Source organism: Microtus pennsylvanicus, chromosome 10 (assembly GCF_037038515.1).
Source record: "Microtus pennsylvanicus isolate mMicPen1 chromosome 10, mMicPen1.hap1, whole genome shotgun sequence".
NCBI classification, from domain to species: Eukaryota; Metazoa; Chordata; class Mammalia; order Rodentia; family Cricetidae; genus Microtus; species Microtus pennsylvanicus.
Genome location: NC_134588.1, coordinates 14,514,938 through 15,083,861, shown reverse-complemented (window position 1 = coordinate 15,083,861; position 568,924 = coordinate 14,514,938). Strand labels below are relative to the sequence as shown.

At 42.5% G+C, this 568,924-nt stretch overlaps 5 protein-coding genes and 2 pseudogenes across 13 annotated transcripts; 5 read left to right on the top strand and 2 right to left on the bottom strand.

The window, feature by feature from the left end:
* The first annotated feature begins 12,848 nt into the window (after positions 1-12,848).
* Positions 12,849-111,087, top strand: Cfap221 (cilia and flagella associated protein 221). The gene is made up of 24 exons (XM_075987393.1): positions 12,849-12,977; positions 16,174-16,359; positions 19,895-19,995; positions 25,062-25,148; positions 25,273-25,371; positions 27,726-27,826; positions 48,176-48,279; positions 55,359-55,518; positions 56,919-57,036; positions 57,120-57,231; positions 57,422-57,530; positions 65,101-65,188; positions 67,061-67,150; positions 68,548-68,646; positions 70,832-70,937; positions 74,255-74,382; positions 78,194-78,274; positions 79,706-79,813; positions 80,103-80,234; positions 81,963-82,121; positions 84,174-84,265; positions 93,217-93,309; positions 108,559-108,654; positions 110,798-111,087. The coding sequence occupies exons 2-24, from the start codon at positions 16,221-16,223 to the stop codon at positions 110,904-110,906; spliced, it is 2,511 nt and encodes an 836-aa protein (XP_075843508.1). The 5' UTR covers positions 12,849-12,977; positions 16,174-16,220; the 3' UTR covers positions 110,907-111,087.
* Positions 111,088-118,709: 7,622 nt separating this feature from the next.
* Tmem177 (transmembrane protein 177) lies at positions 118,710-124,310 on the top strand. The gene is made up of 2 exons (XM_075987732.1): positions 118,710-118,768; positions 120,620-124,310. The coding sequence occupies exon 2, from the start codon at positions 120,810-120,812 to the stop codon at positions 121,743-121,745; it is 936 nt and encodes a 311-aa protein (XP_075843847.1). The 5' UTR covers positions 118,710-118,768; positions 120,620-120,809; the 3' UTR covers positions 121,746-124,310.
* Positions 124,311-198,319: 74,009 nt separating this feature from the next.
* On the bottom strand, positions 198,320-216,697 carry LOC142859208 (large ribosomal subunit protein uL10 pseudogene; annotated as a pseudogene).
* Positions 198,426-392,528, top strand: Ptpn4 (protein tyrosine phosphatase non-receptor type 4). Of its 6 annotated transcripts, none has more exons than XM_075987730.1 (27): positions 198,426-198,698; positions 242,784-242,938; positions 273,597-273,704; positions 287,228-287,270; positions 287,347-287,446; positions 291,401-291,445; positions 292,018-292,070; positions 292,382-292,502; positions 297,779-297,866; positions 301,595-301,683; positions 316,070-316,133; positions 320,484-320,656; positions 330,021-330,089; positions 335,726-335,851; positions 337,621-337,779; positions 344,107-344,266; positions 345,746-345,829; positions 345,913-345,969; positions 350,622-350,778; positions 353,509-353,675; positions 354,972-355,062; positions 355,248-355,309; positions 360,416-360,562; positions 362,133-362,261; positions 362,801-362,949; positions 369,952-370,087; positions 390,949-392,528. In XM_075987730.1, the coding sequence occupies exons 2-27, from the start codon at positions 242,801-242,803 to the stop codon at positions 391,033-391,035; spliced, it is 2,802 nt and encodes a 933-aa protein (XP_075843845.1). In that variant the 5' UTR covers positions 198,426-198,698; positions 242,784-242,800; the 3' UTR covers positions 391,036-392,528. The 6 variants fall into 6 exon arrangements, with proteins under 6 accessions (XP_075843845.1, XP_075843841.1, XP_075843843.1 ...); XM_075987726.1 differs by having other exon boundaries at positions 198,500-198,698; positions 287,368-287,446; XM_075987728.1 differs by lacking the exon at positions 273,597-273,704 and having other exon boundaries at positions 198,576-198,698; positions 287,368-287,446.
* Positions 392,529-403,722: 11,194 nt separating this feature from the next.
* Epb41l5 (erythrocyte membrane protein band 4.1 like 5) lies at positions 403,723-518,735 on the top strand. 4 transcript variants are annotated; one of them, XM_075987723.1, is made up of 26 exons: positions 403,771-403,945; positions 409,182-409,362; positions 410,929-411,116; positions 418,534-418,638; positions 425,908-425,950; positions 427,533-427,611; positions 428,890-428,934; positions 429,349-429,401; positions 433,731-433,851; positions 433,985-434,072; positions 434,955-435,043; positions 435,859-435,928; positions 440,195-440,364; positions 441,779-441,885; positions 443,236-443,263; positions 450,261-450,300; positions 450,671-450,786; positions 478,514-478,674; positions 487,611-487,708; positions 490,246-490,374; positions 492,825-492,886; positions 506,044-506,128; positions 508,474-508,548; positions 513,051-513,092; positions 513,638-513,765; positions 514,353-518,735. In XM_075987723.1, the coding sequence occupies exons 3-26, from the start codon at positions 410,937-410,939 to the stop codon at positions 514,414-514,416; spliced, it is 2,178 nt and encodes a 725-aa protein (XP_075843838.1). In that variant the 5' UTR covers positions 403,771-403,945; positions 409,182-409,362; positions 410,929-410,936; the 3' UTR covers positions 514,417-518,735. The 4 variants fall into 4 exon arrangements, with proteins under 4 accessions (XP_075843836.1, XP_075843840.1, XP_075843838.1 ...); XM_075987721.1 differs by lacking the exon at positions 409,182-409,362 and having other exon boundaries at positions 403,723-403,945; XM_075987724.1 differs by lacking the exons at positions 403,771-403,945; positions 409,182-409,362 and adding an exon at positions 404,091-404,309.
* Positions 424,922-425,163, top strand: LOC142859167 (guanine nucleotide-binding protein G(I)/G(S)/G(O) subunit gamma-5 pseudogene; annotated as a pseudogene).
* A 30,082-nt stretch (positions 518,736-548,817) lies between the features above and the next one.
* Positions 548,818-550,930, bottom strand: Tmem185b (transmembrane protein 185B). Its single transcript, XM_075987720.1, has one exon. It carries the CDS (start codon positions 550,535-550,537, stop codon positions 549,485-549,487), a length of 1,053 nt encoding a protein of 350 aa, XP_075843835.1. The 5' UTR covers positions 550,538-550,930; the 3' UTR covers positions 548,818-549,484.
* Positions 550,931-568,924: the final 17,994 nt, after the last annotated feature.

The window sequence follows — 568,924 nt, the reverse complement described above, 5'->3', positions numbered from 1 at the left end:
GTTTCCCCAGTACAGGGATTACAGATGTGGGTCCGCATACCTGGTCTAGGTCATCAGCTAATACTTCTCAGGTTGACATTTAAACAAAATGAGTCAATGTCTACTGCGTCCCAAAGAACAATTTGAAGTGACATAAAATCTCTAGTTATTCAGCATCCACTACTGCAACAAACCAAGCAACTAATCCACACATAAAGAGAAAAAGGTTGATTTGCTCATAATCTGGAGGGTTCTGGTCCGTGACTGGCTGCCCCATGGCTTTGAGCCTGTGCCGGAGCAGCCCACCACGCTCAGAGTGTTGAGAGGGCACAGTGGAGCTAAACTTCCTGGCTGAGGAGCCCTGGGGACAGAGAGAAAGAGGTCAGGGTCCAGTAGTCCCCTCTGAGATCCCATCCATTAGGACCAAAGACCTTTCACTACGTCCCACCTCCTAGAAGCCATCACCTCCCATAGTTCTACCCCAGGGACAAAAGCTTTAACCCAGGGCCCCTTGGGCAACATTTGACAACCCAAACTGTTAAAGATATTTTTTTGAGGTAGAATCTCAGGTCCATCCTGGCCCCAAACTCATTAAGTAGCTGAAAATGACCTTGAACTTCTGACCACCCTGTCTCTACCTCCTGAATCCTAGGACTATGACCGCATGTCACTCAGTGACACCCATACACCCAGTGTATGTGGTACTGGATCGAACTCTGGCTTCTAGAATGGTAGGCAGGCATCCTTGGTGTGAGCGTGGGGCGGTAGATTGATGGAGGAAGGTCATTGGTTGATTATAATAAAGAAACTGCTTGGCCCTCATAGGTTAAAACATAGGTGGGAGGACTAAACAGAACAGAATGCTGGGAGGAAAAGGAAGTGAGCTCAGAGGCCATGCTCCCCTCTCCCCGCCAGACACGATGCAGCAAGCCGCCAGGTCAGACATGCTGAATCTTTCCCGGTAAGACTGGTGCTACACAGATTACTAAAAATGGGGTAGGCAAAATATGAGAATTAGCCCGTAAGAGGCTAGAGTTAGTGGGCCAAGCAGTGTTTAAAAGAATACAATTTGTGTGTTGTTATTTCTGGTGTAAAGCTAGCCGTGCGGGAGCCGGGCGGGACAAAAAGCAGGCCTGCAGCTCCTACTACAGTAGATACTGCAATGGCCACCATGGGGACATAAAGAACTGTGTATTCTCCAAACTCCAATGTCACCCTCCCTGAGAAAGAGAAGAACCATTCCTTTATGTCAACAGCCTCTTAGTTCTTAGTTCTAACCCAGTTCCCTGGGTACGTTGTACCATAAAGAGGCTCATCTAAACCAAAGTCCCAACCGTCAGAACCCTGGAAATTCAATGTCCTCCCCACAGAGTCTTAGAGGTTACCCTGAGGACAGGAGAGTCTGTTCTCGACTTCAGGGTAAGATCTACAGATACTTCCAGTGTGCGTGTGTGTGCCTGTGCGGAGGTTTGTGTAGTTGTGGGTGTCATCCTCAGTCACTCTCCCCTGACTTTTTGAGGCAGGGTCTCTCTCTCTCCATGAACCTGAAGCTCATTATTTGGTTACACTGCTGGTCACTGAGCCCCAAGAGCCCCTGTCTGTACCTCCCCATTGTTGGATAGCAAGTGAACTCCATCGTCCCCGACTTTTTATAGGGTCTCAAGCTTGCATGGCAAGCACCTTGCAGATTGAGCTATCTCCCAAGCCCATTTGCAGGCACACCTAGAACCTCATGGAGGTAGGTTGTCAAGGTAAACGCAATCCTCGGGAAATGAAAACTTCCAAGAAAAATTTACCTGGTGCCAAAAGGGGAAGAAATCTTTCCTCTCCCCCCTTTCCTTCAGCATGTCCTGGAGTGATGTTTCATTTGCATTTTAGTAAATAAAGCTTGCCTGAAGTTCGGAGAATAAACCTGTTGCATTGATCAGCTTTACAGACCAGGCAGTGGTGACACACACCTTTAATCCCAGTAGCCACACTAGTTTGCAATTGAAACCGGGCGGTAGTGGCACACACCTTTAATCCCAGCACTAGAAAGGAATATAAAAGGGGAGGAGACGGCTCTCACACAGTCTCATTCTGAGATTCCTGGGGGCAGGATCTCCATTTGGGACTAAGGTAGAGGTTAAGAGCCGGTGGCTGACTGTTTTACTTTTCTGACCTTCAGGTTGAGAACCAATTTTTGTCTCTGGGTTTTTATTAATTGTGCTACAATGTCCTTTAGGATACATTCTGTTTCTCCACTGTTTATACAAATTCTTAAAAATCTAAACAAAACTCTTGACAGTTCTGAATTGCAGCACCCCCTCCAACTCCTAACACTTGCTTTTTTGAGAGACTGTCTCTAACCCAGATTTACCTTTAATTCCCTATGATACTGCTGAGGATGCCCTTGAGGTCTGGTCCTCCTACCTCCACCTCCCGAGTGCTGGGATTGCAGACCGGATCCACCACACCCAGTTTTCTACAGTGCTGGGGCCAAACCCAGGGCTTTGTGAATGTTAGGTCAGCATTCTGCCAGAGCTCAACTACTGCTTGGAGCTCTCAACTTGTCCAAACAGGCTGGGGCATTTCCTCTTTTGTTCAACTAAACACAATCCTGTGGGCATAAGTGAAAATCCTTCCTGACCATCTCAAAGAGTGAGGCTTGTGTTGCTTTTGTAGAGAACCGATCACAGCACATTCAGCCTGGCTCGATGCTGACTGAGTGCATCAGTCACTCTTTCTGTTGCTGTGATAAAATACCTCGACAAGAGCAACTTGGGCTGAAAGGGTTTAGCTTGGCTCCTGGTTTGAGGGCACAGTCCGTCCTGGTAGAGAAGGCACGGAGGCAGGAGCAGGACGCAGGAGCAGGAGGCAGCGGGTCACATCACATCCACACTCAGGAAGCAGAAAGAGATGGATGCTGGAGCTCAGGACCCTGGCCCAAGGGATGGTGCCGCCCACCTTCAGGGTGGGTCTTTCCGTCTCTGTTAACCTAGTTTCCCTCACAGATATGCCCAGATATGCCTAGTTTCCCTCACAGATATGTCTCCATGGTGATTTTAGAGCCTGCCCAACTGATTGCATTAACCATCGCACTGAATTAGAAAAATTATCTTATTTTCTTTACTTTGTAAAGAGGATTCGCCGAACTGGCTGGAGGACCCTCCCTTCTTTAAAAAAATTATTTCTCCATTATGTCTTATATTGTTTTTCACCTCATAGCAAGGAAAAGACATGGTAGAGAATTAACATCATTGACAGATATTTACTGAGCCCCTGTCCTGCTCCAGGTGCTTTATGAGGGTGATGGGGAATGGGAAAATTGCCCTTGCCAACCTCGGTCCCATGTGGAGAGACAAACATGTTCTGGCCACAACCATTCCAGAAGGCTAAAAGGGACAACTGAGGCTGCCACCTGTTTAAGAGTCCTGTGTCGCCCCAAAATGAATAAGCTTCTTGGTTAGCAGTCATAAGCAACCGTAGAATCAATGGGTTTTCCAGACTGCTGTAAATACTATGCACAGTATACAGCAACACAATAAAGATGGTTGGTTCTCTTGGTAAAGAAATTGTAGGATAAACATCAAAACCTGAGTTTGATCCCAGCACCCACATAAAAAGCCAGGCTTGGTGGTATAATCCTAGTTCAGAGGAGGTGGAGATGGGCAGATGGGGGGGAGGTTCTTGCTGGTCAGCCAAACTAGCTTTGTATGCGAGCCTTGAGTATCAGTAAGAGATCATGTTTAGAAAGAAAGAAGGAAATAAAGAAAAAAAGAAAGAAAGAAAGAAAAGGGCATGCTGCCTGAAGACTCCTGAGACTGACTTCTGACCTTCACATATATGATGTACACACACATGCACACGCACACATGCATGCGCACACATACAACATATAGGAAGGTATCAGACAACCAAACCTAGTGAATTTGTACATCAACTAAGCCCTACCTGTCACCAGGCTCATAGGCCAAGCACATTTGAATATCCATATTTCATAAGGCCCAAGTCTGCAGTCGTGTATAGCTTTTCCTGCCACCCTCCACTCTTCTTTTTATTTATACAAACTTTTCTTGTCCACTCGCAGACCATGGACCTTGCTGGGCTTTCAGGAAGAGTAAGTAGCTCAAGTGTTATCACATGTCCCAAAAGGGAAGCGGCTTCTGCACTCATCAATCAAGTAACAGTGATTGGTTCTGAGACAGGCATGGGATTCATTCTGACCAAGAGAAGTGATACCAACACATTCAATATGTGGGCACCATGATCAGACGAACAACAAGATGGCAGTCTTTTCCAGAGCATGGGACATCTTTGTTGAGAATGGAACCAGTTATAATGGAAGAGCCAGTGATGGAGAGAAGAGTGTCCTAGCATCTGTCATGTTGGGGCAGCCATCAATGAAGTCCTAGCTTGCTCTTCTTGGTTGTCAACTTGGCCACATCTGGAGTTAACTAAAACTCAAGCAGCTGTATACATCTATGAGGGGTTTTTTTCTCCTTAATTAAATCATTTGAAGTGGGAAGACCCACTTCTAATCCGGATCTTGAGGTGCAAAGATCTACCCTTAATCTGGACCGTACTTTTGGCAGCCTATACACAAAGGACCAGGAAGAAGGAAGCTTGCTCTCTTTGCCAGCTTACTGTTGCTCTCACCCAGAAGTCCATTCCTTCACTGGCATTAGAGTCTACTTCTTTGTGATTCAGTGTATATTATAGGCCAGTTGAGACATCCAGCCTTGGAAACTGAAAAACTAATGGTTTCTTGGACCTTCTATTGGTAGACAGACACCATTGGACTAGCTGGACCACAGCCTGTAAGCCATTCTAATAAGTCTCCTACTAGGAAAGAAAGAAAGAAAGAAAGAAAGAAAGAAAGAAAGAAAGAAAGAAAGAAAGAAAGAAAGAAAGAAAGAAAGAAAGAGAAAGGGAGGGAGGGAGGGAGGGAGGGAGGAAGGAAGGAAGGAAGGAAGACAGAATCATTCTGCTTCTCTAGAGAAACTTAACTAATACACTTGCCCTCCAGCAAGGCTTCCCTGAGGAAATAAGATTTGAGATTCAGTGGTCTGGAGGTTCTGCGAGGAGATAAAGAAGAAAAGAGGAAGAAATCGACTACTTCATGTGTCTGAGTCCAAGGTCTCCACCAAATGTCTGCACTAGTTCAAAGAGAGCCATTGGAGGCAGGGAATCAGCCACATGGAGAGACCTGTGCCCTGAACTGCGCTTTACTAACAGCAGAGCTAATGTTTTATCAATGAGCCGTAAATAATTGGGCGAGAGTGGTTTCAGAGTGGTTTCCTACTGAGCGCTGCACTACACAGTTTAACATTCCCATTCTAATGAGGTTTTCATGGTCCAGCCTCTGTGTTTGCTCTCTAGAAACATAGACTGCCGTTCCGGGGAAACAGTCACTTCTTTGCTTTTTGTATTTTCCTCCACCACATGCCAGCATTCTTTTGAATTTTTATATGAAATATGAGATTTGAAGCAGATCAAATAAAAGAACAAATAAAGCCACATCTGAAAGAGTGTGGTCAGTGCTTTCAAGACTTTATCTTCCCTGGGTGGAAGGTCAGGAGCACCCAACCCTCCCAGAGAAACCCACAGGACAGCTGGTAAGAAAAACAGAACATCTGTGGGCTCGTGAGATGGCTCAGCAGGTAGAGGTGGTCACCCCCAAGTCTGATGATCTGAGGTCAATCCCTGAATCCTATACCATGGGAGGAGAAAACTTACTTTCCTAAGTTGTTCTCTGACCTCCTTACATGCACTGTGGCGCGCATACATGCGTGCACGCACACACCAAATGTATAAATAAATATTATTAAAACGTTAAAAATTGGCAACAACCAAACATGGATTCAAATCCTGACTTAATCATCAATTAATACTAGGACCTTCTGGATAGTGATAGCGCACGCCTTTAATCCCAGCACTCGGGAGGCAGAGACAGGCAGATTGTGTCTGTGAGTTTGAGGCCAGCCTGGTCTACAGAGCAAGTTCCATGACAGGCTCCAAAGCTAAAGAGAAAGTCTGTCTCAAAAAAACAAAAAGCAACAAACAAACAAACAAATAAAAAAATACTAAGACCTTTGGCAAGTTGAATCTTGGCGACTTGGGTTTCTTCATCTATACAGGAAGGGGTAAATGCCCATCTTTTGGCATCACCATGTGGTAAAGGGTCTTTGTCTTCAGCCCTGGACTCCAGTGAGTAGCTCTAAAGCCCTGATTAACTCAGCTAGTAATGAAACAAAAAGACAGAGGTGAGAGATGAGGGTTTGCAGGGAGGGAGACTAACCAGCTCCCAGGGTGGGGTTCAGAGAGAAACACATTATATATGAACATATAAAATATGTAGTGAGTATATCCAGTGAGCTAGCTTAGCAAGTAAAGATACTCACCCCAGCCTGACCACCTATATTTAACCCTCAGGCTCCAGCGTGTAGGAGAGAACTGACCTCGTTGGTACCCTCTGGCTTCCATATGTGTGCATGACACACACTCACAAAACAAGTAAGATATAAAAAGAAGAGAATGTACCATATGCATGCATGAGGTTATCAAAGAATACATTTCTTTTGCTTGTTTGGCTTTTGGTTTTGTCCTTTAAGAAAGAACAGAGTTGAGTGCTTGTAAACAGTTGACTGAAACAGGGTATCCAGGAAGAGTCCTGTTGGGGGACCCAGCGCTGATGGTGGAGCAGAGACCAGCGGCCTCAAACCAGGCCAATGATTCTTTGTGATGAATGCCTGCAAGTAAAGATCTATGGGTGGAGGGGTTTACTGTGTGACACACTGTGTCACACTACAGCTTCCGGGGTGAGATTTCCCTTTCCTTCCTTCGTTCCTTTGTTCCTTCCTTCCTTCCTTCCTTCCTTCCTTCCTTCCTTCCTTCCTTCTTTTCTTCCTTTTTCTTCTTTAATTTTATTTTGTTTTATTTGGGGGGAATTTTCAGGGGCAGGGTGGATGCAAGGGTACAAGACATGGGTGGGATTGGGAGGCATGATGTGAAAGACACAGAGAATAAATAAAAAGAAAGTTAAAAAAAGAGAAAAATAGCCGTCTGAGAGCTTCGTTTAGATTCTCAGAAGACAATATCAGTGTCCACCACCAGACGATGACATCGAAGGTCTGCCTCCAAGACTCCTGGCTTCAAACTGAAACTCTAACATCAGGGAGGAGAGACAAGCTTTCTCTACTGTGTCTTGCTTTATATATGTTTTGCTTTAGTGTTTGCATGTGTGCCACATGCATGCCTGGAGCCTGTAGAAGTCAAACGAAGGCTTCAGATCCCTGGGAAGTGAAGCTCCAGATGGTGGTGAACCCCCTGTGGGGACTGGGAATTGAACCCAGGTTCTGTGCATGGGCAGCGTTTCTCCAGACCCCTGCACGGTCTTATTTGGAGTTGTTGTTTCAGGAAAACCATGGGAACAAGAATGAGAGAAATATCATAAAGGATTATAGAAGTTTGGAAGGATCATTAGATAAATACAACACATTTTTAAAAAGTCTTCAAGATAGTGGGACAGGGGTGGCGCACGCCTTTAATTTTAGACTCGGGAGGCAGAGGCAGGTGGATCTCTGTGAGTTCAAGGCCAGCCTGATCTACAGAGCAAGGTCCAGTACAGCTAGGGCTGTTATATAAAGAAACGCTTTATGTAACAAAAAACAAAACAGAAAAAAAATCTTCAAAACAAGAGAGATTTCTAAGAGGTTAAAAGCACTGGCTGTTCTTCCAGAGGTTCTGAGTTCAATTCCCAGCAACCACATGGTGGCTCAGAACCATCCATAATGAGATCTGGTGCCGTCTTCTGGTGTGCAGCCAGAACACTCACACATAATAAATAACAAAGTCTTAAAAAAAATCTTCAAAACAAAAATCATTAACAGTAAATTCGAACATCAAGTATGCCGATGAATAGTAATTGTCAACTTGACAGGATCTAGAATCACCTTGGAGACAAGCCTCAGGTGTTGTTCTTAATTCCTGGCTGGCTTTCTTGTCTGCGGGTTAGAGGGTAAAGACGTTACGCAAGGAAGGAGACACAGACACGCGGCGGTCCCACGTGGGTGCACTTTTAATAGGGGAGGGGTAACAGGCAGGTAAAAGGCGTGCAAACACGACGGAAAAGGCGGGGAGAGAGAGAGAAGAGAGAGGGGTCGTAGCGACCCTCGCCTTTTAACGAGGAATGCAAAGGCTTCTGGGAAATGTGTCCTGCGCTTGTGTGCGCTGGCATCAGCGGAACGCTAGGAGCTGTAGTTTCGCAAAGGAACAACATCAGGCACGCCTGTAAAAGATCATCTGGGTTAGGTTAGTCTCTAGAAATGACTAAGGAAATTATCTTTATCAGACTAACTGAGGTGATGCCACGGTGGGTGACACCATTCCCTGGCTGGTCCAGGACTGTATAAATGGAGTGGGCTAGGAGTTGATTAGGAGTGGATCATTTCCCATTTGAGTTGCAGTGTGGACATCTATCCCAAACCTCGTGTCTTGAAATAACCGCCATGCAATTCTATCTCACAAACTTTGGGATCTTAAATTCAAGTGGGACTCAACTGGGCAGTGAAAACAGTCACAGATTTAAGATCCAAGAGGAGAGGACAAGGGCCAGCTCTTCGCGGGAGTAGAGTGGAGCAGTAGCCAGTTTAAGCCACCACATCTGGGCAAAGAAAGGGAGTGGGAGATGAGCAAACAGAGCAGGTAGGAACAGGGTAGCAGCTGAGTCCTACCTATCCCTGAAAACGTGTTTCAGGGATGTTTTGAGTTTATTCCACATACAGTGTGAAGGCAGCAGAGAGATTTAGACAAGGAAATCAATGGCTCTTCCTGTTTCATGGGAACTTGCGACAAGCTTCTCTGCCTGTTGTCATGCTCATCTCTCTTATTCTCCTGGGGCCTGGGGCACCTCGCTGTCTGGTCATTGGAAATGCTAACTGCAGCAAGCACGTGAGCAGAGGAAGCAATTGACCGTCTAGAGCAGCCTTAATTGTAGGGCATCCAAGGGATCCAGAATTCTAAACTTTAATGAGTTTACAGATATCCTGGTGGAATTTTATTAGAATGCAGTTTCTGATTCAGGAGGTCTCAGATAGCCTGAGATTCTACATTCTTAGCAAGCTCCATTGCCACAGCTTATGCAGATTGAACATCCAGGGTTCGGAAATCAGGCTGGGAGTGTGGCTCTGGGCTATTTCAGTCGGTAAAGTGTTTGCCTTGCAAGCATTAGGACCTGAGCTTTTGATCCCCACAGCCCACATTTAAAAAGCCAGGCATGGTTTCACCAGTTTGCAACCCTTCTCCTTGCTAGGGAAAGAGGGACAGGAAAATGCCTGGGACTTATTGATCAGCCAGCCTAGATGAACTGGTTTAGTTCCAGACCAGTGAGAGACTGTCTCAAAAAACAAGGTGAATGATAATTGAGGAATGACACCATAGATTGTGTTCTGGTCTTTACATGTACACATGCACACACTTGCACACACGTGAATTCATGCGCGCGTGCACACACACGCACGCGCGCACCACAAGAAACCATTGTATGTCATGCGTTTGAAGCAGTAAGAATAAGCTCATGGGCTGTAGGCACTCAACAAGCTGAGGTGAGATGGTGCAGGTTCTTCTCTCTGGTCTCCTATCCTCGCCATCCATTCTACTAAACACCCAGGTCCCTCGTGACTTCTAATGGCTGCTGCAGCTTCAGAAATTATTCTCGACACTGCAAAGCTCAGAAAGAGAAAGATACGGCAATGACTCAGATGGACGATTAGTCTAACAGTGTCTAGATTTTCCCAGGAGCCAAATCTCTAGGCTTGTCTGCAAGAGTTTTCAGACTGGCTACAGTGAGGTGGAAATACCCACCCTGAATGTGGGCAGCACCATACAATGGCCTTGTGTCCTAGACTGAACAAAAAGGACCAGCATCTATTTCTCTCTGCTTCCCACTGAGGAATGTGACCAGCCTCCTCACACTGTTATTGGGATGCTGCCCCCATGGCGGACTAAACTCTGGAACTAAGGCAGAATGAACCCATCGTCCTCACGCGGCTTTTCTCAGGCATTTTGTCACAGCTATGAGAAAAGTAACTAACGCAACATTTATATGCCCTTAGTGAACAGGACCCTGTGGTGCAGAGAGAAGTCTTTGTAGAAAGAAAGCCTCCTACAGACTTCACCCAGAAGCTAGAGTCTCATAGCTAGAATTAGATGATGTGCCCAGCCCTAAATCGATCAGACATCCATGCTTGACCTGGATGCAGCAGGCTCTGCAGCTGGAACCTAGCAACTTTGAGACAGTGGACAGTGACCACAGACCTGACCACATATGACAACAGGCACTGCGACTTATGTGACCACATGCGTACTTTTTATATAGAATAGGAAATACATTTTTACTGAAAAATGATAAACTTGCCTTTAAAATGCAGCACAATAGGCATTTACATATGTAAGTGTGTGGAAATACACATGCTGGGGTGTGTGGTGGGGGTGTGGACTTGAGAGTACTAGAAGCTGGGACCCTGCCCGCTCCCCTGAAATCTTGTCCTGTTGGGGCCCAAAACATAAAGAGATAAAGCAACCTGCTAGATCACCCAATGACGATTTTTGCTCTCTTGGCCAACAGTAACTGAGTAATCACTGTGGACAAAGAACTGTGTCAGGGGCTGTGGGAGATGGGAAGATTAGACACCAGGGCCTTCCCCTATGAACTCTGCTGTTTGAGACATACACACACAGAGCTGGGAGCACAGCCCAGTTGACACAGTGCTGGCCTAGCATGCACGAAGCCCTCCAGCCTCCTAGCCCCCGAAACACTGCACCCGGGCTGTACAGAATGTGTACACAGAGTTCTAGCACTGGAAAGGCAGAAGCAGGAGAGTCAAGAGTTCAAGGCCAACCTTGGCTACACAGCAAGTTTGAAGTCAGCCCAAGATGCACGACTCTGTCTCAAAACCAAAACTAAGGCAAGCACATGACTAATGATGGGTGTAACACATAAAGAGAGAAAGAGGTCGAAACTCAGGTGAGTATGGTGGCACGCATCTGCAATCCCGACACAGAAGAGTAGAGGCAGGAGGATCAGGAGTGCAAAGTCATCATATAGAGAATTCAGACCATTCTAAATTAGATGAGACCTGGACTCGAAAAGGTGTGGGAAAAAGGTCTCTGAAAACCCAGAGAAGAAAAAGAATATCACTGGCGAGGAAAGTCATGTGGGTGACTGAAAGTGAACCTTACCTAGTGCCAATGTTGAAAGATATTATTTTAATTCTCTCTCTCTCTCTCTCTCTCTCTCTCTCTCTCTCTCTCTCTCTCTCTGTGTGTGTGTGTGTGTGTGTGTGTGTGTGTGTGTGAGAGAGAGAGAGAGAGAGAGAGAGAGAGAGAGAGAGAGAGAGAGAGAGAGAGAGAGTATTTGCATGCACTCATGCCACAAAACACCTGTGCAGTTCAGAGGAGGACACTTGCAGGAGTCCCTTCTCTCCTTTCATCATATAGGTTTAAGGATCAGACTTAGGTCATTTTGCTTGGAAGCAAGCAACCACTGAGCAATCCATCCAGTCCCAAGATGAGGTTTTTAATAGTTAGTAATGATGGTAAGGAGAGAGGGAAAAGTGGAACCAACAAACCAACAGACCTTCCCAGGTGGGGAAGGGCTGCATCCAACACAGCAGCTGCAGGAAGTAGACAGTACAGAGGAGTTAGTCTTCCGGAGCCTTTCTGCATATGGCTGTGAAGGCATCAAGTCATGCAGGGAGGGAGACCAGAGAGCGCATGGGAAGTGGGACTCCTGAGTGACCGGTTTAAACTTCCAGTGTTTTAGGATTAGGTTTGAAGCCTTCTCCACAAGTAGGAATTCAGGCCTGGTACTTGTCAGAAACTCGTGGCTGGTAAGGTCCCTGCTCTGTGGGAGAACCTACTGCTGTTTTGCTAAGTCAATTGTTGCCAAACTGCCTTCTAAATATTTTTTGCCTATTCCCACAGATTAGTGCAGCTCCCAGTCTTGGCCAGAGAAGCTGCCCTCTGCAGTGGGCGGTAGTTCATGCAGAGATTCATAACTGGTCAGAGTGCTGACAATTACTGTCTGTTGAGTGTTCCACCTTACAGAACATCTCTGTCAACCCAACTTCTGATTCAATGCTCAAGGAAAATCACAGGAGGGCAGGGAGGGTGTAAGAGCCGGAGGACGGGAGGAAGGCTGCGAATGCTGCCTTCTGGATAGGACGTGGCCATTGCACCCACCAACTCCCTGCAGCTGTGGCTATCTGCTCCAGACCTGCACAAGGTCAAGTCAACAAGATCAGTCAGCAGTCCAGCAGGCGGCACTAATTGAAGGCAGTGGGTTAATAAACGAGGAAGTGGAGAGGGGAGGGGATGTATTGAGGGCTCTTAGTCCGGGCTGGGGGTGCATATGATCAAGATACATTGTTTGCTTGTATAAAATTGTCAACGAATAAATAAAAGATAGTGTTTGTAAAGAGTATGGATACAAAGGCATGTGGGAATTTCTTCAAAATAATAGAAAGTACGGACGAAATTTGATTGGCAGAGACTTGGTCATAATTGCAGTGGGGGAAACAGAACTTCTTTTTAGCTGTCTAAAAACTCTGCTAATGTATAAAGTTTCCATTAACGAAAGTGTGAAGCTGGGGCGGGGAGCGGGGAAAGGAGCAGAAGGTACAGTAGGAGGTCCCGCCCACTGGGCTGGGAAGCCCGGCCCCCATTTGCTCCTTCAGACTCCGTGGAGTCGCCAAACTTTCTCAGCTCCTCTAGGGAATCCATTGGTTTTCCACATAGTAAGTGGCGCTCTCTAGCCTTTCTCGGGCTCTATACTCTGCTTAGAGCTCAAGAAATTCGCCCTTGCCCCAGAACAAAAGCCGCCAAGCTTCCCCCGTGTTTGGGGACTGTTTGGACGCGTCCCTTAGCGTATCCTGGGAGTGCGTCCACGTTGTCATGGCGACGCTCTGAGTTGGTTCCTGCACGCTGCCGAATCCCGCCCCGGAACTATCATCTGCAGGGTAAGAGGCCTGGGACCCGGGGCCCGAGTGTTCCTAGGTTCCCGCTGAGCTGCTAAAAGGGAGAGCTCCAGGCGGCTGTCCAAAAGGTGTTCATCTTGGGACTGGATCGGGGGAGGATTTGGGGGTCTAAAGAATTGATGGGAGGGAGAGTCTGCATTCCACCCAACATTTAGCGTGGGCTGGGGTTAAAGGAAGAGGGGATTAGGCAGGGTGAGGCCCTGCTCAACTTGAAAAAAATGAATGTAGTGTCTGCCCTGGCAATGCTGAAGCATGCATGGTCAGCCCGTATATGGCGGTTCTGCTGAATTTGTCCATATTGGGTTTCATGGTCTAAGTTGATGACCCACGAGGTTTCTTCCTCAAGAGGGCACCAGATCTCATTACAGATGGTTGTGAGCCACCACATGGTTGCTGGGAATTGAACTCAAGACCTTTGGAAGAGCGGGAAGTGCTCTTAGCCGCTCAGTCATCTCTCTGCTCAGCTTGATCCTACCTGAAATACCGTGTAGGGCCAAGAGCAGGAGGGTTGGAGGGTGAACTAGGGGCCCAGCATCGGAAGATGTGCAGGAGGAGGGTTGAAGTTTGCTCCTGAAAGGGGTTGCGGGCAAGAGGATAGACTAGCTAACTTATTTTTTAAATGACTGTTAGGCAGCTACTGTGTGCCTCACTGTATTCTGTGTTCTCTGGGGTCTTCTCCAATGCTGTGCGACTTCTCCAAGAAATACGAAAGCAAAACTCATAAACATGCATTCTTGATTTTACATTCAATTTCAGGGGCTCCTCTGAGCGGCCCCATGGCCCCTGGTTAAGAGCTGTGTCTGACTGAGAAAGTGTGGTGTTTGCGGCCAGTGAGATAGCTCAGTAGATAAATGTACTTGCTCTGCAAGCCCGATGACCTGAGTTCAAGCCCCAGAACCCACATAAAAGTGGAAGAGAGAACCAATTCAGGTTTATCCTCTGATCACCACATGAACATTGCTGCTACCCACCATGTATACACATAAAAGAACAATATTTTCAAAAATGTGGAGTTTCTAAAGTTCTGTTTCAAGGAAATACATTGTTAATGCTAAATGACTTATAAACTAGTAATTGAGAAAGGATGTTAGCAGGGGTTGGGAATGTGTGTTTATGAGGGAAGTAGAATTGCCAATGACTGTCAAGGACAGTAGGGACCCACAGAGTTCCCAGGCATGACAAGGTCTCTGAGACCTGGCCACCTGTGGGCTTCATTACCTCTCTGTCACCTCCTGTTAGCAGAGGGGAAAGGTGATTTAGGAATGCCTGTATCTTTTGAGTGAGCAATATTGAAGGGACCCTTGTTCACAAATCTCTGTGGATGTGATGTGGAGACAGGAAGAAGAATTTTAATTATCAACTTGACACAGTCTAGAATCATCTGTAATGAGAATCTTAATGAGGAATTATCTAGATTAGATTGGCCTCTGGGTATCTGGGGATTGATTGTTAACTAATGTGAGAAGACTCAGCCCGTTGTGGGCAGCGCTATGCCCTAGGAAGGAGACTCAGTCCATTGTGGGCAGCACTGTGCCCTAGGCTAGAAGACTCAGTCCATTGTGGGCAGCACTGTGCCCTAGGCTAGGAGAGTCAGCCTGTTGTGGGCAGCACTGTGCCCTAGGCTAGAAGACTCAGCCTGTTGTGGGCAGCACTGTGCCCTAGGCTAGGAGACTCAGCCTGTTGTGGGCAGCACTGTGCCCTAGGCTAGGAGACTCAGCCTGTTGTGGGCAGCACTGTGCCCTAGGCTAGGAGACTCAGTCCATCGTGGGCAGCACTGTGCCCTAGGCTAGGAAACTCAGCCTGTTGTGGGCAGCACTGTGCCCTAGGCTAGGAGACTCAGTCCATCGTGGGCAGCACTGTGCCCTAGGCTAGGAGACTCAGCCTGTTGTGGGCAGCACTGTGCCCTAGGCTAGGAGACTCAGCCTGTTGTGGGCAGCACTGTGCCCTAGGCTAGAAGACTCAGCCTGTTGTGGGCAGCACTGTGCCCTAGGCTAGGAGAGTCAGCCTGTTGTGGGCAGCACTGTGCCCTAGGCTAGAAGACTCAGCCTGTTGTGGGCAGCACTGTGCCCTAGGCTAGAAGACTCAGCCTGTTGTGGGCAACACTGTGCCCTAGGCTAGGAGACAGCCTGTTGTGGGCAGCACTGTGCCCTAGGTTAGGAGACTCAGCCTGTTGTGGGCAGCACTGTGCCCTAGGCTAGAAGACTCAGCCTGTTGTGGGCAACACTGTGCCCTAGGCTAGGAGACTCAGCCTGTTGTGGGCAGCACTGTGCCCTAGGCTAGGAGACAGCCTGTTGTGGGCAGCACTGTGCCCTAGGTTAGGAGACTCAGCCTGTTGTGGGCAGCACTGTGCCCTAGGCTAGAAGACTCAGCCTGTTGTGGGCAACACTATGCCCTAATCTAGGAGACTCAGCACATTGTGGGCAGCGCTATGCCCTAATCTAGGAGACTCAGCACATTGTGGGCAGCGCTATGCCCTAGGCTAGGAGACTCAGCACATTGTGGGCAGCGCTATGCCCTAGGCTAGGAGACTCAGCACATTGTGGGCAGCGCTATGCCCTAGGCTAGGAGACTCAGCCTGTTGTGGGCAGCACTGTGCCCTAGGCTAGGAGACTCAGCCTGTTGTGGGCAGCACTGTGCCCTAGGCTAGGCCCTGCACTGTGTAAGAGTGAAGAAAGCTGGGAAGCAGCTAACATGAGCGGATTCATTTCTTTCTGCTTTTGACTGTGGATGTTAATGTGACTAGTTATTTGAGTTCCTGCCTCAAATTCCCCTTGATGATCTGGAGTTGTAAGGCAAAATAAACCCTTTCCTCCCCTGCATTGCTTTTTATCAGAATGTCTTGTCATAGCAACAGAAAGGAAACTAGGAACTTTCCAAACTTATGCGGCTTTGAGACACCCCCCTCCGTGTTCATGAGAGGCATCCCAGAAGCACCCTTCAGACAAGCCCTGAAGAGTCATGGGAGAGTTTGGAGCCTGTTGCCATATTGGGTTATGGTGTGTGAGTCAAGTGATTAATGAGACAGCAGTGTGTGGGAATGCAGCGTCCAGCAGATGAGAGCCGGGGGCCAGAGCCGCAGCACACCACGCCGGGACAAGGGGGACATTTGTCAAAAGCTAAGAAGAAACATGTGTGTGCTTCCTCACGATGAGTCTACCACTCCCGTTTTTCTCCCCAGGAAATGACCTTTGACTCTAGAAGGACAACTCCAGTTTTCACGAGAAGATGGCAGTCGTGAAACCGGCCGTGCAGGAACTAAAGAATGCAGAAGAGCCCATTGAAAAAGTGTCACCCATCCTCTTGAAGAGCCTGGTGGAGGAGCCCAAGAAAAGAGCAGAAGTGCCCAACCATCTCCTGGAGTCCAGTGAGTGCGCAGCTGCCACTTGTCTATGAATTACGTCTCCAGGGATCCAAAGTCCAGGAAGCTGGAACTGGGGGTGCTGGTTTACCTGTATCATCTTATAGGCTCATAATAGTTCTTCTTAGTAAGAATGGTAGTTCTGTTTAAATCAAGCTGCTTAAATGGTAGATTTTAAAAAATTATTTTTATTTTCATTTATATACTTGTTTGCATGTGTGTGGGTGCCCACGGAGCCTCTAAGAGGGCACCAGGTCTCCTGGAGCTGCAGTCACAGGCAGTTGTGAGCCATCCACTGTGGAAGCTAGGAACCAAACTCAGCTTCCCTGGAAGAGCTGAAAGTGCTCTCAGCCACTGAGCAGTTTCTCCTGCCTCCCAACGATAGACTTCCGTGGTGTGAGTCAGTCACCAAGTTCACATGCTGGAGCGTGAGGAGAGTGGGGTGAGGAGCAAGGCAAGGTTAGAACACGAGGCTGGTGAGAAAGTTTGGGGACTCAAGTGCCTGTCTTACAATCACGAGGACGTGAGTGGTGTGCGCTCATGACCCCAGCAGCACTGAGGAGGACCCCCAAAGACTGGGGGATCCCCAAGGCTCCCTGGCTGGCAATCCTAGCCTACACGGCTATTTCTGGGCCAGTAAGAGACCCTGCCTTACAAAACAATGTGGACAGTGAACACTAATGTTGTCTTACAGCACACACACACACACACACACACACACACACACACGGTTAACATATGAATAAAAACCAATGTCAGAGAAAGCCTGGAATACTCTCCCACCAAGGCTGATGTGTAGTATATAACATGTGCAGAACACACGAACGCTACGCAGATGTGCTGAAAGCCCGCCACACTGAGACGTGAGAATCCTGATATACACCATCCACCGTGGAACTCTGACCTTCCTCCAGCCCTGTTCTACTTCGATTTCCTGAAGTGTTTTTCTTTCAATAAACTATTTCTGTTTCACCACCACTCCCATGTCCCTGATGCATGATGCAATTTCTTGCTCTGGGATGCAAGAACCCGGAATCCTCTAGAAGCACCCTCCAGTGTCTAATGTCTGCCTGGAGCACCACAGACAGCCACCATCCTCAGCAGGTCTTGGGACCACCTCACCCCTCACCTCAGACTCCTCCCTTTGACTTCCGTTCTAGAACCCCAAACACCCATCTCTATCCTGCTTGAATCCTCAAGGCTCTTAGTACACTGAAGAAAGCAGCAGTTCTTCTGCTCCACATGAGGGACAGACGGTCAACCATCGCAGCCCAAGGAGTTCCCCTAATCTTTTTGGGACCGCACTTGAGCCAAGCCAGGATTCAGGATTCATTTCTTTGACACGGAAAAAAAATACAGAACCAAGCAGTTTAGGAAGCAGAGTTGGGTTTATTAGATATATTTTAACAAAAGCCTAATTCAGTGTAAGAGAAAAAGAGTTACTCAGCGACAGATGGGAAGATGCTGATGTGGGCTTCTCCGAGAAAATAGCCGGAAATAACCCATACCCAAGTGTGGTGCAGGCTCCTGGAGCTGCTGTAACAAATGGCCTTCTTTTTAGACATATAAACCATCTTGGTGCCTCTCGGGTTACATTTCAAAAGATTGCTAAAAACCTCATTTCATTTCTTTCTCTCTCTCTCTCTTGATGAGATTTCAGGGCAACTCTGGCAATAACTCCGGAGTTAAAATCTAATAAAGTAAGACAAGAAATCACTAGGTTTGCACAAGGGGTTTGCCACAGTCCCTTCCCTGTAAGGGGGGGTCTCTGATGGGGTTCTTAGAAGCATCCAGGCTTACAGCTGGGAGAAGAAAGGCCATAAGTAGCTGTTAATTGTGCTGGATTTTTGCTTGCCTGCTGGCGGGTGGCTTCAGCTGAATTCCCGGGTGAGGGGCTCCGCTCCTGTCTCATATCTCCCCAGTTTTCCCTGTCTCTCTCTCCTACCTCACCCTGAGCTGTTTGACCTGACACCTCGTCCTGCAGGAGTGTCACCTGATGGGCGTACAACAACTTCCGGAAAACATCCTAGTTCTGCTTCACTGCTGGAGCAGCCGGCATGTGGGGAAGTCCCCAGGGTTTACTGGAAGTGGACACCTTGTGAGGGAGGAGGTGACATTCAGCTGGTCATGAGCCACGGCCAGCTCTGCACCTCCACGTTTACTAACCCTATCTCGGTGTCACTTCCAAGGCTGTGGTGAAGTACCCTGACAAAGGCCACTTACGGGAGAAAGGGTCTAGTTCACAGTTCCAGGTCACAGTCTATCACAACAAGGAATGCAAGACGTGAATTTGAAGCAGCTACTTACATCCACCCAAAGTCAAGAGCAGAGAGAGATAAATGTATGCTTGTCCTGTCTGATACAGTCCAGGACCCCTAAATCAGGGAATGGTGCCTACAGTTTTAGGCTGGGTCTTCCCACATCAAGACAGTCTCCCATAGACATGCCCACAGGCCAACTTGATCTCAAGTCTAGCTTCTAGACAGCTCTTCATTGAGACCCTCTTCCTAGGTGATTGTAGGTTGTGTCAAGTTGACAATTAAAACCGACCACACCCTCAGCCTGTACAAGCCTCACCTTAAACCTTAGAAATGCATTTGCTCCCTAAGACTCTGTTGTCACCTTAAGACTGTCACGTGCTCGTTGGTGTACTTAACCATTTCTGGGCAGGAGCACAGCATGCTGCTTTGTGACCCCAAACTAAAAAAGTTTTAGCATTAAAAAAAAATTGCCAAAATGGATGAGCCCTGCCTAAGATGCATGAGGCCCTGCCTTTCATCTCCAGCACCACATAAAGGAATGTGATTGGGCATGTCTGTAACTTCACACTCAGGAGGAACTGTCCAAGGGCATGTCTGATACGTGCTTGTGATCCCAGCATTAGGAGACAGAATCAGGCAGCTTCCTGGGGCTTGCTGGCCAGTCGGCCACTACTATCTAAGTTCCAGGCCTGAGCATTGTCTTGTTCCAAAAATCAAAAACGAACAAAAGTGGACAACACCCAAAGAATGACGCCGGAAGTTGTTCTTTGACCTCCACAAATACACATACATATGCATGCATGACCTACTTGGAGAGCAAATCAATAAATAGTAAGCATGTATGAGCAAAGATGAAGCGGGGGCTGGAGACAAGGCCAGTCCGTCAAGGGCCCTGGCTGCCCTGAAGGCCTAAGTTCGGTTCCCACCACTCATATCAAGCTCTAAGCCTGGAACTCCAGTTCTAAGGGGATCTGAGATCTTCTGGCTTCTACAAGCAGGTGCACGCAAACACACACACACACACAGAGAGAGAGAGAGATACACACATATACTCGTACACACATATACACACAAATAAAATAAAAATAAATCTTTTTTAAAAAAATAGAAAAGCAGACACAGTCCAGTTTATTTGGGACTCATCTTGTTGACAGCTGTATCCATTGTCTGGACATTGCCTGTGCTTACAGTGCCCTAAACTAAAGACTGCCCACACCAAGAAGAGCATCTTCAATGTAGTATTCTTTATAGCTCACGATGGACTTGTCTTTCTTTTGTAGAGGTTTATGCCAAGCTTCTGAACAATAAGGCCATCCAGGCCAGACCAGGCATAGTCCATTTTGGAGGCTATGAGATAGAGAAGCAGCACCAACAGATCCTGGTACGTACATTTTTGTTCCTAATTCAGATAGAGAGCAGGGGCCAGGGAGATGGCTCAAGGGAATAGTGCTTGTTGCACGAGCGTGGGCACCTTGTCACAAAGCTGGGTTTGTTGGCGAGGTCTGGTGAGCGAGATGCAGATAACGGGGCTTATGGCCAACAAGACTAGATGAATTGAGCGCCAGGTAAAAGTGAGAGTTGTTGTTTCAAAAATGGTGGTGGTAGGCAGTAAAATGACTCTGTGGGCAAAGGCGCTTACCAACAGGCTTGAACCGAAGTTCAAGCCGTGGACCAAACACGGTAGAGGGAGGAAATTAGCTCCTACAACTTTTCCTCTGACCTCTGTAAGCATCTATGACACACACCACCTCCCATAAGGAAATAAACACAATAAAAATTTAAAGGTAGGGCCCAACAAGATAGATCAGCCAGTTAAAGGGCTTGGTGCCAACCCTGACAGCCTGAGTTCGAGCCCCAGGATCCCCACGGCAGAGTGAGGGAAGTCGTCTGACTCTACCCGTGTGTCATGGCAATGCTCACCCTCCAAATAAATAAAATTGACGAGATAATGACTAAGAAAGTCACCCAACATTGTCCTCTGGCCTCCACACACACATGCACACGTGTGTACAGCTGCTTGGACACACACAAATACACACAGAGAAAGAGAAGGGGCAAGGGGAGAGGGAGGGACTGGCTTAGTCAGAAAGGCGCTTCCTTGAATAGAAACTAGAAAGGAGCATCACTGTCCTGGAACATACTAACATCACTCTCTCCAAAATATGTCCCTCCTATGCCATGTGGGGACCAGCGTCTGGACTTCCCAGTAGCCCTGTGTACGGGCATCTAGAGAAACACAGTTCCCAAAGTGGAAACTCCTCTTTCCAGTACACAGGATGCTGAGTGAGGGGGATGGAACTGTATTCTGCACTGTCTTCCTCCAGACCAGTGTGGAGGGAGGAGGATGCAGACAGGGCTGCCTCTGACCTGCTCTGGCCAGGTGCCAGGCCTGCCCAGAGAAGATGCCTAGGTCTGGGAGGAGGTGGTGGTCACTCCAGCGCATGTGTTCTCTCTGTGAGAATGACTGAGTGAGGCGTGGCACCTCTTTGCTGTCCCTTTTCACCCTTTGGGTGGGGATTCAGATATTAACATGAGCAGCATGAGTGGACAGGAGCGATGACTTAACAGTTAAACATGCATACTACTTGTTTTGTTGTTGTTGTTGTTTTGTTTTTTACAAAAAATTATTTTCATTCTAACCAATTTTCCCAAACATTAAGAACAAGTTAGTTATTAAAAACATGTTAAACATTAAGAACACGTTGTTAAGGATGATGGAGCCAAACGCACCCAAGCGTCAGTCCCTTCTCCTCTGCGGTACTCTGAACCAGCTGTTTAATCTATTCCACACCCATAAACTATGTCAATATCTATTAGATTAAGCTAGTGCATACTACTTGTAGGAGGACCTGACTTTGGTTCCCAGCACCCATGTTGGGCAGTTCACAACTACCTGTAACTCCAGCTCCCTGCCTTCACAGGCCAACATGTATGTGTACACACACAAAGGCATCCATGTCTGCATAATTAAAGATAAGCTCTGAAGTCTCAACTGTGCTTCACCCTGTCAGAGGGCAGCCACACACCTGTCTCTTTTCATATTGCGACTTCCTCAGAGCCCAGCACATGCTTGACACACAGAAGACACCCAATAAACACTTGGAAAGGAAAGACTCGGACTTGGAAGTTCACACACTTGGTAAGGACAGTGTTGTGTAAAACATCACATTGATTTTATCAGACATTAAAACAAACAAGAAGATAAAAGTACAGCTTTGTGTAAAGCATCACATTGATTTTATCAGACATTAAAACAAACAAGAAGATAAAAGTACAACATGATTTCATCTTAATAGCATTCAGAGAGACCCTGGGAAAGCCAACTTCCTGTTCCTGTCAGTAAAGCTAAACAGAAGCCCATAGCAATTACCTTAAGATTCTTATCAAAAGCATTCAGACCTGTTAGAAGTGCTGGGAATAGTGCCTGTCTGGGCTCAGTCGCAGAAGAGACATCTATGCGGACCTGCTTCCTCACCCACAATGCTCAGGGAATTAATGAAGGGAGGACAGGGAGAATGTAAGAGCCAGACGACAGGAAGAGTGCCGTGAAGTGCAGCCTTCTGGACATGACCTGGCTGTGCACAGAGCTTACCGCAGCTACGGCTGCCTGCACAAAACCTGCACAAGAACCAGCCGGGCAAAGTGCCAGCAAGACTTGGGGAAAGACTACTGAGGTCCACCCCTAGCTGATGAGCTATTGGCAATTTATGGCCACCAGTGGGGGGAGGGTCATTTTCTTCTGCGCTGTGTTAACTGCAGGGTGCTGATGCCCAGTGCGGGGGGGTGGGGGGTCATTTTCTTCTGCGCTGTGTTAACTGCAGGGTGCTTACGCCCAGTGGGGGGGGTCATTTTCTTCTGCGCTGTGTTAATTGCAGGGTGCTTACGCCCAGTGGGGGGGGGGTAATTTTCTTCTGCGCTGTGTTAACTGCAGGGTGCTTACGCCCAGTGTGGGGGGGTAATTTTCTTCTGCACTGTGTTAACTGCAGGGTGCTGATGCCCAGTGCGGGGGGGGGGGGGGGGTGGGGGGAGTCAGTTTCTTCTGTGCTGTGTTAACTGCAGGGTGCTTATGCCCAGTGGGGGGGGGGGAGTCAGTTTCTTCTGCGCTGTGTTAACTGCAGGGTGCTTATGCCCAGTAGGCCTCACACTCATACACATATGGGCCGCCCTAATTTCAAAAAGATTCTTGCCAAACAAGGGGAGAGTTCTTAACTGTCTGTCTTACTGGGGTTTCCTCTCTAACCCCAAATCAACAGAAGTCTTTTATCATGCCAAAAAAAATGATACTAAATCATTCTCATGTTCCGGGACTCTACAGTGGGGAACCTAAAGTCGCCATCATCAGCCTCCTGCACGGTTTCTTTGTCAGAAACACAGACAGCATCTAAAACCTTTCTCACACCCTTGCTTGTGACTGCCGTGGCTTGCTGAGTCCAAGCAGCTGAACTCAAAACAAGTGCGGTATCAAGTCCTTCAAGGATTAACTCTGGGCTTGATGTCCTGAACTTGCAATAGCTGTGCTGTCCCAAACCCTGCAGTTCAACCCTGGACACTTTGTTCTGATTGATGATGTTGGTGGGGACAGGGGCACCAGCTTGGACACACTCAGAGCTCTTCTTGAAATGGAAGCAGGGTCTAACAGCCTTGGACTTGTTCTGGGCCAAGCTACAGATGGTTCAGGTAGTAGCCAGCTCCTGTTGGTTTCCTGTCCTGTTCAACTGGGGTCTCCTTTGCTTTCCAAGGAGAGTGAGCACCACCTTGACACTATTGACATCTCTCAGGATGGTTCACAGTAATTGCACCCTTTCAGAGTGAGGTAGACATTTCCTGGAAAGTGGGTCATCTGAGATGGTCTTCATTCTTGTAGTAGGTGGGACAAAGGCTTGACTAGGTTTTGGCACAGGAAACTATGCAAATTGCCCACAGGTGGAATGACTGGGTGTCCGCTCATTTGCACTGAGGTCAAGTGACTCTAAAGGGTTTGAAGCCTTCTGTTTGCGTGCATATTAATATCAGTGCTTCAGTCTACGGGGAAATTTTAAACAATGGTCTTTGTTTGGTTTTAATTTTTCAAAACCCAAGACCCCTTACATTTTTTTCTTGTTTAGGGAAACACAAATTATATTTATTAATAAATAAGCCCTCACTTCTCCTAAGAGACAGCCAGTGTGGTTGTGGGCCCAGACCTGTATGAAGCAATGTCCTCTGACTTTCTGTTACAGCTACTGAGGAAGGACTGTACCCTTCCAAGATGTTGATTCTCAAAGTTTAGGGCCAGGACTACCAATGTCTTCTCTTCAGGACTTAGGGATGTGGAACCTTAACACCACAGTGTGGGTGCAGTGCATCCTACCCGAGCATTAGCGTGGTTTATTTATTCACTATAGTCATCAGTGGGTCGTGAATTCAGGAATTAGGTAAAAATCAACAAAATCATTTGATTGTCTATTTTATTCATATATATGAAAATGGTCTATGTGCATGTATGACACATACGTGTGGGTTCCCTCGGGAAGCCAGAAGAGGGCTTGGCAGCCTCTGGAGCTGCAGCTACAGGCTACACCATACATGTGTGTTGTGTGCGTGCATGTGAGTGCTAGTGCCTGTGGAGTCTGCTGGATCTGGGCTTAGAGGTGTTGTAAGCCTCCTGGTGTGAGTGCTGGCAACTGAAACCCTCTCTAAGAGTAGAAGGCACCCTTAACTGCAGAGTTCTCTCTGCAGTCCTAACAAAAACCATTCTGTGGTAATCAGTTGACAATTTAGAACTTGAAATTAAAAGCATCACATGTCTTTTTTAAGTTGTGTGCTATTGATCATATAAACATTATATTACATATAAACATATGTACATAAGTGCACATATACTTATAACACATGTACTAAGAAAAAGGAAAAACCAATTGTTTTCTAATTCTTATTCTCTATTTTCTCTCTCTCATTCTTTCTCCTCTGTGTTTGCATGCATATGTGTGTACATGTGTGTGTGTGTGTATTAATATGTGTATGTGAGTGCATGTACCCTTATGTGTGCATCATGCGCACAAGGAAACCAGAAGAGGGCATGGGTGTCTTCTTCAACCACTTTCTATCACATTTTTTGAGACAGAGTCTCTTCCTGAACCTGAGCTAATCCTTCCTTCCAGACTTGCTGGTCAAGGAGCCCTAAGGAGCCTCCCTCCATCTCCTCCCTAGCATTGAGGTTCACTGATAAAAACTGCTGTCGCCATACCCAGATTTTTACATGGGCTTCTGGGGATCTAAACTCAGTTCCCCATGCTTGCCCAGCAAGAAACTCACTGGCTGAGTCATCTCCTATCCCATATCTCATGTCTTTAAAAAACTTAATATAATGTGCCCTCGAATCTTCTTTGTAATAAAGATAAGGTATAAGCAATGAAAAATAATGACTATGTAAATAATCAAATTCAAACTCACCTTTTTCTCCCCCAGTACATTGCCAATATTTCCGATGAAGACACACACCTTCATATCTTACCACCGCAGACCAAGTACTTCAGGATCGCATATGAGAAGAAGGTACTGTCCCTGGGTCCCCTTCCCTGCTAGGACACGAGTGTGCGCATCCTTCATCCCACCCCCCTGTAGTGCTGCTGTCTGCCAGCTCTGGGGCCAGCCCCAACCCAGCCTACCTGCCTTCCAGGAGCATCGCCTCATCCCGGGCTTGTCCCTCATGGTCACGGTTACGTTTTCTCCTGACGAGTGGCGTTACTATTACGACTGCATCCGCATTCACTGTAAGGTGAGTTTCTGGAAGGACTGGGGATGTGGGGCATGTGTGAAGAAAGATATAGGGGGGTACTTCATATCCTGAAGGAAGATGAAGGAGAGCAAGAAGAACCTGTAGTTTCTCAGTGTTGTAGGAACTAGATGGCTCACAGTTGTAGCTTCCGCCCTGCTGGGAAAAGATTTGAACAGGGCAAGCCTTGGCAGGCTCCCGAAACATCCTGCTGGTCTCTGCTAGTGTCTGATACTTAACACATCATAGTCCGGAAAGAACTCTCTGAGTGGTGGGTGAGGTTGTAGGCTCAGGGCCTCAGACGTTAGGTCTCAGAGAACCTGGGAAGATTCCCTGGACACTGAACTGCCGTTCTCCAATGCCCGGGCCAAACCATTTATCCTGTGCTGCTTGGGCTCTGGGGAAGCTGTGTCCAGTGACATTTATGTGCTCCTTTAAGCTCCTATATATACACACAATAAAACTAAAAAACAAAGAAATAAATGCATAAAAGCTGAATATTCTAGCATAATACAATCTAAAGGAACAAATTTGATACATACCAAGGAGAAAAAAGAAGACGGCATCAGTGGCAAGGAGAAAGAGAATAAAAACAAAGTCTGCATTTTCCATAATTAAAGCATTATGTCCCTATAAGAACAGAATTATTTCACATGTACAACTCAAAAACTTGACAAATAATAGCATGCAGTAGTCTTAAATCTGAGCCAAAGTGTCTCAGTCACTGTTGACTGTCATCGTTCAAGCTCACAGCATGCGTGATGCAAGTGTACATGTGAGGTCACACTCAGTATGCATGATGCAAGTGTACATGTGAGCTCACAGCATTCATGATGCAAGTGTACATGTGAGGTCACACTCAGTATGCATGATGCAAGTGTACATGTGAGGTCACACTCAGTATGCATGATGCAAGTGTACATGTGAGCTCACAGCATTCATGATGCAAGTGTACATGTGAGCTCACAGCATGCATGATGCAAGTGTACATGTGAGCTCACAGCATGCATGATGCAAGTGTACATGTAAGCTCACAGCATGCATGATGCAAGTGTACATGTGAGGTCACAGAATGCATGATGCAAGTGTACACGTGAGCTCACAGCATGCATGATGCAAGTGTACATGTGAGGTCACACTCAGTATGCATGATGCAAGTGTACATGTGAGGTCACACTCAGTATGCATGATGCAAGTGTACATGTGAGCTCACAGCATGCGTGGTGCAAGTGCACATGTCCCGCATTCAGAACCAAGGCTACAGTGACATCAAGCATTGAACCATGGGTGAGTATCACTAGAAACATCTCAGATTCATCATGTATTTGATTTTTAAATTAATTTTTGTCATTGCACATTTAGAAGCCTTTAATATTACCAAATATCTTTAAACTCCTTATTGAGTTATGTGACCTCGGACAGAGTCAAGAAGCCGGGGTGTGGAGGCCAAGAGCACAATTCATAAGGCAAACAAAGACATTCCATGTTGATATGGTAATTTTTACATCTAAAACTGTAGCTGACTTTGATTTTTAAATATATCCTCCTCAAGAGCAAGTATGACTATATCTACTTTGTTGAGGACCAAACTAACCTGGAGAAATCAAAGGCCTTGTTCAAGATCACCACCAAACTAGAATGAACTAGAACTGGTCTTTGTGCTCTCTTCCCGCTGAATGACTTTCCACTCTGCCTTGCAATTCTCCTGGCCCCCTAAATAATATCTTCCCTTAGAACTTCTCCAGGTGGAAGCAGATAGCACAGCATCTTTGTATTTACTTGGGGGTGATTAGTAGTTTTAGCTTTCACGGGTAACAGAAAGTATCGTTCCAGTAAGGTAGACTGAAGCGTCTTTTGTGTTTTGTTTCTGGTTTAAAAATGCAAGTTTTCGGCATTGAGAGATGGCTCGGTCAGTAAAGGACTTACCATGCAAGCATGAGGACCTGAGCTTGATCTGTAGAACACACTTTTTGAAAATGCTAGCCTTGGTGGTATGGGCTTGTCATCTCATTGCAGGGGTGGGGTACAGACAAGAGGATTCCTGGGCTCTCTTGCTAGCTATCCTAGAATATTTGGTTAAGTTCCAGGCCAGCAAGAGACCTTGTCTACATAATAAAAGGTGGATGTCACCTTAACAGCGATATCCGAAGTTTTGGCTTCTGTATGCATGCACACACCCATGCAAATGCGTCTACAGACATGGCCACACACATACACTCCCAAAAGAAACCCAGTATTTCTAATGTTTTCCTGAAAGTGCTGAGGTTTCCTAAGAAAATTCTTTAACAATTAAAAATGTTTATCTTTCAAAATGATAGTTTTCCAAACGCTAAATTTAACCCCTTCCCCAATTTCAGGGAGATGACACCTTGCTTGTTCCCATTCATGCCTACCCTGTCTTGAATAACCTGGACTTCCCCACGTTCATAAATCTATCTGATGTCCTCCTTGGAGAGAGGTAAGTTCCCAGCGTGACCCAGTAAAACGTCACAGGATGTGAAAGGTTAAGAAACCGGGGACTAGTGGATGGCTCAGCAGTTGAGAACACTTTCTGCTCTTGCAGAGAACCAGAGTTCAGTTCCCAGCGCCCACGTCGAGTGGCTTACAACCACCTTAACTCCAGCTGCAGGGGATCTGACCCCATCTTTTCACCCCTGCAGGTACCCATGCACAAACACACATAGACATGCTGCACACAAGCACAGAAAGTTTTTTAAATTAAGAAACTTACAAATAGGGCAGGGGAGATGGCTAAGGGAGTAAGAGTGATTGACACACAATCATGAGGATCTGATTGGGATCAAATCCCAAGTGAATAAAAAGATAGCTAGGTGTGGTGTGGTAGTTTGATTGTAGTTGGCCCCATAATCTCATAGGGAGTGGCACTGTTAGGAGGTGTGGCTTTGTCAAAGTGGGTGTGGCCTTGTTAGAGGAAGTGTGTCACTGTGGGGTGGGCTTTGAGGTTTCCTATGCTCAGAATACTGCCTAGTGTGTTAGCCAACTTCCTTTTGCCGGCAAGATATAGGACTCTCAGTTCCAGCACCACTCCGCCTGCCCACAGCCATGCTCGCTGCCATGGTAATAATGGACTGAACCTCTGAAACTGTAAGCCGCCACCCTAACTGACTGTTTTCCTCGTGTGAGTTGCCATGGTTGTGGTGTCTCTTCACGGCAGTAACACTAAGACATGCCGTCACATGCACTTGTAACGCAAGTATTGGAGTTGGTGGAGACAAAAAGAATCACAGGGTCTTCCCGGCTAGCCAGCCTAGCAGAAAAATGACAAGCTTGAGGTTGCTGGTGGGTTTTGTTGTTGTTGTTGTCAACTTGATACAAGCTACCTGGGCAGTAGGACCAGCAGTTGAGAAAACACCTCCATCAGACTGGCTTGTAGGCAAGCCGGGGGCATTTTCTCGATTAATGATGGATGTGGGAGGGCCCAGCCCACTGTGGGTCATGTCACCCTAGACAGATAGTCCTGGATTGCCTAAGAAAGCAAGCTGAGGAAGCATGGAGAGCCAGGCAGGAAGCAGCGTTCTTCCATCCAGGCTCCTGCCTTGGCTTCCCTCAGTGATCTACTGTAAGATGTAAGCTGAAATAAACCCTTTCCTTCTCAAGTTGCTTTGGGCATGGTATTTATCACAGGAAGAAAACCAGGACACTCAAGGCTCAGTGAGATGCTATCTGCAGGAATAAGGTGACAGGTGACAGGAAAAGTCCCCTGGCATGCTTCTCTGGCTTCCACACAGAAGCACATGGGGGGCAGTGCCACTACACACACACACACAACACACACACAACACACACACACACACACAAACACCTTCACAGGAGAAAATGGAGACTTGTGATTTTTCTTTAGGTCCAGTTAATTCTTGCACCTCAGTTAGACAGGGTTTATAGCAGCGGAAGACAAAACAACATGGTTCCAACAATCCAACCAAACCAGGTCAGAATGCCATTAAGAAAGAAGGGGGATGTATTGGCTTACTTGAACTCTCCTGGTAGGGCTGGATCCAGAATCAGAGGGAACAGCCTGGTTCTTCCCATGTCCTCTTTCTGCTGCCTGAGCTGTCCTTCATAGAACCCTCTCACGGCAGGCAAGACAGTGGCCCACAATAGCCTGGAATAGAGGTGACAGGAGGGGCTCAAGAGTAGGCCAGAACTTATGACTGTGTCTATAGGACCAGCTTGGATCATATGATTTTTCTATCACCCAGTCTTGTTTAGAAGAAAGGAAAGCAAGTGAGACCAGATCTCAGAGTCTGTTCTTCCTGTTGAGCAAATGGCTAATTATTCCAATTGTGGTTCATTTTATATCTCATCCTCGTGTATGTATGTGTCTGTCTGTCTGTCTGTGTCTGTGTGTGTGTGTCTATGTGTCTGTGTCTGTGTGCCTGTCCGTGTGTCTGTATATGTTTGTATCTGTGGCGGGTGCCGGAAGGTAACCTCAGATGTTGCTCCTCAGGTGCCAATCACTTTTTGTTTATGTTTATTGACTCTTTTGAGACAGGGCCTTTCATTGGTTTGGAACTTGCCCAGTAGTCTAGACTACCTGGCCCGTGAGCCCCAGGGATCTGCCTGTCTCCACCTCCCCGGCACTGGGATTACAAGTGCACACACTACGGTGCCCGGCTTTCTCATACGTGGGTTCTGGGGATCAGACTTAGGTCCCCATACTTTTACCAACCTATCTCCCAAACCTGCGCATCTCACTCTTCCAGCAAATACTAAATGCCTACCAGCAGGCACAGTGCCATCTGCCCCAGAGATGTCAAGGGGATGCTAATGGACTGCTTGCTGTACATACAGAGAGGCCATGTTGGCTCTTCAGAGCTTGAAATACTGAGCTCAGGTTACATAGAGAGCTGGTCTCTAAACAAAAAGTATTGAAATCCTTTTTCCAATCAGAGAGATGACTCAGTGGGAAGATGTACTTGCTTCCGAGCCAGACAACCTGAGTTCAGTTCTTGGAAGGAACCCACATGGTCAAAGAAGAGAGCCCACTCCTACAGGTTATCTTATGACCAGGACACACATGTGTGACACTCTCAATGAATGATAAAAATTGTTTTTTTCAAAACAGGGTTTCTCTGTGTAGCCCTGGCTGTGCTGGAACTCCCTCTGTAGACCAGTCTGCCTCAAACTCAGGCATCTGCCTGCCTCTGCCTCTTAAGTGCTGGGATTAAAGGCATGCACATTTTATTTTATTTTATTTTATTTTATTTTATTTTATTTTATTTCTTTGTTTGGATAAATCTGTCAACTCTTAGGAAATCCCTACTGCCCTGAACTCCATGTCCCCAGCACAGGTGCGCGGCCCTCCCCTGGCCACCTCCCCTCTCCAGTTCTGATCAAATACCCTGAAAAAATGGCTGAAAGAGGAACAGGGTTACGTTGAACTACAGTTGAGAAGGATAGAGTCCTCAAGGTGGGGAAGACATGACTCTAGGCAGGAAGAGGTGAGGTGGCCATAGGAGCAGGAAGCTGGCTGGTCACATTTTCATCCGTACACAGGAGAGAGAGAACTGCCAATGGGGTGAGGCCTGAAGCCTCCCCCATCCCCTGGGACTTCCGGCCTCCAGCAAGGCCCCTACCTCCTAAGGGCTCTGCAGCCCTCCCGGATCTCAGCAGCAGCAAATGTTCCAACATCTGCTACAGCAGGGGACGCTTCATGTTCAAACCCCAGCACCCCCCGAGCATCCCCAGCACCCTGCTTGTCCGTTCTTGGCCCCATGCCTTCCTCCCCCTTTCTCCAAAACCATTCTGACTGAACTACATACCAGTACCTCTCCTTCTCCGTCATCTCAAGCTCCAAATGTCAACTGGCTGCACTTGGGAAGTAAGTAGCTGATCCCTGTAGGTGGGCAACGCGGACATTTTATCAAAGCCAGTGTGCCAGGGAGCAGGAACTCCCTGAGTCACAAGTTCCTCTTGCCGTCTGAAAACCGCCTCTCATTTGGGCCACAAACAAGGCTATGGGCTGAGGGGAAACGGCGTAAAAAAGTGGTGCAAACAGCAAGGCCTTGTACTGTGGTCATCAGTCACAGGCCCAGGAAGCAGATGTCCACCCTCCCGGGGCCTCCCCCAAGCTATTTTCCACATAATGTGCCTCATTTGTATTCAGAATGAAAAATTCAGCTAAACAATTTACTTAATTGAGTTACTGTTTATAATGGTATAATATATTTTTTAAAAATCTCTTAAAAGATAAACACGCTATTTTTCTCCTGCAGACATCCTGGCAGCAGGCAGTACCTTCCCAAGTCTCTGGCTCTCAGTCCTTTTAGCGGCATTTGGCCACCCAGACCCTTCCTTGCTTCATTTGGTCCAAGCCGTGCCCTAGCAGAATGATGTATCTGAACAGGCATTTCCCGAAAGCGTTCCTTATGAACCCCCGGCCACCTTAGTGGTTCAGTGCATCGTTTGGATGGGTTCTTTATCCAGCATCCATTCCATTCATTCATTCATCTCTTGCATGCCTGATGTGCTAGGTACGGTCCCAGTCCACTGTTGCTATAATAAAATACCTGAGACTCGATGAGTTATGAAGAAGAGCACAATTCAGCTCTTCGTTTTGGAGGCCGGGAAGAGCACGGTGCAGCACCACTCAGCTTGTAGGCAGCTAAAGGAGATAAAGCAGGTAAAAGAGACAAGACGGGGCCCTTTATCAGTTACATCACTGCCGTGACAGTGAGGAAGGGAGGGAAGGTGGGTTGTGGCTCACAGCTGGAGAATGCAGTCCATCTCAGCAGGAGAGTGAGGCAGGTGTGTGACGACAGTCAGGACACTAGAAAGAGGTGAACGAAACTTGTGCCCTGCTTCCTTTTCTTTTTAGTGAGTCTAGGACCCCAGCCCATGGGATAGCGCTGCCCACATTCAGGGCAGGTTGTCTTTTCTTCTCTCTCTCTCTCTCTCTCTCTCTCTTTCTCTCTCTCTCTCTCTTTGGTTTTTCAAGACAGGGTTTCTCTGTATAGCTTTAGAGCCTCTCCTGGAACTAGCTCTTGTAGACCAGGGAGGCCTCGAACTCACAGAGATCCTCCTGCCTCTGCCTCCCGAGTGCTGGGATTAAAGGCGTGCGCCACCACCGCCCGGCTTCTTCTCTTTCTTATGTGAATTGTTAGTATTAGAGTCCAGTCCTCATGCTTGGAGGCAAGCACTTTATCAACTGAGCCATCTCTCCAGGACCATATGTGTTTTCTTAAAATGTCTCAGTAAGAAAACCATTTCTTCTACCAAAGAAGAACCCCTGGGCATTATGAAGTGGAAAAGCAGAAGGATCTAAATCCATCGATGGGCAGGGATCTGGTTTCGTTCTCTTTCTGTGGCAAATACTCTGATCAGAAGCACCTTAGGGGAAGGGTTTCTATTGGCTTAGGAGTCCAGTCATAACCCATCACTGAAGGAAGTCAAGGCAGGAACTTGGAGGCAGGGACTGTTTGCTTCTCCATGTAGCCTTTCCTCCAGATAAGGAGCTCGCCTCACAGCCAAGAAGTCCAGCAGGAACCCTGTAGGGTGCTGGGTGCTGGACTGGCTCAAAGGCTGGCTTATGCTTAGCTAGCTTTCCTATCCAGTCCAGGACCACCTTCCTAGGAATGGTGCCACCCACAGTGGGCTGGGCCTCTCGTATCTGTTAACAATGAAAACAGCCACCAACAGATATGCCGGTCGGCCAACCTGATCCAGACAGTTGCCACATTGAAGCGTCTCCTCTCCGATGACTTTAGACTGTGTCAAGCTGGCAGCCAGAGCCATGAGTCTATGACAGGACACATGGACTCAAGATGTCTGTTCTGCCCTTCGCATACAAAAGAATTTGGACGAAATTGTCAGAAGTTGAGGACTTGTGTTGAAGTCACTCGTGTGGCTTTCTTTGTGTGGGGTGATTGCTTTTTTACCATGGGGTACTTCTGGGCAGGAGCAACCCCGACCTGACCAAAGCTGCTCTGATGGATGGCCGTGTCTCCATCCATCCTCCTCTAGTTGCTAATTGGCCTTGTTCACATTCATCATCTACATTTTTTGGTGGCTGGATCTGACCATTGTTAAGTTTCCCTTTCCGAGATAAAATGCCACGGGGATGCTTGCCAGCTAGCCATAAATAACTTTGATGGCTTAAGATCTTCTGAAATGCTTCCTGACAGCCTCTGTAAATAGGAACGGTGCGTTCCAGTGTCCTTCCAGCTTCCCTAAACCAAACAGTGTCGCTGGGTGCAGAGGAACCGCGGTTCTCTGTCCTTCCACAGGCTCACTTTATCATTTGCAACTAGATAAATTCAACTGTGCATGGGGCTGGGGGAGTGGCTCTGTGTGCACGAGCCAGCCGCACAAGCATGAGGGTCTGAGTGTGGATGCCAGCACACAGAAAAGCCAGGTGTGCACCTGTGTCCCTGACACCAGGCAAGTGAAGATGAGGGGGTCCCTGGAGCGTACTGGCTGGCCAGTTAGCCAAACCAGTGAGCTCCAGGTTCAAGAAGAGATGCTCAGAAAAGAAGGTGGAGAACAATAGAGGAAGACACCCAATGTCGACCCCTGGGCTCCATACACATGTTTGTACCCACGCACGTCCACAAGAACACATGCTTCCCACACACACAATTTGAAGATCACTTGACATCTCTGAGGGTATTGTAGTTACAATGGAATCTTATTCTCCCTATATACAAAATAAATAGCATGCGTGTGTTAGATACAGACTTTGTAGCGTTTAGCTCTCCCGGTTCTGAGAGGGCTTGCGCCAGCTCATCTTCCTCTGCAGTTTTCGCAGCACCGTGTTTCTGGCTGGCTGTAATGACGTACACCTGGACTATGCACTCAGCAGAATGAGGCAGGGAGATCAAGTTTAAGGTCATCCTCAGCGGCACAGTGAACTGAAGGCCAGCTTGGGCTCCTAGAGACTGTCTCAAAAATAAAACAAGTGTCTTTCTGGTACCTCATAGCCAGCTAGAGCTGGAGCCACTCCACAGACCTTGTTCTCCCATCATTCCTTCTTCCTGGCACCAAGCAACCATGGACGGCCAACCAGCTACCGAGTTATAAATAACTTTTGACGGTTCATCTTGATTGTCAACCAATAAGACTTAGAATCACCATAGAACACCTCTGGGCGTGTCTGTTACGGAATTTCTAGATTTGGATAACTGAGTTAGCAAGTCCCACCTGGAACGTGGACCACACCATCCCACAGGCTAGGGTCCTGGGCTGAGCACCAGCATCCATCTCTGCTTCCCGACTGTGGATGCCATATGAGCATCAGCATCCATCTCTGCTTCCTGACTGTGGATTCCATGTGAACATCAGCATCCATCTCTGCTTCCCGACTGTGGATGCCATGTGAGCATCAGCATCCATCTCTGCTTCCTGACTGTGGATTCCATGTGAACATCAGCATCCATCTCTGCTTCTTGACTATGGATGCCATGTGAGCACCAGCATCCATCTCTGCTTCCTGACTGTGGATGCCGTGTGAGCATCAGCATCCATCTCTGCTTCTTGACTATGGATGCCATATGAGCACCAGCATCCATCTCTGCTTCCCGACTGTGGATGCCATGTGAGCATCAGCATCCATCTCTGCTTCTTGACTATGGATGCCATGTGAGCATCAGCATCCATCTCTGCTTCCTGACTGTGGATGCCGTGGGACCAGCCGATTCCAGCTTCTGCCATCATGCCTTCCCTGCCATAATGACCTTGTCCTCAAACCATGAGGTGAAGCAAACCATTTCTTACGGTGGTTTTGTCACAACAATGACACAGTAACTAATACAGGTGTTGGGCCTCTTGGCTCATTTCTGTGTGGGAATGGCCAAAGTCAGAATGGTATATTCTGCCCCTGGCTTTTAAAGCCTCCGGGCTGCATGGGAATGTGTATTCTCCAACCAGCGCTGACAGGAAAGATTGATGACACAGACAACAGCCAAGCCCGGCTTGCTCTGTGTGGACTCTGAGGCCCTGTGGGAGGCTCTGAGGAGCAGCTGCAGCAGGTCATAGCAGACACACTGGGAGAAGGGAAAAGATCCATCTTCACAAAGAGATTTGAAGAAGAGAAAAATTATTCTTCCTCATAATCAAGACTCTATGTATGTGTCTCAGGCTCAACATAGAGTTAAAGAAATAGTGTTTTAGTAAAGTGTCCCCATGTTGGCAAAGGTAACAGCACACTGAAGTCTAAAGAAAAAGAAGCGGTTTTTAATGTACAATTTTGCAGGAAGAGATGCCAGCATAGAGACAAGGCAAAACAGCTGGCACACCGATTTGGTACAGCACAGTGGTTTTCTCATACAAAAACGGACAATAGCAAAATGGATGATGACTTGACCTTGGAGAAATGCTTCTTTATTTCAGCTTCTACCTGGGTCTCCGGGACAGCAGCTAGCGTACATCTCAAAATCAGTATTTGGGTGAAAGCAATGGCCATGGGCTGGAGAGATGGCGCCACTTTAAACCACTTGCCTCACAAGTATGAGAACTGAGTCCAGTCCCTAGAAGCCACGTAAAAAGTTGGCTTGGTTTTGGTGGCCTGAATGGGAATGACCCCTAGTGGCTCACATGTTTCAGTTCTTGGTTCCAGATGGGATATCTGTTTGGGAAGGTTTAGGAGGTGTGGCCTTGTTGGAAGAGATGTGTCATTGGGGGAGGGCTCTGACATTTCAAAAGACTGTTAAGCATCCCCAGGGTGTCGCTCTCTGCCTCCTGCTTATACATCAAGATGTGAGCTCTCCCATGTTCGTCTTTGCTCCACCACCATGGCTCTACGGCTCTGAAACTATACACCCAGTAGTTACACACTTTTTTTTTATTTTTTGGTCTTTTCGAGACAGGGTTTCTCCGTGGTTTTGGAGCCTGTCCTGGAACTAGCTCTTATAGACCAGGCTGGTCTCGAACTCACAGGGATCCGCCTGCCTCTGCCTCCCAAGTGCTGGGATTAAAGGCGTGCGCCACCACCGCCTGGCTACACACTTTCTTTTACAAGATGCTTTGGTCATGGTGTTTTGTCACAGAAACAGAAAGGAAACAAATACAGTAGTGTGCTCTTAAATTCTCAGTGCTGGGCAGGCAGAGACAGGAGAATCTCTGGGGCTCTCTGGACAACCAGCCTACCCTACGGGTGAGTTCCAGGCCAGTGAGAGACCCTGTCTCAAAACACAAGGAGGGTGAAGAGCAATAGCCAGGGTTGACCTCTAGCTGCTACTCCCGTGTTTGTTCTCTTTCTCTCTCTCTCTTTCTCTCCCCACCCCCCCCCCCCGCCGCCACTTGACAAGCACCTGTGTTTTTGTTATCTGAACATTTTTCTCTTCTGTGGTTAGAATTTCTTTGATTTAAAGTGCTCTGACTGTACACTTATCTATCTAGCTGTTCTTGGGCCAGTCTCCTTTTCTGAATCTCAGCAGGAAAGAAAACCTTTCCCACTCTGAACTCTAGGGATCTCTCTGGCCAATAAAGCAAGCACTGAAGAGCTGCCTCTTCACTCAGCAGAAGTGGATGCCAACTTCAGGTGCCAACAGAGGGGACTTCCGCTGGAGGACCTGAATTAACAATTATTTTTAATCTTTCTCCAACATTCTGGACATTGGGATCTGGGAGAAAGCAAAGGAAAACCTAGATTTAAGACTCTAACCTGCTCTTCTCCCATAGCCTTTACGCTTACTGTCCAGGTGGTTTGTGTGGTGGGTGAAGTGGCCTAAACTTATGATAGGCTCCAAAGGCAAACGGATGTGTGCATGGGGAGCAGTTAAAGGTAGAATAGTCATCCAGTCTACAATTCATGCGTTCAGTACCCATGCATAAACAGCCAAGCTAGCGTCGCATACTAAGTCCTGACGATCATTACTGTCAGAGAAAGTCTTCAGGATGTCTGGAGAGGTGGCTCAGTCCAGTGAGTACTTGCCAGGAAGCATGAGGACCTGAGTTCAGATCCCCAAAAGCTGGGCATGGTAGCAATGCATGCTTATGATCCCAGCACTGGGAAAGTGGAGACAGGGAGATCCTTAGGGCTTGCACACATGTGTGCATGTGTGCGCATACATTCATGTACACACAGAGGTACTGATACAAAGTATTCATGGATAAATTGCTGTGCCTAACATTTAAGAATATGACATAAAGAATGGGAGCGTCTACCAAAGTGCATCCTTCATGGAGCGAAGGGAACTATGGATGGGCTCCAGGGCTTGAGCATCAGTGCCCCGACCTTCAGAGTGTTTGGATGCGCCCCTTCCTATTTGGTTCATATGGCTGCTGTTCCCTACACTAACTCCAGCAGTCGGTTACATCCCAGATCTATAGTACTGCATATATGACATGACATACATGTACACAGGCCCACATGAATGCACATAAACACACATGTGCATACGTTAAATGTGCTTTTTACAATATGATGAGTGTTGAGACAGTCAGGATGAAGGAGTAAGTGCCAGCTCCCAGAACTCTGACTAAATTCCATCCTTTCCTCTTTCTGTCCTTTTCTCTTTGTCACCATGTAGCCCAGGCTAGCTTCAAGCTCCCTATCCAGCCCTGAGATTACAGATGTGTGGCACCATGCCTGCTTTGTGTGTGTCAAGTGAGCTACATCCCAGCCACAGCTGTAATTTCATGAACAGCTGTCTTCTCTGAGACATGGCCCCGATATCTAAGCCCAGTTCTTAGACACAGCAGCTTCAAAACCAGAAGTATCTGAGTTTCACTTGTTTTACTTTAAAGGGAATCAATTTCCTTTCCCTAGGGCAAGAGCACACCAGCTGGTGGCCCAAAACCAACTGGTCAGCCCTGAAGACATACAGACCCATAACCTCGCACAGTCTGGGCAGGTTGTGTTTATGTATTTAGGAACACACAGCAGCCGCTGGTGGCCCAAAACCAACTGGTCAGCCCTGAAGACATACAGACCCATAACCTCGCACAGTCTGGGCAGGTTGTGTTTATGTATTTAGGAACACACAGCAGCAGCAGCAACAATTAAAGAAAAGAGGCCCTGGATTTGAAAGAGGGTCGGAGGTGGGGTACATGAAGGGTTTGGAAAGAGGACAGGGAAAAATGATGTCATTATATTATACTCACAAAATGTCATTATATTAAATCATCAAATTATAATATTATAAAAAGAAAATCTATTTTAAATAAATGAAAGAAACACATTTCTTATTCAAACAAAGAATGACCCTTTCTTTTTGATAGCTGCAGGTAGATAGGCCACCAGGACAAGCAGGCTGACAGAGGGTGCCCTGCTGGTAATGTCAGTCAAATGCCTTTACAGGCTCTTTGGCTGGGAGGAACTGGTTTGAATAAAGTCAGCATGTGGTCGTGGTCGCTTCTACCCCATAGTCTAAAGGAAGCGGCTCTTCACAGTTTTAAGTGCCTCTTCATATCCTCCCCCTTTTAGTGCCTCTTCATGTCTTCCTGATAACGCTCTGTTTTTCTCCATACTAGAAAGCCAGTGCCTGCAGGAGGCCGTTCATCTTCCTTCTACCCAGCTGGTCCTCCCCCTGTAACCCTCAGCCCCCTTCCTGGATGCTATCACCAGTTCTCCCTCTTCTCTAGGCTCCAGACATAGACCCAGCTTCCTCCCAGGGAGTCACCCTGAATTTCACTCTTTATCACCCACTAGCCAGTGTTACCTACACCTGTGGGAACTGCAAAGCCCTGTTTGCTATCGAATATGTCGTTTCCATTAATAATTCTGTGTTGAGTGAATTTAGCATTTAGTTTTCTCGTGTGTGTGTTTAGCTGTGTGTTTGTGTTCATATACTGGAAGGGGGTGTCTGATACACATTTGCACATGCGTGTGGAGCCGGAAGGCAACCTTGGTATCATTCCCTGTAGCAAGTTATCTTGTTTCTAAGACAGGTTCTGTCACTGGGGACCTGCAGTTCCGTGGTTCCACAAGGCTGGTTGGTTAGCAAGCCTCAGGAAAATGCCTGCTTCTGCCTCTTCAGCATCGGCATTAAAACTGCAAAACCTAATCCCAGCACTGGGGAGGCAGAGGCAGGAGGATCTCTGTGAGTTCGAGACCAGCCTGGTCTACAGAGCTAGTTCCAGGACAGGCTCCAAAGCCACAGAGAAACCCTGTCTCGAAAAACAAAAAAAAAAAAAAAAAAAAAAAAACAAAAAAAAAAAAAACCCAAAAAACTGCAAAACCCACTACAGCCAACTTTTTACATGGGTGTGAGATCTGAACGCAAGTCCCTAAGCTTGTATAACTAGTGGTTTACCACTGAGCTAGCTCCCAGCCCCCTTAATGTGCAGTTTGTAAAGGCATTTTATTCTGTAAGGTTCTAGTCAAACGAAGAACCTACGGTTATTGCATTCCTGGGGACGGATCTAGCTGCAGCTGCCAGCGGCTGGCGATGGTGAAATGTGAATTAGTGCATAATGGGGACGGGTTTACATAAAGAAAAGGGTCCTGTGGGCGCCTGAAGGTGGCATGGCAGTGTGGTGTATTTAATGCCACCGAATGGCATGCTTAAAATGTTTAAATAGTAAATGTTATCACCACATTTTTTTTAAAGAGTGGGGTTTGAGGTTTGGTGCTGGGATTTGAATCCAGAACCTCATGCACGCTAAGCAGGTGCTCTACCATTGAGCTGTAGCCCATATCTGAAGGTGTTTACAAAATGTGAATAAACTGTATAGTATCCCTATAGGTGACAGACACATGTCTCCTCTGCCTTCTCTGTTATGTATGTGGTATGTGTATGCACGCACGCATGCACACTTATGTGTGCTAAAGGTTGACATTAAGAGATTTTCCTCCCCTTCTCTTTACCTTATTCTTTTAGACAGCGTTTCTCTGGATCTGAAGGCTGCTATAATCCCAGATGAACTTGTCTCTACTCTCCCAGAGCTGGGGTTCCAGGTACACCCAGCCATACCTGGCTTCTGCTGATCCTGGGAATCAGAACCTAAGTCCTTATGCTTGCCCAGCAAGACTACATACTGAGCCACCACCACCCCAGCCCCTGGCCCCGTCTTTTTCTAAATTCAATTCTATTTCAATGTCCAGAAAAAGAGCATCTTTTATCAAGTCTGGAGCGACGAGCTCACTGAATCAAGGCTGCTCCCTGGTGTCTTAAACTGCTGGTCACAATTGCACACGTGGTTGTAAAAACTTTGGCAACAGAAAAAGACTTCCAAATGTATGTCAACCAACAATTTATTCAAAGTCAAATGTGTTATGAATCTCAGATGTTTGAGCTGCATTTGCCTCTGTTGCATGCAGACACAATGTGTGCTCACTGAAGCCTCTGGACACAGAGCATGTGCAGAGCATGTGCTTTTGCACGTGGTCACACAGCATGACCCTGCTCAGATCAGAGACTATTGTATTCTATCAATGGTGCATACCAAGTGCTTCACTCTAATAGAAACATAATAGACTCTGCCATAGAGGAATCGTATCCTTTGTGTATTGCTGCTTCATTCACTATAGCAGAGTCCTGGTCACCCAGCTGTCCAGCAACAGGTGAATGGTTAATGCAAAAAAAAAAAAAACCCACATACACACATACATATAAGCATATATATATGGATACTATTCAACTTTGAAAATGAATTTTAAATTTTGCCGGGAATGAATAGATTTAGGAAGTATAATACTAAACAAGGACACATAATCTCAAAAATAAAAACATCTACATGTTCTCTTTCATATGTGGAATCTAGTCAATAACATATGTACACAAGTGGCCAGAGTATAACATGAAGAAGCTAGAACAAGAAAGGCCAAGTGAAAGAGGAGTGCGGGTAGCAGGCACACATGGAAGAGGAGATAAAGCCGATTGTTTTTGTAGTTGGAATTCCGCCGCAGATTTGCTGGTGTGGGCGCTAATTCTAACTGTAGAGAAGTTCATTGAGTTGTGTAGACTTTGGGACTGCCTAATTTTAGTGTGTGATATTTTTATTTATTTGAAAGTTTTTCTGCAATAAAGTTTGTAAAATTAAAAAACAATGGTTTAGTTATAGAAGATAAGACGTTAATAATAAATATTAACATTAATATTTTAGTATTTTCCTAATTTAAGCATGTAAGCATGAAGTCAGTATCTTTGGATATAACATTTCTCATAGTTCTGAGTCCCGGATCATGGAGCCAGTGCCATCCGGTTCTAGTGAAGGCTCCTTGTGCATTAGTTCTGCATGCCCAAGGTCCCATGTGCAAGATGGAGGTGGGATCTATGTACTAGGTGTACATAAGATCATACAAGTAAGCCCCCAATTCTGATGGTGTGCACGTGTGTGTGCATGTGTGTGTAGTGTACATTCTTGTGGGTGCATGTACATGCGTTGTGTGGTGTGTATTTCTCTGTGTGTGCATGTGTGTGTGGTGTGTATTCCTGTATGTGTGGTGTGTGTGTGTGGTATGTAGTCGTCTGTGTGTGTGTACGCATGTGTGTGTGGTATGCATTCCTCTGTGTGTGTGTGCATGTGTGTGTGGTATGCATTCCTCTGTGTGTGTGTACATGTGTGTGGTATGTATTCCTCTGTGTGTGTGCACATGAGTATGTGTGGTATGCATTCCTCTGTGTGTGTGTGCGTGCATGTTGTGGTGTGTGTGTGCATGTGTGTGTGGTATGCATTCCCTTATGTGGGATATGTGTGTTCATGCCTGTGTATGCATTCTTGCTCTGCCCAGCTTTTATATGGGTTGTGAGATCTAACTGAGGCTCTCACACTTGGAAGGCAGGTCCCTTGCCAGCTCCATTTCCACAGGCCTTGCCCTAAAGTTTTATAAAACATAATAACTAACAGATTGTCATGGCTGCCGAGTCCAGCCACCGTGGAATAGCACACATCTGTCATGCTTATTGTCCCTTGCCCTTCATTCTCTAGCAAAAGAGCCAAAGCCTATTATGGTAAAGTGTTCAGGAGTCTCTCCAGACACCCAGAGTTTTAAATAGTTTATTTGATTTTAAGTCATCTCCAATAAGTTCACTCTTATTGAAATCAGAGATGGGATGAGAGAAATTTGAATTTATTCTCTGTCTCTGTCTCTTCCCATCTTCCCCTTTCCCTTCCTCCATCTCTGTCCTTCCTTCCGACAGGGTCCCATGTAGCCCAAGCTGACCTCAAACTCACAGTGTAGCTGAGGATGGGATGGCCTTGATCCTTCTGCCTTACCCTGCGGATCACAGGCCTACACCACCACACTGGGTTTCTGGTGCTGTGGAGGAACCCAGGGCTTCAGGCTTTCTAGGCGGGCACTCTGCCGATGGAGCCACTCCCCCAGGCTCCCCTCTCTCTCATATTCACTTTCTATAAGGTAAATTTGTGCTCTCTTCTGAGGATGATGAAATTTACACAGAATACAAATGCTTAGTATTTAAAAGGTTTATGTTGCAATTTGTTTTAAAACATTAAGTGATTCTTTTATTCTTTTAGAGTATTTAGTGTGGTTTTGTATGCAGTCCTAACAAGGTTGATGAAATGATTAAATAATAAAGCAAGGGGTGAAGGTGAAGGTCTCCTCCCGGAGCAGTAGCTCCCACCTGCTTTTCTGTTTTTAGTTTCCCAGCATTTGTGAACTAAAGAACTCTGACTCAAGGTTCTGTTTGCTTCTGAGAAACAACAAGAATGAAGTATTTTTCTTCCCTGTAGGTCAGTTTTAGTGGATTTATTAATAGGAATTTCGCTTAGAGTTGTGTGTGTTTGGTGTGTGTGTGTGTGTGTGTGTGTGTGTGTGTGTGTTGCTGAGTATGTGTGCACATGTGCACACGCTCAGTCAGAAGCCAAAGGAGAATAACAGGGTTCCAGCTCTACCGTTTAACGCCTCATTTCCCTGAGTCTGGGTCTCTCGCTGACCCTGCAATTAGGCTGGCGGCCGGCAAGCCCCAGCACCCTTGGGCCCCTCTCCAATCTCGCAGCACAGGGTTATAGGTACGCTGAGGCCTTGTGTTTGAGCTAAGGCCGTCATGCTTGCTCAGGAAACACCCTTCCCCACCTAAACCATGTCTCCAGTGCTGAGAAGGTTTATTCGTTTGAGATGCTGTCTCAAGAAAGTTGTCAGGCTGGCTTTGAACTTCTGATCCTCCTACACCTGCCTCCCAAATGCTGGGCTTACAGACTTGCACGGCCATGCTCAGCGAGCCCCAAACAAAGTCAGTCTGCTTTTTTCTAGTGCTGGGTATGAACCCAGGACCTGACACCTATTAAGTGTCTCAGTTCCCTTTCCCGTCGCTGTTACAAAGCACCCTAATCAAAGCGACTTAAGGGGAAAGGGGCTTAGTTGGCTCACAGCTCCAAGTGCTCGGTTTGCTTTCTCCATGTTTGTTTGCTTCTTTTCTGCTCAGAATCCCACTCACCCACCCTCACCCTCTGCCAAGGGAACCTTCTGACATCTTCCTTCTTTAATTAGTATAAGTAAAATAATCCCACCCAGCTGGGGCATTGAGGTGAATTGTGCCACTCTGGTGGCAAAGTCAGGCCTATCTCGGTGAGTTCAAGGCCAGCCTCTGTTGTGATTCTAGAGCGTGACACTTTGGCAATTAAAGTTAACTGTCACACGGGAGTGGAGAGATGGCTCATTAAGAGTGCACACAGTAGAGGACCTGAGTCGACTTTCCAGCACCCACATCTGGTAGTTTACAGTCCCCTGTAACTCCAGCTCCAGAGGATCTTAACAGAGCCCAGCACACGTGACCATGCACACACACACACACACATACATGCATACACACATACGCACACATGCACACACACACGCACACACACACACATGCACACATGAGGCTGGAGGGGTAGCTCACAGTTAGGAGCATTTGCTGCTATTGCAGAAAAGCGAGGCTCAGTTCCAGCATCCATGTGGTGCACATACATACATGCAGGGAGTTAACACATACACAAATGCGCAGACTCCATGCAACCTTGGTGGCTTGCATCAGTCACGCGCCTTCTGAGTCACAGGGACTGGAATTTTGTTCCCTTAAGGAACTGTTTATTTTTCCAGGTTGGCAAGTGCATGAGGAACCTGGCTCCTGGTAATCATCACTAAACAAATACCTCAACACCTTTTCTGAGAATTGTCAAAGCTTAGGCGTTCATTGAAAATGGGCCATTTATCACCAATGGGAAGAACCCATGAGAGTTTGGTGAACTGTTTCATTCTGAAACATTCAGCCATGTGGCATTTGTCAGAAGAGCCTTGAACATCAGACAGGGCCTTGCTGGGACATTTCTGAGCTGACACCTGCAGGTGCCCATGGGAGTCATAGCTCCCTGTCTTATCCCCAGAAACCGCGTGTGGACTATACACCATTGCCTACAGCCTGCTCCCGTCTTTGTGAGTGGATTCCAGCCCCTGCTGCTGTAACAAAGGCTGTCAGTCAGTCTCACCAGCCTGGGTGGAGCGGCTGACACCACACAATGCAGAGTGCCTGCTAGGCTCACGGGGCTTGCGTATTAGATAAGACCGGAGCCTGCGGGGTGTGATGGCCTCAGGTGGCCCTGCGGTCTCAGGACTTTTCTAGATGCTGTGACAAACCAACAACAAAACTGACAAAAGCAACTGAAAAAGTGGTTCATTTGGGCTCAGAGTTCTGGAGTTCAGTCCGTCATGGCTGTGTGGGTGGGAGGCAGCTGGAAACGTGACATCTGTAATACATATGTACATACATACATACACACACACACACACACACAGGAGGTGCATGCTGTTGCTCAGCTCCCTTCCTCCTTTCACTCTCTCGAGGATCCCAGCCTGTGGGATGGTGCTATCCACACTTAGGTAGGTCTTCCCACCCCAGCTAACCCAACCTAGAAAGTCCCTCACAGACATGCCCCGAAGTCTCTGTTCATGGAAACTCTAATTCCTGTCGGGTGGACGGTCTAGATTGACCATCACAGCTTGGAGTGCACCCACCATTGCTTACTGGTCTTCAGAGTTCTGGTTGGCTGTACACCTCTAGTGGAAGCTGAGGTGGAACAGGGTGTATAGGTTGGGTAGAAAATCCTGTAAACCGGGATGAAGAAAGGAGCCCATGTGACCATTACCCAGGATTTATGTCAGAAAGTATCATTGTTGAAAGCCTGGGGGAGCCTTGTCTTCTGTGGGGACTCAAGTGTTTCCAGTATACCTACCCTAGTATTACAGACCATCACAGCTAAGGAACAACATTTAAAACAGCTGTTTCATGGGAGCCCCTGTGTGACAGCTAATCTTTTCTTATTCTTAGAGAATTTCATTCATGAATATGATACATCCCCAATCCTCCTTCCAGCTCCTCCCATGCACCCCCATCCAGGCTCTCCTTGCCTCTTCATGTCCTGTCCTAGTTCCTAAACATATACCCTACTGGGTCCATGGTATTGCCTGTGTGCACACGGGTGTAGAGCCGGCTCCTAGAGCACGGGCGACCTACCCAGGGCCATGTCCCTGAAGAAAACTGGCGGTCTTTCCCAGCAGTGCCTGACCAGGAGTGGGCTTTGTCCGCCCTTCTCCTATCCATGCTGGAATCAACTGGTTTCCCTTCTGCAGCTCTCGGGACGGTAGCCACAACGGTCGGGAGCGCTTGAGTGCATTGGGAATTTGACTTGAGTTTGAAGCCACCTAGAAAACACACACTGGTGTGCCTGTCAGGGTATTTCCAAAGAAATTTAACTGAGCTGGGAAGACACACCCTGCATGTGGGTGGTGCCATACTATCAGGTAGTATTCCAGATTAATAAAAAGGAGAGAGCACGCTGAAGAGCAGCATTTGTCACTGTCTGCCTCCCTGACTGTAGACACGATGTGACCAGCCACCTCCTCCTCCTGCGTCACTGTCTGCCTCCCTGACTGTAGACACGATGTGACCAGCCACCTCCTCCTCCTGAGTCACTGTCTGCCTCCCTGACTGTAGACACGATGTGACCAGCCATCTCCTCCTCCTGCATCACTGTAGCTGTGATGTGACCAGCCACCTCCTCCTCCTGAGTCACTGTCTGCCTCCCTGACTGTAGACACGATGTGACCAGCCATCTCCTCCTCCTGCATCACTGTAGCTGTGATGTGACCAGCCACCTCCTCCTCCTGCATCACTGTCTGCCTCCCTGACTGTAGACACGATGTGACCAGCCATCTCCTCCTCCTGCGTCACTGTCTGCCTCCCTGACTGTAGACACGATGTGACCAGCCACCTCCTCCTCCTGCATCACTGTAGCTGTGATGTGACCAGCCACCTCCTTCTACTCCTGCGTCACTGTCTGCCTCCCTGACTGGAGATGTGATGTGACCAGCCACCTCCTCCTCCTGTGTCACTGTAGCTGTGATGTGACCAGCCACCTCCTCCTCCTGAGTCACTGTCTGCCTCCCTGACTGGAGATGTGATGTGACCAGCCACCTCCTCCTCCTGAGTCACTGTCTGCCTCCCTGACTGGAGATGTGATGTGACCAGCCACCTCCTCCTCCTGAGTCACTGTCTGCCTCCCTGACTGGAGATGTGATGTGACCAGCCACCTCCTCCTCCTGAGTCACTGTCTGCCTCCCTGACTGGAGATGTGATGTGACCAGCCACTTCTTCCTCCTGCAGCCACTTTTCCAAGCATATACTGTGATGTTATTAAACATGTAGAAATTTTAAACAGAAGATTCCCAGTAAGGGTCACCCCCACAAAGGAGGAAGTAGCAGAGATAGACAAGGACTGTCAATCGGTGGTGCTTTGTTTCTCTGGAAACAGTTTATAGTTCTTAGAAAGGAATAGAGAAATCTTAATTGTTCAAAATTACTATTCCAGATATTCCACAGATTTTTAAAAAATAATTAATTTCAAAAAGGTTTGGATATGCTTTTAAAAACCACATTTATAGTTTCTTAAATAGTTACTGGAAACCAAATATTTATTGAACAGTGTGTGAGTGTGTGTGTGTGTGTGTGTGTGTGTGTGTGAATCTGGGAGAGCACTGAGATTCTTGCACACATGACTCCACCTTATAGGCCTTCAAGTCCAGGGAAGCCTTGCTGGCAGGTAAGGCCCATGTGTGGTGGGGATCTCCACAGGTGAGTAGGTCAGGTGGGTACTTCCCAAGAAAGCAGATCTCCCCAACCTGGCAGCTGCATTCACAGTGAGTGCAATGGAGCTCTCCCAAGAGTGTGAACAAGGGATGGAGCTCAGCTGGTAGTGTGTTTGCCCGCTGTGCGCCCAAAGCCCCGGGTTCTAACCTCAGCACTGTGTGGTTAGCACATGGTGGAGCACGCCTGTAATCCCAGCACTATGAGCTAGAGACTCAACATCATCCTTAGTGACAATCTAGCGACCCCAGAGAAGAGGCTCTCAGTGAGGATTGTCTAGATCACGTTGCCCTGTGGGTATGTCTATAAGGAATTATCTTGATTACATTAACCGATATGAGAAGACCTCTTCACTGTGGGGGGCATCATTCCTTAGGCATGGGATCCTGAACTTTGTAAAAAGGAGCAAGTGAGCCAAGCACAAGCAAGCACGCATGACTTCATTGCTCTATGTCTTTGACTATGGGTGTAGCTGCTTCAAGATCCTGCTGCCTCAGTTTCTCTACAACGATGCCAGGCTGTAACCTGGCATTGAGAGATGCACAAACCCATTTTCCCTTAAGTTGCTTCTTTCAGGGTATTTTCTGGAAGCAGAACCCAAACACTTGGCTACGTAGCAGGTTTGATGCTAGCCTAGGCTACGTGAGAGCCTATTTCAAAAATAAATCTTTTTTTCAGTGTGGGACAGGAAGTGCCAGTTGATGTTGGGTGTCACTTCCTGCTGCTTGCTGTGCTTCCCGAGTCTCTGTTCCTCTCTAGGTTAGTTAGAAGAAAGCCGGAGAGAAAAATGATGTGTTCCGTTTCCTTCTGTGCTTGTTTTGCAGCAAAAGTTGTGTGATCCCCTTGCAGTGCAGCTGCCCCGTGGATTTCGAGTTCCATATCACTTTGCTGCGGTCTCATCAGGCCTTCACTATTGAGCCAAAGTCAGGTGAGGACGGTGTGACGTCACACACTCAGTCGTCCCGGCATCTCAGGTCAGAGGCAGGGCTTGGAATATCGGTCGCTTTCCTTGTTGCTGTGGCAAAAACAGTGTGAGGAAGGAAGGGTTTGTCTGTCCCAGAATCTAAAGGGATGGTCCACCATGGTGGGGAAGGCATGGCGGCAGGAGCATAAGGAAGCTGGCCGCGTGGCATCCACAGTCAAGAAGCAGAGAGAGAGGAACGCTGGTGCTCAACCCGCATTCTTTTCATTCAGTCCAGAATCCAAGCTCACGCAGCGGTGCTGAGCACATCCAGGACAGGTCTTCTTACCCCGGCTAGACATTTCTAGAAGCATACTCATGGACACTCAGAGCCATGTTTACATGATGCCTCTAAGTGCAGTCCAGATGGCAATAAACATTAGCCAGCATGCTTGGGGAACACATACATACAAACACGCATACACATAAATGCATGCCACGGACACATTCGCTCTTCCAAACAGCTTGGTAATAACTGAGCCCAACATAAGTAACCACTTGCTTGTGTGGCCTGCAGGCTGGGAAGTTCAGTCTGCGGATGGATGTTATGCACTGGCGCTTATCCCAGACCCACAGATCAGTGCATCCTTGTCCCATTTTACAGAAGAGAAAACCAAGCCTCAGTTAAGGTATTCAAGCTGAGTTGCAGAGTTTCTGAGTGACCAACAGTGATCCTTGGGGCCGTTCTATTATCCCAGGCTGTGGGCAGCAGCTGTGGTCCGTGACTAGCCTCTGCTAGGCAGAGGAGGGCCCTGCCTTCTCGGTGCCTTCCCCCACAGCGCCAGTGCGAGAACTTCTCGTCAGTTTGTCCGTAGATGACCTTTATACCATGCATCTGTTAACTGAGTCTTACAGAGGTTAGCTTACCTCAAACCCCACAGGCAGTGGGACCCTAAATCTTAGAAGGTTGAAGCATAAGAAGACTCCAAGCATGAGGCTGAGATGGCTCTATGACAATTCCTGGGGAATAATCTGTATTTCTGAGCTGCTGGGAGGAAATTTAAAGCTTATGATAATGCAGCTGATCTCATTTACATGTGTGGAATCTCAAAATTCTGGTCTCATAGGTCGTAAATTAGTTGGCAGAGTGCTTGCCTGGCACGCAAGGGGCTGTGGGCTCCACCCTCAGCCCAGCGTAACTGTAACCTGCAATCCCAGTGCTTGAGAGAGAGAACCAGGGTGACCCATGGTCATCTTCAGCACAGAAACGGAAGGCCTGGGACACAGAAGACCCCGACTCCATTTTTTATTTTGGACCAGGTGTGCTGATGGATGTCTCTAATCCCAGCACTCCGGAGGGAGATGAAGGTGGATCTCTGTAAGTTCCAGGCCAGCCTGGTCTACATAGGGAGCTTCCGGAGGGAGATGAAGGTGAATCTCTGTAAGTTCCAGGCCAGCCTGGTCTACATAGGGAGCTTCAGGACAGCCAGAACCACACAGAGACAAACAAACAAACATTTTTTGAAAATTGTTTCATGGAAACAGAGACTAGACCAGTAGTTACCAAAGGCTGGGGCCAAGAGGTGCAGCAGGTTCCCGTTAACGGGAGTAAATGTGCAGTAGAGAAACCGAGGCCAATAACAGAGTTCAGAAGGACGCAGAGCAGGGCTGAAGAGAGGCCAGACAGTGAAGTGCTTGTCACAATGGACAACTTGAGACTGCAGCACCCATGTAAAAGTCAGGCGTGAGGTGCTTGCCTACAATCCCAGCACTAGGGATACAGTGGCTGGCGCCCTGGCACTTGCTGGCTGGATAACGTCCAACCAGTGAGCTCTGTGTTCAATGAGAGGCCGTGTCTCCAAGTGCAAGGTGGCTGTGGTGGCTGGAATCAGAATGACCCCCATAGACTCCTGTGCGTGAATGCTGGGCCACAGGAAGTGTGCCACTGTTAGCGTGTGTGGCTTTGTTGAAGTAGGCGTGTCCCTGTGGAGGTGGGCATTGAGGTCTCATATGTTCAGGCTATGCCCAGCACCCAGCTCGCCTGTGGACCAAGATCACTCCTTTTCCATCACCGTGTCTGCCTGCACGCCACCATGTCCCACTAAGATGATAGAGGACTGAACCTCTGAGCTGTAAGCCACCCAATTAAGTGTTTTCTTTCTGAGAGCATCCATGGCCATGGTGTCTCTTCACAGCAATAGAAACACTAACTAAGACAGTATGGATGATTTTTAGAAGTTTTCCCTGTCTGGGCCTTACTGCCCTAAAAAATAATGCACTTTTGGTTTTTTCGTCTTCTTTTAGTTACTGCCCATGCGCCTTATATTTTCTATTAGTTTATTTATACACTTAATATGTCCCTGTATATGTTTGTATTACTTTATTTACATATTTAAGTGCACCCTTGTTTGCTTTAGATTAGTGTCACCTAGGAAATGACACAGCATTGTTTCCTGACGGTGACTTCACTGTTAAGTGTTGTTGTGTGTTCTTCATAATCCTTACACTGATAAACTACGGCCTTCTTTATATTTTTATTTGGGTGTGTGTCTGTGTGTATGTATGCCACCTGCATGTGGTATTTATGGAGGTCGGAAGATGGCATTAGATCCCCTGCAGCTGCCTGATGTTGGTGCTGGAAACCAAACCCAAGCCATCAACAAAAGCAGCAAATGCTCTTAACCACTGAACCATCTTTGCAGTCAGGACTTTCTTGGCTTTGGGCTTTCTGCTGTTGCTATTATTCATTTCTGTTTGCTATTGTTTGTCTTGCTGGGTAGCGCAGAGCAGCCTGGACCTGGAGATGCTTCTATGATGATCTCCGGAGCCCTGGGATACATCATCCAGCTTCCTGCCCTGTGACTTAACATTATTCCTGGTTGTGCTGAAGGCAGTGATCTGTAACTGACCCAAGAATAGTGGTCTGGGCTTTACATTTCTTGTTACCTCTTCATGTATTTCTTTCATGTACTTGTGTGTGCATGTGTTTGTATTGTGAGCAGAGGACAGCTTTATCGTTTGTTCTCTCCTTCAACCATGAGGGTCTGGAGGTCAAGCTCAGGTTGTCAGGCTTGGCAGCACTCACCTTTACTGAGAGCCACCTCACTGCCTGCTGCACAGACACGCTTGTTTGCAGGGTAGCCTAGAAGTCACGATGTAGCCAAGGATAACCTTGAACTTCTGACTGTGCTGCCTCTACTCCTGAGTGTTGGCACCACTAACACTGTTTTGTGTGGGACTGGGGATCTTCGTACATGCAGGACCAGCACCCTACAGACCGAGCCATGCCCCCAGCCCCAAGGTAGACTTTTTCAAATGAGGTTAAATATTAAGAATAACTTTCTCACTTATAAAACACAGGGCACCACCGCTCCTTTGTGCCACCGTAAATTTTGGCCAAGCAGTAGCTGTCAAAACTTGGCACATATTCTACAACTGCCAACATTGCACAGCCTGCCACCACTATGTTCAAGTGACAGAGCTGCACTAACAGAAAAACAAAACAAAACAAAAAGCAGCTTACTGTGGTTGCCTGGGCTACATCTCCACAGCGGGCTTTATGTATTGTCTAGGCGGGGAGCACTTAAAAAAATAAATCTCCCAGGTCAAGGTAAGCATTATTCCTCACCCCAGAGCTTGTCCTTGTGTTTTTAAGTTAACAAGCTGGAGTGGAGCAGTGGGATGCTCTGGACTTCAAATCCCGGATAATCTGCAGGTCCCACAGAGTGATGCTCTGACCAAGTGGCAGTCAAGGTACTAAAGTCTTTTCTTCTGGGATTTCTACCCAAATGACCTGCTGTTGGCTTGCAGACCCATTGTATCTGGTGACTCTTTCTACCTGGCCCCGGGCTTAAGATGCAATAGTGGCCATCACTTAACAATTTTGACCTCCATCCATGCTCAGGAAATTAACAAATGTGCACATTCTGTGTGTGTGCATGTGTGCGTGTGTGTGCTGCATGCATGCATTTCCTCTGTGGGTGTACGCATGCACACACACATTGAGATGTCTACCTTAAGGGTCTCTCGCTGTCTCTGCTAGGCTGGCCTGTGGGCTCCAGGCATCCACCTGTCTCCACTCCTCCCAGTGCTGGGGTTACAGATGAGTTTGCTTTGTCAGGTTTTCCATGGGTGCTGGGGACCCCAGCTCAGATCCTACACTTGTGCAGCAAGCACTTTGCTCACTGAGCCACCTCCCCAGTCTTCCATGTTATTTATGTGATATCATGGCTTGTGACGGTGTTTTCACACATGTACGTAATGTGTTTTGGTCACATTCACCCCCACTACGCTCCTCTGTCCCCCCACCTTTCCCATTGATCTTGTTCTTCCCAGCTACTTCCATGTCTGTGTGTCCCAGTGTGTTTCACAAGCGTTCTTACAGGAGCATGGACACCTTGCCAGGGGCTCTACCACTGGGAAGACTGTCTCCCCCTCTCTTAGAAGCTATTAACTGACTATAGGAAGCGTTCAGGTAGATAAAATAGCTGGGAGCTGGTGTCCGTCTTGGGAGTTTACAATTTCCCTGGAAGGTAACAAACAGATAGGACCCACACAACCTGTCAGGTCATCTTGCAGGGATCCTGGCATAAGGATGGGTCAGTGATGGACAGAACCAAACTTCGGCCAGGACAGCTTTGCTATACACATACCTCTGGCCTTCTGTTTAAACCTGAACCTCGTGTGAGGACCCCATGGGTGGACTTGGGGGTTATTGGATCTCTTGATTCTCCTTCCCAGTGTAGACACACTGAATCTCTTCCTTCTGTTTTTCACTATTAGCTTGTCTCTTTAATGACTTATTGAGGATGAATGGTACAGCCTGACTGGTTAGAATGTGAAGGCCCAGGCTGTGACCCTGACAACCCCAGGACATACAGTGGTCTAAGCCCAATTGGCACCAGGGATACAAAGAAGTAAGATGGCATGGTGTGCTGTTTGACAGTAGAAGGAATACCAGTTCATCTGAAAGATTTGAAAGGAGGAGGTCCGAGGTGTAGTTTTGTGGTAGAGTACTTGCCAAGCCTGGATAAGGCCTTGGGCTCCAGCCCCAACACTAAAGAAAGGGAGGGAAGGAGGGAGGGAGGGAAGAATAAAACTACAGGAAAACACAGGGAACTGAACGATCTGAACCAAAACCCCTAGGTATGTGTTCCTAGTTTTCCATGTTGCTTACTGCATTGACACTGCACGCTGCTCACTTGCTCTAGGGTTAATATTCTGGGAATTTACATTTGAGCCACTAATGCAGATGGATGTGACCATATCTGTGTAACTACACAATCAGATAACTGTTGGAAAGGATTTGTGTCGTCACTGGTAAACAAGGTCTGAGCCAGCACTCAGAAACTGAGTTGTGTGCACCTAATGAAGAGCCCGTAGAGCGAGCAGAGGCACAGCTGTGCTGCGCTGGGAAGGTGGGGCTGGTGTTGCCTCTGCAGCCTTACTTGGTGAGCAGAGCAGATACCTCTGTGATGGTTAATCTTGCCTGGCAATGCTGGCGGGAGGGAGGGACTTCTGGGCAGGGCATGGGTGGATCCGTCAAAGTAGGCAGCCGCATTCCACGGGCTGGGGTCCCAGGCAGAATAAAAAGGAGAAAGGGAACTGAGCACAGTGCTCATCTCTCTGCGTCCTGACTGTGGGTGCCATGTGACCAGGTGTCTCATGCTCCTGCCACCGTGCCTTTCCACCATGATGGAGTGTACCCTCAAACTCTGAGTCAAAATCAACCCCTCCTATGGAGGTTTACTTTGGGCCTAAGACTATTAAACCTCTCAGGGTCCAGAAAGATTCACTACGGCAGCTGAAAACCTGGCTAATTGGATCTGAGGGTAAACTAAATAAATGAACTCATGTATGTTACCGCTACGTGGTCTTTATCCCTGGAAACGAAGAAGCGAAGCAGCCGCATAAGGGGCGATCTCCACACAGCTTTCTGTTTATGCGGGCATAAAGACCAGTCAGCAATCCCATACGCGCTAGCAGTAGTATCAAGTGTGCTTTTTACAGAGTCACAAAAGCTGGTGGGTCTGGCAAGAGGGGGCGTGGCTGTGGAAGCTCCCTGGCAGCTGGGAACACCTTGTTGTAGCCATACTAACCTGCAGGCTTGATTTGATCAGTGGCTAGCTGGTTGAGTTAAAAGGAATCTCTTCTGGGGAGCTTGCTTGCTTTTGACTCCAGCAGGGTGCCCAAGTGAGAATTTTTCTCTCTGAAGATAGTTTTAGCGACTCGGGCCTTTTTCCTGTATAGACAGTTAATTCCCTAGGCTGTGACCTTATGTTAGATGAAACCAAGGTGAGGAGTGAAACCAGAGTATTAGTAGCTTGTTAGGTGAGAGCAGGGGCCAGTAAATGGCACCTTCCAGAGTCTGCTGTTAGAGCAGACATATCGCCTCCTCTATCGGGCTCCTGTCTTACCAGCGAGTGCTGTCAATAGAGTCTGGGGGAGCAGAGTTTGGCTGTGAGAACAAAGGTTTAACTGAGGGAATCCTTTTCACACCATGGTTTCATGCTGTCGGGGGAGGGGTTGGGGGGTGAGGGGTAGGGGGTGGGGGGTGAGGGGTAGGGGGTGGGGGGTGAGGGGTAGGGGGTGGGGGGTGAGGGGTAGGGGGTGGGGGGTGAGGGGTAGGGGATGGGGGGTGAGGGGTAGGGGGTGGGGGGTGAGGGGTAGGGGGTGGGGGGTGAGGGGTAGGGGGTGGGGGGTGAGGGGTAGGGGGTGGGGGGTGAGGGGTAGGGGGTGGGGGGTGAGGGGTAGGGGGTGGGGGGTGAGGGGTAGGGGGTATCCGGTTGCCCTTACAGGAGAAGTATTCTGCTGAGAGAAATGCCATGATTTCACAGGATTTCTACAGACTTGACAGTGACTTAGCCAAAAGCCAGGTGTCCCCGTAGTTCTGCAAAAACTGGGTGTGAACGTGTACACTTCCTGTGGACTGGTCCCCCCGATATCAGCTGCACTTTTGCTGTGTAATTCTGTGGGCTCACCACACCCCCCGCCCTAAGCTGTGTCTGTTGCATATTTCCTCAGCAATAAGGAAAGTAGTAACCGACACAATTCCTCCCCCCACCCTCTCTCCCTCTCTCTCCCTCCCCCTCTCTCTCTCCTCACAGGAATAATCCCTGCTAACGGGAAGGCAAAGATAACCGTGAAGTTCACGCCCATCCACTACGGGACGGCGCAAATAAAAATTCAGCTCTGGATCTCGCAGTTCAACTCACAGCCGTACGAGTGTGTCTTCACTGGAAGCTGCCACCCCAACATGGCCTTACCGTACGGCTTCTCCATCATGTTTCTGTCTACTCATGTAGCCCAGGCTGACCCCAGACACGCTAAGAAACCAAGATAACTCTGCCATTCTGCCTGCCTCCACCTCCGGAGCTGGGGTTACAGACATGCACCCCACACCCAGTGCGTATGGTGCTGGGGATAGGATCCAGGGCTCCGGGCATTCTAGACAAGCACTCTACCGACTGAGTTGTAGCAGCAGCCCAGATGTTTTTCTTCACACTTGCTTCATGAAAACTCCTATCCAATGCAGTTATGTGCATTGCGGTGCACACTTGGGATTCCATCACTGACGAGGCTGAGGCAGGAAGAGCATGAGGTCAAAGTGAGTCTGAACTACATAGCAAGAATCTGCCTTTGAAAAAATAAGAAAAATCCAAATTCTCTCTTTCTAACCCCCTCAGAAATTTGTTTTGAAAGCTGGGCATGCAGGTCAGTCATTGGCCCCTTGCCTGGCAATTGTGCAGCCCCAGGTTCAAACCAGCACCACAAGCTTATATTTATTTATATTTACATTTATAACATTTATATTACAAGATGAGTCTACGTAAAAGGCTTTAAAGCGTAGGGGCGGGTGTTCTGCTGACCCAGCTAGAGCCCCACCCTGGTTTTGTTTCTGCTTTTCAAAGAGCGTGATTATTCTTTCACTAGGAAGGTAAGTCATGATTTCTAAAGTAATCAGCCTTAGCTGTTGAAGAGCTACAGGCTAGGAAGATTCTGCTAGACCACCAGAGCACCCCCTAGCCTGCTGTGTTTCCACTTCCCATACTCATGAGGAGTGCAAAGGAGCGAAGGCTCAGCAGGGAAGGGACGGCGCTTGCTGCCAGTGCTCACGGCTCGAGCCTCCGCATTCGTGCCATGGCGTGTGCACGCACACATGTACACACACTTACACACGTGCACACACATGTACACAAACGTATTTTTTAAGAATGGGAGGGAAGGCAACCACTGCTGTATGTATGTGTGCATACATAAGTAAATACACATATGTATGCAGTTATATGTCAATATACTGATATGAAATTTGTTTCCAAAGATTCCATTTGACACACACACTCACTTTTAATTTAGTTATAATATTGATCCACAGGTGATAGTTTTATCAGAAAGAACACAAAAACAAACGCTTTGAGCTGGGGTAGTGCAGGGATGGGTTAAGAGTGGTTAAGAATAACGGCTGCTCTTTCAGAGGACCCAGGGGTTCGGTTCCCAGCACCCACATGGCTGCTCACAACCGTCTGTAACTCCAGTTCCATGGAATCAGGTGTAGTCTTTTTTATCTGATCAAGTACACAGGCAACAATCATGAACTAAAAATAATTCAGTAAAACAAACCCCAAACTGTTGGATTATACACTAATTTATCATTTCTTAAACTCCAGATTAGAAGAGTTCGAAAGATTAAATACTCGTTCTAAGAAAATAAATGTTCCTCCAGAAAAAACAGCATATATACAATTTTACCCAACTCCTAAAAAGGCAAGGCCTCAGAAGATGAAGGTAAGTGGGTGGGGTCACACCCCCCCCAGTGGAATGAAAAGGCAGGGAGAAAAGAACTCATTGTCCTCCGATTTGGTCCTCAGGAAATCGAATACCAAGACCTGCGGTTTCCAACAGATCTGTCGAATCCATTCGCCGTGGCAACTGTCCTCAACCAAGAAGCGGGAAAGTTGAAGATTAAGGAATTAAAACAAGGTGACAGCTATTGGTCTGCCATAAACCAGTCCCTGGGGCAAAATAAGAAAGAAATGTGTCCAGTCGCATTTATTATTTATGAACAAAACTCAGTTACATGTCTGTTAGGCGGCATGGTTAGAAACTTGTGTTTGTCTGGGGAGTGACTGATCTGATTACAGCCGTGGTCTCTGCCCGTTCCTGCCTCCAGTCCTGGACCAGGGTGATGAAGTCTCCAAAACCAGACAGATGAAGGAGGCACTCTTCGAACAGAAAGTCAGACAGAACGTCCTGGAGGAGAGCGAGAACCATCTTAAGTGGTAACTATTGAGGGATAATGTGCACCCGGTGACAGGGTGACCGCTTTTAGGGGATGGCCTTTGACGCAGGAGACACAACAACTTGCAATTATTGATAAACTCCCTTGGTGAATTCAATTATTCCGTCTCAGCCGGTGTTTCTAGCTCAGAATGGGTGGCTATTAGAAATAAATTATTGTAATTAAGACATGTTGTTTCCTACACATAGCCAACAGGGCAGGACAGCAGTGGACTGTGCCAGGCTTGGCCCCTCCTCCCTGCCAGCTGGGGCTGCCTGCTACCCAGCTCCTATTCCCAGACCGACCTGGGGTGAGCTCCATGCAGTGGGAGCGGCTGGGGACAGTCCTGGCAGAAGCCTTCTTGTGCTTCTTGGAGCAAATGGACTTTTCTGTTTGCGTTACTTTAAACTAGAGAACCCCAGGAGCCAGGCTGCGTGTTCAGTTTCTGTAAGAGCCAGTTCAAATGCACACGCTCCATTGTTTTTTCCTAGACACGCATTTGATTTCTTAAATTGTGCAGTTAAACTTAAAACATTTGTTTGTTCGTTTACTGTGTGCGTGGACCGTACATACTATGGGATGCCGGGGAGGCCAGAGGACGACTGGAAGAGTTGTTCTCTCCTTTCGCCATGTGGGTTCCGGAGATTGAACTCAGGGTGTCAGGCTTGGTGGCAAGCCCCTCTGCCTGCCATGCCGTCTCACCTCTCATATTTGATCTTTAATCTCTTCTAATTTACAGTTTGAAATAGATATTAAATTAATGCACTAGCCAACGGTGCAAGGTTTAGTCACAGGCTTCTGTCACTCAACACATTTCTATGGTTCGTCCGCATGTCAGCATTTACGGCTAGTTCTTCTTCTGTAACTGTGTGATATCCACTGTGCAGTCCGCCACATGTCAGCCAGAGGCTGTTTTTACACCCTCATCAGCAACACTGGGGAGTTGCGGGTCTTCTACCTCTGCAACACCTGCTGATTTGTATGGCTTAGATCTGCATCTCCCTGACCACTAGTGATGCTGAACATTTGGGGTACACGTGAGAGAAAGTGACCATGTGTGAGTGTGAGAGAGTGAGTGTGTAAGTGTATTTGTGTGTGAGACCGATGTGTGTGTGATAGTGTGTGTGTCCATGTGATAATGTGAGTGAATTGTGTGAGTGTGTGTGCAGTGACAGAGTGTGAGTGAATAGTGTGAGTGTGTGTGCACGTGACAGAGTGTGAGTGAATTGTGTGTGTGCACGTGACAGAGTGTGAGTGAATTGTGTGTGTGCACGTGACAGAGTGTGAGTGAATTGTGTGAGTGTGTGTGCACGTGACAGAGTGTGAGTGAATTGTGTGTGTGCACGTGACAGAGTGTGAGTGAATTGTGTGTGTGCACGTGACAGAGTGTGAGTGAATTGTGTGAGTGTGTGTGCACGTGACAGAGTGTGAGTGAATTGTGTGTGTGCACGTGACAGAGTGTGAGTGAATTGTGTGTGTGCACGTGACAGAGTGTGAGTGAACTGTGTGTGTGCAGTGACAGAGTGTGAGTGAATTGTGTGTGTGCACGTGACAGAGTGTGAGTGAATTGTGTGTGTGCACGTGACAGAGTGTGAGTGAATTGTGTGAGTGTGTGTGCACGTGACAGAGTGTGAGTGAATTGTGTGTGTGCACGTGACAGAGTGTGAGTGAACTGTGTGTGTGCAGTGACAGAGTGTGAGTGAATTGTGTGTGTGCACGTGACAGAGTGTGAGTGAATTGTGTGTGTGCACGTGACAGAGTGTGAGTGAATTGTGTGAGTGTGTGTGCACGTGACAGAGTGTGAGCGAATTGTGTGTGTGCAGTGACAGAGTGTGAGTGAATTGTGTGTGTGCACGTGACAGAGTGTGAGCAAATTGTGTGTGTGCACGTGACAGAGTGTGAGTGAATTGTGTGAGTGTGTGTGCACGTGAGAGAGTGTGAGTGAATTGGGTGTGTGCACGTGACAGAGTGTGAGTGAATTGTGTGTGTGCACGTGACAGAGTGTGAGCGAATTTTGTGTGTGCACGTGACAGAGTGTGAGCGAATTGTGTGTGTGCACGTGACAGAGTGTGAGCGAATTGTGTGTGTGCACGTGACAGAGTGTGAGTGAATTGTGTGAGTGTGTGTGCACGTGACAGAGTGTGAGTGAATTATGTGAGTGTGTGTGCAGTGACAGAGTGTGAGCGAATTGTGTGAGTGTGTGTGCACGTGACAGAGTGTGAGCGAATTGTGTGTGTGCACGTGACAGAGTGTGAGTGAATTGTGTGTGTGCACGTGACAGAGTGTGAGCGAATTGTGTGTGTGCACGTGACAGAGTGTGAGTGAATTGTGTGTGTGCACGTGAGAGAGTGTGAGCGAATTGTGTGTGTGCACGTGACAGAGTGTGAGTGAATTGTGTGTATGCACGTGACAGAGTGTGAGTGAATTGTGTGTGTGCACGTGACAGAGTGTGAGTGAATTGTGTGTGTGCACGTGACAGAGTGTGAGTGAATTGTGTGAGTGCACGTGACAGAGTGTGAGTGAATTGTGTGAGTGTGTGTGCACGTGACAGAGTGTGAGTGAATTGTGTGTGTGCACGTGACAGAGTGTGAGTGAATTGTGTGAGTGTGTGTGCACGTGACAGAGTGTGAGCGAATTGTGTGTGTGCACGTGACAGAGTGTGAGTGAATTGTGTGAGTGTGTGTGCACGTGACAGAGTGTGAGTGAATTGTGTGTGTGCACGTGACAGAGTGTGAGTGAACTGTGTGTGTGCAGTGACAGAGTGTGAGTGAATTGTGTGTGTGCACGTGACAGAGTGTGAGTGAATTGTGTGTGTGCACGTGACAGAGTGTGAGTGAATTGTGTGAGTGTGTGTGCACGTGACAGAGTGTGAGCGAATTGTGTGTGTGCAGTGACAGAGTGTGAGTGAATTGTGTGTGTGCACGTGACAGAGTGTGAGCAAATTGTGTGTGTGCACGTGACAGAGTGTGAGTGAATTGTGTGAGTGTGTGTGCACGTGAGAGAGTGTGAGTGAATTGGGTGTGTGCACGTGACAGAGTGTGAGTGAATTGTGTGTGTGCACGTGACAGAGTGTGAGCGAATTTTGTGTGTGCACGTGACAGAGTGTGAGCGAATTGTGTGTGTGCACGTGACAGAGTGTGAGCGAATTGTGTGTGTGCACGTGACAGAGTGTGAGTGAATTGTGTGAGTGTGTGTGCACGTGACAGAGTGTGAGTGAATTATGTGAGTGTGTGTGCAGTGACAGAGTGTGAGCGAATTGTGTGAGTGTGTGTGCACGTGACAGAGTGTGAGCGAATTGTGTGTGTGCACGTGACAGAGTGTGAGTGAATTGTGTGTGTGCACGTGACAGAGTGTGAGCGAATTGTGTGTGTGCACGTGACAGAGTGTGAGTGAATTGTGTGTGTGCACGTGAGAGAGTGTGAGCGAATTGTGTGTGTGCACGTGACATAGTGTGAGTGAATTGTGTGTATGCACGTGACAGAGTGTGAGTGAATTGTGTGTATGCACGTGACAGAGTGTGAGTGAATTGTGTGTGTGCACGTGACAGAGTGTGAGTGAATTGTGTGAGTGCACGTGACAGAGTGTGAGTGAATTGTGTGTGTGCATGTGACAGAGTGTGAGCGAATTGTGTGTGTGCACGTGACAGAGTGTGAGTGAATCGTGTGTGTGCACGTGACAGAGTGTGAGTGAATTGTGTGAGTGTGTGTGCACGTGACAGAGTGTAAGTGAATTGTGTGTGTGCACGTGACAGAGTGTGAGTGAATTGTGTGTGTGCACGTGACAGAGTGTGAGTGAATTGTGTGTGTGCACGTGACAGAGTGTGAGTGAATTTTGTGAGTGTGTGTGCACGTGACAGAGTGTGAGTGAATTGTGTGTGTGCACGTGACAGAGTGTGAGTGAATTGTGTGAGTGTGTGTGCACGTGACAGAGTGTGAGTGAATTGTGTGTGTGCACGTGACAGAGTGTGAGTGAATTGTGTGAGTGTGTGTGCACGTGACAGAGTGTGAGCGAATTGTGTGTGTGCACGTGACAGAGTGTGAGTGAATTGTGTGAGTGTGTGTGCACGTGACAGAGTGTGAGTGAATTGTGTGTGTGCACGTGACAGAGTGTGAGTGAACTGTGTGTGTGCAGTGACAGAGTGTGAGTGAATTGTGTGTGTGCACGTGACAGAGTGTGAGTGAATTGTGTGTGTGCACGTGACAGAGTGTGAGTGAATTGTGTGAGTGTGTGTGCACGTGACAGAGTGTGAGCGAATTGTGTGTGTGCAGTGACAGAGTGTGAGTGAATTGTGTGTGTGCACGTGACAGAGTGTGAGCAAATTGTGTGTGTGCACGTGACAGAGTGTGAGTGAATTGTGTGAGTGTGTGTGCACGTGAGAGAGTGTGAGTGAATTGGGTGTGTGCACGTGACAGAGTGTGAGTGAATTGTGTGTGTGCACGTGACAGAGTGTGAGCGAATTTTGTGTGTGCACGTGACAGAGTGTGAGCGAATTGTGTGTGTGCACGTGACAGAGTGTGAGCGAATTGTGTGTGTGCACGTGACAGAGTGTGAGTGAATTGTGTGAGTGTGTGTGCACGTGACAGAGTGTGAGTGAATTATGTGAGTGTGTGTGCAGTGACAGAGTGTGAGCGAATTGTGTGAGTGTGTGTGCACGTGACAGAGTGTGAGCGAATTGTGTGTGTGCACGTGACAGAGTGTGAGTGAATTGTGTGTGTGCACGTGACAGAGTGTGAGCGAATTGTGTGTGTGCACGTGACAGAGTGTGAGTGAATTGTGTGTGTGCACGTGAGAGAGTGTGAGCGAATTGTGTGTGTGCACGTGACAGAGTGTGAGTGAATTGTGTGTATGCACGTGACAGAGTGTGAGTGAATTGTGTGTGTGCACGTGACAGAGTGTGAGTGAATTGTGTGTGTGCACGTGACAGAGTGTGAGTGAATTGTGTGAGTGCACGTGACAGAGTGTGAGTGAATTGTGTGAGTGTGTGTGCACGTGACAGAGTGTGAGTGAATTGTGTGTGTGCACGTGACAGAGTGTGAGTGAATTGTGTGAGTGTGTGTGCACGTGACAGAGTGTGAGCGAATTGTGTGTGTGCACGTGACAGAGTGTGAGTGAATTGTGTGAGTGTGTGTGCACGTGACAGAGTGTGAGTGAATTGTGTGTGTGCACGTGACAGAGTGTGAGTGAACTGTGTGTGTGCAGTGACAGAGTGTGAGTGAATTGTGTGTGTGCACGTGACAGAGTGTGAGTGAATTGTGTGTGTGCACGTGACAGAGTGTGAGTGAATTGTGTGAGTGTGTGTGCACGTGACAGAGTGTGAGCGAATTGTGTGTGTGCAGTGACAGAGTGTGAGTGAATTGTGTGTGTGCACGTGACAGAGTGTGAGCAAATTGTGTGTGTGCACGTGACAGAGTGTGAGTGAATTGTGTGAGTGTGTGTGCACGTGAGAGAGTGTGAGTGAATTGGGTGTGTGCACGTGACAGAGTGTGAGTGAATTGTGTGTGTGCACGTGACAGAGTGTGAGCGAATTTTGTGTGTGCACGTGACAGAGTGTGAGCGAATTGTGTGTGTGCACGTGACAGAGTGTGAGCGAATTGTGTGTGTGCACGTGACAGAGTGTGAGTGAATTGTGTGAGTGTGTGTGCACGTGACAGAGTGTGAGTGAATTATGTGAGTGTGTGTGCAGTGACAGAGTGTGAGCGAATTGTGTGAGTGTGTGTGCACGTGACAGAGTGTGAGCGAATTGTGTGTGTGCACGTGACAGAGTGAGTGAATTGTGTGTGTGCACGTGACAGAGTGTGAGCGAATTGTGTGTGTGCACGTGACAGAGTGTGAGTGAATCGTGTGAGTGCACGTGACAGAGTGTGAGCGAATTGTGTGTGTGCACGTGACAGAGTGTGAGTGAATTGTGTGAGTGTGTGTGCACGTGACAGAGTGTGAGCGAAGTGTGTGTGTGCACGTGACAGAGTGTGAGCGAATTGTGTGTGTGCACGTGACAGAGTGTGAGCGAATTGTGTGTGTGCACGTGACAGTGTGTGAGCGAATTGTGTGTGTGCACGTGACAGAGTGTGAGTGAATTGTGTTTGTGCACGTGACAGAGTGTGAGTGAATTGTGTGTGTGCACGTGACAGAGTGTGAGTGAATTGTGTGTGTGCACGTGACAGAGTGTGAGTGAATTGTGTGAGTGTGTGTGCACGTGACAGAGTGTAAGTGAATTGTGTGTGTGCACGTGACAGAGTGTGAGTGAATTGTGTGTGTGCACGTGACAGAGTGTGAGCGAATTGTGTGTGTGCACGTGACAGAGTGTGAGCGAATTGTGTGTGTGCACGTGACAGAGTGTGAGTGAATTGTGTGTGTGCACGTGACAGAGTGTGAGTGAATTGTGTGTGTGCACGTGACAGAGTGTGAGTGAATTGTGTGTGTGCACGTGACAGAGTGTGAGTGAATTGTGTGAGTGTGTGTGCACGTGACAGAGTGTGAGTGAATTGTGTGTGTGCACGTGACAGAGTGTGAGCGAATTGTGTGTGTGCATGTGACAGAGTGTGAGTGAATTGTGTGTGTGCACGTGACAGAGTGTGAGTGAATTGTGTGTGTGCACGTGACAGAGTGTGAGTGAATTGTGTGTGTGCACGTGACAGAGTGTGAGCGAATTGTGTGAGTGTGTGTGCACGTGACAGAGTGTTAGTGAATTGTGTGAGTGTGTGTGCACGTGACAGAGTGTGAGCGAATTGTGCGAGTGTGTGTGCACATGACAGAGTGTGAGCGAATTGTGCGAATTATGTGTGAATATACGTGTGAGAGAAAGAGTTGAGAGTGTGTGCGTGTGTTTGTGTGAGAGACAGAATGTGTATTAGGTTGTGTGTGAACGTGTGTAAGAAGGAGCGGGAGAGTGAAAGCGTGTGCTTGTGGAAGCTGGAAGTCGACCTCTGGTGTTGCTCCTCAGGTGTCATTCACCTTATATTGTTTATTTTAAAGATTTGTTTATTTTAGGTCGGGGGTGGTGGTACAGAGGCAGGTGAATCTCATTGAGTTTGAGGCCAGCCTGATCGCCAGGACAGCCAGAGCTACATAGAGAAACTCTGTCTTGAAAAACCAAAACGAAACCAAAAAGGAGCAGGAGGAGAAGAAATGAAGCTTATCTTCTAGTGATTCTTGATGAAATATTTATAAATTAACACAACAGTGGTGTGAGAGACGGTTCATTCAGTGAAGTGTTTGCTTTCAAGCGTGAGGACCCTTGGACAAAAGGCAGGAGTAGTGGTCTGCTTGTTATCCCAGTACTGTGGAGGTCACATAGCCCCAGGACAGCCGGTCTGCTTGGTGAGTTTCAGGCTAACCAGAACTTTGTAGACCAGGCTGGCCTTGAACTCAGAGATCTGCCTGCCTCTGCCGCCCAGGTCCTGGGATTAAAGGCCTGTGCCACCACCGCCCTGTGATAAGCTTCATCTCCTGAGACATGTTGTTCACCCCAGAGCTGGCTCCTTCCAGTTTTTCCCCATTCCTCCTTGGTTATAAAATAGGGCTAACACACATATTTGCTAATGGCCTCTAGAAGTAGGTTTTTTCTTTTGCAGGCAGGTGCACCTTGGCAAAGATCACACATCTTTTAGGTATAGAAAGGAGCACTGTGAGGAGCAGCAGAAAGCACACGAGCAGTACAAGGTCAGAATGGCTGCTTATTCCATATCATTCATTTCACTATGTCTTTGTATGCAAGACGCAGAATCAGGAGCAAGAAATGCATAGAGAACCGAGAGTCTCACTGGGTGTCAGAGCACTTCCCTGCAGGTGTGAGGCCCTGGGCTCCAGAGATAACGAGAGAGCGAGAGAGAGAGAGAGCGAGAGAGAGAGAGAGCGAGAGAGAGAGAGAGAGAGAGAGAGAGAGAGAGAGAGAGAGAGAGAGAGAGAGAGAGAAGGTGAGGAGAGAAGATGAGAGGAGGTGAGGACAGAAGATGGGAGGGGAGGGGAGGAGGGGATAGGAGATGAGAGGAGAGGAGAGGAGAGGAGAGGAGAGGAGAGGAGAGGAGAGGAGAGGAGAGGAGAGGAGAGGAAAGGAAAGGAGAGGAGAGAGAGAAAGGCAGGGCTGATCATTCACACACTGCTAATTATAAATCAAGGGTGTCTATAGATGATACCAGAGACCTCTGCTGGGTCTGCTGGGCACAGTCCCAAGCCAGAGCAAGACAGAAAGTTCTATCTAAAAAAAAAGCAAGAATTATCTGAGAGAACAAAGACCTTCAGACAGAGGAGATGACCCAGACTCAGGCCGTGGTCTGGATGTAAGGCACCTGTCCTGTGGTCTGCAGAACATGAAGATGAGAGTCCCCAAACCGCTGTCAGGAGCCACCCCAGAGTTGGATGCCAAGTATAGTCATGTGCTAAGGTGCTAGGGGTGGAGGCAATGGCATGACCTATAGGGGATCCAGTTCACCCCCCCCCCCAAAAACAAAACCCCCAGCAAAGCTTAGTAGTGTGAACTTCAGGGTCTCAGTGAATAGGAAGGAGAGGCATGGTCAATGATTATTTTAAAAAACGTATTTTATTTCTAATTATATGTACATGTACATTTGTGTGTGAGTATGCACCTACGAGTGGGATGCCGGTAGGGTCGGAAGAGGGCACCTGCTCCCCTGGAGTTGGAGTTCTAGGCAGTTGTGAGCCACTCCACACAATGGTAGGCTCCTCTGAGAGCCCAGAAGCCACTCTTAACTATTAAGCCACCTCTCCAGGCCCTGTGGCCAGCCTTTAGGGCATTACAAACTTTTAGACATTACTGCATCTTAGGCATTACCACCTTCTGGGCATCCCCGCCTTTTGGGCATTACCACCTTTCGGGCATCACTGTCTTTCAGGCATCACTGTCTTTTGGGCATTACCCCATTACCGCCTTTTGGGCATCATTGCCTTTCGGACATTACTGTATGCTGTCATAAACAGAGTTCATACTGGAGGACCTGCAATCAAGTTACCAAAAAAGAAAAAAGGTCCCATGTTTTGTGAGGGCCTGATTCCTAGCTAGGGGGGAGGGGATGCTCTGTGAAGTAGAGGCAGGAAGAAAGAAGTTGAGGTCATCCTCAGAGACCATCACTTGTTCCTATTAAAGCTCCCATGTCTGAACTGTAAGAACAGTGAACACTTTAACTTGCCAGCTCTCCATGGCACAGCATGGGGGACCCAGTGCACAGCAGGTTTCTACAAGCTTTATTTTTTTGTTTTTGTTTGGTTGTTTTGGGTTGCGTATGTATGTGTGGGAGGGGTAGTTTTGGGTTTAGGGTTTTTTCTTTCTTTCTTTTTTTTTTGATTTTGTTTGTTTTTCAAGATATGGTTTTTCTTTTCTTTGTGTATCCCTGGCTGTCTGGAACTCACTCTGTTGACCAGGCTGGCCCTGAACTCACAGAGATCCTCCTGCCTCTGCTTCCCGAGTGCTGGGATTAAAGAGGTACACCACCACCACCTGGCTTTCTACAAGCCTTAAAGATAAAATGTTATGTATTTGTCTTTGACTTTAATATGTCTCCTCATATAAAACTCTAGCAAACCCGGGGTGACCCTGTGATAGAGGAAGAGCTTCAACGAGTCCAGACTGAACGGTTCAACAAGCGGATCGTCCGTGACCTGGAGGATGTAAGCAACTCTCTTCCCTTGGGATCTAATCAAGCCGGTTCATCTCTAAAGACACCAATGAGTTTTATAGAGATCCCTTCACCAGGAGGGAACAATTGTTTTTAGTGTGCTTATATTTCCAGGACACAGGGTGCAATCGTCCTGTGTGTCTTGGTTTCCCTTTTGGCCAAGAGTAACTTAAGGAGCCTGTAGAGGTGGCTGTGTGGGCCAGAGGGCAATGCTGTGCTCTCCAAGGACCCGAGTCTGGTTCCCAACATTCATGTCAGGTGGCTCAAAACCTACTGGAACTCCAGCTCTAATGGATCTGGCGCCCCCTTCTGGACTCCACTGGTACCTCACACACAGGAGCACAGGCACATAATTTAAAATAGAATAAAGTTTTATACCAAAAAACAACTTAGGGGAGCAAAGGTTTATTTGGCTCAGAACTGTGAATCACAGTCTATTGTTGAGAGCACTCAAGCAGGAGCTCCCAGGCAGGCCTGCGTGCTACTCCAGAAACTTACTTCACAGACAAAGAAGTACCCAGAACCTATGGAGGACACTTGCTAAGCTGGCTCACACACAGGCTTACACTCAGCTTTCTTAAATAATTCAGGACCACCTACTCAGGCATTGTGCTGCCTAGGGTGGGCTGGGCCCTCGTACCATTTAACAATCAAAACAAGCCCCGGGACCCCCCAACACCACCCCTAACCTGCCCACGGGGCAGTCAGATCCAGGTGACTCCTCCACCGGCCTCTTTCAGATGTCTCTAGACAATGACAGGCTAAAGAGAACTAGGGTACTATGACATATTTGCAACTAAAATGTTCAAACTTACGATTATGGTCTGGGGAGATGACCAGTTGGTAAAGTGTGTGCCACACAAGCTTGAAGACCTGAGTTCAATCCCAGCACCCACACAGAAAGCCAGATACGGTTACGTGTGCCTGTAACCCCGCACTGGGATACAGAGCCAATCTGTTCAAATTAGTCAGCTCCACTTTCAGCAAGAGACTCCATCGAAAGAAAGAAAGAAGGAAAGAAAGAAAGAGGTGGCTGGAGAGATGGCTCAGTGGTAAGAGCGCTGGCTGTTCTCCAGAAGACCAAGGTTGAATTCCCAGCACCAACATGGCAGTTCCAGAGATTGAAGATTGAGCTCAGGTCATCAGGCTTGGTGGCAAGCACCTGTTGTCTCTGAGCCGCCTTGCTGCCCCCTGTTTCTGCTTGTTCTGCTAAGTAGGCCAGACTCGCCTCCAATCCACGATGCTCCTGCCTCAGCCTCCTGAATCCTGGCATTACAGGCATGTAGTATCACACCCAGCCAGAGATCGCACTCTAAAACTTTTATTAAATGCTCACGCCGAAGAGTTTATGTTTGAATGTAAGATGTTCCTATGCTTTTGTCTTCACAGAAAGTCCAGGAATTCCATCCTAAATTTGATCCACTGGTTAACAACTTGTGGCTCACGAGATTTCGGGCACAAAGACGGTTCCAGCAAATAGCGCGCAAGGTAACTATCAGCTCTGGATTGCCATCTTCAGGTTTTGATTTGTCTAGTTGTCAGCAGGGGAATCGAAGGACAGCCTCTTAGGAATAACACATTAGAGATGCAGTTCTCGCGGTATAAACGTCACCTCTCAAAGTGTCCCACTGAGACGCATCCCACCTCCCTTTCTGTTGCTGCCATACAGCTCTCTGGACAAAAGCAAGTTGGAAGAGGAAGGGGTTGATTTGGCGGACACCTCCAGGCCACAGTCCATCCTGAAGGGAGTCAGGGCAGGAACCGAAAGCTGAAGCCACAGATCAACGCTGTGTGCCGACCTGCTGAGGCTCGCACTTGGTCGCGGGCTGGGTCCTCAACAGTTAATCACCAACACAGTCTTCCACAAATGGTCTGATCTGGGAAATCCCGACAATTCCCTTCTCAGCTAGGACGGAGTTAAAGCTAACCAGGAGAGGAAGGTTTTAGTGTGGTCACATGTTCAGACGGTCATCATTGCTGTGTGATAGTTACTTCTTTGTTTATTTGATCAGGGTTTATGCCCCAGGGGAACCTTGAACTCACTAGTAGCCAAGGACCTCCTTCCTGATCCTCCTGTCTCCCTTCCCTGACTGTTGGGATTACAAGTGTTTGCCACCACACCAGGTTTATGCTATAGATGGAACCGGGGGCCTTGTGCAGTCCAGGCAAGCCCTCTGCAGACCGAGCTACCCCCCTGCCCGCTACATTGTTTCAGAATATTTTTACTACCCAGAAAGGAGCAGTCCCTACCGGTTCCCTTCTTCCCCAGGCTCCTGGCAGCCACTAAATCTACATTCTCTCCCTATGGACATTTCGGGTAAACGCAATCACACAGTATGGCTTTTTGTGGCTGCCTCCGTTCACGTCTGTCTTCAGTGGTGTCGTAATGGGCACGTCACTCTTTTTTGTCACTGTGTAATATCCCACTGTTGGGGTAGACCAGGTTTCCTTTATCTGCCCATGCGCTATGGGCATCCCAGCAATTCTCACCACTTAGTACTCTGAGCGATGCTGCTGTAAACATTCATACCCAAGCTAGAGGACACGGGGTTTTTCACTCTCCCTAGGAGACTAATTGCTGGGGTTATACAATGACCCTAAAGCAATGGTCGGGCTAACTGTTTCAGTGGAGATTGGGGAATTTCAGAGGTGTCACTGGGCTCACTGCTTGCTGCTCAGAGACACCTGTGGTAGCTCCCTTCAGGCTATCTTCCACCAAGCGCATGAGCGGGCTCCAGGACTTCCTGCTGTCGGGATGAATGAAGCATCTGGTGGGGCTGGTGGATGGTTCAGCCAGAAAATCACTTAGCATGTAAGCGTGAGGACTAGAGTCCTCCTTAGCCACTGTGTAAAAAGCCGAACATGGTGGCCCATGCCTGCAGTCCTGAGATTAGGGCTGCTGAGACAGGACTGTCTGGGACGTCACTGGCCTAGTCAAATCGGAGAGATCTGGGTTCCGTGAAAGACCCTTCTCAAAAATAAGGTAGAGACACAATTGAGGACATTACCCAGTACTCTGGCCTCCATAAACACATGTATTGCACACACATGTACATAACACATTCATGGACACACACATACACCACACCATGAAAAACAGGACAGTGGGACGGAAGAATAAAAGCTTCTGGAGCTCTACACAGTGCAGGTGTGAGGAGCCGTGTCTGACTGCGTCCACACCTCTGCCCTTCACACTACCCCCATCCTCCCAAGAATACCCTGCTGTGGACCTGTGTTTCCAGTCCCCCTCTCTGAAACACTTCCCTGCCCCCCTTCTCTCACCCCTGTCCTTTGGACCAACTGGTCTACCTGGCCTCAAAGGGGCAATCCTACTGGTCTTTGACACAGGATGTGCTGAGCCTCTCTGGCATCTTATGCTGTCTGCAGACTTCTTGTCTCTTCCTCTTGAGTGTGGCTAGGGGACAAAGCTATCCTCGAGCAAGGGGGCACAACGATTAAGATGTGGTGTGTTATTCAGCTTTATGCTAACAAATGCCTGAAGTAATGTATAACAAAAGAAGGCATGTGTTGGCTCCATTCCGGAGGTTCCATTGCACTGGGGCCTGCGGCAGCGCAGAGCATCATAGTGGAGCATGTCTGCTGGGTTCCCCTTGGAACAGCCAAGAGAAGCATGCATCAGCTCCTAACGTGAAGTCGTTCTTTCCGATTCCAGGTCATGCGTGAACTAAGGTTGTTCACTATGCTGGCAGCTATCCGTGAAATGGACAAAGAAGACATAATGAGAAAGATTGTCAATATCAAGGGGACACTGATACAAGGTAGGAGAACTGAGTGATGCTGAGAACCATGGCCTTTTAGAGGTCTCGTCTCAGTGAACTCGACTCTGTCAGGGCCAAATCTCATCATAAATCCTATTCACCAGTTTCCAGCTGCCTCTAAAATAAACCGACACCAACTTTGTGGCTTAAAATTACACAGATTCAGGGATGGGGCGATGACAATGTCAGGACCTGAGTTTGACCCCTGCAAACTACATAAATGGCGGGTCTGATCATCCTAGTGGCAGTGAGTTGGGAGGCAGGGACAGCAAGGTCCCTAAGCTCCCTGGCCACCTAGTGAACCTTCAGTGAAGTTCCAGGTCCACAAACAAAAGGTAGAAAGCAGCTGAGGACTGACAGCCATGGGCGTCCTCCAACCTCCACACAGTGTGCACAAACATACACGTGTGTGCACACACACGAACATGCAAATGTCACAGCTTCTGGAGATCAGGGGTCTAAAACCGCGGTGTCAGTCGGCCAGTTCCTTGTCCTGGCAGCTGTTGTTGAAAGGCGCCTGCCTCCCTTGACTCCTGGCTCCTCCCTCACGCCACTGTTCCCTCTCACCTTTTGTACCAGCCCTGTGATTTCCTCAGGCCTGCCTGGAAAGCCAGAGCCCTCGCTCCACTTTGGGAGATCTAATTTATTTATACCCCCTAGCTCCCTTCCAACAAGTGAATTTCTGTGTACAATTGCTTGTCCTTGAGGGTGGGGATACAGCTGTCTCTGGGAGTTATTTCCACAACAACTCCATGCCGTCTGAGGCCAAGTGCCTTCCTAGTTAGTCACGGAGGTCTGCTCACACCAGACTGGCCTCTGCTCGACCTCCTGTTGTCCATTGCCACTCATCGGCAGAGACACAAGGATACGTGTCTTTATAGTTGCCAAACAATTGGTTGGCTGTAGTGTATGCTCAACCTAGCATTTACAGGCAAAGCTTTAAGCCTCATACTGTCTATTGTTTCAGGAAGTTCTGCTTGTTAGGATTGGGGACATTGTTCAGTCAGTAAAGGACTTGTCTTGCAACTGTGAGAATCTGCAATTAATTCTCAGAACCCATATAGAGAATGCCAGCCATAATGGCATAGGCTTGTAATCCCAGCACTGAGAAGGTGGAGACAGGCCCTGGAGCTTGCTGGCTGGCCAGCCTAACCTTCTTAGCCAGTTGCAGGCTGTCTCAAAAAGCAAAGTAGACTGCACCCAAAGAACAACAGTTGAAGCTGTCTCATGGCCTCCACATGCAGACACCCACATGCTACACAGTTGCACATACATGTGTACCATATGAACATTGACACACACATCTCACTCAAGAGGGAGGCAGGAAGGGAGGTTAAAAGATAGAGAGATCGACTTATTCTGAGACTCTCCGACCCACAAGCTGCTTCCAAGAACCCCAAAACCATGTCAGAATTTTCTCCTGGCCTGTGGTTCACAGGAAGGGCCACGGGCAGCTGTGCCGCCCCCACGCTCCCCAAGGCCCGCCTCTATTGCTTCTCCACCTCTCCAAGCAGTAAACACTGCCCTCTCCACCAGGACTACCTCGTTTGCCTCACAAAACACTCGGCAGCATTTCAATTACTCTTATTCCTCCTCTAATATTTTATGTCTAATATTGAAGTTCCTAACAAAGGAGTATTTTTTACAACAAAATAGGAAACTTTATGTGAAAATCGCACATGGTTATCTATAAAAGCACTCTAGAATCCAACTTTTTCTTTGTTAAATTTATCAGAGGTGTTTTAAGTACTGGCTCGGTGTTTCAGCTTGCTGCTCTTGTAAAGGAGCAGAGTTTGTTCCACATCAGTAACTCTAACTCCGAGGATTCTGACACACTCCTCTGGCATCTCTTGGGGCTGCACTCATATACACAAGCCCATAATTAAAAGTAACAATTAAATCTTTTAAAAATAAAACTAAATTTTAAGAGAACTGTAACTAAATAAGCAAAAAAAAAAAAAGACCCTAAAACTAACATGAGCTGGATGTGGCGCACACCTTTAATGCCAGCGCTCCGGGGACAGAGACAGGTGGATGCCTGAGTTCAAGGCCAGCCTGGTCTACAGAGTGAGTTCCAGGACAGCCAGGGCCTCACAGAGAAACTCTGTCTCAAAGCATCAGAAACAAACAAACAAATAAAAAGGGAACAAGGACTGCGAATGTTGCTCAGTTAGTAGGGCATAGGCCTAACATCATTCAGTTCATTCCTAGCACCCCATAAATATAGCTTGGTGACACACACCTGTAATCCCAGCCTGTAGGAGATGGAGACAGGAGGATCAAAAGTTCAAGGTCATCCTTAGCTACTTAGTAAAAGGCCAGGTGGGGCTGTAGGAGACCCTGTCTCCAAATGAGAGGGAAAGAGGATGAATACAAGGAAATTAACAATGTACATATGTATTATACGTGTATGTATGCAGACTTGCTTGAGTGTACATAAATCTGAATATTCCTTCTAAAGTCTATAAAGCATTTATTATTTATCCAAAAAATGTTCAGTATGATATTTTATGCATGTATATGTCTTTTAATCATATTCTCCCCATAGCCATATTTTTCTCCTTTCTCCCCCACTCCTGTAGATCTCCTCCTTTCTAACTAATCCCTCTTCTGCCTTTGTGTGTGTGTGTGTATGTACATGTGTGTACATGTGTGTATGTGTTTGTATGCTGTGTGTGTATGTGTGAGAGTGGTATTGCTGTGTGTGGTATGTATTTTATGTATTGTGTGTGCTGTGAGTGGTATGTGTTTTAAGTATTGTGTGTGTTCATGTATCACTGTGGGGAGTATTGTACGTGTATGTATGTGTGTGTGTATGTTGTGTGCAGGGTGTGTATGTTGTTTGCCTTTGTCTATGTGTGTATGGTATGTGTGTTGTGTGTCTGTTGCATGTGGTGGGTGGGTGTGTCTGCATGTATGTGTGTGTATATGTGAGTGTGCTGTGTTTGAAAGGATACATCAGTATTGTATGTGTATGTGTGTGGCATGTGTTGTGTATGTTGTATGTGTATATAATATATTGTGTGTGTATGTTATCTGTGTATGTGTTGGTATATGTTGTGTGTGTTGCGTATGTTATGAGGGGTGTGTGTGTGTGTGTGTGTGTGTGTGTGTGTGTGTGTGTGTGTGTTTGGTGACCCAATACATTTAACTAGAACTGTTTACAGAAGCATGGCATGTCAGTCGCCATACCACTGAAGAAAATAAACACGAATGCTCTGTTGCAAATGGTACTTGGTAGGTGCACAGCTAAAGATGCTCGTTTCACGTGGAAATCCCTTATTCCAGAGCCCCTAAAGACGTCTGACTTTCCCTAGGTGAGAACCCCTACCAATCCCTGAGGGCCCTAATGAGTCAGGATGAGTACCCCTGGCGCTACTCTCTGCACCCTGAGGATGTGCTGCCCTTCGCCTTCCCGTCGGACTCTCAGAGCTACAATGAGCTGGTGGGTGTCTTTCCTTTGTGGGGGAGCAGACAGCATCACGTGGTGTGGGTAGGTAGCCAGACAAGCCAGCACTCAGTCCCTCCACCTCCCCCTGAGAGGCTATGAAGGAGACCTGTGCCTCAGAAATTATAGGCAGTAGGAAATGAGGGAATATCCACTGTCATCTGCCCCATGCCTACTATACCCATGGGTACTATTTGCACCATGCCTACTGTATCCATGGTGCCATCTGCCCCATGCCTACTATACCCATGGGTACCATTTGCACCATGCCTACTGTATCCATGGTGCCATCTGCCCCATGCCTACTATTCCCATGGGTACCATCATCTCCCATGCCTACTGTATCCATGGTGCCATCTGCCCCATGCCTACTATATCCATGGGTACCATCATCTCCCATGCCTACTATATCCATGGTGCCATCTGCCCCATGCCTACTGTACCCATGGGTACCATCTGCCCATGCCTACTGTATCCATAGTGCCATCTGCACCATGCCTATTGTATCCATGGATACCATCATCTCCCATGCCTACTGTATCCATGGTACCATCTGCACCATGCCTATTGTATCCATGGGTACCATCATCTCCCAGGCCTACTGTATCCATGGTGCCATCTGCCCCATGCCTACTGTATCCATGGTGCCATCTGCCCCATGCCTACTGTACACATGGGTACCATCATCTCCCATGCCTACTATATCCATGGTGCCATCTGCCCCATGCCTACTGTATCCATGGTGCCATCTGCCCCATGCCTACTGTATCCATGGTGCCATCTTCCCCATGCCTACTGTATCCATGGTGCCATCAGCCTCATGCCTACTGTGCCCATGGGTACCATCATCTCTTCATGCCTACTGTATCCATGGATACCATCTGCACCATGTCTATTGTATCCATGGGTACCATCTACCCCATGCCTACTGTACCCATGGGTACCATCTGCCCATGCCTACTGTATCCATGGGTTCCATCTGCCCATGCCTACTATATCCATGGTGCCATCTTCCCCATGCCTACTGTATCCATGGTGCCATCAGCCTCATGCCTACTGTGCCCATGGGTACCATCATCTCTTCATGCCTACTGTATCCATGGATACCATCTGCACCATGTCTATTGTATCCATGGGTACCATCTGCCCCATGCCTACTGTACCCATGGGTACCATCTGCCCATGCCTACTGTATCCATGGGTACCATCTGCCCATGCCTACTGTATCCATGGGTGCCATCTGTCCCACACCTACTGTATCCATGGTGCCATCTACCCCATGCCTACTGTGCCCATGGGTACCATCATCTTCCTATGCCTACTGTATCCATGGGTACCATCTGACCCATGCCTACTGTATCAGTGGGTACCATCTGCCCCATGCCTACTGTATCCATGGGTACCATCTGCCCCATGCCTACTGTACCAGTGGGTACCTTCTGCCCCATGCCTACTGTATCAGTGGGTACCATCTGCCCCATGCCTACTGTATCCGTGGGTACCATCTGCCCCATGCCTACTGTATCCGTGGGTACCATCTGCCCCATGCCAACTGTAACCATGGGTACCTGGAGGAGCTTCCTGACTTGAACTAATTTCCAGTCTTGAAGCCCAGCATGGGCACAAGGCATCGGCCCGCTACTCTGGGAACTGGGCCTGAGAGCCGATGAGAAGATAGAAGCAGAATGCCTACCTGGCCTGTGCTCAAATGAGTCTCTTGGCCTGTCAAATGGAAGGCCAAGAAAACAACGGCTCTTAGCTTAGGTCCCAATCTGCTAAGGACAACATGTGGCCCCAGAATCAGACAATCTAACCAATGAGACTGGAATCCCACATCTCCACCCCATCTCTCTCGGGGTTTGATACCCTCCTCCTCTTCCTTTATGGGCATGGTTGTTCATTATAAAAAAAAATGTAGTTAATTAGTCTGGTAACATACCTCAGTTAAACACAAAGTTGGTCTCCAGAACTCAGGTTTTAAAAAACTCAAGCATGGTAGCATGTGTGATCGCAGAGCTGATCATGGAGAGGCAGATCCTGGGGCTCACTGCTCAGCCAGTGCAGCTGATCATGGAGAGGCAGATCCTGGGGCTCACTGCTCAGCCAGTGCAGCTGAATGGTGAGTCCAGGTGAAGGGAAAGACCTTGTGTCAAAAAACAAAGCAGAGGGTGGAGAGATGTCTCAGCAGTAAAAAGCACTAGCTGCCCTTCCAGAGGATCCTGGTTGGTTCCCAGCACCCAAGCACGGTAGCTCACAACTGCCTTTAACTCCAGTTCTGAGGAATCCAGTGTCCTCCTGGGGACTCAGAGAGCACACACACACATGTCACACACTCACGCAGGCACAAAGTAAAATTAAAAATAAACCTTTTGAGAAGCATAAACTGGTTTTGAGGAACCATCCAGGCAAGGCAGTTTTTCTGTTCTTCACAGGCATGCGTACACAAATACACATGTACCTGCACATCCATGAACCTGCACATGTATAGGCACACACATACACACATAATAATATAATAAGTAATAGTAATAATAATAACAGTTAACCCTTACCTGTCTTAAGGGCTTTGGCTACCAGACTTCATCAATCCTAACATGCCCATTTTTTAAAAAAAGATTCAGCAAGTTTAAAATTGAGACATCTCTTTAAATGATGGCACATTAACAATCCACCACATTAGGGTAATGCTGGGCCTAGCTGGGCAAGGTAGAGAATGGCATCTGACATTTGCCTGGTGCTGGAAGGCACCCAGGATCCCTGGGTGCCCGAAGCAAATGGCTGTGCAGGAAGCTCTCTAGGGACCAGCTCCTTTAGAAGGTCAGCAAGGAGGTGGGGCCTGACCAGCGAAGTGGGACCACAGTGCTTCTTGGCAAAGGACTCAGCTGAGCCCATGAGGAGCTCTCCCACAGGTTGAAAAGAGATAACCTTTGAATGTTGACTTCAAACTGTCCTAGGAAGTAGACCAGAAGGTTGTGAGGTACTCCCTCAGACAAAGTGACCCCTGAGGAGGGCTAACTTCACCAGTTGCTAACTCCCAAGGGCTCATGAGCTAAGTCCTTCAAGCCTGAGGGAATGATGGATCTGATAGAATGAATGTACACTGAGAGAATATTTATTAGATTTATCTACACAATATGACCCGGTAGTCTAACAGTGGTTATCTTATACTAGAGGGGCTGAGAACCTGGTACTGCCTGATCCACAGGTCTATGTGTCAGCAGTCCCAACCTGTCCCAGAAGAGTGGAGGATTCCTGGAGAGCCACTGGTTCCCAATCCACAGTGGAAACTCCAAGAATCTGAGTTCTGATCTCAGTAAAGGAATATAGCAGCAGCAGCAGCAGCAACAGAGTAGATGAACTTGCTGGTGAGATGGTCAGACAATGAGGCAAAACTCAAAGCTTTTCCCTCAGACCACCTTCTGCTTGGCTGACATTGAATGGAGCCCCCCACATTTAGGGAAGGATTCCCCACTCCACATAACCTGATGGAGAAAAGCCCTCACAGATGTGTCCAATAGCTTCTCTCTTAGTTCCAGACCCAGTCAAGCTGACAGCCAGGATTAGCCGCCACAGAAGGACCTGTTGCAGCCTCCATGAGAGCCCATAAGATTCACACACAGAGAGACATGGGGGAGGAGTTGCCTTTGTGCCCACAGCTCAGATAGCAACTATGGCCACAGGAAGAGCAGTTTGAAGCATAGAATTATTCGGGTAATATTACAAAACAAGATGGAAAACACACACAGCTGTTTATGCTCACAGATGTTTACCTATCCTTCTATGTTTTTCTTTTCATTTTCCCATGTAGGCTATTGATAGCCTTGGACCAGTCCCAATTAAAAATTCAGAAGTTCAAATCAAGCACAGTTATTCCTACTTCACTTTAAAGGTGAGAGCTGCGCATGACATAAATTATTCTGGTTGCTTATGGCTGTCTTCTATCACCTATCTGCCTGTCTGTCTATCACATATCTGTCATTGGGAAGGCACACATGCCACAGTGCCTGTATGAAAGTCAGGGAACAACTTTTGGGGGTTGCTTCTGTCCTAGAAATTGAATCTGGTCATCAATCCTGATGACAAGTACCTTAAGACACCGAGCCATCTAGCTAGCCCTCAGGTTCCTTACAAAGAGAGCAAATATGCTTAAATTTGAATTACACTATTTTGTTAGTATTACTCAGTTCTAGCTTATATATAATGGCACATTGTATTTGCTCTCTTATTTGATGGTGTGTTGAGCACACCTCAGGTTCTTTTTTTCTAATGTGAATATGGACATTCTTGTGGGGACAGTATATATTGTGCATGTAGGAAACAGTGGCTCAGCAGCTGTTAGAAACCATAGGAGGCAAGTTAGTCAGCCTTTCTTTTCCTTTTTTTTTCTTTTCTTTCTTTTGTGGTCTTGAGACAGGATTTCTCTGTGTCGCCCTGGCTGCCCTTTAACTCACTTTGTAAAACAGGCTGGCCTTGAACTCGGAAATCCACCTGCCTCTGGCTCCCAAGAGCTGGGATTAATGGCATGAGCCACCACAGCCTGGCTAGTCAGCCTTCCTTGAAGTCTAAGACCACTGGTGCTTTTGAAAGTAAACATACGTTTATGTATGTCACCAATGAAGTCATGAGAAAATAAATGCTGACTTGTGCTAGGACTCAGAACGAGGCTCAGGACTGGCCCTGTTAGGCAGCTATCATTAAGACATTAATCCTACCAAACAGCAATGGGTTCTTGTGGGAACTACCAATGTCTGTTCACCCTAGATAAGGCACTGATGTCAGACCAAAGAAATTATTTCCCCAGTCTAGTTTAATGATCCAGAATGTTTATTGGAATTGCTTACAGGTGCATAGGTGAGGGGATCCATATAGGAACATGGATGATTCAAAGCCAGCTGCATCATTGAAACCCCACAATGTCATGGGTGAGGATTCACTAAAGTTGCATCTCTGAAGCACCCTGGACGATTTGCAGGCAGCTCAGTTAATCAGAGAGTCTCCTATCCCCAGTAACTGTTCACCTTGGAGAGGAGATTTTTGTGAATCTTGTAAGATTCAGGGACTTCTTTTTTTTTTTTTTCTTAGTTTTTCGAGACAGGGTTTCTCTGTGGTTTTGGAGCCTGTCCTGGAACTAGCTCTGTAGACCAGGCTGGTCTCGAACTCACAGAGATCCGCCTGCCTCTGCCTCCCGAGTGCTGGGCAGGGACTTCTTGAGACTTGTGAGTTTCATTCACTACCTGAACTTCAGTGAGGCTTCCTCCAGGATAGCCATACAAAGCAGGCTTTTAAGTGTCACCAATTTGTTGTCTTCTTTCATTTTCAGGTTCCTCAGATATACAAAGTCAAGGGATATGAACGATTTTCTGTCAACAAGTCCTCAACAAATTACAGAATTCAGAAACTTGCTCGACCTCTGAAACAAGGTGCTGAGGTAATGCATTGGCAACTTCATGAACTCCTCTCACAACTCATGTCCTACCATTAAGAATGACAGGTCATTGAATTGGAGGAATGACTAAGTAGTTAAGAGCAGTTTTTGCTCTTGAAGAGAACTCAGGTTCAATTTTCACCACCAAGCCATCTATAATCCCAGTTCCATAGGATCTAACAGGCATGCACATGGCGCGCATACATCAGGCAAACATTCATGCACATAAAGCAAAATAAGTACTCTTTAAGAAGGAAGTAAGACTAACAAGCCACTCTTGGTCTTTACACAGGATGAAGTTACCACCATCATCACTCTACCCAAGCAGGACACCACACTGCTCTCAGCCAAGCCTTCCATCTTGAGTATGAAGGCTCCGGAGGGCTTAGCCATGTCTGTGGAATACGACCCGCTGTATATTTTCGTAAGTACCAGTTGGCAGACGCCTGTGCTCTGCGTCCCTTATTTCAGCAATTGCCCTACATGAAAACGGAACCATGACTTGAAAATATGGTCTTTTTTGTTTTAGTTTTTGTATGTAGATGGAGCGGCGGGCCGCTTCCTGCCACCCAGCTCCTGGCCACCTGGTTAGCTTATGCCCTGAAATAACAACACACAAACTGTATTCATTTAAACACTGCCTGGCCCATTAATTCTAGCCTTTTATTGGCTAATTCTCACACCTTGATTAACCCGTTTCTAATAATCTGTGTAGCACCACGAAGATTCAGCATGTTTGACCTGGCGGCTGGCTCCATTGCATCTGACCCAGAGAGGAGAGGCATGGTGATTGCCTCACTTCCTCACAGCATTCTGTTCTGTCTACTCCACCCACCTAAGGGCTGGCCTATCAAATGGGCCAAGGCAGTTTCTTTATTAACCAATGAAAGTAACTCCTCCATCATTTGTAATTAAATTTTTCTTTACTAAATATTTATGTTCACTTTTTTATTTATCTGTATGTGTGCCAGTGGGTGGGGATAAGAGAGGGTATCAGATTCCTTGGACCTGGAGTTCCAGTGATTGTGAGTCATCAAACATGGATGCTGGGATTTGAACTCAAGTCTTCATGATAAAGCAAGAAGCACTCTTAACCCCTGAGCCATTTCTCCAGCCCCATTTCTTTTTTTTTGGGGGGGGGGCTCTTGGGTTTTTTCTTTCTTTCTTTCTTCTTTATTTTATTGATTTTTATTGAGCTCTACATTTTTCTCTGCTCTCCTTCCTGCCTCTCCCCTCCCCTTCAACCCTCCCCCCAAGGTCCCCATGCTCCCAGTTTACTCAGGAGATCTTGTCTTATTCTACTTCCCATGTAGATTAGATCTATGTATGTTACCCAGACACAGAAAGACAATTATCACATGTACTCACTCATACGTGGTTTCTAAACACAAAGCAAAGAAATCGAGCCCCATTTTTTAAAAACAGTGTCTCCTAGCCCAGGACGGTGTCAAACTCACTATGCAGCCAAGAATGACCTTGAATTTGTAACTCTCCTGCCTCTACTGGTACTAGGATTGCTGGTACACTATACCGCATCCATTTTTATGTGGTGCTGGGGATTGAACCAAGCAAGTCCTGGGCTAACAGCTACATCCCCAGCCCTGGGATGCTTTCTCTTCGGCATTTCAGGTTAGTGGAGCATTCCCCACCCTCTGCCTTCTGATTCTGGATGCTATGACAGCAACTGCTTGAGCCCCCTCCATGCCAGCTTCCCCACCATGGCAGAGTGGGAGCCAGAACCCTCTCTTACCTAAGCTGCTTTGCCGGAGTATTTTATCACAGGAGGAAAAGAAACTGAGGCAGACTCAGAAATGGATTTGCTCTTTTAATCCAGTTTGCTTATTTAATAACCCCTCATTGATCGTGACTAGAAGCAGTTCCAAACTGTGATTCCAGTGACATTTTCTTCCTCATGAAGTCAGCAGATATAAATGGCATCTAATGAAGCCTTTAAGGTAGAAAATGCATACATGAAGATGGGGATGTTGGAAAGATGGGCCAACCTGAGGCTCTGCCCCTGTGCCCAGTTTGCTAGAAGAGCTGACATGCATCCCCATTGTTAATGCTAGTGGGAGCCACAGAGAGCGCTGCTGACGCATACCCCAAGCCTGATATGGAAGCACCATTAATCTGGTCTCCTTTTCGTCCACAGAATCCCAACCCAGGAATGTTTTCCATGAAGCATCCTCTGACCTATGCAGAAACGCTGATGGATTACCATCTGTGCCCTCACCCCAAGTACAAGTTCACCCATGAGTCCCACAAAGGGTCCAGCATTCCTCTCACCCAAAAGCAGTTTCTCCATCATACGGTAATGTCAGCCTCGGCAGAGCTGGCCTTGGACTGTGGGGACGGGCAGGGGCCAGGGAGAGTGGGCACAGTGGGAACTGAGAGAAAGAAGACTGGGCTTTGAGTGAGTAAAGGTGCCTGCTACCAAATCTGAGGATCTGAGTTCAAACCCTGGGACCCACATGGTGGAAAGAGACCAAGGAGAGCACTGACTTGTGCATGTTGCCCTCTGACAACTTGTGTGCACACACGAAAGCACACATACAGATATACAGGCACAGAACACAAACATGCACATGCATACACAAGCACACGCACACTCACATATTCATGCACATACATGCACATAAATGCAAATAAACATGTGTACCCATGTGCACACGCATACACATATGTATGTACACAAATGTTCAAAATAAATAGATGCAATTTAAACAACAAGGAAAAGAAAGCTTATAACCTTAGCCATGGACCAAGAGTGGAGACCACAGTCCTCACACTCTGACTGTGGAGGAGACAGGCCTATTCTCAGTTCTTCCATTGTCCCTCTCCGTCCGCCTTCTGCTGTCTGCGGCCCTTTCGCCAACACCTCACTGATTTTGACTTAGAGAGGGAAATGATCACTTGTTAATATTTTGGCCGTAGGAAAATAGTTGTGTGGTACTATGGCTCCAGGCTCTGGTCTCCTCTTAAGTCTGGACCCCCAAGTCTATAAATGTCAACCACTTGCCCTTTTGTTCCAGGCACAGAACTCACACAGTCCTTGATCTCCCAGCTCAGAAATGTCCCCTTATGCCACCAGCCTCACTCTTCCCCTCCCATCCCCGCTGTGATTCACCACTGCCACAGCCTCCAGGATGCCACAGAAAATTCCGATCCAACTTGGAACACCTCAGTAGGTCAGGGAGCTATGGAGATGGCTAAGCCTCATGAGCATGAGGACCTGGGTTCAAATCTCCAGCACCCACATAAATCCAGGCATAGTGGCACAGACATGTAATCCCCACGCCAGGGATACGGAAGCAGGCGACTTCTGGAGGTTATTGGCTAGCCAGTCTTGCAGGAACTGCAAGCTCCAGGTTCCATAAGCAATGCTGTCTCTTGATTGAGGAAGACAGGGACATTGGCCTTGGGCATCATGCATGCACACATGCACACATGCACACACACACACACACACACACACATCCTCAGTGTGTATCCATTACCCACAGAGCGGCTCCACTTAGCTGAACTGCTGGTGACCTAATGGTTCCATTATATTGCATTCCGCTGACTTGTCCTCCCTGCCAGAGTGCTACCCATCCTCCTTGAATGTTGCTTTAGCATCGCTTCCGGCCATCCAGATGGACTGGAAGACCCCATCTGCCCTCGGCCACCATCCACACCCTGTAACTGCAGCAGCTGTCTTGGCTTTAGGGGAAGTCAGTCAGGCTTAATGAAATGATACCCTTGGACCTAACCTTGTGGAACTTAGAAACGGTCAGCTGAATGAATGGAGGCTCTCTAAGACATCTTCCCACTATGTTACTATGTTTTCTTAGTCCTCTAACAAAAGGTGGCAAAAGAAACTTAAGGAAGGGAAGCGTGGTGGCTGGAGATGAGGCAGCTGGTTCCCATGGCACCACAGCCAGGAAACAGAGAGATGACGCTGTGCTCAGCTCACTTTCTCCTTTTTGTTCAGTCTGGGACTCCAGCCCATGGGATGGTGTCGCCCACAGTCAGCATGGGTCTTCCCACTTTAGCTAATCCAGCGTTTAAAAATCCTCAGAGACTAGTCGGGCAGTGGTGGCGCACACCTTTAATCCCAGCACTCGGGAGGCAGAGGCAGGCATATTTCTGTGAGTTCAAGGCTGGTCCGGTCTACAAGAGCTAGTTTCCAGGACAAGCTTCAAAGCTACCGAGAAACCCTGTCTTGAAAAATCAAAAAAAAAAAAAAAATCCTCAGAGACAGTGGCAGAGGTTTGTCTCTTCAGTGACTCTAGATGCTGTCAAGTCAACAGCTGGCATCAACTCTCCCAGCCACCTAACCTTTTCTCTTCATGCCCTGCCCCTGTGCCAACTTTCATCACAGGATATAATTCCTGGAATCATGAACTGGAAGAGGTTCCAGACCCTGGTGTTCTCCTCCTTGTCTGACTCTTCAAGGACTGAAAACACTCAGAAGTAAGCTGGGGACTGCTGGCCTCCCGGGGGGGGGGGGTTTGCACTGCAGATTCCAGGGACTGGGGGACTGCTGGCTTCCCGGGGGGGGGGGGTTGCACTGCAGATTCCAGGGACTGGGGGACTGCTGACCTCTCCAGGGGTTTGCACTGCAGATTCCAGAGGCTGGGGGACTGCTGGCCTCCCCAGGGGTTTGCACTGCAGATTCCAGAGGCTGGGGGGACTGCTGGCCTCCCAGGGGGGAGGGGTACGCTTCAGATTCCAGAGGCTGGGAGACTGCTGGCCTCCTGAGGGTTTGCACTTTCAAGTTGTACTTTCAAAACACAGCGGAGGGCTTGCCTGTCATGGAGCTATGATGATGGACAGCTGGTTTTCAGAGTTTGACTTTATCTTAATCAAGACACACGTTGTAGCTGGGCAGTGGTAGCACATGCCCTTGATCCCAGCACTCAGGAGGCAGAGGCAGGTGTATCTCTGTGAGTTCGAGGCCAGCCTGGTCTATAGAGCAAGTTCCAGGACAGCCAGGGATACATAGAGAGACCCTGTCTTGGAAAAAACAAAACAAAAACAAAACCACACTTTTTAAAAGCAATGCAGTCTAGCTAATCAGCGGGGTTTCCGCACAGGAGAACTAACTGATCATATAATTCTGCTGAAATAGTCATGGTCTGTTTTTTTTCTTTTTGAAGAATCTTTCTTTTTGAAATATTCATGGTGCATGAGAGCATGTGCAAGTGTGTGTGCATGTGCGCGTGCATGCGTGCATGTAAGTGTGTGTATGTGTGTACCTGTGTGCAGGTACACACGTTCATGTGTGCACATGCTTATGGAGGCCAGAAGACAATCTTGAGTGTTCTTCATCAGAAACTCCAAGGTCTTTCTTTCATTAGCACTGGAGATAGCTGACATCACTAAGCTAGCCAGCCATGAGGCCGAGGGAGCCTCCTGTGTCTGTTTCTTCCTCTTGGGATTACAGGTGTTCCCACCAAACCCAGCTTTCTTTAGTGTGTTCTGGGCTAGAACTCAGGTTTGGGGATCAAATTTGGGTCCATAAGCTTTCTCAGCAAGCACTTTGAGTCACCCCTCCCCCAGCCCTGATGTAGCATCTTCCTCAGGGACCATGACGACAGCGTCACTAGGCTGTTGAAATGGTTGTATGAGGAAGTATTTAGAATCTGTCTGGTGCTTGCTTTTGGTAACTTCTTTCTACCAAGTTCGCAAAACTGCAATCAACTCTCACCACTAGATGGCAGCATCAGCGGCCGCCGCCAAACCCCCCCCCCCCAACTCATTTTGCGGGAAGACTGGGAATTTTCAAATTGACCCATTGTTTTGGTTTCATTACTGTTGCTGTGATAGAATACCCCAACAAAATGCAGCGTAGAGAAGAAAGGGTTTGTTTGGCTCACAGTCCCAGCTTGTAGTCTGTCATCACAGGGAAGTCATGGCAGACACTTGAGCGTCAATCACTTCTGCAGCAACAGAATCCCCGCTTGACTGTTCTCAGCTAGCTTTCTCCTCTGACACAGTTCAGGACTTGCTGCCCGTGGAATGGTGCTACCCCCAAGGGGCTGGGTCTTCCTACATCAGTCAACAACCAAATACTCCTCTCATGCACGCCCAGGAAGGGCTGACAAACCTCGTTCAGTAGCTGGGACATAACTCAGGAGTAAAGTTCTTGCCCGGCACCTCGCTCCTACCATGGGGGAAAATGGCACATGAGATCAGTAAAAGAGACTCTGCTGGGCCTGGGTAGTGTTCGGACTCCAGCGCACTCACTTTTAACGCGCATGGACTCCAAGTGTTAAAAATTAGCCAGTTCATTTTTCCAAAGTGACGTCCTTGGAAACATCGCCCAGGGCTGTTCTGTTAGTGGGAAGTCAGGAGGGGTTGTCTTGGTCCCGAATAGCCATGCAGTAAACATAAAGGCTATATCAGTGAAAACCTCCCGCCATGACTTTTTGCCTTCAGTTTCTGTGTCTCAATGCTCTGTCTGGCAAGTTTGTTCCAACGTAAACAGCCACTGCCTAACAGCTCAAAACCCAGGAGCAGAGCTGAGCACCGCACGGGTGGAGTACAGGTATAACCACACAAAGCCTTGGGATCAGGAAACGGATCAGGTGGTGCACCTCTGTAATCTCAGCACCGGGAAGTGGAAGCAGGAGAATCAGGAGTTCTACATCATTCTCAGCTACACAGTGAGTTCAAGGCCAGCCTGGGCTACATGAGACCCTGTCTCAAAAGAAAAAAAAAATCTTTATTTTCCTATTTCGGGTTTATAGCAGTTGTTGGATTGAAGATCAGGCTGTTGTTTCTGAAAGCAGTTACAAATAATAACGGTAATTCTCTTCTGTATTAACCTGCTCAGGGGGCTACAACAAAAGGCTATAAACAGTGTGCATGTTTCTCATAAGTCAAGGCACCAGGCAGATTTTGTGTCTAGTTAGGGATGACTTTCTGGTTCACAGACAGGGCCTTCTTCTTTATTTCATGTGCATGTGTGTGTGAGTACGGGTGCATTCAGGCCATGTCTGTTCTCTCTTCCCGCCATGCGGGTCCCAGGAACCAAGCTTACGACATCAGGCTTAGTGGCAGGAGCCGTCTTGCTTGCCTGTGTCCACATGTGGATGGAGGGCAAGCTGGCACGCCTTTCCTTTGCCTGATCCTAGTGAGGCTTTGCTCTTCTTTGTCTTTCTTTCCTTTTCTTTTCTTTCCCTTTCTTTCCTTTTTTTAAGACAGGGTCTCTCTGTGTAGCTCTGGCTGTCCTGGAACTTGCTCTTGTAGATCAGGCTGGCCTCAAACTCACAGAGACCCCCCTGCCTCTGCCTCCAGAGTGCTCGGATTAAAGGCGTGCGCCACCACCACCCGGCCTGGATTTTACATTTTTATTCCACGAAAGTCCCTTGGTTGCTACCATTTCATCATCTCAGACCAGTGTAGATGCTGGAAAGTGGTCCAGTTCCCACATCTCTGATGGAGGAAGGTCATTGATTAAATAAAAAGAAACTGCTTGGCTCTCATTGGTTAGGAGATAGGTGGGAGGAGTAAACAGAACAAAACACTGGGAGGAAGAGGAAGTGAGCTCAGACTCGACAGCTCTCCTCTCCGGAGCAGACGCCTCAGATAGACGCCATGCTCCCTGCTCCAGGGAAGATGCACACTATGAAGCTCCGACCCAGGATGGACTTAGGCTAGAATCTTCCCGGTAAGACCGGTGCTATACAGATGATAAGAAATGGGCTAGTCCAGGTGCGAGAGTTAGCCTAGAAGAGGCTAGGTAGAAATGAGCCAAGCAGTGTTTAAATGAATGCAGTTTGTGTGCAGTGTCCGTGTAATTATTTCGGGTAAAGCTAGCCGAGCAGGCGGCTGGGGTGTTGGGGACGCAGCCCCGCCGCCCCTATTACTACAAATGGCGCCCGACGTGATGGGCTAAACCCACTTAAAAAACCTGAAAAGGCTTAAAAATAAGGGAGAGAGAGTTTAACACAGATTTTTGCTGTTTGTTGGTGGCATGCTGTAGAGAGATTTCCTGATTCGGCAACAGCAGCAGAAAAAACGCTGTGTCATTTCAAAGCGTGGCTTCCTGGGGCTGTGCCACCAGTGCAAACTCTGGCTTTATGTTTGTGTTCCCGCTTGGGATTGGAAGGAGAGTGCTCTGAGACGTGATGATGACTCAGAGCTCCCTGCCTGCTCCTGAGCAGAAGGCAGAATCAGGCTTAGGCAGGCGGAAGAGCATGGCAGATTCCTGCCACCATACAGGGACGTGTTTTCAGACTGCGCAATGCTCTGCGTGTCAGACTTGGATGTAACTTGGATGAAAAGAATTTCTGTGCTGCACGCTCAGTCTCAGAATTAAAGTGCTGAGTGCCGCTCCTACCTGGTAGCCCCAGAGCTAGCACAAAATGGTACGTCCTCCATTTTGAAATTTTCCTGACTCAGCAGCAGGAACAAACCTGTGTTGTTTTAAAATGCCGGCTTTCTGGGCCATCCTGCCAGGGCAAACTCTGACTGTTTGAGGCAGGAGGGCCGGCTACCAAGAGAGGACTTGAGTGTTGTCTGTTGTAGCTCGCTGGCTGGCAGGGACCTTGCAGCCAGTACCTCAACCATGAGGCTGGAAAGCTAAGGAATGGGCTACATCTAGCCCACAAAGCCACGCCTTTAGTCCTACTGATATTGCTCAGTAATTTAAAGGCTCTTGTGGTCAGAAAAAGAGAGATATACTGTAAAGAGAGATTCAAAGACAAAGAAAATTTCTAAATGGTTTACAGTGTGTTGAAAATATATGCAGACTAAAAGTTGAAGTTCTTAAAGCAAAAAACAAAAATAAGGAAGAAAGAGAGTAGTTGGGTGTGGTAGCACACGCCTTTAATCCAGTGCCTAAAAAGCAGAGACAAACAGATCTCTGTGAGTTCAAGGTGTAGTAGCAAACACCTTTAATCCCAATGCCTGGGAGGCAGAGACAGGCGGATCTCTGAGAGCCTGGTCTACAGAGCTATTCCAGGTCAAAGATATACGCTCAAAAAGCAAAAAGTTAACCTAGGAATGTCACAGCTTACATTCTTAAGCGCCTAGTGATTTAAAGGCGCAAATCAAAAGTGCTCCTGGATACTAAAAAATTGCAGATTCACAATAGGACAGATTCAGACCACTAAATGAGTCACTCTGTTGGATGAATGTACGTAGGCTTGGGAGAGAGAAGAAAAAGAATATAGAGAATAAAGTTAATGGTTTAAAAAAAAAAAAGGTAAAGTCTTTAAAGAGACAGAGTACAGATAGTTAAGAGATTAAAAGAAATAAAGAAAAATAAGCCACGTAAAAATGGAAAATTCAGAGAGTCTGGATTATGTACATTGTGTTTTCTTTAAAATTTTTGACTGTGAAGGAGCTAAGTACAGAGAGACATTTCATTATATGGGCTGCCAAGTGGAACCAGAACGGATATCATGAGGGTATGATTTCAGAATTTGGATCTAAGGATATGATACTTTGGAAAAGAGATTCTTCTTTTGTTTTCACAGAGGACCAGACCCTGTGGACTGCATCTATTCCGATTTGGTATGATAGACCACGACCTCCCGAAAGGCTCCTGTGAACGCCCTCAAAAAATTACTTCACTCAACTGCCAACTGAGATAAACCTGGCACACAGGTTACACCCTAAATGATCTGATTAACAGCACCCCCATTCAGCAGGAAGCAATTTGGAGAGAAAAAAAAAACTGCGCCCATGTTCCCAAATATGGTTTATAAATGTTCTTTTACATTTAAAGGGGGATGTGATATAGATATGAATAATTTACATTAGTATAGATTTTGCTTTATTGCTAGAGATTTATGGTCAATTTTGTTATATGTATAAGTGTTTCTGATTTTGATTAAGGTACTGTGATTGTGTAGTTCATTTAAATATGTACTGTATAATTAAGAAATATAGGTTGTTAATGGATAATCATCGATAATAGTAAAGCTTGTAGTCATGTTAGTTAGATTTTCTAGATATATAGAGATATATTTTAGATAGACATTCTTCATGTCTTTCAAAGATTACAGAATAGGACATTTAATGTTTTAATAACTTAGGACTTTTCATGACAATGAGACACTCTGCTCCTGGCAGCACCAATCTACTTCAAGAGGAAGATGGGCATCGAAGAGGATCCTTATGGAGTTTGATAGCCATTTGGGCAAGAAACTGCTCTTGCCTGGACTATTGCATAAGCTGGACACAGAGAACCCACAGAGAGAGGACTACTAAACTTGCCTAAGGTAAGATGATCTTTCGGGGTTCCTGATTCATGAAAGAGTCTGCGAGACATTCTACAGGACACAACAGATAGTGACTGAACTGACTTTGAATTTTCCTGCTTTATGGAAATGTCTGCTGGACACCTTGGGCCTGAAGGCTGAAGATGGATGCCTCAACAGTACAGAGGAACTTTGGGTGACTGTCCAGGCAGCGAGATGTCTCTGTCATTTCTAGAGTTTTAAAAGTTGCTTTTTTCTTGTTTGCTTAGGTAGTATTGTATCTTTCTGGAGTCTTTGATGGAGTTAAGAATAGTTAGTTATAGTTATAGTTTTCCTTAGTTATGATAAAGATTATTGTAACTTTTACTTGATAACTGTTTCGTTATATGTAATTTTGCTATGTTAAAGTTAAAGCCTTTTTTTTTTGTTTAAACCGAAAAAGGGGAAATGATGGAGGAAGGTCATTGATTAAATAAAAAGAAACTGCTTGGCTCTCATTGGTTAGGAGATAGGTGGGAGGAGTAAACAGAACAAAACGCTGGGAGGAAGAGGAAGTGAGCTCAGACTCGACAGCTCTCCTCTCCGGAGCAGACGCCTCAGATAGACGCCATGCTCCCTGCTCCAGGGAAGATGCACACTATGAAGCTCCGACCCAGGATGGACTTAGGCTAGAATCTTCCCGGTAAGACCGGTGCTATACAGATGATAAGAAATGGGCTAGTCCAGGTGCGAGAGTTAGCCTAGAAGAGGCTAGGTAGAAATGAGCCAAGCAGTGTTTAAATGAATGCAGTTTGTGTGCAGTGTCCGTGTAATTATTTCGGGTAAAGCTAGCCAAGCAGGCGGCTGGGGTGTTGGGGACGCAGCCCCGCCGCTCTTATTACTACACATCTCCATCCCTTTTTGGACAAGAATCCCTCTGATTTCACAGGTTCTACTGTTTGGGTGGAATTTTCCACTTGGCTTGGAGGTTAAGGGCCGGATCTGCTCTTCCAGAGGACACGAGTTCGGTTCCCGACATCTATGCTACTAACTCCAGCTCCAGGAGTTCCATGTTGCCTTCTAGTCTCCATGGATGCTGTACTCGTGTGCACACACACACTCACACAAAAAATAAAAATAGCCACCCCCACAGGAAAGGACCTGGGATCTTTGTCAGAAGCTGGTAGCAGGATTAACCTCTGGGAGGAGGAGGCCAGGGTGTCTCAAGTGGGGGAGGGGTGTGCAAGTGTACAAATGGCTGCTGTAGAGGAGGTAGTATCAGAAACTATCAAACAGACAAAGCTGCAGAACACACGAAACATGCTTGCTATATGAAAATACACATAGGTACATAGAAACACACCTGAGTTGGTGTATAGATCTTAGAAGTAACAACTTCATTCCGATGCTTTGCGATCCCAGTCCACACCCATAGTTATGCTTGCTCTCTGCCATTTCATATTTTGTGTGTTTGTGTTCACATGTATGCATGTGCCTGTGGACATCAAAGGTTGACGTCTCCTGTCTTCCTCAATCTATCTCCACGTATATTTTAAGATAGGGTGCCTCACTGAACTTGGAATTCCCTGACTGGACTACATTGGCTGGCTAGTGAGCCCCCAGGGTTCTTTTTTCTCCATGGGTCTACAGGCTCATGTCCAGGTTTTTAGGTGGGTACTGGGAATCCGAACTCGGGTCCTCATGCTTACATGATAAACACTTTACTGGCCGAATAATTGCTTCAACTACTAAAGAAACTTTTTAGCAATTTGACTGTGTATGTGTGGAGAGAGGGAGAGAGAGAGAGAGAGAGAGAGAGAGAGAGAGAGAGAGAGAGAGAGAGAGAAGAAGAAGAAGAAGAAGAAGAAGAAGAAGAAGAAGAAGAAGAAGAAGAAGAAGAAGAAGAAGAAGAAGACAAGGAGGAGGAGGAGGAGGAAGAGGAGGAGGAGTTGGGTACTTTTCTGTTGCTATGACCAAAAGTAACCTAGAAGAGAACAGCACACCTGAACGGTCTCAGAATTGCCTCGTGCATAAGCATGCTGATGAGCAAAGAATAAAGCCAGAGGCACTTGGAGCTTCCTATTGCTCTCACCCCGCCCAAGTCTGGGCTGTGTGGGCACCGTCACACGCCACGTGCATTACTGGGTTGTTTTGTTGTCTTTCTCTCCCCTTCTCCCCACTTCTTTTTTTAAAAAAGATTTGTTTTGTTTGATTATATGTACATGTGCTTGTCTGTGTGGGGAATGTGCCTACAGTATCCAGAAGAGGGCGTCAGATCCCCTGGAGCTGGAGCTACAGGCAGTTGTGAGTCGCCCATTTTGGGTGCTGGGATCTGAACTCAGGTCCTCTGGAAGGACTCTTAACCACTAATCTCTCTGCAGTCCTTCTTTTTCTTCCTCCCCCTCTACTGTGATTATGAAATTAACTGTTTCAGTTTCCGTTCAGTTTCATAATTTCCCTTTCTTACTGACTTAATGTTATTTTCAATATGCAGATTACCCATGTGTATTCCAAACTCAAAACCTTTTTAAATTCTCCTTTTCACAACTATTTTAACATCCTCAACACTCAAGGCCTTTTAAATAATGTTATTTTTCTAGAGGCTGGGAAGATGGCTCACGGGGTAAGGTGTTTGTCATGCAAATATCAGGATAAGAGTTCAGATCTCCAGCACCCATGAAAGTGCTTGGCAAGATAGTGTGTGCCTGTAATCCCAGCAACTTGGGAGGCTGAGGCAGGGATTCCCCCGAGGAAACTGGCTAGCGAGGCTAGTCAGATCAGTGAGCACTGGGTTCAGTGAGATCCTGCCTGAGTCTAAGGTAGAGGGTGGTAAAAGATGGCACAGAAATCAACCCCTGGGCTCCACATGCATGCAGATCCACACCCACGCATGCAAACATGCATATACATATGCAGACACTGCACACACATGCCATGATATATAACACACATAATATGAATATATATAAATTCTAGGGGCTGGGGATGTGGCTCAGTTGGTTGAGTGCTTGCCTAACATGCACAAAACCCTGGCCTCCATCCCCAACACAGCATAAACCAGGCATAGTACCACGCCACACAGCTGTAATCCCAGAACTGGAGAGGTAGAAGCAAAAGAACATCAGGTCAAGGTCGCCCTCAGCTAAGTGGCAAGTCTGAGAGCCTGTGTCACACAGAGCCAGTGGGAGCTGATGCGTCTGTAGTGCTCACTGTTTGTGTCCTCTCCCACAGGAGTGACTGGTACAGCACCGGGATGCTGCCTATCAATGTCCCTGCCCCACTGGATGGCTTGCCAGAGGAAGACAGACTGGAGACCACGGAGAGGTATCTTCCAGCTTTATCTTCGGGGCTTTGGGTGAGGTGTTGTGTTCCATGTGAGGTGCCGTGAGGGATTGTGGAAGCACACATGGCCCTGAGGGTCTCCCCTAAAGGATCAGGTAAGGCTGGTGCCCAACTGTGCCACTGGGAAGCGTGACACTTGGCTCGGAGTGCAGAAGAGCCCACCCTGAATGCCTAAAGATGTGAGGAGTGGGGAGGTGCTAGCTAGCCATGTACTTGCCACACACGCGGGAAGACCAACTTCAGATCCTCAGCACACACACAAAGCCAGATGTGGGGCTGGAGCGGTAACTCAGAGGTTAAGGGCACTGGTTGCTCTTGCAGGTTTGATTCCCAGCACCCACATAGCAACTCTCAACCTTCCCCTGGCCTCTGTGGGCACCACACACACACAGTGCACATCAGACACACAAGCAAATACTGTTAACTTTAAAAAAAAAATTAGGTCAGTTGTGGTAGCACACACCTGTAACCCCAGGCTGAGGCTGAGGTCAAGGAGACAGGTATATCCTTGATGCTTACAGGGCAGGCAGTCAGCTGAATCAGGGCACTCCAGGTTCAGTGAAGGAGCCTGTCTCAAGAGAGAGAGAGAGAGAGAGAGCGAGCAATGGAGGAAAACTTCAGACCGTGACCTCTGGGCTCCGTACATACACATAGACACATGTACACGTGGATACATATATCACATGCACACATACTCACACACTCACATGCATACAAGAAATATAAGCTATAACCAAGGCACTTGCATTTCCTTTTATTAATTGGCATCTACCAAGTGTCCTTAAGTCAAGCTAGAGAGCCAGCAGCAAACGTGAGGAGATGTGAGCGAGGCAGGGCCCAGGCTCAGGCCCGGAGCATCTTCTGTGATGCCCAAATACTTGGAGCATGTGTGCTTCAGCCGTCCCACCTGCCACTGCCCACTCTGCGGATGCCTCTCCACTGTGGTCATCACTTTCTCACATACACATGCGTGTCTGCACAAGTATGTGGAGGCCAGAGGTCAACCTCTGATGTTTGCTGGTGTGAGAAACAGAATCTCTCACTGGCCTGGCACTGACCAACTGTGCCAGGCTGGCTGGCCAGCAAGCCCAAGCGCCTGCCTGACTCTGTCTCCCCAGAGCCAGCATCATAATCATTCACTACTCTACCCTGGTTTCTGGGAATCAAACTCAGGTCCTCCTGCTTACGCAGTGAGCTCTTTATCGACTGAGTCATCGCCCCAGCCCCCATGTTCATTCTTAAAACTTTCCTGTTCTGGTTTATACCATAAGCTAGGATGAAGCAAAGAAATCCTGATAACCCCAGCACTGATGACCATCCATGAGTGCCATAGACCAGGGCCCATGCCAGCCTGCGTGCAGAGCAGAGGGAATAGTTTGTCTTTGCAGGAGCAGGATCTCATACCCAGTACACACTCAGAAATAATTACTCGTGACAAACCCAATTTCTTTCTCTTATCAACAACACGATATTGATAGTTTCGGCACATTTCCATGCAAAATAATCAACTAGTGAAATCCTAGATGTCCGAGGCGGGTGGCTAGTTCCTCTGACACCTGCCCACATGCTCTGAGAGTTGAGGTCCTTGGGCATGCACACTTGGAAGCAAGATCTGCACGGAAGATTAAAAGATTTACCCGGAGCACCATGCAAGGCCCTTTCTTTTTAATTTTTTGAAATAGTATTTGTTTGTTTAATTGTGTGTGTGTGTGTGTGTGTGTGTGTGTGTGTGTGTGTGTGTGTAGCCTCACACTTGCCCCAGGTGGTCATGAGGCAGTCAGAGGACAACTTGCAGGAGTCAGTTCTCTCCTTCCACCACGTGGGTCCCAGGGATCAAATGCACCTTTACCTGCTGAGCCATCTCTCCAGTCCTCTCTTGAAAGTGCTGCAGGCATGGTGTGATGGTCCCTATCTGCTTCAGGCCCCGCCCACTCACGGAGGTGGCAAACCGGAGCAGAAACACCCCCTCCTTTGCTCATCACTGCTGCGATGCAGTTTCCTTGTCTCTGCATTGGTACCCATGTCGTGGGAGTAGAGGAACTAAAGGAGACAATGTGATGCTGGGGAGGAAGCCAGCAATCAGAAGATAACGTTTTCCGAGCGTTAAATGCACACCAGGCAGTGCTTGGCAAGAGGCATCAAACATGGCCAACACTGACGTCTCATTGTTATGCACCACTTGGTGAGGAGGAAGATGATGACGATGATGATGATAACAATAATAATAATAGTAAAAGTGCCAATGTTTGCAGAATCACCAGGTAGTAAATGCTTATTCCCAACTACATGGGACTACAGCAGCTTTTTGCAGTTTTCAAGGATATTTTGTGAGGAAAGGGTGGCGTGTTCACATGTCAGGAATAGACAAGAGTACATAGGTATATGTGTGGAGACCAGAGGTCAGCCTGAAGTGTGGTTCCTGGATCTGTATCTACCTGGTTTTTTCAGACAGGGTCTCTCACTTAAACTGGAACTCCAAGCAGACTAGGCTAGCTGGCCAGCTAGGTCCAGCAATCCTCCTGCCTCTGCCTCCCCAGCACAGGTGCAGAGGATGGAACTCGGGTCCCCATGTTTTCCTGGCAAGTACTTTCTCAACTCTACCATCTCCCCAGTCCTCAAAGCCACTCCCTCTGCCAGGCGCCTCTCTTTATGTGCGGTGGCTGGGTAAGCTGTTCCTATTGAAGGTCCAAGGCTTGACGCTGTCGCTGCCTGTACTGCCCTTGGAGGCATTTCTCTTTGATGTGGTAGAAATGACTGTTTCCCAACATGTCATTTGCCTCTTCTCCTACAAACACTGAGTATTTGAAACCAGAGGCAAATTTCCCAGCCTCCTTTGCAGTCATGTCCTGCACTTGACGAGGCCTTTGCAAATGGGATGTCAGCAGGTAATGTGTGGGCCACTCATGCAGCTGAAACACAAGCAGTCAGTGGCCCAGTTTAACCAGCCAACAAGAGATCACAGGTCAACCAGCAACAGCCCATGTACAAACCTGGCCTGCACCTGTGTGTAAATAAAGCTTTGCTGAAACCAACCACACCTCTTCATTCACACATTTCACAAGGCTTCCTAAGATGGTTATCCTTGGCTTTAAACTTAGAGAACCTGGAATTATAAAATAGCCAAACCTCTGGGCACAGCTGTCTGGGATTTTTCCAGACTGTTGATTGAAGTAGAACCCTGACTATGGACGGCATCTTTCAATGGCCTGGAGTCCCCGGCAGAATGAAAGGAAAGAGCAAGCTGAGCATGCCAGTTCACTTCTCCCCGCATCCTGAGTGCAGATGTCACGTGACCAGATGTGACCGCCACCTCAAGCTTCTCCCACTGCCACTAAACCACCGCACTGGACTGTGTCCTTGAACAGTGCGCCGAAACAAACCCTGCCTGCCGTAGTTGCTTTTGTCAGGTATTTTGCTGTAGCGGTGCTTTAGTTCCTAGTAAAGTCCTTCGTGCCACGTGGCAACACTGAGTAGAGACCCCAGACCCACAAAGCCCTCAGCGAAAACATCTGCCGCTCTCACGGTACTCAGTCTCCCCGTGCTGTAGCAAAACACCCAGCAAGAGCACCTTCAAAGACATAGGGCTGGCTCAGCTCGCGGCTTCGGAGGTCCATGGTTGGTTGTCTGGATTCCTTTCTCTGTGCCTGAGACAAGACAGAAACCTCATTGAGGCAGGAGCCTGAGGCTCAGAGGCCAGAAAGCTGAGAGAGGAGAAACAGGAAGTGTCTGGGGGTTGTACATCCTTCATAGGTCTGCCACCTGTGATCAGCTTCATCTAGCCAGCTCTCACCACCCGTGAATACTGTCCAAACAGGAAACATCAAGGGATTAACCCACTGATTAGGTCAGAGCCCCTTATGAAGCAACACTTCAAGAAGCCCACCTCTGGATTCCACTGCACGGGAACCAAACCCTCAGCACGAGCCCTTTGGGGAGACACTTCATAGCTGAGCATTAACCTGAACTATAACAAAAGCAGTTGAAAGATACTTTCTTTTCACCTAGTCCCCTTCCATAAACTGGGTCAGACTGGGGCAAGAGCCCCATAGGTAAGCGATTGTTGCACAGCATGATGGTCTGAGTCCCCCAGACGCTGGGCGCAGGAGTGCATGTCTGAAATTGTAGCATCCCTGACATGTGACATGCCACCCCTCCCACTCGAAATACCCTTGAAAACTGCAAAAAGCTGCTGTAGTCCCGTGTAGTTGGGAGTGAGCATTTACTACACGGGTGATTCTGCAGACATTAGCCTCTATTATCAACTCCCTTATCTCCAATGTGCAGGGTGGAGACAGGAAAATCACTGGACTCTCATTGGCCAACTAGCCTGGGGTGCACAGCAGAAAACAGCAAGAGACCTGCCTCAGACAACATAGAAGGCAAGGTTGTGACCTTCACATACATCCAATGACACATCACACACACACAAGCACACTCGTGTGCGCATACGCACACACCCACACACAGAAAGAGAGAGACTAAGTAATAAATAAAATAGATCCTTCAAATTTCTTTCACTAAAGACTATTTAGAAATAGACTGTTCACAAGGTGACCCAAAATCAGAAAGATAAAAATGTTTCCTGTCGCGTGCAGGTCCTAACCTAGAGGGTACACATATGAACGTGTAAGCAGCTGTGAGTGTGGGCAAAGCCTGAGAATCTAGGGAGGAGACGGAGAGGGTGATAATAGGGGATGAGGAAGGAGGGGGAACAGGTGGAAAGACACATGGGACATGGAAGAGTGGGGAGGCTATCAGGGTGACAGGGGTTGCAGGAGGTGGGGGAGACAGGGAAAGAGAGTCACAAAAGCACCCTTTGCTCTAAAATATCATAATTGAACTTAACGCATTATATGTTGATTTTTAAAAATAAAATTTTCAAAAGAAATATGCTGTTTGATTTCACAGCAGCTGTGAACTTCCTAGTTATCCATGGCTTTGGTTCTATTTTAATCCCATTGTGTCCTGAGTACATCATCGGATAGATCTAATCTTTTGAAATCCCGATGGGCCCTCTGATAAATGTTCCAGGTGCAATTGAAAGGGGCCTGAAATCTGTGACCCCCTTTTGAAAAACAGCTTTTTATTCCTTGGTTATAAATATCTCCCCGAGCACCATTGGCTGGCGGAGGCAGTGTGTCTGTCTGTCCTCTTCTTCTCTGCAGCACCGTGGGCTGGCGGGGGACAGTATGTCTGTCTGCCCTCTGCTTCTCTGTAACACTGTAGGCTGGTGAGGCAGTGTGTCTGTCTGCCCTCTGCTTCTCTGCAGCACCGTGGGCTGGCGAGGCAGTGTGTCTGTCTGCCCTCTGCTTCTCTGCAGCACTGTGAGCTGGCAGAGGCAGTGTGTCTGTCCTCTGCTTCTCTGTAACACTGTGGGCTGGCGGAGGACAGTGTGTCTGTCTGTCCTCTGCTTCTCTGTAACACTGTGAGCTGGCAGAGGCAGTGTGTCTGTTCTCTGCTTCTCTGCAGCACCGTGGGCTGGCGAGGCAGTGTGTCTGTCTGCCCTCTGCTTCTCTGCAGCACTGTGAGCTGGCAGAGGCAGTGTGTCTGTTCTCTGCTTCTCTGCAGCACCGTGGGCTGGCGAGGCAGTGTGTCTGTCTGCCCTCTGCTTCTCTGCAGCACTGTGAGCTGGCAGAGGCAGTGTGTCTGTTCTCTGCTTCTCTGCAGCACTGTGAGCTGGCAGAGGCAGTGTGTCTGTCCTCTGCTTCTCTGTAACACTGTGGGCTGGCGGAGGACAGTGTGTCTGTCCTCTGCTTCTCTGTAACACTGTGGGCTGGCGGAGGACAGTGTGTCTGTCTGCCCTCTGCTTCTCTGTAACACTGTGAGCTGGCGGAGGCAGTGTGTCTGTTCTCTGCTTCTCTGCAGCACCGTGGGCTGGCGGAGGACAGTGTGTCTGTCTGCCCTCTGCTTCTCTGTAACACTGTAGGCTGGCGAGGCAGTGTGTCTGTCTGCCCTCTGCTTCTCTGCAGCACCGTGGGCTGGCGGAGGCAGTATGTCTGTCCTCTGCTTCTCTGCAGCACTGTGGGCTGGTGGAGGCAGTGTGTCTGTCTGTCCTCTGCTTCTCTGTAACACTGTGGGCTGGCGGAGGACAGTGTGTCTGTCTGTCCTCTGCTTCTCTGTAACACTGTGGGCTGGCGGAGGCAGTGTGTCTGTCTGCCCTCTGCTTCTCTGTAACACTGTGAGCTGGCAGAGGCAGTGTGTCTGTCTGCCCTCTGCTTCTCTGTAACACTGTGGGCTGGCAGAGGCAGTGTGTCTGTTCTCTGCTTCTCTGCAGCACCGTGGGCTGGCGGAGGACAGTGTGTCTGTCTGCCCTCTGCTTCTCTGCAGCACTGTGAGCTGGCGGAGGCAGTCTGTCTGCCCTCTGCTTCTCTGTAACACTGTAGGCTGGTGGAGGCAGTGTGTCTGTCTGCCCTCTGCTTCTCTGTAACACTGTGAGCTGGCAGAGGCAGTGTGTCTGTTCTCTGCTTCTCTGCAGTGTAGCGGCGTAAACGAATGCAGACAGTTTGTAAAAATATATATAGTTTTGATGTAGAAATAGACTTACAGAACCACCGTTCCCGCGGAGACCAGGAAAGTAGAAGAGACAGCTCGGAGCACGATTGCCAAATTTATAGGCAGACATTAGCCCGAGGCGAACACGCCCCCTAAGGGGCGGGACTTATCCCTACATCTCCCCTTTTTGTCTAAATAAGACAGAACTAAACCAAATACAACTACATACAATAACAACAAATAATAAATATAACAAACAATATTGAGAACAAAAGCTTTGCTAAACATTCTATCTCAAGGAGTCCAAATAATGTAAAGAGTAACTACAATTATATAATCTTCAACTCAGTCAAAGATCTGAGAAGGGAATAAACACTACTCAACAAACGAGATATATCCAAAATGTGCAACAATTGACAGAGACAACTGACTACCTGGGCAATCACCCAAAGTCTCGTTTGCAATGTTGAGTCAACCAATTTTGGCTAAGGCCTAACATAACTGACATACCATTATTAAAGGCAAGGAACTTTTCAAAACTATCTTACCCTGTCTTGGCAGGATATGACAGTCCTGTTTTATCCATTGATGCACGCTCTGTATCTGTGTCAGTGGTTGAGGTATAGGCATTTCTTTGCCCAAAGGCCAGTTCTGCCAAATAGAAAGGCTCCAGGTGGAGTGTCTTTGGTGCTCAACATTCTCTCGGGAATGGAGTGGTGTTGCCAGGAGCAATTGTGTCTCACTATCACGAAACTCTGAGTTAGATTAAAGGCCATTTTCTACAGCTCTTTGAAGAGGTTGAAGATTATCTATCTATACTGAGTATAATCTCTATATATCTAAAGAACCTGATTAGTCTGATTATAAATGACAAAGTTAGATGACTATTTATCTATATAATTTTCAATATCTATCTAACTTAAAGACTAAGACAATAAACAACTGTGTAACAAATGAGGATAATGACCTCCAAATATAAACACTGTACAAATATACATTACAATATGGTAAATATATGTCAATGCACAAACATTATATAAGTATCTTAATCAGAGGTAGAAATGTACATTGCAATATGGTAAATGTATACAATATATATATATCAATACAATATATGTCAATACATAAAAATGTTTTAAACAGACATAGAAACATGCATGCATACAATAGTCAATATAATTTAACTTTGTTTCAATATACAAGAATTGATACCAATATATTTGTCTAAAAGCAGTAACTCACAATTATAAATCTATAATCCCATCATTCCCTCTTTTTTTTTTCAAAATGATCCCTGAGCTTATAAAATTCTTCCCCTAACCTCCCAACCCCTAAATGATGTCCCTAAACCCAGGGGTAAACTTTACTGGGAGAGGGGACGTCGTCCTCTAGAATTACTTCCAGCTGTCATGGGGGCGACGTTCTTTCTGGGGGATCCTGTGAAAGTAAAATGACGGTTAAATTTCAAGATCAATGTCTTTTAAAATTGCAAATAGTCTCTGAGTATTTTGTGGAGGTCTGGCCAGAATGTTGTACAAGATGTGCACCATTTCAGCTAACCAAGTTGGGATCGTCTTGTGCAGCTGGTATCCAAAACAGGTCTTGTAGTAGCGCTATCAGTATCATGACGTCATATCAACCAGGTAGAGTTGTTGTTGTGGGGCCCCATCTTCTTCCTGGAAACTTCAAATGTCACTTCGGGAAAAACTCATTGTTCATTGTGAAAAACTTAAACATTAATCATATAGACATATATATACATACATATATATATTCAATAAAAGGCATGATATATATATTCAATGAAAAGTATGATAGATATGAAGAAAAGCAAGGATGTTTTGTAAACTCATATTTCTTTCTGTCCCATATCATGGCTCTTGACATGAGACAGAAACTCCAGAAACTCTGGGTTTTTCTCTTACTAACAGGCTTGGAATTGGAGAGGGACTGAGCCAGAGTCCAACTTCAAAACCAGCTCTATATATTTATAAAGAAATGTTTAATAAGATATATAAATAAAAATTAATACTTATAAAATGTGTCCATTCATCAGTAATTAAATATTCAGGGTCCCTCAATTTCTTTGAAGATGAGTATTTTCCTGTGGAGATAAGAAAAGAACCCTGCCTCCAACCTATCTGTATTTCTTACCATCAGTATGTTCGCCATCCTTATGAAAGAATTGTTATTTATCTTTTCCAAGTGGCTTCTCTTCTTCAAACCGAACCTTTATTAATTTTGATGGTATCCACAATTTTTCCTCACCTGTAGAGATAAGAGCAAAACCCCTTCCCCAACGTAGCACATATCCTGGCTTCCATTGTGAGGTCAGCACATCCTTGAAATAAACTGGTTGATTTAGTTCAGTAGACTTTTCCATTATCCAATGTCTTTCTGCAGCCGTTGTTCCCTTCTCATTAGCGTTGAGAAAATTCAAGGTTAACAAAGCATTATGTAGCCTATTTCTGGGGGTGTTTTCCACCCCTTTCTGTTTGTTCAACATATCTTTTATAGTTCGATTTGATCTTTCTGTGACTGCTTGACCTGTAGGATTGTATGGTATACCTGTAACATGCTTGATATTGTAATAATCAAAAAACCGTTTCATTTTCCTAGAAACATAAGCAGGACCATTGTCCGTTTTTATTTCTGTAGGTATACCCATGATAGCCATGACTTCTAATAAATGAGTGATTACTGAATCAGCTTTTTCTGAACTTAAAGCAGTTGCCCACTGAAAGCCTGAATAAGTGTCAATGGTGTGATGAACATATTTTAATTTGCCAAATTCTGCAAAGTGGAACACATCCATCTGCCAGATTTCATTCCTTTGGGTGCCCTTTGGATTAGCCCCTGCAGGCAGTGGCGTTTGGTTATAGAAAGAGCAAGTAGGGCATTTCTTTACAATCTCCTTAGCTTGTTGCCATGTAATTGAAAACTCTTTCTTCAAACCTTTGCTATTAACATGATGTTTTTTATGAAATTCAGAGGCTTGTAGCACACTACCAATCAGTAATTGATCAATTTCTGCATTACCTTGTGCTAGAGGACCTGGCAGACCCGTATGGGATCGGATGTGTGTTATATACATAGGGCAAAGCCTGTTCCTGATCAAATCTTGAACCTGGAGAAACAATGAGGTTAGTTCAGTATCATCAGGTATAAATTCAGCAGTTTCAATATGTAAAATAACTCTTTCTGCGTATTGTGAATCTGTAACTATATTAATAGGTTCTTTAAAATCCCTTAGCACCATAAGAATGGCATATAATTCTGCCTTCTGGACAGAATTATACGGACTTTGTTCCACCTTATCCAAGTCTTCTGATTTGTAACCTGCCTTCCCTGATTTATTGGCATCAGTATAGAATGTACGGGCTCCAGTTATTGGAGCATCACGGACGATTCGAGGAAGAATCCAAGAAGTTCTCTTTATGAAGTTAAGCCGCTTGCTTTTTGGATAGTTGTTATTAATGTCTCCCAAAAAATTAGCACAAGCTCTTTGCCATGGTTCATTATCTTCCCATAATTTCTTTAGTTCATCAGCAGTGAAGGGCACTATAATTTCTGCTGGGTCTATGCCTGCTAGTTGACGAAGTCTCAGCTTGCCTTTTAAAATTAACTCAGAGACTTTTTCCACATAAGTTTTCAGTTTCTTACTTGATTTATGTGGTAAAAAGATCCATTCCAAAATAATATCATCTCTCTGCATTAAAATTCCTGTAGGAGAAATTTTTGATGGTAGTATGACAAGAATACAATCGAGCTCTGGATTCACCCTGTCCACATGTGCCTGTTGGAATTTTTCCTCAATCATTGTCAGTTCCTTTTCTGCTTCAGCTGTTAATTCTCTGGGACTGTTTAAATCTTTATCACCATCCAAGGTTTTGTTCAAATGAATTATTAGATCAGGTGTTATTCCAATAGCTGGTCGTAGACTGGAAATGTCTCCTAACAGTCTTTGAAAGTCATTAAGAGTCTGTAGGCGATCTCTCCTAATTTGTGCTTTTTGTGTCTTAATTTTTTGCAAACCTATTTTATAACCTAAATAATTAACAGAATCTCCCTTCTGAATCTTTTCAGGAGCGATTTGCAATCCCCATTTAGGTAAAAGTATCTTTATTTCTTCAAACAGTCTGTTCAAGGTATCCATGTTTGAATCGGATAACAAGATGTTGTCCATGTAATGGTATACTATAGATTTGGGAAATTTCTTGCGTATTATTTGCAATGGTTGGTTCACAAAATATTGGCACAGGGAGGGGCTATTTAACATACCCTGGGGGAGAACGGTCCAGTGGTACCTCCTCGAAGGTTGAGAATTGTTATAAGTAGGCACTGTGAAGGCAAATTTTTCTCTATCTTCTTTTTGCAAAGGTATGGTGAAAAAACAATCCTTTAAATCAATAACTATGAGAGGCCATCCTTTTGGTAATAAAGAGGGCAAAGGAATTCCAGATTGCAGAGGGCCCATAGGTTGAATAACCTTGTTGATGGCCCTGAGATCTGTCACCATTCTCCATTTACCTGATTTTTTCTTAACCACAAATACAGGAGAATTCCAAGGGCTGGTAGATTCTTCTATATGTCCAGCATCTAATTGTTCTTGTACCAGCTGTTCTAAAGCCTGTAACTTTTCCTCAGCTAAAGGCCATTGCTTTGTCCATATTGGTTTCTCAGTCAACCATTTTAGAGGCAAGGCTGTTGGTATCTCTGAAGGGACATCAATTGCTTGTTCTTGTACAGCCCGAATGGCCGGTTTTCTCCGTTTGTAATATCTTTTAATATTATTCTCAGAACTATAGGCTCTAGAAGTAGCAGGAATGTTAATTTCGGTATTCCATTGTTGTAATAGGTCACGACCCCATAAATTCATTGCGATATTGGCTACATATGGCTTTAATTTTCCTATTTGTCCTTCTGGCCCTATACATTCAACCCATCTCGTGCTCTGCCTTACTCGAGATAGGGTTCCAATTCCCAGGAGCTGAACATTTACATTCTGAAGAGGCCAATACGGATGCCAAGATTCTGGGGTAATGATACTTACATCAGCACCTGTGTCCAGCAGGCCAGTAATAAAAATGCCATTTACACACACTCTCAGTTTAGGTCTTTGATCATTTATAGAAGTTTGCCAAAACACACGTAACTTATCTTTCTGATCATTATTGCTTGTAACAGTAGGCATGGGGCTTCCTAATTGTCCTGATGAGGCACGTTCTCTGCAGAAACTGGATATGACTGAACCATGTTTGCCATGGGGGCCTGTGAGGCCCCCCCTCTCACGTTTCCCGACTGTATCAGGTTGCCTTGTCTATCTCTTGTAGACCTGCATTCATTCGTCCAATGTCTGCCTTTTCCACATCTTCTACATAAACCTGAAGGCTGAGTCCTCCTATTTCTGTTATTTCTAGAAGATGCATTATTATTATTATTTCTGAAAGATGCATTATTATTATTATTATTATTATTATTATTATTATTATTATTATTATTTCTGAAAATCCGTTGTCTACAATTCCTTTTCATATGACCCATTTTGCCACAATTAAAACATTTGGTATTCTGGTGTCTCCTTTTACCATTGGAAATTGCTTCTTCTACCCATGCTTCAGTGCCATAATCAAATGTATCAACATTGAGTGTATGCAAGACCCATTCTTCCAAAGGCGCTGATCTGAGCTTTAAAGGCCCCAAAATCCTTTTGCATTCCACATTTGCATTTCCATAAGCCAAAGACTCAATCATTATACGTCTTGCTTCTGGGTCAGATATCCCTATTTGTACAGCCTTAGTTAATCTTTGTAAAAAGTCACTAAAGGGTTCTCTCTGACCCTGTTTAACTCTGACAAATGATTCTATTCTCTGTCCTGGGTCTTGTACCCTGTCCCAAGCCCTTAAGGCTGCTGTAGTACACATGGAGAGTGTGTTTTCATCCAAATTAGCTTGTTCCTGAGGGTCGGAAAAGAGCCCTTCACCTAGAATTTTATCTAGGGAAATGTCAATTCCCTTTGCTTTTTCCTGCTGTTCTAAGAGTTTAGCCTCTTGCCTGAATAAGCATTGCCATTTCAATTGTGGTCCACTCTCAAGTACTGCAGAGCTCAGCTGGAGCCAGTCCAAGGGGGTTGCTCTGTTTGTCGTGGCCCAAGATCTTAGCATCTCTTTAACAAAAGAGGCTTGCATCCCAAAAGTCATGACAGCCTGTTTAATTTCCTTGAGGTCATTCATACGCACAGGCTCCCATGTATCCTCCTTGATGACCCTAGGGTTTCTGGAACCAACCACCTTCTCTGTTGTTATTACTGGAAAGGCAGGTAGAGCTGTCGGTAGAGCTTTGTGGAAATTGTCCCGGAGAGATTTACCCACAGATGTAGTTAAAATTTGCCCTTCTACCCTTTGCTCTTCTTCATCAGAATTTAGAAATTCCTCAATCTTTTCAATTCTATTCACTATTGCCTTCTGCAATGTCTGAATCTCCTGTCCAGAATTATGTTCCAAAGCCTTCATTGAGGATTCTAAAGTATGAAGTTTGTCCGTTAGAGATAACATATCATCTTTGGACATAATTTTTATGGCATAAACCATGCCTTCTTGTATTGACAATCTTTCTGTCAATCTGTCATAAGCTTTAGACAAAATCCGATTGTCACATTCAGCAGTTTTGATTCTCTCAGTTAATGTTTCACTTCCTACAGAAAGGGACTGGATCTTATTGTCCAAATCAGCTGTTCCCTCTTCCATAGTAATGAATTTCTCCTTAATATCAGCCACTAATGTTTCAGTTCCTACAGAGAGGGACTGAACCTTACGATCCAGATCAGCTGTTCCCTCTTCCATAGTAATGAATTTCTCCTTAACATCAGCCTGGAGAACCTCAAACTGATTCTTGAGAAGATTGTTATCAGCCTGGAGAACTTCAAACTGATTCTTGAGAAGATTGTTATCAGTCTGGAGAACTTCAAACTGATTCTTGAGAAGATTGTTATCAGTCTGGAGAACTTCAAACTGATTCATGAGAAGATTGTTATCAGCCTGGAGAACTTCAAACTGATTCTTGAGAAGATTGTTATCAGTCTAGAGAACTTCAAACTGATTCTCGAGAAGATTGTTATCAGTCTGGAGAACTTCAAACTGATTCTCGAGAAGATTGTTATCAGTCTGGAGAACTTCAAACTGATTCTTGAGAAGATTGTTATCAGTCTGGAGAACTTCAAACTGATTCTTGAGAAGATTGTTATCATTCTCAATTGTTTTTAAGCGTTCTATCTCTGCCTTAAGAATCCTGGATTCGTCTCGTAAAGACTTTATCATATTTCTATTATCAAACCATTTGGTGCCAATGAAAACTACGAATCCCAGAAGGATCCATAGAGGTGGCGTGATAGACACCTCTTGTAAAATCTCCCACATGGTACAATTAAAAAAACTGTTAAATTCTTGAATAGTAATGTGTTCAGACATTTTATTTATAAAAGAAAAATTTTTTTACCTGCAATGATCGGTTCCTGCCAGTTGTTGGTCTCTGTGTTTTTGGAGCCTGTCCTAGAACTAGCTCTTGTAGACCAGGCTGGCCTCGAACTCACAGAGATCCGCCTGTCTCTGCCTCCCAAGTGCTGGGATTAAAGGCGTGTGCTACCACTGCCTGGCCGGCCTCAAACTCACAGAGATCCGCCTGCCCTTGCCTCCCAAGTGCTGGTATCAAAAGCCTGCGCCACCACTGCCCGGCCAAGTCACTTTGTGTCAGACCAAATCTGCCGCTGTGGCAGCTTTGTTGCAAAACTGCAGGTACTTGAGCTTCTGCTAATTCAGGCAGTGGGGTTCCGCTGTAAAACTTAGCCAAGACAGGCAGAATGGGCCTGTGTGGCCGAGTATGTCTCGGACTCGGCACTGGGGCCGGAGTCACGAACTGAAAAACAGCACCCAGGAGGGTGCTGTGTTAGCTAGCAGGCTACCCTCTTGAGTCGGGGGCAAAATAGCCCGACGTTGGACGCCAAAATGTAGCGGTGTAAACGAATGCAGACAGTTTGTAAAAATATATATAATTTTAATGTAGAAATAGACTTACAGAACCACCGTTCCCGCGGAGACCAGGAAAGTAGAAGAGACAGCTCGGAGCACGATTGCCAAATTTATAGGCAGACATTAGCCCGAGGCGAACACGCCCCCTAAGGGGCGGGACTTATCCCTACACTGCAGCACCGTGGGCTGGCGGAGGACAGTGTGTCTGTCTGCCCTCTGCTTCTCTGCAGCACTGTGAGCTGGCGGAGGCAGTCTGTCTGCCCTCTGCTTCTCTGTAACACTGTGAGCTGGCAGAGGCAGTGTGTCTGTCTGCCCTCTGCTTCTCTGTAACACTGTGGGCTGGCAGAGGCAGTGTGTCTGTCCTCTGCTTCTCTGTAACACTGTGGGCTGGTGGAGGCAGTGTGTCTGTCTGTCCTCTGCTTCTCTGTAACATTGTGGGCTGGTGGAGGCAGTGTGTCTGTCCTCTGCTTCTCTGTAACACTGTGGACTGGCAGAGGCAGTGTGTCTGTCCTCTGCTTCTCTGTAACACTGTGGGCTGGTGGAGGCAGTGTGTCTGTCTGTCCTCTGCTTCCCTGCACGTGAACTCAGCAGAAGTAGCTGCAACTAACACTGGAAAGCGCCGGCATGGCAAGGCTCCCAAATGCTCTGCCTTCCATCCTATGTTTATGCTGAGAAGGAAGAACTGTTCCCACTCAATGTCTTATTCCTTTCCAGAGACCTCTGTGAGCAGAGCATAGAAATCATGCTGACTCCAGAAATGATCCAAGTGGAATTCCCCATGCTCAACCACAAGGAAGCCAAGAAGGAGAAGTAAGTGGGTGTCTTTACCTGGAATAAGATTCATCCTAGGTGAATGTAAAGACATGGTGGAACATGACTTTAATCCCAGCACTTGAGAGGCCAGAGCTGTTCATAATGTCTGAATCTCAGTATCGCAAGCGTTGAAAGGGGCATATCTCCAATGTTTCAAATATTTAAATGTGTCAGCATTTATACACTATCATCTCCTTCAAATGCTTTAGCAAGAAGCCTTTAAAAATTGAATCCACGGGGCTGGAGAGATGATTAAGTGATTAAGAATGCATACTGCTCACCCAGAGGACCTGAGCTCAATCCCCAGCACTCACATCAGCTCAAACCTGCCTGTAACTCCAGCTCCTGGAGAGCTAGTTCCCTCTTCCAGCCCTTTGGGCACCGCATGCATGTGCACAAACCCACACGCATACATATACACATAATTCTTTAAAATAACAATAAAATGTTGTTAAAACTTGAATCCAGACATGGGGAGGATCAGTCTGTAAGTGTGTGCTCAGCAAGCGTGAGAACCTGAATTCGATCCCCTAAAACCTGTGGTTTGGTTTGTTCTTTAAAGAGGCAAATTGGACATGGTGGAACATGACTTTAATCCCAGCACTTGAGAGGTAGAGGATTTCTGTGAGTTCAAGGCCACCCTGATCTACATAGTGAATATCAGACCAGTCAGGGCTACATAGAAAGATCCTGTCTCGAAGAAAAAAAAAAAGATATGATAGTGTATGCCTGTGATCTCAGCACAGGGAAGACAGAGACAGAAAGATTGAAAGATTGCTGGGGCTGGTTGGCCAGCTTAGTGAGCTCCAAGTTCAGTGAGAGATCCTGTCTCAAAATAAAGCAAAGAACCCCAAGGAAGATACCCAACGTGTTCTTTTATATTCAGTGCAATGGCTGCACCTAAGCAATGGCTGTCCCAACCAGCAATTGCAACCCTGCTGCTACCACAGCTGCACAGGCTGCAGCCAGGTGGGAAGTGTTCCTCTGCTACCGGCTCTATCACTGCCGCTAAGGGAAACTTTGTCTAAATCTCTATCCTTCTACAGAACTCAGGATTCAAAGGTTGAGAGGAAATCCTGTTCACTCAGAGAGGCTGAGTAGCAAGCAGCTAACCTCTCCTGGCTTGCGTCTCCCCAAAAGGGGGCGTCCTTCTGCTCAGCTCTCACATAAAAACCCCAGCTACACTTAGTTCCTCCCTAGCACTTCCTGTCAGCTACTTGCTGACTCAGCCTCCTGACCCAGGTTAGTTTTATTTAATCAATTAAATGTAACACGCCTCTGTATCATTAACAAAAACAGCAGAAAAAGAATGTTACACACCTTTACAAAGTTAAAATAATTTTCCACAACACCAGTGTGAGCCTCTGGCCTACACACACACACACACACACACACACGCACACGCACACGCACACATGTCTGCACTCACATATCCAAGGATGCAAACCCAGCTATTGCTATCTGAGCATTGAGATCCTGTAGCATCTGTATGACTGGTTTCTCATTTCACCTTCACGGTGGTCAGAGTGACAGGGGTGAGCAGAATGGGAGGTGGAAACCATAAGAAACTATGTAGCTGAGACCCAAATCCAGTTAGAGGCACTTGGGGGCTGAAGGTTCTCACTGGTTACTAAATTACTGCCAAATATAATCAAAACCTTCTTTCTGTATTAAAGCAGAACTTCCAATCTTCATAGGACATCAAGATAATTCACCTGGTTTTTTAAAGTTTGTTTACTTGGTGTGTATGTATGTATGTTGTGTGTATGTGTGTGTGTGTGTGTTCTCTCCTTCCATGATGTGGGTCCAGGGAATCAGACTCATGTCTCAAGACAGGGCAGCAAGTACCTTTACCCCACTTCTAAATTCTTTAAATAACATTTATTGATTGAATTTGTATGTTCTCATGTGAATATATATGTATATATGAATATATGTATGGGCCTGTATGGGCCATGGTAAGCACACAGTGGAGGCCAGAGGACACTTGTCTCTCTCCTTCTACTCTGTGGGTCTCGAGGATGGATCTCAGGTCATCAGCCTTGGGGCCGTTGCCTTTACTAAGGAGCCATCTGGTCTGCTTGACTTGCATGTTTTAAAAAGTGGCTTAGTGTATCTTTGTTGTGTTTCCGATATTCAGGGATGCCAAAGACTCAGCCCAGCCTCCAGAAAAGGTGGTAGAGAAGGTGCTGGAGGAAATGAAGAATCTCCGGACCAAAGCTCTCAACACATACTTGATTCTAGACTAAGCATCACCGTTTTGTCTATTACCCCTCTTTGCCCTCGAAAGCCACTGGGGTCCTCTGAGTTCATTTATATTCAAGCTATTTTTAGAATTAAAGTTTCTAGAGGCAGGAATTGAAATGTGGATGCCTTGGTTTTAAACTATATTTTTTCTTGCTGGAAATAAAAATGTCATTGCTATGATGGCAACGCTGAGAGACTCTTGGTACAAAACTAAGCTGGACAAAGGCGAGAGTTACCATGACAAGGGACTAAGCTTAGGCTAGGGGCTGGGAGAGGGGTCACTCAGTAAAGTGCTTGTCTCAAGCATGAAGACCTGAATTTTATCCCAAGAACCCATGTAAAACGCTGCATACAAAGGTACACGCTTCTAATCCCAATGATGGTGAACAAGAGGTTGGGGATGGGAGAAGATCCATGGGACTCAAAGGCCAGCCTGTCTAGCCTGCTTGGCAAATTCTGGGCTAGTAAGAGACCCTGGACTTTTTTGTTTATTTTTTGTTGGTTTTTTTTTTGTTGTTGTTGTTGTTTTGTTTTTTTCAAGACAGGGTTTCTCTGTGTAACAGCTCTGGTTGTCCTGGAACTCCCTTTGTATACCAGGCTGACCTTGTGCTGGGATTAAAGGAGTGTACCACCACAGTCCTGCAAAAGAGACCCTGCTTTAAAAATCAGTATGGAAAACATACTGAGGAATTGTGTCTGGGGTTGACCTCTGGCCTCCACACACACATTCACATGCACCCAGACTTGTCTCACACACACACACACATGCACACACACGTGCCAAGAGACTAAGAGCCAGGCACTCCTACAGCTGTTTCTGGGAGTTGTTTGTGGCAGTTCGTGGACCTAGGAGGGATCTGACTTCCCACCTCTACTGGGAACCTCTCAAGGACCTTGACCTTAGTGGCCACTCCCAAGAACATCACGGCAGGAAAGTCAAACCATCAGGTGAGGAAGGCACCATGGCAGGAGCTTGAGACAGCTGGTCACATGGCATTCACAGCCAGGAAGTGCTCGCTCACTTCCCCTTTTTCCTCAGTCTGGGACCCCAGACCATGGACAGTGATGTCCACATGTAAGATGGGTCTTTCCAACTCCACCTAACCCAGATAATCCCTGTATAAAGAAAAAGAACCAGGTATAACAGACATCGCAGAGATTTATTTCCAAGGTGATTCTAGATCCCAAATTAATGATCAAGATTAGCAATCAACAGTATATAATCTTAAATTGTCAGAACCTGACTCTCTTTCTCACATACACACACACACACACACGAGAACACACACACACACGAGAACACACACACACACAGAGAGAGAGAGAGAGAGAGAGAGAGAGAGAGAGAGAGAGAGAGAGAGAGAGAGAGAGAGACTCCAGTACTCCGCCTTTGGACAGGACAGCAGCTGACTGCCAGGAACCCACCAGAGACCACTGGTGCTCAGGAGCCCTTTGGCTACCCATCATTCGCAGGGCAACCCCTCATTTCTCAGCCCGTGGGTCAGCGGCCTATTCATCTGAGTCTGCTCAGGAGAGAACATTGGCTTCTGCTGTGTTGAGGATGTGGCTCGGCTGCTGGAGAGTTTGTTGAGAATGTGTGAAGTCCAAGTTCCAACCCCAGCTCTGTGCAAGCTGGGCCCTGCATTGAATACGTCTGCTTGGCCTCTGGCACCACACAGACAAGTCCAGACTGTGCTTCTGCAGGACCTGATTCCTCCAAGTTCAGGTTTGGCACTCATCTGCTTCACTCCACAGCTCCAGCCATCGGTTCCTAAGCCTCTGGCTGGTTCTCCTCCTGGCCCCTTCCTTCCAGGTACTCAACACTGCGTTCCTAACCGCATTAGTCATTTTTTCATTGCTGAGACAAAAGAAACTTAGGGACAAGTTTGTTGTGGGTTATGTCATCATGGAGGCAGGAGTGTGCAGCTGCTGCTTGTGTTGCATCCACGGGGAGGAAGCAGAAAGAGACGGATGCTGGTGCTCAGTCCACTTTCTCCTTTTCATCCAACCCGGGATCTCAGCCCATGGAGCTGTGTCAGTCACAGTCATGGGGGTCTTTCCACCTCTGTTAGCCTGGCCTGGAAATTCCCTTACAGACATGGATCCCGTCAAGTGGAACCTCAAGATTAACCTCACAGTGACTCTCTGGCTCAGGCTTTGTTCTACGAACTTGAATCTGTTCACATGTCAGTGTATGTTTGTGTCTGCCTCAGTTTACCCACCTATAAGTAAGCACCAATTTCCCAGCTTTTCTGACCTAAAGCTTAAAGCGGTAGGAATGGTTGCATTTAGCTGTGTTAGGGTTTCTGTGTCCTCTAGCGGATGTTACAAGAAATACATCTCTTGAATGTTCTAACCTCAGTTCCTAGGTGAACCAGATCACCTTTCAGATGGTTCAAAGAGCTTTTCCCCTCCTTCAGATCTCCTGTGGATGAAAAGAGGTAGGGAAACGTCACATGTGTTATCCTGAAATCCATACAATGGTTAAAAGTTCCTGCAGGGCACTCATTGTGATGTTCAGAGTTCTCCAGGATCCGTCGGCCAGTTTTGTGGGGACAGTGGCTAGAACACGGTTGGCATCATGACTGAATGACTGGGAATCTCGGGTGCAACACTTGCTTCTGGAGATCTGGCAGCTCTCTTTCTCTTGCGCTTACTAACATTATCACACCTTTCCTGTTAGATTTAAACTAGGGGCTAATCAGGTCACACTAACCCGTACGGTAGGGAGAGTCTGTCTGTGAATCTGTACCGGGCAGCCAGTGTCCAGTACCAGGACTCCAGAGAAGAAAAGCTAAGTTCCAGACCAGATTTGTTCAAGTTAAGCCCATCTGGAGCCTCCTGTGCCCATGCCCATCCTCATAGTTGATTCAGGATCCCTGCTGCTACAGAGAGATACAGCCACTCTTCTCAGAGCCTGTGAGTCTGTAGACAGACTCCTCAGGTGCCAAGAGTCCTGAGAACGACAGGCACCCAGGAGACTTACAGAGCTCAGGTTGCCAGACTCAGGCATGAGGGAGGCTAGATGTTAAGGAAGAGCATCCATCCTCCATATCTCCCCATCACCTAGTTACACATTAGCAAGAGTACTTCCTTCTCATGAGACACTCCTTGCCCTTTCCCCAAAGCCTAGATAGACTCCTTGACTCCCTGGGAAGTCCAAAATCCTTTGCTCACTGTCTCTTGTGGCCTCAAGAAATAAACACCATCGGTGTGTGCTGTTGAACTCGGGACCTTATAGTTTCCTAAGACTCGGTGTAATGGTAAAAATAAAATGGTGCTGTTCCATGAGTGGCAGCAGTGGTAGCAGCAGGTCCCCACATGGCAGGTGAGAGACAGAGACAGACAGGCACACCATGCAGAGAAAGTGGGTATTTATTTAGCGGGTTATGGAGGGGAAAGGGGAAAGGGAGAAGGGGAAGAGCAGAGAGAGGCAGAGATAGAAAGAGAGAGAAACAGAGAGAGAGAGGAGGGGGAAAGAGGAGAGGAGAAGCTACCTCTTCAGGAGAGAAATGGAAAGGGAAGAGCTCAGGCTGGAAGAAGGAAGATCTGCTTGCCTTGGCAGACCAGGGAGGGGGTGGGCAGGGCATGTCTCTTAAAGGGACAGGACAGACCATTACACTCAGGAGCTAGAGAACTGAAGATCTCAAGAGTAACCTCTTTCCTTTCAGATTAGTTATAGCTCAAGGACTTTTAGTTGGTGAAGTATTTTTTACAAAACGTTGCAAAACTTGGGGATCACTGCCTGTGCCCCCATGAACCAGGTCTGGCCACTATCAACAGAAAATCAGCTCTCTCATCAAAGTAATAAAACTATTATGTCCAGATCACAGAATCCCCCCAAAACCAACTAGGAGACCAAGTCCTGTATGTAAAAGCAAAGAGTCTTTATTTTCACACAAGTTTGCAAACGTGGACTCTCCGTGTGTCCATCACATTGCAGTGGTCAGAGAGTTCCAAGCTCAGTTAGGGTTGAGTTTTTATAGAGGCAAAGGTGGAGGTGAGGAATTTCTAAGGTTCAGGACCCCTGATTGGCTGACATTTGTCTAGGGGTGTCCTGTGGAAAAACGATGGGTGTGTTCTGGCAGGAGATCCTATTTACAATGGTTGGAACCTTAGGAATTTCCTTTGGATGGTCTGTCCCTGGGTGATACCTGGGTGGTCTCAGTTTGTGGTCTTTCTTAGAACTAGGTAATTCCTTTGGGCAAACTACTGAGACTCAGGCCTCTATTGAGCTTGTCAGGGCTGGGTCCTACAAAAACACAGATTATTCTGGAGCCAAAAACATGTGTCTATGGCCTGGAAACACAGATATAGATCTCCCACATACCACATCATATAGGAGTCTTTTCTTTCAAATAAAGTCTTTGAAGGGTCTTCCTCCCCTAACTTAGGTTAGTGGCTGATTGGTACACAATAGCTATCTAAACATACTCTGATCTGCTTTGAACTTCTTGAAGGAGCAGGTGAATCCAACTAGTTGCGGGAGGTGGGGGGTATAATGGTGAAAACAAAACGCTGCAGTTCCCTGAGGGGTGCAGTGGCAGAAACACTGCAGGTTCCCAAGTGGCAGCAGCAGGCAGTGGGCCACAAGACCACAGTGGGCCATGAAGGCAGCCAGGTCCCAGGCAGGAAGCTGTGCGGCAGGTGAGAGACAGAAACCTGTCCCACGAGGACCCGTGGTAGGTGAAAGACCTAGACAGATAGGCACACCATGCAGAATGAGGTTGGATATTCATTTAGTGGGTTATGAAGGGCAAAGAGAAAGGAAAGGGTAGGAGGGAGAAGAGCAGAGAGGGAGGCAGAGAGAGAGAGAAACAGAGAGAAGAGGGAAGGGGAGAAGTGGGGAGAAAGGAGAGAAACAGAAGCTGCCCCTTTGGGAGAGGGAAGGAAAGAAATGGACTCAGGCTGCAAGCAGAAGGAAGATCTGCCTGCCTCGGTGGTGGACAGGGGAGGGAGTAGGCAGGACTTGTCTGTTAAAGGGACAGAGCAGACCATTACATTCCCATCTCTTTTTTTATAATAAAAAGGTGGGAGGTCAGACACATCAGGTTAAAGGAATTAGAGCAGCAGATTCTCAAGACTGCTTCCTGCTTATTTGTGGGCATTGTCTGGGAGGAGAAACCTGAGAAAGTTGGGTGCTGGTCACATCCTGGAGTAGCTGGACTCTTTGTTCCTGCCCAGTGTTTGTAGTATAGAAATGTCTGGTGTCTCTTACACCTGTTTAAGGTATTGGCAAACAGAGAATAAAGTTAAGTTCAGGAAAAATGTTTTTAGGACCAGAGAGTTGAGAGGGGTGTATCTGATCTGTTTAAGGTGGATTATTCAATTCAGCTCCCTGGAACTCACAAAAATATTTGATTTTATTAAAACATAAGTTTTAAACATATGCATTTTATAAACAGTAGCAACTTATGTCAGAATGACTGTGACAGATATTTTGCATAATGGAAGTATTTTTAAGATTATGAAAGGCAGCATGAGAGAAAAATTTGATAGCATGAACTTGTCCTCACACCTTTATAAATTGCAGGTACACACCTTAATAACTTGTATTTGTATTTTGCTGAAATTTCTTTGGTGATGTTATCCTTTTAAACTAACAAAACCTCTCAGGTGTCAAACTGCATCAGAGATCTCTGAGAAGAATAAATTTTTACTTGAATTTTTGATTTAAAAAGACAGAGAACTTACTTAGTTGGCACCTAGAGCTACTCCTCGGGGTCCTCCATGGTGGCTGAGGGTCATATTTGCCTTTTGCTGTTTAGCACAGGGCCTGCCAGGCTCCAAATCCTGTGGGCTAAGAAATCGGTAGGAAGACAAGCCTGCCTTGACCTGAGCATCTAGGCTGTGGATTCCAGCGATTCTGTCCACATCTGGAAATCTTCAGTTTAGATGAAAGGCAGTTTTTCCCAGTGGTCAGCATTTGGTAGTTGAAACAAATTGAAGATGGATGTTGTTCTGTGCCCATTTGTCTCCCATGACAGGTACAAAGAAGGCTTTTCAAAACGAACTGGCTTGCTAGAGTACCCGACTGGTAAACTCTAGATTCAGTAGCAGACCTTGCCTCAGTAAATAATGTAGGGAGTGACTGAGGAAGACACATGACATCAGCCTTAATCCTCAACATGCCTGTATGCACACATACACATGCACATCTACACACATAAACATGCATATACACGTGTGCACACCACACACGTACAAAAATCTTAAAAATCAAACCTTGAGATGCATATGAAAAGTAGTCAGAGGATCCTACCCCCAGTAACCAACATTGTACACCTTACACAGAGTGATGTACCACACTGCCTCCATCTTAGGCTTGAAAGCTCTCCTAGAGTAAAGACAAACTAGGCTGATTCCTGTTTATGATTAAATCTGTTTCTCAAAGATAGGGCTATGCCCCAACTGTAACCTTCACTACAAGTGGTTCTGTACTGCCTGTTCCAGGAAATGGAAACCATGCCTTTGTTTCAAAGGGCTATTATGACTGCCTTGTGACCATCTTGCAAGCATGTCTCCGCTTCAGGTTGTTATGGCCAACTTGTTATGCAATGTTCTGCCTCTGTCACCTCACTTACTTGCTGGGCATGGTGGCACAAACCGTTAATCCCAGTACTCAGGAGGCAGAGGCAAGTGGATCTTTGAGTTTGAGGCCAGCCTGCTCTACAGAGTGAGTTCCAGGACAGCAAGACTGCACAGAGAAACCCTGTCTCAAAAAAAATTAAAACAAACAAACAAAAAAGAACCAACTCAGTTCAATCCAAGTATGGTTTGAGATGTCTCGGGGAATTTGATCAATTAAAGATGAAAATAATGAGATATAAATAAGGAAGATATTCTGTAAGGCTTGTGGGCTGATTGAAAGTTGGCCATAAACCAAGTAGAATATCTTAATACAAAAAAAAATTCCTGGATGTGTTAAGGTAATATTTATAAACTATGAGACAGTTAAACATATTATTCTAACCTACAGAATAATAATTAAAGCTCTAGTAATACTGAGTATTATTTTCACACCCCAAAGCACCCTCAGGATTGTTTTTTAGAAAACTCGTCAAACTATTAATGAGATGGCTCAATTGGTAAAGCGCTTACTACAAAAGCATGCGGGCCTGGACTCAACCCCAGCATCCACTAAGAAGATGGTGTTTTGGTGCATGTTTTTAATCCCAGCACAGGGGAGGCAGAAGCAGGCAGATTCCTGGGGTCTACTGGCCAGGCAGGCTAGTTTAACTGCTGAACCCCAGGTGACAGTGAGAGACCCTATCTCCAAACACTGGGCGGCTGGTTTCTGGGGAACATCCCAGGCTAACCGCTAGTCTTTCACACGAATGGATGCACACGTACTATCCACACATCCACAATTTGCTGGGTGTGCCTTCCAGTATGTATTTCTTGCTTAACTCTAATCTTGTCAATACCCCACTTCTTGCAAGCTTCACAAGGCCACTTGACTTTTGGAATGCAGGGGTTATTAGCAGCAAATTCCAGACCTTCCCGGCCTTGTTTTTCTCACTAAGCTTGGCTCTTCTTCCAGCGTACTGCGCAAATACTTATTCTGCTCTGACAGAGAAATCAGGACCAGATGACCAGACCGTCTCTATCTTAGCTCCGATAGGTCCGCGACCCGTGAGCGGGATGACAAAGTCGCTGGGCGGCTCCTCCGCCGCCGGTACTACAAGCTTAGTTCAGAGTGGGGAAAGGCTCCGCCAGATCCGGAGCACAGGCGGGACTGTAAGCCCCGCCCCCCAAGCCCCGCCCCGGCCAGAACGCCCCACCTCCGAAGGCCGTAGACCGGCGTGCTTTGCGCCCGCTGGGTCCGGCGCGGGAGTCTCGCTTTCCAGTGGCTTCTGCAGAGGTGAGCGCTCGCGGGTCTCACTGAGAGGGACGTTCTTCTGCTTCCGGGTGCTGTCGGGTTTCGGCTGCAGGAAGCCTGTGGGTTAGGGCGGAGGGGTGTGGGGGACCCTTCTAAAGCCAGAATCCTCCATCCACTGCTGGGCCCGCCGCGGAGCTCACAGACTGACCCCGGCGAGTTTGTTGGCCGTCTCTGCAGGACCCCGCCTTAACTAGCCTCAGTTTCCTCTGGGAAAGAGTGACTTAAATGGTGTGACTCAGAACCCTGCCTTCTGTTTGCAGCAGTACATTGCTTACCAAACGCTCTGTGTGGATAGGAATACAATGACATTTTATCCAAAGAGAAATAGAATGATAATTAGTGGCATAGTATAGTCACAGACGAAATAAAGTGCCCAGAATGTTCAAAAGTGCGCCTGTGAGACCCTGCCCCCCCCCCCCAAAAAAACCCAGCAAAACAGTATTGACTATGTATGATGGTAAGTCAGGTTGATGGACCGTTTTGGTCTATTCGTGTACATGCAAGAATACAGTTTTTTTTTCTTAAGTGAAACACCTGCTGTGGTTCCCAAGCAGCCTGTGATCAAATATTGAGCCTGTACTATCAGTGGCTAACATGCCGCACAAAGTACTACACAATGCATGTCCTGACGACAGGAGTTTATTTTCCTTTAATTCGAGATGCTGAAGGTCCAAGACAATAAACCTGACCCAACGACACTTATTTTCACAGCTGGAAATCAACCGTTGTGGTATAGGTTCCTGTGTTGTGAGTGTTTTCCTTTGTACCGAGTCCACCAGCTGCAAATCAAATGTGTTTGGGGGAAGTTTCCATCGGTACTGAGCATGGCTTTTTTCCCCTAAGCAATGCAGCGCCACAACAACACATGTAGCATTTGCGTTGTAATAGGTACCGTAAGTGATCTAGAGTTGACATAGAATATAGGTAATGGCCTGCTTGTTAATCCCAGCACTTGGAAGGCAGAGATGGGAGGATAGACTCTGTGAGTTTGAGGCCAACCAGATCTACAGAGAGAGTTCCAGGACAGACTCCAAAGTTACAGTGTAACATGAAGGGGCCTGGCTTGTTTGTTGTTTGTTTCGCCCTTTACCCCACAACTGTTTAGCCCCAAAGAAAATCACACATAGGTCTCCATAAATTATACGCTGATTGGCCCATTAACTCTAGCCTCTCTCTACAGAGAAACCCTGTCTCAAAAAACTAAAAGAAAATATATATATATATAATAAGTTACATATATATGTAATTTACAAATACTAAACTGTTTTTGTGAGAGGTGAGCATCTGAAGATCTTGGAGTCTGGGGGGCCTTGAATCTAATCCCCTAAGGATATGCATATGTAGTGTGTGCTTATGTATAATTTTTTAAAACTTCCTTATTTCTTAGTATTACAGGTATTTCCTAGTACAGTTAGCCTTCCGTGTCCATGGGTGCATATTCAGTCAGCCAAGAATTAAAAACATACAAGGCAGACTGTGCCCACTGAGCTTGCGGACATTTAGTTCAGAGTCTAACTGTATATGTAGTGTTATGTTGTATTTGGTATTATAAGTAGTATCGAGATGATCTAAAGTATATGAGAGATGTGTGCAGGCTGTACGCAGCCCCATATGCTGTGTATGGTATGCTCTCAGAACTGTATCTAGCATATAGTAAGTACCCGTGAATTATGCATAACGGTTTGTTCTTAGTTAGAGATGTACCGTGGGCTGAGTGCCGGCTAGAGTGAGGCTGTGCAGTGGTTAGTGCTGTGTCCAGCCATGGCGGTAAAACTAGTACAGCCTTTGCCAGACACCGCGAGACCCTGAAATGTTTTCTGTTTGTTACCACAGCCACCGTGGCCGCTGTCACACACTTGCCTGGCAGATGGAGAACTGATTCCGTGAAGCCCCCAGGTGGTCTGGCTCTGGAGCCCAGACTCTAAGAACCGTGTGGCCCCAGAGACTGCTCAGTCTGTAACCTGACAGAATCACCGGCTGACTTCTCTTATTTTTGGCCACATTATCTGCAGAGGCAGTACTCATGGCTGGTCCTCTGTGGAGGGCCGCAGCCTTTATACAGAGACACAGGTCAGGCCTCTTGGTGGGTTCCTGTGTGGGCCTGTTTGGGGTTCAAATCTCATTTCACCTCTTCTCAGATCCCATAGTCCGATGGCTCTACCAGTACTGGCCTCAGGGCCAGCCGGCTCCTCTTTCCTCTCAGCTCCAGAAGCTCTTCCAAGAGGTGCTACAGGACATGGGTGTCCCCTCAGGTCACTGCTTCAAGCCTTTCACTGCCTTCACTTTCCAGCCCGTGAGTGCTGGCTTCCCAAGATTTCCTACTGGGGCCATGGTGGGAATCCCTGCCATCTTCCTGGATGGCTCTGTGACCGCCATCGACCATACTGTGATCGTACATGGGCAAAGAGTGGATTGGCAGAGCCCAGCAGGCACCAGGCTGAGAGACGCCCTGACCCTGTCTCATAATGCTCAGAAGTTTGCCTTAGCCAAAGAGGTAATATACCTGGAGAGCAATGCTGCTGCCCTGCAGAGCCTGCCAGCCCCGGCTTGCCTCGCAGGAACCTGGGTACTAAGTGTGGGTGTCAAGCATGCCCTGGGGCTCTATAGAGGCCCCATGAGCCTTCGAGCTGCCTTCAATTTGGTGGCAATAGTGGCAAGCTTCGTGGCCTACACTTTTTCCAAGGACTCCCTCACTGTCGCCCTGGAAGGCTGGCTGGACCGCCGCACAGCCTCTCTGTCTGCAGCCTATGCCCAGGGTGGAGTGGAATTCTATGAGAAGATCCTGTCGGGCAACCTGGCCCTCCGAAGTCTCCTGGGCAGACAAGGGGAGAAGCTGTACACACCAAGTGGAAACATCGTTCCCAGACACTGGTTCCACATTAGACATTTACCCTACACCACCCGCCGGGACTGTCTACTACAGATGTGGAAGGGGGCACTCAACCCAGGGCACTCCTGAGAAGCCAGGCAACAGAGCACCCCTGGTTCACATAGGCACCACCCTGTGATGAATTCTGGGGGGAGTCTCTTGATATGGTCGCTTCCACAGCCCAAGGTCAGAACAGTGACCATCTTTGGAGTTAAAGAGCTCAATTCTGCCCTCACCATGAATGAATGTGGTATCTGTGGGGTGAGTCCCTAAATGAATCTGAGTCATGTTTGCCTCAGCTGGGAAGTGGGAAGGGTTGATTGGAGGAGTGCATGAGATTGTGAGCCCAAGGGGCTGGTGGCAGAGAGAGAGCAGTAGAAATAAATGGTAAATGGGGTGCTCATCCTTCTCGGTCTCTGAATCCCATGGAAGTCACCCATGAGTCCCCGCCAGACATGCTTCTGCATGTTCTACAAACACCACTAAAATGAAAATTAAAAACAGAACAAGGTGGAGAGTGGTAGACCAGGACACCTGACATCTTCCTCTGGCCTCAGTGTGCACACATGGGTGTGCACCGCACTTGCACACACAGAGTAGAGATGGTCTTTTCCAACAGTTACCCTAATCCTATAGCAGTGAAGAATGGCCAGTGTTCCTGAGCTGTGATAAAAGTGATGCAAGCATATACTCTTGGTGACAGTTGACTCTTTGACCCAGTAACTGCAAACACTTGAATTTGTGCTAGGAGTATAACACACAGGCTTAAGTAGTAGATGTCTGAACATATATAAGAACATGCATATGCTGTAAGTAGTTTTAAAAATAGAAGTAGTAGGAATGTTGAATAGCAATTACTTAGAAAACCATGAATGTTGTTTAGGTACAAATGGTATTCAAAAGGCTGAGGATGTGGCTCAGTTGGCAGGGTGGTTGCCTAGCAGCACAAAGACCTGAGTTTGATTCTCAGCACCAGGCATGGCGATGCAAATCCCAGCATTCAGGAAGGAGAGATAGGCCATCGGTTCACAGCTATCCTTGGCTATATGAATTTGAGACTAGCCTGGAATACATGAAACCCATCTCAAGAAAAGAAACTAATCATGAGAACTAGTAGGAATGTGTCAGAATATTGGTTCTCTCTCTCTCTCTCTCTCTCTCTCTCTCTCTCTCTCACACACACACACACACACACACACACACACACACACACACATTGATAGTCAAAAGGAATTTTTAAAAAAACAAGACTTGTGTATGACAGCCACAATAATGAAAGCATGTAAGACCTGGGAGAAAACTCGTGTGTGTAAAATCATATTTAAAGGAGCCTGAACTTTACACCCTCTTTCTGCCTCAAGGTGACAGACCCTGACATCCCTGCTTCTGGCCCTACATTATTGGGGTGTGGCCAACCATATCTCTGTCAGTAGTTGTGGAAGCCATGAAAGCTCCTCACCTGCTGTGGGAGCAGACTTCACTGGCAGCTCCAGTTGTTTTTGTAGATCAAGAAGCTGTGCATGGAAAGGGTGACAGTGCCCCCTGCTGGCAGCTCCTCTCCAGTGGCTCTGAGACTCCTCATGGCTCCAGGAAGCCTTTCAGAGAACTCCCGGTGTCTGGGGCTCTTCCTCCGCCCTCTCCTGTGATAGGAGGATTTTTTGGAGCTAGAGAGATAGCTCGGTCAGTAGAGAGCTTACTTTGCAAGCATGGGGAATGAAGTTAGATCCCCAAAACCTACATTCTTAAAAAAGCCATGCTTGTAACTCAGGAGGCAGAGACAAATAGATTCCTGAGGCTCACTGGCCAACCACCCCAGCCTATTCATTGATTTCCAGGTTAATTGAAAGACAGTTTCTCAAAAAGCAAGATTAAAGACAAAGACAGAATAAGGCCCTTGCCACCAAACCTGACCACCTGACACACACGGAGTCTCATTCGCAGCACCTCCTAAACCAGGCATGATGCTGGATGCCTGCAATCTCAGCACTCAGGAGGTGGATGCAGAAAGATCTCAAGTTCAAAGTCACCCTCAGCTACATAACAAGTATGAGGCTAACCTGAGCTATGTGGGACTCACTTGGAAGAAATCAAACCGCTTATAAAAGCACACAAATAGCAGCTGTAAGACGCAGGCTGTGCCTACCAGCATTGCAGCCACACTTCTTTGAAGCAGATATGCCCATGAGTCACTGGTGCTGAGATGTTACTGACTGTGATGCCAGCAGAACTTGCTGGAAGTTTTCACTCTGGGTTGACAAAGCCATCTACAGTAAGAGCTCAGAACACCACACAAAGCCAGCCAAGAGCCAGCTATGATGGCTCATACTTGTGATCCTGGCACTCGGGAGGCTAAGGCCTGAGCTCAAAGCCAGCCTGGACTATATGCTGAGGCAGCTGTTCACAGGACAGGGAGGGGTCTCATCAAAGCTCACTGCTGCAAAGCCTCAACAGGACAGGAAGAAGCCAGGGCAGGACCCTGGACAACTGGCTCTTCATGGGTAGTTCACAGTTTGCCTGGCCAAGTGGTGGACACTGTCTACTCACGAACTTGACTTTCCAAGATACCTAGTGACTCTCGGTGAATTTTCCCTGTGTGTGCATCTGTGTGTCTGTATATGTATGCATGTACATGTATGTGTAAGATGTGAATGTACACATGTTCAGAGGCCAGAAGACAACCTCACTGTCATTCCTCATGGCTTTTTTGTTTTGTTGTTTTTAAGACATAGTCTGTCATTGGTCTGGCGCTCACCAAGTGAGCAAGGCTGGCAGGCCAGTGTTTGCTGATGACCCTCCTATCCCCACCTCTCCAACCCCAGAATTGCACCATATGCCACCTTGTTCAGCTACTTCTTTTCTTAAACATGGGTTCCAAACGTTGTCTGCACAGGAAATGGTCAAGGTCCTTGCTCTCTTCCATAGCAGTAAGGGCTCTTTGTCTCTTTGTGCCTGAGCTAAGCTCCTGAGCTGGTGCAGAGCAGGGGACACCGCCGATGATTCTGTCGCTTGTGAGAACCCTACAGGTCCAAACATTCATGTCTTTGTCAAATTGTTAAGGTAGAAAAGAATTGGAGCCAGGGTCCTGGCATGCCCTAAAGGAAAGATCTACAGGTACCTCTCTGGGCAGCCTGGCCTTGAAGCCAGACAGCCTGAGTTAAGATACAGGTTCTGGGGTCAGACAGATGATTCAGAAGTGAAGAATGCTTGCGGCTCTCCCATAGGATCTGAACTCAGTTCCCAGCATCCACACAAGGTGACTCACACTGCCTGTGATTCTAGCTATGGGAGATCTGACAATACCTTCTTCTGGCCTCCTTGGCTACCCCCACACATGTGACATGTGCACACATACATGTGCATGCACACACAAGGGTTGAGGAGAACTTATGGCTCTGTGGGTAACAGTACTGTAGGATCCCCAGAACCCATGTTAAAAAACAAATGTGGCTGCACCTGTAATAACCCAGCAATGGGAAGGATGAAAGCAGGATGGTCACTGGGACTTGCTGGCCTGTAAGCTTCAGGTTCCGTGAGAAACTATATCGCAAGGGAACAAGGCAGGGAATGATAGAGCAAGACACCCAACATCATCCTCTGTCCTCCACGTGTGTGCATGGACAATTTTAACACACACAAATACCACGCCACACATACACACTAGCAAAAACATCTGCCTCTGCAACTTGATATTCTGGGCATGCTAACCTTTCCGTGCCTCAGTTTCCCCATGTGAAAGGAGGAGGAAATGGTGGCAATGCCCACTTCCTTCCTATCACAAGCTTTAATTTGTAAAGCACCTTCAACTGTGCCCAGAGTTGAAGTCTGGGGCTGAGCATCATTTTTGTTCCTGTCATTGCTGAAGGCACAACTGTCAGGAAGTCACTGAATCAGAGCCAGCCTGATGTGGCACTTACATAGAATCATTACAGGTGGCTGTGATAATGCGTGTAGTGGCAGCCATGCCAGCTACATTAGACCATCTCGTTTATGTATGTGTGTGTCTGTGTAGTGTGTGTGCGCATGTAGTGTATTGTGGTACATTTGTTAGTATTGGTATATGCATATGAACATGTGGTATATGTGGACATGTGTACGGATGCGTGTGGAAGCCAGACATCAGTGTCAGTTGTCTTTCCCTAGTCTCTTCATCTTTATTTTTGAAACAGAACCTCTTACTGAACCTGAAAATTATCAGTTTTCAGCTAGGCTGGCTGGACAATGAGCTCCAGCGATTTGCCTAGGTCCATAGGCTTGCCATGCCAAGCCCACCGCCATGTTCAGCATTTTAAAACAAGTACATATACTTATTGTATATGAATATTTGTATACATGTATGTTTGTTCACTATGTACATGTCTGGTACCTGTGGAGGCCAGAATAAGATGCTGGATCCCCTGGAACTAGAGTTATGGATGGCTGTGAGCTGCCATGTGGGTGCTAGAGACTGGGCCAGAGTCAGCATTTGGGGCATCTTGATTCAGGCTCTCATGCATAGCAGGCACTTTCCTGACTGACCCATCTCCCTAATCCATCTGTGTATTTGGCTCCACCCTGGCCTGGTACCCTTGTAAAAGCAGCAGTGGGCACCAGCCAGTGGTGGTGCACATCTTTAATCCCAGCACTCGGGAGGCAGACGCAGGCAGATCTTTATGAATTTGAAGTCAGACTGGTCTATAGAGTGAATTCCAAGCAAGGATTACACAGAGAAACCCTGTCTCCAAAAATAAAAAAAAAAAAGGAAGGAAGGAAGGAAGAAAAGAAAAGAAAAGCAGCAATGGAAATCACTGACCTCCTATTTCTGGCCCCTGACATTCAGTGTTCAGGAAGATTTTGCTGAATGAATTGAAGTGAGATGACTGATAGATAGAAGTGACACAAGGAAGGAAGATTTATTGGGTGGTGGAGAAGCTTGGTCCATGGCTCCAGCAGTGTGTGTGAAAGGCTGTTCACTTCACTGTGTATGCGCTGGTTAGTTCTAACGATCCTAGAGTCACCTAGGATGAGGATTTCAGCTGAGGAATTGTCTAGATCAGGTTGTCCTGAAAGCATGTCTGGAGGGCGGGTCTTGATTGCTAATTGCTATAGAAAGACCCAGCCTGCTGTGGCAGCACCTTTCCCTAGGCAGGTGGTCCTGAACCGTGTGTTAAGAAGGCTGGCTGAGAGCATGCAAGGAAACATTAGTTTCTCCCTGCTCTTGACTTGTGGCTGTGCTGTAACCAGATGTTTGGTGAATAAGATGATCCCCATATTCTCAGGCATTTGAATACTTGGTCCCTAGTTGGTGACACTGTTTGTGTAGATTTAGGAGGTGCAGCCTCACTGGAGGGAGGGAGTTGCTGGGGTGAGTGTTTAGTCAGAGTTCTCTAGAAGTTATAGAATGAGTCTCTGTATACTTCTATACAGCGAGGAAGGGATTTATTAGAATGACTTACAGGCTGCTGTCCCAATAACCCAACAATGGCTGGCTGTGAACAGTAAGGCCAACAATCCAGCAGTTTCTCAGTCTAAGAAGCTGAATGTCTCGGCTTGTCTTCAGTAGACCCGGAATCCCAAGGAAGTAGTGATGGAATGGACTCTTTCCATATCCTTCTGTGCCACATTTCTCTTTTGGGACACCAACCAGCTCCCAAACCATGACACAGACACTTGACACTTGTTACTAGTTTTGAATGCTCGGCCTAGCTTATGCGCGTTTCTGGCTAGCTCTTTTTAACTTAAATTTACCTCTTTCTTTTTATTTACCTTTTGACTCAGGGCTTATTACCTTCCTTCCTTCTGTATATCTTACTTTCAATGCTCCTTTTTGTCTGGCTGTCTGGCATCTGCCTGGCTCCTTGCCCCAGATATGTCCCTCATTCTTTCTCTCATTCTTCCCTTCGAGCCTAGAGTTCTCCTCCTATTTATTCTCTCTGCCTAACAGCCCCACCTGTCCCTCTCTTTGCCTAGCTATTGGCTGTTCAGCTCTTTATTAGGCCAATCAGGTGCCTTAGGCAGGCAAGGTGAAACAAATGCAGCATGAACAAGTGTAACACACTTTCACAGTTAAAGGGATATCCTGGAGCATAAACAATTGTAACACATCTTTGCCTAGTTAAAATAATTTTCTACAACATCCTTATGGAGACTCCAGCAGAAGGTGTGGCACAGGTTCGAGCTGGATTAAAGGGACATCTTCCCACTTCAAGAGCTGGATCAAAGTCATGTCTTTTCCCAGCTCAAAAGGTCTGGATTAAAGTTCTGTCTTCCTACCTCAAAGATCTGGATTAGAAGTGACTCTTCCCGCTTCAAATTGGCCAAAAGAAAAAGAAAAAACAAAACAAAACAAGGAAACAAAAAAAATCCTCACAAGTGAGCCTTCCATTGTTGGGGCTTAGTTCTGAGTAGTCGTCCAGTGGGCTTTTTGGGAGTTTGAAGGCCACGTGCCATTTCCAGTTATCCTCTGTGTTTTGTGTTTGGGTTCACGATGTGAGCCCTCAGCTCCTGCCCCAGCTGGTGTACTTGTCCACCTGCTGCCGTGTTTCCTCGCCGTGGTGGGGATGGACTCTTAACCCTTGGGAACTGGAAGTCCATAGAACTCAGAGAACTTTCTTCTATCCTCTGCTTTGGTTATGGTGTTTGGTGTTTTATCAGAGTGACAGGAACGTCACTAATCCAAGCTGTCCTGGGTCCTCCTTCCGTGACTTCCCTGTGATGACAGACTGTAGCCCGGGACTCTAAGCCAAATAACCCCCCCCCCCCCAAGTTGCTTCTGGTCAGGACATTGTTTTACAGCAACAGAAATGAAACTGGAGCTGTGAGCCGGGAAATGGAGCCTAACAGGAAGCAGAGACTAGGTGTCACCTTCTCAGCCCACTCTGAGTGACCAACTCCTGCCAGCTGGGCCTCAATGCCCAAGGCTGCTGTCACCCAAAATAGCCCCACCGGATAGGGGCAGTTAAGACACGGTTCCAGACCCAAGCCACAGCAGTCATCTGTGCGTACCTTCCCAACGGGCCACATAGCCGGACATCTCAACCTCAGCCTTTCCCCCTGGTAATGCAATTCAAAGGGGAACCACCATCTCCTGACCCTGCTACTAACTCCCATTAGAGCCCTCACTCAGCCGTTGTTCCTCAAGTCCAGGCCTACCTGGTTGGTGTCTGGCACACTGACTGACTGACTGTCCTGTCTGGTCCTTGGGGGAACATGTGTGCAAATGTCCTCAGGCAGCTCACAGGCTGAGAGAGTTCCCCGGAGTGGACCCAAACTACCTCACCCCACCTTTGGTGGTCATCCTGCTCCACCTCCCGACCCCCGTTCCACCCTTTTGAAGGGCCCTTGAGGCTCTCTGCCAAGCACATGAATGTCAGCTGCCATTATTGCCTAAGCCTGTGACAGCTGTGGAGAACATGCTTGCATACATACTAGATGATTCTGGTTGGCCTCGTGATGAGCAGGGGAAGGGTTTGCTAAGTTAGTCAGGTGTCACATTAACCTGAGGAAGGCAGAACTGACAAGGCAGAGCAAGGGGGGGAAGTTAGAGGTGGGGGAGGGGTGGATCTGAGACAACCAACAAGATCCAGTAAATTTGGCCTCGGATGGAAGCTTTGGCTGCAGCCTCAGACTTGTGTGCCTATGAGAAGAGGACAGGCCCATCTCTCTCTGAGAAGGCCAAAGGTGAGGTGGCCCTCAGCAGAGTTGGCTCTTGACATTCCATGAAGGTGACTTTACCTCACCTTATTCTGCCCAGCTCAACATTGGAACTTATTCCTGAGAGGGCCAAGCAGATGCCATAACAGGCTACTTGGTCTTCTCTCAGAGGTCAGGCCTCAGTTTTGGTTTCCTGAGACTGAACAGGCAGTTTCTGAAAGAGCCACGAACAAAGGTCAATCCCCAACACCCCGACAACAAGGAGGAGCCCTGGTATGTGCAGTATCAGGCTAGGCCTGAGCCACAGTCAGCAGCTCAAGGACAGGGACTGGGACTTGTCCAGGCCTGCCCCAAAATAGAAAACTGTAGTCCTGACCAGCCCCTGACTAGCCCTGGTCAATTAGAATGCAATAATATGATTGCCACTTGCTTAAGCCAATCATATCTAAGATGACCTAACTAGTCTAGGAACACCCCCTTTTCTGTGCTTAGAAGGAGCCCTCTCATCCCTCTCGGGTCTTTCGCCATCTTGTTTTGGTGCGTGGCGACACCCCAGCATGCTGGGATAATAAAAACGCTCTTGTTGATTGCATATGTGAACGGTGATCTTTTGTGGGGCTTCTTCAGGACCCTAATAATTCCAGGGAAGAGTACTCTCTACTAAACAGGGTCCAGGCTATTTCCTCGTCTAATTGCCCCAAAACTCAAGGAAAGGCAGACACCTGGACTGGGCAGTGACTCGGTGACTTAAGTAGGTGCTGTTCAAGTCTGAGGACCTGGGTTCGATTCTCAGCACCCACAGGGAAAAGTCAGGTGTAGTAGGCGGAGAGAAGTCATCCCTGGGGGCTTACTGTTGGGGAAGCTACCAGGCTGCGTGGAGGAGCACCAGGTCAGTGAGAGACAATACCTCAAGAACACAATATGCTAGGGCTGGAGGTGGCTCAGGGGTTAAGAGCTTGGCTGCTCTTCCAGAGGATCCAGGTTCAATTCCCAGCACCCATGTGGCAGCTCACAACTGTCTGTAATTTTATTTTCAGGGGATCTAATACTCTCAGACAGAGTATATACAGGCAAAACATCAAAGTACAATAAATAAATAAATCTTAGAGAAGAAAAAGATCAGAGGGGATGGAGAGATGGCTCAGTGGTCAAGAGCACTGGCTGCTCTTTCAGTCTTGAATTCAGTTCCTAACAACCACATGGTGGCTCAAAACCATCTCTAGTGGGATCTGATGCCCTCTTCGGGCATAAAGGTGTACATGCAGACAGAGCACTCATGTACATAAAATATATAAATAGATCTTTAAAAAATCAGACTCAAGATGTAACTTAAGCCAGGTGGTCATGGCACATGCCTTTAATCCCAGCACTCGAGGCGCATTGGCAGGTGGATCTCTGTGAGTTCAAGGCCAGCCTGGTCTACAATTCAAGTTCCAGGACAGTTTAGAGCTACACAGGGAAACCCTGTCTCAAAATAACAAAACAAAAAAACAGACAAAAAAACAATATAGAAGCTACTGAGTAACAACACCAGAAGTTGCCCTCTTTCCTCCACGTGCACACACATTCATGTAAACGCATAGCTACACACGCGAGCATGCACACACAAAAGAATGCAGGGTGTTTTCCCTTGGATGCAGTGGGGAGGCAGCAGCTCAGAAAGGTAAAGTCACTCACCCATGTCACATTGCTGAGGGATGGCCAGGACAAGGACCCGTGAGCAGCATCATGCTGCCTCCCACGGAGGGATCCTAGCAGCACACTTTCACAGGCCGAGACTGCTCCTGGAGCCCGGGACTGCTCAGGACTTGAGGAGTAGCTAGGAAGTAGTAGCATGGGTGGGGGTTCCCAGGGGTCTTGAGGGAATTTCAGTCACCTTTTCGTCCCTAGGTCCAGTGTCTCAATCCTGAAATCCATCCGTGCAGAGGACAGTGGGGAGCAGGATTAGGTCAACTTTAGAGGAGGCTCTGACCCACCTGGGACCTGAGCCCAGACACCTAGGTCAGCCTGAGGATGTCCCGAGACCCAGGGTGCTGCTGTCCTCCCAGCTTCTCCCCGGGGAGGGGGGGTTGTGAGTACCCTGAAGTCTGAGAGAGCTGCTCTGAATAGTCCTGCATTGGGTTAACTGACTTGGGAAATAAACGAAGGGTCCCTTTGATGTGGAGACTCAAGAGCCATGCCTCTGACAGGACCCAGATACCGAATTCCCAAGCCAGAGTGATGGACACAGCCCACCATCTGAGGGACACATGGCAAGTGCCATGGCTGGAACTGTGGTCCCAAAGCACAGCATACTGGGGCACATGGTTCCTGTCAGCGGAGCGAGGTGGGGCCAAAGACAGCTCTGCACTGCCGACTTTGGAGAGCTTCTCAGAGGCAGCTTCTTGGTGAAACTGGGATTCTCGACTTCACCGAAGAAAGGATTTCGGGACAAGAAAGCGTGGAGCAAGCTGAAGTTCAGCAGGAAGAAAGTTGGGCACAGACGTAAGCACAAGGGTTAAAAGGAAGCGGCTGGGAAAAGGATGAGGTGAGATGACCAAGTGTAGGCGCGCAAGCTTCCCAAAGAAGACGAAGCTCAAAGAAGACGAGCTTAACCTTCTCGGCTCAACCTCAGACCGCTCTGGCAGCTCCACTTATATCTCGAAGGGTCGCAAAGAAACTTTTCCTCCTTTCACAGAGAACTATTTTGTTTGTTTGTTTGTGAATGTGTGGGCCCATGCCTACCATGCCACATGCCTGCTGCCCCATGTTAATGCCACAGTGTGTATGTGGAGGGCAGAGGACGTCTGTTGAGAGCCAGTTCTCTTCTTCCGCCATGTCTGTTCAGGGGCTTGACCTTGGGTAGCGGTGTGCTGGCCATCTCGCAGCCCTTTCTCCTTCTGTTTTGATAAAGGGGGCCATAGGGTGGTTCCTGGGGTGGGACTGCAGTATGGTAAGGTCATAGAGTTGCACAAGAGGATTGTGACATGTCTTTTACTGTATTATTTCTGGTGAAATTCCTAGGAAAATGTAGGTTTACAGCTAGGGAAGGAGAAAAGTCCCAATAGCTAGGATGTAAGCATGGCTCCCTGCTGTTTTGGCAGCCTACTTGGAACCTCTCTATGAAGAAACCGCATTTCTGTCTCCATTACTCGTCTGTCAAGTGGTGGCGTGAGTGGGGGAGAGATGCCCTCCCTTACCACCACCACCCTGTCCCTTATTGCCTGCAACAGACAAGCAAGATGACCCTTGCCAGCTGCAGCATTCAGGAAAGCAGGCCCTGCTCCTTGCCTGGGCAGCACAGCAGAGGTGGCCTTGTTGTCCAAGGTATGAGTGGTCCAGCCCCATGTGAGCAAGGGAATGCTGTTCCCGTTACTTACTAGACATGTGGCATCATGGGTGGAGGAGAGATGCTCTCTTCCCCCACCCCTGCACTGAAGGAGAGATGTTCTCCTTCCCCACCCCTGTGCTGGAGGAGAAAGGTTCTCCTTCCCCACCCCTGCACTGGAGGAGTGAGGTTCTCCTTCCCCACCCCCGCGCTGGAGGAGAGATGCTCTCCTTCCCCACCCCTGCACATCAACACCTGAGACAGGTGGAGGAGCTGGCCCTGGTCTCATAAGAGCAGGAGGGCTGTCCCTGCCCCTCACCAGCTGCAGCACTTGGGAGAGTGGCCTCTGTATCTCACCTGGGCAACACAATAGAGCTGGCCCTGGTGGTGTAGGTGCGGGAGACCTGATCCTGAGGGCCTGAAAGCAGAACTACCCCAGCCCCCCATCATTGTTGCAAGGGTGAATTAGCGGGTTGGGGGGGGCAATGCTGGAGAGCTCACCCTGGTGGCGAGGATGGGAGAACTAACAAGCTGCCTAACCCAGCCACTGCCTACGCCCAAAACCAGGGTTACGAATCGCCTCGCCACAGCATCCGCCTCATTTGTGATCTGCTGGAGCCCATGAAGAGACCTGACTGACAGACCCAAAGCTGCAGGATCTCCACAACACAAGGCAACAACAGGATATCCTGGAAGAGTCCCAGTGAGGGCCAAGCATCGATAGTAGAAACCAGAGGCCTCTAACCAGACCAATGACTCTCTGCAATCAACACTTGCAAGTAAAGATACATGGACAAAAGGGTTTACTGTGTGACTCACTATGTTAAACTACAGCTTCCTTTTCTTTCTCTCTTAAATTGTTTTATTGGGGGGGGGGCTCTAGAAGCAGATGATGGATAAGAAGGGATGGGTAAATATGAGTAAGATCAAGATGCATAATGTGAAAGACATACTGGATAAATAAAAAAGTGAAGGGATGAAGGAAAGAAGGATGGAAAGAAGGAAGGGAAGGAGGGAGAGGAGGAAGGAGGGGAGGAGGGAAAGAAGGAAGGAAGGAAGGGAGGGAGGGAGGGAGGGAGGAAGGAAGGAAGGAAGGAAGGAAGGAGAAAGGAGAAAAGAGCGTCTCTGTGTCACCAGCCTTCACAGCACAGGTTAGATGCACTAGAGATCTTGCCATCAGAGAGACTTTGACCAGACTCGAGAATGAGGTATTTTCCCCACTAACACATGGGGAAACTGAGGCATGGAGAGGGTAACATGCCCAGACTATCATGCTGCAGAACCAGATGTTTTGTTTGAGTTTATGTGCCTATACTTTCTCCTGTCCTTCTTTCCAGACTCATTACCAGCTCCATGTGCCTCCATGCGGAGCTGTGTTGTCAGCTCCTTAGAATTCTGCTCTGGGAGGGCAGCCTGCAGAGCCCTGGGCCTTCAGACCCTAGCGCTATCTGATGCCGTAGAGCCTTTCCAAACACCAAACATCAGGAACTCATCAGGAAGCACTGAGCTTCCTACAATATATATGTACAATATACATATATATGTATGTATGTGTATATATGTATATATACATATATGTATGTATGTGTATATATATACATACACATACATACATACATATATATCTCCTTGGGCTGGGGAGATGGTTAAAGCACTTGACCCAAGTTCGAATTCTCCTTAACCTGGGTAAATTCTATGTGAACATAGAGGCTGCCTGTAGTTCTAACCTTGGAAGGAGGAGACAGAGATCACCAGAATAGGCTGCGTATTGAGACTAGTCAATCGGTGAGCTCTGGGTTTGTTCGAAAGACCCTGACTCCATGATAATGTAGACGAGCGATGGAGGAAGAGAGCGAGGGAGGAAGATTCCTGGCAGCAGCCTCAGGCCTCCACAGGCACACATATGCATTCAAATACACACGTGTCGTCATACACATGCAAATATGTACACAAGCACGCCATGCACACAGAAATGGAAAATGAATTTAAAACACCTCCTTTATGAGTATTCAAGAATGCCTTTGTAGCTTCCTGCTCGGAATTTGGGCCCTGGGGGGGGGGGCTGGGAAAGCTTTTTCTGGCTCTCCCCCACCTTTCACACCCATGTCTTTGAGAAGCTGAAAGGCATGCGCAGATGTCAGGAGCTGCTCTCATCTGTGTGTTCATAGGCCCGCCCCTCGGTTCCCATGGCAGCCTGGCACATGCTGCCCACACTTTTTTTTTTCACGCTGCAGTCTGTCTGGCAACTTGTCTGGCTCTCCCAACTGTGCCGTGAATGGCTGGCGGGCTGGGCTGGGCCCTTTCTCCACACCTGGCTGGGCACCTGGCCCAACATAGGTGCTCAGAGATGGGTGAGTGGGTAGGCGCAGGTGGGGAAGATGGAGCGAGAGCAGAGAGATAGGAGAACACACTGTAAGGTGAGGACCATGGGCCAAGAGCATTTCTTAAGCACCTGCTGTATGCAAGCTGCAGAGCAGAGCTCTGAGGAGGGCAGCTTGTGATGTCGGTGCAGTTTCTAAACACTGAATGTATTGTTTTGTTTTTAAACTTCATGACTTATGGGTAAGGTAAGGTGCGTATAACTCTTGGGATAAAGAATGTGGGACTAGGGTAGCAAAAAGGGCAGTGGCCTTTGGCATGAAGCTTGCTTTGAGCGTTGGCTCTACCCCTGCTAGCTATGTGGCCCTGGTTTACACAGGAGAGTGGCTGTGCCCACACTTTGCAGCCCAGGACTGCTTCCTTTATTGAGTAAGAAGTATGTGGTGCCCCCAGTCTACAGGTAGGCTCAGGCCCACAGATAAATTAGGCCCAGGAAAGGAACCAGAGGCTGTGACCACCTTATCTCATGTCCACAGAGTATCAAACAGGACTGGACCCAAAAGGCACATGTCAAGAGAAGAATGGGCTACCTGCAGGAGGTCGGTGTCCAAAGAGCTCAGCTGGGAAATGCGGGGATGGCTTCGCAGGTAAAAGCGGTTGCTGCACTAGGATGTGAACCTGGGGTCAAATCCTGAGCCCCCGTGTAAAAATCTGGGAGTGACATCTGTAACTCCACTGCTGTGGAGGGTGGAGGCAGGAGCATTCCTCTACTTGCTAGCTGCCAGTCCAGCTAAGGGCTCAGTGAGACCCTGTCTCAGGGAATAAGGTGGATAGTGATAGAACAGGACATATGATGTCCTCTTCTGGGCACTGCATAGTACATGAGCACATACCCACAACATGGATATCACACACACACACACACACACACACACTCATACACACACACACACACACACTCATACACACACACATACACACACACTCATACACACACATACACACACACTCATACACACACACACTCATACACACACACACACACACTCATACACACACACACACACACTCATACACACTCATACACACACACACTCACACACACGGTAAAAAACAAAGCAAGCCTGGCTGTGAAGGACATGTTGACAGGTCCTTGAGGATTACACTTGAGCCACGGGTGTGGCTGGGTAGACAGCTGCTGGTCACTGTCCACGCACTGTGAGTTTTAAGAGGACTGGATCTGGGGAAAGAACCTCCCCTAGTGTCGCTCTGTCCCTAAGTTCAGTGACCACAGGGCTCAGGCAGGGAGTGACTTTTTTCACTCTGGGACTAAATGCCCCACAAGAGCCCACCTCCAGGAAGAACAGTGTTCCTGGGCCTGCAGTCTGAAGGGAAGGCTGGCATCAGGAGCACCAGACAACTGGTCACACTGCTTATGAAATCAGGAACTAGAGGAGGAACAGACCACAAAGCCACAAGGCCCGCTGCTATGACCCACTCCCTCCAGGGGGTCCCCAACCCACAGAGGTCCACAGCCTTCCCAAACAGCACCGCCAGATGGGGACCAATGAGCCCAGGTGGGACCATTTTACATTCAAATCGCAGTCCCTGCCGTGTCTCCTCTGCCAGCACTGCACAGTGAGTGCCCAAGTTCGATCTCCGGAATCTAGGTGGTGGAAGGAGACATCCTCTGACTCCCACACACATGTATGGCATGCACAGATTTGGAGTGGTCCTTGTATTAGCTACTTTTCCTGTGATTGTGGGAGGGGTGCATGAGGGGTGCGTGTGTATATGGAGGCTAGAGGTGTCTTCCTTCTCCACCTTTCTCTCTCTCTCTCTCTCTCTCTCTCTCTCTCTCTCTCTCTCTCTCTCTCTCTCTCCCCCCCCCCTCTGGCACAGGATCTCTCCCTGAGCTTTGGAGTTCACTGATTGGCTATACTGACTGACCAATGAGCTCAAGGGAGCTATCTGTCTCCTAAGATGTGGGATGTAAAAGAGTTACTTTCTTTCTCTCTCCCCACCCCCCTTTCCCCTAGAACCTCATTCCAGGGAAAGGCTGAGGAGAACCTGAAGTCATTGTAAGCAAGTTGCCACAACTTCTTGATAAAGTTGGTGCTCCAAATAGAAATATAAAATTTAGAGCAAAATGAAACTACTTTTCTTTTCATTAGGGTCAGAGATGAAACAAAAACAGTACCATAGGGCTGGGGAAAGGGGCTTCCTGGAGCAGGAGATGCTGAACCAACAGGTTCTTGGTTCAGGGAAGGGGAGGTGGCCCAATCAAGCAAAGTGTTTGCCGGACAAGCATAAAGAACCCCTCCTGAGCACCCACTTATAAAGCCAGACACGGCGGCACTCACCTGTAGTCATAGCTTTGGGGGTGGGGAAGTGAGACAGAAGGGTCCCTGATGCTGGCTGGTCAGCCAGTCTAACCGTGTTGGTGATCTCTAGGTTCAGTGAAAGACCCTGTCTGTAAAAAAATAAGACAAAGGGACTGGGGAGATGGTTCAGAGGGTAAGAACACTTGTAAAACATGAGGGCCTGGGTTTGGAGCCCCCGCACTAATGTAAAAAGCAAGGCATGTGCCTGTAACCCCAGAACTGGGGGTGGGGACAGACGGATCTCAGGAGCACAAATCCACACACACATGCATGTACACACATGCATGTACACACATGCACATACATGTGCCAGCAGCATGGGTCAAGATTTGTTGTTGGCCAATTAACACGCCAGAGTGCCAGCTGCCGTTACACCCCTGTTCCGTGCTGCAGGGAGCTAAATCCAAAGGTTCTCAGAGGCCAATGAGGACTTGGTGACAATTAGGGACTTCTCAAACCCCGAGTGTCCAGAATTCTGCCAATCAATCCCTGGAAGCCAACTGGGCACAACTTAGTGCAGAGGCCCTTTGGCCAGCAGGGGGTGCAAGCTCGCTGTGGCCAGGGGCCTGGCATGCTCCCAGGAGTCTCAGGGTGGAGGACAGCAGGAAGCCCAGGAGACCGAGAGCTCCCAGCATTTATTAATAGCCCTGAAGAAGAGTGCACCTGTGATCACTTGCTTGCCCCACCCCCACCACCAAGGTTTCCATCATCCCTTCCCTTAAACCTAGACCCAGCCCTGCAACTCCCTTCAGAGTCTTTCCTGTGCTACCCTGGCCTCCTCCTGATCTGTAACCAGGCAAAGTCAGGCAGGGTTTGATGGTCCTCGTGGTTTCTAGGGGCCTTTGGGATGGCCTGAGGAAGACTGGACCTCTGGTGTTACTTGGGTTCTCTAAGGCTGTAAGCTATGAAAAGATCTCAGTCAAGTAGGGCACAGGAAATGATAGATGTTGAGAAATAATTATGATCAGAGAGACCAATCCAAATGTCTTCTGATTTTACTAATCAAAATATAATAAACTGTAGACCCACTGTGTTATACACTGCTCTTTAACTGGTAAGGGCTCTGCCCCGGGGTTGGGGATGCAGCGCAGTCTGCAGAGTGCTCGTATTAACATACATGAAGTTCGGGAGCCATCTCCAGCAACACAGCAACACCACGGTGTGGTTGTAGAATCCAGGGGGTGGAGACAGGAGGATCGGGTGTTGGAGGTCACACTTGGCTTCTTCAGGAATTCAAGGCCAGCCTGGGCTACACGAAACCCCGTCTCGGAAGAGGACCTTGTCATCAAAGGCTATAATGTTCACAGGTAGTGTGCTGGTTTTCCTCATCTGATCTTCCGGAATCTGCTCTGCTCTGCACCCTGGAAGGCTGGACAGCCTCCAGCCACCACAATCACAATCTGCAGCTCCTTTGCTTCCTGCATGCTAGTTGGTTTCAGATCGTGGAAGACGCCAGTAGACGATGGAAAGGTGAGAGGAGAAGAAGGCAGAGACGTGTTCTCCCTGCCTCCTGCCTCAGGACCACAGCCTGCACTGCACAAGCTCCTCTGGGCTCCGTCAGCGTGACTTCCCCCTTTCCCCTTCATCTGCTAATGCAGGTGCCTGGGTGCCTGTGCATCTCCTGATCTCCTGTTACTACTCCCCTTAACGTCAGCCCTCAGGAAATCACCCCTCAGTGAACGGCTCTGCATCTGAACTGCCTCCGGCCAGGTGTCCAACCTCTTCCCAGAACAGAGAGATGACAGGAATTTGCCTAGGGAAGAACAGCCTGGGACTTCCTGGGCCTGCGCTGTCACGGCCCCGTCGTGGGATGCAGCTATGAGAGAGAGGAGCGTCAACGCCAGGTTCAAATTTAGAATATGCTTTGAAGGAATAGCCCAAGGACGCTTGCCTGGAGGGGAGGGGTCTTCTGACCAAAGGAGACCAAGGAGGCGCTGGACCCTTGCCCCACTACAAATCACCGTGCAGCAGAATGTGTTTACGATTCATAATACCATAAATCGGATGAGAATGTGTATCTTATAGGAAGAGGAGGTGGTGGAGGGCGGGAGAATGAGGACAGGCAGGAGAGGAAGGCAGCGAGATAAAGTAGGCCACATGAGCTCAGATGGCCTGGATTTTCCTCAGCCAGGCTCTCACCCAGTTTAGAACAGAAGGAGATAGCATTTCTTAGAATCTGTGCTCGCTGCCTGGATTCCTCAGTTTATCTACCCATGGAGTGGGCTGATGGGCATATCCATTGTGCTCATTGTGATAACAGGTCGAGGTGTGTGTGTGTGTGTGTGTGTGTGTGTGTGTGTGTGTGTGTGTGTGAAGTGACTGGTCCTATGCTCAGGCCATTAAAGGGACTTCTCTTCTGGTCCCTTCAAGTCACATCACGGTGGAGAAGCGGCTGTTGTAGCTGAGTGCTAAGGAAGGAATGAAGGCTTTGAGACAAAAGCCTCTTATTATGCCTGGTTTGCTCGTGAGCCTCCGTAAGCAGCTACCAAGCAGTGAATGGTCACGTAAATGTTCTACTCAGATCTGCCTTCCATGGGTCAGGGCCAGGGAGCCCCTTCCCATCGTCCTGTGGCATGTTGGAGCTATGAGCACCACTCAACATAAAATCGCACTTAACAAAACAGGGAGAGTGTTTGGGACCCCCCTCAGGAAGTGCACTCCTGCTCGCACCTCCCTGGCCACAGAGTGCCTCTCGCTCTACTCTAGTTGCCAGAGCTGGGCACATGTGCACGTCAGTGTGTGCACGTATATATGGCCTAACCTGATGTGGGGAGTGAGAGTTGGCCATCCCCATTGTCGTGTTCTAGGAGCAAGCACCAGTGTTACTCAGATAGCAGAGGTACAAGTTGCCCTGGGTGTGATTCACCGTGAGTCCCACTGGGGTGTGTCCCCTGGACCAGTCCCCCTCAGAGTCCCGCTATTGGGTGATGAACAAACTCACCTGTGTTTCTCCTCCATGTTAGCCATTCCCATTTTTACCACGGCGCTCAGTGAATAGTTGGTCTTTTTTTTAAATTAAGACTTATTGCATTCCATTTATTTATTTACGTAAGGATAAGCTTTTACTCTGTAGCTCTAACTGGAGTCTTGCTATGTAGACCAGGCTGGGCTCGAACTCACAGAGACGCACCTACTTTTGCCTCCCAAGTGCTGGGATTAAAGCCAGCCACTCCTAGCACACACTTGCGTGTGTATGTTGGGGAGACAGTCATATGCATGTGGGTGCAGATACTGTGAAGGCCAGCAGGGGGCGTCAAAACCCCAGAAGCTGGAGTTACAGGCAATTGTGAGCTGCCCATGAATTCAGACAAGTAAGCTTGGGTTCTCTCCACTAGGAGAGAAAGCTCTTAACTACTGAGTCATCTCTCCAGCCCCAGAAAGTGGGTTTGTTTAGTGTTTGCTTGTTTGTTTTGTTTTTAACTGTAGGTCACTGTGATGACCCCAGGAAGCCTGTTAATATTTGTTGCTGGTTTCTTTAGGGACACAGAAAGGCTGTCTTAGAGCATCCCTCACACTCCTCCACGGTCTCTGCTCAGGCCACTCGCCAGGCCACATCCATTCTCTATGCATCTCTTTCCTCTGCTGCGCCACAGAACACACGCTGGGTCTGAGCTGCCAGCTTACTTATTTCTACCCTCTCTGCTTTTGTTGAGCAAAAACTCAACTGCATTTTTGTCTGGCCGGTTGTTTTGTTTGCTTGGAGCAACAATTACATACCCAGCTGAATGCAACCCATCCTGGGCTGGACTCTGGCCATAGTACCGTGGCTACAGAGGTACACCACCAAGCATGGCTGGCTTGTCTTTCTGTTCTAGAAGGATCACCTTGCCCAAGAACTTCCACCTTTCTCATAGGCCTAAGCTTGATGATAAGGTCACTGGTAACTTCAAGAGAACCCAGGAAGGAAGCCTTTTTTAGCTGCCGGGTACAGGGTCAGCTTGAACAAAGTCTCGGTTTTATTCAGAGGAACACAGAAGAAACGATTTGGGGTAGGTCACCAGCAGGACCACTGTGGGAAAAGAGGCCAAATCTCCCCAGGTTCCCAGAGCTGATGGCTCTGGGCAACAGCAGTTGACTCACTTCGGGTCCTCACTGACAGGGCCATGTTGACACAGGACAGCCCTGGCTTTATTTGCCAGAGGGGACTTATCTGAAGGTGCTGTCAAACACTGCTGACCACAATGCCGCTGACCAAAAGCTGCACTGTCCAGGGCTCTCTGAAGGCCTCAAGGAGTCTCCATGGTGACCTCAGGCAGTGGGGTGCCATGGGTATAGCACTTTAGGGGGAGGGCTTTAAGAGGCATGCGCAGGGATGCTGGTATGAGGTTTAGTTTGTGGAGAGCCTATGTAACATGCACAGAACCCTGGGTTTGATTCCCAGCACCACACAAATCGGGTATGCTCTCCACTGCGGACTAGACCTGATAGTTTTGCCAGTAGCTAGGGGGACCACCAGCAAGAATCAAGAGAATTGGGAGTGGAAGGAAGACAGACACCACAGGCAGTGTCCTCATTGTCACTGAGGTGCACATGACTGCAAAGCCTCCTGGGATTCCCACTTGGTCATATGACCCTACCCCTGGCTCCAGGGGTAGCATCTCCTGGCTCTGTCCCTCAGTCCCAGGTTGTCAGTGACTATCCCAACTCCAAGTTCGTTGTTTGCTTTCTGGTCTCCTCTACCGCATAACCAAATTCCGGCTTGGAGGCTCTATGCTTTAAATATCTGCCGGCGGTTTCTCCTCCCGGGTAGATCCTGACTCATGCCGACAGCACAGTGAACTCCCAGCACCCATCACTTAGATGCAGCAATGATTGCCACTCTCACTTGGTCTATTTTTATTTTTGTGGGGAAAAAATCCCAGCCACCCTGGCCCTGCTGAATGGTTTCAGCATGTGGCTCCAACACAAGGCTGCCTCCTTCCTTACATAACCCGCGTGTCAAGTCCCTCACACCTGTGCTCAAACTTAATTGGAGCTCCTTATGGGCGTCCGATGCCCAGTCACAGTCTCCCAAATGTTCCAAAGATGCCTACCCTGCTGTCAGTTGGTTGGAATGTCAGTTTAAACAAGATCCACCCAGTTTGGTGGGTGTGTCTTTTCTCCAGGCCAGGGAGGAACTCAGAGCTCTGTGAACACTAGTCTTCAGTGTCTTTAATCTTACATCCTCCACCAGCAGATGTTAAACATCATCTCATACAAGCCAATTCATATCCATAACCACACACACACACATACACACATGTCACATTCATATCCATAACCACACATACATACACACATATATACACACATACACACATATCCTTAAACACACCACACACACACACATACATGCCACTTTCATGTCCATAACCACACCAAACATGCACACATATACAAACAAACAAATGAATAAACAAACAAATAAGATTTTAAAAACCACATCTGTAAACTTTGCTCTCTAAATGTCTGTGTGACAAGGGCCATCTAGAGATTGTCACTATTAGCTGATGACTGGTGGTTTCCAGCTAAAGCTCCCACCCTACACCCCAATCCCTATGAATTTTCAGGGACAGTTTGATCACTACAAGTACCGGAAGCCTCTGAGGATGACTGACACCCAGATAACCTTAGGTGATGTCATTATGCACCACACTCATAATCCATCAAGACAGAAAGCAAATTGGTGCTCACTACAGGTTGGAGGAGCAGGGAATGGGGAGCCTTTAATGGACGCAGAGGGTAGGGCGATGGAGTGATGAAAAGGCCTGGAACGAGACAGGGGAGGGGTTGTACCACACTGTTCTGTCCCAAATGCCACCGAATCGTTTGCTTTCAAGTGGTAAATTTCACGTCACACAGATTTCACCCAGCAAAGATAAATATGTTCTACTTAAACAGTTTAAATGTTCCCAATCCAGCTCTGCTAGAATGAGCCACACCCTGGCCTTGCCTTGCCCCTTTTCAGACCACATGAGCGGAAGACACAGTTCCTGGGGGAGTTCACCAGAGCTGGGGATCTCAATACTGAGGAGTGTTTGGTGCTCTTCTCCTCAATTCAGGGGGCACTATGGGAGACTCACCCTCCCTGATGCATACCCATCAGAAGAAGCCAGGTCCTCTGCTGCCCACAGGAAGGAGCCTGCAAGCGAGCTATTCACATGCCAACATGTATCTATAATTTTATCTCTTTTGCATTCCCCCACTATCAGCAGGACCAGAGGAAAGACAGAGGAAGGACCCCTGAAGCATTGTCCTCCAGAGATGGCGTTTGGATATCTGCCATCATAGAACAGAGGATACCTGCATAGAGGGACCCATAAAACCCATGGGAGAAGAGGCTTCAAGTGTCCCCAGAAGAGATTCACATCCTCCCACCACCTCTCCTCCAAGTCCCCAAGTACAGGAAAAGAAAGGAGTCAAAGAGTAGAGAGTGTGGGGGAGGGGCTCAGCCAGTAAAGGGCTTGCCTGTGTTTGGTCCTGCAGAACCCACACAAAAAGTTGGGTGTGGTGGTGTGGGTGAATGGTCTGTATTCTGTCAATTAAATTTTAAATAAATGCTGATTGGCCAGTAGCCAGGTAGGAAGTATAAGTGTGACAACCAGACAGGAAGTAGAGGCGGGTCAATGAGAACAGAAGAATTCTGGGAAGAAGATGGAGTCCCAGCCCAGACACAGAAGAAGCAAGATGTGACTGCCTTGTTGAAAAAGGTACCAAGCCATTGGCTAACATATACTAGAATAACAGGCTAATGTAAGTTATAAGAGTTAATAAGAAGCCTGAGCTAATGGGCCAATCAGTTTATAGTTAATGTAGACCTCTGTGGGACTTAACAATTGTGGAAACCGGGCAGGACAGAAAACTCAGTCAACAGTGTGGTGGTGCAAATCCTTGTCCTAGACCTGGAGTAGCTGAAACAGGAGAACCCCTGGTGCTCACTGGCTGATAGTCTAGGCACGTCAGCAAGCTCCAGCCCAAATGAGAGACCCTGTCTCAAAAACACAAGATGAGGCTGACGAGATGTTCAGTGGGTGGTGGCTCTTGCCAGAAGCATAATATGAATTTGACCTCTGGAACTCACCAAGTGGGAGAAGAGAAACAAATCTATCGAGTTGTCCTCTGACCTCCACTCGTGGGCTGTGACACTCCTCCTTTCCCACACAATAAGCAAATAAATGAAACTTAGGAAAAAAATTAAAGTATCCACATAACAAACAAGTAAATGTAATTTAAGAAAAAAGTAAAACAAGCTGGATAGCACCTGAGGAACAACATTTGAGGTAGATAACTGGTCTTCAGATATGACTGTGTGTGCATGCGCGCACACACACGCACACATGCACACACACGCAGGCACATACACACACGCAGGCACATACAGGCATGCACGCACAGATGGAGAAAGACTGACAAGCAGCTCCATGTTCCTCCTCCCAAGCTCTTAGATAAAGGAAGGCTGGTGCTGAGCAGGCCATGGTGTTAGATGCCATCCAAGCTGCCAGCTCTGGACCATACTGCAGGAGATTTTTAGAATCTGAAAATGACCAGAGGCATCCACCAAAGATGTTGCTAAAGACTGTGAACAGGAGATGTGATATCAATCCTAAAAAAGATATGGAGACTTAGGGATCTGTTGAAGTGAGACGCAAGCACTCCTGAAAACACCAATCTATTCCTGAGAGAATGTTGAACACGGAAGACAGTCCACTCAGAGTTTGTTTTCTTCTTGGCACAATTGGCCTTTGGGGAAGAAACTGCCCATGCCTCAATTACTGACAAAGTACATGGTATCCGAACTGGATAAGCAGGACACAAGAAAAAAGACTGCCAAACCTTGCCAAGACAGGGTAAGACGGTTCTAAAAATTTTCCTGCCTCTGAAAATGGTCTATCAGTTACTCTAGGCCTTAGCCGAAGTTGGTTGCTTCAACGTTGCAAATGAGACTTCGGGTGATTGCTCAGGTAGCCAGTTGTCTCTGTCATATACTGCTTGCTTTGGAAGCTGCTTGATTGCACTTCCTGCCTGCTCAAGTAATATTATCTCCTTTCACAGGCCTTTGATGGGGTTGAAGATTAAATAGTTGTAGTTACCTTCCTCTTATGATTTAGCCAAGCCATTTCCAATGCATGGCTTAGACACCTTAGGATAAATGTTTATTAAAACATTTAGCATATGTTCCTTGCTTAATACTGTTTATGGTGGTTGTAATCCTAATCTTATACTTGATATCTATTCCTAGTGTATATAGTTTTATATTGGTTTTGGAACTCTCTTATTTAGACAAAAGCAGGAGGTGATGAGGAACCTCCTTCAGCCAATAACCTTTAAGAGCCTGGACCAGGTTAGAGCATGACACCGGCCTAGCCAGGGTTCGTTCTCTCTCTCTGGTTCCTGCATTACACACCTGAGGTTGGACTTGTAGCTCCTGTTCTGTGAGTTTGCCCCTTATAATAAAGAATTAGAACTGGAATCTTTTGGAGTTAGCTGGAGTTATTTGACTTGCGCCCTCACCCCCTTCTCCAGTAACAGCCCCGTTCATTTTTGTATGACTTAAATATCTTATTTTAGAATAAGTAGTAAAGGAGTCAGGGTTCCTCCCACACAGGCAGATCCACCACTAGACTCACCTTTTTTTCAAACCTTTTTTTATTTTACATACCAATCCAAGTTCCCCCTCCCTCCCCTCTACCTGCTCCCCCACCTTCTCCCTATCCCACCCCCATCCATTCCTCAGAGAGGGTAAGGTCTCCCATAGGGAGTCAACAAAATCTTGCTTCCTTCCTTTCTCCTTTTTTTCTTTCCTCCTCTTCTAGAAATAGTCTCATGTAATCAGTTTTGCCTCCAACTCTCTAGTAATTGAAAATGATCTTCAACTTCTTTGTGTGTGTGAATATAGGCACGTGTAAGCCAAGTGTGTGGGGGTCAGAGTGCAACACAGGAGTAGGGTTTAGCCTTCTCCTTTGTTTGAGACAGGGTCTCCTTGCCTCTGTGTATGCCAAGCTAGCTGGCGAAGGAGCTTGCAAAGGCTTTCCTGTCTCTGCCTCCCATCTCTCTAGGGAGGGAGTTACAGACATGCCCTACTGCATCCAGCCTTTACACAGGCTCTGGGGACTTACACTCGGGTCCCCATGTGTGTGCTTTACCCACGGAGCCATCTTCCCAGTTAGCCTTGAACCAATCCTCCTGCCTCCATCTCTCCAGTTCAGAGATTATAGGAGGGCATCACTACGTCCAGTGCTGGGAGGGGAACTTCATCTGTACTACACAAGGAGTCCACCACCCGAGCTGCAGCGCCCGTCCATGGCTAATGTTAAGCAATATCGGAGAGTTCACGATATTGGAGCCCACATGTGGTAAGGGACAAGGCCGGGAATGCGGCCAAGCAGGTGAGCAATGACAGAATGATGGCAACTTTGGGTGCCATATTGGAGAACTCAGGCCTTGTGGAACGAGAGGAGCAACCAGGCCAGAACAAAAGCTTGGCTATAAACAGACCAGGAGGCATTGCAAACACACAAGTGACAATGAGGGTGGGCTCCGCAGCTGCAGGAGAGAGCTACAGAGAAGATCTCATCAGGAGAAACAGGGGCAAGTCCAGCCTGGAGGGCTGTCAGTTGCAAAATGACATCCGATCCAGCCGGAGGTGGAACTGTCCTGGGTAAAAATGGAAGCAGCCAGCGACTGCTATTTATAAAAATAACTACAAAGGCTTGACAACCCAGAGAGAATGCTGAAAAAGTAAATTGAGGGCTGTTAGGGAAATGTTCAGTGATTCTCATCTTCAAAGCATTTCTGAGACATGAGCTCATGACTCCTCCTTCCAGAGAAGCACAGGGAAAAAGGACAGCAGAGGGAGGAGAGGCACAGCATGGGTAACCTCCCGACAGGAGCAGACTCCCCCAGAGATGCTGGTACCGGTGACTCCCACCTTTCTGGTGAGGGGCTTGGATGTGTAATGACAATGCCAGCACCAGGAAATGTACCAGGTCACCACCAGCCCCAGGACCTAAGATGCAGGTGACAGAGACCAGAAAACACAGACTAACTGGGCTGCTGATCAGGGTTGTTCGGAAGAAAGGAACTTGGCATACTGAAAGAGTCCCCCTTCTCAGTGGATTCTGGGGTACAAACTCAGGTCCTCAAATGTGCCACTTACTCCTCAGTCCAACTTCTCACTTCTGATCCTCCTGCCTCCACTTCCCAAGGGCTGGAACCATCAGTGTATGTCATTATGACTAGTTCATGCAGAGCCGGGGATGAAACCGAGGCCTCTGTGTTAGTCAGGCACCAGGTCCATAGCACAATCAGTCTTCTGGAGTGCTGGGGTGCAACCTGGGGCTTTGGGCATGCTGGGAAATATCACACCGACTGAGCTTTGCTCTCAGCTATGGCTTCATCTTTTAGGTGAGGGAGTAGCAGACAGCTCCCCAGGAGGAGGGCCTGTCCTCAGACAAGGTGACAGGGAAGGAATGGAGGACACCAGAGGGATCAGAAGTATATACCACCCCGACAGTTGGAAAGAGCTAAGAACTGTCCATGTTCCCATGCTGTAAGTCCCACATGACTAAAGCCTAAAGCACAGAGTCAGTCTTTCACAGAGGAAGAAACCTCGCTGTTGTAGAAGCCATCTCATATGTGAGCAATGATGAGATCGGAACCAAGCCCGCATCGCTTTGATGCCCTTACCCCTGCTCCAACCCATCCCTCAAGTTTTAGTCCAAGTTCCTCTCCTCTTTAGGACTAGTTTAGTCCAAGTGCTCATGACTGTACCCATAAGGATGGAGCGTTTAGCTCTTCCTTGTCCCCAGCAACCCTGACCTGGCTTCATCAAGACCATCCATCACACTGAATTGTAGGTAATCCCAGTCCCTTCCCATCCTCTCAGCCAACACAGGAGCTCCACCCCCCACCCCCGCCCCTCAGAGAACACAAGAGCCAGCTCCCCACCCTCCAACCCCCTACCCGCCCTTCAGCCAACACAGGTGCCAGCTCCCCACCCCTGGCCCTTCAGCCAACACAGGTGCCAGCTCCCCACCCCTGGCCCTTCAGCTAACACAGGAGCCAGCTCTCCTAACCCCAGCCACTCAGAGAACACAGGAGCCAGCTCCCCTACCCCCAGCTCCTCGGAGAACACAGGAACCAGTCCCCCCCCCCCACCGTGTCCTTATAGTTTGTGCTCCCCAGCACCCAGGCCTCCTGCAAGGCAACCTCTAATTGGCCCTGGTCTTAGGTCAGCCTCCCAAGAGGACTAGAGAGGCAGAAAAGTAGGAGGTTAGATGGAGGATTAGGATGATGCTGCGAATTGAATGTGACTCGTCCTCCATAGGGCACCTATGTCTGAACACTTGCTCCTCAGTTGGTGGTGCTGTTTGAGAAAGTTATGGAATTTTTGGGAGGAGCCCCTTGCTGGGTCAATGGGGGCGGGCCTTCAGGCATGCAGACCACGCCCACTTCCTCTTCATTCTCGCTTTCTGTCTGTGAATACAGAGTGACCAGCCAGCCTTCTGCTCCTGCTATTATACATCCCCAGGAACACATCCTGTTGAACTGTAAACCAATATAAACCCTTCCTTCCTTCCTTAAATTGCTGCTGCCAGATATTTTTGTCACAGTAAGGAGACCGCTATGTGTGGCCTAACCTGCAGGTACAGTGACCAACGGGTCCAAGAGGATACTTGTAGGTGCTGGGGATCCATCGTGGACAAAAAAGGCCATGGAGCTTACATTCCTATGAGAGAAGGATCGCATATACACAAATCAATCAGGTAACCCCAGCAGGGGAGGTAACTCCATGACAGATAATCTGCCTAGCCTATGTAAGACCGTGGGTTCAATCCCCAACAAATGACTGTGTGCTCTTGCATACACACACGTTTACACACACGCATGCACGCAGGCACACATACATGCACAGACATCATACAAATGACATAATATGGAGAAGGGTCTGTGCTGTAAGAAAGGTAGGACCCTGTGGATCTTGAAACTTTCTAGAGTTTCCTGAGTCTGCTAAGGTCCTCTTTCTGTACTTTCTATATCTCATTTACTTTTTTTGTTTGTTTGTTCATTTGTTGGCTTTTTATTGAGACAGGTTCTCTCTATGTAGTTAGGGTTTCATGGGATGAGACACCATGACCAAAGCAACTGGGGGGGGGGCGGGTATTTGGCTTTCCCTTTCTTATCACTGTTCATCATTGAAGGAAGTCAGGTCAGGAACTCAAGCAGGGTAAGAACCTGGAGGCAGGAGCTGATGCAGAGGCCATGGACAGGTGCTGCTTCCTGGCTTACTCAGCCTGCTTTCTTATGGAATCCAGGCCCACCTGCCCAGGGATGGCACCACCCACAGTCGGCTGGGCCCTCCTCATCAATCACTAGTTAAGAAAATGCCCAACAGGCTTGCTACAGCTGGCTCTTAATGAGTCAGTCCTTTCAGACGACTCCAGATTGTATCACGTTGACATAAAACTAATCCGCACACCCTGGCTGTCCTGGAACTCTCTATAGACCAGGCTGATCCACCTGCCCCTGACTTCCCAGTGCTGGGATTAATGGTGTGTTCCTCCAGGCCGGGCTTCTTTTATGTCTATGTCTTCAGGAGGGACTATTTCAACCTGATTTGAGCTGAGGCTTAACAGTAGCATCTTAACCATGGTGGACAAGCCTTTCCCAGAACACTGGACACTGACAACTAAGTGTCCTGAGGCCATAGAAATCTGTTGAATATTCAAATCCCACACTTGAAAGCCAGGGTGACTTAGGTCACCAAGGTCTCTGTGCATAAAAACTGTGCTTACCCAAAGCCCAGCTTTGACTTCCTGGTCTCCTCCAGGCTCTGTGAAGGATTATTTCACTGCACTCAACAGAAGGCGTATTTGTATGTGTACATATGCTTGAGGGAAATTTACTGAAAAGATGTGGGTATGGGACCAGCTGGCAGCTCTTTCCATGCCAGGATTTTTCTCTTAGCAGTCTGCCCGAGAATGCTAGCTTGTAATGCTTGCCTCCCAGCCAGGGAGGAATGGGTATAAGGGAGGCACAGGGACAAACTGGTGCTTAACACCCCCCAGCTCCTTCTCCAGGGGAAGGGAAGGACCAGTAGGGAAGGGATGCAAGGGCAAGGAAGTTCAAGGGCACGTGGTCTGGTCACAGCATGAGGGCTGCGTGGGTAAACTGGAGAGGGAACTACAACTAGATGCCATTTGAAGGCTTTTTTAGTCTCCTTCTAAAAGGTCTTTTCCTAGGGCTACAATTGTTCCTAACCTGCTCAAAGGGTAGAGTTACTAGTACTTTTTCATGAATAATTTGCTTTTTTGTTTTGAGACAGGATCACATGTATCCTAGGCTGGATTACAGAGTGCATAACAGCTCACCAAAGCGGCACCTCAGGGTTCCTGCATGACTCCCAAGCAGGCCCACCCCTTCTCTCCTCAGACACCTACTGCTCATATAACTTCGGGGAGGGGTGTTTGACCCACAGCTTTGAGGAGCTTCCCAAGTCTCTTTCCAGAAGGGAAGGTTTCAACCTGACGGAACTAACGGCAGAAAACCCAGTCGCGCTGCCAGCAGTGACACACACCTACTAGTTCATATCCAGCAAGAAAGGGAAAGACCTTCCCACACGTGGGCCAGATGTTCTTCCTGGCTTGTCTCTGCAATCCCGGGGACTGGACTGGTGCCCCAGGTATAGTAGGCAAACATTTGCAAAGGAGCTGCTGCACCATAGCCCTAGCCTAGCTGTACCTGAGGAGACTGTCACATGCTCTTTAGCCCTGGCCTACCTGTACCTGAGGAGAACGTCACACGCTCTTTAGTTTTGATTCCAAAAGCTGGAAATCGGTCACTGTCCCTTGACTCTGCTACTTTAAGATAACAAAGCGGAGGACTGAGATGACTCAGTGGTTAAGAGCTCTGATCGCTCTTCCAGAAAACCTGGGTCTGGTTCCCAGCACACACACGGGGTAGCACACCACAGCCTGAAACTCCAGCTCCAGGGACTCTGATGGCCTCTGAGCACCTGAACACAGGTAGCATAGACATACACATAAATAAAAACAAAAACAAGTGGTGTAGTGGTGGCGCACACATTTAAATCCCAGCACTTGGGAGACAGAGGCAGGTGGAGCTCTGTGAGTTCAAGGCCAGCCTGGTCTACAAAAGCTAGTTCCAGGACAGGCTCCAAAGGTACAGAGAAACCCTGTCTCAAAAAACAAAAACAAAACAAAACAAAAAATAAAAACACCACCAATAACAAAAAACAAGAATAACAACAAAACAAAAAGATGAAAAAGTTCTGACATTCTGTTAGCAAGGCAAGAGGGTCTTGATCGTGGAAACCAGGGCAGCTCTCAATGTATGGCACTACTTGAAACCTGAGGACTTTGACTTGGACCCCAACTTCAGCTGAAGTCTACTTTTTTCTATTGGAGATAATAATGTCCATTTGACAGAAGTGTTTCTGAAAGTTAAAGAAAAAGGCATCATACTTCTCATATGGCAGGTATGCAATTAAACACCCAGTGTCTGACACATAGTAGGTGCAAAATTAAAAGCATGGGTGGTGAAAGATATTCGGCGGCGTGACCCTGGCAGGTTCCCCGGAGAGTGGGAGACAGACAGATGAGCCATGCAGAGAGAGCTTGGGTATAGAGTGTATTTAGTGGGTATTGGGAACAGTATAAGAGTAGAGGGTTATGGAAGGGAGGGGAGAAGGGGAGAGAGAGAGAAGTTTCCTTGGACAGAGAAAGTAGAAAGAGAGAGGGGAATGAAAAGAAAGAAGGGGGAAGGGGAGAAGGGTGAGAACAAACTCTGGCAGGTTGTTCTCTGACCTACACACACACACACACACATATGCACACGCATGCACACACCATGGCACAATAAATAAATAATCAAATAAACAAACACATAAATAATATGTGGTAAAATTTTAGATGAAACCTTTCAAAAGCTGGATTTCTTTGTGTGTGTGTGTTTGCTGCATGAGCTTATCTGTGCCACCTGCTTGCAGGTGCTCAAGGAGCCCAGAGGGTGTGAGACCCCTGCAAGTGGAGTTACAAGCTGCCTGGTGTGGGTGCTGGGAGCACACCTTGGCTCCTCTATAAGAGCAGCAAGCACTCTTGACTACTAAGCCACCACTCCAGGCCCTTAATTTTTTTTTTAAAGATTAAAAATAAAAAGGGAGTTGGCACCTGAGGAACAACTGAGGTTGTCCTTTGGTGACCCTGTGCAGGTACATCTGCATTCATGCAAACATGCACATACATGCATATAAACATACACAAACACATGCATACAGAAGCACAGTGTCTGGCATAACAGATGCACAGTTGAGGGTATATAGTATGTGCATACAATAGGCACATATTTAAATGCTCAGTGTTTACCACACAGTAGGCATGCAAGTATACTTCCTTCCCGCAGGCTCCCAGGCTCCCAGCTGAGCTTCAGTGGGTTGCGTGCAGCCTCTTCATCTCTGATAGGCCTTAGCATGTGGTGAGCATTTAATAGATACTTACTGAATGCATGGCCAGATGTGTACTTCTCTGGGTAATCAGACCCTTTTCTCCCTGATCTCCGTAATACTGAAAAGCATTTGAGGAATAGCGTAGCCGTTCTTGCTTTGACACTAGGAATGTTTTCGGTGGCTAACTTTGAATTTCAACTATCACAACCGTTTGGCCTTCATTGTCCACACAGCTGTGGTCCTCTTTGATCTGATCCTGATTTTCTCTTCTTATTTTCCTTGGGCCTGGTTCTCCTTTATCTCTTTTTGGTTTTGTTTTCTCAGTGCCCTGGTGGTAAGTGTCCACGGTCTAAGCTCCTCTTGTAGAGAGAGATGGAGGGAAAACAGACAGGGAGTCAAATCAGATCTTAGCTTAACTAAGACCCTGAGGACATGCTGAAGCCTTTCCCCTATTAGTGAAAGAGTTTCTTCCCATGCTGGTGCAGTTAGTCCCAGAAGGCTTTGTTCCAAGGGGCCATGAATGCCAATGGGGTACTGCGGTCCACAAAAAAAAAAAGGGCCTCTTTTAGAAGGCAGCCCACATTGCACAGTTGGCAAAAGCTAAGCCCAATGCTCCCCCAGTTTCCAGAGGGAAATGAAAGACACTTTCCCCACAGCTTCTCGTCCAAGCTCTTACAGCTGGAAGGGCAGGGGAGCCAAGTTCCGCCCTTTTCAATGTGGGTTGTCACTAGCATGCCAGGATTTTCTGATAGATTAGCCAAACACCCAACAAGGAAAAGGCCTATCGTGCATCTTTATGCTTATCCATCATTAAATGCTTCATTTCACCCAAAAGAACCTGACTTTCCCCTTTTGCCTCCTGCCCTTGCTCAAACGTACTGATTTCTTATAAAGCTTACAGAGGGAAGTGGAAGAAAGTAGTAGGGTTTCCAAGCAGACCTCTCATTTGTAATTCTGCACCTGAGGAGCCCTGTAGTTCCTAGACAGGAGAGCTGAAGGAGAATACCAGAGTTTTCCAGAATCGTTCCTGTATCTTTCAGATTGAGAAGCAGATGCCCAGAGGATTAAAGTGACCATCTAAGGTCATAAACCTGGCTGAGGGGAAGACTAAGGCTAGACCTGGCTTTTGTGTGTGTGTGTGTGGTGTACTGTGTGTGTGTGAGTATGTGCACATGTGAGAGAAAGAACATGTAGAGCCAGAGGGAGGGAGGGGGCGAGTGGACCTCTGGCTCCTTCCTGTATCTTTCTCAGATGGTCTCCATCTTATTTTGTGAGACAGGGTGTTAGCATTGAGGCACACTGGGAACCTGGCAGTGTGTCACACCCCGTGCCTGTGCCATGCCTGCGTGCATGGCAGATAGTAAGTACTCTGTCCCTTTAAGAGACAAGCTCTGCCCACTCCTACTTTCTTCCCCACTGCTCTTTCAAAGAGGAAAGCAAGTCTTTGCCCCCCTCTGTCTCTGTCTCCTCTGTCTCTCTCTCCCTCCCTCCCTCCCTCCCTCCCTCCTTCCCTCCCTCCCTCTCTCTGTCTCTTTCCTCCCCTTTACCCTTTTCTCAGTAAACTCTGCATTCAAGCTCTGTCTGTATGGTGTATTTGTCTCCCGCCCGCGGTCCTCACCCGCCCTGGGACCCTCCAAGGTCTTACCACCATATTCATAACACAGGGTCTCTCACTGAATAATCACCAGTTGACTAGACTGGCTAACCAGTGAAATCCAGGGATCACCTGTCGCTGCCCCGAGTACCGGAGTGACTGATGTGTGCTGTGTCTGTTATGATATGGCATTAGAGGGGCCTTGGTGGACCGTGCAGATGGAGCTTATGTGGGAGGTTTTACCGAGAGAAAGGGAATGGAAGGGGGGCAGGCTCTGGGGACAGAAGCAGTGGAAGAGGAGAGAGACAGACAGACAAACACAGAGAGATACAGAGAGAGAAAGAAGAGGAGGAAGAAGAGATGTAAATAGGCGGAGTTTTGCCTTTGAAGGGACGGGGTACTGCCTGTCCTACATGCAGGTGTGACAGGGTGATAAACTCTGTCAGGTCCTCAAGGGGTGGGGCCAGGTGTACCTGGATGCTAACAGTGCCCACTTTTACATGGATGTTGGGGATCTGAATTTAGATATTTGTGCTTTTGCAAGCTGATACTTTGTTGGTAAAACTGAGCCATTTCCCCAGGGCCAGACCATGCTCTTTACTATTTATTTTGCCATAGTGTACATATACTGGCTAGTTCTTTTGTCAGCTTGACACAGCTGGTGAGGAAGCACCCCCATCAGATTGTTCTGTGGGCAAATCTACGATGCATCTGATGTTTGATGTGAGAGGACCAAACTCACTGTGGCGGTGAGTCCTCTGTGGCCTGTATATTGGTTCCTGCTTCCAGGTTCCCGCCTGAGTTCCTGCCCTGACTTTCCCGGATGATGGACTGCAATCTGTAAGATGAAATAAACCTTTTTCTTCCCACGTTGCTTATGGTCACGGTGTTCTCTGACAGCAGTAGAAACCCCAGCTGTGACAGCACACTAATTCACAGACTCCCTTGAGATACTTTTGTGTTTTGCTTGTTTTGGAGGCAGGGTATCATTAGCCCAGGGTGGCCTGAAAGCTCACTGTGGACCTGAAGGATGAGGTGCCATAATTCGAACCCAGGGCCTCAAACACACAAGGCCTGCGGTCTACCTACTGGACTGCATCCCTAGGCCTCCTATGAGTTAATGATTCCAAAGCTGATGCCTTCTCAAATGGACAAAGGGGAGCACAGCTTCACTTCGGTCATATTTTAAACAGACACCCCAAATAGCATAACAAAAGAGCCCAGTTTGTTTTTCCTTGTCATGCAAAATAAAACAGTTTACAGCAGACATTCCCGAGCCCACAAATAAGCCTGCATCCTAACAGTGTGTTTAGAATTTTGCTATTTAGAATTCAGGATGTGTTTTTTCTTCCCAGGAAATCGCGTGATTAAGTGTGGGTAGAACCCCAGGCAAGGTTATGAAGGTCAATTTAACTAAAAAGTAACCACACTGAACCCCAAGCAATTCTTTATCATATTATTTCTGTGAAGAGAACACACACATTCCCCCCTCCCCATGCCTATACACACATACTCCTACAAAGGCATAAAACATTGTAGTTATGGCCTGGGTAGAGTGGAAACAGGTACTCCAGTGTGAAGATGCCCAGTTACCAGGGGTGCTGGCAGCTGGCCACATCAATTCAGGAAACTGGGTGAGGGACTGTTGAGTCTCCATCCCTTTCTGAGGAACTCAGGGCAGTTAATGGTGGCTGGGGAAGAATGAGCCATTTTCTTCAGTGGTGTAGCCACTGGCCAGTTGCCCATGCTACCATAAACAACCCCGACCCATGCCCACGTGAGCAACCCTAACTAACCTCAGCGGGTCATGCATACACAAAAAGGACATAAAAGTAGTAGGGAACTTGTTGGGAAGAAGAGAGGGTGTGTGGGAAGCAAGAGAAATTAATGTGGGGGCACATGATGGAAATACATTCTATACACGTATGGAATTGTCGTTGAAGCTAGGGCTTGGGTATAGCTCAGGGAGAGGATGTGTTTAATGTAGACAAAGCCCTGCGGGGTGACAGTAACTGCTACAGATAAAGCTGGTTTCAAGTCATTCTTATTGTTTAAAAGCTAGACAAATTCTTTCTCCTCTCTGAGCCTCTGAAGCTTGAGGATGACACCTCATGGGTGACTTATAAGGACCAATGAAGATATGTATATAAAGGGCCTAACAGCATATTGCAGAGGCAGGCAAGCTATGGGCTTATATGGCTGCTTCATGAAGAGGCCTTGTTGTGCCAGTCAGGGGATATGGACTGTTGCCTTAGAGGAGGAGAGAGGCAAGAGGCAGCAAGAGGATCTTGAGGTTCTGAGCACCTAACCTTCCTCCTTAGCAAAGCAAGGCGGCAGGAGTTGTGGTCTTGCCTTGGATGAAAGAAGGGAAAGAGGCCTGGGTGGGACACACAGTGCTGCCCCATGTAACTGCCGCAGGAATGGCTACCTCAGCAGTGAACAGTCACCAGCAGCCTCGGGCTGCACACTGCCCTGTGCCAGCATTCCTTTCTGTCCACCAGGGACTCTCTGGTGACTCCCACGGTGCTTCTATGTCCTTTTAAGTCTCTTTGTAGTGACTTAAAATGTCCAAGCTGGTATACAAGCAAACTTTAGCTGATAGAACATGAAACGCACGAAGCTTTAGCCTCCCACAAGTTAAACCCACTTCATGCCTTGACACTCCTGAGAGGGACTGCGTCTGACTGGCTAGCTTCTCTGACCATGCCCCAGCCAAGCCTCATCCTCTCTAGCTGGGTTTTGGATCATCTTAGGTCAGGTCCCGATGGAGAAAGCAGTGGGAAAGGAGGGCACGGTAGTATGGCTGGCATGGGATCTCTGGGGGGGTTGGGACCCAGTGTTTAATGTTTTCTGGGGCCTATGACTTAAAAGTGAATGTTTGAGCCCTCCCCTAGCCACACACAAACACACACACAAACACACACACACTGTCTTGGAGACAGCAGAAAACAGTAGAACCTTCTTTCAACATGAGCTGCTAGTCCTGAAGATATGACAGTCCCCGGAAATCAGGAAAGTTGGTGGCCCAACCTAACGGGTATGATAGAGAACTTTTGTATTATGTGTGTGCATGCCTGCATGCCTCTGTGTGTGTGTGTCTAGGAACATGCATGAAACCAACGTCATGTGTCGGTCCTCACCTTCCGTCTTGTTTGAGGTTGGGCTTTAGTCATTTGGCTGCTGCACAGATCGCCACGTCAGCCTGCAAGCTTCCAGGTATCCTCATCTCCACCTCTGTTGCTGTAGGAACGCTGAGATTAAGGTTTCCTGCTCCTGTGTCCAGCTCTTACATGTGAGCTCTGCGGGTCTAATTCAGGTCCTCACATTGGTACAGCAAGGGCTTTTGCTCACTAAGTCACCTTGTCAGCCCCAGGTGGTGCAGGCTAGAGCTGAAAGGAATTCTATCCCCCCAGCAGACCTCCATCAGTGATGGAGTCTCTACAGGGTAGGATTCCTTGTGTCTATGGACATGTATGTCTGTGCTGTGGGGGGGGGAGCATAGGTAGTGGGGGAGGAGCACAGGCATGTGGACAGGGCAGGATTCCTTATGTCTATGGACATGTATGTCTGTGCTGTGTGGGTGAGCACAGGTGGTGGGGGAGGAGCACAGGCCCGTGGAGGCCCATGGACAATCCCAGCTGTTTGCTGTTTATCAAGTGCTGTCCACTTTTGTTGTTCTTACTGTGTTTTTGTTTGGGGGCAGTGCTGTTTGCTTGTTTGTTTGTTTGTTTGTTTGTTTGTTTGTTTGAGATGGGGTCTCTCACTGGCATGAATCTTAAACTGTCTGGCCAGCAAGCCCTATAGACCTGCTAATCTCTACTCCTTCCAGGCTGGTATTACAGGTGCACACCATTACACCAGGCTTTTGTTGGTTTTGTTTTAAGACATGGTATTTAAGTAGGGGTTTCTATTGCTGTGATAAAACACCATGACCAAAGCAGCTTAGGGTTTATTTCATCTTAGAACTCTCCGCTCACATTTCATCACCGAGGAATTCAAGGGCAGGAGCCTGGAAGCAAGAACTAAAGCAGAGGCCACGGAGAAATACTGCCCTTCAACAGTGTCCAGCTCCTGAGCCTCTTTCAGCCTGCTTTCTTATATATACCAAGACCACCTACCCAGGCCCTGTCCACCACCATGGCCCACCCACATTAACCACGTAAACTGGGATTTGCCCCCCAAATGAACTAGAATAACTTTGGGCATGTGGTGGCTGGAACTCACCAATTTGACTAGAGTGATTGGAGCCAGTGGTCCCCAAGCAGTCCCTTCTCTCTACCTCCCAAGTGCTGGGATACAAGGGCATGTCTGACTTTATTACTCGGGTTCTTGGTGTTGAACTCAGGCCCTGTTGCCTATAAGAGGAACACTTTATCCCTTAAGCTATCTCCTCAGCTCAGTAGTACAGATAGTCTGTTTGTTCCGTTCTTCTCTCTAGAGAGGAATATCTAACACAGGGGCCACCATGAATCTTAATCTGAATGGTCTCACTGAGTACATAACAACCTTCACAAAGACTCTCACAAAAGCAACTGTATCGTTTGAAGTAGGCTGTAGCCTGGGTGAGTAAAATCTACTGTGTCCCCCATTGTCTTAGACTCTGTTAGCTTTGTTGGTTCAGTCATTGTGTGGCTCCAGTGGAATACCTAAGTCTGGATATTTTGTAAAGAAATGAGGTTTTTCTGTCTTATGGCTCTGAAGATTCAAAGAGGTGGGCATTCTTCATTGGCCTGACTTTGGAGATGACCTCCTGGTGGATTTCATCACAGTGGTGGAAGCCCGTATGAGATGGAACGACCACATGGTGAGACAGGAAGCCAGAGAGAGAGTGGGCTCCTGTGAAAACTGCTTTACATTGTGGCCTCCTACCCAGGCTCTCTCACTTAGGAGCAGGCTTTGGAAGGCACACTCCGATCACAGCTTCTGTTAGCATTTCTGTGCCTCACTTTCCTCAAATGTGATATGCATGGATAACAATACCTACCTTATGGGATTACCTGGGAGGTTAAAGGAATTGACTCCTGTTGAATGTTACCTGGGACATGGTGACTGCCTCAGGAATGTCACCTGGGACATGGTGACTGCATCATGAATGTCACCTTCCTTCAGCATCAAGCAAGCTAGGATTGCATAACAAAACATTTTAAAGTTCACCACCTGCTCTGGGCATATGTTCACGAGTGAGTTTCTTAATTCTGAAGCAAGTGGGTGAGCTCTGCTGTCCCAAGCCCTGGAGAAAGAGCACGTACTTCCATGTTGCTGAGGAGAGGGCAGCTTAATAGTCTCCTGGGAAGATTGTTTAGCAATAAATTTCAAAAGCTCTAAAATGCTTTTGAGCAACCAGTTTCACTTCTAGGAATTTGTCCTGAGGAAATAAGGGAAGAACTAATATTAACAAGAAAATTACTCTTTGAAGTATACTAGGAATCGTAAATGACCAGAAGACATTTGAATATCTTCTTTTGGGTTTTGTTGTTGTTGTTGTTGTTTGTTTGTTTTTGTTTTTGGAGACAGGGTTTCTCTGTGTAACAGCTCTGGCTGTCCTGGACCTCACTCTGTAGATCATAGGATATCAGTTACATTTGTTGTTCATATAAACCATGAGATATCATTCTAACAAGGACGTAATAGGGCTGGGAAGACAGCCCAGTGAGTAAAAATGCTTGCTACACAAGCATGAGGACCTGAGTTCCAATCCCCAGCATGCATGTAAAAAGTTGGGCAGGGGTACATCCGTGTCTGTAAGCACAGTGCTGTGAGAGGCAGAGACAGGAGGACGGATGAGGTTTACTCAGTACCAGCCTAGATCGGGGCTAGTAACAGATACTGTTACAATAAGGAAGAGAGTGATATAGCAGGGCCTGAAGCCTTCCTCTGACTTCACGTGTGCACAGATGCACACATATTAAACAACACAGAGAGAGGGACAGAAAGACAGACAGAGACTTAGAAAGACAGACAATCAAATACTAACTCTATCCCATTGACATGAAGGGTAGTCATGACATATAGTGTACATATGTGTAGAAAATTAGCTTCTATTATATTTATTTGTATGGAGGTGGGAGGTGTGTCTGTCATGGCATGTGTGCAAGTCAGAATCAGTTCTCTTTTTCCAACTTTTTATGTGTTGTGGTGCTGGAACTGCCTCCAAGACCTGGAGCATGCTGGGCCAACACTACCAGCCACGCCTCTAGCCTTAGACCGTCCCTTTTAAAATAGTCTATATTCTAAGATTTTCCAGAATGCTGAGATTTATTATAGTCTGAAATCAAAAATGCCTGTGCAATTTCATCTGTTGCTTTTGTTTTACTTAACACTGTGCAGGAGACGCTTTTAGTTTTCACATTTATGTGTTTGAGAATTTTGCCTGAGTGCAGAGGCCAGAAGAGGGCACCAGATCCCTTGGAACTAGAGTTACAGTTGGTTATGAGCCACCATGTGGATGCTGGGAATCCAACCCTGGTCCTTTGGAATAGCAGCCAATGTTCTTACCTGATGGATTACCTTTCAACCCCTATGCAGGAATTATTTTGCCTAACAAACTTCCCACAAGTTTCAATGGCAATGATAACTATCAAAGTGTTGACTGATCTGGTCTCTTCCTGGTACTGTAAGAAAATGCTCTGACAAAGGTAATTTGAGAGAGATAGGGTTTGTTCTGGCTTCAGTTCAATGTACAGTCTTTATGGGGGGGTGTGGCAGGGTGACAGTAGCTTGAAGCAGTTAGTCACATGACATCCATAGTCAAGAGCAGAGAAGGAGGAATGAATGCCATCCTGGGCTGTGCCCCTCCCTTACTCCACTGACAGTCTAGGATCTCAGGCCAGGGAGTGGTGCCACCCACAGTGGATGGGTCTTCCCACCTGAATTAATGCCAAGATAACCTCCCACAGGCCTGCCCAGCCGTCCATCTCCAGGTGGTGCTAGAGTCTGTCAAGTGGACAGCACTAACCATCGCGATAGTTTATTGTTAGAGAAACTTATTAGAAATATTTTATGGCTGGTCATGGTGACACATGCCTTTAATCCCAGCACCAGGAAGGCAGAGACAGTTGTATCTCCCAGTTCAAGGCCAGCCAAGGACAACATAGTGAGACCCTCTCCCAAAAGTATTGTGACATTTATTTCTTTTGTGGGGAGAACAGGACAATCTTCAGGAGTTGGTTTTTTCTTCCATCTTGTAAGCCCTCGGGATCAAATTCAGATGATCAGCCTTGGCAGCTTGCGCCTTTTCCCTCTGACACATCTTCCAACCCTCCAAAAACATTTTTCAAATGACTATGTTGTTAATATCTTTCACATACTTTCTGGGCTTGTGTGTGCAGGTACAGGTTTATTGGCGCCGTCTCCATCTATCTTTTTGTTGTTGTTGTTTTTATTTTCCAAGACAGGGTTTCTCTGTGTAGTCTTGGTTATCCTGAAACTTGCCCTGTAGACCAGGCTGGCCTTGAACTCACAGAGATCTACCTGTCTCTGCCCCTCCAGGGTTGGGATTAAAGTCCTGTGCTCCCACCTCCCCGTTTGTCTCCACGACCTTGAAGGGATTACAGCACCTGGCCTTTATGAATGTGATGGGGATCTAACTCAGGTCCACATTTATGCATTTCAAACACATCACCTGCAGAGCTGTCTCCACAGCCCCCAAGACAATTTGTTTTGACCTTCTCCGTGCTCTTCTCTGCTCCTCCTTTTAGACAAGATCTCACTATGTAGCTCCAACTGGACTAGAGCGCATGTTAAAGGGGAGCAACACCATGCCTGACTCCGCTTCTGCTTGGCAGCTTTGTTGGTTAAGATTCAGTTCCCCTTGGGGTAGATGTCATGAGGAAGGCTCTATCAGGCAGTGCCTTACCAAAGGATGGCGTGTAGGTTCTCCTGGTCCCCAACAGTTGCAAGCAACATCGATGCTCAGAGATATGGGGGAAGGATGTTGCATATAGGCTTTGTGTCAACAGGTGGGAAGCCTAAAGTAATAGCATCTCTTAGTGTGTCTCTTCATTTGTCTCTCTGGCTTTTTGGCAGGGCAGAACGGGAGACTAAACACATCCTCCCAACAGGTCCTCATTACATCCCGTTATAGTGTGCAAGAGTCAGTGATACTTACCTTTTGATTTTCCCCAAGGGAAGAAACTGGGGCCAAAGAACTAAAAGCAACTTGAGGAAGTTTCTTCAGCTCAGCTGTGAGGCTTATGCTGACCCCGAAGCCCAGCATCCTTCCCACCACTCAGTCCTCTTTCCTTTCTTGGTACCTCCATTATTAGACCACCTGGATATTCTTAGCTAACAATGGACGACATAAATAAACGCACGGTCATTTCCCCACATTTCCGCACAGGTCCCCTGCAGATGGCCAAGCCCTTTCTCTGAACACAGCACGTTGCAAAATGGGAAGAGAGGATTGGCATTAATCAACCCAGAACAGCTCAAACCAGCTTTGCAGGGGAGACAGGGACTGCAGGCAGGATTGGCAGCTGGGGGCCTGCAATGGGGGGGGGGGGGCTGCAATCAGGAGACTCCTGGGTGGAGGTTCTGCTGGGTCAAGGAGCAGGTGTTTGGACTCAGTTCCCAAGGGTGAACACTGTCTGCTATTCTCCCCTGCAGACACAAGGCTGGAGTTCCAAGTTTATCAGTCCCAAGGCCAAAGTCCGGAAGATGGCAGGGGGAGGAGCTACCCTATAAGGCTGCTTGGGATTGTCCGTGTGTTTAGTGAACCAAGGAAGAACCAAAATAAATCTTGTACTATAGTGTGAGCTTTGAATGTCCCATAAAGCTCATATGTCAAAAACTTGGCCACAAACATATGGAATTATTGAGAATTTGGGCCTAGTTATTGAAGGCATTGATAGACATATTGGGAGTCTAATCATTCTTTCTCTCGCCCACCTCCTTCCTGGTCACTGTGGGGCAAACAGTATCCCTCTACCACACTGTCCTACCACGTTTTACTGTGTTGTTACAAAGAAACAGGGCCAAGTAACCATGCACCAAACTTCTGAAACCAAAATGCCTGAGATAATAACTATTTTTTTTTTTTTGGATTTTTTGAGACAGGGTTTCTCTGTAGCTTTTGGATCCTGTCCTGGAACTAGCTCTTGTAGACCAGGCTGGTCTTGAACTCACAGAGATCCGCCTGCCTCTGCCTCCCAAGTGCTGGGATTAAAGGTGTGCGCCACCACCGCCCGGCCTGAGATAATAACTATTAAGAAAGAAAGAAAAGCTTGTTTTGCCCACATTTTGCCTAGTTTCAGATTCTAGGATAGCTGTAGTAGAGATGTCTCCCTTAGCTTTTCCTCCACAAGATGTGGGGACTGAGAGGGCTCAATCAGTAAAGTACTTGCCACAGTAGCGTGAGGACCTGCCTTCAACCCCTACAGGCCGACTAAAGGGCCGCGGGCAGCGGTGCATGCTTGTGATCCCAGAGATGCAGAGACTGAGGTAGAGAGAGGTGGATCCCTAGAAGTTTGGTGACCCCACTTAGTTGGTGGGGTTTCAGGTCAATGAGAGGCCTTGTCTCAAACAAAGGGTAGAAGGCTCCCAAGGAACAGCTGAGATTGTCCTTATTGAGGGCTGCAGAACCCTGGCCCCTTGACTTTCTTTGCCTGACTGGAGTGAACTGAGCGAAACAACTTGTTTTCCTGTGTTTGCAGCTGCTCTGAGCCCGAGACCCTCACGAGTTCCTGATGGCAAGGGAGTGAGTTCTAGTGGGTTTTACGCTGGAAATCCCAAGAGCTGGTGTGTGGCTATCAGTTAAGGATCCCAATATAAACTTCCCTGGAGCACAATAAAGTTGGCATTCTTGTTTCAAGCATGATCTGTGTCCCCGTGTCTCTGTCTGTGTGCATGTGCTTTTAAATTCCAAGCCTAGTTCCCTGCTTGCGTACTGTCCCGGAGTGCAGGTGCTATAGTCCTTGCCCGTACATTCCCCATAATCACATACACATAAAATCAAGATAAACAAGTTTAAAATAAAAGGGGGGTGCTGGAGAGGCGACTCAGTGGTTAAGAGCAGATGCTGCTCTTGCAGAAGACAAGAATTCTGTTCTTGTCAGCCACTAACAGCCCTGTAACTCCAGCTCCAAGAGGGTGTAATGCCTCTGGCTTCTCCGTACACCTGCACTCATCTGCGCTCTCTCTCTCTCTCTCTCTCTCTCTCTCTCTCTCTCTCTCTCAAACACACACACACACACACACACACACATTCAAAGAAAGAGAGAATTTAAAAATAAAGTAAATATTAAAAAAAAAATTGGAATGTCTTTTTACATAAAACTGCAAAGTCCCAGGAGCCACCCCGGAGCCTGGGAGAAAGGGCAGGACAAAGCACAGCGGGATCATTCCAGACAACCTGCAGCAACCTGTAGGGCAGACTGGGGCGGTTTGCAGAGTGGATTTCCCATTCGCTTCTCAGGCACACAGGCAGACCATTGTTCTCAGAAAATGGCAACAACTTTTGGCCAGTATTCAGGTCTGGGCGTGAAAACTTTGGGAAGCTGGTTTTCCACGGGAGGCACGAGGCCTTCTCTGAAAAGAACAGGGGAAGTTGTTCTGAGCAGCGTGTTTGCTTTCCAATGTTCCCCACAACTGAACACTACAGACTCGATGACTTCCCACAGCACAGTTTATTATTACAGTTTTGTAGGCCAGTGGCCTCCTGGCCCAGCAGAGATGCAGGGACATAGCCACTTTCTTGTCAGCAAGTGGACGTCAGTGCAATGAGGCTGTGGCTCTTGGCCTGGGGACTGTCAGCAGCTGGGGAGGCTTGTTAGCTCCATCCTAGAGATACCTCTCGGGTCCTTCAGCTTCACAGAACCAGCATCAGGCCCTGTCTCATGCTGCTAAATCTGTACCTTCTGCCTCCTCTCTCCCCATGACCAGCTATGGTCCTTTAGCTCTCATTGGCTTTATTTGTGCGTGTGCACATGTGTGCGCATGGAGGTGCCCATAGCTGTTGTCAGATGCCTTCCTAAGTTGTCCTCCACTGTTTTTATTTTTGTGTTGTTTGTTTACAACTAAACTTGTTTTGCATTGCATTGCAGAAGCTTGTGAGAGCTCATTATTCAATTAAAATGCATGAAATTTAATGCCAGAGAAATGTATATAAGCAAAATGAAGCTGATATATTGCTATAACATTATCAGACATCATTGCTATCTGGCGAAAACCGCTTACTAGGACAGGAAAAGGATTCATGTTTCACTCTACCTTATTTTTTTACACACACACATATATTTTTCATGTCTGTACATTGTGTGTGTGTCTGCACACTCAAGTTCACGCACATGCAGAGGTCAGAAGTCAACTCACAAGCATTATTTCCTGCCTTCTCTACCATGTGGATTCTGGAAATCATACTCAGGTCACGGATCCTTCTTGTTGCCTTATTTTTTGAGACAGGGTTTTTCATCGATCCCAGAGCTCAATGATCCAGCACCCGCATAAAAGAACTGGGCTTGGCAGCACACACTTATAACCTCAGTGCTAAGGAAGCAAGACTGCCAGATTCCTGGAGCTTGCTGGGCAGCCAGTCTAGCCAACTGGTAAGAAGAGGAGGAGATGGAGGAGAGAAACTGAAAAGGAGAAAGAAGAAAGGAGGAAGAGGAGGTCTCTGTAAAGAGAGCAAATGTCAAGTCAGGCTCACATGGCCAGCCCTGGAGGCCCTACAAGTCCCTAGAGCCTGCCTTGTTGGCTCCATGTCCTTGGTCTCCCCACCACCAACCTAGGACTTGTAACCACAAGCAATTAAGATACTTGTTTTATTTGGAAGTTTCCAAATTACATTTAAAAATAATCATAGGTTTTGGGCTCAGTGTTAAGAGCAGTGACTTCTCTTTCATAGGACCCAGGTTCAATTCCCAGCACCCTTGTGACAGCTCATGACAACCTGTAATTCCAGTTCCAGAGGACTCCCACCCATGGCAAAACACCAATGCACATAAATAAAAATAAATAAACTTAAAAAAAATCCTGGATTTCTTTACAAAGGCAGGCTGGAGAGGAGCATCTAGAATAAAAGAGAAAGAACCCTCCAGAGAGGTTCTCAGTAGTGCCGGGAAAGGCATGGATGGAGGAAGGAGGGGGCAAAACAAACTTCTAAGTCATCTATGAGGGGGAGAAACCCACAGCATGGGTGGCTTAGAGTACTTTGTTTCCACATTCTGGAAAGAAAGAAGCTTCATTTCAGTAATTTTGGGTCTTTCTCAAAACAGTAATTCTTATGTGTGCTTCTAAATTATACACTAGAGTTAAGTGAGGAACAGCATACGAAATTGGTACCTAGGCTTCCCCCTTTGCCAGCCTGGTTTGGAGTGTGCCTGTAGTACCTGCTGAAGTGACATCGTGGAGCCCAGAAACTCAAGAGCTGCCCAAGCAACAAAATAAGGTCCTTTCTCAAAAATACACAAAAAAGGCCAGGCATGATGGCACCCTCCTGTGACCTTAGTACTCAGAGGTGGAGTCAGGAGAAGTCCAAGGCCACCTGCAGCTGCGGAGCAAGTTCAAGACCTGGGTGCTACAAGGGACCCTGTCGTAAAGAAACAAGAAAGGTCCAGTTTTCTCCAATGGGGTGTCGCTGGGCACGTCAGCCACACCCCAGGACAGGCCTCATGCCCAGGAGCAGTTGAGCAACGCAAAATGTACTTTGTTTTTTAATGTACGTTTTTGTTTTATTTTGATATTTTTATCTTATAGTGTGTGTATATTTAGTTTGCTTTGATTTTCACTTTTGTTTTGTTTGAGAGAGAGAGAGAGAGAGAGAGAGAGAGAGAGAGAGAGAGAGAGAAGGAACTTGAAGTTGGGTAGGTGGGGAGGATCCAGAAGATCTGGGAAGGCAGGGATAGAATACTGTCAAAATGTATCATATTGAAATTTTTTCTTTTTTCTTTGTATTTATTATTCTCTGATAAAAATGAAAGAAATACACAAACAGGCCTGGAGATGGTTCAGTCATTAAAGGCGAGGCTAACAACAACAAAAAATACGTGAAATATATAAAAATAATATTATTCAATGATTTAATTATCTTTTTATCATCAATATGAATTCAAATAAAAATGTTTGACCATTTAAAAATGTATTCCTCTTTTCTACAAGAACTAACTAGACATCCTGGTCCTACTTTAAACTCATTAAATAACCAAGGATGACTTTGAATTTTGATTCTGCTTCCTGGGTACAGAGTTTATAGGCAAATAACCCAGTTCATACCAGGGCTTCATGCTCACCAGACAAGTATATTATCAGCTGAGCTACACCCGCTGCCCCACCATGCATGTCTGACAGACTTGTTTCTCAGCAGTAGCTCTGGGGGCTGCTAGCTCAGAGTCTTGAATTTAAAAGCACTAACATCTGCAAGAACTCTTTTAAAAGGGCTGAGGAAGCTCCCAGTGCAGCTACACAGATCTCAGTGCGTGCCGTTTATCTCAGGAAACCTATCTCCTGTGCCCACTAGCTGTGACAGAGGCATTTCTGAACACCTACCTGGTTCCCGGGCTCCTCTCTTCACAGAGCAAGGAAGAAAAGCAAGAGAAACATCATAAAGTACTTAAAGGAACAAGACATTAATAAACGCTAGGGACCATACTGTTAAAAGTTAAACTGGTAAATAGCTTCTCCAGTAAAGGAATTCAGTGCTGAAATAAAGAGTCAAAGTTGGACTGGGAAGCTTTGGTAAAACATTTTCCCCACAAGCACATGGGCCTGAGTTTAATCCCTAGAACCTAAAAGTCCACTGTGATGACTCACGCTGGTGGGATTGGAGATGGGCCAGCTAAGTTCACCCTGTTTCAAACAAAAGATGGAAAGCACCTGAGGTCTGACACCATGAGATTGTTCTCTTACCTCCATAGGAGCATGGGCACACACACGCACACACACACGCACACACACACACACACACACACACACAATTACAACATAAATCAGTTTTAAACCCATCTCCCAAGGTTCTAAGTAGATATAAAGCTCCTCAGATCCCTGCACACATCTCTGCACATTCCAAGTAATGGTTAATTTAATACTGACTGTTATTATATTGATCCTCTAGACAGGATCTAGAACCACCTAGAGATAAGCCTCAAGGGCAGTGGTTCTCAACCTTCCTAGTGCTGTGACCCTTTAATACAGTTTCTTATGTTGTGGTCATTCCAACCATAAAATTATTTTTGTTTCTACTTCATAACTGTAATCTTGCTACATATCATATGTAGATATCTGATATGCAGGGTATCTGATATGTGACCCCTATGAAAGGGTCATTTAACCCCAAACACCACCCACAGTTTGCAAACCACTACTCTAGGGCCTTTATTTTAGATTTAAAAATAAGTCTAGGTGATGTGGGAGTGTCATATATCAATCTGTTGATTTCATTGGTTAAGCAATAAAGAAACTGCTTGGCCCTCATAGGTTAAAACATAGGTGGGTGGAGTAAACAGAACAGAATGCTGGGAGGAAGAGGAAGTGAGCTCAGACTCGACGGCTCTGCTCTCCTGGGCAGACGCACGCGATGAAGCTCTGACCCAGGATGGACGTAGGCTAGAATCTCCCTGGTAAGCCACCTTGTGGGCTACACAGATTATTAGAAATGGGCTAGTCCAGGTGTGAGAATTAGCCTAGAAGAGGCTAGATAGAAATGGGCCAAGCAGTGTTTAAATCAATACAGTTTGTATGTTGTTATTTCGGGCATAAGCTAGCAGGTGGACAGGGTGCTGGGGACGCAGCCCCGCTGCTCCTATTACTACATCTAGGCTCATTTGTGGGTATTATCTGGCTTAGGTTAGACTCTGGGCATGCCCATGAGGGAGTTTCTAAATTGGGTTGAGTGGGAAGACACACTAAATGTGGGTGGCACCATACCATGGGGCAGTGTCATGGGCTGGGTAAAATGGAGAAAGCCTCCCGAGCACCGGCACTCCACTCTCTACCTCCTGGTTACCCGGCACTCTACTCTCTACCTCCTGGTTACCCGGCACTCCACTCTCTACCTTCTAGTTGTGGATACACTAGGAGCATTTCCCTCCGTCCCTGCTGCCTGCACTTCCCCATGATCATGGACTGTACCTTAAACTGTGAGCTGAAATCAACTCTCCCTTCCTTAATCACACATCTTTTGTCAGGATGTGTTGTAACATAACAGGAAGAGTAGCTCAAGACGCTGGATGTCACGGCTCACGGTGTGCTTGCCCTTCCATGGTCCCTGAAGGCTCTCTTTCCTTGGCCCAGCACCTTAGTCTCCCTTGGCTTTCTTCAGAGTTCTCCAACCATGTCTCTAGTTGGTCTACTCACAGCCACTTCTCTAGCGGGGTTGATGCTACAAGTGTTATGGTAAAAGTAAAACGCTGCAGTTCCCTGAGGGGCGCAGTGGCAGAAATGCTGCAGGTCCCAGAGGGGTGTGGTGGGCAGCAGGTCTTGAGACCACAGTGGGCCATTAAGGCAGTCCCAGGCCATGAGGGGCAGCAAGTCCCAGGCAGGGAACCACGTGGGGGGTGAAAGACCTAGAGGGGTAGGCATGCCATTCAGAGTGAGGTTGGACATTTATTTAGTAGGTTATGGAAGAGAAGGGGAAAGAGTGTAAGGGAAAAAAGCAGAGGGGGGCATGGCAGCAGCTACCTCTTTGGGAAAGAGATGGAAAGGAAGAGACTTGGGCTGCAGGTAGAAGGGAAGATCTGCTTGCCTTGGTGGACAAGGGAAGCGAGTGGACAGGGCTATTTCTTAAAGGGACAGGACAGACCATAATATTCCCATCTCTTTTTTATAATAAAAAGGAGGGAGGTTAGGCATAACAGGCTAAATAAATCAGGGCCGTGGATTCTCAAGACGGCTTCCTGTTTATTTGTGGGTGTAGTCTTGGGGAGAATCTGAGAAAGCTGGGTGCTGGTCACATCCTGGGGTAGCTGGTCTCTTTGCTACTGTCTGGTGTTTGTGGTATGGAAATATCTAGTGTCTCTTAAACCTGTTTAAGGTATTGGCAAAACAGAGGACAAAGTTAAATTTAGGGAAAAAAAATTAGGACCAGGTAATTGAGAGGGGTGTATCTGACCTGTTTAAGATGGAGCGTTCAATTTGGCTCCCTGGAACTCACAAGAATTCTTTGGGTTTGTGCAAACAGAAGTTTTAACAGTAGCATATTTATGTCAGAATGACTGTGACAGATATTTTTGCATAATGAAAAGTGTCTTTAAGACTATGAAAGGCAGCATGAGAGAGAAATTTGATAGCGTGCACTTGTCCTCACACCTTTATAACTTGCAGGTACACACCTTAATAACTTGCATTTGTAATTTACTGAAATTTATTGGTGAGGCTGTCCTTTTAAACTGACAAAACCTCTCAGCTGTAAAACTACATCAGAGGTCTCTGAGAAGAATAAAATTTTACTTGAGTTATTGATTTAAAAATGACAGAGAACTTACTTGGTTGGCACCTAGAGCTACTCCTCAGGGTCCTCCATGGTCACTGAGGGTCATGTTTGCCTTTTGCTGTTTAGCACAGGGCCTGCCAGGCTCCAGAAGATCTTGTGGGCTAAGAAAACTGTAGGAAGACAAGCCTACCTTGACCCGAGCAGCTAGGCTGTGGATTCCAGCGATTCTGTCCATGTCTGGAGATCTTCAGTTTAGATGAAAGGCAGTTTGTCCAGTGATCAGCGCTTGGCAGTTGAAGCAAATTGTGGATAAATGTTGTTCTGTGCCTATTAAGTTGGGAGCATAGACCCTAGCCCCTTGCATCCATCCCAGCCCCCAGGCCTGAGAGTTGTATTGGTCAGGACTCCAAATCCCCCCCACCCCCAGGGACAGGTCAGGACCACTCCCACAGGGTATTTAAGTGAGTTCCCAAAAGAGAAATATGTGGGGAAGAGGGAGGAAAAGTGGGTGGGGCTTATCTCTTAAAGGGACAGAACAGACCATTATAACAGGACTCTTTCATTTGCTGGATTGCCCTCCCTAGGGAACATGAATTACAAAATCTTCAGTGGATATCTGAAACCACACAGTACTCAACCCTGGGTTTATTGACTTTTTCAGATGCCAATATATATGATAAAGTTTAGTTGATAAATTAGGGGAAGGGGATATTGCCATACAAACACGACTGGAGTTCCATCCCAAGAATACACATAAAAGAAACCAGGTGTGGCGGCATGTTCTTTCAATACCAGCACTGGGGAGGCAGAGCGGCATATCCCTGGGAATCAGTGACCCACCAGCCTAGCCTATTGGTGATTCCAGGTTCCAGTGAGAGACGTCCTTTCAGAAGAAATGAGCGGACAGTGCCTAAAGACAAAACCTGAAGTTGAATTCTGGCCTCCACATGCACACGCATGTGCACATGATCCCACACACAAAGACACGCCCTACATATACACTTGTATTCAAATAAAAATAAATTAGGCCCAGTATGAAATTAGTAACTAATAATAAAGTAGAACCACTATAACAATATAATAATGGTCATGTGAATTGGTCTCTTTCTCAAAACATTGTATTATATGATCACCTTTTTCTTTTTAAAAAAAATTTTATGGTTTATTTAACTTTATTTTATGTGCATTGGTGTGAAGGTGTCAGATCCCCTGGAACTGGATCTTCAGACAGTTGTGAGCTGCCATGTGGGTGCTGGGAATTGAACCCCAGGTCCTCAGGAAGGACAGTCAGTGCTCTTAACCGCTGAGCTATCTCTCCAGCCCCCAATCACCTTTTTCTTAAAAGAAGTCTGGTGAGGATTCTCTTTCACATATCTGCAGTGCAAATATCACTCCCTCTTATGTTTTGAGGCCATTATTAAGGACTATAAGGGTTAATTTAATGTCTGCACCATGATACAGTGTAACATGAGGGGGGCCAGGCTGCTTGTTTATTGTTGGGGTTTTTGTCCTCCCATCAGGTACCCCACAACTGTTTAGCCCCAAAGAAAATCACACATAGGTCTCCATACATTATAAGCTGATTGGCCCATTAGCTCTAGCCCCTCATTGGCTAACTCTCACATCTTGATTAACCCATCTTTCTGATCTATGTTAGCCATGTGGCTCAGTACCTTTTATCAGTGGGGACAGATCACATCCTGCTGCTTTGGGGGTCTGGGCAGGAGTGGGAGGAATCAACTTCCTCCTTCCCAGAATTCTCCTGTTCTCATTACATCATTTCTACTTCCTGTCTGGTTTTCCCACCCACATTTCCTGCCTGGCCAATCGGCGTTTATTTGAAACATGATTGACAGAATACAGACAATTCTCCCGCATCACTTCCCCCTCTTTTTTTAAAAAAAAAAACCAAAGGAAAATATCCATAGTCCATTTTTTGGGAATGTGGGCATAGTATTCCAGGCTACTTCCAGTTGTTTGGGGGTGCTGATAATCTTATGGGGACCTAAAGAAAATTTAGAATTATGATCAAGTCCTGACTGAAGTATCCTTTGAGTCTTGATCATCTCAGGCAGCAGTCTTGAACCTGTTCTGGATGTAGAACTCAGACATCTGGGCCTCTATTTCTGCCAGAGACTTCTCAGGTGGTCTTCCTTGATCAAAGTTGATTTTTCTTAACTCTGAATAAATCTACAGCATCTCATTTTCTGTGGAAACAAAAGCAAAATCTCTTCTCCAAAGTAACATACCTTTTGACTTCAACTGTGAAGCCAAGGTATTTTCAAAATACCTATCTTGGATTAATTCTGCAGCATTTATAAGCAAATATCTTTTAGCACCTGTTGCTCCTTCCTCAGCATTCAAACAATTCAAAGAGAGCATAATAACATACAGTATCAAGATTCTCTGTGTATTTTCCATCTTTATGTGGCTTTATTTTAACTTCTATTTCTTTTATTTTTACTTTTAACTTTCGGTTTTTTGAGATAGGTTCTCTGTATATCTTTATCCTGGAATTCCCTCTGTAAACCAGGCTATCTTTGAACTCAAAGAGATCTGTCTGTCTCTGCCTCCCAGGCTACTTTCTTTCTTTCTTTCTTCCTTTCTTTTTTCTTTTTTTTTCTTTTCTTTTCTTTCTTTTTTCTTTTTTTGGTTTTTCGAGACAGGGTTTCTCTGTAGCTTTGGTGCCCGTCCCGGAACTAGCTCTTGTAGACCAGGCTGGCCTCAAACTCCCAGAGATCCACCTGCCTCTGCCTCCTGAGTGCTGGGATTAAAGGCGTGTGCCATCACCGCCCGGTCTCTTTCTTTTTTTTTTCAACTCTGAGAACTTTAATGTTTAGCCTGTATATATTTTTAACATATTGTAAACCATTTAGAGGTTTTCTTACTCTCTGAATCTCTCTTTACTGTATATCTCTCTTTTTCTGACCACATGTGTCTTTAATTTACTAAGGAATATGAAGAAGTTTTTTGCCACAACTCTATGGGGTTTTAAGGTCCTTGCCAGGAAGCAAGCTGCAACAGTGTGTAAACAACATTGAAAAGCTTCTATGGCCTTTCAAGGTCCTTGCCAGGAAGCAAGCTGCAACATTGTATCCATAGCTCCATAGTCTGGACCGCCTAATTTGAAGAATTCTGACTCAAGAGTTTTCCCTGGCAGGAAGGCCCAGAAAGCCTGCATTTTAAAACAGCCAGATTTTTTTCCTGGTACAGCTGAAAACCAAAATGCTTTACTCTAGTCTTTTCCAAGCTTTCTCAGGCTTTTTGTGATTGAAGTTATCCACGTGGGCGCCAATCTGTAACACAAATGGGGGCCAAGCCTGCTTGTTTGTTCCCCCAGCTGTTTAGCCCCAAAGAAAATCACACACAGGGCCGGGCGATGGTAGCACATGCCTTTAATCCCAGCACTCGGGAGGCTGAGGCAGGCAGATCTCAGTGAGTTCGAGACCAGCCTGGTCTACAGAGCTAGTTCCAGGACAGGCTCCAAAGCCACAGAGAAACCCTGTCTTGAAAAAAAAAATCACACACAGGTCTCCATAAATTATAAGCTGATTGGCCCATTAGCTCTAGCCCCTCACTGGCTAACTCTCACATCTTGATTAACCCATCTTTCTGATCTATGTTAGCCATGTGGCTCAGTACCTTTTATCAGTGGGGACAGATCACATCCTGCTGCTTTGGGGGTCTGGGCAGGAGTGGGAGGAATCAACTTCCTCCTTCCCAGAATTCTCCTGTTCTCATTACATCATTTCTACTTCCTGTCTGGTTTTCCCGCCCACATTTCCTGCCTGGCCAATCAGCGTTTATTTGAAACATGATTGACAGAATACAGACAATTCTCCGGCATCAATACAGCAACAGTCACTGTGATAACTGAGATGATTACTAAATTACTCATAGACAGGTAGCATACACAGTGTGGATACTCTGTCAAAGAGACTGTCTTAGGGTCTCCCAGGCTGGCTTTGAACTCTTGACATTTCTGCCTCCTTCTTCAGCAAATCCTGTCAGTGCATGCCACCATATCAGGCCTTGGTTAGGGTTTCTAATGCTGTGATAAAACATGGTAGCTCACACCTTTAATCCCAGCACTGGGGAGGCAGAGGCAGGCAGATCTCTGTGAGTTCGAGGCCAGCCTGGTCTACTATAAGAGCTAGTTCCAGGACAGGCTCCAAAAGCTACAGAGAAATCCTGTCTTGAAAAACGGAAGGAAAAAAAAAAAACAAATGATGACTAAGCCAGCCAGGCAATGGTGGTGCACGCCTTTAATCCCAGCACTTGGGAGGCAGAGGCAGGCGGATCTCTGGGAGTTCGAGGCCAGCCTGGTCTACAAGAGCTAGTTCCGGGATGGGCACCAAAGCTACAGAGAAACCCTGTCGCAAAAAACCAAAAAAAAAAAAAAAGATGACCAAGCCAGGCAGTGGTAGATCACGCTGCCTTAAATCCCAGCATGCAGGAGGCAGAGGCAGGTGGATCTCTGTGAGCTTAAGATCTGCTGGGTCTACAGAATGAGTGCCGGGACAGCCAGGGATACACAGAGAAATATTGTCTTGAAAAACCAAAAAGTAAAACAAAACAAAGCAAATACATCATGACCAAAGCGACTTGTGGAGGAAAGAGTCTATTTCATCTTACTCCTCAGGTAACAGTGAAGAAAGTCAGGGCAGGATCCTGGAAGCAGGAGCTGATGCAGAGACCATGGAGGGATGCTGCTGACTGGCTTGCTCCCCATGACTTGCTAAGTTTGCTTTCTTATAGAACTCTAGGATCACTGGCCCAGGAGCAGTGCTGCTCTCTGTGGGCTGGACCCACCTACATCAATCATTAACCAAGAAAACTATCTACAGAATTACCTATAGGCAATCCAGATGGAGTCTTTTTCTCAGTTGAGGCTCCTCTTCTCAGATAACGCTAGCTTTGTCAAGTAAAACAAAACAAAACAAAAAAACAAGAACAGAGACAATTCACATTTTAGGTGGGATGGCTCAAGATGGTACTTGATTATGCTACTCAGTATGGAATAGAACTTAAAGCTTGTGGACCACAAGTTGGCTCAGTGGGTAAGAATGTCTGCTGCCAAGCCCGATGAGCTGAGTTTGATCCCCAGGACCCACATGGAGGACAGAGAGAATAGATCTCCAAGAGAGGAGATCTGACTGCAATACAAGTGCCCTGCTCACACACATAGGCACACACATATACATGCATGCACATGTACACAAACATAAATACAAATAATTAAACGTAATAATAAACATTCTGAAAACATGAATTAGGGCTGGGATATGGCTCAGTCAGTAGAGTGTTTGCTTAGCATGCATGAGGCCCTTGGTTCCACCCCCAGCACTGTATAAACCTTGTGTGTCCTTCTTGCAATCCCAGCACTCAGGAAATAGAAGAAGCAAGAGTATCAGAATTCAAGGTCATCTTTAGCTACATAGTAAATTCAAGGCTAGTCTGGGTTATGAGATCCTGCCTCAAAAATAAACTCCCAAACGTATCTTCAGACCATGATGAGGAACTGAAATCACAGAAAGCAAACCAGAGAGAACATAAAGTTGGCTGTGGGAAGAACATTGTCACCTTTCTCTACACAACGTTCTTATGACCAGGGCTACAGTTTTTCTTGGTTCTCTTTTATGTCACCATTTCCATGCAGACCCAAACACACAACTTGCTGGGCTATTACAAGGGTCTGGGACTGGCTGTGTAAGGGCCAAAGTTACCCTGTGAGCCCCCTTGTCTAAGAAGAGATAACTTTCTGTAATGCTGGAGGCTGTTGTTTATGGGAGATAGCCAGATGTTTTTGCTCCCCTAAACAAATTTGTTTGACTCAACTACACTGGCTGTGCTCTATCACATGTAGGTGGGAGGAATGCAGGCTGGTAGTCCCTTAGGATATATGCTTGCCCCTGCTTGGACTGGTGGGAAGAAGCCTTATGGTCTGACCTTTTTACGCCTCTGCAAAATACAGCTATTGGGAACTAAGGTCCTGGCTAGACTCGGTCGTCCTGGTCAGTGTCTAATTACAGTTGCTTCAAATTTGGCTTAAAAATTGTGGAACTGGTCTTTCTCTCACTATTTTCAGGTTTAACAGCTCTTCTCTGCCATTGTATCCCTAGCCACCCCCTCACCTGTAGTCCACCATAATCACAGTGGCACTTATAAAATAATTGTGCTCCACCCCCCCAGGTCTCAAACCTGGGACAACTGGTTCCCTGAGGTGTCCATTAACATATCAAAGTGGAAGCTGGCCTCCAGGTTCTCCCAGCTTCCCTCAGTCTCTTTCTGCTACTGGGTCCTCCTGGCTGGCAATACCCAGCCCCCACCCTGAACTCTCCAGCCCAGGTATTGGTCTGGGCTCAGTCATATCTTTCCTTTTTTATTTCTTCTTTTCATTCACCCGCCTCCGATTCCCCGCCCCCACCACACTTTCTGAAAAACCTCTCATGGCTCTTCTCTGTGGCCAGCCTCATTTCCAGGCTTTCCCCTGCTGGTTTATGCTTTCTTCACTGTGGCTGGAAACAGCACAGACAGAGCCTCACTTTGTTAACTCTGATAACTGTTTACATCTGTACACCATTCTATGATTATTTCTTGTTGCAGTTAGACTGTGAAATGTCTCCACACATTCCTGAATTTGAACCCTTGATGCCCAGTTAGAGACACTGCTACAAAAGATTTCCGAGTCTTTAGGAAGTAGAGCCTCCTAGGGAGGAAGGGAATCACTGGGGGTGGGTCTTGAGGTTTGACAGTCCAGACCAACTTCCTGTCCATTCTCCACTTCCTGTCTGCAGACACAAAGAGATCAGCAGCCTCAGGCATCTTCCACCATGAGCTGTATGTATTATTTCTTAAACTGTGAACCAAAATAATCCCTTCCCCCTTAAATTACTTCTGGAAGGCATTTGGACACACAATCAAGAAAAGATATTTTTGTTTGCTTGCTTGTTTCTTTGCCGAGCTAGAGTTATGTAGTAAGCTTTCTTGTCAGACTATCTTTGGACCACCAGCCCGCAAATAATGAGGGTGTTGGATCTGCTGAACCCTGAGAAAGCACTTTTTTTGGTATTTTGAGACAGAGTTTCTCTGTATAGTTTTGGAGCCTGTCCTGGCACTCACTTATACACCAGGCTGGCCTCAAAATCCACCTGTGTCTGCTCCCAAGTGTAACGATTGAAGGTGCGTGCCACGGCTGCCCAGCAAGATCACCCTCTTAAAATAAGTGACACTTAGTGGAGTTGATCCACCAGCCCATAATTTGTTTATTTGAACTTTTCTTTTAAACCTGCACTTGGATTATGGACATACGTGTGGCAGCTTCCAAGTTCCCCATCTGATACCTTTAGCATCTATCGTTTTTCTTTTTCCACATGTATGCGTGTGTGATGTACATGCAAATATTATCCATATTCATATGTTCGTGGGTGTGTGCATATATGTGGAGACCAGGGGTGTGCTCAGTGTCTTCCCCAGTCACTCTCCACTTTATTTACAGAGGCGGGACCTCTTGATGAAGGTGGAAAACTAATCCCAGGTATTCTAGCTACCCAGGTTGTCCTGGGAATCTCCTGCCTCTGCCTCCCAAGTGTCGGGGATAGAGGCAGCTGGGACACCTACCCATTTTCTGTAAGAGTTCTAGAGTTCTGGACTGTTACCCTCTCTCCCTACTGAGTTATCTTCTTGGCGCCTTTGGCAAGGTCTCTTGTAGCTCAGACTGGCCCCTCAAAGTCTCAAGGTCAAGGGCATATCTTGAACTCCTAATCCTCCTGCTTCTACTACCTTAGTGCTGGGATTACAGGCGTGCACCACCACACCTGGCTTATGTAGTTCTGTCTGCTAGGCCAACACTCCACCAACTGAGTTATGCCCTCTGGCCTTCGACATCAAATGTCTTAAGGAAAAATGATGTGCTGACCTCCCACCCTGGCTTCCCTTAATGCTATTAACTCAGATCATATTCATTCCCATGTTTTATCACGCGCAGGATTTCGACACATCTGTGGTGGAGACTTTGCTTACAGTAGAACAAGTCAGCAAGTCTTTCACATTTGGCTCACTGCCTTGTGGCTCTTTTCCCAACAGGTCTGTGAAACAGTCCAGTCTATAAAGCAAACCCAAGTTGTTGTATGATTTGTTCCCAGTGATGTGTGGCTTTGGAAACGGCCCACTGGGACAGGCCTCAGCTGACCTATTGAGGATGTGTGTGTGTGTGTGTGTGTGTGTGTATGTGTGTGTGTGTATAGTACGTGTGTGCATGAGTGTGTAGGTATGTATGCCTGTGGGCGCACATACAGAGGCCAGAGTAGGACATTAGGTGTTTCCCTCTATTATTTCCAGAATTATTTCCTTGAGACAAGATCTCTCACTGAACCAGAAGCTCACAGTTTTGACTAGACTGGCAAGCTAGCAAGCTCCCAGGATTCCCTTGTTTCCTTTCAATGCTGAGGCTATCAGCTTGTGAAGCCATGCCTGGTTTTTTACCTGTGAGATGGAGATCCAAGCTTGGGTTCTTATGTTTGTGTGGCAAACACTTTCCCAACAGAATAGGCTTTTCAGCCCTCATGAAACTGTATTCCTACTCACTGTGGGATGACTGGGCATCATTTGAATTTATGGATTTATTTATGTACACCAGAAAATAGATGTGGAATTCCTAATAATTTTGTTACAAATTACTTGCTGGGAAGACATGCAATCTAAGGAATAGTTATAGAATTACCATGGTATATGTCTTTTCCAGTTGGAATGAAGCCAACAGGGTGTTCTCCAGTACAGAAGCCAAATTCTCCTCCTATGAAGGTGCTTTCCTCTACTGAATTGATCCAGGAACTAACTGCTTTAAGACACCAATAAATATAACGAATACCAAAGTTAAAATCCATCGTTCTGTAAGGAAGGAGCTTGGATATCACTTTAATGAGACTGACATTTTTGCTCTTACTCTGATTGCTCCACCTTCATTAACCACATTGTCTTAATTATTGCTGTGAAGAGACACTATGACCATGGCAACTCTCATAAAGGAAACATTTAATTGTGGTGTCTCATTTACACTTCAGTTAATCCATTATTATCATGGCGGGACATTGCGTCATGCAGGCAGACATAGTACTGGAGAAGGAGCTGAGAATTCTACATCTTGAAGGCAACAGGAAGTGAACTGAGACACTGGGTGGGGCTTGAGCATATATGAAACCTCAAAGCCCACCGCCACAGTGACATGCTTCCTCCAACAAGGCCACACCTACTCCACAAGGCATCATCTCCTAACAGTGCCACTTCCTATAAGCTTACAGGGGGCCAATTACATTCAAACTGCCACACACACTTAAGTTTCAAAGGACAGAGATGCACATGTGCTTATAGGTTTTAGGTTTTCTGTGCAGTGCAGAGAGGATCATCTCACTTCCCTGAACTCCCCCAGTGCTAAGGATCCAACCCAGGGCCCACATGTGCTCCATAGGAGCTATACAACTGAGTCACACCCAGCCCCCCCACCCATAGCTTTTCCGTTGTGTTTCTCTGTCTAGCATTGAGTCTCCTAGGAGCCCGACAACTCCTGGTCCGAGAAGATGGCAGAAGTTTGTCACTGAAGCTCAACTGTCACCTCTTGAGAGCCTCTGAGGACTTCTCTGGTCTGTTATTTATTAGTTGCTGCTTGTTAATGCTGGGTAAGCCATCCGAGCTCTTTTTTTATTGAACTTTAGAGGCTTATGGGTATAATAAAATAAAAACCTCGAAGAAAATATTAGGTTCTTTGGATCAAGTTGGGTTTTCAGACAGCCAGTGTTCCCTTGTGAGTGATTCCAGGTAATTTTGTTAGCGATTGGTGGTTTTCCAGCAGTCATGCTGAACATAACAGTTAATCTCAGTGCCTGCTAACTGGGACAGGACAGCTGCAGGAATATGACAAGGACTCTGCAGCGAGACAAGGCTTTCCCAGTGAGACAAGGCTTTCCCAGTAAGACAAGGATTTCCCAGTGAGACAAGGCTTTTCCAGCGAGACAGGGCTTTCCCAGTGAGACAGGGCTTTCCCAGGGAGACAGGGCTTTCCCAGTGAGACAAGGTTTTCCCAGTGAGACAAGGCTTTCCCAGTGAGACAAGGTTTTCCCAGTGAGACAAGGCTTTCCCAGTGAGACAGGGCTTTCCCAGCGAGACAAGGCTTTCCTAGTGAGACAAGGCTTTCCCAGCGAGACAGGGTTTTCCCAGTGAGACACGGCTTTCCCAGTGAGACAGGATTTTCCCAGTGAGGCAGGGCTTTCCCAGTGAGACAGGGCTTTCCAAGTGAGACAGGGCTTTGTAATAATAGGAGCGGCAGGGCTGCATCCCCAGCACCCCGGCCGCCTGGCTAGCTTATGCCCGAAATAATTACACGGACACTGTATTCTTTTAAACACTGCTTGGCCCATTTCTATCTAGCCTCTTCTAGGCTAACTCTCGCACCTGGACTAGCCCATTTCTAATAATCTGCTATAGCCCACGAGGTGGCTTACCAGGGAGATTCTAGCCTACGTCCATCCTGGGTCAGAGCTTCATTGCGTGTGTCTACCTGGGAGCAGAGCTGTCGAGTCTGAGCTCACTTCCTCTTCCTCCCAGCATTCTGTTCTGTTTACTCCACCCACCTATGTTTTAACCTATGAGGGCCAAGCAGTTTCTTTATTGCTTAACCAATGAAATCAACAGATTGATATATGACACTCCCACATCAGGGCTTTCCCAGTGAGACAGGGCTTTCCCAGTGAGACAGGGCTTTCCCAGTGAGACAAGGCTTTCCCAGCGAGTCAGGGTTTTCCCAGCGAGGCAGGGTTTTCCCAGTGAGACAAGGCTTTCCCAGCGAGACAGGGTTTTCCCAGCGAGGCAGGGTTTTCCCAGTGAGACAAGGCTTTCCCAGCGAGACAGGGTTTTCCCAGCGAGGCAGGGTTTTCCCAGTGAGACAGGGCTTTCCCAGCTCTCTCTGGCTAAGTCCTACTTAGTGATGGAGAAGAGGACATGATAGGGATCAGAGCTGGAGAACTGGCAGGCACATTCCCATTACAGTGGATAGGGAACCAAAGCACAAAAGTAATCAGGTAATTTTCTAAGCAATAAGTAAAGTGAGAACAATTTGATTCGAGGTTGCATCCAGTTAAACAGCTTCTCACAGCAAAGGAAAGCATGTCCAGAGTGAAGAGGTGTCAGGGTGGAGAACCTCTTTGCTAGCTATTCCTACAGAGGATAGTCACTCAAGCTACAGAAGGACCTCAAGAACCTTCATGGCAAAGGAAGAAATAACCCAGTCGAAGTGGACCAAATAATCCTCTCAGAAGGGCAAAGCCAGACCACTTACCCTATAGTTGTGCAGATCCAAATAGCATCATTTTGGCACACACCACATTCCCACTGCTGGCAATATGAGAGGTGGACATAGGTAAAGCCCTGGAAACTCTCTGGTCAGCTGGCCTGGCCTACATGGCAAAGTTCCAGGTCGATGAGAGCTGTCTAAGGTGAAGGACTCCTGGGGACCCATGCATGAAGATATCCTTGGGCCTCCATACACACACATGTTTATACTCATACACAAATGCACATATATACACATATATACACAACAGGATAAATCATCCAAATAATTATATACATATATGAAATTCTCAAAGAATATATAAGCATATTATATTAAAAAAGGAAAATTTAAGAGAAAGCACTCAAAATTTTTATGTAACCTCTCTTCCCACCCTTCTAGCCCTCAGCTTCCTGTTATTAACATTAACCACTGGTTTAGTTCATTTTTAATAATTGAGCTGATAATTGATTAATTAAGTCATGTCCACCTTAGGTCTCACTTTTGGTAGGGTATATTTCATGGATTTTGATCAAGATACAATGTGTCTGCACGCACAGAATCATACAGCCTGCTTCACCTCTCTCATGCCTGCCCTGCACCGCCTGCTCAATCTCCCTCTGTATGTCATCATTTCTAAGCAAAACTAATTCTGCATATACTAATTTTCTGTGCTATTTTTTTCTGAGTGACTATAATAAATGTGTTTGCATATCAGCAAAATGTATTTTCAGTCTCATTTTTCTTGTGTGCATGTGGTGTATGTGAGGGGGTGTGTGCGTATTCATCTGTGTGTACAAGTGATACGTGTTTCTGTCTGTGGTGGCTAGATGTCAGTCTTAGAGGTTCACTCACTAGGACCTGTGGCTCAATGATTATATGCTATTCTGACTAGCCAAGGAGCTTCAGCAAACTGCCTGATTTGCTATCCTAGCACTGGGATTACAAGTGAATGCCACTCTCTGTCTCGCTGGCAAGTTCATCTCCTCTGCTACTGCAGCATTTCTTCAACTATATTAGAACCACCTTCTTTAGGCTTCCAATGCAGACTGAAGACCAGCAGCTCTCCAGGAATCCTCCAGGCCTTCAGAGCAAGATTGGAACTGCTGAGGCAGCCAGCCTCATGGACTGAGCAACAACTAGATCCTCAGCCTCTTCAGAGCGAGACAGCCATTGTTGGCCTACACAGACCACAGCCAGGAAGCCAATCTACTAAATCCCCTTTAAAATATTATCTCAGTCCTGTTCCCTTAGAGAACACTGACAAATACAATGTCTTTCTCAATATCTATTCACATTATTTTTTGAGACAGGGTTTCTCATTGAACTTGGAGCTCTCCAGTTTGCCTATACCGACAGTCCATGGAGCCTTAGTGAAATCCCTCTGTCTCTGCTTCCGCAGTACTGGGATCATGGGCGGATGTCACCAGGCCCAGCTTTTATGTGTGTTCTGGGGACTGAACTCAAGCCCTTAAACTTGCATGATAAATACTTTCCTGACTGCACTCCTCCTCCACCCCGATTTTTGTTATAATGTGTTCCCAGTGTTTGGACTGAAGAAAAGAAAGGCTTGTATAATTTATCGAATGTCTGAAGGTAGTTCAGATGGTATGGAATAGTTTTCCAATGAGTGTGATGGGGCAACAGTAACGTTCTATGTCAGTCTGTTGAATATTCAGTAAAGAACACAACAATATAATGAATAGGGAGCTAGTAGCCTCAGTAAGAATGAAAATAAACATTACCTAGGTGACTAGCAGTGTGCTTTGGTAATTGTTGTAATCCATTCGAAGCTTTCGTTACCTCCAGCAAAAGTTCAGAGATAAAGGTGGAGCCATATTTTAAGCTGGTGACATATGTCATGATAACACACCAGGTTTCCAGTATCTCACATCTAGGTAATTGCAACAGACTTCTGGATCTCCTTTCTCTGCACCTCAGGCCTAGAGAAGACTTTCCGCCACTGATCCTGTGGCATGGGGAGGGTGTGGGTGATGATGCATCACAGTGGGTGGAGAAGGGAGGCTGAGAGGCAGGACTGAGATTCTAAGACACCCGCAGGTGAAGAGCCTGTTACTGCTGTAACTGGTCTACCAGGATGAATATCAGTGCAAATCTAATCTCTCCTTCCTCTACATCATGAAAATTATTTTTCTTAAACATTGGCTTCACGGTCATTCTCCCTGTTTACACCCGTTCACTTGTTAACGCTCATACACTCCTGCTTCAAGAAACCTTACAAAAATTAGCCCAGCTGCTAATGGCTTATGACAGATGGTTCCGGTGCCACACCGGTCTTTAATAGACTGGAAGCTAGCTACATCTCCAGCTATGGCATCAGTCTTTGGAAACAGAGTTAGAGAATCATTTTATTTGGGGCTGATGAGATGGTTCAACGTGTAAAGACTCTTGCCACCAAGCTTGACAAGCGGAACTCCATCTCTGGGGCTCATCTGGCGGAAGGGGTGAGCCAGTTCCCAGTCAAGACAAGTCAGTCCTCTTGTCTCCACGTGTGTGCCACACCGGCACACACACACTAGCACAAGGCAGATAAGTAAGTGTGAGACAAATCAGTTGATTTCGCTCTCTTTCCTTTCAGCTGTACTATGTGAGGGTCTGAGGAACCAACCATTATTCCGAGAAGCTTAAGAGCCAACTGGTAAGGAAGGAACTGGTCTATTGTGTTCTCCAGCTATGTGTTTGACTGAAGCAGAGCTGAGACTTGGGGATGGGGATCATGCAGAAGCCAAGGTGAGAGCTGGAATCTTAAAGAGGAACAGGAGTTTGGCAAAGGAAGGGAGTGTGGGTATTATAGTTTAAAGGGCAAGACAGCACGTCTTGGTGAGTTGGCTCTGCAGGGAAAGAGGCACTTGTCCCCAAACCTGACAACCTGCGTTTGCCTGGCACACATATGGTAGAATTAATTTCTAAAAGTTGTCCACTGATCTCTATGCTTATACTATGCACACGAACACCCCCACATATAAATACACAGGCACATAAATAAATAAATACTTTTTTTTGAAAATAAATGATATATAATGAAGATGAGAAATCATCAAGTTAGGATGATCGAGTTTATTTGTGGACCAAGTCTGTGTGAGTATAGTTGACAGATACATTGCAAATGAAAACTTTGAAGTTCACTTGCTAGTCAAGGTAACTTGAGATACTCTGTTTTTGTTTTGTTTTGCTTTGTTTTGTTTGTCCCCCCTCCCCCAGACAGGGTTTCTCTGTAGCTTTGGGGCCTGTCCTGGAACTAGCTCTTGTAGACCAGGCTGGACTTGAACTCACAGAGATCTGCAGGCCTCTGCCTCCCAAGTGCTGGGATTAAAGGCGTGCGCCACCACCACCGCTGCCACCACTCTTGGTTTTTAAAGTCAGAGAAAAGGGGGTAGGAGATAGTTCAGTTGGTAAAGTGCTTAAGCAGGAGGGCCTGAACTAAATCTGACATTGATCTCTCACAATGCCTGGAGGGAAAATGCTGGGTATGCGGGTATGAACTGGAACCTCAGTGCTGGCCAGTCAGCCTGGCCCTCTTACCAATCTGTCAACCAGTAAATAAACGGTGGATGATACCAGAGAAAAGACACCTGAAGTTCTCCTTGATCCTTCACAGCCGTATTCACCCCCCACCAATAAAATAAAATAAACTTTGGGCCTGTTCAGTAAGTAGGAACCACTTGTAGCCAAGCATGAGAATCTGAGTTCAGACTCCAGGTGGAAGAAGCAAAGGGATTCTTCCAGCTGCCCTCTGGTCTCCACACACAGATGGGAGCTACCTGATGTCTGGCTAGAAACTGATCTCTAGTCCTCTGTAAGGGTATGTGCTCTTAACCAACTGGAGCTGGGGATATAGTTCTGTTGATATATGCTTCACAGCAAGGAGAAGGCGCCGGCACGGGCCCTCAACACCATATAAACCAGATGCGGTGGTATATGCCTGTAATCCCAGCAAAGGGAAGGTGGAGGTGGGGGATCAAGATTTCAAGATTAGCCTCAGTTCTATAGGAAGTTCCTGGCCATCCTGGGCTATGGGAGACTGTCTTCCAAAAAAAAACCAAACAAAAAACAATCTTCAAAAGTTCAGAACATGGACAGATCTGAGTCTGTTCTGTTCAGTGTGGGTGTTGTTCTGATAAGATCAAACTTTGGGCTCTTTAAGCTTGGGCACTGTAACCCTGTAGCTGATGGGGATGCCCAGGTGAGGACTCAGCAGGCCTGACCCTCAGCGATGATTACTTTTAATTATGTACATTCATTGTATGTACATACAAATGCGGTTGCCCAGGGAGGCCAGAGGTGTTGGATCCCCTGGAGATGAAATTTGAAATTAGAGATGGTGCTGGAAACTCAACTCCGGTTCTCTCCCAGAACAGTCCCTGCTCTCCACTGAGCCGTCTCTCTAGCCCCAGACTCGCTCCTTAAAGGCAGCGAGAACCACCTTGTGTCCTACTAGCCTCATTATTTGTGTTTTACATCTCTCTGTCTCCTCCTTGGCCCATTTCCATAAAGAAAGTAACCCAGGGAAATCTGACTCAAAGTACAGAGCTGTAAAGGGCTGTCAGCAGTCCACAGATCTCTCCCTCTCTTCTCTTCTCTTCTCTTCTCTTCTCTTCTCTTCTCTTCTCTTCTCTTCTCTTCTCTTCTCTTCTCTCTCTCTTCTCTCTTCTCTCTTCTCTCTTCTCTCTTCTCTCTTCTCTCTTCTCTCTTCTCTCTTCTCTCTTCTCTCTCTCTCTCTTCTCTTCTCTTCTCTCTCTCTCTCTCTCTCTCTCTCTCTCTCTCTCTCTCTCTCTGTGTCTCTATGGGGAGGAAAGGGAGCGAGAGAGGAAGAATTAAGAATAAGTGGTACCTTTTAGAAGTTGTCAGTAATTGATTTCTGTTGAATCTAATAAAAAAAAAGGAGGATTGTATTTTACTAGATGTCATTGCCTTTTGATTTGATGGTAAGGTAATTTGTGGTTCGTTGGGGACAGAGCTGCAGCTTGGCTGATAGAGTGCTTGCCTCACCAGGTTTAGTCTCCAGCACATGAACTGATGTGGTGATGCACATCTGTAACTCAGCAAGTGAGAAGAAAGATGCTCCAGGGTGAGAGGTTCAAGGTCATGCTTTGCTCAACAGCAAGGTCTAGGTCAGCCTGGGCTAGTAAGAGCCTAATCAATCCATCAAACAAAAACTATTGGTTCGTAAATGACTGGTCTAGGTAGTTTTAAAGGGACAATAGAGGGCAGTGATGCGTTTTCCAGTGATGCTGTATGGCTTTATGCCTATCCAAATGGAGACTCTGCTGCACAGTAGAAACCCATGAGAGCTAGGGGAAAATCTACATTGATATCTAGAGAAAGAAACTGAAAAGGTATGGTTAGCTAGCTCAGCAGTGAAGAATGCACACTGCTCTTTCAGTTCAATTTCCAGCACCCATGTTGAGCTGTTTACAGGTGCCTGTAACTCCAGCTCCAGGAAATCCAACACCCTCTCCTGGCCTCCAAGAGCACCATACCTATGTACCATCCACATCCACAAACACCTAAAAAAAAAAAAACTTTTTTAAAAAGTTAAAAAAAGAAACCTCATTAGTCCCACTTTGATCAATTAAAGGAGAGTGGGGTTGGTTGTTGTGGAGTGTCTACAGTTATTAAGAACCCCCTAGGTGTTGCTAACACGCAGTCAGGGGTAGGAATCTTCAGTGTGGGTGATGCCCAACCCATGCCCATAGGCCGAATGTGCAACTAAAGCAGGCCAGACAGCCCTCAGCAGGTGCTTAGTATGATCCAGAAGCAAACCTGACAGTGCCACATAGATGCTGAGCCACATGCTACAAACATGGGTGGAGACTTTCCAACACATAAGGAGCCCAGACTGTAAACCTCTGGTGTCGACTTACAAATAAAGTGGCTTTACATACTGTGGAGGGGAGGGGCTTGCCTTTCCGCACCTCTCTTCCAAAGAAACAGTATAACGACAAAACTTCGCCTAATAGGAAGGAGATTTCTCAAGCTGTTATCTTCTAAGTGGTTAAAGGATCCATGGATCACTCAAGGTCCCTAAGGTTACCTCTTCAAGGATCTAACCATCATTTTTTTTTTTTGAGACAGGACCTCGTGCATCCCAGTCTGTCCTTGAATTCACTTTGTAGCCAAAATGACTGTGAACTCATGACCATCTTGATTCTATTTCTTGCACCACCATGGCTGGTTTATATGGTGCTATGGATTCAACCCAGGGCTTCTTGCATGCTATACAAGCATTGTATCGATTGAGTTATGTTTCCAGACTCTCCAGCATGCATTTATATATAACATTTTTCTCCCTGAAATGTGTGTTTACAATCATTGACTACCTGTGGAAGCTATGCAAAACAAAGGAACACTGGTTAGGGATACAACTCAGTAGTGAGGTAATTGACTCGTGTGTGAGACCCTGGGCACCATTCCCACCTCTGAAAACCAAATCAACAAATAAACAAATGATGCAGAATTCTGTTAGTCATTTGCTCCCGTCCTGCTGCCTTCCCTAGGCCCACCCCGTTCTTGAAAACAATTGAACGTGAAGTTTTCTCTCCGACGTTGGTTTAGGGTGTGATGAACTAATGGCTTGTGAAATACCATGTCTTTAAGAAGTTTACAGAGTCATTCGTGAACAAACTTCTTACTCTAATTTGGGTTATGTGTCTGTGGGGGGTATACATGTGTGTAGATGTATGCATGTGTTTGTGCCCATATGAGCATGTGTGGAGGTCAGAGGTTGATTTTGGGATGTGTTCCTCTATTGTTCTCCACCTTATTGTTTGAAACTGGGTCTCTTACTGAATCTGAGCATTGCCATTTTAGCCAGACTAGCTGGCTGACTGGACAGCAAGGCCACAGGATCTTTCTGTCTCTACCCACTAGCACCAGGATTACCATGTCCAGCTTTTTATGTGGGTACTAAGGAACCAAACTCAGCTCCTCAGGCATATGTGTTGATTGCTTCACCCACTGCGCCATTTCCAAACCTCTGTCTATTTATTAATACTCCTTTCAAGGAGACATTCTCACATTCTTGACTGTCACACCCAAAGCAAGTAAGAAAGAAAGGAAGAACAAAAGAAAGAAATTTTACATTGCAACCTACAAAGACAATGCTTATCATCTATGTAATACACTCTAAGATGTTTTCAACTATTCTAGTTCATTTTGGTTTTTTTTTCTCCAAAATGCAGGTCATAATTCTCCAAATTGATCGCACTACCTACTAATAAGTCACAATCTTAAAAATGCAAAATATGCTGGGCCTGGTGACACACGCCTTTAATCCCAGAACTTGTAAGGCAGAGGCAGGTCAACCTCTGTGAGTTTGAGGTTAGCCTGGTCTACATATTGATTTCTAGGACAGCCAGAGATATACAGTGAAACCCTGTCTCACAAAACAAACCAAAAAAAAAAAAAAAAAAAACAAGCCAAAAAGGAAAAGACTTGTGTGGATGAATAGGAATGACCTCCAAAGACTCACATATTTAAATATATGGTCATTCAGGAGTGGTACTACTTGAGAGGGATTATGAGGTGTGGCCTTGTTAGAGTAGGTGTTGCCTTGTTGGAGGAATTCTATCACTGGGGGTTGGCTTTGGAGTTTCAAAAAATGTAAGCCAGGCTCATATTTCTCTCTTGCTGCTGTCCAAGGCTCCAGTTGTAGAACTCTGCAACTTCTCCAGCATTATGTCTGTCTGCATGCTTCCATGATTCCCATATTATTAATAACAATGACTAAATTTGTGAAACTGTAAGCAAGCCCCAATTAAATGCTTTCCTGCATGGCCCTGAGTCATTTAATGAGGAAATATGAAGGACCTCAGCTAGCGGCTACTCAGTGCCACTGCGCAGGAATTCTATACCCAAGTGAATGGCAGCGTGGAGCGTGACTGTGGCTTTCCAGAGCCACCAGAAACTCTAGCCCCACATTGGACGCCAACTGTAGAAATTAGCTCAATTCAGGAAATAACCAGGCTATCTAAAGAATAAAACAATTATATTTTTATTTATTATAAGGGAGAAACTCACGGAACAGGAATATGAAGTCCAAGCTCAGCTGTGCCCCATGGGAATCACAGAGAGAGAGAGAGCACCTGGGCCATGCACTCCTTTTACTCCTGGTCCCAGAAAGCCACACTTTAACTTGGATCCATCTCTTAAAGATAATTGGCTAACAAGGTTTCCCTGTCAACAATGGCCCCAAACTGACTGATAGTAAAGACCCTGGCACACAAATTAATGGGACCAGGGTGCTTAGTCATCAGAACCTGTGATGCAGAAGAGCTATGCAGATGTAATTAAGTTGAATAATTAATTAATTATTAATAATTACTTAATTATTCAGCTTATGGAATGGTGCCACATATTCTTAGGGTGGGTTTTAACAAGGTAGTTAATCCTGTATAGAAACTTCCTCTCAAACAGATGAGATGGCACACGCCTTTAATCTCACCACTCGAGAGGCTGAGGCAGGTGGATCTCTGAGTCTGAGGTCAGCCTGATCTACAAAGCAAGTTCCAGGACAACCAAGGCTAGCCATGAAGAGAAATTCTGTCTCAAGAAACAAACAAAAACAAAAGAAAGGAGGGAGAGAGAGAGAAAGACCTTTACAGATGTGGTTTAAAGGATTCTCTTAGGTGTCACAGGGTCTTCCAATTGGACATGATGTTGGCTTATTTGGGCTAGTCTAGTTTGCCAGCTTGCTGAGATCCTGCCTCTGCTTTCCAGAGATGGAATTACAGAATTTACATGGATGTTGGAAATCCAAAGTCTGGTTTTCATGCTGGCCTGGCAAGTGATTTATCTACTGAACTATCTCCTCATCCCTCCCACACATAGAAAGAAATGAAATACAACATATGCAGTATGACCCTTGTATTTGCAGGAAAGAGAAATATAATGTTTACCTTCCAGCAGCACAGACATTCTGGAAACGTGCACAAGAACTATTAATAATGCTTATCTTTAAGGAGTGGGCTGAGAGTGTACGAAAGGTATATATGTATAATTTTATGCAAAAACTTAACCATTTATATATATATATATAAGTTTTTGTATAGAATTTTTTCCTGAACACAATATACAGACCGGAGTGGCCTCAGTATGCAGCAAAGGCTGGCTTTGAATTTTCTATCCTTCTACCTTGAGGTGCCCAGTGCTAAGATTCTAGCATGCACCATCATACCTAGCTTTCTATACACTTCTTGATCTCAGGATTCCTAACTTGGGGCTTTTGTTGATCTTTAGAGAAAACCGGATTACATGCAAAGAGAGACCCTGCAGACAGAGTGACACATCTGGACCAGTGTATATCATCTGAGTTTAAAAAGCAGTTTCTTAAAAACAAATCACCCTTGATATAGTTCTGTAATCACAGGAAGACCAAGGTATATAATTCTACATTTATTGAGGAAATGTATGTGTGTGTGTGTGTGTGTGTGTGTGTGCACAGAAAGAGAGAGCATTCACATGCACGTGTAGAATACGTGTGTAGAGTCCAGAAGCCAGCCTTTGGCTGTTTTTCTTACAGCAGCTGACAACTTCGTTTGTGTGACAGGATCTCTCACTGGGACTTGAGGCTTGCCAAGTAGGCCAGGTTGGCCTGTCAGTGAGTCCGGAGATCCTGCTGTCTCCAGATCCCCAGAGCTGGGATTATAAGCACATGCCACCAGCTTTTTATGTGGGTGCTGGGCATTGAGCTCAGGTCCTCATGCTTGCACGACTTCACCAATCATTTCCCCAGTACCACCTGCCTCTTTTTATTTCTGGTTGTTTTCGAGACAGGGTCTCCCTCTGTCACCCTGACTGGCCTGGAACTCTCTATATAGACCAGACTGTGCTCAAACTCATAAAAACCTTCTTGCCTCTGTTTCCTAAGTGTTGAGATACCTGGACATCTGCTTCTTTTTTGGAACAAGGACATATGTATTCCAGACAGGCCTCAAATTCACTATAGAGCTGACTATGACCTTGACCATCTGATCCCCCTACGTCTATCTCTCAAGTCTGGGGTTATAGGGACGCACATACCATGCGAATTTTATGCAGTGCTGCGTATTGAACCTAGGGCTTTGTGGATGCTACGAAAACCTTCTCTATCAACAACACTACACTTGGTTCAACCTCATTGTCAATCCAGCCTAACAATACCTTTTTAAAGCCTTAAGTTCTTTAAGTTTGCTTGGTTTGTTTTGCTTGAATTTAAATTAGGCATGAAGATTCCAGATAGGTAAAGAGTTCATCCCCTACAGGGCAGTGGTGGCTTACACCTTTAATCCCAACACTTGGGAGGCAGAGGCAGGCGGAACTCTGTGAATTCAAGGCCAGCCTGGTCTACAGAGTGAGTGCCAGGACAGGTTCCAAAGCTACAGAGAGAAATCCTGTCTTGAACCCCGCCCCCCACAAAGAATTCATCCCCTTCATCCACAGTTACATGGCTAAGGCAGATGGACACCCAACTGAGGTTCCTTGCCATAGACTTGTGTGTGCTCATCATCATTTGAAAGTCCTTTATTTGTATTTTCATAAATAAAGCTTGCCTGAAGATCAAAACACCAAAACAGCCACACTAGTCAGCCACACAGGCCAGGCAGTGGTGGCACACACTTTCTAATCCCAGCAGCCACGCCAGTTAGCTAGAGGGGCTGGGCGGTGGTGGTGCATATGCGTTTAATCCCAGCACCAAAGAGGAATATAAGGCAGGATGAGACAGGAACTCGCTCTCTTTCGGTCTGAAGATTTCATAGAGGCAAGAGCTCTCTAGTGGCTTGGGTACTTTTCTTTTCTGGTCATCAGTATCTGTTTCTGGGTTTTTATTATTTGTGCTACAAAAGTCTGTTTGCTTTTTTTTTTGGCATGGGGTGTGTGTGTGAGCATGTGTATGCACACACACACACACACACACACACACACACACACACACACGGGTACAGACGTGCATGCATGCACGTGACAACCTTCGATGCCATACTCCAGAAGGCCATGTGCCATAGTGTCTTTCAGTGGACTAAAGTTTACCAATTATGCTAGGCTGGCTGGCCAGCAAACCTTAGGGACGCACCTGTCAATGCTAGCATTATAAACATAGGCCACTATACCTGGCATTTTTGTGTGGGTTCTGGAGATCAAACTCAGGCCTTCCCATTTGAGAGGCAAGCACTTTACTGAGTGAGATAGCCTTCAAGCCCTGGAAACTCATGCCTTGCATGCTTCACCTCAGAAATTTAGGCAAAAATTAGGTCATTTTAGTTTTTTAATTTTTTAAATTTTTTAATTTTTATCTTTAAAAATATTTATTTATTTATTATGTATACAATATTCTGCCTCCATGTATGATGACACATGCCAGAAGAGGGCACCAGACCTCATTACAGATGGTTGTGAGTCACCATGTGGTTGCTGGGAATTGAACTCAGGACCTTTGAAAGCCATCTCTCCAGCCCAAATTAGGTCATTTTAGCACAAATATGTTTCAAAGTTAAAACTCAAACCACTTTGAGCTGCCCCTAGCAAATGGAGTCAAACTTTCCTTGAGGGTCAATCCTTGGATATCCACATTGACCCCAAGGTCTCTGTCTGTCTGCCTCTCTTGGTGCTGGAAATCAAATCTAAAACTTCGTTCATGCTAAGCAAAACCTTCATCACTGAGCTTTGTAAGTGCTTTTATTACATCTATTTTGTGTGGGGTGTAACTTTGTGCCACAGCATGGATGTCAAGGTAAGGGGGACAGGTTGTGGGTGTATGTTTTCTCCTTCTATCATGTGGGTTCTAGGATAGATCTAGCATCATCAGGCCTGTTGGCAAGCACTTTTACCCACAAAACCATATCAGCCCTCTTTTTTGTTTGTTTGTTTGTTATTTTGTTTTAATTCTGAGATATGGTTTCACTAAGTTTCTCAACCTGGCCATGGATTTACTTGAATCTGTAATCCAGAGTCAGGTTGCTCATTTATTTCAAGGGAGTCCTTCCCAGTCACTCACGGTAGGGGAGCTTATGAGTCAGCTGTAAACGGTCAAAGCCTCTCCTGCTTTCTATAGCATGGAGTCAAGGCCAAGGCCCAGGTGGTTGGGCTGGACTGTGCGGGATAGAGCAAATGCCTGTTCCCTAGCTACCAGGGTCAGAAGTCCTGCCATCAGCACCAAGTGTAAAAAGCCCAGTCATTCTTGCCTGCCAACCACCTTCAAGTGTGGACAGAGCTCTTGCTCTTAACCTCTCAAAGCACAGCCAAGGACAGACTGCAGACACAGGAAAATGTCACAGTCAGGAGCAGTGGCTGCCAATATCCAGGAATGTTTGCCAGTTCTGAGTTGAAAAGGAGAAGTCTGTTAACTCCCAACTGTTAACTTATTTAAGTTTCTTAGGTGTATTAGATTAGGTATAAAACTTTATTCACAAGGTTCCAACATCTGTAAATTGTAAGCAATATACAAATTGAAACAAAAATGTAAAAATCAATTAGTATTATGTATGTAACACGATAGATAATGTTTTCCTGAAATTATATTTTCTCATGGGATGAGAGTGTGAAGCTCACTGCCATGATTATACCTAGGGTCAGATGTAAAGGCAAGTGTGCGGTGTTTGGTTGCAAGGTTAGCAGTAGATGGCTCAGAACAGGCATTGAAATATATTGTTTAAAGAATATGATTTAAATAAATTGTTTTAAAGGATATGACTTAAAGAAGAGAAAAATGTATTTTTTTTTTTTGTTTTAAGAATTTGCAAGTATAGGAGCATTTTATCTGCCAAGTTCATAATATAGGACCCTGTAGTTTCTGATCTCACCCTGAAAACAGTGAATTAAAGCCTGATTTTTACAAAGAATTTTTGTATTTTATTTTTTTTAAATATTTATTTATTTATTTAGTATACAATGTTCTGTCTGTATGCCTACAGGCCAGAAGAGGGCGCCAGACCTCATTACAGATGGTTGTGAGCCACCATGTGGTTGCTGGGAATTGAACTCAGGACCTTTGGAAGAGCAAACAATGCTCTTAACCACTGAGCCATCTCTCCAGCCCCCAATTTTTGTATTTTAGAATGTGTTGTGTGTGCATGTTTGTGCACACGTTCTGTGATCGGTCTGTGGATGTCAGGTGACAACATACAGGAGTCAGTTCTTTCCTTTCACCATGAGGGTTCCTGGGACTGAACTCAGGTCATTAAGTTTGGTAGCAAGTGTCTTTATCTGTTGAGGCATCTTGCCAGCCTAGAATATGCATTTTTAAGAAGATGTCCAAGTGATGGATATACAGATTAAAATTTGAGAAACATGAACTTATCTCCCAACTTATTCTTCATTGATTAAATATGAAGATGGGGGTATAGTTTAAAGATTTTTTTCTTTTTCTTTTTTTTAATTTGAACAGGGTCTTGTGTATCCCTAGCCTCAAACACATTATGTAGTTGAGAATCACCTTGAGTTTCTGATCCTCCTGCTTCCATCTCTTGACTGTTGGAATTTCACACACGGATTGTCATGTGGGTTTTTCTTTGCTTGTTTGTTTGTTTGTTTTGGGCTCAAATCCAGAGTTTCACGAATGTAAGGCAAGCATTGCTGAGCTACACGGCCTGTAAAGACACTTTATCCTTCTCTTCTTTTACATCTCTTTGAAATCACTTGCTCCCTCTTTTTCAGGGATGCAGGAAGGTAGGTTTAAGATGAACTCAGAGTTCTCTAGGAATGATAGTAAGTATTGATAACTTCAAAGGGCCCATCTTGGTGACTTCCACTAGGGAGGCTCCATTCGGGAAGTTCCTCTGTTTATGGGAAATATCCAGAGTAGGCAAGCATATCGAGACAGAGACTAGATTACAGCCCGGTAAAAGTTTGTGGAGGAGAAACTAGAGAATGAGCAGGAGGCGTGGGATATCTTGTGGGGGTTAGTGATAATTAGTAGTGATAGTTTTGAGGTAGAGTCAGTGGTGATGGTAGCACACCTGGGAATGGCTAACAAGCCTGCCTGTTTATGTGTGCTCTGGGGAATCGGAACGCAGGTCCTTCTGCTTCCACAGCAAGCATTTTACTCCCTGAATTATCTTTCCAGTCCCTATTTCAGGCATTTTCTTGAAACCCTGCCCACCTTTTGTTTTTCGCACTGACTTTTATTTTTACTGTCAGGTAGTGTCCTCAGGCATTCTGAGAGCTACAGAGGTGACTAAGAGGCTTTTGCCTTGGGTGGTAGCCGTGAGCAGATCACTGAGGATCAGTGATACCCACACAGGGCTAAGGATTGTGCAGTAAAATGATGATTGTGAAAAGCGCCAAAGGGATGCTTAACCTAGAGCTATCTGTGTCACAGAAGGAGAAATGATTTCTTACAGTTTAAATCTGTTGAGCTGTCTTTGATTTTCTGTAGAAGGCTGAATGGATTTCAAAACGGAGAGCCAGAGGAAAGAATACATACTTAGGGAAGAATGAACAAGCAAAGGCTGGGACTGATACATCTCTCTGTCCAACCTGAATTCACAGACAAGGTCTTATATAACCCAGGCTGTCCCGGGACTTTCTGGGTAGCTAAGGATGCTCTTGAACTCCTGATCCTCTTGCCTCAGCCTCCCAAGTGTCCAAGTGTTCATCACCAGCTAGACAAGAAAAAGTAGGAGTGGATGAGAATAAGTGATAGACATTGCTGGTTTTTGAAGTTTTGCATACATTTTCCTGAGTTGTAAAATAATTTTGTTGGCATTGGAGAAAAGAAATTTTACAGCATGTGGGTGTTGGGTACTGGGGATGGAACCCAGGACCTGTGACCTGTGTACATCCTGGGCAAGTGCTCTTCCCTCAACTCCCTAAAGAAACAACTTCTTCTTCTTCTCCTTCCTCCTCTTCCTCCTCCTCCACTTCTTCTTCATTATTATTATTATTATTTTATTTTATTATTATTTTTCAAGATAGTCCTTCAGTGTGTAGCCTTGGCTGTCCTGGAACTTGCCTCGTAGATCAGGCTGGCCTCGAACTCACAGAGATCTATCTGCCTCTGGCTTCCCAGTGTTGGGTTTAAGGCATGTACCACCACCACCCAGAGGAACTTTTTTTTTTTTTTAAATAAAGATACTCTCTGGTGGGGTACAAAGGTTAAAATCAAGAACTAACAAGAAGCCTGGTCACAGAAAAGGGCATTGACACCCCTCCCCTTCAAAAGAGGCAAGGGCCTTAGAGATGGGTCAAAGGGTAAAGGAAAGGAATTTGCTGCCAAGTCTGAAGTCTTGGGTTCAATCCCTGGGACCCACATGGGATTAACAACTCTCAAACCTTGTCCTCTGACCTACACACATAGACAAATGCACATGTTTTAGGAATATACAAAATAAAGAAATGGAAGAAAGTTAAATAGAGGCAGAGGAAATACGGGGGTACTCCCAAACTCTCTTCTCCATCATTTCAGTTGAGGTCACCCAGGCCATAGGAATGTCCTATCTATCACCAGCAAATTTGTATTACCCAGAAAACACTAGAGTAACCCTGCTCAGAGCTCTGGCACGATAATACAAACTCTCATTCTTAAAACAAATGACAGGATTTGATTTTAAAAAGCAGTGTTCCTGGCACACAGAAAGCACCCATCCTTTGTTTCACCCGTGAACGCCTTTTGCTTAGGCATTGTTTTCGAGAGGAGGAAAAAATGATTGAAAACTGCACTTCAAAACCTGTACCCTCTGTTAGCACTAAGCTGGGACAACCTGGAGCCAAGAGATCGAATTTCCCCTCTTCGCGCTATCCCCGTCTTTTGTGTCCCTAGAGTCCGTAGGTACTCACGGGAAGAGGGAGGAGGGGCAGGGCTGACAGTCAAGGAACCAATCCCGGCCGGGCTATGGGGTGTGGACACGGAGCCACGCCCTCCTCTCCCTGCCCGCTAAGTCCCGCCTCCCTCGCACCTGCGATTGCCTGCGCTCCTAGGCTCCTAGGCAGGCGCCCGCCCCTCGGAGCCGGGTGGGAGGCGGGAAGGGGGCGGAGCAGGGGCGTGGCTTCACCTCTCGCGAGACCGCCTCCTGTTGCTGAGGCCGCCGTTCCGGCACTCTGACTGGCCGGCGGCCGCGCAGCCGCCATGTTCGGTTGCTATGCTGCGGCCTAGGAGACGGGGTGTGCTTGGGGGAGGAGGAGGAGGAGACGGAGGAGGCGGTGGAGGCGAGGGAGGAGGAGGAAGGAGAGGAGGAGAAGAGGGAGGAGGGTGACCGAGCTTCTCCTTTGCACTCTCACACAGAGCCGCCTCCCTGGAGTCACCCGCCGCCTCACGCCGCGCGCTTTCCTGCTCCGCGGACGCGACATTGTTCTTTAGGACTCCTGGGACCTGTCAGAAACCGGGGCTCCGGGACTTGAAAGCGACGTGACTTCGGCCCGCGGGCCGCGTGTTGGGGGGACCGCGGCACTTTGGGGGCGCGTGCGAAGGGATTAGCTCATCTCCCCGCGAGGTGCGAGCGCGCGCCTCCCCGCGCACGCCGGCCCCGCCGCAGCCCCGCAGGATGACGGGGTGCTGGCGGCCCGCGGCCGTGGCGCGGCCGCTGTGGCGGCGTCTGTTCGCGGGGCGCTGAGGGGTGAGCACCCCGACGCCGACCACGCGCCTCTTTCCCCCGGCTGTGCGTCCGGGGCCTCCTGGCTTTTTGTCTTTGCGTTTTCTTTCTTTTTTTTTTTTCTTTTTCTCCAGCCGAGAAGACGCGGCTGTGATAACGAAGGTAAGAGGGGCGCGTGGGGACGTTCTTCGTTTGGCCTTCTTGGGTCCCCTTTGCAGGTCGTGGGCGCGCACCTGAAGCTTGCGGAATCAGGTAGCCGGAGCTACCCGATCGACTCCCCCTTACTGGGTCCGGGTACTCGGATCTTTCTGGGGCTTATAGTTGAAATCTCTGCTAGGGATGAGTGCAAGGTATAAGGGATGGGATAGATGCGAGATGGAACGTTGCAGTGTTCCTGAACTCAAGGTAAGGCTGGTTTAGAATCTTCAGTATTCCATTTGTAGTATCCTTCTTTTTTCTAATTATTATTGTTACGTTAATTGACTCATATAAGCACTTTTCTTCCTTTCTTTTTTTTTTTTTTGCGTGCTGCATGAGCACAAGATCCCTCCCATTGAACTTGGAAGTCTCTTGTGACTCTGCTTGTACCTACTTGTTTTTAGGAATCTGTAGTTGGGCCCCCAAAAGTTGAGATGTAGAACAGATCTGAACTTAGATTTTCATGATGTTTTGGAACCTTCGCTGCCTTCATAACTCTCATATTCAAAGCGAGTCTGTAGTAAAGGACAGTCCAGTGTTTATGGCTTTTTGTAAACGTAAGCGCAGTGATCTTTGGCTTTCTGACTTTAAAATTGGTGCTTCAGTGGCAATGTTTGTTAATAGTTACTTACAGAAAAATGGAGCGTATGGATTGTTTTTAATGGACAGGAACGATTCTTACGAAACCTTAGTTACGTGAATTGTCCCAAGACAGAGACAATTAAGAGATTAAAGAGAAGCTGGATTTTTAGAAATTATTATTATTATTTTTTTAAAGAAAGTTGAGATGTAGTTAAATGCACGTCTAGATGCATTTGCTGTGGTTTCTTCAAAAATGAACAGTTTACAGTTTCACTGATAATGCATGTGGATGTTTCCCTGAAACTTAGACTAGAGACTATGTTTGGCCTTGCATCACAGAGTGACATCAGTGTGTACAAGGACGATGTGTGGGGTTTAAAAACTGCTTGTTCCAGGAGGACCTGTCATATCTGCTAGCTACTTTTGGAATGAGCAATTCAAGAAATATTGAGTGTGTGACCAGATCTTGGGTCCAGATGAAATAACACAGTTCATTGGTCACATGTAAAACATGGCTGTGGAGGAAAAACAAAAACAAAAAGCCAATGTGTCTGACTTTTAAAGATAGTTGAGCTAGAAAGGAGACTGGGCAGTAAATGCCACAACTTTTTGAAAATCCTGGGTTTGTGAATATCATTGTGTCAGAGGGAAAGCATGTTTTCCAAAAGGGGAGGAGGTTGTCTTAAACAATTATTCAGTGTGCTTAAGACTAAACTAGACTTCTTATTTAAGTCTCAAATTTGAGGATCACAAATTCAGTGTTCTTTTAAAGAAAAAAAGTTAATTTGAGAAGAAAAGCTTATGAGTTAATTTAGAACCATTTTTATTCCCACTCATAATCTGAGATCGATCATCTTGTGGACACCATCTTTTTTTTTTTTTTTTGCTGTTGTTGTCAGAATACATTTCTGCTCCAATTACCACAAAAGCTATTTTTGTGTCTCTTCAAATTTTCTATGGTATTTTTATCTTTGTTTTTATTTTGTGTTGACACCATTGTACATGGATGGCCCCATAATATTGTGATCTTGTCTGATTTATAAGATCAACATAGTCTGTGTGTATGTGTGTGTGTGTGTGTGTACATGATAATATTTTTTATTTACCTAATCTGCTTTAAACATATGCTAAAAAGACTTAAACACAAGGAAACATCACTGTTTTATAGTTTTTCTTAATATTGACTTGGTTAAAGTTTGTTAAGATAGAAAAATCACAGATTCCTCAAAAGTAGTAAGAGATGTGACTTATTTCAGCTTTCTGATATCTAACTTCTAGGTGATGGGGAAATTATGTTCTCTTGTTCTCTCCTCCTCCACTGTGTCCTAATTGAGTATCTTTAAAATATCCCTAGTAACGTTGTTGCTTTAAATTTATGACACTAATTTCTAATTTAGGCTAGGCATAACACCAGCATCTATTGAACACATTTGCTAAAAATACTTTCTGGGTTGGATGTACTTAGAATGCAGCCTCAGGAAAATTCTCTTGAACTGTTCTACTGTGACCAGTATAGATGTTATTATTTTTTAAATAAGAACTTTAATAAAAATTACAGAATCCTACAAATTAGTTTTTATCAGTTTAGGCTTAGGTGCCACCTTTTGATGTATAAAGTGAAACAGTAGTAAAATATGTGATAGCAATAGAAACTTCAGTTTTTAAGAAAACTTAATGTGAACTCTATTGACTCTATTGGTTTGTATACTTTGAAATGTTTTAATTTAATCCTTTGTACATAGAGTTGTAAATGACATACAGTTTGTATTGTTATTAATTTAGTACTTGTGGCTTTTTCTCGGCTCTGAAAGGAAGATCCATTGCTACCTTTTTGAGTAAATTATGTTTAAAGAACAAAATAGGAAATTGGGAATTTAAAGGAGACTCTTATTGAGAGTACTTCTTTTCTTCCCTGAGAGTTAGGTTGTTTAAAAAGTAAGAAATCCCTTTTGTTGTTTTGTTTTTTAAGACAGGGTTTTACTGTTGAAACAGCTCTGGCTGTCCTGGAACTCTCTTTTTAGACCAGACAGACCTCAAACTCAGATCTGCCTCTGCCTCCCAAGTGCTGGGACTAAAGGTGTGCACCAGCACTGCCTGGCAAAGAGCAAGAAATCTTAAAGAAAAAAATGTAGGAGTCTTGTTTGGTAGATGTTAAGGGTCTGTTTGAATTCTTCATATTAGGAATGTAAAATTGGTGAACTTGTTAGGAATGCAAGTTTATGTGACTTAATGTAGCTAAATATAAATTCTTGCTCATAAATGAAATTTGCTTATTGATAGAAATGTACTGGTTCATAACTGAGTTGAGTTTTGTTATTTTTCTGGGTTATTACATGTTACAAAGTTTTAAAATGATACAGTTCAGAGATGTTAAATTTGCTGGCTCAGTAGAAGTATTATGAAGCCTTAAAGATTGATTTAGCTTCTGGAAGTTGGGTTTTTGGGGGGTGGCGAGGGCAGTAAAATACTGCAGAGGAACATATTGTTGTATTTTCATAGAATGTTCAATCAGTGCGGATAGTGCAAAGAAGAAGTATATAACTATTCTTTCCCGGCATAGAACAGTTGTCTAGAAATTATGATTTATTTTATATTCTTTGAATGAGAACTCAGTATAGTCATATAAGATACAAGGGACACTTAATTATGTTCACAGTCATCTTTTATTTCATTATTCCCAAGTAGAAACATTGGAAGAGAGGTTACAAATTTTTGAAGAAATTGATAAGAACAGAATGGGCTGTCTTCAGAGGAAGGTATTCATTAGGGAGGCTCACTTACTTGTATCTTCTAATAGGTTGTTCTGTAGAGTAGTAGAAAGAGGAGGATCCTCAGGGAAGAATGTTAATATTTATTACCTGTTAAGTTCCAGGCAGTGTACATATAAAGAAGCTATTTTACTTGATCATCAAGTATATTTTGTGAGGTGTATATAAGGTCAGTCTTATGTCATCTGCTCCCCTCCACGTGGAATTCAAACCATACTTGGCTCTAAGCTTATTCTTTAGAGCAGTGCAGTCCAATTACATTTTCTGTAGTGGTGGAAATACTTTCCCCTCTTTCACAGATTTATTGAAGTATAATTGACAAATATGAGGGAACTATTTTTTTCCCTACCCTGTTAGATATGGTAGCCATTAACTATGTATAGGTTATAGAGCACTTGTAAGTATGACTCTGGTATATGTGAGAAACTGAGTTTGAACTTGGATTTAGTTTTAATTATTTTAAATTTCTCCCCAAATGTGGTTGCTGGTTATGCACTCTTGAGTAGCACAGTTTTTAGATCTTGCTTCCTAGAAAATCCAAGGTCTGGCATTTAGTCTTCCCAGGTTTAGTCATGACATCAAGGCTGCTTACTTAGTTCTTGAGCTTCAGCTTAGCCTGTCGAGAAATGAAGGGATTACCACTGAAAGATTGTTTTCAAGACCCCACCTTGCTTTAAAGTTCAGTAACTTCTTATAATGTACAATGGCATTTAATATTCACAAACATTTCTGAAGGGGTTCTCCTCTCCAGTTTGTTCATTGTTCATAAAGGAATTTATTTTTAAGAAGAATATAAAGTACACAGAGGATAAGGGGTTATTTTCTGCGCATACTCCCATACAAGGTTGTTTGGTGAGAGCATTGTGTGACCCAAAGCAGTACTTTATTTTTTGTATTTATTCCAGTGCAGATCCAAGGCAACGCTAGGTAAATTCTCTGCCACTGAACATTACATGTTGGAATAAAAACTGAATCTTTAAAGATCCAATTAATTTTTTTTAAGATTAGCAATTTTAAAAAATAGGTTGGCACTGGACTTATGAAGCCACAGGAAAGAAACAATCCTTGCCACCTTACCATGTAAGATATATAACTGTTCCTGGTACTTATCAAAGTAATTCTTAACCTGTTTGCTGGTCTTGAAGACTTTTCTCTCAATTTGATCTTGCTGACCCTGTTCCTTAGTCTTGCTTAAAGTAACATTGTGTTTCCCTTCACCCTTATCACCTCAGTTTGTATGTTCTTGATTCTTCAGTCCATATGCCTGCTCTTAAGTCTTCTCAGAACTCATCTTCTTGTTAGAAGACTACTGGTCATAATGACCTAGATTTCAGATCTGGCAGTAAGTACCTATAGGCTTATATATGATTGTTTGGATAAAGCTTTGTATTAATTAAGAATAAAAAAAGTTTGTATATGTGTGTGTTCACAGCTGTGTGCTAATCCATGCAGGGTCAGTTAGAAGCCAGAAGTCAACACTGGGATGTCTTCTTCAGTCCTTCCCCCCTTACTTTTACTCACTTTTTTAAAGACTGGGTTTCTCACTGGATCTGAATAGGAGTTTAGCAGTCTAAACTGGCTACCCAGTTAGCTTATTTTCACTGCTTAGTACTTGGGTTACTGGTGCATGCCACCATTTTTAGTCTTAGCTGTTGGGAATTCAAATTCAGCACCTTACCCACTGAGCCATCGCCCCAGACCCACTTCTTACTTTTTTTTTTTTTTTGGTAAGCTTTTATCTAATGAGAACATTTAAAACAAGGGTTGTTTCTTTGTATTGCTTCATGAGTTCATGCTAAGCCCTGTTTAGTAACTTGTTTTTTTTTTTAAAGAAAGTTTTAATTTAAAAAATTATTAACATTTACCCCAGTCACTATCTGAATTGATATTTTTGTTTCTTTCCAGGAAAGAACCCTCTCCACCATATGTGTGTGTTTAGTAAAGTTTTGTGATCAAGATGCAATTTTGAAAAGAATATATTGGAAACATTGTATAGTGGAGGCCTTTCAATATAGGAAAAAGATTACAGACTTTGGAGTCAGACAATGAGTTTAAAATCTGATGTTATAATTTGCCAAGCTGCATTCTACAATATAATTGGCAAATTATATGATCTTTAAGCCAGTTGATTTTTTGTTTGTTTGTTTGTTTTTGAGACAAGGCCTCATAGTGTAACTCAGACCTGAAACTTTTTATGTAGTCCAGGCTAGCCTTGAGCAAAAGCAATCCTTTTGTCTCTGGCTCCTGAGTGCTAGTGTGGCCTTGAATTGTAGTTGAGTACTAAGAATGAATATATGTATATACATTTGAAGCATCTAGGACTATGCTTTAAGTGGCAGTTGGCATAGCAAGTTTTTGTTTTATATTTTCGTGTTTGTGAACATAACTCAAATGATAAACATTCAGATGGCTTACTGTAACTAAATCATTTGCCTAATGTTAAACATTTTATTTATGTCCTCAGTCTAAAACTAGAGGGCTAGGATAATGGTTCAGGGTTATCTCACATATCTCTGTAAAAGTAGACTGTAGATGTTCTTATTTTGGAAAAATAATTGTACCTTCTTTTAATTATTGCAGTTTTGAAAATTTGTCTTGTTGGGGAACGATGAAGCAAATGTTCCTTTATGTGTTGATCAAACATATGAACCTCTAATATAATGGGAGTGATGTTATGTATAAATGTAAATGCAGTTTGATACTTTTCTTTGAGCTCCAGTTCTAGGCTGATCATACCTGTCCACATACACAATTCAGAGTGACAGTGTGCTAAGATCTGGGGGAAATAGGATTGGCATTTGGATAAGGATGAAGTGGAACTGATGAGGGTAGAACAGCATGTATGAAAGTCAGAAATATGAAAGGGTATGTAGTGTGTTTAAGGAAACACAAGTGTATGCCCATCTCTGAGTGGGCGTAGTTTTTTTTCCTATGTGGGTTCCTTCTGGTAGGAGAGGAAGCAAGGTCACATCACTTTCTTGTGCTTGGGCAAGTCAGTCATATCTGCCTGTAGAATGCAGCTTCCTGATGACCATATTACAACCTTTAGGATGGTTTCTTTCGACTTTATATCATCTCCTCCTTGTGTGGTGGGGTAGGGGGGAAATCATCTCCTTGGTTTATCCCAGTGTGGTAAATGATTGCTTTATTTATTGATATCAGACTGGGAAAAGTAAAGTTTTGAAAGTTCTAAATATTGGAACTTTTACTCACTTCACCTTGGCATCCCTGACATGTCATAAAAAAAATAAACATGAGGCTCTAAAGTCAGTATAAATTAAAAGTCAAGTCAAAATCTTTTTTTCTTTTTGAGGCAGGTTCTCACTGTTTGCTCAGTCTGATCTCAAACTCGTTGTAGTCCTCCTGCCTCAGCCTTATGGAGTGCCGAGGTTATAGGTTTGAGCTGCTGTGCCTCGCTCAAAAATCTCCTACTCTCCCTTCTCCATTCTCAGTCCCCTTGGTACTTACTTTAGTCATTGTTTTCTTTGTGTGTGAATGTATAAATGTGGTGAAATATCTTTTCATCTTCCTGCCTTGTAAATTGACATTAGCAATAGGTGGCTGTTACAGATATTTGGATAAGCAAATAAAATTAAGTATAAGTTTTAAAAGTTCCTGATTTTAGAGTTAATGGTACAAAGCTTTAGAAGGGTGTCGGGGAGACAAGACTGCTGTTACAGTGGTGCAGGTGAGGTATTATGATAGGAGCTAGAGATGAGGAAATAAAGAATGAGAATACAGTTAGACATGGAGGAAGTCAGTGCTAAGATTTATCCTCTGGCAACTCTCCTTTGGGAAGGGAGGGCCAAATACTTTTGAGTATATTTAGTGAACCAGCTATTTTGCTGGCACCATGATTATCATGAGTTCACAGTGAACTTTTGAAAATTAACACTTAGAAGTAATTTCACACCTAATTAAAATTCTTAGGGTATATATAAAGAACTGAAAGCCCTTTATTCTAAAATTACATTTTAACATTGAACTAGCTATATACTATCTGTGTATACAATATTAGCTTTACATCTTGTTAGTCTTGACTTAATAAAGTGGACTTAGTGATGTCCTTTCAGTTGTCCAGAGGTTCCTCTGGCATTGGAATTGATACTTTTTCTCTTCTGCTGCATCTGTTTTGTTGTTTTTAGAGACAGGGTTTCATGTAGCTCAGGCTGATTTGAGCTCTCTCTGTATAGCCAAGGACAAACTTATGTCTGTACTTCCCAAATGTTGGGAGTGCAGCATGTGCCACCATGCCAGATTTATGTGATGCTATGGATGGATTGTAGGGCTTTGTGTATGCTAGGTAAACACTCTACTGACCTAGTCATGTCTTCATATCAGTCCTCGTACAGTGCACCTAATTGGATTCTGAAGTTTTGGTGAAGCTACCAAACTCTTAGCTGACGCATTCTTATCATTAGTTCCACATTCTAATGATTGCACCATTTGTAACCTAATCAGACTTTCTGAACTACTTGACAGCAAGTTGTGAACAAAATGCCTAAATATTCTAACTATAGTTACCAAAACATGAACAGTCTCCTACAAAACTGCCTGATCAGGAAATGAGCCTTCGAACAACACTAACTTCAGATCCATAAATGCCAGTCACATTTTCCCAATAATCCTAATGGTATTTCTATTTCCTTTCTAGTCCAGGAGCCTATTTAGGATCATACATTGCATTTAATTGTCATGTCTCCTCACTCTCTTGCTTAAACATTTTTTTGGCCTTTATTTTGTATTTAGTATGTACTAGGACAATTATAAATAAGAGTGAAGACAACTTTTGGAAGTTGATCCTCTCTACCATGTGGGTTCTAAAGATTGTTAGGCTTGGTGGCAGGCATTTTTACCTGCTAAGTGGTCTTGCTAGTCCCTCTTTACTCTTCTTGAGTTTAGAACAATCCTTCAGTCTTTAATCACCTTGACAGTTTCAAATAGTACAGTCCTTTTATTCTGTAACATGTCTCATTAGTCAAATGCTCCCAATGCCTGCTCACATGTACACTGAAGACATTGTTGGCAGGAGTGCCTACCACAGAAAGATGTGCTATTCTTAGTACACCAACCACCCAGAGACACAGTAGTGGCCCATCACTGGTAATGTTTGACCTTGAACACTGTAAGCTCATGCTTGCCTAGTGTCTCTACTATATACATCATGTAAAGTAATCATTTTCACCTTTTATTTTGTCTTTTTTTCCTCCCGGTTCTCATATGTTTGAGTTTTGACACAAAACTCAAAGTCTTGTGCTTCCTAGGCAGATGATTTATCATTGAGCTAAATCTCTAACCCCTCTTTTCTTTTGTGATGCTGAGGATCAAGCCTAGAGCCTTTATACACACTAAGCCCCACTGCTCTTAGGTTGAAAGACACCCCAGATTATACCGATACTTCTCATCAGAGCTTAAATGTTATCACTTAGGTTTACTCTATCAGGTATTTTCTCATTCATACTCATTCATACAGATACATACTCATGGTTCTGTTCCTGTTTGGTGGTTTTTATTAGTTACTGTAATTTGAAATTTTATTTTACTGCTCAAACTGTCCCAGATTTTGTAGTGGAACCCTTTGAAGTTGACTTCTTTGTCTTCTGGATATGTCCCCATCATTGGTGTACTTCTTAGTAAATTCTAAATTCATTTATTTTTCTTTCTTTTTTTTTTAAAAAGATTTATTTATTATGTATACAATGTTCTGCCTGCATATATGCCTGCAGGCCAGAAGAGGGCACCAGATCTCATTATAGATGATTGTGATTCACTATGTGATTGCTGGGGATTGAATCAGGAACTCTGGAAGAGCAGCCAGTCTTAACCTCAGACCCATCTCTCCAGCTCTCATCTTTTATTTTTCTGTTTCAGCTGTGGGATCGTTCCTTTCTCCAAGGAATCCTGATTTCTTTCAGTAGAGGAGGTGTTTAAAAAACAAAACAGATACTTGATGTGTTTGTTTAAACCAGTAGTTTAGCACTCCAGAATTCTCTCCAGCCTTTTCCCTTTCCATGTTTATGTTATATTTTGTTAGTGTGGGGGAGGGCGTTAAACCCAAGGACTTAGGCATGCTAGGCAAGAACCACTGACCCATCTCCCATTCTGTATTTATGACTCTCTTCTCCAGGAGTAAAAAATTGGTTCTTACTGTGTTTTGGTGTAACTACTTATTTGCTCAGTCATGTTGTGTGTGCCACTCTTTCAACCCCAGACTAGTGTCTTTCCTGCTAGTTTCCCTTTCCTGCTACTTCTGAGGCTCATAGTTCATCAGGACATACTGTCAAAGTAGGGAAAAAACTTTCTATTTAATTATTTTTCTTTAATCATAACAAAAATTTGTAGAGAAGTGTTATACCCAGTTGTCAAGGAGAATGATAGTAAAATTCAGAAAAACATGTTGTTGACAGAGGTTTCTGTCCCACCTGGTCCTGCAGTCATTCAGTCCCAAAGAAATGTACAAAGGTTTACATTAATTATAAACTGGTTGGCCTAGTTGCTTAGGCTTCTTATTAACTCTTTCTTACATCTTACATTAACCCATAATTCTTGTCTGTATTAGCCATGTGGCTTGGTACTTTTATCAGTGGGGCATTCTCATCTTGCTTCCTCTATGGCTGGGTTACAACTATAAAGGGTGGACAGCTCTGAAAAATAACACCCAAAACTGACCTCTGACCTCTACATTAATGTGCGTACATCTGCACATCCTCTTGTGTACCAGGACACACACACTCCTCCCTAACAGACACATAAACATATAAATTAATACATTTTAAAGACATATGCCTTTTGGTCTATAAGTATAAATAGCAAGACAGAATTTTCAGATTCATATTTGTTGCTACTGAAGCATCTTTGTACTCCTATGCTGCGATACCCTGGCTATCTACCTAAGTGTGATTTGGAAGCTAATGGAGTTAAAGTTGCTTAGGCTTTATAGCTCATTGATGAAAATTTTGTCCATTTATTCATAAAGAAGGTGATCCTTGTGGTCCTAATCATGATCATTGACAGATTAAGTGTCCTTAGATGGGAAGAAGAGAACTGAATGAATATAAGAATATCTGTTTATAAGGTAAAAGGTAAAGTAGAGAATTTTGGGAAAGTATCAAATGCTGCTAAGTTAAAGATTAAGCAGGAAGTGCTGTGATTTTGACTATTGGAAAGTTATTGGTGACCTTAACTAATTGGTTTTCAAGTGTATTTTGGCAAGCCAACTGTTTGAAATATAGATTATTAAGTTCTTTGGGTTTCATCTCAGACTTTATAGATTTTTCAGAATAGGTGGGAATGTGGAGGGTGTACCATAGCAGAGGAAATCTTTTGAGATGCTGCTAAAGTTATTCTGCTTTATCCTTATTTGAGACCTCTATTGCTCTAGCAGAAGAGTCATAGAGCAGGGCTTTGTTAAGAAACACAATTGAGGAAAGTAGGCATCATAAATATAAATCAGACAGTCTTCAAGAATTTTGAGAAGGACTGTTTGGATCAGAAGATTAAGAGACAGCACCAAGAAAAGAATCAGTTTTTAAGGTTGTAGATGTCTTAATATTTGTTAGTCTCAAGGGAAAGAAGGCAGGTGCAGAACCATACAACAATATCTACTACCTGAAACTGCTCTTGGGTTAATTTGGGTAGATAGGTCTCTGGTGTTGTGGGAATTTTGATCTTACTGTGACACTCTGAAACTGTTAAATAAAGTTTACTGTAAATCAGGGAGCAGAGCCTAGCGACTAGCTGACCTTGCTTTTGACTGGAGACCTAGTAAGAAATGTTCTCTTCACTTGTTCCCAAACCAAAAAGTGCTAAACTCAAGTCCCCATCCTTTCCTTTCTGTGCCTCTTCTCTATCCAAATTCTCTATGGCCTATTTGGAGGTCTAGTCTCTAGCCCCGCCCCCTGATTCAAGGTAAACTTTATTTAAAAGTTTCAGGTATCACAGGATGATCAAATTTCCTGCAACAATCTGGGATGGCTCCCTGCTCCCATTTCAGATGATTGTCATCTTAGTGAGTCTTTAGAGTAATACAAACATAATTTGTTAACTTCCCTTTTCTTCTTTTATTTTTGTATTTTGGGACAGCACTCTCCTGGAACTTGTTCTGTATACAGGCTGGCCTCAAGCTCAGAGTTCTGTCTGCCTCTGCCTCCTGAGTTCTGGAATTAAAGGTGTGTGCCACCATGCTTGGCACTTTTCATTCCTGTTCATTCTTAAGAAGCTTATATTGTCTTTCTTTAGATAAATTTGAAATCAGTTGTACAACTATAAGTGATATAGACCAGCTATTGTTAGTTATATGCAAATAGTATAGTCAAAATATGTAGTTAAGTCACAGTTTCTAACTATCAATATATATCATTTGAACCCTCTGACTTCTCAGTTTATTTTATCCATTATTTTCAGACAGATGTTTTATTTCTCAGGCTGGCCTGGAATTTTCTATATAGTCTAGCCTAACCCATGACTGCAATTGTCCTGCCTCATCTCCCTGTAACTAAGTTCTGGGATTATAGGCATGCCTTGCTTGATTATTTTCAGAATCTTGTTTCCTTTATTGAATCAGTAATGTGGCTACTTGGTTCAGATTTCAAAATAATATAAAAAGGTCTATGTAGAGAAGTTTGAACACCTTTGCTGCCTTCTGTACTCTTTATAGGTAGCCTCCTTTCCTTTTTGAACAGTATTAATACAATTTAAAAAAAGGATAGGTTATTTTTTATTTGTTTGTGCATGTAGAAACTAGCTTACCATACTGATGATGTTTTGTATTATATTTTTTTCTGCACAAAATACACCTTGAAGATTATGACTTTAATGTAGGAAGGAGGCTGCTAGTTTGTTCCCAGCCATTTATTCCCAAAATAATCACACAGAAACTGTATTAATTAAATCACTGCTTGGTCCATTAGCTCTAGCTTCTTATTGGCTAACTCTTACATATTAATTTAACCCATTTCTATTAATCTGTGTATTGCCACGTGGCTGTGACTTATTGGCTAAAGTTCCTACTGTCTGTCTCCAGCAGCTCCATGGCTTTTCTCTGACTCTGCCCTTCTTTCTCCCAGCATTCACTTTAGTTTTTCTTCCTGGTTCTGTTCTGCCCTTGCCGTTAGGCTCAAAGCGGTTCTTTATTCATTAACTACTAAAAGTAACACACAGACACAAGGACTTCCCACACCACTTTAATGTGTAGAAACTTCCTTTCTCTGTCCTTTCCAACAGAGTGGCATTCTTTATTGTGTAAATATAAAATGAAGGTAACTAATTCTGATTAGTAAAACTTTTTAGGATTTTGGTTCTTTAACTTGAGTAACTGATTATTTTTATCCCCCTTTCTATATGAACTAGTGTTCCCATAAACATTCTGCACTAATGATGTAACTATATCTTTCTATACCTCAAATCCTCTAATGCTCACTTAAACTAGCCTTTCAGACTTTGTGGCCCAGCCAAAGGCTTCTTCCACATTTCCATAGCCACAGTGAAAATTGGGTGTGCATGTAGAAGTCAGAGGACAACTTGGTGTTGAGTTGATTCCCTTCTTCACAATGTGGATCCTGGGGGTTGAATTTAGGTGCTCAAGCTTTGTGGTAAGTGCCTCTATCTACTCAACTATCTCATCAGCCCAGCTTGTAAGCGCATCTTTCGTTTATTTGTTTGTTTTCAATATATATAACACATTTCTCCTTACACTTTTTTGAGTTTTCATCAGTATATTTTGTCCAAGTTATGTAGTCATGAGTTGAGCATAGTGTGGTGACAGACTGTGATAGGTGAGGCAAGTCTGATTACCTATTTTTTTATTATCTGTGTGAATTGTAAGAAAGAAGGCTTTAATAAGTTTTTAAACATCTCCCCCCCCCCTTTTCTTTGGAGATGGGATTTCTCTGTGTAGCCCAGCTGTCCTGGAACTATCTCTGTAGACTAGGCTTCTTCTGCCTCTTGAGTGCTGGGATTAAAAGTGTGCACCACCATCATCTGGCAAAATAACTTTAACTTCTAAATTTTCTTTGTTTTGTTGCAGCACTGGGGATTGAACTCAGGACGTTGCCTTTGCTAGGCAGGTGTTCTAGAACTAAACTACTTCCTTAGCCTCTTTAATTCTTGAAAAAAAAATCAAAAAAGGAATAATATTTGATGACTTGTGAAAATTATATGAATTCCAAACTTAAATATCAGTAAAATTTTATGGAACACAACCAAGCTGATTTGTTTTTGTTATTTGTAGCTGATTTTATGTTATAATGTTGTTCCAATAGAGATCACCTTACTTTTAAAACCTCAGTTTTTAAAAATTTAAGATCATTTTTAAAATTATCTTAACCACTGAGCCATCTCTCCAGCCCCTTCCTTGCAGAAATGTTTTATCAGTTCTGGTCAGGAATATGTTTATCGGTTACTAGGATTGTTTTATCCCCTTTGCTGTGGTCGTATTACCAATTATGTGGTTAGACTTATTTACTTAGTCAATTTTAGATAGGTTAGAATTTTAAACAATTAGGAGTTAGAAATTATTTAATTTTAGAACTAGAAGGCTATGCAGAGATCTTGTAGTCTTGCAGTTAGTTCTTGTAGTCCTGTACTGTCCAGTGGATAAACATTAACCAGAAGTGACAACTTTAATTTAAAAAACATTTGAAGCTGAAGGTAATTGTTTCAGTGCTGGAGCCCTTCCTCAGTACTCATTAAAGCTAATTCTTAAGCCATATGAGCCACATTTTTAAGTGTTTAGTCATATATGGCATGGTTACATAGAGGACAATAAGATTACAGATCACAAAACATTCTATTACTTTAACAGAGGAGGAAATCATAGTTCAGAAAAATGGGAATGGCTGCCTCTAGGAAGCTGTGGGTGTTAAAATTTAGAGTATTATCTTAGTGGCTTTTCAAGCAGTCCAAGTGTTGGTGTTGTTACTAAAAAGTAGTGACCTTTACCTTTGCTTTGAAAACCTCTTCTTACATAGTAACTTCAGAATATTCATTTCCAGAGTTAATAATTAATGTAATGAAAACCCTGTTTTTGTTGCCTTGCTCATTCATTTGCATCTATTCATTTTTGTATCAAAAAACATTTTTTCTGTTTTACAGTGACTTAGGAAGTCAATTTAGAAATTTTTTGTTCTTTTTATTGTTGTTTTTCTTTTGAGAGATCAAGTGGGGGAAAAGCTAAGTTATATAAAACAGCAAAACTCTATTCCTCTTCCTCTCCCCAACACATAGGAACAGTGAGTTCTTATCCTGGATCTTAGGGTTTTTTTGTTTTGTTTTTTTTTTTTTGAGACAGGTTCTCACTGTGAAACCCTGGCTGAGCTACAGCACTCTAGGCTAGCCTTGAACTCAGAAGTCTACCTGCTTCTGCGCTCCAAGTGCTAGAATTTTTTTTTTTTTTGGTTTTTCGAGACAGGGTTTCTCTGTGGCTTTTGAGCTTGTCCTGGAACTAGCTCTGTAGACCAGGCTGGTCTCGAACTCACAGAGATCCGCCTGCCTCTGCCTCCGGAGTGCTGGGATTAAAGGCGTGCGCCACCATCGCCCGGCTCCAAGTGCTAGAATTAAAGTTGTGTGCTACCACATTTAGACTAACCTCTTAATATGTGACTTCATTCTATTTTTAGTTTTCTAATATTGTTGAGGTAGATTATATAATGGATCAAACTGAAGTTTTGGAAACCAGTGCTGTCTCTTTTTCAATTGATTGATACTCTTCTATGGTGACAGAAAAACCTAATAAGAATTATTTTAGTTTGAATAAGAGAAGTCTTTAAGATATGGTGGAAAAGGTGTCTTTGTGATTAAGTAGCTCTGTTTTCAAGTGCTTTCTCCTAATTTTGCTTGTATAATCTTGGGCTAGTCACCTAATCTTTCTAGCTATCATGCAAAGTATATGCTTGAGAGCTGTGCACAAGTTAACACACACATTCGCTCTCACACACAGGCAAAACAACAATAACAACAGAAAAAAACCCTCAGTGTTTTAACTAAGTTTATAGTTTTTGTTTTGTTTTTCACATTTGTGTGTGCAGTTACTTTTTAAAAGAGCTCTCAGGAGAGCCATGGTCTGGAGCAAACTGCTGCAGCCAAGGGGATGTTCTTTCTGAGACTTGCTGCCAGCCTAATGAACGCTAGCAAGAATAGCACTTTAGACCAGTGTGAGGTCCATAGTGGGTTGCAGGCCTTGGTAGAATAGTATGCATAGGGATTCCTAAGTAACCCTCAGGCCACATGAACTTACAGATCCATATGCTATCTGGATGATGTCTGTACCTTCATTCATAGCTACACTTGGACAGGTGTGTCTGTGGGCCGCAAGTTAGACATCTTTGCATCTTCAAAGAGATTGAAACAGTGGACTATCACTGTTTTAAGAATTAAGTTATGGGAGGGGAGAGGCAGGGAAGGGAGCAGAGAAAAATGTAGAGCTCAATAAAAATCAATAAAAAATTGATAAATTAAAACAAACAAACAAAAAGAATGAAGTGATTGACATGAACTATTCTAGTTTTTATTGGTACCTAATAAGCTTTGCCAACACTTAGTGGCATGAAGCAATCACCATTTTATTATTTATAGGTTCTATGTGTGAGAAATTCTAATGTAATAGGGCCTAGGAGTGATTTCTGTTTTCTACAATACAATATATGCTTACTGGGCTGGGAATGTCTGGGAGTCAGAATGTTTGAGGGCTGGAGAATCCTTTTCCAGACATCCTTCCTTTCTCATATGTCGAATGACTCAAGTATAAGCTCAGCCAAGGCTGTAGATTGGAGCCCTTATTTATAAACACCCCATTGTGACTGAGGAGGGGGACATTCCAGCTGAGTTTCAAGAGAAGTGTTCTGAGAGTGAGTATTCTAAGAAAATCAGATAGAAGATAGATAAAATTGCTGATGGTCCTAAAATTCATAAGGCATTTTTTTCAATATTAGCAATTAAATATCCTTCTACATACTAGGCAAGCTTTATCCTTAACCCCTCCAAATTGTTTTCTGAAGTACTTCCTACTGCCTTAGTTAATATATGAGCTATAGTAGATGCCATGCTTTGAATAATTCCTGGACCACAGAATACTTAATTGATTAAACAAATTAATCTTTTGGGTCTGATAGATTGATTTTAGCCTCAAATGTCTAGCATGTTAGATTTTATATTTTCTAGCAATGTAACATTGCCAGAGTTATGCCTCCTCTGTTACCCTCTTTCTTCATCTTTAGAAATAAAGTTAATATCTCTATATGTACCATTTATAAAAATAGGTTGACAGTATATGCATATCCATGATATTGTATATTTTCCACCTCTGGTTTTAAAGCTCAGTAGATGTAAGTAGAAGAAACTACTTGTGTTAAAGACTCGTATTTGATCTTAATTTAAATGTTTATTTATTTATTCGAGACAGTCTGTCATGTAGCTCAGGCTGGCCTTCAGCTGGCTTTGTAGTTCTAGATGACCCAGCATTTCTGATTCTCCTTCCTCTACCTCCAGACTATCATGCCCAGCTCATAGTTTAGGTGCTGAAGTTTTAAAGGTAACATGCTGCCCCCTAGGGACAGTGTACTATTCAGTCAATTTCTGTTCTTTTGCCTGCAGCATAAACTTGTATTTGGAATTAGTGTGAGATGTTAAGCAACATTACATTTTATTTTGCCTGCTTTGATTTTCTTTCCCTCACTTTCTTTTTAAAGAGAAGTAAAACTATGTTTCCATGTTTCTTAAATTGAGCTGGCCAAGTTGATTGCTCTGAGCAGATTAGTTGGAGACCAAATCCTATATCTTCATCTAATTCCTCTGACTCTTGGCTTCAGCCTTGTCTGGTACTGCAGCAACAGCAGCAGCAGTAGTGGTAGTGGCAGGCAGCCACAGGAACAGCAGCTGTAAATGCAGATGGATCATCCAAGAAGGGCTTGACCTTTTCAGCAACTGGGAAGATGTATTCAGTCTTGACATGGAGTGTGGCACTGAGGACACAGTCAGGTAACCTATCTGCAGACAAGTACTGGCAACATTTTGGACATCTTCTAGAAAGCAAGAGTGCAGAGTTTGTTTTCTGATGTTAAGCACTTCAGGGCATAAATGTTGCCATTGCCAAACACCGGTTGGATGATCAGCCCAAAGGAAAAGGGGAGATCTGTTCAGCTTGTTCAGGAGTATGACTTCACTAGCTCCTACTTTGTCTCCAGTGTTTTTCAGCTGTACATCATGCAGAATTTCAGTAGTGATTTTAGTGGTGATACCTAAAGCCTGGAAGGGAAGAAAGAGGTGTTCTCAGGTCCCAGACTAGTGTTCTGGGTTGGTACAGTTCCCTTACACAGTTAATGGCACCAGCATAGGTGGCAACCCTTCACCTTATTGGCCAGCAGCATATCCCTAATCTCAGTGACGTCCTCAAAGCCCACATTTTTCCATATATGAGGCAACAGTTTCTTCAGAGCTGGATTGTTTTCCAAATGCCCCTGAATGGCCTTGTGAATCATGGTGTTCTTGCTCATTAGCACCACAGCCTTCCCTCACAGAGACATGTGGATCTGCTGCCCAAATGAAGCATTTTAGGCAATCACCCAAAAGTTGAATGATTTTAAAAGTGGATTTCCAGTCTACCATCTCTTCCCTGGGCATCACAGTGGTGCATCAGGGATTGCCACATAGGGATGTCACCTTAAAGAGGACACCTGTTGAGTGTCCTCCCTCCCTTTTTAAAATTACTCTTCTACTGGAATGTTCTTGAGTAAATCTAGAGTTCCCCGCTCTCCAAATTAACTTGGTGGTTTTATATTTTTATTAACGTTCTTTTTGAAATTTTGCCAGCTTGGAAATTTCTTTTTTTTAAAAGAGTAAGAACTCCAACTAAGTATTCATTTAGAATAAAAGATTAGGTCATAAATAATGATAGCTAAATTCTATTAAAAATATTGTAACACTTTTAACTACAAAAACTTAGATCATTTCTTCATATTGTTGATATTTAAAAAGTTATTCTTCATTGTGCCAAAATACATGTAGTATTTACTGTCTAAATAATTTTTAAGGGCACAGTTTTGTGATAGCATGTGCTTGTTTTGTTGTGGAATCATCACTACCTCCCATCTCATTTTTTTTATTTTTAAAGACATAGCAGGTAATTTCTATTCCTCTTTTTGTTTTTGATTGTAGTACTTTATATAAATCAGTTCTCAACATGTGGTCATGACCCCTTTGGGAATCACATATCAGATATCCTGCATATTAGATATTTACAGTTCATAACAGCAGCAAAATTACAGTTATGAAGTAGCAACAAAATTATTTTATGATTGGGGATCACCACAACATGAGGAACTGTATTAAAGGGTTGCAGCTTCAGGAAGGTTGAGAACACTGATGGAAGTGGAAATGTACAATATTTATCATTTTTGGTGGGTGTGTTTTACTCAGTATAACGTTTCAAGGTTACTCTAAATTGTAGCTTGTGGCAGCATTTCCTTTCATTATGTAGATATATACCATGTTTTACTTACCCTTTTAGTAAATCCTTAGGTTGCTTCTTTTACCTTCTACCTTGATTGTTGTATAGTGCTGCTATGAACATTGCTGTCTAAATATCTCTTTAAGAGCTTTCAATTCTGTTAATATGTTTATTTTTCATTTTTTTTGGTTTGTTTGGTGGTAGTTGTTTTTCAATGCCGAAGCTCAATATTTGGGTACTTACTCTTGATAGGTAGGTAGTCTACCACTGAGCTACATACCTAGACCCCTGCCTACTTCTTAAGTAGTAGCTTTCTGAATATGAATGAAGGAAGATCTTGTCATGATTGCAATTTGCATCTACCCAATGATTAGTCATAGTCATAAGGAACGTATTTTTAATGTGCTTATTGTCTACCTGTATACCTTTGAGAAATGTCCATTTGAATGTAGTTGTATATTTTAAATTAGACTTTTGCTTGTTTTTTGATGTGTCAGGGTTTGAAACCAGGACCTCCTGCATGCTAAATATATTATCAGTGAACTACCCTTCCAGCCCTTCCTCATTTAGTAGACATTCTTTATATGTTCTGCACATCAGACCTATAGGAGATATGATTTACTAATATTTTCTTAAAGTATGCTTTTTTAAAAATGATTTTCTTGATATTGTTCTTTGATATACAAAAGGTTTGAATTTTGGTGAAATTCATTTTTTCTATTTTTTATTGTCTGTCATTTTGGTGCCATATCTAAGAAATTATTTCTCAGTCCATTGCCATGAAGCTTTCCCTATGTTTTCATTTCTTTTTTTTCTTAAAGATTTAATTTTATTTTATGTACATTGGTGTTTTGTCTGCCTTCATGTCTGTTTGAGGCTGTTAGATCCCCTGGAACTGTAGTTACAGACAGTTGTGAACTGCCATGCGGGTACTGGGAATTCCCAGGTCCTCTGGAAGAGCTGCCATTGCTCTTAACCACCGAGCCATTTCTCCAGCCCACTGTATTTTCTTTTAAGAGTTTTATAGTTTTAGGTCTCATATTTAGGTCTGTTTAATTTTTGTTTATGGTTTAGGGATGAATCTTTTTAAACAAGTGAATATTCAAGTTTTTCAGAACCATTTGTTGGAAAGATATATTTTCTTTTCTTTCTATTTTTTCAAAGCAAGGTTTCTCTGTGGCTTTGGAGCCTGTCCTGGAGCTAGCTCTTGTAGACCAGGCTGGCCTCAAACTCAACAGAGATCTACCTGCCTCCGCCTCCCAAGTGCTGGGATTAAAGGTATGCACCACCACCTTTAATATATTTTCTTTATACCTTGTCACCTGCATAGTTTTGTTTCTGCTAAGGTCATGTGCTAGAAGCTTAGTCCTCTATGTATTGTTGGGAGGTATTTGGACCTTGAAGAGGTAAAGTCTGGTGGGAAGTAATTAGTCCATTGGGGCATCATGTTCATGAATGGACTCATGTCTTTTTGGGTTAGTTCTCTCAAGACTTAGGTCTTCAAGGAGTGAGTTAGACTTTTCAAGACTGAATTAGTTAAAATAAGAGAGAGTTACTCTAAAGTAGGCCAGGCTTCCTTCTGTATCTCTTTCGAATGAATGTTCTCTTTGCTACCTCTTCCATGTCACCATATGGTGACATAATATGAGGCCCAACAGAAAATAAATATATGCTGACACATGCTCTAGAACTTCAGAATTGTGAGCCAAAGTATTATAGAGCACTATCCCCTGAGCCTAATAGCTGTCATTGTTATCAGAGCAGCTGTGACTGCTTAGAATGGACCACTGAGACTGGGTGTGCTGACTGTTAACATGTCCTCATAGAATAGTGGTGAGGAGAGTCTTTGAATCCTCACTTGATGCCAGCCTTCTGCCCTACCCTAGTTGATGGCCTTGTGGTCTCAGAAGGGGTAGAGTATGTAGAGGATAGAAGGTTAGCTAAAAGGAGAAACTTGACCTATGCAGCTGGGGGGAAGTTGCCATCCATGCCAGGGTGAGACATTTCAGTGGTGCCACTGCTTTGGAGTCACTCACACTCCTGTAGGTAATTTGCCACCCACACTTTGTAAATAAGTGTAAACTCATTGGTTCTCCGAGTTGGGCTTTGGTAGAATTGTCATTTGGTTTGTCTTAGGAGGTCTATAAAGAAAAGGAAGAAGTTTATGTCTTCTGCAAAGCCAAGTAAACTGCTTGACAAAGTATCCAAACATAAGCAGGGCAATAGTGGTGCATACCTTTAATCCAAGTACTCAGGAGGCAGAAGCAGGTAGATTTCTGTGAGTTTGAGCCCAGCCTGGTCTCAAAAACTAATAAACAAACAAACAAACAAACAAACAAAAAAGTATCCAAGTGTAATTTAGCAACACAAATAGACTGATACCTTTTCCTTATAGATAATGTGGGATTTATTTTGACCTTTATTCCTAAATCTTCATCCATGTACTGCTTAGGCTGTGATAGCCTTATAATAACTTTTGAAGTAAGAAAGTATACTTATTTTGTTCTTTTTCAAAATTTCTTAGTTCTTCAGAGTACCTTGAAGATTCTGTATAAATTTGGGATGGAAATTATTTTGTTTTTGTAAAATTTGTCATTGGGACCTCAATTGTGAAGGTTATATCAAGTCATCCATAGATCACTTTGGGTGGGTTTTTGAGAGCTGCTATGAACAATTGTTAAAACTAATGTTAACAATTCAGTACTATTTTCTAATTCATTTGTGCCTTCATTTCTTATTTCTTAGTATTTTGTACTTTTCATGTATAGTTTTGCAGTTTTCTTCTTGGTTAAATTTATTTCTGTATACTCTTTTTGACACTTTTATAAACTGAATTGTTAATTTCCTTTTGGCATCATACATTGTTAATGCTTAACAACCCAGCTGATTTTATTGAGTTAAGTTTGTATCCTGCACCTTGCTAAATTTGTCTTTTTTGTGTGTGGATTGTTAGGCTTTTCTCTACGTAAGCTCATATTTTCTGCAAATGGAGATAGTTTTACCTCTTCCTCTCATATTTTTCTTGTATCTATGACTTTATACCTATGTGAAACTACCATCAATATGATGCTAATGGTGAGATTTTCATTTATGCCATTGTTTATATTGAATATAGAATATGATATATCATTTTATTCTTTTTTTTTGTTTTTTTTCTCTTTTTTCTTTTCTTTATTTATTTATTAAGGATTTCTGCCTCCTCCCCGCCACCGCCTCCCATTTCCCTCCCCCACCCCCGATCAAGTCACCCTCCCTCATCTGCTCGAAGACCAATCAGGGTTCCCTGACCTGTGGGAAGCCCAAGGACCGCCCACCTATATCCAGGTCTCCTAAGCTGAGCATCCAAACTGCCTAGGCTCCCCCAAAGCCAGTACGTGCAGTAGGATCAAAAACCCACCGCAATTGTTCTTGAGTTCCCATTCTTCCTCATTGTCCGCTATGTTCAGCTAGTCCAAATTTATCCCATGCCTTTTCAGACCCAGTCCAGCTGGCCTTGGTGAGTTCCCGATAGAACATCCCCATTGTCTCAGTGTGTGGGTGCACCCCTCGCGGTCCTGAGTTCCTTGCTCGTGCTTCGTCTCCTTCTGCTCTTGATTTGGACCTTGAGATTTCTGTCCGGTGCTCCAATGTGGGTCTCTGTCTCTGTTTTCTTTTATCGCCTGATGAAGGTTAATATTCAGGAGGATGCCTATGTGTTTGTCTTTGGATTCACCTTCTTATTATAACATGAATTATAAGCTCAATGTCCTTTATTTATGGCTAGAAACCAAATATGAGTGAGTACATCCCATGTTCCTCTTTTTGGGTCTGGCTTACCTCACTCAGGATAGTGTTTTCTATTTCCATCCATTTGTATGCAAAATTCAAGAAGTCCTTGTTTTTTTATTGCTGAGTAATACTCTAATATGTATATATTCCATACTTTCTTCATCCATTCTTCCGTTGAAGGGCATCTAGGTTGTTTCCAGGTTCTGGCTATTACACACAATGCTGCTATGAACATAGTTGAGCATATACTTTTGTTGTATGATAGGGCCTCTCTTGGGTATATTCCCAAGAGTGGTATTGCTGGATCCAGGGGTAGGTTGATCCCGAATTTCCTGAGAAACGGAAACACTGCTTTCCAAAGTGGTTGCACAAGTTTGCATTCCCACCAGCAATGGATGAGTGTACCCCTTTCTCCACAACCTCTCCAGTAAAGGCTATCATTGGTATTTTTGATTTTAGCCATTCTGACAGGTGTAAGATGGTATCTTAAAGTTGTCTTGATTTGCATTTCCCTGATCGCTAAGGAGGTTGAGCATGACCTTAAGTGTCTTTTGGCCATTTGAAGTTCTTCTGTTGAGAATTCTCTGTTCAGCTCAGTGCCCCATTTTATAATTAGGTTGATTAGCCTTTTATGGTCTAGTTTCTTGATTTCTTTATATATTTTGGAGATCAGACCTTTGTCAGTTGCGGGGTTGGTGAAAATCTTCTCCCAGTAAGTGGGTTGCCTTTGTGTCTTAGTGACAGTGTCCTTTGCTTTACAGAAGCTTCTCAGTCTCAGGAGGTCCCATTTATTCAATGATGCCCTTACTGTCTGTGCTCTGGGGTTATACGTAGGAAGTGGTCTCCTGTGCCCATGTGTTGTAGAGTACTTCCCACTTTCTCTTCTATCAGGTTTAGTGTGTTCGGACTGATATTGAGGTCTTTAATCCATTTGGACTTGAGTTTTGTGCATGGTGATAGATATGGATCTATTTTCATTCTTCTACAGATTGACATCCAGTTTTGCCAGCACAATTTGTTGAAGATGCTCTCTTTTTTCCATTGTATACTTTTAGCTCCTTTATCGAAAATCAGGTGTTCATAAGTTTGTGGGTTAAAGTCAGGGTCTTCTATATGATTCCATTGGTCGACTTCTCTGTTTTTATGCCAATACCAAGCTGTTTTCAATACTGTAGCTCTGTAATAGAGTTTGAAGTCAGGGATGGTAATGCCTCCAGACAATCCTTTATTGTATAAGATTGTTCTGGCTATCCTGGTTTTTTTGTTCTTCCATATAAAGTTGATTATTGTCTTCTCCAGATCTGTGAAGAATTTTGATGGGATTTTGATGGGGATTGCATTGAATCTATAGATTGCTTTTGGTAGAATTGCCATTTTTACTACGTTGATCCTCCCAATCCAAGAGCAAAGGAGGTCCTTCCATTTTCTGGTGTCTTCTTCAATTTCTTTCTTCAAAGACTTATAGTTCTTGTCAAATAGATCTTTCACTTCCTTGGTCAGGGTTACCCCAAGATATTTTATGCTATTTGTGGCTATCGTGAAAGGTGAAGCTTCTCTGATTTCCCTCTCTGCTTCCTTATCTTTAGTGTAAAGGAAGGTAACTGATTTTTTGGAGTTGATCTTGTATCCTGCCACATTACTAAAGGTGTTTATCAGCTGTAGGAGTTCTTTGGTAGAGTTTTTGGGGTCACTTACGTATACTATCATATCATCTGCAAATAACGAAAGCTTAACTTCTTCCTTTCCAATACGAATCCCCTTGATCTCCTTATGTTGTCTTATTGCTATTGCTAGAACTTCAAGCACTATATTGAAGAGGTATGGAAAGAGTGGACATCCTTGTCGTGTTCCTGATTTTAGTGGGATGGCTTTGAGTTTTTCTCCGTTCAATTTAATGTTAGCTGTTGGCTTGCTGTAAATAGCTTTTATTATATTTAGGTAGGATCCTTGTATCTCTATTCTCTCCAAGACCTTTATCATAAAGGGATGTTGAATTTTGTCGAATGCTTTTTCAGCATCTAATGAAATGATCATATGGTTTTTTTCTTTCAGTTTATTTATATGGTGGATTACATTGATAGATTTTCGTATGTTGAACCAGCCCTGCATCTCTGGGATGAAGCCTACTTGATCATAATGGATAATTTTTCTAATGTGTTCTTGGATTCGGTTTGCCAGTATTTTGTTGAGGATTTCTGCATCTATGTTCATGAGTGAGACTGGCCTGTAATTCTCTTTCCTGGTTGAGTCTTTGTGTGGTTTTGGTATCAGAGTAACTGTAGCTTCATAAAAGGAATTTGGTAATGACCCTTCTGCTTCTATATTGTGGAATACATTAAGGAGTATAGGTATTAGCTCTTCTTGGAAGTTCTGGTAGAATTCCGCATTGAAACCATCTGGTACTGGGCTTTTTTTGGTAGCGAGGTTTTTGATAACAGCTTCTAATTCTTCGCGACCAACAGGTCTGTTTAGATTGTTCACCTGGTCCTGGTTTAACTTTGGTATATGGTATTTATTTAAAAAAGTGTCCATTTCTTTTACATTTTCCAGTTTTGTGTTATACAGGCTTTTGTAGTAAGATCTAATGATTCTCTGAATTTCCTCTGTGTCTGTGGTTATGTCCCCCTTTTCATTTCTGATCTTATTTATTTGCATGTTCTCTCTCTGTCGTTTAATTAGTTTGGATAGGGGTTTGTCAATCTTGTTGATTTTCTCCAAGAACCAGCTTTTTGTTTCATTGATTCTTTGGACTGTTTTCTGTGTTTCTATTTTGTTGATTTCAGCCCTCAGTTTTATTATTTCCAGTCTTCTACTTCTCCTCGGCGCGTCTGCTTCCTTTTTTTTCTAGAGCTTTCAGGTGTGTTGTTAAGTCCCCAATGTATGCATTCTCCATTTTCTTTAAGTGGGCACTTAGTGCTATGAACTTTCCTCTTAGGACTGCTTTCATAGTGTCCCATAAGTTTGAGTATGTTGTCTCTTTATTTTCATTAAATTCAGGGAAGACTTTAATTTCTTTCTTTATTTCTTCCTTGGCCCAGGTGTGGTTCAGTAGTTGACTGTTCAGTTTCCATGAGTTTGTCGGCTTTCTGTGGGTAGCATTGTTGTTGCCTTCTAACTTTAATCCGTGGTGATCAGATAGGACACAGGTGGACACTGATATTTTTTTTGTATCTGTGGAGGTTTCTTTTGTTTCCAAGTATGTGGTCAATTTTTGAGAAGGTTCCATGAGCTGCAGAGAAGAAGGTATATTCTTTCCTATTTGGGTGGAATGTTCTATAGATGTCTGTTAAGTCCATTTGCTTCATTATCTCCAATAATTCTCTTAATTCTCTATTAGGTTTCTGTCTGATTGACCTGTCCCTTGGAGAGAGAAGTGTGTTGAAGTCTCCTACTACTAGTGTGTGTGGTTTGATGTCTGCCTTGAGTTCTAGTAATATTTCTTTTACATAAGTAGGTGCTTTTATATTGGGGGCGTAGATATTCAGGATTGAGACGTCATCCTGATGAATTGTTCCTGTTATGAGTATAAAGTGACCATCTCGGTCTCTTCTGATTGATTTTAGTTTGAAGTCAGCTTTGTTAGATATTAGTATGGCCACACCTGCTTTTTTCTTAGGACCATTTACTCTGAGTAGATGCCTATCTTTGTGGTTGAGATGTGTTTCTTGCAAACAGCAGAATGTTGGATCCTGTTTTCGTATCCAATCTTTTAGTCTGTGCCTTTTTATAGGTGAATTGAGCCCATTAATATTAAGTGATATTAATGACCAGTGGTTGTTTACTCCGGTTATTCTTATTGCTTTTGGTAGTAGAGATTGTGTGTCTCCCTTCTTTGAGATGTGCTGGTAAAGGGTCGCTAGATGCCTGAGTTATTGTAGGCAGTGTTGGCAGTGTTGGATTCCTTGGATTGCGATTTTTCTTCTATTACTTTCTGTAGGGCTGGATTTGTGGCTACGTATTGTTTAAATTTGTTCTTATCCTGGAATGTCTTGTTTTCTCCATTGATAATGAACTATAGCTTGGCTGGGTATAGTAGTTTGGGTTTGCATCCATGGTCTCTTAGCTTCTGCAGTACATCTATCCAGGACCTTCTGGCTTTCATGGTTTCCATAGAGAAGTCAGGTGTAAGTCTGATCGGTTTACCTTTATAATTTACTTGGCCTTTTTCCTTTGCAGCTCTTAATATTCTTTCTTTAACCTGTATATTTTGTGTTTTGATTATTATATGGCGAGGAGATATTTTTCTTTGATCCAGTCTGTTTGGTGTTCTGTATGCTTCTTGAATATTTAAATGAATATCTTTCTTTATGTTGGGAAAGTTTTCTTCCGTAATTTTGTTGAAAATATTTTCTGGGCCTTTGAGCTGTGACTCTTCTCCTTCTTCTATTCCAATTATTCTTAGGTTTGTTCTTTTTATTTTGTCCCATATTTCCTGAATGTTATGTGTTGAGAATTTGTTGGCTTTGCTGTTTTCTTTGATCTGTTCGTTTATTTTCTCTATGGTGTCCTCAGCATCTGAGATTCTTTCTTCTATCTCTTGTATTCTATTGATTATGCTTGTTTCTGTAGACTCTGCTCGTTGACCTAAATTTTCCATATCTAGCTGGTCCTCAGTTTGTGTTTTCTTTCTTGCTTCCATTTCAGTTTTCAATTCTTGAACTGTTTCCATTACCTGTTTGATCGTTTTTTCTTGGTTTCCCAGGGTATCATTTGTGTATTTACTCATTTCTTCAAACTTTTTGTTATACTTCTCATCCATTTCTATAAGGGCGTTTTTTTTACATGTTGTTTTAGGAACTCTATTGCTTTCATAAAGTCAATTTTTTCCACTTCTTCTGTGTTAGGTTGTTCAAATACTTATGTTGTAATATCATTGGGTTCTGGTGTTTTCATGTTGTTTTTCAGATTACTGGGTGAATTCTTGCCTTGGCGCCTGCCCATCTCCTCCTATTGATCCTATCTAATGGTTCTTTTAAAAACCGGATCAGGTTTCCCTGCTGGCCAAGGGCTCCGCTTACGAAATGCCCTCGCTCTGTTTCCGGGTTCCTGCCGCAGGCCAAGAACCCTCTCACCCCTCCGAAGGGTCTTCAGGACAGGACCAGGCTCCCCGTTTGCCAGTGACCTGGCTAACCAGAGGCCTACCTCTTTGATTTAATTGTAGTAGGGCGATCTGCTCTCCTTATTGCACGCCTGACCCCGCTTGCGTCTGCCTCTGCGCCGGTCCCCCAAAGCCTCTTCCTGAATGCGGTGCCTCTCTGCTGCGTCTGGACGCCGCGGCCTCTCCGCCTCCGTGCGTGTCTATCATTTTATTCTTAATCTGCTGAGATGAACAAAGTTCTGCACCTGCTGTCATCTTTCTGCATTTCCGGGAGTATGTGGGTAGCTTTTCAATCTTTTATGGGGTATCTTCTCCTCCAGTTTACACTGTTTTTGTTTTGGTCATCATCTACTAGTTACTGATACTTCTGGATGCTATGTTATTAAATAATTACTACTGGTAATTTTTCAAAACGTGCTTTGGAAAAAAATCTGTTTGTACCAGTCAGGTTCTCAGATAAAATAAACATGCTATGCAAGTAGGAATTTTTAGGTATCTATTAGAATGATTATAATATGTAATATATGTAATTGTAATATAATAATGGTTTCCCCAGAAAAAAAAGACTTTGAGGGAGCTTCTAGACTTTACTTTTCTGACCCAGTGCATGTGAATGTACTTTTCATAGCTGATGCATGTTGGCCTGCCTGCCTCTGTTCCTCTGTTCTTCCCTCCTTCCTTTCCCTTTTCCATTTTACCTTACATAATATAACCTGATTACAGTTTCCCCTCTCTTTACTCTTCCAAGTTTCTCCCCACCTCCCCTCCTGTAGCCACTCCTTTTCTGTCTCCTATTAGAAAGCAAACTTTCTAAGGGATAAGACTAAAATAAGATAAAAACTAACACATTGGAGTTAGACAAGACAAACAGAAGTAAAAGAGCCCAAGAGAAGGCACAGAAGTCAGAGATCCATTTGTTAGAACACTCAGGAATTCCATTTATTAAAAAAAAAACAACTGAACTGGAATCCATAATATATATACAGAGGGCATAGCGCAGATCTGTGCAGTCCTTGTGCTGCCTTAGTCTCTGTGAGTTCATGTGAACCTTGACCACATTGATGTCTTCTGTTCCCCTTGGCACTTAAACTCCACCTCCTCTTCTGTGGTATTCCCAGAGCCACGAAGGAAGAAATTTGATAGAGACATCCCATTTAGGGCTGAGTGTTCCAAAATCTCTTAACTTTGCATAATGTCTATGTGTGAGTCTTTGTATTTGTTCCCATCTGCTGCAGGAGGAAGTTTTTCTGAAGATGCCTGAGCAAGGCAATGATCTATGAATATTGCAGAATGTCATCAGGAGTCATCTTACTGCTATGGATTTTTGTTTGTTTTACAACAGTAATGTTTGGTTTTACCCTAGGTCTTGGGGCTATCTAGTCTCTAGTTCTTGATCACCCAAGCCATGTCAGGTATGGATCCCCCTTACAGAGCAGGTGTTAAGTCAAATAAGATATTGGTTGGTTTCCCACAAGCTTTGTGTCACCATTGCCCTGGAATGTCTTGCAGAGAGGACAGCATTGTAGATCAGGGGGGTTGTGACTGGCTTGGTGTTTGTGTTTCTCTTTTGGTAGCATATTGGGTGCCTTCCTGTCCCAGAGACACTAGAATGTAGGGGTGAAGGCTCTATGTAGGCACCAGTTCGATTTCTCTATGTAAAGAGTTGTAAGTGTTGTCTTCAGTAATGTCTTGTCAGTTTGTGGAGAGTAACCTTTAGTCTTGGCAAGAGCATGGATTGTATGGGTATTTCCATGGGACCAACCCCTTTGGGCAACACTTCAATTAGATGTAATCTAGCCCTGGTACTAGTAGCTTCATTTGGTGATAAGAGATGGTCAATTGGGACTCTGTCTTCCCCATTATTTGGTAGTTTCATTTTGATCACCTTCATATGTATATATATTTTAGGAAACTTCTACTGTGTTAGGTTTCTGTACTACACCTCAGTGGCCCTTAATTTCAGCTGTCTTTCCCTGTGTTCCTTCCCTCAGCTTCCTATTCCCTTCCCCTCCCCTTTACCTCTTGATCCTCGCATTCCAGATCCCCCGTCCATCCATAATTATCTATTATTCTATTTCCCTTTTCTTTGTGTATTCCCTAGTCCATTACTCTCTATGTAAACTGTGTACTTCTGTAGATTGTAGCTTGCTTGTCATTGACTTAACAGTTAATATCCACATATAAGCAAATACATACTGTATTTATCTTTTAGGATCTGGGATACCTCACTCAGGATGCTGTTTTTCAGTTCCATCCATTACCTGCAAATTTCATGATTTTATTTTTCAATGTCCAAGTAATATGCTATTGTATAAATGTGTCACATTTTCTTTATCCATTCTTCTGTTGAGAAACTTCTAGATTGTTTTCTAATTTCTGGCTATTATGAATAGAGCAGCAATAAACATGGTTGAGTAAAAAATGTCTGGGGTAGGATAAAGTATCTTTTGATTATGTGCCTAAGAGTGGTATAGCTGGATCTTGGGGTTGATTCCCATCTTTCTGAGGAACAGCCACACTGATTTCCGTAATGGCTGTACAAGTTTGCACTCCTACTAGTAGTGGATGAGTGTTCACCTTTTACATCCTCATCAGCATGAGCTGTCATTTATTTTATTGATTTTAGCCATTCTGATGGATATAAGATGAAATCTCAAAGTAGTTTTGATATGCATTTCCTAGATGACTAAGGATGTTGAACTTTTTTGTTTCTCAGATACTTGAGTTTCCTCTTTTGAGAATTTTCTGTTTATATCTGTACCCCATTTTTAAATTGGGTTATTTTCTTGATATCTAGTTTTTGAGTTCTTTATATATTTGGATATTAGCCCTTATCAGATGTGTAACTGGTAAGTCTTTTCCCATTCTGTAGGCTGCTGCTTTGTCTGAATGATGGTCTTTTGCCTTCCAGACACTTCTCAGTTTCATGAGGTCTTATTTATTAATTGTTTATCTTAGTTCCTGTGCTAATGGTGTTCTGTTCAGAAAGTCTTTTCCTGTGCTATCTTTTCCTGAGTTCGAGGCTAGTCCCCAGTTCTCTTCTATCAGGTTTAGGTTTATGTTGAGGTCTTTGATAGATTTGGAGTTGAGTTTTGTGCAGGGTTATGAGTATGGATCTATTTGAATTCTTCTACATGCAAACATCAGTTTGACCAGCACCATTTGAAAATGCTTTCTGTTTTCCAGTGTGTGATTCTGGCTTCTTTATATTAAAAAATAAATCAGGTATTCATAGGCTTGTGGATTTAAGTCTGGGTCTTCAGTTCGATTCCCATTGATCGGCATGTCTGTTTTTGTGCCAATACCATACTGTTTTTTATTAAGTACAGATAGCTTTGTAGTACTATTTGAAATCAGGGACAGTGATACCTCCTGCAGTTCTTTTATTATTCAGGTTTGTTTTAGCTGTCCTGGGTTTATTGTGTTTCTATATGAATTTAAAATTGTCCTTTCAAAATCTGTGAAGTATTGTGTTGGGATTTTAATAGTACATTGAACTCGTAGATTGCTTTTGGTAGGATGGCCGTTTTTATTAATCACACTGATCCATGTGTGGGATTTTTCCATCTTCTGATATTTTCAGTTTCTTTCTTCAATGTCTTGAAGTTTTTATTCCAGGTCTTTCACTTGCTTGCTTAGTTACCCCAACTTATATTATATATTATAATATTTGAGGCTATTGTGAAAGATGTTTCCCTGATTACTTTCTCAGACTGTTACTTATATACAGGTGGGCTATAATTTTTGTGAATTAATTTGTATCCAGCTACTTTGCTAAAAAATGTTCACTTTTCTAGTGGAACTTTTTGGGTCACTTATGTATACTGTTATATCAACTGGAAATAAAGATACTTAGATTTTTTTTCCTTTCCAATTTATATCCCTGTGATCTTCAGTTATCTTATTGCTCTAGCTAAGACTTCAGAAAATACTATAATCAATAGTTATAGAGAGAGTGGACAGCCTTACCCTGTTCCTGATTTTAGTAAAATTACTTTAAATTTCTTTCCATTTCAATTGGTGTTGGCTATGGGCTTGCTGTAAACTGCCTTCATTATGTTGAAGCATGTCCCTTGTATCCCTAATCTTTCCAGGACTTTTATCATAAAGGGATGTTAGATTTAGTCAAAAGGCCTTTTCAACTTCTAATGAGATGATCATGTGTTTTTTTTTGGTCTTTCAGTTTGTTTCTGTAGTGGAGTATATTTATCAATTTATGTATGTTGAACAATTCCTGAGTCTCTAGGATGAGGATCATGGTGGATGATCTTTTTGATGTGCTTTTGGATTTGCTTTGCAAGTATTTTATTGAGTATTTTTGCATCTATGCTCATAGGGACACTGTTCTGTAATTCTTTTTGTTGGGTCTTTATGTGGTTTTGTTATCAAGGTAACTGTGGTCTCATAAAATGAACTGGGCAATGTTTGTTCTGTTTCTATTTTGTGGAATAATTTGAGGAGTATTGGTATTAATGCTTCTTTGAAAGTCTGGTAGAATCCCATGCTAAAACCATCTGTCTCTGGTTTTTTTTGTGTGTGTGTGTGTGGCGGGGGGTAGTTTGTTTTGTTTCTGGTTGGGAAACTGTTAATAGCTGCTTCTATATCATTAGAGATTATATGTTTAATTGCTTATGTGATCTTGTTTAGTGCATGGTATATGAAAATTATCCCTTTCTTTTAGATTTTCTAGTTTGATGGAGTACAGGTTTAAAGTATGTCCTTATAATTCTCAGGATTTCCTTTGTGTCTGTCGTTATGTCCTCCATTCTATTTCTAATGTTGTGAATTTGGATCTTCTCTATCTGCCTTTGTTTAATTTAGATAAAGGTTTGTCAACCTTACTGATTTTCTTAAAGTACCTATTCTTTGTTTCATTGATTCTTTCTAATTTTTTAGTTGTTGTGTTTTCATTTATTCAGTCTTCAGTTTATTTCCTTCCGTCTTTTCTTTGGGTTGTGATTTCTTCTTTTTGTTCTAGTATTTTCAGGTATATTGTTAAGTATGAGATTTTGCCAGTTTTTTTGCCAGTTTTTTTTTTAATGTAGGCACTTAGTGCTGTGAATTTGCCCCTTGTGTCCCATAAGTTTGAGTATACTGTGTATTCATAGTCATTAAATTCTATAAAGTTTTTAATTATTTAAGTAATTTCTCTCTTGACTCATTTTTTATTCAGTAATGATTTTTTTCAATTTCCTTGAGTTTGTAAGCTTTCTGTTGTTTCTGTTGCTATCCAGCTTTAATCTGTGGTGGTCCGATAGGATTCAGGAGGTCATTTCAGTTTTCTTATGTGTTTTCAGACTTGCTTTGTATCCAAGCATGTGGTCAGTTTTGGAGGAAGTACCCTGAGGTTCTGAGAAGAAGGTATAGTTTTTTGAGTATGGGTGAAATGGTCTGTAAATATCTCTTAGGCTTATTTGGTTTATATGTCAGCTCCAGCATTTCTCTGTGTAGTTTTTGTCTGGGTGACTGGTCTATTGGTGAGAGTTGGGTATTGAAATTTCCCATTAGCACTGTGTAAGAATCAATATCTTATTTAAGCTGTACTAGATTTTGTTTTTATTTTTATTTTTATGTTTGACCTTGTGTTTGACACCTAAATCTTAAGAATTTCAAGTCCTCTTAAAGTTTTTTTCCCCTTTGAGTATGTAATGCTCTTCCCTATCTTTTCTGATTAGTTTGATTTGTAATCTGATTTGTCAGATATTAAAATGGCTACACCAGCTTGATTCTTAGGTTCCTTTGCTTGGAATACCTTTTTCTATCTTTTTATCCTGAGGTGATGTCTATCCTTGATTTCTTAATGTGTTTCTTGGGTACAGCAGAAGAATGGATCCTGTTTTTGCATTTCTTCTGTTAGTTTGTATCTTTTTTTAAATAGTGTTCTGCCTACATGTATGTCTGTAGGCCAGAAGAGGGCATGCAGATAGTTGTTGCTGGGGCTTGAACTCAGGACCTTTGGAAGGGCAGGTAGTACTCTTAACCACTGAGCCATCTCTACAGCTCTCTAGTCTGTGTCTTTTTATTGGAGAGTTGTGACCATTGATGCTGAGAATATCAATGAGCAGCGTTTGTTGATTCTTGTTATTTTGGTATGGGTGTGCATGTGTGTATGTGTGTGTTTTGTGTGTTCGTGCTTTTGATTTGCTGGATGGAATTATTCCCTGTGTTTTCTTGAGTGTAGTTAATCTCTTTAGAGTTTCCTATCTAGTACCTTTTGTAGGGCTAGGTTTATAGATAGATATCACTTAAATTTGGTTTTATCATGGCATGTCTTATTTTCTCCATCTACTGTAATTGAAAGTTTTGCTAGGTATAATAATCTGGGCTGGCACCTGTGGTTTCTTAGAGACTGTAGCAATCTGTGCAGTACTTCTAGCCTTTTGAGTCTCTTTTGAGAAGTTAGGTGTAGATCTTATAGGGGAGTGAGAGAGGTTAGGAGGGGAAGATCTGAGTGATCCACAGGGAGGTGGGGGATTACAGCAGATATTCTGCAGAGTTTCTGTTGAGATTAGGGAACTGGATTTGGAGGACCGGAGGGAGAGGTGAAGCTCTGCAGTCAGACTATTTGCTTCTCTGGCCAGAGTCGCTTTTCACTCAAAAGGACCTACATTATTGGGACAAGGAAATTGGGTAGAAATCCCATTAAAATGCTACAGTGTTTCTTCTTAGTGAGATTCAGTTGTTTATTTTAAAATAAAGCTCTTCAGGGTGTAACAAGCAACCTTTTTGTTAATTTCCATACCTTTGAAAATGTTTATTTTGATATTTTACCATGCTCTTTTACTTTAGTGGAGAACTGGATTTTCAGCAGATTTCCTCCATCTTTTCTTATTCTTTGTATATAAAGTTGGATGCACTAAACATGAGAGTTGCCTTTCAGATTACTACTTTTTGTATTTAAAATTTGGAAATTTTAAAGATTAGAATTCAACAAATGGTAGCTTAATTACTTTCAAGTTTTTTCCCTGTTCTAGTTATACTTATGCAGTAACAGTTATTCTTATCATTTTTTGCCCTTATTTATACTAGGCTATTTAATTGTGTATGTGGAAAAAGTCCGTGGTGTCTCAAGTTCTTTATATAAGATAATGTAATATTTGCATAAAACCTGCCCATGTCTCTTTGTATACTTTAAGTCTTCTGTATATTATTTATACCTAATACAATGTTTTTAAAGATTTATTTTTAAATTATATCTACTTGTGTCTCTGTGTGAGTTTTGCAGTTTAGATTTTACATTTAAATCTGATTCAATCAGTACATTTGAATATAAAACAAAAATAATGATATTATTGGGTATTGGATAGTTTAGTAGGTGAAAGTACATGCTGCTAAGTTTGATCACTCACCAGATTCCACGTGGTGGAAGGAGAACATCTGGTGCTGCAGATTGTTCTCTGACACACACACACACACACACACACACACACACACACACACACACACACACACACTCGATCCCCAAACAAATTGAAGAGGGGGCATTTCAACAATGATAGAGAGTGTGTATATGTATATATATGTACACACACACACACACACACACACACACAAATGAGCCTCAGTCCACATTGCCTCTTATTTTATATTCAAAAGAACTCTGAACCAAATTTAAACATAGGACCCAAACTGTGGATTTTTTTAGAAGAAAACGTTTAGTATTTAAGTTTGAGGAACTAGTCTTAGATGTGATACCAAATACATAGTTCATTAATGTTTCTGTGTGTATTGTGGGGAAAAGTGTGATGGTGCACACCTTCAATACCAGAGCTCTATGGACAGAGGCAGACAGATCTCTGAGATTAATGCTGTCTTGGTCTACATAGAGAGTTCTAGGCCAACTAGGATTACAACAGTGAGAACCTGTCTCACAAGAAGGAAAAGAAAAAAAAAAACAAATTTCTGGCATGTTACTTTCTGACATTCCAGGACAATAAATCAATATTCCCAGGTATTCCAAGAATTTTCAAAATTACATTTTAAACATACTTCCAACAATCTTCAGACTATATGATTTAAATGGCTAAAATTCTTGTTTGAAGAGTAAAATACACTAAATTCAAGAGTACTTACAGACAAGTACCTGCAGAAATATTCAATGGAAAACATAATTTAAGATTCATGTCTTCCAGTAATGCCATAACCCTTCAAATTGGCATGCTTCGTAGGACATCTCACCTCACTGAGCTTGCCTTTTGTAGTTTTTAGCATAATCTGTATATGTTTTGTTATATTTGTACATTTATTTTTTTTGTTTAGCTTTTATACATGGGGTTATATTTGAAACTTCATGTATTCTATGTGTACATCACGTAATCTGCAGATATGGCTAGTTTTATTTCTTTCTTTATACACCCCACCATTCACCACTCACTCTTTCACTGAATTAATTGCTTTGTTCCTGATTTTTGGGTGAAAATGTTTAGACTGTAACTATTAAATTAATTAGGATGGGTAGCCATATAGACTGCGTTTCTAGATACCCTTAATCATGTTGAGGAAGGACCCTTTACTTTGTTTTTTTGTTTTGTTTTGAGAATTTTTATCATAAAAATGTAGTACATTTCAATCAGTGCTTTTCTGCATTGTTTGAAAAGCTTATGTGATTTTTTCTTCCTTACTCAGTTAATATGGTAATATGACATTGATCAGTTGTTATTATAAGCCTATCTGCACTTTAGGAATGAAACGCTTCTTGTTCAGTTCTTTCAAGAATTGATGAATTCTTCTGTATGCCTTTCGTGTTTTGAGTAGAATGCTCATAAAATATGTGTTGCCCTCTGTGCTTCTTGTGAGATTGTGTAGAGACAGTGCTAGTTGTCCCTTAAATAGTAGCCTCTTAAAAAGGCCATAGGGCACAGTCTCATTCTGAGATTCTTGGAAGCAGGATCATCATTTCGTACTGAGTTAGAGGTTGGTGTTTGCATTCTGGATGTTAACACTTTCCAAAGCTGAGCTCTGAATGATATTTTCCTCAGGGTATTAAAAGACAACAACAGAGATTCTCTATGACCAGGACAGCTGTAGTGATTTGTACAGTTGCTTTAAGAACAGTTCAGAGAGGACTGAAGGAGTGAAATCAGTTCTAGTTTCCCACAGTCACCCGCCCGACCTCTGCTGGACCCAACAGGCATGGAAGGTCCACAGAACATTTGACCTCTGCCAGAGCCAACAGGCAAGGAAGACATCCCCCCAACCCCACCTCACCCCTGCCCAATCTCTGCGGGAGCCAGCACGAGCAGACCTGACTTCCCAGGTCACCAGGTGTGACCTGAACTCTGGCCCCGAATTCACTATGAGGAGCAACCATCTGAGACTTGGATCCACTCGCATCTGGAGGAGTAACCACTGGAGACACAGACCCAACTACACCAATTGTAGGAAAAGATGTGTAGACAACAAGGTAAAAACACATTCAACCATACAAAGAGTACCACCAAAAACTAGTGGCTCTACAATAGCAAGTCTTCAACACCCCAACACAGGTGAAGCAGAAGAAAATGACCTAAAAAATAACTTTAGGAAAATGTTTGAGGCCCTTAAAGAGGAAATGAAAAATTCCCTAATAGAAGTGGAGGAAAAAAACAAAAACCAAGAAAAAGCAATCAGACAGGTGAAAGAAACGATTCAAGACTTGAAACCCGAAAGAGACAACAAAGAAAATAGAATAAAGAAAAAAAAACAATAAAGAGGAACTTCTGGAAGGAAAATAAGAGTAAATGATCAGGAGCCACAAATACAGTCATAAACAACAGAATACATGAAATGGAAGTCTCAGGCATTGAAGATACGATAGAGGAAATAGATTTATCTGTCAAAGAAAATGTTAAGTCTAACAAAAGCTTAACAGAAACTATCCACAAATATGGAACACCATAAAAAGACCTAAGAATAATAGGAATAGAAGAAGTCCAGTTCAAAGGCACAGAAAATATATTCAACAAAATCATAGAAGAAAACTTTCCCCACCTAAAGAAGGATATAAAGGTACAAGAAGCTTACAGAACACCAAATAGACTGGACCAAAAAGAGTCCCCTTGCCACATAATAATCAAAACACTAAACATACAGAGTAAAGAAATAATATTAAGAGCTACAAAGGAAAAAAGGCCAAGTAACAAATAAAGGCAGACCTATTAGAATTACACTCTACTTCTCAATGAAAGCCAGAAGATCCAGGTCATGCATTATGCAGAAATTAAGAGACCATGGATGCCAGCCCAGACAACTATACCCAGCAAAATGTTTCAATCACCGTAGACAGAGAAAACAATATGTTCCATGATAGAACCAGATTTAACCAATACCTAGTCACAAATCCAGCCCTACATTACAAGGAAAGTACTAGAAGGAAAGCTCCAACCTAATGAACCAACTACATCCATAAAAACACAGATGATACATGATCTCACAGCAGCAAATTCCAAAGAAGGGAAAAGCACACATAATAACATCACCACCAACCAAAACTAAAGTGACATGAACTAGCAGTTACTGGTCATTAATATCCCTTAATATAAATGGACTCAACTCACCTATAAAAAGACACAGGCTAACAGATTGGATACAAAAACAGAATCCTTTTGCTGCATACAAGAAACACACCTCAACCTCAAAGACAGACATCACCTCAGAGAAAGGGTTGGAAAAAATTTTTTTTCAACCAAATGGACCCAAGAAACAGCATCCTATGGAACCTTCTCAAAAATTGACCACATACTCGGTAACAGAGCAAACGTCAACAGATATAAAACAAATTGGAATAACCCCATAAATCTTATCGGATCACCATGGCTTAAAGTTAGAGTTCAACACCAACACTAATTTCAGAAAACTCACAAACTCACGGAAATTAAACACTGCTCACTTAAACCACCAGAGGGTCAACGAAGAAATAAAGACTTCTGAAAATTCAACTGCAGTGACTGCACAATATACCCAAATTTATGGGATACAATGAAAGCAGTGTTAACAGGAAAGTTCATAGCTCTAAATGCCTACATAAAGAAGCTGGAAAAACATCCCACACTAGCAAGTTAGCAAAACACCTGAAAGCTCTAGAATTAAAAGAAGCTAACTCACCCAGGAGGACTAGACAACATGAAATAATCAAATTGAGGCTGAAATCAACAGCATAGAAACAAAGCAATACAAAGAATCAATCAGACAAAGAGTTGGTTCTTCAAGAAAATCAACAAAATAGATAAACTCTTATCCAAACTAACCAAAAGGCAGAGAGAGAATATTCAAATTAACAAAATCAGAAATGAAAAAGTGGATATAACAACAGACATGAAGGAAATCCAGAGATTCATTAGGTCATATTATGAAAACCTGTACTCCACAGAATTGGAAAACTTAAAGGAAATGGTCAATTTTCTAGATAATAACCATTTACCAAAATTAAATCAAGACCAGATAGGCAAATTAAATAGACTTATAAACCGCTAAGGAAGTAGAAGCAATCATCGAAAGTCTTTCAACCAAAAATAAGTAAATAAAAAACAAAAAACAAGCAACAACAATCAGATGGTTTTAGTAAAGAATTCTAAAAGATTTTAAAAGAAAAACTAATACGAATAATCCTTAAATTGTTTCACACAATAGAAACAAAAGGAATATTGTCAAATTCCTTCTATGAGGCTACAGTTACCCTGATATCCAGACAACACAAAGACACTACTAAGAAAGACCAATTTCACTCATAAACATTGATGCAGAAATATTCAATAAAATACTGGCAAACCAATTTCAGGAACACATAAAAAAAAATCATCCACCATGACTAAGTAGGCTTCATCCCTGAGATGCAGGGATGGTTCAGCATAGGAAAATCAGTCAAAGTAATCCACCATGTAAACAAACTGAAAAAAAAAAAAAACAAACCACATGATCGTTTCATTAGATGCTGAAAAAGCCTTTGACAAAATACAACATCCCTTCATGATAAAAGTCTTGGAGAGAGCAGGAATACAAGGAACATACCTAAACATAATAAAGGCAATATACAGCGAGCCAACAGTCAACATCAAACTAAATGGAGAGAAACTCCCAGCGATCCTACTGAAATCAGGAACAAGACAAGGTTGTCTACTCTCTCCATATCCAATATAGTACTTGAAGTTGTAGCTAGAGCAATAAGACGTCAAAAGGAGATCAAGGGGATACAAATCGGAAAAGAAGAAGTCAAACTCTCATTATTTGCTGATGATATGATAGTCTATATAAATGACTACAAAATTTCTGCCACGGAACTCGTACAACTCATAAACACCTTCAGTAATGTGGCAGGATATAAGATTAACTCAAAAAGATCAGTAGCCCTCATTTATATAGCTGATAAATGGGCTGAGAACGAAATCAGATAATATAAAATATTATATTCACAAGAGCCACAGATAATTTATATCTTGGAAGTAACGCTAATCAAAAAGTAAAAGACCTGTATAACAAGAACTTTAAATCTTTGAAGAATGAAATTGAAGAAGACACCAGAAAATGGAAAGATTTCCCATGCTTGTGGGTAGGTAGAATTAGCTTAGTAAAAGTAGAGGCAAGTGGATCTCTGTGAGTTTGAGGCCAACCTGGTCTACATGAGCTAGTTCCAGGAAAGACTCCAAAGCTACAGAGAAACCCTGTCTCGAAAAACCAAAAAGGGGGGGGGGGGCAATTTTACCAAAAGCAATCTTCAGATTCATTGCAATGCCCATCAAAATTCTTCACAGACCTCAAAAAAAAATACTCAACTTCATATAAAAAAAAAATCCCAGGATAACCTAAACAATAAAGGAACTTCTGAAGGCATCACAATCCTTGACTTCAAACTCTAGTATGGAACTACAGTAATGAAAACAGCCTGGTATTGGCATAAAAACAGACAGGAGGACCAATGGAACCGAATTAAAGACCCTGATATCAATCCACACACCTATGTACATCTGATTTTTGACAAAGAGGCAAAAAATATAAAATGGAAAAAAGAAAGGGTATTCAACAAATTGTGCTGACTTAACTGGATATCAAATGTAGAAGAATGAAAGTAGATCCATATTTATCGCTAGGTATAAAACTCAAGTCTGAATGAATCAATGACGTCAGCATAAAACCGACTACACTGAACCTCAAAGAATATAAAGTGGGAAGTACACTTGAATGCATTTGCACAGGAGACCACTTCCTAAATATAACCCCAGTAACATTTGACACTGAGAACAACAATTAATAAACGGGACCTCCTGAAACTGAGAAGCTCCTATTAAAGCAAAGACCACGGTCAACAAGAGAAAACGGTAGCCTACAGAATGGGAAAAGTCCTTCACCAACCCCGTATCAGATAAAGGACTGATCTCCAAAATATAAAAAGAACTCAAGAAACTTGACATCAAAAGAACAAATAATCCAATAAAAAAATGGGGTACAGACTTAAACAGAGAACTTTCAACAAATGGATGAAAGACACTTAAGGAAATGCTCAATGTCCTTAGCCATCAGAGAAATGCAAATCAAAACAACTCTGAGATTCCATCTTACATTAGCCAGAATGGCTAAGATCAAAACTACTGACGATAGCTTATGCTGAAGAGGATGTGGGATAAATACAACGTTTTTCCATTTCTGGTGGGAGTCTAAGCTGGTGCAGCCACTTTTTAAGTCAGTATGGCAGTTTCTCAGAAAATTAGAAAACAACCTTCCTCAAGACCCAGCCATACCACTGTTGGGTATATAGCCAAAGGATGCTCAATCATACCGTAACAAGGACATGTGCTCAACTATGTTCATAGCAGCCTTGTTCGTCATAGCCAGAACCTGGAAACAACCTAAATGCCCCTTACCTGAAGAATGGATCAAAAAAATAATATGGTACATTTACACAATGGAATACTACAGAGATGGGGGGAGGGATGACATCTTGGAATTTGCATGCAAATAGATGGATCTAGGAAAAACTATATTGAGTAAGGTAACCCAAACCCAAATGACAAATATAGCATATACTCACTCATAAGTACCTTCTATACATAAAGCAAAGAAAAAAAAACCCAACCTACTGTCCACAACACCAGACAACCTATACAACTAAGAGAACACTAAGAGAGACATACACGGATCTACAAAGAAAAGAGAAAAAAGCCAAGATCTCCTGAGTAAATTGGGAGTGTGGGGGTCACTGGAGAGGGTAGATAGGAATGGGGAGGGTGGGGAGCCGAGAAAAACAAAACAAAAAAAGACTAGAGGGCATCTTTGAATAAGAATTTAAAAATAGCTGCAGCACACCGGGCGGTGGTGGCGCACGCCTTTAATCCCAGCACTCGGGAGGCAGAGACAGGCAGATCTCTGTGAGTTTGAGACCAGCCTGGTCTACAAGAGCTAGTTCCAGGACAGGAACCAAAGCTACAGAGAAACCCTGTCTCGAAAAAAAAAATAGCTTTAGCGCTATTTCAATGGTCCCTTATTGATTAATTAAACTCTGATATTTTATACCTTTTGAAGACTAGAACCACTATATATGTCAAATTATTGCACTTACGTGTAAATTGTTTTCAGTATTATTTTAATGTCTACAAGGTTCAGGTTAGTGGCCTCCATTTTATTTCTCTCTCTCTCTCTCTCTCTCTCTCTCTCTCTCTCTCTCTCTCTCTCTCTCTCTCTCTCGTTAATCTTGGTTCATTGATCTTTTAAAAGAATCTACTTTGGGTCCTGTTGATTTTATTTTGGATGGCTGTACAGGAGTCTTTAAAAATTGTTCTCTTTCATTTCATTCCCCTGTTTGCTGTGGTTTCCTTAGGCTTTTCTCTGTCCAAGTTCTTAAGGAGATTAGATTATTGATTTAAGGCATGTCTAATTTTTTTGTTATATACATACAGTTTTATAAATTTCCCTTATTAGTGGTGCTATATTTGTAACCCACAAATTTTGATCTATTGTATTTTCTGTTCTGCTTATTTCTCTGTATCTTTTGGGTTCCCTTAATATTTCTTTGTTAGTCCATGTGTACTTAGAAGTATGCTATTTACTTTCTTTGTGTTTGGAGAATTTTTTTTTTTATTTTTTCGAGACAGGATTTCTCTGTAGCTTTTGGTTCCTGTCCTGGAACTAGCTCTTGTAGACCAGGCTGGCCTCGAACTCACAGAGATCTGCCTGCCTCTGCCTCCCGAGTGCTGGGATTAAAGGCGTGCGCCACCACCGCCCGGCTTGGAGATTTTTCTATTGTTAATTTGTAGTTTAGGTCTCCTGTTTTCAGAGAACATACTTTGTATAATTTCAGATCATTAAGTATATTTTGTTTTGTGTTTCAAAGAGGCAGACAGATATCTGATTGTAAGGCCAGCCTGGTCTACAGAGAGAGTTCCAGAATAGCCATGACTGTATAGAGAAATCTCCATAATAATAACAACAATAACGACAACAGTACTATCATTCCAAATGTCTGTTTTTCCTTGCTCAATTTCCTATATTGGAATGTCTTTAAGGTGGAAATCGTATGGATTTTAAATCTTTTGAGTCATGGAATGCTTTGTTTATGTTTTTTTTCTGTCTAATATGAATGTTAGTTTTTTTTGCGCATAGAACCCAGTGTTCTGAATAAATTTCAGAACTTTGAAAGTACAATTTTATTGTCTTTTAATAGCTGTTATTGACAACAATATGGCGCTTGTTCTTTTATAGGGGATCTATTTTTTTTTCCTTTACTTTTGTAAAAATTGAAAAATCCCAGAGAGTTAGGCACATCTCACATGCCTGCAATTCCAGCAGTTTGTAATGTTGAGGCTGGAGTTCCAGGCCAACCTGGGTATATAGTAAGACCCTGACATCTCCCTTTTCCATTAAAAAAAAAAGTTGGAGTCGTTGGTTGAAATTGAAATAGAACAACCTTCACTATTGTTATTCTATAGTTTTTTTTTAAAATAAAAGAAAAAATAATGACTGGAATGAAACAATCTTCTCCCTTGTTGTCCTTCTATAATATTTTTAGAAAGCACATTAGCTAGTAACATCCCACTTGTTGAGCTCATATTTCTCTACCCTTTAAGTGTATATATTTTGGATTGGAATATGACTTTCTGAAATTTTTACCTATGAAATCTTCTATATATATGTGTGTGTGTGTGTCCTAATTTTCTTAATCTTGATTAAGAAAACAATTTCTAAACTTGTAATTGTTTTCTGTCAATGTTTTAATTTAAAATCCATATTAACTTTATTTTTAAAGCTATACCATATCTTTCACTATTCCTTTTATTTAGTGTTTATTGTCTTTTAAACCTAGATCTTGTATGGACAACTTATAATTGTTTTCTGTGAATGTCTTAAAATGCATATTAACTTTATTTTTTAAGGTATACTGTATCTCTCACAATTTGTTTTATTTATTGATTTTTGTTTTTTAAACCTAGATCTTGTGTGGACAGTAATGACCGCACGTTTCCGATTGCCTTCTGGCAGAACCTACAATGTCCGAGCATCAGAGTTGGCCCGAGACAGACAGCATACAGAGGTGGTTTGCAACATTCTTCTTCTGGATAACACTGTGCAGGCTTTCAGAGTTAACGTGAGTATTTATTTTACTTTATTTTCTCCTCCTTCTTGCCTTACTATCATCATCATCACCACCACTAGCTCTGGATATTTGTCCGAATTTAGATTTATTTGAAAACTAAAACCATTAAGTTATAGTAAGTTTGAACATTTTTATTTAAGAAAATCTTATACAAGTTTATGTCTGGTACACCTGCTCATTCAGACTAGATCTTTCAAAAAGTTCTGCACACTGATTGTTCGAAAACAGCATAGCATCCTAGTTCATGAACAAATCAGTAGTATGTGGGTGATTTTATAATGTGCACGAGGGTACCTGAATATAATTTCTTAAATACCTTCCTAATATGTTTCACTAAAATCTTGTTTGTACTGTCTATGAATACAACTTTTGTTAAACAAGTATAACTAATAAGGCCGATATTACATAAGTATTGTCTGAAAAGCATTTGTCCAACAAGTATTTCTTCTTGTTATTAATATCTAGCTTCAGTTGTTCATTGTTACTTGAGTTTCACCTATGTGGTATGTGCGTATTAGTTTATTAATTTTCATTGTTGCTTGCTAGTCTTTGTATGAGCATACCATAGTGTATTCATTTTCCTATTTCTGTTTAGTTATTCTATTTTTTTCTTTGTGTTCGGATTATTTCCACTATGGGCTCTTAAGTTCTAATTCATGTCTTAGTAATATGTCCAAGGATACATATACCTTTTTTTATTTTAAAAGCTTCAAATCTGTAGTTGGAATGGAATGGAAGAAGAGCGTACTGAATACATAGCTCCCTTTGTCCAGACTGAACTGATGTTAACATTTACTTTCTCTTTTCTTTTTCAACTCCCTGAAAAGTAAGTGGTAGACACACCAATAAGTATTTACATCTTGAGAGTCTTCTAAATTTATGTAGTCCTATTGTGTAATTTAGTGTTCTATATATGATATTATTTAACAAATAGTCCATGTTCCTATCAAAGTCTTGGCAATGACAAGGGATCTGTTTTCTGATGTATTGTGCCTATCTATACTTTGAAATCTATGATTTAAAATATTTATATTTACCAAATAAAAACAGCCTTCATTTTACTTGTGTTCATGTATAATGTGTATGGGAGTTAAGGGGAACATATCTGCCACAGTATGAATGTGGAGGTCAGATTGTTATGATCTGGCCTAGTTTGTCACCTGGGTACACTGTCTTTTTAAGAGAACAGCCCTGCCCTCTTCCAACCCCTCCCCTTTTGCCTAGAGAAGTGCTTATCTTGCCAACCCCAGCCTGTGATCTCTGTCTTTCCATCCCTCTCTGGAAGAGGTAACTTCTGCTGTCTCTTCCTCTCTCCCCCTCCTCTTCTCTCTCTGTTTCTTTCCCCCTCCCTCCGCCCCTTTTAACTGAAGAAACTATATCCAAGGTCACTCTGAATTGCGTGCCTATCTGTCTCTGTCTCTTACCTGCAGCAGCTCCTCCTGGGACCCAGCTGCCCCCTGGGGAATGGTGCCATTTTATCTCAACAGAATACAGAAGACAGTTTTTTTTCTATCACTTTAGCATGGGGGTCAAACCCAGATTATTAGGCTGCAAGGCAAGTGCCTTTGTCCACTGTATCATCTTTTCAGTCCTGTTTACTAGTTTTTTAAGCTTAAATTTTCCGTGTATTACTTAGTATTTAGCAGGATCACTAATTTGCCTTTCAAAAAATCCTAAATTCCATTTCACATTTGAAAACAAGTTTCAAAATAGCAAAAATCTCATTACTTATGAGATTATTTAACCTCATGCTTTCTAAAATGTTAAATTTTAAATTTCTTGTTTTCTACTATTAATAGATGAAGAGTAGGTTTCAAAGCAGAAATAAAAAGTAAAGAGAATTTCCCTTCATAAAAAATTTCTGATTAATATAAATTATGTATCAGACAATTGACAAAAAAATTTTTGCCTGTTATGGACTCATGAAGATTATTTTGGAGGTATAAATTTAATAAGTGTTATTTTAAGTTAACATAAGAATTTTTTTAAATTACAGGGACTATTTACTTAGAACCATACTACAATCGTATTTTCATATTTGTTTATTTATGTTTTGTTGTGGATTGAACATGGAGTTCAAACATTCTGCCAATGGACTCTGTTCCCAGACTGTTTCTATTCTTCATTTGGGGTACACTTTCACAAAGTTGTGCTGGGTTGGCCTTGAACTTGCTTGCTCTGTAGTTCACCCAAGCCTTGAACTTGTCAGCCTTCCTGCCTCTACTTCCTGAGTTGGTAGTTGTCTTAAGATTTTTATTGCTGTGAAGAGACATGACAACTCTTACAACGAAAAAACATTTAATTTGGGTGGCTGGCTTACAGTTCAGAGGTTTTGTCCATTATCATCCTGCGAGGACATGGTGATGTTCAGGCAGACTTGGTGCTGCTGAAGGAGCTGAGAGTCCTACATCTTGATCTCTAAGCAACAGGAAGTGAACTGTTTGTCAAACTGATCATAGCTTAAACAAATAAGACATCAAAGCCCACCTCCACAGTGACACTTCCTCCAACAAGGCCACAACTACTCTGATAAAGTCATACCTCCTCTTAGTGTTACTCCCTACGAGCTTATAAGGGCCAATTATATTCGGACTACTACAATGGTTTTACAGGTCTCTATCACCAGCCTGGTTAGCCATATTTTTTAAAGAGAAACTTGGGAATTTCTTTCTATTAGGTTATTTACAGAGACAGAATTCATCCCTCCACCCTGTGTGCATTTTTACAACACTTAATTTATTAAATATTAAATAGAATTTATTAAGTGATAACTCTTGCTCTTCTTAACTTACTACATGAATTCCCTTAAAAAGGTTTTTTTGGGTGTGAGCATGCAGGAGATCTCAGAAGGCTTTTAGCCTAAAATGGAGTCAGGCTGGTTCATCAGCTTACTTAAGAAAACATTTTTGTTTAGTCTCTCTCAAATTGATTTTTGACAGTGAGTGTCTTCTTTGAGAAATTTATTGAATACAAAACTTTTAAAAGTTTAAAATCAAGCTGGGTGTGGTGGTGAATGCCTTTAATCCCAGTTCTTGTGAGGCAGAGGCAAGGTGAATCTCTGTAAATTCAAGGTCAGCCTGGTGAACAGAGCAAGTTCCAGGACCGCCAAACCCCATCTCAGCCCTCCCCCACAAAAATGTAAAATCAGGCGTTAAAATAGAAATGGTCATTTTACACAGACATTAAGGGCATCATTGAATAAATGGGACCTCCTGAGACTGAGAAGATTCTGTAGAGCAAAGGACACTGTCACTAAGACAGAAAGGCAACCCACCGACTGGGAGAAGATCTTCACCAACCCCGCAACTGACAAAGGTCTGATCTCCAAAATATATAAAGAAATCAAGAAACTAGACCGTAAAAGGCTAATCAGCCCAATTATAAAATGGGGCACTGAGCTGAACAGAGAATGCTCAACAGAAGAAGTTCAAATGGCCAAAAGACACTTAAGGTCATGCTCAACTTCCTTAGTGATCAGGGAAATGCAAATCAAGACAACTTTAAGATACCATCTTACACCTGTCTAAAACACCAATGATAGCCTTTGCTGGAGAGGTTGTGGAGAAAGGGGTACATTCATCCATTGCTGGTAGGAATGCAAACTGGTGCAACCACTTTGGAAAGCAGTGTGGCTGTTTCTCAGGAAATTCAGGATCAACCTACCCCTGGACCCAGCAATACCACTCTTGGGCATATACCCAAGAGATGCCCTATCATACAACAAAAGTATATGCTCAACTATGTTCATAGCAGCATTGTTTGTAATAGCCAGAACCTGGAAACAACCTAGATGCCCTTCAACGGAAGAATGGATGAAGAAAGTATGGAATATATACATATTAGAGTACTATTCAGCAGTAAAAAACAATGACTTCTTGAATTTTGCATGCAAATGGACGGAAATAGAAATCACTATCCTGGGTGAGGTAAGCCAGACCCAAAAAGAGGAACATGGGATGTACTCACTCATAATTGGTTTCTAACCATAAATAAAGGACATTGAGCCTATAATTTGTGATCTTAGAGAAGCTAAATAAGAAGGTGAACCCAAAGACAAACATATAGTCATCCTCCTGGATATTAACCTTCATCAGGCAATGAAAGGAGACAGAGACAGAGTTCCACATTGGAGCACTGGACTACAACCCCAAGGTCCAAATCAGGAACAGAAGGAGACGAAGCACGAGCAAGGAACTCAGGACTGCGAAGGGTGCATCCACACACTGAGACAATGGGGATGTTCTTTCGGGAACTCACCAAGGCCAGCTGGACTGGGTCTGAAAAAGCCTGGGATAAAACCGGACTAGCAGACAATGAGGACTGCTGAGAAATCAAGAACAATGGCACTGGGTTTTGATCCTACTGCACGTACTGGCTTTGTGGGAGCCTAGGCTGTTTGGATGTTCACTTTACTAGACCTGGAAGGAGGTGGGAGGTCCTTGGACTTCCCACAGGGCAGGGAACCTGGTCTGCTCTTCCAGGCTGATGAGAGAGGGGGGAGTTGATTGGGGGATGGGGAGGGATATGGGAGGCAGTGGCAGGGAAGAGACAGAAATCTTTAATAAATAAATAAAAAAATAAATAAATTAAAAGAAATGGTGATTTTAGTGTAAAAACACGTGATAAATGGGTGAATTTTGGAATTGACATGATATAACTTAGAGTTACATGATATATTGGTGAGTTTTGGAATATATGAGAAATTGAACTTTTTTTCCTTCTTTTCTTTTTTTTTCCCCTTTCTCCCTCCCTCCCTCCCTTTCTCCCCCCTTCCCTCCCTCTCTCCTTCCCTCCCTTTCTCCGTCCTTCCGTCCTTTCTCTCTCTCTCTCTCTCTCTCTCTCTCTCTCTCTCTCTCTCTCTCTCTCTCTCTCTCTCTCTCTTTTCTCTCTTCCTTCCCCTTCCCTTCCCGTTCCTCTCCCCTTTCTCCTTCTCCTTCTCCTTCTCCTTCTCCTTCTCCTTCTCCTTCTCCTTCCCTTCCCTTCCCTTCCCTTCTTTTTCTCCTCCTTTTTCAGACAGTCCTGTTATGTAGTGCTAGTTGGTTTGGTACTGACTATATAGCTCCGAATGGTCTTGAAGTAATTATAGTCCTTCCTCCTTCAAGGCTCCTTTATGCTGTGAATATAGGAGCACACCTTAACTTGTATTTGTGTGTGTATGTGTGTGTGTGTGTGTGTGTGTGTGTGTGTGTGATGGGGGCTGTATGGGTGATTGTGCTTGCCTATGCATGTGCATATAGAGGCCAGTGTTCAACTTTGTATATTTTTTATCTGTAGTTCTCTATTATATTTTATTTACTTTTGAAATAAAGTCTTTCACTGGATCTAGAACTTGCTATTTCAGTCTAACCTGGCTGACACCAAGCCTCTGGCATCTGCTTACCTCCTTTCCCTACTCCAGTATGAGGATTACAGGGGCATGCCATAATACCAATCCTTGATGTGGTGGCTAGGGATTCAGACTCAGGTTCTTATGCTTGTGTAGCAAGTACTTTACTCTCTGATCATCTTCCCGGCCCCATCTATCTATCTATCTGTCTGTCTGTCTGTCTGTCTGTCTGTCTGTCTGTCTGTCTGTCTATCTATCTATCTATCTATCTATCTATCTATCTATCTATCTATCTATCTTTTATTTATTTTTATGTGATAATGTAAGCTTCTTTGAGACTACACCACAATCCTCAGTCATGCCCATCTACTTTCTTTGGGTCTATTCCAACTTTATTCTTACTCTGAGCATAGGCTGTTTGGGTTCTCAACTTGTGCCTCAGATTTACATCAAAATCTCTTGCCTCTGATTGAATCTGTAGTCCTCTGTCTTCTGAGAATCGTGCAGCCTCCAAATCTCTTCTCCTAGAACACAGATGAGGACACTGCAGAATTGTTAAGTAGATATTTGTGGCTTTTTCTTCTTTGACTCTTTCTTGTCTAATAACCTACACAATTCAACTACTTTAATAGCACCAATTATACTTTTCATATTATCATCCTAGCCAAGAGTGCTTGTTACTCTCTTTTTGGTCAGTATTTTCTTATACCATTGTTTAGAAAATACCCATGAGAACAAAGTCAATGTAGAACTTGGTTCATCTGTTTCTTTTTTCTCCAAGGATCATAGGTTGTCTGTTGTGTCTTTAAAAAAAAATAAACCACAAACACACAGAGACATATTACATGCCCCAAACATATATCTAGCTTTTGTAGGTATTTGTGGCAGGACAATATTTCAATACCAGCTATTCTGTCTAGCCAAAAATCAAAGTCTTGATTGTTTTAAAATATAAGATTATGTCACTTTATGATAATGAATTTTTACTTGAAACATTTAATATATTCATGTGTTCACAGATACCGTCTTCATTTGATCAAGATAGATAATTGAGTGAAGTAACTTCTGTCTCACTGATATATACACATATCTTGTAAAATCAAAATGGTCTGAAATACACTGATCAAGGGAGTGAAATGATACTTGATTTTCAAAGATGGAACCCTGAGCATCTGGACCATTGATGAATTCGGTATTTTTGATTTCGACTTACAGCAGTCATTTACAGGATTTCAGATACAACTTAACCTTAGTTGATCTAGGTTTAGCTTTTGTTAGAAAAACATCTTTCCGTGGCAGATCAGTTGGTAACACTGAATTAGTTAACATTTTTTGTGTTGTTTTGTTTATGAAGCCACCATCTTAAAACATTTCATAAGTATTTTATCCTATATTCTTTGTTTCTCTACTATAGTCACATTTTGTTTGAAAAACTTGATTGTTTAAGTGCAGTACCTTGTGACTTACTCTGTAGTCTTTGTGTCTATGAGTGGGTATGCATATATATGCATGTGTGGGTACATTTGTGTATATATGCATGTGGAGGCAAGAGATCATTCTTCAGTCCACCATGTTTAATACAGAATTTGTCACCGGGACCTGGTTATAACTCTGAACTTTGAGTGTCAGCGGTGCTCATTTCTTAGGATTCACAGCTCTGATCTCTTAGGTAATGGCAGCTCTCAGCAGGTAGTGTTAAACAGCTTTCCCAGCTTCTTTTGGCAAATCTTGCAGCTTTTCTAGCAACTCTTTGCTCTGAGCAGCTCAATGCAGCACTTCAGCTGCCCTCTGGCTGCTAGGCATTTTCTGTAATAGCAGCCCTGGTGTTAGCTGCCCATTTTTTTTTATTTATTTAAACTTTTTTTAATTGATTTTTATTGAACTTTACATTTTTCTCTGCTTTCCTCCCTGCCTCTCCTCTCCCCCCTCAATCCTCTCCCAAGGTCCCCATGCTCCCAATTTACTCAGGAGATCTTGTCTTTTTCTACTTCCTATGTAGATTAGATCTATGTAAGTCTTAGTGTCCTCATTGTTGTTTAAGTTCTCTGTGATTATGGCTTGTAGGCTAGTTGTCTTTGCTTTATGTTTAAAAACCACCTATGAGTGAGTACATGTGATAATTGTCTTTCTGGGTTTTGGTTACCTCACTCAAAATAATGTTTTCTAGCTCCATCTATTTTCCTGCAAAATTCAAGATGTCATTATTTTTTTCTGCTTTGTAGTAAGTACTCCATTGTGTAAATGTACCACATTTTCCTTATCCATCCTTCAGTTGAGGGGCATTTAGGTTGTTTCCAGGTTCTGGCTATGACAAACAATGCTGCTATGAACATAGTTGAGCACATGTCCTTGTGGCCCGATTGAGCATCCTTTGGATATATACCAAAAAGTGGTATTACTGGGTCTTGAGGAAGGTTATTTCCCAATTTTCTGAGAAATCGCCACACTGATGTACCAGCTTGCATTCCCACCGGCAATGCAGAAGTGTTCCATTTTCCCCACAACCTCTCCAGCATAAGTTGTCATCAGTGTTTTTGATTTTGACCATTCTTACAAGTATAAGATGGAATCTCAGAGCTGTTTTGATTTGCATTTCTCTGATGACTAAGGATATTGAGCATTTCCTTAAGTGTCTTTCAGCCATTTTAAATTTCTCTGTTGAGAGTTCTCTGTTTAGGTCTATACTTCTTTTTTTTTTTTATTGGATTATGTGTTCTTTGGGTGACCAATTTCTTGAGTTCTTTGTATATTTTGGAGATCAGTCCTCTGTCTGATGTGGGGTTAGCGAAGATCTTTTCCCATTCTGTAGGCTGTTGTTTTGTCTTGTGGACTGTGTCCTTTGCTTTACAGAAGCTTCTCAGTTTCAGGAGGTCCCATTTATTAATTGTTTCTCTCAGTGTCTGTGCTGCTGGGGTTATATTTAGGAAGTGGTTCCCTGTGCCAATGCATTCAACTGTATTTCCCACTTTCTGTTCTATGAGGTTCAGTTGGTTGGCTTTGTGTTGTGGTCTTTGATCCATTTGGACTTGAGTTTGTGCATGGTGATAGATATGGGTCTATTTTCATTCTTCTACATGTTGAAATCCTGCTGTGCCAGCACCACTTGTTAAATACGCTTTCTTTTTTCCATTTGATATTTTTTGCTTCTTTGTCAAAAATCAGGTGTTCGAAGATTGATATCTGGGTCTTCTGTTCAGTTCCATTGGTCCTCCTGTCTGTTCTTATGCCAATATTAGGCTGTTTTCAGTACTGCAGCTCTGTAGTAGAGTTTGAAGTCAGGGATTGTGATGTCTCCGGAAGTTCTTTTATTGTATAGGATTGTTTTGGCTGTCCTGGGTTTTTTGCTTTTCCATATGAAGTTGAGTATTGTTCTTTTGAGGTCGATGAAGAATTTTGCTGGGATTTTGATGGGCATTGCATTGAATCTGTGTTAGTTGCTCTTACTGCAGCCAATTTAGTGTTTTCTGCCTGCAGTAGAAAACATAAGTATAAATTCATCTGAGTGAGGCTTTATCAGGGCCTATGCTAAAGTGCAGTTGGCAATGCTAGGATGGAGGTCTCCATATGACCCAATGAGAATAAGAGGTAGGCTGCATATATAGGAAAGGGGGGAACAGGCCCACAATTTTGCATTCCTCTTTCTGCTATCTGCAGTTTCTACACTGTCATGCAGCTTGCAGGTGTACTGTTGCTAGTTGCCATGGGTTGGAGAGATTCTCCTTCTGACCAGAGTGGGAATATCTGAAGTGGTGACTTCATGGTCCAGCCAAATCTTTTCTATATTGTTGGCAATTAGATTATGCAGCAGATAAAGAGAAGTCCTCTGGGATGGTTGTGGGACATTCAAAGCTGTGGTAACAGATGTGAAGTCTCCTGGAGTTGTCATTGGGTATATCGATTACCAGGAGCTGTCAACAGCTTGGCCAAACCGTTTAAAGTAATGACAGCTCCTTTGATTTCTGTGGAAGCTGTAGACTGAAATTATAACAGCTTACTTTCATGAGATTTCAGAAGTTGTGGCAGTGACTGTCATAGCCCCGCTTGGGTGGAGCTCCTAGGAGATGTAAGGAGTGGCTATCAACTTACCCTATTTTTATACTACCTGCAGCAGTTGTATCCCAGGGTAGGATGTACTGGCTGTTTTTTTGTGTCAGCTTGACACAGAGAGGAGGGAGCCTCAGTTGAGGAAATGCCTTCATGACATCCAGCTGTAAGGCATTTTCTCAATTAGTGATGAGTGGGGAAGGGCCCAGCCCATTGTAAGTGTTGCTGTCCCTGGGCTGGTGGTTCTGGGTTTGTAAGAAAGCAGGCTGAGAAAGCCAGGGGAAGCAAGCCAGTAAGCAACTTCCTTCCATCAGCTCCTGACTCCGGGATCCTGCCTTGAGTTCCTGTCCTGATATCTTTCAGTGCTGAACAGCAGTGCAAACAAACAAACCCTTTCCTCTCCAACTTGCCTTTTGGTTATGGTGTTTTGTTGCAGCAATAGAAACCCTAACTAAGACAAGTTGGTACTTGCACAGAGGGGGTATTGCTGTGACAGACTTGACCAAGTTTTGGGGAGGTTTTTAGAAGGACTTTGGAAGTTTGGACTAGAAGAGCCATTGAGTGTTAAGAGCTCTGTGGCATGTTCTGTGGGAACTTGGAGGATAAGAATGTTGAGGGCAGTGTAGAGGATAGAGGCCTGGCTTGTGAAATTTCAGAGGGAAGTTTAAAGTTTAAAGACTATCAGGGCCATTTGCTATTTTGATTTAAGATCCTGTGGTTCTGGTTAGCTGGGGCTGAAGAATCAGCTGTGATTAACAAGATACCAGAACTACAGACGTGAAACCTCTGTATTATGGGACAATTGATGCTGGCTGGCTGGAGCTAAGAAATTAGCAGTGATTAAGAAGAAACTGACTTAACTGAGGTGAAATCTTCTGCCAAGTGTTTCCTGAGAGCACAGAGAAGCTATGTTCCACAGGTGACCAAAGTTGTAGTTCATGCTGGCAATGTTTAAGAGTTAACCAGGTGGTACTGGTTTTGAAGGTGTGAAGAGGTCATGGAGAGCAGATGAGATTTGGCTTTGTGAGAAAAATATCACAAAGGAGGGGCCATTAGTGAAGGCAGTTGAAGGCCCAGGACTGAAGGGGTCATGCAAAAAAGTTGAGGCCTAGCACCATGAAGAGAGCCTATGAAAGGTATTTGTTAAAGTGCAGCCCAGTTGCAGCAGAAGACCACAGAGTTTTGGAGTTGCCAGTACCATGGCATGACCACCAACCAACAGCAGCAGCAGTGGAGTGGAGCCAACCGGAGCTTAGAAGACAAACTGTGTGTGCAGAGGGCAGAACTGGAGAAGTGACCGAAGACCTTTGCAGGAGTTCAGAAGATTGTGAGTGAATCTCAGATTATTGGACATTGAGTTATTTATAATGTTGGCATTTGGTTTTGCTTGGTTCAGATTGTGACAGTGCCCTGGTTCTTCACTCTTGAAGAAAGTATGTAATTTAATATTGATTTTTAAAGGAACCCACATATGAAAGACTTGAACTTCTTTTAAAAGAGATTGCATATTTTAAAGACTGAAATTTTGGTGTGTTTGAATTTGTAAAGACTGTGGGACTTGGAAAAGTATGACTTCTTTAATTTTGAGATATTGGGGATGAACAAGAAAAGAAAGGCTGTGGCTTAGTAGTGATGTGTTTGTATGGGGGTAGCAGCCCAGTGGCCAAGTGTAAAGGAAGGACTCTATTCTTGTTAGCTGATGCCACTCTCCTCCCTCCTGCCAACCCCAATATAGCTTCAGCTTTTTAAATGAAGATAAGAACATTCTAAAAATAACAATGTAAAGAATTTACTTGAATGCAAAGAATTCTTTTGTATCATCCACAGAAAACAAAAACTGATTAGAGGACCAAGACTCAGTATTCTAAAGTTAGCTTTTCTTTCCAGTAAATGTAATTCGTCCAGCATATATTCTCTAGCTAATCCCCCTATAAATGAAAAGTGCCTTATTGGGGAAGATCAGCTGCTCTTGATATAGCTCACTTCCAAATCTTGAAACAATGCTGGAATTTGTTTTGTATATTTATATGCGTTGTATGTATATATATTACTTTAAAAATATTTGTTCTCTCACACACAAATACACACACACACAAACAAATATATCCATGCAGAGTTCTTACCTGGTAACTCTTTTTTCCTCCTCATTGGCAATTTGTTATAGTATTATACTTTCCTTTTAAATATTGTTCTTTGTACTATTTTCTTACTTTGTTTTTCATTATTCTTTTGAAGTCTACATATAATTCAAAATTTTATTTTATGTGAGTGTTTTTATCTGCATTTATATTTCTGTACCATATGCAAATCTGGTGCCTTTTGAGGCTAAAAGAGGGCATTGGATCCTCTAAGACCATATGGTTATGAGCTGCAGTGTGGGTACTGGGAACCAATGCAAGTCCTCTAGAAGAGCAGTCAGTGCTCTTAACTGTAGAGCTATCTTTCCTGTCCCCTAAATTTTAACATATTAATTTACTTAATTTTCATAAAAGAAGGCAACAGCTGCTATACATGAAGCGTTAGTAGTAGTATTATGACATTTTTTTCTCAGTGTGCAAGCATTTCCTTTTTATTTATGATAAACATCAGCTGATAACTTTTGACTGCTTCTTTTTGCAACTTAAAAAAATTCCCATATGTAAATAGAGATCTGGAAGTAGATAGACACTTTACATTGAATAACTTAATTTTAGAACCACATAAGCTTATATCTTAGATTCATTATGATTTTTCTTTTTATAGTACCAGGTATCAAACTGTTTCATTTATGCTAAGCAAGAATTATGTCACTAAGCCGTACCACCACCATACTATTATGTATTTTATGTGTCACCTAAAATTGTTTTTAGATTTTTAAATTTTATTTCATGTATATGAGTATTTTGTTATGTATGTATATTTTCCAAACTTATGTGTGTTGCCTGTGGAGTTCAGAAGTGTTCATTGAATGCCCTGTAAGTAGAGTTAGGGACGGTTGTTAGTCACCATGTGAATGCTAGGAACTGAGCCCAGATCCTCTGTAAGAGTAACAACTGTTCTTAATCACTAAGCTACTTTCTAGTTCCAATGTCACTTATTTTTATTATTGTATAATTCTTTTGTTTATTTCATTTTCTTTTGAGACAGGGTCTTAGAGTATAGCCTTGACTCTCATGGAACTCACTTTATACCAGACTGGCATTGAATTTGTGGTGATCTGTGATGGTTACTTTTAACTTTGAACTTAATACAATCTAGGTTCATCTGAAGATGGTTTTGAGATTGTCTAGATTAGGTTGATTTGTAGTTATGTTTGTGATGGGCTTTCTTAATTGAGTTAATTGAAGTGGGAAAACTTGTCTAGATGTGAGTGACACTGTTTCAGGACCTAGGCCCTGGACTGAACAAGAAGGGGGGTGGGGAGAGAGAGAGAGAGACTGACTGACTCTTGATTGTGGGTATAATATGACTAGATGCTTCAAGTTCTTGCTGTCTTGCCTTCCCCACAAGGATGGACTATAACCAGGAATTGTAAGCTAAAATAAGCCCTTTCTCCCTTAAGCTGCTTTGGTCAGGGTGTTTTATTGTGGCCAAAAGAAAGACAACTAGGATACAGTCTTGCCTCTGGCTTTTGAGTGATAGGAGTACTGGCATCACCACCATGCCTAGATTATAATATTACTTGTAGTAATTGTGAGACAACTTAGGTTTTTCTTAATCAGTTATACTTTGTATGAAAAGTCTACTTAGTTGCATAAAAATTCTAGGATACTTACTTAGATCTGGTCTTGTGTTATTTGATATCTAGATATCAGACAATAGTTAAACATATACTGATGTCAAAATTTAAAGTTTTAGGTATTCTGAACAGTTGCTACAATAAGCAGTGTAGAGAGACAACATAGTGTGATAAAAATTTGGGGCTAAGAACATAGTCAGTAGAACATAGTGATAGAGTCAGTGCTTGAGGTTGTAGTTTTGTTCCCCAGCACTGGAAAAACATTCCTTTTTTAAATTTTATTTTATTTTATTTTATTGTCTGCTGTGTTGGTATATACTCATTGTAATCCAGCACATAGAGGCTAAAGAAGGGTTTTCAGTTCAAGCACTGCAAGGACTGTACAGAATTCCTGTATAGCCTTGACTACTGTCTTAGTTAGGGTTTCTATTGCTGTAAAAGACACCATTGTAGCTGAGTGTTGTTTTAACTCTTTACTTTCTGGGGGCTCTCTACCCAGCTCCCAAATAAATTAAGTGGAGACTTATTCTTGCTTATGAATGCCCATCCTTAATTTGCTTGTTTCTAGCCAGCTTTTCTTAAATTATTCCACCTACCTTTTATCTCTGGGCATATCTTTCTCTATTCTGTATACCTTTTTTTACTTCTTACTCCTTAGCTAGCTGGGTGGCTGACCCCAGGCCTCCACCTCTCTTCCTCCTTTTGTTGCTCCACCCTATTCTCTCTTCTATTTATTCTCTCTACCTGGAGCCCTGCCTATCTCTCTCTTCTGCCTTCCTATTGGCTGTCCATCTCTTTATTAGACCAATCAAAAGTTTTAGGCAGGCACAGTAACACAGCTTTACAGAGTTAAATTAAATAAATGCAACATAAAAGAATTCAACACATTTTTGCATCATAAAAAATATTCCACAGCATAAATGAATGTAATACATCTTAAATTAATATTCCAACCACACACCATGACCACAGCAAATGTTTTCCAATGTAGGTAAACATTTAATTGGGTAACTTACAGTTTAGAGAATCAGTTCATTATCATCATGGTGGAACATGGTGGGACATGGTGGCATGCAGGCAGGCATGCTGGAAAGGTAGATGAAAGTTCTACATCTTGTTCAAGCAACAGGGAATGAACTGTGGCACTGATTGTGGCATGAGCATATAAGAGTCTTCAGAGCCTACCTCCTCAGTGACATACTTCTTCCAACAAGGGCAGTTACATTCAAACTATACCAGCTACCCGAACAAACGAACCAGAACATAGGCTTTGCGATATGAAAGACTTGATTTATATCTTGATCTACTACAGCTTCATCTGTGTCATTGTTCTCAATACTTTTGGCCTTAATTTGCTTGCTGATGAAGTGGGAATAATATCATCTACTATGTTAGGGCTTTCAGAATTAAATGAATATATATTAAGTTTTTAATGAAGATTCTTGTATGTGTTCTAGATAGGGAACTTCTATTATTTTGTTCTTTTTTTTTTTTTAACCTCTTTCCTTTTTGATTACCAGTACATCGATTAGACAGAAATGACCACCCAACCACCCTCAACTTCTGACAGTTTCAGATTTAGGAGTTTCCTAAATTCACACTGAATTTTGATTATTTCACAGACTTAGTGAATGCCATTTTACTCAGTTTTATTACAATGGAAAGATACAGGGAAGAGTTGATTCCAGATTATAGGATAATAATTCTTCCCTATTTTGAGTCACTAGTTTAAAAGATGAGGCTACATATTTTTTCTTTCTAGTTTAAAAGACATTTATTTATTTATTTATTGATTGATTGTGTGTGTGTGTGTGTGTGTGTAGATAGGTAGCTGTGGGAGGTGAAAATATGAGCACCCTCATGTAACGCGTAAATACAGAAAACAGAGGACAAGCTTCAGGAACTGCTTCTTTGTCTCCAGAAAGTGTGTTCCAAAGATTGGACTAAGGTTGTGAGACTTCCTGACAAGTGCCTTTACCCTCTGAGCCACCTTGCTAGCTTCCTTTCCATTTTTTTTAAAGATTCATTTTATTATTTATTATTATATGTGTATGGGTGTTTTACATTAGTGTTTGCCTGGGCACCACATGCATGGAGTCACAACTGAGGCCAAAAGAGGGCCTCTGATCTCCTGGAACTAGAGTCATAGATGGCTGTGAGCTGCTATGTGGGTGCTGGGAATCAAGCCTGGGTCCTTCACAAGAACAGTCAGCTCTCTTAGCCATTGAGCCCTCTTTCCAGTCCCCTTTTCAGTTTTGCTTTTGTTTTTCAAGACAGGTTTTCTCTGTGTATCTTAGGCTGTCCTGGAACTCTGTAGACCAGGCTGGCCTCGAGTTCGCAGAGATCTACATGCCTTTGGCTCCTGAGTGCTGGGAGCCCTCTCAGGTTTTACGTTGACCATGTTGAAGGCGGCAAGTGTTGGGGGGGGGGGGCTTTATTTGTCCCAGCCACCCAGCTAGTTTACACCCTAAATAACCACACAGAAACTGTATTCATTAAAACACCACTTGACCTATTAGCTCTAGTTTCTTATTGGCTAATTTTTTTTATTTTAATTTAATTTTTTTTTATTGAGAAAAGGAAGAAAAATAAACAAGTTTCCACCTCCTCCCAGCCTCCCATTTCCCTCCCCCTCCTCCCACCCTTCTCCCCCTCCTCCCACTCCTCTCCCCCTCCCTCTCCAGTCCAAAGAGCAGTCAGGGTTCCCTGCCCTGTGGTAAGTCCTAGGTCCTCCCCACTCTGTCCATATCTAGGAAGGTGAACATCCAAACAGCCTAGGCTCCCACAAAGCCAGCACATTGCGTAGGATCAAAACCCGTGCCATTGTCCTTGGCTTCTCATCAGCCCTCACTGTTCGCCATGTTCAGAGAGTCCAGTTTTGACCCGTGCTTTTTCAGTCACAGTCCAGCTGGTCTTGGTGAGCTCCCAGTAGATCAGCTCCACTGTCTCAGTGGGTGGGTGCACCCCTCGTGGTCCCGACTTCTTTGCTCATGTTCTCCCTTCTACTGCTCCTCATTGGGACCTTGGGAGCTCAGTCCAGTGCTCCAGTGTGGGTCTCTCTGTCTCTATCTCCATCCATCACCAGATGAAGGTTCTATGATGATATGCAAGATATTCGTCAGTATTGCTATAGGCTAGGGTCATTTCAGGTTCCCTATCCTCAGCTGCCCAAGGAACTAACTGGGGACCTCGGCTTGGGCTCCTGGAAGCCACTGTAGGTTCAAGTCTCTTGCCAACCCTTAACTAAGAATTGTGGTTCCGTGCTCCCCTATCCAACCTTCCTTTATCCCAATCCTCCTTTTTCCCAAGTTCCCCCCATCCTCCCCTTCTCCCTTTTCTCTCCCCATCTCCCCTTAGCCCCATCCCACCCCACCCCCAAGATCCCAATTTTCTACCCGGCAATTTTGTCTACTTCCCACAGCCAAGAGGTTAACTATATGTTTTTCCTTTGGTTCACCTTCTTACTTAGCTTCTTTAGGATCACCAATTGTAGACTCCGTGACCCCTATTTATGGCTAGAAACCAATTATGAGTGAGTACATCCATATTCATCTTTTTGGGTCTGGGTTACCTCACTCAGAATAGTGTTCTCTATTTCCATCCATTTGCATGCAAAATTCGAGAAGTCATTGTTTTTTACTGCAGCGTAGTACTCTAATGTGTAGATATTCCACACTTTCTTCATCCATTCTTCCATTGACGGTGATCTAGGTTGTTTCCAGGTTCTGGCTATTACAAATAATACTGCTATGAACATGGTTGAACAAATGCTTTTGTCATATGATAGGGCATCTCTTGGGTATATTCCCAAGAGTGGTATTGCTGGGTCCAGGGGTAGGTTGGTCCTGAATTTCCTGAGAAACTGAAACACTGATTTCCACAGTGGTTGCACAAGATTGCATTCCCACCAGCAATGGATGAGGGTACCCCTTCCTCCACAGCCTCTCCAGCAAAGGCTATCATTGGAGTTTTTGATTTTAGCCATTCTGACAGGTGTAAGATGATATCTCAAAGTTGTTTTGATTTGCATTTCCCTGATTGCTAAGGAAGTTGAGCATGACCTTAAGTGTCTTTTGGCCATTTGAACTTCCTCTGCTGAGAATTCTCTGTTCAGTTCAGTGCCCCATTTTTTAATTGGGTTAATTAGCGTTTTAAAGTCTAGCTTCCTGAGTTCTCTATATATTTTGGAGATCAGACCTTTGTCTGTTTCGGGGTTGGTGAAGATCTTCTCCCAGTCAGTAGGTTGCCTTTTTGTCTTGGTGACAGTGTCCTTTGCTTTACAGAAGCTTCTCAGTTTTAGTAGGTCCCATTTATTCAATGTTGCCCTTAATGTCTGTGCTGTTGGAGTTACACATAGGAAGCGATCTCCTGTGCCTATCTGTTGTAGGGTACTTCCCACTTTCTCTTTTATTAGGTTCAATGTGTTCTGACTGATAGTGAGGTCTTTAATCCATTTGGACTTGAGTTTTGTGCATGGTGATAGATATGTGTCTATTTTCATTCTTCTACAGGTTGACATCCAGTTATGCCAGCACCATTTGTTGAAGATGCTTTCTTTCTTCCATTGTATACTTTTGGCTCCTTTATCAAAAATGAGGTATTCATAGGTTTGTGGGTTAAAATTCGGGTCTTCTATACGATTCCATTGGTCGACTTCTCTGTTTTTATGCCAGTACCACACTGTTTTCATCACTGTAGCTCTGTAATAGAGTTTGAAGTCAGGGATGGTAATGCCTCCAGACAATCCTTTATTACATAGGTTTGTTTTGGCTATCCTGGGTTTTTTGTTTTTCCATATAAAGTTGATTATTGTCCTCTCCAGATCTGTAAAGCATTTTGATGGGACCTTGATGGGGATTGCATTGAATCTATAAATTGCCTTTGGTTGAATTGCCATTTTTACTATGTTTATCCTCCCAATCCAAGAGCAAGGGAAGTCCTTCCATTTTCTGGTATACTCCTCAATTTCTTTCTTCAATGTCTTAAAGTTCTTGTCAAATAAATCTTTCACTTCCTTTTTTAGAGTTACCCCAAGATATTTTATGCTGTTTGTGGCTATCGTGAAGCTTCTCTGATTTCCCTCTCTGCTTCCATATCCTTTGTGTTTAAGAGGGCGACTGATTTTTTGGAGTTGATCTTGTATCCTGCCACATTACTAATGGTGTTTATCAGCTGTAAAAGTTCTTTGGTGGAGTTTTGTGGGTCACTTATGTACACTATCATATCATTTGCAAATAACGAAAGTTTCACTTCTTCCTTTCCAATTCGATCCCCTTATGTTGTCTTATTGCTATTGCTAGAACTTCAAGCACTATATTGAAGAGGTATGGCGAGAGTGGACAGCCTTGTCATGTTCCTGATTTTAGTGGGATGGCTTTGAGTTTCTCTCCGTTTAATTTGATGTTAGCTGTCGGCTTGCTGTATATAGCTTTTATTATATTTAGATATGACCGTTGTATCCCTAATCTCTCCAATACTTTTATCATAAAGGGATGTTGAATTTTGTCAAATGCTTTTTCAGCATCTAATGAAATGATCATATGGTTTTTTTCTTTCAGTTTATTTATATGATGGATTACATTGATTTTCGTATGTTGAACCAGCCCTGCATCCCTGGGATGAAGCCTACTTGATCATAATGGATAATTTTTCTGATGTGTTCTTGGATTCGGTTTGCCAGTATTTTGTTGAGGATTTTTCCATCTATGTTCATGAGTGAGATTGGTCTATAATTCTCTTTCTTGGTTGAGTCTTTGTGCGGTTTTGGTATCAGAGTAACTGTAGCTTCATAAAAGAAATTTGGCAATGTCTCTTCTGTTTCTATATTGTGAAATACATTAAGGAGTATAGGTATTAGCTCTTCTCGGAAGTTCTGGTATAATTCCGCATTGAAACCATCTGGTACTGGGCTTATTTTGGTAGCGAGGTTTTTGATAACCTCTTCTAATTCTTCGCGACTAACAGGTCTATTTAGATTGTTCACCTGGTCCTGATTTAACTTTGGTATATGGTATTTATCTAAAAAAGTGTCCATTTCCTTTACATTTTCCAGTTTTGTGGCATACAGGCTTTTGTAGTAAGATCTAATGATTCTCTGAATTTCCTCTGTGTCTGTGGTTATGTCCCCCTTTTCATCTCTGATCTTATTAATTTGCAAATTCGCTCTCTGCCGTTTGATTAGTTTGGATAGGGGTTTGTCAATCTTGTTGATTTTCTCTAGGAACCAGCTTTTTGTTTCATTGATCCTTTGTATTGTTTTCTGTGTTTCTATTTTGTTGATTTCAGCCCTCAGTTTCATTATTTCCAGTCTTCTACTCCTCCTAGGTGAGTTTGCTTCTTTTTTTTCTAGAGCTTTCAGGTGGGCTGTGAAGTCTCCAATGTGAGCTTTCTCTGTTTTCTTTAAGTGGGCACTTAGTGCTATGAACTTTCCTCTTAGGACTGCTTTCATAGTGTCCCATAAGTTTGAGTATGTTGTTTCTTTATTTTCATTGAATTCCAGGAAGACTTTAATTTCTTTCTTTATTTCTTCCTTAATCCAGGTATGGTTCATTAGTTGACTATTCAGTTTCCATGAAGTTGTAGGCTTTCTGTGGGTAGCATTGTTGTTGAATTCTAACTTTAATCCATGGTAATCTGATAAGACACAGGTGGTTACTAATATTCTTTGTAACTGTGGATGTTTGCTTTGTTACCGACTATGTGGTCGATTTTTGAGAAAGTTCCATGAGCTGCAGAGAAGAAGGTATATTCTTTCCTATTTGGGTGGAATGTTCTATAGATGTCTGTTAAGTCCATTTGATTCATTACCTCCATTAATTCTCTTATTTCTCTGTTAGGTTTTTGTCTGATTGACCTGTCCATTGGTGAGAGAGGAGTGTTGAAGTCTCCTACTATTAGTGTGTAGTTTGATGGCTGCCTTGAGTTTTAGCAATGTTTCTTTTATGTACGTGGGTGCTTTTATATTAGGGGCATAGATGTTCAGGATTGAGACTTCATCCTGATGAACTGTTCCTGTTATGAGTATAAAATGCCCCTCTCCATCTCTTCTGATTGATTCAAGTTTGAAGTCAACTTTGTTAGAGATTAGTATGGCCACACCTGCTTGTTTCTTAGGTCCATTTGCTTGATAAGCCTTTTCCCAGCCCTTTACTCTGAGTAGGTGCCTGTCTTTGTGGTTGAGGTGTGTTTCTTGTAAACAGCAGAATGTTGGATCCTGTTTTTTTATCCAATCTCTTAGCCTGTGCCTTTTTATAGGTGAGTTGAGTCCATTGACATTAAGTGATATTAATGACCAGTGGTTGTTAACTACTGCTGAAAAACAGCTTTAGTAATGTGGCAGGATACAAGATCAACTCCAAAAAATCAGTCGCCCTCTTATATGCAAAGGATATGGAAGCAGAGAGGGAAATCAGAGAAGCTTCACCTTTCACGATAGCCACAAACAGCATAAAATATCTTGGGGTAACTCTAACCAAGGAAGTGAAAGATCTATTTGACAAGAACTTTAAGGCATTGAAGAAAGAAATTGAAGAGGATACCAGAAAAATGGAAAGACCTCCCTTGTTCTTGGATTGGGAGGATAAACATAGTAAAAATGGCAATTCTACCAAAAGCAATTTATAGATTCAATGCAATCCCCATCAAGGTCCCATCAAAATTCTTCACAGATCTGGAGAGGATAATAATCAACTTTATATGGAATAACAAAAAACCCAGGATAGCCAAAACAATCCTATACAATAAAGAATCTTCTGGACGCATTAGCATGGAATATATACACATTAGAGTACTATGCTGCAGTAAAAAACAATGACTTCTCGAATTTTGCGTGCAAATGGATGGAAATAGAAAACACTATCCTGAGTGAGGTATCCCAGACCCAAAAAGATGAACATGGGATGTACTCACTCATAATTGGTTTCTAGCCATAAATAAGGGTCATGGAGACTACAATTGGTGAACCTAAAGAAGCTAAATAAGAAGGTGAACCCAAGGAAAAACATATAGTTATCCTTTTGGCTATGGGAAGTAGACAAAATTGCCGGGTAGAAAATTGGGATCTTGGGGGTGGAGTGGGATGGGGGTAAGGGGAGATGGGGAGAGAAAAGTGAGAAGGGAAGGGGGGGTGGAACTTGGGGAAACAGGAGGATTGGGAAAAAGGAAGGTTGGATAGGGGGGCACGGAAGCACAATTCTTAGTTAAGGGAGCCACCTTAGGGTTGGCAAGAGACTTTTATGGAGGAAGGTCATTGGCTAATAAAGGAACTGCCTTGGCCCATTTCATTGGTTAGAAGATAGGTGGGAGGAGTAAACAGAACAAAACGCTGAGAGGAAGAGGAAGTGAGCTCAGACTCGACAGCTCTCCTCTCCGGAGCAGACGCCTCAGAGAGACACCATGCTCCTCGCTCCAGGGAAGATGCAGGCTATGAAGTCCAACCCAGGATGGACTTAGGCTAGAATCTTCCCGGTAAGACCGGTGCTATACAGATGATAAGAAATGGGCTAGTCCAGGTGTGAGAGTTAGCCTAGAAGAGGCTAGGTAGAAATGAGCCAAGCAGTGTTTAAATGAATAGTTTGTGTGTTGTTATTTCGGGGCAAAAGCTTAGCCGAGCAGGCGGCTGGGGTGTTGCAGATGCAGCCCCGCTGCTGCTCCTTATTACTACAAGACTTGAACCTAGAGTGGATCCCAGGAGCCCATGGTGATGTCCCCAGTTAGTCCCTTGGGCAGCTGAGGATAGGCAACCTGAATTGACCCTATCCTATAGCAATACTGACGAATATCTTGCATACCACCATAGAACCTTCATCTGGTGATGGATGGAGATAGAGACAGAGAGACCCACACTGGAGCACTGGTCTGAGCTCCCAAGGTCCCAATGAGGAGCGGAAGGAGGGAGAAGATGAGCAAGGAAGTCAGGACCACGAGGGGCGCACCCACCCACTGAGACAATGGGGCTGATCTATTGGGAGCTCACCAAGGCCAGCTGGACTGTGACTGAAAAAGCATGGGATAAAACCGGACTCTCTGAACATGGCGAACAATGAGGGCTGATGAGAAGCCAAGGACAATGGCACGGGGTTTTGATTCTACTCAACGTTCTGGCTTTGTGGGAGCCTAGCCAGTTTGGTTGTTCACCTTCCTGGACATGGACGGAGGGGGGCGGATCTTGGACTTTCCACAGGGCAGGGAACCCTGACTGCTCTATGGACTGGAGAGGGAGGGGGGAGGAGTTTGGGGGAGAGGGAGAATGGTGGGAGGAGGGGGAGGGAAATGGGAGGCTGGGAGGAAGCGGATACTTTTTTTTTCCTTTTCTCAATTAAAAAAAAAAAGAAAAAAAAAGAAGTGGATCACTCTCACTGAGGCTACCTGTCTCTGTGGTCTTGACTAGTTTGTGAATTAAAATACTTCAGTTTTTGGTTCAAGGGACAAAGTTTTTGTAAAGTTGTATAAAGCTCCTTGAGCATCAAAACTGCAGGATGTCCCTTCTGAGGCTTTGTGAGGATAAGGTAGCTCAAATCCATAAGGTACATGAAAAACAGCTTGTTTTTTACTTCTATTAACTGTAGACTCTTCTCTGTTGAATATGTCCGCTGTAGTCATTTTGTCAGTGTTTGTACTTATTCAGTTACAGTGCTCCTGAACTTGTTTTGAGAAAATGTTTCTCTGTAGCTTTGGAGCCCTTGGAACTCGCTCTGTAGTCCAGGCTGACCTGGAACTCAGAGAGATCAGCCTGTCTCTGCTTTCCAAGTACTGTGATTAAAGGTGTGTGCCACCACTGCCCAGCTTCCTGGAGAGTTTTCAAAAGTGTTACTAAATTTGACACATTGGACTCCAGCAAAGCCCACCCCCCCTTTTCCTTTTTTTTTTTTTTTTAAATTACGTTTATTTAGTTGTTTTGTAGTGGGAACACACATATCTGGAGGTCAGAATATTAATGTCTACTTTAACCATGTGGGTCCTGGTGATTGAATTTAGACATCAGGCTTGATAGTAACTGCCTTTTTTTTGCTTATTCATTGAGCCAGCCCCAGTCTATTTCATTTCAAAATGTCCAGTAGCTTTCTTTTTTTTTTTGGTTTTTTTTTTTTTTTTTCGAGACAGGGTTTCTCTGTGGCTTTGGGGCCTGTCCTGGAACTAGCTCTGTAGACCAGGATGGTCTCGAACTCACAGAGATCCGCCTGCCTCTGCCTCCCGAGTGCTGGGATTAAAGGCGTGCGCCACCACCGCCCGGCCCAGTAGCTTTCTTTGATTGTTTCCTGTCCTTTAACTTTTAATTATTTAATGAGTCTATTGCTGCTCTGTGTATGACACTACTGGGTTCAGGGAAAATGCTTCTCTAGGTGGTCTTGTGCAATCAAGGTGTCAGGTAGCACTCTCGACTTAATAGGAAATCTTCTCCAATGAGTGTATACTTTTCTATTCTCTGCCTTGGTATGAGTGGTAGGTAATCTCACTGATATCTATAGGATCATCAAGGAATCTCTTATTTTCCTGGTACAAAACTTTGGTTTTCTTTAATGACTCCAGTGTTTTTTGTTTGTTTGTTTGTTTGTTTCCAACCACAGCCTTATTGTCAGAAAGTTTAAGTGCCATACCACATGATTTTCTGGCCAAACCACATATTTTTCTAATCTTACTATTTTGTTCCTTGCTGTAAACTACAACAGCCTGACAGTGGCTCATGCCTTTAATCCCAGCACTCGGGAGTTCATAGCCAGCCTGGTCTACAAGCTTTAGTTCCAGAACAGGCCCGAAACTACAGAGAAACTATGACTTGAAAAACCAAACTAAACAAAAAACAAATAACTAAACAGCTAGCAATGACTGTACCATAGCGTGAGTGCTGAATTTCCTACATCAGATTAATTAATGCATTGTCTTTAAATTCTAGTTTTCTGAAAATCTCAGTGCACAGACAAAATGCATGTTCTTTATCACCCTGTAACATGAATGGACATTAGTCCTTTTTCTTATAGAACTTTATTTTCACCTGAAACCTCATAAAGCTGATATTCTGTCTGTATTCCTGTTAGCCTTCTCACACCTTTAAGTACTCCTTGCTTTGACTTCTTCAGCTCTTATCACCAAATTTTCCCACATTTCTCCTTTAAATGAATCCCACTTGCTTTAGAACTCTATGGTTAGTAATTTCCACATCTACTGCACTTTTCTGCTTCCAATTTTCTGTGTTAGCTTTTCACAGCTATTAACCACCCCCCCCCCCCAAATAGAAAAAGGACTAATTTTGGTTCCATCATCTCTTGGCTGTTGTTAGGCAGAATATCATTATTGGATCTGTAATAGAACAAAGTTGTTTTCTTCATGGAAATCGCGAAGCAGAAAGTCAGGAAGGATTTAGGGCAAGATTCAGCTCCTAGTGACCTTATTTCTTTCACCTCCTAAAGTTTCCAGAACCTTCCCTGTAAGCGGAGACTGCTTGTTTGTTTTCTGGTCACCCAGATCTGAATAATCACAAAGAAACTATATTAATTACGACACTGTTTAGCCAGTAGTTTAGGTGTATTCCTTGATAGCTCTTACCTCTTAAATTAGTCAATTTCTATTAATCTATGTATCACCACAAGTCTGTGGCCTATTGGTAAGGTTCTGGCATCTTTCTCCTTTAGCAACTACATGGCATCTCCTGAATTCTGCTTTTATTCCCCCTGCGTTTAGTTTTCCCTCCTAGCTTTATTCTGCCCTGTCATAGGCCAAAGCTGCTTCTTTATTAACCAATGGTAATAAACATATTTACAGCTTACAGAAGGGAATCCCACATCACTCCCCAAATAGTACCCGCAGGTGAGGACCACCTCTTCAACATATGCGCCTCAGGATGGTGTTTCATATCTGAACCATAAAAATTACATATTTCCTGTCTCTTGTGATACCTACATGACCTCTACACACTACCTGCAAGAATGTTGTCATCATATGTGGTCCCTTTACTTAATACTTTCAGAACCATAAGTCAAAATAAAGGTCTTTTTGGTTAATCTTACCTGATCTGTTTTATTGTAGTGTTGACAACAGAAAGTTAATGAAACAAGGAATGAGCAGATTGTTTCTTTTTTTATTTGTTTTATTTATTTATTTATTAAAGATTTCTGTCTCCTCCCTGCCATCGCCTCCCATTTCTCGCCCCCTTCCCCAACCAACTCCCCCTCCTTCATCAGCCCCAAGAGCAGTCAGGGTTCCCTGCCCTGTGGGGAGTCCAAGGACCTTCCAGGTCTAGTAAGGTGAACATCCAAACAGCCTAGGCTCCCACAAAGCCAGTACGTGCAGTAGGATCAAAACCCAGTGCCATTGTTCTTGACTTCTCAGCAGTCCTCATTGTCCGCTATGTTCAGCGAGTCTGGTTTTATCCCAGGCTTTTTCAGACCCAGTGAGCTGGCCTTGAAATAAAGAACCCTCTTGTTTTTTTCAATATGGCCACATTACTAAGAGGGACAAAGAGATCCAGTGGAAACCGTGCCCCAGTCCAGGGTTCTCTTTCAAAGATTATTTTTATTTAATGTGTTTGAGTGTTTGGTCTATATGTATTTATGTGCAACATTTACATTAGTGTCCATGAAGGCCAGAATAGAGCATCAGATCCCCTAGAATGGGAGTTAGGAGGTGATTGTTAACCATCATGTGGGTGTGGGGGACCGAGTATAGGTCCTTTGCAAGAGCAGCCTGTGAGTGTTCTTAACTGCCGACTCCTCTTACTAGCCTCTAAGTTGTATTTGTTAGGTCTTCCTTGTATTCTTTCAAAGCTCATTGTTTTTGAAACTTACTTCTCTTATGGACCGCAGTGTTTATGTTGTTTCTTTTAAATCAGTAAATGGAAGTACCAGGAATCCGTTGGCTAACCAAGACACAAACACTATAATTTTTTCCTGAACTTCAGGTGAATTTTTAATTAAATCACAGTGCCATACATGTATACAGTTACTAAGGTTTTGGAAATTATTACAGTACATATATATATATATATATATATTTACACACACACACATATATATATACACACACATACATACATACATACACATCCACACAGATACATATAGAAACAACAGTCTTGGTGTGTCTTTTTTTTCTCATCCATAGTCAGTTATTGAAGGTGTAAGTCACAAACAATCCCACACCAGTTTGGAATTATGATTAATAGAATGGTTATTTATTTAAAGGGGAAAAACTTACAGATAACCATCCCAGACAACAGCCCTCTGCACAAATCAGGAAGGGAGCCTAGTCTCCGGAAGCCAGAGAACGAGCAGAGGGAAGTGGCCGCTTTTTTTTTTTATTAAAGATTTCTGCCTCCTCCCCTCCACGCCTCCCATATCCCTCCCCCTCCCTCATCAGCCCAAAGAGCAGTCCAGGTTCCCTGCCTTGTGGGAAGTCCAAGGACCTCCCACCTCATTCCAGGTCTAGTAAGGTGAGCATCCAAACTGCCTAGGCCCACAAAGCCAGTACGTGCAGTAGGATCAAAAACCCATTGCCATTGTTCTTGACTTCTCAGCAGTCCTCATTGTCCGCTATGTTCAGCGAGTCTGGTTTTATCCCAGGCTTTTTCAGACCCAGTCCAGCTGGCCTTGGTGAGTTCCCGATAGATCATCCCCAATGTCTCAGTATGTGGGCGCATCCCTCGCGGTCCTGCTCGTGCTCTCTCTCCTTCTGCTCCTGATTTGGACCTTGGGATTTCAGTCTGGTGTTTCAATGTGGGACTCTGTCTCTGTCTGCTTTCATCACCCGATGAAGGTTAATATCCAGGAGGATGACTATATGTCTTTCTTTGGGTTCACCATCTTATTTAGCTTCTCTGGGATCACGAATTATAGGCTCAATGTCCTTTATTTATGGCTAGAAACCAAATATGAGTGAGTACATCCCATGTTCCTCTTTTTGGGTCTGGCTTACCTCACTCAGGATAGTGATTTCTATTTCCGTCCATTTGCATGCAAAATTCAAGAAGTCATTGTCTTTTACTGCTGAATAGTACTCTAATATGTATATATTCCATACTTTCTTCATCCATTCTTCCACTGAAGGGCATCTAGGTTGTTTCCAGATTCTGGCTATTACAAACAATGCTGCTATGAACATAGTTGAGCATATACTTTTGTTGTATGATAGGGCATCTCTTGGGTATATGCCCAAGAGTGGTATTGCTGGGTCCAGGGGTAGGTTGATCCTGAATTTCCTGAGAAACAGCCACACTGCTTTCCAAAGTGGTTGCACCAGTTTGCATTCCTACCAGCAATGGATGAATGTACCCCTTTCTCCACAACCTCTCCAGCAAAGGCTATCATTGGTGTTTTAGACAGGTGTAAGATGGTATCTTAAAGTTGTCTTGATTTGCATTTCCCTGATCACTAAGGAAGTTGAGCATGACCTTAAGTGTCTTTTGGCCATTTGAACTTCTTCTGTTGGGAGTTCTCTGTTCAGTTCAGTGCCCCATTTTATAATTGGGTTGATTAGCCTTTTACTGTCTAGTTTCTTGAGTTCTTTATATATTTTCGAGATCAGACCTTTGTCAGTTTCCTCATTTCTCCCTCTATTTATATTCTCTTCCTCCCAGTCCTGCCTTTCCTTCTTTGTGCCTCGCTATTAGCCATTAAGCAATTAAACCATCAGGTGTTTTAGATGGTTTAAAGGCAAAGAATCACAGCTTCACAGAGTTAAATGCAGAATAAACAAAAGCAACACATTTTTACATCATTAAACATTTGTTCCATAGCATAAACAAAAGTAACACACCTTAAAATAATATTCCCGAACAACCTTTTTGCAAATGTGTTGTTTTAGAATAGGTCATTTCACTTTGTCATCTTACATGCTCTAGTTTAGGTCATGTATTACTATTAGTACAGTCATCTCCTAGTTGAACTTGTTGTCTTTATTCTTTATATTTTTAGATTTATTATTTACTTTTTGTTTTATATGTATTTGTTTTGCTGCATGTTCGTCTGTGTAGCATGTGTACACCTGGTGCCCATAGAGAGCAGAAGAGGGTTTCTGATTCCCTGGAACTAGATTTATGGATGGGTATGAGCTACCTACCATGTGAGTGTTAGAAACTGAACTCAGGTCCCCTGTAAAAGCAACAAGTGCACTAAGCCATCTTTCCAGTCCCTTTTTGTTTTTATTCTTAGCATCTCCATTTCATTGCACAAAGCCTTATGGTAGCTTTTGTTTCAAAATTTAAAAATTTTATGTTTTAATTAGTTCATTATTTACATTTCAGCTGGAGGTATAGCAAAGAAATGAGACTACTTCATCTTATTCAGAAGAGAAGAGTGTGTTAGATTCTCCGTAGTAGCTTTAAAAAGTAATGCTTCGTCTTTCCCCTAGACCAGCTGATCAGAATGGGAAGAGGGGAGTGGAGATTGCAGCAGTATTTTGTTGAAGGAGCTGCGGGGCTGCGGTCTGCCGCCCAGCTCCCGCACAGCTAGCTTATGCCCCTAATAATTACATGGAAACTGTATTCTTTTAAACACTGCCTGGCCCATTAGTTCCAGCCTCTTACTGGCTAGCTCTTATATTGATCTAACCCATTTCTAATAATCTGTGTAGCCCACGAGGTGTGGCTTACCAGGGAAGATCTTAACCTGTGTCTGTGTTGGGTGGGAGAATCATGGCGACTCCCTGACTAGGCTTCTTTCTCCCAGCATTCTGTTCTGTTTACACCGCCTATCTAAATTCTACCCTATCAGAGGGCTACACAGTTTCTTTATTAATTAACCAATGAAAGCAACAGATAAGATACAAGACCCACGTCCATCACTATTTAATTTTGTTTTAATACAAGTAACTAAATGGGCACCAATATTGAGTAGTGCCATTTGAAACACATACTTTCTTCCATTGGTTGTCAATATTGATGCAGTTTTGACCAGTAAAACATGATGTATAGTCTTTTTGTGCAGTAACTTTAGAAATACGTTTGTTATCTTGAATGCTGTCATGTATGGGTATGGATCTTGGAGTTGCTGATGAAGTTGTTAAAAGCCCACAAATATAGCCAGCCCTGGAATGCAGGTGAGGCAAAAGGGAGGGAACTCAGTTCTTGATTGCCTCTCATTGGCTGATTTATTTAGCTCTGGAATCTGTTCTACCTTTATTCTTTATGTTATGAAAAAAAAAGTCCTTTCTGCTCTGTGATTGCTTCTAACTTTATTTAGAATCTTTCTGACTACTATAGCCAATGAGAAGAAATAATAGTAAAATATAGCATGCTATGTTTTCTAGTGAACACACTGATGTGTTTAAGCTATTTCTTTCAATATTAGATTTTGTTTAGCTGTTCCGGTATACCTGAAATAGTTGATACAGTTACTGTTTTTACTTAATACTTAGAAATTTATTCTGGGGAGATGGCTCTTGGAAGTAAAGTGTGCATGTATGGAAAGTATGCAAGAGCTTGAAATTAGATCCTCGGTACTCATATTAAAAGCTAGCATAACCTCACCTGTCTGTAACTCCATGTTGGGGTATGGAGACAGGAGGATCCTAGGGATCTAGGATTCTGGCCATCCAGGGCTATCCTAAATAATGAACTCTGGGTTCTGTGATGGATTCTGACTCAAAAATTAGAGAGGGGCAAGCGAGATGGCTCAGCAGGTACAGGTTGACAGTTTTGACCACCTGAGTTTAGTCACTGCAACTCACATGGTGAAAGGAGAGAACTAACTCCTGAAATTTCAATTCTTACCCCCACATGTGTGCTTCTGCATGTACATGTGCACTTGTGTAGACACATATAGATAAGTGTAAAAATAATGTAAAATTATTAAAAAGATATTGAGCACAACAGAGGAGATAGCTGACATCAACCTCTGATTTTCCATATGCACACACCCAGATGTATGATTCCATACACACACACCCAGATGGTTACTTCTGTATGCTCTCACACAAAAGGATGCTCCCACATGCGCGTGCACACACATACATATGGGTGATTCCGCATGCATACAAACAAATGGGTCCATCCGCATGCACACACACATATGGGTGCTTACACACAAACACACACACTGATGGGCACTTCCGTACACACACACACACACACACATACACACACACAGATTGTTATTTCTGTATGCATAGAGAGATAGCATAGACTTGTATGCATGTACACACACACACACATATATATATATATACACACACACACACACACACATACATAAGTTATTGTTGTAGCTATATAATAACAAAAATACCATGATAATAGCCTACAGGAGACATTTTCAATCAAAAGTTTCTTGTCTTCATATTTATTATTTTCCTCTATAACCGGTTTTCCTTAAAAACTATTTACATGTCAAACTTTATTCTCCACGAAGTCATTAGTGAAAAAAATGGCCATTGTAGTAAAAAAGGACAAAAAGTTATGCAAGGTTAAAAACATACAGTGCATACCTTTAATCCTAGTTCTTGGGAGGCAGAGGCAGGTGAATCTTTGTGAATTCAAGGCCAGCTAGGGCTACTTAGTGAGACTTGTCTCGAAAAGGGAGAAAAAAAAAGCATAAACACACTATAAAGATGGTTTTGTATTATTTTTCTTCCAGAAACATGATCAGGGGCAAGTTCTGTTGGATATAGTCTTCAAGCATCTTGATTTGACTGAGCGAGACTATTTTGGTTTACAGTTGGCTGATGATTCCACAGATAACCCAGTAAGTCAAGCAGTTGCCTTTTATTTCCTTGTAGTTTTTCTCTGTGTTCCTTATATAAAGCCCTTTCTGATTTTAATTGAAAAATTAGACTTAATTCCTTTTCCTATTTTGCTTTTCTTGTTGTTTAAAGGTATCTGAGTCTATTCCTTTTAGATATTTATAGTTATAAGTCAACGTGTAAAGTGTAGTACTAGTTTTATTGTGTCTCAGGCCTCTTGATCTAAAGCGAAAAACCTGTGAGATCAGCAGTTGTCAACCTGTGGGTCACAGCTCCTTTAACAAACCTCCAAAAGTATTTACATTAAGATTCATAACAATGGCAAAGTTACCGTTATGTAGTAGCAATGAAAATATTATAGTTGAGTTTCACTACAGCATGTGGAACTGTATTAAAGGTTGCAACATTGGAAAGGTTGAGAATTACTGCTTTAGGTGTATGTAAGTTTACTAAGATGTAATTGGGGTTGTTTTGTGATATTCATGGATATTCTAACAAAAGTCTTAGTTTGTTAGTGGAAAATTTTCAAAGTAAGAATATTTTATGAAGACCCTTCTTACATGAGATATTCCATTTCAGAACTGTGTAAATCCTCAGTCTTAAGCTCCTTAGGTTCTTACCTACTTTTTATTTCTCCCAGTCCTGGTTCTTCTAGTTAGAAACATCAGGTCAGAGAAATACAGGATAAGATCTGGTGACTCATAGAGATGCTTACTTTGACAATTAAGTATTATAAACTGCACTAAAGAAATAAACGTATTATGGGCCTAGCTGCATTCTTTGTAATTTTATGTGACTAGACTATGAAAGACTTAACAAAAATATGCTGTTTTTTTTTTATTAATGTAATGGAGTTCTGGGTCTTTGTTTTGTTTTGTTTTTTTGTTTGTTTGTTGTTTTTTCTTTCTCTGTTCAACGTGAAGCGTTGGTTATGTAGCCCATGCTGGGCTTATACTCAAGTCCTCATTCTCCCAGTATTGAGATACAGGTGTATGCTATCATTTCTGGTCAAGAGAAATGTATTTTGAAAGAAATACTTTTACTATTTAAAAAATCTGTAGTTTGAAGACAGAGTTTTCTGAATCAGTGTTTTACTATTTTATTTATGGTTTCTGGAGAGATGGCTCTGATAGCTTATGTCTCTTGTAGAGTGACGTGCGATTCCCCTCTGTATGCTATGAATACCATTGGTTAATAAAGAAACTGCTTTGAGCATATAGCAGATCAGGGCAGAAGAGAGCTAGGTGGGGAAAAGTAAACTGAATGTTGGCAGAAAGAAGGTGGAGTCAGTGAGAAGACATGTAGCCCCCCCAGAGACAGACGCTGGAATTTTACCCTGTAAGCCACAGCCTTGGGGCGATACACGGATTAATGGAGATGGGTTAAATTAAGATATGAGTTAGCCAGGAATATGCTTAAGCTATTGGCCCAACAGTATTGCAAATGATATGGTTTCTGTATGATTATTTTGTGGCTGAGCAGCTGGGAACAAACTAGTGGCCTCCTACAACAAATTGGTGCACTAATGTGACCAACTAAAACCCACTTAAAATCTGAGAGAGTTTGGGAAGGAATTCTAGGTGCATGCACGCACATACACACACACATACATGCAGAGTTAAGCACGGCTTAACACCGTGGCTCCTTCCTACAGAAAGACAATTATCACATGTAGTCACTCATAGATAGTTTTTAAACATAAAGCAAAGAAAATCAGCCTACAAACCACAATCCCGGAGAACTTAGGTAACAATGAGGACACTAAGAGAGACTCACATAGATCTAATCTACATGAGAAATAGAAAGTAGAAAAAGACAGGATCTCCTGAGCAAATTGAAAAAAGGAGGGAAAAATAAAACATGTCAGTACTCAAAAAAAAAAAAAAGAGGTTTTCCTGATTCAGTGGTAGCAGAAAAAAAGCTTCATGGTTTTGAAACAGCGGCTTCCCTGCTGCTGTCAACATAAACTCTGGCTCTTTTGAGAGGTATGGCTATGGAGCATTTAAATGGTGGGTGTGAGCAGACTGCTCCAACTTGCTTAATGGCAACATAGACCTGCTGTGAGCCTGAAAACTGGGGCTGTGAGCACTGCTCATGCTAAACAGACCTTGGCCCTGCCATATTGGACTGGGCAGCACCAAAAGGAAAAGCAGCCTTAGTCTTATTAAAGACACTTAGCATTTTAAGAAGCACTTCTAGTCAGAAAATAATTATAGATATGCAATAAAGACAAATCCAGATGGGAAATACTTCTAAAAGGGTCGCAATGTTGGATAAATGTATGTAGACTTGGGAGTGAGAAGTAAAAGAGTACAGAGAGTTATAAAAAGTTATAAAAAGAAATAAATGGTTTTTAAAAAATAATGTGTTTATATACAGAGTTAACTTGTAGAAGAAGTAATAGGAATAAAGAAAAATAAGCCATGTAAAGATAGAATATACACTGAGAATCTGGATTATGTATATTATTGTGTTTTCTTTGAATTTTTTGATTGTAAATGAGCTAAGTAGAGAGACATTTCATTAGCTTATGGGCTGCTAAGTTAAACCAACATATATGGTCTAAAGGTTCCTTGACTTCCAAATTCGCATCTAAGGATATGTTGCTTTGGAAAACAAGTTCTTTTATTTCCACAAAGGATGAGAACCTATGGAATCCTTCCAGACTAATGTGGTTTGATGGACCAAGACCCCTTGTAAGGTCACTGTAAACACCCCAAAAAATTACTTCGCCCAACAAAAAGGAGGAAGGAGTTTAGAGAGAACTATGCTTGTATTCCCATATATTGTTTATAAATGTTTGTTTACATTTAAAGGGGGATATTCTTTTTTTTTTTTGATTTTTGAGACAGAGTTTCTCCATAGCTTTTTGGTTCCTGTCCTGGAACTAGCTCTTGTAGACCAGGCTGGCCTCGAACTTGCAGAGATCCACCTGCCTCTGCCTCCCGAGTGCTGGGATTAAAGGCGTGTGCCACCACTGCCTGGCTAAAGGGGGATATTCTACAGAGATGAATAATATGCATTGATGTGGATCTTGGTTTATTGATAGAAATTTAAGGTCAGTTTTGTTATATATGTATTTCTGCTCTTGATTAAAGCATTGTGTTTCTGCAACTCATTTAAATATGTAATGTGTAATTAACAAATATAGGTTAATAGATAATCATCTATATTAGTCAATCATGTTAGTTAGGTTTTCTAGATATATAGAAATATATTTCAGTCAGATAGTCTTCAAACCTTTCAGAGACTTTCAGAATATGACATTTAAAATGTTTTAAGAACTTAGGACTTTTCATGACAGTGAGACACATCTGCTCCTGGCAGCACCAGTTATATCAAGAGGAAGATGGGCATTGGTTTACTAGCCATTTGGGCAAGAAACTGCTCTTGCCTGGGCTGCTTTATGTTCTGCTGTATAAACTGGACATTCAAGGCCCACAGAGAAATAATTGCTGAACTTGCTTAAAGGTGAGACATTACTTCAGGGTTCTTGCTTCCTGAAAAAGACTGCCAGACATTCTGCAAGACACAGAAGAAAGTGACTGACAATCTGCCAATATAGGTACAACTGTCTTTGAAATGTCCTGCTTCATGGGAAAGTCTGTTGGATAATGTGGCCCTGTTGGCTGAAGATGGATGCCCCAATGATGCAAAAGAACTTTGGGTGACTGACCTGGCAGCAAGATGCCTCTGTCAATTCTAGAGTTTTGGAAGCTGTTATAATGCATTTCCTGTTACTTAGGTAATATTATATCATTCTGGAGTCTTTAATGGAGTTGAAGAATATGTAGTTATAGTTTTCCTTAGCTATGATAAAAGATAAAGTAGATATAAATATTGTAAACATAATTCTTACTTGATACCTGCTTTGTTATATGTAATTTTACTATGTTAAGACCTTCCTTTTTATTTAAACAGAAAGGGAAGGTAATGTGGGATTCCTCTCTGTATGCTGTGAATACCTTTGGTTAATAAAGAAACTCCTTTGAGCCTATAGCAGAGCAGGGCAGAACAGAGTTAGGCGGGGGAAACTAAACTGAATACTGGCAGAAAGAAGGTGGAGTCAGTGAGAACACATGTAACCCCACCAAAGACAGAAGCTGGAATTTTACCCTTGTAAACCACAGCCTTGTAGTTTACATGGATTAATGGAGATGGGTTAAATTAAGATGAGTTAGCCAGAGATTCACTTACAAACAGTATTCCAGTTAATATGGTTTCTGTTAGATTATTTTGCTGCTGAGCAGTTGGGAACAAACTAGCAGCCTCCTACAACAGCAAAGGGCCTGGATTTGGTTTCCAGGACCCATAGGACAGCTCCATAATCCCCTGTACCTCTAGGGGATCTGATACCCTTTTCTGGCCTCTATGGTTTCTTACATACATAGTACACAAACTCATGTGGGCAAACACAGAAATACATAAATTAAATAAATTCCAAATTCCATTATAAGGCTGTTTAAATAGAATGGTCATAGAATTTTAAATCTTAAAAGAGGCTTTGGAAACTAGGTGTTGGTGGTATATGCCTTTAATCCCAGCACTTGGGAGACAGAGGCAGGTAGATCTCTGCAAGTTCGAGGCCAGCCTGGACTACAAGAGCTTGTTCCAGCAGAGGCTCCAAAGCCACAGAGAAACCCTGTCTCTAAAAACCCAAAAAGAAAAGACAAAGAAATGATAAGAAGAGAGAGAGAGAGAGAGAGAGAGAGAGAGAGAGAGAGAGAGAGAGAGAGAGAGAGAGAGAGAGAGAGAAGAAAGGTTTTGGAAAATTTCCAGGGCAGCAGTCATATTTTTCAAAGCCACTACTTGAATCCACAGAGTTAAATCCTGAGCTACTTCTTACGTTAATAAAACCAATGACTTGATTCTCCTAATTCCCTGTGCTCATTTTTCTTTTTTTACACAGAACTGTTATTTCTACTACTGAGCTTTATATTTTAATATTCAGAAAGAGCTATCTGATTCCAGAATATTTCCAAGGCAGAGACTTAAGAGTTCAGTTCTTATTATTGTCCCACTATTAATTGGTGTGTGTGTTTGTGTGTTTGTGTTGCATGCTGATGTGTGGGTGTGCAGGACAGAACAGGAGATATGTGATGTCTTTCTCTCTCATTCTCTGTGTTGTTTTAAGATAGGATCTCTCACTGAACTGGAATCTTTCTGTTTAGGCTAGGTTGGCTTACCAACAAGCTTTCAGGATCTACCTGTCTCCATGCTCTAATGCCTGGGGTTACAGGCAGAAACTGCTATGTCTAACTTTATGTGGGTGCTAAGAGTTTAAATTCAGGTCTTCGTGCTTGCACAGTAAACATTTTTATCTACTGAGCCATCTCCCCAGCTCTACTAATTATCAATGTGAAGTCATCCTAAGGCTTTGAGGATAACTAATATATTAAAAAGATTCCATTCTTTAAAGAAAACAGAATAAGGAATAATATTTATGAAATATCTGTTGTAGTTAAGAAGCTGTCTTACATATATCTAATTTAGTTCTTACTATGATTATAAGCACCATTATATTTTTAAGTGAAAAATAATGCTCACAAGCCGGGCCTTGGTGGTGCACACCTCTAATCCCAGGACTTGGGAGGCAGGCACAGGTGGGTCTCTGTGAGTTCAAGGCTACCCGGTCTTCAGAGATAGCTCAAAGACAACCAGGGCTACAGAGAGAAACTCTGTCCCCAAAACTAAAATAAAGAAATAAACATAAAACTACCTTATTCTTTTGTATAAACTCCAGAGTACCCAATTAATTTTGTCATAATCTTGTATCTTTATAAATACCTAGTCTATTTATTATTTCATTATTCTTAGTATGCACTGGTAAATTATTACATCATATAGACACTTTTATTTTTTTCTGTTTACCCTTTATTCTTTTGTTTGTCCCTCATTATTTTTTGTTCATTATTACATGGCAAGGGATCACTAGGACAGTACTGAATAGCAGTAATAGGGAGGTAGCCTTGTCTTTTTCCCCATCGGAAGAAAGTGATCCCTAGGTGTTTTTTTTTTTAAATATTTATTTATTATGCATACAATATTCTGTCTCTGTGTATGCCTGGAGGCCAGAAGAGGGCACTAGAGACCCCATTACAGATGGTTGTGAGCCACCACGTGGTTGCTGGGAATTGAACTCAGGACCTTTGGAAGTACAGGCAATGTGCCCTTAACCTCTGAGCCATCTCTCCAGCCCCACCCTAGGTGGTTTTTAAACTAAATATGCATAATTGAAATATCCTTTATATAGGATAAAATTTAATATCTATTCCTTTCACTATGAAAATAGTATTTGCTAAACACTGGCTGATATGCATTAGGAAACTAAAAAGTTAGTATATATCCACCAGGATCACTTAATTAAGTTATCCTAGTCAGCCTGTGGGCACCGATAAGAATTTCAAGGTGGTACACTCAGCTTTTTGAGAAACTAAGTTAGATAATAGCTTCAGGGACCTACAAGGATACTGAAAGAGTTCAAGACAAGCCTTAATGAGACCCTACCTACCTCAAAAGTAAAAGTATAAAAAGGCTTGAGAATATATAGTTCAGTGATAATGTACTTGTCTATCACATATAAAGTCTTTGGTTTAGTTCCCATATCTCCATCATAGACAGAGTGATTATTATCAACTATTGGTAGTAGTATAGTACAAAAGATAATTTCTTTAAATAGAGGCTTACTTTTGTGGTTTTAGCATATAGGATCACAAGGAAGAAGAATTGTGAATACTTTTTTGTGTATATGTATGTGGGTACAAGTATGTCACAGCATACTGGTGGTGTTCTGAGCACAACATAGTATTAGTTAGTTCTCTCTTCCCAATATTTGGGTCCCAAGGATCTAACTTGGGTGGTGCCTTTATTACCGAGCCATTTTTCCTGTGCTGTACTCATTTTTTAAAGTTTCCAGCTGTTTGGTGGTGGTGGGGTACTCGTGGGTCTTTCTATACATATGTATTTCTTTCTTTCTTTTTCATCTTTCAGCATGAATTGGGGTGGCTTGTATGTCTGTGGTTTTTGGGACCTTAGTTTTTCCACTGATTTCTCCCGTCAGAACTCAACTTCATTTATCTAAGGTTCTGTCTTCTTAACTGTCTTCTGACGTCTCAAGCATGTTGCTTATCTCATAAGCAATCAGAGCTTACCCTTGGGCTAAAAACTGGAAAACTTGACTCTTACGCACTGTGGTTTTTCTCTTTTTTAACTTTTGTTTTTAACCCTATGATTGGTAGTATTTATCTTTACAGATTGCTCTTCCCAATATAAAATATGTTTTATGCACTTGGGTAAATCTATTTCATAGTGTCAACTTCCCTCAAATGTTTTCTGTTTTTCAACTGCTTTTTTCATTTTGGGTTACTTTTAACATCACATGGTAGTCCTGTGCTGGTATATGCATACCACTATCTAAATTTTAAGGATTCCCTAGAAAATGGAATCTATGAAGACTTAGTAGAAAAATCAAACCTGAGGAATACCTCTAAAAAGTGGGGAGAAGGAAGGGGGTGAAGATATTATTGGAAGAAGTTAATAGCCAAAAGCTTCCAAATTTGAAGAAACATCTGAGTAATTAAAAACTGTTGTCAAACAAAAAGAATCTTGAAAGAAGTGAGAGAAAACTGTCTCAACAGGTACAGAGGATCCTCAACATTGTAATGGATTCATTAAAAATGCTGCAGGACCCCAAGCCACAGCAGTGGGCCCTGTGGCAGCAGGCAGCAAACAGCAGTTCTCAAGTGTAATGATTGTTCTGTCTCTTTAAGAGACAAGCCGCACCCACTCCCAACCCCATCTGTTGAGACAGGCTTATCTTCAGCTTCCAGCCTGAGTTCCTTCTTTTTTCTGTCTCCCTCTCAGAGAGGCAGCTTCTGTCTCTCCCTTCTCTCCTCTCTGTCTCTGTCTCTCTCATTCTCTCTCTGTTTCTGTTTCTTCCCTTCTCTGTTCCTCTCCCCTTTTCTTCTCCCTTCCATAACCACTAAATAAATAGCCAACCTCACTCTGCATGGAGTGCCTATCCATGTCTCTGTCTCTTGCCTGCTGCCACATGTCTCCCTGCCTTGAACCAGCCGCTGCTCCGGGACCTGCAGTGGTCCCTGTCTGGGACTGGCTACTCTTAGGGCCTGCTGCCTGCCGCTGCCAGGGATCCTGCAGCATATTTTTAATAACCCATTTTACTGAGAGCAGCCATTCCCAGGCAGGGAAGGCGCAGTTCCCTGAGCGGCTGCAGCAGGCCACAAGGAGAGACATACAGATGGGCACTCCACAAGACCACACTGCAGGTCTCTGAAGGCAGCTGGTCCCAGGCAGGAAACCACGTGGCAGGTGAGAGACAGAGACATGGATAGGTACGCCATGCAGAGTGAGGTTAGATATTTATTTAGTGGGATATGAAGGGGAAAGGGAGAAGGGGAGAAAAGCAGAGAGGCAGACAGAGAGACAGAATTGGGGGTGGGGGAAGTGGAGAGAGGCAGAAGCTGCCTCTTCAAAAGGGAGACAGAAAAGGAAGGAGCTCAGGCTGGAAGTTGAAGATCAGCCTGTCTCAGTGGATGGGGAGGGAGTGGGCGTGGCTTGTCTCTTAAAAAGAGACAGGACAGACCGTTACAAACATAGTAGGAGATTTCTTAATAGAAAACTTACAATCCAGAGGCAATGGAACAAATATAGTTAAAATACTGGAAAAAAACGGTAGTGATCTGAGAGATTCTCTATCTAGCAAAATTACTTCAAATGTGAGGAAGTTCAAGTATGGCACTTGTCGTCTTAGCACTGGAAGACTGAAACAGGAGCACTGGGAGGTAAAGCCAGGCTGGCTACTTAGTGAGTGTGATGGTTTGAATAGGAATGGCCCCCATAGACTCGTATGTTTAAATACTTGAGTGTTTACACTCATGTCCACAGGGAGTGACACTATTAGTATGGCCTTATTGGAATAGGTGTGGCTTTGTTGGAGGAAGTTTGTCACTAGGGGGTGGGCTTTGAGGTCTTAGAAATTCAAACCAGTTGTCTGCCTTCTGCCAGTTGATCAAGGTATAGAACTCTTAACTCCTTCTCCATCACCATGTCTTATCTGCACACTGCCATACTTTCTGCCATGATGATAATGGACTAAACCTATAAGCTATAAGTGAGCCCCAATTAAATGTTTTCCTTTATAAGAGTTACCATGGCCATGGTGTCTCTTCACAACAATAAAACCCTAAGTCAGTGAGATTCAATCTCACAAAACAGAATAAGTTGCCAGAGGTAGAGAGGTTAAGTTATTACATTACCATTAGATGTATCTTAAATGTTTAAGGCAAATTCTTCAAGTTTAAATGGAAAGGTACTAGACAGTACAACATAGCTGTACTAAAAGTTTCCCCACTGATTACTTTTGTATTGCTGTGACAAATACCTAGTAGAAACACAGTTTACGAGGTGCTAGTTTATCATGACATGGAGGAGCTAGTGGAGCAGAGCAGTTCACATCATGGTGAACCAGACTAGATAATCATGGACACTAGCTGTTACAACCTACTAGCAGCTTATGAATCCCTCGCCAACTATTCAGAGTCAAACTATAAATTTTGTCTTTTCTCTGAAGATAGAAAGTATTTACAAATAATAAGTATTTAACAAGTAAACACCAACAGCGAAACCCTGTCTCGAAAAACCAAAAAAAAAAAAAAAAAACAACAAGTAAACACCAGTATTTGAGGGAAGTCAACACTATAAAATAGATTTACCCAAGTGAATAAACCATAACTTATATTGCGAAGAACAATCTGTAAGATACACAAATAGTACCAGTCTGGGGTTAAGGAGATGAATTGAGTTTTTACCATTGCATTGCATACAGTAGGGCTTGTCACATTAGTATGTATACAATCAGTATTGAAATAAAACATCTTTTGGGCTGGAAGACTGTTTGAGTTGGCAAAATGCCTGCTGTGCATAATTAGGACTAGGTTTGATGTTACAGAAACCATATAAAAAACTAAGCACAACAGTACATTATAATTCCATCATCAAGGAAGCAGAAACAGGAAGAGCCCTTATGACTTACTGGCCTTGTTTCAAAAAATAAACTGGAGGATTTGCAAGATGGCTCAGTGGGTAAAGTCTCTTACTGTTGCACCTAATAACCCAAGTTTGATTCCTGGGTCCCATGTGGTCCTGAAAGTCGTCCTTTGACCTCAATGTGCACACATGGTATATTTATGTGCCCCCAATAAAATATATTTTTAAAATAAGGTGTTGTGATTGAGGAAGATTTCCAACATTAATTTCTCCCCTCCATATGCAACCACATACAGATGCCAGTGTGGTGATTAGAGAAGTTATACCATTTATACAAGAAAAACAATGAAAAATGTTGGAAATTACACTTGCCATAGTTAAAAAAAAACAGTAGCACTCACTAGCTAAGATACAGTAGGGATGCTGTGTGAAGCTAATCCTTTCAAAATATCAACAATAATATCGAGTATAATCAAATAATCACATAATCTAATTTCTACTGGAAGTTCTTCCAGAAAATGAGCAAATACTGGCCAAATTGGAGCACTCTACATCCCTGATTTCATGCCTCCTGAGGAACACCACCCAAGATTATTCTCTAGCCTTCACATGTATACATGCTCATGCGCACAGGTATACTCACATACACGTGAGCATGTTTATACGTTTGCATACACAGGTATGCACACAAAGTTGTCTGAGGTTTCTGTCCTGCCCAGTTCCCACAGTCATTAAGTCCCAAAGAACTCACACAGAGGTCTACATTAACTATAAACTGCACAGTGAGCAAGCGTTCACAAGCATTCTTTTATACTGCTGGATTTTGTTGTGCATCATTTAAAACATTTTGTATGTTTCTTATCTGTCTGCAGTATGTTCTTGAAATGTTCACTTGTCGGGATAACTGTGAGAAATAAACTATGTGGCTATGTTGTTTATATTAAAAAAAAAAACTGATTGGCCCGTTAGCTCAGGCTTCTTATTAACTCATAACTTATATTAGCCCATTATTCTTGTCTATGTTAGCTACATGGCTCGATACCTTTTTTAGCGAGACAGTCACATCTTGCTTCTTTTGTGTCTGGGCTGGGACTTCAGAGGAATGGGCTTCCTCCTTCCCAGAATTTTCCTGTTCTCCTTGACCCAACTATACTTCCTGCCTGCCTACTGACCAATCAACATTTATTTAAAATATAATTGACAGAATACAGACCATTCTCCCACACCACAAAGTAAAATAAAATTTATAATACTTGTTTTAAAAATCTATTCAAGATTTGAAAACATTTCTATATACACACAAAAACAATTATGCTTAGATGTTCATAGCACTATTATTCAAAGAGCAGAATAACCTAGCCATCCACAGTGACACATCTGTGGACTGGAGTAGTTTGTATTGGTTAGTTTTAGTTGTCAATGTGATAGAATCTAGAATTACCTGGGAAAGATTCCTAATAAGGAACTGTGTAAATTGCCCGTGGGTATGTCTGTGTGAGATTTTCTTGAGTATGTTAGTTGATAGGGGAAGGAAGAGCCTAAAATTGGTGGAATCATTCCCTTGGTTTGGGTCCTGGACTGTACTAAAAGGAGAAAATGAGCAAAGTGCCAGCATGTATGCATTGTTTTATTACTCTTTGCTCCCGACCGTGGATATGATGTAAATAGCTAGCTGCTTTTAGCTCCTGCAGCTGTGGCCTCCTTTCTAGAGTGAACTTCTGGAGTGGACCAGGTACTGTGAGCTAAAACAAACCCTTTCACCTTTAAGTAGCTTTTGTCAGGGTATTTTATCACAACAATTAGAAATGAAACAAAGACTTAATGACATACCAGTGTCGTTCATTAGAGTGACACTCATTTTAAAAAGCTTATGTTGTTGTGTATAGAGGTGTGGTGGCACATGTCTGTACTTGCACTGTGGAGGCTCTGGAGGGGTTTATAAGTTCAAAGCAACATTAGTTCTAATTACTGAAACCCTGTCTCAAAATCAGAGCCCAGCATAGCATTTATTTTGAATTTCTTTAATTGTGATCAAGATTGGCTATCTTTATATATTTAAATGTATTTTATTCCCTAGTTGTGAACTTACTGTTCATTGCCTATTTTTTTCTATTAATATTGGTCTTTCTTCTTTTTCTTTCTCCTCCTCCCCCCACAGGGTTTGGAACTCACTGGCCTTGAGATACAGAGATCTGCCTGCCTTTGCCTCTCAGTGCCGGGATTAAAGGCACGTGCCACCACCACCTGGCTCACTTTTTTCTTATTGATGTATAAGATTTCTTTGTGGGTTGACTTGTTTGTTGAATTTTTTGTCTTTTTGTTTTTTACATTTACTTATTGTGTGTATGTATGCGGTAGTATGCAACTGTGTGTGCCACAGAACATGTGTAGAGGCCAGAGTGCAAATTTTGAAAATCAAGTCCACCATCCTTAGGGGCTTAAATTTGCAGGCTTAGCTGCAAATGCCAGTCTATGTAAGTGAGCCATCTCGCCAGCCCAAACCTAGTTTTTGTTTGTTTTCTTGATTAAATAATTCTTTAAAATAGATTCTGTTATTTAACAGCCCAATACTACATGTTATCAGTTTCCACCTTCACAGTTTTTTTAAGGATTTATTTATTATGTGTACAGTATTTACTGTAAGCTAGAAGAGGGCACCAGATCTCATTACAGATGTTTGTGAGCCCTAAATGGTTTCGAGCCAACATGTGGCTGCTGGGAATTGAACTCAGGACCTCTGAAAGAGCAGCCAGTCCTCTTAACCTCTGAGCTGTCTCTCCAGCCTCACCTTTACAGTTTTAATCAAAAACCTAAATCCTGTCTTACTGATGTCATTCATGTACATTGTTAAGTTTCTCAATGTTTATTATAATATTATTTCTAAGCTATGTCATCTTCACACATTTAATTAAATATTTGTGTTTCTTTTCTTTTTTTTAAAGTTTCTTGAGACACGTTTTCTCTGTATAACCACCATTGCTATCCTGGAAGTCACTTTGTTGATCAGGCTAGCTTCAAACTCATGGAGATCTGCTTGCCTCTGCCTCCCAAGGGTTGGGATTAAAGGCGTGCGCCATCACACCCAGTGTATTTGTGTTTTTTATACCAGAGTATTTTAGTTTGAAGAAAAGCTGATCAAGGAGATCCAGCTTTGGGTAGATTAATCTCACATTTAGATAATCATTAAGGTAAATGTAGTTTATGACTGTGCTAATTTGCTGTGATACAGCACTGAGCAAAAGTAACTTGGGGACAAAGGGTTTTATTTATTTTGTCTTACTCAAGGGACATCAAGGCTGAAGGATCTTTGCTAACTTGCTCCTAGGCTCCTGCTGGACTGCCTTTCTAATACAGCCCAGGCTCACCTGCCATCACTAGCAATCATGAAGCAATATTGCTTCTAATTTGATTTTGCTTCTATCTAACCATTTTCCAAAATGAGGTCTTTAATTGGAACAGATATACAATAACCGATATGTTAGTTTCTCAAGGAAAAAAGAAATCTCTCTTTATTTTTCAGAGGTGGCTGGATCCAAACAAACCAATAAGGAAGCAGCTAAAAAGTGAGCATACTATTTACTTGATGTTTTGCAAATATGCCTTATAAAGATAATAGCCTAACATAATCTGATTAATTAGAGCTGTTTTTGTTAATTTTAGGAGGATCTCCTTACAGTTTGAATTTCAGAGTCAAATTCTTTGTAAGTGATCCCAACAAGTTACAAGAAGAATACACAAGGTGGGTTTCTGGAACAGTTTCTTTTGAAAACATTGGCAAAGATCTAATATGAAAAAATGCAAATAAGTAGGCAAAAATAAATGTCCATGCTGAAAACTTAAACTTCTAATTTATGCTGAAGAGTTTATAAATTGTCCTACGGTAACCCTTTCCTCCCTATCTAGATGACTGGGAGAGCTTTCAGGTGTTGAACACCCATAGCCACCTCTTCCAGCCACAAGTAGCACTGCTGAAACTGAATGAGTACATGAGATGGCACTGGCTTATATCCAAGGCATGCTGCATATTGAGAGTTTCTGGTATACATGTTTTTTTTTATCAAACGCATATTACAGGTTTTTTCTTTCCTTTTGTTGAGGAGAGCATAAGATTTCATATATATTAATACCATGTGAAGGATGTGTTTTTAACTTTTAATTCCAAAGAAAATGTTACAGGGATAAAGCACATTTGGGCCTCTCCATGCCCACCTGACTGCCCATTCTAAGTCTCAGCGTGTCACTTCTACTTGAGAATGATCTAAAGCAGCATTTCAGCAGTGTCCTTGAGAACTAGGTAAAATGTTTGTGGTAGAAATAAGAGAGGTAATGACAGTTATTGTTAAAGTAAGCTGAATAATAACCTTTTGTGTTTGGCAAAATGCAGAATTAGTAATTTAAATGAAAAGAATTAGAATCCTATACTTTCTGTACACTTCTCAGATATAAGAATATCGGTGAGTGCCTATCAGAATTACTTTACTGATGTGATAGAATAGAGCAGCAAAATAATAAATCTGTTGAATCAGTCCTTAGATTTCTGTGGAGTTCTCAATACTTACCCAAACTTTAAAAAAAAAAAGTCATAGTTCTTGAGAGTCTTTTCTGTTCGCTGATGTTGCTTTTTTGATAATGAGAAGACACTAGAGTACAAGTGCCACATTAGACAGCTGGAACACTTGCAATAGTAATAGAATCTAGGCTAATTTGTCTTGAAACACAAAGTTGTGTTTAATTTACCATTATAGCTCTGTTTTTGTTGTTGCTTTTCCTTCCTTAAAACCATATTTTATGTATCACAATACAGTTTACATACTAAATTTAGCAAATATGTTGTTGATGTTAAGTGTTTAAAATAATCTTATCATTATAAATAATTCTCAGGATACTTAGTACTTTTAAGTTTACCTAATTTTGCATAAATTCCAAGTTATATTGTATTAGTTATTTTTCTTATTGCTATGATTAAATACGTGTCAAGAAGCAACTTAAGGGAAGGGCTCATTTTGACTTGGAGTTTAGCATTCATTGGTTATAGCTCATCATGACAGGGTAGGTATGTCAGCAGGAGCATGAAGCAACTGGTGTTATTACATATATAACCCGAAAGCAGAGAGAGGAACAGGAAGGAAACTGAGTTATCAAACCTCAAGGCCTGCTCCCAGTGACTAACTTCCTCTGGCAAGGCTCTTCCTCCTTAAGGCTCTACAACCTTCCACAACAGCACCACCAGCTAAGTGTTCAAACTCGAGCCTGTGGGAACATTTCACATTCATCTAATAGCTGGGTTCAATATCTAATTCACACAGAAAACTGAATTTCCTATTAGAACCTATATGTGTGTTAATAGTATATAATGGAAACAATGAGGGTGCATTTCACTGTTAATTGAGTCAGAACCTGAAGAAGGGTAAAATTGTGTAAGCAGTTGGGAACTTGTGCTCAAGCTATCAGTGTAGAAGATTCTCTGTTTTTATTAGAAATAATGTTTAATTTCAGTGCTCTTTAATCCGTATAAGTATTGCTGTTGGTAAATTGTAGTACGTGACTACATTTTATTTAATCATCATAACTATACAAAAGTGATTCTCTACCCTGATTAGTAATTTATAATTATTTGGGAGCACTTTAAACCACAGTAATTGTCTATACCCCTAGATATTCTGGTGTAATGTGACTCAGATAGCCTCTGAGTAAAGACATGTATAGTTCCTCAGGTAATTCTAGTATTATAGCAAGGGAGCCAGGGCTACGCAATACTTTAGTGTGGGGCTGATGGAGATGGCTCAGTGTTAAGAGCACATACTGTTCTTGCAGAATACCCTACTTTGGTTCCCAGCACCATGTCAGGTGCCTCACAGCTTGCCTGTAACTCTACTTCCAGGGGATTAAGGGTACTATTCTGGCCTCTGTGGGAGCATGTATTCATGTACACATTCCCACACACTGATAACAGATACATATAGACAAAGGTTTTCAATTTTGTTTTTATTGATTTTCTGTGTGTAATGTGCTTGCCTCTGTGTCAGTATGTTTCTTGCGCTTTTTTTGGGGAGGGGTCTGTTTGTTTGTCTGTTTTGTCCTATTCTGTTTTGTGTGTTTGTTTTATATTGATTACTATTGTTGCTATTTAGATGCCTATTTTATAATGAGAGAGAGAAAGGGTGTGTACTTGGGTGGGTGGGGAAGTGTAGAGGATCTTGGAGGATTTGGGGGAGGGAAATCATAATCAGAATAAATTATATGAAAACATCTATTTTTAAAAAAAAGAAAGAAAAAGAAATACTTTGCTGTGATGATCCTGATTAGTATCAAGTGTCCCTTGGCCACAGCTGCTCACTCTTTGGGAGTAGTTTAGGTCTCACAAAAAAGGGCGTTTCCTAGATCTCCTTGCTTGAGATAGCATTTTGAATTAGTGGGAAGAAAACCAATGGCATCGATGTCTTGCATCATGATAAAATATACTTCATTTTTGGCAATTACCAGCATCATTAGAATTGATATTTTTTAAACTCCCAAAACTCCTGACAAGTGATCTTATTTCCCTTACAAATATAGAAATTAAGGTTTGTCCAAATTTTAGTAATTTGCCTGAAGTAATAGGCTGCTTTAGAACTTGAATTCTAGTTTTTATTGAGAATTCCTTTTTTGTTAAATAAATATATAAGTGATCTTTGATAAGTATAAATATTATTTGTGAAGGATTTTAAAATTATATCAAGTGCATATATTACCTTTAAAGCACAACTATAAACTGTTTTTGTACCAAAGACCTTTTAATTTTTTCTTCTTTTTAGTGATATTAGGCCGTGTACATGGTAAGCATGTACTCTGCCATTGCCTTATACCACCAATCCCATCTTTAGCTTTTGATTATGAAACTAAGAATATCTGATAAAATTGTACTGTATTGAATTAAGTAAATAATATCCAGTTTGTGTTTTGACTTTTTAAAAGTTGAATGAAGCCTATAAACTTCCTGTTTAATGTTTGAAATTATGAATTTTTTTTTATACCAATTGAGCACAGGTGATTTTGTCCAGGTATTGACTAGCTTACCCACTGTCAGGGACAGAAGGACAGTGCCACTTTGTAGGCAACCTCAGCAGCGTGTCACAGTATACTATTGTTTGTGTTAAAAGAAGCTGATACTAGAGCAATAGCAGGAGAAGGAATTCAATTAATTTTCTGATGAAAGAGCTTTCTTAACTCCAGTGGAAGTAGGCAGTTGTTCTTCTACATTAATCATAATAACAAACTGATCTGCACATAGGCTTGTCCTTGTAATGGCTTCCTGTTTACACAGAAAGGATTGCTTCCTTTCACTGTTTCTGTGTGTGTTGTCTATTTCTATATCATTGATGCTTAAGTTATCTATGCTTCCAGCTCTTCTTGCATGGACCAATCCTTAGTCTGTTGCTCCCAAGTCTCCATTTCTGGTAGCAGAAATCTTAGAAGTCTTGAGTAGTTTTATAATTGAAACAAGATATTCAAAATGAAAAATTTTATATATTAATGAATTTTAAAGACTTGTAGTCAAGCCTACTTCTGGTATTTTTTGCTAATGTGTGCATATGCTGAGTTTATTTGCTAATGTGTAGACTACAAAAGGAAATATTTAGATATTTAGTTTCATTAATATAAGTGTATAATATATAAGAACTCAAATTGATTCTAATATCTTTTTTTAAAAAAGGTATCAGTATTTTTTGCAAATTAAGCAAGACATTCTTACTGGAAGGTGAGCTATTTTTAATTTTTATTTTTACAGTATAAAAATACTTTAAATTAGCCGGGCAGTTGTGGTACATGCATTTAATCCCAGCACTTGGGAGGCAGAGGCAGGTGGATCTCTGTGAGTTCGAAGCCAATCTGGTCTACAGAGAGAGTTCCCAGCCAAGTTCCAAAGCTACCCAGAGAAACCCTGTCTCAAAAAAACCAAAAAGAAAAAGAAAAACAATAAAAAACAAAAACAACCTTTAAATTCTGTATTAAGTAACTTATGATTGATTGCTGTAACACATTTTAAAAATGGGTTTTTGTAGTATTAGTTCCTTTTATCAGACTTTTTTGGGAGTTCTTTTGAGACATTATCTTATTATATAGCCTAGGTTGGCCTCAGACTGGCAGTCATCTCAAATTCATAAGTGTTGAGATTGTAGATGTATGCCACAAATCCCAGCTTAATTAATTTAATTGTGGTTAAAATTAGTGCATATGGAAACTTCCAGAATCAGTAGTATAATGTAAACTACAGTGCATTTGAAATTGTATTCATCCTTGGGTTATGTATTTTCTTTTTTGTCTTACTAGATTGTCCTGTCCTTATAATACTGCTGCCCTTTTAGCTTCATTTGCTGTTCAGTGTAAGTATCAGCTTACTTTTAAGTCAAGTAGCATGTGGTTTTGTACACCACATACAACGCCTTTAAATGTAGGAATGCAGTAGAGACTGCTGAGGGAATGCAGTGAAATGTCCAGCTGATTAGCAAGCAATACTTTGATTCTTGAAACATTTTCTACATCGAGACCCAGAAGAATACATGATTTATTGCAACTTATTTAATGTTATACTAGAAACATGCATTCCTTTCATAAATATATATATTAATGACATTATTGATTTGAGTACAATTAAAATATTTATAAAAGAATGATGTTTTCTTTTTCTTATTAGCTGAACTTGGAGACTACAATCAGTCAGAAAATTTGCCAGGCTACCTCTCAGATTATTCTTTCATTCCCAATCAACCTCAAGATTTTGAAAAAGAAATTGCAAAGTTACATCAGCAGCATATGTAAGCATTTATTTAATATTCTGCTTATTTGGTAGAATTTATGGGCAATCTTTCTAGAAAGAGAATTGTTTCACATCATTCTTAATTTTATTGCTGTGTTTATATAGTATAGAAATTTATATTATATATTATAAAGATATATATATAATTTATACTAAAAGCATTTCATTGCTCATTTCACAAAATATATGAGCCTTGCTTTCATTTCTTTAACAGCTATAAATTATATATAAATTGAGTCTATCTGATTTTATATAACATTGTCAGTTCTTTAAGAAAGAATTTTAGGTGGCTGGAGAAATAGCTCAATGGCTAAGAGTGCCCTTACAAAGGACCCTTACAAAGGACCCAAGTTTAGTTCTGAGCACCCAGATCAGGTGACTCACAGCAGTGTGTTAACTCCAGCTCAAGGGATGTTAATGCCCTTTCTGGCCTCTACGGACATTCATACTCACATGCACATACCCAGCCATAAGTACACATACATGTAATTTAAAATAAAATAAAGCTTTAACTTTAAAAAAGAAAATTTTAGAGTAATGCATTTATAATATGCAAAGCGATGGACTTGGTAATTTTCTTAGTTTTTAGATATTGGAAAGATTTTGACTCTGTTTGGTAATGACTGAGGAGAAAAGTACCAACCCAGTGCAGTTCTTTTAATGTTCATTTAAAGGCAGTTGACTTGTTTCATTCACAGTAGTGTTCAACTTTGATTTTATTTTAGTCTAATCTTTTGTGACATTTGAAAAAGGTTTATTTATTTATGTGTATGAGTATTCTGCCTGCGTGTATGTCTATGGATCACGTACGTGCCTTCCTGGTACCCAAGGAGGTCAGAAGGGAGTGTCAGAACCTCAGGGACTGGCTGTGATGTATAGAATTGAATCTGGCTATTCTTTAAGAGCAACAAATACTCTTCTGAGCTCAAATGCTGAGCCAACTCTTCAGCTCCTTGTGACATTTTTTCAAGAAGACATTTGTTTTGTTTTCAACACAGCATCTTTGCAGTACCAGACTGTCCTGGGATTCACCGTGTATACCAGGCTATCCTCAAACTCACAAAGAGATTGACCTGCCTCTGTCCCCTAAGTGTTGGGATTAAAGTTGTGTGTCACAACTGCCTAGCCTTATGAATTGGTTTTGGGAGGAGGTGGTATATGCCTTTAATCCCTGCCCTTAGGAGGCAGGCAGAGACAGCCTGGATCTCTGTGAATTTGAGGCCAGCCTGGGCTACAGAGTGAGTTCCTAGACAGCTATGGTGACACAGAGAAACTAGGTCTCGAAAAACAAAAACAACAAACAAGCAAACAAAATTTTTTTTTTTGTTGACTCAAGTTTTGCTTTAACCTATGGTTCACAGTAGTGACAGAACAAAGATAGTGTAGCATATTGGCTAAAAGTCGTTACAAGAGTTAGACTCAGCCAGGCGGTGGTGGCGCATGCCTTTAATCCCAGCACTCGGGAGGCAGAGGCAGGCGGATCTCTGTGAGTTCGAGACCAGCCTGGTCTACAAGAGCTAGTTCCAGGACAGGCTCCAAAACCACAGAGAAACCCTGTCTCGAAAAACAAAAAAACAAAAACAAAAAAAAAAAGAGTTAGACTCATTAGCTTGAACTTCTAGTCAGATCACTCACTGTTTTATAACTTTGATCATAGTTGTTGCTCTATTTTGTAGCGCAGTTTCTAATTGGTCTTAATAATAAAAATCTGGAGTCAGATATAGGGTGTGAAAGCTGAAAGATCAGAGAAGCAGAGAAGCCAGCCACTAGTTCTTAACTCTATAAAATCCTCAGAACCAAGGGGAGCAAAATCCTGTCTCTATAAATCCTCAGACTGAATGCTGAGCTCCTCTCTCCTCCCTTGTTATATTTCTCTCTCAACCCAGCCATATCCCTTCCTGTCTCCACTTTACTAGTTCTGGGATTAAAGGCATGTGACTCCCAAGTACTGGGATTAAAGATCAATTTCAGGTAGCTCAGGGTGGCCTTGAACTCACAGAGATTTGTCTGCTTCTGCCTCCTGAGTGCTGGGATTAAAGGTGTCTGCCACCATTGCCTGATGGCTATAGCTAACTAGTGGCTTAACTCAGAACTCTGATCTTCAGGCAAGCTTTGTAGTGGCATTTCATTTTGTATTTTAATAAATAAAGCTTGCCTGAAGATGAGAATTAAAACAGCCACACTGGCCAGCCTTAAAAACCAGGCAGCAATGGCACACACCTTTAATCCCCGTAGCCACACTAGCTGGCCATAGAAAGTAGGTGGTAGTGGTGCACACCTTTAATCCCAGAACTAAAGAGGATTATAAAATGGGAGGAGACAGTCTCATTCTGAGATTCTGGAGGCAGGATTGCCATTTCAGACTGAGGTAGTGGTAAGAGCCAGTGGCTGTTTTGCTTTTCTAACCTTCAGGCGGAACCCCAATTTCTGTCTGAGTTTTTTTTAATTGTGGTTCAAAGCTTTATTTCTCAAATTATTTGAGATAATTAAAGTATCTTGAGGTAGAAATTTTGAGTCTTGCTTGTTTGTTTGAGAAAGGATTTCTCTAAAGTGTATCCCTGCTGTTTTGCTTTTCTAACCTTCAGGCGGAACCCCAATTTCTGTCTGAGTTTTTTTTAATTGTGGTTCAAAGCTTTATTTCTCAAATTATTTGAGATAATTAAAGTATCTTGAGGTAGAAATTTTGAGTCTTCTTGTTTGTTTGTTTGAGAAAGGATTTCTCTAAAGTGTATCCCTGGCTAGCCTGGAACTCAGAGATCTGCCTGGCTCTGCCTCCCAGTGTCGTGATTGTAGCCCACTCCTACTGGCCAGAATTTCTGAGTCTTAAGTGAGATTATATGTTCAAAGTTCTCAAGATGGTACCTAGTACATGGTAGACACTAAAGAAATATTAACTCTCATTGCCATTTGGTAATAATTCAAGTGTCTCAAACTAGTAAGAAAACAACAGCTCAGTATCTAATTTTGAACAGCCAGTGGGCTAAGCATGACAAATACATGAGTTTTTTAAAAAATGTAACACAATATATATTTGTTTATGTTGTAAATGTAATATATGTAAATATGTCACAGAATATTTGGAACAAACCTAGACCTTGCTTATGTTAGTATTCTACCATTGCTCAGTCTATTATTTTAAATTATTTTAAATGCTTGCGGGAGGAAAATATTTTATAGGATGAAAATTTTCTGAAATCCATTGCTCATAAATGAGCACTTATGTGAACAGACATCATCATCATCTTTTTCTGTGTTGGATGTGGCTTGCTACAAAGACAGTTTATCTAGAAGGCTTAAAAATACTATTTAATCCTTTCTAGTAAAAGGATTTTTGACCTTGGATCTGCTCTAGACTATAATCACTTGAGAATTTAAACTGAGTGGTTTAATGTGGTGAGTGTGCTGCTTTCCTGTAAAAACCATCCCTTTATAGTGAAGGCTTTTCATATAGCCTATCTGAGTAAGTTGAAATTTAAAAATTTTTCCATTAAAAGTTCCTTAAATAAGGACAAGGCTTGTACTTTCCACAAGCTAATTTGAAAAGCTAATTTTTCAGCTCTGTAAACAAAAACAGTTAAGTTTAATTGGAAGGACTATTGTTAAGGGGTCATTCATTTTGATCATGCATTGACCTTTTCAGTATCAGTGATGCAAAGGTTGATATCTTAGCTTTATTATTCTCTGCCATATTGCCTGCTAACACCATATAACTAAGTTCATTAGAACTAGATATTAAATAGAGTAGACCTTTTAAAAAGACTGTATTTTGGAGTAATCCTGAAATTTTTGTTTTGAGAATCAGTAGAAATATTTTTAAAATATGAAACTTGGACCTCAGCCTCCCTGTGGAATTGAACTTCTAAGCATCTCAGATAAAAGACTTTTTCTTCAGTCATTATTATACTATCTATTATATATTTTGAAATATATAGTAAAAAGAAATGAATAGTTGAAAGGTTAAAGTAGAGAAATTGAAGAGTACAGAAATTTAAAGACTACAGAAATTCAAGGCTACAAGGTTGCTCTAAAAACCTCTTGATACTTGTGTTTGTGTATCTGTGACAGTGTTGCATGTTGAAGTGCCCTGTAGGTTTTACGTGTGGCTATGGTGATAAACTGTGTTGTGAGAAAGATTTCAGAATTATATCTGGAAGTTAAGTGACTTTGTTAACAGCTATAAGATCAGTCAGAAGTTTTAAGACTTGCCTATTGTTTTTCTCTTTTCTCTTCTGGCCTGTAATACTTTCCAATAGTTTCTTTCTAATTGCCACTGTCTCTAGAAATTATTTTTAATTAAAATATTTTATCACTTTCCTCCTTCCCTTTCCTCCCTCTATTCCCTTCATTGCTCCTCTGACTCACTCTCAAACTGATACCTTTTTTCTTTATTATAGTTATGTATATATAATATATAAATTTATTATACACACATATATACATATGTACGCATAAATGTATGAGTACAACTTGCTTAGTGTGGCCTGTGTGTATGTGATCTCAGGACTGACAAACTATTTGGTATTCAATAACCAATTGGACGGTTCTTCCTTGGAAAAGACTAATTTTTCCCCTCTTAACAGGCATTAATTGTTTTTTTGTGGATAGGACCTCATGAAATTTCCCCTTTCTCTACTAGTATGTCTTTTGATATCACCATCGTTCAGGTCTTGTTTAAGCAGCCATATTCTTGAAGTATCATGGGTGAAGCTTTTCTATTATTTCTAGAAAACAGAATCTCACAGGAGACTTCCTGGTTTGCTGGCTCTTGTAGTCTTTACCTCCTCTTCCTCAGTGTGCTCCGAGCCTTAGGTTCAGGAGTTGTGTTGTAAATGTATTTAGTGGGGCTAGCTCCCCTATGACCCATTGTTTTTTCTGTATTATGACCTGTTACAGGTTTTTCTGTAATGGGCTCTGTTTACTGTAAAGAGAAGTTTCTTTGATGAAAGAATGAGAATTATATTTAACTACAATAAAGAAAAATTTAAGGATGTAGTGAGGAATTACAGTAGTCTAGTGAAAGGATGGTAGTAGGTTCTCTATTAAGGTCGTGGCCTCATAAACCCCAGAACTTACAGTATTCTTGTAGTTCTGGAAAACAAAGAAGTTAATATGATAAAAGTATGCTAGTGGAGTCAGTCAGATCTTACTACAGAAAACTAAAAGGAGTACTCCTACTTGGTGCTTAGTTAGATTCTTCATTTCTTCACATAATCATTTTGTCATTTGACAATTTTTACTGTGGATCTAGTTTTTGACCTGATGTTTTCTTTACAGTGGCTTATCTCCTGCAGAAGCAGAATTTAATTACCTAAACACAGCACGTACCTTAGAACTCTATGGAGTTGAATTCCACTATGCAAGGGTAAGTAAAGAAAAATTACTTAGATGTTGAGTTGGGCTTCATTTTTTAGTCTCAAAGATTTTAAAATCTTTTTATCTGTGTACAGGGCTCGGGTGATTGAACCAGGGCCTTATGTGTGTTGAGCAAGTACTCTTATTCTTAGCCATACAAACTCAACTCCTCAAAATTTTAATTCCCTGAGAGAACTAGGTAACAGGATAATTTGTGTTTGCTGTTGACGTAGTTGCAATAAAAATTTCTTCTCAATATAAATATTTTCACAATAGCATAAGTGCAAAGTTGGTGGACATAGACTGTTCTTATTTTTTCCAGGTGGTTGTTTATGTTGTAAAAACAATGTTTATAGACTGAAAGGGGACAGTAGTTTTAGAATATGTGTTTTATAAACATAAGGTTGCTTTAGGGAAGTACCTTTGTATAAATATTTGATAATCGTGATCATGCAAGATGCTGTCATATCACTGAAACTTTCATTCTTGTTCTTAAGGTTTCCAACACTGAACTGGTTATTTTTTACTTGTAAAGCCCCAAATAAAGAATATCAATGTGTCATGTTTGTATTTGTCTGACTCTCTTTATTAAAGTGGAATTTATAATTACTGGCTTTCCCAGTGTAATGTTTATCTTGTGTGAAACATTTTTCCTTTCAGAAGTTGTTACCCTCTTCCTGGTGTCTGTGAATGACTGTAGCTATATTCCTTTTTGTGAGTTATCAAGATTTAAATTCCTTTCAAGTACCTAAAGTATAACCATTTTTCAGTAGAATTATAGTCATCAGTTGAGTCAACAGTGGAGTTTTTATTCTTGAGCCTAATTAGGCTAGTATTACGTGGAATGAGGAGGAAAGGGAAAAGCCTTGATTTTCCTTAGATACATTATTGAATTTACCTTGATAAACAGGCACATGGAGGTATAGAGTCCACTGCAGAAGTTCTTACTCATAGTTCTGTCCTCTAGTGCTTTGTCCTTCAGGGCCTCCCATGATCAGGTTTGGAGCAGTGAACTCTACTTCTTATGTTTCACAGATCATATGTCTGTCTCACTTTTTAAAAGACCTGATGGTTTGATTTCCTCAAATGATTGATATCTTGTAATTCTTTAAGTGTCTCTTGAACTTCTTGCTGTTTTTAAAAAATAACCCTTCATTTTCCTTGGGGCTTATTATTTTAGAGATTAGGTTTATTACATACTCTCATTGTGTTTGTACAGCGAGGTTTTGCTTTTTATTACATGGGAGTTTACAACTGATGTAACTACATTTTTTTGGACTAGTTTATGCTTTAAACTGGTCAGAAAAGGGAGTTCTACTCATTTGCAGTTTTCTAAGTGATTTTTATTCTGTAGAGAATCTTGGCCATTAAATACAAAAATATTAAACCTTAAAAATTTAAATGCAAGGTTACTAAATCTCATATAACTAACTGTATTGTTATGTTGATTTAATTTGTAGTTTTCACTTGTTTAAACTGTTAGATACTGTTAGATTGTAAAAAGTTTCTTAGACAGTACTAAATATAGAGGGTCAGGTTAAAGGTATTTAAATTTTAAGTGGTTAGCTATTTAGGAACATGTTTTGTCCAAACCAAACAAAAACTGTCCCACATGGTGACTTATCATATGTGCACTGTGAACTTAAGGTAAGATTCTTCATCCAGGCCAACATAAATATATAATAATATGATGTTTTCAAAATATTTTTTTGTTTGTTTGTTTGCTTGCTTTTTCGAGACATGGTTTCTCTGTGAAACAGTCCTGACTGTCCTGGAACTGGCTTTGTAGACCAGGCTGGCCCCAAACTTACAGAGATCTGCCTGCCTCTACCTTCCAAGTGCTAGGACTCAAGGTGCACCACCACTGCCAGGCTCCAAAATATTTTTTAAAGGCCAAAGAAGGCATTATGTCTTAGATGTGCATACTAAGACCTCAAAAGATCATTCAGTAAATATAAAGGGAATTTTCCAAAAAGAGGAACACAGAAAGAAAACTTAAGTTTTAATTGGATATCAGGCAAAAGTGTATTTAAAATAACATATCTTTCAAAGACTGCAGAATATGGCATTTTAAATGTTTTAATAACTTAGGGCTTTTCATGACAATGAGACACGTCTGCTCCTGGCAGCACGATCTACTTCAAGAGGATGATGGGCATCAAAGAGGCTACTTATGGAGTTTGATAGCCATTTGGGCAAGAAACTGCTCTTGCCTGGACTGTTGTATAAACTGGACACAGAGAACCCGCAGAGAAAGGACTGTTGAACTTGCCTAAAGGTGAGATGGTCTTTCAGGGTTCCTGATTCATGAAAGAGTCTGCAAGATATTCTGCAGGATACAGCAGAAAGTGACTGAACTGTCTTTGAAATTTCCTGCTTCATGGAAAAGTCTGCTGGATACTATGGGCCTGAAGGCTGAAGATGGATGCCCCAATGGTACAAAAGAACTTTGGGTGACTGTCCAGGCAGCAAGATGTCTCTGTCATTTCTAGTGTTTTGGAAGTTGCTTACTTCTTGTTTACTTAGGTAATATTATATCCTTCTGGAGTCTTTGATGGAGTTGAAGAATGGTTAGTTTTAGTTTTCCTTTGTTATTATAAAAGATAAAATAGATCTAAATATTGTAACTGGAATTCTTACTTGATAACTGTCTTGTTATATGTAATTTTACTATGTAAAAGTTAAAGCCTTCTTTTTTGTTTAAACAGAAAAAGGGGAAATGATGTGGGAGTGTCATCTATCTGTTGCTTTCATCGGTTAATTAATAAAGAACTGCTTGGCCTTTGATAGGCCAGCCCTTAGGTGGGTGGAGTAGACAGAACAGAATTCTGGGAGAAAGAAAGCCGAGTCAGGCAGTTGCCATAGCTCTCCTCTCCGAGATGGATGCAGGTTAAGAATATTCCCGGTAAGACACCACCTCGTGGTGCTACACTCATTAGAAATGGGTTAATCAAGATGTTAGAGTTAGCCAGTAAGAGGCTAGAGCTAATGGGCCAAGCAGTGTTTAAAAGAGTATAGTTTCTATGTAATTATTTCGGGTAAAGCTAGCCGGGTGGCAGGACACAGTCCCGCCACCCCTCACTACATAGGACAATGATTTTTTTCCTTTCCTCCCCTCTCCTTCTCTCCCCTCCCCTTCTCTATCTTTATCTCTCTCCTTTCTTTTTCTTTCTTCTTTCTCTCTCCTCCTCTCTCTCTCTTTCTCCTCTCCCTCCTTTTTCTTCTCTCCTCCCCCCCCCTCTCTCTCTCTCTGTGGTATACAGTTCCTTACATATGTGTGGTGTACCTGAACATGTGTACATGTGCATATAGAGACTGAGTTTGATGACAAGAATCATTCTTGATGGCTGTTTTTATTCAGTTAGGCAGAATTAAACCCAGAGTTCGCTGATATGGCTAGTCTTGCTAGACAGTTTACTCAGAGGATCACTTTTCTCCTCATTCCAAGACTGGAATTACAGATGGGCTGCCAAGGTCACATGGCATTCTAAGGATCAAACTCTGGTCCTCATGCTTGTGCAGCAAGTACTTAACTGCTAAAGCATCTCTCCAGCTTCTAAATTAGTGAATTTTAATACTGCCACATTTAACCTTTTTGAAATTTGCCTTTTATGAGACAACAACAAACTGTTTGGGTTTGTGTTTAGTATAATTCAGTTTTGTTTAAAACACAATGTGTGTTTTAAAAAATCTAATCCTGTTTTAATTATTTTAGATTGTCATGTGTTTATTTTGAAGGATCAAAGTAACAATGAAATCATGATTGGAGTGATGTCAGGAGGAATTCTGATTTACAAGAACAGGATGCGGATGAATACTTTTCCATGGTAAGGATTTCTACAAATAATTTTGCTTTTATCATAATATTACCAAATATACTAATTCGTACTAAATAACCTTTAAACTGTTATAATCTAGTCAGCTTTCATGTGTGATTCAATTTATACTTTATTTTGCTCACTGAAAATGAATCAAAAGATACCAAGATAATTTGTTTCAATATTGCTTCTTAAAAGTATTATTATATTTTCTTCTTAGAGAATATACAAATATTATCATAAGAATTCTCGCTTGTGGCTGATATAAGATTTGCACTTGCTGTTTTTATTTAAATGCATCCATTGAAATACCAGTTTATAAGCTGGAAGATGCATGGCTACTGAACCAACGATCCAGTACTGTGGTTGTTTAAATTAGTACAAGCAAAGCATGTGGGTTCCACAAAGGTTTTACACTCATTCTTCCTTTGTCTTATCCTTCTGCCATCTTCTGTTTGTTGTCCTTGCTCTCATTGTTCAAGATGGGCTACCACTATGATTTATGATTTCTGTATCTCAAAGCAAGGAAAAAGAGAAAACATTTTTCTTTTTAAGGTGATAAATTAAGGATTATAAAAATCACTTTGATCGTTAATAACCTTAATGTACTCAAGGTTATTCAAAGGTTTAGCTCTTTTAAATAAAGTGAATTTAGGGAAAGAAGCAAATTCAAAATCAATACATTGTATCAGTAGGTTTCTTTTGTATATCTCCTAAAAGATTTGATCTTGTTTTCCCCCCAGTATTTATTATTTTTAATAGGCTTCCATAATTAGTTACTTTAATAATACATTGATAGAATAAAAGTAGAAATATGATAGCTAATAGAAATAAATGTCTTAGGAAGCTCTCATAACTGCCTTTTCTTTTAAAAGCTCTAATCCCAGGATTTTTGTAATGTATCACCTTTGAAACATTGTATTACTGATGGAAATGCAATAAGATACACTAACTTTGCCGGGCGGTGGTGGCGCATGCCTTTAATCCCAGCACTAGGGAGGCAGAGGCAGGCAGATCTCTGTGAGTTCAAGACCAGCCTGGTCTACAAGAGCTAGTTCCAGGACAGGCTCCAAAACCACAGAGAAACCCTGTCTCGAAAAACCAAAAAAAAAAAAAAAAAAAAAAAAAAAAGATACACTAACTTTGGAAACTGGCATTTTCTTTAAAATTAAAATCTATTAAGCAGTGCTCTGGAGGAACAAAGAAGAGGGTGGAAGGGAGGAGGGAGGAAGAAGAGAGAAAGAAATAGAATTTATTAGGTTATCTTACATGGTAGTCCTTACAGTGGCCATCTGTTTGTTGGAGTGGCTGGGAAGCCTAGAGTTCAGCCTGAGAAGTTCAGCTGTCTCAATCCAGTACTGAAAGCCTGGAAATTCCCTGGAAAGTTGTTGCTATTGAGTCAGTATCAGAAGACTGACGTTCTAGAATGTAATGTCAAGAAAGAGTTAAGTAGCATCCGTAGATGAACTCGTTCAGAAAGAAGCAGCAGAGGCAGGAGTATAGCCTAAACCTCTTTATATCTGGTTGCTGGGGATGGGTTTCAGCTAATCCTCTCCTGGAAACCCCTCACAGACACTCCTAGAGGTATGTCTCCTCTGTGACTCCAAAGCAAATTGTGATAATTAATCTTGTCAAGTTAATGGGAATAGAATTACTATGGAAACAAGCCTTTAGGCCTGTACCACCATGCCTTCTCTGCCGTGATGAACTGTAATTTCAAGCTGTGAGCCAAAATAATCCTTTCTTTCCTTAAGTTACTTTTGTCATAACAAAAAGAAAAATACTTAATACAGACAATTGTTGCCAGCAGTAAGGTTGTTGCTGTTTTGCTGTTTTAATACTTTGTGGTTCTTAAGCCTGTAGAACTAGTTTGTATGGGAAAGTGTAGAAGAATTTAGAGTTTTGGATTATAAAAACTCCAGAATTCTGTAAGCAGAACTTTATGGGTCATTGTGGAAGGCCAGGATTCAGAGAATACTGGATAGTGGAGGCCTGTCTTATGAGGTGTCCCCCCACCTTTTTTCCCCAAGACAGGGTTTCTCTGTAGCTTTGGAGCCTGCCCTAGAACTAGCTCTTGTAGATCAGACTGGCCTCGAACTCACAGAGATCCACCTGCCTCTGCCTCCCGAGTGCTGGGATCAAAGGCATCAAAGGCATGTGCCACCACTGCCGGGCTTTTTTGGTTTTCTCCTTCCTTCCTTCCTTCCTTCCTTCCTTCCTTCCTTCCTTCCTGCTCCTGAAGTCTTAAAGGGGAACAAGTACTTTATGGGGATCTTGGCTTGAGGCCATTCATGTTACATTCTGGCAAGAAAAAAAGAAAAGAAAGAAATCTAACTTTATTTGGCTCATGTCCTGAGAACTTAAGTTGGACAAATTGAAAAGGAATGGGCTAATTTATTTGGTAGAGGAATTTCAAGGCAGTATTGTGTTGTTTGCTGTTTACAGCCTTCTCCAGCCTACAGTAACCAAGAGTAAAAAGTGGAGCAGAGAGATGAAAAGTGGAGGTCTGTGAAGAAGAGTGTGAGCAAGTGTGAAACTACGGAAAAGACAGGCTCAAAGAGCTGTGATCATTAGAGAGTAGGCCCAGTGAAGAAAATCCTTCACACTGTTTTCATAGGAATGGGATCCCAAGAATACTGAAGGCTCCATCTTATGAAAAATGCAAATTTATTTCAAAAGAGAAAACCTAAACTGAGAATATTGCTCAAGGGGTTCCTTGTTCAAAAGCAACTGTGGCTGGGTAGTGGTGGTACACGCCTTTAATCCCAGCACTCTGGAGGCAGAGACAGCCAGATCTCTGAGTTGGAGGCCAGCCTAGTCTACAGAGCTAGTTCCAGGGAAGCTAGTTCAGTTACACAGAAAAACCCTGTCTTGAAAAACCAAAACCAAACCAAAACAAAACTTGTTTCCCAGGGTCACCAAATAGGCTGCAACTGAGCTCCATTCTGAGTTGGCAACAGAAATTAGCACTTTTGTGCACCTGACATTGTAGACATTAAGATATAAGATTGAGGAGGCCCTGCAGTCTTGTGTAATGGTTTTAGAGATCTGCTGAAGTCAGTTAATATGTGGGAGGGTTAGAGTCCCATTAAAAAGAAGTGGCCAAGAGGCTACTGCATGAAGTTGTGAAAGTGAAGTCCCAGTTTCAATGGAGATTCTAAGATATTGTTGATGGACCAAGGGATGTCCACTGTAGGAATGCTACAGGAGGAAATGGAATGGAACTGGTTTGAGTCTATGTATATATTGCAGGTATTGGAACTGGAGGGGTCTTACTGCCCAACCCTTTGAGCCCACATGATTCCATCATCTTACCCAAAAGCCTCACATTGAGCTACAGAAGTTCACATTTTCCTTGCAGGGTTTATTATCTTGCCTTAGTTTGATATTTGGAATGAAACTATTGACTGTATCATTGAATGTATGTAACTCGCTTTACTCATTGTTCAAGGCTCATAGTTAAAGAACTGAGAAAGTCTTTTGAGCAGTGTTGGAACTAGTAAAGACTATGATAACAGAAATAAATATCTGAAAAGTAGTTTCTACACTGGGCTAATAAACAGTGGTTCTTAGCCTGTGGGTTGCGACCCCTTTGACAAACCTCAGTCTCCAAAAATATTTATATTATGATTCATAACAGTAGCAAAATTTCAGTTATAAAGTAGCACTGAAAATAGTTTTATGATTTGGGGGAGGGTGTCACGAAAGCATGAGAAATTGTATTAAAGGCCGGAGCATTAGGAAGATTGAGAACCACTGGACTAATGAACTGGAAAGACCACCCTAAGTTTGGGCAGCATAATTTCATAACCTGGAATCTTGAACCAAATGAAAAACAGAACGCTGAATTCTAGCATTTGTTTTTCTCACTGCTTCTTGACTACGGACACAGCTACCTTTTGCTGTTGCTGCCATGTCTTCCCTTCCATAATGGACTGTGCCCTCAAAGTGTGAGTCAGAATAAACTCTCTTCCTTGTGTTATCTTTGTCAGGCGTTTTGTCACAGTAATAGGAGAAGTAACTAATAAATACATTGGTCAGATATCAATAGACCAAACATGGAGCCATGTAATCCTAGCATGAGAAACTTAGGTCATATATGTAAAAATAAGATTTGTTCATAAAATTCATAGCTAAAGTGATCATAACATAAAATGAAAATCAAAATGTGTATCAACTGAAGGAATAAACAAATTATGGTATAGTAACATGGTATAATTCTACTTAGCATTAAAAAGAGATGGACTATTGATATACTAAAAACATTTATACCCCTACCCTCATCTTTATACCAGGTCCAAAAGAATGTACTTTCCTATATATGAAACCTTAAAACATATATATGTATATGGGACAAGGCTATTAACTGTAAATGGGCACCAAGGAGACTTTGTTTTTTATTTGTTTGTTCGTTTTCGATACAGGGTTTCTCTGTAGCTTTAGAGCCTGTCCTGGAACTAGCTCTTGTAGACCAGGCTGGCCTCAAACTCACAGAGATCTGCCTGCCTCAGCCTCCGAGTGCTGGAATTGCATGTGTCACCACTGCCTGGCACCAAGGAGACTTTGTAAGATGGCAGAAGTATTACATGATTGCTCTGTGGTGGTTATGCAGTTGAACAGATTTATTAAAATTCTTGAATTGCTCACTTAAAGTTGGTAAATTGTATTATAAATGCAAAAATACCTGGTGAAACTAAAGATTGTTTAGTGTTTCATCTTCTACCTTTGAAATATTTTCTGTGTAATTGTGGTATGTTCAAGGGCAAAATCAAATGAACAATAACAAAATTCTTGCTTGTAAGTATAGATAGGATGCACAAAAATTAATTTTTATACTATATGCAAATGTCAGAATCATAATTTATTTTCAGGAGATCGTAGTTAAAATGCAAATGATAATTAAACAATTTTCAAAGCTCTGTATTATATAATCTTTGTTTTTTTTTACTGTTTCATTATTATAAAATGAGGACTCTGGCAAACTACTGATATTTTTGTGTGAACAGAAAAGAATATACCATGTAGAATATTTTATTGAATTTGAGGTGGCTTTTTAGGATGCAAAAAAGGGTTCTCAGTTGGAAGGAGACAGTGAATTTTGAGGAATCAGCTTATGTCAGATATTTGTGATGAAGACTTGATGCATCATTTAAATATTTGAAGCTGGCTTAAAATTGGGAAATAATACTCATATGCCCAAAGCCTTATGCAGGTTGGGTTTAAGAAAACCAAACAATGCATGTTAACATTGAATTATTAATTAGAAAATATTTCTATATGATATTTTATTTATGTTTTATAAATAAAGCTTGCCTGAAGACCAGAACATAAAACTAAGCCACTAGAGAGCCCAGGCAGTGGTAGAACATACGTTTAATTCCAGGATTTGGGAGACAGAGGCAGATGGATCTCTGTAAATTCAAGGCTACCCTAGACTACACAAGATCAATGCAGAAACAGATCCAGGTGATGGTGGCTCCTACCTTTAATTTCAGTACTAGGGAGGCACACACACCTTTAATTCCAGCACTAGAGAGAAATATAAGGTAGGATGCCCAGGAACTCGTTCTTTTTCAGTCTACAGGTAAGAGCTCTCTAGTGGCTTGGCTGCTTTGCTTTTCTGATCTTCAGGTTGAACCCCAGTATCTGTCTCGGGGTTTTTATTATTTGTGCTACATATTTCATGATATGAATCTTAAATATTGCTTTCAATAATTAAATATATGGGATTTAAAGCTGCTAGAACTATCAAGCCCATATCACCATGGGCTATAATGGATAATTTCCAGCTATTCTCTACAATACAAAGTACAAGAAAACAAAGACATTAAGATAGTAAAAGAAGAACAGAGAGTTTATCTCCTCGATCTGACATGTAAGGTGTTCACTGTCCTGCTGCCACAACAAAGAAAAACCCAAAAGAAACTGAAAATTGACAACTTTCTTTAAGTTCTTCTCAGAGTAAACTCCTGCCTTGAGAGTTGGAGACAAGTGACTAAAAGGGAATGGATGATCGGGAGTGCTTAAAAGGTGGCGGTGACTCGTTGCCAGGTGGCAGATGTAGAATGGATTAAGAAAAAACTTAAGGTGTCCCGTCTTCTGAGAGCCTTCAAACTTTGTGAGTTCATGAACCAAGTGCCTTTTCCTGTTTTCATGGTGAGAGCTAAGGGGATGGACTTCTTCGATGCCACTTAAATTTAATCATCGGATTAAACCGGATTCCCCACTCACATATTACAGGCTGTATCAACAAAGGTCCTGTCTAATAACTGGGGATTACAGCTAAAAAATTGCAAGAAAAGCAATTGAAAGAGACTAGTAGGAAACCAGGGACAGTGAGAGTGGCAGAATAAGGGCACTTGCAGAAGCTAAACCTGCACTTCAGGCTGCTCACAGTGCAGTAACCACAGCCTTCGTCCTGTCAGATGAACATGAAGTTTCGGCTGAGGAATGTTTACCTGATTCCTTTTAGTCAGTAAATCATATCTGGATTCAACTGTAAATTTCAAGACAATGAAAACACCAAAAACATCATTTTGCAGAGAAATAAGGGCAAGAATTACATGACACTTGTCTTTGGAAAGCCCACGAATGATGGAGTGAAATATTCGCAAGTGTTAAAAGATGAAACTCATCAACTTGGTCTATAGTTGCAGAAGCAAGAGAATTAAAGAAATCCTGTCATGTGAGAAACATTAAGCTAAATTGTAGTAATAGGGGCGGCGGCGGGGCTGCGTCCCCAACACCCCAGCCGCCTGGCTCGGCTAGCTTATGCCCCGAAATAATTACACAGACACTGTATTCATTTAAACACCGCTTGGCTCATTTCTACCTAGCCTCTTCTAGGCTAACTCTCACACCTGGACTAGCCCATTTCTTATCATCTGTATAGCACCGGTCTTACCGGGAAGATTCTAGCCTAAGTCCATCCTGGGTCGGAGCTTCATAGCGTGCGTCTTCCCTGGAGTGGGGAATATGGCGTCTCTCTCTGAAGCGTCTGCTCCCCAGCGGAGAACTGTCGAGTCTGACCTCACTTCCTCTTCCTCCCAGCGTTTTGTTCTGTTTACTCCTCCCACCTATCTCCTAACCAATGAGAGCCAAGCAGTTTCTTTTAATTTAACCAATGACCTTCCTCCATCATTTCCCCTTTTTCGGTTTAAACAAAAAAAAAAAGGCTTTAACTTTAACGTGGCAAAATTACATATAACGAAACAGTTATCAAGTAAAAGTTACAATAATCTTTATCATAACTAAGGAAAACTATAACTATAACTAACTATTCTTAACTCCATCAAAGACTCCAGAAAGATACAATACTACCTAAGCAAACAAGAAAAAAGCAACTTTTAAAATTCTAGAAATGACAGAGACATCTCGCTGCCTGGACAGTCACCTCTGTACCGTTGGGGCATCCATCTTCAGCCTTCAGGCCCATGGTATCCAGCAGACATTTCCATAAAGCAGGAAAATTCAAAATCAGTTCAGTCACTATCTGTTGTGTCCTGCAGAATGTCTCGCAGACTCTTTCATGAATCAGGAACCCTGAAAGATCATCTCACCTTAGGCAAGTTCAGTAGTCCTCTCTCTGTGGGTTCTCTGTGTCCAGTTTATGCAATAGTCCAGGCAAGAGCAGTTTTTTGCCCAAATGGCTATCAAACTCCATAAGGATCCTCTTCGATGCCCATCTTCCTCTTGAAGTAGATTGGTGCTGCCAAGAGCAGAGTGTCTCATTGTCATGAAAAGTCCTAAGTTATTAAAACATTAAATGTCCTATTCTGTAATCTTTTGAAAGACATGAAGAATGTCTATCTAAAATATCTCTATATATCTAGAAAATCTAACTAACATGACTACAAGCTTTACTATTATCGATGATTATCCATTAACAACCTATATTTCTTATTATACATTACATTTTAAAAATGAACTACACAATCACAACACCTTATTCAAGATCAGAAATACATATACATATAACAAAATTGACTGTAAAATCCATACCAATGCAAATTATTCATACCGATATCATTTCCCCCTTTAAATGTAAAAGAACATTTTATAAACCATATTTGGGAACATGGGCGCAGTTTTTTCTCTCCAAACTGCTTCCTGCTGAATGGGGGCGTCGTTAATTAGGTCTTTCATGGTATAACCTGTGTGCTAGTTTCATCTCAGTTGGCAGTTGAGCGAAGCAATTTTCTGAAGATGTTCACAGCAACCCTTCAGGAGGACGTGGTCCATCGTACCAAATCGGAATTGAAGAAATGAACAGGGTCTCATCCTCTGTGAAAACAAAATAAGAAACTCTTTTCCAAAGTATCATATCCTTAGATCCAAATTTTGAAATCATACCCTCATGATATCCGTTCTGGTTCCACTTGGCAGCCCATATAATGAAATGTCTCTCTGTACTTAGCTCCTTCACAGTCAAAAATTTTAAAGAAAACACAATGTACATAATCCAGACTCTCTGTGAATTTTCCATTTTTACATGGCTTATTTTTCTTTATTTCTTTTAATCTCTTAACTATCTGTACTCTGTCTCTTTAAAGACTTTACCTTTATTTTTTTTAAACCATTAACTTTATTCTCTATATTCTTTTTCTTCTCTCTCCCAAGCCTACGTACATTCATCCAACAGTGTGACTCATTTAGTGGTCTGAATCTGTCCTATTGTGAATCTGCAATTTTTTACTATCCAGGAGCACTTTTGATTTGTGCCTTTAAATCACTAGGCACTTAAGAATCTAAGCTATGTTAACTTTTTGCTTTTTGAGCGCGTATCTTTGACCTGGAATAACCCTGTAGACCAGGCTGTCTTTGAACTCTCAGAGATCCGCCTGTCTCTGCCTCCCAGGCATTGGGATTAAAGGTGTTTGCTACTACAACTTGAACTCACAGAGATCTGTTCGTCTCTGCCTTCCAGGCACTGGGATTAAAGGTGTGTGCTGCCACACCTTGAAGTCACAGATGTTTACTTTAAGAATTTTAACTTTTAGTCTGCATATATTTTTAACACACAGTAAACCATTTAGAAATTTTCATTGTCTTTGAATCTCTCTTTACTGTATATCTCTCTTTTTCTGACCACATGAGTCCTTAATTTACCAAGCAATATCAGTAGGACTAAAGGCGTGGCTTTGCCGGCTAGATGTAGCCCATTCCTTAGCTTTCCAGCCTCAAGGCTGAAGTACTGGCTGTAGCCATGTTTATAGCATTTCAAGGTCCCTGCCAGCCAGCAAGCTACAACAGACAACACTCAAGTCCTCTCTCTGTAGCCGGCCCTCCTGCCTCAAACAGTCAGAGTTTGCCCTGGCAGGATGGCCCAGAAAGCTGGCATTTTTAAACGGCGCAGCTTTTTTCCTGCTATGGCTGAAAACCGAAAAGCATGCATTCAGCTTTTCGTCAACACCGTTTAAGTGTTTCGTGGCAGGACCTCTTAATGATCTGCAGGGTTTTGCAGCTAAAGCTGAGTCAGGAAGCCTCTTTTAGATGAGGCGCTTGCTTGCCTCTAGCAAGCAGAGTAGACCCAAGAGAGTGCTGCTACCAAGAAACCATGCACAAAGCTGTCATTTTGTTCTAGAATTACTTCCCAAGCAGTCTCGGGCTTTATGTGGAAGCAGTTGTCCACGTGGGCACCATTTGTAGTAATAGGGGCGGCGGCGGGGCTGTGTCCCCAACACTCCAGCTGCCTGGCTCGGCCTGCTTATGCCCCGAAATAATTACACAGACACTCTATTCATTTAAACACCGCTTGGCTCATTTCTACCTAGCCTCTTCTAGGCTAACTCTCACACCTGGACTAGCCCATTTCTTATCATCTGTATAGCACCGGTCTTACCGGGAAGATTCTAGCCTAAGTCCATCCTGGGTCGGAGCTTCATAGCGTGTGTCTGCCTGGGAGCGGGGCATGGCGTCTCTCTGGGGCGTCTGCTCCGGAGACAAGAGCTGTGGAGTCTGACCTCACTTCCTCTTTCTCCCAGCGTTTTGTTCTGTTTACTCCTCCCACGTATCTCCTAACCAATGAGAGCCAAGCAGCGCCATCTGTAGTAATATGGACGGTGGCAGGGCTGCGTCCCCAACACCCCAGCCGCCTGCCCTGCTAGCTTAGTCGGTAGAGCATGAAACTCTTAATCTTAGGGTCGTGGGTTCGAGCCCCACGTTGGGCGCCATTTGTAGTAATAGGGGCGGCGGCGGGGCTGCGTCCCCAACACCCCAGCCGCCTGGCTCGGCTAGCTTATGCCCCGAAATAATTACACAGACACTCTATTCATTTAAACACCGCTTGGCTCATTTCTACCTAGCCTCTTCTAGGCTAACTCTCACACCTGGACTAGCCCATTTCTTATCATCTGTATAGCACCGGTCTTACCGGGAAGATTCTAGCCTAAGTCCATCCTGGGTCGGAGCTTCATAGCGTGCGTCTTCCCTGGAGCGGGGAATATGGCGTCTCTCTCTGAAGCGTCTGCTCCCCAGCAGAGAGCTGTCGAGTCTGACCTCACTTCCTCTTCCTCCCAGCGTTTTGTTCTGTTTACTCCTCCCACCTATCTCCTAACCAATGAGAGCCAAGCAGTTTCTTTTAATTTAACCAATGACCTTCCTCCATCACTAAGTTCTTCAGGAAAAATAGCACCCACCATTTCAGATTGAAAGAGGCAGATTATCAAAATTGATTTATAAACTTTATAATTTATATACTTTATGTATTCCTCTGGAAAATATACAGTGCTAGTAGTATATTTAAAGAACACAGCATCACCTAATATAATTGTGAACCATTTTCATTGTCCCGAAAAGATCATTTGTCATAAATCATTTTGTACCCCTTGTCTTGCCTCTTACTTCCAGCCCTAAGTATATTTCTATTTTTTCTAAAATGAGATATTATACCATGTGTTTGAGTGACTCAGTTAGCATGTTCTTAACATTCGTCTATCTTGGAGCATATATCAATCAGTGCCCCCTTTAAGGTTGAATAATGCCCTATCACTTAGTTACATCACGTTTTGTTTCACAGTTCATCAGTTTATTTTTGGACTTTATTTTTTTTGAAGGGTGCAATGAACTTCATTGATGCTATTCAAGAGAGTAGGGCTCCCTAAGCCCCCTCCTGCTATTCTGGGGGTCTGAGATGGAAACTGTGAGGGAGATGCTCAGTGTCAAGGGTTAGTTAGGACAGGGACTGCTCAGCAGCCGAGGACCTCTCTCTTGCAGTGTCCTTGCTGGGATGGGTGGTCCAGGGCGGGCTTCTTATTCCTTGGAGGCCATGTAGGCCATGAGGTCCACCACTCTGTTGCTGTAGCCGAATTCATTGTCGTACCAGGAAATGAGCTTTACAAAGTTGTCATTGAGAGCAATGCCAGCCCCAGCATGGAAGGTGGAAGAGTGGGAGTCACTGTTAAAGTCATAGGAGATAACCTGGTCCTCAGTGTAGCCCAGGATGCTCTTTAGTGGGCCCTCGGATGCCTGCTTCACCACCTTCTTGATGTCATCATACATGGCAGCTTTCTCCAGGCGGCATGTCAGATCGACGACGGACATATTGGGGGTAGGAACGCGGAAGGCCATGCCCGTGAGCTTCCCGTTCAGCTCTGGGATGACTTTGCCCACAGCCTTGGCAGCGCCAGTAGACACAGGGATGATGTTCTGGGCAGCGCCACGGCCATCTCACCACAGCTTCCCAGAGGGAACCATCCACAGTCTTCTGGGTGGCCGTGATGGCATGGACTGTGGTCATGAGTCCTTCCACGATGCCAAAGTTGTCATGGATGACCTTGGCCAAGGGGGCTAAGCAGTTGGTGGTGCAGGAAGCGTTGCTGACAATCTTGAGGGAATTGTCATTCTTGTCATGGTTCACACCTATCACAAACATGGGGGCATTGGCAGAAGGGGCGGAGATGATGACCCTCTCGGCCCCACCCATCAAGTGGGCCCCAGCCTTCTCCATGGTGGTGAAGACACCGGTCGACTCCACAATATACTCGGCGCCGGCATCCCCCCCATTTGATGCTGGCGGGATCTCGCTCCTGAAAGATGGTGATGGCCTTCCGGTTTCCCATTCTAAGCCTTAACTGTGCCTTTGAACTTGCCGGGGGTTGAGTCATACTGGAACATGTTGACCATGTAGTTGAGGTCGATGAAAGGGTCATTGATGGCAACAACGTCCACTTTGCCAGAAGTGAAGGGAGCCCTGGTAACCAGGCGTCCAATATGGCCAAATCCATTCGCTCCAACCTTCACCGTCGTGTCTCTGGAACGAGGCTGGCACTGCACGAAAAGAAGCGGCTGTCTCTAGAACAGGGAGGAACAGAGAGCCGTTTCTTTGGACTTTAAAGACTGGTGCTCCACTGTGTATTTGTATAAGTGTTGGTAGGGGGCGTATACAAAGGATTAGAATTTCTAAGTTCGCCAGGCTTTTTTCTCAAACTGTGGTATCTATCACCTTTCATCCCCAATGGGATATGTGCTAGGTTAATTTCACCATAGTCTCCCTACCATTTATTGTTAGTCTTTTGACTTAAAGGCATCCTGCTGGGTACTAAATGATATCTCATTTTAATTTTACTCTGTATTCTTTTATAGCTAATAATGTTGACCATCTTTTTATGTGCTATTGATGTTTCATCTATCCTCTTTGAAATACTCAGAAGGGATTGAAAGTTTTACGTATATTCTATTTACAAGAGGTATATACGAAACATAAAGAGGCAGATTAATAGAATTCACTATAGAAGATATATTAAGAACACGTAAATCAAAGGAAGAAGTATTATATTATAGCTATATTATTATATAAAACAAGTGTTATTCATTGTTTGATAGAATATGTTTGTAAGAAACACAAGTCATACAAGTAGACTTTTGTTAAAGACCATCATCCAGTGTAAAATTTTGTATTGTTTGATGTTTTCTGGTATTTGTAAAATGAAGATGACTAGAATTAGATTGTATTTTCTCTCATCCATTTAGAAATGAATAACATTTTTATTTGTTGCTTGCATGATGATTCCTAATATTAATGTATAAATTTAAAAGTATATGTAGTTCTGTATAGGTTTTTAAATTACTTTCTTTCCACAAATACAGGCTATTTTATACAGTCTTTTTACTTTCTGGAAATAATACCCTCTGTTATATGAGAAAATAATATATCCATGTTGTTATTTATTTATAAAGTAAGAGCACAAGATATAATAGAAAAATAATAAATTTCAACCCTGGGTCTGGGAATTTAGCACAGTATTATAGCACTTGACTGACATGTGTAAAGTCCTGGGTTCAGTCCCCCAGTAACACAAAGTTCAGACCTAAACTTGTATTTCCCCACTCTAAAAGGATCTGCCTAAGTATGACTGGTACATTTGTCTTCTCAAGTGACTGAGATTGGAGAACTTTATTCTTTGAGAGCTTCTTAATAGATACAGGTATGAGCCATGAAGATCAAAACTTAGAACCACTGTCAAATCTTAGAAATACTAGAAAATTGGGTCCCAAATCACATTTTACTAAGATCCAGTCTCTTTGGCCTCATAGCATTTAAGTGTTACAGCCAACAAAGATCTGAGTATTATGATTTTTATATGGTTATTATAAGAAGCCAAACCAGCTTGAGTCAAGAATTGTACTAATGGAACATTGAGAAATTAGTGTTATATGAATTGCATATATTTGGGCTGGGTGTTGTGGCCACAGTGAAGTCAGAGGCAAACCAGACTGGTTTACAACAGTGAATTCCAGGCCAACCAAGGCTATGTAGTGAGAGACTGTCTCAAATAACAAACAAAAATAAGTTACATATATTTTAAAAGGTAATGTATAAGTTTTTTTTAATGGTTTGTAAGATAAAGTCTTATAAAACCCTAAAATTTTATACTTTCCTTCATGCATGCTTTGTAATATTAAAAATTTTAAATGTTATTTATATTTGTTGAGACTTTAATTTGGTGAATATTTCTGAAAATAGAAAATTGGGAAATATGTAATTCATAGAAGATAGAATTTGGTTAAAAATTTTCTCAGTTGAGCACCTAGATTTTTTTTTTGTTTTCTAGGAAGCTCCATAAACTTTACATTATTGATATATGTATTAGAGATTATATGACAAAATGTGAAAATATTGGCACACATTAAACTTAAGATCATGGCCACTTACCTGTGTGCACATGGGCAGCAGTAGTTGAACTTGGGGTTATTAGTAACAAAAACAAAAATTAAAAAGAGGCCATGAAGTTAGGAAGGAGAAAGTGTAGTAGTATCAGAGAGAGTTGGAGGTATAAATGTATAAAACTTTCAAAAACCATAAAATATGAAAAAATCATACCTATAAATTTCCAAATCTTTTAATATTTTCATATTTAGCCAGTAATTTTGAACACTCTAATTCTCTTTTATGCAGGTTGAAGATTGTAAAAATTTCTTTTAAATGCAAACAATTTTTTATTCAACTTAGAAAAGAGTTGGTGAGTATTGATCTAATAATTATTGATACAAATAAGATTGCCTAGCCATAGGTGGGGAAAATGGCTCAATTTGTATAGGGTTTATACAAGTGCAAGAACAGCAGTTGGATGCCTTGAACCCAAATAAAAAAGCTGCATTCATAATCTATCTGTTTAATCTGAGAACTCAGAAGCATGCTGATCCATCCAGCTCCCTGACCTGCCAGTCTAGCTTAATGAGAGAGCTCCCGGCCTTTGAGAGACTGTCTCCAATATTCTGAAAAATACTCCCTGAGATTATCCTCTGGCATCCTAATTCATGTGCGTATGTGCACCTACATGCCTATCAACACACAGTGATAAAATAATTAAAACTTTCTGTCATTGTAGACAAAAGTGGATACATGTAAATACTTGTAATTTTCTACCATATTAAATCCATAGGAGTTCCTTTTATAGGAAAGCTTATTTTATTTTGAGAGTGCTGAATATTTGTTTCTAGTTCATGGACTTACATTTTGTATCAAAGTGATAGTATAGTGTTAAAACAACTTCATCTTATAAATTATTTTACCTGTTTTATCAAATTAACTAGCTTTGTGTGGTATGGTGACATAAACCTATAATCACAAGCATGCAGGAGGACTATCTATTTGAAGCTATCCTGAGTTATAAGGCAAGACTCTGGCACAAAACACGTACATATTTACAAATATTAATGTGCAAACAACCTAACCTGTTCTTGGTTTGCATTATTTTTTTTATAAATCTTTGCAAATTAATACATGATGGTCCTACGTTGGTTGCCAATATGTTTTAGGAGGCTGTTTGTTCATTTCTCAGCCACCCAGACTCCTGAAATACTCACATAGAAACCATATTATTTACATCACTGCTTGGCCCATTAGCTCTAGCTTCTTATTGGCTTACTTTTACATCTTAATTTAACCCATCTCCATCTGTGTATTGCCACAAGGCTGTGGCTTACCAGATAAAGTTCCATTGTCTGTCTCTGGCAGAGCTCCATGGTGTCTCACTCTTCCTTCTTCCTCCCAGCATTCAGTTTAGTTTTCTCCACCTACCTATATTCTGCCCTGTGCAGGCCTAAGATAGTTTCTTTTTTAACCAGTGATATTCACAGCATTCAGACGGGAATCTCATATCAATGTTTTAAGATGTATATGTGTAAAATTTCCTTAAAATCTTAACACTGTATTTGAATTAGCTACAATATCCATCTGTTAGAAGAAAGTGTTCTATTTTGTGATTATGGTTTATCATTTATGTTTACCAAATATGGGATAATTTTAAAAATAGAATTTTTATCAAAATGAAATTTAGTATGGGAAAGTACTTAGACCTTAAGTATATACTTGATAAACTCATATTAATATATAGAACATGACCTAGTTCTGTGCTAATGGAGGAGATGTCCACTTCCAGCTATTAACTTTACCAACAGATAAGCAGCATTATTCTCATTAGTACTGTCATAAATTAGTTTACACTCATAGCTCAGAATGAAGCTATATAGCATGTTTATTTGTGTTTGCCTTCTTTCCCTTCACTATGTGCAATTCATATGGTTGTACTGACATCCATGATGTTGCATGGTTTGCTCCTTATTGTGTGATATTCCACTAAGTGCATATGCCATAAACTATCAGTTCATTCTCCTGTTAGTGGGGAATATTATGACTAATCCTGGTACAGAACAGTCACACCGTGTGTGTGTGTGTGTGTGTGTGTGTGTGTGTGTGTGTGTGTGTATAAGTAAATATCCAGAGAAGAAAGTGTAATGAATCTTGTTATCCAGACACTAGAGAACAGATATTTTACTTGGAGTAACTAGAGAGAATATTGTAGAAGGAACTTTTCTAGTTTACCTCATTGTGGTGAATGTGTTACCAGTAATAAGAATAATAATAACAATTGTGAAGTGTAACATTTATTGAAAACAATATGTGCTTGGTAATATATGAACCATTCTTATTATTTAGTTCTCATACTTGTTCTCTCAGAGATTGTATCAGTTAGCATTAAAAGCCAAATAGGGAGTGGCTAAAGACCACACACAGGAATACTCTGCAGGTCATGTTGCCAATGTTTCTCTGTAAAACCTTTGTTTGTAACTATCCAAACTTATAGTCAGGTGTAGTGATGCACACCTGCAATCTTTGTGCTCTGGAGGCAGACATTGTGGGGTAGCTGCTTGTTCAAGGCTAGCCCTGGTTTACATAGCAAGTTTCAGACATGTAGAGCTACAAAGCAAGACTTTGTGCCTAAACCACAGCAGCAAATCCAAACTCTAATTTGTTACACTTACTCTTTTTTTTTTTAATTAAATCACAGCTTGGCCTGTTGCACCCATTCTTAAGACACTTTGTGTCCATTGTTTCATTGGAAAAAATTGTTATTGCACTTCAAATACAGTTAGTGTCCAAATTATATGCAGACTGTTTAAAGAAACTGTTTAAAAGAGAGGCAATATATCTAAATCTTAGGGTACACACACTAAGAATGTTACTGTATTATGTTCTCCGTGAGACACTCTGTCATTTTTCATAATGTTCATTGTATATTATATAACATGTAAACTGATAGTTCATGTACAAACAATTGTTAATGGTACATTTAATTTTCTAGTGATCAACAAGTTATGCTTAATCATTTTACTTTCTAATATGAAAATACATTCTTATATATGAACATTTTATTATGATTTAATAATGGAAAATATTTGCATGATGAAATTTTTTCTTGAAGAAAGCATAGGAGTTCTTAACTTTAAAGATAATTAATTGATCTTTTTGGACTGTTTCAAAACTGGTAACTTTTCATCAAGAAGTCTCATTAAGAGAGTAAAGTAGCACTGACTATATATGTAGTACACATGCCTGTACAAGTCCTTGCATATATATATTCTATCTAACAGAAAATATGTGAGTGACTTAAATACCAACTTCAGGAAAGACAGTATTCACATGGTAGCCAGATACTTAACAAGGTTAAAACAAGAAAGTTGTGAGTTCAAAATCAACCTTGGCTACATAATGTGAGAGCCTGCCTTAAAAACTAATACAAGGTAAACATGGCAACCCAAAGCTATAATCCCAGCATTTGAGAAACTAAGAGGGTTATTGCCACAAGTTCAAACCTGGCCTGGTCTACAGAAGAGGCCATGCTTTACCCAACCTTCCCTCCCCACTCCAAAAATCCACATGGCCATTAACATGAAAGGATGTTGAATTTTATTAGTCATCTAGAATAGGTGTAGGTCACAACCAAAATGTTCCATTTTTGCCTGTCTATCAAGACAGTGAAATAAGAAAGACTGAAATTAGGTGGTGTGGTACATGATTATAATGCAATACCCAAAAGATAAGGTAGGAGAACTGTCATAAGTTCTAGTCCAGCCTGAACCACATAGTGAGTTCCAGGCCAGCCTAAGTTACAGTGTGAAATGCTGTCTCAGTAAACAAATACAAAACCAAAACAGAAATTTGCAGAACTGGGTAGGATATAGATAGAACATACTCTGTTGTTGGAAGTATTAACCACTCAAGCTAAACATATATGTTATGATCCAGGAACAGAAATATATACATGTATATACAGATGATAGGAATATATATATATACACACATATATACACATACAACATTACTCTTCTATCCCAAATGGGAAATATCATATGTCTATGCACATTAGATAAACTGTTGTGGCTATATTACAATAGAATACCAAGAAAAATGAAAACAAGTTGACTAATTTATGATCATGACAAAAAAGTAATTATCATTAGAAGATAATCTAATGTAAGAAGGAGTGGAGAGTATTACCAGGGGGCATAGAACAATCTGTCATAGTCTGCATTGACTGGTCGCATTGTCTGGAGTCAGAACTCAGGAGATAGGTGCTTTGCTGTAGTGTGGTTTAGGCAAAAAAGAAAAACTAAAGTTATTCAGTTTTAGCGCTAGTCAGTTTATAATGCGATTTTGTAATAGTGCTTGGAGGTGCTGAAGATTCTTATTTTTCATCAAGGTACAATGCAATTTGTGGGCCTATTTTAAATTTAATTTATGGTCCATGATTATATTTTGAAGCAGACTCATAGCTAATAAGATTTGAAAATGGTAAAAAATTTAAACGTATTTCTAACTATGATAGAGAATGGAAGTCCCTAAAGGTTGTAAAATTACTAAAATGCATTTTACTTATCTTTTCACTTAGTTCACTGAGTCGTTGTTGAATAAACAAAACCATAAAGGAGGAGATTAATGTTTATAGGGCTTGCTTAATTTATCTGTCAAAAGTCTTATCAGATCCTGATATTTTCCCATATTCTCTGAATTTTGTCCTTTAATACAGCATGAATCTAGAGAAACATTGCTGGGATTTAATATGGTGAATTACAGAGCATGTAAAAATTTGTGGAAAGCATGTGTAGAACATCATACATTCTTCCGCCTGGATAGACCACTTCCACCTCAAAAGAATTTTTTTGCACATTATTTTACCCTGGGTTCCAAATTCCGGTACTGGTAAGTACTACTTTTATACTAACACTTTATTTGGGGAGATTTTGTTTCCCCTTACCTTTAGATTATAGGTCTAAGGCTAGAGAAAGGGCTCATAGATTAAGAGCACTAGCTTCTCTTCCAGAAGGACACAGGTTTAATTCCCAGCACCCACATGGCAGCTCACAGTATTTGAAACCCCAGTTTCAGGGCAGACATCATCCTCTTCTGGCCGCCACGAGCACCAGGCATGCATGGTACACAAACATATGACAGACAAAACACCCATATCATAAAATAGATTTTAAAAATAAATGAATTCATTAAAGATCTAAATACAAAGCATAGCAATAGAATCATTGTTAGTCACATAACCTACAGAGTCAAAAATCCTTTCTATACGTCTGTATCAGTACATCATATGATGTTTTGTGATGCATGCTAAGCTTGAAGACCTGTGCTTGTGATTGTGCTGTAGATATTTTATTTAGTAATTAGCTATATTTGTATAGTTACAATCTCAACAGATTTTATAGTTCCCAGTTTATTTATTATATATATGGAAACTTTTCTATAAGATATGTTCATTTCATTTGTAAAAGCTAATATATAGTCTACAGTTTAGCAGTTCTTGGAGTTATCCAGCCTGAAAGAATTCAAAACAACCATTAAGCAAGCAGACAAAAAGATCCCCAGATCCTGACATTTTCCTGTATTCTTTGTCTATAATTCAGCATAAATTCAGAGAAATAACTTTTCCTAAAATTGTGTCTTAAAATTTTTTCCTTTATTTTCATTTTCTGTGTATGGGTGTTTTGTCTGCATATATATCTATGCACCACATTTGAGCAATGCCCAGAGAAGGTAGAAGAGAGTCCCTGAGTTTGGAATTATAGACAGGTGTGAGCTACTGTTCAGGTGCTAGTAATCAAACCTGACTTTTCTAGAAGAGCAATCATTGCTCCTAACTACTGAGCCATTTCTTCAGTGCCCCTAAATATATTTTACTTATTCTCTTTAAAGTAATTTTTTGATGGATTCATAATGAGGTGTAGTGTGGCCTTTGCTGTGTATGCAGCATTTAATCACCAGCTATATCTACAGCCTCAGATGTGCATCATGCCCTTGTGTTGAAATATTCTAAACTCTGTCTACTACCTAGTTTAAAATTTACAATTAATGCCAATCATAATGAATTTTCTGTGCTATATGAGAAGTAATTTTCCTAATCAACTGTGACTTTGGCATTTAATAACTTTTTAAAAATTTTTTTTGGGAGAAAAAAATTCTCCCAAAGGCAACAAAAAATAACTTTGAAGAAGCCCTGATTAGTCTTATCTGTAGAAGTCTAAAATAAAACATAAAAGCCAGTTTTGAAGTGGAATCTAGTACGACTCATGCAGAAAAAGTTACTGGTGATTTAATAAAATAAATCATTTTCATTTTTATCTATTTTTATTTTTGACTTTCAATCTCTAATATTTTATGATGGAAGAAATTGTTCTATGATAAAAAATGTTTAGATATACTTCCAAAAGATTACTAACATAAACCTGAACATCTATAAATGCTCAACGTGTAATATCAGTAAATATAATAACAACATTTGTGCATGATATATCACTTAAAATATATGCCTGTCACCCATGAAAAGAAATTTAAGTATAGGAATTCAATATCAGCCATGAAGTAGCATTTTATTTTATTTATTTTTTACCAAAAAAAAAAAAAAACAGAGCAGATTCTTAAGTAGCTTGACAACATGTTTTAGCAAAGCCTTTTTTTTTTTTAACTTTTCTAAAAGCAGTATTCGGAAAGATACTATGCAGTACTTGCCATTTTAATGATTAAGTATACTGAGGAAGAGAATGTCAGGTCAATGATGACAATCAAGAAAACACAGGTACTTGCTGATAGCTTCAGCAGGGACAGGAATGTCCCGTGCACTCTCTGAAAGGGAGAACATTGATAACCTTTAAAGATATTCCTAAAATGAGTTTAATTCCTAAGTGATTACCAGTGTCATTATGCAAGGATACACACACGGTTTCATTTAGACTACAAAAAGATGAGTAGAGTGCAGGAACTAACTTCCAGTTCATTTCAAACAGGTCTTAGATAAAATAAGAAAAAAAGTAGGTTACTCAGACCATACAACATCCAATAGAAAAGCTAGTCATGATGAATCCAGATTAGAAAAGACAATTGAAGAACTAGTGTGTGGGAAAACACACACACACACTGAAATAGAAGGAACTCTCTAATATAGACAGTTATTTAAACACCAAGCTCAACAACTATCTATGTCTAGAAAGAGAAAGAAACTAAAACTGCAAGCTGGAGAGCTCAGTGGTTAAGAGCGAGTGCTGCTCTTCTAGCGTTCAATTATCAACACCCATGTCACCATTCACAGGTGCCTGTAACTTGAGCTCCAGTGGGATCAAGTGCCTCTTGCCTCTGCAGGCACCTGTACTCATGTATGTAGATATGCATATATACGTGATTAAAAATCAATATAAATCTCTTTTTAAAGGAAAAGAAACTAAAACTGGCTAAGAGAATAATAGCAATAACCATTCAGGCAGTTACTCCCTTTGGTAACTGATGGGGAACTCAGCCAATCACATTCCATTTAGGGTGTGTCCCCCTGGGGCCACAGAAAAACAGATAAACCATCCAGGTATGCTTGCCTCCTTCCTTTTGTTCCCTGTGCTCCTGGATTGCTGGGTCCCTGGGTTTGTAAGTTCCTTTTCTTCTGTTTATTAAATGCTGAATCTATTATATTAAACTGGTCTGGTTAATTCTAAATACCGATCGACCACGCCCCATCAGGTAACATTGGCCTAGTATTAGCACATTTCATATATTTTTTAACAAAACTAAGATTATGAATGTTTTGAAATTGAATGTTTTAAAATAACTTTATTGAAGCATTCACATATAGTAAATAACTATATTCAAGTTTTACAGTTAATGAGTTAAATCTTCTTGAGTGACGATTCAGTCAAGGTAGTACACTTGCTCATTATTCTCAAAAGACCCTTCATGTCTCTGTAACTCCTTTTGCCAATCATTTGTCATTAGGAAGTTGCTGGTCTGTTGTCTCTTTAAGCTGGTTTTCATTTTCTAGTTCCTCATATAAATTGCATTTTTATTATAATGTGACCACTTTTACTTAGCATAATTATGTTGTTTCATCCATGTTACTTATATTGCTAATTCTCTTATTGCAGAGTTCTACTCTAATGTACAAATATGGTTTGTTTACCATTCACTTAATAATGGATATCCATTTTCCAGATTTGGGTTATTATAAATAAAGCTTCTGTGAACATACATACATACATATATATACACATATATGCATATCTAAGGTTTTATGTGCACGTTTACTTTGTTTTCTTGGGTAAACAACTATGAATAGAATGGCGTGGTTATATGGCTGAAGAATGTTTAACCTAGTAAGGCACCTCCAAATATATCTTCAAAGTAATTAGGCCATTTATATACAATTCTGCAATGAGAGTTCTAGCTCAGGGCTGGTGGTATAGCCTAATGGCAGAGAACTTGCTTAACATGTGACAGGCCCTGGGTTCAATCCTCAGCACTGCCCCCAAACAGTATGGAGTTCCAGTTTCTCCCATGGATTCATCAGTGTTTGCTATTTTCATTGTTTACTTGGGTCTTTTGAACAGCATGGGTCTTATTTTGTTGAAGTTCTCTTACCAGTTAGTTCTTTTATGAATCTTAGCTTTTTGTCATATCTGTGAAAACGTTGTCTAGTCCACCGTACAATAACCTATTTCTTTAGTTTCTTGTAAAAGTTTCACAATTTTAGCTCTTACATGTAGGTCCGTGGATTATTTGGTATAAAATATACATTGAAATCTATTTCTTATCTGTGATGTTTAGTTGTTCCTTTTCACTTTTGTTGTTCATAAGTATTGTCTTGTTCATTTACTTTATTACTAAAATGTAGAAGTTTCACTCTTCCAATTTTGTTTTTTTAAAAAGGGATTTTGGGTGTTCTAGGGTTTTTTTTGTATTTTCATTTGAATTTGAGAATTATTAATAGTATCTCTATTCCTAGGTTTTAAAAAAAACTTTCAGCTAGATTGTGACTGTATTGATAATAATAAATTTTGGAAAACTGGTATCTTAAAAATACTGGTTCTTTCCTCTCATGAAGCTCAGTGTGTCGTTAGGTTTTAATTTGTATCTCCCAGCAATGTTTGTAGTTTTGGGCACCCATGTCTTTCAAGTCTCTATTAACCTTAATTATTTTTATACTTTTATTCTAAATTATATTTTAAAATTTCAATATTGGCTACTCCTGCCATTAAATAAAATAATTAAATTGTTAAATAGAATAAATTAAATCTCATCAGAGTGAATTATTTTTAAGCAATCTATGTGCCAACTAAATTTTTTCTTCAGACTTATGTAGCTCATTTCTAAAATGAAGTAGAGATAGAATTGCCTGAAAATGGTAAGCTCAGTCAGATTGCCATTCAAGAAGGTTTAAATCCAACATAGTAGACATTATTCAATATGTAAAATCCCAGGCACCGTAAGATCTGTGAATCAGGAGCTGAGAGATGACACAGTGCTTAGGAACACTTGCTGCTCTTACAGAGTAACTAGGTTTGGTTCCCATCATCCACATGTTAGCCCAGAACTGTCTATAACTCCAATTCCACAGGTTCTGATGTTGTAGAATTAATACTCTTTTCCAGGGAGAATTCACTCTGTACATTTAGAGATTAAGAAAAGAAAAAGCTCTTTAATTTAGTGCATATCTAGCTCTGGGTAATGCCCACAAAGAAGCTGACCTTGATTAGAATATCTTGCTAACTCATATAGTCATAGGTTAAGCATTTCCTATATGCTGTCATCCTTTACATTTCTTTTAGGCTCCAACCGCAGGCGGGTTACACTTTGAACAATTTAAGCAGAGACAGGAGACAAGAAGTCTCCTAAGGCACTTACTTAGGCAGATGAAAGATTTACACAGCAAAAATATTGCATATTGCCCAAATTATTTTAAGTACACCTGTGCATTCTTTTTCAAATAGATGTTATCCAAGGTTATCTTGCCCATCTAGCAGAATTATGCTTTTCCCAAGAATAGAACTTGGGACTTTATGATAACCCAGGACTTTTGATGTTGGTTGTGACTCTGCACTGCCCCCTCATTGACTGTTGGAGGCATGCTCTTTCATAGAGAGATGGGCATAACGGCTGGATAGAAGTCAGGGTTATCTCCTTTGTTATTGGATTGGAACCCAATAGCTAGTCAGTCTTTCTGAACAACATTTATATCCTAGCATCCTAAATTTTGCTTATCTCTAACTAGCCTTCTTAACAGACTTCTTATTTGGGGGTATTTTGGAGGCAGTAGCTCCCTTTGTTAAAATCTACTTTGTGTAGCTTATTGTGTCCTACGAAAATCTATTAGTAAGTCTTTTACAATATCAGTTCTACTCTTTTTTCTTTATTATTTAAAACAATTTAAAATTTAAATGTATTTTGATGATATTCTTTCCCCCTCCAAGTCCTTCCAGATCCTCTCTCCCTCCCTACGTATACAATACACCTTTAAGTTCTTTCTCAAAAACAAAACAAAACAAAACAAAAAAAACAAATAAAACCCCAATCCAACAGCAAATACCCCCAGAATCAAGAAAACAAAATAACTCCTTCCCCACAAAAAACTCACCCAACTGTGTACACACACACACACACACACACACACACACACACAAAATGTGGACTCCATTATGTTGCTCAACTACTCCTGAACATGAGGCCTGTCCAAGACTATGGTACACCTAATGTTACTCTATTGGAGAAAACTGATTTTCCTTATTTCAGCGGTTGTGACAGTTCAGTTGTTATTTTTACCTAGTGGCTAAGTTTTCCTTCATCCATAAATCCATAACTATTCTATTTCCCTTTCCTTTTGAGAGCTATCTGGTCCCTCTAGACAAATGGTTATCAATGTGTGGGTCCTGACCCCTTTGGGGGTCGAATGACCCTTTCACAGGAGTCACATATCAGATATTCTATATATCAGATATTTATATTATGCTTCATATTATGTTAAGAAGTATCAACAAAAATAATTTTATTGTTGGGGACACCATAACATGAAGAACTCTATTAAAGGCTTGTAGCATTAAGAAGGTTAAGGACCCTTACACTATACACTCTGGTTCTATGAATTGTAGCTTGGTTATCATTGACTTAACAGCTAATATAAGTGACATATACCATATCCATCTTTCTGCATCTGGAATACCTCATTCAGGATTTTTTCTAGTTCCATCTTTTTGCCTGCAAATTTCATGATAGCATTTTTAAATGACTGTATAAAACTCTATTGTATAAATATACCATATTTTACTTATTTATTCTCCTGTTGAGGAATATATAGGTTGTTTACAAATTCTGGCTATTATGAAACTTCAAGTTTCTTCTATGTCATTCATACCCTTTTCTGGCCTCTAAAGGCACTGCACATGCATGGTACACATACATATGTGTCAACAAAGCCCTCTTACACATAAAATAAAAATGAAAATGTAACTTTGAGGTTTGTTTCTTCCTTCCTCCCTCCCTCCCTCCCTCCCTCCCTCCCTCCCTCCCTCCCTCCCTCCCTCCCTCCCTCTCTTCCTTCCTTCCTTTCTTTTAAAATAGTAAAATCAGGCCAGTTAAGTAACTCAAGAAAATAACTCAAGAAAAGTCCTGGTCCAATAGCGTTAATCCTTAGCAACTGTCAGAATGATGAGAGAAAGGAGTTGAAATGATAAAAGCTTTTTAAAATTAAAAAGATAATTTTTAAAAAGAAAGATAGGTGAGAGGAAGTATTTGTGTCCATGGACAAAATTTAAAACATGTCATATTGTAAATGTGCATATCAACTTTGTAAGGTTTTTCTAAGCCTTCCCCACTTCCTTCCAACCAACAGCAATTCTTCCCTGAGCACATGCCTTGTAATCCCAGCATAAGACTATGTCTATATTTCTAGCCTTTCTAAGTCAGTATATACGAAGTTCCAGAATGATTTTTTGTTTGTTCGTTTGGTGTTTGTTTGTTTTTCAAGACAGGGTTTTTCTGTAGCTTTGGAGCCTGTCCTGGAACTCACTCTTGTAGACCAGGCTGGCCTCTAACTCTGCCTCCCGAGTGCTTGAATTAAAGGCGTGCACCACCACTGCCCTTCCCCCAGAATGTTTTTGTATCTTTTTGTAATGATTATTTCAAACTGAAGACTAACTTATATTTTAGTTGTTCTTTTCATTATATTTTTTATTACTCAAGTTTCTGTAATAAGCTTATGTATATGTATGTAACAGTTGGTAGTTCCTCATTCTTTAAATTCGTACTGTCACAATTTGGTATTCTAATATTGCTACAGGTTTTTATTTTATTCTAACTCTTAAAGAGTGTGTTATGGAAAATATGCAATATAAATCCCTTTGAACAATCAACTATTCCTGCTTGCCATGAACTTTGACTTGTTATTCCATCCTTTTGAGCAATAGAGTTGTATTTAAATCTACTTTACTGCTAACTCAGGATTGAGTTAGAGAAACTCAGATTTCTTTTTGATATTTTGTGTAAAAGAAAATCAATCCTTAGACTTGGTTACATAGACTTTTAAAAACAAAAAGCAAACAAAAATGGGAAAGTACGTTAAGGAAGGGTGATTTTTGAGAACCACGTATGCAAGAGGAGTAATACGCAAGGGTCACTTTTGGTTGGATTCCCTGAGTCTACACCTGCTACTACATTTCAGAGATACTATCATGGCCAGTCCAGTTAGTCCTTCCTCACAGAAGTAGTACTTCCTCAAGGTGTGTTGTGCTTCTCTGCCCTTTGTTCCCAGGTCTTCTGAAGCAGCTCCCAGCACTTGCAAGCCCTGCTTTGCATTTTTCCTACTCTTCTGATCTTCCTTCTTCTACACATTATGAAAGCAGAACCTAGCAGAACTTTAAGTGGGAAAGGAATCAAGAAAGTGGGAAAGTACAGCCCCATGATAAATGTAGCAAAGCACAGGGGTACAGAATATCCGTGTTTAGACACAGGTCATATATATTTATAGTTTCAAAAGTTAAGTTCTGTGTTTGTAGTTCTTAACTTTAAAATGTATCTGAAGCACTTTTAAATTATTAAGTGTGAATTGTCTTGCAAGCGAAGTAGTAAAGTCAGCACGACCTGTATAGCTGCATACAAATCTTTCTTTAATAGACATGCCCAAAATAGACATTGATTAACCTCCTCCCCTCATGGTAAGCAATGACTAGGAATACTGATGCTATTGTTATATTTAAGATGTTGAAATATTATTGAAAATAGAAAGTGGAGCTGGAAAGATTAAGAAGGTTTATTGCTTTCTTAACCACTTCTGTTTACATATGTTTATTCCAATTCTATATATCCAAGGGATTAAATGCATTAAACTAGTAAACGTGAATATATGGTGGTCTTAGAGGCAATATAATTTTCTATGAAACATTAACCAACATTTTTTATAAAAGTTCCCCATTTTTACATTTAAATCAATCATGCCATGTAGTTCACAGCTATTTAAATTTGCCCTAGGAATGTAGTCTGAAATTTGCTTGTGTGGCTTTGAGAATATATATTTGCCTACTTTTAAATACATTAAATATCTATAGTTATAAATGGTTCTACTTTCTGTACTAGAAATTTATGTTCATTTACAACTCAGTAACAGGTTATCTTCATCAATTCGCTGAGAACTACTCTTTCAATACCATAGTTAACTGAACACAGTGATGTACCACAGAGAATGACCAGATAGGTATCTCCTCTGTGTACACAGTGTGCTTTCTAGGAAAATCAACTTCAAGGCAAAAATGGTGCCCAGAAGCCCCAATATTTCTGATCTCATTTCTTTCCTACATTCAAAAATCTGAAATTTTCTGTATTGGGACATAGAGGGAATTGATAGGCTGTCTTCATATATGTAATAATTGGTAGCAGAAAAGGAAAGAAAAGTTTTCCAAGATACCACGAAGTTCAGCTCATCAGTTAGACGCAATGGAGACATTAGCTAACTCAACCTGTAGGGTAAGTCAGGGCTGTGGAGCTTGTTTGATACAAGGCATCTCTAACTCTAGAGAGGTTCTTGTTATCAAATTCGTGTCTATTGGACACATCTTGTAAACTGCTAAATTAGCTTTGCCTATCCCAGTGGAACTGGAAAGTAATCCAGTCTTTCCTTCTTATTCTGCTGCTTTTATTGTTCTTCTTGTCATCATAAATGTCTTGTCTCTTACAAAATTGTAATATAATCATGCTGTATGTTGTCATTTTATCCTGTAGTCCCCTTTAAGATATTATGCATATTTATGTATTTCAGTGGGAGAACTGAAGTCCAGTCAGTTCAATATGGCAAAGAAAAGGCAAATAAAGACAGGGTATTTGCAAGGTAAGTCAATTCTGTTTTAGTTATCTGAGGGTTTTTGTTTGTTTGTTTGTTACATTTTATAATTTATTTTCTGATATATGACATACATACACATGCATGTGTGTGTGCAAAGGTCAGAGGACAAACTTTGGGAGTTGGTTCTCTCCTTCCATTATGTGGGTCCTGAGGTTGAACTCAAGTTGTCGGCTGGGCAACAAGCACTTTTATTTACCTACTAATCTGTCTCACCAGCCCAACAAATCTATGAGTTTTTAAAAGAATAAACATTATTAGAAATGGGGACTGGAGAGGTGGCTCAGTAGTTAGACGTACTTACTGCTCTTATAAAAGTTCCGGTTCATTTCTTAGCACCACATAGTAGCTTAGAACTGCTTGCAACTCCAGGTCCAGGAATCTGATGCCCTCTTCTGGACCATGAACTCTTGCATGCATGTAGTGCGTATGCATATACTCAGGTGCACACACATACACATAAATAAAAAAAATTTTAAAATTATTAGCAATGTTTTCTAAATGATCTATTAAACAACATACTGTGTTTATGAAATGGAAACTAGTTTATCTAATGTCCTGGTTTATTTTGTTACATATTTATAAATGTTAATCATGCATTGAGTACAATACGTTTGAATAGCTACATCAAGTATCACTAATACAACCTTTTGTTGCAAAGTTACTCTCCTGTTACATATTTTTGAGAAATGTACAGAGTCTTATTATCCAGCTTATTTTTATATTTATTTAAGTCATGCTATTAAAAGTTAAGATACTTTTGATTTGCCTTTTTGAAAAATTTATTATCTTCCCTTCATTAAAATTTGTTAGGACCAGTTTGCTTTTTAGTGACAGAAATGATACAATCAAATTTACATTTCAAAAAAGTGTGTTTGTAAAGTATAGATTGGATACCTAGTGACTAATTAGGAGATAGTTACAGTTATACAAGTAAGAATAAAAAAGAGCTTTACTAAACACTAGTGGAGGAAAGGGAACAAATTTGATGGAACTAGCATCAGCTGCTGACCAATGACAACAGGCATAGTGAAACAGGAGTTTGTTCCTAGTGGAAATTACTTCAAAAGTTTCAAACCCTGAAGAACTACTTGTATGTCTGGCATCTACTGCTGTTAGAGACTTGAACGCTTTCATAAAGATAACAGAAGAATTTTACTTGTTCAAAATTTTATTCTAAGTATCTATTGAAATCCTTCCAGCTTTATGTTTCTGTAAGAAATAGTTTTATGTTTGGTTTTGCCATTTCTCTTTTAGTTCCTTCCAAAGTAAAAATTGCTCCTTGTTTCTAACAATGAGTGACAATTCATTATATTCTAAAATCCAAACACTATCAAATGACTTGAAAAATAAATCATCCAGGACGGCCCTACAAAGTTTATGGTGTTACTCAAGCTGTTTCTTTGCATAAACTCAAGAGAGTGTATGTGTCTGTGTGTGGATGTTGTGTCTATCTTGATCCAGTGCTCCAATCAGAAAGTTGTATGGACCTGGAAAAAGAGATTTTGCTTAGAAAATTAAAGTGTTTTCTGTACAACTCTTCAAAAGAAAAAATTTTACTTCTTATCAACATAATTCTAAGTTAGAAAGAATTTGTTGTGGTTTTTTGTACTGTCTCTTATTTGCAGTCCTCCCATATTTCTAAAAATCAAATTATTGTGTTGTTTTAATTGTTTTTATTAGATTTTAGAAATATGCAGATATTTATGCATCTTCATTGATTTGTATATTCATTATTAAAATGCTATTAAGTTTGTATAGTACTGTCTTTGTTCGCTGGGGTGTAGGTGTTTCTTTTTTAAGGTACTAGGTTCCCAAGTTTAGGGCCTTACACATGCTAGGCAAATGTTCTGTTCTGGAGCTGTGTTCTTGTCCATGGGAGCAGTTTTAATATTGCTGGGGCATCCTAATGATTGCTCTGTCCCTGAAAGTTATACTTCCTTGAGAGTATTTTATGTAAGACATTTACTTCATACATAGCTACTAAAATTCTCTAATGGTTTTATAAAGTGATAAGTCATTTGCAGATTTCTTGTCTCTCTGAATTTTAGATGGCCATATAAATAGAAAGTTAACAAAGATCTTCAATTTTAATATGTAAAATTTTATCAATAATCCTTTTCTCCCTTATATATCAACTCTTTGAATTGCTTTCACACTTTTTATGATATCTTATAATAATATTCGAAGAAGAGAGGAGAACCAAGTTCTCATCAACAGAAAAATAAGGTGTCCCAGTCAGAAAATAAACTCACCACATTGTTAACAGTGTGGTATTTTTTTCTCTGAAATTTCCGCACAGAACAGGAAACATAGACAACAAACTTGAGTGGGTGGGTCTCTGAGGTTAAAACTGTTAATAAAGTAAAATGCCTGAAATTTAGTTTTAAACTCAAGACATTTACAAACATGTCTAGTTCGTTACCAAGAATAAAGTATTCAGACAGTTTGTACTAGGTAAGTGTGCTGGATTTCCAATTGATCACTTTCCTTCTCTTCTAATTGATCTTGTTAGCTCTTGCAGCTTAGTTTAGTCTAACTTATAAGGAAAGAATAGTTTGTGACTATTACAGATTAACACTAAAAGAACTAGAAATGGTAAATTATGGTAAGTTTAAGATTTTATTATTTTAATTGAAGACATATATTGTCATTTGTGTAACTAATTCAAATATGTGCCCTCCACTATGAGTAACTGAATCTATTGGTGTCCTGAGTTCAAGTCAAGAAGTCCTGTGATTTAAACTCAAAATGGTAGGAAGAAGTATTTGTGGTTAAATTCCTTTGCCTTTTCATTTGGAAATGAAATTTGAGTCCATTTTTTGTTTATTTGTTTGCTTGCTTGCTTGTTGGTTTGTATTACCAGTAGCACCGCATCTCTTTTAGAAGATGCCCGTTGGTTTTATAGTAAAAGAAAGTAGACCAAATCAAGAGTGTTTGACTCTAAAATACTAAAATGATAGGACACTTGTATGATTTAGGTTTTAAGTATTTATTATTCATAACCTAACCTTTTAAGAGGCTAAAACGTTGCATTAAAAACTACAGTGTTTATGACTGTGAAGTCATAAAATTGAAGTGGTAAGGAAGGACAATGTAACACCCCTATTGCACTGGTGAATTTAGATATTGAGTATAGAAACTTAAATAATTTTTCTAGTATAGGCTAGAATTAGCATTCAGTGTCCCTAGTAGGCATGGTTATTTTAATGTCTCCTTCTGTGAACACAAAGCACTATGAAATACCATTCTCTCAAGCCATTCTGTTTGTGTAGTTAATATGTCACAAAGCAAATTGTAGGCTGTAACTGCAAACTTTGAAATTTGGCTACATACTGATTTTACTGTTTGAACATATCTGGATTACTTAAATTTACATTTATTTTGTGCCTTGACTGGTATTTTTCTTAATTTATGTAAAAGTATGTACATAATACATGATAAAAAGGGAAACTCATGACCAATTTTTAAGGTAATATTCTAAATCCAATAACCTTAAAACTATATATAGAAGTAAATAAATATTTTTATTGGAAAGTCTGAAAATAAAATTCACAGAATGAAGAATTTTTTGGTATTATGGGCCAACACTGAAAAGTTTGTTGCCTTTTAATATACGTTTTAAAAGTTCTTTTTAAATTTTGTATAATTTATTTTGATCATATTCACCTTCTCTCACCCAGCTCTTTCTATTCCATGCCTTACTAATTTTGCCCTCCAACTTTGTGCTTGTCATGGTTTTTGTTTTGTTTTCTCCATCAAGACCAATTTGTGCTGCCTCAAACATTCTTTACTATGTAGCCTTTCACTAGAACATGGTAGACTTATCAGTGGGTACACTGTTAGAGAAAATTGACCTTTCCTCTCCTGGCAGCTAAGAACTGTCAGTAGCTCCTCAGCTGGGGTGGGACTTGGTCTGGCTTGGACTTACACAGCTTTTGTGTATGCTGTCACAACCACTTTGAGTTCATATGTGTTGCTGCTCGGCTGTGTTATTTTATACAAATAAGTGTTTCTATTTAAATTTTTTATGATCTGGCTTTTTACATTAATATGACAGTATCTATTTGCTTTATTGTGGTGTAACAGAAAATAACATACATGATTTTTGTGAGTCTTGAGGAATTTATTACTGAGATTAAATGCCACATTGGGTGTTTTACTTTATGTTTATTTAAGTTACTTAATTCATTGAATTAACTTCCAGAATAATTCTAGATATCAAAAAAGTACACATTTATGTAGAAGAGTTTTGGGTAGTACTTGAACTTGCATATTAAAAACTTTGCTTATTAATATTCATTCCTAAAACTATAAGGGTTTATATCTCTGAATATAGTTAATACCATTTGCTCTGTGGAGATTAGCATTTTGTGGGGGATCACTTAATTCTGTTTTTCTCCTATGATAGCTGATAATAGGTAATAAAACATATCCTTTTGTTCTGGGAAGGTTACTCAGTGGATGGGAGCCATTGTTACTAAAAGTACCGGACACGAGTGAGAAGGAAACAGGGAACATACAACAACGTACTTAGGGGTTTATTAGAGGGGGTGTGTACAGGCCTGGGGAAGTTAGTGTGCAGAGGGAGGGGGTGGGGAGAGGAGCGAGGGCTTTTAAAAGCTGCTTAGTGCATGCGCACAGGGGTTTGTCGTGGCTACATCATATGCAGGCAGATGACGGGGCTCATGCATGCGTGCAAGGGCTTAACTGAATCATATGTAGATGATGTAATCCATGCTGCACATGGGTCATGTGGGGGCCCTTTAACATCCATTAAAGGGGCCAGTAGGCACTTCTGCCTGAGGACTGTTTGTACCCGCGTGACTCCTAGAACCTGGAAGTATCAGACTTATGTTGCTAAAATCATTACAATGGTTACTTTGGCAGAGGACTTAAGTTCATTTCCCAGAATTCTTATCACTCGGCTTAACAGCAGTTTGTTATTCCAGCCCCAAGAGATCTGAAGCTTTCTTGCCTCTGCAGGCACCTACACTTAAATACATACACACAAACACATACAAGAACCCATACATATAATTAAAAATAGAATAAGTCTTTAAAAAATATCCTTTTGTTACCCGCCACAAGATATTGTAGTTTTTAAAATGTTTTTACAAAAAGAAGGGAAAAGAAATTTCACTGATCATACTCTATATAAAAGAGAAGTTATAGATGTAGTATGTACGATTATCTTTTTTGGTCTTCTCCTCATTGAAGTGAAGTTTCAGAATTAAAAGTCATTGAAAAGATAATGTAGTGAGTATTGTTCAGTACATCTCATGATAAATACCACCCCGAGTACTCCAGAATAGATGTAAGCAAAGATCTGTAGCTTTGTAATTTGAGAAAATGTTTGGTAGCTAATTACTACCTTGCTTCTCTTTATTTCCTTTTTTAATTTCCTGTTTCCTATCTTATTCTTCATAGCCCCATCTTTCTTTTTGTCATATAAAGCAAATATAGCTTTTTTGAAATTATTTGATAAATACTGTCAAAACAACTCATTTTTTATAAGCAAACTCATTGAATATAATCTATTAAAATGAATTTTAAGATTTGATTCATAGTTATCTGTTATATAAAAACATCACTTTTCAATGTATTATTCAAATTTTCTACAGATCTCCAAGTAAGCCGTTGGCTCGAAAATTAATGGATTGGGAAGTAGTCAGCAGAAATTCGTTGTCTGATGACAGGTTAGAAACACAAAGCCTCCCATCCCGGTCTCCACCTGGAACTCCCAATCAGTAAGTGGCAAGCCAGCATCGAGCTTGCGTTTTGCTACTTTCTAAGTTATTGGCTAGGTATTTTATCGCCTAAACATCATAATACATAAAAATTTAAATCCTTTGATCAGATTTTCAAAAAATACTTTGATTTTATTTTACTTTTGTGTGTGTATGTTTGTTTATATGTGAGGGCATATGCATGTATGTAGTAGTTGGCATATGGAGATTAGAAGACAACTTGGGGGAATCAGTTCTTTCACTGTGTCAGTCCCCAGGATTGAAATCAGGTATTCAGATGCCTTTAATCGATTAGCTACCTTACCAGACCCAAACATGATTTTCGTTACTTCAAGCATTATTGCCCCTTTTTTGCTCCTCACTGTTAAAAGTGGTCTTACAATTGCTGTAGGGAATGAATGAGAAGATTGAAGGACAACCTTCATTTTCCTCAGCAGTTGACTTTCACAAGAAGGGTAATTAAGTATCTAGTCACAACTTCAAAATTCCATAGAGCTGTTGTTTATGTAGTCTATTTCCATGTAGATTTCCACCTCGATTTTTGTTTTGTTTTGTTTTGTTTTTTTGAGACGGGTTTCTCTGTGTTAACTGCCCTTGGCTGTCCTGGAACTTTCTATGTCCTTGAACTCACAGAGATCCACCTCCCTCTGCCTCCCACTCCCAAATGCTGGAATTAAAGGTGTCCGACCACCTCCTGGCAATACCAGGATTTCTAAGAGGGTGTAAATTGTTGGAAAATGCTTTGTCTGAATAATTGTTATTCAGTGTGATCTAGCACTTCCTCTGGCCTAAAAAATGCTTTCTAACAGCAGTCCCATAAGCTCAGGTAGAGTTGAACCAAGAGCTGTGTGCTACAGCTCTAACCCTGTCTGAACTGCAAAGGGAAGACTTCCTCAGATTTCCCACACTAGAAGGGAAGGCAAGGAAAGAGAAGTAAAGCTAGGAAAGGGGAGGAGAGGGAGAGGGGGGCAGGATGAGGTGAGGGGAAGGAAGGGAAGGTAGGAGTGTAATTGAGATGATCTAAATAACAATAGCTCTGATTAAGTTTTCTAGGAAATGAAATAATTTTAAGGATGATTTGGGGGAAAAGTACAGTATAGCAGTGGCCCTAGAGTCAATGTTTAAATCTTGAAGTTAATTTCCATCCTATTTTCTCATCTGCTAAATCCTATTTGTAGATAGACACAATGGCACATGCCTTTATTCTCAGCATCTTTGTCATAGTAAGTGTCCTACAGTTTTAATGTGGTATTAAAAGATATAACAAATAAAAAATAATTAGAAAAATGCCCTGTACATAGCAAGTGCTCAGTTATTAACTATTGCAATTATAATCATAAAGATGATAATTATGTAACTGCTGGTTAGGAATAGTGGGATTCTTCCTCATCATATAATCTTAGGAATTCAAATTGCACAAAATTAAAAACATTAAGAAGAAAACATAATTGAGACTAGACTCTATTTCTGAACATTTATTCTAGTCAGTTTCATAAATTTGAATAAGGCATAAGATTAGTAATGAGTGAAACCTAGTAATACTAGGTAGAGCAGAATGGGTAAAGTCCTTATGGTAGCTGTAGATGGCAGTCATGTATTGACTTGCTATGTTGTGTTCTTTCTGTTTATATCACTGTTAGAGATTCTGCCTAGTCAACGTAGTCAACACACACAAACATATATACCCACTTTAAGATGAAACCAGATAATCAAAAAGCATGGAAAATTCAAAGTATACTTTTCTTCAGCCTTTGTTTCTCTTCATTTAGTCGGAGTTCTGCATTCACACAAGAGGGGACCCGGGTCCGGCCATCTTCTGTTGGTCATTTGGTAGACCATGTGGTTCACACATCCCCCAGTGATGGTTTTGTAAATCAGAGATCTCCATCATCAACGCAAGCTAATAGCATAGTTCTGGAATCATCACCGTAAGACCCCCTTTCCAATGTTTTCTTAATTCTTTAGTTTAAAGTAAATTTAATTTCTTCACTTGAAATAATCTTAGAAATTAGAGTACTTGATACAAGGTGGTACTTATATAATTTTAAGTATATATTTGTAAATGTATTTATTTGTCCTTGAAATGTCTTGTTTTATTTGGTGGGTTTTTTTGTTTGTTTGTTTGTTTGTTTTTGGTGTTGTTTTGTTTTTTGAGACAGGGTTTCTCTGTTGCTTTGGAGCCTGTCCTGAAATTGCTCTTGTAGACCAAGCTGACCTCAAACTCACAGAAATTCACCTGCCTCTGCCTCCCGAGTGCTGGGATTAAAGAGTGTGCCACCACTGCCCGGTGAAATGTCTTATTGCCTCTTTTCTCTTTACCACTATGGTTACTGGCTATTCTTTGATTTTTAGTGTATGCTCTAAAGTGTTAGTTCAGGTAATATGATAGTGTAGTCAGGGAGTAGGAGAATGTAAGACAGCCTTCTTAAATTTTTTTAAAGGAAAGAAATCATAAACATAAAATGTTATGAAAAGTATCAAGGGAAAAGTAATTGAGATGGTTTTCACCCTCAGTTATAGAAAGCATGTCTATATCTTTCTTTTCTTTTTTCTTATTTCATGTATTGAGACAAGGTCTCCCTATGTAGTCCTGGCTATCCTTGATCTCAGTGATCTGGCTGTCTCTGCCCTCCAGGTATGTGATACCACTCCTGGCTATTCATATCATTTCTAAAGTATGTTCCTACTATCATTTTTTATTCTGATTGACAGATTCAGTTTCTTATTTCAGTACTGATAGTCATCAGTCTAATGCATATCCTCACATTAATATGTAACATCTTGATTGATTAGCTTATTCAGTGGAAATAACTCATATGCTTTTGACATACTTGAAGGATAATACCTACACAATAATAGATGAGTTAGAAATAAGGAGTATATGATACAGTGTATAAAGAATGTGATCAGTCTTTAAGAAAGAGTAACTCTTAGCGTAAGGGATAAAAGAGAGATGAAGAGGTCGGCAAAGTGGTATAGCCCATCTGGGAAAGCATGACCACTTGTCGTTAGACCAAACAACACCATGCTGCCAAGACTTTTAAAAGTCTAGCCTTGGTAACTTATGTCTGCATTATAAGGAATGAAAGAATATAGCAGATATATCATGCACAATGAAACCTATAAAAACTGAGTTGACAAGAGATAGAATTGATGTTGATGAAAAACTTTCATATTTTATTACTTAAAATTTTTTTTAACTAACTCTGTTGGGTTTTAACAGTCATATTTTCTGACTTTGAAGCTTTAGAAGTATGGAGTAAATCTTAAGACCTAGCCAAACAGTTCTATTTTTGTATATTAGTTGTATTCTTGAAAGGTTGCATGTGTTCTCTAAACTGCCTGTTTAACTTACTTTGAGCACCAGTTATTTTTGTGTATAACTGACCAAATATTTGAGAGAACCACTTGGAGGGGAGATAGATGTGTTTTAGTTCACAGTTTTATAGATTTCAATCTATAGTCCTTGGCTGTTGATTTTGGGCTCGTGGTAAAGGAGAAGATTATGGCAGCAAGGGTGTGCAGCAGAGACTACTCATTCATAGTGGTCTGGAAAAGCAAAAGGGACCAGGGACTAGGTACTCGCCGAAGATATACTCCCTGTAACTACTTTGTGCAGGTACGTCCTATCTGCTTAAGTTCCCACAACTTCCCAATATAACTATCTCAAGGTAGGAACCAAATATTTAATACTTGAGCCTGCAAGGAGTACTTCAATGTCCAAACTATAAGTCATCTACCCAATACATTGCTTATTTTAAAAGTCCTCTTATCATCAGTATAAATGAGCCAAAGACAAGAAGCCTATGTTTTAAGCCAAAATTATGTATTTTATTTGGACAGGATTTCTCTATGTAACAGCCCTGACTGTTTTCTAGAACTAGCTCTTATAGACCAGACTGACCTCAAACTCACAGAGATCTGCCTGCCTCTGCCTCCCAAGTGCTAGGATTAAAGGCGTGCGCCACCACAACCAAGCCAGGGCAGTGATTTCAAATGAGAAGTATACTATGTGGAGAGAGGACTATGGCTTTTTAACAATGTATATTTAAGCTGTTTTAGCTCATTGAAATGTTTATTTAGCAGTTTTTGCAAAATATCTTGTAACCACACTATCCTTCTCACGTAGCTGAACACTGCTACTATTATGCCCATACCCATCAGCTTTAGCCCATCAGATATTCCACTGCAGACCATGGTTCAGTTGATTCTGCTATGTATTTTGGCCAGAACAAGAATAAGAGAATTTTCTCTGACTCCATTGCCATCTAATTTTAGCCTCACATGCCCTTTTCTCCCAAGCCTTTGGTTTTGCGGCTAAATCCTTTCTCAGTAAACAGCTGAATTACAAGGCCAGAAAAATCTTAGATTTGGGGCCTTTTAATGCCCAGTTTTTAGACATCCCTGAGGTCCTACCAATGGACGTGTTTTAATTTGCCTTCGTACCATGCAGGCTCTGGTGCAGGCCTATATTCAGGATCATAGAAATACTTCCTGGACTAGCAGTGCTTTTGAATACTTTACCCTTAGAGGCTTGTCTTCTTGGCAGTTGAAAGGAACAGAATAGAAACAGAAAACAAAACAAAGGAACCTGTGATCCCTGACCATGGAGGCAGATCTTAAGGAAGCTTTTATTGAAGAGGAAAGGTAAATAAATACTCTGATGTAGTAATTAGTAGATCTACCAGAATTTAGAACATTTCTGGGTTACCAAAGAAAAATGGGGAAGAATGGTGGAGGGGTGTCTCTGGGACAGGGGTTGGGGAGTTAGGATGGAGATGAGCAAGTATGGATATGTATGTATGTATAAACTTGTCATAATCTGTAAAGGACATTCTTTTAAAAAATTTTTAGAATGTCTGATCTCTGAATTCTTTTACACAGGTACCTAGGTGGGCATTATTGTGGACTTACTTCACTTAGTTATATTTATGCCAGATTACAAAAATTTCATGCCTGTTTTCTTAGCAGAAACTTCTCTGGGTAGTCATTAAGTCACACTGTCCAGTTTTAATCCCTCACCTACCCACCCCCACACAACTGCCAGGTTTCTAGCAGCCAACTTCTAAAGAGGTTCATGCTGCTACTGCCAAAGGGAGATAATATATCCAAGGTTGTTACTGCCATGGCCTTTCAGTTATCTTGAGGCAAATTGTTCCATAGCAATTGAGCCTCACTTCCGTAAAAGAAATGTTTGTTGCTGTCATTGTTATAAGTTTATTATTCGTCAGTTGTAGCTCCGTACAACTTTGTACTCAGACTCTGAGTGACAAGTCTCTGTTTGGAATATGGCTAATCTCATGGCATGGAAGACTCTTTAAGAAGAAGAGTCGTCACGAATCATGAAGTATTTCTTAAAGCTTCCTTTCGGAGATGACACAATCCATATTTTCACTACCAAAGCAAGTCATGGACAAGCCTGAGGTCATCCCTGCAGGAGGGTAAAGGGCAGTCTTTAAAATGATAACATCATTTAGGCATCTATTCTCAGTCCTACAAAGTGAGTAATGCGTGGTCAGTTCTATCCTTGAGTATATCAAGGACCATTTTCAGTGCTAGAGAATTGATTCACTAAAGAGCACTTGCTATTTTTGCGCAGGACCCAGATTCGGTTCCCGTACTCACATGACAGCTCATAACTGTTTGTAACTCAGGTGCCAAGGAGTCCAGTGCCCTCTTCTGGCACTAGGAGTGCATTTGATATACATACATATATGTAAATAAAATATTAATACGCATAATAAATTTAAGAAAGGATCAATTTTAATTAGATATAGTAGCATGCACCTTTAATCTCAGCACTCAAGAGATAGAAGCTACATATGATACATCTTTAGTAATCCTGGGAATCAGCATTATCATATACTAACGATAACTTCTTTCCTATGTTCACTGCGGGTATTCACAGTAGCTAAATTATGGCAAAAGCCAGCGTGCCCATCAGAAGAATGGATGAATAAAATGTAAAATATAGATACAATGAAGTATTAATTATTCAGCCATAGGAAAAAACGAAATGTTTGTTGGGATTTAAATAGAACTAGAAATCATCATGTTAAAAGAAGCCAGACCCAGAAAGAGAAATAAGTTTTCTGTCATAGAGTCTGAATTTAAACGGGGACTGTTGAAAAATACCAAAGGCCAGGAAGATAGTGGAGAACAAATGTGATAAAAATATACAATATACATTGTATATATAAAATATCATAATAAAGCTTTTAGTCTATTAAAATTTTTACAATTAATGTATGCTTACTTTTAAGAGGAAAAAAGATTCCTATTTCTATTCTCTTTTTCCAACCTCACTTTCATGGATGCCATCTTTAATAGGATAGAAGTTGAACCATTGCTTCTTCCTTTTGGCCCTTGTGAAAAATCACAAGTAATATTCTATAGACTGTTTATTCTTAAAAGTTATAGTTTCTGCCAGGTGGTGGTGGCACACGCCTTTAATCGCAGCACTTGGAAGATAGAGGCAAATGGATCTCTGTGAGTTTCAAGGCCGGCCTTGCCTACAGAGTGGACAGGCTCCAAAGCTACTGAAAAACCCTGTCTCGAAAAATCAAAAAAAGAAAAAGATTTACAATTTCTACCTGAAATATCTCCTGAATATCTAGCCATCAGTTCCTACTGCCACAAATGAGAGAGTTATATATTGTTTTCTCACCTGACAAGATTCCATGCATTTTTGTCTCTTCTATGACCTTAAATACTCTGATCTCTGTCACATCGTTGCATTTATTAACCTCATGAGCCATGGTAAAGGAGGACAATCATTTAAGATCATTAGACTATACCTACCAGGAGGTTTTTTCCATTCAACACCCAATTTTCAGGGTTTTTTTTTTGAGGTTATAAGTCCATTTCTTCTCCTTCAAACCCTTCCCCCTTTAGCCCCCTTTTCTGTCTTTCAAATTCGTGACCTCTTTCACTAATTGTTACATACATGCTAGTGTTCATTCATATAATAAATTATATATATAGTTTTATATATACTTATATATGCATATATATAGTTATATGTAACATAAAACCTACACTGTCTGTTATTGGTCTGTATGTTTTCAGGACTGACTGACTGGTATCGGATAAATAATTGGTGTGTTCGTTCCTGGAAGAGTATTTCTCCTACTCTCAGCATTCCTTAGTTATCTATAGTTCTTTGTGTAGAGTTCAGGCCTTGTGAGTTTTCCCCGGCCCCTTTGGATGATCTGTTGTCATTGTCCTTGCTTAGTTCTTGTATAGGCAGCCATGTTGGTTTCACTTTTTGGGTGTGGCTTCTGATATTACCATGAAATACAGTCTCACAGAACCCCCTAATCCTCTGGCTCTTCCCACCCCTTTTTCTGCAATGTTCTCAGAACCTTAGATGCAGAAGTTATGTAGATGTACCCATTGCAACTGGACTCCATGACTTTACATTTTGATTGGCCAGTTTTTCTCTAGTGGTTTCCATCTGTTGCAAAGAGTTCCTTGATGAGAGGCGAGAACTATACCTATTTGTGTATATAAGGACAAATATTTAGAGTGTAGTTTGTGGTTATGCTAGTTTAGTAAAGCAGTGGCTATAAGTTCTTGTCCAAGATCTGTGAGCCTACTAGCACTGGGAAACTGGCTAGCTTTTCAGTACCAAGCATGATATCTCTCTTGTTGAGTAGATCTTAAGTCCAATTAGAAAGCTGTTGGTTACTACTAAGGTTTGTATGCCACTGTATACCCTTAGGGTTATTGTACCTTGCTAATGACTATGGTTCATAGGTGCTATCGTGGAGCCTTTTTGTACCATGAATGCTAGCCTTCAGTGAGGAGGCATGCTAGTCAGTTCCAGCTCAGGGAGCCTCTGGGCCATGTGTGTGAAGTACATGGTGTCCGCGGCAATAAGACTTACTTTCCGCAATTCTATTTTAACTTCTCGTTGCCTACAGTGCTCTCTGGCTACCCATGCCTCCATTAAAAAAAAATTAAAAATTAAGAAAAAATGTTTGGAAAGGTATGAATATTATTACAGCAAATTAATATATTATCTTCATAGGAATGTATACCTTTAATTTTGTGTTTATTGGTTTGATTAAAAACAGATTTACTAATTTAAAAATAATTTTTTTAATTAAAAGATAGCATTTCCATGTAAATATATTCAAAACCTCTCTATACTAGACATGGTTGGTATCTGGATTGCTTGATCTAATTTAGAATAAAATATTTCCATCAGATGATTACTAAAACTACTCATTTCTGGCCCTTTTCTTCTCTAGATCACAAGAAACTCCTGAAGATGGGCAGCCTCCAGCTTTACCACCCAAACAATCTAAAAAAAACAGTTGGAACCAAATTCATTTTTCTCACTCTCAGCAAGATCTGCTCAACCATACTAATGAAACCTTTGATGTGCCCTGTTCTCCTGAAAAGTCCACTGTAGGTAGCCTCACTTTGTTTTGAACTTTTAAAATCTTGAATGCAGTTTATTTTGAGCCATACCGTGTTTTAGTTGTAAATGATAATACTTTGTCTTTTTTTTTTGATTCTTTTATCCTGATTTATACAATTATGGTGTTATCTTTTTCTCCATTTGAAAAGTGCCCATTGCTTTGAGTTACTGACTTAACAACTTAGTGGTAATTTCAGTGTGCAGCAGTGTATGTGCACTGTATATTTTAAAAAACAATTCATAAAGTCGGGCATTGGTAGTACATGCATTTAATCCCAGCACTTGGGAGGCAGAGGCTGGTGAATCTTTGTGAGTTCAAGGCCAGCCTAGTCTACAAGAGCTAGTTCCACGACAGGCTCAGAAAACTACAGAGAAACCCTGTCTCAAAAAAAAAAATTAAAAAAAGAAATTTATAACTTTTGCTTCTCTAGAATATGCTTTTGTACAATAAAATGACGAGCTGTTAGAATCCTAATGGTTTGTTAATTTTATTACTTTCTCAAGAAGATTTAAATAAGCCATAAGTGATGTTACCAGTTTAAGAATATCATATGTATATATGTTTCAGGAAATTTAAAGAGATATTAGGAAGCTAAATACGATACAAACTTGCGTTTTGATAATAGTGGGTATGCAATGACAATTAACACATGGTAGTTGTTATAACTTGCAATCTAGTTTGTTTTTCTCAAAAGTATTTAGAACAACTGAAAGATAGCTTAGTGGTTGAAGTATGGCTACACAGACACTCAGAATGTATAGACACTTGGATCTTTGGTGGCTTATTGATCAGCCAGCCAAGCCCCACATTGTAAGTCCCTGGTACTAGTGAGAGATAGTTCCAAAAATTAAGAGGGATAGCATCTGAGGTCTGCTACCCAAGATTGCCCTCCAGCCTCCACCATTAGGCTCACACACCTATGCACATACTTGCAAATACATGTGCACCTATACAAACAACTATGCACACACACACACATACATGAATAGAGAATCATCAAGAAATGTATGTAGTTATCTAAATAAAGGCTCTAGAAACTGAGCCTTCAGTCCACCAAGTCCTAAGAATAAGGAAGATGAAGGGGCACTGAGAATATGCAGGCAGAAAGGTAGAAAGAAAAGTAGGCAATAGGATGTAATAAAATTAAGACATAACAGTGGATTTAGCAATGGGAAAATATTTGTTGCCCTTAATTTAGTTATGGAATAATAAAGATGAAAACCTGTATTACATAGATTTAAAGAATGGGAGATGGCTGATTCTTCCAATTTGCCGGCATTTCTTGCTAGTAAAATGGAAGGAAGAATGGGAGAATGTATTTTCAAGTTATTAGGCAAAGAAATTTATTTTCTTCAACTAACATTTTTCTTAGAATTATAATTATTTACATACTATAGATAATACAAACAGATATAATATATACTTTATTTGTAATCTGAAAATTCTTTATTTTTGTCTTTTCAAGCCTAATGGTGGCATTCCACATGATAATCTTGTTCTAATCAAAATGAAACCTGATGAAAATGGAAGGTTTGGATTCAATGTAAAGGTAACCTGGAATTTGTCCATATTTAGTTTTTATATTAAGATGTTCTTAGTTTGGTAGTATTTAACTTTTTTTGTGTTTTCCAGGGAGGATTTGATCAGAAGATGCCTGTAATTGTGTCCCGAGTAGCACCAGGAACACCTGTAAGTTATCCAAAATTTTATGTAAATACTGCTTTTAAGAGCGCCCACCCACTGAGACAGTGGGGCTGATCTATTGGGAGCTCACCAAGGCCAGCTGGACTGTGACTGAAAAAGCAGGGGATAAAACCGGACTCTCTGAACATGGCGAACAGTGAGGGCTGATGAGAAGCCAAGGACAATGGCACGGGGTTTTGATCCTACTCAACGTTCTGGCTTTGTGGGAGCCTAGCCTGTTTGGATGTTCACCTTCCTAGATATGGACGGAGGGGGGAGGACCTTGGACTTTCCACAGGGCAGGGAATCCTGACTGCTCTTTGGACTGGAGAGGGAGGGGGAGAGGAGTGGGGGGAGGGGGAGGGAAATGGGAGGCTGGGAGGAGGCGGAAACTTTTTGTAAAAAAAAAAAATAAGGAATAGTATATGCAGCCCAGCGGTGGTGGCACACACCTTTAATCCCAGCACTCGGGAGGCCTGGTCTACAAGAGCTAGTTCCAGGACAGGAACCAAAAAGGCTACAGAGAAACCCTGTCTCGAAAATCCAAAAAAAAAAAAAAAAGAATAGTATATACTTTGGGGCCAGGGGTGATGGCACATACTTTAATCCTAGCACTCAGGAGGCTGAGGCAGGTGAATCTTTGTGAGTTTGAAACCACGAGACCAGCTTGGTCCATAGAGGGAGTTCCCAGAACAGCCAGGGCAACAAAGAGAAAGAAACCTTGTCTTGAATAACAACCACCAAAAAAGAATATATACTTGGGGCCAGATATGATCAGCACTCAGGAGGCAGAAGCAGGCAGATCTCTACTGAATTTAAGCCTAGTGCAGAGTTCCAGACTAACCAGAGCTACAAACAAAAAAACAAACGTACTTTCTAAAATGTTTTTATGTGTATGAGTAATATGTTTGAATGTATGTTTGTGCACCTTTTGTGCATGTGGTGCCCTCAGAGATCAGAATGCAGTGTAGCATCCCCATGGAACTGGAGTTATGGCCAGTTGTGAGCTACAATATGAGTCTTAGGAATGGGTCCTCTACAAGAACAGCAAGTGCTCTTACCTGCTAAGCCGTCTTTCCATCCCCATTGGTACTTTTAAAAAAGTTAGCTTTAGCATGTGTGAGTGTTTTCCGTGTCTGTATGTATCTGTATCACATGATGCCTGCTGCCTGTGGAGACCAAAAGAGGACATTGGATCTCTTAGAACTGGAGGAAGATCAGCAAGTGCTTTCATCCCCAGAATTGTACTTTAAAAAAAAATCATTGGGATGGATTGGCTGTTAAGAACACTGGCTGCTCTTCCAGAGGTCCCAGGCTCAAATCCCTGAACCCACATGGTAGCTCACAGCTGCCTGTAACTCCAGTTCAACGTGATCCAGTGTTCTCCACAGCAATCAGACATTCTTGTGGAGCACAGGCATACATGTGATTAAAACACCCATACACATTAAATAAAAATAAATCATTTATTTGCTTAAATAATAAGGAAGAAAGTTAATTATTACTTTTCGGGTGCCAAATGTTAAATCTAAAGACCATATTGTAAGTTGCAGGGAAGATAGATTTTTCTTGACTCTGTGTCTTAGAAAGAAGCTATCACTGAATGATGCTACAGTGCTAAAGGGTTCTGTCCAAACAGCCTCCTTATTCAACACATGCAGATGAAGGTGGAGTTTATTTCATTTTTGTTGTTGCTGTTTGCTTTTTTCTTTTCTGTTGCTGTTTGCTTTTTTCTTTTCATTTACCATAGTACATTATTTGCCTACTTTTTGTTTTAAAAATATTTTAAGTGGATCATTTTTAAGTCCTAATATGTACATTCTAAAAAGCATTGAATCTGAAACAGTAAGTCCCCTATTACTCAGTCATGAATTTTCTGTTCATCATTGAATAATTCTTATTGGTGTGTTATCTGGAAACATGCTAAAATATTAGCAGTGTTTCTCCTGGAAAATGGAATTACTGGTATTTTTCACTTTTTTTTGTCTTCCTATTTACTTATCTGAATCATGACCCCAAATGTGCTTTGCTCTTATGAGGTGTATGTATTGCTGGTGACTTACTCCCTTCTGCTGTGCAGAAAGACTGTGCTTGAGAAATTTTGGTTGAATTTAGAACATTTTGAAGCAATAGAACTTTTTAATTTTTAAATTATTTCATTAATTTAGATACCACCACAGCCTTCCAATGTTGTGAACTTAAAAAAAAAAGTTTAAAGGAAACAGTTTCAAGTTGTTTTTTGTTTGTTTGCTTTGTTTTGTCAGGGCTTCTCTTTGTAACCCTGGTTGTCCTGGAACTCATTCTGTAGACCAGTCTGATCTTGAGCTCAGAAATCTGTCACCCTCTACCACCAAGTGGTGGGATTAAAGGCATGTGCCACCACCACCCAACCTAGTTTCAAGTATTGTAATATCAGTTTTTTTTAAAAAAAAAATAGTGTATTCGGTACTTTAGAAATGAAAAATTCACATTAATTGTTTTCTTCCTGTATGGAAACCTTTTTTTTTTTCTTTTCCGTTTTCTGAGACAGGGCTTCTCTGTAGCTTTGGTGCCTGCCTGTCCTGGAACTAGCTCTTGTAGTCCAGGCTGGCCTCTGCCTCCCGAGTGTTGGGATTAAAGAAGTGCACCACCACCGCCTGATGGAAATTTTATAATCAATGTCTGTTCCTCTTACAAAATTTATCTAATATGCAAGTGTCACTTTTCAGGTCAGAGAAAAATGCAAATAAAAATAACAAAGGTGTGTTAAATAAGAGAAAATTCCCATCAGTGATAAATGGGTATAATAAAAGACTCATAGAAGACTTATGTCCTCTAATCCATAGACCACTTCCTCTTTTCTGCCAGAATACTGCCCACACAGTAATGTGATAGGACAGCTTCTTCTGCTAAAGTAGCATCTCTCCCAGTACTATAGCAACCATTCTGCTTCATTTTGGGTATCCTAAACATATTTTTATAACAGCACATAATCAAACTGGTACATAGATGCATCTCCCTACATAAAGGAAATAAATATGCATTTATTTCATTGAACAAATAACCACCAAAAGAAAACCTCACAAACAATAAAGGCTGACATTTTAATATTTGAGATTTTAAAACGTTTGATTTAGTTAGCCTCATTTTTATCTTCACAATGCTAGAACATAAATCAAGGTAAGTATCTTCTTGTTGCATTTTTCTGAGTGCGGCCTGTAAGATCAGACATCTCACAAGCAGTGGATAAGTTTAACCTTTGTAGTAGTGTTCTTTCCAGTAGTCACACTATCTTACTGAGTGTTATGACATTGTCTGTAGGAAATTGAGTAGATTGGTCCATTTCTCCTTTCCTTTGTCACAGCATTTCTTCCACTGCCTGGCCAGCCATCTTTATGCTTGGTCTCATGTTTTTATAGAACATGTTATTCATATTTCTTTTTCTTTTATTTTCTTTATCTTTTTAATCATTTTTTTTTATTTTATGTGCATTGGTATTTTGCCCTTACATAAGTCTGTGTGACGGTGTTAGATCCTGAAGTTACAGATTTAAGCTGTAATGTAGTGCTGGGAATTGAACCCAGTCCTCTAGAAAAGCAGTCACTGTTCTTGAACACTTAGCTGTTTATCTCCCCTGCCCCAGTGCTTGGTTTTGAGATGATTTTTGGACCGAAGCACTAACAGCAAATGTATACTTTATGCAATAATTCTCAGTGTGTCCTGAAACCTAAAATTTGAAGGATTTCATTCAGGAATTACTGTTATTTAAGCTATGGGAACTAAAGCTGAATATATTTTAAATAGTACAAAATTAAGGCTGCTTGTATATATGCACTTTGATATCTTTTCCGAATCTTTATGAGCATGATATGCCATGAAGAATGAATTTGTTTAGTGAACCTGGGAAACAAAATAGAATATTTCTGCTTTTCAAATAGATGAAAGTGTGTGTGTGTGTGTGTGTGTGTGTGTGTGTGTGTGTGTGTGTGTGTGCACTAGACATTGTCATCTTTCTCAGTCACTTTCTACTTTGTTACATTAGTTTTTGAGATGGTGTCTCTCTGGACCTGGAGCTCACTGATTGGCTATGTTGACTAACCAGCAAGGTTCAGGGATTCTGTTCTGCCTTCCCATACTGGGATTACAGGTTCAGGTTCACACTATAGCATTTGATGTTCATGTGCTTTCTGGGGTTTGGAAGTCAGGCCCTTATGGTTACTTAGCAAATACTTTATTGACTTAGCCATCTTCCTGGCCTTGCATGGATGCTTTTCTATATGTAGTTTTGGTTTTCCTGTGGATGCTTTTCTATATATAGTTTTGGTTCTCCTTTTATAGTCTATAAAAAGTAAATTTCTCAATCATTCACTTAAAAAATATAATGTAACCATATTGCAATTTTAACATTGCTTGAAAGATTCCCCTGGGATCTATAAGCTGTAAGGAAACAAAATAAAGAACTTAGAAGGAAGACATCAGGAAGTAGTGTGGAAGGAAGTCAGGACACAGAAGGGAAACATCGGGGTGGAAAAACAGAACAGAAAATGGATAGAGTAGAACAAGCGAGAGAAAGAATAATAAAATGAAGAACTAAGCTTTGGCCCTTAAAAAAAAAGTAAATTTCTATATTTTCAGGATACCATAAACATATCTGAACACTTATCCACATTATATTATAGGCTGACCTCTGTGTCCCTCGATTGAATGAAGGGGACCAAGTGGTACTGATTAATGGTCGGGACATTGCAGAACATACCCATGATCAAGTAGTCTTGTTTATTAAAGCCAGCTGTGAGAGACATTCTGGGGAACTCGTGCTTCTAGTTCGACCTAATGGTAAGTACTCTATATAGCACTGAGTAGTTATAATTTGTTATGGTTTATTACTGGACTTGAGAGTAAGTAGACTTCTTTAAACACATCAACCTAGTTCTTACTCAAATGACAGTGACATCTGTCATTTTTGGAAACAAAAATCCCAAATCTTGGTTCTCTTATCTCCCATTCATCTCTGTTGATACAGTGGCTTTCCTACTGTTTCCCAAAAGCCCCAGCCTGTTACACTTTAAGGCCTGTGTACTTGTTATTTCCTCTGCTCAGCAAATAATTCTTGGTATTTATTCTACTGTACATACCTAAAGTGGCTCTCCTCTTCAACCACTTCGTAGAAGTGTTATGTAGTCAGTTAGTGAGTGTTTAATGAATAAGTAAATCTCACCAGGTAACACACGCATTTAATCCTAGCACACAGGAGGCAGAGGCAGGTAAATTTTTTGTGTGTTCAAGGTTTCAGGACAGCCAGGGCTATATAGAGAAACCCTGTCTTTCCTGTCTTGGGACGAGGGATGGGAGGTGGAGGAGAGGAAATTTCTGTTCTACTTCTAGAAAACTTCAGTAACAAGCCATAGTTAACAACAACAACAAAACCAATTTTAACTATATTTTCATTAGGTGATGCCCTTTTGACTAATCATATCAAATCTTCATCTGGACATACTAGCATTGTCTGCATTTGTATTCATTGTAGCACTAGCACAATAGCCAAGTTATGCAGGAAGCTGTGTCCACCAGCAGAGACTTAATCAGCACTAGCCATATGTCTTTATGCACAGACTTGTATTTTAAAAGGTGTGCATGTAGAAAAGCGTCTTCATTACAGCAGGGATATAGGAGGAGAGTGGTGATGTGATTGAAACTCATTGTATTAATGTGTGAGAATGTCACAGTGAGATAATTTTAAAGAAAAGAAAACTTCCCTTTTTATCTTTGGATAAAGCAGGCATCTTCTTTTGTCTTCTGTATTTTGTGTTCTTCTCCACGGCATTCACAGACTATTCATTTTGGTTCTGAGGAACTTGTTTAAGCTTCATACTATGTTTTCCAAGCTCAATTTCTGAACAACAACAACAATCTCTCAGTTTTGCCCTTTTGTTCTCAATAACTCCTGTAGCACTCAATGACAACGGTTAGTAGCTATTGAGTTTTCTTTCTATCGAGGGTGTTATGTATGCTCTCACTTAATTCTCAGAGCCACCAAACATGATAGATCAATTACTCTCAGAGTTGAAAATATTTTTAAACATTTTATTACCTACTTACAGGTTCATGATGAGTACAGAGCCAGAATATAAATAAAAGTCTCTGTGATGACAAATGCCTTATTACAATTTGGATTGTTTCTTTTATACTTCACATTCCAAGAGGAACGCAGCTAAAGCCTTGTAAAGGAGTCTAGACTGAGACCTCTGCTCATTTTCAGTGTGGATTTATCATCTTTTTTTCCTCCCAAGTATGTTACATGATGTTTCCTAATTGAACAAGATGGCTAAGAAGCAGTCATGTGCAGAGATATTTATATACAGGTGAACCCTTTATGAGTATGTTAATAGATCCCATTTTAAAGAATGGAGTTAAAGATCTGGAGATGGCTCAACAGTTATGAGCATTTGCTGCTTTTACAAAGGACCAGCATTTAGTTTCCAGCATCCACATGGTGGCTCACAATGGCCTTTAACTCCAGTTCCAGGGGATCTGATGCCTTCTTCTGGCATCCATAGGCACCAGACATACACTCAGTAAACATATACACATTCAAGCAAAACATCCATACATGTTAAAAAAATAATAATAATAAACAATTTTCTTTAAAATGGAGCTGACAGGGAGAAGTGAGGATAAGCTGTAGGCCTGGCATTTACAGGCCCAACATCTGGGATTTGAACTTTTCTTATACTAACAGAGCATGAAGTATATTTAGTGACTAATTCAAGAAGAAAGGGTCAAGCCAGGTGGTCACTAATCCCAGCACTCTGGAGGTAGAGTTCCAGGACAGGTTCCAAAGCTACAGAGAAACCTTTTCTCAGAAAAAGAAAGAAAGAAGAAAGAAAAGAAGAATAAAGAAGAAAAGAACAGAAACAAAAAAAATGAAGAAAGGGTCAAGCAGGCTTGTTTAGCTTTGCATTCATTTTACATGCAGCTTATATGATAAAAGCCAACATATCCATACATATAATGGTGTACAGGCTTTTGTCTGTGCTATTGACTCATGTCCTAGAAATTAAGGGCAGGTCTATCAGATCTTCAACTCAATACTGCCTCATTTTCTTCATTTTTGTAAAGGTGGGTGGGGTGTGTGTGTGTGTGTGTGTGTGTGTGTGTGTGTGTGTGTGTGTGTTGTGCACCACATGGGCACAGGATCCAAGAATGTTAAAAAAGGATATCTGTTTCTCAGAATTTACTGATAGGAGGTTTTAAGCTGCCATGTGGATACTGGGAACTGGACCCAGATCCTCTACAAGATCATCAAGTGCTCTTGACCACTGAGCCACCTCTCTAATTCTGCCTCATTTTCTTAACGAGTCTTCAAATTTTAAGCATATGGCTAAAGAATCCTTTTTTCCAAAGGAATATGTAAAGCCTTTCAAACCCACCACCATTCTTGATTCTTATACAATGGCATCAGTTAAATCTAGTGAAATTATTAATATCTGAATCTGTAGAAAGTATCTGATAATTTCTTACTGAATTCTCCTAAGAGTCTTATGTATGTTTTTTGTTTTATTTTAGCTGTATATGATGTAGTGGAAGAAAAATTAGAAAGCGAGCCAGACTTCCAGTATATTCCTGAGAAAGCCCCACTAGATAGTGTCCATCAAGATGACCATTCCCTGCGGGAGTCAATGATACAGCTAGCCGAGGGGCTTATTACTGGAACAGTACTGGCACAGTTTGATGTAAGTGAAATCATTATATTAAAACAGTGTTTGCTAGTTAGTTTGAGAGTGGTAAGAACCTAGCCTTCTGTGCATTATGATTTATAAGGTAAAATGATAGTCTTAGAACTGGTTGACATTAAGAGTTCTAAAATTTAGTTTTTAAATTTATTCCCATAGTACTTGTTATGACTATATAAATAAGTGTCATTTTGAAAAAAGGGTAAGAGCCAAGCAGAGTAGCTTATACCTATAATCTCATCACTTGCAAAACTGAGGCAGGAATATGTTCATAAGTTTAAGGTTACTCCAGAATAGTGAGTTCCAAGCCACCCTAAGCTGTAGAGTGAGGCCCCTCTCAAAATTTAAAAAAGTAGTAAAGATACCTTAAATGGTTTTCCCTATAGTTACTACCTCTTTTTATGACAGGTAGAAGATGAGAATAGTATATTGTAGACTTCAAGTTGTGCAGAGCCGAATGTGACGGCACACCCCTTTGCTGTTCTCACTTCCATGGCAAGCTCTGTGAGCTTGAGGCCATCCCAGGCTACATAGAACAAAGACCTCATCTCAAAAAATAAGATAAAGATAAACAAAATGTCCAAGTTAAAGAAAATAACTTTGGTATTTCAAGTTCATATTTTGTCATAATTAGTCTTTCTTTAGTTTTGTCTCTACAGTTTTAAAATCCCTCAGATCATTATCACCAAAGAACAAGAATGTTCTTCATTGCTAATTTTTATTTTGATTAGTGAGTATATAATGAATTTTGAAAGTCTATATTTAAACCAGACATGTTCAGCCCATGGATCATATACATGCAGGATAGTTATTTTCCAAATCCAGTTCAACACATTTGTAGATGACTTAATTTGCTTACCGTTATTCAAACTGAGGATTTTCCCATGTGTTTAAACAGAAAAGGCCTTCAGTATTTGTTGTTTGTTGTATATAAAAGCTTGTAATGAAACATACAAGATATGCATCTTTTTTTCTTTTAAAAAGCATCTCAGTTTTTATATTGTTAGTACTTCTAAACTAAAATAAAGCAAGGTGTTCTCTGTAGGTTTTCTATTCAAATATTAGGTTCTTTGATAAACAAAATAGTTTTCAGATTTTTCAGAATATTACAGATACATAATGCATGTCAAAAGCTACAGAACTGACACAGTGCTGGGTCAGCTCTCTACTCTTCTGGAGAGTATCATAGTGTGGGGGGTATGGGGTTGATGTTTCCTGTTAGAATAGAAACTAGTCTGCAACACAAAGCAGAATCATTTGTGATTTATTGGGCTGTTTGCTTGTTTGTTTTTAAAGCAATTGTATCGGAAAAAACCTGGAATGACAATGTCTTGTGCCAAATTACCTCAGAACATTTCCAAAAATAGATACAGAGATATTTCGCCTTGTAAGTATCTATTAAATCTTGCCACCATAAGCTTAATCTTTTAAATAAAACTTTATTAGAGATTTTTGTGACCAGAGTATGGATCAGTGGTAGAACATTGTGCTTAGCATGTGCCAGGCTTTAGTGATTTAATCTGAAATATCAAAACAAAAAAGAAATCCATTGTTTCTTTTAAAATTTTTTAGATGATGCTACACGGGTCCTTTTAAAAGGTAATGAAGACTACATCAATGCAAACTATATAAATGTAAGTTTTTTTGTTATTCTTTTGTTATTTGAAATAATTGAAACTATTGAAAAATTTAAGGTTAATTCCTTTTTATTGAGGGTCTAACTTTAATTGAATATTATTTTATCATATTAATGTTTTAAAGAATAACTAAGCGACTGTTGGTGGTGGCACATGCTTTTAATTCCGCCACTCAGGAAACAGAGATAGGCAGATCTCTATGAGTTCGATGTCAGCCTGGTCTACAGAGTGAGTTCCCAGACAACCATTGCTACATAGAGAGAAAAAAAAGAAGAAGAAGAAAATTAAGTCAGGCCAGGCAGTTGTGGCGCACGCTTTGGGAGGCAGAGGCAGGCAGATCTCTATGAGTTCTAGGATAGCCTGGTTTACAAAGCTACAGAGAAACCCTGTCTCGAAAAAAAAAAAAAGGTGGTGGCACACGCCTTTAATTCCAGCACTCAGGAGGCAGAGGCAGGCTGATTTTTGTGAGTTCGAGGCCAGACTGTTCTACAAGAGCTAGTTCCAGGACAGGCTCCAAAGCTACAGAGAAACCCTGTCTCAAAAGACAAAGACAAGAAGAGAGAGAGAGAGAGAGAGAGAGAGAGAGAGAGAGAGAGAGAGAGAGAGAGAGAGAGAAGAGGAAAGAGGAAGGAAGGAAGGAAGGAAGGAAGGAGGGAGGGAGGGAGGGAGGGAGGGAGGGAGGGAAGGAGGGAAGAAGGGAAGGAAGGAAAATTAAGCCAGTTTTGGTGGCACATACCTATAATCCCAGCATTCAGGAGACAGGCCTAGAGAATTTCTATGAGTTCAGGGCCAGCCAGGGCCTCATGGTGCATCCTTGTCCATCCCACTCCAAAAGCTTTAATAATTTGGTGCTAGTATATTAATATGTAATTAGACGAGTACAATAGAGTAATTCACTCCAGAAATAGCCTAAGTTATTATTACTAGAATACTAGAATAGGCTTAGGTTATGGTAGTGGCAGCCTTTTAAATCACTAGAGATAAGCATAACCTATTTAGTGAATTATTTGTGTCATGTGTTCAAAATGTATCATTGTGAGGAGGATTATTTCCCCACAACTAATGAAGGAAAAGATCACTTTTTCCTTAATTTTATAATATAGAAATTTTTAAATGTATAGGATTAGAGCAAAATGTGAAATAAAGGGACTGGAGAGATGGTGAGCAGTGAAGAGTATTGGCTACTTCTACAGAGGATTAGCATCCAGTTCCTAGCACCCACCCACACTGGGCCACTCACAACCATTTGTAACTCTAGCACCAAGAAATCCGGAGCCCTCTTCTAACCTCCACAGGCACGCACATGGGCTCTCTTTCTCTTTCTCTCTCTGTGTCCATCCGTGTCTGTCTGTCTGCTTCTCTCACACACAAATAAAAATGTATTTTTTTTAACTGTAAAATCAGCTTTCACATATACATCACTTAGCTTTGGCCATTGTGGACTCATGGGCAATGTTATTTCCCTGTGTTCCCACATCCAAATTGTTATATAGGATAATTGTATACCACTTTCTCAATCTACAAGTACTTCACCTATTCAACTTTGATGCTGACATCTGTGAAAAAATACATCAGTGTATAAATTTGAAAAATGGAATCATGAAAGAAATATGTGAGAATTATTAAATATTTCAGGTAGGAGAAGAATTTTGTTAAGCTGGATGGATGGCTGCCTAAGCTACAAATAAATAGATCGTTGGTGAATGTCTCTGTGTTTAAGAGACTGAGGATCCCTTGTACAAGATTTCAAAATTAACCTGGGCAGCACAGCAAGACCTCATCTTAAAAGGGCAACCAAAGAGTCACATTTTGTCACATTTTATCTGCTAATCAATGTGTAACTTTACTCAAAACTTTAAAATAAGGATAATAATGGAAAATCTTTATATTTTGGTACACTTAAGGGTACTAAGATCAAATGACAGTCTGAATTTTTAAAATGCTGTAAAGTCTTACATGTAGGCTGGGACTATTAGCACACACTTAAAATCAACACTTGAGAGTCTAGGGTAGAAGACTGCCAAGTTCATGACTACCGGGACTACAAAGGAAGACACTCTGTCTCAGTTGAAACAAAATGGATGTAAGGCAGGAAATGAAATGTAAGCAACATTGAACATCGTAAACTACATGGCTATTTTCAAATGTCTATAAAAGAGACAATAGTATGAAGTGGTTATCTAGCTTTAAAGTCTGCCAACAAGTGGCCATATTATTTCAGTGATACCCCGTAGATTATTTTTAAGTCAAAATATATCACTTTATATGTATGTACAGTTAATTCTCACTATTTGAGGTAGTCATAGATCCCTTTGTACAAAGTTTGTACAAATGATAAACTAGGGAATAGTGAGTCATCATTTCTAGGGTAAATAGAGAATTAATGATTTATAAGTGTATAGTCATACTTTCATCAGCTAATCAATACATAACTTCATTTAAAGATTTATTTAGTAGTAACATTGTTGATTTGTTAACTTTGAATGCATAGCCAACAGCATTGAAGTATAATTCATACTTGAAGAAAGCTAATCTATATCATATTCTTGCACCTCAGAACACTAGACAGCACTTCATCACTGTGATTGTAAATGATGCAGTTATCCACAATAAACACAAATGTGAAGTACATGGCACTGCACAGTACTGGTGGCTGCTTGTGGGCAGTATAAGAGGGGAACAAAACAGTTTTATTTGGTATCAGCTGGACACATGCTTCTCCAGTGACTCATATTGTTTATTGGCCCCTAGTATGCCTACAAATGGCCAACAAATCTCTCCTGTTTTGAAGTTACATAGGAACTTTACATTATGGAGCCAGAGAGTCGGTAGAACAGTTAAACTTGTTGTCCAGTCTTGAAGACCCAGAGTTAAGAGTCTAACACCAACCCACATAACAAGATGCATGTAACCCTGCTTCTGAGGTGTCAGATTTAGAGGATCGTTGGGGCTTACTGGCTTTCATCAAAATTCGAGACTCAAGTTTCAGTTGAAAGGAGAGACCCTTCCACAAAGGAACAGGAAGAGAATGATACAAGATGACACACAGTTCCTCCTTCTGGCCTTAGATCATTACTTGTGAGATTTTTTTTTTTAAAGGAAAAGCAAAACTGGAACTGGAAAGACGGCCTTTTGGTTAAGAGCACCGACTACTCTTCCAGAGGATTTGGGTTCAATTCCGAGTATCCACAAAGAGGCTCACAACTGTCTGCAACAGTTCCAGGGAATCAGACACCCTCACACAGATAGACAGACAGACAGACATGCATGCAGGGAAAACACCAATGCACATTAAAATAAATAAATAAAATAACCAGCCTGGTGGTGGTGGCACACACCTTTAATCCCAGCACTTGGGTGACAGAGGCAGGCAGATCTCTGTGAGCTTGAGGCAAGCCTGGTCTATAAGAGCTAGTTCCAGGCTACAAAGCTACAGAGAAACCCTGTCTGGAAAAACAAAAGCAAACAAACAAACAAAAGAAAGAAAGAAAGAAAGACCCTCGTAACTATTAATACTTAGAAAAATAATAACAACACAGTTAAATGAAAGTATAGTCAACTTTAAAACAAAGTACAAGTTTAAACTACATAGAAGTACTATTATTTACCTATTAAAGTTAAAGACCACAAATTTGATGATAATATATGCAAGTCCAGTTCTTTATCTGAAGCCTTAGGGTCAAATATGTTTTGGGATTCAAAATTTTTAGATTTTGTTTTTTTAAAGTATATGTAGGCTATATACCAATGCTGTAGGAAGTAATGTCCCTAGCAGGTTATGGGATAAGGTCCCATTAATTGTTTTATTGATAGTATATAAATATTCTGAGTCCGACTAATAAAGTATAAATACTTTTAGGTCAGTCCAAAGTCAAATTTTGCTGTCAAATGATTTTAAATGAAGTCATGTTTAAAATGCCTTCAAGTCGAGGACAAGTCTTAAAACACCAGAAGCAGTTTTGCATTTCATACTATTGGTATTTTCAGAACTATAGATAAGGGATTATAGATATATTAGCAATTATCATTGAAAATACAATCCTGTGTGTTGTTGGCTGAAGTGTAGGGTAAAACTTTTCTAGAGGAAGTATCGTATTTTCAGAATTTAAAGTATGCATATGTACACTTTGATCCAACATTCTCATTTCTTCCTGTTGCTCTTATTTTCATCTTGGCTAAAAATGTCAAGTTTATAGAAGTTTTCAGTTTAACCTTGCTATTGCTAACAAACATATTAACAGTGCCATAAAGTAAATTACAGTTTTTTTTTCTGAAGGGATATTAAAAAGAAAGAAATTTAGGTATTAATTTTGGCATTATCTTTCAAACAATAGGATCATATATTGTGTACTATCATTTTAAAAATAGTTTTACAGAAAAATGGGAAAATAGTTGGGTACAGACTATCTATGTGAAAGAGATACTAGAAACTAGATAACTGAAATTTGGTTTGAGAGGGAGATATCAAGGATATTTGGTATTCATTTGGTATTCTCTGCATTGCTATGGGTAGATATCACCTTGTTAAAATCAACCTCAAATGTAGTTTAATTGTATTCCCCAATATTTTTCTTATTTCATTCTATACACAAGTTTAAACATCATCCTAATAGCTCTTCATGTTCTTTTATGAGATATTTCATATGAGAATTTTTTCCTCAGGAAATTTACTAATAAACTATTTATAGATACTTTTAAAATATTTTCTAGCAAATTCTCTGCCTCTAAAACAAGTTTCTCTGTAAAGCTGTCCTTTAAGTCATAGTCATGCCAGATATGGTCATATATATTCTTATAATGTTTGGGAGGCTGGACTACATAGTGAGACCTTGTCTCCAAGAAATAAAGAAAAAGAAAAAAAAGTGTGGTGTTTTGGAAAATATTTGTTTTTAAGTTCCTCTCTCCACAATTGAATGATAAATATGTTTGACTGGAAATTTGCCAGGAAATTTTCTTTACAGATGAAATTATTAATGAAGATTATTGTACTAATCAGTTTATTGAGATTAGTTGTGTTTAGTTTAATATTAATGGATGATTTTCATCCTCCCAATCATAGTAAAAAGTCAAAATGCAAAAAATGTAATGTCTTTTTCTTTTTAGATGGAAATTCCTTCTTCAAGTATTATAAATCAGTACATTGCTTGTCAAGGGCCATTACCACACACTTGCAAAGATTTTTGGCAAATGACTTGGGAACAAGGCTCCTCCATGGTTGTAATGTTGACCACACAAGTTGAACGTGGCAGAGTAAGCTGTAGTTGAATATTACCCATTACTTGGGCTCTTTTCAAATTACATTGTATTTATGTACTCAGAATATTCTTTTTGTAGCCTGTAATCTTTTCTTGTGATTTCATGATTTGATATTATAACTAAATACTTCAACCCATACTTGTGTTAAAAAATGGTATCATTCTTATCTTTCTTTAAAATCATGTATATCTAAGAGGCCTGTGTATGGAATATGTAAAGATTTCTTACAAGCTACATGTTAAATGGCAAGGTGATTTAAAAATTTGGCATGTGGTCTAAATAGACAATTACCTATGATGGTACACCGTCCGTTAAGCACATAAGAAGATATTGGATTTCCAAAAGTAAATGTAAATCAAAATCACAGTGAGACACTACTATGTATACAGTAGCCTGAGTAGAATAAAAGGTAGGCAGAGTGTTGACCATAGAGTGGAGAAAGTGAAGCACTGCACTGGAAAAGTGTGGCAGTTCTCAAAAGTTAAACATAGTATTTCTGTAGGGCGTTAGTTTCAGTACTGTATATACTCAAGGAATTGAAGAGACGTGGGCCATGCCTTCACAGAATTAGCCATGAAATGGAAATTCACATATACCAAATAAAATGTAATATGTTTAAATTACTGAAGAATATTTGATAATAATAATAACTGAAGTACTGATACTAGAATTTGAATGAGCCTGGATAACATTGTACTAAGTGAAATGTTCTTACAACAAAAATTATTGTATGATTCTACTTTTATGAAACATCTAGGATTGGCTATTCCATAAGTATAAAATAGATTAGTAGATGCCTAAGTTGAGAAAGAGAATGGAATGGAATAGAATGCACAGCAAATACTAATGAATATAGGGTTTTAGGGTATGGTGAAAATGTCCTGAGAGTATTTAGGGTGGTGGTTGTACAGTTCTATGAGCTATACTAGCAGCAATTGCACTTTAAATGAGCCAGCTATATGATAACAGGACTAGGATTAAATAGTACATATCACACATGTACACACACACCTGTGGTAAAACTAATTAGGATATAGGCAAACAGATTGCTTACTATTACAAAGGGTTGTAATATGCATAATTACTGGGCGAGATAGCTAAGTCTGTAAAGTGCCTGCCATGCAAGCATGGGAACCTGAACTCAGGTCTCCAGCACCCATGTAAGAGGTATGGTAGCATGTATCTATAGCCCTAAAACTGGAGGGCCAGGACAGGTGGATCCCTGAGCTCATTGTCCAACTAGCTTGCCTAGCCAAATTGGATGAGCTCCAAGTACAATGACGGACCCTATCTCAAGAAAAGTTAGTGATGGAAATACACCCAATATTGGCACACACATGTGTTACATGCACACTCATATATGTGCATATACACATTCATACAATACATACATACACACATAAAAACATTATTAGTTGGAAGATTTAAGTGAAGGGTATATGAGAAATTAATTATTTTCTGCAAAATTGAAAGTTCTTAAAAATTAAAGTACTTGAAAGTCAGAGAATTTAAATTCCTACACCTAAGTGTATAATTTTGTGTAATTGATCCTGTTGGTAATCAGGTTAAATGTCACCAGTATTGGCCAGAACCCCCAGGAAGTTCATACTATGGATGCTATCAAGTCACCTGCCACTCTGAAGAAGGAAACTCTGCCTATATCTTCAGGAAGATGACACTATTCAACCAAGAGGTAAGGTGTCAAGAGTGTCTGTAAAGACTTTGAAAGCTAAAATTATTTTTAATATGAGTTAGTGTGAAATAAAAATTACTCGACTGTTAATTACAAAGATGGTTTAGTAGTTAAGAAAACTTGCTGCACAGTCTTCAGCACTAGAGTTCAGATTCCAGCACTGATATAACAAGCCAGTCACAACTGTAAGTCCTATAAACCCAACTCTGAATATCAGACAGAATGATCCTTGGGGCTTTCTGGGTCCACCATAACTACGAGCAATGGCTGGGTTCAGAGAGAGACCCTGTTCTAAAGGAAAGACTCTTCATACATTCACATAGAAAATCAAAAAGTATAAGTAGCCCTTAAAAGGTCGCAACTATTTCTGTGAAATCCTTTCCTTCTGTTGAAATACTGGATTTTAGTGCATTTTTATAGTATGGCAAGAAGAAAAGGGAAGGTGTTTATGTTCTCCTTCTAAAAGTAAAATGACATGAATGTTTACACTTTATGGGTAATTCCTATGTCAAAATGTGTAACTTTTCATTTTCATTTAGAAAAATGAGAGTCGTCAACTCACTCAAATTCAGTACACAGCCTGGCCTGACCATGGAGTACCTGATGATTCAAGTGACTTTCTGGATTTTGTTTGTCATGTACGAAACAAGAGGGCTGGAAAAGAAGAGCCAATTGTTGTTCATTGCAGGTATTTTATTTCCTGCCCTTAATAAATGAATAATTGGCTGCTAGGGGAATACATACTGTATTTTGGCCTTTTATTGTGATTAATACTGTGATATTTAGAGTGAAAGCTGTGCTCTAAGGGTGGAAGACAAAGGAAATATTCTAATATAACAGTGTCATAAACTATGGAAAGGGAAAAATAGCTATTTTTCTAGTTCTTTTCCTATTTTAATATCTCTGAAATTAGAATGTGTCTTACAACTGGTAACTTAGACCTGATGTAATACTACCTTTATCTTCATGTGTTTGTGTTGATATAACAAGATATTCAGAACGGTGTAATTTATAACAGCAGGAATGTAATTTTCAGTTTTAGAGTGCAAAACTAAGTGTGACCAGCAGAGGCCACTAGAACACAGACATGGGGACTTAATAAAGTGAAGCTAGCCCTGTGGGCCTCTGAAGTTTAGCCAGTAAGGAAAGCTGAATCAGATCCAAATTGTTCCTTTGTTTGTTTGTTTCTTGTTTTTGTTGTTGTTGGATTTTTTTTGGCCTTGTGTTTCCTCTGGATTTTTTGCCCTACTATACTTTTGTTGGTATTTTAACTTTATCTTACTGATTTTTTTTATTGCTTTAATATTTTTGAAATGAGGTCTAATATAACCTATACTGGTTTTATACCGTTTTTGTAATTCGAACAACCCTGAACTGCTGATCCTTGGTCCTCCACCTTCCCAATTCTACGGTTACATGTGTGTACTGCCATTCCTGTCTTAAAAAAATAAAGCTTTTATGTCTTTATCTTTTCAATTCCCTTTTTATGTTTATCTGTGTTTTTCATTATTCAGCCAGCTTTCTTTTTCTCGTTTTAATCTCCTGTTTTTTCTCTTTCCTTTTATAACTTGCCTTTACTCTTCTTTTTCCTTTTATTTAACATTGGTTTTTTTTTTTGCATCTGTTTTCTCTCCTTTACTGACTTCTTCCTTTATTTTATTCATTACTATTTCCACGTTTTCTCTAAACGATTGTCAACTTCACAGTTTACTTTCCGTTACTTTTGCCACTTTCTCTTCTTTGGTCATTGATGGTATATTATGGACTTTGATCTATTTGTTTATTTGTTTTTGTTTTTCAAGACAAGATTTCTCTGTGTATCTCTTGCTGTCCTGGAACTTGCTGTGTAGACCAGATTGGCCTTGAACTCAGAAATCTGCTTGCCTCTGTCTCTTAAGTACTGAAATAACGGTGTGATCAACTACTGCCCGGCTGGGCTTCGGCCAGTTTTAACTGCATGTCACATTCAGTCTGGTGTTACTGTTGATGAGCCAATTTGTTTTCATCTCCCTTAGTGGTATTGCAGGAAGGTTTAGCCTGCAAGTGTCGGCTGCTCACTAAGCAGATCCCCAAAGAAAACCTGAATGGAAATCCACTCCAACAGAAGCACAAATTAGGACACAGACATAATCCTCGGTTACTAAATTCAAAGATACTAAGACAGATAAAATGTTGGGTAAATTCAAACATCTTCCTGTAAAAATTATCAATAACTTCAAGGAAGATACAAACAAACAGATGAGCCAGGCGGTGGTGGCGCACGCCTTTAGTCCCAACACTCGGGAGGCAGAGGCAGGTGGATCTCTGTGAGTTCGAGGCCAGCCTGGTCTACAAGAGCTAGTGCCAGGACAGGCTCCAAAGCTACAGAGAAACCCTGTCTCGAAAAACTAAAAAAAAAACAACAACAAAAAAAAAAACAGATGAGTGAACTAACATTGGGACTTGGAATTAATCAAAGAAATTGGGGTTAATAAAAACAAATAGAAATGTTGAAAATGAAAATCTCAGTAGAGCAAATTTTTTAATAAAATATAGAATGTAAAAAGCAGCATTAATAGGCTAGAGCAAACACAACAACAATAAAAGAACATCAGGATTGTGGACCAGTCTGAAGAGTGCTATCCACACTTGAAGGCTTGAAAGCAAACAAACAGAGGCACAACCAGAGCTTTCAAAACTTGTAGGCCACAATCAAGAGACAGAACCTCAGAATCTGGGGTAGAAGGAGTCAACATGAAAGCTAATGGCCAGAAAATCCAGTCAATGAAATTAGAGCAGTTTTCCAAATCTAGGGAAGAAATAAACATCTAAGCCCAAGAATTATTTAGAACCCAAAATTACATGACCAGGGGAAAACCTCTCCATGATACAATGTACTCAAAATGCCAAAAATATAAAACAAAAATCAGTATTAAAAGCTGTAAGATAAGCCGGGCGGTGGTGGCACATGCCTTTAATCCCAGCACTCGGGAGGCAGAGGCAGGCGGATCTCTGTGAGTTCAAGACCAGCCTGGTCTACAAGACCTAGTTCCAGGACAGGCTCCAAAGCCACAAAGAAACCCTGTCTCGAAACCCCCTCCCCCCCAAAAAAAAGCTGTAAGAGAGCTAGAGCCAGGCATACCTTGATACAAAGGCAGGAAGATCTTTGTGAGTTTAAGGCTATAGTGAGCCCCTTTCTGAAAAAAATGTAGGTAAAAAAATAGCAACTCAGTTATAAAGCCATTGGCATAGGGACTTGAGAGATGGCTCAGCAGTTAAGAACACTGGCTGCTCTTGTGGAAGGCCTGGGTTTGATTCCCAGCACCCACAGAGTGGCTCATAATTATCTATAAACCTAGTTCCAAAGGATTTGATACTTTCTTCTGACTTCTTGTGCCAGGAATGTATGTGATGTGCATACATAAATACATATGTGTATATATACTTCAAAATAAATAAATAATTCTGATAAACAAGGTTGAGATAGTAAATTGTTTGGCGAGGGGGCAAGCACATCAGAAATTGCAGTGCCAGAAAAGCGTATATTGAAAAATAGTATATTTCAAGCCCTGACCGTGAATAACCAATAAATCTGCTGTATCTAACAAAGCTACCTCTTATGTGAACAGAAATAAGGACATTTCAACACTAAAACAGTTCCTGATCACCAAGTCTGCATTGCAAAAATATTTAAAGGGATCCTAAAAAAAAAGAGTAGAAAAGATAGATTCAATCAAGAGAGCACAGGAGAGATTAAATTTCATGAGAGGACTAAATGAACAAAGGATACACATAGTAAGACAGTGCAGTTGCTAATGCAGATAGTGAAAGTGAGAAGAACAGACTATTAGTCTAACCAACCACAACAACAACCTGTAAGATTATAGGAAGGAAGGAGGAGGGAATGAAAAGGAAAAACAGAAGAACCGTGCCTCTAACATAATAAAGACGAACTTCAACAAACCTGTAGCCAACTTTATTCTAAATGCAGGAAAAACTGAACACATCTCTTCTATAGTCAGGAACAATACAATTTGCGTATTTAATATAGTACAATATAATATACTTTATTCAGTATAATCTCAAATCTTAGCTAGAATAATGAGATAAGAGAATGAGATGATATAAGTCATAACGGAAAAAGTTAAATTAGCTCTAATTTTTAGGCTTGTGGTCCAAATTTGAAAGATCCTAAAGATTCCATGAAAAAACTTAGCTTTGAAAAACACTTTTAGCAAAATAATAGGATTTAAAAAAAGAGAAAAAAATACAAAATAAGCATCTTTCATATTTACAAGTAACAAATTTGTCAACAAAGAATTCAGTTTATAATAGCTTTAATGAATAAAATACCTAAGACTAAACATAATGAAGGACATTAAAGACCTCTACAATAAAAAGTTTTAAATACTGAAAAAGTAATTGACTACACTGAAAGTCGAACAGACCTCCCATACTCTGGATTTCCAGAATAATTGTAAAAATGTCTGTGTTACTAAAAGTAACTTACAGACTGAATATAAACCTTGTCAAAATTCTAGTGACATTCTCTACAGAACTGGAACAGATAATCCTAAAACTCACATGAAAGCACAAAAGACCCCAAATAGTGCTCTGCCCATCATAAGCACTGAGTATCGCAGTGCCTGATCTCAAACTATACTACATCGCTATAGTGAGAAAACTACTGGTGGAGACCAGTGAACTAGAATAATGGGCCCAGAAGTAAATGCATACAGTTACTTCTACCATTTTACACGTGTTTAAAACATACTTTTTCTTTGGTAGCTTAGGTCTCTTGTTAATAAAAGAAAAATATTCTTCAGCTCCAGCAGACAAGAAACAGTCTATTCTTAATTCAAAATATCATATGAACAGCCTTGGTAGACTATTTTGAGGGACTCTTAACTTCCCTCTGAAACTTCACAAGTCAGGCCTCCATCATCTTCGTTGCTTTCAACATTTTTTTCTAAAAACTCATTAAGCTTCAAACACTTAATGACTTTTTCAGCTCAAAACTTCAAATTCTCCACCTTTCTCCCATAAGGCATAAAAGCCACATAGTCAGGTCCACCACAGCAAGGCCTCACTCTTAGTACCAGCTTCTGCTCTAGTTTGGTTTTTCTCTTGCTATGATCAAAACACTACCCAAAGCAACTTGCGAAGGAAAGGATTTACTTTACCTTAGTAGCTTTTTAATCATGGAGGGAAGTCAGGGCAAGACTCACAGCAGGAACCTAGTTGCAGAAACTGAAGAATGACCACAGTGGTTACTCCTTTAGGGCTGTTGACTTGCTCACCTCCTTTTCTTATATAGCCTAAGTGTACCTGCCAAGGGCACTCCCACAGTAGTCTGGACCCTCCCATATCTATCAGCAATTAAGACAATGTGCCCACCAACACATCCCTACGGGCTCTCGGTGGAGGGAGTTCCTCAATTGGTTTCTTCTTAGGATACTCTAGTTCATGTTGCGTTGATAAAAAGTGACCAACCACACATATATTGGAGAAAAGACAACCTACTCAATATATGGTGCTGGACAACCTGGATAGCCACTTTTAAAAGAATGAAACTAGATTCATATTTCTCACACTGCATAAATATCAGTTTAAAATGGATCAGAAACCTTAATATAAGACTTGAAAATCTGAAACTCCTAGAGTAAAACATGGGTCAAACACTCATAGCACAAGCAGAAACTTTCTTTTTTTTTTTAAATTAACTTTATTTTATGTGCATTGATGCGAAGGTGTCATATAGGATACCCTGAAACTGGAGTTACAAGAAACTTTCTAAAAAAGAGTACTAGCAATACTAATTATAAAATAATGGCAAGAATCAACAAATGGAACTGAATCAAAGTTAAACCTCCTGCATGACAAAGGAAATAACCAGTGGTGTGAAGAGACACTGTTTGCCAACTAGAGATCTGATCTATCAGGAATAATATCTAGAAAGAACAATAACAAAATATCCACTCAGTAAACTAATAGTTCTCAAAAGAAGAAATACAAATAGAGCTGGAGAGATGGCTCAGAGGTTAAGAGCACTGGCTGATCTTTTGGAGGTCCTAAGTTCTTCTAGAGGTCCCGAGTTCAATTCCCAGCAACCACAAGGTGGCTCACAACCATCTGTAATAAAATCTGGTGCCCTCTTCTGGCCTGTAGGCATAAAAGGAGGCTGAATACTGTGTACACGATAAATGAATGAATAAATAAATAAATACAAATAGCCAATGAATGTGTGAAAAAATGTTCGACATCCTTTAGTTACCAGAGAGATGAAAATTAAAACTAGATGACATTCCATCTCATTCCACTCAGAATGGCCATCATCAAGAATATAAATGATGGTGAGCATGGGGAGGAAGATGAACCCTTATTCACTGCTACTGAGAGTATAAATTGCTCCAGCCTCTGTTGAAATCAGTATGTAGGTTCCCTGAATATGGAACTATCATATATATCACTGTTCAGTATATACTTGAAGCACTAATGCCAGGTCTACATACATCACAGAGAAGCTTAAATGTTTGTACTTATTGCTACACTAATGACAATAGCCAAGGTATGGAACCAGCCTGGATGCCCAACAACAGGTGAATGAATGAGGAAATGTGCATATGGACAATGAATTTGGTGTAAAGAAGAATGAAAATATCATTTATAACAAAGTTGATAGAACTATAGATTATTATATTAAAGTAAGCCAGGTGCAGAAAGACAAATTTTGAGTATTTTTGCTGATATTTACTGAAAAAAAAAAGCATATGACAGGCAAGTAAGAAGAAGAAGACTACAAGATTGAAAGAAAAGAAGGGAAGTGGGAGAGTTCATGGGAAAGCTAGAATGTTCTATTTTTTGTCATAGAGTATCTAGATTTAAATATACACATGTACTTAAATGTATACATATGAGCTGAAAGCAAAGAAGACTGATGGTGGAGGGAGATCTTTGTGGCGGGGAAAGGGGGGTAGTAGGAGGAAGTTAAATATGAGCAAAGTATCGTATACATGAAAAATGTCATGAAATCCATCATTTTATATTCTACCTAATAAAAAAATTTAAGAGGCCAGTATCAGGGCTGGAGAGATGATGGCTCAGTGGTTAAAAGTACTTGTTTCCACAGAGGACCAGGGTTCAGTAACCAGCACTCACATGGTGACTGACAACCATCTGTAACTCCCATTGATGAGGATGTTACCTTCTTCTGACCTGCAGGCAACAGGCACATGCACATGGTGCACTTACATATATGTAGCCAAAACATTTACATTCATGAAAACAAAATATTTTTTAAAAAACAAATGAGATTCAGTGTCAAAAATGGTGAGATATTTGTGGTTTCTTTATAGTAGAGAAATCTTCAGTAGCTACTATAGTTATGCTTATAGGTTATGTATCCAGGAGGGTTTTTTTTTAATATCTCAGTGGTACGTTCGATATAAATTAACTTTGTTTAAAACATTGACTTATATGTGATATAAAACATAATTGTCATTTATGTAATTGTTAATGTATTATTTTAGATCTACTTTGCATTTTAAAATGGTTTTAAAATATTTAACAGTTGACTTTCTTCCATGAAGTAAAACCTTAAAATGAAATTGTTTTTCTTTATTGTGATTTGGTACTTTGATATTTCTGCAGAAAAACTACAAGTTTAACAATTGTACCACTAAAACGTTGCACATCTCTCTCTCTTTTTTAGTGCTGGAATTGGAAGGACTGGGGTTCTTATTACTATGGAAACTGCCATGTGTCTCATTGAATGTAATCAGCCAATTTATCCGCTAGATATTGTAAGAACAATGAGAGATCAAAGAGCCATGATGATCCAGACACCTGTAAGCACTATATTTTATGTGTACATGTATCTCCTACACATGCTTGTCCTACTTACCAATCTTCATTCTATATCTTTTCTTCTTACACACAGACAAACACACATATTTATGACAGAGTCCTACTATGTAACTCAGACCAACCTAGAACTCACTCTGTACCCCAGGCTGGGCTCCAACTTCTCAGCCTCCTGACAAGTATGTGCCTTAAAGCCTACCTCTAAATTATACTTTCATATTTTTAATTCTTACTCAGAAATTATTATTCCATATTTTAATAGTCACCATCACTTGGTACTGTAAATAAAAATGCAGTGGAATGCTGCTATATCCATCCTGTCATATATTAGGATAGCAATGCCTGCTTGCTTCCTGGTTCCATTTAATTGGAATACTTTTTTTTTAACCTTTTACTTTAAGATGGTTATCTTTAAAGCTAAAGTGAGTTTTTTGTGGACAGTAAGGGATAGATTTTTGTGTCTTGATTGGAGAATTGTGGCCATAAAGCTGTTTTTGAAAGGTGTGTATTGATTGTAGTCATTGTATTTTATTCATTGATTTAGTTGTTTGTATTGTTAGTTGTACCAATAATTATAGCATCATAAGCTATACTTATTCCTTTCTTCAGAACTAAATATTGTTTCCAGTATTCTCCACAGGGCTAGTTTGTTGGACACAATTTTTTTTAAATATTTGTATCATGGAAAGTTTTTGTTTCTCTTTTAACTATATCTGACAGTTTTGCTGGGCACTTTAGTCTGAGCTAGCATTCATGGTCTTTTAGAACTTGAGTATATTGTTGTAGCTTCTTGTAGCATGAATAATAAAAATCCAGAGAAAGAAATTGGGGTTCAAGCTGAAGATCAGAAAAGCAAAGCAGCCAATCACTAGAGAGACCTTTTTACCTTTACCAAATCTTCTACCGAAAGGGCAAGATCCTATCTCCACAAATCTTCAGACTCTACACTTCATTGAGTTCCTGTCTCTTCCCCTTTATATTCCTCTCTCTAGCCAGGCATATTGCTCCTGTCTCTACCTCCCTAGTGCTGGGATTAAAGGTGTGAACCACCACTACCAGGATCAGTCTTGTGTAGCCCAGGATAGCCTTGAACTCACAGAGATCTGCCTACCTCTGTCTGTTTGGGGATTAAAGGTGTGTGCCACCACTCTCTAGCCTGTATGGCTAGCTATTGTGGCTATCTTGAACTCTGATCTTTAGGCAAGCTTTATTTATTAAAACACAAAAAAGATACCGCTATATTTCCCATCTTTTGTCTAAAATAAAGACGGTTATAACTAATATAAGAAAAACTATGCAATAACAATATATAATAACAATAAAAATATATAATGTATACAGGCAATAACAGTATATAATCTATACAATAACAATATATAGTGTATACAGGTAATAAATGCATCAGTGATGTCTAGTCCATTTACATTTGACAAAATCAGAGAAAATACTCCATTAGCTATCCTATCTTGGTGAATCCAAAGTCTTCTACCTAATTTATTTTCCATCATAAAACTTGCTTTCTGCATCTGGTAATCAAGGAAAACTATAACTATCTAGTCATCAACTCCCTCAGTGATTCAAAAAGGAAATAATATTAATTGAGTAAGCAGGAAGTGCAAGGAACAACTTCCAATAAATGTAAGAAATATAACAGAAACAACTGGTTGCCTGGACATTCACCCAAAGTTCCTCTGCAATATTGGTGCATCCATCTTCAGACTACAGGCCTAGAATATTCAACAGACTATTCTGTGAAGCAGGATATTCTGAAGGGCTGTTTCACTTTGTCTTGACAATGTCTGGCAGTCACTCTTTTTTGTGTCCTGCTTGTCCAATTAGGACAACATACTGTCAGCAGTCAAGCCAAGGGCATTTTCTTGCCCACTGGCTTAGATTTGCCACAAAGAAAGTAAACTCCATGTGGAGTTTCTTCTATGTCCATTATCTACTCTGAAGTAGATTGGTTCTGCCAGGAACAGACGTGGGTCATTGTCTTTTTTAAAAAAAAATAAACAAAAAGAGCATATGTTATTAAAATATCTTAAATGCCATATTCGGTAGATCTCTGAGGTGTTTGAAGTTGACCTGTCTATCTAAAGTATATCTTTGTATGACCTTTAAAACATACCTAATCTGACTACAAAATCAGTTGTAATGGGTAATTATCTACTAACCTGTATTTCCTTATTATCCTAAACAGTTGGTAATAACAATTTTCAAGGAATAGAAATTTGTATTACATTGTTAAATGACTTGTGTAGGTATAATACCTTGAACAAGAAGTATATGTCAGTATGTTCTACCAAATTAATCTCAAATTTGTATCAATATACAAAATTTGTATACAACACACATAAGTCCACTCCAATGTAAAATATTTAAAAATTGTGGTTGCTTTTTAAAAGTAGACTCAATAGTCTATCTTTTTATCTTATTTCATTTCAGAGTAGATTCAATAACCTACCCTTTTATCCTATTATATCTATATCCCCCTTTTTCCTTTTCCAAACAAGAACCTTGAATGTAATTTTCTTTGTTTTTTTTTAATCATTACAGATAACAACTTGTGACCAATCCCCCAAATAGTGACAAATATTTGTAACAAAATGAAAGAACAAAAGCCACCCACCCCACATCTTGGGAATATGGTTTTTGTCTTCTTAAATTTACTTTCTGCTGTCTGGGGAAGAGGGCTTCTTTAGGGGATCCTGAAAAGAAAAATTTGGGTTGTCAAGTCTTGGGAGAGGTAACTATACCATTCATTTGTTGTCCAGTCTCTGCGCACCTGGAAAGTGCAGGGTTACTCTCAAGTCCTGGCTAGAGTAATCTGTTAGGCTGGATCACCTCGAAATTGTTCTAAGCAGTTTGTAGTCCAAAGCTGATCTTTACACGGTGTTTTTCAGCTTAGTGGTGTTATCATAGTCCTGGAGGAATCGTTGTGGTGGGGCCCCCATCCTCCTTTTGGAGACTTCAAAAGTCACGGTTAGACCTGCTCATGATTCATTGTAGAAAACTGATAGAGACTCAAACCCAAAATCATGTACAGGAAAGTAGATGAAACCTTTTCCTAGAATTAGTTAGTACTATATATGACCATTAATATCATGACAAAAGTTTAAAATATATATTAATCTTATGAAATGTAAACCTTATAAAATGTATACCTTAAGAAAAACTGCTATAGAGTCATTATAAAACCAAAGAATTATGAGCTTAGTATCAATATTTGTTTTTCTTCTGTCCCATATTATTTATGGCTCTACTAACATGACATGAAGATTTTGGATTTTACTTTAATAAACTTGCTTGGGTTTAGAGAAGGGAGAGCCCACTTGAACTCCAAAGCCAGCTTCAATTATAATTAGACGGAGACCACAAAAAGACATATTTGCATTATATGTCTGTAGAGATCAGCAGAAACGCCAGGCAGTGGTAGCACATGCCTTTAATCCCAGCACTCGGGAGGCAGAGACAAGAGGATCTCTGTGAGTTCGGGGCCAGTCTGGTCTACAAGAGCTAGTTCCAGGACAGGCACCAAAGCTACAGAGAAGCCCTGTCTTGAAAAACAAAAAACAAACAAACAACAACAACAAAAAGAGAATAGCAGAAACAAACATTTAGGAAGATTTATAACGTTTTATCCTGTTGGAAATGGGATATCCCAATAGGCCAATTTACTCTTTTCTTTGACACATTTTTTTTTTCTGGATGATTTGTCTTTTTCCTTAGATGTCTCATTTGTCCAGTGGTCTTCAGATTCCTTAGCTGAATACCTTTATTCTCTTGAAAAGACAGAAACAAAACCCTTCCCCAACCCTAATTTTGAGGAGATTGTCTTTGGGCAAGTTATAGTGATCAAATGAAAAGCACTTGTTAGTTTTATATGTTAGTTTAGTTTAAATGGCCATGCTATTCAATGATCTATCAGCTCTCCTAATTGAGAGATGTCTCTTGTTCAAATTGAATTTTTATCAATTTTGATGGTATCCCTAACTTTTCTTCTCCTGTGGAAACAAAAGCAAAACTCCTTCCCCAAGGTAATACATGTTCTGTTTTCCATTCTGAAGTCAGTACATCTTTAAAATATATCAGCTGATTTAATTCTTTTGTTTTTTTCTACTATCCAGTGTTTCTCCACAGTTGTTGTTTCTTTCTCATTAACATTTAGAAAATTAATAAAGCATTATAAAATCTATTTCTGGGGGTATACATCATCCCTTTCTGTTTATTTAACATAGCCTTTAGAGTTCAATTCGATTATTCTACAACTGCCTGTATGATTGTGTGATATACCTGTAATATGTTTTATATTATAAGCAAAAAACTGATTCATTTTCTTAGAGACATATGCTGGAGCATTGTCTATTTTTATTTGTACAGATATACCCATGATGACCATAACTTCTAGCAAAAGTGTGATTACTGAATCAGCCTTTTCCGAGCTGAAAGCAGTTGCCCATTGAAAACCTGAATAGGTATCAGTGGTGTGGTATAAATATTTTAGTTTTCCACATTCTACAAAATGGAACATATCCATCTGCCCAATTCCATTCCTTTGAGTACCCTTTGGGTTACTTTCTCAGGTAGTAGTGTTTGATTATATCAAAAACAAGTAGGATATTTTCTTATGATTTTCTTACCTTGGTACCATGTTCATGGAAAACTCTTTTTTTTTTTTAAACTTTTACTACTGACATGACATTCCTTATAAAATTCTCAGGCCATCAACATGTTCCCAATCTATCATTGTTATCTTATTGGTGTAGCCAGAACTTCAAGAACTATGTTGAATAGATTTGGAGAGAGAGGACAGCCTTGTCTTGGTCCTGATTTTAGTGGAATCGCTTTGAATTTATCTCCATTCAATTTGATGGTGACTGTCAGCATGCTGTATATTGCTTTTCTTATGTTGAGATATGATCATTGTATCCCTGATCTCTCCAAGACCTTTATCATGAAAGGGGTGTAGGATTCTGTCAAATGCTTTTTCAGCATCTAATGAGGTTATCATATTTTTTTCAGTTTATTTATATGGTGGATTACATTGATAGATTTTCTTTTTTGTTTTGTTTTTTGAGACAGGGTTCTCTGTAGCTTTGGAGCCTGTCCTGGCACTAGCTCTTCTAGATCAGGCTGACCTAGAACTCACAGAGATCCTCTTGTCTCTGCCTCCCAAGTGCTGGGATTAAAGGGGTGCACCACCACCGCCCGGCTACATTGATAGATTTTCATATGTTGAACCATCCTTACATCTTTGGGAGGGAGCTGACTTAATCATGGTGAATGTTTTGTTTTTGTTTTGTTTTTGATGTGTTCTTGGATTTGGTTTGCCATTGTTTTATTGAATATTTTTGCATCCATGTCCATAAGGGAGATTGGTCTGTAATTCTCTTTCTTGGTTGAGTCTTTGTGTGGTTTAGTTATCAGGGTAACTCTAGCCTCATAAAAAGAGTTTGGCAATGTTCCTTCTCTTTCTATTATGTAGACTACTTTGAGGAGTAGGTGTTAGCACATTACCTCTTCTTTGAAGTTCTGGTAGATTTCTGCACTGAAACCATCCAGCCCTGTTTTTGTTTTTGTTTGTTTGTTTTGTTTTGTTTTGTTTTAAATTTCCTTACAGGTTATAGGTCAATTTAAATTGTTCAGTGGCCTTGATTTAATTTTGGTATGTGGTACCTATCCAGAAAATTGTCCATTTCTTTTACTTTTTCCAATTTTGTGGAGTATAGATTTTTGTACTAATGACCTAATGATGCCCTGGATTTCCTTGGTGTCTGTTATGTCCCTCTTTTCATTTCTGATTTTGTTAGTTTTTGATGTTCTCTCTCTGTCTTTTGATTAGTTTGAATAAGGTTTTGTCTATCTTGTTGATTTTCTTAAAGAAACAGCTCTTTGTTTCATTGATTCTTTGTATTGTTTTCTTTGTTTCTTTTTATTGATTTCAGCCCTCAATTTGATTATTCCCTGTCGTCTACTCCTCCATAGTGAGTCTGCTTCTTTTTCTAGAGCTTTCAGGTGTGCTGTTAAGTTGATTGTGTGAGATTTCTCTACTTTCTTTATGTGGGCTCTTCATGCTATGAACTTTCTTCTAAGCACCGCTTTCATAGTGTCCCTTAGGTTTGGGTACATTGTGCTCTTCATTTTCATTGAATTCTAAGAAGTCTTTAATTTCTTTCTTTATTTCTCCCTTGACCCAGGAGTGGTTCAATTGAGCACTGTTCAATATCCATGAATATGTAGGCTTTCTGCAATTAGTGTTGTTAAATTCTAACTTTAAACCACGGTGATCCGATAAGAAGCAGGGGCTTATTCCAATTTTTTTTTTTTTTGTATCTGTAGAGATTTGCTTTCTTACTAAGTATGTGGTCAATTTTAGAGAAGGTTCCATGAAGTGTTGAGAAGAGCATATATTCTTTTGTGTTTGGGTGAAATGTTCTGAAGATGTCTGTTAAGTCCATTTGAGTCATTACATCTGTAAGTTCTCTTATTTCTCTGTTAAATTTCTGTCTGGTTGACCTGTCCATCGGAAAGAATGGAGTATTGAAGTCTCCTGCTATTAGTGTGAGGAGTTTGATGTGTGATTTAATCTTTAGTAATGTTCCCTTTACATATGTTGGTGCTCTTGTATTTGGGGCTTAGATGTTCAGGATTGAGACTTCATCTTGATGGCTTGTTCCTGTGGTGAGTATATTTTGATTGAATTAATTTGAAGTCTATTTTGTTAGACATTAGGATAGCTACACTTGCTTGTGTTTTAGGTCCATTTGGTTGGACCTATTTTATAACCTACATAATTAATAGAATCTCATTTTTTCAGGAGCAATTTATAATCCTCAACAAGGCAAAATTTACTTCTTCAAACATTCTTTTTTGAAGTATCTACATTTGAATCAGATAGTAAAATGTTGTCCTTGTAATAGTAAACTGTAGATTGAGGAAATTTCCTATGTATCATTTCCAACAACTGCCTTATAAAATATTGACACAAGGTGGGGTTATTTAACATTCCCTGTCTCAGAGCCTTCCATTGATAACTCTTATCAAACTGAGAATTTTTTTAAGTAGGCACTGTGATGGCAAATTTTATAACTATAAGAGGCCATCCTTTATGCAGTAGAGAAAGAAAGAGAATGCCAGATGGTAGAGGGCCCACTGGCTGAATCACCTTATTAACAGCTCTTCGATCTGTTACCATTCTTCACTTTCCAGATTTTGTTTTGTTTTGTTTTTCGAGACAGGGTTTCTCTGTAGCTTTGGAGCCTGTCCTGGAACTAGCTCTTGTAGACCAGGCTGACCTCGAACTCAGAGAGATCCGCCTGCCTCTGGCTCCTGAGTGCTGGGATTATAGGCATATGTCACCACTGCCCGGCATAAACATGAATTTTTTGTTTGTTTTTTTTTTTTTTTGTTTTGGTTTTTCGATACAGGGTTTCACTGTAGTTTTACATCCTGTCCTGGAACTAGCTCTTGTAGACAAGGCTGGCCTTAAACTCACAGAGATTTGCCTGCTTCTGCGTCCCAAGTGCTGGGATTAAAGGTATGCACCACCGCCGCCCAGCTTTCAACCATTTTAAAGGTAGGGCTGTTAGTGTTTTTGAAATATATCAACAGCTGCTCTGCCTTGTTCTTCTTCAACCTGAGTGGTCAGTGACTGTTCTTTATAATACCTTGTAATATTTTTCCCAGAAACATGTGTCAATTTATGGTTTATTTCTAAGATTGGGGGAATATTAATCTCAGTGTTTCATTGCTGTAACAAATCACATCCCCACAAATTCATTGTTATGTTAGTCACATATGGTTTTAATATTCTTCTCTGTCCTTTTGGCCCTATACATTCAACCCATCTCATATTGTGCTTTAACTATGATAAAGTTTCAATCTCTAAAAACTGAACATTTACATCCTGTAGGGGCCAATTTGGGTGCCAAGAATGAAATTATTGTTATATCCCTACCTGTGTCTACCAGACCTTTAGTGATGTTATTTATTTGTATTTTTAATTTTTTTCTTTGTTCATTTATAGAAGTTTGCCAAGATAATCACTTTATGGTTTCCCCTGATTCTTTTTGTTCTCTCTTCTATAACTATTCTCTTATCAAGAGCAGTATGTTTTCTTACAATAGGCATTAGGTTCTTTAATTGCTTTGGAAAGGAGTTTCTTTTAAGATGGCAGGAAGCAACTGAACCATATTTGGCATAGGGGCCTCAAGGAGTTTCCCTAATGGTAAAGGATTTCCTTGAATATGCCTTGTTGACCTACATCCATTAGTCCAATGCCTTCCTTTGCCACACTTTCTGCATAATCCAGAAGGGAGGGACTTTTTGAATGGATTATGCTTAGAGAAAACACTGTTTCTAGGAACACCCTGTTTACAGTCCATTTTAAGATGACCTTGTTTGCTACAATTGAAACACTTGATATTTCAATTTTTCTTCAGATTGCTGGAAATCACCTCTCTTATCCAAGTACCATCATGGTCATGAGATTCAATATTAATTGTATATTGGATCCATTCCTCCAAAGGTGCTGACCTTGCCCTCGATGGCCTAATCATTCTTTTATATTGAGAATTAGCATTTTTCAAAAGCCAGAGATTCAATTATTATTTGTTTAGTTTCTGAATTTGGTATCATTGTATCTGATATATATGATCTATCTGATGTCAGTCTTTGTAAGAAATCCGTGAAGATTTCTTTTGGCCTCTGTATTACTTTAGTAAATGGTTCAATCTTCTTTCCTACTTCTTCAGTTCTGTTGCAAGCATTCAAAGCTACTGCATGGCATAAAGACAGGATGCGACAATCACATCCTTTCCACAATAGCATAATCTCCTTCTCCAAGAACTTGATCTGGGAGATTTTCATACCTTTAGCTTTATCCCCTTGTTCAGTAGTGTTACCCTCTTCTCTGATCTAGGTACTCCATTGCAATTTTAGACCAGGCTCTAAAACAGCTTTAACCAACTCTATCCAGTCTTTAGGGATAATTCTATTACAAACTGACGACAAGTTTAACATTTGCTTCACAAAAGGTAAATATATGCTGTATGAGTCTATTGCTTCCTTGAGTCTTCTTAAATCTAACATTGGCTTAGGAATTCATTCAGTTCTTACAGAGCCTCTAGCATTTGGAAATTCATGTAAGGTTACTGGATGCATTAAGGTTGTTTGTTTTAAAACATTAGGTTGGGGGCTGGAGAGATTACTCAGTGGTTAAGAGCACTGGTTGCTCTTCCAGAGGACCCAGGTTTAATTCCCAGCACCCACATGACAGCTCACAACTGACTATAACTCCAGTTCCAGGGGATCTGACACCCTTACTCAGACATACATCCAAGCAAAACACCAACACACATGAAATAAAAATAAATAATTAAAAAAAAGAAAACTTGAGGCTATTTTTCTCTGTTCTTAATAATGCAGCATTCAAACTGATTCTCCATTAAATTCCTCTGTCTGGATTTGAATATCTCTATTAATCTATTTTATTAAGTTTTTCTAAAACTTATATCTTAGCACTCAGATTAACCACCTTTTTAGTAATAAAAATGATAATGCTAATAATGTTTACAATTGATATTACATAGATCCCATCTAGATTAGTTATCCTCTCATTTAATCATTCCAGTTTTTTTTCTTTCATTTTTTTTCCCCCCTGAGACAAGGTTTCTCTTTGGTGCCTGTCCCGGAACTAGCTCTTGTAAACCAGGCTGGCCTCGAACTCACAGAGATCCACCTGCCTCTGCCTCCCGAGTGCTGGGATTAAAGGTGTGCGCCACCACAGCCCAGCCTAATCATTCCATTTTCAAACTGTCCATCATATTATTATACAGAGACCCAAATCTATGTTAAGTAATTCCTCCTTTTTTGAAGTCATAATTTTGTTACCAAATCTGCTGATGATGTTGATGAAGATGTGAGGCTGAATGCTGCTGCATTGAGCAGTAAAAGCCTGACTGGATTTTAAGGCAGCTACCTAGTTTGGCAGCAGCCCTAATAGGAGATTCAGGGAGGTCCTGCCAGGAGACAAAAAAGAAGAACCTGGCCTATGGTAGGGCAGTGACTCCAGCCACATTTAACTCCAGCCTATACAGTGGCTGTTTCTTGAATTCGTACCCCAAATGTTGGGCATTAAAAGCATGAATAATAAAAATCCAGAGACAGAAATTGATGTTCAAGCTGAAGATCAGAAAAGCAAAGCTACTAGAGAGACCTTTTGCTTCTACCAAGTCTTCAGACAGAAGGCACAAAATCCTTTCTCCATGAATCCTCAAACTCCACACCCGACTGAGTTCCTGTCTCTTCTTTATATTCTTCTCTCCACCCAGCCATATCACTCCTGTCTCCACCTCCCTAGTGCTGGGATTAAAAGACTGTGATTTCCAAACATTGATATTAAAGGTGTGAACCACCACCACCTGAATGTGTTTCTGAATCAATCTTCTGTAGCCCAGGGTAATATTGAACCCACAGAGGCTGTCTGCCTCCCATCTCCTGATTTCGGGGATTAAAGGTGTGTGCTACCACTCTCTGGCCTGTAAGGCTAACTAGTATGTCTCCCTTGACCTCTGATCGTTAGGCAAGACATATTTATTAAAACACAAATAATATACCACTGTAGGTTCTTCTGACTTTCAAAGTTTCCACTGAAAAATCAGCTACTATTCTGATGGATTTTTTCTTTATATGTAGCTTGTGTTTTTTTTCCCTTGAAATTCTCTGTGCTTTTTCTTTATGCTTTCCATCCAGTCTATTTGTAAGATCTTCTGACTTTTTTAATTGGGTTACTAAGTTTTCCAATTCTGTCTTCATTCCAGTTTGAGTTTTCTTTAATATTTCCCTTTATTGAACCTTAGTTTTCAACCCTATATTCTCTTCAGTTCATTCATCCTTATTTGCATTTTTTGGGACAGCACTCAGGAATTTATTCTCTTTAATCTTATTCTCTTTAAGTTTATTCTTTCCAAGTTCACTTGAGCTATTTCACCGTATCATCTTTAAACTAGAATTTTTTTATGAAGTTTGTGATGGTTCATTTTTGGGTTTTGGGGGGTTTTGGTTTTTGTTTTTTGAGATGGGATTTCTCTGTGTAGTCCCAGCTCTTCTGGAACTCTCTTTATAGACTAGGCTGGACTCAAACTCAGAGATCCACCTCCTGCTTCCTCCCAAGTGTTGGGACTAAAGGCATGTGTCTTGGGGTTCATTTATGTGATTCTCATTATACATCATACAACTAATGTATAGAACTGATAGATTTTGACAGGAGCTGATAGGTTTTATCTTGGGTTTTCATTTTGCTTTCAACTTTTTGATAAGGCCTACACACATGGAATTTCTGTTCATTCAATTCTAATATATGGACACAGCAGACTGGGCCCAGACCATGGGATAGGTAGGTCAGACTGGGTCTCGAGTTAGATATGGTGAGAATGGGATGAAGTCAGATGGATATAGGGGGTTGGGCTGACATACAGGAGGCTGGAGAGTGGGGACATGGTAGTAGGGGCTCACCAGATTAGACAGCAGATGTAGGATCTGGGACTGGAAAGGGTACTGATGAGGTAGGATCTGGCTCATTGGATTGGTCTGGGCCTGGAGGTTGGGTGTGGCTCAGGTTTGGTACAGTCAGGTGCACAAGGTTTTGTCCCCCCCCCCCTTTTTTTTTTTGGTTTTTCAGGTCAGGGTTTCTCTGTGGTTTTGGAGCCTGTCCTGGAACTAGCTCTTGTAGACCAGGCTGGTCTTGAACTCGCAGAGATCCGCCTGCCTCTGCCTCCCGAGTGCTGGGATTAAAGGCGTGCGCCACCACCGCCTGGCTTGTTTTTCCCCTTTTTTAAATGTGATAAAATACACATAACAAAATTTAACATTTTAACCTTTTTAATGTATTATTTCAGTAGTATTGAGTATATAATAAAAATTATTCATATGAAAAATTATTCATACCCATTCTCCCAGGCCTCCAATAACCACGATTCTATTTCATATTTCTGAGTTTGATGTATTGTATAAGTAAGTAGTAATACTGTAGTGCTCCTCTATTTCTGACTGTCTAGGTTCAGATAGTTAATATTTTCCTTTCTCTTTCTTTCTCTTTCTTTTTTTTAGATTTTCTAAAACAGGGTTTCTCTGGAGCTTTGGAGCCTGTCCTGGAACTAGCTCTTATAAACCAGACTGGCCTCGAATTCACAGAGATCCACCTGCCTCTGCCTTCTGAGTGCTAGGATTAAAGGTGTGAGCCACCACCACCCAGTTAAATAGATAGTTAATATTTTCATAGTTCATTTTGTAGCCACGTCAGAATCTCCTTTCTTTTCAAGGCCGAACCATATCCCCTTGTTTCATATACTATATTTTGTTCAATCATTTCTCCATCGGTGGACTTGTGGCTTGTTTATAGCTTTTGACTATTATGAATAAAGCTGCCATGATGGAGGATATATAGAATATTTCTTTGAGACTACAGTTTGTTTTCTTTCAGATCTATACCCAGAAGTGAAGTTGCTGGGTTTTAACAATCACAATGGTTGTTTTTATAGTTTATTTGAAACTGGTGTTTAGATAATGGCCTTGTCTTAGCTAGGGTTTCCATTGCTGTGAAGAGACAACTTGATGACAACAACACTTATGAACAAACACATTTAATTTAGGTGACATCTTGCATTTCAGAGGTTTAGTCCTTATCATCATGGTGGGGAGCATGGTAGCATGCATGCAGACATGCTGATGATTCTACATCTTGATCTGAAGGCATATATTATAGGATATGACTTGGACTTATGTAACATATATGGGACCTTAAAACTCACCTCCACAGTGACATACTTCCTCCAACAAGACCACACCTACCCCAGCAACCCACACTTCCTAATAGTGCCACTCCCTTTGGGGGCCGTTTTCTTTCAAACAACCACAAGCCTGCATGCTTGAATTAGCTTTTATGTTTTCTAAATTCTAAATTTCCTTTAATCAAAAACTTTCTTCTGTACCTCTTGTCTTTTTTGTTTTTTCATTTAATGAAAAAACCAAGTTCCTTGGTCTATTATCATTCCCAGAGTCTCTATTGGTTTGGTTTATATTTCCTCAGATCAGTCCGTAGGCTCAAGCAGTTCAGGTTGGTAATTCTTTCCTTAGGAAGCACATGGTATTTGATCATCTTTCTTCTTGGGATATTAGCATCATTGGAAGAGCTATGCCTCTATCTGTTTTATTGGATTTTAAAGCGATGACATTCTATTTGTTTGCTTGGTGTTACTGGGTTGCTCCCAAATTCATATTCAACAACTATTGCTATTTAGACCAGGCCTAACTGCCTAGAAATAACATCATCCTCAGTGAAGTGGCTAGACCATTTCATCGGTTAACTAGAATGGTTTTCTAAAAAGATTTATTTATTTTTATTTTCTGTGTATAATTATTTCACCTGCATATATGTATTTGTATTATGTGTATGTTTGGTACCCTTGGAGACCAGAAGGGAAAATAGATACCCTGGAACTGACGTTAGAGATGGCTATGAGCCACTCACTATGTGGATACTGGCGATTGCACCCAGGACCTCTGGAAAAGTAGATGGTGCACTTAACTTCTCAGTCATTTCTCCAGCTCCTAAAATGATTCTTTTCCTTGATTTACAAGTGCTATTTCGTTTTTTATTGTGTTTTACAGTGCTGGCGTGGAATCCAGTGCCTCACACATGCTGCACAAGTGCCCAAATTTTCAGTTTCCATTTACTAATCAGTGCCAGCAACTGACTTTTGCTTGTTTTGATACAATTTAAAAATTGTGAATCTGCTGGATGTAGTGATGTATGCCTTTAATCTCAGGACTCTGGAGGCAGAGGCAGGTAGATCTCTGTGAGTTCAAGGCCAGCCTAGTCTACAAAGTGAGCTCTAGGACAGCCAGGGCTGTTACACAGAGAAACCCTGCCTCATGGTGTGGGGGGGGGGGGGGGGGGAGGTTACTCTTCTGTTTTATCTCACATTGCATGTTACAGTTACAAAATGACAGCCCCGAAATCACATACACAGAATGGTTATAACTGCTCTTGGTTTCCCACAGTTCTCTTTGAACTTGAATATAACTACAAAACATAGTCAATTACTGTCTTCAAAGCCCTCCAAATAACTGATAAGTGTGTTATATCATCAGCTTGGTATGGACATGTTACCAATTTTATATTTTAAATCTATAAAAATAGAAAGGTAGGGACTAGAGAGTTAGCTCAGTGGTTAAGAGCACTGACTGCCCTTCCATAGGATCCAGGTTCAATTCCTAACACACACGGCACCTCAACTGTCTACAATTCTAGTTCCCAGGGGTCCAGTACCCTCATCCACATAGATACAAGAATGCACAGAAAAAAATAAATCATTAAAAAGAAAAAAGGTTTATTTGATGGAGTCTGATCTCTGTTCCTCTCCTCCCTTTTTCCTCTATCCTTTCTTGAAAATATTTTAAGGATTTATTGAGTTATTCCTTTTAAAAAAGTTAAACTAACAGTAAAGTTTTAAATATATATGTATATTTCTTTTTTTGGTTTTTGTTTCTTTGTTTGTTTTTTAAGACAGGCTTTCTCTGTATAACAGTCTGGCTATTGTGGAACTTGTTTTATAGACCAGGCTTGCCTTGAAGTCACAGACATCCACCGACTTCTTTTTCTTTTTTTCTTTTCTTTCTTTCTTTCTTTCTTTCTTTCTTTCTTTCTTTCTTTCTTTCTTTATTTCTTAAGTTTTTGTTAATCTCTGATACTTCTCTCATACCAGGGCAAAGGTTTTCTTTTTTTTTTTATTGAGAAAAAAAATTTCCGCCTCCTCCCAGCCTCCCACTCCTCCCCCCCCCCAATCCTCTCCCCGTCCCCCCACTCCTCTCCCCCTCCCTCTCAAGTCTGAAGAGCAGTCAGGGTTCCCTGCCCTGTGGAAAGTCCAAGTCCTCCCCCCTCCATCCTGGTCTAGGAGGGTGAACATCCAAACTGGCTAGGCTCCCACGAAGCCAGAACATGAAGTAGGATCAAAACCCAGTGCCATTGTCCTTGGCTTCTCAGCAGCCCTCATTGTCCGCCATATTCAGAGAGTCCGGTTTTATCCCCTGCTTTTTCAGTCACAGTCCAGCTGGCCTTGGTGAGCTCCCAATAGATCTGCCCCACTGTCTCCGTGGGTGGGTGCACCCCTCTTGGTCCTGACTTCCTTGCTCATCTTCTCCCTCCTTCTGTTCCTCATTGGGACTTTGGGAGCTCAGTCTAGTACTCCAGTGTGGGCCTCTGTCTCTATCTCCATCCATCGCCAGATGAAGGTTCTATGGTGATATGCAAAATATTTATCAGTATGGCTATAGGATAGGATCATTTCAGGTTCCCTATCTTCAGCTGCCCCGGGAACTAACTGGGGACCTCGCCTTGGGCACCTGGAAGCCCCTCTAAGTCCAAGACTCTTCCCAACCCTAAGATGGCTCCCTTAATTAAGATATGTGCTTCCCTGCTCCCCTATCCAACCTTCCTTTATCCCAATCATCCCGTTGCCCCAAGTTCTCCCCATCCTACCCTTCTCACTTTTCTCTCCCCATCTCCCCTTACCCCTCTCCCACCCCACCCTTAAGATCCCGATTTTTTGCCTGGCAAACTTGTCTACTTCCCCTACCCAGGAGGATAGCTATATGTTTTTCTTTGGGTTCACCTTCTTATTTAGCTTCTTTAGGATCACAAATTATAGACTCACTGACCTTTATTTAAGGCTAGAAACCAATTATGAGTGAGTACATCCCATGTTCATCTTTTTGGGTCTGGGTTACCTCACTCAGGATAGTGTTTTCTATTTCCATCCATTTGCATGCAAAATTTGAGAAATTGTTTTTTACCGCTGAGTAGTACTCTAATGTGTATATATTCCACACTTTCTTCATCCATTCTTCCATTGAAGGACATCTAGGTTGTTTCCAGGTTCTAGCTATTACAAATAATGCTGCTATGAACATAGTTGAACAAATGCCCTTGTCATATGATAGAGCATCTCTTGGGTATATTCCCAAGAGTGGTATTGCTGGGTCCAGGGGTAGGTTGATCCCGAATTTCCTGAGAAACCGAAACACTGCTTTCCAAAGTGGTTGCACAAGTTTGCATTCCCACCAGCAATGGATGAGGGAACCCCTTCCTCCACAACCTCTCCAGCAGAGGCTATCATTGGTGTTTTTGATTTTAGCCAATCTGACAGGTGTAAGATGATATCTCAAAGTTGTTTTGATTTGCATTTCCCTGATCGCTAAGGAGGTTGAGCATGACCTTAAGTGTCTTTTGGCCATTTGAACTTCTTCTGTTGAGAATTCTCTGTTCAGATCAGTGCCCCATTTTTTAATTGGGTTAATTAGCCTTTTACGGTCTAGTTTCTTGAGTTTTTTATATATTTTGGAGATCAGACCTTTGTCAGTTGCGGGGTTGGTGAAGATCTTCTCCCAGTCAGTGGGTTGCCTTTTTGTCTTAGTGACAGTGTCCTTTGCTTTACAGAAGCTTCTCAGTTTCAGTAGGTCCCATTTATTCAATGAGGCCCTTAATGTCTGTGCTGCTGGGGTTATACCTAGGAAGCGATCGCCTGTGCCCATCTGTTGTAGGGTACCTCCCAATTTCTCTTCTATCAGGTTCAGTGTGCTTGGACTGATATTGAGGTCTTTGATCCATTTGGACTTGAGTTTTGTGCATGGAGATAGATATGGGTCAATTTTCATTCTTCTACAGGTTTATGATCAAGTAGGCTTCATCCCAGAGATGCAGGGCTGGTTCAACATACGAAAATCTATCAATGTAATCCATCATATAAATAAACTGAAAGAAAAAAATCATGATCATTTCATTAGATGCTGAAAAAGCTTTTGACAAAATTCAACATCCCTTTATGATAAAAGTCTTGGAGAGATTAGGGATACAAGGGTCATACCTAAATATAATAAAAGCTATTTACAGCAAACCGACAGCTAACATCAAACTAAACGGAGAGAAACTCAAAGCCATCCCACTAAAATCAGGAACACGGCAAGGCTGTCCACTATCTCCATACCTCTTCAATATAGTGCTTGAAGTTTTAGCAATAGCAATAAGACAACATAAGGGGATCAAGGGGATTCGAATTGGGAAGGAAGAGGTTAAACTTTCATTATTTGCAGATGATATGATAGTGTACATAAGCGACCCTAAAAACTCCACCAAAGAACTCCTAAAGCTGATAAACAGCTTTAGTAATGTGGCAGGATACAAGATCAACTCCAAAAAATCAGTCACCCTCCTATACACAAAGGATATGGAAGCAGAGAGGGAAATCAGAGAAGCATCACCTTTCACGATAGCCACAAATAGCATATAATATCTTGGGGTAACTCTAACCAAGGAAGTGAAAGATCTATTTGACAAGAACTTTAAGGAATTGAAGAAAGAAATTGAAGAGGATACCAGAAAGTGGAAAGATCTCCCTTGCTCTTGGATTGGGAGGATCAACATAGTAAAAATGGCAATTCTACCAAAGGCAATTTATAGATTCAATGCAATCCCCATCAAGGTCCCATCAAAATGCTTTACAGATCTTGAGAGGACAATAATCAACTTTATATGGAAAAACAAAAAACCCAGGATAGCCAAAACAGTCTTATATAATAAAGGAACTTCTGGAGCCATTACCATCCTTGACTTCAAACTTTACTACAGAGCTACAGTATTGAAAACAGCTTGGTATTGGTATAAAAACAGAGAAGTCGACCAATGGAATCGTATAGAAGACCCAGATCTTAACCCACAAACCTATGAACACCTCATTTTCGATAAAGGAGCTAAAAGTATACATTGGAAGAAAGAAAGCATCTTCAACAAATGGTGCTGGCACAACTGGACCTCTCCTTTTTCTAAATAATGTCCCTTGCCTTTTAATATTTCTTTATGTGACACACACACACGAGAGAGAGAGAGAGAGAGAGAGAGAGAGAGAGAGAGAGGGAGGGAGGGAGGGAGGGAGGGAGGGAGGGAGGGAGGGAGGGAGGGAGAGAAACAATGCAAGTCTGTGTATGGAGGTCAGAGGAGGATATTAGGCATTCTTTGTCACTCTCTACTTGATTCTCATGAGTAAGGGTCTCACTGTCTGTCCTTGGAGCTCAACCAGCAGCCAGCAAATCTTAATGTTCTCCTATGTCTGCCCTGGCACCCGCATAAATGTCCAGCTTTTCTCACGGGTGTTGGAGATAGGAATTCAAGTTCTCATACTTGTTCACACATTCTTACCTGCTGAGTCATCTCCCCAATCCCTCTTTGCCTTTTGCTGTTGTTTTGCTTTTTGGTTTTTGCCCTTCTTAAACAGGCCAGTGTGGTATTCATTATGTATCCCATACTGGCCTAGAACTTATGGAACTCTTGGTTCAGTCTTCCAAAAATAAGTGTATGTGTAAGCCTCTTTGCCTGAACTATCTTGCTTGTTTTCACTTAAGAAAATATCCTGATACATAGCATAGTGCAAATGCCTTTAATCTCAGCACTCAGGGACAGAAGGATCTCTGTGAATTTAAGGTCAGCCTTCTCTACACAGCAAATTGATGGCTACTTAAATGGATTCTTTATTTTTTTAATTTTTTTATTTATTTTTTAAAGATTTCTGTCTCTTCCCCACCACCGCCTCCCATTTCCCTCCCCTTCCCCCATTCAAGACCCCCTCCCTCATCAGCCCAAAGAGTAATCAGGGTTCCCTGCCCTGTGGGAAGTCCAAGGACCACCCACCTATATCCAGGTCTAGTAAGGTGAGCATCCAAACTACCTAGGCTCCCACAAAGCCAGTACGTGCAGTAGGATCAAAAACCCATTGCCATTGTTCTTGGGTTCTCAGCAGTCCTCATTGTCCACTATGTTCAGTGAGTCCGGTTTTATCCCAGGCTTTTTCAGACCCAGGCCAGCTGGCCTTGGTGAGTTCCCGATAGAACATCCCCAATGTCTCACTGTGTGGGTGCACCCCTTGCGGTCCTGAGTTCCTTGCTCGTGCTTTCTCTCCTTCTGCTCCTGATTTGGACCTTGAGATGTCTGTCCGGTGCTCCAATGTGGGTCTCTGTCTCTGTCTCCTTTCATCGCCTGATGAAGGTTAATACTCAGGAGGATGCCTATATGTTTTTCTTTAGGTTCTCCTTCTTATTTAGCTTCTCTAGGATCACTAATTATAGGCTCAAAGTCCTTTATTTATGGCTAGAAACCAAATATGAGTAAGTACATTCCATGTTCCTCTTTTTGGGTCTGGCTTACCTCACTCAGGATAGTGTTTTCTATTTCCATCCATTTTCATGCAAAATTCAAGAAGTCATTATTTTTTACTGCTGAGTAGTACTCTAATATGTATATATTCCATACTTTCTTCATCCATTCTTCCATTGAAGGCTATCTAGGTTGTTTCCATGTTCTGGCTATTACAAACAATGCTGCTATGAACATAGTAGAGCATATACTTTTGTTGTATGATAGGGCCTCTCTTGGGTATATGCCCAAGAGTGGTATTGCTGGGTCCAGGGGTAGGTTGATCCCGAATTTCCTGAGAAACCGAAACACTGCTTTCCAAAGTGGTTGCACAAGTTTGCATTCCCACCAGCAATGGATGAGTGTACCCCTTTCTCCACAACCTCTCCAGCAGAGGCTATCATTGGTTTTTTTTATTTTAGCCAATCTGACAGGTGTAAGATGGTATCTTAAAGTTGTCTTGATTTGCATTTCCCTGATCGCTAAGGAGGTTGAGCATGACCTTAAGTGTCTTTTGGCCATTTGAACTTCTTCTGTTGAGAGTTCTCTGTTCAGCTCAGTGCCCCATTTTATAATTGGGTTGATTAGCCTTTTAGAGTCTAGTTTCTTGAGTTTTTTATATATTTTGGAGATCAGACCTTTGTCAGTTGCGGGGTTGGTGAAGATCTTCTCCCAGTCAGTGGATTGCCTTTTTGTCTTAGTGACTGTGTCCTTTGCTTTACAGAAGCTTCTCTGTCTCAGGAGGTCCCATTTATTCAATGAGGCCCTTAATGTCTGTGCTGCTGGGGTTATACGTAGGAAGTGGCCTCCTGTTCCCATGTGTTGTAAAGTACTTTCCACTTTGTCTTCTATCAGGTTCAGTGTGTTCGGACTGTTCTTGAGGTCTTTAATCCATTTGGACTTGAGTTTTTGCGTGGTGATAGATATGGATCTATTTTCATTCTTCTACAGATTGACATCCAGTTTTGCCAGCACAATTTGTTGAAGATGCTCTCTTTTTTCCATTGTATACTTTTAGTTCCTTTATCGAAAATCAGGTGCTCATAGGTTTAATCTCAGCACTCAGGGATAGAAGGATATCTGTGAATTTAAGGTCAGCCTTCTCTACACAGCAAATTGATGGCGACTTAAATGGTTTCTATTTTTTTTTATCTTCACAGAGTGGATATATATTTTTAGACACTTTTCTAGTTTTTTTTTTATTTTCTAAAAGTGGGAGTGCTTTATCCCAAATAAAATAATACCATCTTATTTGATGCTTTCAAATTTCTGTTTATAGTTTCAGTGTTTTAACATTCCTATCAGCAGTGTCTTGAGTTTTGTCAACAAAGTATAATATGAGGTGTTTTTTGTTTGTTTTTTTTGTTGTTGTTGTTTTGGTTTTTTTTTGTTTTTTCCCACCATTGGTAAAAAATTATGCCTCTGTACTTTTTGGCCTGCCCGCCCTCCCTCCCTTCTTTCCTTCCTTCCTTTCTTCCTTCCTTCCTTCCTTCCTTCCTTCCTTCCTTCCTTCCTTCCTTCATAAGAAATACAAGTGAGGTTTTAGGTTTTGGTTTTCTAGGTTTTCTAATAATTCTGTTTTTTTTTTCTATTTATATTTTTCAGAGTCAATACAGATTTGTCTGTGAAGCTATTTTGAAAGTGTATGAAGAAGGCTTTGTTAAACCCTTAACAACATCATCAAATAAATAAGAAAACGAAAAGGTTGGGATAAGTATTGGGAAACTGATTTTTGTTACATTCACTGTGCCATAATACTGATTGCAGGAAATGGCATCTCTCACAAAAAAATGAAGAACTCAAACAAACTTTGAAAACTTCAGCACTATTGCACTTTATGTTTAAAAAAGTCACTCAAAACCTATAACTTCACATCTTTGACTATTTTGTGCTTTGCTCTGAACAAATAGCGGAAACTGAATATGTTCAGGGTAATTTGTGGAATTTTGAGGCGGTGCCATGCAGTCCCCTCTGGTAGAATTGCCCCAGCAAGGCTCAGAACTCATCTCTGTTACACACCTGTACCTTGAAAGCAAAAAGAAGTAAACATCAGGAGTCTGCTCTGGTCTTTCCAGTGGTTCATGTACTTACTCTACTGATTGCCAGATTTTATTTTTCAAACGTTAGCAATACCATTCTCAACATTAGCCAGTACACTGCCTGTGGATGCAGCACATCTTCCCTGACATCCCAGTAGGGACCTGCTGTTGAGAAGAAAAGTGGAACTTGGTTCCCAGGAAATGCTGCACAGTGTCCATTTACCAGCATCTTATAGAAATTATAACTATGAATCTATGGAATTTCTTGGATTTAATGATGTAACTTATATTTATCATAAGGTTGGCTTATTCCAAATCATGTGACTTCACACTTTTGATGTAAAGGAATGCATGCATCGTGTCTTAACCCCTTAAGTGCCTTGAGATATCTTTGTTTAATGAAAAGGCACTCATTTGACCCATAGGAGGTATGTATACTGTACATTATTATAGTTTTATGAATTTTTAATAGGTTCACAGTGTAAAAAAAAGCAGATTATGTTGAGAGTTATACAAGATGGGTAAGGAGATTGTTTTTACTCAGTGCTTGCTTGTACTTTGCTGTAAAAGCCAGAATATCTGTGTTCTGCTGATAGTGCATTCTGCTGCTGTGGAATTGTTCACAATCTGTACATTCCTTTACTGCAGAACAGGGCTTAAAGTTCAGCAACTTGTCCTACAGAAAGGGTTTATTCTTCAAATTTCATATTTGCTTCATCCCTAACTTAAAAAGTGATCTTTAACATGTATATTAAAGATAAATATATTAACACTCTAAGCTACAATTACAAAGTTAGTTAGTTGAGTTTGTTCCTGTCTATACCGAAGTGTTACCCTCCAGTACTCATTCCAGTTCATATCAGGCTGTCTTCACACTGGTCTTTCTTTTTATTTTTATTTTTTGTGTTGTTGTTTTGTTTGGTTTGGTCTTGGTTTTTCAAAACAGCGTTTCTCTGTATAACAGTCCTAGAACTTGCTGTATAAAACCAGGTTGACCTTGAACTCACAGAGATCTGTCTCCCTCTGCCTCCTGAGTGCTGGGATTAAAGGTGTGCATCACCACCACCTGGCCACACTGGTCTTTTCATTGGAATTCTTCAGACAAAGAGTTAAATACTATTGACTTCTTCTAAATGTGACCCCCCCGCCAAATAGTAAAATGCAGGTTTTCTTGTCATTTTTGTATATAGTTATATTACCTAGTTTATATTTATAGATGCTTATTAAATTATAAGCATGTTTAGTGAGGTGTTTGATTGTTCATCTTGACTGAAGATCCAGCTCCCATTACAGATGTGTATATTTTCCTTGTCAGCTTCATTTGTTTTTAAATCTATGGAAATAGATCTTTAAAATTGCCCAATTTAATATGAGAATTTGCTCACCTATTTGAATGTTATTTTATATGGATATAGTTAAAGTAGGCACATTTGCTAGTGGTTTCAGAATATTTCTGTAGTCTTGATAAAACATAGTTTCCAATAAATATTTTGGACTGCTATTTAGTTTGGAGGGGTAACATACTTTTAAGAATCTTTAATAAAATCTAAATTATCATACTCATATTCAGAATTCATAATAGTAAAAGTCAGAAAGAAGTTAAGCTCCTAAACAGTAATGGCCAGGGTACCATTGTCATTTACAAATACTATTTGTCTTATTTTTTTAAAGAGGCATAAACATAATCTTATGTCAAACAGAAGTCCACCTATTTTGATTTTACATGCAAGACAATATGAGCTAGTCAGTGAAAGATAGTTACACTCAAACATTCCATTCTCTACCAGAGGCAAATGTAATTTAGGCTAGTAGGATGTCATTACAAGTTAAAAAGGGAAATCAAGTTGGAGATCTATATACATTATAGAACTACTTTATTTCATTGATATATTTTAGTCTAAATTTTAAATGTCTGTCCTTGCCATATGGGTAGACTGTGAGAACCATAGGCAAAAAGAGAAAACTTGTGTAGAAGATAGAAGGCAATGGCATGATTCACTCGCTCTTTAATGGAAAGCTTTGTTCATACCTCTGTAGTTAACGCTGATGTTGGCAATGAGCATTGCTGCCATTTAAATCATTGATGCTTGTCGTTCAGTGACAAGTGCAGAATTAAATTTATATTTCTCATAAGGACTGTCCTCTATCATTATTTTACATGTAAAAACACCCCTTTTAGAACATTTGTTAGGATCTTAAGCTAAAATAACCCTTCACAAATTGTTAATATGGATATGCTAATTCAACTTCCTTAGTTATCTAGCATAGAACACTGTCCTTTATACCTAAGCATTTAATCAGTTTACTAATCAAAATAGATTTCTAGAAATAATGCTAGTTTTCATACGTATGTAGTGCTAGACTTCATACATACTGATGTAATATTGTGTGACAAAAAAAAAATCCTGAATTAAACTACTTTCCCTTTTCACTACCCACCCTTAAGACACACACACTGACAAACTCAAGAAAGAATGCATTTATTCTGACAAGTGGAAATCAATATTGATGGGTCAGGGGCTTCTGTACATGCTAAAAGTAAATGTAAAGCTTTTCCCTCTCTGAGTTCAGGTGATTTTTCTGTGCTTATTTAAAGTGTTTTATTGAGTGTCTGGTTTTCGTCTGCACTGCCTAGATACTCTGTAATAATAATTTGGAGGAGACTAGCATTTGCAAAATGAATAGGTTGTACTTGTTAAACTAATCTATCCATTCAAAAATGAGGCAGAATACAGCCCAAGAAAAACTTTTGTGTAGCCTTCTGGGTTAAGTAGTTGGGAAAGGTCAATGATTAGCCGTTTTGACCTAAGGGTAACATTGTATCAAAACTGACTAAAATGCAAAGTTATGCTGAGCCATTAAGACAGTTACTTGAAGGTTTTAGGTACTACTGTACATGCCTTCATAGAAAAACATCAGTGCATTGGTTTGCATGTGTATTTCACAAAGACGTGTACACAAACGGAATGGACTTTTAATCATGGGGTTGTTTATATCGCTTGGCTGGTCTGATCAGTCTACTTTGTTATTTGAGCAAAAAAATCTCTTGTATCACTAGAAGTGGTACTACAACTTGAAAGCTATAAGAAGTTGAAAGACTTATGTCTAGTCTCTACTTCCTTATGATAGGAAGAACTAGAGGCTCAGCAATTAATTTAACAGAATCTGGTCAACTTCAAGTTTTCTTTCTTTCTTTTTTTTTTTTTTTTTTTTTTTTGGTTTTTCGAGACAGGGTTTCACTATGGCTTTGGAGCCTGTCCTGGAACTAGCTCTTGTAGACCAGGCTGGTCTCAAACTCACAGAGATCCACCTGCCTCTGCCTCCCAAGTGCTGGGATTAAAGGCGTGTGCCACCATCGCCCGGCCTAACTTCAAGTTTTCTAATTCTCAATCTAGTGTTTCTGTATTAGACTAGTTCAATAAATTGCTTGTAAATTTTAGCTTTTTCTACGTGGGAAGCACGGTCAGTGTTGTCCCTTTGAATCTTTGACACCTTAGAAGTTTGATATTAGGCTTCAAAAGTGATGCCAATTAGGGATTGGGCCGAATTTGCTAGGTGTGCGTCCCTAAGAGATGAATATAAGCTGTTGTGAACTAGTGAGGCTGATACACATACAGTAGGCAAGCTCACCTGCAAGTAGGAAGTCAGTCTTAAAGCATTTAGCACATAGAACTGAGATTTAGAACTTATATCTACTTACGAAATAATTTATATTCATAATGTGAACATGTGATAAAATTGAAGTATGGCTTATCAGGAAAAGAGAAGGAAACATGAATTTATAGCAGTGTGCTATCTAGTGTCTGTGTTTTGAATATTAAAAATATTCTGATGGTAAAGTTGCCAAAGTAGTTTTGAATTCATGTAAGTTGTTTATACCACAACATTGTGGGATATGTTTACAGGCTCTTCATAGTACTTATTTTGTAGTTCTGATGAATTTGTATTTAAGTCATTTATAGTAAATATATGATGATAAATATTTGCTGGAATAAATATCTCAGTAATATAGCAAATCATAGCTAATAGACCCCACAGTCTGCTTTCATACAAGGTGCTGCATCCACAAAGCGAGTACTTTGTGTTCACATTGCTCACCTCCCACATCTGCATCAACCCTCCACTGCCATTCCTGGAGCCATCTGTGGTGCTTCCTCCAAGTAAAACAGCTGTGTCATTACAATTCAGTGGATCGAATTTATTAAATATTAGAATTACTCATCAGTTGACAGATATTCACTTGTGTCTCAGTGTGATCACAAACTAGTGACTTTTATGAAATTCTTAGAGAATTATTATACACATAAAAGAAATTTGCATAATAAAACTTTTTGAGGGCTAATTGCTTATAGATAATTTCATCAACTTTAAGAGTATAAGAAATCAGTTCCAAATTGTTTTGGGTTCTGCTTTTTACCATAATTCTTATTTTTCATGGATTTCATTTTCTCTTAGTAGCAGTAATTATAATAAACTTCTCTATGTTAACAGAAACAATAAACCATGTGTTCCAGCCCATACTGCTTTATTTTCATACCCTAAGTAAATTTGTTTTGAGTAGATACCATAAAGTTACTTTCTGTTTTCATATATAAATGTGTTGCTGCTTACTTTCTGTTTTTGTGCTTCAATATACTGTTGATTTCTAAAGTCATTGTTTGGTTTTTAGTCCTTCAAAGCTAAGTGTGCAGTCATTACTCATAGCTGCTTGACAACAATTTATCTATATGAACTAGGTATGGTTCAGTACATAATCAAGTAAGCCAGTAGTACTTTTTCTTTGCAGAAGGTTATTAGCAATATTGCAAGGTAAAAACTACACTGTTAAAGAAGAGTTCAAAAGTTTAGCTTCCTGGAGCCTTGCAAAATTTCCAGTATAAGGATGAAAAAGAAAACCTTGTTAAGGTCATAAAAGTTTCAAGTAAACATTGTAGAGTTTTCCTATTATTATGTAAATGATATACAGAAAATATTTTTCTATGAACAGAAGGTTAAAACTGTTAACTCTAATTTCATTGTTTAAAAGGGATAAAACGATGTTTGTATGTCTTTCATGCTGTAAAGAAAATGAATGTATCTTTCAAACATTAGAGTTATTACTTGGTTCTAAGTATATGTGTTTGTTTAAAAAGAGTGAGTGAGAAATCTGCAAAGGAGAAAGAATCGTGTCATAAGTCATTATGTAAAACGCAGTGTTGGAAGAAATGGAATTTCGTTGCGAATGGTCACTGTCAAAGCATATTTCACACGTAGTGTACGTTCATTCCACATCACTTTGTTTTTGGCTCTGCAAGCTTTCCTTAAAAATTGTATATACTATTTTGAGTGTAAAGTATTTTAGTTTTACACTGGTGGGGTGTGGAAGAATATGTGTTAGGCTAAGTGTGCTGCTGCATGTGTCTACCATGGAGGAAAGTTCCCAAGTTTGTCAATGTCGCAGCCACCAGTGGGGGCATCATTGTAAGAATGTGAAGCTAGAAACCCATGCCTAAGAGCGCTTCAGAAATTATGTGCAGAGGCCTCTGACCCTGATGATGAGTTTCCCTTTTTCTCTTCATTGACATGGATAGTAAGACCACGGGGCCCAACCCTTGTGACTTCTAACCGTGGTGGCTTATACAGCTTACAAGTTTATTCAGCTAAGTGAAAATTCTTCACTTTAAACCAGTGCCTGTAGGCATAATTAATTCGTTAAATAGCTCCTTTAAAATCTAGTAATTATCAATTATTAAACTTTATGAAATTGGGAATTCCTTGTTTTAATGTTTCCTAAACCTCCATAATGATTTTAACTCATCATGATGTACCCTGAACAATCTAAAAGTAATCCAAGGTTAGTGTCAGATTTCCTCAACCCCAGAGTTATAAAATTTGGCACTATTAATTCTGGTGACTTATAAGTTACATTGTTAAGTAAAGTTGCTGTCAGGGATCATCAAGGAAATAGCTTTCTTCAAATAGTTGCTGCTTTGTGGTGTCCCTAGATTATATGTCATAGCATCCACGATTGTCATAATTGGGCCTGTTTTACCTTTTTTTAAGTATTTGTTTTCTGTTCTTAAATTATAGTATTCCATTTTTTTGCCTTCCTGGGCAAGGATGTTTCAACCCAGCTCTGTGATTTCCTAGATTCATCTTTCCCAATCTTTCAGTGAGTTAGCAAGACTCCTCATTCCTGAATCCTGTAGAGTAGGTAATATGTAAGTGCTAAAATTGATTTCAAATAGCACTTTATTTTATGCTTACTACTGACTTAATTTATACAGTAAAAATATCTATCCTAGGAGTTTTGTAAATACAGAAAAAATTGGTTAGTATTAGAGTTTATTAGATTGACCCCAAGTTTAAATGCTTTATAATGATCTCTTTATAGCTTCTTTGATATTTAAGAGGTAACATATGTGACTTTAGCTCTGTGATTTTTTTTTCCCGCAATTTGTATAATACAATAGATGCTGCCTAGCTGACTGTGTTGCTGGACTCAGTTCTCTCAGCTAGCTTCAGCCAAGCTTGGTTTACTAAAATTGTTTCTGCTCTGCATTTTGTGAACATCACATGACTACTTGGAAATTCTTTGTTCTCAATGTAGTACCTAGATGTTAAGTAGATACTGCACTACAAGTATGTAGTTTATATAGAAGACAAAGGGCAGGATGTGTGTTACTGTACAGTTTATATTAAGCTGTTTTCATATTCTGTCAAAACAGTATATCTGCTGTAAAAAAATAAAAGTTGTCTACTCCAGTGTTCTTCAGCATCAGAACATACCACTTATGAACTATGCTGTAATCTTTTCAGATAAGAAAAGCTAGTCCTTGTTTTCTACAGTGTAGGTTTAACTTTAGGACTGATAGTTCATACTTATCAGTACTATTTCTAAACTGTAGTTTTAAAATTATTTCTATGTAGAGGGAATTTTGATTTGGGAACTTTCTTTTCTTGTTATAGGTGCTATATGTAAATATGGAGTGAGAAGTTTGCTTGGTTAAAAGTCTACTTTATTTCCTTATTAAAATATTTTTATTTGTTTCCATTTGTTTTGTGCTGAATGAATAGCAGAATGGAATTAGTCCCTTAATGTTGTCAAGTACCTTTTCTCCCAGTTGTACAAGAATATCTCCGTATGGTGTGGTCTCATTATCAAGAAGCAAAGAAGCTAAGAATCAAAACTTAAATGAATTTGATCAACACTGGGTTATTTGAAATGATCACTGTGCATTTGTTACTGCGGTTTACCATGTGTTTGAAAGGCTTTGTGTGTTTGTCTTAATTTCAGTGAAAATTAGAATCCTTTATGTTTTTACACAATCTACACAAGCCAACAGTGAACAGGATAAAAATGCTGTTTTGCATTGAAACTGTTTTAGTCCTAACATCAATTTATGTTATGTGAAATGCTATTTCACATATTTTGTTGGGCATATTTCATTTTGATTGAGTAGTTGTTCAGATACAAATGTGAAAAGGGGAAAACACCTCTAGCTGTTAATGTTCAATTGAAAAATAAAGGTGTGCTTTAGTAATCTAATGACTTGGTTTCAAGTTTATTGAATTGGAATTTATTGTTGGACTCCATTATCGATGATGTAGTCACTAATGAATGATCAGTTAGAAGGGATGTTTGAATGCTAAACATGATTTTGTTTCCAGAATTAGTAACACACATAGTGGCTCTTCTTGAGGGAACGGGGAATGGTATATGTGTGTGGTGTGTGGGCATGTACATATGCTGAAACAGCGACCTATGCTCAGACTTTCAGAAGCCAGGGGAGGGTATCTGGTGGTGTCCTCTATCAGTCTTTACCTTATTCTCTCACGGAACCTAGAACTTAATGTCAGCTAGACTGGCTGGCCAGCAAGCTGTACTTCCTGTCTCTAGCAACCACAGCATGGGGTTGCAGGCATACATACCTGTACTCAGTTTTTTACATGGGTTCTGGGAATCCTAGCTCAGGTCCTCATACCGGAGCAGTAAGCAGTTTTTTTTGTTTTGTTTTGTTTTTCAGACAAGGTTTCTCTGTGTGACAGTCCTGGCTGTCCTGGAACTCACTTTTGTAGACCCAGCTGGCCTTGAACTCACAGAGATTCGCCTCCTGAGCACTGGGATTAAAGGGATGAGCCACTACTGCCCAACTGAGCAGTAAACATTCTTACCCATTGAGCCATCTCCCTACCTGCCCAAAGAATAAAAGTATCTGCAGTCTCCTTCATTGGGGCCACACCTCCTCCACTAACCCCAAGGCAGGACCTTGCCACTCAAAAGAATTGTCTTGAAATCAACCTGAATTATCATCTTCCCAGGTGTAGTCTGGTGTGCCATTTTGCATATTAGAGGAAGGTTAGGAGTAAAGCTTCAGTTTCGGTTTGGTTTTGATTGGGAGGGTTGTTTGAGTGTTTTGTTTTTATAGGTAGCCTTGGCTTGCCTTGAACTTGATCAACTGCCTGCATCTGCCCTTAAAGTGCTGGTATCAAAGTGTTGTACCACCACACTCTACAACCAATAACTGTTTCAGGTACCTATGTGTGTGATAAAGGACTCATTATGGCAAAAGCAGGTACAATGACATAGTGACTTGTGCCTGTAGTCCCAGCTACTTTTACGGCTGAAGTAGAGGATCACTTTAGGACAGCAGTTCAGGGCTAGCCTGAGCTATAGAGACCCTGTGTCTCAAATAAGAGAAAAAAATTATGAGATACATTTTGAGGAAGACTGAAGATGATTTGATTTATGGCAATCTCATACCAACTCCCCATCTCTGAGAAAAGCCCCCTCAAATCTGGTGAAAAGTGCAGGCATGGAATCCTAGTACTCAGAAATTGAGGCAGGTGGATTCAAATTGTGTGCTCTCTAAGAGTCAAAGTCAACAAGGTCCAGGTAATTCCTGGAATATTGGGAGTTATAGTTCTTGGAGAAATAAAATGGGAAATACAGTGGCCTTATGGTTTTGTCTTTAAAACACCCTACAACATTTGTCTCATAGCCACTCCCCAGGAACCAGATGTGGATCTGACCAGAGTCCCATCTTTTTGGTTGTAGTAAGAGGAGCAGTGGGCTAGCTTATACTCCGAAATAACAACACACAAATTGTATTCATTTAAACACTGCCTGGCCCATTAGTTCTAGCCTCTTCTTGGCTAACTCTCACATCTTGATTCAACCCACTTCTAATAATCTGTTGGCCACTTGACTGTGGCTTACCGGGATGAGTCTAACCAGTGTCTGTCTAGGGCAGGAGAAGCATGGCATCTGCCACACTTCCATTCTTCCCAGCATTCTGTTCTGTCTACTCTGCCCACCTAAGGGCTGCCCTATCAAAAGGCCAAGGCAGTTTTCTTTATTCAACCAATGAAAGCAACACATAGAAAGAAGACCCTCCTACACCATCTGGTCAATACTTAAAGCTGGCTTCAAATTTGGCTCAAAATTGTGTAACTGGTTTTACTCACACAAGTTTCAGATTACCAGCAACTCTGAGCTATATGAAGCCTTGTGGCAGTGAAGCCCCATTATACCAATGATGACCTCTGTTCAATTATATTTTCTTCTGGGGAATACATGTATTTGTTTATACATAAATATTTATGCTTGCAGTATTATATGATATAGCTTGCAACTTTTTTCATTGTGGAGTATTTCCATGTTAACATATTCACATCTATCTCATTCTTTAAAACATTATTTATTTGGGGGGTGAGGGTCATGAGTGACCATGTATGTACTTGTACCGCACTCATATAGTGGTCAGAAGAAAACTTGCAGGAGTCAGTTCTCTCCAATGTGAGTCCTGAGGCTCATGTTTGGTGGTGTCTTTTCTTGCAGAGCCATCTCACCAGCCCCATCTCATTCATTTTACTCTGTTGTCATGTGGATGTTGCATAATTATATTTTACAATTATTCTATTTCTGTGTGTATCTACTAGGTAAGCTAGATCCCTGACCTGCTCCCCCATTTTGAGACTAGTGTTACTTCAAAAACTTATACCAGGTAGCAGAAATGACACTGATTTCTTGGTATTGTCCCTAATCAGTCGGGGAACTTCAGTTTTCACTCTTTCCACCCCAAAGCCCCTATCCCCCCTTGCTGTGGGTAGAGCTATGTGTAGTAACCAGCTGTTGCTCCATTGGCCCCAGCTAAGGTGCCTCACAGGTGACTAGCAATATTCTGGCAACACCTCTGGTGCAGAGAGAGCTGTTCTGCCAGGCTTAATCTGGTGCAGGTGTGGTCAGTGCCAAATCCCTGTACATGGTGTCTTCTGGGTCCTCCCTCTACACACACTAATGTTCTGGCAAGATCCCATGAGACCCTCATTCCACACCCTTTCCCTTCACACACATCCCTTCTGCTCTTGTTCCTTTCCTTTTAGTTCAGCCCTTGAGCACATCCCCACAGGCCTTTTGCTCTTGCTGTTTCTTTGGCTCGTCCAGGAGGTCTACTGGCTATCTCCTCACCTACTTTAGGTCTGAACTCAATGTCACTGTCTTTAAGAGGCCTGCCTCCTTGCTGAATTTGCAGCTCTTCATTTCCTGTCCCTACTCCCTGCTATTAATTTTCTCTTTAGTGTTTACTAACAGCTAACGAACCATGTGTATTGAATCCAGAACACTTCATGTACTCTAGTAATGGAGCTATATGCAGCTCTTTCTTCTTCTTCTTGTTCTTCTTCTTGTTGTTCTTGTTGTTCTTGTTCTTCTTCTTGTTCTTCTTGTTCTTCTTCTTCTTCTTCTTCTTCTTCTTCTTCTTCTTCTTCTTCTTCTTCTTCTTCTTCTTCTCTTCTTTCTTCTTCCTCCTACTCTTTCTCCTCCTCTTTCTTCTCCTCCTCCTCCTTCCTTCTCCTTCTTCAGATGGTGTTAGGTATATTGGCCTCAAATTTCTGGGCTCAAGTGATCCTCCTGCCTCAACCTTAAGAGTACCAAGGACTACAGGTACACTGTGCTACCACACAGGCTTGACCATAAAATAAACTTGTTTAATTATGACAGAACCTCGAAATGTAATCTAAAGTGCCCTTGATCTCACTATTGAGCCTCCCACAGGACTAGAGGTTTTTGTCACCTTTGGTTGCCTTGAGGGACTTTTGTCTTTCTTCTTTATCTGTCCTATCTCCAGGGCCTACAGCACAGCAGGCCTTTTGATTATCTGAAGAATGAAGGAATGGAATGTTGCCTTTCCACTCAGGACCTCCCTGACCAAGGTACCTTAATCTTCAGCCTGTTATTTGTCTTTCCTAGCTTTGTTTTTCTACAGGACACTTATCACCACTTGACACATTTATTTACTCTCTTTCTCCATTATAGACTGAAAGTTGCTTTAACAGTAGAGGCTTAAATCCACTTTAATCCCTAGGAATTGGGGATAGGGAAGCAAGAAAACATTCAAATAAGTACTTACAAATGGTTGAACAACTGGATAAGAGAGAAAAATATATACCAGACTACATTAAAAATAGAAACATTTATTTTTGCTGTGCTAGGGATTGGATCCAGGATTTTGTACTAGTCTAACATCCTACCATGGAACTGTATCCCAAACTCAACATTTGATTTTAAATTATATAATCAAGGAAGTGAACATTTGCTGGGTGGTGGTGACACCCACCTTTAATCCCAGCATTCAGGAGGGAGGGGCAATCGGATTGCTGAGTTGGAGGTCAGCCCAGTCTACAGAGTGACTTCCAGGATGGTGCTGAGGGCGCGGGGATGGGACAAAAAACAAAAACAGAATACTAGTGGGGTTGGAGAGAGAGAGAGAATGAATATGGGAATGAATATGGGAATTCAAAACATAAAACCAGAAGCTCAGTGGGTAAAAGTGCTTACACCCAAATGGGTCAGCTTGAGTTCATTCCCAGTACTCAAGTGATAGGAAAGAACTAACTTTTTATCTTCAGACCTCCCCACACTTGAACTGTGGCATACATACACCCTTCCTTACTCACTGCACACATATATATACACACAGGGACAATGTAATTTAAGACAAGCTTTTACTATGTAGTCCTGACTGTCTTAGAACTCACCAGGCTGCCCTTGACCTCACCAAAGATTCTCTTGCCTCTGCCTCCCAAATTCTGGGATTAAAGGTGTGCATCAACATGCCAGGTATTTTCCCCTCTTTGTTGTTTTATTTTTTGATTAGTGAACCAGTGTAGCAGCCAGGTTTCCAAACGCCTAATAGGGCCCTCTGAATAAACCTAAGTTTTGTGTGCAAGTGCAACAGGTGACTCCTAAACTGTAGTTTCCTATTCCTCTTGGCTCCACCTGGCGTCGCCTGCTTAAATTCCTTCTCAGGAGGCTGATTTCCGGGGCGGCGCCATCGCCCCTTTAAGAGCCAAGCACCCTGTCCTTCGGGGCGGGGCTTGGGTAGGGCTTTAAGGGGCGTGCCCGCGGGCGGCCGGGGTCCTCCGGGGATTAGCGCAGGGTGGGCTCGCCCCTCGCGCCGCCATTTCTCTGCGTTTTCGGAGACCCGTCCTCCCGTCGGGCTGGCTGGGGGTCTGTTCCCAAGGGTCGCGCGCGCCTGTCTTCGTGGTCTCGGTCGCTACACGGTCTTCACCCCCCAGGAAAGGTAAGTGTGGCCCCGGGTGTCCAGTTCGCTCCGCTCACGGAGCGTAGCCTGCGCCGCGCGGGGTACGCGGCCCGGCTCCCCGGGCGACGCCGCGGGCTGGGAGGGGAGTGGCGGCGGCGGCCAATGGGGCTGGGCGCTGAGTTTCGGGCAATACCGAGCGGCGGCCGCCGGGGGCCCTGCGCGTAGCTGGGGTCTTGGGCGTCGCGGGAGGAACTCTGTGCCCCCCTGACCTCCGTGTACCCGTGCGGTTAGGCGAAGGTCTCCTCGAGTGTGTCAGCTCGTCAGGATCGTGGGTAGACGCACACCCGAGGGGACGTGCAAGCTTGCTCGCGACCGACTGAAACTCGGGAATCGCGTGAGGCAGGTGCGTTCCCGGGAACCGCCAAGGCCGAAGGCGCTTCCCGCCCCCACGCGTAGCTCGCATCGGGTAATGATGGGTCCTCGGGTGGGTAGCAGATAATTGTGTCTGTGTCTGTGTGGTTACTGCAGTCTCTCGGGTTCTGCTTTAACAGCGAGAAGACCCCAGTCTCCGAAGTTGTTTGGCAATAGTTTAAAATTACTAGTAGTGTTTTCTTCGTAAGAGTTAGAGATTAGCCCACCAATAAATCCTTAACGTAACTCACAGCTACGATAACCCCAGTTGCAGCATAAACTGAGGCTGAGCCTCACTTACTGCAGTGGGTTACTTGTATGTGTCTCCCTGGTCGCTTCAGAATCTTTTTAACAGCCTCCCCCCCCCCCCCCCCCCCCCCCGCCGCCGCCGCCTGTTCTTTCTTTTCTTTTCATACTGGGAACCTAATTCGCATTTTGGAGCTCACTAGGCTGACCTAAATCCTTAAACATGTTTTTTGTTTTGGGACTTTAACTTGTTTGGGAAAATCGATGTGCGAAATTTTCCTGCGTTTAGTTTCTCAGTTACGTTTTCTATTGCGGGAGATAACTGGGATGAAAGATACTGGTGCCTTTAGGACATTTTCTGTATGTTGGCAATATTACTGTGGAAAAAAAAAATCAGTGGCTCGCCCCAAGATACATGTGCTTTACCGCTCAGGAATGTCGTGTTGGATACCCACAGTTCGATCCCTAGCACTGCAAAAAGAAGAACCAAAAGGGGCGGAGGTGCAGTTGGCCTTCAGTGCTGTATGGTGTACACAGACGTGACAAACTTGAGGAGGAGGGTGGGTAATGCAGTGCTTGGTTAAGTAGGAAATTGTTTCAGTTTTCGTTTCTGTGATTGAAAAGGAAATTTATTTACTAGAAACTATGTAACTCCTGGCCCCAGATTTTCATTTTGTTGTATTTTACAGACAGTGTCTCTCTATGCAGCCCAGGCTCACTTGGAATTTGCTATATGTACAGCCTAGGTTGACTTGAAACCTAGAATTCTGCTTCTGCCTTCCGCGGACTGGGATTATTTTGTTAGTCACTTTTATTATCCTCTTTTAGGATTTGCTTCTTCAAATAGTACCATGTTCTAATGTATTTTTACCCTATAACATTGGTTTTTTTATTGATTGTCTAACATGTATATCATGGCAAACAGTTTGATCATCCCTTACAATAAACAAGCCAGCCGAGGTCCCTGCCCTTGTGCAGGGAGGGAGACTAGCCAGTAACAAAAGTCAATTAAATATTTAATTACGGTTTCTTTCCATGTTTTTTAGAAAAGCCCTTGTACTAACAGGGCCATCGATTCCAGCCTCGGGATCAGAGGGTGCTTTTCTGGGTGTAAATACAGAGTTAATTATCTAAAGAGGGGAAAGAATGGGAGATGAGTGGACAAAGATTATCCCAGAAAGATGAAGCCGCTAATGAAGAAAGTTCTGGAATTAGAAATATGCACTAGAGCAGCTACAGCAAATAGCTAGAAGGGCGCCTAGGTCCAGAAGGAGGAGCCAGAGCTGTCAAAGATTTCAAAGGGAATCCGATTTGTGGTGGTTGATAATCCACCCATCCACCAACTGGAGCACTGAAGACCTGGGGAGGGCAGGTGGGATGAGGAAACAGAAATGGGGGGGGGTACTTTTTTTTTTCTTAACTCTCAATTTTTTTTTTTTAAGATTTAGAAACTTAAGTCACACATCCCATATATTTTTATGACCTCTGGATTAACTCTCTACAGAGAACACCTTCCTTAAATCATCTGCATTTTGTAGTTTCTATGTATGTGTCTGAGGATGTATGTGGATTATATCTCAAAGTATTATAATATCCTTTTCAGTTTGCACTTAATTTGATTCTTCACTTATAAATTTAGTCTAAGACATGTTGACAGAGGTTTCTGTCCTTCCCTATCCCACAGCCATTCAGTCCCAAAAAAACACACAGAGGTCTACATTAATCATAAATATGTTGGCCTATTAGCTCAGACTTCTTATTAACTCTTACATCCTACATTAATCCATAATTCTTGTCGGTCAGCCACGTGGCTTGGTAGCTTTTATCAGTGAGGCAGTCGATTCCTCTGTGTCTGAGTGTCGACTGTAGACTGAGTCTTTCCTCTTCCCAGAATTCTCCTGTTCTTGTCTTCCCACCTCTACTTCCTACCTGGTCACCCCGCCTATACTTCCTGCCTGGCTGCTGGCCAATCAGCGTTTTATGAAAACAGTACAAGACCATTGTCCCACAGCAAAGACAGGTTTGGTCTTGACTGGCCTGGAAGTCTATGTAGATCAGTTTATACCATCACTCACTGAACTCTTTGCATTATGATAAATGTATGAATTTCTTAAGTCAGTTAGGCTAAGAGTAATTTTGTTCCTGTGACTTAGAAATAGAATTGCTGCATATAGCCTATGCAATTTAAAAACTTGTTCAAATAGGATAGTGTGTGAAGATGTATAGAAGCATTCTCCCTCCTCTTCCCTGCTGCATGGACATCCCACCAGGGACCTCGCCTCCACTGATGTGTGTTAGTCCATACGTGTGAGTATGTCAGAGACAAGCCGTAGGAACTCTTCCACCATTCTGTACTAGGTGTACAGGGACAGACGTCTTTTTCTGGACTTTGCTTGTGCAGTGCTGGACATGTCAGGGGCAACCCACTCTACTTTTAATTTATTTTTTGGTTTTTTGAGACAGGGTTTCTCTGTATCTTTGGAGCCTGTCCTGGAACTCCCTTTGTAGACCAGGCTGGCCTCAAACTCACAGAGATCCGCCTGCCTCTGCCTTCTGAGTGTACTTTTTTTAAAATTGTTTTTATTGATCTATGTATTTTTCTCCACTCCCCTCTCTCCCTCTCCCCTCCCCTTCAACCCTCTCCCATGATCCCCATGCTCCCAATTTACTCAGGAGATTTTGTCTTTTTCTACTTCCCATGTAGATTAGATCTATGTAAGTCTCTCTTAGGGTCCTCATTGTTGTCTAGGTTCTCTGGGATTGTGAATTGTAGGTTGGTTTTTCTTTGCTTTGTTTCTAAAAGTCACTTATGAGTGAGTACATACGATATTTGTCTTTCTGAGTCTGAGTTACCTCACTCAATATAATGTTTTCTAGATCCATCCATTTGCCCACAAATTTCAAGATGTTATTTTTTTCTGCTATGTAGTGCTCCATTGTGTAGATAAACCACATTTTCTTTATCCATTCTTCAGTCGAGGGGCATTTAGGTTGTTTCCAGGTTCTGGCTATGACAAACAAAGCTGCTATGAACATAGTTATTTAGCACATATCCTTGTGGCATGATTGAGCATCCTTTGGATATATACCCAAAAGTGGTATTACTGGATCTTGAGAAAGGTAGTTTGTAGTGATATGAGCAGCGGGTCTGCGTCCCCGGCACCCGACCGCTCGCATGGCTGGCTTATGCCCCGAAATAATTACACGGAAATTGTATTCTTTTAAACACTGCTTGGCCCATTATATCTAGCCTCTTCTCGGCTAACTCTCGCAGCTGGACTAGCCCATTTCTAATAATGTGTGTAGCACCCCAAGGTGCCCTTACCGGGAAAGATTCAGCATGTCTGACCTGATGGCTTGCTTCATCGCATCTGGCTGGGAGAGGGGAGCATGGCCTCTGTCTGAGGCGTCTTACCTCACTTCCTCTTCCTCCCAGCATTCTGTTCTGTTTACTCCTCCCACCTATGTTTTAACCTATGAGGCCAAGCAGTTTCTTTATTACTTAACCAATGACCTTCCTCCATCAGTAGTTTCCTAATTTTCTGAGAAATAGCTACACTGACATCCGGAGGGGTTGTACCAGCTTGCATTCCCACCAGCAATGCAGAAGTGTTCCCTTTTCCCCACAACCTCTCCAGTATAAGTTGTCATCAGTGTTTTTGATCTTGGCCATTCTTACAGGTGTAAGATGGAATCTCAGAGCTGTGATTTGCATTTCTCTGATGGCTAAGGGTGTTGAGCATTTTCTTAAGTCTTTCAGCGATTTGAGATTCCTCTGTTGAGAGTTCTCTGTTTAGGTCTGTACCCCATTTTTTTTATTGGATTATTTGCCCTTTTGGTGACCAATTTCTTGAGTTCTTTGTTATTTTGGAGATCAGCCCTCTGTCCAATGTGCGGCTTTTACTTGTTTATTTTTTATTTGTGACAGAGTCCATGCTGCCTAGGTTGGCCTAGAACTTGCTATTGGCCAGGGATAATCTTGCCCCTTCTGCCTGCCCAGTACTGGGATTACAGGGTGTGCCACCGTGCCTGGCTTCTATCTGATTGTTTAGTCTCGATCTTTTACTATGTAGTGACGGGGGGTGGGCACACTTCATGCCAGTTGCAGATTTGGATTTCTCCTTCCAACTTATGTGGGTTCTGGGGATTCAGTTCAGATGTCAGGGTTTGTGTCCAGGATCTTTACTAACTGAGCTGTCTTACAAGCTGCCTTTTTTTTCTTCTTCGGTTTTTGTTTTTTTTGGTACAGGACTTCCATATGTAGCTCAAGCTAGCCTGGAATTGGCATGTATATAGGCCATGTTAGCCTAAAACCCAGAACTCTCCTGTTTTAGCCTTCCAAGTGCTAGAATTATTTGAGGCTTTCTTATTCTCATTTGAGATGTCCTTTTTTATGTTACCCATTTTCTTCTATTGGGTTGTTTATCTAGTTAATTTGTTTGTTTTTGCTCTCTGGACTTCTAACCTAGGGCCTCGTATATGAAAGGTAAGCACCTGATCACCAAGCTGTATCTCTATAGAGATGATTTGTAATAAGGGATAAACTATACAATAAAACTTCGAAATACCTTTTTTCAGAAATTGTTTAAAAGTCCTTTATTATTCTATTTCTTCCTAGAACTTTCTCATTTTTTGCTTGAAACATGTGTTATTTCACGCTGTCACACTTCTATGAAAGGAACTTGCTATTCTTCACAGTATTGGATTTATTGTTGAATGAAACAGCAATCGAAAAAAAAGGTGTTTTTCTTTAACTCGATAGACTGCAGGAGCAGTTGTTTGTCAGTGCCAGAAAGAAGGTAAGTGTTAGAAAAGCAGTTTATAGTTTCTTAGGAGATGCATTTATAATGCATTTGGAATCTTTTTCTTTTAAAAGTCTTCTGTGATAAAAAAAATTAGGTATATAAATATCAAAAGAAAAATAATGATTATGCTTTCAAGTTTTTTCAATAAAGAGTAAAAGAATAGTTATCTGATTATAATAAAAGGTTCAGGAGAAGTGTGATTATAATGACTAACATAACTATCAGGGTGTTTTTCTGTGGGTATAAAGGAGCTGGGTTAAAGGAAGTAGTAAGGGTTCATTAAACAGAGCTTTAGAAGTCTAAGGCCCACAGGGAAAGGAGACTGGGGACCTATTAAAAACCACAGAGCGGGTGGATATAGCTGGTCAGCTCTCCCAAATTTTAGTTCTCTCCTTGGGTTAAAATCTAAAATACATGTAAAACATTATCATAAAATATATTTTGGTAATCTTTAGTTCGTGGGTATTTAAATTTGAATGTAGTAGTATGGTTTTAAAGTTACCCTTTTAAAAACCAGATCAGTAGCCACATCTTTTCATTTGGAGGCTTTAAGGCTTTAAAAAAGTAACTGTGTCTGGAATTCTGCACCTCCTCTCCCCTCTCTGAGCTGTTAGGTGAGCTGAGAACAGCTCTGTCCATACTCACCCTCTCCTCCGGCAGCTCTTCCTCTGGTGGTAGTTACTGTAGAGTTATGGTAGAATGAGTGTCCCACAACATGGTGCTGTTTGCTGTGGATCCCTGTGTATGCTGAGGCTTTTTCCTTTCCTATAATTAGTAATTGTGCATAGTTAACCTTTACTTTTTCAGAGTCTCTTAGATGTAAACTAAAGATACTAGGTTTACAGAGGAACTTAAAGGGTTTGCATTGTATGTGTTTCCACATGTGTATTTATGTTTTCAGTTATAATGTGCAATCTTTTAAATATCTAGTAGCTAGTTTAACTATTTGTTTAATGTTCTTAGTAGAACATTAAGCATAATATTTGACAAAACAGGAGGTTAACTTTATTTGTACTTTGCTGAAATAGATAATTACTTGTGTTTTGAATGTACAGTTAAAAACAGCCACTGAGAGTCTGCCTCAGCAGTGTCTGGCACTGCTGTATAATGTCTGTGGGGCTATTATCTACCTTAGGTACCACTTACTGGCCCAAAACATTTGTTGAACGTCACGAATGATTGCTTTCTCCTGCTAGATCAGCTCCTTATAAAAACTAGACAGAAAGTTTCAAAAGTTGCAAGCATTGCTCTATCTTAATATTTATTTCTTTCTTTTTTTGGGGGGAGGATTTTTCGAGACAGGGTTTCTTCGTAGCTTTTTTGGTTCCTGTCCTGGAACTAGCTCTTGTAGACCAGGCTGGCTTCGAATTCACTTTTATTTTAAAGTCTACCTTTAAAAATTATTTTGACATGAAAATTGAATGTATTATATGCAACACACTTTGAACTATGTATAAGAAGGTGATGTGTTTTAACTTTTTCCAGAGGGCTTTTTCTAAGTACCACCATTAAGTTGACTACAAGTCTCCCTCACTATCAATTTCACTGCTGGTTTTGTAGTGGCAGAAATGCTGAGCTTCCTGAGAAGAACGCTTGGCCGCCGGTCTATGCGTAAACATGCTGAGAGGGAGCGACTCCGAGAGGCACAGCGTGCTGCCACGCACATTCCTGCAGCTGGAGATGCCAAGTCCATCATCACGTGCAGGGTGTCCCTTCTGGATGGTACAGATGTTAGTGTGGACTTGCCGGTAAGTAGGGCTTTGTTAGCTGCCAGCTGTGTGTGAGATCACTACTGTCCTGGGGGTTAGGCAAGATAGGCTGCGTGGATCAGGCTCTGAGCTACTCAGGTACACGGACCTGTGGGCAAGAGGACCTGGGATTAGTGGCAGCTGTGAGAGACATTGAACGATAGGGCAGTTTGGGACTGTGCATGTATACACACTTGTGTGTTTCTAGGCAGGATCTCACTGTGTAGCTCAGGTTGGCCTTGTCTCAGCCGCCAGGTGTGGCACAACAGGTACGTGCCATCAGGCTTGAGATTCAGAACTATTTACAGGTACCAAATCTCTTACATCTTTGTTCTGTTTCAAAGACTTCACAAAACACTATAAACTATGTGATTTTTGACACAAGCTTCATTGAATGTTTCTTGATGTCTGCCATCCTATAGACTCTTTCCTAAAATTCAGTTTGAAAAGTCTGTTTAGTAAACTGATAGCTCAGTGTGGCTGTGGTGCGAAATTGAATAAATTCTGAAAGACCTTAAATTCAGATGTTTAAACTGAAGCTTCAGGTTCAGACTTTCTTAGTTTTCATTGGTGGTAATGGTTTGTCTTGTTTGTTTGAGGCAAGGTCTCAGTATGCATCCCAGGCCTTCATGAAACTTGGGGTCCTCCTGCCTCAGCCTTCTGAGTCCAGGTGTGCGCGCTATGCCCAGCTCTCTAGAGGTGTCTGCAGCTCATCATCATGGTGTGGCTTTGTTATCTAATGTATGTTAGACTGCTTGCTCTTAGAGTTCGTGATTCTGTACACTTTAAGGTATCTCAATTTTCTTCCTGGAAGGGCTGGTTGAGGGTTTTTGAGCTATTCCAGCATGAGATGCTTAGTAAGGATAGTTTTATTGTTTATTTTTTATTTGTTAAGAATCTTGAAGAGTTTGTGAGTCCATTTATTAGATACTTTGTGGAAAGCATGAAATTGCTATGTGAGCGCCCAGGAACAATTCATTACCTAATGTTTGAAGTATGAAGTCTTAGGGCTGGTGATGGGTAGGCTGATGCTAAGAATTTCTAGGAAAGAATTTGTAAAGGGCGGTGTGGTGCTCTTGAAGAGCAGCAAGCACTCTTAGCCCCTGGGCTGCCTTTCCAGCCCCAGATTTGTTTATTTTTATATGTATGAGTGTTTTGCCTACATTTGTGGCCAGTTAAATCTTGATAAGGGTACCAAGACTATTCAGCAGAATATTTTTCCCCAACAAATGATATCTACGTGTGAAAGAATAAAGTTGAACTCTTTCCTCATACTACATATAAAAATTAAGATAGCTCAAAGATATAAACATAATAGACCGTTTGTTTGTTTTTGTTTTCGCAGCCCTAGCTCTGCAATCCAGGCTGACCTCAAACTCACAGACCTGCCTGGCTCTGCCTCCTGGGTGCTGGGGTTAAAGGCATGCATCACTACCAAGAGTCTAAGTAGACACTGTTTTGTTAGGATAGACAAAATACATGAGAAGTCAGAGTCGGGTAGGTTATAGTTTAGTGGCAAAGCATGTGCTTACATGCATGAGGCCCAGGCTTTAAACCTGAGCACCAAAAACCACAGTAAAAAACTACTTCACACTCAAGTAAGAGGGCTCAAATGGCAGATAATAACAAGTACTGGAGAAACTGGAGAGATCGGAATCTTCTCCATTGAGACTGAGAGATGTAAAGCAGATGCTTTAGGAAACAGCCCACGGCTGTTCGAATGCTAGAACACTGCTCCCTTGTAACTAGGTGTTCCCACTTTCCAAGATACCCAGGAGAATTAAAGACATGCTTGCATGAAAATGTGTATTGTTTGTAATAGCAAAAAGGACATCAGGATGGATAGGTAACTTCAGATCGCTAGCCATAAAATAAATGAAACTGATATTCTGTAACAACCTGGATGACTCTTGAAAATGCTGTGCTAGTGAAAGACTCAGCCACAAGAACCACACACTGTGATTCTGTTTTAGAACACGGAGAACTATAGAAATGAAAAGGCAGATTAGTGGTTGCTTGGGAACTGGCAGACAAGTGTTGGAAACTAATAGCTATAGGATATGGAATATCTCTTAGGAGTAATGAGAATATCCTGAAGTCAGTTGTGATGCTTATACACACCTGCTGTGTTTACTAAAATCCGTTGAATTACTTATTTGGGTTGTTTTTGAGGCCATGTCTCTCTATATAGAACTAGCTGGCCTGAAACTCACTGTATAGAACAGCCTACCCTCATTCTCACAGACATTGCCTGGTCTGCCTCAAATGCTGAGCATAAAGCTCTGTACCACCACAGCTAGCCGAAATCACATACTTAAATCATGGGTGAATAATAAACAAAAGGTCTATTATTTCAATTAAGCTTTTGTGTTTTTAACTTCTACCCATCACAAAATAGAGCATTTTTGTGAATATATCTGTTTTACTGCATATTAGTTTTGGGTTGTTGTGTTTTTGTAGCCAGGGAATATATTTAAAGTAACATTTAGTTGTAATTATAATGATAGACTTGATTTGGAACAGGGAGAAGCTAGAAACCACTAAAGCAGTGTAGGTACAAGGGATTGTGAGATTGCAGAAAGGGGGATGTTTAGCACACGAGCCCGGTGAGGGAAGGAGCAAGGATGAGTAGTGAGCACACTGTCACTGGGTCGTGTTCATAGTGTGGACAGTTATGAGAGTGGTCACCTGTCACAGGGAGGGTGGAGAAAAGCCCTGCACAAGGCATGTGTTAGCAACTGGGTTTTAGAAACTAAAAGGAATTCTCAGTGGTAGTTCAGTTCTGAATTTTCTATAGTCCTTTGAACATAGCAACCGCTCTTAACGTATTAGTTGTTTAACAAGTACGTGAAGAAGAAGGGGGGAAGAAAAGCACAGCAGCTAGAAAATGGTTGAGCAGGGAAACCCTCAAAAGAGGTAGTGGGTGACTCCTAACAGGATCTTCAAGACACAGCAGGACTGATGTGGGGTGCACTGAGAGGAGGAAGTGGACGTGAAGCCCCACTCCTAACCAAGACAGCTAACAAAGAGAACCTCATTTTTGTCAATGGATTATTATTGGACATATTAACTATACTCCAGAGGAAGCCCTGTGTCAATGATAGTGGGCCAACACAAAACAAACTCCATTGTTTTCTTGTTTTTGTTTTGCTTTGTTTTTGTTTTTACATTTTGGCATATTTTGTCTCACTTTTTTTGTTTTGTTTTGCTTTCATTTTTGTAGTGTTTTTTGTTGTTGTTTGAGATAGATAACAAAACTGGGTGGGGAAGGTCTGGGAAGGAGTTGAGGGAGGGGAAACATGATCAAAATATAGTATATGAAAGTTAAAAATTATAAAATGTAATTAAGAGATCTAAAAGAAAAGAAAGCCCTGCAGATTTGCACACAGGAGGCATTTTCTCTTCTCAGATATGTCTAGGTTTGTATCAAGTTGATAAAAACCAACAACCAACACGAATGCATTGAACCAGAGTTGATGAGATTCAAACAAGACATTGTGGGAGAAAGTGTACTCTCTGTGGCTCGGAGGATGACACCCGGGCCAAGTACAGCCGGCTCTGACAGACACAGTGGGAGAGTGAACAAGCTATGCTTCGGGGGATACTTTGTTCCAGTCTGTACTTTAATCTGTAAATAGTGACTAATAAGGGATTGTGAAGAGCAGGATAATTCTATTTAATAATTCTACATCCCATGGGTAGTTTGTACCACTTGATCTTCTGACTCTTGCTTGTCTCCAGTCTTTTCTTTCCCCCACGCCACCAAAGACTGTCATGACCTCCCTCCTATCTTTATTTTGCTTTTACATAGGCTGACAGAGCTTCAAGTTTTCTTTTAGACTGAGTTTGAAACCTAAATCCCCTGAACCTATTGGTACTTTCAGGCAGAACTAACAAGATGCAGTCTTTCTTGTACCTCATTTGTCACATTTAAATTGGGGTTCTTAGCAAAGATGATTGCAGTTATTCTGACATAACTATTATGAGCCAGTTTGTTTTCTTGCAGACTGGATTTTGAATGAAAGTTTTTAGAATATCCATGCTATTCCAGCAGCCAGATTATTTAAAGAAATTCTTTTTTAGACCAGGCTGTGGTGGTACACGCCTTTAATCCCAGCTCTCAGGAGGCAGAGGCAGGCAGATCTACATGAGTTCAAGGCAAGTCTGGTCTATAGAGCAAGTTCCAGGACAGCCACAGCGGTTACATAGAGAAACTGGAGAGGGAGGGAGGGAGGGAGGGAGGGAGGGGAAGAAGAGGAGGAGAAGTTCTCTTTTAGAATTTTTTTTTTTTTAGATTGGGCATCACTAATTTGAGGAATTTGAAAATGCCATGTGTTCACTATTGGATGGCTTAGATCAACTTTCTATTAAAGAAGGTGGAATACATAACCTTGAAAAAAGGCTGTTGCTCTTTCTACCTTGCAGAAGCCCATTCTCTCCCCTAGAACACAAGTACTATATTTCACAAAGTTGGGACGATGCTTGGACAGAAGGAGGTGGAATGTTATTTTAAAGACCATATTCATTTGGTTTTGAAACAAATATGGAATGTTGATGGAATGTGAAATTAAATATAGAAGTATATCTTAGAATTAATGTCATAGAAGTTGGATACTTTGGTGCATTAGAAGGTAGGGAGGGGATCCGGAGTTCAAAAATGTTTTGTATTCCATTTTTGATGATGGTACTTAGCAAAATTATCATAATTGTTACTTTTTAAATTTGTTAACAGTGGGGCCAGAGAGAGATGGTTCATGGTTAAGAATGTGTACCGTTGTTGTAGAAGACCCAAGTTCAGTTCTCAGCACCCACATCAGAGCACTCACAACAGCCTGTAAACTCCAGCACCAGAGAGACCCAATTTCTCCACACACACCTGCACCTACATGCACATACCTACCCCACAGTCAACTGAAAAATAGATGGGAAAACTTTTTCAAGTTTGTTATCTGTTCTGTTTTCTTTTTGTTGTGCCCAGTAACAACTGTTCCCTTCCTTCCCACCACCTCTGTCTGTAGACTATATTCAGATGGCCAGCTTAGTTTTTTTATTTGCCTCTGTACTTTAGGTTTTCATGATTTAAGAATCTGACACTTAAATACCGTTCTTCCTCTTGTTCCCTCTGCTCTTTATCAGTGCTGGATTTCTTCCTGATATTAAACCCCTTTCTCTACTGTAGAACTTTGCATTTCTATAGATAATTGCTTTACTCATATTTTATTGAAATTTTCCTTGCTTTAAAGAATCTTCCTATTTGAATACTGTTTCCCATTTATTCTTCATCTTGTTATGCCCTTTAATATTATTACAACTATTTTCTTGTTAGAATATAAGCCTCTTGAAGACAAGTACCTTCTTTTGTTTTCTTTTGTAGTTGGCTAGAGCAGCACCTAGCATATTGTAAAGGCTCTATTAATATTTATTAAATAAATCAAAGAAATTATGAACAATATTTGAAATGAATCTTTGATATAGACTAGATTTATACCTTGATGAAGTTAAAATCATTCTCAACCCCAAATTCTTTAATGAGATTTTCAGGTCTTTGGGACAAGAAAGGCATTTCTGATTTCTTGCCTTAAGACTAGCCCATGATCCTCCAAAACCACAGAGAAACCCTGTCTCGAAAAAACCAAAAAAAAAAAAAAAAAAAAAAGACTAGCCCATGAAACCTAGGAAATAAATGGAAAAATTAGCAAGAGTTCTGGTTCATGCCCACATCTCTTCCTCCTCTTTTCTCTCTCCTTTATCTCTTCCCTCTCCCCTTGTGTCTTTTTCCCCCCTCATTCCCCCCCCCCGCCCCCATAATGGATGTGGGGTTATCCTGGCTGCAGATTGAAGTGTAAATGGAATGAAGATAACTGAATACATGTCTTGTTTTCACCCCAGTGGTATAGCAACAGTAACTCTGACATTGGGTGTAAGTGTCTGTAAAAACCCTAGTTCCACTGCCTAAAATATACTGTCAGTTCCAAAAGAAACTTGGGACAAATGGCTGTCTGTGGTTCCTATTAACATACCAAAAGGCACGCTGGCCTCCAGGCTCCCTCTGTATCACCAGTACCTGTTACAGAGTACATGCGGGCACCCTGGCCTTTCTCACCCCACCCCCTACCCTAAATTTCTCCAGCTCTTATAGGCTTCCCTTCCCCCAGCTTCTCATTCTTTTGTAACCTGCTATTTCAGCTGTAGGCTCTTTTGGGCTTCTTTGCCTGCACTCTCTGTCTTTATCCCTCCCCATACACACACCTCTCTCATGGCCAAGTCCAATCTGTGGGCCATGTTCAGCCCACTGCCCTCTCTGCTCTCTGCTCTCTGCTCTCACTCTGGCTTCACCCTCCCTTAGATGTTCTACATAGCCATACCTTGGAGCAGTCATATCATCAGCTTCATAATCTCTGTCTCCAAAATTCCCACTCCAAGAATCCCTTTACCTAGATAGAGTTCCTTCCCTCCTGAGCTGCAGTGGGTTACAGTTAAAGGGGTAACTCTTCTAGAAGTGGGCCTGAATTGCTTAGGAATTGTCTTTGTTGTTGTTGTTGTGGCTTTTTTTTTTTTTTGGTTTTGGTTTTTCGAGACAGGGTTTCTCTGTGGCTTTGGAGCCTGTCCTGGAACTAGCTCTGTAGACCAGGCTGGTCTCGAACTCACAGAGATCTGCCTGCCTCTGCCTCCTGAGTGCTGGGATTAAAAGCGTGCGCCACCATCACCTGGCTAGGAATTATTTATTGACAGTAAAGTCATTGACTGTGGCTTTGTGACTCTTGGGGCTCTCTTCTCAGGGTTCTCCCCACACCCATTGTAACTAAATTGGAATAGTCATAGACTTTAAGGTTAGATTGTTTTTTCTTGTTATATTTAATATGGAGAGGGTACGCTGCACAAATACACAGAAGTATCTTGGAAGTCAAAAACAGTAAAAAAAAATTACAGAGAATACTTAGGCAAACACAGATGAAATAAAAAAGTCTTAATAAGTTTTCTAAGAGATCTTTAAAGGTTAACAATGTGAGATAAAGGTTGCTTGAAAAGAGTCCAGTGGAATCCCAGGTGGGAAAGTACAATTAAATAAAAAATACAGTTGATGAAATTGGGATCAAGTAACATAAAAAAGAAATTGGTTTGGGGCATGGTGGTGTAATTCCAGCACTCCAGAGGCAGAGGCAGGCAGACCTCTGAGTTCTTGTGGTCTGCAGAGTGAATTCCAGGACAGCCAAGGCTACCTGTTTCGGGGAAGAGGGGAAAGAAAAGAAAAAGAAGTTGGTGAGATCATATTTGGGGATCTTCCCTTTGAGGAAAAGAAGCATTAAAAATTAAGAAATAAGCGGAAGACTAAAGAAGTACCTTTTTCTCCCTAAGATCAGAAATAGGGCAGTGACCCTGCTTAAGCCACTTGCTAATCATCTTCTTGCTGTTTCAGAAAAAAGCCAAAGGACAGGAGTTGTTCGATCAAATTATGTATCACCTGGACTTGATTGAAAGTGACTATTTTGGCCTGAGATTCATGGATTCGGCCCAAGTAGCTGTGAGTATCTTTTGGAGGTTCTGTCGTGACTACAGAAATGGCAGTTTTCAGATCTGCCACTTTAGATTGTGTAATTTGCTTTTAGAATATTCAGAGTTATGCAGCTATCATTATTTCAGAACACATTGTCACCCTTGAAAGCAGCCCTGGGTATTATCACCTCTCCATCCTTGTTAGCCTTCTCCAACACTGTACTACTTCTATTCATTTTCATTTGCCGATTTTGAAAATTTGATGTAAATGATCATCTAGTTACAACCTTTCTTGTCCAAATGTTTCCAAAGTTAATATTTGTTGTATGTAAATTTTTCAGTATTTGATTCCTTCCTGTGGCTGAATAATTTGTATCACATTTTGTTTATCCAGTAATTGATGGGCATTTTGTTTGGTTCTATTTGACTGTTACGGATGCTGCTCTGCACATCTTTGTTCTTTGGGGCATATTTCAGTTTTCAGGGTTATGCACCTAGGAAGGGATCGGAGTTATCTGATGAAATTTTGGAGTGCATGAGATTGCAGTGTTCCGTAGTGGCTACACTAGTTCACATTCCCACGGCAATGTAGAAGGGTTTCTTTCTCTCCGCCCCACATCTTCCTCAGTATTTGTTGCTTTTTGTTTCTTGATAGCCATTCTATCTAGGGTGAGACAGGATCTTGATAGTAGCTTTGATTCGTCTTTTTCTAATGAGCCTAAAGAGGTTGGATTTTCATTTATTGGCCAACTGTACTTTTTCATTTGAAAAGCGTGCGTTCAATTCATTTGCTCATTTATTGTGTATTCTGTATTTTCTTAGTTGTTCAGTTCTTTATGTTCTAGATATTGATCTTCTTTGAGATAGATTCCCTACCATTCTTCAAACTCTCTCTTGACGCCAGTGATTGTTTCTTTCACTTTATAGGACTTTTAGTTTTATGTATTTAGAGTGAGTGACTGTGTGTGTGTGTGTGTGTGTGTGTGTGTGTGTGTGTGTGTGTGTGTGTGAACTCCATACATGTATACATTTATACTGGCATACACATGACATGGTGTATGTATGGAATTCAGAGGATAATTTGGGAGTTGGTTCTCAAATTCCACTTTGTTGAGGTGGCATTTCTTTTGTTTCTGCCACTGCATGGCAGACATAATTTGAGCTAGTTGGCTTCTGAGTTTCCAGCCCATTTTCTTGTCTCCACCTCCCATTTTCCCATAGAAGTGCTAGTATTACAGGTATAGACCCCTGCAATGGGTTTTTAAATCTGGGTTCCAGGGTTCAGACTCGGGTCCTCAGGTTTGTAGAGCAAGCACTTTTATCCCCCGAGCCAGCTCCCTAGTTCCATGCATGCTTCCAAGTACTGAGAAGTTTGCATCCATGCTCGTTAAAGAGATTCTTCCTTTTTCCTCCTCCTCCTCCTCCTCCTCCTCCTCTTACTCCTCCTCCTCCTCCTCCTCCTCCTCCTTCTTTTTTCTTCTTTTTTCTGTTGAGTCTTTACCTGGTTTTATTATCATGGTACTACTGGCTTTATAGCAGAGAGGTTTAAGGCATTCCTTCCCTTTCTATTTTATGCAATACTTTAAAGAACGTTGCTGTTGCTATCTTTAGAGGTAGATCTGTGTCTGTGGCCGGGCAATGGTGGCACATGCCTTTAATCCCAGTACTCAGAGGTGGAGACAGCTGGATCTCTGTGAGTTTGAGACTAGCCTGCTCTACAGAGGGAGTTCCAGGACAGAGTATGTCTGGACCTGGATTTTTTTCTCATCAAGAATTTCTTTACTGTGCCTTCAATATTGTTTTTAAGATGTATTTTTATTTGATGTGTATGGATGTTTTGCCTGAATGTAGGTCTGTGCACTGTGTTTACATTGCCTACAGAGGCCAAGGCATCAGATCCCCTGTAACTAGTTATAGATAGATGTTAGTCACCATGGGAGTGCTGGCAATTGAACCCCAGTCCTCTGGAAGAGCAGTTAGTGCTCTTAACCTTTGAGCCATCCCTCCAGCCGCTCAATATTATTCTTGTTTAGTCTCTTGGTTTAATTTTGGTAGATCATGTGTCTAGGAGTTATTTTGGGTTTTATTTTTTTTCCAACTTACAAGTTTTCAAATGGTCCCTCATAATCATCTGGACATCAGTAGTATTGTAATTTCTTTGTCTCTAGTTTTATAAATATAAGTTTTATTATTATTATTATTATTGCCTGTGGATCACCAATATTATCCTTCCAAAGAATTGTCTCTGTTATGTTGATATTTTATATATTTTTTGATTACTGTTTGATTAATTTCAACTCTATCTGTATTATGTATTTCTTCTGTGTTTAGTTTTGGACTTTTTGTTCTTGCGTTTTTAAGACCTTGAGGTGTTCTATTAGTTCATTGATTTCTCTAATTTCTTAATATGAACACTGTTTTAAAGATTTATTTATTTTCATTTTATGTTGTGAGTGCCTGCATTTATGCACATGCACTGCATGTATGCCTGGGTCCAGAAGAGGATCCAGCTCCGTTGGAACTGGAGTTACCTTTATGGGTGCTGGGAACTAAAGCATAGTTGTCTGGCGGAGTAGGAGCTGATGTGGCAGCTGAACAGTCTCTCTGCTCCAGCACATGCGCACTCTACTATCAGTTCCTTGCCTGTTGCTGTGATAAAATACCTTAGGAGAGCCCCTCACGGAAGCTCTGCCCTCTCTGCCCTCCGCAGTGCCAGGCGTGCCCGTGCTGCACATACACATAGACAAGACAAATGCAGAGAGTAAGTTTGTAACTTAAGAGCTATTCACATACTGAAGTCACTTACATTCAGTCATGATTTTAGCATTTTAAAAATTTTTAACAAAGGTACCTTGGAAAATATTTTGTGATGTCTGGTTTGGGTCTTCTTTTGCCATGACTTATGACAGACTGTTCACTCTAAGGAAAGCAGTCGCTCAGGAAGTGTTAGTCAGCGTCTAGACTAAACAGAAGTGATTTTTTCAGTTACAAATCTGCTTTTCTTAGCATTTATGTTTTTAACTTTTCTAAAATAGTTTAAAATGTTAAAAATGCCTCTGCTGACATGTTTCATGTGGAGACTGTTCTGAGAGATGGTTAACATTTTTATGCTTCAGGCTCTTTGCCCTTTGAGCAGTAGTGGTGTGTTTCTTCAGTGAGCCTGGGACGAGGGTGTGTGTGTGTGTGTGTGTGTCTGTCTGTCTGTCTGTCTGTCGGGCCTAGGATGAGGATATGGGGGGGGAGGTCTGTGACAAGGGTGTGTGTATGTGTGTGTGTGGCTGGAGGACCTGGGATGACGGTGTGTATGTGTCTTGATGTTTCAGAAGCTTCCTTGCTGACTCTTTGGTTTAGTTATGTCTGGTATGTTTGTGATTATATCATTATTGCCTTTTAAGATACATGAATTAATTGTTCTTCTATAGCCACCTGCTGAGGGTGAAATACAGCTTTCTGCATTTTTTTTAATATCTTAAGTTTCGCAACTAAACTTTTTAAGGTGTGAACTATTTCAATTTTACATTAAGCACCCAAGCGTCTGCCTCTGCATGCCTTCCATCTTTATCTTCTTAGCAGTTTGAACATGACTCTCAGAGACTCTGATTCTAGGAAGTGCATCAGCGCCTGTCTCTGAGTTCTGAATTTTCCAGTCACTGCTCTTGGAATGTGGAGGAGATGAAAGAAAACAGACTTGAGAATCCACAAACATGAACAAGAGCAGTGACTCAGGACTCCCCCAGCTCCTACATCGCACTTTAGAATATGTTTGTTTGCTTCTCTTACTGGCGTAAGACACTAGAATCGGTAGAGAAGACTGGGATTACTGCTTGCTGCAGCACCTTCTCTGCTGGGATAACTTTGTGTTTAATGGTAGGACATGGGTAAGAGTGGGAAAGTATATTCATGAGAATTGTCTTTGAGGTTTTGTTTGTTTTTACACTTTATTATTTTTGTTCATGCGTGTGCCTACATGTGATATGCATGTGGAATTCAAGGACAACTTGGGGGAGTTTCTTCTCTCTTCCACTGTGGTCCCAGAGGTCTAAGTCATCAGATTTTGTGGCAAGTTCCCTTTCCTCCTGAGCCATCTTAATCCTGAATAGATCCAACTAGGAAAAGATTTTTGAACAACTGGGAATGATTTTAGTAAGTCCTCCTTTTCCTTCTTATTTTTCCTGAAAATTTATAATTAATTGGCAAGAGTGATGGAGCACACCATTAATCCCAGCACTCAGGAGACAGTGGCAAGAGGATCTCTATGAGATGTAGGCCAGCCTGGTCTACACAGCAAGTTCCAGACCAGCCAGGGCTGCATAGTGAGATCCTGTCACAAAGCAAGAGAACAGGACAATTATAATTAGCCTGTTGATTTTTCAGTGTACTTTTAACTGTCCTTCAAATACAAGAACATCAAAGAGGAATTATTCTAGTTTGAAGGAAGCTGAGACAGAATCAAGAGCAACCATTCATATCTTGAGGGAATGTGTACCGTTTATAGGGGATAGATCTTGGGGGTGGAGACTGATGCCTTTATAATTTTTTTCCATGTATTTGTGGGGTAGAATGCAGGTACCCTTGGAGGCCAGAAGAGGGCACTGGATCCCCTGGGGGCTGTTGGTAACAGGTGAGCTGCCTGGCATGGGTGCTGGGAACTGAACTCGGGTTCTCTGAAAAAGAAGCATGTGCTTATAACCTGGCGTATCATTACTCTAGCCTCTGTTGTTTCACTGTTACTCCCCGAGTCCATATGATTATCTATATCAAATGTTATAATAAAGGAGCTATTATTCTTAGCAACGAATTGTGTTCATAACACATAATCTTTTAAATATCTTTTGCAGTTTTATTTATTTTTTCTTTTCTGTATATGAGTGTTTGGGCTGAATGGATGTCTGTGTACCACATATTACAGTACCCACAAAGACCAGAAGTCATCCTATCCTCTGGAACTGGTGTGCCATATGATTGTGAGCTGCTTTGTGGGTGCTGGGAATTGAACCCAGGTCCTCTGGAAGAGCAGCTGCCAGTGCTTTTAACCGCTGAGCCATCTCTCCAGCCCCTCACCAGTCATATCAGTTACTATCTTATTATTGTTACCTCAGTCTAAAAGAATATACATTGTGTGTGTGTACCTATTTGTACATTTTGATGAAACAATTTATAATACTTCACAGTGAATCCTTTAACATATAGCAGTATTGCCAGACATGGTGGCACCTGTCTTTAATTTCAGCACTCAGAAGGAAGAGGCAGAAATTCAAGACCATCCTGGTCTACAGAGTTCCAGGATAGCTGGGGCTATAGAGAGGGACCCTGTCTCAACCACCCCCCACATTCCCCCAAAATAGCAGAATCCATTTCAGATCTTTAAGTGTTTGCTTTCATTTTTAATTGCTTCATTGTGCTTTTGTCACTTTCAAATGTTTCAGCCAGTTCATCATTGGATGGTTGTCTTATGCTTTTCTTAAGGAATTGCTTGTAGGAGTGTCATAACATTAGGCCACTTCATATTTGAATAGTGGTTTCTGTGCCAAGATGAAAGCATTATTTGTTGCCCCATGTTGAAGTCATCATTCCTAATAAATCTGTTTTCTGCCTACTAGTAGGATTTGTACAACTGAGCATTTGCCTTCTGAAATGTATTTAAAAGGGGCTGGCCCACAATGTATTAAATGAATTGGCCAAGTAGCCTACCCAGCTTGGAATCCAGAGGAAACATACATAGGACTGGGATGTGACTCAGCTGCAGGACCCTTGCAGGACTCTTGTCTAGCATACTTGAGGCCCTGGGTTCAGTCTCCCCCATGGCCAGACTAAGACAGAAAACTTTGCAGTCGCTGCCTGATGTGTTTACAGAACATCTTATTCAAGGGTAGAGGGCACCCTGCTTGCAGAGTAAGAGCTCTGTAAGTTTCACTTGAGGGCTCTGAAGAAGAAGAAAGGAAAGAAGAGGCTCAGCAAATAATAGGTGAGGAGAGCAAACAGCTCCAGTGCAGTGCAGCCTTAGCATTCTTGCCTAGCAGGGTGGTTGAAACTGCGTCCATGGCTCTGTGGACTAACACAGGAGCACCCCCTTCTTTTGGTGTTTGGAGTTGAAAGTGTGCTGAAGTGAGCTCACCTATGTGAATCGTAGCTGGACCAATGCCGCCTATCGTTGTGAGGGCCTGAGATAAGGGGTTTGTAATGAGCTGGAACTGCTTTGTCACTGGAAACATCAGGAGTCGTTTCAGGTTTGTGTTATGAGCATTTCCCAGTGAAGAGGCTATAGAAATTAAGAGGCTGTTTATTACTGGCTCAGAACTGTCCTGAGCACCATGCCAGGTTCTTCTAGCATCGCCACCATGAAGAAGGTAGTTCAGCAACTGGGGCTCAACCATGTGAAGGTTTCCCAGGCAGCTGCAGACTTGAAAACAGTCCAAGTTTCAGAGTGATCAGCATGACCCCACTGCTCACCGGAGTATCTTCAAGTACAAATTCTTTCAGACCCCAGAAAGTCTGCCCTTTTTTGAAGTCATGTATCTTGAGGATTCTCAAACCACTTCTTGTGAACCAGTGAATATTTTCAAGAGAACTAAAAAGTCTGTACAAAAGCTTCTATATAACATGTGCCGTAATATACAATCCTCTGCTTGTCAGCCCTGAACATCTGCCTCTCTGAATTTTCATGGATTTCTGTTTCACAAGATTCAACTAGTTCGTATATACTGACTGTAGCATACAATGAAACAGAATTTTTTTTAAAAAGACTGTTACTGTTGAAAGCAGAACTGCTTGTCAAGTGTAAACATTTTTATTTGTAAATCGGAAGGACAGTGACTACTTGTTGATAGACATTGTCATGATTTTGGAAAAAAAAATCTTGCTTTTTAAACCCTTCAGGCCCTTTAATGAGTACTAAATAATCATTGTTTTGCAAAATTCTAGTAACATTTTCTCTTCTCTGTGTTAGGGTCTGCCACTGAATCTTATAAAGGAATGGAATTTTTCTCCCAAAATGTTGTTTATGTACTATTTATAATGGTACTGTCGTGCGTGCACACAATAGCCATCTCTAGCTGCAGCCCTCTTCTCTCTAACTGAACAGTTTCAAGAGAGCCATTTATTTGGGAACTGGGGGAATTAAGTTTATAATTTAAGCCGTGAGAGCCACCTTGAAATAGAGAATTCAGCCTGTCCCTTTGGTTTTCCCTTTGTGAAATACTGCGTAGTGTTGTCCACGAAGCTGTAGTAAGCAGTAACTTGTTAAACATTAAAGATCTACCATTTGCATAAGTACACAATTTTATTTTTTCATTTGCAGCATTGGTTGGATGGTACAAAAAGCATCAAAAAGCAAGTAAAAAGTAAGTATTGAGAAATTATTTGTGAAATTGTGCAAATAAAATATATCAGAAACACCTTTTTAATAGTAAGAACATTAGAAAATCATGTTTTCTATGAGTCTCTTTATCATCTGCCTTTGCAGGGTGGGCTGGGGGTTATGTCAGTCAGATTGGTCTCAAGCGCAGAAACCTTCCCGGCCTCCTCGGTGCTAGGAATATTGGTGTGTTTTAATGTGCCTGGCTAGCATGGCGGCCTTCTAAACTTCATGTCATTGTAATGTACCAATTCAGTGCCCAGTAGTGTGGGTTGAATATTAATCTAGACTCAAGAGTCTTGTAACTTGAGCTTATAGGAGAAATATTTGCAGCTCACAAACTGGCTTGAATTCTTACGAAATATTTAACTTCTCTTTAGATAATTACTTGTGTTGCTATCTTGTTGGGCTTTCCCCCTCTGTTTTTGTGTGTCTGTTTTTGTTTTGGGAGGCTCTACCTGCCCCTAAGAAACGTTTTGAGACCTTAAAGCTGTAATAGTTTTTTTTTCCTTTGTCTTTCCAGAAATTCATGATACTGGCTATGCACAGTGGCCTAGGCTGAGAAATACATGGTAGATTTACTCTGTCCCCTTTGTCTGTGCAGTCAGCTGACATAGCCGGTCACACACACATGTAAACCGTGTGTCTAGTGCCATCATAGGTCAGAAAAGGGCACAGAATCCCCCGGAACTGGAATTGCAAGCAATTGTGAACCACATGGGTGCTGGGAATCAAAGTCAGGTCCTTTTCAAGAGCGACAACTGCTCTTGAGAGAGCCGTCTCTCCAGCCCTTCCTTACCTCTGTTCTTTTAGAAGAGTGATGGCGCAGCGCTAGAGAGGTGGCTCAGATCGGGAGCACAGGGGACCCACCTTCAGTTCCCAGCACCTGTATTGGTGGCTCACAACTGCTTGGAGCTCCAACTCCAGGGAATCTGACACTTTCTTCTGGACTCTGTGGGCACCTGCATTCACACATGCACATAACACCCTCATACACATAATTAAAAGTAAGACTTAAGACAATGAAGTGAAGCCATTCACATGAAATAGATTATTATTGACTTGGGGAAATACCAGTGTTCGGTCCCCACGGCCTGCTTGTCCCTGTAGTGTCAGATTTCAGGGCAGCTTAACTTTTGTCTTTATAAAGTACTAGGACAGGACTGCTGAGAATTCAGCAGTCAGTGTGTGCACTGGACTGAGTTTGAAGTGCGGGATGCTTGGCCTTGCAGTTACTTACGTTGGCATTCCTCAGCCTTCACTAAAAGTGTAGCTCAGCAGGTTTTCCGGGCTGTTTGATTGTACCATTAAGATTATGCACTTGGCCCTGAGCTGTTGGAGTTAATGTAGGGCTGGCTGTCCTGGGCTGACAGGTGGATGTGGTAATGCCGTGCTCTGGTCGGCACACTCTAAAACGCCTGTGTCAGGTTCCTGCCTGGCTCTGCTGTGGAATAACGCTACAAGGATCTGTTCTTTTCCTTTATACGGTGGTAACTGTCAGCCAGTTCACCGGTGAAAATTGTTAGTAAGTCAATAACACTTAAAGCTCTTTTCTTTTTTAATGGCAGTTGGTTCACCCTATTGTCTTCATCTTCGGGTTAAGTTTTATTCCTCGGAACCAAACAATCTTCGTGAGGAGCTAACCCGGTAAGGCCACTATTAAGGGTTATGTCAGGGGCTAAAACTTTCAGAAGGGCATTCCTAGGATTTCTCAGCTTAGCAATAAGGTCTCAGGTGAGTTTTTATATTTGAACAAGATGTTTAAAATGTCGGATTCTAGTCAAGTCAAGTAAAATAGCTCATGCCTAAAATCTCAGCACTCAAGAAACCAAGGCAGGATTACTGAATTCAAGACCAGCCTGGGCTCCATAGTTACTTTCAAGCTAGCCTAAGCTACAATGTGAGACCCTGTCTTAAAATATTAAGATAAAAGTATATGATTCTTATTTGTTGTTCAAAACAAAGAGAGTTGGCTTTCATGCACCCAGCAGAGGTGACTGGTGAGTCAGTTCATGGGTTTTTTTGTTTTGTTTTGTTTTTGTTTTTATTTTGGTTTTTGAGACAGGGTTTCTCTGTGGTTTTAGGGCCTGTCCTGGACCTGGCTCTTGTAGACCAGGCTAGCCTCGAACTCACAGCATTCCTCCTGCCTCTGCCTCACAAGTGCTAGGATTAAAGGCGTGCTCCACCATCTCCCGGCTTGGTTCATGGATTTTAAACAGAACTGACAATGTTTTGATAAATTACAGTCTTATTGACATTCACTGTGATCTGACTTTTGTTACCACCTTCACATAGGTTGGTTCCTGACTTCTTTACTTAATAAATACCATCAATTAACAACAATATTAGATGCCAATTTGAGTAATTCTGGATAAAGCTTCAGGTTGTATCCATTTCTTTCTTTTACCCTGCCTTCTTACTGCAAACTCATGGCTTCTCTACACAGTCCTTGCTAAGTAACAAGGGTGAGTTGTTAGAATATTGGGAGGATTGCTGCTGTTATCCTTACGGCTCTCGTGTAGGTGAGTGTGTTGTCAGAGTTAAGGCTGGTCATAGGGATCATTTAATAAATATCTGATATTTTCTCTGCAGTGCCTCTGCTCCTCTTCTCTTACCTTCAGGTGTGCACCTTCAGGTGCGCTTTCTTCCTCCTCTCAGCGCCCTTTTTCATTCATTGTTTTTCCCTTACAATTATCTTGTGGTAAAATTCTATAATTAAAAAGTTCTCTCAGGGTATGGTTGTGCACACCTTTAATCCCAGCACTTGGCAGGCAGAGGCATGTGGATCTCTGAGTTCTGACCATCTAGGCTGCATGGGTGAAATCCTGTCTCAAAAAAGGGGGGGGGTTCTCAAGTTAAAATGATTATATTTTTTTTCCATAGTAGATTGTTCTATTTGGTTATTGTGTCTTTTATTTTCCTTAGGTATCTATTTGTTCTGCAGTTAAAACAAGATATTCTCAGTGGGAAGTGAGTATTAAATTATTTAGTACATAACTACAAAATTCCTGAGTAGTAGAAACCTAAGTTAGAAAATAAGTTCAGCCCAGGGCTGGCGAGATGATGGCTCAGCAAGTAAAGGACCTGAATTTGCGCCCCCAGCACCCATGTAAAACCCAGGGGCACTGTGGCATCTTAACCCCAGTGCTGGGGCTCACTGCCCAGTCACTGTAGCCAAAACAGTAAGGAGGAAAGGAACAGAGGAAGAGTCTTGACATGGCCCTCAGGCCTTCTCATGTGCACACGTAGGCAAGTGCACTTACACATGTGCACACAAATAAGTTCAGGGTTGTGTAAAGCAAATGCTCAAAATGTAATATATATTAATGTTGTTTATCTTAAAGATTATGAAATTGACTTAGCCAATTTGTCTTTTGATCTCAGATTAGAGTGTCCCTTTGATACAGCCGTTCAGTTGGCCGCTTATAATCTGCAAGGTAAGTGGTTCTTGTGCTGGATAAGACGGGAGCATAATTCTTTTGTGTGATGCATGTCTGAGGATAAAGAATAACTTCAGAGATGGCTCGGTGGTTAAGAGCACTAATCAACTCCTAGCACCCACATGGCAGTTCACAACTGACTGTCTGTAACTCCAAGATCTGACACCCTCACACAAACACACATATAGGGAAAACAACAGTGCACGTAAAATAAAAATAAATAAATTATATTTAAAAAAATTTAAGCTGAGCAGTGGTGGCACACGCCTTTAATCCCAGCAGAGGCAGGTAGATCTCTGTGAGTTCGAGGCCAGCCTGGTGTACAAGAGCTAGTTTCATGATAGGCTCCAAAGCTACAGAGAAACCCAGTCTCAGGAAACCAAAATTAATTAATTAATTAACTAATTAATTAAATTTTAAAAATTGTACCCATCTTCAACTCTTGACTTCTGCTTTGATTTGTTTTAAAATACTTTTTTTATTTTTATCTTTGGACAAGATAAAAATTTTTATTTACAAATGTTCTGTTTCTCTAAATGTACACAGAAGGAAATATTTGGATTAAAATAGGTTAAAAATGCAAAAAATAAAGACATTCTGATTAAAACAAAATCAAGGGCACTTGTAGAAGCTGTTCAAAAGCTCAAAAGTAATATGAGTTAGCTACAGGACACCAGAACATGGGGAACAGCCTCAGGACACCAGGACATGGGGAACAGCCTCAGGACACCAGGCACCAGGACATGGAGAACAGCCTCAGGACACCAGGCACCAGGACATGGGGAACAGCCTCAGGATACCAGGACATGGGAACAGCCACAGAAGGGGCTAGAACACATGGGGAGCAGTACATCAAACTTACTGGGTCGTCTGCTAAAATACTTTTCATTTTTAAAAAGTTTGTTTTCTGCCAGGCAGAGGTGGCGCATGCCTTTAATCCCGGCACTTGGGTGGCAGAGGCAGGTGAATCTCAGTGAGTTTGAGGCCAACTTGGTCTACAGAGTGATTTCCAAGACTGTTACACAGAGAAAATCAAAAGAAAAATAATTATTATTTTTCATTGGCTTTTCCTCTCAATTCTTTGCTCTTTTAATTTTCTTTTTTTAAATGTTTAAAATTTTATATTTATCTTATATGCATTTTATTTTATATGCATTCATGTCTGTGTGGGAGTATCAGATCCCCTGGAACTAGAGTCACACACAGTTGCCTTGTGGGTGCTGGAATCAAACCCACATCCTCTGGAAGAGCAGTCAGTGCTCTTAACCACGAAGTCATCTCTCTTGCCCAGCCCATTCTTTTTTTTTTTTTAATTTACTTTAAGTATCTAGGTATTTTGTCTGTTGTTATATCTGTGCACCGTGTGTGTGTGCCTGGTGCCCATGAGGGCAGAAGTAGACATTGATTCCCTGAAACTAGAGTTATAGTCAGTTGTAAACTGCCATGTGGATGCTGGGAATCAAACCCAGGCTCCCTGGGAGAGCAGCTGGTGCTCCCAACTAATGAGCTCCTGCTCTCCTTCCATCTGTAGAACTTTGAGACAATTTGCAGCCCACCTGCTAACTGAATAAATGTTGAGACTGGACCCTAAGCTGATTCTTTTCCATAAAGAGAACACAGTGACATAAGAGTAAATTACCGTGGTTGTTCATGGCTGGCTTTCTTCATGCCTGAAAAATGATTTCGTGAGGAACCCAAATATAACGTAAACAAGATCAGTCCAGTGTACATTGAAAAGTGCCTGCTGGTCACGTTGAAGTATTTTTTTAATAAATGAGATAAGTGGGAAACTTACCCAAATACTTCTGTATAAGTATTTTCCCCAAAAGTGAACATTTTAAAGGAAATCTGTAATTTGAGTCTCCCTGTTCACCCATTAAAAGAAAACATTTTTCTGGAATATCTCACTGTATACTATAATTAGAGTTATATTTAATGATGCTCAGGACTTTAGATTTTTGCTCTCTTAGTGGTTGTACATCTATTGTAAAATCAGCCATCTTTGTCACTGTGTAGATAATAAAACAATATGCACGTTTTGCAGTAAACCTAATAATTTTCCTTATTTTACTTATTCATTATTAAAAAAGCATATTTTTCTGGTGATAGGAATTTTTACCTGCTTGATTTTTTTTTTTTCACTGTTGTGGTCTGTCTCCGAATTAAAACTTGTTTTCTGTCTATCTGCATAATGAAGGGGAGACATTAGTTTGGAAATGCTCTCTGTATTCTATTTGTCCCTCGTGACAGCCACTGTGCTTAAAAGTGGGGTATGTATGGGACTGGGGATTTCGCCTGCTAGGTGAGAGTTCCTGATCTGCAGATAGAGAGATACTAATCCCTGGCACCCATATGGAGATCTGGCAATTTTGTAGCTGACACAGGCAGATCCAAGAACTTGATGGCCATCTAAAACGGTGAGACACCTGGACTTAAGACAGTAAGTCAGAAAACCATCAGGGGAGACACCTGCCATCCTCTTCTGACCTCTACATGCGCAGGCTTAGGTGTGTGTCCTTGGACACTCCAGTACATACCCGCCCCCCACACATACACACACGCAGGATTTATACTTGTTTTTATTTAGCACATTTGGCTCACTAGTGCTCGAAGCATTAGTCTAGAGGACATAGAAACTCCAAATGAGTGGTTACCATTGGTATACATTATGCTAAAATAATTTCTTCACGTATCCTTAAAAATTTTTTTAGTATTAATACTTTTGCAGCCAGGTAATGGTGGCAAACATCTTTAATCCCAGCTCTTGAGAGGCAGAGACAGGTGGATCTCTGTGGGTTCGAGGCCATCCTAGTCTACAAGCGCTATTCCAGGACAGGCTCCAAATCTACACAGAGAAACCCTGTCTCGAAGAAAAAAAAATACTTTTACATTCCAGACAAATACTGTATCTTACACTACGATGCTATATACTGTGCATCTTGAATAGTTTTTTTTATAGCTAACAGCTAAAACTGTCTTAAGAATTACAATGTCAAAGATGTTTTTTTTTCTCTGTGGAAATACAGAAATATTATTTCCAAAAGCTAAGCATTAGTATATGAATAAATTAGGAGAAAGGTATAATTAAAAATACACCACCAACAATTGTGATTTATGTTGTCTTCTCTATTATCATGACAGAATATCATTACCAAGGCAACTTATAAAGGAAGCGTTTAATTTGGCACTCAGAGTTACAGAAGGTTAGAGTCCTTGACTGTCATGACAGGGAGCATGGGAACAGGCAGGTAGACATGGCGCTGGAGCAGTAGCTGTGAGCCTGCATCTGATCCACAAGTATGACGCAGAGAGGATGACTGGAAATGGCACGAGAATTTTAGACCTCAAAGCCCAACCTTACTAACACACCTCCGAAAAGGCCACCACCTAATCCTTCCCCAAAACTTCAACTCACTTTGAACCAAGCATTTAGCTGTAAGTGTATGGGAGCCATTCTCAGTGAAACCACAACGTTTGTGTGTAGCTCAAATCCTAGATGGAAACTGGATTCTTGGGGGGAGTGGTCTAATCTTTATGAGTGGCTGGCTGGTAGCTTAAGAAACAATTTTACTAATCCTCTTATTCTTTGTTTACAAAATGTGTTTTTGCCTGGCGGTGGTGGTGCACACCTTTAATCCCAGCTCTCGGGAGGCAGAGGCAGGCGGATCTTTGTGAGTTCGAGACCAGCCTGGTCTACAAGTGCTAGTTCCAGGACAGGCTCCAAAACCACAGAGAAACCCTGTCTCGAAAAACAAAAACAAAATGTGTTTTCATACAGGTTTTTTCTATGTAGCTCTGGCTGTCCTGGAACTTGCTGTGTAGATCAGCTAGCCTTGAACTCACAGAGATCCATCTGCCTCTGTCTCCAGTTGTTGCACCTGCACTACGGGACGGTACGTGAGCCAGGAGCTATGCTGGAGATTTAAAAGCATACACACAGACAGAGACACGGGGACACAGGTCATCATTGGAACAAGAATGCCAACTTTATTGTGCTCCAGGGAAGTTTATATTGGGATCCTTAATTGATAGCCACACCCCAGCTCTTGGGATTTCCAGTGTAAAACCCATCAGAATTCACTCCCCTGCCATCAGAACTCATGAGGGTCTAGGGCAAGGAGCAGCTGCAAACACAGGAAAACAAGTTGTTTTGCTCAGTTCACTCCAGCAGGCAAAGGGTCTGAGGCAGGCAAAGAAAGTCAGGGGGCCAAGGGTCTGCACCCCCATCATGCAGTGCTGTAATTAAAGGTGTGTTCCACCACTAGGATTTTCCCAGTATTTACTGGGAATATTAACACAGCATAACTTTGTTAACTATATTTGTAGCTGAGCTTGGCGACTATGATCTCGCTGAACATAGTCCTGAACTTGTCTCCGAGTTCAGATTTGTGCCCATTCAGACCGAAGAGATGGAGCTGGCTATTTTTGAGAAATGGAAGGAATACAGGTAACTCATAATTTGATCATACTTTTTAAACATCATCACTGTCACTATTTTGTATTTATTTTCTTTTGTTTCTGTTTTTCACTAAAATCACTTTATGCTTATTGTGTTATAATTACTATGTTTTAAATTTCAGAGGTCAGACACCAGCACAAGCTGAAACCAATTATCTGAATAAAGCCAAATGGCTAGAAATGTATGGAGTTGATATGCACGTCGTCAAGGTAAGCTCTATTTTTCTTCCTGGGGCTGGAAGGATGGCTCCAGTTATGAGCATGTGGTGTTCCTGTAGAGGTTCTGCTCTGGGTCCCAGCACCGTGTGGAGCAACACACAAATACCTGAGACTCCAGCTCCACAGGATCTGATGCCCCCTGCTTGACCCTGTGTGTCCATATACATAATTTTAAAATAATAAAAGTAAATCCTTTTTTAAACATTAATTCCTTTGCAGTTTTAAATATAACTGTGAATTTTGTAGTGTGAGGGAAAGCATGAGTTTGTATAAAACACCTCTGAGAATTTTTTGATAAGTGGTAGGTAGGGAAAATATGGCTGAAATTAGATATTAAAGACTAGAATCAGCTGAGAGTGGTGGTGTACAACTTTGATCTCAGCACTGGGAGGCAGAGGCAGGGGGATCTCTGTGAATCTGAGGCCAGCCTTGTCTACAGAGTGAGTTCCAGGACAGCCAGGAATATGTAGAGAGACCCTGTCTCCAAACACCAAAACAAAAGACTAAAATCTATAGAAAGATACATTATAAAAGAAGAGAAAACTAAAATTCTAGAAATGTATTTGGATGCTTGTAAGATGTTGATTTTTAAGTTGAGAAAATCTTTACTAGCTTTTAAGGTCATCATTATTTGATGCTGTTTTATATCACTTAAGCTCACTATTGAGTAGACTTTGCTAAAATAAAATAGTTCAGTAAGCAAGGTTGATACTTTGTAGCTTGAAGAGGATTATTTTTTTACTGAAAACATCTTGAATATAAATATTAGCCTGTATATAATCTTTAATGAGAAAAATCACCAGTTGTGTGAAAACTTGAAACCTGTTTCTTGTGTACAAACAGAATACATTTTATATTCTCTCCTTAAATTAGGCTAGAGATGGGAATGACTATAGCTTGGGACTAACTCCAACAGGAGTCCTTGTTTTTGAAGGAGAAACCAAAATCGGCTTGTTTTTCTGGTAAGCAGTGTGGATATCAGAAGTCCTCTTGTTTTTAATGGGTCAGAACACTTATATCGTTAATAAAAACTGTGGCAATGGAATCCTCAGCAATTTGCAGTGAAGTTGTGTTTGCTGTTCTGCTTACTCGTCTGCAGTCTCCCCAGAGCAGATCTCAGTTCTCCAGCTCTGTGCCCCAGTAGTGTCGGGGGGTCAGTGTGTGTCCTTATGAAGCATTCTTCCCACGGTGACTCTCACTGTTAGTGTTCTCCCCATTCCTGCTGTCAGGCTGGACTCCTGCTTCCTGGCCTGTTTCTGTACTCTGAGATGGCACGCAGATCTCACAGCCCTAGAGCACTGAACTGGGAAAGTGTCTGCGTTGTTGCATTTTTGTCACAACTAATGCAGCATTTGGCATGTGATACAGACACAGCTAAAGGTGGCCCATGTTGCTGCTTTTGTAACATGCCAAGGCTGTTGGCTTGAAGCCTTCTTACCCATATCAAATTCAAATCCAGGTTACTGGTAAAATACAGTAGAAGACCCTAAACATGTATTTTCTTAAGTTTTTACTTAGGGTTACAGAATTCATTGTGTCACATTAGGGGTGTACAAAATACATATATTTCTTATTTCCTTCATATTTTTAATGTTATATGGGCAACGTCAGTTTATTAGTTGGTTGCTTTTGAAGTATGTGTTTGCCTCCCTTTAAAGACTTTGATGGGCAGTGCTGGCTGCCTTAACCTTCTTATCAGTGTTCGGACATAAGGAGACATGTCTGATATAGAAAAGGATTGTCCCCTAATCTGGCTATTGCTCTTATATTATTACAGGCCCAAGATAACCAGATTAGATTTTAAGAAGAATAAATTAACTCTGGTGGTTGTGGAAGATGACGATCAGGTAGGAACTGTGCTGTGTTACTTACTTAACAGCATTTGTAAGTTAACAAATGGGGATGGACCTCAGAACAGTAACTTAGCATTGCTTATACTTTGAAGTAAATTTCTTATTCAGGTCAGACCATCCTAAAAATGTACCTTTGTGCCATTACTCTTAAAGATTATATAAAAGCTTATCATTTATTATTTCTTTGTTGGTAATGTATCTAAGTGTGCAAAGGTTACATTAGGTGACTCTCTTCCTTATTTCTTAATAAAAGAGCTAAAAGAACAAGCCAGCTGCCTTTTATTGGAACACTTTAGAGGCAGGGACAAGTGGATCTCTAAGTTCAAAACCACTCTGGTCTATATAGTGCTGGCAGTGAGGCCTTGTCTCAAAGACACAGATTAAATAAAAAATCCACCTGGTGATATTTTTTACAATAAAATGTGATTTGATATTTTTTGTTAATTTTATTTTTTATTTAATTTCAATGTCCCATTTAAAATGATTTTTATGTATTTCTCTTAGCTTTTTTATCATATTCGGGCATATTTTCATGTTCCCATTCCCCTTATAATTGACTTTTTGGTTGTGCTTATATAAAATGTGATAAGCAGCAGGCAGCAGTCAAGTTCTATCATCTTTTCTGGAGTTTTGCAGGTATTTTATAAGCCCTTCCTGTTTTAAGTTTGACTTCCTTTAGTGATTGGAGGACAGGTAAGTAGTGTGCTGCATTGTGATAGTAACCTCCTTCCACTCCTCTGTAGTTCTTAAGGATATGGAGACCTGATTGAATATAGTGGCTAGCCAGAAGAGTGGACTGTAGCTTAAGGCGAGGCCCTTAGGTGGCTGCACTGTTTTTTCTTCAGTTTTTTAATATGAGCATTAGATAGGTCACTTTTATAAAACCATCTCTGAGTTTTCTGGTGTTAGATAAATGAAATGATACATTACCAGAAAATGGGCTTATGGGAAGCACTGCTATTCAGTCAGTACACTTTGATATTCTTTTCTTGTTACAAGTAAACCTGTACATTTATTAAACAGAAAAGGAATTTTTGTTGCTGATATAGTATGTTGCTTTTTACTTCCCAGAATGAATAAGAAACATATTCTCAGGGGAATTCACGTGCAATTGATTATCCCATGGAGAAGTTATTTTAATAGTGTAGTGATTAGTGGGAATGTGGGAATATATGATCTTGGCCAGTCTGCAAACAGATAGACAGTTATGCTCGTGACATCGTTTTCATAATTAAAATGATGCATAACCAAGAAGAATGGAATTGATGTGAAAGAACTTAATAATACAGTAAGTGGGTGTTATGGTACTAGTTTTGAATTTTCAAAAAGAAATTTGTATTTGAGAATTTCTTATCTGCATATAAAGTGCTTCCGCCAGCTTTACCCTCATTGCCTCCTCACTAGTTCCTCCCACCCCCCTTTTTCATTTGTTTTGACAGTATTTCATTCAAACTACGGTGTCTGTTGTGTGCGGTGGCTTTAATTTTGGAAGATTTTGATTTTTTCTCCCTTGTTTATGTTTCCTGAGATGTATTTTATAAAACAAAAGTCCAGAAGATACAAAGGTTCCAAGTTCTAGTTTGTTTTGTTTTCAATGGTATTTTAGATTTCTATTTTGCTTAGTTCCTAGGAATTTACCTACCTTTGTATCTTGCTGAAGTTTGATGATTTTCAAACTTTCTGACCAAAAATCCTACATTTTGGGCCAGTGAGATGGCTCAGTGGTTAAAGGCCTTGTTTGCAGACCTAATCACCTGAGTTTGATCTTTGGGACCCTTGTGATGGAAGGCAAAACTAACTCAAGTTATCCTCTGACCTCCGTGTGTGTGCCATGGCACACAGGCTGGTACACACACACACACACACACAAGTTCAAGTTATCCTCTGACCTCCGTGTGTGTGCCATGACACACAGGCTGGTACACACACACACACACACACACACACACAAGTTCAAGTTATCCTCTGACCTCCGTGTGTGTGCCATGACACACAGGCTGGTACACACACACATACACACACACACACAAGTTCAAGTTATCCTCTGACCTCCATGTGTGTGCCATGACACACAGGCTGGTACACACACACACACACACACACATACACACACAAGTTCAAGTTATCCTCTGACCTCCGTGTGTGTGCCATGACACACAGGCTGGTACACACACACACACACACACACACACACACACAAGTTCAAGTTATCCTCTGACCTCCGTGTGTGTGCCATGACACACAGGCTGGTACACACACACACACACACATACACACACAAGTTCAAGTTATCCTCTGACCTCCATGTGTGTGCCATGGCACACAGGCTAGTACACACACAAGTTTGTTTGTTGGGTTTTTGTTTGTTTGTTTGTTTGGTTGGTTGGTTGGTTGGTTTTGTTTTTTGTTTGGTTGTTTGTTTTTTTGCCCTGGAGCTCATTCTGAGACCAGGCTGGCCTCAAACTCAGAGATCCTCCTGCCTCTGCCTCCCAAGTGGAGGTTTAAAGACGTTCACCGCCATTGCCCTTGCTAAGCTTTTCCCCCCTTTTACATCACATGGAGTTTATACCTCTAATGTCAGACCTTTAGAAGTAGAGGTAAAAGGAACAGGAGTTCAATGACTGCTTCAACTACAATGAGACTTTTGTACAATGAGACTCAGTTTCAGAAAACAAATGCAAACAAGAAAACAAGTTCTCTACTCTCTAAAGTGGAGGTGGAAAGCAACAAGATGGTGATAGTTACTTGGTTTTGAGGCCAGGCTTTAAGATCACATTCATCCCCCTTTCCTCATTTCCTCCCAGGTTGACCCCCTCCCTTTTTTCATAAGAAACTATCTCTCTGTTCAAATGTTCTGATCCTCTGGCTCTTATAGTACCTCCCCCTCCTGCAGTGTTCCCTAAGCTCTAAACTGTAGGGGTTATAGTATAAATATATTAATTGGGGACTAACGGCCCATGGCCAATTTGGTCTCTCTCTGCCTTTTGACCAGATGTGTTTTTCTGTAATGGTATCTGTCTGCCTCCGAAAGCAGCTTCTTTGATGAGGGGTGAGCATCACATTTAATTGTGGATCTAAAGAAATGTATTTAGGATACAGTTTGAAAGTACACTGGTTTAGGAGTGTGGCTATAGTAGGTTCTCTAGATTCCATGGCCTCACCAGCCACAGGTAGTTGGCTGAGTTTACAATGCCAGATTCCTTTTAGTAAGCAGACCTCAAGTTCATCAGTTAAGTGACCATTGGTTGCTGCCCAGATCTGAGTGCCACTCATCATTGCACCTTTAGGAATGAATGCCTTGCTGTGGCTTGTAGGCATTAGAGTCAGGGCTGCTACTCACTGCTTTTCTTCCTTAGCAAGCTTTTATGGCTCCTTCCAACACTATGAGAGTAGTTTGGTTGGGGTTTTTTTTTGGGGGGGGGAGTTGTTTGTTTTTACTTTTGATTTTTCAAGACAGGGTTCCTTTGTGCAGCTCTGGCTAATCCTGGAACTTGCTGTGTAGACCAGGCTGGCCTCAAACTCAGAGATTTGTCTGCCTCCTAAGTGCTGGCACTAAAGGTGTGCACTACCATACCCATCGTAGCACTTTTTTTTAATGGCCTCTGGACTTTTCATGAGTGTTGTATGTGACTGTCTATATGGAAGTGTACATGGAGGTGCACATGTGTGTACATGTTTATGGGACCAGATATTAGGTGTTGATTACTTTCCACCCTGTTTTGCAACAGGGTCTCTACTAAACCTGAAGCTCACCTATTTGACAAGACTGGTTGGCCAGCACCATAGTCGCCCATCCCCCAAAAGTTTCCGAGAACAAACTAGATGCTTTTTTATTTTTTTAAGGTTTATTTTATTTTTAATTATATGTAGTGGGTGGGTGGGTGGTTAGTGCAGGTGAACTTGGAGACGTGAGCTCGCCTTGAGCTGGATTTAGAGACTGCTGTGAGCTGCCTGATGCAGGTGCTGGGAATCAAACAGATGTCCTGAAAAAGCAGTGCTCTTAACCACTGAGCCATGTCTCCTGAAACTTTACTATTTACCTTTCTGCATTGATTTATTTTGACACAAGGTCTCTGTTGTCTTACTGGCCTGGCGCTTACTGTGTATGTAATGCTGGCCCTGACCTAGTGGCATTTTACCTGGTTACTAGGATTACAGGCATTCGCCACATGCTTAGCTGCCTTTTGGTATTGGTACAGTTGTATTTGTATTGCAGAAATAGGAGATGTGACTTAATAAACACCGCTTTGTCTCTTTTAGGGTAAAGAACAAGAGCACACCTTTGTCTTTAGACTGGATCATCCAAAGGCCTGCAAACACTTGTGGAAATGTGCAGTGGAGCACCACGCCTTCTTCCGTCTCCGAGGACCTGTCCAAAAGAGTTCTCATCGATCGGGATTCATTCGACTAGGATCACGATTTAGATATAGGTTAATTCCCCTAAGTTTTGACATTACCCTCTCTTGCATACAGACCAGAAAAGTTAAAACAACACTGATTTTACTGTATCAGAAACAAAGACAGAGAAATAAAGTATGTTGCCAAAGATACTTATTGGCTAAAATTTTTAAAGAAGTAATGTTACTGTTAATAATTTCTTGACTAGACAGGAAATCAATTATTGATTTTGTATATACTATTCAGGCCACAATTTACATTTATTTAACAAGGTGGATTCTCCATCTGACAGGTTGTGTTCATACAGAAAATTGTATGGGGAATTAATATGAATAATACTGTTTGTAGTAATGAGGCAAGCAGGCCTGCTTTTCATCCCACCTGGCTTCTGCACAGCTAGCTTTCCACCCGAAATGACAACACACAAACTGTATTCTTTTCAACACTGCTTGGCCCATTAGTTCCAGCCTCTTATTGGCTAATTCTCACATCTTGCTTTAACCCATGTTTAGTAATCTGTGTAGCACCACAAGGTGGTGGCTTATCTAACCTGTGTCCATCTCGGGTCGGAGAATCATGGCGTCTGCCTCACTTCCCTTCTTCCCAGCATTCTGTTCTGTCTACTCCACCCACCTATGCTCTGACCTATCAGTCCAAGCAGTTTCTTTATTAATTAACCAATGAAAGCAACACATAGAAAGAAGGCCCACCTACATCGACTGTAGGTCTCTAGAAACCCAAAAATCAATTGCTTTCACTGACTCCTTTGCCATGAATTTGAAACGCTTCAGTTCTTGTTACGTTCAAGTAGCTGCTCAGGTTGAGTCTTGAGTGTGCCATTGGAATCAACTAAAGAAGGGATGGCCATGCCAGTAAGGTAGCAAGTCATGCACAGATTCTTAATATAATTTCTCTTCTACCATGTCAGAAATGCTTACGCGTTTTCTTCTTAGCTGGAAACCAAAGAAGTACAAGAATAGTTTTTAAAAGCATTTCTGGAAAAAATTTTTTTGTGAAAATAATAGAAAAAGTAACTGGAGCTAGGGCTGAGGACATAGCCCATTGGTAGAGTGCTTGAAAGCATGTATAAGCCTGTAGTTCAATCCGTAGGACCACAGAAGGAGAATTAACTGGAAATCTTGTTCTGGATTACACATTTACATTGATACATGTGGATAGGAAATTAGAGAATGCATGGACATTCTCTCCTGATTTAATATGTTTGTGGGTGATATACATGCTTAGGGAGAAATCCTGTATTATTACTGTTACATAATTTACCAAAACCTGGATGATTAAAAAAAATTTTGCTAAAGAGGAAAAGTCACAACTATTGGTAGTGGTTCCCTTTTGGATGCTTTGCAGGATAATCTGAGTGCAAACATCTTACTCCTCTGCCTGATTGCCTTAGATTGTCTTACTGTTGACTTGCCTCATTTATTTTAGTGGAAAAACTGAATATCAGACCACAAAAACTAACAAAGCAAGAAGATCGACCTCCTTTGAAAGAAGGCCCAGCAAGCGATACTCCCGGCGGACCCTACAGATGAAAAGTAAGTCCAGTCCTGTTCAAGGCTTGTCCTTCTCTTCCAGTCGTCATGTGCTAGCACTCCTTGTGTGCTATTAAAACTGTTCTGTATGAGCTTCATACGCTACATTATAATGACTTCTGTAATTAACTGAGATTAATTTTAATAGTAAGCACAGTTCAGTAGATGTCCTCAGCGGTATTTTTGTTTGCTTTAGAGCAGTATTTTCTCTCTTGTCTTTCAAATCTCATGATGAAATGCCACTCCAACCCCTTGAATTTTTTTTTTTAATTTTAGCATGTAAAGAATACATTAAATTTTTTATTTGGGGGCTTGTCCATGCATGTGTGCATGCATGCTGTTTTATGAACCATGTCAGTGCCCTGAAACTGGAGTTGCAGGCAGTTGTGAGCTGTCATGTAGATGCTGAGACTTGAACCAGGTCCTTTGGCAGAGCAGCAAGTACTCTTAACTTCTGAGTCATCTCTCTAGACTGGTGAGATAAAGGCACTTTATAAATGGTTTAGTGGATAAAGGAGCTTGCCGTCAAATCTGATTAACCTGTTTAGTCCCCAAGACCTACGTAATGGGGAAAAAAAAGACTCCACAAAGTTATCTGCTGACCTACACACACACACACACACACACACACACACACACACACACACACACATACACACATCCCGCACAGAGACACACAGTAAAACAATATAAAAATGAGTGGATGATACTGTAATTACTGTTAAATTATCAATGTCTGTCATACATAGATATTTACAAATTCATAAATATCATTTGCCACTTAAGATACTTCAACTCTGTAATGTAGCGTGAATTCTAATTGGTCTTAATAAATAAGACCCAGGGTCAGATATTAGGGGGTGAAAGCTGAGAGATCAGAGAAGCAGTGTGGCCAGCCAATAGAGAGACCTTTTACCTCTACGGACTCCTCAGACCCAAAGGGCGATCCTGTCCTCAGACTGCATCCTAGAGAGGTGGCTCAACAGTTAAGAGAGTGTGCCTCTCTTGCAAAGGACCCAAATTTGGCTCCAGCACCCACATCAAGTGGCTCAAATGTACCCGTTACTTCAACGCAAAGGGTTCTGATGCTGTCTTCTGAGGACAGGGGACCTGTGCTCTTGTGCGCATAGCCAGCATAGCCACACTCTGGTCCACATAACAAAAGTGAAATCCTGGAGAAGAAAACATGTGCAGTGTTTTATTGAAAAATACAAGAGGCTGCTGCTGGCGATGCTGGTCTGCCCTGCAGCATGGCCTCTGTGTTTTCACAGTTAGTCATGGTTTTACTGTGAATAGTACAGCAATTTGTCATGCAGGGTGAACTAATAAGATGTTATCTTTTCTCTTGTTCAGCAAGCACAACAAAACCTGAAGATCTTGGGTGAGTAATTCCTTGCAATGTAGGAACTGAGACAATTTACATATTTAGATAATTTATATAGTTGCTATCATTAATTAAACATATTTGTTGGAGACCTTGCCGAATGTCAGTTTCATAGGTATCGGGAGGATAATAGGGAACAAAGAAACATCAGATAAAATTGACATTCAGAAAAATTTAGCTGCATATAGAAGTAGAATGTTGTTCATATTGATAACATCAAAGAAGAAAGGTGGGTTTGCAGAGAAGCAATTTTATTCTAGATGGGATTGCACTTGATCATGGTATACAGTTCATGCTACCATGTTACTGGATCTGGCTTCCTAGTATTTGTTGATCTGTGTGTCTGTATTCATCAGAGGTATTGGTCTGTGCTTTACTTAGACTCTTTATCCAGTTTTGGTATGAGAGCAATTCATGACCTCACAGAATAAGTTGGTAAATAATCCTTCCTCTCCTATTTTTTGAGATTTTTGTAAGGATTTGATATGAATTTCTTAACACTGATAGTATTTATTAAAACCATCTAACTTGGATTTTCTCTAGGCCACTTTTTAAATTCTTAATTCAATCACCTTTTGTAGACATATTTTTTAACCTATCTTAATTCCTAGGAATACAGTTTGTAGTTTTCCAATCTTGTTTCTGTAAGACAATTATGTTCTACCTGATTCTTTCTGATTTCTCACTTTTTTCTTGGTCAGTCCAGCTGAGTATTTGTTAGTTTGTTAGCCTTTCTTTAATTCTTGCTCTATTATTTGTTCCTTCTTACTTAAGATTTAGTTTGCTCTGGCTACTTCTTCCTCTTCTTCCTGCTTTCCTTCTTGTTTTTTTGTTACCCAGGACCTCGTGGGTGCTAGCTGCACAAGTGCTCTACGACAGAGCTACATCCCCAAATGCTTCTTGGTTTTCTTGTTTCCTGTTTGTTTTTGAGACAGAGTCTCATTTTGCAGCCCTGGCTGACCTGGAACTAACTGCTTGCCTACCAGGCCTAGCCTGTTTCTTAGTTGTTTGAAACAAGCTCTTTAGATGCCCCACTAGCCTTAAACTTGTGGTCTTTCTGCCTGACCTTCTAAGCCCAGGCCTTCAGAAGGCTGTACCACCACACCCAACTTCTTGTTCTCTCTGTATTATCTGAAGGTATGGCTTGGTCATTTGAGACCTTTGTTTATTTTTCAAGTTTTTGAGACAAGGTCTCTTTAGATGCCAAGTTTGCTGTGTACCCTGACTAAATGTGAACCTCTGATCCCGGGGGCTTCAGCCTTTCTATACTGCCTGATTGGCTTGAACTAACCTCGGCTGGCGGAAGCGTCCAACTGTCAACTTCCCCTTGAGCATTATTTAATTGCATTCTGTATCTCTTGGTATGTTTCGTTTGCACTGTTTTGCTTCATCCCACATTGTTGTTGTTTTTTTTTGGGGGGGGGGGTTCGAGACAGGGTTTCTCTGTGGCTTTGGAGCCTGTCCTGGAACTAGCTCTGTAGACCAGGCTGGTCTCGAACTCACAGAGATTCACCTGCCTCTGCCTCCTGAGTGCTGGGATTAAAGGCGTGCGCCACCACCGCCCTCCCAGCGCCCCACATTGTCTTCTAACCCATGATTTCTCCTTAGAACTATTAGTTATTTAGGAATATATTGTTTAATTTCCCCATATGTGTGAATATTGTAAATCTGTTTTTTGTTAGAAAGTGTATTGATGGGGGCTGGAGAGATGGCTCAGTGATTAAGAGCATTGCCTGCTCTTCCAAAGGTCCTGAGTTCAATTCCCAGCAACCACATGGTGGCTCACAACCACCTGTAATGAGGTCTGGTGCCCTCTTCTGGCCTGCAGACATACACACAGACAGAATATTGTATACATAACAAATAAATAAATATTTTAAAAAAAAGAAAGTGTATTGATTATTATTTCAGTCACTTTAAATGTCCCTTTAAAAGACATAATTATAATGGCTCCATTAATTTCAGCAGTATGTGTTAAAATGTTTTTCAAAAACAACTTCCGGCGGTGGTGGCACATGCCTTTAATCCCAGCACTCGGGAGGCAGAGGCAGGTGGATCTCTGTGAGTTCGAGGCCAGCCTGGTCTACAAGAGCTGGTTCCAGGACAGGAACCAAAGCTACAGAGAAACCCTGTCTCAAAAAAAAAAAAAAAAGCAACTGTATATTGATGTCTTCCAGAATGCTTATTAAGCAGTCAAATTCAAAGCATACACAGCTTTAATCCCAGCACTTGGGAGCCAGAGTCCTGGATCTGGATGAGTCTGAGGCTAGCTTGGTCTACTCTTGCAAGACCTTGTCTCAAAAAAGACACAAAATAATAATTATAATAACTATTATTTTTACTTTATAATTTATAAATTATATTGTAATTCTATGTGCTATAAATTTTCGTATATTATACAAATATAATAATTATTTTAATAAAACCAGCAAACAACCTTTCTGTGGGTTGTGGGTGGGTGTCAAATCTTTCTGAATTTGAAATTCTTCAAAGAGGCTTCTTATTTTCAGATACTGAGTAGTCAACCATACCTTAAAAGAAATTTCTATTACATTTATTTATCTGTTTATTTAGTGTGCTTAAGTTTGTAGCAATGCATATTTAGTGTGTAGTTGTGCATTAACACAGTACCATGTCAAGGTGAGAGCTGCACCGTGAGGGCTCTAGGGATGGCACTCCTGCTGACCTCTGTGTTTTCCTGTACAGTTTTCTTCACTTAGAACTGTTGGAGCCAGGTTATGATTAGTGATCCATTACAGAAACACTTTGCTGTTGTGAACAGGGACTCTTGATGCTGTTAAGACTAAAATGAATATGGAGTTATGGGGAGCCAGGGGTTTCTCTTGTAAAGCTTCAGATTAAAAAGGAAGTTTTATGCCTCTCTGGGCTATCTGCTTTGGGTTGTTTGTTTTTCTTTTGAATTATTTAGAAGCTGTACTTGCCAAGAAATTGGGAAGGAATATTAGCTCTTTGTGTATTTTAATAGTGTTGTTGTCATTGATCATATCTTGCTTTCTTGAAACAGACTAGGACATGACATTTCACCCTAAAGGTATATCATGAAAGTAGTAGAAACAAAAAGAAAATATTTAAGCAGAGACATGATGGGGAACAATTAAGTTTTTTATTTGTAAAGTTAAAGTCCCTTCTCTAAGGTGTTTTGAAATTCAGATTTTTAATCAGAACATAGTATAATAAACATGGTCTCTTTTCTAGAATTGGAGTTAATTTCACTTTAATGGATATATGTCACTGTCTCTTCATTAGTGATGCTTTTGACTTTAGAAGACCACAGAAATAGGCTACTTAAGAAATGATGGCCCCTTCAGGATCCATCGCTGATGCATGAGCTGGCTTTTTGTACCCCATTCCCTGTTGTGGGATGCTTTGCTCAGCCTTGATGCAGAGGGAGGGACTTGGTCCTGCCTCAACTTAATGTGCTAGACTCTGTTGACTCCCCATGGGAGGCCTTACCTTTTCAGAGGAGTGGTTGGGGGGTGGGTTGGGGGAGGTAGGGGAACAAGGAGGAGGAGAGGGAGGGGGAACTGTGGTTGTTATATAAAATGAATAAAAAAATTATTAAAAGAAAAGAAAGAAATGATGACCCTTTGGAGGGAGGAAAGAGAAGGGAGAAGTGATTATAATTATAATCCCAAACGTTATAAAAGGCTCACAGCTCCAAATAATCTGAGTTAGCCTGCAAGGATATATACACTTACATGTATTACTTACACACAGACACCTACACATAAATAAATCTTAATCTTAAAGTGTGTGTATGTATACATATATAGTAGTCTTTCAGAAGTTAAATGAAGAGACAGCTTGTTCCCACTGAAGGTTGTTAATAGCTAATCATCTATAATAGTCAAGTTTGTAGTCATGTTAGTTAGATTTTCTAGATGTGCATGGATATATTTTAGATAGGTATTCTTCATATCTTTCAAAGACTACGGAATATGCTATTTAATGTTTTAATAACTTAGGGTTTTTCATGACAATGAGACATGTCTGCTCCTGGAAACACCAATCTACTTCAAGAAGAAGATGGGCATCGAAGAGGATCCTTATGGAGTTTGATAGCCATTTGGGCAAGAAACTGCTCTTGCCTGGACTATTGCATAAACTGGACACAGAGAACCCACAGAGAGAGGACTACTGAACTTGCCTAAAGGTGAGATGATCTTTCGGGGTTCCCGATTCATGAAGGAGTCTGCAAGACATTCTGCAGGACACAACAGATAGTGACTGAACTGACTTTGAATTTTCCTGCTTCATGGAAATGTCTGCTGGATACCATGGGCCTGAAGGCTGAAGATGGATGCCCCAACGGTACAGAGGAACTTTGGGTGACTGTCCAGGCAGTGAGATGTCTCTGTCATTTCTAGAGTTTGAAAGTTGCTTATTTCTTGTTTGCTTAGATAATATTGTATCTTTCTGGAATCTTTGATGGAGTTGAAGAATAGTTAGTTATAGTTATAGTTTTCCTTAGTCATGATAAAAGATAAAATAGATATTAATATTGTAACTGTAATTCTTACTTGATAACTGTTTTGTTATATGTAATTTTACTATGTTAAAGTGAAAGCCTTTCCTTTTTAAACAGAAAAAGGGGAAATGATGTGGGAAGGTCATATTTTTATCTGTTGCTTTCATTGGTCAATTAAAGAAAACTGCTTGGCCCTGATAGGTAGAAAATTAGGTAGGCGGAGTAAACAGAACAGAATGCTGGAAGGAAGAGGAAGTGAGCCCAGAGGTCATGCTCCCCTCTCCCGGGCAGACGCAATGGCTCCGACCCAGGATGGACGTAGGCTAGAATCTTCCCGGTAAGCACACCTTGGGGTGCTATACACATTATTAGAAATGGGCTAGTCCAGGTGCGAGAGTTAGCCGAGAAGAGGCTAGATATAATGGGCCAAGCAATGTTTAAAAGAATACAGTTTGTATGTTGTTATTTTGGGTAAAGCTAGCCGGTGGCGGGAGCTGGGTGGCGGGAGCTGGGCGGCGGAACACAGCCCGCAGCTCCTATTACAACAACTAGGCACCTTTCTTTCATACAGTCTCAGGACACCTGACTTTGGACTGGCATGCATGCCCTTCACTCTTGACCTTGCCGTTCTGTTTCATGAATGGTTTTGCTCCAGTGAGCCATGGAGAACAGTGCCTTTTTTATAGTCTAACTATTTGACCTGAAACATTTCTCAACCTTTTACTTTGCTGCTTCATAAAATGTACCAGTTTGAATAGCATGTTTGTAAATTGCTGGTGTCGGTCTCTCCTGGTGAGTTTGTACTAAAAGTACAAACTTAGTACCCTTAAGAAAGGGTAGTATTTTCAAGGATAGTTGGTGTTCATGGTTACTAATACTGTGTTCTTTTTCTAAATGAAGAGGCCTTGGTATGCTGCACAAGCTAGCCCCATGATCTGAACTCAAGAGACTCTCCTTGAGCTTCTTAGAAAAAAGAGAAGAGGGAGCTGGGAATCAAATTTGGGTCTCTTGGAAATCCAGGACCCTTAATAGTCAATAATAAAGTAAAGTAATAATTGAGATTCAGTGGTTAAGACTGCTTGGCTGTTTTTCAGAGGACCCAATTTTGATTCTCAGTTCCCACATTGAGCAGCCCACAACTACCTATAACCTCAGCCCCATGAGATCTAAGCCTTCTTTTGGCATCTTCGGGTACCCTATCCAGGTGTTCACATGGATTCACATACATAAATAAAAATAGAATGAATTGTTTTCTTTGTTTTTAAATGGGAGAGGTAGAGATAAAGGCATCTGCCCCAGAGCCTGATGTCCTGGGTACAGTTCTCAGGACCCGTATGGTGGAAGGAGATAACCTCTGGCCGGTTTTCCTGACCTCCGAACATGTACAAAGTAAAGGTTTAAAAAAAGAAAAAACTTTTAAAATTCTTGTTATTTTAAATAAAGGGTGTTTTGCAAATGTGTAATGTTTCTGATGAAGCTTAAATCCCATTACCATATTATCCATACTAACTAGAACAATTCTGTGTAAATTATATAAAACTGAATGAATACTTTGAGTACAGGTTGTAAGTGAAAAGAGAATATAGAATTATTAATTTGAAAAATTAAGAAAGCACATGCCTTTAATCCCAATACTTGGGAAGCAGAAGTAGGCAGATCTCTGTGAGTGCTAGGCCAGCCGGGTCTACAGACCAAGTAAGTTTCAGATCAGCCAGGACTATGTAATGAGACCTTGTCTCAAAAAAAAAAAAAAAGGAAAAGAAAAAAATTGGAAAGAAATAATAACCTAGAATTTTATATGTAGAGTATTTTAACCCTATAATGCTTTATTTTATTAGTGATAAAAGAAAAATTATAGTTATACATATATAACATTAAAAAATAAAAGAATGTAAAATTACAGGTAAACTTTATATATGTGTGTATACCTATGTCAGACTTATCAAATGACTCCACAATTCTGCTCTTGGATTTCATTGTCTCAATCAAAGCATGGATTAATACCTTGAAGACATCTAAGATATGTATTTACATGGGTGGACTTATAAACACAAGATGTCACTGATATAGGTTCCATGGAAAGATTTCAAACTATGCAAACTATTTCAAGCTTTAACATGCAAGTTAGATATGTATGACTTTGTTGAACTTATTTTACATACTTTTTAAATTTTTATTTTATGTGCATTGGTGTGATTGTGTTAGATCCACTGGTACTGGAGTTACAGGCTGTGAGCTCTCACGTGGGTACTGGGAATTGAACCCATGTCCTCCGGAAGAACAACCAGTGTTCCCAACCACTGAGCCATCTCTCCAGCCCCTTGACATACATTTTAAGGAAACAATTTTAATCAGTTCTGTTCTATTTGGGTCTTTATGTTTGTTTGTTTGTTTGGTTAGGTTTTTTAAATTATATTGCTTTAATTTTAATTACATTGCTCGCTCCCTTTCTTCCCTCAGTCCTTTTATACAGGGTTTTTAATAGGTTGTTTTCTTTCATTATAGTGTTCATGATACTTCAACCCAGAATAATGACTCCCAACAGGTAAGACAGTAGTAAGTTTCTAAAACACCAGAGCACATATTAATTGGATATTTGTAGTGTGTGATATTTTACAACGTTTATGCGTTTCTCACCTCCAACACTTGTCCTTGTTTTACTAAGATACTGCGAGTAAAACAGATGATTTGTAAACATTTTCTATTATAAATATGGGGTATCAGTACATTGTGAATGTTCATTTATTACCTAAAATTAGTGTATTAAAATTAAACATTTGATTACATTACATTTATGTACTATATAGATGGCACTCCATTTTAATGTTGTATTTCTTGGTGTTAATATTTCTATTTGTTAGATTTTGACCATACATATAGGCAAAACAAATGCATTTTATTATTTTTCCACCAAGGCTTGGGGTGTGAGGTCTCCTGTGCCTGTGATCCCTTCCTCAACCTCTGGTCCTGTGCTGGTGGAGATAGAGAATCTTCCGCAGAATTCTGCAGCAAACCAACGCGACAGGAAATGGTTTGTTAACTTCCTAAACCAAATATTGCTTGCACAGTTGTATTCTAAACTTTTAAGCTATAATCTTGAAGCACTTTAAATATGATTGAAAACAAATTATTCATATTTGTGAGCTGAAAAGGAACAGACTGAGCAGTCAGAGGGCTGGTGAGCGTTAGGTCTGGGATGAAGAAGGGGGGATGGCTGTCTTAAAGGCAGAACATAAGACTGCTGACTTTCGCTGATGTGATCTGGGAATGGCTGGTTAAAGTCTAAAAAAGAAGAAAGAAAAATATTCCAGTTTGGGGAGCTCAAGAAATAATTCAGTGAAGGTAAAGCTATTTTTATAAAATGTAAACACACAGATATGAATACTTTGTGGCTTGTTGGATTTTATCAGGTGGGTTTGTGCTTTCCTAGAAAGCTGTGGCTTGGGGAGGGCTCCCTGGAAATCATTTGGGCTGAGTGGTACTATGGATATATCGTCTGTTCAAGCTTTGTGCCTATTTATTGAATGCACTAGATGATTCATGAGATTTTTCTCTTTTTCTCTTGCTCTTAGTTTGTTAATACCTGAAACCTAATGAGTTTCTGTGGTGATCTCAAGGTTTGGGTCGGCTTTCTGTGCAGCCAGCTCTTCCTTCATGGTGGTGGGTCAGCAGTGGTTGGTGGCTCTCTCTGTCTGTGCTATGTACTCTTTCCACTGGTATCGTTGGCTTAACTAACCACAGGATGCTTTGCCTGTGATGGTTGGATATGTTTTATTTCAGTTCCAGATAATTTGCAGTTAAAATTAAGGAGGATATATTCTCCCTTGTTTTGTCCATATATGTAGGGTATGATATAGGGTATTTAGGTATGTATACATATGTGCATACCAAAAGAGTAACAAATGAGGGCTACATATGAACAATTTTATTCTTTAAGATATAAGTTTTGGGTTCTTGCTAAAGATAGCAGCCCAGCAGGCAGTTAAAATACATCTCTTTAATGTGCCACTGAGGCCGATGTCACACACAGTGAGTAACCAGACTTCAACTGTCTTAATATATGCATGTCTTTCTTTAATACCAAGCAAGAATCTGATTAGTTTTCTTCCTGTGCTATGACGCTAGGTCTTTATTGAATTCCATTTTAATGAGTACATATTTAAGTTTGCTTAATTTGATTTGTTAGACATTACCAGTTGCTTTGGTGTAGTCTTTAGAGAGAATATTGGATTTCAGTTCCAAGAAAAATGAAAAAAATTGGAGCCATGTGCCCTCTTCCTTTCTCTGGTTGTGCTGACAGCTCCTTTGCTGAAATGGAGATGACCCTGAAAACCTGATGAGCTTCAGAGTACGTCAGCAGGGCCCGGAACTGACACCCACTGGCGTGTCTTATAGCTAGTGACTCTCTCCAGGCTTCTGTAAAGTGCGTCCTGCCTCCCATTCTTTGTGTCTGCATGCTTAGATTTCAGAGGCCATAAAGCAGTCCTCCTTTAGAAAGTGGTCACAAAGTCTGGAAACTGACTGGGTGCCAGGACAGCCTGTGGAACATCTTACCTCTAGCAGATGGTTCGGGGCCAGTTTAATTTAAGCCTATTTCCTGTTCAGGTCTTCAAATTTTCCCCCCTTGTATCTTAAATGAAACCATTAACTAGGTGAATGATTTAATGTCAGTAACTTAGGATTTGTTAAAGATATTTCATATCACTTGAATACATGAATTGTTTATTAACAAAAAGCCCGATGACACTGCTTGCAAGGCTGAGACTAGAGAGAGGCTTTGTTGAGTCCTGGGATTTGAGTCCATCCTAGCAGCAAAGTAACCTTATCTCAAAACAAATAAAGCATGCCCATAATCCCGGTGTTTGAGAAGAGGGTGCAGGTACATCATGATTCCAGGCCAGCCTGGGCAGTGTGATAACCCAACCCTATCAAAAAAAAAATGTATAGAACTTAGGAAATCTGGTGTCTGTAAACCAGAACACAAGTCAAATTTAATTTCTATATCAAGGGGTCATGAAGTTTGCTTATGAAGTCTGATGAGCAAGTTGAATTTCAGTGAAGGAAATAAAATGATACTAATAGTTAAAAGTACACTTCCATGTTTATTTTGAAAATTTCCTTTTTAGTTTTCCCAAGGAAAAATATTAAAAATTAAGTTAATATTTTATAGAATTTGAAAAATAATACTACTTTTTTTTAAAAAAAATCTAGATTTTAGTTGCCTTTTGTATTTGAAACACTCATTTTCTGGTGTTGGTCCTGTGAAGGATGTGCTCCCGTTGCACATCTCAAGAGTGTGGCAGGTGTTTTCTCTCTACTGGAGGACTGACTCGTGTGACTCCCTAGGCTGCACACGCCCATGCCTGTGAACTTCTGCATCTAAGTCCCCTGTGCTTATGGCACTTCTGCGCTCTATCTGTGCCTGCTGCTTTCAGCTTGTGCTCCTATTAACTTGGATTACAGAAAGGACAATCATTATTGTTAATTTGGAGCACTGATATAAACTTGGTCAATGCCTAAGGGAAGGGCTTTTATTTTTAATGCTCCTGAATTTTATTTCCTGGATTATACTTTTTTAAAATCATGTAAATTTGAAGATCATTTTTATAATTGCCCTTTCCATATATGTCCTTGCCTTTCTGTAGAATTCTTTCTAATATTTGAATAAAGCTCACTTAGAATTTTTGTGCCACAAGAATTCCAAACATTTCTATGTTGGGAGTGTCCCAGCAACAGCAGGGACAGATAACAGAATGTTTTGCCCTCTTTGACTTTCCTTCACTAATTAATTCACTTAACTGATTCTAGTTACGTGTCTTTTCGTATCGGTGCTTTCCGTTACATGATCCATGTAACTGTGTGGATTTCCCCTTCTGCTATTCTTGAATGTTAGCGTTGCATGGTAACTGCTCACCATAGTGGTGCATGCTGGTCACATGGCCTTTCTCCATTACACATCCGTGTTCTCTGTTCCTGTTGACTAACTGTACTCCCACTCCTCAACCATCTAGGCTCTCTGCTACCAGTGACTGCTGTCAGCGTGGTGGAAACCAGTGGAGCACAAGGGCCTTGCCCCCACCCCAGACTGCACATAGAAACTACACTGACTTTGTTCATGAGCACAATGTGAAGAATGCAGGAGCCCACCATGATGCTCATTTTTCTGGCCGTGCAGCCATGACCGAGATATGAGCTGTTACACCTTTTAGGCCATGGGACTCTGCCATCCAGGTTGATAATGTGTTTTGTGATGTTTATAGAGGATTGATTCCATTGGGAGCATTAGAGAGAATTTATTTCATACCGAGTCACTAGTTATACAGTGCTGTAATTGACCTCTGTGGAAGGGTAGGGGATTGGAAAGAGCTGTAAGCTGTCACTGGTGATGGCAGGCGTTACTACTGTGTTGAAAGGGGATGCGTACCACTGTGGCCTTGGGAAGGGTGTTCAGAATTTTAACATTTAACGCGTCACTCAGAGAATCTCTTAGGATGTTGTGTTTATGGTAAACTGTCGATTGTCATCCTCCCACATGTCATCTGAGTAGACAGAATTTAAAAAATAAGACGCAAGAAAGCACACCCAAAAGGAGCCATGATCAGTCATGGTATCCCAGCCTTTTGTGGTGCCGTAGTAATACCGTTCTCACATACTGCATTCTAAAGTGACCCATGCCTTAGTTTCCCTAAGTACCTGTGGTTGTAATAAAAATTTACTATACTTTATTTTTAATAAACATATTTTGTTACCACAGGCCTAGAAACTGCAAAAACAGTATGATTCACGTAGAGATAAGACTGAATGGTTACATTACTAGCTAGTGGTTATACCAAATACAAACGGAAAGCTTTCTTTGCCTGTAACTTTTTTCTTTCTCATTGAAAATCCTTGACAAATCACCCAGGTATGTAACACCTTCCTAATCTGGCTTTATATAGCCTTAAAATAAAGTTCTGAAGTCAAAAGGGTACCATTTGAGAGGAGTTGCATATATTTCACACTTTTAGTCTTTTTTGAACCTTGCAATGTAGTTAATTCAAGCTTTTTGGTTTAATTCATTGGAGGCAAACCAGGTGGTAGAGTACATTTCTGATGATGGAGACACTACTGTAAAGAAGCAGTGTTTCTTCTTACAGATATTTTAAATTTTGGAAAAGTTTCTGAAGTTTATGTAAGGAGAAATTTGAAGGTTTATTTTGAGAACTGTTGATACTTTGAACTAATGAAGCTTTTTAATAAACAACCTATTGTTTACTGACCCTGCTTACCTCAGAGGTTGGCTTCGTCCTACTGGTTCTCCCTGCTGGGCAAAGAAGACAACTTCAGTAGGATATGATAGTAGGTTCCTGATAGAGATATAATAGGGCTTGTTGGTAGAAGACAAATGTGTAAACCAAAACATTTAGAGCATGAAATCTGGGCAAGTCTTGATCTGCTTTATCATCATATAAGGGGATCATTGCCTAAATTTGTTATAAATAGATATGGGATGGATGTTCAAAATATTAACAATCCTGAGTAAGAGTTAGATAGCCCAACTTTTAAGACAATCATTACAGAGGGTGCTTTAAATAGGCACTAATTGTATGGCCCTTTGAGGTTTCTTTTGCTTTGTTTTGTTTGTTTGTTTCTTTTTTGCTTAGATTATAATTACTAAATATTCTCTATGGTGTTTGTTTTTTCTTTTTCTTTTTAAGACTTGTTTATTCTTGTTTATTTTGTGTGAATGGGTGTTTCACCTGCATGTATGTCTGTGTATCTGTGTACAACATTAGTGTGGTGCCTCTGGAGGTCAGAGGAGGTATTGGATCCCTAAACAGGGCATTGCCAATGGTTGTTGCTGCCATGTGGGTGCAGGGAATTGAACCTGGGTCCTCTGGAAAAGCAACCAGTGCTCTTAATGCCAAATCATCACTCCAGCTTGTTTTCCCCTCCCAAAATGTTTTAAGAACAGAAGCTCTGCTTTGTGCTGTGAAAAGACTTGGTGGGTATGAATATAATTAAAGGCACTAGCATTTTCCTAATACAAGTGAGTCAGAATGAATACAGGCTTGTCTGTTCCTTTATGAAGTCTCATGGCTCAGTATCACCTAACTTTAATCTTGAAACCTGAGGTATGACACTGATAGAATGAAAGCCTCCTGTATATTTTAGGATATTTCATTTTAAAAGTCTAAAGACTTACAACTAAAGAGTAATATTTTCAGTTTATATTGGAGGTAGCTATTTTTATTCTTAGAATTTGAGATAGCCAATAGTGTTTGATCTGAATGGTTCTGAATCACATCATGGGTTTTCTTTCTTTGAAGCTTAGTTATGGCGTAATTATTGTTAAATTTCTAATGGGAAAAGAAATTAGAGACAATAAGGGACAGAGGGCAATAGACTTGTGTCTCCTAAGGGTCCCATGTGCATTCAGCTCTCATATCAATAAGCTGATCATCTCTGCTCTAAAATCCTAAGTCCCCAGATAACTGATGTGGTAACAGTTTCCTGCCTGTCATAGGTTACAGTTTAAAGGCGGCAGCAGAAGCAGAGCAAAAGTATTCCATCTGTTAACTGTCAGGCCACGTCTGTGAAACATAGATGACTCAGGTGTGTGTGCGTGTACATGTGCGTGTGTGCACATGCAAATATTTGAAAATCTAAACTGAACTGGAAAACATTTCTGGTTCCAAGAATTTTGGATATGGGCTATTGAACCTGCACTGTAAATACCTGCTCTCGACTGGTGGCCTCAAGATGGCCATACACGCTTCTGTGGCAGCGAGGTTTACCAGTGGTTCAACCTGGATAAATAAATGTCTGTACCATATTTCTACTCTCATTGTACTATCTGTTCAGTGACCAGAGTCTTAGACTTGAAGTGGAGAGTGAGTGATTCAGAAGGTAAGGCCACGTGTCCTTAACCCTGATGCGCCCTGCATTTGACCCTGGAGCCCACGTGTAGAAGGAGACAAAGGGCTACTCCAAGTTGCTCTTTGACAACTATGTGTGCACACATACAAATAAAAGTAACTATGAAAAATCAGATTTTGAAGCTAACCTGCACATATAATTCCATCTGTTTTGAAGACTGAAGTTGAAGGTTCCTTCACGCCTGGGAGTTTGAAACAAACCTGAGCAACATAGTGAGACCACTATCTCAATGTCACAAAATAAATAGTCTAGACTAGAGAACCCTTCCAGAAGCACATGCTATGGTGTTGTCCTTCTGATGAAAGGGAATCGTCAGCACAGAGCCCCCGTGTTTGTGTATGGAGCAGTGTTTGGCTGGTTCTAGTGAATATAGTTGATATTTCTGTGGTGTTTTTATAGATGGTGTAATTGAAAAAGAAAAGCTAGTGATCTTCATAAATGAGCTGGTGATCATTCTTTTATGGTTAAAACTATTCTGCTGGGTATGGTAGTTCATCCATGAAAGAGGGTGAGGCAGGAGGATTGCCATGAGTATTAGACCCTCAAGAAAAATCAAAATTCTTAGGTTTTTAACCTGTCTATAAGTATGATCTCATTTTTCCAATCTTGAAATGCTAATTACATAGACATTTTAAATGAAGTTACAGAAGTCTTTGTCTGTCTGTGCCTGTTTTTTTTTATTTTTTAATTTGAAGATTGTAAAAAAAATTATTTATTTTACAAGAAATTCAAGAACAACCAGTTAAATTCTTATCTGCATGATACCCATTGCAGCCAGATGTTGTAAAAGGAGCTGCGTTCCCTGCGCCCAGCCTCCTGGTTAGTTTACACCCGAAATAATTACACGGAAACTGTATTCACTGCCCAGCCTATTAGTTCTAGCCTCTTCTTGGCTAACTCTCACATATTAGTTTAACCCATCTCCATTAATGTGTATCGCCACTTGCTGTGGCTGACCAACATGAGTCTAACCAGCGTCCATCTCAGAGAGGAGAGCCATGGCGTCTGCCTGACTCTGCTTTCTTTCTCCCAGCATTCTGTTCAGTCTACTCCACCTATCTAAATTCTGCCCTATCAAAAAGCCAAGGCAGTTTCTTTATTTGACCAATGAAAGCAACACATAGAAAGAAGAACCTCCTACACCAGCCAGAAAGCATTAACCGCTTATGTCCTGAAGAAGGCCGCTAGAAAGAGCGCACTAAGAGGAAGGGTTCTCCGATCTCCTATAGTCAGCACAAAGGGCTCAATAAGATCCAAGTGTTGTCAGTCACAAGGGCTGCTAGACGTTGAGGATAAACTAATACACCTGGTATTTAAAGCAGCTAATATACAAACATTTTAATATTGTATCAGCTTAATTCAAATAATAAATTGAGAGTCCTAGCACATGCCTGTAATCCCAGTACTTAGTGAGGAACAGGAGTTCAAGGTCAGCTCAGTTACATAGCAAGTTCCAGGCCAGACAAAATACACAAAAGTAAAAACATCTTTTTTACGGAGAAGTGACCTACAAACGTGCACCCCAGTGTGCACACTTACAGACAAGTGTTAGGTCAGCTGTAAAAGGTTAAACTCTTGAGTGGAAATTATTAATTGCTAACATTACCTGACATGTAAAAGCTACTATGTAAATATATCAGGATATAAAAACATAGAACATATATATGACTTAAAAATTTTACTAAGTGTACTTTGAGCGATGCCATCTGTTTAAAGATGATGAAAATTATACTGAGTGTTTGTAGTATTTAAACAGTGAGGCAGCTTGTTTTTAGGGTAATACAATTAATTTGCATGCTCTCCTCCCAGTGCTGGGGATTGAAGCCAGGGCCTTGCACATGGTAAGTGTTCCATCCACAGCTTATTATTTCTCTGCTTTACTGCAGAGGTATTTACTAGAAATTTGATTGATGTAATGATTTTGATTTGTTAACATTGCTAGGTGACTTTTATATGGTCCTGTGACAATTTTGTCTTTCCATTTTGCCAAATCAGTAGCTAGGGGAGGTTGCTAGGAGAGTCCTGAGTCTTGATTTTCAAGAGAAATAAGGGTACTTCCTGTGCAGGGACCTGGCTTCACTCCTGCCCGTTTGTAGTCACAAACATGAACCACAGCGGCTGGGAAATGATTGTTCTGATGGTGGAAGCGTGGATAGGCTCAAACATTGGTGCTCTAGCCTTTCTGTCAACAAGCTCTTCTTTCCTAACCTAGATTTCCAATGCCTCTGATTTTAAGTTTGTTAGGCATTAGATTTGAAAATAATACCACATTGCATACATTTATTTTATTCTTAATATTAGCGCTTATATAGATTTATAAAAATAAAGCATTGGTGCCAGTAATACTTAATGTTTCTCTTAGGTTTTAGTTTTATTTTTCATTGTTACTGTGTGTACATTCCATGGTACATGTGCAGGTCAGAGAACAACTTTGTGGAGTCACTTCCTCCTGCCTCATGTGGTTTTTAGAACCTGAGCTCAGCTTACCAGGCTTGCAAGGCGAGTTCTTCTACCTGCTGAGCTGTCTTGCCAATCCTTCTTTTATTTTAACATAAATTATACCACAGCATTAATTATGTCTTTCTTTCAGAATTGTTATGAGCACTCACATGTAAAATGCTTTGACATAAAGGCTTGACTTTGGAATATAATCTTGGTGGTATAGAAATTATGATATCATAATTTAACCAGAAAGACAGGTTAAAAGTTCTTGCCACCAAGCTAGTGACCTAAGTTTGATCCCTGGGACTAATTATTACAGGTTATCCTCTGATCTCCACATGGTGGCATGGAACACACACATGTACACAAATTAATTTTAAGAAAAATGAACACGCACATGAATCACACCACTTCCCACATACAATATGTTAAATATCATTTCATTGATTCCTGCCTGTAGCTGATTAGTACTTGTACTTTGAGCAGTGCATCAGTTTAAAGATGATGAAAAGCAGTCTGTGACCTTGTTACTGGTTGAGAACACATTCTTGTTCTCATGATTTTTTTTCACTAATTAATTGGCTAAGGTTGTGTTCCCAAGAAGCAGCTAGCTGTGGCCTCAGTTGGAGGTGGCAGAACTTGAGTGAGCCTTTTACAATGTGTTCCTGACAGCTGGCCAGCATTGTGTTTATACTGGCAGGAAAAAGATAACCTGACCTGGAGAGCAACATTCTCCGAGGATTGGGACTGAAGACTTCTTGAGTATCATAATCTTCCACCTCCTTTTTAAAAATAGATTCAACAGCAGTAATTCTATTTGTTGCTGTTGTTGGGCAAAAAAGTTTTGGTTTAGCTAATTTTTTTTTTTTTTTTTGGTTTTTCGAGACAGGGTTTCTCTATGGTTTTGGAGCCTGCCCTGGAACTAGCTCTTGTAGACCAGGCTGGTCTCGAACTCACAGAGATCCGCCTGCCTCTGCCTCCCGAGTGCTGGGATTAAAGGCGTGCGCCACCACCGCCCGGCCCTGGTTTAGCTAATTTTAATAAAGAAGAATGTAGGTACCTTCAGTTTGTGGCTAGGATTTGCAACAAATTGAATATTCTTTAGTAAATACCTTGCTACAGGTGCTAGTCATTGCTTCTAAACTAAGGGCTAATAGTGGGAAGGCGGTTGCTAGCTTGCCTGTCTGTAGAGCTAGTGTGGCTGCGCTGAGAGGGTATGCGGAGCACCTCAGAGTGGGCCATATTCACATAGCATAGGTTTGCCTGTAGTCCAGCCATGGAGCTTTAGGGCTTCATATTTAGTCTCTAGGAGTTTGAAAAGCTAGATTTAATAAATTACATTAATTCTTCCTCGGGGAGAATTAGCATTAGCAATACCTTGGGGAGTGTTTGGAAAGAAGGGAAGATTTGGGTAATTATGTGTATCCAGGTTATCAGTCAGATTTCACAATCCTCTTGAAGCGGTAATGTGGTGAATTGGAAATATGGTGATCTAGCACCTGGGAGATGGAAACAGAAAGATCCAGAATTCCGGGTTATCCTGTGCTACATAGTGAGTTAGTTTAGAGCTAGTCTGAGCTGCATGAGACTTGCCTCAAAAGACAAGCAAATAAACAAAAGTATTTGATGAATTGGAAAGGTGGTGACTATTGATCCCCCCCCCCAAAAAATGAATTGATTGACTAAGGAGGTCTTGGGAATTCATTTTTAAGTTTTTAAGTGAAAAGTATTTGAAAATCATAATCTTTTTTTTTTTTTAGGTTGGGGTCTCTGTATGTAGTCCTGGCTCTCCTGGAGCACAATATAGAGCAGTGGTTCTCAACCTGTGGACTATGACTCCTTTGGGCATCAAACCTTTTCACCAGGGTCACACATAAGATGTCCTGCATATCAGATATTTACATTATAATTCATAACAGTAGCAGAATTACAGTTATGAAGTAGCAGTGAAGTAATATTATGCCTGGGGTCATCACAAGATGAGGAATTGTATTAAAAGGTGGCAGTGTTGTGAAGGTCGAGAAGCGCTGGTATGGAGCAAGCTGGCCTCGATCTCAGAAACCCACCTGCCTCTGCCTCCCCAAGCACTGGGATACATTTTAATAAATATTCTTGTCTGCAAGTTTAGGAATGCCTTCCATCACACACATGTGGAGGTCAGAGGACAGCTTTTGGGAGTTAGCCTTGGAAACTCGGGCCATCAGGCTTGCAGGACAAGTGCTTTCCCTGAGGCGAGCCTCTCTGTCCTTATTTAACTGTCAATCAAAATGCCTCTTTGATTATCCCTTCTATATATATATATACTCACTGTTTTTGTATGTCCTAAAGTTTCTTGGCCTTTCTCTGTTCACTTTTGGTTAAATCTAGCTGCGCCTCTAAATGGTGAATATGAAATATATATGACATTTTTTAGTGGAGTCACATAAGTGTGGCCAGAGTTCACTGCTCCCTGTTACCCTAATCACATTCCCTACTGGGGCAGTATTTCTCCTCTTTCAAGCTATAATGGCCTCCTCATTTTAAAGTCTGAATTCTGTTCTGTTCTGTTCTGCTGTGTGAGAAACTAAGCAGTCAGCTCTTCTGTGCACTCACTCTGATCAGTGGATGTGTCTGTCTGAGCATCTCTCCTGTCAGTGCCCCGGTGAGTCCTCTGTTCTGTATTCTACCTTCTCTTCTGTGCTAGCAGATTTTTCCCAACTGGCATATTCTTATCAGCACAAAAATACCCTGTTAGAGTATTTAAAAAGAAAGTTCCCTTAATTCTTGTCTATTGCCTCATTTCTTTGTTCTACTGGTAATGAGAAACCTTTTGCCTCCAGAGAGTTGTCTGCTCAGTACATTCGCTTGTCTTTTAAGCCAAGTTGGACTTGTCTTGGACACAAAAGGACTTAATAGGATCATGCAGGGTGCATACTGCACAAAGAGTACAACACTGCAGAAGAAATTCACATATGTTAACAGTGGCTTTCCAGTAGACGGTGCTGTCTCAATCACTGTATTGTATGTTTTATAAGAAATAGGAACTTAGTTTTAGGAAGTGCATATTAATACCTCTGCCGAATTGCTTTGCTTGGTTCACAGGTGACCTCTACATTTCTCTACCCATAATCAATTTACAGTGAAATTTATTAGCATTCATACCAATTGCTTTCTTCCCCCATGAAATACCTTCTTCACTTAAGGACATCACTCTCTTGTCTCCTAACCTCCCTAATATTTGTAGTTTTCTTTGCCAGTCCTCCTCTGCCTAGCCCTATAAACTGTTTAGGACCCTTTTTGTATGGGTTCACTGTAGGTAATTTCATCCAGTGTTATCATATTAAAGGCTATCTATGGGGCTAAGGAAATGGTTCGGCAGGTGCTGATGTCCAAACAAGAGAACCTGAGTTTGGATCCTCAGCATCCACATAAAATCAGGACACAGTGGTATATATCTAAAACCCAGTGCTAGAGAAATGGAGGGAGAGACAGGAGGGTCCCAGGACTTGCTGAGATAACCTAGTCAGAGTTAGTGAGAAACCTTGTTGCAGAGGCTATAAGTGAACAGTGACTGAGGAAAACACCCGATGTTTTCCTCTGGCTTCTACATGTGCACACACGGTACATGCATACACCACACAAAAAACTGAAAAGGTTATGTATATACTTATAGTTTCTCACTTGCCTCATGAGTCTGCTTCTTTATTTCCAGATATACATATTATACTGCCTGTTTGACATTTTTATTTACATATTACAGGTATCTCATTTTTAAGAAAGTATTTGAAAATAATGTTGGGCTTACTGAGAGTTGCAAAGATGCTGCTGAGAACTCCCACACAGCCCTCTTTTTTTCTTTTTCCTAATGGGTTGGGGGAATCAGTTGGTAGTGTTTCATGCATTAGATCAGTTCCAAGAAGCCATGTTTTTAAAAATCCAGGTGTAGTGGTTTTCAGTTGTAATCTCAGTGCTGGAGAAGTGAAGACAAGAAGATTGCTGGTGCCCATCACCAGCTAGTTGAGGTTGTTCATTGACCTCTACACAAGCATGTGTGCACACGTAACAGAAAACCCCTAAAGTTACCATTGCTGCTTTCTAAGATGGAGAAGTTTTGCCAGTCTTTACACAAATGTTCCAGGATCTAATGCAAGGTCCCATGTTGGATCAAGTCACCTTTAATCAGAATGCCCTCAGATTGGATTTGTGTGCTTTTTGCATATGATTAGATTGAAGCCATGGATTTAGGGGGAAATTGTGGTACTGTGGCATCCCAGATTTAAGAGTTCCAAATTAAGCAATTGGTCTTTTGACCTCATTAGCTTTTCCATCTCTACAGATTTTCCTAACTTGACCGATCACGGTTCTTACTCTCCTATTGTCAGTATGCCTTAGTTCTGGCTAGAGCTTTTGAATTGGAACCCTTGGAGTGCACAGGGCTCTGCAGATTCCATGCATACTAAACATCACCTTTGCTCCTCTTTGTCTCACACTTATCAACTGGGAAATCCTATGAGTTAACAAAATGTGTCCAGAATCCAACACTGGCTGCCATCTCTACTCTGCTTCCCCTTTCAGGTTTCTGTCCTGGTATCTACCTCTTACCTGACTCCAGCCCTTATTCTTTGATTATTTGATTTTTCCCTTCAGTAGCCATTGCAGCCATAACTTAGATCATACTACCCTCTGCTCAACCCTTCTACTATTTCCCTCAACAGCTAAAACAAATCCTCACATTGGCAAACATTCTCCCACTTCTGATTTCCTGCCAGTCTTGATCTCGCTCATTTGGCTCCAGTGACTCACCTCTGTCACTTGCTGTTTGTATTGCACTGCCAGATGCCACTCTGACCTAAAAGTTCATATAATTCATTTCAACATTTTCAGGGTTTTCTTAAATACAATTTTTATTCTTTGAAATTTTCTTACATATAATGTCTTTTTATTCCACTCCATTTATCTCCCACTCCTGGAATCCCTCTTCCCAATGAGTTCATCTTTTTTAAAATAATAACCTGTTGTGTTTAATTAGGTTTGCTTACATGGGTGTGTGTGGTTATTTACTGAATGACAAGAAAATTAGCCAGAATCTACGTCCCTGAAGAACGGTGACTCCTCCAGTAGCCACTCACTACCAGTAGCTCCACAGATAGAGACTATTCATGGTGGAATGCTTATGAGTAGCCGTAGCTCCAGCGAGTTCCCGAGTTCAACAGCTGCGTGGTGTCTGGAAAAGAGCATTTTACAGCACTCTTCTCCATCCTCTGGTTCTCTGGATTCATATAGATGTTTTGTTTCTGGCCATACACTCAACAGTCACTTAATCTTAGCATTTTGATCAATTATCTCTATTTTAACCACCACCCACTGCAAAAATAAGTCATACTGACCAAAGTTGAAAGCAGCACTAATCTATGGGTAGACTTGAACACAAATATTTAGAAGGCAGTTTGGCAATATGTCCATCTAACAAGCTAACGGTAAGTTGGTTCTCCGGGTCTGTGATATGGCAGCTATTGTATTGGCTTCTCAGTAGGTTTGCAGTAGCAGTCATGGAATTCTTCTGTGGAGCAGCCCTCAAATTGAATCAGAAAGAGGTTGGTTACCCCCAAAACATTCATATCACTAATGCACTAGTGGTCATAAATTGTGTAGTGGGTCAATATTATAGCATACAGGGTCTACCACTGGGTAAAACTGTAGGTGACTTTTCTCCCCTCGTGTCCTACTGGCACTATACAAGCTAGCCAGCAGAGAGCAGAAGATCCCAGGTCATTGCCAGCTTGATTTCTCAAGACACTGCCACCTGAGTATATGGTGTCTACAGCAATGGGATCTTACCATCTGGTTCGGCTGAGTGACAGTCTCAGCATTTCTATTGCTGTGAAGGGACACCGTGACCACAGCAACTCTTAAAAAGGAAAATATTTAATTGGGGGTGACTTACAGCTTCAGAAGTTTAGTCCATTATCATCATGGCAGCATGCAGGCAGAACTGGTGCAGGAGAAGGAACTGAGGGTTCTATGTCTTGACCCGCAGGCGACAGGAAGTGAGCTATGACACTTACCTTAATCATAGGAGACCTCAAATCCCACTCACACAGTGACACACTTCCTCCAAGAAGGCCACACCTCATAATAGTGCTACTTCTTTTGGGAGCCATTTTTTTCAAGCTATCCTTTTCCACTCCCCAGCCCCCAAAGGCTTATAGACATATTATGATGCAGAAATGCATTCAGCCCAACTTCAAAATTCCCCATAGTATATAACAGTCTGAAACTTGTTTCAAAGTCCAAAGTTTCTTCACTGTAATCCCCCTGTAAGGTCAAAATCAAATAGGAGATCGTATACTTCCAACATAGAGATGGGGCAGGATATACATTACCATTCCAAAACATAGGAAAGGGGGCATAGTAAGGACTGAAAACCAGCTGGGCAAACTCCAGCTTGAATCTCCATGTCTGACGTTAAAATATTCTTCAGATCGCCAGCTCCATTCAACTTTGTTAGCTGAAGCACACTTCTTTCTTCTGGGCTGGTTCCGCCCCCTCAGCAGCTCTCCCCAGCAGGTAGCCCACAGCTCTATCTCCAGCATCTGGGGTCTCCAAGGCAATCCAGGCTGCAGATTCACAGCTCCACACAGTGGCCTCTCTGGGCCTCCTTCTGGGGACACTGCTGACACATGCCTGGCCTCAGCGGCTTTCCTTAGTCACGGAGGGAAATCCCATAATGCCTTTCTCCTTGACTCTCCTATCCTTGACTCTAAAGCCATAACTGTGTGGCTGAAGCTGCCAAGTTCTGCTGCTTGCTGGGGCTGGAACATGGCTCCCTTGTTCAGTTTCATCTTCACCAGCTTTCTGGTTTCCATGGTTTTCTTCACTGCCTAAACTTGGCTATTCTGGAACTAGCTCTGTAGACCAGGCTGACCTCAAACTCAAAGATCCACCAGCCTCTGCCTTCTGAGTGCTGGGATTAAAGGCCCACACCATCACAGCTGGCTCTAAGCTTTTTATTTCCTTTTCACAAATTGAGAAGTTAGCTGGGTGGGATCTTGCTCTGAGGTCACCACTCCCTTTATTCTATTTCTTAATCTGTTTATCACCTTGAGCGCAGGGTTTAGCTTCATTCCAGTTCTTGGTGTTCCTTTTTCTCAAATTGTACATTTTTTTTTTATTTTTCCTTGCTCAGATTGCTCCTCTTTATTATAAATCTTCATTAGAGTTAACATTAGTAACCACACAACAGAGTCTACACTTGGCTGTTTTGAGATTTCCTTTGCCAACGGAATTAATCCACAGCTCATCACTTTAGCCTCAGGCAAGACTTCAGAAAGAGACAAAAAGTATCCACATTCTTCACCAAAATATCACAAGGAGAATTGCTAAGTAACGTACTAAAATTCTCTGAAACTCTTGAGCCAGGCCATCAGGTCACACTCAGCACCACAGTCTCCCATGCTCCTACTGGAATGATCCTTTAAACGGCACTTCAGTGTTGAGTTGCTTTTCTGATCCACAATCTCAGTGTCTGTATTCCTTCAAACAAAATGTGGTCCAGCCTAACAGCAATACCCCAGGCCCTGGTACCGGCTTCTGTCTTACTTAGGGTTTCTATTGCTGTGAAGAGACACCATGACCATGGCAACTCTTAAAAGGAAAACATTTTAATTGGGTTGGCTTACAGTTTCAGAGGTTTAGTCCATTGTCATGATGAGGACATGGTGGTGTGCAGATAAGCATAGGGCAAGGGAAGCACTGAGAGCTCTACACGTGACCTGCCAGCAACCAGAAGTGAACTGTGACACTGGGCTTAGTTTGAGCACAGGAGACCTCAAAACCCACCCCACAGCAACACAATTCCAGCAAGGCCACACCTATTAGTAGTGCCACTCCCTTTGGGAACCACTTCGTTTCAAATCACCACAGTGGCCAAGAGCAAATGCCTTTGTTGTCTGGGGAGTCTCTGGGGCCTACCTGACTAATAACTCAGTCAGGAGGTAGCCCACACCAAGAGCAAGCCATGTCATCTTTAAGTTTCTTATCTGTAATGTATCCTGACGACTCTGAAATAGTTGTGTGAACCCTTAATCATGGCGTTCTCTAGTCATGGCACCTTTATTTTTTTCTCCTCACTTCATCTTTTATAGTACTGATTATGGATTTGTTGTCTGTATTCAGTAGCTTGACAGTTCCATTAAAGGAAAACATTTGCTTATCATGAGAACATAAACTTTGTACATATTATTTGAATAAGTGAATGCCATGTGAAATACACTCGAACCATTGTCCTTTATTTCAAGAAATTGGCAAGCTGGGAACAGGCAGTTTTCCAAATGCCAGATATGGACTTGCCATTTGGAAATCTAAGCCTTCGGAAAGGGAGCTTGAGGTGAGGAAGCTCTGGGTAATTACAGAACGAGGTCCATAGCAGCAGAAGTAGCTTCTTACAACTGGATTTCCCTGGCAAAAGAAATTTTAAAGTAGCAAAATACATGGTGTATGTAATTGAGGAATGTCTAATCACAGTTGAGTAAAGTCTAAGTCTAAATGGTGATGATGCTTCTGGGCCTGGCATTATTCTAGAAGGACAGCACAAATATTTACTCCAGGGAGCTGGAGAGATGGCTCAGTGGTTAAGAGTATTGCGTGCTCTTCCAAAGGACCTGAGTTCGGTTCCCAGCAACCACATGGTGGCTCACAACCATCTGTAATGGGGTCTGGTGCCCTCTTCTAGCCTGTAGGCATATATGCAAACAGAATATTGTATCCATAATAAATAAATAAATTTAAAAAAAAATATTTACTCCAAACATTTCCTTCTTAGAGCGCTGTAAGGTACTTAGGTAGGTGAAGAAATACATATGTCATTCATCCAAAAGACAACTTTGAGAGTTCTAATTTGGGTAGTCTGAGAGCCTAGACAGGTAGGTAGGTAGGTAGGTAGGTAGGAGAGAGAGAGAGAGAGAGAGAGAGAGAGAGAGAGAGAGAGAGAGAGAGAGAGAGAGAGAGAATGCACACGCCAGCCTTGGCAGGGCCTAGGGTAAAAAGGTGGAAGGAATGCAATAGCCATTCTGCTTTGGAAGATGGCCCTGGAAAGACCGATGGTAATATATGCTACATCCATGTTGTTTGTGGCAAGTAAAACAAGTACAAAGTGGAGGAGATGGCTCCATCATACAGGTGCCAGTACACAAGCCTGACAGCCTGAGCTCTGTTCCTGGAACCCCACGCAAAGCCAGCAGTAATCTCAGCACCTTCACTGTGAGATGGGAGGCAGACACAGGAGAATCCTAGTACAGCAGCAGAAGCAAGGGACACTCTCACTCCCTCCCACCTCTCCCCCCGCTCTCCCACTCTCTCTAACACACACTGCTCTCAACCATTTAGAAGCCAAATTTGTTGGTTTATGCTTGCAATCCCAGAATTTGGGAGGATGAGGCAGGAAGAAGAAGTTGTATCTGAGATATGGGCCTAGCTTTTCAAAAAGGTAATCAAGCCATGTATATTTTGTACACATATTCCTTAAAAATAAAATTGTCACCAACCTAGAACCTGCCAGGTAGACTAGGCTAAACAATGAGTCCCTGGATTGTCAGTTCCTGAAGATGGTGAAATGTCACCCACATCCTGTATACCAATAACCAAGACAATAGAATGTAGTGGCATTTCAATTGTATTTTAGTAAATAAAGACTGCCTGAAGATCTAAGAATAAAACGGTCCTACTGGTCAGCCTTACAGACCAGGTTATGATAGCATGCACCTTTAATCCCAGTAGCCATACTAGTTGCCATAGAAATGGGGTAGTGCATGCCTTAATCCCTGCCCTAGAGAGGATTATAAAACTGTCAGGCGGTGGGGGGGAGCTCTCAGAGACAGTCTCATTCTGAGATTCCTGAAGGCAGGATCACCATTTCAGACTGAGGTTGAAGTAAGAGCCAGTGGTTGGCTGTTTTGCTTTTTGGATCTTCAGGTTGAACCCCAATTTCTGACCATGAGTTTTTATTAATCATGCTTTGTTGCAAGAAGAGGGCCTGCTTGTTCGTCCTGGCCGCCCAGCTGGCTTAACCTTGAAATAACCACACAGAAATTTTATTAATTAAATCACTGCTTGGCCCATTAGCCCTAGTTTCTTATTGGCTAAGTCTTACATCTTAATTTAACCCATTTTTATTAATCTGTGTATCGTCATGTGGCAGTAACTTACCGGATAAAATTCCTAGTGTCTGTGTCTACAGTGGATCCAGGCGGATCCATGGCTTCTCTCTCTCTCTCTGACTCTACCTTTCTTCCTCTCAGCATTCAGTTCTGTCTTCTCCACCTACCTAAGTTCTGCCCTATCATGTAACAGGGGGGCTTGCTTGTTGGGGTTTCTGTCCTGCCCGGTTCCTGCAGCCATTTAGTCCCAAAGAAAATCACACAGAGAGTCTACATTAGTTATAAACTGATTGGCCCATTAGCTCAGGCTTCTTATTAACTTTTATAACTTATATTAGCCCATTATTCTTATCTGTGTTAGCCACATGGCTCAGTACCTTTTTCAGCAGGGCAGGTCACATCTTCCTTCTTCAGTGTCTGGACAGGACTGGGGAGGAAAAGGCTTCTCCTTCCCAGAATTCTCCTGTTCTCATTGACCCAGCCTCTACTTCCTGTCTGGTTGTCCTGCCTATACTTCCTGCCTGGCTACTGGCCAATCAGCATTTATTTAAAATATAATTGACAGAATGTAGACAATTGTTCTGCACCACTATCAGTCCAAAGTAGTTTCTTTATTCATTAACCAATACAAGCAACACATAGAAGGACCTCCTACACCAATGCTTCAATGGAAAACATATTTATACATATAAAAGCCTGTTATTGAAGTGTCATAGCAGCATTCTATGTCAGGAGTGGTACCTCAAGCCATAGTCCCAGAATTTTTCCTCTTCCCCAACACTAAGCCTTAAGTATACCATCTCCAGTAGGCCTGAGACGAGCGTTTGAGATCTCACAAGGGTTTTTCTTATGCCTAAGTGGTATTTCCACTTAATTATACGTCAAAATTAGTAGCTCATAACTGAATCTGGTGGCTTGATCTTTTATTCTGAGCTGTTTGGGAGGCTGAGACAGGAGGATTGTAAATTCATGGCCTGCTGAGTAAAATCCTGTCTTAAAAAGTAAAAAGAGGACTAGGAACATAGCTTAATGGTAGAGTATTTTGCCTAGCATGCATGGAATATAGGGGGATACAGTGGCTTCTTAAGTACATTTTTTTGTATGTGTACCGTCCTAGATTCTTAGACTAGAGCAGTGACTTGACAGTTCCTCCCATAATGAATGGCACACGCTTGCAGAAGGCTGCCAGTGTACACGCAGACAAATATGCAGTGATTGTAAGTAAAGGTTGAAACTTTGCAAACAAGGCAATGTCTCTGTGAGTGGCTATAGTATGAGAGGTGGAATTGGAAAAGATGATCCAGTTGAGATAAGGAGTGAGCCACAGAAAATAGTTTTCCACTAGTTCAGAGGCATCGGGAGAAAGGAACATGGTGAAGGATAGAATAAAAACTGGCAGGAAGAGCTTCTTCAAGGAAGAGTTCTGAAGGAGCTAAACAAGGAACCCTGCACCCGAGGCGCAGGAGAAGAGTCTGCTTTGTTCAGAGCCTATAGTAAATTTTATAGAAGAGAATGACATGCCAATTCCTCCTTTAAAATATTTCCTTTTTCAGGGGCAAAAGTGGATTTCCCTCCCTGAATTCATTGACAGTAATTTGCAGATAATGAGTTTTAACCTTCAGATTCTTCAGTGCGTATATTTTAGGAGAAAAACGCAGTAATTTTTTCCATATCTATGAGGCAGTTACTGCATAGATTCAGAAAATGAAGGAGCTAAAGAGATGGCTCAGTGGTTAAAAATGAGTACCAGTCCTGCAGAGGGCATGAGCTTGTTCCCAAGCACCCAGATCAGGTGAGTCACAATTGCCTGTGTCTCTGCTCTAGCCTCAGAGGGCACCTACCTGCATATATCCACACACAGAAATAATATACAGAATTTAAATCAAAAAATTATGATAAAAAGAGAAAAAAAACACTGTTATAGTTCCTTCCACATTCCAACCTCTCGTTTTCCCTAATGCTTTCATTTGTATCAATATCTTTGACCCATGCCAGATTATATTTAGTAGTTTATTGTGTTTCTTGGGTCTATTAATCTACTAATGGTTCTATTAACTTAGTAATGCTTCCTTAGCCATGCCTATTTTTTTAACATTTGTGTTCTTAAATAGTATGTTTCAGACAGTTTAGATTAACCTGAATGTTTCCTCATGGTTGAGTCCAGGTTATACGTTATTGACAAGGACAATATGTTTATAATTCATCAGACAAGAGAACACTTGATGTCTTTTTGTCCCATTACCAGTATTTGGTTATTTGATTGTAATAGTTAAAAGTAATATATATCAAATTTTTAAAAATATATTTGGCATTCTTTTTTAAGATTTTATATGTATGAGTGTTCTGTTTGCATGTATGTATGTATAAATTGTACCATGTGCGTGCCCGGTCCCTAAAGACTCAAAAGAGAGTCTCACAGTCTGCCCCTGGAACTAGAGTTACTGATGGTCATGAGCCACCATGCACTTGCTGGGAATTGAACCCAGATCCTTTGCAAGAGCAACAAGTGCTCTTAACCACTGAGCCATCTCTCCAGCCCATATATCTATCAAGTTTTATGTTCTCAAGCTACTTATGTTTATAATTATTTTACTCTCCCTCAAAAACATAACCCAGGGCCAGGGAGATCATGCAGGCAAGGCACGTGCTGCCAAGGTCAACCACATGGGTTCAGTCCCCAGGACCCAAATGGTGGAAGAAGGGAACTGATTCCCACACAAGTTCTCTAACCTCCACATCTGCTCTGTGGCATACACAATAAATAAATTAAAATGTAATTTTTAGAAGATAACATTTTTCATGTAACCTGATTGTAAAAATTAGGTATCATTTGTGATGGTTGGCCAAATATCATTCTGATCTGGTAAGTTGGTATTCTGCAGTAAGAGCCTGCAGCTCTGTCTGCTTGCACATGACTTCATAAACTCTTTTTTTTTAAATATTTATTTATTATGTATACAATATTCTGTCTGTGTGTATCCCTGCAGGCCAGAAGAGGACACCAGAGCTCATTACAGATGGTTGTGAGCCACCATGTGGTTGCTGGGAATTGAACTCAGGACCTTTAGAAGAGCAGGCAATGCTCTTAACCTCTGAGCCATCTCTCCAGCCCTACTTCATAAACTCTTGTATTCAGCCTGAAGCTCTGTCTGCTTGCACATGACTTCATAAACTCTTGTATTCAGCCTGCAGCTCTGTCTGCTTGCACGTGACTTCATAAACTCTTGTATTCAGCCTGCAGCTCTGTTTGCTTGCACGTGACTTCATAAACTCTTGTATTCTGCAGTAAGAGCCTGCAGCTCTGTCTGCTTGCACGTGACTTCATAAACTCTTGTATTCAGCCTGCTTGCTGGTCCACTGCTGCTCCAGGTTTAGCTTGTGGGACCCTATCACACTGCACCTGGACACTCTCACCTGCCCCCCCTCTTACCAGAGCTTCTGCACTTAGCTGTGACATCAGCTATTCTTTTTTTATTTGTTTTGTTTTGCTTTTGTGTTTTCAAGACAAGGGTTTCTATGGGTAGCCCTGACTGTACTGGAACTAATTCTGTAGACCAGGCTGGCCTTGAACTCACAATGATCCACCTGCCTCTGCTTCCCAAGTGCTGGGATTAAAGGCTTGCTCACCACCTCCGGTGACATCAGCCATTCTTTAAGACACCAATTTTGGTGTAGTCTTTAAACTCACAGTCTGACCAATGGGTCTCTTCCTACTGCTGCAGACAGCACTGCGTCTGGACTCAGTCAACAGGCTGATAAAGCTGGAGCCGGTACTTGTGCTTCTTGGCTTTTTTGGATTTCTTCTTCCAGGTTTCCTTCAGTCCTAGCTCCCAAAGTCTTGGGGTTTCCAGATTTTCCCACGTGGACAGTATATGTTAGTTTCAGAATTGCACCCGCATACCACTTTGCACAGCACAGCCCCATTCAGGTTCCATCCAGTACTCCTTTTGTAGGCAGACAATAACCAAACACTGTGTTTCATTTATCCTTCCGTTGGCTCTGGGTTTTTCTGTGAGTATACTATTGCATTTTAATTAGTCTAGATCAAAGGTATCCAACTTTTCAGCTGGATGAACTCAGCCATTATATCAGCCTTGAAATTACCACCGCAGTGAAGATGCGGGGTGGGTGTCTTCAGTGTAGTTTATGTTTACATTTCCTTCACGAGCCACCTGCATTTCCCTCTAAACTGCCCTTTCTTGTTTATAATTTTATCCCTTTTTAAAAACCAGCCTGCTAGCCTTTTTAAGTGGTTTATTTTTTCTGTATATGATATAATTTACTAATATAATTTTGGTTCATTTCACTATTTTACTTTGGTTGTTTTTTTTTCTAATACAAAATTTTTATTTTCATATTAAGATGCTGACTTGCCTTTTTCTTTAATAATTTCTGCTCCTTTAGTTCTTTTGTTACTATTGTTTAATTGTGGAAGGACATGCACCTCTGACTGACTGGTACCAGTTCCCAGTTCTTCTGTCTCCAACTCTCAATTGCTAGGATTACAGGTGTGCACCATCAGTCTGCTTGTGACAGTCTCTCTGTATGTAACCCGAGCTGGCCTCTCACTATAGTGATCATCCAGCCTTGGCCTCCTGAGTACTCGGATTGCAGGTGTATGTCGTCACTCTCACGTGACTTCCCATGGAACTCATGGTGTTGAGTCAGCCAGGCATCCACATAGACTGAATTGGGGCTGGGGGCTGGCTCAGTGAGTAAAGAGTCTGTGAGGTCAGTCCTCGGAACTCGGGAAAGCTGAGTGTGTTGGTGGGCATCTGCTCCCTGAGCGCTGGGGTGGGTGAGTACAGGCGTGTGAGGGGCTGTGTCGGAGGAACTGGTGCATCCTTCTTAGAGCTAGCCAGACTCGCCAGGTTGGTGAGGTCCTGGTTTGGTGAGAGACCATGTCTCAGAAAACTAGGTAAAAAGATGAATATTAACCTCCAGCCTCAAGCCAGGTGGTGGTGGCGCACGTCTTTAATCCCAGCACTCAGGAAGCAGAGGCAGGTGGATCTGAGTTTAAGGCCAGCTTAGTCTACAGTACAAGTGCCAGGACAGGTTCTAAAGCTACACAGAGAAGTCCTGATTTGAAAAACCAAATAAATAAAAACAAAAAAACTGGGGGAAAAAACAATCTGGCCTCCACACAAACATGTGTTCACATTTATGCCTACACACATAGTGAAATTAGACTGTTCTTTTAAATAATATCAAAAATTAGTTCCAAATTAATAACAGACCTAAGTTTAATATAACTAGAAAATAGATACAATATTTGTGACCGTGGATGGAGAAAAGATCTATCTGTTAGACACAAAATTTAAAAGGGCATGTGATAGAAGATGGGTAAGTGGAAGAGTTGGTCCGCTCGGCTCTGTGTTTCAGTGGGGACCCTGAGCAGTGAAAAGGCCAAGTACCAGTGATCTTGTGCAGAAAGATCAATGACTGTGAGACAGTCTGGCCTCTGATTGTTTTGTATTGTTTTTGAGATGGAGTGCTCACTTTGTAGCCCTGACTAGTTTCAGATACACAGGGTAGACCAAGCTGGTCTCAAACTCAGAGATCTGCCTGCCTCTGCCTCATGAGTGCTGGAACTAAAAGTGTGGGCTACCATACCCAGCTAGATTTTAGAATTGTGTAGTCTTTCTAGTCAGTAGTCCCTTAGTTAGTAGTTACCTGTTTCACACTTTAAAACGTTTTATGATTTTCTCCTTTTGTTCCTTGTATGTTGTGATTTTGTGTGGCGCCTGCACCACCTGGAACCGTGGTTGGGCAAGGGTCTGGAGAGAAAGAACACATAGAGATGCGGGCCACTCTTGAAGCAAGAATGCCAATTTTATTGTGTTCCAGGGAAGCTTATATAGTGCCCACGCCCCAGCTCTCAGGATATTCCACTGCAAGCCCACCGGAAACCACTTCCTTGTTATCAGGAACTCATGAGGGTTTTGTGCTCAGAGCAGCTGCAAGCATAGGAAAACAAGTTGTTTACTCCGGCAGGCAAGAGGTCATAGAAAGTTCAGGGTCTGAGGGTCTGCAGTCCCTAACAGCTCCCCTTTTCTATATAATTAGACCAGGCCTGTCTTAGACTGCAGAAGCACAAATTCACATCTTACCTGTCACCAAGACACGCAAGACCACCTCTGTCTTAGGTTGATTGTGACAGGCTCCTGTCTTACCTGTCTCTGGCTCACTGGCCATGTGACCCATACTGCGCTTGGAGGAAGCCCGCTTACTTGGGCAAGCATTAGCTGCTTAGCAACAATATTAAAGCGCTTACTGTTGTTGCTGCTGATGCCTGTTGTAAAGGCAGAGCAATAAAAACTCTCCCCCTATTAGAGTTCCTAGGGTGACGACAGTCCCAGACCAGCTTTTCAGCAAGCCTAGGCCATAAAGAATGCCCTTAGTTAGAGAATCTATGGAAATAGGAAGAACACTAGTCTCATTAACCTCAAGGAATGCAGTAAAAGGAAGAAATTGCATGTTTCATGGTCCCTTATGAATTCAGCGGGCTGACAGTAGCACTAAGGTTCTTGACTGGCTCCTGCGTGCCACAACTATGATTTAAGGAAGGGGAGCAACTGACCATATGCAAATCCTTTAGAAATCTAACTGCCCTTGTAAAGGGGCAGTCTGTAGGTTAAGTTGGAAAATGCCCTGGCGAATATGCTCATTAAGGGAATTTTGGTCTCTAAAGCAGTGGCAATCTGTCTGGCTAGGGAATCAACAGTGCTAGCCACAGCCACCGTGTAGCTGATGGCAATTCTGGCTGCTGCAGTGAAGGCCACAGCAGTGACAATAGCGACCATTATAGCTGTGGTATCTCAGCGAGGATGGCTCAGGACCAGCTGATTCACTGGGATAGGTACCAAGCCTGGAACCCGGACCACAGCGGCAGTCATCTCATTCACCCAACAGCTGCTTCAATGATACGAAACTTGTGAACAGTAAAGGGCAGAATCATTCGAGGTATGGTTAGTTAAAAGAAAGAAAAATGGCCTGATATACAGACAGCTACACAAAAAGTCTTATTTTGGTGCTGGTCTCCGTGACTCTTCTACTTCCCTCCCACTAACAGGAGGGGCAGTTGCTCTGTAAAAGGGTTCTTTCTCCTGAGGCGGGGCAAAAGAATAGACATTTTCGAAATGACTCAGAATCACTACGATCTGAGATCCGAGCCTCCTCAGGCTCCGCCAGCTCCCTGGATCTCCCCTGCATGATGCTAAGGACTCTCTGTCCCGAACATCCTCCAGCATCCCAAAGGCTTCCCCAAGCTGCCCCCCGACCCCACAACCTTCAATAAGCATAGACTAGCCTCCATATGGAAAACGTAGCGATTGGAACAATCATTTAGGGAATTTGGGCATAGTTCTCTCCAGTTGCTTACTGCATTTTTTGGGGCAAAGTAATTTTGGGAGGTGCTCATGGTGACCTTTCTGGGGGTCTTGGTCCATCAAACCACATTAGTCTGGAAGAAATCCTTATGTTCTCATCTTCTGTGGAAACAAAAGCAGAACCTCTTTTCTAAAGCAACAAATCCTTCAAGATACCTTTAAAGTATATATGCTGGTCCAGCTTAGCAGTTTATACAATGAAATGTCTCTCTGTACTTAGCTCCTTCACAGTCAAAAGATTCAAATAAAGAGTCCAGATTCTCTGTCTATATGCCATCTTTACGTGGCTTATTTTTCTTTATTCCTCTTACTTTTTCTACAAGTTTACTCTGTCTCTTTAAAGACTTCATTTTAAGAATCCGCCTCCATCCTTACAATTCACCTTCTCTTTGTTACTCACCTGCTGAGACTTCTCAAGCACTGGTCCCTTTCCTCATTCAACTCGAGTTTCTCAAGGCAAACTTAACTTTCGTCCCCAGCTTCAACTCTAACCAAAGGGACAACAAAGACCATGAAATGAAGTCAGAGGATGCTGAGGTGATGGAATACCAAGTTTTTAAGTGTGGCGTACCTGGTAGTAGTTTGAGCCTTTCAGATCTCATTTCTATGATTCGCTAGGTGAGTCTGTCACACAGAGTGATTCTGTTGGCTAGTGCTCTTCACTACAAAAGCATGTGCTCTGAATACTGAGTGCTCTGTGAATTCTGTTTTCACTGTGTCAGTAGAAAGTGTGAGTACCACAACTTCCCTCTCATGCCTTCAAGTAGTTCTTTCCCAGGCCTTGCAGGAGGTTTCTAGTAAATGCCAGCAGGATTAGCATTTATGCATCTGCTCATCTCCAGGACCCTGTCCTGTTTGCTCCCCTGGCACTCGCCCTTTGACCTTGTATCAGCTACTTTTCCCTTTTTGTGACAGAAGCAAATTAAGGGGAAGGGATTTGTTTAGACTCCCAGATCAGAGGAATGCAGTTCATCCTCTCAGGAAAATATGATGACAGGAGCAGCTTGGGCCATGGTGCTGACCAGGAAACATAAGGTGCTCACCAGTGCTCGGCTGGCTGTCTCCTTCTTCCCTTTTATGTGATATGTTTTAATCTGTCTGTACATTGGTATATGAGTGTGGTCAAAGGACAACTTCTGATGCTGGTCCTTCCCGTGCTGTTGGTTAGAGTCTTTTGTCCATCATTGAGATGTTTCTGTCTCTGTTTTGCATCTCCTTGTAGAAGCATTGGAATACAGATTTTTTTGCCTGTTGCATCTTTCCTCCCGTGGGTTCTGGAGCTCTAAACTCATGCCCTTATGCCTGCAAGGGAAATGCTTTATCTGCTAAACCATCTCTCCAAACCCCCTTTTTCCTTCCTTGTTCAGTCTGGGCCCCCAGCCCATAATCTGGTGCTGCTCACATTCCAGGTGCCCCTCTTCTGTTAAACTGGCCTGCAAACACCCTCAAGGACACAACCGGTGGTGTCCTCATTAGTAGCCCAGGTGTTTGTTCCCAGATCTCATCCTATTCTGTCACCTAAGGTAGTCCCCTGCTCCCCCGTCCCTGCCTCTGCACTGTGGCCTAAACGTGTTCTCCGTGCTCTCCAGGCTCTCAGGGCGTTCATCTCCTGTTTCTTGGCTCTCAGAATGATTCTCTTTTGTTGCCCCTTGTTGTCGTTGGAGAATAGTTTATTTTCTGCCTTCAGGTTATTTCAGTCAGGAAGTCAATTCATTCCCTTTTGCTCCATCTTGACTGGAAAAAAATATATCCAAAGATTGTAAAAAGTAAATAAAGCCAGTTCAATAAATCTTGTCAATTAATTTTTCCAACATTTTTTTGTTTGTATTTTAATGATAAATTTACTGATTTAAGTAAATTTTCTGTACTTTTACAGCTTGCCTCTGAATGTCGAATTGCTAAATAGCCCAGACTTACTAGAAACAACCATTGGTGATGTAACAAGGACATCAAATACAAGGACATCCCTAGCACCAGATGACATTAATGTAGCCACCAGGTCAAATGAATTAGAGGAGCCCAAAGTGGAATCTGAGAGTAAGTACCTGTTCTGTAACGTCTCAGGGACATTTACAACATTTTTGTTTCACATATTTATTTGGTGGGGTATACCATGTTGTGCACGTGAACATTGGAGGCCACTTTGCAGGTTGCTTCTCTCCTTCTACCATGTGAGTTCCAGCGATCAAACGTAGGTCCACATCCTCAGGTGTCGAATCAAGCACCTTTACCTGATGAGCTGTCTCCAATCCCAACACCTTTTGATTACATCCTTTTTTTGCTGTTTAATTTTTATCCTGACTAGTTTTTCCTCCCTCCTCTCCTCCCAGCCCCTCCCTCATCTCCACTCTGCCCTGCCCCAATCCACTCCTCTGTTTCTGTTAAGAAAAGGACAGCCCTCCCCTGAATATCAACAAAACATGGCATATCAAATTGCAGTAAGACTAAGCACCTCCCCTTGTATTAAGTAAGGCTGGGCAAGGTGGCCCAGTATAAGGAATAGAGTCCCAAAAGCCTGTAGAAGAGTCGGAGATAACCCTGTTCCTGCTGTCAGGATTCCCACAAGAGGACCAAGCTACACAACTGTCGCATATATGCCACATATATATAGTCTCCCTGGTTGTCAATTCAATCTCTATAAGCTCCTGTGAGTCCAGGTTAGTTGACTCTGTGGGTTTTCTTGTAATGTCCTTGATCCCTATGGTTCCTACAATCCTTCTTCCCTTTCTTTAGCAGGATTCCCCAAGCTCAGCCTACTGTTTGGCTGTGGGCCTCTGCATCTGTTTCCATCAGCTGCTAGGTGAAGCTGCTCTGGTAATTGAGCTAAGGCACCAATCTTTGAATGTAGCAGACTATCATTAGGCATCATTACATTGACATTTTTTTTTCCCTCCAGTCATGTCTGGTTCTATCCTAGGTCTCTGGGTCCAGCCTGTGGGTCCTGGCGCTCCAGGCAGTGTCAGGGGTGGGCTCCCTCTCATGGCTTGGGCCTGAGACTGGACCAGTTGGTTGGCCACTCCCACAATGCCTGTGCCTCCCTTACCCCAGCAGATCCATAGGCAGAGGCAGACTGTAGGTTGAAGGTTATATAAATGAGTTGGTGTTCCATTCCCTCTACTGGAAGTCTTACCTGGTCACTAGAGATGGCCAGGCAACTCTTCTGGCTGTGAGTCTTAGCTGTGGTCATCCTCGTAGATTCCTGGGAGTTTCCCTTTCACTGGGTTTCTATCTCATCCTAAAATACCCCCACTTTCCAATCATCTTTTTTAGTACTTCCCCCCGACACACCTCCCCACCTGCCCCCAGTCTGTTCACGAAATCTTTTCTATTTCTCCTCCCCATGGGGATCGGACCGTCCCCCTTGAGTCCTCCTTGATAGCTAGCCTCTTGGGTCTGTGGATTGTAGCATGGTTATCTTTTACTTTACAGCTAATATCCGTATATAAAGGGAGTACCTGCCGTGTTTGTCTTTCTCGGTCTGGGTTACCTCACTCAGCATGATTCATTTTCTAGTTCCATTCATTTGCCTGCAGATTTCATGCTGTCATTGTTTTTCTAAAGACAATAAGTCATTAGACATTCTTCACAAAGTTGGAGAGAGATGGCTCAGAAGTGACAGATGCTCTTGCAGAGGACCTGAGTTTGGTTCCCAGCACCCACATTGCATGGCTCACAGTAACCTGTAACTCCAGCTCTAGGGGCCTACATCAACACATATACACCTACCCACACACAAATACTCCTATACATGTAATTAAAAATAAATCTTAAAAAAAATTCCCAGCCGGGCGGTGGTGGCACACGCCTTTAATCACAGCACTCGGGAGGCAGAGGCAGGCGGATCTCTGTGAGTTCGAGGCCAGCCTGGTCTACAAGAGCTAGTTCCAGGACAGGAACCAAAAGCTACGGAGAAACCCTGTCTTGAAAATCAAAAAAAAAAAAAAATTCTCCATTTTTGTTTTAATATCTGTCAGATATTAGTGTTTCCTTTGTCATAATTTCTTTTAGATAGTTAAATTCTTGCCCTGGTCTCTACCTTCTTTAGAAATGGTTGCTCTTCCTCAAAGTGAGAAAGATAAACGATAATAAACCAAAGCCTTCACATCTGGATCCTGCCAGAGGCAAAACTACCTTAAAGCAAAGTACTTCTAGGATCAGAATAAAAATAGCCTGCTGTTAGGAGAATTCCTTCTTGGGGGAGATGTGAACAGAAACTGAATCCTCCTCATAAGGTCCCCAGGACAAACCAAAGTCTGATTCCACCAGAGGCAACAGTGAGTTGATTGTGCTTACTTCCAGAGTGTGAGTGAGAAGTTAGAGGTGAGTGTTGGTGTCCCTAAAGCAGCTACACTGGAAGGTCTGCACCCAGCATGGCTGAGAGCTCCCCAATAGCCGAGTAAATGGATCCCTGTTAGTCCGTCTTCCCCAGCCTGTATACTCTAGCCCCTCCCAGACACTTTCTCTTCAGCTATGTGCAGTTAGGATGGAATTGTATCCACATGGCTAGGGAAAGTGCTAGACACTCAGGTGAGGGTCCAGTGACCCAACTCCCCTTCCATCAGGGAATGTCAACAGTCTCCAGACCAAGCATGGTGGACTCACACAAGTGCATTTGATCTCATGAGTATGATGGCTGCCTGTGTTCTACATCTTATTTACGGAGATGGAAATGTTGATTTTATTTACATTCTGTTTGATATCATATAAATTTTAAAAGTTTAGTTGTTCCTTCAGTGCCATAATAACTTGTATTACCAAAGAATTATGAAATATATAATTGTTAGCTGATTGAAGTAGGTGAGAATGACATGGTATAATGGAGTAGGGTTCCCCATAAATTATCAAGTGAGAGTCTAGAAAGATGGCTCAGCCAGGGCGGTGCTTGTTGCACAAGTCTGATGATAGAAGTTTGATCTACACATAAAGGTAGAAGAAGGAAATGACTCAACACAGTTGTCCCCTGACCTCCACACACCCACGGTGGCATGCACATCCTCCCTCCTACACACTCATCATGTACATACAGTAATAAAAATATGTAAATTTTTAAGAGATCAAGATAATTTTCTATATCCTTTGAAGTCATTTGTGAAATTATTTATAGTGATTTACTGGTGAGTCTTAGGAGCAGTTTACAAGTGTAACAAAGCAAATTTTGTATCCATATAAGGAAAATATTTTAAGTTCCTTCTGCTATACCCTAGATATAGACATCTAAGGGTATGTTTTCATTATAGAAGGTATTCAAGAAAGGCTTGAATGCTATTGAAGTGGTGACGGAAGAAATTCTTCCCAAGAAGGGTATCTTGTTAATGGAACTGAGTTCATAGTTATACCATTTCCCTAAAGCCAATCAATGAGACTAGTTAGAGGATTCTTATAATATATTCTTATATAATACTCTTATATAATATATGTATTCTTATATTAATAAAGAGCAGAAGTCCTGCAGTTAGGGAGATGGCTCCACTGGTAAAGTGGTTGCCACAAAATCATAAGAACCTAAAGTTCGGGGCTGGAGAAATGGCTCAGTGGTTAAGAGCACTGCCTGCTGTTCCAAAGGTCCTGAGTTCAATTTCCAGCAACCACATGGTGGCTCACAACCATATGTAAGGAGATATGGTGCCCTCTTCTGGCCTGCAGGCACACATGCAAACAGAATACTGACAATATTGTGTACATAATAAATAAATAAATTAATTAATTAATTAATAAATAAATAAATAAAGCTTTAAAAAAAAAAAAAGAACCTAAAGTTCAGATCCTCGGCACCCACGTAAAATCCAGGCATGGCAGCACCTGTCTATGACCACAGCAGGGCAGGGAGGAAGGGCAGAGACAAGAGGATTTCTTCGCTACCCATCACCTAGCTCACCCTAGCTAAATTGATGAGCTCCAGGTTCACAGAGAAACCCTGCCTTTAAAAAAAAAAAAGTGTTAGTAGAAGAAGACTTCTGGTCTCTGTGCTACACATATCTTCTCACACAGACACACACATACACATACAACATTCAAAATTGTTTAGAGAGTGAAAGTCTATTTGGTCTTGTTTTGTTTTGACACAAGGTCTCAGTATGTAGCCCAGGCTCACCTACAACATGCTGTGTAGTTTGGGCTGGCCTTGGGATCACTTGCAGTGATTCACTTGCCCTAGCCTTCAAAGCCTTGGGAATGCAAGCATATATTCTCATGCCCAACTTCATCTTCTCTGTCTTCCTGTCCAATGTACTCTGTATTTTATAATGGTTACAGTGTGAAAATGAAAAACGATGTTAAGTAATTTGAAAAAGAATACACCTGGCATCACACATAGAGGCACATGAACAAGGCGAAAGTAGCTCAGCCACAGGGCTTTTCCACAGGGTGCACCAGCAAGCAGATCAAGCAAGCCAGCGCTCCAGGATGGGAAGGTCTCTTGTTTTGATCCTGTCACAGTGTAGTCCCTGTGTCACCCCATTGGTGGAAGCTCACCTTTATAGACTGATGTGATTGGCTAATTCTTAAATGCCATTAAAGGAAGAGTTGCAGTAGAGTCAAGTCTCAGGAATGTTTGGCATCCAGGGCTCTGTAAACAGGCCTGTATGCAAGAGTTTCACAAGGTGGAGGAGGTTTGCAAAATACTGGCTCTGGGTGGTTACCTATCTTTGAAAGAAAAGACTTTGCAACACACACCCTATGGTCCATTTTTTTTTTCAACTCAGCCAGCATACACTGACCTTCTGAAGTCTCTAGTAACAAATTATTGTTAAAAGTTGCTAGGAAATGTTGGCTGAGAGTGGTCTGATGGACACCAAGACAAGGCCCCTAAGGGATTTGTTAGCATGGCTTAAGGTGAGCCACCTTCAAGGAGTGGCCCTTGGACGTGAATCTGACCAGAACCAGTTTGAATGTTAGGTCTTTTAGTGAGCCTTTACATTTTCCTCTTGGAAGAGGTAACCCTGACTTATTTAGAAGCAGGTCAGATGCCAGATGTCTCTGGAAAGCATGAAGCTACCATGAGAGACAAGAATATTTCTGGCTTTCAGCCAAGAAACCGGTTCCCTCCAGGGAGGGAGCATATTCTTACCCTAAACTGTCCGGCCAGTTTGTGCCCCTGTCCTCATCACTCATCACCTCCAGACAGAACCCTGGCTGCCACTGTAGAATCGGGGCAGTGGCAAGTGGCACTGGGAAGTTTTAGTGGGCAAACATTTTGATCTATTCCATGTGGTTGCAGTATCCAAGATGGTAGTAAAGTCACATGACCTTCCCAGTCTTAAGGATGTCACATTCCTTCCATCTTGATGGTAATAAATCCACATGCTTCCTTTCTACTGTGGTGAGTTCAGTCTGTGATAAAATGAGCCCACCTCACATTGGGATTCAAGTCTGTGTGGGATCCACATGTTCCACAGGCTGAGTGGAGACTCTCACCTTCTTTTCTTTATATATAGTTAGGTTAACATGGGCAGAACAGGAGACAGTCCATGTGGCCTAGGCCCAGGAAAGCAAAGATACAAGGAGGAGTCCATGTATCTCACCACAGTTGTATTTGTGAACACCAACCAGTGTCATCTGGATCCCATGTGATATCTGCACAGCTTCACAGTACATGCGTGTGCTGGCAAAGGAGCCTGTTAGTAAAGCAGCAGGAATGGGAGGTGGCTTCACGCCCATGTGTGTGCTGTGGCTCTGAGAGCCCTGGGTCACCTGGGCCCCGTGTTGTCCCACCTGAGCATAGTGGCCACTGAGATGAGACGTGTGTGACTCCGACATGCTGCACTTGTGGAAGCTGAGCAGCCTTGTGCGGTGCTTTTAGTAAGGAAAACAACTGCCTGGGGACCACACGGTCTTAAGGCTGTGACAGGCCACCACTCCAAGTGGTTATTTGCCCTCCCTTGCCCCAAACCTGATTCTAAAGTTTCCCGGCTTCTCTGAGGGAACCATAGTGGAGAAGAAAATTTTATGTCCAGAGAGAAGTTAAGGAGCTAAACATAACATTTAGTTTCCGCCCTGTGGCCATCAGTCAGTCACAAAAGCCTGAGGGAGTAAGATCTGAGGTTTTCTCTTGGAGGGCGGGGGGAGGCTTTGAAGATCCCTTTCAGGTTGCTAGATTTCTTTAATCTCCATTTTCATCAGATAAAGGACTGGGGCCCTTTCTCCGAGAGAGAATGTAATCGGTTGTCCTAGTCAGTGTTCTGTTGCTGTGAAGACACTATGGCCAAGGCAGCTCTTACAGAGGAAAGCATTTGATTGGGGCTGACTAAGAGTTTCAGAGGTTTAGTCCATTATCACATGGTGGGAAGCATGGGGACTCACAGGCAGACATGGTGCTGGAGAGGTAGCTGAGAGTTCTACACTCCAGTCTACAGGCAGCAGGAAAAGAGAGAGCCACTGGGCCTGGCTTGGACTTTTGAATTCTCAAAACCCACTCCCAGTGACACACTTCCTCCAGTAAGGCCACACCTACTCCAACAAGGAAATACCTCCTAGTCCTTCTAAAGTAGTGTCACTCCCTGGGGACCAAGCATTCAAACTAAGAGACCATGGAGGCCCTTCTTACTGAAATCATCACATCAGTCTCTTCCTGAGCAGTGAGATTCTTGTTGCCAACATGTTCGGTTAGGAGTTAGTAGACCAGACCCAGTTCTTATGGAACCCTTGAATTTGGTCCAGAAGACCAAAGGCTTACAGGTGGTCCTTGGGTCCACATGGAACAACAGTTCTTTATCATCTGTGGGTTTGGTTTTATTTTTTGTTTTTAGTTTTCTCATTACCCTTCTAGTTGTTAAGCACAAGTCCCAATAAACTATCAGAGAAAGTTTATTCTTACTTTCATTTTTTCTAGAGCTTTGTTTATTTTTGCGATTTCCTATCCTGACTTCCAAATCTGAGTCCCTTAGAAACTGAATCCCCACTTCCCTGGACTAGAGGCTTCTTTTACTCCAAGACAGCCACTTTGCCACGTCTTGTCAGGTTGATACAAATCCCTTAACTGGATCTGAGAAACGCTCTGTGCAGTCACCTGAGCACCGGTGGAATTGTGGACTGAGCTCCACATTCCCTTCATGCTCAGAGCACATCTCATCACTTGAGCGCAGTATTCAGGGCATCCCAGAGCCACATGAATCTCATCACTTGAGCGCAGTATCCAGGGCATCCCAGAGCTACGTGAATCTCATCACTTGAGCGTAGTATCCAGGGTATCCCAATGCCAAGTGAATCTCATCCACTTGAGCGCAGTATCCAAGGCATCCCAGTGCATCTCATCTACTTGAGCGCAGTATCCAAGGCATCCCAGTGCCAAGCACATACTTTGCCACTCGTCATCAATCTTCTTCCTTGTTCTGTGCATGGAGTTTCCCCGGAACTGCGGAGCTCTACTGGGCCCTTACCCATATTGCTGAGGAATTTTACATTCTGGGATGGGACTGATCCAAGGAACGTCACTCACTGGGAACCTGGGGACCATTACAACAAAGCTGTGGAACATGATCTCCCCAAGGGAGGGGGATCTGACTACTCCAGATAGATTTGAAATCCAGGATATCCCCAAATTGTAAAGGAATATTCCTGCAGTCACACAAAGAGAAGCACAGAAGTAACTCAGCAAGGCAGTTACAAAAGGGTGCTTACCCCCAAACCAAGCAAGCACACAAGGTGGGAAGTTTACTGTGTCACCTGATGGTGGGAGCTCTGCCTTACAGTCTAACATGATGGGCTAATCCCTACTCGGTGCAAAGGGAAGGGGTGTGATAGTCAAGTCTTGGGTCTGGCATCCAGAGATTGTCTGAACAGGAATGGACCCAGAGTTTCATGACAGAATGTTGGCCCTTGGTGGACTACTCACCTCAGAAAGAAAAGTTCTTCTCATGGTAAGAGTGGATGCAAAATAGTAGCTGGATTTTTGCATGGTGTTGGTTTTGCTCATTTGTTCTGTATCCCAGAAGGTTTGTCAGCCAAGCAGTTTTAGTTCAAAACAAGAAAATATTAATTTATCAGTGCAAGCTAAAACATTTGTGGTGTCAGCATTCATGCTAAGTTTGGTCAATAATTTAAAACTTAACACAGCCAGAAATAGGAATTAAGTAAATGGATAAGAAGGATTTAGTAAAGACCAGCACTGAGTTGGTGACTTTTAGCTCTGAGCATAAGATCCCTGGAGAGTTTAAGAAATGTGCAGTATCTAGAACAGAGGTTCTCAGCCTGTGGGTCATGACCCCTTTGGTGATCAAATGACCCTTTCGTATATCCTACATATCATATTTATATTACCGTTCATAACAGTAGCAAAATTACAGTTAGGAAGTAGCAGCAAAAAGAATTTTATGGCTGAGGATCACCACAGCATGAGGAGCTGTGTTAAAGGGTCAGCCCAGCACTGGGAAGGTTGAGAACCACTGCTCTAGAGAGTCTGTTAAATTATTCTTGACCAGTGCGATGGTTCAGTGGGTAAAAGTGCTTGCTAAGTAAGCCTGGCGGCCTGAGTTCATCTGCAGACCCCGTGGTGGCAAGAAAGAATGAAAAGGATGCAAACAGCCTCTCAGCTGTCCTCCCACCTATACATGCACACACATTCCAGAACAGAGATTTTAAAGATTACTAGACAAGTCTGGGAATTGGGAATTCCTTGAAGGCCCTAGATATGGTTCTAATGTGCAGCCACAAGAAGCCCCTGGATTTATTGACAGGCATTTTCAGAAGGTCCCTTCAACGCAACAACCCTCCTTCCTCTAATTTTTTTTTGGGGGGGGGGTGAAGGGACAAGGTTTCTCTCTAGCCTTGGCTGTCCCAGAACTCACATTTTAGTGGCTGGCCTTGAGCTCAGACCTGCCTGCCTTTGCCTCCCAAGTGCTGGAGTTAAAGGTGTGCACCACCACCACCCAGCTTATTCCACTCTTAATGAAGAAAGCACAGAACTTCAGTGCGCACCCTCCTGTAACTGTCAGAGCCAGGCAGACTAATGAAACAGATTGTTGTTTTTTTTCTTCTAGCATTAAAAGATGACACAGAGAAGCTTAAAGAGCTTGAAATGGAGCAGAATATCTTGCCATCTCCTCGACCTCCCATTGACATTAATGTCAACAGCCAGGTACTGGGATCTTTTCTGTGTCTCCTTGTTATACAGCATCATCCTACTTCCCAGAAAGACATTTGCAGCTGGAGAGGGGTTGGTTGGTTTCATCTTACAGCTTACTGTCCTCCATGAAGGGAAGTGAGAGCAGGAACCTAGGGCAGGAAGTAAAGCAAAAGCCATAGCGGGTGCTGCTCACTGGCTTACTCTCCATGACTTGCTTAGTGTGCTGTCTTCTACAACCCATGACCACCTACTGTGGTGCAGCACCGCCCACAGTGGGCTCCACCACATCAGTCATTAACCAGCTGCTCACAGTTTGCCAGCACTCCAGTCTGATGGGAGCGGTTTCTCAGGTGAGATCTCCTGTTGTGGTGGGAAGTCTGTCTGTTGAGCTCTCATAGACCTGTGTTCCCATTTTAAAGGGTGAAATGTGTGACTGTGTAGATGGGGAGGAGGAAAGTTGCATGACAACATTAAGAATTTTAATGAGAAGCTGGGCGGTGGTGGCACATGTCTTTAATCCCAGCACTCGGACAGCAGAGGCAGGCAGATCTTTGTAAGTTCGAGGCCAACCTGGCCTACAAGAGCTAGTTCCAGGACAAGCTCCAAAGCTGCAGAGAAACCCTGTCTCAAAAAACAAAATAAACAAACAAACAAACAAACAAATCTTGCTGCACAAAGAAACACTTTCTCAAAACACACACACTCATGAAATAAAAATAAATGCAGAAAAAATAATTTTAAGGTCAGAAGCAGGCATAGCTCAGTGAGTTAAACACTATCATAAAAATAAATAGAATTTAAGGTTTTTCATGATGGATGTTTGTTTGTTTTTGAGACAGGATTTCTCTGTTCAGTTCTGATTGTCATGTAACTCATTCTGCAGCCCAGTCTAGCCTCAAACTCAGATCTGCCTGCCTCGCCTCCTAAGTCTCGGGACTGACGAGCTCATGGTGGTTTTTTAAAAGACACACTGAGGGGCTAGAGAGATAGTCAGTGGTTTAGAGCACTGGGTTTGATTCCCAGCACCACATGGAGGCTCACCCATATATTAGCTCACAGTCCTGTCACTGGAGTCTCAGGGTATGTGATGCCCTCTTCTGACCGCTATGGGCACTGCACTTACCATGCACATACAGTCACATTCGTACACATAGTTTAAAAACTACATAAGCACAGTGAAAAAGCACTATTGGGCTGACTGAAAGTTATAGGTTAAGTGGTTTGTATATTTTTTTATCTTAATGCCTGTGTTTTGAGGTTTGAAGTGAGAATGGTTGTAATGTGCCAATGATTAAGAAGTACTCAACTCTGCAACATCTTCGGAAAGTGGGAAATGTCAGGACATTTGAGTGAGCCCTGATTGTAAAAGGACATAGAGGATTACTGTGAGCTGAGCTTGGTTCAGAGCCAGAATTTCAGAAGGTTGGGAAGCTAAAGCAGAAAAATCGTAAATCCAAGATCTACCAAGGGTGTGGCCATTTCAGCATCAACCTGAACAGCTCAGTGAGAGCCCATCTCTGAATTCACCAAGAGAAAGGGGTGCATGAGGTCTGTTCAGCCCACAGTAACAGAGAGACAGAGGTGGGGGGGACAGGGGAGGGAGAGACTTTGATAATAGGAGCTAGGGATTTGCAGGCAAGATCAAATCTTAAAAAGTGGTTCTCAGACTTTTTTTCTATCAGAATTATATATGAAAGCTTGTTAAAAATTCAAATTTAGAGGCAGGCCCACTGGTCTTTGGGATGCTGAGCCAAAGGATAACTAGCTCAAGGCCAGTCTGAGCTAAGGAGAATCTCTCAAAAAAACAAAATTTTTAAATTCAGATTTTTGGGTGCTTCCTAGAGGCTGAAATAAACTCCATTGAGAAACATCAAAATTGGAATAAGTACATCAAATTTGTTCAGACCTGGAAAGTGGTATCTAAACTAGGCAGTCCTAGGCCCGGCAGCTATTCTGTCATAAATTACTGTTTAAGTTAAGCAAAATATTAAATATAATACGGATTGTTTATATTTCTTTTAAATGTATTAGTATACCTCCATTTATTTCTGCTAGCTAATTTGTCACTATTTATTAAGTGGGCCTATTATTTGTGGTTTTCATCAGTATGTTTGAGAATGTTTACATATTTTAATGTTTTCAATATATTAATTGTTACATATACTTTGTTACAAAACGTCAACTCCTTCCATGGTGACAACTCCAGAGTTATAAACATGAAATATGAATGCTCAGGACCTTTTTATATCATAGGACCTAATTCCTATCTTTAAGCAGCTAAGGTACTTAATGATTGAATTAAGACATTCATGGAGGATATGTGACTCCTGCTGACGTTTACCCCAGGAGGACTCCAGATTAGACCCCCTAGGGGCAGGTTCTTTGGTTCTGGAGCTCCTTCTCTGCAGTAGATGGCTGCAGGAGTGAGTAGCTCGAACAGGAGATGCCTGAAGTGTATTATTTCCTGGTTGTCTGAATACAAACGTTCAACATTCCTGTTTCCACATAACTATGGCCTCTCAAGAGTGATGTTATTTTTTAATATTCAGGAAGAAGTGGTAAAGTTGACTGAGAAATGTCTTAATAATGCCATTGAGAGCCCAGGATTGAATGCAGTAAGGGTTCCTCCTGACTTCAAGAGCAATATTTTGAAGGCTCAAGTAGAAGCAGTGCATAAGGTAAGCTTTCTCCAGTAGCTATGGTCCTGATGTGTGCTGGCCAGTTTTATGTCATCTTGACACAGTTACAGTAATGAGAGAGCAGAAACGGAGAAAAGGCCTCCAAAGGTTGGGTTGCAGGTAGGCCTGCTGGGCATTTTCTTAATTAGAGATTGGTGGGGTGGACCCTGCTCATTGTGGGTGCTGTCACCCCTGAGCTGGTAGTCCTTTGTCCTATAAGAAGGCAGACTGAGCAGCCATGAAGAACAAGCCAGGAAGCAACACTCCTCCATGGCCCCTGCATCAGCTCCTGCCTCTGGATTTCTGCCCTGCTGGAGTTCCTCTCGTGAATTCCTTCGGTCTTGAGCATCCCTGTGGAAGTGTAAGCCAAATAAACCCTTTCCTTCCCAAGTTGCTTTGGTCATGGTGTTTCATCGCAGCAACAGTGACTCTTAGCTAGGACATGATACCTGATAAACACTAAAGCATACATAACAGCTTAGATAATAAATGTAAGATATGAAAGTCTAGGCTTTAGAATCTCATTTCTAGTCTGTCCCCTTCCAACTTTGTGTTTTGGGGCAAATTAGTTTATTTTTCACGCTTTGTTTTCTCTTTTAAATAAGATAATGATAATGCCTTCCTTAAGATGCTTTGTAAGAATGAAATAAAGTAATAAATGCAAAGTAGAAACATAACAAACACTAAAAAGTATGGCCCAGTTGAGCATGGTAGATACACAGTACTCAGGAAGCAGAGACAGGTATATCTCTTGAGTCCCAGGCCAGCCAGGGTTATATAGTGATACCATGTCTAAAATAAAATAAAATAAAATAAAAGGCCCTGATAGTAACAGTCACTGTAACAGCTGATGTGATTAACATATAATCTGAATTTCTTTAATGTTCTTAGGAAAGGGCCAAGGAACTGGTTTGTCCTCTGAGACTGGTTTCTTGACCTTGGACTTCCCAGCCTCTAGCAGAGTGGTGTGAATGCTTATTTGTATGCTCTCTGGCTCACGGCTTCTTACAGCAGACTAAATGGACAAAGACAACATAATCTTACATTTCAGTTGTTCGTTTCTGATTGAATAAAATGAGAAATAATTTTAATACCTTTAAATTACAAGGACCTTATTTTATAGTGACAACCACTTTATAAAGAAAATTCTAGGAGCAGATGCCTTCATGGTAAATATCTACCCAATTTTTTATTTTTTATTTATATATTTTGAGAAATGATCTCTTGATTGTGTAGCTCTGGCTGTCCTGGAACTCACTGTGTAGACAAGGCTGGCCTTAAACTCACAGAGTTCTGTCTGCCTCCCAAATGCTGTGGTTAAAGATATGCACCACCATACCTGGCTTTATACTATATTTTTAAAAGAAGCAATAACAATAATATACAGATTCTTTCAGGACAGAAAGAAGAGTTTCCTGATTTACACTGTAAGTGTCTTTCTCATACCAAAACATACAGTTATACTTTATGATCAACAAGGTGTGTGTCAGCCGGGAGGTGGTGGCGCGTGCCTTTAATCCCAGCACTCGGGAGGCAGAGGCAGGCGGATCTCTGTGAGTTCGAGACCAGCCTAGTCTACAAGAGCTAGTTCCACGACAGGCTCCAAAGCTGCAGAGAAACCCTGTCTTGAAAAACCAAAAAAAAACAAAAAACAAAAAACAAAAAACAAAACAAGGTGTGTGTCGGGAGAAAATTTAGTTTATCATTCAAAACCCATACAATTTACATATTTACAAATATGTACAGTTAGGCCAGGGGTGGTGACACAAGCCTTTAATCCCAGCTCTTGGGAGGCAGAAGCACATGGATCTCTGATTTTATAGGGGCTACCCCGTGACCTTTAAATCCAGTACAAACTTAAACATTACCTAGTTTGGCTGCCAGCATAGGAAACAGCCTTAGCCCACTCTGAACCACAGTTCTGTGTGTTCTAACCCTGAAGAAACACTTCTCAGAAGATTTAACCTCAGCAATGCTGGTCTCTTCTTAATCACAGTGGATTTTTCAGTCTCAGTAATATTGGGTAAAACTGAGCTCTTCAGAAAAACTTCTGGATTTCTTACTTAAAATATTCCTCACATTTGAGAAGCCAAATATATAGCTATACATATTCTTTTTATCATGTAAATTTGAAAAAATGCTGGTGTTGAATCTTTGTGAATTTTGTTTGCATTGGGTAAAAAAATCTGTAATGTCTTGAGTAGTTAATGGCTGTGTGGTAAGAAAATGTGCCAAGCATATTCAACATTCAGAACTTTATTATTATTATTATTGTCTACTGACCTGGTTGTTGGATAGAATTATATTAGGTGTGGTACTGGTAAGATATAATTACCTCTTATTTGAACTGAAGCAAGTTAATTTTTCTGTTTTTACAGGAAAGAAAGATAAATTTGTTACTTGAGTATTTTTTCAACGATTCAGTGTTTATTATTATTTTATTTTCTTAGGCTTCAAGAGAAGATAGTTTAACTCAAAAAAATGCCAGCATTCAGGATGCTGCCACAAACAGGTACAATCCTGGCGAAAGTGAATTAAGTTGATTTTCTTATTTGTTTTTCCTGCTGCCTCTTCTTTGTCTATCATATTTATTTGAAGGACAGCTTGAATTCACTCTTCACTGTCCAGCAGAAAGCCAGCTAGTGTCTAATTTAGATTGTCTGAAGATATTCTTTTTTTTTTTTTTTTTTTTTTTTTTTTGGTTTTTCGAGACAGGGTTTCTCTGTAACTTTGGGGCCTGTCCTGGAACTAGCTCTTGTAGACCAGGCTGGTCTTGAACTCCCAAAGATCCGCCTGCCTCTGCCTCCCGAGTGCTGGGATTAAAGGCGTGTGCCACTGTTCTTCCCTCTTTGATTTTTTGTTCATCCCTGTATCCTATGGGTCTTTTGCCTGCTGTCTGTTTTCTTTATCAGTTTCAAGTTAATGGGTAGTGAACCGACTCCCCTTAACCTTTCTATTGGACACAGTTACTTTTTTAACAGACCCACTCAGCCCTTGTTTGTCTGAGAGTATCTTCATTTCTCCCTCGTTCTTGAAGGATGTAGGATGAGATGATAGTTCTTCCTTTCCTAGTAACACTTCTAAATATGTCACACAATGCTGTCTCATCTTGGATTTTTCCATTTGTGCTGTTTTGTTTTGGGTGTGTTGTTGATGATTTGGCAATTTTATTTTTAATTGAAAAAGAGTTTTTTCATACCCTATCTTCTGATCGTGCTTTTTCCCTCCCACAACTCATCCCAGATCCTCCCTACTTTGCTACTCCACAACCTTTCTTTCTCTTTAAAAAACAAAATCCCCAAACCAAATGGAAAAAAGTAATCTTTCTCTCTCTTGCATGCACACACACACACCACAGACACACAAAGTCAGAAACAAAATATATAAGCAAAATCTAATAAGACAAAAAGATGCCCAAACAAAGCAATTTGAAACAAAAAGATGGCACAAATAATGTCCATTTTACGCTGGCCATCTCCTGCTGAGACCTCCCCTGAAGTATGGCTTATATACTTAGTGAGATTCTCGTGGAGAAGACTAAATTTCATTTGCAAGAAGGTGTCAGCTGCAGATAGCTTCTTAACTAGAGATGGGAGCCTGTGCCGTGGCCACTTCCCCCTTTCAATAATGAGACCCTGTCTGGCTTAGACCTGTATAGGCCCTGTGTTTGTTGCCAAAGTCTCTGAATTCATATGTCATCAGTCCTGTTGTGTCTGGGGTCATCTCACTGTTTGATGGAAGTCATCCATACTCTCTGGCTCTTACAATCTCTTCCTGTTTTTTCAACATAGCTCTCTGAGCCCTAAGAAGAGGGTTTGAAGACATCCAATTTAGGATAGAGTGCTCCAAAGTCTGACTCTGTACATTGCACAGTTGTAGGCCTCTGTGTTAATTCCCATCCACTGCAAGAAGCTTCTCTGAGGATGGCTGTGCAGAATGTCACGAGGAGTCATTTTATAGCAGGACTATAGTGTTTGGTCTTCTCCTAGGCACATGGCCCATCCAGGCTTAGGTTCCTGGCCACCCGAGCAGTCAGGTATGGGTTCTAGCTCCTGGAGTGGGCCTTAAGTCCAATCAGAGACTTATCCCCACAACATCTGTGCTACTATTGCACCAGCATATTTTGCAGGCAAGATCACAGGACTGGCCGATAGTTACCTTCTCCTCTAGTAGTATGCAGAGCACCTTCCAGTACCATGGACACCAGCTGGAGGAGTAAAGCCTCTATCACAGAGCAGCTTGACTTCTCCATGATTAATGAGATGTGTCAGTGTTGTCTTCAGCGATCGGTTGTGAAGACCAACAATGACCTAGGCCTGAGGTGTTTGGGGTTTTCTTAGTGCCCCTTTGATTAGACATAACACATTCCTGCATTGAAGGTTGGTTTCATTTGGCAAAAGATGTCTAGGTCTAGATGTCCTCCCTTTTTGACTCCATTTGGATTTCTTTCATGTATGTATATGTTTTAGGAAGCTTCTTGTCTGAAACCAGCTTCATAAGAGAACCACTTACCACGGTAGGGGCATGGGGATTAGAAAAATTAGTAAAGAAAATGAAGATGCGAGTGAAAATAGCAAACAGAAACATAGCGTAGTATCGGGAGGGAGTTCCAGAGAAAACTGAAAATTCACCCACGTTTAATTTCCGTTTGCTTAAATACCCCGACCCCAAAAGGTAGGAGTAAGATTTAAAACAAAACAAAACAAAAAACTGCATTAACAGACTAATTGAAAGGTTATGGACTACATTCTTAGTTAAATATTCTGTTGCTAAAACAAAACAAGTAATGCTCACACCCTAGACCAAAACATTCTGTAGGCAAATCACTCTCTGGGTGGAATCCATTGTTATCTCGCTAAGGGAATAGGAACCTAGTTGGATCTTTAGACTTTTGTTTGGGGTAGAAACATCTACTTCTTAATACCTGAAATATCAGGTCTGGTTATTAGCCACACCTGTTGTCTGAACTGTTGACAACTTTGAAAGAACAGAAGTTCCAGCTCTCTGACCATTAGTCAAGGTAGAATGGACCCATACCTATGGACCCTGTCGGCTTCTACAGTAGTAGGTTTCTTAGTTGTCCTTCCCCATATCCTACCTTATCCTTCTTTTCCATCCTTCTCCCCATTTAATATCCCTCACACACCAAGGTTCCCCCCTCCCCCATGTCTTCATAACAATGTATTCTATTTACCTTTCCTTAGGAGGTTCTCTCCTGTTCCCCAGTCCCTTCCTAGGTACCTAGCCTCTATGTTTATACAGATCATAGCATACATATCAGAGGCTTAAAAACCAGCATTCATGAAGCTGGAAAGGAGGCTCAGTGGTTAGGAGCAGTGACTGCTCTTCCAGAGGACCATGTTCAATTTTTAACATCCACATGGCAGCTCACAACTGTCTGTAACTCCTTTACACAGACATGTGTGCAAGCAAAACACCAGTGCACATAAAATAAAAATAAATAAATCATTAAAAAAAACCAACATCCCCGTATGTAAGAGAAAACATGCAATGTTTGTATAATTCATTTAGGGTGGTTTTTTTCCTAACTCCATCCATTTACCTATGAAATTCATAATTTTGTAACAGATAAATAATACTCCATTGTATAAATGTACCACATTTTCATTATCTGCTCATCAGTTGATAAACTTAGACTGTTTACAATTTCTGGCTATTATGAATAGAGCAGCAATGAATGTGGTTGAGCAAGTGTCTCTGTAGTAGGTTTAGTGTCCTTTGAGTATATGCCCAAGAGTGATATAGGTGAAGGTTGAGGTAGATTTATTCCAAGCTTCCTGAGGAACCAACACACTGGTTTCCATAGTGACTATATGAATTTGTACTCCCACCAGTAATGAACAAGGGCTCCCCTTCCTCCACATCCTCATCATCATCAGCTATCATTTGTTTTATTAACCTTGGCCATTCTGACCAGTGTAAGATGAAATCTCAAAGTAGTTTTTATTTGCATTTCCCTGTTGACTAAGGATGATGAACATTCTGTTAAGTGTTTCTCAACCACTTACGTTTTATCTTTTTGAGAACTCTGCTTAGTTCTATCTCATTTTTTAATTGGGTCATTTGTTTTTTTTGATGTCCAGTTGTGTGTGTGTGTTTTTAGTTCTTTATGTATTTTAGACAGTAACCCTCTAACAGATGTATAATTGGTAGAAATCTTTTCCCATTGTGTGGCCTGCCACTTTGTCCAAATGGCAATGTCTCCTTTGCCATGGTGAGGCTTTCAGGTTGTTGGTCTTAGGCCTGGGTTACTGGTGTCTTGTTCAGAAAGTCTTTTTCTGTGTCTGAGCTCAAGACTATTCCCCCACATGCTCTTCCCTCAGATTCGGGCATCTTTCGTTGAGGTCCTTGATCCCCTCGGAAGTGAGTTGTGTGCAGGGTGATGAATGTGCATCTATTTGCGTTCTTTCATGCAGCCATCCAGTTTGGTCAGCGCCGTTTGTTGAAGATGTTGTCTTTTTTCCAGTGTGTATTTCTGGCTTCTTTATCAAAAACCAGGTACCCATAGGTGTGTGGACTCAGTCTGGGTCTTCATTTTGATTTCATTGATCGATGTGTTTGTTTTTAAGCCAATATCATGCTGTTTTTATTACTATAGCTCTGCAGTCCGTCTTAAAATCTAGGATGATGATACCTTCATCAGCTCTTTCATTATTCAGGATTGTTTTAGCTTTTTTAGAGTATTTCCATATGAAGTTGAAAATTAGGTTTGGAAAGTTCTGTGGAGAATTGTGTTGGAATTTTAATGGAAATTGCATTGAGTCTATAGATTGCTTTTGATAGGATGACCATTTTCACTATATGAATCCTACCAATTCATGAGCATGGGAGATCTTACATCTTTTAATGTCCTCTTCAATTTTCTCAGTATCTTGAAGTTTTGTTTTGTTTTGTTTTTGAATACAGTGTTCTGTCTGCATACATGTCTGCATTCCAGAAGAGGGCATCAGATCTCATTATAGATGGTTGTAAGCCTCCATGTGATTGCTGAGAATTGAACTCAGGACCTCTGGAAGAAACAATCAGTGCTCTCATATTTGGAGCCATCCCTCCAGCCCTTAAAGTTTTTATTATACAAGTCTTTCACTTGCCTTTTTGGTTGTGTGTGTGTGTGTGTGTGTGTTGTCTTACTGCTCTAGCTAAGAATTCAAGTACTATATTGAATAGGTATGGAGAGAGTGAACAACCTTTTCTTATTCTTCTTGATTTTAGTAGAAATGCTTTGAGTTTCTCTCCATTTATGTTGGCTATTGGGCTTACTGTAAATTGCCTTTATTATATTTAAATATGTTCCTTGTATCCCTAGTCTCCTAGTTTCCTTGGTGTCTGTTGTAATGTCCCCTTTTGATGTGGGAGTGTCATATATCAATCTGTTGATTTCATTGTTTAAGCAATAAAGAAACTGCTAGGCCCATTTGATAGGCCCACCCTTAGGTGGGTGGAGTAAACAGAAGGGAAGGCTGGGAGGAAGAGGAAGTGAGGTCAGACTCCACAGCTCTGCTCTCCGGAGCAGACGCCTTCAGAGAGACGCCATGCTACCTGCTCCAGGGAAGACGCACACCATGCCCCAGCTCCGACCCAGGATGGACTTAGGCTAGAATCTTCCCGGTAAGCGCACCTAGGGGCGCTACATAGATTATTAGAAATGAGCCAGAGCAGTGTTTAAAAGAATACAGTGTCTGTGTAATTATTTCGGGGCATAAGCTAGCCGGGCAGGGCAAGCGGCTGGGGTGTTTGGGGACGCAACCCTGCCGCCGCTCATATTACTACAAATGACGCCCAGACGTGTGGCTAACTAAACCCACTTAAAAAACCTGAGAAGGCTTAAAAATAAGGGAGAGAGAGTTTAACACAGATTTTTGCTGTTTGTTGGTGGCGTGCTGTAGAGAGATTTCCTGATTCGGCAACAGCAGCAGAAAAAAAGCTGCGTTATCTTAAAGCGCTGCTTCCTGGGGCTGTGCTGCCAGTGCAAACTCTGGCTTTATGTTTGTGTTCCCGCTTGGGATCGGAAGGAGAGTGCTCTGGGACCGTGATGATGACTCAGAGCTCCCCGCCTGCTCCTGGGCAGAAGGCAGAATCAGGCTTAGGCAGGCGGAAGAGCATGGCGGATTTCTGCTGCCATACAGAGATGTGTTTTCAGACTGCGTAGTGCTCTGCGTGTCAGATCTGGATGTAACTTGGATGAAAAGAATTTCTGTGCTGCACGCTCAGTCTCAGAATTAAAGTGCTGAGTGCCGCTCCTACCTGGTAGCCTCAAGAGGCTTCCTGACTCAGCTTTAGCTGCAAAACTCTGCGGCTCATTAAGAGGTCCTGCCACAAAACACTTAAACAGTGTTGATGAAAAGCTGAACACATGCTTTTCGGTTTTCAGCCGTAGCAGGAAAAAAGCTGTGCCGTTTAAAAATGCCGGCTTTCTGGGCCATCCTGCCAGGGCAAACTCTGACTGTTTGAGGCAGGAGGGCCGGCTACCGAGAGAGGACTTGAGTGTTGTCTGTTGTAGCTTGCTGGCTGGCAGGGACCTTGAAATGCTATAAACATGGCTACAGCCAGTACCTCAGCCAAGAGGCTGAAAAGCTAAGGAATGGACTGGATCTAGATGGCAAAGCCACGCCTTTAGTCCTACTGATATTGCTTGGCAAATTAAAGGCTCTTGTCATCAGAAAAAGAGAGATATACAGTAAAGAGAGATTCAAAGACAGAAAATTTCTGAATGGTTTAAAGTGTGTTAAAAATATATGCAGACTAAAAGTTAAAATTCTTAAAGCAAACTTCTGTGACTTCAAGGTGTGGTAGCACACGCCTTTAATCCCAGTGCCTAGAAGGCAGAGACAAACAGATCTCTGTGAGTTCAAGGTGTAGTAGTGTACGCCTTTAATCCCAATGCCTGGGAGGCAGAGACAGGCGAATCTCTGAGAGTTCAAAGACAGCCTGGTCTACAGAATTATTCCAGGTCAAAGATACACGCTCAAAAAGCAAAAAGTTAACCTAGGAATGTCACAGCTTAGATTCTTAAGCGCCTAGTGATTTAAAGGCGCAAATCAAAAGTGCTCCTGGATAGTAAAAAATTGCAGATTCACAATAGGACAGATTCAGACCACTGAATGAGTCACACTGTTGGATGAATATACGTAGGCTTGGGAGAGAGAAGAAAAAGAATATAGAGAATAAAGTTAATGGTTTAAAAAAAAAAAAAGGTAAAGTCTTTAAAGAGACAGAATCAAGTAAAGTGATAGAGTAAAAATAAGCCGCGTAAAGATGAAAAATTCACAGAGAGTCTGGATTCTTTGTATTATTGTGTTTTCTTTAAAATTTTTGACTGTGAAGGAGCTAAGTACAGAGAGACATTTCATTACGTGGGCTGCCAAGCTAAACCAGAATGGATATAAGGGTATTACGATTTCAGAATTTGGGTCTAAGGATATGATGCTTTGGAGAGAGTCTTCTTTTGTTTTCACAGAGGATGAGACTCTATGGATTTCTTCTATTCCGATTTGGTATGATGGACCACGTCCTCCTGAAGGGTTGCTGTGAACATCTTCAGAAAATTGCTTTGCTCAACTGCCAACTGAGATGAAACTAGCACACAGGTTATACCAAGAAAGACCTAATTAACGACGCCCCCATTCAGCAGGAAGCAGTTTGGAGAGAAAAACTGCGCCCATGTTCCCAAATATGGTTTATAAACGTTCTTTTACATTTAAAGGGGGAAATGATATAGGTATGAATAATTTGCATTGGTATGGATTTTAAGGTCAATTTTGTTATATGTATAAATGTTTCTGATGTAACTTTTACTTGATAACTGTTATATGTAATTTTGCTATGTTAATGTTAAAGCCTTCCTTTTTTTTGTTTAAACAGAAAAAGGGGAAGTGATGTGGGAGTGTCATATATCAATCTGTTGATTTCATTGTTTAAGCAATAAAGAAACTGCTAGGCCCATTTGATAGGCCCACCCTTAGGTGGGTGGAGTAAACAGAAGGGAAGGCTGGGAGGAAGAGGAAGTGAGGTCAGACTCCACAGCTCTGCTCTCCGGAGCAGACGCCTTCAGAGAGACGCCATGCTACCTGCTCCAGGGAAGACGCACACCATGCCCCAGCTCCGACCCAGGATGGACTTAGGCTAGAATCTTCCCGGTAAGCGCACCTAGGGGCGCTACATAGATTATTAGAAATGAGCCAGAGCAGTGTTTAAAAGAATACAGTGTCTGTGTAATTATTTCGGGGCATAAGCTAGCCGGGCAGGGCAAGCGGCTGGGGTGTTTGGGGACGCAACCCTGCCGCCGCTCATATTACTACACCCTTTCATCTCTAATTTTATTAATTTGGATCTTTTCTGTGTATCTTTGGTTTATTGGGCTAAGGGTTAATTAAGTCTCTCTGATTTTGTCAAAGAACCAACTCATTTCATTATTCTTTGTAAATTTTTTGGCTGTTTGTTTTCTATTTCACTGATTTTGGCCCTGGGTTTGATTATTTCTTGCCCACTGTGTCTACTCTTTGGGGGTGTTATTTGTTCTTTTTGTTCTAGAACTTTCAGGTATGCCATTAAGTTATTATATAAGATCTCACCAGTTTTTTATGTAGGCACTTAATGCTGTGAACATGCCTTAAAACTCCCTTTATTGTATCCAATCGGTTTGGGTATGTTATGTTTTCATTTTCATTCCATTCTAAAAGTTGTTTTCTGTCTTAACCTGTTTTTCATTCGATCGTGAGTTCAGTTTCCATGAGTTTATACACTTCCTGTTTTCTGTTGTTGATACCCAACTGTAATCTGTGGTTGTAAGATAGGAAGCAAAGGGCTTCAGTTTTCTTCTGCTTGTTAAGACTTGCTTTTTGTCCAAGTATGTGGTCAGTTCTGGAGAAAGGTCCATGAGCTGTTGAGAAGAAGGTGTATTCTTTTGTTTGTGTGAAATGTTCTGTAAACATCTGCAAGGTCCATTTTGAATTCCGTTGTTATTTAACTCCAGCATTTCTCTGTTTAGTCATATATATAGTATACATCTATACATTTTATTTATTATGTATACAATATTTTGTCTACATGTATTCCTGCAGGCCAGAAGAGGGCACCAGACCTCACTACAGATGGTTGTGAGCCACCATGTGGTTTCTGGGAATTGAACTCAGGACCTTTGGAAGAACAGGCAATGCTCTTAACTGCTGAGCCATCTCTCCAGCCCCCTCTGTTTAGTCTTTTGTCTGTTTGACCTGTCTATTGATAAGAATGGGGGATTGAAGTCACCCACTGTCACTGTATGGGTATCAGTGTGTAGTAGTGTTTCTTTTATGAACTTGGGCGTCGCTCTGTTTGGTATACCAGTGTTTAGAGCAGCAATATCCTCTTTCTTGGTGACGCTCTAATCCATTGACTTCGTGTAGTTACCCCTCATTGGCTAGGCACGATCAGGACCTCTGAGAGCTCCAGGTTGGCCCCTCTCAGCCCAGTAGGCCTTAACTTCCTACATTTCCACCCTTTATTTTGTTACATGGGTGTTCAGTGGGAGCCAGAGTTCTTTGCTTAGGCCTTGTTGACCCCACCTGAGGCGGGCTCAGCAACTGGACTGTGCCTGTCTTTGGTGGGCCTGCTGACCAAGCTCTTACCTGTCATTGACTGCCAGCCCTCAAAGAGCATTCATTCCTGGAGACCTGCCAGGGTGGGGGGACTAGGCAGTAGCTTTTTGAATTACAGATAACCTGGCATTTATAACCTCCTGCAGAGGACTACAAAAAGGATGCCCAAGAGCCATTAACACCTGAAGAGTCACCTTAGTTGCTGTCCGCTGATGTCGGATCTGCTACAGGAGATATTTAAAGAGAATAAGGATTAACAATACCACCCTGTTAGTTAATGCATATGTGAACATCCAGAAGGGATCAAATAGCCTTTTTATATTATGCTAAACCTTTTCAAAAAATGAATAGTCAAAGGCTATAACTTCTTCCCTAAATAAATCATCTTGTTGGGGGGGGGCAATGAGAGCAAGAATGGGGAGTATATACATTACCCATCCTGGGTTATTCTCTGTGATAGAAGCAGGCTGATCCATGGTCAGGTGCACATCTCTTACCAGAACCCATATTGGCGTCATGGCAGTCTGAGGAAAAATACAAGCCTATTCTCTCCCAAGGGTTAGCAGGAGGGCTGGTGGCTGCTGTTGGAGGGACATGGGATCTCTCCATCTCACCAGGGGCAAGAGTGTGTTCCTTCCCAGAGATGTCAAATGCTTGTAAGCTGGGCTGAGCCCTTTGTCATCAAAACTGAGAAAGTTCATGTAGAAAAGGACCTCTGTAAGGCCAGATGAGGATCTCTCCTAGCCTCTGGCGAGATAGTCCTGGCCAACAGCTCCTTAAGATCTCTTTAAGCTCACTGATTCTTCTGCGAACCTTACTAAATCTGCTGTTGAAATCCTGTGGCAGATTTTTCATTAAAAAGTCCTACTTTCTAACTGTAAATCATCCATAGAGCCCTTCCTCTGCCTGTTGTTGGTGTCCTAATCTCCTGTAGTTCTTGCTTTCTGAGGGATTTGACCCAGTTGCACCCTTTGCCCAGTAAGTGCAGTTGTCTCTGCTTTCTGGGGGAAGCGTCTGCTCCAGTCTTCCTTGTGGATGAGCCACACTCTGGTGAATTTGGAACGTGGACATTTTGATCTTGATGATGTAATTCTCGGCAGCAGAGTCTTCTCTCCCTTAGGCTTTCTTGGTTGTTTTTGCTGTGTGATTATATGATAGCTGGAGCCTGTTCAAAGTGACATTTGGAGACTCCTTTATGAGCTGCAGCCTCTGATGCCTGCTGCCCTAGTATAGAACTCAGTAGTGATTTGACAGAGATGTCATATGACCAGAACCAAAAACTGTACTTTCAAGAGACCCAGCACTCTCTTCTGGCCTGTGTGAGCATCAGACACATATATGATGTTTGTACATATATACAGGCAAAATACTAATACACATAAAATAAAAATTAGTAAATCTTTAGGGGCCAGGGAGATGACACAGTGGGCAGAAGGCGCTTGTTGCCAAGCCTGACAACCTGAGTTTAATCTCTGGGCCCATGTGGTAGGAGGAGAGAACTGACTCCCACACATTGTCCTCTACCCTCCTCACACGCGCCTGTGCCTTGGCACCACAGTGCCTATACAGATATATAGGTTCAAAATGTAAACTAATAGAATAAAATGTTCCTGGGCTTGTTTTGTTTTGTTTTGTTTCTTTGTTTTTCAAGACAGGGTTTCTCTGTGTGACAGCCCTGGCTGTCCTGGAACTAACTCTTGTAGACCAGGCTGGCCTTGAACTCACAGAGATCCACCTGTCTTTTCCTCCCAAGTGCTGGGATTAAAGACGTGTACCACCAACACCTGGCAATAATAAAATTTTTTAATAGAGGAAAATGCTCTTGAAAAGTCTTTCTGCTTGGCAGTGTGTTAGGATGGTTTGCAGAATGTAGATGACTGCAGGGCCAGGCTTGGTGGTGGTGCTGCCTCACTTGCTCGGGACCCGAGCTCCAGTCTGCTCTTAGCAGGAGACCCATGTCCTCCCTTGGCCATGCATCGTTTTCTAAATGCCTCCATTTCGTGTGGGCTCCCAACGGTTTGGGGGGTTTTTTCCATCCCAGAATTTCTTGCTCTGTGACTTCGTCTCTCAACCCTTGTGTTTCCATTGTACTGGTTTTGTTGATGTTTGGGTGGTGGCTTATTTGTTTGTTTGTTTGTTTTTGTTAGGTTTTTTGGTTGTTTTGTTGGGTTTTTATTTGTTTGTTTGCCCTGAGCAGCAGGTGGCTTACAGCGTTTCCTAGGGACATCTTTTTGTTCAACTCAGTGTTCTGTGAGTTCTGAGTTAGACAAAGTGCACTTGTTCCTTGCATCATTTTCTAGGAATTCATGGGCAGATTAAAGCAGAATGAGAGCAAGCCTGTAATTCCGCCTGCAAGAGGCTGTGATGCAGTGTCCTGCTCTAGCCCTTTCTGCTCCCTGGGAGACAGGCTGTCAGAGTCTGGTGCTGTACTAACACCATCAAACCCAAGTGATCCTCCTGTCTCTGCCAACTACAGTGTTAGAGGTACGTACAGGAACTTGTATGACCACACCCATCACTTTACATGGGTTCTGTAGTACCTCTATTATGTCCAGGTTATTACCAACCGTATATTGGTGTGCATGGTTTTTAGGCTTTGCACCAGTAAGATAAAATACATGTGTCATCCAGTTTTGTGTTTCTCTATTTCTGAACTTTTGTTTCTTCACTTACTGCCATCCTGCAAGTCTACCATGGCTGTCCATTCTTACTTTGCATTGGTCTTCCCCACACAGCAGTTATAAGGACTGCTTAGCTGGAGGGCTAGGCTGGCGCATGTGCTGGTGGCTGGGAGACCTCTCCTCTGCTTCCCAGTGGGCAGCACTGCGAGCTCCGCAGGTTGCCTTCCTGGAGAGTCTGAGAAGCACTGCTTCTCTGATCTCTCAGTTTTCACCCACTGATATCTGAGAGATCAGAGAAGCAGTGCAGCCAGCCACTAGGATGACCCTTTAGACCAAAAGGGCGATCTGTCCTCAGTGCACTTCAGCCTGCATCCTCAGACTGTGTCCTCAGGCTGCACTGAGCTCCTGCTTCCTCCTACTTTATATCACCCATCTCCCCCTCCCTAGTGCTGGGACAAAGGCGTGTCATCCCACGTGTTGGGATCACCTTTGTGAGCTCTGTTTCTCTTTTAGACTGGATCAATTTTGCATAGCCCAGGGTGGCCTTGAAGTAACAGAGATCTGTCTGCCTCTTTTTTCCAAGTTCCGATTAAAGGTGTGTGCCACCACTGCCTGGCCTCTAGTAGCTCTGCGCTCTGATCTTCAGGCAAGCTATATTTGCTAAAACACAAACAAAATATCACCACTGCTAGGTCTGCAGAGTACAGATATTCCACATCCTCTCGTCTGTTAGGGTATCTGGAGCATCCTGGATGTTGCTTCTCCCTTATACGACAGCTCTCCATCCTGTACCCTCACCATGGTTCCACTGGTTCCTCACTCTGCTCCTCTGTCTTGGCTATGTATCAGATTTGTGATCAACTTAGCTTTTTCATTCATGTATTTTACATCTTTAGTCCCAGCACTTGGGAGGCAAAAACTGTTAGTTCAACGCTAGCTGGCCTACATAGTGAGTTCCAGACAGCCAGAGAAAGTGATGAGACCCTGTCTGAAAAAAGATAACAGAAAAAGAAGGGGAATAAAGTCAGTCTGTAGAACTTCCTCACTTCCCATTTTTTTACATAGTTTCTCTGGATTTGAAGCTATAACTATCCTTTTCTAAAGTGTATCATTCTGAATTTTCTGAAGGTTTTAAACTACACTGACAACCCTTAGTAGTTTGAGATACTATGAATTGGTGTGCATGTGTGTGCGCGCACGCGTGCCGTGCGTGTGTGTTTGTGTACTAAAGACAAATGTTTCCTCATTTAGTGTGGTTTGGGGAAGGAAGCAAGCTAGTGAGCTGTTTAGATCTAGCAGCAAAGGACTCTGACTCGGATAACAAATCTGAAGGTTTTCCTCCGACTGCCCTGTCTTACTCCTCTCCATGGCCTTATTAACCCTCCCGAAGGGTTCTGCAGCAGTGCCAGCTGTGTGCACATCCTCTCTGATCTGATTCTGTTTCCTCCCAGCACTATAAATGAGGATGTGCCCCCGAGCAGAGAGTCTCCCACTCCAACGCACGCCACAGCTGCAGACAGTGGGTCTGCACTCAAGGTAAGAAGATTGCTTTTCATTTTCAAGAGACAGTAGTGAGTTTAACCTCTCATGTGACCAGGGACATCTGGCCATTTCTCAGTGGCCCTTGGGCTTGAGGTGGGAGGAGCCTTCTCCCTACGGAAGACCCTGGGGCTGCCCTGCCTACCTATTCCCGAAGAGTTACTAGACGCTTCTCTCCCGTGTCTGTGCTGCTGGGGGCTTTATTTTGAGACAGTCTTGGGTGCTGGCCTTGCCTTCACTTTTTTCGTCTCTAAGACACACTGTTCTCTTCAAGTGGACACGTTAGACGGTGTCCAGCACACCTGTGATTTTGCTGAAATTCACTGTATGATTTTCCTAGGAAAACATAAGCTGTGTGAGTGGGCTGATTCCTGTTTTGTTTTGTTGAATCACAACCTTGCTGTGTAGGCCAGGTTGGCCTTGGTGCTCAGTCCTCTGCTTCCCTTTGCCCAGGCTAGGATCATAGCAGTGCACCAACATTCCTGGGTAACCTGTTCTGTTCATTGCTGTATTCCTAATGTCTCAAACAGCAGATGGCAAGTAATAGGAACTTTTATGATTTTAAAATATCCTGGCGTGCCTCCAGCGGGCTCGCAGAGCACCCGCTAGCCCCGGCAGATCCCCAGCAGGGCGGGCGGGTGCCGGGCCTTGGCTCCAGAGTCCAGCACCCGAGTGGCGGCGAGTTCCAATGGCGGCGAGCAGGCACGTGGGTAGGGGCATATGACAGACACATAGTATGAATCAGAACTGAACCTTTATTGCTTAGAGGAGAGAGGGAGAGAGAGAGAGACAGACACGTGTGAGCATGCCAAGAGGGGACAGAGAGAGAGAGAAGAGAAGAGAAGAGAAGAGAAGAGAAGAGAAGAGAAGAGAAGAGAAGAGAAGAGAAGAGAAGAGAAGAGAAGAGGGGGCAGGGGGCAGAGGTTGCTGGGAGTGGGCGTGGCTTGTCCCTTAAAGGGACCAGAGACCAAAAGAATAACAGGAACTGATTATAAAATGTGGCTAACAACAGGTGCGTCTCACTGGTTGTATTACAGGACCACCAGCTCAGTCCAGTTCCACTCTTATGTGTCTGCACCCTAACCAGTGCAGAACTCACAGAAACCCAGACTTTCTAATTTAACACAAGCAATTTCGCCATTTTTGTTGCATAACGTATATTAGTTGTAGAAATTTACCAGATACTTCACAAAAGGGAAAACTATAAATCACCCTTAACCCTAGTATGCAAAGATAGTACATAGTTAATATTTATATATAGTATATTTCAGTTAGGGCTTATTTTAGTCTGGGTTTATATTGCTGTGATAAAACAGTATGATCAAAAGCACCTTGGGGAGGATTTAGCTTACATTTCCACATCATAATCCATCACTGAGGGCAGTTGGGGCAGGAACTGACGCAGAAGCCATGGAGGAGTGCTGCTTTCTACAGAACCCAGGACCACCAGCCAGGGTTGGCACCACCCACAGTGAGCTGGGCCTTCCAGTTTGGCCATATCTGTTAAGATTTTTTAATATGCTGGGCTGTGGTGGCACACACCTTTAATCCCAGCACTCGGGAAGCAGAGGCAGGCGGATCTCTGTGAGTTTGAGACCAGCCTGGTCTACAGAGCTAGTTCCAGGACAGGCTCCAAAAACCACAGAGAAACCCTGTCTCAAAAAAAAAAAAAAAGATTTTTTTAATCTTTTTTAAACCAAAACCAAATACATATATTTATACTTTTTATCAACTTAAAAAATAATTGTTTAATTTATGCAAAGATTGTGCAATTATAGCCAATAGCTTCATCTAGAATTGAACAAATAGCACTTTGGTAAACACCAGTTTGTTTAGTAGATGCCCCAAACCATACCAAAAATATAGCTTCCCTTGAGCTCTCTCTTGCCAACCAGTCCTGCCGTTGGAACACTTAACCTTCCTTCTTGATCACATTCTTCTACTGCCTGGGCATTGGCTCTCTGCCCTTCCATATTGAACACCACCACCACTCGAATGTTCTTTCCCTTCTCATCTTCGAAGAATTCAGCTGGGACACCATGACTGTCCTATCCAAACCTGTTAGCCGACCACAAACCAGTTGCTGACTTAACTCTTCCAGGTTTTTCTATGTAAATGGAGTAGCTACGTGAGTATTTACAGAGCACTTCTTTTCCTGGGTCTGATTATAGTATAGATTCTCCTCCTCAAAGTGGAATCATTGGTAGCTCATTTCCAAATGTCCTTTTCTGTTTAGAAGGTCCACACTAGCTGGGCCCAAGTCACTGTTAGAAATTCAGAGACTGTGGGAAAGTGAGGTGCAATGCCGGATTGTTCATGGATTCTTGCCTTGTCTTCTGCAGGATGCAACAGATGAATTGGATGCCTTACTTCTTTCTCTAACTGAGAATTTGATGGACCACACAGTCACACCTCAGGTAAATATGCCTCAAAACAGCAAGGCAGACTTGTTTTGAAAATGTTCCTGTAGGTTCCATTTCTTTTCTAATTTAATAATTTAGTAAAACTTTTCATTTAATAAGAGTTATGGGACTGAGAAAATGGCTCACTGGGTAAGACACTTGCTGCATAATCATGAGGACCTCAATTGGGATCCCCAAAACTCAGATAAAGCTGGACACAGTAGTGCACATGAAACAAGGCAGAAATAGAATTTCCAGAAACTCTCAGACCTGGTAGCCAGATGTTCACAGCAAAGCACAGGAAACCCTCAGACAGACAGACTAGCACCTAAGACCAGCACGTGTGCAGTGGGGTGTGTGCACACCCATACAAGCACAAAGAGCTTGGATTTGCCCCTTTAGCTTTGCCTTGCTTTCCTCAGGTTCTGCTTTGAATAGCATTTCACCCTGTGGAAAGCACATGTCACCATGAACCCATTCATAATTCAACGCCTCATTAAATAACATGAGAGAAAACTTGGGTCCTGCACCAGCTTGCAGAGTTAAGACAAGGAGCTCTGTGGTCGAGAGCTCTTACTGCTCTTGCAGAGGACCTGGGTTCTGTTCCTAGCACCCATGGAGTGGCTCACAACACCAGTTAACTCAGGTTCCCAAGGATCCATTGCCCTTTTCTGATCTCAGCGTTCACTGAACACTTGTAATGCCCTCATATGCATATAGGCAAAGCACTCAGACACATAAAATAAAAATAAAAAAAAAATTCAAGAGTGAAGATAATAAGCCGGGCGGTGGTGGCGCACGCCTTTAATCCCAGCACTCGGGAGGCAGAGGCAGGCGGATCTCTGTGAGTTCGAGACCAGCCTGGTCTACAAGAGCTAGTTCCAGGACAGGCTCCAAAACCACAGAGAAACCCTGTCTCGAAAAACCAAAAAAAAGAGTGAAGATAATAATCTGGGCTTGGTGGTTTATGCTTATAACCCCAGCATTGAGGAAAGTTGCTGCAAACCCAAGGCCAGCTGATCCACAGAGCAAGTTCCAGGCTAGCCAGGGCTATAGCAAAAGCCCGTCTAAAACATATGTTAAAACTATAAGGACATGTTTATTTATTTTATTTTATAGTTTTACAAAAAAGTGGGGCATAATTAATGAGTAGTATTGAAAATCTCAGCCCTGTCTACCTGGAAGGCAGCGTCCTCAGTACCATTGCCATGAGCAGATAAGACACAGTTCATTTCCTCAGCTAGACTGAAGTGTAAAGACAGACAGAACTACTTCAGTGCTAGTTATTGTAAGCAAGAGCTGCTTGTGGGGATCAGATGCCTCTCAGGAGTCAGGGGGCACAGATGGCACTTTCTGTTGGTTGTGTAAATCATTAGTGGACAAACTTGAGTGTGTGTGTGTGTGTCAGAATTAGCCAGAAGGTGTACTGAACAGATTGTTGGGCCTCATTTCAATTTCAAATTATATATAGATATATCTTGGGAAGACCCCAGAATTTGCATTTCTAAACATGCTCCCTTGTGATATTTGGTGATATAGACTACCAGCTTATATCAATAAATAAGACGTTACCGAAGGAGAAGAAATAATCCCAAATCTGATCTTGAACCATAATAAATCTTGAAAGAGACAAGAGATAGCCTCCAAAATTAATGCCAAAAATAACCTGAAGCCCAGAGAGACATAATTCCTAAGAGCATAATTGACAAAACTTACAGTATGTTTGTTCTTTGTCTAGTGGGTAGGTGAGCTACCCAAAACCACAACCGTAGTGTGACAGAGTGGCCCACACAGAGGCAGGAGGATCTACTACTTCCTCCTAGACTCCAGGCTTCTGCACACATGAATACAAAAAGTCACTGGGACACGCACATAAATAAATTAATTAAACAGACCAAAATAGATGCTGACTAAGTCAGCAATACACTCAAGCTTGCCTTGAGAGTAAGGTTCTTATTTAATGTTTTGTCTAGATTACAGCTCCTGCTCTTGGGCCTTTCCAGGGATCAGGATAGAGTCGATGCAGTGTTTGCCCTGGGTTCAATCCCTGTAGCCTAGGCTGACCTAGGAGTAACCTAGGAACTAGAAAGTTCCTGCTTTCACCTCCTAGTGTTGCGATTACAGGTGTGAGTCTCCACCACGCCTGAATTGTCTGACTTTGACATTTTTGGCACTTGTTTATGTATCGTGTGTTTGTGTGCTGTGGGTGCACATGCAGCACCACTGTGAGGTGAGGTCAGAGAACAACTTGTTGGAGTTATCATGTGTGTCCCAGGTAGGTATCTACCGCAGGTGGTCAGGCCCATGCGAGAGTGCCTTTATGCCACGAGCTATCTCACTTACCCTTGTCTGACTTTCTAATTTTGTCTAATGAGTTTGTCTCAGTTTCAATTAGATGAGTTAAATTGGCTATCACCCCCAATATTGTGATACCATTTAGGGTTCCTCTTGTGTAAAGAACCTCTAGTAGTGTTTTGTAGAGATGAGCGGGGCTCCGTTCCTGCCGCCCGGCTCCCGGCCACCTGGCTAGCTTATGCCCCGAAATAATAACATGGAAACTGTATTCTTTTGAACACTGCTTGGCCCATTAGTTCTAGCCTCTTACTGGCTAACTCTCACATCTTGATTAACCCATTTCTACTAATGTGTGTAGCACTACAAGGTGGTGGTTTACCGGGAAAGATTCAGCATATCTGACCTGGCGGCTGATTCCATGGCATCTGACCTCACTTCCCTTCTTCCCAGCATTCTGTTCTGTCTACTCCACCCACCTAATTTTCTGCCCTATCAAAAGCCAAGGCAGTTTTTTTATTAACCAAATAGACAAAGTACCCATCTACGTCAGTGTTTTCCTGTTTTAGCTGGTTCTCTTCCATAGTCACTTCAAGTGCTATAGTTTAGACATCAGTTTGAATTTGTCCACCCCACTGGGTAGACTATTCATTCTACACAGAGGAGAAATAGCCTCCATGCTTCTAAGCAAAGCCGGTCTAGCAAGGCCCTTGCTCCTGTCTTTCCATAATTTACAGACCAGTTTACTATTTTACTCTCAGATCTTCAGGCAGTCTTTATTTATTAAAATACAATTGAAATGCCACTTCCTCCTCCCAAAGCCCGTAACCTTTGAGGACCAGAACCTCAACTGGCCTTAACAGGTTTGTTTGTTTGTTTGTTTGTTTAAAAAACATAGTGATTAGATTTGGTCACTGCGTGGTCTTAAGCACCAGTGTGAAAATATAACCAAAATTAAAATATTGATAATATAAAACAAACAATGGGCTCACTCTCTGTATGAATGACTACAGTCACAGCTGTTCCAAATGGAATCAAACTTAAAGGATTGTCACCCTCTCCCTGCTGCTCTTTGTATATTCCTGATTATTCTGCTCCTCTCTCCACTTACAAAGTCAGTAATATCAGACTAAGCCCACAGCAAAAATCACCATCCCCTTGGTGAGCAGTTGTGCACCTAGATCTCTGGACCTGGGTAAGCGTAGGTTAGAACTGTTAGGGTCTTGATAGTGATGCTACTAATCTCTGGACCTTGTGCCTCCAGCACTGTTTTGTTTGTTTCCCGGCCACCCAGACCTGAAATAACCACTTAGAAACTACATTAATTACAACACTGCTTGGCCTGTTAGCTTTGGCTTCTTATTGGCTAGCTCTTACACCTTAAATTAACCCATTTCCATTATTTTAGATTTTACCATGAGGCTCATCACCTACAGGCAAGGTTCTGGCTGGCAGCTCCTGTCTTTCTCCTCTGGTGGCTACATGGTGTCTCTCTGATTCTGCCTTCTTTCTCCTAGCATATTCAGTTTAGTTTTCCTGCTTAGCTCTATTCTGCCCTATCACAGGCCAAAGCAGCTTTTTTATTCATTAACCAATAAAAGCAACACATATACAGAAGGACTTCCCACACCACAACGCTGTCTTAATCCTCCACTCATTTACACTTGAGCCATGTTCAGGTGCTCCTGTGCTAACTTAACTCCAGTACCTGGAAGTCAGCAAGAGTGGAGACCATACATCCTTCTAATGCCCCCGTGTCTGCTGGCAGCTACTATTCTATGTGTGTGTGTTTGTGTTTATGTGTGCACACTCTCACACACACACAAATAAATAAATATAATTTAAAAGATTTTTAAGAATAATAAATGAGCCAGGTTAGTGGCAGTGCACACCTTTAATCCCAGCACTCAGGAGGCAGAGGCAGGCGGATCTCTGAGTTCAGTGCCAGCCTGGTCTACAGAGCCCATTCCAAGACAACTAAGACTACACAAAGAAACCCTGTCTTTTAAAAAAATGTAATAAATGAATTAACAGTAGCAGTAGTGTTCTTAACTTATAATCTTTCCTGTTATGGAGATTCTCAAAGATTCTCAAAGTCCTAAGCCTGGGGCTAAAAGTTATGTCAGCTCAGGAGTCTCCATGGAAACTGCACCCTGCGGTCATTTCACAGTAGGAAATATAAGTCAGTCTTCCCTAAAAGTAAGTGGCTGTGAAATTTGTTTTAGGTGTCTTCGTCATCCATGATCACACCCCGGTGGATTATTCCAGTAAGTCCATACTATTCAATTCTTTTGGTTACAGTCTCAGAAGCTTAAAGGAATCTCACTTTCTTGTTTTTCCTACAAATGTTGGGGTCATTATCAAAGCTCTGTTAATTTAACAGCTTCAGATTTGTGGCTCAACTTTTCTGTAAATGCTAAATGATTCAGACAGATAAATAAAAATCTGAGGTGAAAGGGGCTGGAGAGATGACTCAGTGGTTAAGAGTGCTTACTTTTTTTGCAGAGGGCCTAGGTTCGGTTCCCAGCACCCTGATGGCAGCTAGCTCATAACTATCTGTAACTCCAGTTCCAGGGGATCTGACTCCACAGACACCAGGCACATGTGTGGTACACAGACATGCATGCAAGTAAAGCATCCTTACACATATTAAAATAAATAAGCAGCTTGGGGGCTGGCAAGATGACTCAGTGGGTAAACAGCCAGGAGCATCAGGCCCTCCTCTTTGCTGCCCGGTCAGTGAGGCTAATGGGAGGCTGCTGGGGAGTGAGTGCTGTTGCCTCAGTGCTGACGCGTGCGTCTCCTACTGCAGAGTGCTGCCGTCTCCAACAGGCTCACAGGGTGTGGACCGTCTGTGGCCGGGACCGAAGGGTGTGGTACTAAAGACGGATTCTCACTCATCTCCCCCCCAGCACCGTTCTTGGTGGATGCTGTGACCAGGTGAGGAAATTACTACTCATCTGCAGCTTTTTCTGGTAGGAGAGAAATAAGAAATGTTGATTATATTTAAAATAACAATGTTAGTTTTTGTAAGGTCCTAATTGAATTTGATTGAAAGTATATAGGTCTTTGAATATTGTTTAACATAGTATTTTTTCTTGCATATTGATAATTTTCAAAAAAATTTACTGGGATTTCTTTGTGAAGAAAATGTTAGTAGACTTGAGATCTACTAACAGGTTGTTGTTTATCCTTTCTTCTTTACTCTTACGACTGTGGCCTGCTCTCGTTACTACATATGACACAGTGCAGTATGAAGTAGGGTACGGCGTCCCCAAGGTGAGAACCCTCACAGCTTTTACTAGACAGGCATGTGAACATGGGTCCCGGGGGCTATGGAACGTCCCCTCTCTGCAGAGGATAAGCTAAGCCAAGTTCAGACAGAAGCAAAATGTGCTGCTCTTGTGCTCAGCACAGCACTGTTCGTACTATCCACGATAAGCTTGGCTGGTGAAGAAAGGGTTAAATATATTTTAGGCTGTAGTCAGGAGCCAGGAGCCTTCACTATGTCTCTCCCTTCCTTGCAGCTCGGCTCCTCTGGCTGAAGACCCAGCCTTGAAGCAGAAGTGCTTACTGACCACTGAGCTCTGAGGGCTGCTGCTCCCGCTGGATCTGGAATGCCCCCACGCTACCCCGTCAGCCCTGGATCCAGCCCAGTGAGTCCTTTACTTGGAGAAAACCTTCTACCTGGATTTGACTTCAGCTCCATGAAGAAAGTAGCTACATTTTCCGTCCGACTGGAAGTCTACCCCACATAACTGAAGATAACCTCCTCTTCCAATCCCCCATCATCGAAATTCATTAGTTCCCGGCAAACTCGTGGCTCCACCTAGCGGTCCCAACTGTTTATAGCAGCCTTTGGCAAGGCTTGCTGTCCAGAGCCCTTTCACTGCCATTTCCTGTGATGTCAGGGTGAGCGCACCTGACCCGAAAGCCTGCTGGAGAAAGAGATGGAAACACTGTAGGTGGATCCCAGGCCAGCTCTCACAGTCGCAGGACTCTAGGGACGCTGAGAGATGGAGGTTTTATGTCAGCCACACTCTGTGGCCTGAGCAGTTACTGTCTTACTGCTCTTAGGAACTACCGAGTGATCGTCTCCAGCCTTGTGCTCCCCAGACCCCTTTCCTAGAGGAAGGATCCGCATCACTCCTGTCTGTAACTTTGCAGCAGGGCAGGGAGCAGGTATCTGGTCAGAGACCTGAGTCCTCCGCCTGCGGCCTGTGCTGTCCATGCTGAGCCAGTGGGAATGCAACCCCATTACATTCCCTTACAGCTGTGAAGGTCAGCGCAGCAGCGCTCCAAACCAGGACCTGTTTAGACGCAGCCTCCGGTTCCTTCCCGCGAATGCTGAGTGAAAAGAAAAGGGAAACACCGGGCAGACATGGGGAATGGTGGCGAGAGGGACCGGGTTCTTGAAGAATCCACTAGAAAGCTCTGCACAGTGTGGTGAATGAAGGCAGCCCACATTAGGGTTTTGTATCTGCTTTAAAGTTCTCTAGAATTCCATACTCTCTGTACCCAAAGAAGTTGTGGTGTTGAAGTGGTACGTGCTCACCGTGGAAAAGTGTATGGATATGGACCTGAGCCAGCACAGAGAATGACACTAAAGTAGCTCAGATGTGTGGGCTGGAAGATGAGCACCTCAGCTGCCGTGGGGACTGGGGAAGCCACTGGTGTTGCCCTCTCACCAAGCACCGATGTTATCTGGTTTCTGCCCGTCATGTGATGTGTGTATGGTTGAGCACTCATTCTTCTCAGCTAAGAGAACATCCAGCTCTGTGGTTCAGATGCTGTGATCTGGACTACCCTGGCTTCCCCATTGCATATTGTGTGTTCAGGCAGATGCTAGTATCTAACTGGGAAGCTTGGGGATTCGGCCTTACAGTTTTGAGGGGAGCTGGACAGTTAGAAAGCACTTTTGCGAAAGGAGACAGAACTGCCCTTCTCGCTGGCTGGCTCCCCTTAGCTAGTAGGCGGCTCGTGCATTTCCCTGGCAGTGTTTTGCCAGTCCTCAGTATTAAGACATTCCTCACAGTGTGGGACCTAGAACCCGGGGCTTGCTCCAGGACACTGGGCTGGGTCCTGGGCGGCCTACATAGTCTGCTGTGCTGCTAACCACACAATGGCTAAGGCTTGGTGGCTTAGAAGTCCTACGTGTCTCATCCTGTGTAGGATCGAGCACTGTCCTTTCAAGACAGAGTAGCTGAAAGTACCCCATAACATCTGTGTCTCCAGGTACCTGAATTCTTGCAGAGTATTGCTAGGGACTTTGTTAGGGGTCACTTGGATCTCCAGTGAAAAGAAATCCTCTGTCCTAGTGTCGAGTCTTAAGTTAGAACTAACGCTTGAGTGATGCATTTGCCCTGACAGATCAGACACACGTCAGACTTGTCAGAGGGTGTTCTGCCCCTCAGAAAGGGCAGCGGTCTATCGCGACAGACCCGGGGGCACCTGGAAGTGGTAGGTGGGAGTATGTGAAGCTGTCAAGAATGGGTAGAGTGAGGCGGAGGTGACAGCTGGGTAGGAAGGGGCAGTTGCCAGTGCTGTACCTTTATGTCACACTGGAGCTAGTGCCCAGAGCTGCCCTTCTGTGCCCAGGGAGCAGCCAGACAAAGTGCCTGGGGTCAGTAAGATGTGAAATTAGAGTCAGCAGTCCTAGACTCCACCTCAGCTCTGGAAAGGAGTCTGTCTGTCCATGTGAATATGTAAATGATCTGGAGACCAGCAGCCCTCTCCACACGGGCGGCACTCCCGGCTGTCTCTCCTGATCCTCAGGAGGCTGCTGGACAGAGCCAGGAGCAGACTCCTTAGCATCTTACATTGCTTTGAGAAAAATTCTTGTGGAAACGTTCTTTCCGTGTCCTGCTGTGGTGGCACTTCTTTGCACAGGCTCAGGCGCCCTGGGTGTGTCTGCGGATGAGACCTCTGCGCTGTTTCTAGGATCTACTGCTTGCTCTTCCTCCCATTTCTGGCTAAAACTTGGACCTCTCTTCTCTTAACTGAGTCCCAGGAAGTCTTGTTGTCATTTGCAAGATTGTGTAGTCACTCAACTGGTGAAAAACTTGGAGTTTTTTGTTTGTTTTATGCTTTGGGTGTTTTTTGTTTTATGTTTTTTTTTCAGACAGGGTTTCTCTGTGTAGCTCTGGCTGTCTGAACCCCCTCCATAGACCAGGCTAGTCTGGAACTCAGAGATCTGCCTGCCTCAGCCTCCCAAATGCTGGGATTAAGGGCATGCTCCACCGCCACCCAGCAACTTGGCTATTTTCTAAGCAAGGGTTTTAAGGAACAAAATCCTTGTCTTCTCATTTAGCAAGTATCATTTACTCATTTGTTGTTTTACTTTGTTCTGCTGTTTGGAGACAGAGTCTTGGTGTGTAGCCCAGGGTGGTCTTGAACTCACAGGAGTTCTCCTGTCTCACTTTCCAAGTACAGGAATTTCAGTCATGAACCGCCAGACCTAGCGTATGTTGTACTGACAAGGTTTTGGTTGGTTGGTTTTGGGTTTTGAGTTGCTAGGGACCAAAACCAGGACCTTGGACTGAGAGTGGCAGCACCTGCCTATAACCCCAGCACTCAGCAGGCAGAGGCGGGTGGATCTCTGTGAGCTGCAGGCAGAGGCGGGTGGATCTCTGTGAGCTGCAGGCAGAGGTGGGTGGATCTCTGTGAGCTGCAGGCAGACCAAGGCCTGAGGCCCTTGTCTCACTCCCCCCCTGATCCAGAGCTGGAGAGACCACAAACAGTTCACCACTGTGCTGCTGCTGCCCAGCACCACCAGGGCCAGTGCCCGGGAGCATAGCTGTGCCCACTAAAGCTTGTTTATAACCAAGCTCCAAGCCAGTGCTTCTCAACCTGTGGGTCACCACCCCTTTGGGGGCCACATATCCGATATCCTACATATCAGATACTGACATTGTGATTCATAACAGTAGCAAACTTACAGTTATGAAGTAGCAACTAAATAATTTTGTAGCTGGGGTCACTGTAACAGGAAGGGTCACAGCATTAGGAAGGTTGGGAACCGCCGCAAGTGCTGCTCCCCGGCTCTGAGAGCAGTGGAGTACTGCTTGTCCGTGAAGCTGCAAGGTGAGACCAGGTCTCAGCCGCGAGAGTCTCTGTGCGTTCCTGTTAATCCATCTCTTGGCCATGGAGTTGACTGAACTCGGATACACGTGTGTAATAAAGAATGCATGTTTATAGATCATTTGTACCTTTTACTGAAAAAGAAAACACCTGAGTTTGTGGGCAGTCAGGATGGACTTTTTTGAAACATCCCTGTGCTGCCAGGATAGGGGAGCTCGGTTTGCGCTGGGGTAACTTGTCATGAGCTGAATGCTGCTGTGGTTCAGAGTTCTTGCTGGAGACTTGCTGGTGGGGCTGCAGTCCTTCCTCTCATTGCATTGTGGGGGGTGATACCTGCTAATTCTCAGGATTTCTTCTTATCAGAGGAGTGTGTGTGTGAGAGAGAGAGTCTGTGTTATGTTGTGAGTGTGTATGTATGTGAGTGTGTATGTGTTTGAGAGAGTCTGTGTTGTGTGTGTGTGTGAGTCTGTATGTATGTGAGTGTTTGTGTGAGAGAGAGTCTGTGTGTGAGAGAGTGTATGCGTGTGTATGTGAGTGTGTATGTGTGTGTGTGTCTTTTTATGGAGCCCTTTGCTCTCCTGGTTTTCACATCTGGATACAGTAGATGGTTATGAGAACTCTCACCAACTATTTTGTGTTTACTTTTCTACATGGTAAGCTCTGCAGTAGCTTTGAAACTGTAATTTATTTTTGTATGAGGTACACTATATTCAGTGAATCCCCATTGTATATGGCTTGTGTTAGAAGCACTACCCTGAACTGTGAGTAGTCTGTACACTGAACACGATCTGTAGACATGACCCATTCAAATAAAACGATGAGAACATTCATGTTTTATGAGCTGTTTTCTGAGCATGCATGGTCCTGGCTGGATCGTTGAGTCAGAGCCACTGTTAATAGTAACCAGATGGAGTGAATGGGAGCACTGGTACTGTTTTGGGAATTTGTGTCAGTGTGGGTACGAGAGGTTGGGAGTGGAGATGTTGCTAAAGCCCAGACTCCCGCTGGTGGCTGGGAGGTAGCTCCGTGGGCAGTGCCTCCCAAGCATGGGCAGAACCCACAAAACCAGCCATGGGCACACGTCTGTGATACCAGCACTCATGCAGTATCTCCTGAGGCTCGCAGCCCCATCCACCTGGCGTGTCTCGAGGTGGGTGGCCAGGATCTACATGTGAGGTTGTCCTCTGACCTGCACGTGTGCTCCTGCACTCCTACACATGAGTGCAGAGAGACAACGCACGAAGCTTTCTTAAAAGGTATTGGTCGTAATGGGACATCCCTGTAACCCCAGCCTCAGTGTTCAAGGCCATCACAGGCTGTATAGCAACACTGTCTCTAAATAAAAATAATAAAGCCCTCATTGGTTCTACCTAGTCCACCTTGGAAGGCCAGTGTCACTCCAGGGATTTTGTAACATCTTGGGACTTGAATCTCCACTGCTTACTGCCCACAGGCATAGGGTCAATCATCCCGACAGAGTCCAGTGCTGTCGTCTGAAAGGCCACATGCGTGCCTCATCCTGCTGTCCCCAGCCCTCTTAGGTGCGGTGTTCTGTGAACAGCGTGGCTGTCCAGATCATTTGGCAGGCTTCTGCTGGGCCAAGACACCACACCACATGTCGCAGCCACCCTCGTCCCGCAAGGATGACGCGACCACCGGAGCTCTTCTCACTGCAGTTTATTTCAGGACCTTTATTCACTTTCTCACTTTTCCTCTCTCTCTGACCTCTCTCTCCTCCTTGACCTCTCTCCTCGGGCAAACCTCTCCCAGCCCTTAAGTAGGCATGGGCTGCCAACCCCAAACTGCCAGGTGGGCACTGCCCATAGGTTCACGCATATGCAAGCAGCTGATGATCACTGCGTGATCATAGCATAGGTCAGGCCTTTAGCCATAGGAGTTGATTATACATCTCCATCAGGTTTGACACCACGCAGCTCGCTACAACCACACAAGGTAGCAAGGCTTCTGGGAAAGTGGAGACATTTTCCAGCTCCCTCACTCCTTTGCCTAGAGAAAGGACCTTTTCTAGGCCCTTCAGTTGTGCCTAGAGGGCAGAACATGGGCTCACCCACCTGTGCTGTACACTAAAGAAAACGCCAGACATAAGCGACAAAAGCAAGACAAGCCACGGGAAAAGTGAATTGTCTTCCACATCCACAGGAGGCTAGGTGTGGACAGGTACCCAGCAGCTGCTCCTTGTCTCCATCCACAGGAGGCTAGGTGTGGACAGGTACCCAGCAGCTGCTCCTTGTCTTCCATCCACAGGAGGCTAGGTGTGGACAGGTACCCAGCAGCTGCTCCTTGCCTTCCACATCCACAGGAGGCTAGGTCGTGGACAGAACAAAGGGGGTGTTGGTGTGGACAGGTACCCAGCAGCTGCTCCTTGTCTTCCATCCACAGGAGGCTAGGTCGTGGACAGAACAAAGGGCGTGTTGGTGTGGACAGGTACCCAGCAGCTGCTCCTTGTCTTCCATCCACAGGAGGCTAGGTCGTGGACAGAACAAAGGGGGTGTTGGTGTGGACAGGTACCCAGCAGCTGTTCCTTGTCTTCCATCCACAGGAGGCTAGGTCGTGGACAGAACAGGTACCCAGCAGCTGCTCCTTGCCTTCCACATCCACAGGAGGCTAGGTCGTGGACAGAACAAAGGGGGTGTTGGTGTGGACAGGTACCCAGCAGCTGCTCCTTGTCTTCCATCCACAGGAGGCTAGGTCGTGGACAGAACAAAGGGGGTGTTGGTGTGGACAGGTACCCAGCAGCTGCTCCTTGTCTTCCATCCATAGGAGGCTAGGTGTGGACAGAACAAAGGGGGTGTTGGTGTGGACAGGTACCCAGCAGCTGCTCCTTGTCTTCCATCCATAGGAGGCTAGGTCGTGGACAGAACAAAGGGGGTGTTGGTGTGGACAGGTACCCAGCAGCTGCTCCTTGTCTTCCATCCACAGGAGGCTAGGTCGTGGACAGAACAAAGGGGGTGTTGGTGTGGACAGGTACCCAGCAGCTGCTCCTTGTCTTCCATCCATAGGAGGCTAGGTCATGGACAGAACAAAGGGGGTCGTGTTAGTGTGGACAGGTACCCAGCAGCTGCTCCGCCCAGGCTGCGCTACCCTGAAAAAGGGGGCAGATGCTGAGCTATGAAACACCAAGATAAACTCAGGCAGAGCAGATCCTGAGTCAGTTATGGTCAGGGGCCCTGATGGGTCCTGACTTCCTAGCTCAGTGTGGTCCATTCAGCGAGTATTCATCTCCCTAAACTGAGGTTCCACAACTCCATGCTGAGGTTGAGCAGAGAGGGGAGGAGGGCATCTCACCCAGGGAGAACATATGTCCTAGGCCAGGTTGACAGCTGTCTGACTCAGGCTCCCAGGAGAGCAAGATGTTAGGGAGAAACACTGTGAGGACCAGCTGCCCTGGCTCCTCAAGGCTGGGCATCAAGTGAGTGCTACCACAAAGCCCAGGATCTCACCCCCAGCACCACATAAACCCGGGCATGGTGGTCAGTACCTTCAATCCAGCACATGGGAGGTGCGGCAGAAAGATCAGGAGTTCAGGTCATCCTTTGCTACATAAGGCCAGCCTGGGCTACAGGAGAGCCCCCCCACACACACACAAAAGAAAACAGATGACCTGGCCTGGACCCTCACTGTACAGAGAGGAACCAGCTTGTCCCAAGCTTCCGGCTCAGCTCACGACACTCCAGGGCATCGACTCTGCTCTCTGCTGTTGCCCTGAAGCAGAGCTGCCTGCGGCAGAGTCGAAGCCCCACAGGAACTTATCTGTGAGAGCAGACCCTTCCCAGAGCAAGGGACGCGTCCACACACAGACCTGGGGGCTGTGTTTGTGTGCCTCCACGCTTCCTCTCCCTGGAGTGCAGCCTACATTCCCACCGTTCCTGTCATCTGCTCCCAAACCCCCATGTACTGGTTTGTAGGAGCCCTGGGTAGTCAGGCCTGGGCAGCCTCCTGCTTTCATTCCAGCAGACAGAGGCAAGCGGGTCTCTGAGTTGGAGCCCAGCCTGGTCTACATAGCAAGTACCAGGACAGTCAGGACTACATAGAGACACCCTGTGCTGAAAAACCAAGAGTGTGTGTGTTAGTTCTGGGCACCATACAGCTTCCTGGAAAAGGCCACCCTCTCCTTAGAACTCTTCCTTGAGTTGAGCCTGGCTATTTTGTTCTGTTTGTTTTGGACATGGGGGTCTCATGTTCAGTGCCAGCCAGGAACTCACTGTGTAGCTTGTGAGCTGCTCACTGTGATGATCCTGAATTCCTGCTTGTTCTGTCTCCATCCCTCAGATACTGGGATTACAGGCACCCACCATCTCATCCAGTTTTTGCAGTGTCGGGGATCTAACCCTCATGCATTCTAGGCAAGCAGTCTGCCAAGTGAGCTGCATCCCCAGCTGCCCCTTGCTGAGACTTGTTTCAGGTTACAGACCTACGGAGCTGGACACTCAGGAATCTGCACTGATCTCAGGTTGGCAGCTGATTGCTGGGCTGAACTGTGTGTCAGGCAGGCTCGAGGAGCAGCTGACAGAGGGGCCTGTTCAGGGAATCCGGTATAAAAGAACTGGCCTCCACTGGTAGGAAGCGCTGAGAGGCTGAAGAAAAGCAGATAGATCCAGGATAGCAGGGTGTGATTTTATCTGGACTCGCAGAAGCCTGGTCCAGAGCAGCAGCTGGGCCGGTGGATCTTTTAGGGGGATCCTCAAGTCAGTGGGTGGAGCTGGAATGTACCTCATTTTTCTCAAGCTGCTATCAAGGATGCCAGGCACATTCCTGATGCCCACGGACTAGAGTCTGATTATGAAGTTCCACACCACTTTAGAGGTTTGCCTCAGTAGTATGCTGGGTGACTTCAGGGGAGGGAGACCACCAGGGTTACTAGAAGCCAGAGTGACAACTCAGCGTGGCTACAGGTCACGTTTAGATCCCCACGCCATCTTCGGAGTAAAAGTTCATGGCCTAGGATATGAAGTCCTGTGACACTGGCAAGCTGCCCATGTAGAGCAGTACAGAATTTCGGAATACAAATGGACCTTGTTGTAACCTTGTTCACCAAACTTCTGCCTGGGCCTTGTAAAATGAGAGTGCTTTAAATGCTACCTTGTTGTAGGAGGTCGCTTGCTCATCTCCCAGCCGCCCAGACTCCTGAAATAATCACACAGAAACCATTATTTGAATCATTGCTAGCTAGCTCTTCTTCTAGAATTAACCCATTTCCAGTATTTTATATTTTACCACGAGGCTCATGGCCTACCAGCAAGGTTACAGCACATCTATCTCTGGTGGTGGCTCCATGGCTTCTCTTGGCTCCATCGTCTTCCTCCCAGCATTCAGTTTGGTTTTCTCCACCTAGTTCTACTCTGCCCTATCAACAGGCCAAGCCAGTTTCTTTATTAACCAGCAGTATTCACAGCATACAGAGGGGCATCCCACATCATTACCTTGTACTGTGGTGAGGATTAAGAAAGCACAGGTTGCAGAAAGGGCCGCACACAAAGCGGGGAGGTGGCTCAGTGGGAAAAGCGCTTGCTGCCCAAATCACCAGCAACCACTCGGCTGGGTGTACTGGTGTAGGCATGTCACCCAACCCTAAGGCTTGCTGCCCCGCCAGTCTAGCTGAGTGGCAAACTGTGGATCAGGGACAAACCCTCTGTCAACAAATAAGGAATGAGGACTCTGACTTCCACACATACAGCAAGTATCCGATACACATGACAGTGCACTGTGGCGGCTTGAATGATGTAGCTCTATAGCCTCAAGCATTTAGTAAATACTTGGTCCCCGCCGTAGGCATTGTTTAGGAGATGTGGCCTCGTTGGAACAGGCATGCTACTAGGGGCAGGTTTTGAGGATTTGAAGACTTGGTGATTTTGAGTTTCTCCACTTGCTGATTGGGATTTGAGATGTGAACCTTCAGCTGTTCCTGTCACGGTGCTGCCAGATTCCTGCTACGATGGAATCTTAACCCTCTGGAACTCTAGGCCAAATACCCCCTTCCTTCTGGAAGTCACCTTGGTCCTGGTGTCTTATCACAGCTTGGGACAAGAGCGTGAGAATGAGCTATTGCTCTGACAGACCCGACCATGCTGGGGTTGGCTTGTTTGTCTGTTTGATAAATGTAGAAGGCTTTGGCCCTTGGAACTGAAAAGTGGCTGAACCTTGTAGGTGGTGCTCAATGGGCCATCCTGATAGCTGTTTGGAAGACAGTGCTCAGGCAGCATGAACTCTGGAAGCCCAGCTCAAGGAGCAAACTGGGCTTGTCATAGCTCGGGTTTCTAGCCCTGGGATAGAAGACCACGACCAAGGGCAGCTTGGGGAAGGCTTAGAAGGTGTGGTCTCGCAGGAGGAGGTACGTACCTGGGCGGGGCTTTGGGAGGAGGTACGTTAATGGGCGGGGCTTTGAGAATTGGCAGTCTTGTGCTCTTTCCGGGGTGCTTTCTGTTTCTGGCCTGTCTGAAGACGTGAACTGTCCATTGTTCCTGCTGCCGTGCCTGCCAGCTGCTGCCAGGATTCCGTCACAGTGGACTCTTAACTTTCTGGAACCATAAACTAAAATAACCCCTTCCTTCTGTAAGTGCTGGGATTAAAGGAGCGCCACCACTGCCCAGCGTTAGTTACATTCTTTATAGGAGGTGGAGGCCTGTCCCATGGTATTCGTAAGTCAGCTCTCTCCATCCATCCCGTGTATCCCAGAGCTCAAACTCAGGTGGGGCATGGTGGCCAGTTCCTTTGCCTGCTGAGCCATCTCTGCCCTGAATGCTGATGGTGATGGTGGTGTTCCGAGCCTGCCCTCATCGCCCCACTGCGTTCCCACCCACGGGTGACTCCCACAGTACTGAGTGGACCCAGCCACTGTTTATGGGGCCTGACCTCACCTGCAGAGAGCTGCCTGAGACACTGCACCTGCATTTCTGACTCTCCCCTCGGGGTTTGCTGAGCGCCTCAGTCAGGAGTGTTCTCGGCAGTCCTTCCTTCATCCATACCCACCTTTCCTTCCTGTTGAAACGGAAGTGAGTTCCGACCGGCCCGTCCCACAATCCTCCTCTCCTGGATTTCTCTGGGTACCGCTTCACTTTGGCACGGAAAGCTTCCCGCCTATTTCTGATGTGATATGAACAGGCCAAGCTCTCCCTGTCACACCTCCTAGCTTTTCCTCAGACACAGCTCCTGAGGGAATTGCTCTCTGTGTCCTGACCCCAGGAGCCCCGCCCAGCCTTGCCTGGCCTCGTGGTGGCCTTTGCTGTTCTCAGCAATGCTTGGGCTTGTCCCATTTCTGCCTGAAAGCGACACTCGTCCCTGTTGTTTGGCAGGACAAACGACAAAGGTATGCCTGTGTTCGGAGAGGTGGGGCGAGGGGAGAGCACCAGCTGACTGCACGGTGTACACGCGGGCCACGCCGCGTTCTCCTGCCCGCCTGACGCTGTGTGGCTTCCTTTGTTAGCGCTGTCCTCCAAATCCCCAAGCTTGGCAGGCAGCCCGCATGACTCCAAAGCCTCTCTACCTCTGGGTGTTCAGTCTGCATCACCCCCTCACCCCTCCTCTGGTGCCCCATTTGGGTTTTACGTGAACAGCTCAGTGTGGAGAGGAGCAGTTTTTGTGTTGAAGGCTGTCAGCCAGACAAGGGCCCATGTTCCCTGAACCTCCCTAGTCCCCTTTGGGCAGATTACCAGTCGCATTAGATTGGGACATCGGTTTCCCACCCATGAGGTAAGACCCGGTCACCACCTACATAGGAATAAATGAAAGAAGCCATTTGGTGAGTGTATTTTCAAGATGATTCTTCCGCCAATGTCTAAAGCAAATCCCCATGATTGTAGGAGAAGTGGTTGGCCGGCCGACCTAAGCTTAAATCGCCTGGCCCAAACCAGCCTGCATGAGCATGCGCGGCAGGTACTTCCTCCCTGAGCCTAAGGCCTGCCGCTACACCCAGAGGCTGCTGATGCAGAGGCACCTGACCAGAGATGCCCATGAGAGAAGGAAAACAGCAGAGTCCATGCCTGAGCCAATGGGACTTCGGGAGGGGATGTACAGGCAAGCCTGATTTCCACAATAAACGGAATAGTACTCTTTCGATTCTCAGTTGTTGACTCCCCGCCTTCTCGTTCCCTCCTCCAAGGGGTGTCCCTGCAGGTTCCCCCAACACATAATGACCCCAAAACATTCTCACTTCTGTGAATAAATGTCCCCCAGAAGGAGCCGCAGCTTCCACTGGCCCTTCCAAAGGGCTGTCAGCGTCCTTCATGGCGAAAGGTTTGCAGTGATGTGCACCTGGAAACCAAAGACAATGGATCTGGGCTATATTTTAATCACCTAAATAGCCGTTCCTGCCTCACCTCTTTTTAGGATCTAAAGTCCTGTAAGAGATTGAAAACCTTTGGCCTGGGCATGGTGGTGGCATGAGCCTCTGGAAAGGCTCTGTGGAGGCAGAGGCAAGCGGATCTCTGTCAACATCAGCTTCCCCTCCACTACAAACTCCAGGCTGGCTAGGGCCACACTGAGACCCTGTTTCAAAAAAAAAAAAAGGAAGGGGTGGGGGTGGGGAGGATTTAGTTCAGGATAGAGTGGAAAGGGGGAAACAAAACAAAATCTTCAAAACGTATTAACAAAACCATAATTTTCACTAACCAAAAGATGAAGTCGTCAAATGCCGTCTGGGCCGAGAGCTGAGGCTTCTCCGCTGCCCACTTAATGCTCCCGCCAGCGTATTTGAAAAGTGCCTTCATATACGACTGTCTTTGTTCTGTTGCTTTAAAAAAGCTTTATAATCTGATTCCACACTAGAACATGGAATTCGGGCTGACCTTAATCTGTGTTCCTGGTCAGGGTCACTCATATTTGTCCCTTTGCAGTAAGAGCTCCGGTTTATAGCAATGCTTCAAAGAGAAGGACATATGCTATTGTGAAATGTGAGAGACTGTGGCTGTGAGCAGTCATGAAAACCCACATGCCATCTTCCAGGGGGGTGATGTAAGATTTCATAGTAACAGAACAAAGAAAGGTACACAAGGCATTTTTGAAAGTCATTTCCACCAGGTACACAGGTCACAGCGAAGCAGAGAGACCCCTGCTCTGGCCTCATCAGGTGACTTCTTAACCGTGGGTTGACGAAAGCGAGGAGTCTGTGTGCATTCCAAAGACCTTACCTAACAGTCACAAGGATTTTAGATCACACACAGAGGTCGACAGTGAATGGCTATGGGGCTGATGCTAACACCACAGAATGACTCCCAGCCTGGTACAGCCCAGCTCTCTGCAAACAACCATTCAGCCGTGCGGAACGTCAGACACAGGTGTGCCCTTTTCTCTGGAACTCGATCTCACACTCCAACTCAGCACACTGCTGCCTCCTGGAGACCCAGACATTGTTGATTTGATTTTATTGTGTGGTATTTGTTAGGAATATTTTCCTAACATGAGCTTTCCACTGACGCAAAATCCCAATCAAACCAAATCAAAACAAGCCAAATTAAGAGATATCCAGGTTTAATGGGGGTCCCCTGAGGGGCCGCAAACACAACCACTGGGAGGAAGGAAAAGAGACCATGTGTTCCTCTTTTGGGAGTTCTTTTAAATACTCTTGGGACATGGTCCTGAAGGCCCACCCCCCGGGAGGGTTCAGGACCTGGCCTGCTGGGATTTGGAGTCCAGAATGCTAACTCTCAGGGTCAGGGGGCTAGGATAGATGCAAGGGGCTGGGGCCCAAGCTCCCAACTTAACAGTATTCACCAGAGAAGACTGCTGGGTCATGGTTTAAGCCAATAGAAAGTCTTTATTAGCCGACCAGCCATTACACTATGTATTCAGGAGCCCAGTGTAGCCCTGAGCCTTTCTCGGGGTAAACTTTTAAGCTCAAAGAACATTTCCTAGAACAGTTAGCTAAAAGAGGAACAACAGAAGCCCGAAAGCAAGGCTAGGACATATAGAGACTTTCCCAGGCTTTGATGGAGTAGGCCTTTGTTTGAGTTTTGTCGGGTGCTGTCTACATGCTGAGGTTTACAGCCTGAGTAGCGCTTTTATTATGGAGTCAGTTGTGTTAAGGTTTAGGGCCTGTTACACATCCATCATAGTTCCCTCCTCTCCTCTGCTGAGCAGTCGGCAGTTCCTGCAGCACCTCTCCAGGTCTTTTCACATGTGTGGTGGTTGAGGTGCATGCCCCAGCACACATGAAGGTCAGAGGACAACTCACTGGAGGTGTGTGGGTCATCTGGCTTAGTGGCAGGTGCCTTTGTCCTCAGAGCCACCTCGTTAGCCCTCTGAAGTCCACTGTGCTGCAGACGGGCACCAATGACAGACTGAAATACGGCTTTTACCCATCTGCCTCGATGAGACCAGTGAGCACATCGGACTTGCTCCCTGAGCACGGTGACACAAGAATTAGCTCCATCATCACAATCCCACCTCACTCATTGTGGAAGCGTTCTTTTTCTGTGCTCACATTTTCTTTTATTTGAGGATTTCATGCATGAGTGCACTGCGTAATTTCACCACATGGAGTGAAATATTTGTTTAATTATTCTTTATCAATAAATACTCAGGAGTCAGCTATCAGAATAAGAACCTGAATGATCGGAGAAGTGGAGAAGCCACCATTGACCTCCTCTCTCCTCCCTTGGTCCATAAAAGGGGCAAGAATCTTTCTCAGCCCCTCCCTACTACTTCCCGTGTCTCTCTATATGTCCTCGGTCCTCCAAAATCTTTATGGCTAATTTTGGTCAGCTAGTAGCTAGTTCCACCCACTGATTAAAAGTAAACTTTATTGACATTCTCGGGAGTGTAAAGTATGATCAAAATAACCCAAAACATTTCCCCCTTATTGTCTAAATAAAAAGGAAGGTTTTGATTGTAAAACATTAAAACTATATACAATAAGAACAATTATCAGGTAATTGCATCCACAATGCCCAGTCCATTTGTATTTGGCAGATCTGGAGAAAGCACTGTAATTATCTTCCTGTCTTAGTTCAAAGTGTTGTACCTAATTTACTTTCTATCCCAACTTGTATTACCAACCCAAAACTATCTTTTTAGACCTCAAACATTTTCTTAGATAAACAATTTAAGCTTTTAAGTCTCTCAAACTTACATACTTTATTCCTCTTTTGTGAGGTTCTTCTATGAATTTGATAACAAGGAAGACTGTAACTATCACTCTCTCATCTTCAACTCCACCAGAGACCTGAGAAGGACAGAATATGACCTGAGTAAACAGGGAGTGCAGAGAAAACAACTTCCAAAACTATAGAAACAGCTGGCTGCCTGGGCAGTCATCCATGGTTCCTCTGCAACACTGGGGCATCCATCTTGGCCTATATTATCTGACAGACTTTCCTGTTAAGCATGAATTTTGAAGAGCTGTCCTACCTTGTCTTAGTTGCTTTCTTCTATGTCCTGCCTGTCCAATTTGGACAGCATAGTGTCAAAGGTTGAGGCAAGGGCAGTTTCTTGCCCAGTGACTAACTTTGCCACATTGAAAGCAAACTCCGTATGTAGGTTTTTTGATGCCCATCATCCTTTTTTTAAGTAAATTGGTGCTACCAGGAGCAGATGTGTCTCACTGTCATGAAAAGCTTTATGTTATCAAAACATCTTAAGTGCCATATTCTGTAGGTCCCTGAAATGTTTGGAGACCATCTGTTTAGAACACAAATTGATTGTTATACATGACTAACTATTAGTATAGCACAAATTATACCTTTAAGGACTAGAACTTTACATTACATTTTGAAACGAACTGCATAGGTACAATACCTTAAACAAGAGAAGAAATACATACACAATATAACAAAAAACCCTTACATTTGTATCAATGTGCAAAAATCCATACCAACATAAAATAGTTAAGACTAGTAGTTAGTAGTTGCTTTTTTAGTTTAAAGGTAGATCCAGTAATCTACCCTTTTATTCTATCATTCCTATAGCCCCCTTTTCTTTTCTGACTAAGATCCCTGCATCTAATCTCCTTCACTGACTATGACCAATAATAAATTGCAACAACCCCTCCCCCCATGATGATAAATGTTCATAATCCATAGAATGACTGAAAACTGCCCACCCCACCTCTTAGGAATGTGGCTTTTGTATTCTTAAAATTAGTTCCTGTTGTCTGAGGGTGATGGCATCTTTAGAGGACCCTGAGAAAATTGAGAGCTGTTGATCTGGTCTCAGTGTGCTGGGGAACTGCAGGGCTTATCTGAAGTCCTGACCAGTAGTCTGTGAGGCTGGGCCATCTCCGCTAATCACCGTGAAATTATCCCGAGCAGTTTGTAGTCCAAAGCTGGTATTTGGATGGTGTTTGTCAGTTTAGGGGCATTACCACAATCGAGGTGGAATCATCATTGTGGGTCCCTGTCATCCTTTTGGAGACTTCAAAGGCTATTGTTAGGAATGGTCACGGTTCACTGCAGAAAACTTAAACATTCCAAATGTCATATGCAGCAGATCTCAGAGAGATTAAAGGACCACAATCTGTTAAATACACCTGGGGTTTACAAGCTTACTTCCTAGTTACCTGCTTCAGACTCAATCTGGAAATCACATACAGGAAGTTAAATGGACCTATTTCCAGAATTAGTTAGTACACTATATTACTATTAATATCATGACAGAAAATTTAAATATATACATTAATCTTATAAATTTTGAGATATATTTTCACCTTGAGAAAAATTTTAAAGATTCAAAATAAAACAGAAGAATTATGTGATTAGTGCCAATAGAATAGTTCCTTAATTGGTTTTTTTTTCTGTCCCATACCTTGTGGCTCGTCTACCATGAAACAGAGATTATGGTTTTTTCTTTAACAACTATGTTTGGGTTTAGAGAAGGAGAGAGCCACACTCCAACTCCAAAGCCATCTGTAATCTGAGAACTACAAAAGACCATTTGCATTATATGTCTGTAAAAAAAAAGCAGAAACAAATATTTGGGAAGTTTTATGAAATTTCATCCTGTTGGCAATTACTCTTTTTCTCTGGATGATTCGTCCTTTTTCCTCAGGTGTCTCATTTGCCCAGCGGTCTTCAGATTCCTTAGTTGGATGCTTGTATTCTCCTGGAAAGATAAATGCAAAACCCTGTCCCAACCCTAACTTTGGGGAGTTTCCCTCTTTGGAAAGATATATCTGGTCAAATGAAAGGCATGTGTTAGTCTTACAAGTTAGCTTAGATTGAATGGCCACATCATCTCATCAGCTATCTATTGCCTCTCCTCATAAAGAGGTCTCTCTTGTTTGAATCTCATCTTTATCAGTGTTGATGATATCCACAGCTTTTCTTCTCCTGTGGAACCAAAATCAAAACCTCTTCCCCAACATAACACATATCCTGCTTTCCATTCTGAGGTTAACAAATCTTTAAAGTATACAGGCTGATTTAATTCAGCAGTTTTTTTTCTATTATCCTATGTCTCTCTGCAGCTGTTGTTCCTTTATTGTTAGAGTTTAAAAATTTAAAGTTAATAGAGAATTGTGTAATCTATCTCTGAGGGTCTTTATTACCCCTTTCTGTTTATTAAACATATCTTCTAAAGTGTGATTAGATCTTTTTTAACTGCTTGTAGGATTGTGTTGTATAGCTGCAATATGCTTTATATTGTAATATGCAAAAAACTTTCATTTTACTAGAGACACATGCTGACATGCTGAATCATTACCAATCTTAATTTGTACAGATTTTTTATAATGGCCATAACATCTAACAAATGTGTAATTATAGAATCTGCCTTTTCAGAACTTGAAGCAGTTGTCCACTGAAATCCTGAATATGTATCTATGGTATTGTGCATATATTTTAATTTTCCAAACTCTACAAAATGAAACACATCTATTTGCCAATTTTTATTTCCTTGAGTACCCTTTGGATTACTTCCTGCAGGTAGTGGAGTTGGTTATATAAAGAACCATAGTACATTTCCTTATAATTTTCTTGGCTTGATGCCAAGTGATAGAAAAACCTTTCTTCAAACTTTTGCTATTAACATGGTGTTTCTTATGAAGTTCTGAGACTTTGACACATTTTCTACAATAGCTGATCAATTTCATCATCACCTTGTACTAGAGGGTCTGGTAGATTCGTAAGGGATCTGATATGTGTTATATACAAGGAATGATTTCTAATTCTGATTATTTCTTGTCATCAAATAAGTAAAAAAGTTAATTCTGAGTCATCTGGAATAAATTCAGCAGTTTCAATAAAACAACTCTTTCTGCCTATTAAGAAATTTGGGAAAATCTAGTAATACCATGAGAATAGCATATAATTCTGACTTTTGAACAGAATAATAAGGGCTTTGAGCCATTTTAATTAAATTTCCTGACTTATAACCTGCCTTCCCTGATTTGGTTACATCAGTATATGATGTAGAGGCTCCAGAAATTGGTGTTCCTCGTACAGTGTGAGGAAGAATTCAATTAGTTCTTTTTATAAACTTCAGTCTCTTGCTTTTGGGATAAGTGTTGTTAATCTCTCCTAGTAATTTCCCAAAAAAACTGAAAGCTCTTTGTTATTGTTCATTTTCTGCCCACAATGAGCCGATTTAAACATTAGTATAAAAGTATCACAATTTCTGTTGGGTCTATTTCTGATAATTGACAAAGTCTCAATTTTTCTTTCGGAATCAATACTTTCTAATCTGCTTGTGTAGTAAAAATCTCCATTCTAAGATAGTATCTTCTCTCTGCCTGAAAATTCCTATAGGAGAATGCATAGAAGGTAAAATAACCAGATTATAATGAAGCTCCCGATCCAACTGATCCACGTGCGCATCCTACCAACGCCAATTCTCTTTCAGCCTCAACTGCTAACTTTCTTGGACTATTTAAGTCTTTATCGCCTTGTAAGGTTTGAAATAAATTGCTTAGTTCTTGAGTTGTCAGTATTAACTGTAGCCAGTTAATATCCCCTGCAATTTTTGAAAATCATTAAGAGTTCATAATTGATCTCTCATGTTTTGTACTTTCTGTTGTTGAATTTTGTAAACTTATCTTATATCCTAAGTAATTAATAGAATCTCCTCTTAATAGAATCTTCTCTTTGTATTTTTTTCAGGAGCAATTTGTAATCCTTAAAAGGCAAAATTTTCTTTACTTCAAATATTTTTCCTAGGGTACGTGCATCTGAGTCAGCTAGTGAGATATCATACATAGAAAGGTAAATTATAGACTGAGGGAACAATTTACAGTTCATTTCCAGTGCTGTTGTATAAAACACTGATAAAGGTTGGAGCTGTCTAACACCCTTGTGGAAAAATTTTCCACTGACATCTTTTATCAGTCTGGGAATGATTATAAGTAGACACTGCGACGCCACGTTTTTCTCTATCCTGTTCTTATAAAGGTATAATTTTTAAAAGCAGTCTTTTAAATCAATCACTATAATTGATCATCCTTTAGATAATAAAGAAGACTAGGGAATTGAGTCAATATAGAGCCCATTGACTGAATCATTTTATTAATAGATCAAGTAGCAGGAATAGACCCAGCCCATCAGAAATTGTAGTACCTTCTAGTAATGATGAAATTGATACATTATGGGCAGAAAGTGAACCCAGGCAAAAAGGTTGCAGAAATTTTGGGGAGAGATTAACAACAACTATCCAAAAGCAAGAGAATTCAACTTATAAGGAGAACTAACTGGATCCTTCCTCACATTGTATGGGAAATACCAATATCTGGAGCCCTAAATTCTATACTGATGCAAATAAATCAGGAAAGGCAGGTTACAAATCAGAAAATTTAAGTAAAGTGGATCAAAGTACTTATGATTCTGTCCAAAAGTCAGAATTACATGCTATTCTCATGGTACTAATGGAGTTTATGGAATTTCCCAACATAGTTACTGATTTGAAATATGTGGAAAGAGTTGTTTTGCATATTGAAACTGGTGATTTTATACCAGATGATACAGAATTGACTTTTACTATTTATTCAGTTACAAGAAATAATGAGGAATAGGAATTATCACATTTACAATATAACACACATCTCATCCCATACAGGTCTTCCAGATCCTCTAGCATGAGATAATGAAGAAAATGATCATCTATTGATTGGAAATGCACTGGAAGCCTCATAATTTTATTAAAAACATCATGACAATAGCAAAGGTTAAAAAAGAGACTTTTCCATCATATGACAACAAACCAAGGAAATTATAAGGAAATGTCCTACTTGTTCTTTATAGAACAAAACACCACTACCTACAGGAAGTAATATAAAGGGTACTCAAAAGAATGAAATATAGTAGGTGCATGTGTTCCATTTTGTAAAATTTGGAAAACTTAAATATGATGTGGGAAGCCCTTCTGTATATGTGTTGCTTTTATTGGTTAATGAATAAAGAAACTGCTTTGAACCTATAGGAGGGCAGAACAGAGCTAGGTGGGGAAAACTAATCTGAATGCTGGGAAAAAGAAGGCGGAGTCAGGGAGACACCATGTAGCTCTGCCAGAGACAGACAACAGACAGACCTTGCCAGTAAGCAACAGCCATATGGAGAAACACAGATTAATAGAAATGAATTAAATTAAGATGTAAGAGCTAAAAAAAAATACTCAATTAAAAAAAAAAAGATGAAAGAGCTAGCCAGTAAGAAGCTAGAGGTAAAAGGCCAAGCCGTGATTTAATTAGCACAGTTTCTGTGTGGTTATTTTGGGAGTCTGCGCAGCCAGAAACAAACAGGCGGCCTCCTACTACAAAAATACATACACCACACCATTGATATCGATTCAGGTTTTCAGTGGAAAATGCTTTGTGTTTGGAAAAGGCTGTTTTGGTAATCACACAGTTGCTAGAAGTCATGGCCATCATGGGTATACCTGCACAAATAAAGACAGACAGTGCTCCAGCACATGTCTCTATGAAACATTTTTTTACTTATTGTAATAAAAGCATATTACAGGTATACCACACAATCCTACAGGCCAGGCAGTTATAGAAAGATCAAAGTGAACTCTAAAGGATATGATAGATAAACAGAAAGGGATAATAAAGACCCCCATAAATAGATTGCATAATGCTTTATTAACCTGTGTTTTCTAAATGAGAAAAGAAGAACATCTATGGAGAGGCACTGGATAGTTGAAAAGCTGGAATTAATTAAATCAGCAGGTATACTTTAAGGATGTGTTGATCTCAGAGTGGAAAACAGGACATGTGTTATGTTGAGAAAGGGGTTTTGCTTTTGTTTCTACAGGAGAAGAGAATCTATGTATACCATCAAAATTGATAAAGATTCAATTTGAACAAGAGGTACCTCTTAATTAGAAGAGATAAGAGTTCATCAAGCAGTGTGACTATTTAATCTAACAAAATTAATCTATAAAACTAATAAATTTATAGTCTAGTTGAAGATTAAAGCTGGCTTTGGAGTTGGAGAGTGGCTCTCTCCTTCTCTAAACCCAAGCATGCCTATTAAAATAAAATCCAAAATCCATGTATCATGTCAGAAGAGCCACCTGATATAACAGAAGAAAAAACAAAATTAAGGGACTATTTTATTGCCACTAATCTCATAATCCTTTGGTTTTTATTGACTCTTTAACAGCTTTTCTTAAGTATAAATATTATCTCAAAATTCATACAATTATTATATTTTTTAACTTTTTGTCATGATAATGGTCATATAGAGTAATAACTAATTCTAGAAAAAGGTTTCTTCTACCTTCCTGTTCATGATTTAAGGTTGGTCCTCTATCAGTTTTCTGCAGTGAACCATGACCATGCTTAACAGTGACCTTTGAAGTCTCCAGAAGGAGGATGGGGGCCCCACCACAACGATTCCTCCAGGACTATGATAACACCACTAAGCTGAAAAACACCACCTAAAAATCAGCTTTGAACTACAAACTGCTTAGAATAATTTTGAGATGGCTAGCCAGTGCTCTTAACAGCTGAGCCATCTCTCCAGCCTCCCCCTCCCCAACTCACAACCTTGCCATAATTTAAAGTTCTTACAACCAGCCAGCTAGTTGCGATGTTTGGAGGCGTGGACCAGGGTTTATATTTTGTTTGTTGTGCTTTGAAGCGGACTCTCATGAAGCCCAGGTTTACCTCAAACTCACTAAGAAGTAGAAGATGGTCCTCCTGTCTCCCCTCCCTAATGCTAGGATTGCAGGTGTGTGCTGCCACGCCTGGTTTAGGCAGTGCTGGGGATGGAAGGCAAGGCTTTGAGCACACTAGGCAAGCACTCTGTCAATTGAGCTACATCCCAAGACTGGGTGTGGGACTTCTAACTCAGCTGGTATTTTCATTAAGCCTTATTTTATTCTGGGGCAGTGGGGATAGGAGACAAAAACAAAAGCCTGATGCCAGAGGTTAACTCCCCTGGAGAGAGACACAACATTGTCTAAGCTCAGCCAGATTGAGACAAGACACTCAAAGAGGGAGGAGTGATGCCAAGAAGATGGCAGAGGAAGCCTCAACATTCCTCACACACAGCAAGAAAAGCAAAGAGAGACTCGGTGGATTGTCTCAGCCTTTAGAGTGCTTGCCTCATGCGCACAAGGCCCTGGGTTCTAGCCCCAGCTCTCCATAAACGGAGTGTGCTGTGCACAGCTGTACTCCTAGCACTCTGGAGCTGGGTGCAAAAGGATCAGAAGTTCAAGGTTACCCTCAGCTACGTGGCCAGCCCAAGCCCAGCCTGGGCTATGTGAGGCCTCTTCTCAAAAGGGAGGGATGTATTGACCAGGGGACAGAAGGAAAGCCAGCAGAGGTGTCAGGCTAGGGCAGTGGTAGGTCCTGCTCCTGTGGCCATGACAAAATGTCTGAAAAGAAGCAACTTATGGGAGAAAGGGGTGGTTCTGGCTTACATTTCCATATCTGTCATCACAGGAAAGCCATGGGGGCAGGAGTGGGAAACGGCTGGTAACACACACGCGTGGGAGTGCTCAGCTGGCTCCTTTTCAGTCAGTCAGGGACTCCGGCCCAGGGAAGGGTACTAGTCCTTCCCACGTCAGTAACCTAACCAAGGTGGTCCTTCTCAAGTGTGTCCCCTGGTTGTTCTAGGTCCTGCTAAGATCACATTAAGCTTCACAGGCTCTAAGTAATGACTTGTCCCACAGTGTGAACACGTGCTTTCCCCAGTGCGGTCACTCAGCCCTCACCTGGGACTGACATGCCCTCCCTGGAAGGGAAGGTGAATCCAGCTCAGGCCCTTTGGTCTCAGATAGCAGAATGAGTCGGCCCTCAGGCCTTCCTGCCCAGGCTTGTTCACTAGGGCACACATTGTCTTTACCAAGTGCCCATCAACTGCTCTCTGTGCCTTTGACCCGTGAGTCTCACCTGGGCATGTAACTACCCACCAAAGTGCCCCTGAAGCACAGAGAGGAGGGGGAGAAGGGAGGAGGAAGGGTAGGTGGGTGCGTGCCAGACAGCTCAGAATTGGGACATGTGGCACTGTCTGGTTATGTAGTGAGTCTGTTCCACTAGACTCTAGTGAGGAGAGGTAAGGAAGCCACATGACCTCGTTTCTCCAGCTCTAAAGGCTGCAGAGAGAACCTCCACCAAGGCCAGCCCAATCCTATCCTCCTCCTGCCTTCCTAGTAAGTAGTTGTGAGACAAACTTTTCCTGGGGAGACGCAACACTCATGTCTGCTCACCCCAGGTAGAGAGCCCACACTGACCAGAGTCCAGATACCACCAAAGTCCAACATGGAGAACCAATGAGTTTTACTTACAGGAGAATAGATGAGGGTTTACTTAGAGATGCAAAAAGGATTCCAAAACAGTTACATCACCAAGGTTCACCCCAGCATGGGTGACAGCTCACAAAGCTGGGAACCTGGAGCACCCTGCACAGCCTGCAGGCAGCTCAATGTTGGAGAATCCTTTCCAGGTGACTCAGTTGGTCCGTTGGCCTAAACCTTTTCCAGACACCGGAGCTGGCTTCTGCTTCTTCCAGGAATCTGGTCTGGTCTGAGTCTTATTTGAAGCTAGGCTTTTCTGAGTCTTCTTGGCATCTCTGTTCCCATTGTCTGTTTACTCAGGTAGGGAGGGGCCTAGTGAATTCTGTCGGCTTCAGAGACTTCCTGAAGTTATTTTGAGTTGTTTACTTTCCAGCTTGAGGAGCTTCCCTGCAGGATGGAGTACTTCAGTCTCAGGAAGGCCGTCACACAGGATCAGGTGAGGTATTTCCATGGCAGCACGAGTAGCCCCAGTGTCTGTTTGTGATCAGAATCATGTAGCCTATGGCAGTGGCTCCAGCGGCAGCCTCTCCAGCACATGCTTCTCTGACTAGGTTTCCAACTGGGGCTTCCAGTGTCCCAGCATGTACTTCCTGCTGCCTGCTTCCTGTGAGCTCCCTGTATCCCAAAAGCTTCCTGTCCTAACCCTGAGCCCTGGAGATTGTGGGGTGGTGACTGCTGACCAGGCCACCATCCTCTCTGGCTTCCACATTTCCCAATACCCTCTACCTGTATGGCTCCCCTATACCATCCTGTCCCTTCTAAAGTAACCCTCCATGGAAATCCCTGGAATCCAGCTTTTTGTTTGTCTATTTAATAAGTGTGTGCATGAATGTGTGCAATGGCGGGGGGGGGGGATGCTCTCTGTGTCATCCTAAAGAACACAGGCCACATCCTTTGAGACAGGGTTTTAAATTGCTTTGGAGTTTGCCAATTAGGCCAGGCTGTTAGCCGCAACCCCCAGGGACCACCTCCTTCCCTACAGCTGGAATTACTAGGATACTCCACGGTGTTCAGCGTTTTTTACATGGTTTCTGGGCTAGATCTCAGATCCTCGTTAAAGGCTAGTGCATTACAATGGCACAACTCCAGCGCTTCTTCCGCCGTTTTTATTTTGATCTGCTTTCTCTTTCTGAGACAAGATCTCATTCCAGGCTGGTCTTACACTGAGCTTGTTCCCACCTGAGGAGCGCTGAGACGGGCACCTTCACAACGCTGTCCTGCACAGCTGCTGTGGTCTTCCCGCTGTTCACAAATGGATCTGAACACATCACATCCCATCTCACGCCCAGCAGGTTCCTTCCAACAGCAACAACTTTTGAAAACTACAGAACGTTTGTAAGGGAAGAACATCATTCATGATCACACATTTTGATTCCTTCAGAACCTTCCTGTAACACTATCAGTTCATGGAGTGACAGCTGCCCGTGTGGTTGAGTTATTGTCCCTTGGATACATACTCCCTCACCTGACTTGACTATGGGCTTGACTATGGGCGTGGACCACTGCAGTTGAGTGCACTAAACACCTGTCACATGTGAGCAGGAACTGTCTGTGCTTGCAGACTTTGACTTGGCCTCCTTGCTTCGGCCATAAAGGGCAAAGTCCAAGATCGCTGCTCTTTCAACCTGGCATCCTAAGCAGGACACATCAAGACGACCTGGACCAGACCCCAGACTTGAGTGTAACCCACAGTCAGCTTGCGGTTCCGGGGAGGGGTCTGTGGTAACAACTCACTGAGATTTTGTGTGTGCAAGTACATCTGTACAACAAATTACTACTGTTCATGTGCACACACATGTGCATGCGTGCTACAGCAATCTGGTGGAAGGCAGAGGATTTTCAGGGCTCTACTCTCTCCTTCCAACACTGGGCGTCGGGCTTATGTAGCAAATACCCTTTCCTGCTGAGCCACCTTGCTAGGCCTTAAATTTTTTTTGACTTTAGGTTTGTGTTTTTTAAGAGTCTCTCATTGGCATAGGGTTCAACAATTTGGCTAGGCTAGCCTGCAAGCCTGGGGGATACAAGCTCACACCACCACATCTGGTTTTTGTGGAGGTTCTGAGGACCAAAGTCGGGTCCTCACGATTAACAGCAGCGAGTTCAATGAGCCAGTTATCCAGCCCAGCCATTGAGGTCTGGAGTTACGGTGCTGTGTGGCCGTTACACCAAGGCACAGCCCTGTCATACACCTAACTGGAGTACGGTCACTGACCGACCTACCTGTCTTTGAGGTGAGTGGCCTGACTGGACAGCTGATCTGGCGGGATGTTTGCAGCGCTCTCCTGACACTGGCTGTCCAGCACTATACACATAGCTTGGAAGATGACAGGCTTTGACATGGGTTTGTACTGAGTACCACAAACCTAATCATCCTTCAGAAACACCTGCTCGTCCATCACTACAAATTATTAATTTTGAAAATTATTTTATGTGTATAAGTATTTTGTCTGAAAATATGTCTTTGTACCGCATGTGCCTGGTGCCTGCAGAGCCCAGAACAGGAAGCCGGATCGGACCATCTAGAACCGGAGTTACCAACACCACCTATGTGCTGAGAATTGAACCCAGGAACTCTGGAAGTGCAACCAGTGAGATGGCTCTACCCTGAGTCACCTCTCCAGCCCCCAGCTATATGCCTCACCAGGGCCCAGGCTGGTGCTTTCCAGCTCTTTTGTGGAATGGAGTAGAGAAAGGGTGGAAAGAATAGTGGGTGCCTGAAGCTCAGCGGAAGTTCACCCAGGAGCCAGCAGCATTCTTTCATGCTTTTGTATCTGACTTCTCAGCTTCCTTCCTGCCTCCCACAAGCATCTTGCTCCACAGGCACCTGCTATGTGCTTCCCATAAGTGTCACAAGGAGCCCTGAGGCTTTGTTCCAAAAGCGACTCAAGGATTCCCTGTGTAGGATGCGCTCAACCATTGCTGCTCCTGGCTGCCACTCACATCTGCCGCTGGTTCAGACCAACTCTGTGGCAGATACGCAGAACCCCAGGTAGCTTTTCATGTGTTAGCTAACATGTATGCAGATGTTAACATGGTTTTGAATGGCGCTAAAACAGTGGATTCATCCTGTTTGTGTGCATGTGTAAACCCGAAGTGAACATCAGGTGTCTTCCTCTATTGCTCTTTATCTTTTAAAAATTTATTTTATGTGTACAGGTGTTTCTCTTGCACCTGTGTCTGTGCACCGCTCGTTTGTCTGTTGCCTGCACAGACCAGAAGAGGGCACTGGATCCTCTCAAACTGCAGCCATAGTTAGGAGCCGCGCTGTGTGAGTGCCGGGAATCAAGCTGTGGTCCACAACCAGAACAGCCAGTGCCCCAGTGCTGAGCTCCTCCAGTGCCCCAGTGCTGAGCTCCTCCAGTGCCCCAGTGCTGAGCTCCTCCAGTGCTGAGCTCCTCCAGTGCCCCAGTGCTGAGCTCCTCCAGTGCCCCAGTGCTGAGCTCCTCCAGTGCCCCAGTGCTGAGCTCCCCCACTGCCCCAGTGCTGAGCTCCCCCACTGCCCCAGTGCTGAGCTCCTCCAGTGCCCCAGTGCTGAGCTCCCCCACTGCCCCAGTGCTGAGCTCCTCCAGTGCCCCAGTGCTGAGCTCCTCCAGTGCCCCAGTGCTGAGCTCCTCCAGTGCCCCAGTGCTGAGCTCCCCCACTGCCCCAGTGCTGAGCTCCTCCAGTGCCCCAGTGCTGAGCTCCTCCAGTGCCCCAGTGCTGAGCTCCTCCAGTGCCCCAGTGCTGAGCTCCTCCAGTGTCCCAGTGCTGAGCTCCTCCACTGCCCCAGTGCTGAGCTCCTCCAGTGCCCCAGTGCTGAGCTCCTCCAGTGCCCCAGCCCCCCACTCCATCGTAAACTCTGTTTTATGTGAGTGACAGCCAGAGCAGAGTTGGTCTCTTTTCATCATGTGGATCCCGGAGATCAAACTTAGTGGCAAGCACCTTTACCTCCTGGGCCATCTCCTGGATACTTCACCAGGACTGGGAACTCAGTGTTTTAGAACGGCTGCCGGGACCCACCCAGCTCCACTGCTCCCATGCTGACGTCACACACATCCTGAGGAGTTAGCCTGCAAAGCACTTTCTCTACCACACTGTCTCCCCAGTGCTAGATTCGCCTTTTTCTTCAAATGGGACATTTATGTAATGGAACCCGGTTTAAGTAATTCTCAGTAAGCTACTAATAAAAAGACACACCTCCATTCTTCTCGGTGATATGAGCACTCCAGTTTAACTTCCAAGTATTTATTTCTTCCCTATGAGAACCTTATTGAGAAGGTCTGGCTTTTGTCCCATTTTTAATTTCCTGGGGTGACTCCAGCACTTCAAGAAACACTGTACTCATCTTTAACAACAACCTAAACATTTGTTCCTTTGTTACTGATAGACCAGAAAGACTGGACCTTACAAAAGACCGCCCCCTGCTGGCCACTCTCCCAGCGCTCCAACAGTAATGCTTTACATTAGGACAGATCTCAGAAAGGCCAAACCACGAGCTGCTTAACTTGGTAGCTCCTTAAGAGATGATGCCACCTGTGAGGAAAAGCCAAGGAGGAAAATGACTGTCATATGGCCTGGCACCACACTGGCGCTGAAAGACCCCTACCTAGCAGCATTAAGTTAACAGCAGCAATAACGCTATTTTACAAGGCTTGAATTTTTGAGCAATATAATTAGAAGCTAGGACAGGGGAGTTTAACTTAGAGATAAGGGCTGTGGTCAGCTTAGGGGCAGGGACGCTGAGCAAGGCAAGATATCTCTGGTCAACCATCCGGACTGTCAGCAGGGGACTTGGGGTCCAAAGGAAGAATGACACCCTAAATAGGCCAGAATAGCATGTATATCTGATTTCTTGGAAACCACGAAATTGTACTCAGTTTGAACCCGAGCCTTATTTGAATTGCCCAATCAGAACCCTGTAACTATGCATCTCGCTTCTGTTCCCACGCTTCTGCTTCCCTACCCTATAAAAAACCCACTGTTCCAACCTGAAGGTGCGCAAGTCCTCCGAAAGACTTGTTGCCCGCAGGTACCTGTGTTAACTCAATAAACCTCTTGCTGTTGCAGCCGTATGAGTGGCCTCGCTGTTCCTTGGGAGGGTCTCCCCAGACTGAAAGGCAGCCCACCTTGGGGGTCTTTCATTTTGGTGCATTGGCCGGGAAGTGGAGACCCCTGCCCAGGGATCATCGACCCACCACATCGGGAGGTAAGCTGGCCAGCGATCGTTCTCTGTGAATATCTGTGCTTCTGTGTTTCTGTGTATGCGCATGCGACCGTATCTGTATCTGTATCTGTATCTGTACTAGTTAGCTAGCTAGAATCAGTATCTGGCAGATTCGCGGAGAAGCTGACGAGCTTGTACTCCCGGCTGCAGCTCTGGGAGACGTCCCAGAGTGTCTGGGGCCAAATTTGTGGCCCGTCCGTATTCTGTGAATCCTACCAAAATAGGACTGTTCGGGGCACCCCCGCTGTCTGAAGGGTATGTGATTCTTCTGGGAGACGAGAGATCCGGACTCTCGCTGTCTCCATCTGAAATTTTGATTTTGGCATCACGCCAAAACCGCGCCAGCGCACCTGTATTGTCTGTGTATTTTTGTGCTTAATATGTTCTTTGTTTTGTATATCTGTTTGTACTCGAGTCTAAATCTGGTACCATGGGGCAGTAAGTAACCATCTCTTTGACCCTAACTCTATGAAAATCCAAAAGGAACGCTGACAGCCTGCCCCTCCTTCACTTCCCTAGGCTGTGCTGCTGAACTGCCCTGCTTGCTGTTGCGAGGGGGGAGGGAGCAGGGCTGTTATCTCCTGCAGCACAGCCTGGAGCCAGGCCTAGGCGGGGCAACCAGCTCCAGCTCCGAGCAAACTTCTCAGCAGGATGCAGGGCGGGGCATGGCAGCAACCCTGGCCCAAGTCAGGGAAGGGGGCAGCTGTGGCCCCCACATCTGCAGGTGAGTCCCCTCCCCGGCCCAGCAGCAGCCGCCTTAGCTGTTACCAAGGGCGCCAATGCAGAGACACTTGAACTGAGTTGAGGCTTCCAGGTGGCCCACCAAACCTGACCTGAGGGAATGCCTCCTGGGGCCTCTGGAATCCCATTCAGAGAAAAGCTGTTAGATTGCTGTGAGTACTGAGGTGGGGTATGGGAAGCTTGTGCTATACAACTAGGAGCTCACTGTGGACAGAGCTGAGGCTGAAGCCAGGTCCTGGGAGGATCCCCAATGGGGTTCCCTGTGGAGAAGGCTTGTTTTCCTTGGAAAATAAGATGCTAGAGACTGAATGGCAGCCCCCATCTGCAAATGCCATGTAAAACCTTGTGCCAAAGATCTATGGCCCTTGCCCAGGGGAAATAACTGGTGCTAACGCCAGGGTCATGGAACTAAGGCCTCCTGTGGAGACACATGCCAGCCAGTTGGGTCCAAGCTGGTGCTAATTCCTCCCCACAGGACCCAGTAAGCCTGGGAACCTGCAGTAGGCTATTTCTCTGGGATTGGATACCCTATTAAAAAGCAAAAGGTCCCCTAAAGAACCTGGACCTTTCCGTTTTGGCAGTGGGGCAAGAGATTGCAAGTAAATATCCCTGTGGCTGTTGGTAAATGATGAATGTGGATTTAGGAGTGGCAGGTAATGGAGTAAGCTGACATTAAAAGGACCTACCAGCTCTGATAACATCTGTCTTCTGGGGATACTCTATACCAGTCATCATGTGCTGCATCCAGGTAAAAGCCTCTGGTTTAAAAATTGGAAAAATTAAATTAAGTCACTTTAAAATAATATGCTTATAAAAAACTACAGATTGTTGGTTTTTATATTTCTTACTATGCAGTGTGTCCAGAGAAAAGTGAATTCCCAGCTCTGTTTAGATGGGTGCAGGACTACACTGTCTTCAAGAACTATTGCTGTAAAAGCCCTGGCACAGGGCCGGGGCCATATGAACAGCCCAGCTGAGCTTCTAAGCCAGCCCATGTTTAGATCTAAATTTAACACTTGTCTGCTCACAATGCTTGTGATAAGGAGGGGACCCCGCCCACATGGCCACATGGCAAAGATCTGCTAAAGCCTCTCACCCCACCACAATTGCAAGGGGGTGTTACTAAATGATGAGGTAGAGATAAAATGGCCCTTTTGACTCTTTATAATGTTTATAAATATTTAAAAAAAACATGGCAAAGATTCTCATTCATTATTAATATAAAAAGGTACATTTTAGGTTGTTGTCAGATTCTGTCTATAATAATATAAAGGATGTCGCTAAGTTTTTAAGGTAATATGTTATCTAATTCTGAAAATCCACCATGCTAATGTTCAAAGTAGCTGTAAGCATAAATTGTCAAATGATATTTTTAATCCTGGTCAGTTTTACAGGAATAAGATAAAATCTCAGAATTGTTTAATTTGCATTTCCCTGATGATTAAGGATGTTATATTTAAGCAAATTTTAAATATCTTTCAGTCATTTCAAGTTCATTTTTTGAGAATTTACAGTTTTGGTCTGTGACGTAATTGTACTGAAATATTTATTTTTATGAGGATTAAGCTTCTAAATTCCTTATATGGTTTTAACATAATTGATAAAGACACCTTTCCTATTCTACAGGCTGATATTATGTTCTGTTAATTATATCCTTTGTTATACAAAAAGCTTCTCAGTTCTGGAGATTTCAATTACTGATTGTTTCCTTTAATGTCTACGCTACTGAGGCTATGTTCAAAATTCTATTTATATTGTTGCCCTTATGTTAAGGTCTTTAATTTGTTTGGATTTCAGTTTTGTGCATAGAGATAAATATGGATCTATTTTCATTCTTCTACATGATAATGTCTAATTAATTCTTAAAGGGAGAAACTGACAGTCAAAATGTTGGGCTCATGGCAAATCTCAGGGGGGGCTGCAAGGCACCCCACTAATTCGGCCAAGATAAGAGAGGTTCTCCAGGGGCCAGTTAAAATCTGTGTTCTTTAAATGATTAATAGAAGTTTACAAGCATTTTTACCCAACCTCTGAAGGTCAGCAGACAGCAGTAGTCATGGCCTACATAGGACAGGCAACATCAGATATAAAAAAAGATACAGCAAATAGATGGGTTAAAAGATTATACTTAGTAAAGATTTGAAAAAAAAAATGTTAAACAAGGGACAGAGAAAGAAAAAAAGCGAGAGAGAGAGAGAGGCGGGAAGCAAAAAAAAAAAAAAAGAGAGAGAGAGAGAAAAAGAGACAGGACTCAGACAGATAAGGAGCGAGCCTGGGCAACAGAAGATCAAAGACAAATGAAGAGGGACACTGGAACTGAGTAAAGAATACGAACTGGACACCTTACGAACTATAAATTTGGGAAAAAGACAAATAAATGACTCGTTCCTCCCTGGTCACTTCTGAATGTATGACCAACGCCTTTTGTTGACCAAACGAGGGACTTTTGCTTTCGCTGCTGTTTTCAGTTCTGCAGGAGATACAGGCTGCTTGTCTACCTCTGCCTCTACCACGCCCTCCTCACCGGGATGACCACCTCTCCCTGCCGTCACCGCTGAAGAAATCCTCACCTCCTAGCAACTGCCTTGATGCTGTGCTTGCTCTAAAGCCTGCATGAGCCCTGACTGCTCACTCTACAGTCTTGCTCTCCTCACCCATGTCAGACCGCGATACAGCAGTCACAATGCTACCACAGATGCCCTCCTGTGCCAGACTACTGCTCCTGTGCTGGGCTGACGTTGATGGACTATGGATCCTGCCAACATCTGCATAAAAGACAGGTGAATGGCAAAATGGCAGACTAAGCTGTGCCAGGCAGAGCTGAAAATGAGGGCAAAGCTTGCCTGGGGCACAAGGCTGGCGGTCCAAGCTGAGCAGGCACACAAGACTGAAGGTAAGCGGAAGGCGGGGGCAGCATTGGTGGACAGGAAGCAAATGATCTAGGCCAGTAGCCTCCCTTCAGAGATGGCGGCCCGACCAGAACGCTGAACTTATGGCTTTGATACAAGCTCTACAGATGGCAGAGGGAACGTCTATACTAACAGCAGGTATGCTTTTACCCTCACCTGTATACACAAAGCAATATATATTTGCAGAAATTTTGAGCCTCCAGGAGGCCACACATTTGCCAAAGAAGATAGCCATCATACATTGACCAAGATTGAGACACCCAATATGATGGCTAAAAAGATCATAAAAAAAAAAAAAAGATCATCCTAAGGTTGGGGATGCCCAAGATAATCATGTCCCATAATAGACCTGCCTTTGTTGCCCAGGTAAGTTAGGGTGTGGCCAAGATATTGGGGATCAATTGGAAATTAAGCTTACCAACCCCAAAGCTCAGGTCAGATAGATAAGATAAATAAAATTCTAAAAAAACAAATTGACATAATTGGCCCTGGAGACCAACAAAAATGACTGGACAGACCTCCCTCCCTCCTGTCCTGTTCTGGGTTCAAAACACCCCGGCATCGTTGCCACTAGTTCTGCTGCCTGGCTAGTTAGCTGCCGCTCATGTATTTGCTGAGAATGGCTGACCTTGATGATGGAATCCTGAGCTCAAGGCTTGCACAGGGCAGGCACATCTGCTATAAGATGGGCTTACATCACCTTTAAGGCTCTTCTTTCCTAAAGTCAGAAACCCACAGGGCTCTGCTCATTTTTTAATGTCTTTTAAAGCACAATATCACACAGCAGAAGCAAAAGGCAATTCTGTTCTCTTCCTCCTCTGTGTGTCTGGGACAGATTGACAGGAATTATTTTGTACTGTTTAAGACTTTTCCAGATCAGACCGTTTTGTGCAGATAACTGCAGAGATAAGCAAACACACCTAAAGCCTCCTTACCTCTGGACAGGTTTTGTTTTTTAAAGCCTGGGTATTTATGTCCTCATTGGCTGTCCTCTGGCTTTAGGGCTTTTTGTTTTGTTTTAAACATTTGTCATCCTGTATTGCATTTTCTCTCATTGTTTGTTAAAGTTCTCACAATGGACACAACCCTGTACATTTGGATAAAGCTGATGCTACAGGATGCAATGGAAACCCGTAAATGCCATGTGGTGCCAGCTGGACCAAAACTGACCTCTCCGGCACATTCTCTGGAGTTGAGGATCAACACTCCCGGTGTCTACAGTAAAAGATATTTGTCTTCATAATATTGAACTTGTCTCTTATGAAAAGGCATGTGTTTCTTAGGGCTGAGTTAAGCTCTTTGTAGTCAATAGACTATTATCGCCACAGTGTTGGGTGCTATTCTCGGGTCTACAATGGTTCACAATGTCTACCATATAGTTAATTTCAAGCCTCATTCAGACAATTTTGCCAAGAGCTATTCTGCACACCCTAGAGGTGTTCTACTATCTTCTCAACAAGGATAGTTTAAAGGATGGTTTATAAACCGCCTGGTACAATTTATAAAAGACAGACTTTCAGCTATCCAAACCTTGGTCCTCACTCAGCAATATCATCAGCTTAAACAATATGATCCAGAACATGTTAAGAATGCCCGCTAGTTGAATAAATGATTTTATTCAAATTCACAAAAAGAAATGGGGGGATGAAAGACCCCTACCTAGCAGCATTAAGTTAACAGCAGCAATAACGCTATTTTACAAGGCTTGAATTTTTGAGCAATATAATTAGAAGCTAGGACAGGGGAGTTTAACTTAGAGATAAGGGCTGTGGTCAGCTTAGGGGCAGGGACGCTGAGCAAGGCAAGATATCTCTGGTCAACCATCCGGACTGTCAGCAGGGGACTTGGGGTCCAAAGGAAAAATGACACCCTAAATAGGCCAGAATAGCATGTATATCTGATTTCTTGGAAACCACGAAATTGTACTCAGTTTGAACCCGAGCCTTATTTGAATTGCCCAATCAGAACCCTGTAACTATGCATCTCGCTTCTGTTCCCACGCTTCTGCTTCCCTACCCTATAAAAAACCCACTGTTCCAACCTGAAGGTGCGCAAGTCCTCCGAAAGACTTGTTGCCCGCAGGTACCTGTGTTAACTCAATAAACCTCTTGCTGTTGCAGCCGTATGAGTGGCCTCGCTGTTCCTTGGGAGGGTCTCCCCAGACTGAAAGGCAGCCCACCTTGGGGGTCTTTCAGCGCATGCCATCTACTCTCAGGGGGCACCATGACAACTCTAAGGTAACTCTTGTTATCTACCACTGACTGCTGACACACCGGATCTTCATTCCCGGTACCGACAGCATTCCACGTCAGGAACAACCCAGCCTCTCACGCAGTCTTTAAGGACAGTCGCAATAAACATGTATCTTCACACAGAAGCTTTAAAAAAATACTTTTAACACAATACAATGGTATTGCCAAGAGCTACAATTCAACAGAGAACACTGCTAAAACATTCATATAAATACTAACATGTGCAGATTCACTCATTAGAAAATTCGCCTATTAGAATACTAAAGACCTGTGCCAGCAAAGTCCAAAGAAAACAACTATCTGAACAGGAGGAACACTAGAAATACCAATTATGAGGGCTACGGAACAGTGGGGGTGAGGATTTGGGACATGTGCCATTATGTCACAATGGACACAGTCTAGAATACAATTTTAGACTAGCAGTGTACAAAAATACTTTTTAAACAATACTTTTGGTAGGCATAAGTAGCGCTTAAAAACAAACAGCTATGTAGTTTTCAGGTCTTCTGAAGGCCTAGAAACAATTTACCGCCTTTGGCTAGCTCTTAAGACACGGACCTGGACAGCAAGCTCTCTCGCACATATATGTACACACACACTGAGACTAACACAGCCTCCTTCCTTGTTTACGGTACACACTGACAACGGCAAGAGGCTTCCATCTCACGAAGGGTGTAAAATGAGGAGGGCCCATCCCCAATTCCAGGACTGGATGATCACAGAAAAAAAAAAAACCCAAAGTGGAGCTCATGGGCACATGGTTTGTCTTTCCCCTAAAGGCCCAGCCTGTGAGTTTAGTCTGGCATATCAATGTTTAGCTTGGGAGGTGGCGGAATGTACTTCCCAGGACTCTGCGTTATAACTACCCTGGCCTTCTTTCCGAACATTGGTGCAATTTTCGGAGCTTCTGGAACCGATGCGTCTTCTGCATCTTCACTGTCTTCATGATGGAGATCGTAAGAGATATTCCCATATTCTCTTAAGAACGGGAAGACTTCAAGTAAAAACTGGCAGAAATCCCTGCGAATACCAAACCACCAATGATTGCCCCCTTTCCGCCTAAACGTCGTGGCCATCAAAGTCAGTAATGAGAGCCAAAGGGGGATGAATATGGAAATGTACGAGAACGCATTGTGATCATCCAGTCTGTGAACTAGCAGGACCTCAAAGGTGAGCAGGGGTACAACAATCGTGATCCAGCTGATGGCCATGGTCACATGTGTTCTTCGCTGCTCAGCAACCACATCCAGGGACCGCAGAAACAGGAGGGACCACACGATGTAATAGAGAACCACCAGGCAGAGAAACGACATGAGGATCCACAGGGGCACAAACACCACCAGCCAAGGCCAGTGGATAATCCTGTCCAGCCTCAGGGCGATGAAGATGAACTGCAGGATATTGACAGAGCACAGGATCTCCAGCTCCAAGGACCTGTCATGGCGGAAGCCCCAGACGCAGGCAGCCACGGACACCGGGGAAACGAAGAACAGGGGCATGAAGACCAGCAGCCAGAAGTGCGTGCCCCTCTCCACCCTGTCGCAGACTAGGATCTCAAACATCAGAAGCAGCAGGTGGATGCCCACGGCAATCAGCATGGCTTTGAACTCCACGCAGGCTTCCCCCTCCGTACGGTAACGAGGGTTGCGGGCCCATACGCCCGCACCCACCGAGGCGCCCACAATGACCAGGAGCTTCCACAGCCAGATGGGCGCGAAGACCGCCCAGTAGCTCCACTGGATGATGCCGTCCAGGCGCAGGGGCAGCAGCACGGAGAAGAGCAGCAAGCAGGCATAGATGAGGAACTTACTGGGATTGAAGTCCTGGAACAGGCCCCTGGGGTTCATGGCGAAGGTTGCACCGCCTCTAGATGGACATCCGCCCGCTGTGCGGAGGGAGGGGGCTGCAGACCGCCGCTCAGAGAGGCCGGAACACGTGCGCGCAGTCACGTGGCCCGGCCGGAAGCGAGCCGAGGACACAGCGTGAGCTGGCGGGGAACGGTGCGGTGCCTACGCCGGAGGCGCTACCCGGGCCCGGGAGCCCAGGCTTGGGTGGGTGTCCACGCCGCCCGCCTTCATTCCGCACCTACGTGGCCGACGCCTCGCTGCGTGCGATGTCAGGTGGGACCTGGCGCACCACGGACTCCGCGACCCCCGGGTCGCTGACTGTGAGCGGCCGAAACCTCCGGAAGACGCTTCCTGGAGGAGGCCGGAACATGGAGGAGGGAATGAGCTCACATCCTCCCGGCAGGCTTGGGGGCGGGGCCCAGAGCGGGCGGGGTCGGGAACCCAGGGGGCGGGGCGGGGCGCAGGGCAAGGCGGGGCTGTCACCGCAGGGCCGGGGCGCGGAGTTTGGGGGACCGCCCTCCCGACCCCCGGGGGGCGCGCGGCAGGCGCTGGGACTCCTGCGGCGCGAGTGTGCGGACGCCTGGGTGTGCAAAGCAAAGGCGGGTGGCTGGCGGGCGTGGGAGTCAGAGCGCTAGCAACTGCAACTGTCCAGCACGGATGGACTTGCGCGCGTGGAGCAGAGGCTTTGCCCCTGGGCCCCGTGAGAAGGTCCGGTGTGCAGGCAGTACACCGATTAGGGTAGTGCCAGGGGCTGAACTCCACTTTGGCAGAGCGATTATCGATTCTCAGGCTGCCCCCAAAAGGTTGTGCGGAGTCACCAGAGAAGTGGAGGGGTGGGTACCCGGGAGGATATCAGACACCACCAGGCCGGGAGCAGGTGAAGAAACTGAACACGGAGAAGGCTTGGTTAGCCGCAGAATTAGGACTTGGATTCAGTACTCCCAACCTTGAGTCCCGTTTTCTTTTATTTGGCCCTGCTTGAGTCTGATTATTTTAGAACTATGTTAGGAAAGGACCAAGGCTCAAGAAATTTAGTTTGTAAAGCGGGGCCTGCCACCCGCCGGCTGAGAAAGGAAGCAAATCCAACCCTCTCTGTCTGATTAGCTGCGGTGGCTCTGTGGTTTGGAGCACCATTTTCTCCGACCTGCTGGGCAGAACTAGACGATTCCCCCCTACCTTCTCCGCCCGCTCCTGCTTAGCGGAGTCCTGGTTGTTCGTCCTTTTTGCTTTTCAGCCCTGGGCCTAGCCTTCAGGTTCCCTGACACGAAAGTCGTAGGTGGTTAGAGGAAAACGGGGGATGTAGTGGGGTGGGGTAGGGGTTGCTGTTCTCTGCGGAGGAAGGGCTGCCCAGGGAGAAGCAGAGACCCCTACTGCCCCTGCTCCCAGCCCTCCCAGAGAAGAGTGGGAACCACCATTTAGTCCCAGGCTTTCCTCAAGCTTGGTGAGCATCAAGAAGTTGCATACGGGCTGGAGGAGGCCAGTGCCAGGCAGCAGAGAGGGCTCCCCAGCTCAGGAGCCACCACCAGTGCCCAGGGCCAACTCTGAACAGACAGAAATGTCTGCAAGGCCCCATAGCAGTGATAGCCTGTGCTTGGGGGTGGATGTTACAGTCTGTTTTCCAGTGCTGGCCTGTGCTTGGGGGTGTTACAGTCTGTTTTCCTTAGCGGGCTCTTTAGTACTCCCACATTTCAGAAAGAATGTTACCATAGGAAACCGGTTTTTCTAAGTGTGTGGTGTGCTTGTGTTTGCACATTCAAATACGCGTGCAAGTTGGGAGTGGGGTGGGGAGGTACATGTGGGGGCCTGAAATTCACATCGGGTGTCAACCTTGATAGCCCACTGTATTCATTGAGGCAGAATCTCTTGCTGAACCCAGATCTTCTCCCAGATTCTAGCCCAGAGGACTCCTTGTCCCTGCTTCCCAAGGACTGGATTGTAGGGCACTGTCACCCAACTTTCTGTCTGTTCCACCAATGCAGGGCAAGTACTTTATCCACAGGCACAGCTACCCTGAGGCGCACACAAACTGAAGCTTAAAATGACCCATTTCCCGGAGTGTGTGGGGTGCATTGCTCTAGACCACCAACATGGGCCTATGTTTTCTGAGGGTGCATGACTTTGGGGAGACTGAGAGCCCAGAGGACAGGAACCAGTGTATTCTAAAGGGTGGGAAGGCCCTGAAATGTGCTCCCCCCTCCATGTCTCTCCTGAACTCACACGGTCACCTGCTGACACCTGTGTGGGGGAGAGGGTGTGTGTGCAGAGGACAGTGATGTCTGTCTGTCTGTCATTCTTCACCTTATTCCCTCGACACAGGATCTCTCTTTGAACCTGGGGGTAGGTTGAACAAGGCCCAACATTCCTGTCTCCCCAGCCTCCCCTGTCTCCCCAGCTCCAGAAGCCACGCCCAGCTTCTTTCTTACAGACCTCTTGGGATTTGCCCTCAGGTAAGCACAAAGCGCTCTTCCCAGCCCCCACCCCCTAGGTGACACCTGGCCGCGTTTTCTGTCAGCCCCTGTCCCCAAACAGAACACGTTCCCACCAATGCCTACAATAGCAGGGCCAGCTCCCTGTACCTCCTCTTCAGGTTGTGGAGGTGGAGGAGCCCATGCTGTGTCAGGCTACCAAGCCTCCCCCTGCCCTATCTGGGACAGAAAGATAAGCTCCCCAAAGTGAGGACAAAGGAAACAGTGTATGAAAACCTGCTGTCAGGTTCCCAGCACTGGTGGCTGTTGTCACTTGCTGTCTCTGCATTAAATCAGATGTCCCCTCTCCCAAGGACAGGAGCCACATCCTCGAGCTTCCATAGCAGTCCTGCTGCGTGACCTTGCCATCCAGTCCTCGTGCCCACACAGGCCTGTGTGAGGAAAGTACTGTGGGGCTGGGGTGGCTGACCACACACACGCACACACACACACACACACACACACACACGCACACACACACTGTTGGGGCTGAGGTGGCTGACCACACATACGCACACACACACACACACTGTTGGGGCTGAGGTGGCTGACCACACATACGCACACACACACACACACACTGTTGGGGCTGAGGTGGCTGACCACACATACGCACACACACACACACGCACACACACACATGCACACTGTTGGGGCTGAGTGGCTGATCACACATGCGCACACACACACACGCGCACGTGCACACATACACACCCAGGCTGACCAGCAGATTATGATGTCACCTGGAGCCGATTTACAAGATTCTGCTCCACCCAGGGCCTGGGCCTTCCGCAGCTCCTTGCTGGTGTTCTCCTAGCATCTGAGTCCTGTCCCCAGGCACCGACTCATTACTTCCCCAAGGGAGCCAAGGTTCATTGGGACCTTTGAAACTTGGTCTTGGGACCCTAGTAGCTTTTCCTGTATGCAGCGTTCATTCCTTAGCTTGTATATTAACTAGACAATCACAATCCAAGCATCTGCCCTGTGACCTGCCCTGTCCTAGACACAGGTGCATCATCGAGCTTCTCCCATGACTCTGTGCCGGCCCCTTCCCAGTTCTAGTGTGTGCCACCTCCTCCAAGAAGCCCTCCATGACCACACCACCTAAATTGTCACCTCCCTGCATACCGCACCCTGATTGTTCTTCCTGTTTCTTCTGTGCATGTGTATGAATGCCACAGCATGTGTGTGGAGGTCAGGGGATGACGTCAGTGTCTGTCCTCACCCTCCCACCTTGTTTGAGGCAAGGTCTCTTGATGGCGGCAGCATACACCAGGGTAGGCAGCGCTTGAGCTTCTGGGGTCTCCTGTCTCCGCCTTCTCTCACTTGAGCGAGAACCGGGATTCCAGATGGTGCTATTGTCCAACTCGACCTGGGTTCTGAGGATCCACACTCAGGTCACCAGGCTTACATTGTTAAGTCCTGTACACTGAGAAATTTCTCCAGTTCTCTTTCTCCTTTTTTTTAAAATCTTTTTTATCTGATCTCATTTTACAAACCTATCCAGTCCTACCCCCTCCCCTCCTCCCACTCTTTCACCCTCCTCCACCCACTCTGTCACCTCCGCTCTTCCAGGTGAAGCGGCAGACTTTGTTGACTCCGCAGGGGAAGCCTTGCCCTCTCCATTTCTTATATGCTCACTAATTGATAATCACTTCAGAAAAATGTGGGGCGTACTGAGTGCTGGAAGAAGGACGTGAAGGTTTCCAGCCTTGCCACTTCCAGAAACCACTGGGTATTGATGGTGCTGTTCCTTCCATTTGTCCTAAACAGGGAGGCTACTATCCGTTTGCCTCTCCTGTTGTCATAGGACAGCTCACTTGTTTTTCAGTATCTTGTAACAGTGGAGGGAGAACAGGTATGTTTGCTTTGACTGTTGCCTAGGTACCATAGCAACTGAAGCTAATTTTTTTTTGTTATTGTTTGTTTGTTTGTGACAGGGTTTCTCTGGGTAGCCCTAGCTGCCCTGGCACTAGCTCTTGTAGACCAAGCTGGCCTCAAACTCACAGAGATCCTCCTGCCGCCACCTCCCAAGTGCTGGAATTAAAGGTGTGCACCACCACTGCCTGGCTGAAGCTAATTATTTTATTTTTAAGACAGGATCCCAGGTTGGCCTAGAACTAAGCGCAATAGCCCAGGATGACCTTGAACCTCAGACCCTCACGCCTCTGGGATTAGGTGTGCTCCACTCCGCTCCAGAGTTTACACAGAGCCTGGGGTAGAACCCAGGGTGTGTGCCCTCGTGAGTGCTAGGTCAGCAGTCTCCCACAGAGGTACAGCCAGCCCGCTTGAGGCAGCATTTAGTTAACTACCTGGCAGAGTTTGCTTGAGGTGTTTCCAGTAATTCTGACATAGACGGAGACAAGCTGTGTGTACTGACTCAGAGCTACTGTCAGGCAATTGTGTCCTCACCCTGCAGAGCCATAGTCCAGACTGCATTTCCTACCTTTCTGTCTCCTTGACGAGGCTGTGTACACTTCCCCGTACCCCAAAGATGCCGTCTTTGAACCCTGCTTCTCTTAGAGGCTGAAATGCTCCAGCCTGGGCATCCAGTCTCTCATTCACAGTATGTGACACAGTGGAGTCCCCCACCCCCAGAAGCAAGAGCCACACCTGTTCAGGATCCCAAGAGGCCAAAGGCCTGGGTTTGCTGATTAGAAAGGTGAGAGCCAGGTGACCCGGGGCTAACTTCTGCTCTTTAAAGGCACTCATGGCATAGTCCAGTGTGTTACCTGACTTCCTGTGATTATCAACACTTTCTCAGTGTGTTCCTGGCAGGCCACTGGCTTCCACCAATCCAAAAGCTAAGACTGTCCCCAGAGAGCACCTAAAGTCTGCTGTCCCCACCCACCTGTGGTTCTGTAACTAATAGGGTCTCATGTGACCACCTCCGTGGTGGATCTCTGCTTTTGGAGCAGCCTGAGTCTATGTTGCAGGGCCACGGACACTCATTCGGCTCAGCAGTCAACTGTCTCCTTTTCTGCATCAGCATGGTGGTGAGGTCCTAGGAAAACCTACTTGGCCTCACAGACTCCATCTTAAGACATCTGGTGATCAGGGGTTGAACTCAGTTCCAGAAAAAAACCATGGAGTGTGCTGTGGCAGCAAAATTGGAGCGAACGCCACAGTCAGAACAAACACAGCCAATCAGAAGACAGGGCGATAAACGTTACGGTCCAGGTGTTCCTCAGACAGCCTGTCAGCAGTCTGTGGTTCACACCAATCGCCTGAGCGATGATTTTAAAGATCACCTTGTCCCATACCCCCTGACCCAATCCTGAAACGCCAAGACATGGAACTCCCTGCTTGCTGTTTCTCCTTTAAAAACTCCCGCTCCCCTGAAAGCCGCATTCCCTCCATCAGCTGTGTGGAAGTCCAGCTCGAGCTTGTCAATAAAGGCCTTCATGTGCATCGGAAACTGGGTCCTCAGGGGTCTCACTGGCTCTGTTCCCTCAGCTGTGGAATCCAGGGCTAGCCCACTGAGCTGTCCCTCTAAAATATCTTCATTTCCAACCATACTTTGTCCTGGGATTCTCCTCAGTGAAGACATGGATGCTAGTCTTACCTGACTGGAGGGCCCCAAGGGTAAGTGCACTGATGCAGGGATGTTCTGGAGCTGCGTCTCTGTCCCTCGCAGTGACAACAGGATCCCTAAGCTCTCTGCTTTTTTAAACTGTGGCCCTTGCCCCCATGTGTGCTCACGTCACTGAATGCGGGGGTTGCTAAAATAATTTGGTAGTAGCAAGAGGGTTTTGAGCTTGAAATCAAACAGGTCCTCAGTCAGAGCTGTTGCTGATAATGTTTCTCCCCCCTGTGTTGTGGCCTGTGACTTCATCACAGCCTTCTCAACATGCAACACACGCACTTCCCACTGCGCATGCGTCAAGCAACTAGCGCTGCCCGAAACCCTGTACTCAGATTTGAGATTGCTGTATGTTATGAACTGTAGGGTTTTACTGTCTTGCATACAAAGTTTTCTGCTCTTCGAGAGCCGTGCTTGTTTAATGTGGAGAGCAGGCTGATTTCCCCACGCCAGCACATCGCCAAGCTGCGCTGTGTTAGCTGTTTGAGTTGCTGCCCTAAGTTTCAGAAAGCATCCCTCGGTGAGTCTGGGCTTAGGGGGAGGACAGAATTTCTCAGTGTCTGAAATGGCCCTGCACATGCTGTTTCTCAGCACTTAGGTTAAAAAATTTAAGTCGCTGTCAACTCTGAAAAATGATTTATGAGGGCTGGAGAGATGGCTCAGTGGTAAAGAGCATGGATTGCTCTTCCAGAGGACCTGGGTTCAATTCCCAGCACCTACATGGCAGCTCACAACTGTCTGGGATACGACACTTCACACCAATGCACATAAAATAAAAGTTAAATAAACCATAAAAATATTTAAGAAAAAAGAAAAAAAAAGATTTTTGAAGGCATTCTGCGTTATCAAGTATTCGGGCAGGATTTAGCCCTTTCTGGCACACTGCTATGTAAATTTGCTTTCATCCTTAAATTGTGTTGCCAAAAAATTTCTTTAAAGTAAATTTATGATTCATCAGTGAATGTTTGATTTGTGTGCCTATTTTATATGCCGGGAACCTGTAAAAGTACCCGGTGAGGTGGAATGGGAAGTGGGGAAGTTGTGAGGCCGGGACAGCGGTGTGGTGAAACGTTCCCCGAACCTCCTCTCAGGCTGCAGAGCTTGGAGCTGGGGTGCAGGAGCCGGGGTGTGTGGAGCACAGTGCAGACGTGGGAGGTTTGCCCGTGCTGTGGTTAGAGTGTGAAATGCCTCCCACAGGCTCGTGGGCTTGAAAACTTGGTATGGGAAGAGAGGCGCTGTTCCAGGGAGCTTGTGGAACCAAGGGGTGGAGCATGGCTAGAGGAAGTGGGTCCTTGGGGTGGCCTCTGCTTCTCCATCTGTACACAAACGAATCCCACCATACCGTCTCTGCCGCGATGCACTATAGCTCCTCAAACTTTGAGTCCAAATCAACCTCCCTTGAGGGCTCCCTGCCAGGCATTAGGTTGCATCAGTGAGAAAAGCGGCTGCACTGGTTTGCCTGAGAATGTCTCTAGTAGGGCTCCTGTGTTTAACTGCTTGATCCCACAGGACTGGTTGGGAAGGGTTAGGAGGTGTGTAACCCTATTGGAGGAGGTGTGCCATATGGTGGGCTTTGAGGTTAGTGTGTACTTGTGCCCACCCCCTTTGGAGATCAGGCGCAAGGTCTCAGCTACTGATCCAGTGCCAGGACTGCCTGCCTGCTCCCACCATGGACTAGCCCTCTGGATCTGTGAGGCCCAAACACTTCTTTTTTAAGTTGTCTTGGTCCTGGTGTTTTGTCATAGCAATAAAAAAAGTAACTAAGCCGGGCAGTGGTGGCGCACACCTTTAATCCCAGCACTCCGGAGGCAGAGGCAAGCAGATCTCTGTGAGTTTGAGGCCATCCTGCTTTCTTTCTTTTTTTTTTTTTAAATATTTATTTCTTATGTATACAATGTTCTGTCTATATGTCTGCAGGCCAGAAGGGGGTGCCAGACCTCATTACAGATGGTTGTGAGCCGCCATGTGGTTGCTGGGAATTGAACTCAGGACCTTTGGAAGAGCAGGCAATGCTCTTAACCTCTGAGCCATTTCTCCAGCCCCCTCAGCCTGCTTTCTTATAGAACCCAGGACAACCTGCTTAGGGGTAGCACCACCCAAAATGGCCTGGATCTTTCCCCCATCAACCACTAACTAAGAAAATGCCCTACAGGCTTGCTACAACAGGGTCATACAGAGACATTTTCTCAGTTGAGGCTCCCTCCTCTCCCATAACTGACATAAAACCAGCCAATATAAATGCTGTCAGTGGAATTTAATGGACAGTCCTACTAGGAACTGGAAAGATAATGGTGCTAAAAACCAATAAGGACTATGGAGGCCCAGCTCAAGAGGTTTCAGAGGAAATACTATGAGCTAAAGATCATTTTTATAATATTTTGGCAACGAATATGGCTACTCTTGTCCTAAGACTCTATCCAAGGTTCCACGGAAGAGTTTTGGGCTCATTTCATCGACTGAGGAGATTTTAAACAAGCTGATGTTGACTCTGTCCTGAGTTCTTAATGAGCACTCTTATGCATGTCGATCATAAGAAAGATCAAACAGGGCAAAAAGAAACACAAAACGTACAGTTTGTGGGGAAAAAGGGCACTGGGAAACTTAATGTTGGAGCAGTCTTCTACTCCAAGAGAAAAGGCCTGTTGTGAACTAAAGAGTGGCATCCTCAGGGCAAGACCCCACCCAGCTAAGCTTCCAACCTGTGAGAAGGCCATGCCTGCGGGATCTCCTGCTCTGCCAGTAAAGGAAAGCATCAGTAAATCAAACAGGTACAGATATAATTCCGAGAGGGACCCAGGTTCCAGACCAAGCAGGCAGCAGAACGCCACAGCTGCAGCCACCTGGTTCTGGCCTCAGAGTCAAGGACACAGGAGTCGGGGGACTGTGGAGTCTTCCGCCAGGCCAGGTGTGAGGCCGGGGAGTTCCTGAATAGAGGCCGGGAGACCCTTACATAAAGCTGTTAAAAACAGAAGCCTGGATTGCCTTGGAGACCCTAGGGGACTGGAGCTGCCAGTGCTGTGGGATGTCTGCCAGGGAGAGCTGCAGACAGGGAGTGGAGACAGCCCAAGAGAGAGAAGTGTGTTGCAGTCAGACAAGCTGGAAGGAAACAGACATGGCGATGGCTAACGTCATGCTTTACTATGGCTCCAGCACCATACCTGACTGCCCGCTGTCCTGCTCCTGCCATAACGCTCATGGGCCAGCCCCTGGAACTGTGAGCCCCAAGTTAAATGTTTTCTAAGTTGCCTTGGTCCTGGTGTTATGTCATAGCAACGGGAAAGTAGCTAAGACAATATCTAAAACATCCATGTTAGAGCGGAGGAGCCGAGGAGCCTGGCTCAGGGTCCCGGGCAGCCTTCTGCCTCTCCATAGCAGTGTGTGTGTGTGTGGGGGGTAGGTGGGTACTGACACTAACAAGTATGCCCTCAGGAGAAGAGCCTGGGGTCTTTGAAACTCTTGGCTAGCAGTTGTTCTTAAAGAATTATTGCCTAAGGAGATCCCAAAGCTCAAAGTGAAAAATGAAAGAAATTTTGCCTATGAGGGTCATTTCCATTGAAAGCACTGCAATGCCTGAGGATATATGTGCATCGTGTGTGTGTGTGTGTGTGTGTGTGTGTGTGTGTGTGTGTACTATGTTTAGTTGGGGGGTTTCTCCCCAGGCCCCTGGTATCCATCTTAAAATGTTGGGCAGGAAAACTCCATTCCAAGTCCCCTGCCTTGGGAGTGGCAGTAGGCCAGACTCTGCCTCCAAGAAAGCCCACCAAACAGTGAGATCTTCCTGTGTGTGTGGGTGGGGGGGTGGTGTCAAGAAAGTCCTCCAAAGGGTGACCCCTCCCCAGGGAAGGTCAAGACCACTCCCACAGGCTATTTAAACTACCCCCCAGAGAATGAACATGTGGTCTCCCAGCTTTCCCCGGTCTCTCAGGTTCTCCTGGGGGCCACCCCAGAGCGCTGTAAACCTGGGCGTCTTCTAATTTGGTATGATTGGGATTACTTCATCAGTGGAGAGGTTTGTTGGCAAAAGAAAATACTTAACATGCTGGAGCCCACAAAGATCAGAAGTCACCAGATTCCCTGGAAGTGGAGTTACTGGAGGCTATGGGACTGAACCTGGTCCTTTGCAAGAGCAGTAGATGCTCTTAACCACTTAGCCACCTCTCTGCAGCCCCACCCTGAGTTTTTTTTTTTTTTGGATTGAGATCAGAGCATTGAGATTAGCATTTCTGCTCCTGAAGTCGCTCCTCCACTCCTCCTGACAACGGGCTGTGCAGACTCCAGTGATCAGTTCTACTGTGTATTGCAGTCCAGAAGTCTGGGTGGACTCAGTTCTCTTCCTTCTACCAAACTTGGGGACTGAAGGAGATGCCTGAGTCAGGCCCAGGCCGGGTGAACTCCTGGCAGTGTTCCGATGTCTGACTCCAAACACCACAGCAGGTGTGCCTTACCCAGAGTAAACTCCTCAGGCAGGGCTTGCCATGGCTGCTTCTAGATGCTTCTTCCTTCTCATTCTGTTCTGCCATCTGTCCCCTGGCAGGGTTGTACCTTTGGTTCTTGCCCTCAAGGGTGTCTTCTTGCTTCCGTTTGGAGTGCAGAACCATGGTGTAAAGCTTGAACTTCTCCAGAACAGTCTGTTCCTCCCATCTCTGCCACTGCTTCACTTAGCTTATGGTGCACTCTGTGCGCCTTGGGTAAACATCCTGTCATTGTGCCTATTTGAGTCTGCACCCAACACTCACACCAGAACGCTCACACCAGAATGCTCACACCATAACACTCACACCAGAACGCTCACACCGTAACACTCACACCAAAACGTTCACACCAGAACGCTCACACTGAAACGCTTACACCAAAACATTCACACCATAACACTCACACCAAAACGTTCACACCATAACACTCACACCAGAATGCTCACACCGTAACACTCACACCAGAACACTCACACCATAACACTCACACCAGAATGCTCACACTGAAACGCTCACATCAAAACGTTCACACCATAACACTCACACCAGAACACTCACACCAGAACACTCACACCAGAACACTCACACTAGAACACTCATGTTGTAATAGGAGCGGCGGGGCCGTGTCCCTGGCACCCAGCCGCCCACATGGCTAGCTCTAGCTTATGCCCCGAAATAATTACATGGAAACTGTATTCTTTTAAACACCGCTTGGTCCATTATATCTAGCCTTTTCTCGGCTAGCTCTCGCACCTGGACTAGCCCATTTCTTATAATCTGTGTAGCCCACGAGCTGGCTTACCAGGAATGATCTTAACCTGCGTCTGCCTGGAGTGGGAGAATCATGGCGACTCCCTGACTCAGTTTCTTTCTCCCAGCCTTCTGTTCTGTTTACTCCTCCCACCTATGTTTTAACCTATGAGGGTCAAGCAGTTTCTTTATTGCTTAACCAATGAAATCAACAGATAGAAAGATGACCCTCCTCCATCATTTCCCCTTTTTCTGTTTAAACAAAAAAGAAAGGCTTTAACTTTAACATTACATATAGCAAAACAGTTATTAAGCAAGAATCACAGTTACAATATTCATATCTATTTTATCTTTTATCATAACAATGGAAAACTATAACTACCTATCCATTCTTCAACTCCATCAAAGACTGCAGAAGGATATAATATTACCTAAGTAAACAAGAAATCCAAAGCTCTAGAAATGACAGAGACATCTCGCTGCCTGTGCAGTCACCCAAAGTTCCTCTGTACCATTGGGGCATCCATCTTCAGCCTTCAGGCCTATAGTATCCAGCAGACATTTCCATGAAGCAGGAAATTTCAGAGACAGTTCAGTCACTATCTGCTGTGTCCTGCAGAATGTCTCACAGACTCTTTCATGAGTCATGAACCCCAAGTTCAGCAGTCCTCTCTCTGGCGGGTTCTCTGTGTCCATTTTATGCAACAGTCCAGGCAAGAGCAGTTTCTTGCCCAAATGGCTATCAAACTCCATAAGGATCCTCTTCGATGCCCATCTTCCTCTCGAAGTAGATTGGTGCTCCCAGGAGCAGACATGTCTCATTGTCATGAAAAGTCCTAAGTTATTAAAATATTTTAAATGCCATATTCTGCAGCCTTTGAGAGATATGAAGAATGCCTATCTGAAATATATCTCTATATATCTAGAAAATCTAAGTAACATGACTACAAACTTGACTATTATTTATGATTATCCATCAACAACCTATATTTCCTAATTATACATTACATTTTAAAAATAAACTACACAATCACAACACCTTATTCAAGATCAGAAATACATACACATATAACAAAATTGACCTTAAAATCCATACCAATGCAAATTATTCATACCTATATCATTTCCCCCTTTAAATGTAAAAGAACATTTATAAACAATATTTTGGGAACATGGGTGCAGTTTTTTCTCTCCAAACTGCTTCCTGCTGAATGGGGGCGTCGTTAATTAGGTCTTTCATGGTTATAACCTGTGTGCCAGGGTCATCTCAGTTGGCAGTTGAGTGAAGTAATTTTTTGAGGGTGTTCACATCAACCTTTCAGGAGGGCGTGGTCTATCATACCAAACTGGGATAGAAGAAATCCATAGAGTCTCATCCTCTGTGAAAACAAAAGAAGACTCTCCCCAAAGCATCATATCCTTAGACCCAAATTCTGAAGTCATACCCTCATGATATCCGTTCTGGTTCCACTTGGCAGTCCATATAATGAAATGTCTCTCTGTACTTAGCTCCTTCACAGTCAAAAATTTTAAAGAAAACACAATGTACATAATCCAGACTCTCTGTGAATTTTCCATTTTTACATGGCTTATTTTTCTTTATTTCTTTTAATCTCTTAACTATCTGTACTCTGTCTCTTTAAAGACTTTACCTTTTTTTTTAAACCATTAACTTTATCTCTATATTCTTTTTCTTCTCTCTCTCAAGCCTACATACATTCATCCAACAGTGTGGTCTTTTATGTCGGAATCTGTTTTATTGTGAATCTGTAACATTTTTTACTATCCAGGAGCACTTTTGATTTGCGCCTTTAAATCACTAGGCGCTTAAGAATCCAAGCTATGACATTCCTAGGTCAAAAACAGGTACTGCCTGCTGGCCCCGCCCAGTCCAACATGGCAGAGCCGCTCGTGCCTCTGATCCTTGCACATTGCACCACTAGCATGGCGGAGCTGCTTGTGCCTCTGAGCTGCTGCACGCAATGTCCCTTTTCTAGGCACACAGCAGTCTAGTTGCCATCAAACAAATCGTAGCACTTTACTCCAAATGCTCCATTCAAAAGCTCTGTCTCCCGCAGGAGCCAGACAGAGATTGCAATGGCGGCACAGCCCAGAAAGCCGGCATTTTAAAACAGCCAGTTTTTTCCTGCTGCTGAGTCAGGAAAATTTCAAAATGGAGGACGTACCATTTTGTGCTAGCTCTGGGGCCGCCAGGTAGGAGCGGCACTCAGCACTTTAATTCTGAGACTGAGCGTGCAGCACAGAAATTCTTTTCAACCAAGTTACAGCCAAATCTGACACGCAGAGCACTGCGCAGTCTGAAAACACCTATGGCAGCGGGAATCTGCCGTGCTCTTCCACCTGACTAAGCCTGATTTGGCCATCTGCCCAGGTGCAGGTGGGGAATGCTGAGCCATCAGCAGGGTCTCAGAGCACTCTCCTTCCGATCCCAAGCGGGAACACAAACATCCAGTCCCATAAAAGCCATTGAAATGCTTTAAAGCCAGAGTTCATGCTGGCAGCACAGCCCCAAGAAGCTGCGCTTTAAAATGACGCAGCGTTTTTTCTGCTGCTGATGCCAAATCAGGAAATCTCTCTACAGCACACCACCAACAAAAAACAAAAATATGTGTTAAACTCTCTCTCCCTTATTTTTAAGCCTTCTCGGGTTTTTTAAGTGGGGTTAGTCCATCACGTCGGGCACCACTCTGTAACAGACCCAGAAGCTAGACAAATACTTCTTGAATCTCTAGCTTTTGAGAATGCAAACATAGAATGCAAAAAGATAATTGGGCCTTTAAAGTCTAGATCAGCACCTATGGATGAATGGATTCAGCATACAATGAATGTTGAGATGTTTAGCTATAATGATGAATCTTGGGTAGGAGAAGCGATTTCCAAAGCAATGAGGAGACATCAAACTGCCAGGTGTTTTAATTGTGGTAAATTAGGACATTTGCAAAGGGATTGCAGGCAAAGAATTTCTAGGAATAATATCTCTTCTGTAAATGACAAAAATAGGAGACCTCGGCCTTCAGGTATATGTAGGAGATGCGGTAAAGGCTGGCATTGGTCCAACGAATGTAGGTCAACAACAGACAGACGGGGCAATCCGATATCATCGGGAAACTCCTTGGGGGGGGCCTCTCACAGGCCCCCCAAGCCAACAGTGGCCCAGTCATTCCCAGTCACAGTGGAGAACGTGCCTCACCAAGAAAATTAAAAGCTCCAATTTTTGCTGTAAAAAGTAATACTGGTCTAAATGATGAATTACGTGTGGAGGATGAGTCAAAAAACCCAGTAGGACAGAGTAAACGTATATTTTGGCAGACTTCTATTAATGATCAAAGACCAAAGCTAAGAGTCTGTATAAATGGCACTTTTATTGAAGGCTTATTAGACACAGGTGCGGATGTAAGTATCATTACCCCAGAATCTTGGCATCCAAATTGGCCTCTTCAAGAGGTAGATGTTCAGTTCCTGGGAATTGGAACCCTATCTCGTGTAAAACAAAGCACAAGATGGGTTGAATGCATAGGGCCCGAAGGGCAAATAGGAAGACTAAGGCCATATATAGCTAATATTGCCATAAATTTATGGGGCCATGACCTGCTACAGCAATGGAATACCCAGATTAACATTCCTGTAGTTCCAGGAACTCATAATTCTGGGAAAGATATGATGAGGTATTATGGAAAAAGATCACCAGCCATTCAGGCTGTACAAGAACATACAGCAAATACCAAACCTTTAGAGGTACCAACAGCCCTACCTTTAAAATGGCTAACTGAGAAGCCAATATGGATCAAACAGTGGCCTCTAGCTGAAGATAAATTACAGGCATCGGAACAGCTGGTGCAAGAGCAACTAGATGCTCACCATATTGAAGAATCAACCAGCCCTTGGAATTCTCCTGTGTTTGTTGTAAAAAAGAAATCTGGTAAATGGAGAATGGTGACAGATCTAAGAGCTGTCAACAAAGTAATTAAACCTATGAGCCCACTACAATCTGGAATTCCTTTGCCTTCTCTGTTACCAAAAGGATGGCCTCTTATAGTTATTGATTTGAAAGATTGTTTTTTCACTATACCGTTACAAGAAAAGGATAGAGAAAAATTTGCCTTCACAGTGCCTACTTACAATAATTCTCAGCCTAATAGGAGATATCAATGGACTATCCTCCCACAGGGTATGCTCAATAGTCCTACATTGTGCCAATATTTTGTAAGTAAGCCATTGGAAATAATTCGTAAACAATTCCCCAAGTCCATAATTTATCATTACATGGATGACATCTTGTTATCTGATTCAAATAAAGATACTTTAGAAAGGATGTTTGAAGAAGTAAAGAAAGTCTTGCCTAGGTGGGGATTACAAATTGCCCCTGAAAAGATTCAAAGAGGAAATTCTATTAATTACCTAGGTTACAGAATAGGGTTAGAGAAAATTAAAACGCAAAAGGCACAAATTAGGAGAGACCGGTTAAAGACTCTTAATGACTTCCAAAGATTGTTAGGAGACATTTCCAGTCTACGACCAGTTGTTGGGATAACACCTGATCTAATAGTTCATTTAAACAAAACCTTAGATGGTGATAAAGATTTGAATAGTCCAAGAAAACTGACAGCTGAAGCAGAAAAGGAACTGACAATGATTGAGGAAAAATTACAGGAGGCACATGTGGATAGGGGGACCCAAATCTTAGCTGCATCCTAGTCATATTGCCTTCCAGAATTTCTCCTACAGGGATTTTAATGCAGCGGGAAGATATTATTTTAGAGTGGATATTTATACCTAATAAACCAAGTAAAAAATTAAAAACTTATGTGGAAAAATTCTCTGAATTAATTATAAAAGGTAAGCTGAGACTTCGTCAACTAGCAGGTATAGACCCAGCAGAAATTATAGTGCCTTTTACTACTGAAGAAATAAAAAAGTTATGGGAAGACAATGAACCGTGGCAAAGAGCTTGTGCTAATTTTTTGGGAGAAATAATAGCAACTATCCCAAAAGTGGTAGACTTAACCTCATAAAAAGAACTTCTTAGATTCTTCCTAGAATTGTACGTGATGCTCCAATAACTGGAACCCGTACGTTCTATACTGATGCAAATAAATCAGGGAAAGCAGGTTACAAGTCAGATGAATTGAGTAAGGTGGAACAAAGCCCTTATAATTCTGTCCAAAAGGCAGAATTATATGCCATTCTTATGGTGCTAAGGGATTTTAAAGAACCTCTTAATATAGTTACAGATTCACAATATGCAGAAAGAGTTATCTTGCATATTGAAACTGCTGAATTTATACCAGATGACACAGAGTTGACTTCATTGTTTATCAAGGTACAAGACATAATCAGGAACAGGCTTTGTCCGATATACATAACACACATCCGGTCCCATACAGGTCTGCCTGGTCCTCTAGCCCAAGGCAACGCTGAGATTGATCAATTATTGATTGGAAGTGTGTTGCAGGCCTCAGAATTTCATAAGAAGCATCATGTCAATAGTAAAGGCCTAAAGAAAGAACTTTCCATTACTTGGCAACAAGCTAAGGACATTATAAAAAGATGTCCTACTTGTTCTTTCTATAATCAAACACCGTTGCCTACAGGGAGTAACCCAAAGGGTACTAAGAGAAATGAAATCTGGCAGATGGATGTGTTCCACTTTATGGAATTTGGTAAATTAAAATATGTACACCACACCATAGACAAGTATTCAGGTTGTCAATGGGCTACTGCCCTGAGCTCAGAAAAGGCTGATTCAGTAATCACACATTTATTGGAAGTTATGGCCATCATGGGTATACCTGCACAAATAAAGACAGATAATGGTCCAGCATATGTATCTAAGAAAATGAAATGCTTTTTTGATTATTATAATATAAAACACATTACAGGTATACCAAATAATCCTACAGGTCAGGCAGTTATAGAAAGATCAAGTCGTACTATAAAGGATATGCTGAACAAACAGAAAGGGACCGAAAATACTTCCAGAAATAGATTACATAATACTTTATTAACCTTGAATTTTCTTAACACTAATGAGAAAGGAACAACAGCAGCAGAAAGACAATGGATAATGGAAAAGTCTGCTGAACTAAATCAACCGATTTATTTCAAAGATGTGCTGACCTCTCAATGGAAGCCAGGAGATGTGCTACGTTGGGGAAGGGGTTTTGCTCTTGTTTCCACAGGAGAAGAAAAATTGTGGATACCATCAAAATTAATAAAGTTTTGATTTGAAGAGGAGAAACCTCTTGGAAAGGAGAAATGACAACTCATACACAATGATGATATTCATACAGGTGGTAAGGAAAACATATAGAATGGGGGCAGGGTTCTGTTCTTATCTCCACAGGAAAACACTCATCTTTGAGAAATTCAAGGGACCCTGGATGTTTGGATACTGACAGATGGAAAAATACCTGCCCAATAGGAAATATCAAGAAAACTGAATGGGTTGTGTAAGTAATATTAAACCATATTTCTAAATTTATAAAGCTGGTTTTGAAGTTGGACTCTGGCTCAGTCCCTCTCCAATTCCAAGCCTGTTAGTAAGAGAAAAACCCAGAGTTTCTGGAGTTTCTGTCTCATGTCAAGAGCCATGATGTGGGACAGAAAGAAATATGAGGTTAGAAAACATCTTTGCTTTTCTTCATATCTATCATACTTTTCATTGAATATATCTATCATGCCTTTCAGTGAATATATATATATATATATGTATATATATATATGTATATATGATTAATGTTTAAGTTTTTCACAATGAACAATGAGTTTTTCCTGAAGTGACATTTGAAGTTTCCAGGAAGAAGATGGGGCCCCATAACAACAACTCCACCTGGTTGATATGACGTCATGATACTGATAGCGCTACTACAAGACCTGCTTTGGGTACCAGCTGCACAAGACAGTTCCAACTTGGTCAGCTGAAATGGTGCACATCTTATACAACATTTTGGCCAGACCTACACAAAATACTCAGAGACTATTGGCAATTTTAAAAGACATTGATCTTGAAATTTAACCATCATTTTACTTTCACAGGATTCCCCAGAAAGAACGTCGCCCCCATGACAACTGGAAGTAATTCTAGAGGACGACGTCC

What these genes read in the sequence shown, in the direction of transcription:
- Tmem177 (XM_075987732.1), top strand. Translation starts at nt 120,810, where the DNA reads ATGGCTGGTCCTCTGTGGAGGGCCGCAGCCTTTATACAGAGACACAGG.
- Epb41l5 (XM_075987721.1), top strand. Translation starts at nt 410,937, where the DNA reads ATGCTGAGCTTCCTGAGAAGAACGCTTGGCCGCCGGTCTATGCGTAAA. An exon ending in CTTCGTGAGGAGCTAACCCG is followed by an intron (nt 427,612 to 428,889) that starts GTAAGGCCACTA and finishes TATTTTCCTTAG; the next exon opens with GTATCTATTTGTTCTGCAGT. An exon ending in ACCACACAGTCACACCTCAG is followed by an intron (nt 508,549 to 513,050) that starts GTAAATATGCCT and finishes AATTTGTTTTAG; the next exon opens with GTGTCTTCGTCATCCATGAT.
- Cfap221 (XM_075987393.1), top strand. Translation starts at nt 16,221, where the DNA reads ATGGCAGTCGTGAAACCGGCCGTGCAGGAACTAAAGAATGCAGAAGAG. An exon ending in GATGTCCTCCTTGGAGAGAG is followed by an intron (nt 27,827 to 48,175) that starts GTAAGTTCCCAG and finishes CTTGTTTTGCAG; the next exon opens with CAAAAGTTGTGTGATCCCCT. An exon ending in TCCAGCAAATAGCGCGCAAG is followed by an intron (nt 68,647 to 70,831) that starts GTAACTATCAGC and finishes TTCCGATTCCAG; the next exon opens with GTCATGCGTGAACTAAGGTT.
- Ptpn4 (XM_075987730.1), top strand. Translation starts at nt 242,801, where the DNA reads ATGACCGCACGTTTCCGATTGCCTTCTGGCAGAACCTACAATGTCCGA. An exon ending in TCAATGCAAACTATATAAAT is followed by an intron (nt 355,310 to 360,415) that starts GTAAGTTTTTTT and finishes TTTTCTTTTTAG; the next exon opens with ATGGAAATTCCTTCTTCAAG. An exon ending in CCATGATGATCCAGACACCT is followed by an intron (nt 370,088 to 390,948) that starts GTAAGCACTATA and finishes TATATTTTTCAG; the next exon opens with AGTCAATACAGATTTGTCTG.
- Tmem185b (XM_075987720.1), bottom strand. Translation starts at nt 550,537, where the DNA reads ATGAACCCCAGGGGCCTGTTCCAGGACTTCAATCCCAGTAAGTTCCTC.